We start from the raw sequence: 576,716 nt of genomic DNA, 5'->3' as shown, positions 1-576,716 counted from the left end.
AAATTCTTTGTGTAACTAAATCCAATAATAAAGAGATTCCTCGAATGATAGCAAGTTTATTGACCACCATTTAATCACGTTTATATTTGAAAAGCCAATTCCCGTCACTCCTTTCTCATATTACTTTCTTTCCTACTCATAATTTTGCCCACATGCTTATTAACATCATCCATCTCAGTATTATTACTTCATTGCGGCACATCCTTTTCACAAGGACACCAACAATGATTTCATAATTTATCAAAGCACTCATTTCGCTTGAGCTCGCCTTAAAGTTTCCGGCCAGTTAGACAAGTCAATATGTATGAACTGACGCAAGACGTTCGGTCGGATACCTGTGGTCGGTCAGTGAGCTAAACCTCACAGCTGCCACTTTTTGTTGCCTCACAAAGCAAAGAAAATGCATAAGAAAAAAGAAAGAAAACGTTCACCACTGGTCATCAGCAGCACGTTGGCTCCCAAAACCCTATCGATATGTATACTTACATATATATACATATGTAGGTATCTCTGGTAAAAGCTTTTGTAACCAGAGTTATGTTTCTTGATTTCAGTTCGTTGTTGTGGCGCACAAGTGAGGCGTAGAGTGTAAGACACTTTTGGACTTGGTTTTGGCAACATTCTTGTGAAAGTTTTCCGCAAATGCCAGCAACATGAAAATTTATTGTTTTTCTCCAACAGTGTTTATCGTTGAAAACTTCAACAGTGGCAATTTGAGTTTCGCTCTTTCATACAAACGCAATGCTGTGGCACACGTTCTATCTCTTGCTCTCATACTACAACTCTGTCTCACTAACAGCGCTGCAATATATTTGACTTTGCCGTTGTTTAGTGGAAAATTTACTCAAAAGTTAGTTGTAGATATATGTATATGTATGTATTTTTGGTATTTTTGTATGATTGTACGTATGTATGTATGTACATACAAACAAATAATAAGCGACGCATTCGTGCGGAAGAATGTTACTGCAACTGAGGAAGCCTGCTATCAGCAAGGATATAGCGTCGGCACACCGCAAAGGTGTAAAAGGATTTTTAAATGTGGGCATCACTTTTAAGCTTAGCGTTTTAGCTGCAAGAAACAGCATTTTCACTTCGGTGCTTTTGGTATTTTTAGGCGAAGACAACGCAAAATTGGCAAGCTTACAAAGTACGTTGGCGAAATATAAACACTCAATTCAATGAAATATTAATTAGCTACATATTTTAGCAGGTTAGTGTGGTCTCTGATACAGTTATTTATAAATTTATTAAATTCTTTTATTGAATTATAATTTATAACTTTTTTTCGCTATCCAATACAATTAATGTTATTGAAAGGTGGATTTTTCACGCAATAGTGCTACTTATGTTATACAAAGTGAATAAAAAAAATATCCCACAGAGGGAAATTTTTGTTAGCTACTGCAAAACTTTGTTATACATGTAGATGTGCAATTTAGGGCATTTTAAAATTTTCTTTGCATTAAATAAAATTTCCTTTTAAAGGAAATTTTTACGGTATGCGTTTTTATACAAATACTTCAGGTTTTATGTTATGGTTATTTCGTATGTAGATAAATAAACAAAAATAAAAATTTCCCTAGAAAGGAAATTTTTAAATTTATGCCAATTGTAATAGAAAACTGAGAAAACAATTTTTTTTTTACATATTTATTAAAACTTTGCTCTGTTTATAGCTATTTTATAGCAAAAAAGTACACTCTTTACTCGGAAAATAGCTTAAATCCTTTTATGTCTAACTCTAATACCAAAACGCAAATTTCACTATATCTGAGACCACATTAACACAGCTATTCTTCTTGCACACTTCATTTATTTCTTTATTCTACGTGAAGTAATAAAAATACTACGATTCTTCTTCAATTTAAACGTCATACTTATGAATGCTTTAACCGCGAACTACAATTTTAGACGGCTATTTCAACTGCTCTCATTACGACCGTTACATTGTTCACTTTCGGAAGTAATAATAATCATTCAAAAAGTTGACAGCAGCAATGTTGCAGTAAGCGGAAATAACAGTTCGTCTGTTTGTTGCTTTTGTTGTAATTTCAACATTTAAGGTGCGCGAAAAAGTAGAATGAAAGCATAAAAAGAAAATCAAAGAAGAAAAGCGCAAATATTAATATAAGTATACATGGGTACTAGTGTTTATGTTAGACAATAACAAAATCGCAAGTGAGTCTGTAAGTTGTCTGCTTATTATTATTGTTGTTGCAAAATATATTTTTATCTCCAGCACTGTTGTTGACATAATGTAAAGTGACATTTTGACATGAATTGAGTTGTTTGTCGTTATGATAAGCAGCATTAAGAATGAATGTAGGGTATACATATATACATATGTATGTATGTATGTACAAATGGCAAAATAAGATGTGAGAAAATGGAAATAAGGGCGATAAGCAACTACTGATGCGAAATTAAAGTGAAAGAAAATTAAGATAAATACCGTACTATAAGCGATTGTGTTAGAAGGGGAGATCTCTCTGTGAGTTGTCTCTCCTGACAGAGTTAAGAAAAATTAAACATGATTACTTAATAAAGTTTATGAACAGTGTCGAGAACGAGAAATTAAATATCTGATTTGGTAACTTCATGAGCTAGAAAGCAAAACTTGGACATAAGTAGTACAAAAATAAATTAATAATATTTAATTTAAATAAAAGCAAATAGTATTTTGGTTTAGATAAATGGAAATATACAAGTTTATGAAACTTATTTGTACGCTTAATTTAATAAAAAATTTTCGTTTATTGTTTTGCCGCTCAATCAATATAAAACATTTTTTTTTAAATAACCCTCCGAAAAAAATTTTATGAATTTATAATTTTTCAACATTTTTCGACTTCTTAACTATCAGCAATTTGTATTTTCCAATAATCAAAATTAAAAAAAAAAAATACCCCTTTGAGGGAAATTTTATTGATTCACATTTTTTTTACGTTTTTCGAAACTCTAACTATCAACTATTTGAAATTTCCAACAAACCAAATTTAAAGAAAATTACCCTTGAGGGAAATTTTTTGGATTTACATTTTTTAAGGTTCCTCGAAACTCTAACTATCAGTTATTTGTATTTTTATAAAAACCAAAATTGTAAGCAAATTACTCTTGAAGGTGATTTTATTTACACAACTGCTTAGTTGAAATTTTGTATTAAATTGATATTTTACATATGCCTGTTATTGCTGTCAAAAGCTGCACTTTTTGCAAAGGTTAAGTTCAATTTATCGCAAATAGAATCAAACTAACATATTTCTACCTTTGAAACGCTACCACATCTAGCATTTGCTATTCATAGAAGTAGATTATGTGTGCGCTGCACTTATTTACTCCGCTAACAAAAGCAGTACTCCTATCACAACACACTACAACTACCATGTGCACATATACATACAAAAGCAGAAAGCCATGCTGCATAGTCCCTTTTAATTAGCCCGCACAACTTTATTAATTAGAGTAAATTTCATTCCTGGTTAATATTTGAGAAACTAATGAACATAATTAAAAATCCACTTCAATCCGCGTAACTGCTGCCACTACAACTCCACCGGCTATGCCACACCGCCCCGCACTTAACAAAACCGTAACACTTTCCCTACAACAGCCTAGTGGTGCTGGCTACCAATAACTAATCGAACGTAGCTCGGCCATGCGGAAGTCCCAGCCAAGAGGACGTGGAGTTGTATATAACCGTAAAGTGCAGCAGGCACAAGGCGCAAGGCGAAGGCATCCAATTAATAACATTGATTAAGCTGATTGAAAGCGGACATAAATACAAGGCTGATGGTGCAAGGAAAAGCCGAAGGCTAAAAGGAAAAGGAATTAGTTGGTTGTCATAGATGGATAGAAATCTCGGCGCTTCGTGCGCTATGCCTATTAGACGGCGGCAATAACGACAAAAAACGTGCCACAGTGACGCGACAGCGGAGTGGCACATCGAGTGTATAGATTGGCAATCGAAAAAGTTGTAGTGAAGCGACACACAGACAGACGGACAGACAGGTAGATACCGACAACTAGCTGCTAAGCCGTACAGCCGCCACTTGTACCAGCCTCTCAGTTACTGGCGGTGTATTGAACTCATTTGAACTGCGTACAGAGCAGAGTTGTGGCAGTCTATGGGGAGAACTGTTTAACGATAATCGGTGGATTGGTGTGCTTTGACAGTCAGCGATTGGAAAGTCAAAGGCACATTGCTGTCTTACACCAAGCCGATGCCAGTGTGTATAAGTAGTCAGTCTTCCGTTAGACGCCGGTATTAGGAAGTTTTCCACAATACTATATAACATATGTATGGCACATTGGGATTATTAAAAAAGTTTGTGCTCTTCTGCTATTACTTTTTTATCTTTGATTGTTCGCAATGAAATGCGTAACGTTAATATTTGCTAGTAAGATTAATTTTTAAAGCCACAAACATGCAGGTTTGAGTGTGCTTAAATTTATTAGAGTTGAGTAAAAACATAGATATTAATTAATATTTCTTTAGGAAATTTAATAACAAAGCAGCTGCTAACAGAAGCGGTTTTATGCACTCAAATCGGACATACTTAATAAAATATCCCTAAAGGGAATTTTTTGAAAATTGAGTATATTAATTAAAATTGCTTGTAGAAATTTAAAAGTGAGTTAACTACGCACGAAAAGCACTTTGCCGCTAAAACTGCAGTTATCTAAAAAAATATCCCTAAAAGGAAATTTGTAGTAAAATTGCGTTTTTAAAAATTATAATCAGAAAAATTTCCTTGCCAGGGATATTTTTATTTTAGGCTAAATACCTGCATATTAACATTACTTTTGTAAAGCTATTCATATTAAAACCAAAATATAAATTTAAAAAATTTACCCAGGAAGGGAAATTTACAAAACATACGGTGTTTTAAACAATCAAATGTTTGAATTTAAAAAATGATTTATGCCTACTAATTTACAAAAATTCCCGAAGAATCTTTAAAGGGATATTTTGTTAATAATTTTTGGTCCAAATTAATTGGTTAACAAGCTAAAATCAAGATAGCATTATAATATTGGCAACCAGAAATTGTTTCTATTGCGAAAAAAATATAAATGAATTTCACAAGAACTTTTACAAATACAATTCTTTAGATTTTAAAGTAGAAATGCAACTAATATTCATATTAAAGTTCTATTTTGCTGTTACCTCTTTCAACGTTTACTCTCACCTTGCTTCCCTGACGCTATTTCTCTCCCACCTTCACTCTCTTTATAACTCGTTCTATATTTCGGAACTTTAACACGATTTTTATAAACTTTTCCACCAAAATGTCGCCTGTACATATGCAACTCTAATGTAACTGGTTCTTGCACCTAAAAGTATGCAACAAAAAACGTGCAACTTTTTGTAATTTAGTTGAACACACAGTATTGTATCAAGCTTTTTAGTATACGAATATTTATATTTGTTGTTCAGCGGTGTATTTGAATTTTTTCTTGGAACTTCATTTGCCCTCAACAACATAAATTCCCTTTAGCTGCATGCAGCATTTCAACTGCTTCAGCGCCATCGTTTGCGAGTTTTGCTCGTGCGCTTCGGTCGTCTTTTCTCTTATCTTTATTTTCAAACTGTGCATGTTGTTCTTGTGTTTTGTTGGTGCTGCAGAGAAATATTTGCTACTGATTTCACTAGCTGGCTGCTGCAAAATTTTGCTATCATTTCGCTTATTTCTTTACTCTAAGGTATGATTGTATCACGTGAAAAAGTGTTGAGGAGTCTTCTGAGGCAACTTGGTAGATTTGAATGCTTCTGTGCTTTTTTGGAAAACCCCAACTGGCATTGTGAGCGCTCATCCTTTGCTCTTTCGCATACCTTATGCAAATGAGCATTTAACGATGGCAAAGAGAAAGAGCAGTGCATACACAAACAAACATACATATAGTATGTATGTAGTATCCCCCTCTTCAAGACCCGTAAAATTAACAAAGCAGCTTATACTGACTGCTCGCAGCACAAAGAAAGCCTTTTGAAGTTGACAGCCAACAATGTGTAGTTGGAAAATACTTCAGCAATGCATCTGCATTTCTTACTACCTCCATTGCCGAAATCATCTTCGAAACTAGCAAAAGTTTGCTAGGGCGAATGTTAGTAGAGCAAGAGAAATACCTAAAGACTTGCACCGGAAAAACTTCAGAGAGAAAATGCAAATTGTTTAAATTAAGGGGCAAGTGAAGTTAGAGATTAAAAATAAAATAAATACAGTGACTGGGAAGATGTGAGATAAAAATATTTGTTTGTGCAGTGCCGGCGAATGACAGGTCTCTGCAGCATAAAAAATGAGAAAAAAAATTAGAAAAAAAAATGAGAAAATAGGTACACAGCTGTGTGCGGTATGAAGGACTTCAAACGGCGCGCTATAGTAAACAAATTATGTTAAATTTCCAAAATTACCCTTTAGAGGAAATTTTTCTATGAACATATTTTCGAAAAAGAGATTAATGCAAACAAGTTTTGGAGGAAATTGTATGATATAGCTCACACTTTCCCAGAGGGAAATTTTTCTATTAACTTATTTTCATTCATTTTTCTATTAACTTAGTTCAAATTTGGAAATTTGTTAAGCGAGTTTTTTGACGAATAATAAAATAATACATACATGAAAATACAATTATTATGAAGTAATTTATTAGAAGAATTATGGTGCATATAATTTTGTAAAACTTCAAAATTACCCTGCAGGGGAAATTTTTATTATGGACGTATTTTCGATAAGGATGTTAATACAAACAAGTTTTGACAGATTTTGGAAGTAATTGTATGAGATATTTCGTATTTCTAATGGAAATTTGTTAAGCGATTTTATTCGAGGTATAATTCAACTCTCGTAAGTTTTTACAAAAGTTTAATATACCTACATGAAAATACAATTATTACGAAGTAATTTGCTAGAAGAATTGTAGTGTATATAATTATGTAAATTTTCAAAATTACCTTTTAGGGGAAATTTTTTATGAACGTATTCTCAATAAAGAAGTTAATGCAAAAATTTTAGAAGAAATTTTTAAAGTAATTGTATGACATTGCTTCTACAAAAGAATATTTTTGAAGTGAGCTTTTCTACGAGTATTTATATTTTTAGAAATGTTTAATATAAGTAAAAACTTAAATACTGATTCAATAACTAAAAAAAATCATTCAAAGTGTAATAATATATTTTTAAAATTTTCTCTAACGAAATTAAAGTTAGTAGTACCAAGCAAGTAATACTTGAAATACTTTAATTTAAACTCAATGTGAAATTTAAATTTATTGTATCAATGAATTATCGCAAATTGAAGTTAACATTAGTCACAACCAATTTCAAAATTTCTTATTGGAGCGAAAATTATTGCCATCATTGGCAAACGCAAAAAATAATTGATTGAAAAAATACATACACAAATGTACATATGTACATATATACCACATATATATAGAACATATGTATTATTTTTAGTTAAAATTCAAATATAGTCAACAGATTGGAAACGTCCCAATTACAAAACAAATATGACAAGTGCACACACAGAGACAGATTAGAATAAAGATTAGTTTTCACAAACATTTGCTATTTTTTGCTGGAAATAATGATAAAATGTGCATATACAATAACTCAGCTTTTTGAATTTTAAACTGAATACTAACTCAATTAGCAAACAATCAGTAATTTAATAATTTTGAAAGCACATATGGAAATTAAATAAATGGCAATAACAAATATGTATGTATACCGCTTTGTTCACTAGCAAATTGACATCAAGTGCCGTCAACGCACTAACGCTTGTAATTTTGAAAAAATATATGCTTGACGGACATATTATAAAGTAAATTTTCAATTGAAACATTGTTTTTAAAATTTCCCCCAAAAAATCCCTGTAGGGGAAATTTTTCAAAAAAGTATCTTAAGCTTAAAAATAAAGTATTATCTAGCAAATCTATATTTTAAAGCAATTTCGAAAACATCTTATATAGATACATTAGCATATGAACTCCACATTATATACCCATTCATTGTAAACACTGCTCAGAACTTAAGTTCACTAAAACAGCATAATTACCTATGAATTACCATTGCAAGTAACTAGGCATTTACAAATATCTACATTTGTATACATAAGTACATACCATATAAATACATATGTACATATGTATGTGTTTGTATGCTGAATGTTCTGTAATTACTCTACAAATTCATGGTTTTCTAAAATCCGCTGCCTCATATACAACACCTGTGCGCTAATGTATTTTAATTATTGGTAATGACAACCACTTAATTAGCAGACTCGACACAACGGTGTTTATGGAAATAGCTATGCGCATATAAACGCAAATTTATACAATTATAAACACATACAAGCATCTGCATTATTTACCGGAAACTTTTAACTCTACAAGCTTGTATTAAATTTCTTTAAATGATATTTTAACGTGGGTATCTTAAGATTTACATAAATTATAGAAGTGCAATTTAGTACTATATTTAGAAACGATTATGTTCCATTTTCGAAAATTTTCTATGAGGGAAATTTTTTTATTTAAATGAAGAACCATCATTGGTGATGAAATTTGAAGCAAATTTATATGCTTTTCGAAAATTTCCCTATAAGGGAAATTTTTTTAATCAAAGGAAAAACGGCTATAAATGGAATTTTCAAGTCTCTAAAGCAAATTTAGTTGCCTTTTATCAATTTCCCTTCAAGGGAAATTTTTTACTTTTTATTTTATAAAGAGATTTGCACTTTATTGGCGTTATTTCAATAGAATAAATGCTTTTTAGCGAATATTTACGTTTTATTTCGTTAAAATTTATATTTTAAGATATATTGGACACAGTTAGATGTGTATTTACATAGAAACTTTATTTTAGTCAAGTAGTAGAATAAAATTTAGGTAGTAAGGCATAGAAACAGGTTAACAGTTATATAAGCAAGTTGGCGTGTGGGAGATTTACTTAGCCAGTCGTACGTGATTAAGTAAGTGGATAAACAAGCTTTTGGTATCCCAAAAGACTGCATACAGGCAGGATTACTAGAGCTTTTCGTTAGACGCTACTGCAAGAACTAACAAAGTATACGATTCACACATAAATTTGTGGATGCATGTATAGTATGTGCATAAGTATGAATGTATGTATATGTATTTACGAATTCATGTACGTATGTATGTTTAGTAAGCCTTCGCGCTTTTTCAGCTGCTTGTAACTGCGCTCCGGAGTAGGGTGTTAATATGAAATATGATTTTTACGATGCCACCAGTTGTTGTTGTTGCCACGGCTGTCATTACGCGGCTATATTCCTGAGTCTGTTAGTTTTGTTGTTGCCACTGCTACCGCTCCAATTTACGCTTTTACACTTCCGCAATGATGTGTCAGCAACACGGCAGCCACACACAGGCCCACATTCACCGGCACATAGCCAACGAATGAGCGGGATCGCATGCCGCATTCAGCGTTGCGCCAAAACTTGTTAAGCCACACACATACAGTCATAGAACGTTGACTACTGGCGGCTGCATGAGCTTGTTTACATAGCGCAAAAGGTTGCAGTGATGACAGAAAAGCTGGATTGGCACACAAAAAGGACACTGGCAACGCCATGAACAGCCGTGGCATGGCATGGCGAATGAAAGGATATTTTAATCTTTAGTTAACATGACAAGTGACTCAGCTTACGACAAGTAAACGGTTTTTTGTACGTGCCCCTATACCAATATGTTAACAAGGAAACAGGCACAAGAGACTAACCAGCGGTAGCAGTGGGAGTATGGCATTCATTGGTGTGTATGTGTGTGTGTGTTAGTGTGCTTTTAATACAAATTTGTATGCAAAACTGTAGGAGAAGGTAGTGATAAGCGACACATACACCCACTACTTATATATGTGTGTATGTAGTTCGTCACTTTTAATTGCAACAAAATAAAAACGCCATTAAGCTGTAGCCAAACTATGCTCGCACAGCGACTACGACACGCTCAAGCCGTCTATAGTTTAATGAAGTGTACCGAAATGAGGTGTTGATGGCCATATACATACATTCACAGGTACATAAAATATATATACATACATATATATAAACAAATCTGTGGGTGAGGGTAGGAATGCGCTCATCAACGCTGCCGTCAACTAAAAACTGCTTAAATGAATTTATATGTATGAAGGTATAAATCCAGGTGTGTATGGGTCTTTTTGCAGGGATATGCAATTAACATGCGCATATGTGTGTATGTGTATATGTGAAAAGTAAATATATAAATGCACTCACATGTGAATTTTTCTGCTAGCGTTGCTTTTTCACAGTTTGTCATTAGTCGTAAAATTCAGGAGTTTGAAGTGTTGAAGTCTGAAAGAAAAATAATGAAAAACTGATTAGATATACACATGTATATAGTATTTAGTTAAAGAAGCTGTCTATGGTATGTGAAAAAATTTATTAAAATAAATTTTGCTGAGAAATTAAAAAAAAAATAACCACATTAATCCAGAGATAAACCGTAAAATATTATTTTTAGCGTTAAAAAAAATATTTACAAAAAATATCCAACAAATTTACCAATTTAAAAAAAAAAAAATATCCCTAAAATTTCCCGTTGATATTTTTTATGGAAAATACAATATACCAACCTTATCAACATTAAAATAATTATAATTAAAAAATACCAACAAATTTCCCTTTTTTTTGCAAAATTATCTCTAAAATTCCCCAATTGGACCTTTTCGAGAATTATAAATATATGAAAAACATAACTACAGTTTGATTATAAATATCATTTCAGTAATCATTTCCATCGATAAATATACTATAATTGGCTTATTGTAGAAATATGGATTTTTCTAAAATTTCCCTTACGGCATTTTTTCAAATATAAAATTTAACAATTTTGGAGTTGGGATTTTTGATTACTTATATTGTCTTACATTTGTTTTTAAACAAACACTAATATTTCTAGTAAAAATTAAAATGCATATGGACAAATATTGCTTTTTCCAAAATTTCCCTGGGTGAATTTTATTTTGGTTTACTTTTAACTTTATACAGTTATTAATTATTATTATAGTTATAAATATTATTATTTAAAAGTTTTAAAATGTCTAATATTGTAATCGTAAGATTTGGGATATTTTATATTTAAGGGAAATTTTTTTATTTTATTTTGGTTTTAACGTTTTAACATTAGCTTTGAAATAAACAAACAAAACTGTTTTAATTTCAGACGTGCCACTTGAAATTTCCCTAGCGGGAAATTTCTGTAACACTTTTTCAAGAAAAGATTTGCCAGATTTAAGTTTAGCAAACAACTTTATTACTGTCTGGTATCGAGCAGCACACTTTTAACAAAAGATTTGTCAGATTTAAGTTTTGTTATCAATTTTACTGCTATTTTCTATAGATCCATTAAAGAAAGAAAAAGCACTTGTATACAAGTTTTGAGCGGAAAATATTAAAATTTCAAATAAATCCATCAGCTGCTATTACACTTACTTTGTATACTTTGGCAACTCCTTATCTGTTTTCTATTTATTCTCGGGAACCACTGCATGCCCTTTAGGATATGCAGTTGTTATAAAGTTTTACGCAAATATTGTCGTCTACTTGCACCCAACAAATACGCAGAGAGCACTTGCATATATTTTTATAAATATATACATACATACGTTCATATATAAGCACACAGGCAGCGAAAATATTTCCGTATATTTAATAAAGAAATGCATAGAACTTTACAAATACTCCACAGCTCTCATATGCTGCCCTGGGACACTCATATGTACAACACTTGCCTGCCTCAGCATCTGTGCCCACTTTCACATACATATGCTAGCCGCACATGCATTTGTTCGTATGTGTCCTTTGAGAAATTACTTATGAAAATAGTTTGTGCCACGTTGCTGTCAACTTGCCACAACCGCTAAGTTTTCTTTCAACTTTTCCCAGCTATACTACTTTCATGCGTTGATTTTCCAAAGATTTCCAGCGCAGCATTGCTTTGCCATAACGGTTGATGTTGTGGCGGCTGTTAGCCTGAGTATTTGCCAACTTAAGGGGTTGCCAATCTAAAAAGGAAGTGTATTGTATGAAAGTGCATTTGTTTGGGTGCATGTACGCCAGTTTCGAAGTCTAAATAACTCCGCTGTTAGTTGGATGATGATGTGGCAAATTTTCCAACTCGTCAAGTCGCATAAATATGGCAAATATTTAGCCTTTCGTATTTATCAAAAATCAAAATAAGCGAAAAATTTAACAAGCGTTACAAAGAGAGTGTTGAGTGCGGTGCATAAGAAAGGCGGGTTTTGAAAGAGACGTGACAAATTAAAGCTAAAAGCATTTAAAACTCTTTTGAGTACAAAGTACATACATATGTATATACATATATATGTATTATGACCAAACGATAGTGATTCGTAGAATGCGAACGATTAGAAAATTACATAAGATAATATAACCTTAGTTAGTGCCTAAAAGTATAACTCACTTTTCGTTTACGTCACTTTATTTGCGGCATGTAACCCAAGAGGGCAGAATCTCTATTTTGTTCTTGTATTGAGTGATTTGTAACAAGAAAATATGAATCAAAATCGAACTAACTGCAAGGACTTAAAGGAAAAACAGACTTAAGACCAATTCAACATCAAATCTATAAATACGTACTCTTGAAATCAACCAGGAGCTTATCCAAACAATGCAAGGTTTAAAACTAAAGAATTTGTGAAAAATCGTATAAAAGAACCTTCACAAGTGACCAACAACATAAATTGTACAATATAAAGTCAAATTTTGTTTTGAGCATTAAAGGTTTTGCGCCTAATACAGAGTGAACACTAGACATACCCAAAAACATTGTACAAGTGGGTAGATCAGACTTATAAAGAATCATATACTATTTTTTTATTAAATAAGTTAGCAAACTTACCGTTAATATTTGATTTGCTATCCGCTAATATCAGGCGATGCGTATTTTCCATTACACAACAATTAATTATTTTACGTTCATTTATTAATATTGTTTCTAGTTTTGTTTTTGAATATTTACGTTTTTTTATTGCCACACAAAACCACTTTTTTAATACTTTTTTTACACAACACACATAGAAAAATTAAATTTTTCCTTGTTTCTTATTTGCACACAACCGCTTATTTTTTATTTCTATTTTTCAAATTTTTTTTTCTTACCACATATTTTAACATACATTTCACATATTTTCACTTCACACACACGTTTATTTTACTTTTTTTACTTTATTTGCACTTCTTACACACACACATCTTTTTTAAATTAATATTTTATTATTTATTTATTTTTTTTTCTTATTTTATATTTTTATATTTTATATCTTTTTTATTATTTTATATTTTTTTTTTATTTTATATTTTTTTATTTAATTTTTTATATTTTTCTTTAATACACCTTTCACCTTTTTTCCATTATTTACACACACAACTACATTTTACATTTTTATCTTATTTCTTTTCTTTCATTTTTTCGAAGGCTAATTGGGAAATTTTAACTTTCCTCTTTTTGACATTTACTTACACACATTTTACTTTTTTCACTTTTTCTTATACACATTTTACTTTTTTCTTCGCTTCTTCCTTTATTTTTTTACTTTTTTCAAACACACTAATAATTGAAAACTTAAAAACTTAACTTTTTTGCACTGATTTACACATAAATATATGTATAAATACATACACATTACTTTTTTACTTTACTTTTCACTTATTTCTATTACTTCTACAACTTTTTTCTTAGGAAAATTTAAATTTTCACCATTTTTTTTTAATTTTCTCTTTTTTTATTTGCCATAGCACCCACTTTTTTACTTTCATATTTTATTTTTTCTTTTTTCTTCTTTTTACACATTTTTTTTAATTGCTTTTTATTTATTTTTAACATTTTCACAATTGCACACACATTATTTACATTTTCACTTATGTATATATTTTAATTATTGCGATTTACTATTTTGCATTATTTTTTGCATAAGCGCGCACAATATGACATTTTTCATTGTTATTACATTTTAGTTGGTTCAAACTTCTACAAATACTTCATGATCAAAAGTGCACAAACATGAAGTGCAGTTTTTCACGGAATCGAACAAACTTTGTTAAAGATGTTTATGCAGTTTTCTGTTAATTTGCTTCATAATTTTTACTTTTATCAGTAGTTTACACTTTATTTTACACAATTGTGATATTTTTAAGCATTTTTCGTCTTTTCCAATAATTTTTTGGTCTTTACATGTAAGCAAGAGTCACCGCTTTAAGCTCCAGTTTCTGCACACACACGAAGTCAGTCTCAAATTGAGCCTTGCCACAGGAACACACTGAAAAAAAATAATGACATAAATTTAAAATGTAAATCTATTACATTTTTCTCTGATTATGTTATGGCTTATTGTAGATACATACATACATACATACATACATATGTATACAAGTATAATGAAATGTTGTCTTATCATTGCATAATATCACTGGAAATAATGAGAAAAAAGAAAAAATAGCACAAAAATTTAAAACAAAAGTCTAGGGAATTTTCTTTTCGTTTTAATATAGCGTGTATGTATGTATGTATGTATTGAACCTTTAATAAAATATATTTTATTTATTATAGGTATAATTTCAGCCTTAATTTGTTTTATTACGTTATAAAACCTTAAATATTTAAAATTTCCCTGCAGGATATTTTTTGTAATCAGTTAAAATTTTAATATTTGTTTTATAGAGTGCTCAACTATGAAAGTGATGCAACATTTTAAAATTTCCCTGTCAGGGAAATTTCTTTAAAAAGAGGGAAATTAAAAAAAATCCAATATTAGTTGTATACAAACGTTAAAACGCATGAATTTACCTAATCATGAAAAATTAAAATTCCCCGTCAGGTAAATTTCTTTAAAAAGGAAATTAAAAAAAAATACAACATTAATTGCATACGAAAGTTAAATATTATGTATCATAGGCTTGAATATATATGTATATACATATGTATGTACATAATCATGAAATATGAAAATCATTTGCTGTAACGCCTCCCAAAATATTCGCCTAGTTGTCAAAAATATTGCTTAAAAAGAATTTGGTAAGCGCTAACGAAAACATGTTTAAGAAATAATTTTTATAAAAACAATATTTGGAATTTAGATTACACACAAAATTTCCCATAAAGGGATTTTTTGAGAAAAAAAAGCACTTTTATCGACCTTAGCACACAAATTTAAGTATTTAAATACGTTTTATTGCAGTATTAAAAAATTTCCCTCAGAGGGAAATTTTAAAATTGTATACAGTTTTTTCCTACACTTTTTATACAATTTTCTTAATAAATTTCTGCAACTTTTCCATTTCCTTTCAGACTGAATTAATCAAATTTGATCTCGAAATGAAAATGTCCCAACACAAGCTCGAACAACAAATCGAAAAAGTACAATATAATCAAACCGCCGTTATGTTGCTAATAGACACATGTCAATTGGTGCGCGAGAACACCTCCAGAGCCGTTACCAGTCTCGATAATATGGTTTTATACTTTATGAAAACGAAAGGCAGTGAAAATGATACATCTCTAATGGGATTATTATATGTAAGTATGGAAAATTGGCAGTTAATGAGTTAAAAAATTAAATTAAGCTCAAAAACGCTGCTGCATACAAAAACCAATTTCTAAGCATTTAAATTCTAAAAGCCAAACTTCTGCTCTGTCTTTACTTTCAGCTCGGCGAATTATACGAATCAATCCGTTGGCCCGTTACACTCGGTTTCCTCACGTTACTACTGTTGCTCTGCACCATACTGGTGATTGGTGTGGCGCGTCGTTCGCGCTGTGCGCTGATCTTCTTCAGCGTATCCGGTTTATTTTGTATTATCATCTGTTGGCTGTTGGCGGGCATTTACCTGGCATCCTCGGTGGCGGCGGGCGACTTCTGTATGCGTCCGCATGAATTTATGTGCCGTCAAGTGGGCATGGTAAGTTGATAACACCAAAAACACAAAACCAAAAAACCAGAACTAAATAAACAAAACAAAAGCGAAATAAAATAACAGCGCAGCAATGGGTATTTATTATACTCGCAGTCGCGCAGGCGAAAAGGTACAACAAGCTACGCTTTGAAAAATGATTTCCGTGAAAATATTTATAGCGCAAAGGTAGCATAATACCATTTTGTGCCAGAAAGTGTGCTAAAATTTTGATGAGCGCACAAACGGCGCCACTCATGACTGCCACGCTCCCAATGTGCATGTATGTACATACATACATATGTGTGTTTGTATTTTTGTGTCCACATGGTTAGCCAGTCATGGCGTTGCATGTTTTCAACATATACATACATACATACATACATATATTTGTGGGTGCCGGTGTTTTGAGTGTGTGTAGCTAGAGAGTTATGCATATCAAATGACCCTAATTGTAGATTTCACTCTGCAGTACACCATTGCCCGCACAGTGAGTGCGTGTTACTTGATGCTATTGAAATATGATTTTCGTAAGAATGCAAAATTTAGTACAAAAATTCAAAGCGCTCAACAGCACTGTTTCAGTAAAACAAACAAAAAACAATAAACAAAAACGAAAAAAGAAAGAAGAAAAAAGATAGAGGTCTATAACTGTGTGGGGAATTTTAATTTATAAAGAAATTCAAAATTTCCCTTTCAGGGAAATTTTATTATACACGTTTTTCAATACTAATTTTAGTACGTACATATGTAGGTTTCTCAGTGCTTTTAGCGCTAAATGAATAACAAGGCTAAAATTTCCCACAAGGGTATTTTTAAATTAGCGTTAGTTGAAAGGTAAAAATTCTCATTTGCATATTAAGTTCTGCACAATTATACATAATTAGTAAATTACCCTTTCAGGGAAATTTTACGAGTAACACTTTTTCAACAAAAAAGTTAATAACAATATATTTTTGCCGGTTTTTAGCGGTTATTTAGTAGTATGGCTGAAATTACCCACAAGGGTAATTTTAAATTAGCGTTAATTGAAAGATAAAAATTCTCATTTACGTATTAAGTTCTGCACAATTATACAAAATTTTTAATTATTCTTTGAGGGAAATTTTTCTAAAACATTTTTTCAACATGAAAGTTAATTGAAATATATTTTTGCCTGCTTTTAGCGGTTATTGAATAGTATGGCTGTAATTACCCACAATGATAATTTTTAATCTAGATATCATAATAGTGAACTAAAAAACAGTAGCAGATAAATCAGAATAGAAGTCTCTAAACACAAGTTTTTAAACTCGTCACCACAATATTTCATGTTATTTCAAGACTGAGCGATGCCCAAACTTAACCTTTCTCAACATAACATGACAAAAATATGTCTTTACAAATATCAGCTCAGTTAGTTAGCCCATCGCCCACCGTGCGTCAAGCACTAACTGGCTACTAGCGTGCTTTGTCGGTATCGAAGTCGGCGTCGGAGCCTTCGTGAAGCACACCCCGGTGAGCTATCAACAGCATGGACTTCAGCACCGACACAACGGCCACTTGTGTGTAACGAAAACGAACACATTTAACGGCTATTTGTTTGTTTCTTTTCTTTTTCGTCTCTTTTCGGACGCTTTGCTTTGCGATTGTTCATCGCTTCTATTTTTATTTAGATATTTTGTATTTATTCGGCTATTGTTCTTGTTGTAGTTGCTGCATTTTTACGACAGCGCTCAACAGTGTATTTCGTGGCGTATTTAATATGTGGACTGACAAGTAGATTGCCACTACTTGCACCACTTAGACGTGAGGTACTTTTATATACATATGTGTGTGTGAGGAAATGTGAGTATGTATATGTGAGGTTTGGTGCTTTGACAACCGCGCCGGCTAGCTAAGAGCTGAGAACACATACAGCCGTATATAAACATTTATTTTTGTATAATTCTGCGCTGTTTGCATTTATTTTGCCGGTTTTCGAACCAACCCTCTTGCCCAGCCCCAGCAATCAACAACTGCTGTTGCAGCGCCATTAAATAAATGTGGCTTTTATGAGGTCATTTGCTTGTGTTTGGCCTTTATTATAAAGAACTGCCTTGCCATTTGCGGTAGACCGCGACGATACGATAGTTTTCAATATAAAAGCAAAAACAAAAGCAAAACTAAGTATGGAGTGAGCAACAACTTTTCGCTGGGGTAATGATGGCCTATATTTGGGCGAAAATTTCTTGTGAATTTTTTTTTTTTGGTTGTTGTTACTGTTGCTTTTGTAGCACTTCAGTTCAGCAACCCTTCAGCGAAAAAGTAAACACATTAAAGCGCATAAAAATATGTCACAACGATTTAAAGCGTTGGTTAAATAACCTACCGTAATGCAATACGTGTTAGCGCCTATGAGTAGACTACATATTTTCTTAATGTTAGAAAACGGACATCACTAGTGGTCACTAAAACACTAAAAACTATGTTGGTACAGTTTAAAATGTGGTTAAAGAATAATGATAACTTAGGCGAAGTTAGCGCCTAAGACTATACCTTAATTTTCAAATTGTCAGTTGTAACTCCTCGCCACTAAATAAAAAGTAATAAAAAATTAGAGTTCAAACGATTTGAGAGTTATATATATGATAATAAAATCATTAGTTAGCACCTAAAAGCATACCTCATTTTTTTATAATGTCAGCCATTAGCAAATCCGCGTTATTGTTTAAAAGAAAAATAAATTTGAATAAAAAATTAAAGTTCACAAAATAAATAATTGAATAAAGTGGAGTTCATACAATAAGAAAGATATATATGACAATATAACCATAGTTAGCACCTAAAAGTATACCCCAATTTTTCTTTGTGTCAGTTTTTATTGCTTTATAATATACTCTAAACGAAAAATTAAAAAAAAAATAGAGTGAAAACAATTAGAAAATAACGTAAGATGATATAATCAAAGATACTGCCTAAAAGTATACCTCATTTCTTATTTTCGTCAGTTTATGTGCATCTCTAATGCTTCAAAATATTATAAAAGGTATGCTGTTCAAGTTTAAACCGCTAGAAAATAACATACAGTATTATACCTTGAACTAGCGCCTAAAGGTATACTTGTTTTTTTTAATATTATACTTAAAAATTTTACACAGCTGCACGAAAATAAATTTAAAACTAGCGCAAAGTGCAATTTGAATAAATTTACCGCATTTTTTTAAAGTTTGCGTCTAAAAGTATGCAACATTTTTTACCTAATCCTACACTATGGAAGTTTAGCCCGCAAATATTAAAGCTTTAACTAAGCACAGCAGTATTTTCTAGTCTTCTCGTTTCTTAACTCTCAACAACAAACTTTTTTGTTGCCATGCCTTCCACCCTCTTCAAAGTAATGCCCCACTTTCGTCATTGTAACCACTCATTTACGCAGTCATAAAATTTTACTACCAACAGATAAGTGTCCTTTATTGGCGCATGCACTAATCTACTCCTGCAAAAAACCTTAATAATGCCAATGAGAGCAACAAAAACAACGAAAACTAAAACAACAAAAATAATAATAGTTTGTGCAAATTTTTACTTTCATTTTGACGATGGAAACGCAAAACTAACATAAAAAATAAAAAAAATATAAAAATATAAAAAAATATAAGAAAAATAAACAAAAAAATAAAAAAAAATTAAAACAAATAAAATAAAGAAAATGTTTAGAAGTTAGTTGGCACTGCATTAGTTTTATGAACTCTACGAAAAGCGCTTGCAGTTGGCAGTTGACATACTTTGGAGCTTAAAAAACTTTGAAATGGCAACAGCGCTGAAAAAATATTTCATAAATTTAAATTTCGAAAAAAATAGTGATTTAAAATTGTAAAAAAAACGTCGTTTGTAGCTGAGTGAGTGGCTTGCGCCTGAATATATACTACTTTCCTGCACTTATAGCTTTAAAAGGAGTGTTGCCTACATTTTGGATACAAAACGAGACGTGAGACATGAACGTAGCCCTACAGATGCAATTAATAGCTCTTGGCAGCACAAGCCTTCAACCTACCACTTCAATAACCCCTTCAAAATCCCGTAATAATTCCTCAATAATAAATCGATTCGTTTTGTTCTCAGGCAAATGCAATCAGTTGACACAGATAAAGCTATATAAGCTTCTTTGAAGAAAAAAAATATATATGACACACGAAATGCAAATAAGGCGCGCAAAGCGTTAGTGTTAAGTCGGCCTATAGGACTCTGAGCGCTTGCGACTGCCACATGTAGCTGTGTGCGTGAAATATATACCGTTATGCACATAACATAGGGCATGCACTGCTCCAATTTTCAAAACTAACAAATCCAGCACAATGTCGACGCGCGACGTCCGGCAGCAACAGCTACAACAATAAAAAGACAAATGGCAAGAGCGAATGAGCATAGCGGAAGCTCAGGGTGCGGATGACGCTTAACAAAAAAATTACAACAAAATGCCTGCTGGCGTTAATTAGAACAATGGCAGCGCTGGCAGTCAGGGCAGTTTTCTGTTGTTTTACTTTCTCAGCCTTTTTTCCACAATGGCGTATTTTTTATGCGAAAGCGCTGCCGGTGTGTGTGTGTGTGTGGGTGTGAGCGCGGAATTTCTATTGATGAGCTCAAAGGATAACAGCACTGGGTGCACGCGATGTGAAAAACGTACAACCGCGCGGGTGCACAAATGAAATGCATACAAATGAGACTAAGTGCGTATGTGAGTGTGTGTAAGTCAATACACACACATGTTGACAAATCGCCCTACAAATCTGCCTATCTGTCGCGGAAAACGCTGCATTTAGGGCGCACAACGCCAGCACGCGCTGGAAAACGTTTGAAAAAAATCATATACATAGATAGTTTTGCATATACATATATGTACGTGTACATATATGTAAGTGGTATTTCATAATTTTTTTCGTGCAAGTTATGACTCTCAGCGTGAAAACGCGAGTTTCCCTTGACATCAATTCATGTGCACGCAACCTCTGTGCCAATGTATTGTGCGCCTAGATGTAGGCAATAGATTCAAGTGTGCTTGGTGCAAAAACAAGCACGGCAAACGGTACATAGCCTGTTAATCGACGTTGTCTATTGCTGTTTGCACTAGTATATGTGTATCTGTGTGCTCGTGTATGAAAAGTGAAAAGCAGCAAATTGAGCGCAGACAATTTAAAAAAAATATGTACATACATACATATACATACATACATATATGTATAAAATAACTTTTTCATAAAAAAATAAAAAAATTAAAAAAAAAATACAACAAAGTGAAATAAAAAATATAATTTTTGTTAATTGAATTAAAATTATATTTACTATTTTTAATTAATTTAAAAAAATATTTCGTACATAATAAAACGAAACAAAATACACACATTTTTTATAAGTAATAATTAAAAAAATTAAAATTAAAAAAAATTAATACCCAATTAATTAAAAAATTAACAGTACTAAAAAAATTATAAACTAAAAACAATTAGAATTAAAAAAAATATTTAAAAAGTATTTAAAATATTGAATAAATTAACAAATTTTAAAGTAATAATTAGAAAAATTAAGAATTATGAAAAAAGTGAATTAGTTAAAAAGTTTAAATGATGCAAGTAGAAAATATGGAGAACCCAATTAATTAAAAAACATAAAAATAACAAAAATAAACTTATTTGAAAAATAATTTAAACAAAAGTAATGAAACCATAATTAAACAAAAAACAAAATATAAAAAATTAAACAAAAAATTAATTAAAAAACTTAAAAAGTAAAATTAAATTATGGGGAACAAATTAATTGAAAAATATTAAAATTACAAAAATAATTATTTAAGATACAATTTAAACAAAAATATTTAAAAAATAAAAAACAATAATTATAAAAAATTAACCAAAAAACAATTCAAAAAAACTAAAAAGTACGTAAAATTATGCAAAAAAATATTAATGAAATAATAAAATTAGATCAAATTAGTTACTTTGTAAAGTCATATTTAAGTAATTTCATTTACATTAACAAAAAAAATTTATGATGAAAATTTTATTTAAAAATACCTTTAAAAATATTCAAAAAAATTAAAAGTAAATTATAAATTTAACAATAGAAAACAGAATTATGTGTTAAAAATTTATGTACATAATTAAAACTAAAATAAAATGAAAATTATACTTTGTATTTTAATAATATATTTTTAATTAAAATTAAAAAAATATTCAAAAATATTGAAAAAATAAAACACAGATGTAGGAAATAAATTAAAAACAAAAAATAAACAGTTAATAATAAAAAAACATGCTCTATAAATTCATTTAAAAAAAATTTAATTCAAACAAAGTTAATTTAACAACAAGTGCAGATATAAATATAATAAATAATTAATTAAATTTAAATTTAAAAGTTAGTTTTAAAATATTTACAATTGAAGTTAAAATTGACTAATTACAAAAATTTATTTAATTAAAAAGTTAAATAAAAAATAATATTTTTAAAATAAATTTAAAAAAATAAAAAATCTTAATAAATTACAATAAAAAGAAATATAATTAAAAGCAATTAAAATTACTTATTAAAAAAATTTCAATTAATCAAAAACAAAAGTATTTAAAAAAATTGTTTTTTAAATAATAAAAAATAGATTAATAAAAAAATTAAATAATGTAAATAAAACATAATAAAATAAAACATAATTAAAAGCAATTAAAATTACAATTAACTAATTACAAAAATTTAATTAATTAAAAAATTAAAATAAAAATATAAAAGAATGTGTTTTTTTAATAATAAAAAATAAATTAATAAAAAAAATTACATAATGTAAATAAAACATAATTAAAAGCAAATAAAATTTTAATTAACTAATTACAAAAATTTAATTAATTAAAAAATTAAAATAAAAATATTAAATATGTTTTTTTTTAATAAAAAATAAATTAATAAAATAATTAAATAATGTAAATAAAATATATTAAAATAATAAAATACAATAGAATTGCAATTAAAATTAAAATTAACAAATTAAAAAAATTTGAATAATAAAAAAACAAATAATGAAAAAAAAATAATAAAATAAAATAGAATTAAAAGCATTTAAAATTAAAATTAACTAAGTAAAATTATTGAATTAATTAAAAAATTATATAAAAAATACTAAAAACATAGTTTTTAAAATAATAAAAAAATTATTAAAAAAATTAAATTATGTACATATGTTTATAAAAGATTTATATAAGATTAAATATTAAAAAAAAAAAATCAAATTAAAAAAAATAAAATAAAAAATTAGAAAATGTATAAATTAAAAAAAATTAAAATAATTATATAAAAAATACTAAAAATATAGTTTTTTAAGTAATAAAAAAATTCTAAAAAAAATTAAATTATGTATATAAAAGATTTAAATAAGTTTAAATATTTTGAAAAACAAAAATTAAAAAATATAAAATAAGAAGTTACAAAATATATAAATATTAAAAAAATGAAATGAAAATACCGTAAATAAAACATAAATAAAATTAATTAATTTGAAAAAAAATCTAAATTAAAGAATGTAAAATAAAAAGTTGTAAGCCCAATAAATTTAAAGATTACATAGGCACACATACAATCGCAAACAATATACACATATACGCTGTTAAATAGCAATACTTAAACAACCTACACTTCATACGCAACACTCATACGCCGTGTAGTACAAAATATTTATTGGCGCTTTATCTACCTCTTACAGAAACAAACACAAACAAACAATAGATTTTTATGCGCCATTGCGGTTAAATTGGATTGAGCAAATCTAGTAAAATATACAAATGCACAATTGAATTAGAAAAAAGTGTAAGAAATAAAATGAAACATAAATAAAAATACCGCTGCATTTCGCTTTAGCACAAAATAATGGCAAAAAATTCAATGTTGGCAATGCTATTGTTTGACTATAAAGCGTTTTATTGCAACTATTACTGCATTGCATAAAGCTAACTGTGTTTGTCAACACACACACACACGTAGATGCATACATGCACACAAAAGTGTAAACATTTAAATAAATTGCAAAAAAAGACAAAAATAAATATTTATAAACGTATATCCGCCAGCAGAGCGTCCCACACCTTTGTCTTGCGCTAAGTGCTGCATTTGTGGCAAATGAACGTGTATTGGTGTGTGCACACGCTAAGCGCTTTTCAGCGTTGCATTTGCTTGAAAGTGTAAAAATAAACAAAAATGTATGTGTATGTGAGCAAATGCGTATCAATGTTTGTAGACAAGTGTGTTTATATTACAACACACATACATATATGCATAGCTGTATTTCCTACACATGCATCTAGTGGCGCTCTAAAAAGGCTTGCGTTCGCTATTCGCGTGCAAATGCCATTTAATATGCATAATAATTTTTTATTTATTTTCCCCCACATACATATCTGCATTCAATTGCACGCCTGCCTGTGGTGTGTGTGTCTGCCTTTCGCTGGCGTTGGCGTGGCAGCCAATTGTGCCAATTCGGATTTGCTAGTGTGCATTCATATTCGCATACAATTCAATTTCGTGTGCAATGCGCTCTGATAAACCCAATTGGGGCAGGCAAATATGCAGAAAGGCATACATACATACATATATAAATGAATATACAAATATACTGTACATGTTATACATGTATGTATTTTGCTTAGCCTCTGCCAATTCAAGTGCACTTTTAGGCGCTCATTTTCATGTGTGCATTTGTTTTTGTAATCTGTTTGCTTAACGAAATGTTAACAAATATGTGGATACATTTTTTCAGATTTTGAAAATAAATAGTGCACTTTTAGGCGCAAATATGTGAGGCAAGTAATTTTCTGGCCAAACCCAAACAAAAAATATATATTTTTTTATATAAATAAAATAAATTTGAGTTTAATGGAAATTTTTAAAATTTTTGCGCTGTGAAGCACGCTGTAGCTCTGATAATACTACTTCTCAGAATTTTAGAAATTTTTATAAATAATGTGTTGAAAACAAAGTTGCATTAATATAGTATTGAACGAATTTAATTACTTAATATATGTACATATGTATATGAATCATGAATTTATACTTGTTTTTCGGTATATGGCTTAGATGGCAATCGCCTATATGTAGGCAATGTTCTAAGTTTCTCTTTAATTTTGCGTATCAAAAAAAAAATATTGCATACATTTAGACAAGAAATTGAAATTACTTCAATAGAGCTATAGGTAAACAATAAAATTTCATATGATATATGAAATATATAAACTATAAATATATAAATGATATATAAAAAATTCCTTAAGGGTGTAAATATACTCCCAGAAGTTTTGAGCTTAATAATATTCACCATAATTTTTGTTTCTTGTATAAATTTACAAACCAATAAAGCTATCTGCATTATACTCAATGACAACTGCCTATATGTATGAGTCTCCTAAATGTAGGCAAGGTTTTTTTTTTAATTTTACAACTCAAAGATTCGAGTGAAATAGGTAAACAGAATCGTTTAAGAGCAAACTTATTAATTTCGCCGTGACAATGCTTTTTTTGATGAAAGCTTAAGTTCGAAGCCTGGAAAGCTCCTAAATACAGATTTATGACTTTTATACTTTTTGGAAGCCTGAAAAGCTTAAGTTCGAAGCTGGAAATAAATACAGATTTATGACTTTTATACTTTTTGGAATTGCGAAAACTTATTTTTCGTGGAAATTTTAATTCGAACGCTGTACAGCTCATAATAATATTATTTATGATTTTTATAATTTTTTTAAACTTTTAAAGCATATTTTTGATGAAAGCTTGAGTTCCAAAGCTGGAAGCTGATAAATGTATTTATTTACATATTTATTATTTTTTGAAATCACGCAAGCTTATTTTTGATGAAAGCTTTAATTCGAACGCTAGAAAGCTCATAATAGTAAATGAATGGTTTTTTATAAATTGTTGAGCCTTTGAAAGCTTGTTTCTAATGAAAGCTGGAGTTCGAAAACTGAAAGTTGATAAATATACATATTTATTTGATATTTTTAATGTTTTGAAATTTCGAAAGCTTATTTTTGATGAAAGCTTTAGTTCGAACGCTAGAAAGCTGATAAATATAAATTCATGATTTTTATACTTTTTTGAAATTGCAAAACCGTATTTTTAATACAAGCTTAAGCTCGAAAGCTCATAATTGTATATTTATGATTTTTGGTTTATTTTCTGGAAAATTGCGAAAACTTTTTCCGAGTGAATCTACATAGATGACTTACAAATATTTTTATAAAATCTTTCAACAATGATTTAAGTGAAAAAATATGTATATTAGGGTGTCCGTTATTTACCAAATTGATTATTTTTGACGAGACGCCCCTTAAAATTTTAGTTTTCCATCTAAAAAGGAGACTCTAAAGGAGTGAGTATATCGAAAAATTGTTTTTTTTGTAGAGGATTAAATTCTATACAAGAATATGACTTTTTTTATTCCTACAAACGAGAAAGTTCCAGAGAAAAAAAATATTCGTAAAATCCCCTGTTATTTAAATGGAAAATGTATCGTGTTTGGGGCAAGGTTTATTATGAACATTAAGGGCTTTTTATGGTCTGATATTTTTTTTAGATGGAAAACGAAAAGTTTTGGGGGCGTCTCAATCAATCAATTTGGTAAATAACGGACACCCTAATGTATATATTTACATATATGTAAATTGAAAAATATAAAGAATTTTGTTGGCATACATTTAGAACACCAAAATCTTTCAAATACGATTATAGAGCTTAAGAAAACTATATTTTTTGGCATTCAAATCAGCAAAGTCTTAAACGGAAAATGAAATTTATAAAATTAAATTGTTGCACACAGCAGGCTAGATAAGTAAATATCTTAGCAACATACAGTTTTAGCGCCTAAAAGCATGCAACCTATGCAAGCCTTTCAAGCCGCAGCGCCAGACTGAAGTTGTTGGCTGCTTGCCAACCTTGAACTGGAATTGCCACAGCAATTTTTCGTACATACATACTATGTGTGTATGAAAATATATATTTTTTTAGAAATTTCTGAAAAATTTTCAACATTCGTTTTAACATTTTTTTTTTATTTTTTGTGCGGCATAAATGTAACTCACAACTGCTCAACAAACAAAGTAGAGATATCCGGTTGGTAGTCTGCCTAAAAGTGCATATAGCCGCAGACTTTTATTTGTCTATATGTATACAGCAAGGCTGCAAGCGATTTTATGCAGACAACCGGCAAACTTTATAGTGTGAAGTTGGCGGCAATGATGCATTTTACAAACTTGTGAAAATTCGCACAACTTTGCAAAGACAATTGAAAGCGCGGGAAGTGTCTCGGTAATGGCGAGCAACCAAGAAGAGCGGAAAATAATAACTTTTTAAAATACCGAATTTCAGTTTTTCGCTTTCATTGTTGTTTTTGTGGCAGACAATAACAAATTTGCACATTAATTTGAAGTCTTTGTGGTTCTTGGTAGCTGCCGCGGCAAATACCGCTTAACCGGAGCACGGCAAACAGTGCAGCGGGAAAGGAAAATAAACGAAAACTTAGTACTGCGATGCCAAGGAGTGTCCGGCGCGCTGCCAAAAGCAGAATGTAAATTAAGCGACTTCAGTGGAAAATAGGCGTGCGCAATAACAATTATAATTCGCAGTTTCATTTAAGCAAAAATGTCTGCAAAGTTGATCCTTGCAAATTTTAGCTAGGAAAATAAGTAAACTTGAAATGTCTCGAAAGTGTCAGCAGCGTCAGAAATCTACGTGTTGAAACATTTTTTTGGAAAAAGAAGAGAGTTATCGACAAAATTAAGCGGGTCTCCACTGTTTCTAAGGTTCAAAGAGCACAGAACCACGGACAAAGTTCGAAGAGATGACAAAACCAGGCTATATTATGGACATTTGTTTAAGAACTTCGTTTTATTATTGTTGTTAGACCATGAAAAATTACCCTTAAGCGGATCTCCTCGTAATACAGATCATTCTACTTGCGGATCCGGAACTAAAAATTATTACGCAATAGCTCATAGAACGGTTTTTTGAAAGCGCAATCTTTGAACCCTGTTTTTAAGTCGTGGAATTTGACCCTATCCTACTCTGTCTCGTCATTTAGGGCCTGAGTTTCACACACAAGAAAAGAGGGATCGCTGAAGTGACCAAGTGATATTGGCGAATTATGTTGGAGCAAATCCGTGTCTACGATGACCGGTATCATTAAAAACACTTGTTGGGAGCTTTCGGATACTAGATTGAAAAGCCCATCACAGAAGAGGAATCTCTAGATACAATGATATAACTCGACGAGGTCATACTAATTAATCCAACATCATCCGACTAAACCGCATCTAATTTCCGGTTATTGCCTCTGTACTATGCTATGGAAAGCTTTAGAAGATCCAGATCACTTGAAATGAGAAAATATTCAATGAACTGGATGAAGTGATAGCGCCGGGTTGTTGTATGTTCGTCGAAGTCCATGTCTCCCATGGCCGGTATGACAAAATAATAATTTCGTGCGAGTTTTCGGTTACTAGATTAGAAATCTCCCAGAAGAGAGATCTCTAAATTGAATGATATAACTCTTCAAAGCAACTCATCTAACAACAGACGGCTAAACCCAACCTTATTTTCTTTATAATGATGGAACCTACCGAAAAATATCGATGATATTACACCTGGGCTGACGGATCCTTGGTGGCATGAAAAGCTTTCGAAGATCTACATCACTTATAAAGAGTAAATATTGTGAATCTAGAATATGGAAAATGAATAAGTTGACGAAAGCTGCCGAGCACAGTTCGTTCTTTCTTTGACGTACATATACTTTGAGGAAAGAATACGAGCTTTCAATAATTAACGATGGAATTAGTAAACCATAAAGCCTTCTTTGGCCCTGTCTACTCATCCGCAGGCTTCTAGGAAGCAATTCCCCTCCCTTACAGCACTCCCTACCAGCACAATATCTCATCTCACGCCACACGCATCCAATTTAGGGGCGGAATGCTGTCTTCACTTGACAGCGCCGCAAACGCAACCGTTTAATTTGCCACTTTTGATTAACTTCATCAGCGCGAAAACGTGCTGTTGTTGATTGCAGACGTCCACAGCCAAGCGAACTGCATGGCGAACGTACGCACATAAGGCATAGCGAGAATATTGAAAAGGAGATGGGGAAATGCAAGCAAACGCAGCAGCTGAAGTATGCGTTCAAGATGCCGCACACATCGTTGGAGGAGCGAGCGGTAAGCTGCAGTAAAATTTATAATTCGTTGCAACTACCTTCGCACATAATTGCGCGTCAGCGTACGTTAGAATGCTTATCGCTTGAGCTGCGCTGAGACACCCCACCCCGACAGCTTTCGCCCCTTTAACATTGTAACAGCTTCGTGCTGTCCTATTCCACCAACAACTTCAGCCATCAACAACCGATTGTCTTGCCGTCTTATTGCTCTGTGCTTTCGTCGTAATTCACTAAATTGTGCGACGTGCCGCATTTGCCTGCAGTTGACATTTTTACAGCAACAAATTTGCACAAAAGTATATTTTACGAGCAAATGCACCCCTGCGTAGGAAAAATAGAATCTTCGTGGCGTGAATTTCCAGCTGCGCCAGGCTTTCGACGGCTACCATGTTAGCATTGCTGCTAATAGTAAGGGTTGGCAATGCGCCATTATGTATGTGGCGTGTAACAATGCGATTTTGAAGCATATTTTTCAGCGCAATTCATGGAATTGGCAGGAAGTTGGGAGCATTAAATTCAAAGACGTCATTTGTTGTCATTTGATATTACAAAAAAGGAAAAGGCGAATATTTCTTTAAAATGTTAACAAAGGAAATTTTAAAGTTAAAATTTTGCGCGCAAAAGTAGGCAAAATTTTTGTAATAATGTAGTTATTGTGACTAGATTTGCATGCCACAAAACTAAAACTAATAAAAAGAGATGACAAAAAATGTCTGTAGGTCAAAATATCGAAATTGGATACATTTGCGCCCAAATGTAGGCAACGCTTGTGCAGTTTTTCATATTTATCTCCTAAAAAATATGTGAATGTTCTTTCGGAGTATGCTTTACAACAAAAATTTACAAAATGAATATGAAAAATTATGAAAAAAAATGATTTTAATAAACATTTCGAATAGCAAATATTAAATTTGGGAAAAAACTGTTATAGAAAAATTTAGTATTTTCCGTTTTTTTTTTTTGCAATAACAATATTTTCTGCATTAAAATAATAACTATACAAAATATTTAAATAAATTTAAAAAAGAAGATATAATAAGATAATAAAATATGGGTATTGGGAACATTTTGCGCGCAAATGTAGGCAACGTTTTTACAGGTTCACAGAAATTCGTTCGCTTAAAATATTTGAACGGGTTTTCGTGGTAATCTTTACAAAAACTGTGCAAAACAAATTTAAAAAATATTTAAAAAATTACTTTAAAAAATCTAAAAGCCCAAATATTTAATTTGAGACAAACTCTTATTGGAAAAAAATGGTGTTATTCATTTTTTTTGACAATATTTTCATACAAATATGTTTTATATATACATAAATATATTTTTTTGTATCTTTTCTATATGACTTTTGTTTTTATATCAATGCGCCAAAATGTAGGCAACATTTTTAAACTATTTTTGGTCTTTAGTAGTTAAAGGGAATAAGAGGTAAAAAAACTCTGAAAATGGACTTATAAAAAGTGGCAAAGATAATTTATGCAAATTTTAGCGGAAAATTATTGCGTAAAAAATTGTTTAGTTAGTATTTTACTTTTTTTTATTTTTGAAAATATCTTTTTTGAAATAAAGTTAGAATAATTATATTTTTACTTTTTTTATTTTAAAAAAATTTTTTTTTTGAAATTATAAATAATAATATTATTAATTTGAGTTAAATTTCGATTTGTGTCATTTTATATCGATAATTTTTATATAAAACTTGCTCTTGTACGTATATTTTTTCAATTTTTCCATTGACATTAAATTTAAATCTTTAAAAACCACTAACAACCTTTTTCATTTCACATTATCTCATTACAGCGTAGTCCATATGTGTATTTTCTCAATTGCGGCACATTGCGTAATCGTTTCATATTGCGTTTAAACGAGTCACGTGACTTGGTGGAACGTGCGCGTGACTCTATCTATCTAATACAGCGGTAAGTAAAATAATAGTTTGTTATTTTGCTTTAAATTCAACAAAAATCCCACACGTTGCTAACACACTCTCTATCTCCCTCTTTTATATTTTTCTTTCTCACCCCTCAATCACTTTAGCATGAGTCAGGAAACGTATCCCCGCATCGACGTGCACAAAACGCTCGAAGCCATGGAGAATGATCTCGAGGAGACAAAACGTAATCTAACTGTGCTCTCGGCGACGCTTGACCGTCGTGCCATCGATCGGCATTACGCCGATGCCTTGCATGGCCTCTGCAGTGGCGGTCTGCTCGGCTTGAGCCTTATGATGGTCGCCGGGCTATTGACTTCGTTTCTGCTCACCATTTTGGTGTATGCCGATTCGCATGCTTGGATCTATTTGAGCAAACGGTAAGTAGGCAAATGTACCGAGAGCGCTGGTAAAAAAATATATTTTTGGCACGCTTGTGTAAATAATTTTTGTTATCTACTTTCGTGTGCTACGTTTTTTAATACTTCAACACTTTTTACAACTATTTTCAATTTTAACTCGTTTGATCATTTTCGAAATATTTTTGCTCTCATTTTCGCTCTTTCTCTTCAAACACTGTTTGCAATAATTATATTGCTGTTTTTTTACAAAATCTTTCTATCTAACTTTCTAACTCTCTTCTCCCCCTTAAAATTGCTCTCTTTGTGTGTGTTTATTTTTTTCACGCTCTCTCTCGCTCGCTTTAGACCCAGCTCACTGGATATTGATAAGTCTGAAACCACGCCGCTTTTCCCATCGAACGCACCAAGCGCTAGCATTTCACCCACCGCACCACTGCATACGGGCACCATGAATCGCACACTACCGCACCATCAGCAATCGGCAACGCATGGCATCGGCGCTGGCAGTGGCATTGGCGGCATTGGCAGCAGCGGCACGCTGGGCTCGCATCGCAATGGCACCGCTGGAATGAGAACAGGGTTCGTCGCTACATCATCACCTACAACAACTACAACCACACTACAATACAACAATCATCCACATAGAACTAACGCTAGCGCTGGCATTGGTGGTGGTGTTGGCAACGCAGGCACCGCCATTGGCTTGGTCGGCTCGGCCGCCGGCATTTTGGGCGGCCGTCTGACAGCTGGCGGCAGTGCCGGTGGTAAGGCATCACCATCGCCACCGCCGGGTTATGATGTTGTGGTGCATGGCACAAGGCATGGTTTTTATTGATTTTTTTTTTCATTTCCATTTTCATTTTATTTGGCTTTTTGTCCACTTAACTAGCGCTTGATTCATTATTTCCATTACCACTCTAATGGCATTTATAATTATTTTAATCGGAGCATTTACTTATTTTTTAGATTTAAAGTTTTTACGTTTTTAATAACATATATTTTAGTAAAGTTGATTTGTATTTGCAAAGTATGTGAATAAATTTTGCATTTTTTTATTAATTTTTTCTATTTTTGGACCACACAATTAATGTTTATTTATTATAAATCCTCCCAAGAGTATTTGGGCTTAAACTGTCAAATATTTTATTTGAAAAAAAATTATTTTTTTTACATTGAGCTGACAGAAAAAAATTAATTGAGTATAATTTTTTTATTTATAATTTCATATGTATTTTTTTATTAAAAATGTCAAATTACTAATTCGAGTTTTATAAGCATTATTATATTTTAATTTCTTATTAACTAATAAAACTAAAAAAAAAATCGGCGAAAATTTAATTAACCCAACAAGAAAAAAAAATAAATATTATTATATTTATATTAAATTTTTTATTATAATTAGAAATATGCAACTTTTTTACTTAACTTTTTAACATTATCACTAGTAAGAGAAAATATTTTAATAAAGAACTTAATTAAATTTATATATAAAGTTTTTTGTTGTTGTGTGGGCAATCGTTTTAAATTAAAATTATTGAAAAAATTATATTTTTTACGATTACGTTTATTTTACATTAAAAGTAATTAAATTATAAATTAAAAAAGTTTTAAATTATAATAAGTTACTTATTTTTTTTAAGTTATAATTAAATATTAAATTTTTTATGGGTAATTTTTGTAGAACTTTATTTATTCGAATTTATACCAGAAATTTTTTTTAAATCGGCCTTTATTTTTTAAAAAAAAATTTGTTATTTTTTTTAAAAATTTGTTATTTTTAAAAAAAAATTTGTTATTTTTTTACAAAATATTTTATAAAAAAATTTCAAAAAATTAACTTTTATTAAAAAAAAAATTAAAATAGTATCAAGTTAAAAATTAATAGTTTAAATTATAAATTTTTTTATTAGCGTAGGCAATTTTCATCCGCCTGATTAGAACTTGAGATATTGCGGCAACTGTATCAAAATAGTAAATACGATAGTTGCGAGTTTCGTTCGTTAAATCGGTCCAGTTACCACGACACTTAAACGGCACAGTTCAAAATATTGTAATTTGAATTTTGAAAAATTCGTTTAGAAAGATATTGTTAAATATTTATATTATCAAATTAAGAAAAAAATTAGATTTTATTTAATTTCTGGACTAAAATATCTGCTTAATACTTTAATTTAATTACTATAATATTTTTTTGTAAATTATACATTATTTTTTAACTATAAAATCTTCTTTGTTTATATTTGATATTATTTTTTTATTTTAGAAATATTAAATTATTATATTAACGCTATTATTTATTCACTTCAAACTTTCAAAATTAAATTAAAAAATTTATTTCTTAAAAATTTGATTTTCAAAAATTTTTTATTTTTTTTAATTAGTAATATTCATGAAAATTTTGATCAATAGAAAGAAAATTTTTAATAATTTTTTTTTTATATGTTGAATTATTTTTTTTTTATTAATTTTTCTTTATAACTAAATTTTTTATAAAATTTTTATTCTGAAATTAAATAATTATTTTTTAATTAATATTCATGACAATTTTGATAGTTTCTATAGAAACAGTTTTTAATAATTTTTTTTAATTTCTGAATTAATTTTTTAATAAATTTTTATTTATTTAATAATGTTTATCCAAAAATTCCGCATTTTGAATTATTTTTCATTATTTATTATTTTTTTTAATAATTTTTATCTAAAAATTTCATTTTTTATAAATTTTTTCATTTCTGTCATCAAAATTTTAATGAATATTAATTTAAAAAACAAAAAACGAAATAAAATTTAAATTATTTTTTTAATTATTGAATTATTTTTTTAATAATTTTTATCTAAACTTTTTTTCTTAATTTTATGTTTTGAAAAATTTTAATTAGTGTTCATGTAATCCATTCCATAAAAATAAATTTTTAAGGACTTCAATATTTTCTTTTAATTAAGGAATTATTTTTTAATAAATTTTCTTAAAACTCTGATTTTTTATAAATTTTTTATTTTTAAAAAATTATTTTTTTAATAATATTATTGAAATTAAACTTTTAATAATATTTATCATTTCTTTTAATTCTAGATTTTTTATTAATTTTGATTTTATTAATTTTTAAAAAATATTTAATTTTTTCTAAGTTTAATATATTGAAAGTTTTTATTTTATTTTAATTAGTGTTCAATAACATTTTGATCGTTTCCATAGATATTAAATTCTTAGGAACTTCAATTTCTTTTTAACAATTGAATTATTTTTTAAATCAATTTTAATTTTTTTTTTTAATTTTTTGTTGTAAAAAAATATTAAGATTTAAATAACTATTTTGTTGTTTCAAATTTGTCATATTTCAATTTATCAATTAAAAGGAGAAAGTAATTTTTTTGATTAATAAATTATCTTTTAAGTTAATTTTTATTATTTTTTTAATTTTTTTTTTTTTGTAAAAAATATTAATATTTAAATAAATATTTTGTGATTTAAAATTTTTCAAATTTCAATTGATCAATTTTTATTTTAAAAAAATTTAGCATTATAAAAGGAGAAAGTAATTATATGATTTTTTATACTTTTTTAGAAAATTAGATTTTTATTGTTGGAAAATTTATTTTCATTACAATCAAATTACTCTTGGGTTATTGTAAGCAAATATGTATGTATATTTAAATGCTTGAAATTATGAACTAGAAATTTTTTGTAATTTTTTACTGTTAATATGTTGTATTTATCGCCACTAATTTCATTACATTAATTTTCATCGCAATATTGTTATAAAATGGAAAATTGAAGCACGTGATAAAAATGTATGCTTCATATTTCAAATTAGATTATTTTTGCTGATTTATTTAGTTTTTTATTGCACCAATTTATTATTAATAAGTATGTAAATAAGCAAATATAGCCAGCACGATTACACAAATATTTATTTTTACGCAACATTTCACAACATTTTCCGCATAATTAGCATAATTTTGCATAAAATATATTAATAATTTTCATATTAATGCAAATGCGCGCATTTTTGTTTTGCAACCACAAATAATATTTGAGTATATTTACAATTTGTGGTAAAAAAGTGCATTACGCGTACTTATGTATGTATATATCTATGTGCTATCAACAGCTGTCTATGAAAATTTCGATAAATTAAATTTGCAAAGCACTTTGTAAAGGCCGCCACTGCGTATTAGTGAAATCTAAGTAGAGAGAGTAGTAAGCTCATGCAAAGTTCATTACACAAGTATACATACATATGTATATACATATGTAAAATCACTTATATTAGTAACAAATATTTTGCATAAGCACACATAGCTTAAAGTATATTAAGAGCTGGTATTTTCATATGAATATAATCCCACCTTTATTTAAGTCAAATAAATTGTTTGTTTTAAATTAAATATATAAGCAAACAGCAAGCGTTTGCGCTTAACCACGCTTGAGCGTACAACGATTAATTTCCATCATTGCGCGTAAAAACACACTCTTGCACACCCTACTGGGCGTATACGTAACCTTTTCGCAGTCATACATATAGAGAAAATTGAAGTTACTAATACGCACCGGGGCACTTGTGTTGTGCTTTTGATTAAATTAATTTAATTGCAGAATCAAAACATTGGACAACAAAAAAAAAAATTTTTATACAATTTTTTTTAATGAAGATTGCTTTTAACTTTTTTTTCATAGCAAGGGAAATGCTAGATTTGGCAAAAAGTTAACAAATTATAGTGAGCCATATGCATACATATGCATGTATATGTAACTTAAGGTTTACACTTGTGAAAATATTGTCATTTCACAAGCAGATTAACAAAACAGCTGTGTGGGGCAAAGGTGCATGCAGCATATGCACAAAACGCATGCACATGCACATACATAAGTATGTGTGTAAGTAAGGCTTTAACCGTATGTATAATTGCATAATTTTATGCACACATACACATATGTACATACACATATTTGCTTTTATGCAGACAAACGCCCGTGCCCTATGACTTGAGCAAACCACAGCACGGCGCATAATCAGTTAGGTGCAAGATTTTGGCAGCTGGCATATTGCCTACTTTAAGCTTGTTGCTGCACAAAGCCAACTGAGGTGGCTTAACAAGCCAAGACTGCCAATTAAGTCTGATAATTATAGTATCGGTAGAAAATTAATAATTAATTAATATTCAATGAAAACGAGGGGAAATTGCGAGGAATCACAGTAAGATCATTAGAATAGTAAGAGAAGAATATTTGGAGGATTAAAATTACGTGGATAATTTGCAATTACGAGAATTAAAGAATTATTTTCAAAAACGCATGGTTATCCAGAGCATTCGTATACATAAGTAGATAAGATATTTTTAAACAATCAAAAAATTACTCATAGCATGATTTTTTCGAAATTTTGTGGTTATCTTAACTGTTAGGATACCGCGGATAAACGTTTTTGTATTCAAGCGTTAGTAAAATAACTCAATTATTAAACTTTTTTCAAACTTAAATTAAGTCGAACTGATAAGCGGATAAGCTGTTTTTAACAAAGCGTAAAATAAACTAGTCAATAACTAATCTTGTGCAAAATTTGTAGCTATTCGAACTGTTTGGATAACCCGGATAAGCTATATTAAAAAAAAAAACATTGTAAAATACACTCGATGTTCAATATTATCTAAAAATTTTAGTTATCCGAACAGTTAACAAAACATTTCAGTTAACCGATTGTTTGAATAAGGCGATTAATATTGCTTAAACTTAAATTAAATATGTATGTATTAAATTGTCGTAATTATTTCCCTCGTCGTAATTTATTTCTAAGTATTATCAGGATAAGTAATTTCCGATTCTATTCTATTATAGCTCAAATTTAAATATTTTTGAGGCTTATCCGAGTTGACCGACGGATAAGGAATTTTTTAATAGTTTTCGTTTTAATATTTATTTATACATACATTTACATACATATATACTTTGTATAGTAAATTACGATAAATAATTGCCTAGCTCGCATCAAAGTATTATCCGGATAAGTAATTTTAATATTTTATAAAACAATTTATTATAAAAAATGTTTAAAGGCTTATCGGAGTTATCCGAAATTAACTGATAAGGAATTTTTTAATATTTTATTAAATATTCAGTTATACATACATATGTATGTATGTATGTATATTTGACACACAGTTCTTTAGAGCACGTTTGGAGTTTATCCGAGTTATCCGACGAGCAGATAAGACTACATTTTTGTAGTATTTTTTTTAGAATATGTAATTTACCACATTTTGACATTTAAAAAATGCATTTCAGTTTATCCGAGTTATCCTATCAGCAAATGAGACAATATTTTAGTGGATTTCATATTATTATTATTTTTTTCACATTTTGCATTTTAAAAATATTCCGATATTGAAGCAGTTAGTTATGCTATTAGTTACATATGCACAATTACGTTATCCGGTTCGTGGAAACTAATTTAAGCACCATTATTATTTTTTAGACCATAAAACCACAAATACATTTACATACGTACATATACATATGTATACACACATACATGCCATATCTAAAACGTATATACTATATACTTTATACTTAAGTTCTCATAAATAACACACATATTATGTACATATATACGACCGATATGCTACTAACTACTCTCACATTAAAACCGTTTCACATAGCTAACACTATTACGCATCTCTTCATCTCCTCTATTGCTTTCACCTCTTCCTTTCTAACTATTGCTCTTCCTCCGCATTTCCCACAGATCGGGTCACCACACACTCGGCCGTCTACCCTCGCACCATCAGCAGAACTCATCGGGCTATCTGAGCGGTCCCAATAACGGCAAATATGCAACACTCAGCAAACAGTGTAAGACTCTCGAATCTAGCGATTTTTACTGAGAATCGCTTGCCTGCAACACAAATGCAGGCATTAGCAACACCAACAACGCCAACATTCTCGGCAGCAACAACATCAGCAATCACATCAAACATCAACAACAGCAGACCAACTCATTGAAAAATATCTTCGCTTCGGCTACGTTACCACGTTCGGCTGGCTCCTCCATACGCTCCGTACTCTCCGCACAAGCTGTACATCGTTCCACCGGTAATGGTTTGGATCGTGACGATGATCGTGATCCACGCGATGTCACTAATAACAGTTTCAATCGTTTCGATCCGAAGTATATTAGTATTGGACCGAAGGCGGTGCGCGGCAATAACAATTTGAATATTGTCGCCGCCGCCACAGCAAATAAATGTGCCACGCTGCGGCATGTAGGCCGCTACGGTGGCTCGTTGAAGGGCGCCAGCCCCTCGCCGAATCTGCGCAGCGCCAAGACACCCTCCATTGCGACCGTATCGAAGGACTACTGCCAACAACCGGACTGCATACCGCAAACCTATACAACCGAAGTGATTGTGCCACATCAGACGCAACAACAGCAGCCGCCACCACCACCCGCACCGCTGCCACCGCCAAAACCGCGTACCACCAACACTTTCACCGAGATACCGGGCACTACGGGCGTGGGCAGCTCCTATGCCAAAGAGCAGCAACAAATGCTGATGCAGCAGCAACAGTTACAACAATTCCAACAACAACAACAGCAGCAACAACAACATCAACTGCAGCTACAGCAGCAGCAGCAACAACAGCAATTGGCCGCACTACAAGCAGCGCAGCAGCAGCAACAACAACAAACACAACTACAGCTGCAGCAACAGCAGCCGACGCTGCACCAGCAACTGCACCAACACCACCCGCCCACGACACACATACTGCCACCCACGGCGGTCTACAGCATTGAGACGTCGGGCTATCAGCCGCAGACGCAGCAACAGTCACAACAGCAGGCTGCGGTGCAGCCACAACATTTACAGCAACACATGGTGGTTGCACAGCAGCAACAGCAACCACCACCAACGGCTGCGCCACGTGAGCCACCACGACCACCGCCACAGCGCTCACTGAATCCGGCTTCCATAGTCAACCAACCACTGCCGGAGATACCGCAGCAGGCGCAGCAGTCGAAGATCTCACCACAACCGCTGTGCGCAGCCAACCTCAATCAGTATCGCTCATTACAACGACCACAGGCACAGAAAATGCAGCTGCCCAGCGGCGCCATGCCGACGCAGCAGCAGCAGCCACCCTCGTTGCCGCCAAAGAAGAAGTCGTCGCGCGAGATTAGCACTTCTACGGCGGGCGGCACTTTAAACGCCAATCACTTGCAGACTTTGCCACCAAAATCGGCCAGTTTGCGACAGCAGCAAAACGCCACCAACGCTTACAGTTACGAGCGCGAACGTGAGCGTGAGCGCGCTGAGCGCCACGAACGTCCGAGACGCGCGGAAACGCTCGATAATGCGCGTACTGCCAGCAGCGGCAGCATGGCTTTCATTGAGCAACAATTCAGCAGCGGCGGCATGAAGAAGCAACACTCTTATGACTCGTATACGCTGCAGCAGCAGCAGGCACAGCGGCATGCGGCTGCAACCACGCCCAACAACAACTACCATGGTGCAATCAGCAGCAAACATCAACAACAACAGCAGCAGCAACAATACTTAATTGAGGCGCAACAACAGCAGCTGTACTATCGCTCGCTGAAGCGCGGCGGCTCGCATGCCAACAACGATCTCTACTCGGTGACAGAATTGTAGGAATGTGCCTGCTGCGGCGGCGGCGTGGATGTTGTGCGGCGCACGACAACGTGTGCCACAACAGTTGCGCCACCAGCCGCAGCAGCAGCTGCACAAACGGCCGCACCGCCACCCATACCATTGCCGCCGAAGAAGCATCGTTCCTCAGCGAGCGTAGGCACCGCAACGATGACGACGCGCGACAGTCAGACCACTGCCAAAGTCACAACGACCGCCGCGACGAGCATGACTTGTGACGAACACGAATACGACGAGTATTGTCCGGAGCAATACGATGCGCATCATCACCACCATCACGGCTCTACACAGACACAGACGCAAACGCAGTGTGAGCGTGACCGAGAACGTGAACGCGATCGGGAGCGCGAACGCGAACGCGAGCGCGAACGTGATGCGCATCATCGCCACAGCTCATCACGCGCTGGAGCTGCCGCGTCCGCACTGAAACACCAACGTGCCGCCACCTTCGATGTGGCCGATGCGCGCGACTACGAACTGCAACGACTGGGCAATCGACGCTCACAACAGCAACAACAGCTGCAGCAGCAGCTGCAGCAGGCAACCGGCGGTGGTGGCAGCAGCAGCAAATACCGTGGCGGTGAACATCGCGGTGAGCGTACGCACGACCGTGAACGCTCACGTAGCGATCACCGCATTGCCACCTACGCCTGCGACGATACAGCGCTTTGCGGCAGCAGCATTGGCGGTCATCAAAATCATCTGGCCAATGGTGGCGTCACACAGTCGAGCAGGCAGCAGCGGCGCGAAAAAACGTTCAAAGTATGATTTTTAGAGACGTCATAAAAATTTTCCCCTCCCTCTACGGAGACGTACGGTAAACATGCGACAGCAGCGGCGGCTTACAGTTGGTAAATTGTTGCGGCAATGAATCAGCGTGGCAGTCCGGCGGCCAATCGACGGCAGAGTTGAGCAACCGCAATGTGGGCGTGTACTTGTGCGTTAAGTGGAGGGCAGTGTGGCAGCAGCGCGGCGGATTTATAATAATAATTGTGTGCAACACAGCACAAATTTCCAACACCAAAACAAACAACCAAAAGAAAAAACAAGAAAATCATCACACCGCTTCAGGCGCGTGAGTTAGTTGTTGTGTTGCCTCTTTTAGTAAACGATTAGCGACAAATCGGCATCTACCAAATCCTTGAACCCTTGAAAATAAGTCTACGAGTATATGTATTATAATGCTGTAACTAGTTTCATCACTAGCGTTGTTGTTGTGTAGTTTAGCTTAGTTTGTTTTCATATTGTAATTGCAGTATGTTTGTATGTGTATGTGCTTATTCAAGAAGTTGTTAATGATCAGAAATGCGCACAAATTTTGTGCAAAATAGTTTTAGAAAGAAGAAAAAAAAAACAACAACAAACCAAAGCAGCCGTAGTGCGTCATTCAAAATTATTTGCTGGCGTAAGCGTGTGTTGCAAATTTAGGTACTTGACAAAATAAATATAAAAATAGATTCCTTACTTTTTTAATTATTAATAATTTATTAATTTACTAACAAAAAAATTATCTGCTTGTTTATAAAAATGTTATTTTAAGATTTTTTAGCAAATATTTTCGTGGTTCCTAACATCGAAATCGAAATAGTTTTATTATTTTTAGCATTTAAATATGCGGTTATATTAAATATTTTAAACAAATCCAGCAAGGCACAACAGAAAAAAAATATTTTTGACTCAAAGCGTTACCAGAAAGCGGTGAAGACAGGGCATTGTTTTTGAAAACATGTTACATGTTTTACGCAATTTTTTACATTTTCTATGCTATTTTTTAGTTCAAAAACGATATTATTTCTCATATTTGAAAAAATCTAATACTTTCTATATATTTAAAAAAATTATTATTTTTAATTAAACATTTTTAATTATTTATTTTTACGTACATTTTTGAATTTTTATATTTGGAAACAAAGCATAGAAAAAAAAATATATAAAAAATATATTTTTTTTTTCTATAATTGAAATTTATTTAAATTAAATATATTTATATATATATTTTCAATTAAAAATATATTATTTTTGATTTTATTAAAATATATAAAAAAAAACATTTGAGCTACTTTTAAGACTTTTTGCATTTTAAATGTTTTATTTTATTTATTTAATTAGTTTTATATTTTTTTTTGAAAAAACATTCGAGTATTTTCTAAAAAGTAATATTTTTTTTAAATTAATTTTTTAATTTTTTTCATAACAGAACATTTTTTTACGATTGAAATTTATTTAAATTAAAAACATATTTCTCCCAATAAAAAATATATTCATTTTTTATGTATAAAATATTAAAAAAAGCACTTCAGCTATTTTTAAGGCTTTTTGCATTTGAACTAATATTTTTTTTATCTCAAATACCTTTAATTGCAAATTAGTTCATATTTCTCTTTTTTATTATTTATCATTTAAAGTAAATGTTTCAAACTTTAATTATAAAAAAATAGTTTAATTGAAAAAATAATAAAAAAACTGTTTTAATTAATTTTATTTATTAATTTTTTAATAAATAAATATATAAGTACATACACATATAGTTTTTTTTAATTAAAAATTTTAGTTAAAACAAATTAATTTTTTTCAATTAAAAAAATTTTTTTTTTTCATGTTTTAAATATTTTAAAATACAAATGTTAAGCTATTGGTTTAGGGTTCCGTATATTTTTTTTTAAATTTATCTCAAATAAATTTAATTGCAAATATTTTTTTTAATTATAATAAAGGCTATTTTAACTTTTATTGTAGAAATAAATAAAATCTAAAAAAAAGTTTCAGGAAAGTTTGAGAAAAATATTTTTGTAATATTAAAAAATTTGTTTCTGGTAGAATTATAAAAAAAATAATTTTTCGGAAAAATTATGAAAAAAGTATATTTTGTAAAAATACCTACAATATATTGAAATGGAAAAAAATTATATATTTTTTTAATTTTTTTGGAAAAAGTTTCGCAAAAATATTTTGATAATTTTTTGTAGAATAAAAAATATTTTTTTTAAAATGAATATTGTAGTAAAAAATAAAGTCTTAAAAAAAGTTTCAGGTAAGTGTGAAAAAAATTTTTGGAACATTAAAAAATTTGTTTCTAGTGGAATTATAAAAAAAAATATTTTTTGGAAAAATTAAAAAAAAATATTCTTTAAAAATCATGAAAAAAGTATATTATGTAAAAATTCCTATAGTTTACTGAAGTGAGAAAAAATTAATTTTTTAATATTCGGAAAAAGTTTCGTAAAAATTTGTTAATGATTTGTTTAAAAAAAAAATTTAACCGAATAGTGAGTACAAATAAAGTTTAAAAAAAATTGCAGAAAAGTTTAAAAATATATTTTTGTAACATTAAAAAAAGTCTTTCTTTTTGGAAAAATAAAAAAAAAATGTTTTCTAGAATTATTATAAAAATATGTATTTTATAAAAATTATGCGTTTTTTATTTTAATTTATTACACTTATATTTTTTAATATTAGCTCACAAAATTTAGTTGCAAATTAGTCAGTACATTTTTTTAATTATTTCAAGTAAATATTTAATTTTCTTTTCCAATAGTCAGAAAAAAATCACAATTTTTTTATTTTAATTATATGATTTTTTTTATCTATTCTAGTCTATTATAATTTTATTATTTTTTTTTTATTTTTCTATTATAATATAACTTTATTAAACATTTTTTAAGTTTTTTCTATTATGATTTTATTAAAATTTTTTATAAGTTGTTCTCATAAATTTATTTGAAATAATTTTTATAAATATTTATGCATAATTTTAAACATATTTTTATAAAAAAAGTGAGTAAGAAGCGCAAGCACGCTTCCGCCAGCAAACTGAGACGCGCTAAAATCAGACACGTACAGTCATGCTAAAAACTATGCACAACATTTGACACAATTTCGTTTAAAACTTTCAATGTTAGTTTTTTAATTAAGTCACCGTTAAAACACCTAAGCTGATACATAATATGTTGTTGCATTGAAGGGTAATAAGTTGTCTAATATATAGTATTACCGTTATATTTGCCATAAGTTGTTGAGTGTTGCCCATTGTATGCATTTGTAATTTATTAGCTATAATTTGCATTTTTAGTTAAAATATACTTATAAAATAATTTTACTATAAATTTATGAAACGAATATTGTCAAATATTTATTTAAGTTATGCTGTAAGTAATTAAGCTGTGTAACGCATAATTATAAGAATTAGCAAACATTTTTAACCAAATATACGTTCGTACTGTGCTTATGAATTTAATACAAAAAAATATATATTTTTTACACTTAAAATTGAAATATGGCGCAGAAAATATGTATGATTTAAGATTTTATTATTATTATTATTTGCAATGAGAAGTTTAAAACAAAAATTTGAAAGTATTTATGATTTTAGATTTTATTATTATTTTATTGTTATCACAAGTTTAAAAAAAATGTGGCAACGCTACATTTTTTAATTCAAATTAACGACAGTGACAGTTAAAGCAAAAAAGTAAAAACATTTTATGAAATAATAAAAATTACCAATGGCAAATAAATTTCAAAATTGAAAATTATTTTTTGAAAATTAAAATTTTTTTCAAAATCAAATCTTTTTTAGAAACTAAAATTTTTTAAACACCTTTTGGCAAAGTTTTTATGTGCACAGAAATTTCCTCACACCCCACAACTCCATAAAATCTATTTTTTTATTTAACCACATTTTATTTAAATTATTATTATGAATTCCGAAGTCTGTAAGCGAAATAAAATTTTTGTGACGTCAATAAGTAAAAAAAAAAAACAAAACCAAACAAGAGAAAAACGAACTAAATATGTAAAAAGGAACGATAGCAAAGTTGTGCGAAATGAAATTAATAATTATAAAATAAATACAGTGTAAATTTATGAAATAAACACAAATAAAATAGAATTCCAAACAGAAAAACCAAATAATTTTTAAATAACTGTTAAACTATAACTTGTAAAGCAGTTGCGAGTAACGGGTTTCTTACATAATAAACAACAACTGTAAAGCGTGCCAGCGTGTAAGTGTACAAGTACATACATTAGTAAACACAGTAAGCTCGCATTGCAATAGCATTACATTAAATCGAAATTTAATGAGTAGTGAATTTTTTAAACTCAAAAATCCGTATTCAGGTCTATAATTGCATTTAAAAATATATATATATATATTACAAGGATATACTATAGTTAAAGCATAAAACATATGAAAGTAGTTATGACTATTTAGACTAACAAGAAAGCTAAATAAACACAAATTTTAACAAGACACACCGTTTAAAAGTCCCATTTTCACAGAGATAATGCAAAATTTGTTTCTAACCTTAAGCGCCTAAGTTTTAATGCCAATTGTATATGTACATAAATATTTATATATTTTTTAATAATTAATGTATGCTAAGCAAATTTGCACACAAATATGAATAAAAACAACAAACCAATAATTATTTACAGTTATTATTTTTTCACAACAAGGCATGTATGTATGTATAATATGTATGCACGTATTAGTATTATTATGGTTTTCAGATTTTTTGGGACGAAAAAATATTGAAACCAACTGTATAAAAAAAAATAATAATAAAATAAAGAAAAACTAAAAACTGGTTGACGTCTATATAGATCTGTTTCAAAAATCAAAATAGTTTTAAAAATAATACAACTCACACAATAAACAATGTACATACAGTAAAACGCACAGCAAACCGCAAGAAATATGATATATGAAATTTACCACATAGTCCCTTTAATAAAAATAAAATGTTAACGAAACCGTTTCAAAATAACTTTGCGCGCCAAAATTTCTCACTCTCCGCATAACTCACTACTAGCACATAGTTTACCTGACGCTTTCCACTTGTCAACTACAGTTGCAACGCCGTTAGCCTTCAACACACCCCACACTGAAACACTACCCCAAACTTGCTTACCTGTGTATTTGTTTGCAAAAAACGTAAAAAACGGCTCCAAACAATATATTATGCGTAAGCTTTGCGCACTTTCTCTTTCTTAATTAGCATAGTTATTTCTCTCTCACACTTTAACGCACCCGCTGTGTCTAAATGTATGCGCTGTCTTCAACTCTACATAAATAAATAAATAAATTACATGCAGTTAAGAAAATGTCACACGAAAAATGAGGCGAAATTATAATCAAAGCAAATAAAATGTTGAAAACTAAACTTGTGGACTTATTAACTTGTAGACTCTGAGCAAATACTTTAAATAGAAAAACATTAAACGAAAACAAAATTTAAATATACAAAGTAACATGAAACATATAGCCATAAGTAAGCGCAAATTTAGAGCCAAAAAATTTTTCGAAATTACCCAGTAAATTATTGAATTTAAAAAAATTCTCTGCTGTGCAGATGCAAATAAATTAAGTGTAGGACGAAAGCACATTTAAAAACACAAATATACAGAACAAATGCACACAGGTTGGCTAAAAAAACAGACAGTAACTTAGTCACAACAGAAAAATACAGGTAAAATTACAATTTTTAAATAGTATTAGCACACACATTCCAGTAAAAAAAAGCTTATTATGCTTAAACAATAAACTCCTAATTATTATTTTTTTTTTTTGGTTTTTAGTAACAAATTCACGCAACGCAAATGACAGCATACAATTTACTACTTTTCAAAATCAACAGACATTACACTAACTAAAAAGTAATTGTTTATTCCTTTTATATAATAAATAATAATACCTTGATTTCCAGTTATCCTAATTTTCCAGTTCATTTTTCTTAGTTATCACTGAACATACGTAAAAAAGCCAGCAAATATGCACATAGGCATCATAAACACTGGCATTGCCCTAACAGAAATTAATTTATTATTATCTATGTTATTTTTGATAATATAAATAATAATACCTTGAGTTACAGCATTCATACCATTTCCAAGTAATTTTGCTTCAACTTCAATAAACATGGATTAAAAGGGCGGCAAATATGCACATAGGATAGAGAAATGTTAGTCGATAAAAATATCGATAAGTTTACTTTGTTATCATCATGCTTTCATTTAAATTCGTTTGGAACTATTTCAATTATTGCAGAAAAAGCTATTGTAGCCATCCATACTTAGAACTTGTAGTGTTATTGATGATTTATTCAATATATAAAGCGAAAGCGTTGAAAAATGTAGGTAGTACTTGAAGCAGAGCTGTAAATAGGTAGTGTACGTATTAGAAAAGGTTAAATTAGAATTTACAAAAATAAGCAAAATCAAAGAAACCGATTAAAGTTAATATTTTATAGAGCAATGTATAATTAGGTTTGCTTGTTGAAAACTCGTTCATGACAAAATATTTCCATACTATTTATAGCAATGATGTGCTATTCACCTGCCCAATGAATTTAACAAATGACAATTAATTTCAACTTCATACATTTTCCACCGTAAAAATAGACATATTGCATTTGTTTGAAACCACCTTCAGCATTTCCAAGAATGCACAAGTAATGAGCACTTAAAAGTGTAACTTTTTCTATATATTCTTTATTAATGAAGTGCTCGTCTATATTATGATCATGGGCATGGCGCCAATTGAAACAAAAACAAACTTTTATAGCAATTAATGGTTCGCCGTTTTGTGAGTCTGTAATTCGTTAAAAACACAAAACAAAAAAAAAAGAAGCCAAGCTATATAAATATATACATTAACATACATACACTTACATATAGTGAAATTATTATTACATAGTATTATATATTATTACGCAAAATTATTAAATATATCCATATAGGACGGGTGTACTAATGAAAACAGACCTTATTGCATACTCGATAAATAAATTTAAAGCATACAAAATGCATTAGGCTAGTTATTTAAAAATGTATGTACGTTAATGCATACGACAAACGACAAACGTCATTCGTAGTAATAATTATATAGTTATCGAAAGTTGTCAACCAACATTTTGCAACATGAAATGAAACCAAAATCAAATAACGTTAAAACAAATTGAATTACTTTAAGTAGAAACTTGAAATACTTAAATATAAGTGAAAGTACTTTGAAGAACTAAAATAATTAAAAATAATAATTTGATAAACAACAAAAATCAATAGATTGTTTGAGAAATCATTAGGATCTAAGTTAGCAAAAAATTGCAATTCATAGATAACGTAGTAGCAAAATAAGTAAATTATTAAATTTCGAATGAATGAAAAATTACAAATTCGTAAACAGTTAAAACTCAAAACAAAAATATAAATTGTAAACAATTAATGTTGTAATCAAACAAAAAAACCAAAATAATAACAAACACTGACAATGTTGAAGGCTTTGCAGATTATTGACGAAGGAAGTGTAATAAATGAAAATCAATTAAAAAATAAATGAATGGACATTTTCCAAAAATACACAAATATAAATCTAAAATATAAAAAAAAATTATAATTATTAATTTCAAGGCAAGGTTAATTCAAGGTAAAGTAAATTTAAGGTAAAGTAAATTCAAGGTAAAGTAAATTCAAGGTAAAGTAAATTCAAGGCAAAGTCAATTTGACACGTTATACCAGCACAAATACAGCAAAAAGTTGACTTTTACACTGCGCTATTTCTGCCAAGTCAATTCATATTTGAATTTTAAAGTTCCTAGAAAACGTTTATTTAAGCGTAAATAATTTAATTAAAAAACATCTTTTAACGTAATATAGTATATAAAAAAAATTAAAGGTGCAACATTGGTGCGTCAAAGTTCAGTTATCATTCATAGTTATCATCTTTGGGTGCTTAACATTGTGTTTTTAAAATTTAATAATAATAAAAAGTGGTGTGTGGTAGTAGACCACACCTTATTTATTCTGATCACTTGCTTAGTTCATAAGCTTCGTGATTTTTGTGAAACACAGTTTTCATCAAATGTTGCCCCATTTCGCGTGTCGATCGTCGCAAGCTGTTGCGCAATGTGTGTTTTCGCTCACCTTCTGTATTCGTTGAAATCATTGCAGTAAGTTTCATTCTGCGTTCACTGGTATCCATTATGGAAATTTCCGCTTTTGCAGTCGGCGTTTCCCGAGCAGTATTTAAAGGTTTGATGGTTGTTTTGCGTCTTAAACCATTTCGTATAATTTTATATGCGCTGGCATGTTGCTTGTCCTTTCCACCCATTTCAATGTTTAATATTTCGTTCTCATCAGAATTAGTCTTAAATAAATCATCATGCTTGGATGGATGCATCAGTTTCCGTAAAGATTTACGTATTAAATTACGTACATTCAGAGGTTTCTTGTGATCGGTTGAGTCGTTTGAACCATTGGAGTGCAAAGACTCTTTGCTTTGTGTTGTTGCAGCGCGTTGGTATGCACGCACAAATGGTGCCGGCGCCTTGAAGTCAATTTCGTCCTCATCCGAGTCAGAGGCATATGCAACATCTTCGTTCTTTAATTCTTCAACCGTACATGATTCTCTTTCAACTTGTTCAGTTTGTATTTTACCAGTCAATTCAATATGAGATTGAATTGTACACTCATGCAAAGTATTAGTTTTTTCCACATCTTCTTTATTGAAATCATTTTCTTCATCTTCTTCGGCTATTTCGGCCAATCTTTGGTTGAATGTAATTTTTTGCTCGATGTTCACATTTAAAGTCGATTTCGTACAAGGACCTATAGCCTTGCGCATTTTCGCCTCATTGATACTATTCTCCAGCTCCAGCTGATAACGATCTAACTCTTTACCTATATCCATACTACTATCCTCACTTGCGGAATCCAATGAACGTTTCGGCAACATTAAGACTGGTGAAAATACTAATTTATCCGCCAGCAGCTTGCTAGGCGTTAGCTCTTCTATAGGTATATTGGTGAAATCTATGCGACAACCAACAGTAGGCTTAAAAGGCAATGATATTTTTAAATCAGTTGGAACTACTTGGCCAACTTCCATACCAGTGTTTTCAACGCCGTCAGAAGAAGTAGTTGTCGCAACGCTTTGGCAACGTTGGATCTCAAATGGGTTTCTTGTTGCAGTTACATCCTGTGTTCGTAGATTTAAGGCTGCATTTACAAAACAATTACCTTCAGCAACATTAGTTAGTTGTGCTGGCACATCACGTAAAACCTGAATGATGAAATTAAATTATTATTTAAAAATTTCTACGTAATATGTAATTTAAATGTCTTACTTCATATGGATTAAATTGTTTTTCAGGCAGCTCTAAATTCAATGCTGGATTTTCAAAGCATGCTTCAACTATTTCCGATTCACGTTTTTTCTTCTTGGGTGGTTTGCGTTGAACTTCGTATGGATTTTGCGAAAGCACATCACCACCAATTTTAGTCGAATTTGTCTTTTCAACTGGGCCTTTAATTATATCTGAAATTGATTTCACTTCCATGCAAGGATCTTGTAGAACAACATCCGTTAATGGGGTTTGTGCACGCCTGCGTAGCACAACTTTTTTCGGCGTAGAGCTGAAAGCCGAATTGGTAAAGCAAGTATTTCTGTCAGTAGTAACATCTGCAGTGTGTTCCAAACATCCTTCAGATTTTCGTTTGCGTTTTAGTGTACGAAATACATCCTCATCTCCGCTCTGAACTATTGACTGGGGCATTTTGACCAAATTTCTTTATTTATAATTATATATCAGCATTTATAAACAATTTTAAACATTCACTAAAAATATTTTGTAGCCAAAGGAAATCGTTTACTCCTTTTTACGACGGCCATTTTGAATTTCTTTCATTTGCCGCCAATTCATTTTTTCAGCCGTACATTCAGTGGTAATAAATTTTTATACGTACTGTCACTTTTGGGGAAAAATATACAACACACTTTGTGAACAGCTGATTTTTGTTGTTTCATAACCTTACCACATTTCAGCTGTTCATTGGATTTTCGCGAACATTTTTCTGTTTCAAATAGAAAATAATGGATTTACATAAATTTTTACAACCCGCTACTTTAACAGCACAAATAGTTCGAGCTTATGGCAAACACAATAAGAAGTTCTTATATAAAGATGGAAAAAAATATGGCAAAATCATTTATTATCCAATGTAAGTATGCAGTCATCAATATGTACGCAAATGCATTTAGCTATTTGTCTATTTTAAAAGAAACCCTGAACATGAAGACCCACCAATTGAACCAGCAAAGCTTTTCCGTGTTCAACGTGTGAAACCCGTCAAGGGTAACCCCTTTTGGGAGAAGCGTATTTTAAAGGATCTTGGGCTTGATGGGAAACAGAGTGATTTCACTGTAGTAAAAAATATACCAGATGTAAATGCTATGTTGTGGAAAGTAAAGCATTTGATAAAAGTCACCCCCATCACATTTCCATATGGTGAACCCACAGCGAACGATCTTAAACACACCGTTCTCAAGGAAAATGGAGAATGTATTGTTACGAAGGAAATAGGTCCTGTTGTTGAACGTTTAGAAGCAGCCGAAGCATTTGAATCAGACCCCAAACGTTTAGACACAGATTTATTAAAACGTGATGCTCGAATGAAATGGCTGAACCCATGGTAAATAGAAAGTAAAAAAAATTAGAATGATTTGCATTACTTTAATAAATAAAAAATAATAATCAGAATTAAGTCAAACGTTTTTCAATCCAAACTTCTGTTGCTACTTTTTTCTCGATGGTTTTACAGCCTGTTGTGGAAAAAAGTCCATGCACGCGATCATACGTAATCACTTCTTTAAGCATATCCCTAAAATGGAAAAAAATGTTAAATCCGATTTTTTATATTTTTCAATGTTAATAAAATCGTACTCTATCTTTTGCTTTTCTGGGCGTCGTTCCCATTTAAAAAATTCTGCTGATATGCACTGGTGGACATGCTGCTTTTCAAGTGGCAAAAATGGAATGAAATGATCGATTACATGTTGCTCTATTAAACCAGCTCTTTTTAAGCCACCTTCTAAATTATAGGCAGCTTTTTCTAGTATTTGTTCGAAAGAGCTTAACTTAATATTTTCGCGTAATACACCATTCTTTAACATTTTTGCCAGTTGATCAGATATTTGTACACCTGCTAAATTTGAAAGAAAAATGAATATAGCTTTGGAGCCATCTAATTTGTCAGGAAGTGCATTATAGTCCACCAAGGATGCTAGCGATTCAAAGACACCGGCAGGCATTTTGTCCACTTCATCAAAAATAAATAATGAACGGGGACAATCTCTAATGCCCGTCACCACATCATAATAAATACGTTCCTGTGTAAAAAATAAGGTTATAGTTCTCTGAATTATTTTTAACTGATGTCATTAACTTACATTATAACTTTCAACATTTTTTTGCAATGGGAAATCCAGTCTTCCCATATATTTATGTACAAACCGACTTTTTACCCCCTTCTCAAACAGCGTCTCCGCAATCATATCAGCCACAAAATTTTTACCAGTTCCCGGTGTACCATGAAAACTCATTACCAGTGGCTTTCGTGAAGAACTTCGAGGATTTAAATGCGCCTCTAACGCTGATATCAATTGCTGTTTAACAATGTGTTGACCAAATAATCGGTTTTGTATCATTTTTCTGAGTTCTTAAATATCAAAAATGTTATCCAAATAAATACACAAAAATGGATTTATTAACTTACTATAAACATCCCCCGGTATACTACGTTCATTGCAACACTCAGTTAATCGGCAATAGGTTTGATCTTTGAGAAAACCATATCCAGTTAGTGCGCCGAGACCAACACCGGCTCCAATGGTTAAAGATACCGGGTCAAAAAAACAGATAACATCTTTAAAACTTACAGCCAAAAGGTATAAGGATATATAAAATATTTGAGTAAAATGCATTATCTATCTATATATCATCTAGTCTGTCGTGTGTAATTTTAAAATAATTTAACTTTGCGGCTGTAACAAATACTCGCACTTCAATTAGACATTGGGAGATCTTTTTTTTACAAAAAAAAGACTAATTCACCACACTGTATGAAAACCTTACCCCACCGGAACAATTTATAATGCAACGTAACGGGGCATCTCGACAGGATAAAATCTATGTCTTGCTAACTGTCAAATCTATTGCTATTGCCATTGCCAAATCTGTATGTGGGCATTTGTTATCATAAGATAATCATTTGCGCAAAAGCGTAGGGTAGGTAGTTTCGAGCTGATGTAGCGCATGCTTTGAGCTCTTGAAAAATTTATTTTATCATTTGCGAAGGTAGCATTTGGGTAGGGAGCTGATGTAGCGCATGTTTTGAGCCCTTGAACTGTTTAAATCTTTTATGTGGAAAATAAAAAAAGGATAAAGATCCTTTTTTTTACAAATGTATATTTCTGGGAAAAATAAGATAATAAGAAAAAGATCCTTTTTTTACAAATGTATTTCTGGGAAAAATAAGAATTCATATTTTTGGACTACTATGTAATAATTGAGGCATACATTTTATATACCAATTAAAATAATAAATTTAAAATGAGCAATGATATTTTAATTTTTGCTAGTATAAGTTTATTAAATTTAAGATTTCGCTTATTCCCAACCCAATTTGCATAATTTTTCTGTAAATTAACAATATTAAACTAAATATTAATTTTTTGAAAAAATGTTATTTTGAAAATGTACTGTATTTTTATAATATATTTACACAACCGTCTTAATACTCGCTCTTCTAATTTTCATATTACCGAAATGAAAATGCCGTCGGCATACATATGTGCAAATGGGATATGTTGCCTCTTCGAAATTTTCATAGAAATGAAAACTGCGCTGTCAAACTGCTGAAGTGACAGCTTATAGCTTACGATATATGGCATACGAATTAGTTTGCGATATATTGTAAGATATAAGCAATGTGGAGTCTCCACAGGCAATAGGCACGGCAATACAGTTCGCAAGACATAGATTTTATCCTGTCGAGATGCCCCGTAATCGATGACGATAAACGATCAAAAATAATGTATTTGATGCATTTTGTAATTTAATGATTCCTGTTAGTATTTTGGGATTGTGTTACAACATTTAGTGAAATAAAATTGAAAAATAGGTTGAAATAGTAAAAATTATTATTATCATTTCATATGTGTATGCAGCACTGCTTTCACGTACTTGAAATATTCACCACTTTGTTTATGCTACAAATGTCAATCGCCACTCTTTTATGTCAATAAAACAAAAACCAGTTATTATTGTGCTTCAATTAAAAACGAAAGACAACAACAATGACGATGACTCCAAAGACACCAGGATCACGATAATTGAAATCATGTCGCAAATTACGGGTTTTCTTGAAAGCATACGCGAATATATTGGAGACAAATATGTATGTATGTAAAGTTCATGCCAAATCAAGCGAACGTCGGCAGGTTCCTCTATGAATGAAAGGGAAATGCCGCAGGAAAAATATAAAAAATATAATAATTCCAGACTGGCATTATTTTTAATGTAATCGGTGTGATGCTTAATTCATATTTGAGCAAATACACGGGAAATTGATGGAGAGCTTACCATGGGAAACAGTTTTGTTTTACAATAATTATCACATTGGATTAATACAAATTTGGACGTAGATTGTTAGTAAATAACATAATCTACAAATCAGCTATCAACATATTATTATAATGGATATTCTCAAAGAATTCTTTAGTTTCATATAAATTTAAATCTTTCCACCATTTCGCTTATAACAGATTCTACTTTTTTCTTCAGCTATGTTTAATACACAAATCAACGGATAGTCTGCCAGGGTGTGAAGATGAGAGCATATTTATCACTCATCATAAGGATGAAGAAATTAAATTTACATGCACCTTACCAAAAGAGAACCGTGTGCAAAGACCTCAACTAAAATAGTTAAAATTCCCCCCCTATACACAATACGGTAGAATATTTTTATTTTATTTTTACATTTCTTACAAACTACCTGAAGTAAACTACAAAAAGGTGACATAATTATGCACATAATTGCACAAAAGTAATATTAAATTACAAACTTTCAGCTAAGGCCTGGGCTAGCATAGGCTTTAATTGCTCACGCAGCAGGCTATGATCATGACCATGCGTTACTTGTAATATTTTTTGCGCCTCCTTCAAATTGTTTATTGCCTCTGCTAGCTGACATTTATACAATTGAATTTTTCCAATTTTCAAATGAAGCATACCCAATAGTGGATGCCAGTCGCCATAATATTTGCTATGAATTTAACAATATTTATGAAATGAAAAATTATTTTAAATAATGCCTCTTTTTACCTACCGAAAACCTGGTACGAGCTCCTTGCCAAACTCTAAAGCTTCTTCCCACTTAGAAACATCGATAGCGGCTTCAAAGGCCGCGTCTAATGTCTTTAAATGCCAAACATTTAGTGGATGCAAGTACCCTTTTTGCTTGGCAAGGCATAATTTGCACACATCCAGATCTGAATAAGTTAATTTTTATTTTTTATGAAACATTCAATAACAGCTACTCACAGGCGATATCCTTCATATGCTCCAAATGTGTTTTCGTGATTGTCATTGCCTCGTTGTAGGCATTACGGTGTTTCGGACTGACGCCAGCGTCACAGCGTGGGCAATTATTGAGATTTATATCCAAAAATTCGTTACAATTTTTATTGGCGCAAGCAGCTGCAAGCATTTCATGCGTCTCCGCTGTATTTGTGCATTTCGCACATATACAAAAGAAATAGTAATTTGCTTGCAGTTCAGCGCGTCGTTGTGCCGGCGTGTTCAATAAATCTATATAGCTGATAAAGATCTGCAAAGATTGTGCATAAATTGATAATTTAAAAAATAAATTCATTTTGAAAAAGCCATGCAATTTGATCAACCTTGGACCAATCCAAACATTCGATATCTTCGATTGCATGTATATGCAGCGTAGTACCTTCAAAAGTAGCAACCGCATTTGGTTTGCAACTATGATCTGTTACCGAGACGCCAAGATAAATTGCAGTGGCAATTGAATTCATTTCAGGATCGAGTATGCTGAAGCCATTCGTTATTAACTATAATAAAAAGTTATGAATTAAACGTTAAATTTTAATTTGTAATCTTATCATAACAGCATGTAATTGTGTTCCACAAATCACACTGAGATTCGTTTAAGCATTACTATCGACATAATAAAATATTTATTAACGAACAAGCATGTAAATTAATTAGCGCCACAGCTGTTGCCGAAACATTTCACCGCTACATTTTTTTTTTTCAATTTGTTTGACAAGTGCATGGCCCCGCATTTCTCGAATTCTTGGCTAGTTGCCAGCAAAATGAATCTTTCTTGAGGCATTCACTCAACGTAAATACATATACATATACATCTATGGATGTTAACAAATACGATGGAATGCAACAGTAATGACGTAGAAACGGGCAACAACAATTGCTTATAGTAATTTGAATGAATTATATAGACAAATACATATCTGACGTATTTAAACGCATTTAACGACTACTACATTTCATTCATACCCTGCCATAGATACTTGTCAATTCCGTTAGATTTGGCACGATAACACTGTCACCCATCATTTCCTGCAGTACTCCATATAAAGACTCTAAATGCTCTAGGCGTCGTGCATCATTCTTTATTTCAGCATAATCTGCATCGTGAAGAAAAAAAATATCTTTATTGATATATTTTGATTGCAACGAATCACACAAACTTACGTGACATCATATCACGAAAGCGTCGGGAGCAAGTTTCTGTGTAATAACCACGTACCAGATCACCTCCTTTATCTAATTTTATGATTAGTTTACAAAGCATGCGGGCAGCATCGGGCACATTACGTGGATAAATGCGCTTTAGGAATGGACATTCGATTTTATGCAGCACCCAACCTTGCATCTGGCAGTCACGACTACAGTAGTACACATATTGGCAGTTGGCACATTTCAGCACCTTGCAGCTGTAAACAAAATACTTTATGGGATCTTGTTACTCTCTCAATTGCACGTCATCTCACTTACGATTGCAAGCAGTTGTCGCAACGCTCTTTACGATATCTGGCTTGCAGCACGAATGCAAATGGTTTTTCGGTAAGTAGGCGATCGCCACGTTTAATGGCTTTGCCATTTGGTACATTTTGCTTCATACTGCTGTTCGCCTGTTTATTACACTTCCCAGTGCGTTGGATATCGGAAGTAGCTTTCAAAGCGTTTGGCGCCAGCAGCTCTGCGCTGCGAAAAGCGACTAAGAGCTTGTCAAACTCTTGGGTGCGTAGAAAAGTTGGCATTGATTTTCACGTTCTTAGCAGTCAACGAGTCCTCGAACGACTGAAGATGTAAAGATATTCACAATTTAAATTACCTTAATCATTCACCGAATTAGTATATTTGAGAGTAGTAGTTACTCACCTGATATGTTCGAGAGACTCGGCTTATGTCGATGCTAATTAATTACACTCCTTTACACTAAAATTTCACACAATATTGTGACAAAATTATCTTACTTCGAAAGTGAGCAAAAATTAAAATCTCTAATAAAACCCACTTAGCTTATGTTCTATTTTAAAGTTTTCTGATTAGCAATCATTCGTGCACTATCTTTTTGTGGGCACGTCTGCATGGACGACTTCTGACGCATTTGCATGAGCTATTTTTGAAACGTTTTCCTTTATGTTCAAAAGCGATATTCTAGATCAAAATTGAAAATAAAAACAAATGCAAAACACGTCTATTTTTAATAACCACACACCTGATTTACCGGGTCAGGTAGGCAGAGAGGGGAATGTTTTTGTTTATTTATGACAATCACAGGGTGCAACCGGTTTTTAATTTAACAATTACAAAATGACAAAAAAGAAAAATAAATTGGAGACATTTCCAAATTTTTCGTATAAATTAACAATAGATCAACGAAATTATTAAATAAAGTTACATGACCGAAATAAGCATTTTTTTTATAAAACAAACAGAGAAAACATCAACATTTCCATTTACATTTAAATAAATTATGTTAATGTAAGTAAGTATAACAATCTCGATTGAAATAATGATGTTATAAGTAATCAATATTTTTTAACTGTTTAGTTAGTTATATTAATTGCGAAAAAAGTTCTTGCGTGTGCACTCGGTATTGTACGAAAACACATCTGACTTTGTTCTTCATTGGAAGTTATTTGTGTTGAGAAATTACAGGTGCTGATTGTGTGGTGTAATATCGAACGGTATTTAGTTTTCTTGCGTTTATCTTAATTTAAATAATTATATTTTCGTATGTTGGCAAAGTGGTATTTAATTTTCGATTTGTTATAGTGTATCTCTAAAAATCCAATACCCATAAACTTCAGACAATTAATATATTTTACCCACATTGCGTACTACTTCCCTAGCATATGTGGGGCCAGCATTTTAGGTAAATCAACAGTTTCCTTTAAAGTTTGAGCAGTTCAGTGCATTTAAAATAACGTGTTCAAACATGAGTGATACTCAACAGTCGTCAGGCTCAAGAAAGCCCTCTTCCACTAATACAAGCGACAGTAAACTTGCCACCGATCCGCCAATGCTCAATCTTGAAGAGGCGGAGGAAGATCGCAAGCATATGCAAAAAATTATAGCGGCCTTGCGTTATTATCAGTAAGTATATACATATTTTCAATTCATCTATGCATGTAATAATCCCCTGTTATTATTTGGCTGGGGTTGTGTGCCAATTATCATAGGATGTAAATAATTGAATTTTTGAGGTTATAACAGTGAGTCTAAGCGGCTAATCGTGTATTCCATACTGACAACAATACTCAATGATTCTTTGAATCATTTCCTTTCTATATACACAAAATAATATTGCTACAAATAAAGAAATTAATATACAATGCGTCTGAATTTCATTGTATGAGCGCATGTGTCAAGCGATAAGCGTTAGTAAGCATACATAGATATATAGTTAGGAAAAGGCTGGCACTACATAAATGCTTACTAATAGTAATATAATCAGGCGGTGACCAGGATAAAGTATTATAGTAGTAGCTTATAATAGAGCTCTAGGCTAACGCATATCAGTACCGTCGATATAGATAAGATCCTTCTTACTATTTCGTTATACTTATTGATTAATAATAGCCCAATATAACTACAACATTTCACAAAATTTTGTTCAACATGTTAAAATGGATAACTAATATTATTTTTGTAGAAAATATTGCTATGCGCGCGTGAACAAGACTGAAAGCTACCTCAATAGTCTTCCCAAACGTCATCAGGACATGTTGGTTAAATATCGCAATCATTTGCGTGTGATAAGAGACTGCATTGATGAAAATCAAAAGGTTATTAAGAAAATGCTGCGTGACAATGTCGGATTTATGGATATGGGCGGATCCGAGTATTTAGCACAACAAGACAGTGATGGCCATACTACAAAAATAAGGCATCAAGATATGGAACATGTAAGAAAACGTTTATAGAATTTACATACACTATAGACACATAAGCAACTATTTTTTAAAGAAAAGAATTTCAGTTTTGTGTAGTTTAGCATTTCAAAATGGTCTAGTACCAATTGAAAAGCACTTGTTGCAATTTGTAAATTGCAATCCATAGCAAACTATGTATATATCAAATACTTACTTGCCACAGGCAACAGAGCAAGCTGATGTTGAACCTTTTAAAATTTTAAAGGCCCAATCGACATTAAAGTTAATTGCGCGCGATTGGAGTGCAGCCTGCGCAGAGGAACGTGAGCAGTCATACAAACCAATCATCGACGCCGTTGAGGAATTCTTTAAGCCTGGCGAATTGTAAATATAACTAAGATGAAGGTGAATTATCTCACAGTTAATGCGTTTTTCCTTTCAAATTTTTCAGCGCACTCAATGAGGTAAAAATTCTTGTGCCTGGCGCCGGACTTGGTCGTCTCACCTACGAGCTTGCTTGCCGCGGCTATGAATGCGAGGGCAATGAATTTTCATATTTCATGTTAATTGCCTCATACTTTGTCTTGAATCTGTAAGTATTTCAGGTAGACATGAAATTTTTATACTAACGCATTTCGGTTTTTTCAAGTTGCACTGAGGAAAATAAATATACACTTTACCCCTGGGTGCATCAGTATGTAAATAATTTGCGTATGGCCGACCAGGTGGCGCCAATACGGTTTCCTGATATTTGTCCGGCAAAGAATCCACCAAAGGGCAATATAATGATAGCGGCTGGCGATTTCTTGGAGGTATATAAATTAATACATGTTCTTTATTATATAAGCATTGCTACTTAAAGTTCAGAACCTTAATAGTACAGAATAGTGAAATTGAAAAAAACGTTAAATTAAAGAATATCATATTTTATAAGGAAATATGCGTGTGTAAAACCCGTATATGCGGTTTATAATTAGTTATACTGAAACACTTTAGAATTATACATATAATTATTTATGCCTATAATTACAACAGGAAGTTGATTTGTGCTTATGTATGTTTATAAATTATAAAAGTTTTTTTATCTTGCAGGTCTACAAAACGCCAAACTGCTATGATTGTGTCGCGACATGCTTCTTTATTGACTGTGGCAATAATATTGTGGACTTCATTGAAGCTATTTTTAGGTACGTATAGCTACGAATTCGCCCTGTCAAGCATTTTATTGCATATTTATATGTCTTGATAAAGACATTTATTAAGCAGATGTGCACTCAAAAATTACGTTTATTTTTGTTTTAACGGTAAAACTATAATTGAACTTTTTTACTTTTTAGAATATTAAAACCCGGCGGTATTTGGGTAAATTTAGGTCCACTACTCTACCACTTCAGCGATATACAAGGGGAAAATAGTATTGAACCAACTTTCGAGAACCTGGAGTTAATCATAAAAATGGTTGGTTTTGAGTTTCTGCGTTCCCAGACTGGTGTGCGTACCAAGTACGCACAGAATCCCCAGTCTATGCTAAAAAGTGAATACGAAAGCTTGTTTTGGGTTTGTCGAAAGCCCGAAAATGCGCGTGACAATACAGACGATTTGTCGCAACGCGACGATGATGTAGAGGAGTCCGGCGGTAGCAGCACTAGCAACCCAAATAATCACTATGTTGATATATACAGCAATGGCTATAAGAATGCTTACCAACATCAATAGTACTAACAGTCTGTTAAGTAACAAAGACAACAAATTGTGCAGGGTACTAGCTTGCCTAATATTTTTAGTTATTGGTTATTTTGCAATTATAGGATTTCTGTTTAAACAGACATACAGTTATATATAAATCAAAAACAAACAAAGTTTCCGGCAATATATTATGTTTAATTGATATGTTGGAATGTTGGCTATGAGTTCACACAGCTTCAAATATGATTATATAACTACAAGTTGTGCTCTTTTCTGGGCGAATTAGGCAAATGAAATTGAATTCTCGAACATGAAATGTGTTTTTATGTTGATTCAAGCTGTACACGGTACAAATGGGTAATTATCACACTAACGTAATAAACGTGTAGTTATTTAAGTAAAGTATTAACAATATACATATGTATGAAGTATAATTTTTCATTTCAATTGCTATTTTGCAGAATGACGCTGAGAAACTAATATTACTAGTTTTTGAAAAATTAAGAAAAAAAAACATTTTTAATGCGTACTATTGAAAATCACGCGTAATATCTCGATTCTTTCCGTATGCTATGCATATACATACATATATATATGATAAAGTTAAATGGAAAACGTTTTATTTTTTAATTAATTTTGCATCCATTAATGGTAGTAATAAATGAGATAATACGCCTGTATTAAGACACCTTTGTATAAAACAAAAAAAAAAAAAAAATGTATAACGTTAAAAATAAATGGAACACTTGTTGAAAATATTTCCGCGTAAAAAACGTATTTGTTTTTATTGTTAAAGTGGTTTTGTCAAAATGGGGATATAAAATCATAATGTAAACATAAATATACGTAACAGTGCTGTCAATTACTAAATGTCATACTTCCTATACACAATAAAAATTTTATGATTTATTTAAATCACATACGCTATTCATTACAATTAGAGTTGAGGAACTGCACGAATAATTGCGGCACTTTATCTAAAGTGCTTGTGGTGGCATGGTGCAATTTGGTATAATTGAGAAATTGTCTACGCAAACGATTAAGCTGTATAGCATTCACGCCTGCCGGCACTTCCACTTTCACCTGACTACCTTTGACCGGCACGGGACCTGTATTACCGATTTTACGCGCAGCCAACACGTCCGCTATAATTTGTTGCGTTAACTTGTCCAGCTCAAAGAGGTAATTCGTAGCACTTAGTGGCGGCTAATAGGTATTTAAATGCAAAATTAGATGTAATTATTATTTTTTAACTGTCGCACTTACATTCTGCGTGCTTTGATTCGGGGGTAATGGTTTTGATTCATAGAGCGCACCATGGATGGCTTCAAGTTCAAGTATATCGTCTGGAAACACTACAAATAGTGGACTATCCCAACGACAATTGCCGTGTGGCTCTTCAAAACGCATACACAGCGCATCGAAAATTTCGCGCGTATAAGGCATATTAGAGTTGTCTGTAATATTGTTTGTGCCGCTTGGCACCAAATCTTCACCTGTTCGTTGTTGATTGAACTCCCAGGCACGCGCCTCTTGTATGCCGCAGAAAAGTGTGCATTGCGTACTGCGTGCAGCTTTTGTTGCACAGAAAAGCTCATAGCGATAGCCTACAAATACGCTCAGAAATATAAAATGTTTTTATATGGACCATGTTTTTGTACCTTTTATGTAATTGCCAGCATCCACCACTACTACGTCGTCCTTATTAAGCAATCGTAGCGCTTCGGACTTGATATCGCTACGCACTTGCTTTTCCTTTTGAGAATCTGCGAAATATTCATTTTTTGCAAAACCTGCATTGGCTATCGAAATATTCTCTGAGATGAAGTGCACCTTCTTGCCTTTATCAGAGAAAAATTTTTGCAGCTCTTTAGCACGAGTTGTTTTACCGCTGGACGGTAAACCAGATATTACTATCATAGGCATAGTTAAGCGTATTTAAAAAAATTATCTAACTTTATATTTATAAAGCACTAAATATTAAATTTACTAAAAATATAAGAGGAAACCTGCACCGCGTTTTCTAGTCGTGGTGAATTTGCGATTGTTTACATGCGTGTGGGAACTGAACAGCTGATAATGAAAACAAAGGCGTAGTGTCTTAACATTTCGTATAGGAGCTCTATTTATTCAAATATTCAAAATATTAATTATATAAAATAGAATATTAGCAAATAAACAGCACACGTTTAAAAAGTAAGTTGATTTGTATCAAATAAAAATATTTTGTATATTATATTTAGAATATAGGCATAATATTTATGCATTGAACCCCAATTAGTATTTCCATGCTTACGCCACTGTAAATCAATTTGTTTATTTGACTTCACATCTGAGCTGAGGCTTTTTCGAAGGGATAATAAATATAATAAACAAGAATAAATAAAGTATCCGGTCATAATGTCGGACGGGAAGCGCAGACGGTATCGCAGAGTTAAGGTTTGTTTCCTGTATAATATTTTGCAAAATGTTATAAATGAACTCTGCTTTTGGCAGCAAACTGAGGATAAACGTCCTATAATATTAGCCAAACGAAATGTGGAAGAAGATTCAGCAGGACGTCGAAATGGTGAAGCGGAAATGCAACCAAAAATATTACTTAAATCTCGCGCTGAAATGAGAGATGATGCAGAAGTGGCAGAGACTTCTGCAAATGCAAGTACAGCGCCACTAAAAACAATGATTGTCACACGTAGTGAAGTAGCGCAAAGTCCGGGCTTAAGTGGTGTGAGTCCAGTTACAACTAAAGAGCAGTTGCACCAGCAAACACAACAAGCAAATGTGTCTGGGAATGATGTAAATTCGGCAACTAATGTGCATATAATTGAGCCGCTGCCACAAATGACACGTCCTGCAACTGTCATATCTTCAACTGGTGCAATAAATGCTAGTACGCGCAAATTACTTATGAAAGGAAATACGGACTTTTTAGTAGTTGGTGTGGTGGGTACGCAAGGTGTTGGCAAATCCACTATAATGAATATTTTAGCCAACGATGATACAAACTACGATTACTACCTCAAACTGTTTGTGGAAGAGGATAGCTTCTTTCCAACAAAATTAAAGCCACATAAGTGTTCGGCGCGTTCACGCACCGAATCCACACATATGTTTATAACCGGAGATCGTTTGATATTGCTTGATAGCCCGCCGGTGATGTGCAATTCTTACCGTAAGGATATGACCACAAATGAATTGGATGATTTACGTCAGATAATAAGTTTTCTATCAGTGTGTCATTTGTTGATTGTGGTGCAAGACGACTATTTTAATATGAATTTTATACGATTATTGCAATTTGCCGAAATTATGAAGCCAACACAAGATAATAAACCATTTGTAAGCAATTACTTTCCTAATGTGCTATTTGTAAAGAATCGTGCTAAACGTCAGGATTTCACAACAAGTCAGAAAGAACGTATGGATCGTATGTTGCGCGCTTTGTTTAAGGATTCGCAATTGCGTATATATAAGGGACAAACGGCCGAGCAGCAAAAGCAAAAGAAAACACGTCCAACGGAGGGAGAGCGGCAAATAAACACATTCTTATTGCCTGAAGTAGACGGTAAAAACATATGATTTATACTAATTAATACTTTGATTACAATTGTGGGTGTTTATGTTTAGAAAATCATGACAACTCAACGTTTCACAAACCGCTGCGCGAAATCATTGACGAATTTCGTTCACTAGTCTTCATGACGCCACGCACTGATATGTATACCGGCGCTAGCGAGCTAACTGAAGCTATTTGGTTTGAGCTGCTCACAAAATTGACACAGGACACACAACAATTCTTTAACACCTATGAAGAAATTCAACGCAAACATTTAGAGATAGGCAATGTTCATATTGGCAGTCAAGGTAATAGTGCTAAGGATACGCACGAAAACTGGAGAGAACAATAAAATACATACATATAAATAAATAAGTAAATGAAATGAACCGTATAACTAGTTTATTGATTAAGAATTCGTAAATAATTTGTTTTAAGGGTTCACTCACAAACAAACTCTAAACAAAAAGCCAAATGAGAAGAAAAAAACAAGAAATATTATTAACTTCTGCTTCACCGAAGCTATAATACCCTTCACAAATATAAAAGATTACATACAAGAACTTGATTGGTCTGTTTTTAAGCTTCAACACTTTCTAAGGAGATTAACCTTAGGCAATAAATCTCGTCAAGTTTCATGGCGATAACTCGTCAAATAAAAAAGTTTCCATACAAGCACATGATGAGAGAGGATGTGTACAAAATTTCATACCCATATCTCAAAAACTTGCATAAATATTTACAAGGTATACGGCGCTTTCTTCTTAATGTTACAAACTTCATGGCAAACTTAATATACCCCATTCAGTGTATATACATACATATATTTCATTATTTTTTTTACAATATATTTGAAATAAATATTTGGAATATCCTTTAATTATTGATTACTTGTAAACTGTTTGTAGTAGCGGCCTGCGTCGCTGCTCGAGAGGTTTATAAGCATGTTGATATACGCTGGCCAAACGCCAATGTTCTGGGTAGCCGCCCTCTCCGGCGCCACCGCCAAAACAACGAAACGGTGGCACCAACGTATCAATATCGTAATTCCGTTTTGCGTAGGGATCACGTTGACGCGGCACCACCAGCACACGACTGGCATTATGTGATTCCAAACTGCAGCCGCTGTCCGTGCTAATAAAATGTCCCGCTGCATTGTATTTGGGCACACCAACACGAAATGGTGCTTTACAGATGGCACGCGGCGGCGCTGCGTGGTAACAGCGCGGTGGTTCGGGTGCAACCTTGTGACATAGTCTTGAACGCGCTCGGCTTAGAAAACCTGGCGCACCGATATTTTGTTTTGAACGTCTACAGCCACGTTCGGGTACAAGAGCCTCACACGAAGCTGCTATACTACCACCACTGCCGCCGAGATATTTTTGGCGCAATGCGCGGTATCCCTCAGCCATGATGTTAGGTGAAGATTGATAATGCTTGCTCAACCGATTTGAAGGCATCGCACAATCACGAGTTACACTACGCGCACGTGGCGGTGGCGCGCGTACCATACAATCTTCGGTGCTGCAGGGACAGTCCGTGTCGCGTTCAATTGCGCGACCGCCAAAATCTGATTTGCGGCGCATTATATCCTTATCGAAAAAGCCCGTTTCGCCGAGCGTACTATTGAATACACCCGCCGAGCGTCCTAGATCTGTAGCGGGTTCATCGCGCGGTGTTTTTACGTAATTGAACACAGCAGGACCGGCGGTATCGTCCGAACCGTCAATATGTGGTGGCCGACGCGGTTCATCCGCTGGATTGCTGGGTCTATAATCCCAACCAATGGCCAAATCCATAGCTGTCATTGGTTTATCGGGCTGCGCTGAGGAAATTGCACGTGATAAGTCACCAGCATAAGCTTTGGGCACGACGCCACAGGTGCGTGGGCGAAATACCTTCATTTTCGTACAATGTGTGGGGCCAGCATTATGCGTTCTTATGCCAACACCCGTGGCAAAGGGAGCAATATCCAGCGCTAAGCCGGGATGCTCACCAGTAATTTGCCGCTTGCGGAACGCCATGTCCACCACACAATCCGGCAACGGTTGATGGTCCAAATTGTCATGATGCATGCGCTTAGCTAATTCGAAATTAGCGTAGGGCGGAATGATAGGTGACGGCGAACGCTCGTTGGGTTTCGCTGTAATTGATTTAAGTGGCATTGTTTGCTCAAGATTTTGTAGCGCAGGTGAATCGGGGTTTTGATAACCGAATTTTTGTTTAAAGTATTCCAAACTTGGTCCAACAGAATCCGTCAGAGCAGCTGTTTGCGGCAATAACGATGTCTCCGTCTGCACTTGTGGCATTGGGTCAATTTGAGGTTCCGTCGGTGCAGTGAGTTCCAGCTGGGAAGTATGAGCAGCGTTCGCGGTTGGCGAAGAGACACGCGTCAGCGGTAGTATCACGGGACGAGTAAGGGTAACGTCCGGCTTAACCGATTGACAAAGGTGGTCGCCAAGTAGCAGCTTATTCAGTGGCAGTTCCGGTTCTATGTTATTGTCGCGTTCGTACTTTTGTTGCAACAACTGGTCACGTGAGGGGTGTTGATGTTCGTATGGCGTAAAATCACCTGGCACGTATTCTAAATCGGAACGCTTGTAAAAAAAAGACAAGTCAAGGATGTTTCTTACTATTTTTCGGTAGATATTATTTTTCTTGTGGATGACAAAATAAAATATGCAAAAATATATGAGATAATAACGAATGTATTTTAGCAAGCTGGTGGTATTTGTATAGGTTCACAAGGCTCTTCAGGCTTCTTCTCATTACCTTTCTTCCTCTTTAGTTTCTTTGAATTAACCGAAAAAGTATGATAAACAAGATGTGTTAAACAAAAACTCGTTTAAAGTATGAACGAAAGTTTGAAAAACGAGGAACCTATACTCACTTTTTTATCTTGACCCTTAGCGCACTTTCCAATGCCTTTCTCACCTGGACTGAAAATACTTCTGACGGTTTCGCATTTATCTTCGCATTTCGGTGGCTCATCTTTTTTCCCGCAAACAGTCTTTTTGCGTGGGAAATTGCGCCATTTATATTTTCTGATCAGACACTCGTTGTATTCGTCGGCAAATTTACGAGTTATTTTACGTGGTAGCTCGTAAGTGCTGCGAAAGTAGCCCCAAGGATTCTTATCCGAACTAAAAGTAATTTGTGAAAGTTGTTACCAAAAAGTTTTCAAATTAAAGGCTTGCAAAGCAGATTCTAAGAGATTTTCTTACTCATGTGCTACAATGAAATGAAACATTATTGACAAAATTCAAAGCATCTCACGTGGAAAGACAAACAAAGGTCTCTGTAAGAAGTCAAATTGGAAAAGTTTGAAAGCTAAGCTCTTCAGTTCTTCTGTGGAACTCCGATTAAACTGTATCTAGTAAATTCCACTGGCTTACTCAGGTTTCAAATGTGAGCAATCTACCATAAGCTACAATAGGACCGGAAAAGTAGTAGCCGCATTATAAAGAGAAGAGCAGCATTATAAAAAAAGCCTCAAAATCATTCGATGTGTGTCACTAGGCTGGAATCAACCGTCATCATAAGTCAAGTCCTTAAAGCTGTAAACTAAACTAAGGTTACCGATCTGATTTTGTTAGATCTGTGCGGAAATTTTCGGGAGATCCCAGAGCTCTACCATAAATATTAACCGATCCATACCCATAAGGTCAACTTAAACCGGATCAGCGCTCAGTTTTAGTAAAATTTTCGTCGAAGTGATGGATAATGGTTTCAATACCATAAACATTAACCAAGCCATACCCATAAGGTCAACTTAATCCGGATCACCACTCAGTTTCAGTCAGATTTGCGTAGAAGTGATGGATAATGGTTTCAATATCCTTTTATTTGACTATGATTTAGCTTTACCTTTCCTTTTGAAAGTTTCTGAAACAACAAATCTGTTTAGAAAGGCCGTAAACGCACGCCCCTTAAACGGCACGACATCTGCAATGCCGGTGAGTGGTCTCAGTTCAAGAAAAAGAGAGTAGTCTCTAAAAGCTGAGCTCTAGAAATACGGAATGGATGAGTACGCAGCCAGTACGAAGAAGGACAGGTTAGAAAATTCTTCATAAGCGGATTTTCTCAAAGTCTACGCTACGATCTTATAAAGCAACTACAGTAATTCCAACTACGATAATATATCTTTCATAACTTCTTCACGAGCTAACGGTAAAATATAAAAAAATATCTGGGTAAAGCGGAAAGACGAAGAGGTTATATGTTAAGAGCAATGTAATCTGTTGAAACTATCCGAGGCTCCGCGGGTGTTTCGAATTTTCTTGAGTAGAACCTAACGGTGCACTTTGATCTGCTGTGCGTAAATACCTCCAAGTACTTACCGATCAGCGCTGCACAGCAAATGTCCGTTATTGCCAGCGATTATTTTCGTCGGTTGCTTATGGGCGCGCGGTTTTGGTGGATACCACTTCGGCAACTCCCAATTGCATAGACGTTTCGCGCTGTAAGCCTTCTCGAACTAGCAAATAAAGAAAACAACAAAAATGAGTGAAAAAAGCCCGACGGCGCTGGCACAACCACTAGTCATTCATTTTTCGCGACATATTGCTACAAATCCAACACAACCTGTTCTCCCGCCTGACGGACTATACATCATAGCCAACTTTGATGCGTTAATTTATATCATTTTAAGCCTTTAAATCTTTAAATACCAACGCATACAAATTATAGATACACATACATATGTAAACAAAAAAAAAAAAAAAATATGGGCGTTTTGTTGCAGTTGTCCAATCATCCCTGGGCTAAAAAGCTGTTTATTAATAAAAAAGTCACCGCACATATACACAAGCATGCCACTTCGGCAACACCCCATACTCCTGTCGCTCCATGACAGCACCACGACAGAAGCAGAGTGTTGTTCTGCCATCCCTCAGTCGGCATGAACTGCAATTACATGGTGTAATTTTTGAAATGACATATGTAGGCAGCGATTACGAAGAGTATTGCTCCTAATACCGTTATAATCCTTGTTTACTTTTTGAAAACCAGCAGCAAAAAACCCGAGCGATTTATTAACATTTGTAAACATTTTTTAGCAAGTGGAAGAGCCAACAGCTACCGTTAAGCGGCTGAGTAATTTATCATAACTAAATCCAATTGGAAAATGTCCAACCTTTGGCGGATGAATTTCAGGAACTTTGTCAGAAGGATTTGTTGCTCGAGGGATCAGCGTTATTTTTTGTGTGTTTTATGAAGAGGGAATGTTTTAAATTTGATCAGATATTTGCGTTGTAAGAAGTAGAAATACAAGTAGATAGAGCCAGTAAGAAATTGTAAAAACAGAGTCCAAATCGAGTCCAATTTGCTTTTTCCGTCTACTTGAACTTGAGAAACTCTTCACATTTAACCGAATTTCGTTAAAATTTTGTCTAGCCTCAATTTGTAGATGTTGCATTAGAAGCCATAAGCAGTAGAAATAGATACAACCAGTAAAAAATTGTAAAGAGAGGTGAACCGTTGCCATTCGGTCTTATCCAACGGGCAAAGAGTCTATTTGAACTTGTGAAACACTAACCAAATTACGTTAAAATTCTGTCTACTCTCATTTTTTGGATAGATGACAACACTATTCGAAAATACCAACTGATCAAATTTGACCCAGACTGATCCATTGAAATTCCGTGCGTAAACCGAATTGATACACATTCTTTTCTAGATTGATACAATCTTTTTTTTTAAGTTCATGTGAAGTTTGATCTCTATGGTATATAGTCCATTAGTATGTCTTTAACAGCTGCTTCTTTATGACACGTAAAGTTCGTCTAGTGATTTTTACCATGGAAAAAAGTTTTCTAGTTTATAAATATACTTGAAATTTTGTATTTCCAATGAAATCACAGCTACGGAATCGCTAAACATATTGCAGAAGATTTTCGGTGGGTCTACTTTATCACGAACACAAGTATTTGAGTGGCACAAAGCATTTAATGAAGGTCGTAAAGTTACCGAAAACTTGTCTCATCAAAGTCGTCCATTCATCGCTGTTAATGGCGATGAAATCAAAAGAGTTAAAGAAAGAGTGCTTGAGAGAGAAATAACAGAGGATCTCAACAGTTCTTATGTACCGATTTAACACATTTTGGTTAATGTTTTGGGTATGAAGGCTGCCAAGAGACCTGAATCTTTTGAGTTGAGGTCGCAAAAAGGTGCTTGACAACGTGGCTGTGGACCCTACATTCAAAGAACACATCATTAGAGAGGTGAAAAGACGTTGGTTTATGAATACCACGTCGAAACTGTCCAACAATCTACCGAATGGAAAAGAAGCTGTAAAAAAAATTCGCTAAAGGCATTGAAGATCATTCCAGAAAAGTATATTAGCTCAATAGCGATAATAACGATAATATTTTTGTCAGTCCGGGCAAATTAAGGATATTTGAGTCTTTCCCAGAAAGTTTTTAAGTTATTTGCTTTTAATACATACAAATTAAAGCTTACTCTCTTTCATAACGCCAGAACGTCTAGAATAAAGTTTTCGAAGAGAAGGCTATGATACAAAATCTACAGGGAATAAACAAAGATTGCCACAAAATCCTAGCTATATAGGAAATATAGCGATCAAAGTCAGTTTGGTGTGAGGTTAGTAGCCAGCTCTTATGAAGAAAATTTCGCTTTAACTCTTTCGAAATTTTAAGCAGACAAACGCCAGGGGCATTGAGTTGAAAATTTTAAGAACAACACGGATTGAGAGTTCTCATAAAAAAATGTTTACTTACATACATACATTCTTTAAAGAATCGAGCAGAAAAGTCTTAGATGCGATACGCCTTTGAAACGTCGCTGAAGATCGAGGGAAACTCGTCAAAACGATACCTTTGCCGCCCACTCTTCGCTGAACCGTGAGAAAACCAACGCCAGCATAACCTCAAAACGCAACAACAAAAAGTATTTTCAATTATCATATGCAAATGTGGGCGAGTTGACAAATTTTTGACGATTCACTACTGATTACATGCAAACATACGCACTGAGACTTGCCGTTATGCCAGCGGTGGCGACCAATGACACTTGTCAACACCAGCAATGATTGAAGACCAACACAGCACACGCACGCAAGCTGCGGAGGATGTGTTGAGCGGCAAATGGAGTAAATGGCATGAAACCACAAGCAACGGCACGTGCGGACGCAACAAATGCGAGCACCAAATGCGAGCGGGAGCGTTGCTACAAACACACTTCACACACATTGTGTTATTGTAATTAAATTTACACGGCAATTACATCGACTTATAGGAAGAGTATGTATCAAAGCAACAACAACAATCAAATGCAAACGGTTTAAGGATATTGTTGCAAAATTGTTGTAATGCTTTAAGCTGCGTAAAATTACCAAAAGCCTTGTTGTTGTTGTAAGTGTTTGCGCCTCTTACCGGAGTAAATCGATTGTATTTTGTTAGAAGTGTCATTGGTTCAAGTGTGAAATACAAATTGATTTTAAACTCAATTAGCAAATGCAACAATAGGAATTTATGCTCTAACGGTAGTGTAGTTTTATAGCAGACAAAAGATTGCTACAGCAACGAGCTGATTTTTTGCAATATTCACAAGTGAAACGAAATAACGGTGCAATGTGAGATTGAACAGTGGCACAAAATGAGCAAAGGAGGGTTAAAAAATTTACTAGAATTAATCTTGAAAAAATTGCAGCGTTATTTGTGAAGCAATTTCACCAACTAACTCGGAAAAATTGAAATAAAATCTTTTCAATAACATTAACTTTTCATAAATAGTAGTAAAATCTAAATACAGTGTTGAGTTTTGCGATAAAATTCTATTATTTGTTGTGAAATATGTTGACAGACAGAGACTTGACAGATCAGCTGTTTTGATTAAGTGTTTAAATAAGGTAACGGCTGTCAAAGATGATGGTAAACGTTTTCATAATGAAGATAATATGGCGTTTACACCGTTGCGTAACGACTAAATGAGCTTATACTACTAATTTCAATGTGCGACAAAATATTTTTGACAAGTGAAGGGTTCCACAAGTTTAAGAATCATCTCTGAATACTTTTTATACATTTTCTAAAGGCTCTTTAACAAAAAATATACAAAAAGAAAGATCACTGTCTAATTTTTTTTAATTAGTGTAATCGGCTCCTAAAACTTTAAAGAAATTTTTCCCGAAATGCTGTTTTCAGAGCTGATCTATCTTCGAAACGACTGGACTATTCCTAGTTAAAATTGTCAGGTAATGATCAAAGGAATAAAATTTTTGTTAAAACAACTTTTTTGAGAAAGCCGCCATTTTTTCAGAAACCAAAATATTGACTGAAATATTGAGTCCTTTGAACATTACCTATATTTATAACTAGTATAATAATATTTTTGTATGATTTTTGGATTTGCGAAAATGGGTTCTATCCAGAATATTTCTTCTTCTAAAAATTGTAAAAGCCACTTCCAGAGACTTGTATCTTGAATTTTTAAACTTTTGGTAAACAAGTAAGGAAGGGCTAAGTTCGGGTGTCACCGAACATTTTATACTCTCGCATGGTAAAGTGATAATCGAGATTTCATAATACGTCATTTACATATTTTTCAAATACCGTATTTTTGTAAAGTTTTATTCCGCTATCATCATTGGTTCCTAATGTTTATACTCGTATTATACAGAGAAGGCATCAGATGGAATTCAAAATAGCTTTATATTGGAAGAAGGCGTGTGGTTGTGAACCGATTTCACCCATATTTCGTACATGTCATCAGGGTGTTAAGAAAACATTATATACCGAATTTCATTGAAATCGGTCTAGTAGCTCCTGAGATATGGTTCTTGGTCCATAAGTGGGCGGCGCCACGCCCATTTTCAATTTTAAAAAAAAGCCTGGGTGCAGCTTCCTTCTGCCACTTCTTCCGTAAAATTTAGTGTTTCTGACGTTTTTTGTTAGTCGGTTAACGCACTTTTAGTGATTTTCAACATAACCTTTGTATGGGAGGTGGGCGTGGTTATTATCCGATTTCTTCCATTTTTGAACTGTATATAGAAATGTCTGAAGAAAACGACTGTGTAGAGTTTGGTTAACATAGCTATAGTAGTTTCCGAGATATGTACAAAAAACTTAGTAGGGGGCGGGGCCACGCCCACTAAAAAATTACGTCCACATATGCCCCTCCCCTATCTTTATTTATGGCTTAGTTATGACACTTTATAGGTTTTCGGTTTCCGCCATTTTGTAGGCTGGCAGTTGGCCGATTTTGCCCATCTTCGAACTTAACCTTCTTATGGAGCCAAAATACGTGTCCAAGTTTTTTTATTCTCAAAACGGACATCGGACGGACGGACGGACATTCCTAGTTAAAATTGTCAGACATCCGGATTTCAACTCTACTCGTCACCCTGATCACTTTGGTATATATAACCCCATATCTGACTCTTTTAGTTTTAGGACTTACAAACAACCGTTATGTGAACAAAACTATAATACTCTCGTTAGCAACTTGTTGCGAGAGTATAAAAATGTATCGTTCTTCACTTCAAACCACTGTGCAATACCAACAACCTAACCCACCAGCAGATGATTTTTATACGCATACCCGAGGGTGTCATTTATCACGTTTTATGCGTGGATTATGTAGTCAAGAAGCTACACGCTGTCTGCTTGTATTGCAGGCAAGTTGCAACAATGCCCACACAAGGCAGCAACGATGAAGGGTGTCACACCCCTTGACAGCATCATGACACCCCAAACAAGAATTAAAAAATTGCAGAAGAGCATAAAAGGCTAACAGGCGGCTGAAGGGTGCACGTGTGGCGGAAGAGTGGGGGATAAAGCAGCTAGCATACAAACACACATAATTATGTACATACATACATATATACAAACGCATACATAAACGTTTGAAGAAAGCAAATACTAAACTAGCATAGTTACAGGTTCACCGGCTACTTTAACTAATTTCACGGCAATCTGCACTGCTGCTTATTTTCGGTCAGCATTGGCTACTTTTTTAACAATTTCTTTTGCGTAAAACGCACACACACCTAAACTTTCGTAGCACTATCGGCGATCAAACATGAAAACAAAACAGATGTCCAATCAATTGTAAGTAAATTAGTATAATGTCCAATCAATTAATTGCCGCCACTATCGGCATCGACGCCAGCACTATCACTTTCGTATTATTGGCTCCCCAGTGGTATACCGTTAACTTATAAACGCCTCAATTCGCACTGAATTGTAGCACAAGCTGCAGTTAGTCCCGAAGTCTGCTTTGCGCTGTGCGAAGGTTGTGCAGTTTCTTGTGTGTCATTCAACTGAAAGAATTTGACATGATAGTACATGCACACAGGTAAGTATGCACATGTCTATGCATGTAAATACATACTATGTAAGGGAGCAGAAATACTATTTATAACTATTTATATTAAAACTTTGTCGTTGTTAAGCAAAATCGTTACTATGTACAAATATTAATTTATATTTTTTTGTGGAGCAACAAACCGCAATAAATGTAAACGCGAAACAGGGAGCATAAGCAATTTGTTTGGTAAAAAAAAATTTTGTCTACAACTTTTAAGCAAAAAAAAAAAATTATTACTAAAAAAAAATATTAAAAAAATAAATGTGTGTAAAAAGAAATAAAAAAATTAAAATACAATAAATAATATGCATATAATTAATTTAATGAGAAGAAAAATAGAAAAAATATTATGTACAAATAAAGTAACATTTAATAATAAAAATATAATAGTAAATGCTAAAAATTAAAATAATTCCCAACATTTTTTAATACTAAATGGGACATTTAAAAAAAATAATATAATGAAAACTACAAACAATTAATATAAAAATGTTAATAATATAAAAAATATAAGAAATCTAAATAAAATTATGAAATTTATAAAATATAATTATGAAAAATATATAATTGATTTGGAATAAAATATATAATAATATTTATGCATGTATGTTTTGTATATTCACTTAAAATTTAAAATTTTATAATAAAATAAAAATACATTTATGCAAATTAAAAAATAAATCATATTTAATTAATTAATTCGGTAAACGTTTCATGCAAAAAATCACTAGAAAAAAAATAAAAATTTTCTTAAAATTAAAAAAGAAAATAAATTAAATTAAATGAAAAAAAAATAAAAAAAAAACTTCATTTAATTTTATTTTAAATCCTTAACCCTGGTAAATGTTTTTAGTGCAACCGAAAGTAATAATTTTTATTATTTTTTAAATTTTAATTATTTTTTAATAAAAAAAATATGTAAAATGTAAATAGCATGGTGAGCAACCAAAATTTGCCTGCCAAGAATTCTGAATAAGTTGCGTAAAGCACTCCAGTGCTAGTTGGACACTTTACAAAATTAAAAAAAAAAAAAATATGTATTTTCTAAAAAAAATTCAAAAATCTTGTGCACCAACCCTGTTTTTATTTGCAGCTATTTATAGAGATGCTCTGTGGCCTACTTTTGTCAACAAATCAAGCAAATGCCGTGCATTATATTAACATTAGCAGTTCCTACTACTGTCAAATGTCGCAAATTGAAAGAAAATTTGACTGCAGCAAAATAGATAAACAAAGTATGAGTTAGACAACTCACAAGTTGATTATCTAAGCTTATAGCAGAGAAAATTACGCAAAAATATGCTTCAGCGCCAGCTCAACACGCGCTGACTTTCGTAATTTTGCATGGCACCGTTAGATTGTCACTGAAATACATACATATGTTTGCGCCACAGGCAAATTAGCATTTTTTGCTTATTTTCAATATTTTGCAAATAGTTTTACTGAATAAATTCAACAATTTCATTTTTTATGGTTAACCACCTACACTTTAACACTGCAACACAATGGCGGCTACGAAATGGCTTACTAACTTCACGCGCTGGCATTTTTTTAACAAAAATGTCTGCATCGAATGTTTTTAAACGCTCACAAAACGCTTTTGCAACTGTATTCAATTTAGTTTGCAGTATCTTTTCGAAAATACCTGATTAGCACTAAAATGATACGCCATTACACGTTAACAGTGTGCGCCACAAGGGTTGGTAACGAAAAATTAAAATAATTTCTTAACTAAAACTTTTATTTTCTGTGATGCGCTTCAGAATTTTTTATTGAATAATATTTTTTTCCTGTCAAAAAGTTGATATTTTTTATTTATTTTAGTTTTTTTTTACGTTTATGCCTTCGCTTTGCCTAGAGTTGACGAAAAATTTCTTCACATTTAGAGGATTGTGTTTGTACGCCGACAAATTTTCACTTTAAAATGTATAGAAATAAGAAAAACAACCTAAAAAATACCAGGACAACGTTAAATAATATGAATTTTTTCACAAAGTGTGAGCAAATATTTATGGTTGCCAGGAACCTTCTTGTTTACGCATGTTTGCTGGAATGTTTTCGAACTGCTTGCTTACATAAGCTGAGTAAGGCAATTTTCCTTGCAATGGCAGTTAAAGAGTTGGAAAAAAAATTAAATTTAATCAGAAAAAAAATCAATTTTAAATTTTAAAATTAAAAAAAAAAATACAATAAATAAATAAATAAAATAAATTTTAAAATAATAAAGAAAAATATTTCTACTTTTTTTAAATTTATTTTTCATTGAAATATTTAGTTGTAAAGGAAAATGATCAAATTTAAATAAAATAAATTTTAAAGTAATAAAGAAAAATATTTCTACTTTTTCCATATTTTTTTTTAAGAAAAATTTAGTTTTAAAGGAAAATATTCAAATTTTGCTTTACAATATACCTAAAGTTTAGTTATAATTCTATACGTCTGCAGACTTGCATACAAAAAAAATTACAATAAGTTGCTCCACAAGAAAGGCACGAAAGGATGATTATTGCTGCCATTCTATATCTACTAGTACCTATTTATGTATTTATTTTTGCTGTTCTCTCAACACCCTTTCACCTCTCCCCAACCTGCTCACCTTACTTCGCTATTGCTTTTACTGTTCAAATACATATGTATGTATGTATTTGTTCTTGCCCGCACTGCATGTTAAGCTTACAAGTCGCAGGTGGCCAATGGCGGCAAATGTATGAATTAAAAGCAGTTTGCTGCTAACGGCAGCTGCGGCTGCTTTGGAGATTGTATGTAATATTTCAATAGCACGATTTCTTGTTTCATAAAGATTTTTTGAGGAAGGTTTAAAGTCAAAATAAAGCAGGCTTTAAAGTTAATATCATTTTTTTCATGCCAATAGCGGAAAAAATTCGTAATTTACTTTAAAAAAGATTTTTTTCGACTGTGAATTGACATCTTTTAATAATTTACTTCAATCGAATTTTTTTATAGAAAAAAACACAAATACAAAACCTTTATAGCAAGATTTTTGATAAGCGACATATATCCCTGAAGGAATTTCTTGTATTATTTGCATATATTAAATTTGTTTTGCAAAAAAAATAGTATATTTTTTAGCTCGTATTTAAGATTTTTAGTATATTTTTAACTTATTTTTGGTTTAAATTGCCCACTAATTGTTAATACCAGCATAACGTAAGTTTGTTTAAGTTTCCCGTCGATTTTCAGTTATCGATTTTCTGATAGTGAATAAAATGTCAACATCACTGCCTACACGAAAGCAGACGTTAATTTTGTAAACAAAGGCATTTAAAGTAGTTAGTATTTATTATGCAAATACATTATGAAAATCTTAAAGTATGTATTAAATAAAAGTTATATACATTAATATTATAAGTGTAAAGTGAAATTTTTAAATTAAATGGTATCACAATGCAGCTTAAATTATTGGCAAAAAGAAAGTAGAGTTTGCAACTGATTTTCCCAAACATTTAATAGAAATAAAACAGCCGCGTAGTTTATGGCGTTTCCAGCACGTGATTTAAATAAGCTATATAGCATATAGCCAATTTGAGAATTTCAATTTTTGACAGCTTCTTATCCGGCGGCAGTGTTGGCAGTAGCTTGCGCAACTCCGCAAAGCTGACATTGAACGCTTCGACGCGTATGCGTTCGCGTGTTGCATGCGCGGTGCGATATTTTAGTGTGGCGCGTCGTCGACGGCGTCGTTCTTCACGTGACAGCCCCACCAATTCCGAGGGATCCAGGTGCGCTATGGGTGTTGTGCGGCGTCGCGGTGCTGGCGTTGGTGGCGGTGGTGGTGAGGCCTGTGGCATGGTCTCACAAGCCATGCGCGCCTGAAAGCGTCGATCTATATCCAAAACATAATCATGGTTTTCAGCGCTACCATTGAGATCGTGCAGATAATAGCGACCCAGTGAAATGCTTTGTGCGGGCATCATATGCGTCATGTCGTACACCATGTTGACTGCAAACGGGGTATAATTACTGCATTGAAGAGAGAGTGGCAAGCGTTTTGATTAGAAAAAATATGTTTTAAAAAATTGAACACTTTTTAATTTTCAGCATAAAATAAATTGGCACGCCCATTTAATTTGTGGTTAAACAGCAAGCATAAGTTCGCCCATCGGGCGTTTGTAATATATGCATGCCAAAGGCGTTATTTGCACCAGCTCCTTTGCTTAAGGGTTTACTTCTTACCCCATTACTATTTACCAACTCATATTTATTCATAGCTTTGTGTGTTTTTGTTGCAATTCGTGCGTGTGTCAACATTCCACCCCTTTCGTTTGTTTGGCGTGTGCTTAAATATTCTCTAACTAACCACATTATACTTGTTATTGTTATTATTTTTCCCGCATTCTTTTATTATCGGCACATATTTTCACACCTAGTCAAATAATAGCAAAAACCTATAGGGTGCGTGTTGTTGTTGATATAACGGTACATGAGAATTTCTTTTACCGCGCACGTTTCGCAATTTGCAATAAAAATTTAATATTTATTAAATTGCATGATGTGACTGAAATAAGATTCCAATAAGCGAATTGGACTCACAGATTGTGAGATATTTTATTGCCAAAAGCAAGAATCGAACTTGAAAGCGAGATTCCTTTTGCATTTCACGCTGGTGTGCTTCTCAACATACTGTGCAATGAAATTTACTTTAAAAATGCAACTTTTACGCTGCATCTCACAAGTGATTTACCTTCTTCAAACACCTTAAAACCAGACAGTAGAATCATGAAATTGTTAAATGTCGAAAAATATTTTGAGGAATTAATTACAATTATCTCGGGCTTTTTAAATGATCTTTGTATCGCAATTTATCTTAAAATTTGTGAAATTGGTTGGCAATTGAAAAAATTCGACTTTGTTTTAATTAAACCTCGAACTGTCATGAACTCAGAGCATAAACAAATAACAGTGCGGATGAGCAACATTTACATACATACTTGTATGTCATCGATTGATTGATTGATCAGTAAATAATAGAAAGCAAATTGTGTCACAAAATTTTTTTTTAAACAAATAACAAAAAAAACGAAAAAATATAAATATAAATGTTTTTTTTATATAAAATATATAGGTTAAGAGTTTTTTTTAAATTTTCTTTTCAACTGAAAATAAATATTAAAGCAAACTTCGAATTGTACGATTACTTTATATTATAACTATTGTTTTTTATCAAAAATATTCTAAAAAAATATATGTACATACATATGTACACTTTCAACTAAAATATGCACATAAATATAAAATAAAAAATTGAGAATTTGAAGGTTATTTTAGATGAAAGCTCTGTTGTTTAATTAATTAAAAATAAGTAGATTAGATTTTTTAAATTTTTTTTGGAATTTTCTTTTTAACTGTTGTATATAAAACACAAATTGATTTTTAAAAATTAAGATAATTTTAGATTATAAAACCAAAATCCAAACCAAAATTGTTTACCAAAAATATATGTATGTAAAAAATAGCGAATTTGAAAGCTATTTTAGACAAAAGCTCTGTTTAATAAATTCAAAATACATATGTGGATTCGACTTTTTTAATTTTTTTTTTTTTGGAATTTTCTATACAAAATAATGTATAAAGAATAATTTTTACTGTTATTTTATTTAATAAAAAAATAATAAATTTAGACTTTTTAGAATTTTCATTTCAACAGTTATGTGCACATACAAATGTAAATGAAAAAAAAATAATAATTTTTGCAAATTTTAAAATTTTTCTAGATTATTTGTTCCCGTAAATTCCACTGTCTGCATTTTATGTGAAGTTAATCGATTACAAATGTCGCCCGCCCAAAACATTATATTTTCTTTCTTAAAACCAATTTTCACTAAACCGTTATTATTATTATACACATTTTTTTCCCATTACCTTCGAATAATTTATAATTTTTTCACTTTATGCTGTCCGTTACATAAGATTTTTCACTTGTCATTTAATTATTCCAAATATTCCGGGGCTCCGTTATTTTATACGCTCCGCGCGTGTACGCGTTAAAATTGAAATGTTCTATATCCTTGATTGCACAGCATCCTTTTATATCCAACTTCTCTAAACACCACCAAAAGTTCACTTGTTGTTGTTGCTACAATACTTTTATATAAATGGGGTTGTTTTTATATAAGCAGAACCAATAGGCAACAGCTGTGGCGCGTACAATAACAACTATAAAGGGATGCTGTTTATAATTAGAGCGGGAGGCGTTGATGTAGAGAAGGAAAGAAAAATAAAATGGCGTTTTTGTTAACACCTCCAGGATTACAATAAATATGTTCACATATTTAAGTTTATTGATTTTTATTGCGTTGGTTTAATTTTTCCTCCGAACTTTTATTTTTAGAAATATCAACGCTCTATTCGACATTCCAGCCCTGAAGAGCGACTTAGTATTTATATGAGTTTAGAGACAGTTTTGCCCTGTCGTATGAGATGATCGATTTTGCTTTTATTATTATTCTGCATTTTTCTTTTGAACTCACATTTTTAAATTGTTATTTTAAACTGTTCATATATGTACAAACACATTCTTCCTTCGCCATTAAGTCGATAATCGGAAGTGTGTGTAATCGATAAACAATGTAATTGAATTTCACCACGATCCGTTACGATTTCACTCTGACATTCACAATTTATTTATATACAAATTCAAATTTGAAATAAATTGCGTACAAAAAAAATTCTTTTAAATAAAAAAAATTGAAAAAGTTTGTAAAATTTACTTGCAAAAATGGCAGATAAGAACACTGAAGCTTCCTTAATGGCTAATGCGCCATCAAGCAGCAATTTAGAGTACAAATTTTCAGATCGAGTTTTGGCAAAAATACGCGAATGTCGCAGCAACAATCAGTACATTGATGTGGTTTTTACTGTGGGCGAACGCCAGAAGCGGTTAGAAATCAAATATTTCATATACATTTTGTTTTAATTGTACATGGAATATTTTCTTAGCATTCCAGCACATCGTCTTGTATTAGCGGCGTCAAGTAGTTATTTTCAAGAGCTCTTCACCACGGAAGAGGATACAAGTGAAATTTCGTTAAAACATATCGATGCAAATAGTTTCGAGACCTTAATAAATTATTGCTACACAGGCTGCTTAACGCTCGATGAGCGTGCAGCGCGAAAATTGGTGATAGCGGCAAAAATTTTGCAATTCAAAGAGGTTGCGCGCTACTGCAACCGCTTTATAGTGAACAAATTGAGTTATGCCAACCTATTGGATATCATCTCCTTCGCTGATGATCACGGTTGCAAGGACTTGCGCGCTAAAGCTTTCGGCTTTGCGGTGGAGCATTTTAAGGAGGTGGGAAATGCGAGCACATGAACATTTTTATTTTTTATACTCTGATCGGGCTATTTCACGTTTGTCATGAAGTTTGTATATACGAGTACTATAAATGAACAACGCGACGAGCTGAATCGATTTAGCTATGTCCTTCTGTCTGTCTGTATATACGCGAACTAACCTCTAAGTTTTTGAGATATCGATCTGAAATTTTGCGCACGCCCTTCTCTGCCCAAGAAGCTATTTATTTGTCGGAATCGCCAATATTGGAATATTATAGTTTATTGTTCCCATACCAACTGACCGATCAAAATCGAGTTCTTCTATGGAAAACTTTTCTATTTGATAAATTATTGTCCAAGGCAAGGCTAAAATCTTTTAAAATATTGCTCAGATCTGGTCACTATAGCTTATAAATGCCATACAAAATGACAGATCAAAATTAAGATCCTTTTGAAATCCTTTTATGCTATAAGATATGCACACGTGAAGGGTATTATAGCTTCGGGGCAATCTAATTTTACATTTTTCGTGCTTTCTTTAAAATAATGATCGTTCCACAAACAGCTGCTCACGAACGGAGAACTACTGCGTTTTAGTCCCGCACTCATGGAAGAGTTGGTGGAGAGCGATGAATTGAATGTGTACAATGAAGCAGATGTTTTTGATGCCATCATGCGTTGGCACAAATATGATGAGGAAAATCGACGGCCCTACTTAATAAATTTGCTTTCGCTGCTGCGCATCACACAGTTGGAGCCAGCCTTCGTTTTCAAGCACATCAAACCCATACCGGGTAGTGATCGTTTAATTTTGGATGCTTTGGATTGGTTTCATGTGCCCGAAACGCGTTGGCAAACTAAATTGAAGTACACTAAGCCACGCAACTCGCGCAATTGCCTCATGGCTGTGGAAGTTAATATCATGGATGAGAGCGTAAGTTTGTAACGATTGCCGGGCTATCGTATTTTTGTAATTTATGGTCACCCCACAACAGAAACGCTTTCTACGTTATGATCCCATAGCGGACACTTGGGCACGCTGTGGTCAAGTATTAGGCGAGAAAACCGATTACGGCACAATATTCGTTAAGAATTCGCTCGTCTTCATTGGCAATAAATATTTGGTGCGTTTCGATTTGGAAAAGCAACAGTGGGAAACACCACAGCCGGTGCGCAAGCGTCGAGAGTTGATTTGTGTGGCCGTGTTGCAAGATAATATATATTTAATTGGCGGTTATTGCAAGACGACCAAAAACACAGTGGAAATGTAAGTTAAAAAATAAAATAAATAATAAGAAATAAAGTAAAAAAAATTATTAAAGAGAATCAAAAAAAATTAATAAACATTAAAAATAATTATAAATAAATTAAAAAAAAAAATTAATTAAAAATAAATTTAAAAAAAAAAAAAAAAAAATAAAAAAAAATAAATTAAAAAAAAAATAAATTAAAAAAAAAAATAAATTAAAAAAAAAAATAAATTAAAAAAAAAATAAATTTAAAAAAAATTAATTAAAAATAAATTTAATAAAAATACGTTTAAAAAAAGTTAATTTCTAAAAAATGAAATTAAAAAAAAATAATTAAAACAAATTTTTTTTAATAAAGAAAAATAATAATTAAAAAATAAAACAAAAAAATTAAATGAAAAAAGAATGAATATAAAAAAATTAATAAACAAAAAATATCAAGAAAACTAACATTTCACCTACTTTTAAAAGGTTCGATATGCGCACAGGCGATTGGCTGCGTGTAGCACCGATGTTAGAAGGCCGCTACTGTGCAAAGGCCGTGGTGTTCGATGAGCGCATTTATGTTATGGGCGGCTCAGAGAATGAATGCGCGCTCAACTCAGTCGAGTGCTATGATCCAATGCTGGATACATGGGAAGCACGCGCCTGTATGATAGAAGCGCGCGCTTCTCCTGGTGTAAGTCACCTATAGTAAATTGACTTAGCTATAATTTATATTTACAAAAACTTACAGGCCGCGGTCGCTCATGGCTACATTTATGTCTTGGGTGGTTACAATGATTCACCACTGGACACAGTCGAGCGCTTTAATCCCGTAAAAAATGAGTGGACTAAAGTTTGTATTTGCAAAATTATTTCAACTTCATAAGCTACACACTCTGCTTTTTAGGTTTGTTCGCTGGCAACGGCACGCAGTCGCATCAGTGCGATCGTATTCAATTATCAACTACTGGCTTTAGGAGGTACGAAAAATGGCGAAGGCGTAAACTGTGTAGAGGAATATAATGTGGACATAGATAAATGGGTGTTAAAGGCACCCATGCCCACAGGTGCGGCCTATAGTTCTTTTGTTGTGCCGACACATTTGGCTGATAATTTGCAAACCGTTTTGGCGGATGTAAGTCGACCCGTACATTAAACACACATACTCAATCATTACAATAATAAATATTTTCGTAAATCACACAAATATGAGGCACTGTACCATTTAGTTTTTACATATTTTTAGATTATTTATTTGATCTTTCGTTTATGCTTTTCCAATAGTTAACGCCTACTGTTAAAGCGCGCATGAAATTTTAAATACACTCGTTTATATATATGCCATATTTTTTATTTGTTATAAAATTATTTTAATGTTGCTGCTGCTACGCTCATGTTGCCCTTGCACTTTTCGACGGCGTCGATCAGTTGTTTTGCGGCTTCGACCATTCCACATTCAAAATCAAATGATCATAACCGTGTCCATTGAGAATTTCAATAGCAGCAGCGGCATCCTTACGTTGCTTGAAATGCACATACGCAAAACCTTTGCAGAGACCGGTATTCTTATCACGCGCCAAATACATTTTACTGTGTTGTCCAATTTTCTTCACCAGCTCATCCAAATCGGCTTCGGTCATCGATTCCGACAGATTGGAAATGCGGATAGCGGCGGTATCATCACGTCCACGCATGCCCATACCACCTTTTTGACTGTCCTTAAGGTATGGTGGCACATACTTGCCAGTTTTGGGTGCTTCGACCACAGCAGTTGCAGCAGCAGCCGCTTTCTTCTCCATTAAGTTTGTATCCATGGCGGTACCCTTATATGGGCAATTAACTGACCAATGCTCACCATTGCAAATACGACACTTGGCAATATTCTTAGTGGGATCGAGTAGTGGATCGTTGGCCTTCTCTTCTTCTTTGGAGTTGAGGAATTGCATGAAAATTTCTTCCGACACCATAGTAGTCTGTGAGTTTGGACCGGGTTTGTCGTTCTTTGAGTCACCAAATTTCGGCCAGGTGCGTCGTTTGGCTACGGTTTTCGGCACGACTTGCTTGGAAATTTTATAGGTGCGCACAACTTTTGTCTTTTTGTCATCTTTGTTGTACTTATATTCTGTGACGTATTTGTAGCCGTTTTCAACTGTCTCTGTGGTAGGTGGCAGGCCGCCGTAGTCGAGCTCCACCTCATCGGCCCAAGAGGATTTAATAGTGTCAACACCAGGCATCTAAATCGACAAAAGTTGAGATTAATGAATGATTATTGTGAAATTAAGCAATTCAATCAATAATTTCACCTTTTTTGCCAATATTTAAGCACAAAAGTCAGAGAATACACACGCCACGAGTTAAATAGCGAAAATTCTGTGAAAAAGAAACGTCAACACAAAATGACAAAACTTGCTGTCAAATGTTTTCTTGGGAAGCGTACGGAAAGTATTAAACACAGTGTTGAGTAATACGTTGAGAAATATTAGTTATAATATGTTTAATAATTGCTGATGAAATTACACTTTATTTTGCGATTTATACTTTTATTGAGTAAGATAAAGAAAAACTGGTGCATGTTTTCGGAAAAGACATTCTCCTGAATATTTACCAAAATAAAGTACAATGTTTTTTGCAAATTAAATTATAAAACACTTTGGTTATTATAAAGCACTAGTGGTGAATATAAAAATGAAAGAAGAAGAATTATCCAATAGAAGAAGCATACGGTAAATTGAATAGGCTGATTAATTTTTGGAGTGAATTTTAATCAAACTGTTACATTTTAAATATACATCCAACTAAATGTCTGCGAATACCACAACTCCTACATCCTCCACTAGTGCGTGCTCCATATCGCCGAACGGCTCTGCCAGCGGCACAGAGGATATACAATATCTACTCTATTTAGAAACTTTACGTCGCTTTCGGGACGATGAGCTTAACATCAAGCGCCAAGTGGACGAAAAAACACGACAGTACTTGGAAGTTAAGGAGGAATATTTACAATTATACGCTAAATATGTAAAACTCACAACATTGGCAGCAACACGTTGCGCGCTGTTAGCTGATAACCACTTGCCTTTTGATAAAATAGCTGCCGCGGATAAAGATATAATAGCCATTACACAAAAATTGGCTACTGGCGATGTTGTGGAGACGATTAGTGAAAATGCAGTCAAAGAGTGCAAGGATAAGTTGGAAGCTTGTAAAGCACACGAGAAACTGAAACAATTAAGCCACGAATTAGCCGAAAGTAAAGCAACTGTGCGTGCAGTACAATCCTCAACCGAAACTGTGGAGGCCACTATTGAGACGGCTACATTGCAAAGTCTTGACTACTTTGTTGAAGAAGTTGGCAATAGAAGTTGAAATAAAAACACACCGAAATTGCATTATTTAGCCACCGAATAGTAATTCGATGGCTGCACTTTATTAGTAGCGTGCTGATTAGCATGGTATGTTTGATTGGTGGAAGGATGACATATTGAACGTGCGCATTTCAATCATAGTTTCTATCATTTTTATCGGTGGAGCGGAAAAGAGAATAAATAAAGGCGGGGAAAATCATCATATAATTTGGTATTAGGGTAACTAAAGCGCATATGGTTGAATTCAGTATTTTTGTTTAAAATTATTTGTGTATATATGTATCGTAATGTTTGTACTAACTAAAGAAATTGCAACTTGAAATTTAATATGCTTAAGATTTACCACTTGGAGCGCTTAGACCAATCTTTAGGCGTCCAATGTAGGCATTTCGAGTCAATGCGTATTTTGCGTTTATCCATGGCTTTCTTATGTTGATCAATGATGTCGCGACTTATACAAACGATATACTGTCCCTTGTAATAGTTGATTAGATTTAAATTTTGTAATGTAGATATAACATCCTCTTTTTTGATGGAAGTGCATTCACAGATATCGCTGGGAGAGATAAATAAATATAATTTATGTAAAACACTAAGAAATTTAATTTATACTTGATGGTAATGGTGGGTTTTTCGCCATCACTGTTTGGCTTTTGGCTAATAAATATCTCCAAAATCGTTTGTGCCCAATATGAACGATACGACAGTAGACCTAAATCTGATAAAGGTTTTTCCGGCGAACCAGTTTTTCCCTCAAACTTCGACAGTTCGTAGCTAAATTCAATTAACAGCTTGCCATAGCCTTTGCGTTGATATGGAGGCATAGTCAGTATACAAGCTACGTTGTAGTCTTCAGTACTCTCTTTTTCTTTTGAGAAATAGCCAACTATATGAAAACCACGTGAATCGAATTCTGTCATAACATAGAAAAGGAATGGATCCGTGTCATAATAAAGTGTTTTATGATCTAGAAACAGTTTGGCCAGCAGACATAAATTCTGCGCATACACTTTGTTTTTACGACCATCAATTTCGAAAAAGGAAATTGTGTGTTTGCGATATATTTCATTACCGGGTGGATGTCGTAGATTACATTTGACTAAATGCCGCTCCAAACATTTACGACTTTTACGATATTTCAGGCAGAACTCACAGATGTAGATACAAGGCATTTGACATAATTCCTAATCGAAAAGTGTTATTTGTTTTGCTTTAAGCAAAAATTGAAGGAAATTTATTACCTGCGGGTACGGTGAGAAATACCAGGGTTTAATACGATGTTTACCCAATTCTATCATTTCAACATTTTTCATACGCGTCACTACATCATCCTGATGTATGACCATGCTACCAGACTGGCGTGGTGTTGCGGTTTTACCATCTTGTGAAGCTTCTTCAACCACAGTTACTGGTGCCGGAGTTGTGGGTACTACTACAGCTGGTATTACTGGTGCGGGTACTATAACGGGCGGGGGGGTCTCAGGTACTACTACTGCCGGTGGGGCAGGCACAGCATTGAACTATATTGAAAATACCTTAAACCGTTAATTTGAAGCTTTATAGCTTATTAATTTTTAGTTAGCACCTTTCTTTTACGGTTAATTTTTTTCTGTAGTGCAGCCGCCAGCACAGCATTACCATTAACCATTTCATTGCTTACTGCAGGTTGTGGCGAAGTAGGTCTTGAAACGCTACCTGGCACCGACGAATGATGTTTTTTTGGTGTAGTTACGCCAGTGCTGGCACCGGTCTGCGTACCGTCACGCCTTGGAAATTGCACTTTGCGTGTATCAACGTCCTCCTCTGTAACCCATTCATCAAGACGTTTATTAACTGAAACATATATGTATTATTTACTAAACTGCACTCTTTGTTATTAATTATTCCATAATTTCATTACAATCGACGTAGTGCACGTAGAACTGTCGTTTGCCATCATGGTCTTTAATGCTCACAACTTCCGCGAGTGGCCAATCTTCAGTCTTGTGCATACGCACGGGTAATCGGCATCCTTCGGTAAGTGCGGCCTAAAATTGAAAAATAAGCCATGTAGCACCTTCATTCTACATACAAATTCAGTTATATAGAAGTTCGTAGCCAATTGCATCCATCACTCGTTCGCTGTAGTGCTTATTATTTTGTTGCCACATTAACTCACCGTGGACTCACAAATCGATGATACATCTTCATCGAACTCAATTTTTTGTGTTATTTTCATTCTTAACAACGCAGAATCGAATTATTTGTACGAATTGAAAAACAATTTGTTTACAATTATATTTAAGTTTTCACAATGCTTCTTATTTTTTAGTTGACCATTCACAACAGTAAACCAACAGCTGTGCCTTGAAAACGATCAAGTAACTTTATTATATTTATTTTACACACACTTGCATATTTAAACACATTTCAACATTGTAGACAAAAACGGTGTAATTTATCACCTTTTTAATAATACTACACTTCTTTTAAAATTAAAAGCAATTTTTCACTTGTTTTTGATAATAGCTACTCCGGCATCACCCCAGTTAACAGCTGTGCGCAACGACAGAGATGCCTTCATTTAGTAGACACGTGTTTACGTTTTCTCCGCTCACGGTTCAATCTCTTGGCTTTGCAGCAAACCAATTTTAAAACAATTTTTTTAAATACTAAAATATTTTATTAACAAAATAGAAAGCATTTCCGATTTAAAGAAAAATGGGTCGTAACAGAAAATCAAACCCTTTTGCAGCGAAAAAACGTCAAAAGCGCGAGAACGTAAGTAAACTATTGATTTCGAGTTAGCCCTTACAGTAGAATTACATCTCATTAAATAGCAAGGAGTCGATCCGCGACCAGTACGCCAAGAGCCCTATGAGGATATCAAACGTGATAATGAAGCTTTCATTAAGTACTATCAGCTGCAAAATATATGTGCGGACGAAGCGGAATGGCAAGAATTTCTCGCTAAGATACGTGATAATTTACCTGTTACATTCCGTGTAACCGGCTTTCGTGGTGAGGCAAAAGCATTGCTTGACATAATCGAGAGCGACTTGTTTGCTGATTATGTGAGCAGTGTCGCTGAATTGCATGGCATAGCGAAAGAAGAAGTGGAACGCCCACAACGTCTACCTTGGTATCCAGATGGCTTGGCATATCAACTGCAATTGACGCGTAAAGATATACGTCGCTCGGAACCGCTGTTCCGTTTGCACAATTTTCTGATAACCGAAACGAATGCCGGTAGCATAAGTCGCCAGGAAGCTGTGTCTATGATACCGCCGCTTGTGTTAGATGTGCAACCCACCGACAAAGTTCTAGATATGTGTGCTGCGCCGGGCTCAAAGACGGCACAACTGATTGAGGCGCTACATAGTGCGCCGGAAAAGCATAAGATACCACCGGGTTTTGTCGTAGCCAACGATGTCGATAACAATCGGTGTTATATGTTGGTGCATCAAGCGAAAAGATTGAATTCGCCGTGCTTTCTGGTGACAAATCATGACAGCAGTTTCTATCCAAATTTATTGGTACGTAGAACGAAAAGTGCAAAAATAAACGATTAAAAAAAAAATGAATTTGTATATCAATATTTTATGTTTACAGCAAACGGGCGCAGATGGCAGTAAATCAATTTTGAAGTTTGATAAGATTCTATGTGATGTGCCATGCTCGGGCGATGGCACACTACGCAAGAACCCCGATATCTGGACGAAATGGAATTTGGCGCAGGCTTACAACTTGCATGGGTAAGCTTGGAAAATAATTTTCGATTTTAAACGAAAATTTAAAATACACATTTTTAGCATACAGTATCGCATAACAAGGCGTGGCGCTGAAATGCTCAATGTCGGCGGTCGTTTGGTGTACTCCACATGCTCGCTAAATCCCATTGAAAATGAAGCTGTGCTGCAGCGTATAATAGCTGACGCTGATGGTGCGCTAGAGATAGTAGACGCCGCACATTTGGTGCCCGGCTTAAAGTTTAAACCGGGCATGACGAGTTGGAAGCTCGCCACCAAGCAAGTCGATGAAATATTCACAAGTTTCGATGAGGTGCCTGAGAAGTACCACACGGTCATACGTCCGAATATGTTTCCATTGCCGACGGAGCAAATCTCGAAAATCGGTTTGGAGAAATGCTTACGTGTGCTGCCGCATTTGCAAAACTCTGGCGGTTTCTTCGTTGCGGTCATCGAAAAGCGTCGCCAATTGCCCTTCGAAAAGAATGACTTGCAGACACTGCTTGAAAAGCCCAAACCGGAAGTTAAATTGGATGAAAACGGCCAACCTATTGAAGAGAAGTCAGTGCCGTGGGGACCACAACGCAAACGCCGACGGCTGCATGGCTACAAGGAAGATCCATACATATTCTTCGAGGAAGAAGACGCTGATTGGGACGAGTTGAAATCCTTCTTTGCGCTTGACGACACGCTCAATAAGCGCTGCCTGCTTACACGCTGTGTCACCGATAAGAAGAAGAACATCTACTACTGCTCGGAGCCAATACGTGATATGGTATTGTTGAATGAAGACGCCATTAAGATTATAAATACCGGTGTGAAGACGTTTGTGCGCTGTGAGAATCGTCATACCATGCATCCCTTCCGCTTGGCGCAGGAGGGTTTACAGACGACAAATGCATTTATGGGCGCCATACGGCGCATACAGATCTCTAGAGAAGATTTAATACTGCTGCTCAATTGCACCGATCCAACAAAGCCGCCTTCAACGCTGGATTTAGCGCCGGAAACGCAAGAACGTTGCAAGGAATTAGGTATGTAACACATAAAACTTACAATGAGTGCTTGGTCCATCTTAAAAGATTCATATTTTTTTGTTGCAGGCGTTGGCAGTTGCATTTTGAAGTATGAAGACGCGCGTTTCACGCTTTTCCTGGTGGGCTGGCGCGGTTCCTCTAGCTTACGTGCTTACGTGGACAGTAATGAGACAGTGCATGTGCTGCGCTTATTGGGCGCTGACATCAGCAAGTTCGGTAAGTCACTTATTTGCCTGCTTAGTAACGGCTTATCAATAATATTTACGTTTCATATTGCAGAAGTCAACAAGTACGAGAAGGCTAAGGAGGCTGCGGCTGCTGCAGCTGCGGAGGCCGCAGCGAATGCAGTTGAAGCAATAGATGCGCCTGCAATAGAGCAGGACGACGTGGTTGTGTCTGCTAATGGCGTTGCAGACGTTGTGCCAGTCGCTGAATAATTTAGCTAGCTAGCGCAGAATTTTATTATTATTAAAGTTAAGCTTTAGTTATGGTATTTACATATATTTTTTAAATATAAAAATGCTCTATACATACAGATGTATGTAGAATATAAACCATTCCGCTTTAAATCATTGTAAAATCGGTCAAATAATAATCAGTAATGAAAGTTTGGCATTTAGAAACCCAAGCTTTTGAGTTATTTACTCTTTATATGGCTGAAATTCCGACAGAAGCTTCAAAGGAACTAACGGCGTAAAAAAGTGAGGTTAGATTTCCTACCAGAAGGGAATAGTCCAAAAATTTTAACTCAAAAGTGCTTTAAATTCCCGGTTCTTCGCTTAACCGATCCAAACCGGATTAGATCGCCAAAATAACAGCCCTCGACGGGATAAAATCCGGTAACGTAGAACAGGCTGTTGTGAAAATTGCTCTACCTCGAATCCGGAGTGACTTCGCGCAACTTCGTTCTGGTTGACTATTGGTTAAAATCCTACATATCCAGAATCAATCCCGACATACTAAATATACATACATATGTCCGGCGTTCCAGGAGTCCCCGCATGACTCTAATCACCTTTTTGTATGCCCAATGTATTCCACTCATCTAACACGCCGCTCTGTTAATGTCCGTCCCCGTCGAAACCGCACGTTTCCTCGCGATCTCGACAAACATGTTCTATGAAAGTGCTACAACAATAACAACAACAATGTCCAGTTCTTCCAAGTGAGAGTTTGGGCACCTTTTCTTAAGGTCCTCCACTTTTGGACTCCCAGTACTAAACTAGCCTGAGGAACTTCGATAACGGAGAAAACCTTTCCTATTTCAACAAGGATAGGTGTTGGTACCAACTTTATGTTAGCTTTACTTGTAATCCTAGATCCAATGGATTCCATAAACTTATCAACCTCGAGACACTGTAAGTTCAAATTGTAGATACCTTTCGAAAGCGCAGCCATATCTCAGGAATATAAAAATTCCCACAACAGTCGGGCCTACATAACCGGTTCCATTTCCATAGAACCGGCAGACGTGGAAAGAGATCTCCTCCTCGCTAACCCCAGCTTAAATGAGTTTGAATTGTTGTAACGCCTAAAATTAGGCTGTCTTTTTTGGATTAGGCAGCAAAAGTCTAAAATCATCACTCTTCTGATAAGCCATGACGTACAACCAACGTCCGTCTGAGACGCAAATCACTGTTAAGGTATTTGATAAACATGATAAGTTCTTAGAGAATTGACTGATAAGTCGTGGAGCATCATAAAACCTGTCGATATTATCAACACGACAATTAAAAAGTACAACAACAAACGTTAACAGCTGATAATATCAGCGTGACCGGGTTGGTCTCGGTGAATTTCCATTCCAAAGCACTGGTTGCAGACGTCTAGACGTCCGTCGGAACGCAACAGCAAAAATGTGGCTGTCTAAATTTCTGCTCTACTTGGTATGCAACAACATTTATTATGCGGCTGTAAGCGGCGAGGTAATACTGCTCAACTTCAATTAATATTATTTAAATCAGCTGCTAACTAACATCCACAGCCCACACCGCCAGATGCCGACTACTACATCGGTGCTGTGGTTGAGTTTCCGGCGCGCACGATCACTGCAGCCGCCAGCACAGAGGAGCGTCTGCGCCAATTCGGCGAACTACTCGAGTCGTCTGCCATACGCCCGGATATTGTGGTCTTTCCAGAGGATGTCCTAAATGACCGCGACACGCCCATAGTAGTGCCAGCGCCCAGTGATGATGTGATAACTTGCAATGCCGACGAGGCTCACTACAATTATATTATCAGTAGAATGTCCTGTTATGCGCGTTCGCTGGGCATATATGTGCTCATCAATGTGGTGGAGGTGCATAACTGCACACGAACGCAGAACGTAAGCGATCTGGTTGCTAACTGCGCCATTTACAATGCGAATGTGGTGTTCGATCGTCATGGCGTGGTGATCTCGCGTTATCGCAAGTACAATTTGATCGGCAGTGAGTGGTTGTATTTTAACTATACGTCGCAACCCGAGGAGGAGGCCATATTCCACACCGATTTCAATGTGACTTTCGGTCATTTTACACGCATGGATCTGCTGTATGCGCGGCCGGCGCAAGCGCTGGTGCAACGTGGCATTACAGACTTTTTGCATCCGAGCAAATGGCAATCGGAGCTGCCTTTCCTGACAGGTGAGTTGCGAGAGGTTGGCTTGTAGGTATCCTTTAATACTTAGTTCAAGATTCTGATAAGCGATTTATTCTGATAAGCGATTTAAAGATGATAGTCTGTCGTGGTTCATATTGAAATTGGGACTGTGTAAGCAAACCGACCGTAGGTGCCGACCGTTCTCACGACAGCCGGGTCTACGTGACCGGAACGCACACGGATTTTATGCCCAGTCAAGGACTGTCAATTCGGCAGACTTCTGCCGCTACAACAACAACTACAAAAACAACCGGTCAAGATCTAGAGTTCAGCAGCTTTCCCTGCATCAGCTCGATTTTATAATAGTGGTGTGACTGACTAATTTATGTCAAAACTTTGTGGAACTGGAGTTGAAATTGTTGTTTCTTCGCTAATATTTTCTGCTTGTTGAAGCTTGAAGCTCTTCGAGCTTCAGTTTGCAGTTTTTTCCGCCGAACTGGTGTTTGTGTCATCGTGAGATCCGGCGGGATGAACACACAACTGTTGCCAAGGCTTCACTAGAATTAAATATTCTCGTAGAGTTCCTAGGAATTTAATTTTCCACGGCTAAGGTGGTCGCTGTTAATTTGTGCTTACAAATTCTGGGTCATCTCCATGCTTGAACATTCTTAGCACTTCTTATATTCTTATCCACACCTCATGCTATATAATCTAACCACAACTATCTCCCTCTTCTGTTCCACGCAGCTGTCCAACTACATCAGTCCTGGTCATTTAGCAACAATGTGAATCTACTGGTTGCCGGTACAAACGATCCGAGCAATGGCCGCAGTGGCACAGGCATCTATGCGGGCAAATATGGTGTGCTCATCGCAACCATGACCAGCGTCGAGAAGCAAAGTAAACTGCATTTGAGCGTGATACCGAAACATAATGCCAGCAGCGAAAAGGTCTTAAAGATATTCAAGTTGAGTCAGAGCAACCTTAAAGCGCAGCCAAACAACAGCAGTCAGAGCGTGCTCGACCGTTTCACCGGCGTTGTTGTGACGCGTGACAATGATATTGATCTGTATGTGACGCAGCCGTTGGTCTATAGATCGAATATGAGTGGACCGTTGCAGCAAAAACTCTGCCATAATGATTTATGCTGCAATTTTTATATTGAAATGCATGTCAATCCGCTGTCCAATGCTACCACGGTCAGCTATTACTATCGCTTGGCGGCGTTTCGTGATATGGGCACTTTTCTGAATACCGAACCCGATGAGTTGGCGGTGTGTGCGATCTTCGCTTGCACTGGCGATCATCTCTACACTTGTGGACGCATCTATGAGGAGGGCGTGCCGGTGGTGCCGCGTTATATTTTCGATATGATTCGCATAACGGGCAATTTTACACGTCAACGTCCGTGTTTACTATCACCAACGAGCGTGAATAATCTGCTAATGCCGCTGCCTGTGAACGAGTTCGAGTGGCAGCTGCAGGCGCATAGGTGGGTTTGCGGTTCGCAGTTGTTTAAGGAAAAACTGAATTGAAATTTATTTTATATTCCCGCAGCAACTTTACGCTGGCTAACCTCACTTTGTTACAACCGCGTTCGGATCTCCTGACCTTTGGTATTTATGGCAACTACTTTTTGGATGACACCATATATGATCATCATCACAAGGACGGCGCAACCACATTGAGTTCGACTTTGTTGCTAATTTTACTTTTGTTGAACTTGCAATTTTATTTATAGAATATTTAGTTGAGCGTGTGAAATAAGTTGGCAATAAAAAAACATTTTAGTGAAGCTGGAGGTGTTTCCCTCTAGAAAAGCCTTCAGATCCGCAGTTGGTGAAATCACAAAGAGTACCCTTTAATTATCAAGCAAAACAAAGCTTTTTCTCCCTTCTTTCTCAAAAATATTTTAGATCTCAAAAGCGTCAAGGACTTGGCTAACATCAGTTCGTAATATAGTATAGTTATAAAAAGCAGTAGGATACCTAAAAGAGTTGGTTTATGTCAAAGATCACTACTATTCTTCTTTAAACCAGAGCGCGATTCGTTTGACACCAATTGAAGATTCCCAGACTTTCCAACGGAGTGGTGGTCTTTCTCTTCCTATGCTGCACCCGGCGGGTACTGCGTCGAATACTTTTAGAGTTGAGAGTTTTTATCCATTTCACTCTAAGTAAACTTTTTATTTGCAACGACTAACAGACAGTCACATCTTAAGCTCTACAACAATAGTAGATTTAGGTGGAGAGCAAGAAACTCGGACAGCTGCACTTTGCCTATAAGATATCGGGTTAAGCAGTTGTCTTAACTACTTTCTAAAATTGCTACAACCATTTTAGATACGTCTTGAGCCCGTATTCAGAGTATCACAAATGGACTTCGAAGTCATGTCCAACGGGTGAGTTGGAGAACAAAAATTGGAGAGAGTTAAGCAGTGAAAAAGAAGTGGCCACTGCTTAGAGCTGCTTTTGCTTGAATGGAACGGTTGGTGTATGAGTTACACCTGTTTAGTACTCATGGAACTGAGCACTGACTAAGTTTCCTCTGGAAGGCGAGCTAAAGTGAGAAGGCGAAACATTCCGTCAAGTAAAAATCACCCTCGAAAAACAGCCTCGGATCAGAGCGAACAAAGAGCAAACTATACAAGTCGCTACATAGTGCAAAGGCATGGATGATGGCAACATCGGATGAGTCGGCGTCACGAGTTTTCGAAAAAAATATACTGCGCTGTTTTATTTCAGAAACATTTTGGGGTTTCCTCGATCTTTCAGAGCTTTACAACTCCATATTGGCTTCCTGAAGTAAATAATGGAGATTTAGAAGTACATTTTGGTTTGTGTGACCCAAGAGTATTAAAAAAAAAGTTTAGTAATCAGACGACCTTGAGCCATTTTGGAGTGCGAAGGCAATCAAATTAACACAATTATCTTATGCTCAGTGCAAGTGCTCATATAAATTGATATTAACCTCGGCAACTTCCGAAAAAAATCCAATCGAAATCATTGAATAACTTTGTAAACTAAAATTCGGCAAATTGGAAATTTGAAAGTGACCAATTCGATTACATACCCAATTGCAAACGTTTTAAAAATTTCACTATTTTTGCATGGAAAATCATAGTTTTCACGGCTCCGCCAATATATACCCTTTTAATCTTGTTAGTTGGCCGAAATTTAACCTTGAAATGTTGAACAGCCTAACAGCTGGCAACTTTGTCGCACAAACTCATACAAAGCTGCTTCTAAATCACCTCTACGGTGAACAATTTCCGCTCAAGCATCGTAAAAAATCAAAATCGTCAACAACAACAAACATAGCAATAAAAAATAGGTAAAATTTTAGCAAAAGTTAGTCAACTAAAAAGCATAAACCGTTGGAACTAGAAAAAGGAAAAAAATAAGCTTGTTAAGTGAGCAGACGTCGCAAAGCTGCGAGAGCCGACATTTTTTCCAGCGAAATCATTTAATAAAAAATCCCATTCCATTTACTCACAAGTGTTTATGCGCTATATAGTTGTTTACGAGTGAGTAAACCCAGCGGTAGAGAAGTGAAGATTTAAGCAAGACCAAGACTGTATAAATATTCGAAAAATACGAGCCTTTTAAAGGTTCATTTTGGAAGTTGTTATTGCTGGCTTATTGATACGTAACCAAGTGTAGTAGACACACAGAACTCTCTACCTTCATTTTTGCCACGAGATCTTTTCCTTTATAGAGTAAAAATCCAAGAAACTTTGAAGATTTGCTTACACGAACCATCTTGAATGGAACCGGCTGTCTTGTATTTATTTGAAATTTAAAATACTATTTGTCCGGGACGAAACCACACGAAAGTACCCATTGAATACCCATCGAGTAGCTGTATCACATTTAAACCACTCAATCACTAGCCTGTAAAGTCGAGCCTGAGACTCGCTGAGGTCTAGTTGTGCATCGAATTCAGCTCTTTGAACCATACTGAGTCCCAACTGGAAACAGTTCTGTTCCAAAACTAATTTATAAAGTTGCGAGAGACAACCACTGCAACTCAGTCGAGCTGCAAGGAGTTCGTCTCAAGCAGTTCCGATCAAAAACGTTCCGAAATGAGTAGAGAAATCAGAAAGCAAACATTCAATGCTAATTTTAAAGAACTATCCAACATTACTGTCCAAGGACTGGATAACAAGAAAGAAATGACTGCAACAGCTAAGAAAGTCGGTCCAGTTCAAAGTTTAAGAGTTAATAATGAAGTAAAAACAGTTAATTCGAAAGTTTCAGCTCAAACGACTGTAATTCCAGTAGTGCCAGAGGTAAAGACAGAGAGACAAATAAAAACATAATATAAAGATAACCGTTACAACAACAAAAACAGAGAAACATACTATTTTTGGGTTTAGGAAGTTGACAAATTTTGGTTTAGAATGGGAACTCGTTGCCAATTAGTCTTCAGCCGACGAAATCTAGAAATTACCGCAGAGTTTGTGACGTTGGATTTTCCAAGTAAAAGAAAAAGAAGCAGTTATATAATGTGAGCCTAGTTTCTTGTGCAGGGAGCCTGAAACCCCAGAATACCTGCTAATTGACTGGAGACCCAGGATAAAGGCCCTTGGATCCATGTTTCTAAATAGGGATCACATCGCCTCACTAACACCTAGCAGTATATTGTAATTTATCTATATGCTGGGGATAGGTGGGTCCTTGGGACATAGGATAGGGCACTATAGACCTAAGATCGCGCAATCTTCATCTACTTATCTTATCTTATAAGTAACATTTTGGAATAAACCGAGTCAGAGAAAAAAGATGTTTAAACTGATGAAAATGAACACTGTTATACTATGGAGATGGAATCTAGATAATACTGATAATACGCTACTCACTTTTATACTAGTATTGCCTCGATTTTGATCTATATTTAACAAGAAGTTATCACAAGCCTTGAAACGTCGAGCAAAAGCTGATTTAGAAAAAATTTAATGGTTTGAATTGCGAATAGTGGATATGCCTAATTTTTATAAAATCTATAGCACAAGAAAGTCCTCTCTACTTCAGTTTCCATTAAGACCCAACTAAAATATGGATTACAATTGAAAAATAGGACGTAGTTTAGGTCCAAATATCATCAGTTTTTGGACCAGTGCAGTGCGCATCAGTTTGATCACATTTTAATACTGGCATCCATATGGATGCCCATACAACATACAGGAAACTGTTGCATGGTGCAATTTCCGCTTTGAGCTTGTATATGTGTGTGTGTACAGGTGAATATTAACTAAAAAAATTTAATTACCTAATAAATTTTTTCGCTAGTTTGTAGCAGTTTTTACGTTTACGAGGCGGGCGACGCGAGGAGTACATAACACTCCGAAACGAGCTGCGAAAATTGCTGAAACTACGAAAATGTGAAAATGCAATATGCGTACATGTATGTATGTATGTATATGTATATGTATGTAAGTTGGATGTAAGGAAACAGTTATTTTTAATTGCTTGGCTTATGCAATTGTGATGAGTTGTTGTTTTTGAGAGCAATATTGAGAGTAGTATGTGGTATAGATGTACTATTGGAGCTGGCCCAGAATATGTCTATATTGCTGCCATTAAATTTTAAAAATTTAAAATTTTTTTGTGTTAATTATATTATGAATATTTCTTTGTAAAAATTGTATAAGAGAATAAACTATAAATTAAATTATAAAAACTAAAAAAAAATGTTAAAGTTAACTTATGTAGATATTTTGGACAAATCTTCAAAAAAATAAAAATTAGGAAAATGAAAAAAAAATTTTGAAAAAAAATATTTTTTTTTTTGAAAAATGTATAAATTTTTTATGTAAGCTTATAAAAAATTGCAATCTCTTCTTAATAAGAAATATCCGAATTTCTAAGATAAGTTTTGAAAAAACAAGATTTGAAAAACAAAAATGTTTAATATAAACAATATTAAAATATTTATAAATTTGAAAAAAGGGGTTTTTAAGAAAAATATTAAAAAAAAAATTAAAAAAAATGGTGATAAAAATAATTATAAATTGTGAAATTTGTATAACATAAACAATATTAAAATATTTATAATTTTGAAAAAAAGGTTTGCAAGAAAATTAAAAATATTCAAAAAAAAAAATCAAAAAAATTAAAAAATTAAAAAAAGGGTTGAAATTTAAAAAAAAAATTGAAGTTTTGACTTTTTTCTATATAGAAATATCTTATTTTAAATTATAAAGTAGAATACATATATAAATATAATACTTTTCATTTTCATTTAATAAGAAAAATCTGGCATTCCTAGATAAATTTTGAAAAATAAAGTTTGAAATTTTAGATAAGACAAAAATATATTAAAAAATAATAAAAAAAGTATTTGAAGAAAATTAAAAAAAAATATAAAATATTCGAAACTGAAAAAAATTTAAAAAAGTAATAAAAAAATGTACAAATTTTTTTGAAATTTTGATTTTTTTTTGCTTTGTAGGAATATTTTAATTTAAGTTTTTTCTCAATAAGAAAAATATGACTTTCATGATAAATTGTGAAAGTAAATTTTGAAAAAAAGTTTTGAAATTTATATATGTACATATGTATATTTGTATAATGTATATAGTAAATATACAATATTTATAATTTTGAAAAAAAAAGTATTTCAAGAAAATAAAAAAATTATAAAATATGAAAAAAATTATATTATGAAATATGAAAAAATAAAAAATAGTAATAAAAAAATATAAAAAATTTTTGAAATTTTTAATTTTTTGCTATATAGGAAGGAATATCTTATTTGTAGTTTGCTCTCAATAAGAAAAAAAATGAATTTCAGAAATTTTGAAATTTTTTTTGAAAAAATGCTTTTGAAAAATGTGGACAAAAAATATTAAAAACATAATAAAAAAAATATAAAAAGTTTTCCCTTTCAAATTTCGTTTTCAAACTGATTTTGAAAGTATAGCTTGACTAAAGACAACAACGTTAACAGCTTCAGGCCACTCACAGCGGTTGCCGCTCCGCTGCTTTGCTGCGCCGACAGCAATATAGGATCCAAATTGTGTTGACTCACTTTGTCCAAAAAGTAATTGCTCCAAATGCCGAAAGTGAGCAGATCCAGCTTCGGCGTCAACAGACGAATGGTTACATCAGTGAGGTTATGTCTAAAAATAAAATCATTGCTCCTGACTACCACATTCCATATGAAAACATTTTGTGGCATACAACCTTTCCACCTCCTGCCATTTATACATATGCACCGGCAGCGGCAACATGCTGCCATCCACACTAGACGGCATAATGAGACGCCGCGCTGCCTGCGGAAATGAGGCGCGCACATTCAACGCGCTGAAATAATGTGCATTGCCAACAGTGACGCCAGCTGGAAAGATGCGACCGCAACTATGCAACTCCGCGCTGGTGCAAGCGAACACGGCGCACACCTTTAGCGCAGCCGTTTCCAAGCGCTGAACCGTCGCCTGTGAGCCGCTGTAGGCTGCAAGGCGATAACGGTACGCTGCATAAACACGAGAACTGCTGATAGGTATGCGCGTGGCCTCAAAATGACAGCAGAACTGATTGTCGTAACACAAGGTTGCATTCACTGCAGTGAATTCGGCGTCCAATAATTGCGTCTTAAAAATGTCGACATTGTAGTCGCGCTGCAAATCGAGTTTGGTGAGACGCGGTGTGGTCACTTGCGGTACGAAATCGGACTGTGGCAGCGGCGGCGCTTGATAGCTTTGGCGATAGGCGTGTTTGGGCACGCTCGCTGTGAGCAGTTGTGTGGTGGGTTCTTCATATATGACTGCCTTCAGACGTCCCAGCCGTCCTGCGTAAATACCAGAACCGCTGATTTGACCGCTGGGTTCGCTGGCGTCTGCCGCGAGTAAGTTGACGTCGTTAGCGTACGACCAACCTTCCTGCAGTTGCACGGCTGTGAGGAAGGGTAGTTCATTGAACCAATGTGTTGCATAGATGATATCTGTTATGCCAAGCTCTGCGACTAACCTTTGCGCCGGCTGCCAGAAAAGGAAATCTGAGCCTATAAAATGTCCAAAAGTCACACCGAAATCGGTAGTAAATGTTGCCAGCTGCGGTTGTGGCAGTACATTCACGCTATACCATTCATAACGAAATAGATTGGTCTTACGGTAACGCGATATGACGCGCCCCTGCCGGTCGAACACCACATTTGCGCTGTACGTATTTATGCCACTCACATTACAATGACCGACAGGTAGCGGATCATTAGCGCAATAGACCTTTTCCTTCACATGTATCACCAAATATAACTGACGCGAACGCGCTGCACAGGACAACTCTGTGAGTATGAAGTCGTAATTTGGCACATCACATGGAGTAATATTGAGCGCCGGATCGGGCACATACGTCAATAGGGAGTAGTCATTTAGCACATATTCGGGAAAGACGAGTATGTCCAAACCGCTTGTGAGATTCGATTCGATGATGTTTTTTACGCGTCTGAGCCCATCTTTGGCTTTCGGTTGTCCCTCGCCGGCTGGTGGTATAAATTCAACCACACCGGCATTATACGTGGGATCTGTAGGCAATGAGTGCTAAAAAATAGAGATGAGGGAAGCAGAAAGAAACAGGACTTGCTTGAATGGTTGACAAATAAAATGAGGCAGCTTAGAGAGATGTTGGCGAATTTTGACTTGGCATACAAAGTTTTTACTTTCTTATATGGAAAATTACCTGTAAGCCTGACTGAGGTCCTACGATTGCTAGTATGAGTAACACGCAACTTAAACGCAGCTCGTGAATGCCCATCATTAATTGTTATACTCTGAAAGGCGACTGATACTAATGTACATAGCAGCTCATGTGCTTATATTAAAGAAAATACGATTTGTTCATACTGTCCATTGACTTTGCAAAATTGCAAAAAAAAAATTGCAGTCAAGGGCCCATTTAGTAGACAAGCGAAAGTGAAAAAACTTAACTCAATAATTTAGCGACCTAAATATTGATTTTTAGTCTTTTTTTAGCGCCATGATGCTGAAAAGAAGTCTTCGCACACATGAACATAAGCTGTGTTGCTTTTGTTTTTTCACCCAGAACTCACTCCTGAACTCTTATCTTATGTAAATCTTAAAGCATGAGCTATTTGCTTTCTTTTATTGCCATATGTTTTATAATCGTGGTAAATATGACACTGACAATAAAAAATATTGCGAAATGCTAGCAATTGCCCTTTGCTGAACGTTTAAGATATTTGTTTTAACTGAAAGTGGGTTGGTTTGTTTGTGAATGGTTAAAAAAGTAAATAAAACGTGAATAAAAAATACATAAAATAATAAAAAATTGTTTAAGGTAAGGTAAAGGCAATAAAATGTTAAAATATGCAAATATAAAAGTAGAAAAAATAAAAAAAAAGATTATTATTAGTATTTTGATAAAAAAAGGGTTGTAGCGGTCCCTAGGGTAGTAATCTATGGTAAATTTAATAAAGATATCTTAAAAGAAAATTAGCCGTACAAGAACTTGATTTTGATCGGTTAGATTGTATGGCGGCTATACCTCATAATCGTTCGAACCGACATACAACTAATGTATAAGCAACTTCTTGGAGAGAAAAAGACGTGACGTGAAAAAGAAATTTCAGTTCGATATCTCACAAACTAAGTGACTAACTCGCGTATATACAGACAGAGATAAAGACAAATGGGCAGACGGCTATATCGACGCCGCTCGTAATGCTAATCATTTCTATAACTTATGCCTGTCCAAAGTTAGACATAAGGCAACCTTTTAAGTTGACCAATGTAGTATATTTCAGGCTGAGGTCTTTGCTCTTGCGAAAGCAGCGGAGCTGGCCTCTAAGGCACCTGCTGGCATTTCCAGAGTGAACATGTACGTAGACAGTCCAGCAGCAATCAAGACAGTAACCTCGTATCGCATATCCGCCAGAAGTGTCTGGATAAGCAGGGCAACAGTGGAAAGTGTTGCCAGAAGTAAGCAACTTCACTACTACCGGGTGCCAGGCTACAAAGGCATGGAAGGCAATGAGTTAGTGGACAAGATTGTTAAGAATGCTGTACGGCTGGCATTCGAAAACGTGATCAACATTGGGAAACCCATGCATTGTCTTTACGACGATTTTGACAGAAGCATGGTAAAGAAAATCAAATCCCGATGGAACAAGCTGCATGGGTGCCAGACTGCAAAAATCATGTGCAAAACGGCAGATCGGAGGTGCACAAAATTGCTATTGGCACTCGATAGAAGAGACTGTTGGAACATGAACGGAATACTAACTGGTTAGTGTCTGGTGGCGACACACGCCCGCAGAATGTGGCTGACAGATCGAGAAAACTGCAGGAAATGTTTAGAGCAGGGCAACAGGAGCATCTCTTGTGCGCTTCTCCCGCATTGGAAAGACTACACTGTAAGCATCTGGGGTCCCCACGGTATGATACGCTGGAGGAGGTATCGATAGTGAGGCCGCAGAGTCTGTTAAAATTCGCGTCAAGTGCAGGCATCCGAAAGGATTACTAATTCTCTTGGACCTAGGCACTGAACTTCATATGATATCGCAAAGGGCCAAAACTGGTCTATACGTGGCTTATTGGCCCAGCAGTTTAACCTAATCTATATACCATATAAACATATATATGTATACATATATTATGATGTCTCCAATGTTTCCTTCTGTTCAGATACAAACACAATATTAGAAACCTATAACTCAACCTGTATAAAGAGAATTCAAAAATTCTATTTTTTATTAACCCATCAGTGCGACATGAACTAGCGGTCTATCTTTTGCCGTCAGTTCCTTAAAACCAACTAAAGATTGGCCCAGACTTTAAGTGAACAATATGTAAAACGCTTAACCTAGAAAAACTTCATAAAAGCCAATAACAAAGAGACGGTTAAAAGCTTGACTCCAACAAGCTGTGAAGCGTCAGAATGAGAACCATGCACAGGCTGCCACACCGGATCGAAGTTATGCGTGCTCACCTCAGTCGAATAGTAATTACCCCAAATGCCGAAGGTCAGTATATCCAGTTTCGGATAAGTCAAACTTATGGAGATCGCCGTAGTATTGTTGCTACGCGTATTTGAAAAAAAATTAATAATTATTTTACTTGAACGCATATGCAAAAACTACCTCTCAAACTCCTGCCACTCATAGGTGTGCACCGGCAGCGGCATGATGCTGCCATCCACACTAGACGGCATAATGAGACGTCGCGGCGCATGCGGGAAAGCAGCGCTTACATTCAAAGCGCTAAAGTAGTATTTATTGCCAACTGTGACGCCGGCTGGGAAGATGCGACCACAGCTGTACAAATCCGCATTGGTGCAGGCGATTACTGCGCACACCTTCAACGCCGCCGGATCGACACGTTGATGTGTGGCGCGCGAGCCGCTGTATGCTGCGAGCCGATAGCGGTAAGCCGCGTAAGTATTCGCGTTACTCACAATGACGCGTGCGGCCTGAAAATGACAGCAGAACTGACCATCGTAGCATAAACTTTCATTCACTGTGGTGAAGTCGGCGGGCAGCAACTGAGTCTTAAAGATGTCCACATTGTAGTCGCGGAGCAGGTCGAGTTTGGTGAAACGCGGTGTGACGACTTCCGGCACAAAGTTGGGCTGTATAACAGGTGCCGCTTGATAGTTTTGACGATAGGCGCGTTTAGGCACGCTCGCAGTGAGCAGCTGTGTGGTGGGTTCTTCATAAATGGCTGCTACTAGGCGACCCAAGCGTCCAGCATAAATACCCGAACCGGTATTTTGTCCACTGGGCTTGCTGGCATCAGCTGCAAGTAAGTTGACATCGTTACCGAACGCCCAACCTTCTTGCAACTGCACGGCTGTGAGGAAGGGCAGCTCACTGAACCAATAAGTTGTATAGATAATATCTGTAATGCCTTGCTCCTTCACCAATACTGCGGCTGGGTCCCAATAGAGCATATCAAAGCATATAAAGTGGCCAAAAGTCACGCCGAAATCTGTGGTGAAAGTAGCATGTTCCAATTGTGGCAATACTTTCATATCGTACCATTCGTAGCGGTAGAGGTGTGACTTGCGATAGCGCGATATGACACGTCCTTGCCGATCGAACACCACATTGGTATTGTAACTGTTTAAGCCACTGGCATCACAACGTCCAACCGTTGTGGTATCGTTGGCACAAAAAACTTTCTCTACCAAATTGACCACCAAATATAGTTGACGCGAACGTGCGGCGCATGAAAGTTCCGTTAGAAAGTGATCATAATTGGGTATTTCACAGGGTGAAATCGCAAGCTGCGGATCAGGCACAAATGTGCGGAACGTGCCGTCATTCAGCACGAACTCGGGAAAGACTAGTATATCCAAATCGCGTGTGCCATCGGATTCGATGACCTCTTTCATGCGCTTGAGGCTTTCATGTACCTTAGATTTGCCTTTGCCCACACCGGGCATGTATTCGACCACGCCAGCTTGATAGGTGGGATCGGTGGGTAACGAGAGCTGCAAAATGTAGAAGTAGAATGGTGAACAGGAAAGATGACAAAAGCTGAAGCTAGCTCGTTTTGCTTCTTCTGTTTCCTAAACTATAAATACCTGCCAAGTTTGTTGCGGTCCTATGACGATTGCCAAGAAAAGCAATATCAAACTTTGCACTGTACGCATCCTGCTTAGTTTTCCGGTGTTGCCGCGCGACGGTTGTTTCGTTTATATACTAATTATCCAAGCGTTGCGCCTTTTAAATCAAATTTGATGTAAAACCGCCATAAAATCTTTCTTAATCTTATCAGTATTTTAATATTGAGATTATTATCAAAGACTTTAATTGCCATTTTTAATGGGCCAATGGGATTTGTTTTTGTCAAATAGAGTAAATTATGCCAACGAGGTATTTGAAGTGCATTTAGCAGCGTTATTTTATTGTAGGTATTGCGGCTTCTACGACCGGTGATATTTCCAAATGTAATTGAGCTCCTAAGTTTTTATTCCCAGCTCAAGAAGAGCAAAACTGGAAATAAAAATACATCAAGTTTTGGTTGGCTTGGCAATTCATGGTTCCAATCCACATTCGAAATCTTTACAGTTGATTTTTGAGTCGAACGAACTTGACTTGTGACTGATCCAACTTTAGATCAACGATACTGACACTATTTCAGATAGTTTATTCGGATTCTTTGCAGTTCAAAGTCTGAGTTTAAGGAACTTAACTTATGACTAATCTGGCTTGAAATCGATAAGACTGGCACTTTTTGAGATTGTGAAGTCGGATTCGCATAGAGATGGCTTCAAAATACCTAGTTTCATCGTTCCAATTGCACATGGAATCTTTAGAGATGAAGGTCTGAGTGAAACGAACTTTAGATCGAAAAGACTGACGCTTTTTAAGGCAGTTTACTCGGATTCGCATGGAGAAGGCCTCAAAATACCTAGTTGCTGTCCTCCAATGACACGTGGAATCTTTACAAATGAAGATCTGAGTGAAACGAACTTGACTTATGACTGATCCAACTTTAGATCAAAAAGACTGATGCTTTTTAATATATTTCACTCGGATTCGCATGGAGATAGCTTCGAAATAGCTGGTTTGATGATTCTTATTAAACGTGGTATCTTGTCAGTAGAAGGTATGATTGGAAGAAATTTGACTTGTGACTGATCTGGTTTGAAATCGAAAAGACTGACCCGTTGTAAGATTGTGAACTTGAAATGCTTCAAAATGCCTAGTTTCATCGTTCCAACTACACCTGGAACCTTTACCAATGAAGGTTTGAGTGGAACGAACTTTATTTATGACTGATCCAACTTTAGATCGACAATATGTGAGCTTTTTAAGAAAGTTCACTTAGATTCGCATGGAGATAGCTTCGAAATAACGGGTTTGATGGTTCCAATTACATGTTGAATCTTGACAGTTGAATGTTTGAAACAAAGAACTTGACTTATGACTGGTCGTGGCGTGAGCTCGATAATGCTCCTGGACCTGTTTAAGCTAGTTAACTCAGGCTCGTAGAGTGGCAACCTCGAAAAAGCTAGATACGGTTCCGAAATCGTCAAGCATCGTGCTTTAGATTACTTCAAACATCGTCCCGTTTTACGGAAAAATTTCTAATGAGTATTTAAATTGGACCTCGGACCACGATTGTGTACTATTTATTCTTATTTATATCCTCCGAAGGTGAATAAACCGATGCCTTCAAGGGTGCACTCAAGTACACAGCTGCTCTGATCTCTACCTGGTCGCTTTATTATCGCCCTAGTATGTACGGTTATCAAAGCATTTGACGGCGTGAGCTACTTTGTTCTTGTTTTTTTAATAATTAATGACCAACGGCGTATAAACAAACATTGAAGGTAGAACTTCGCCAACAACCAACATAAAAACATAAATAGAGATACACACACACGAACACATATGCATTGCTACACATACCCATATATACATATGTATATCATTGGCAAGCAACAGTGTCAACAACAACAAAAACATATCCAAAAAGTAAACGAGTAGAAATTTCCCGCAAGTTCATAAAAAATGCATGTGAAATCTTTACAGCGCGGGAGAGTGGGAGAGCACACAAATCAGCAGCGCTGCGACAGCAAGGATGCTCCAGGCAGTCAAGCAGAGTTACTAACAAATATACACTTAAATTTACGCAACTTTCTAATTCATTTGCCTTTCGAACGGTACTTTGCTCTTGCGCTCCGCGGCTTCAGGGTTATTTTCTCAGCGCTCTCAACAACAGTTTTGCGCTCTTCATACTGGAAGCTTTTTGTAGACTTTCCAGCATTGACACATGGGCGACAGCCGCCACTGCTGGCCGTGTGCCGTTAGCTGTCCGGTTGGTCACTTAGCCGCACTGTCGTACGCTGGCGCCAATTGTTGTTCGACGTTTGGGCTGGCTAGGTCTTGTGTTGGCCGACACATCGCCTTAGCGCACGCCGGACGTCAAACATATGTAATTTGGTTGCCTACATGTACTAGTTCTTATTTCCGTTACATTTTTTTTCGCTATTGAAATCCCAGTTTGTTGTGCTACTTTGGGGGGAAAATAGCGAATTTCCAACAGGTAGCCAGGCAAAGCACATTTATTCACACGCATATATCTTTTATGTACATGTATATGTATTACTCATATATACACCTTTAATACATATCTACTTGTCATATGTTTCCACATGCTCTCTTTTACGTGGCTCACGCGTCTATACATATGTACGTATGTGTGTGTGCTTGTTTGCTTAGCATATTTTCTGGCGTTAGCGTGGCTGTGTTTGCTTTGCTTGCTGTTTGAGTTCGCTCTTTTAAGTGGTATTTGTTGTTTTAGCAGTTCCTTTGTCGTCCGCTTGCCCTTTCGGGCGGTGTTGTTTTATTGTTTTTGTTTTATGTGTGCTGCTGCCAGGCTGTTGCTTTACTGGCTGGCTTTGCATTTTGCCGGCGCTGGCACAGTGGGCTTATTTGTAATAATGAAAAATATGCATTTTAAATAAAAAATATTTTTTTAATAATAAATCATTTTTTAATTTAAAAAAAATATTTAAAAAAAATAATTAAAATTAAAAAAAATATTAAAAAAAATAATAATAATAAAAAATATTTTTCTTTTTAATATTTTCAAAAGTAAAAAGTATTTTTTTAAATATATATATTTATTTTTTTTAAATATTTTTTTTTTCAAAAGTATTTTTTTAAACAATTTTTTTTTTGTTTTTATACTAAAACAATAATTTTTAATGGAATATACTATGTAAAAATGTTGTAGTAACAATTATTAAAAAAATGGTAATTTTACTTCAATAAAAAAATAATAAGGCACAGTGGGCTTATTTGTTGCAATGAACAAAAAAATTAAAAAAAAAATTATTTTTATTTTAATATACATACATATATTTTGAATAAATAAATATTTTTTTATTAATATTTTTTTCCCAAAAATAAAAAAAAAATATTTTTTAAATAACAGTTTTTTGTTTTAATTATACTAAAACAATAATAATAATTTTACTACTTAAATAATATACAGAAAAATGTTGTAGTACCACAATAATTAAAAAAATGGTATATTTTACTTCAATAAAAAATAATATGGCACAGTGGGCTTATTTATAATAATGAACAAAAATAATTTTAATTTTTTTATTTTTATTTTCATATACATACATATATGTATTTTGAATAAATAAATATTTTTTTATTAATATTTTTGTTTTTTCAAAAAAAAAAATATTTTTTTTAATAATATTTTTTTTGTTTTAAATAAACTAATGTAATAATAACTATTTTAGTATTTAAATATACATAAAAATGTTGTAGTATTAAAAGAATTTAAAAAAAATGGTAAAATTTACTTTAATAAAAAAAATAATATATAATAAACTAAATATTTTCAGTACTAAACTTAAAACAAAAATTGGTCAATTTTATTTGTTAATTTCAAGATTGTTATTTGAAAGTGAAATTTAGTACCACTTGTACCACTAGTACTATGGCTTGAGTGAGTACTAAAAATGTGTACTAAATTCAAAAAAATGAATATAAGTTTAAAACAAAATATACATATGTACATGTATAGTCTTATAGAAAAAACTTTTTGGCAAAATTTAGCTATTTTTTTTTAAATATTTTTGGTACTTATTTAATAACTAATTATTTTAATGATTTCTTTAATGTAACTTTTTTTCAATATTTACAATTTTTTTACAATAACAAATACATACATTGCCCACTGTGCCATATCAAGCCAACTCTTTATTTTTCGTAAACGATTGCAGCCTCACTGCAACTCCCCTCTCTTGCCACCATCTCTCTGGCGCCTGTGCCACTTTCTATGCCTCACCTTTACGCTCATAGCACGATTTTATACGTGTGAGTTGTCCACTGCTTGACACATTTGAAGCGCTGCTTTGACCCCCGGTTGTTGTTTGGCCTCTTTACCTGTGTCGAGTGTCGAATGTTGGCCCCTTCAATTGACCAACAACCAGTTAAGTGCCTGATGGCGATTTGTGTGTATAAAGTTTGAGAGGGGAAAGTCATTTTTTCATGTCAACGCATGAAATTACGTACAAATATAGGCCGCATATGTGTCTCTGCGTGTGTGTGTATCTTCTAATACATATAGCATGTGAGTGGGCTGAGAAAAAGTTTGTCGATTTGAATGCTCACAGCTGAGTAATAGAAAGCAAAGGTGCAGAACTTATGCTCCCGTGAGAATAATTATTAATATTATTATTTTTTTTGTATACCATTTTCAATTAATCATATTTCTTATATTTACATTTTTATTTATTTTTTTTGTGCTTATTTTCTTATGGCGTCCAGTGACTTTTACGCTCAGGTGCCTGCCATTTTCTCTTCCTTTCAAAGCGCCTTGCCTCAACTTCAGCTAATCAATGCACCTCAAAGAATAACTGTTTATTTTCTCACTTACTCACTAAGCCGCTTACATTTTGTTTCGTTTTTGTTCTTATCTCCGTTAGCACTATTATTATAACAGTAAAGCTGTTTGCCATTATTGTTGCTATCAAATTCCTGCCGCTCACTGTCAAACACTTTCCATGCGATTTAACTCAATTTAGCTCAACTGCGGTGTGAGAGGCTTAAAGTGTGTTGCGAATGGCGGCAATGGAAAAGTCACAAGTTATAAATAGCATAGAGAGACCAGTAGGAAAAAGTTTGTGTGTGAATGTCAGGGACAATATTATGGATCAAGTATTGAGTTTGCCTTTACTAAGGATTGATATGAATACAATAAATTTCGCTTTGACATTCTTTTCAGAATAATTTTTGTATTAAAAAAATATTCTTTAAAAATTCATACGATTTTAAGTCGGTATATATGTATATTCAATCTGAATATATATGCAAATACTCATCCGCCTTTTTTCGAATAAAAATATCATAAAATGATTAAATGACAGCAATAAAGCAGTGACACTTGTTTCTGGCTTATAAAACACTCGCCAAATGATATGAAATCTTCACAGCAAAACATATGTACATACATATAAGCAGACAGATATATTTACAGATTCTCAAATTGCACGCGCATTTATTTGTGCTATCGCTGTTAACTCATAAAAGTACTTTTTATGACCAACAACAAAGGTCCGTAAGGTGCTTAAACTCCAAAAAAATAATATAAGAGGAATAAAGAAAGTATTATATACGCTGTGTTATATATCCTAAGTAGGTACATATAAGGCAATGGCCTGTTCTCGTGTTTGTTTTAAGATTAGCGCTTGAGTCTTTTCGACAACTCACTGCCAAATAAAAAGTGTAGATTATTAGCAAATATTTGCATGAAATGTATAATTTTTGAAAAATAGAACTGAAAAAGTATTTTCATAAATATGGGCTGATATACGGGTTAGGTTTGCACCAAGACTGAGTGGCCCACTAAACATTTACATGATAATATGACAGCTTTATTGCCAAGCCAAGGAGGATGGAGCCATGTGTAGAAGTTCACTCAAATGAGGAAAATTCTCTGAGCGCCATTCACTTGGGAGTTGCCAGAAATGATTATTTTACATATGACTCAAGCAGCTCATGACTTACGGTCTTAGACCAAGTATTCTCTAGGTAGCCAAAAATATCTGTTTGAAGGCTAGTTAAAGTGATAAGGCGAATCCTCCGTCCTCAAAGCTGTGCGCTGTGTTTGAGAGCCGTCACGTAAAAAAAACACTCCCAATGAAAAGCTAAGTTGGCTATAACCAAGAAAGCGATGTCTACGCCAATAAAGAAGGAGAAAAAGATAGCCAAGTCACGCACTTCCATATTGTTTGCGTCTATATACTTGTATAATATAAGTGTATGATATCTCAAATACAGTGTGATAATGCTAAGAAGAATATAAAAAGATAAAAAAAAAAAATAAGCTGAGATCCATAAAATAACTTTCAGGTAGATAGCGGAAGGAAAGCATACACACGATTTTTTCTTACACATGACTGATTGTTATATATGACACATGATCTATGCAGTCTTTTAATGATTTTCCGATTTTATATATGTGTACGATGTTTTCATAGCAAAACATATATATGTATGTACACACACATTTATAAAATTTATTAACCAATGTAGAAGTCTATGTCAAACCGCCTTAAAAAATTGATTATTATGCCAAACTTACAAGGTCATTCATACCCTATATGTATGTATGTATGTATGTAGGTGTTCTCGTCGGTATATGTAATATATACAAATATATTAGCTCCCTAATATTACAGTAGTACAGGTTTAGCATTGAAATTCCAAAATTTTGTACTAAAAATAGTACTAATATTTTGTACTAAAAATGTATTAAAACAGTTAGGGTTGATTTGCGTTCAAGAATTTTGATTTCAACTTCTTGAAAAGAAAATGAAAAGTGCATAATTCAATTTAGTACTAAAAAAGTTCTAAAAATTGGTACTAAAATATACTAGAAATGTACCGTTTGGTACTAAAAATGTACTAAAACAGTTGGGGCTGGTTTGCGTTTAAGAATTTTGATTTCATCTTCTTACAAAGAAAATGAAAAGTGCGTAATTAAATTTAGTACTAAAAAAGTTCTAAAATTTGATATTGAAATAAAATTTACAGAAGTGTTCGAGAAATTTTATTTGATTTTTTTTTGTATAGGAAAATAAAACTGATACTAAAATTAGTTCTAAAATTTAGTAAATTTAGTACTAAAATTTAGCACTTAAATATCATAAAAATTTTCATGTCCAAGATCTTTAGTCATGAAAACAAGTGTAGCTCGATTATATTGGTACTAAATTTGTTTCTAAAATTTTGTACTAAAAGTGTACTAATATATGACTTTCATGTTTACAAATTTTGCCTTGATATTTTCGTAAAGAAAATGAAGAGTGCGTAATTAAATTTAGTACTAATATGAATTCAAAAAGTTAGTACTAAAAGTGTACTAAAACTCATAAAACAAATTAAAAATTTTGTACTACGCGTGTAGTTTAAATAATTTTATGTTGTATTTAAAAAAATTTATTTTTAGTACAGAAACTGACGTTATCGAAAAAATTGTCATCTAATATGGTGTTCAAGTCCATAAAACAGTAGAGTTATCATTGAGTATACCATAAATTCGTGCGAAATTAATCGAAAGCAACTATGTACAAGGGCATACAATTGTGTACTAAAATTCTTAAACGCTATGCAGGCTTATAATTACATATGTACATATGTATATGTATATTATAATATTTATATATTATGTATGTATGTTTAGAAAACTGTTAAAACGCAGGGATATACCGTTGAAGTACTGAATTTGGTTACGAAATAGCTAAACAAGTAAAAAATAAAACTAAAAACTTGTACTAAAATTTAGTCAGCCCTTAATATTCACAAAAAATGTTAGTACTTATAATTTCATAATTTTTAGTACTAAAATTTGTTTACTGAAAACATGTACTCAAAATGTACTAAAATTTAGCACGAAAATGCAAAGGATTGTAGCAAAACTATTTTTTAGTACTAATATTTTTTACTGAAAAAACTTGTACTAAAAATTTAGTCCACCAAATGTACTAAAATTTAGTACAAAAGTTTAGTACATAAATGTAATTAATTTTTTTACGTTTTCACTGCTAAGAATAGCAAAAGCATAAAAATTATAAAGCATTTGATGCTAAAAAGATGTAATATTGGCGCCTAGAAAATTAGTACTAAAAGTTATATAATTAATTTTGTGCCGAAAACTATTATTTTTCTCTGCAATTTTTATAGAATATGCTATTTTCTCTAGAAATCTCTAGTTCGCATTTACCAATATGTACTGGCAGTGGCCGGCAGCTTTTCATGAAAACAAAAGTCTAACGCAAGCTTAATACAGACATATGTACATATATGATATAGCCTTGACTTTTGGCTTTTTTTGATACCCACTTCAGGATTTCCTTTAACGATTTTTCTTTTGATTTGATTTTCCAGTCAACAATTTTTCTAATATCGCACATACACACACACACACACAGATGTCTGTGCATAAATGAATGAAATTTGTTGTTATATCCGGCTGCATGGGAAGAAGAACTCTTAACATTTACGCTCGGTTGCTTGGTTTGGTTTGCTTTTGATTTATTTCGGATTATTTGTATGCGAATACATAAAAAAAGAGGTGGAAAATGAGAAATACAAAGCAGCATTAAAGGGACCACGTATGTGTGTGTGTGTGTGTGGGAAAAATTGGACGCAAAATATGTGGCCGCACAAAAAACTTATGCTCAATACAGATTTATACAAATATGAGTACATATACATATATAGATATACCATATATACATATATGCACTTATAGACGGTTCTCTGCGCCATCTGCATGCTCGTGCGCGCATTTGTTTGCAGCATTTTGTGGCAAAGCAATCATACAACAAATTTAATCCCGCTAAGCGGCTTTCACGTATTTTGTTATATTTTTCCTTTTTAGTTTATTTTTCCACTATTTCAGCGCTTTTCTGCTTAAAGCCAAGCGAGTGTGAGTAATGCTGACAGGAAATCCAGCAGCGAGGCGGCTATATGAGTATGTACCGTTATTGATAGCTAAATGTTTGCTAATGTGTAGAATCATACAAATGTACATTTGTGCATATTTACAATTTACAGCTTATTTCCGTTACTCAGCCCAGCTGCCACGCTGCTACGTCTCACAATAATTTTTATTTCGTTTGGCGCACTTTTCACTAACTCCAACCGCATTTCACACTGTTTGTATATAATTTGGTTGAGTATACCCTCAACAGCGTATATTAAGTTTAGCTCAAAGCTTATAATATAAAACCAGCGTTGTAAACCCTATAAAGTACATATGTGTATAGAAATGATCAACGTGACGAGTTGCGTCGATTTAGCTATGCCTGCTTGTAAACGCAGACTAGTCTTTTAATTTTTGAGATATCGATATGAAATTTTGCACACGTGCTTTTCTCCCAAAAGAACTGTTCACTTTGAGGGAAATGCCGATATCGGACCACTATAGGATATAGCTGCCATACAAACTGAACGATTGAAATCAAGTGCTTGTATGGAAAACTTTTTTATTTGACGAGTTATCTTCACGAAATTTGACACCGGTTTTTCCCTAGGACAACGCTGCAACCTCCGACGAAATTGTTCAGATCGGACCACTATAGCGTATAGCTGTCATACAAATTGATCGATAGGAATCAAGTGCTTGTATGCAAAACTTTTTTATTTTACAAGATATTTGTACGAAATTTAGCATGCATTACTGCCCAAGACAGTGAAAATATCCGAACAAATTGCTCGATCAGAATCATATAGTGCTATAACCTGATGATTGAAAAATACTTTATGGAAAACTTTTTCATTTGAAGAGAAATCTTCTCAAAATTCGGCAGATATTATTGTCTAAGGCAATGTTATAATCTCCAAATAAATTGTTCAGATCGGACCACTATATCATATAGCTGCCATACAAACTGGCGGATCAAAATCAAGTTCTTCTGTAGAAAACTTTTTTATTTGTGTTGGGTATTATAGTTTTGGTGCAAACGAAGTTAAATTTTTATTTTGCTCTTTACCATTTTTGCTGTGAATCACTTTTTTGCGTTTAGTTATTTATGTTTATGCCAGCTTGCACATTGAATAAGACATCGTACTAATATGCACATGAAAGCGTACAAATTATTTGCTATCTAGCAGAAAAACATATAAATGCGCACTCTTTTAAGGCAGTGTGCCACTCACAGCGACTTATAAATCTAGCATGAGACTGTTGTGCTTAAAAAGTTGAAAAAAGTAAAAAAGAAATATAATAATAATTCCCGACGCAGTCAATAACTGACAGTCAAGGTCGCTTAAGCGCCATGTAAACGTATATACAAACACTTTTTGTTGTTGTTTGCTGCTTGCTACGTCGACCTTTTCCCGTTTGAGCTGAGATTAAAAATATTTTTTGCTCTCGTGAAAAATTTGTAATCGTTATGCGCTTGTATTGGCGATAAATATTTACAGCAGACACAGTACTTGGCATTGCAGTGATATGGCACAACGGGGCGTATACGTAACATTTAGTTGAGTATGCAATTTGATTGCCAGCGTTGATGAGTTGATGTAATGATTAGTTTTTCAAAGGAAATTTATAAATCAAGGCGGGCTATATAGTAGTGTCAAGGGAGTGCAAATATGCTAAGTTGCTAAGCATGTGCTGACAGGCAAGAGGAGGCGTGGAAGTTGAATGGCAAGGCGGTGCTGGTGTCAGAGAGCGAAGTAAAGTGCGTAAAATATAATTCTTCAAAGAGGTTTGGAGATAGAGTGCAGTTAAAGCGGATATTAGCTTATATGCAAATGTCAAATGAAAAATTTAGGGATTTATACAATGTTGGATTTGATAAAAATGTCTCTAGATTTGATTAAAAATGCCTTTAAATCGACTCCAAATGACCGCAATACAGAATAAGTCGATAAAAATGGAAAAAATAGCGATATTGATAAATACGAAAAATTATAAACTGATTTTGGTCAAATTAATGACAAAATAAATATGCTAAAATTTCAGAGAAAACGGCGAAAGAGCTTACCGAGACTTTAACAAGGATTAAGACACTTGCGATGCGTTTTAAGTATGCTTAGGGAAGTAACTAATCTAAAAGGAAAAAAAAACTTAAAAAATAAAAAAATGAAATTTTTGTGACTTTAGCTTCAATTGGCTGATGTTTATAAATTCTTTACATAAAATGTTTATTTAATATAGTAAAAAGTGTTTTTTTTTTAATATAGAAATTAATTAAAAAAGAGATCTGTAAGTATCTCGACCTCAGCGACATCTAGCGCGCCTTTTTTGCAAAGAGTTTTTATTAGAAAAAAATAGTGAAAAATCAGAAAAACGTGCCAAATTAAACATTAAATAAAAAACGCATACAATTATTAGTTGATGGATGTAAATTTAAATTAAAAAAAAATAGCATAAAATTGCTACCTATGGCCCCGATTCATAAGTAGCAATTTTATAAAAAATATTATTCACGGCGCTACCTAGCGCATCATTTGTTACAATAACATAACTGGAAATCTTCATATTTGGTATTAATGGGGGAAGTCAGAGAAGAGTGAGTGAGTTATTTTCAATAAATTTTGGTGGCGATTTATATTTTACTATAAAGTACAAACGCATCTAGTTTCATTCATACTAATATTTATAATTGGTCTAAAGGCCGATATATTCGGTGAAAAATTAACTGGAAAGACAGAAACTTGCTTAAGAAAAAGGCTCCGAAATTTTATTTACCAAGTATTCGTTATTTTTTTTATTAATTTTCTTGTAAAAGTGCGATTATCGGTTTATTTACAAATTTTGAGGTTATGATAAAACAAAATTTTCAGAAAAACAATGATGAATTGTCTTACTTGAAAGATGGATTGATTGAATATTTACAATGAGGTTTTTGGAAGAACCGATTAAGAAGGTGGATTGATTGATTATTTACAATGAATTTTGAGGAAGGAAAGATTATTTATAATTTCGCAAATTAAAAATTTTCCAATGATTATATTATTATAGAAATTGTAGACTGTTATGCCTTTTTCAGCATTAAATACATAAATTTTTACTTAGAAAGTATACCACCTGTACGTTGTATATACTTATAGTTATCGTATCACACATCACTGCAGCCTCCAAAGCTAAAACAATTGAAACTTCAGCCAATCACACCACATACCGGACCTGCCACGGCGTATACGCAACATCAGAAACATTAAGCAGGTATATAGTAAACGCTAAAAATAAATCGAACTACATTTAGAGCGCACAAACGATATCAAAGTCATATAAAATGTATGCGTGAGCCATAATTTATATAAAAAAAATAATGGATACTTTCAACAAGCCTGTTGAATATTTAAGGCTCACACATGTGGATGCTAACGAAATCGGTTATACATATATATGCATATAAGCGTATTTTTCGCGCTGTTGGGTGTTCATATGTTAGACTGCAACATATAATCAAGGCGTGGTGTGAACAAAAAGACAAGACACATGACAAATTAGCTTAAATCTGGCAAACAAGTAAGTGTAGTCAGCAAGGTACCACTTTAGGCATGTGAGTACATATTGGTGTGTGTGTGTTTTGCGAGCTTGTAAAAGCATTCAAAGCAAGCTTTTGTAAGGCAGTGCATATGAAATATGCAAAAGTTGCGTGTGTAGGTGTGCAATATAAATACTTATATACCATATTGTGAAAACTTCTTATGCTTTATTTTCTAACTGAAGTAAGCTAACCTGTTGAGAAGTGGAATAAGCAGCTAAATAAAAGGTGCGAATAAGACAGCGTAAATAAATAACGTAAATATTTAAACAAAATACACAGACATATATATGTATATTTATAAATTATAAATCTACATATGTATATACATGAAAAAAGCAATATAATATATATTTGGACTCAAAAGCCTACATATATAGACGCCAGAGTTGCACAGGCAGACATTGTGTGCAGTGTGACATATACAGCAAACTCACACAAGCGTGGCAGCTTGCTTTGTAATACATTTCGCATGCTTGTCTGCGCGGGAAGTCATTTAACCGACGCGCGTGAAGAGGCAAGTTGAGCACGAGCAGCAAAAAAGTAATATTAATAAAAAGGGTTTAAATTGAAAAGCCTGCCGTGAGCGTCTACAAGTCATATAGGTTGCTTGGTAGACACAATGGAAGCGCACAAACACTTATAACTTAGCGAGATGAGGATAATTTAGTGCCTTTAAAATGATAAACAGGCGCAACGTAAATCAGGTAAAAATAATAAGTTATACTTAAAGCTAAATAACAGTTAGAGTAGCAGGAGATGAGAGGCTAGTGTGTAGACAAGGACAATAATTGAAAGCTGAGAGCATTTAATGCTTACTATGCCGCTTGCTGAGGTCAACTAGTGAGAAAATAAGCTACTGGCAGAAACTTCTATCAAACAACTCTATATATTCTTTAAAGGAGAGTTAAGAAAAATTATTTTATAAAAGGCTGGTCCATACAATTAGTAAAAGCGATAAGTACATATTAATTACTATCATTTTTGGTAGCAAAATAAAACTTATTAAGCGCAATAGGCTAATATATGCCTTATATACTCCTTAAAAAGGGAAGGTTAGAAAATTGTATATTATTTTATATAGTAGTAGGAACGAGTTCTGCCCTATTTAGAAATATTTTTTATTTAAACATTATTATTCCATTATATTATGGTTATTTTTACTGCCTTAAAATATAAACAATGTCCTTTCATATGATTTTTTTTATGAACTACATGACGTATGAGTAACTTTACTTAGTCAGAAATTGTATCAACAACTGACTGCTGGAAGTCCAAAACTAAAAATAAATATTTCGAAATTTCTCTTAAATAAACTTGAGTACAGCTGGCATTACAACAAAAATATTCCAGTTAACCTTCGCTACTGCCATCTTTCATCATGTAAGCGCGGTCTCTAAAATCCCTATGCCATTCTTGCATCAAGGTTGCCGAATCGCCGCAAATATTACCCACAAATTGACAGCTCTGTTAGCTGACTGGCAGTTTGAAGAGCGTGTGGCGCTTTGCGTTTTCCGACTGCAGTTCACTGCCGCCGTCATTGGTCTCGACGGTGGCGCAACCTTCAATTGCTATCAAAATTATCGCCGCACGCTGACCTTGAGCTGTCGCGCTTACAAATTCGCAACTGCCACCTGCATTGAAGCATTGTTGCATTGAAGTACGGTTGCATTGATGCATTGCCAGCCTGTTAAAATTGTGAAATAGTACTGAGATTTTTTTGAAGCTTAAAATTGATGATTGTGGCAGGAAAATGGTGGTGAGGTGGGCCGTTTTTTTAGTTATTCATATGAAAGGTGTGTGTGAGATCTCACAACGATTGAAAGGAATATTTGTTTCAACAGAGTTGCCGAACAGGTAAACAATTTTTTTGTTCTAGAACGTGAAGAGGGTTTAAAATGCCTTCCCATCATACAGGGATCGTCAACCCAAGTGAGTGTTGTACCCACTAAAACACTCTCCCCTTCTACCAAGGAATTTTCGGGTATGAAAAATTGCAATAGTAGAATAATTTACTTAAAACATTAATATTTTGTATAATATTAGTGCAAAAATAAAAATAGCTACTTAAATTTCATGAAGAGAAATATAAATAAAAAAATATATAAATTAAAAAAATTGAAATTTTAAAAATTTTAGAAATCTAATAATTTCCAAATTTAAATATAAAAAAATTTAAATTTTTAACATTACTGAAATAACAAAAAATTTTGAAAATTTATTATATTTAAAAATTACACTTAAACATAAATTTGTCAAAAAAAAAAAAAATTACGAAAACTCAAAAATATTCAAATTTAAGAATAAAATACTTTTGTAAACAAACCAAAAAAATTGAAAATTTTTAAATTTTGCTTAAAAAATATTTTGTTCTAGTTGTGTAAAAAAATGCAAATTCAAAATATTAAGAATAATATATTTTTGTAAACAAACAAAAAAATTTAAAAAAAAATTGGCAACCCTTTTTTGATTTAGAAAAAAAATTTCGAAAAATAAAAATATTTTCGAATTTTTTTTTGAAAAACAAAAAAATTAAAAATATTTTCCTTTTAAAAAAAAAATAAAAATTATTTTTTTTTTTTAAAAAATAAAATTTTTAATTCTTAGGAAGATTTTAAATTTTTTTTGGAACAAATTTATATTTTATTAATTAATAAATATTATTTGGCATTCATTTTTAATAAACCCTAAAAATTTTAATTCTTAATTTTTCATATTTTTTACCTTTTCTTAAATTTTAATCACATAATTCAAATTTAAGAAATTTATGTTTTTTTCTTAATTTAAGTTGTTTGCTTTATCTTAAATACCTTACACTTAATTTAATTCAATTTTTTTCTACAAAAAAATCTCCACGCGCATAAATCACCGAAAAACAATTCAGCAGTCGTCATGCCACACTGATTTTCCGATTTTGCTAACACATTTCCCCCGCCCATTTCAATTTACTTAAGCACCTGCGTCTCAGCTAGTTAAAGCCAAAGCGCTTTCGGCCTGCCAATTTGCCACCAAGCAACAACAAACCTTGCAAATTCGTAATCCGCCGCCGTTTCTAACATATTTTCAGGCACTCACACCCTCACAGACTCCTTCTGCTTTACTTGTGTTCTTGCGTATTTGCTTTCCTACTTTACCCCGACCTTCAAATGGCTTATTAACTTCTCCCGCCATCTCTTTCCCTAAGCAGCGTACGAATTAAGCGCTCATTCTACTTGTAGTTCCTACCTTTGATCACCAAACCACCAGACCAGACCGTCTATTGCTGGCGGCGATTTATTTGTGTTGTAGCTGGTTTTTGTTATTTTTCTAATATTGTTATTGTTTTCTTTAACAAAGTTGCGCAGATTTGCCTAATTAATGACTATTTCGTAAAAATCTGTTGCAAATCAGTTGAAGTAGATATACTTTTGCGCGTGAAATTTGATTTAAAAGGCAGTAGGAAGGGCTTGCCGAAGAGTAATGCTTATTTTTGGCGGATTTTGGTGAAGTGGAAAGTGAGAAATTGATGGAATTAATTGTTTATTGTTTTGAAAATGCTTAAGTGTGTTGAGTTGAGAAAATGAAATACCGTGGTATTTGAGAGGAGAATCCAAGGTAGTGAAAATATTTCGTTAGTTCCAAATTAATACTTTAGTACGAATGGTAAGTGATTTCCTAGTAAAATCAACTGAAATATAGGCTTGTTATCTCAAAGAATATCGAATAACTTCTAAAGGCCACATAAATTCTAAAGGTGATTTCAAAGCAACCTTCTCTTAAAGTACTATTAGGCCTGAACTTAACGTTGTCGACAGTATTTTTAAGAGCTGGATGCCTTTGCCTTCATTCTTGTATTCCGTGAATAAATTTATCCTTTCAAAAACTGGCTAATCCTTCCCTCATATTTTGTTCCTGACATGATTGATTATAAATTAGAATAATTTTTTTCTTATGCAGTCGTGTCTAGGCTTAATAAGAAGGAAACTCTGGTCGTCCGATGCCAAGTGAGTTTGCTAATCAACTAACTAATCCTAACGAATCAAGCCTCGGTATCATAGAAATGATCTAACTTAAGTCTCCTGAAAAAACTGCTAAGTCAGCTCAAGGTCAGGGTTATGTTCGAAAACTGTAAGACCCCGAAAAGAAAAAAAGTTTATTGGAATCATCACAGCTCTCAGGCTTTCAGTTTTGAATCGAAAATCCATAAAAGGAGGCGCTCAAATCTGAGATGGGTTTTGGAATATGTAGATCCTTAGGCTTCTAGTTTTGTTGTCAAATCCCATATGATCGTTATCCATGTTCCGATTCAATAAAATGCTTATGAAAGATCACAAACCAACTCAATCTGACCATTTCTTCTTTAGGGTTCTAACTGCTATACAGAAGCAAAGTTGCAGCTCTGACTTTCGATAAATGTGGGATTCCTTAAACCTATGTATTTAAGGTCGTCTCAAGTCTTATTTGAACTTTGGGAAGGCTTTCCTGCTTTTTTAAACAACGAAGATATTATATAAGTAATAATATTAGCAGCGGAGGCAGCTTATTACAGTAGACTATGTGGTTAACTGAAACCAATTCGCATAGACGACTCATCCTTCGAAAGATCGTAACTGTAACAATTGTAATGAATTAATCGTACAACGTTTGGCGAACTCAGCCGACAAGCCAACGACCAACTGACAGGCTGAAATAACAAATCAAAACTAAAACGAGAGTGGGAAGACAATTAATGGAAGTGGAGACGATGTAAAGGACAAACAGTGCCATTGAAGGTAAGACAGTCAATGACGCATAAACTCGTAAGATAGCCAGGCAGAATTTTGTTACACTATCAAAGATGGTTGAAAGCAGGAGTTTGAGCGAAGGCCTGCATGAGAAGAAATAAATCAGAAATAAAGCAATATTATTGAATTGTTGCTGTTGTTACTACTGCTGCTTAGATACTTGTATCTGCGCTTGGCTTAGGCTGTTGCTGTCTTCGCGGTTGCGTAGCAAAACAATTGATTTATTTATGGGCTTATCTGTCGCCTTACAGCCGATTTGCTTGAACAACTTTGGTGGAGACTTGAGGTGGGGGCTGTAAATAACCTTCGTTATGCTTAAGTATACAAATCCAAGGTTAGGTGTGTGTATAAAATAAATCAGACACTAACTAATTTAGTTGTTTAATATATTAGACTTGGAGCTGCGATTGCACTTCGGAGGTGCGTCGGACGGATCTGCGTAAAGGGTACGAGCGCGCTAGGAATTCATGATATGTGTTCTTGAGTTCTTAAGTCAATTAAACGAAATTTAAAACTCGGCGCAAAAGTAAGTCTTTATTGCCTTCAGTTTATAATATGAGAGAAATAATAGTATTTTCGAAGGATTTCTTGAGAAAGACTTATTTAGAAGTTCTGAAAGCTATTCTGGAGTTAAAATATTCAGAAGTGTAAGCGAAATGGATGAATTTACGGAAATTCAATCGTCCCGGTGGAGATAAATGAAAGTCTAATAGAACACTGAGCTGAGACTGGACGAGACCTCAGTCAATATTCCCAAAGAAAAAAGGATATTTGGACAGATTTCGCGAGTAAGGCTTATTTAGAAATACTGGTAGATATTTTCGAGTTCAGACATTCAGAAGAGTGAGTGATGGTCGTTTGTGGAAGCCACTAGATCTTTTGGAAATAACTGAAAGTCAAATTCAACAATAAACTGAAACAAGTTGAATTGGGAAAGGCTTAACAAACAACTTTTCATCAGAAGTGGCCACTTCCTTCATATATGTATCTAGATATGGGAAACTGGGAAATAATATGCTATAAAATAAAGCTCCTGAATGGCGATAATTAAATGTATATCTTCAGAAATAAGCCTCTTCAGATGATAAACTCGATATCGGCAGATCTTCTCTTTCCAAAGTTTATTTATCTTGGAAGATAATTTAGTGAAAGTGTATAGTAAGAGTCCCACAGTTGCTTGTTTTGCGTTTTTCTGACCAAAAATCTACGATTCTTGGGAAAAGTCATAGTGAGATGATCCTGAACTACCAGTTTCAGTAGTTCGCGGATAAAATCATTCGAAAAAAGTAAGTCCGTGGAGCAAATCTGAAGACGAGGTCAAGCGGAATGCGTTAATTTAGAATAGCGGAATCCTAAATAGTGAAATTACCGATTTTTAAGAACTGACAATTGGTTCAAAGACAGAAATGCAACCCTGATTAAACTCCGAATGCGCCAACCTAGAACCATATTTCTTTGAATACAGGGTTTGTGGATTCTTAAGCACAGCGAATTGGTTCGGAAGAGAGAAATAACGCAACCCCGTTAAGTTTTTTTACACACAACATTGATTCCCAACACCATTGCAATCAACATTGTAATTTGAATCTTTTATGCTTTATACGACCAAACAAACAACAACAATAATAAAAACAAAGATTAAAGTGTCCTTGTAAAGCTTTTAAACGCACAAAAAATGCAGTCTGTGGAAGCGGCAAAGAAAAAGAAAGACTAAAAGTAAGCAGATTGCTGAAGTGCACTCACCAAAGCATAGCAAAAAGCAGAGAGCAGAGAACGAAGAGCCGTCTAGCGCTGAAATAAATCAGCGATGCAAAAATATTAATGGAAAATTTAGTTTAAATTAAAAGCGTGAATGCTTGCGCAAAATGCGATGAGCAAAAATAATAGTGAAGCACATAAACACTAACCGAAAGATGTCTGTATGGGTTAGTATAACAAAATGCATGCAAATCTATAGATATACAAACACACATATATATAGATATATATTTATATAGATATATAAACTTTTGCAACGCGTCGTGCAATTAAAAAACTTCAACTCAAGGGCGCCGCCAACAAATTGAAGGTTTACACTACTATGGACCAATGGCAGCGCGCGTAGCAAGCGGGAGCGCTTAGGGAGTATTCTGGGCAAGGTAGTGGCGGTTGTGGTGTTGTAAAGCAACGACGGCGCCACACAATGTCAGCGCCACGTCAATGCCAATGCTGCTTAAAGGCAGCCAGCATGAATGCCGAAATTGATGAAGCGTAGGTTCGGCAGCTGACGGGGGCGTAAACCTCACCAACGAGCTTTGATGATTGCAGATGACGTCGAAAAAAAATTGCAGAATGGCTTGGTATCGAGAGATAAAAAGTATAAAAAATTCAGTGCAATTAAGTGAGTACGATAAGATAATAAGAGAGTGAAGAGACTGGGTAGGAGCAATTAGAAAATATTTTAAAAATAATTTAAATGCAAAAGATGAGTTGAAAAATTAGTTAAAGTGCCACAAATTTGATGGTGTTCAGAAATTAGAAACTGCAATGCAGAGTAATTAGTTGTTATTCAGAAAATTAATGCAGTAATGCATATTAAGTAGATGTTACTCAGTAAAAAATAAATTAATGAAAAACTAAAAAAAAATTGTGCTTGTAATTAAAAAGTAATGTATTAAAAAGTAATCATGGTTATAATTTAAAAGTAATTAATTACCCAGTAATCATTACTACATCATTAGAAAATGGAAAGTGAAAATAATTTAGGTTGCTCTATTCTATGTCACATTGTATAGTTATATATCGTAAACATTTTTATTTGAAGTAATCAAATTGTAATTAAAAATTATATATTGAGCACCTTTTTGCCTAATAATTTTAAAAATCATGAAAAAATTTATTAAAAAAGTAAATTAATGAAAAACTAAAAAAAAATATGCGGTTGTAATTGAAAAGTAATGAATTACAATGTAATCATTACTACATGATTACAAAATGGTAAGAGGAAACAATTGATGTTGCTTTATCTATGCAATATTGTATAGTTATACAACGTAAATTTCATTTGAAGTAATCAATTTGTAATTGAGAATTATATAATGAATACCCGTTTCCCAATAATTAAAAAATAATAATTAATCTAATGAGCCTTAATCAACTAGCTGTGATGAACCAATTAATTACAATATAATTATTACCATACAGAAATTATAAATGATACTAATATGCTTTATAATTGTAGAGTAATTAACTGCATTCAGTGATAATTATATATGCATTGCTTAAAAACTAATTAAAATTAAGGAAAAACTAAAAAAATTTGTAGTTGTAATTAAAAAGTAATGAAAGAAAAGTAATCATTACATGATTACAAAATGATAATCTGTAATAATTCGTAAGCTCCTATATACCATTCATTATAATTGATAACGTAATAGTCAGAAATTTTATTTGAAGTAATCAGTTTGTAATCAAGTACCAGATATTGATCATAAGTTTACTTAATAATTTAAAAATTTCATTCAAAATGATGAACTATGTTAAAATATCTACAAAGAAGTATTTAAGTACACAATAATTGCTACCATAAAAAAATAATTTAAATTCATTGAAATATGTACTTTAAAGCTGTAGAGTAATTGATTGCTATTCAGTCGTAATAATGAGTGTATTGATTAAAAATAAAATAAAATTAATAAAATACAAACAAAATTGATGGTGTAATTAAAAAAGTAGTGAAATAAAGTTGTATCAAAAGTAACTTTTTTGAAATCAAAATGTATCATTACTATGTTATTTGAATACAAAATGTAAAGAGAAATAATCAAAAATCCGTGTGCGCCTATATTTACTATATAAAGTTGTAATCAGAAAATAATCTTTTATATGAAATACAAAATGTTAAGTTATATAAAGAAAATGTGCGCCATTTTCATATACTTGTAATCTCAAGTAAAATAACTTTTTGAAATAATCATGTATTTAATCAATGTGGTAACATATTTTGGTAATAATTTTGATTAATAGTTTACAAACTGAATTAAAGATTACGAACTATATTAAGAATGTGAGGAAATGATTAAGTGTAAAATATGCAACTTGTAATAGGAATGAAGTAAAATACTCTATAATTGTTTGAAATTTGGTATTGACTACATTGAAATGTACTTAAATTGTAATGAAGATGTAATTACTGCCAGCATATTGAAATAAAAATGGTAAAGCAATTAAATGCGGTGGATATTCGTTTTTTATTTAGATATTGGTAATGTAATCATGGTAATGTAAAAGTAATCATTACTATTATTAGAAGTAATGCAATGGTAAGTGAGAAAAAAAATGTAATTGATATTTAATTTTGAAGAAAATTGAAACTATAAAGTACGAAAAAGTATTAAGTAATAATAAAACGACTTAGTGGGTAGCAATTCATTCTATGTAATTAAAAGTAGTCAAATGAAATGAAAATTAGCTAGTGTCGGACAATAAAATATTATGCTTAATAGTAATGGAAAGTAATTAAACTTTATAAATTTAGTTATTGGTGAAATAGTAATGAAATTTGCAAAATAAAAAACAAGTAATGGAAATAATAAATCCGCCACAAAAGCGCAGCAAGAAGTAATAAATATTAAGTTAATGCAGTAAAATTGCAAACAATTATTTAAAAAGCCTGAAAGTGTGCTACACTTAATATAACTCCACATTACTTACAAACAGACTTAGATAAATGATGGTCACAGCAACTATGCACTTTGATAAAATACTTTTTAATGATAAGCGTTACACTTGAAGTTCAACCCACACACTTGAGTGTAAGTAACGGTGATTAGAATCAACCATAAACTGCACACACGCACACTGCACGCAATTAACCTGCTGCATAACGGAAAGTTAACTACAGTTGACTAGTCAACGAGCAAAGCTACTAAGTCTGGTACTACATTGGATACATACGTTTGCATTGTTGTTGCAATAATTGTTGTTGTGGCGCGCTTTTAATAAACAATTTATCTTAACAACTTGTTAAATCCAACAGTGTGACAAATGGCAGCTGTGCTTGGACTAAGATACAGTGGAATTTATTATGTGAAATATATAAGGATGTATGCGTGTGCGTGTATATGTACTTATGTATCTCTGCATATATTTTTATGTGTGTGATAAAGTATCGTTAATACATATGTTTTACCTTTGTCATTGCAAAGTGTAGTAATGCCCACTTGAGTTGATTACATTAACACATGTATACTTTAATACAGTTAGTATGGCATATTTCAGATTTATACCCACAAAAACTATTAATAAAATTTTTGTTATCGCTATTATTGCTGCAGGTTGTTGCTTTTGCTTTCGCAAATCTGTAATTGCCAATTTTTTATTGCCTTATTACTGTATTTTGTTGTAATTGCATATATTTGTTTGTTGTTGTTGTTGTTGCTGCTGCTGCTAACAAGTGTTTGCAATAATTCAAACCCAAAGGGTTACTCATACGACTTGTTGAACAAGAAATTTTTAATTTATTGATTGAATCAGTGGCAGAGAACAGAAACAAATTACAGTTATGGCTGAAAAAGTGCTCATAAAATGTCATTAAAATATAAAAAAAGTGGAAATAATTTTTTTATGCCTCATTTATCTTTAGCTGTTTATGGGTTAATCCTTTTTTATAATTTTTTTTACTTTTTACTTGATCTAGTTTCAGCAGTTTAAGGGTTAATACCAAAATCAGCCATAATACTTAACTAATTCAAATTTTTTGTTTATATATTTTTAAAATAGGCTTTCAGCAATTTTTTAAATAAATTTGAGTAGTTGAAGGGTTAAAATATATATTTTTCTAATATCTATTGTAATTTTAAAATAATTTTATACATATTTAAAGTAGATTTTCGGTTATTTTTTAAATATATTTAGGTAGTTGAAGGGTTAAAATATATATTTTTGTACTACCAAATGTAATTTTAAAGTGTAATTAGCAATTGTGCATTATTAGTGGCATTTCAGCACTGTTTTCATTTTTGTTTAGGCTAGTTTTTGGGATAATAGAAGTTTTTGAATTTTTAATTTTTTTTTTGGAGAAATAAAATTTTTTGTAAAAAATTTAAATTTTATTTTAATTTTTGTTTAGACTAGTTTTTGGGATAGCAGAAGTTTTTGAATTTGAATTTTTTTGGAGAAAAAAGTTTTTTTGTTAAAAATTTATTTTTTTTTTATTTTTCGTAAACCAATTTATATTAATTACCGTTTTCAAAGTTGTTTAGGTTATATAATTTTGATGATTTATATTTCTTTTTCTATTTTTGTTTTCATTTATATTTAGTTACAGTAGCTTTTGGGTTAAAATAAATTTTTTTGTAAAAATTTGAATTTTGATTTAATTTTTGTAAAAAAATAATTTTAGGCTCTTTTTCGAAGCATTTTGAGATTATGTAATTATAGCTTTTAGGTTCAAATATATTTTAGAATTCAAAATTTTTAGAAACCTTTCATTTTAATTTTCTTCTTTTTCACAAGTATTGAATTTTTTTATTTTAATTTATTTATAATTTATATTTAGGGTAGCTTTTGGGTTAAAATATTTATTTTTATATGAATTTAATTTTTTTTATTTTTATTTAAAATTTAATTTTTTTTTAATATTTTGTTGAAATGATGCTTTTCGATCTATTTAAGCTTAAACCTTTTACACATTTTTAATTTAAATTTATTTTTCATTTATTTTTTGGGTTAATAAAATTTTCCGAAGAATCTAAAATTATAGAAAAATAAAAAGTAAAGATGAGAATATCTGCCATAAAAAGTTTCTAAAATGCCCTCAAACCCCAGTGATTTTTTATCTTTATCATTATCTTTATCTTTATCTTTATCTTTATCTTTATCTTTATCTTTATCGGAAGAATGGTTTTTTGAAAGAAATATAAATTTGCTTAGATTTCATCACAGTGGGGATCCGAATTTTGTACCCTAGCTACATAAAGGGGTAGTTACATAAGTCCTGGTCAAAAGTACGACTTTTTGAAATTTCTTGCGGAGAAAAATAATTTAGCTTAGAGTGTACCAAAGCAGGTATTCGGACCCTGGTCATATTGAAGGTTAGTTACGCACTCAGCTACGGCTGCCCCAATCTATGAAATCAACTTAATTGTTCTTCAGCTCAGTTGACTCACCATCCTTATGATTCTTTAGTATTCGCGTGTGTTCAGAGTGCGGTAGACCTTTTCTTTCTATACTCTGCGCTCTCTCCCTCCTTTCTTGCATGCCATCTCCACCTGCCTCTAGCCTAACTAAAGGCCAACCCATTGTACTGCTTTTATTGCCTGTCAGTGTGCTATTAATTCAATTCCTTAGCCATAATAAATTTAATTTCGCCGCTGCACAAGCCAACTCACGTGGAGACTGCAAACTGTAGACGGACAGCGGATTGAAGACTGCAGCTGAGCACGTGCTACAAATTGAGGTATAAACTGTGGTGGTCATTCACATGCTGTAGCAAAAGACTACAGAGAGACTTAAGAATACTTTTGTGGGAACACTGTAAAATGCTTTGCTGCTTGGCGCCCAAAAGTATGCAATTTAAGGTAGAAAGCAGTATGCGACTATCAGCATTTGAAGATTAAATCGTTGCTAATTCAATTATCGATACTTTAATCAAGAAGTGAAATGGTTTGCCGCTAAGTAGATAAGATTAAATGTAACAGCTAAGAATTTGCGAATTTTTAGCGTTTATAAAGCCAAAACGCCAAGCGAGCAATGGTCATTTGCCTTGTGGTGTGTGCACGGCAGACTTCAATTAAAATTCTGGAAAAGTTCTTGTCCGCTCAAACTGCACAGTACGGCAAAAAAGTCGCAAAATGAACGCAAAAATGTGCCGAATGCCGTTGGGTAACTGCAAAACGCTGACTTTATGGCTGGCGTGCGCGCTGCTACTGTTACAGCCGACGCAACAGGTGAGTCAAAAAGCGAAACCCGTTAAGTAGCCACGTAAAGCTAATCAGTGCAATTAACGCGCGTCTTATCGCGTCCATACAGCGTTGTCAGCTTGTCCATACTATCTAACGCTATGCTTTATCAACTTGCAGAGTCCGCTGAAGCCGCTTGCAGTCGATGATACAAATAGTACGGAGTCATTATATTATACCGCCGGCGTTGTGGAGTTTCGACCATCTAGAAATGCGTCAGATGTTGCTTTGGCAGACAATCTCGCCGGTTATTTGGAAATAATAAGCTCGGAAGCTGCTGAACCCACAGATATTATTGTTTTCCCCGAGAGCACACTAAATGGTGGTGATACCGCCACATATGTACCCGAGCCTGAAAGCGCCACGACACCTTGCTTGCTGGGCAACACTAGCGACTATTCCGATTTTCTGGTGCAGATATCGTGTGCTGCGCGCGCGGCGCGTAAATACATTGTTATTAATTTGACCGAGCGCTCACAGTGTGTCGTTTCCGCAGCCGATCCGCGTCCATGTGCACCGAACGGTCTAAATATCTTCAATACTAACGTTGTGTTCGATCGTGAGGGCAAGGTAATTTCGCGTTATCGCAAATGGAATCTATATGGCGAGCCGAAGAATACCACCTATAGTGCGGACTTGAGCTCCTTCGACACCGATTTCGGTGTAGTATTTGGGCACTTCGTCTGTTTTGATATACTGTTTTATGAGCCCGCACAGCGGTTGGTTAGTATGGGTTTTACGGATGTGATCTTTACGTCGATGTGGTTCTCGCAGATACCATTTTTGACGGGTAAGTGTGAGTCTAATGAGTTAAAAAATGGTCGGGTTGAATTGGAGTAGGCAAAACTCGGTATTGCTGGCGTGATTGCTTTCGTTTGGCTCGTGTACCAGGTTATTCCAAAGTTCATAGCAGTCGCGAGCTGACGAGCCACGTCATTCCAGTAAAAAGTAGGCCACAAGTCTGCAAATGCGTGGGCGTCGTACATCGGCACTACTCTTCTTATCGCCTCATTAATAAAATAACATCCGATTTTAAATACTAAAAATTATAAGATAAGTGTAATGGCAAATTTAACTGTCTACATCTGTCACATTGATAAGATTAGATGATCATTTCATAAAACAGAAATGTAAACAATTTGGCATGCGTGGTGTTATCGAACTTTGAGCCGACGCGGAGCTTATCTAATCGAAATCGCTATGCGTCAGCAAAAAACACTGATTCAAGTCTGTTATTGGACTTTGGATTCGCGAAAAATTTAGATTTCGCAATAACCACTATTTCCTTTACCGTTATTTCCTGGAATTTACAGATTGCCAAGTTCATACAGTTTTGAATTTCTCAGCTCAGGCATTACAAATCCAGTTGGAAATTATTAATAAAGAGCTTTAACGAGCCAACAAATCGTTTTCCAAGTTTAACCACAACCGGTTTGAAGATTTCATGAGCTCGTTTTCGCGATAAATTAGAATCGCCCAGACTTCATTTTAACTACAAAAGAAAAATCTATAAACTCGGTGTTTCCTAAAATACTTGGTCCATATCGAAATGAGCTGGTAGTAATTCAGAACGGCTTTTCATGAGCTTACACACTGTTCTCTAGTTTTAATTGCGTCAACGACTGACTTTAGCAGCTTACGAGGTCTTTACCACAAGAACCTCAAACCGTTATATATACTTTACTGATACCATTCGAAATTTTCTTTAGTGGTTCAATTCCAAAGGTCAATTTATGAGATCTAATAAAACATATTCTTAAAAGTTGTGAATAGTTAAATAGGAGCTTTAACGCGTCAATAAATCGTTTTCTAAGTTTAACTACAGCTTTAACCGGTTTGTAGATCTTATGAGCTCGTTTTCTCGTTGAATTAGAAACCATCAGACTTGATTTTTACTTCATAATGCCAACACAAGGGAGAAATATATGAGCTGAAAGTATTCCAGTACGAGTTTTCATGAACTCACACGAGCTTTTTATCACAAAAACCTCAAACCGTTATACATGCTTTACTGATACCATGCGAAATATTTTTCAGGTGTTCAATTCCAAGAGTCATGGGCTTACTCAAACGATGTTAATGTGCTCGCTGCTGGCTCTAGTCTTCCCGCCGTTGGCTCAACTGGTTCAGGCATCTATGCTGGGCGCGCTGGTCCTATACTTTCCGTAATGAATACCGGTGAAGGCGAACGTCGCATATATGTCGCTAGAGTACCAAAGAAGACGCAAAACAAGCGCAGTGTACCGGTTGCGACAAAACTAACTGAGACTGTGGTGAAGCCGAAAGCAACACAGCGTCTAAACCAAGCTGATATTACATTGAAACGTGACTACTTGGAGAATTATGAGAGCATTTTGCTTGATTTAACAAATGCTAGTAGTCGTGCTGAGTACGATGTGTGCCATAAAACCTTCTGCTGTCACTTTGAGCTGCAATGGCACCAACTGACCACTGGTAGTGGAGGTCAATACTACACCTACCGTTTAGGTGCCTACGAAGGTATGCGTAATGAGGCGGGCGCTTACACTACGAATGCGATACGCAATTGTGCCGTATTTACATGTATCGGTGAAGATATATACGATTGTGGACGCATCTTCCCCGCCGATGTCGTACAACAGCCGCAAGTCGCTTTCGATCGCATTTCTATTGAGTCCAACTACCAGACGGGCTATCCATATTTGCTGATGCCGAACAGTTTGCGTGATGATCTCAAGCCTTTGGCGGTGAATGAATTTGTGTTCGAGCAGTACGATCTATTGGTGTGAGTATGATTGGTTTAACTTGCCTGTTGTGTCCGTTGAAATATATTTTTTCTTGTCTTAATTTTAGTGACTCGGAAGTAATGCGTCATGCGCGTTATACTTTGAACACCACAACCGACAATCTATTGGCTTTCTCCATCTATGGTAACTTTTTCGATGGGGAAGGTTTCATTAATGACACCACGAGCTCACCGCCAACGGAAAGTACGACGACTGTTGATCCAAGTGATGGCGGTGGCGCTGCGGTCTTACTACAGCCAATCATTTTGATTGGGGCATTGGCCGTTTTGCTAGGACTAGTTGCTTGAGTAGACAATATTAGAAGTAAAAAAAAATAAAAAATACTAGCGCAAGACTTGTGGATATAATTTGGATGGAATATTTATACTTTCAATTTACTCTTATTAAATCTTCAGCTAAAATTAACGAAACTCGTAAGTGGCTTGAAGAATAATTTGTTTGTCGAATATGAAGATATTCGTTCATACCATACACAGAATCTTCCTATACCTGTATTGGGTCATAGATATTAGAAAATATTTGAAGCTCTGAGAAATTTATTCGTAATTGCCTGCTAAAGACTTATGGGTCGTTTCGATACGTTCTACGCAAAGCAACACCTCAATGCTCTCCTGAGTAGCGAAGTCTACAGTGATGACGAGATAACAGAATCTATTCCTCGTTGAGCTCATAAAATAAATCACTAAAAGAAGAACTGTATGCAGAAGAAGCTCGGATAAGTTTCCAGTCCGTCGTCTTAGGCCATTTGTCTGGTACTGGTATATACTATAAACAAGTTGAGAGGTACAGTTTCTGTGAGACGCTTCCTAGCAGGTTTTTGTGTGCTGCTCATGAGAGCCGCGGTTATAATAAATGAAAACCAGTCTATTTTTACAGAGTTTGAGGTTTGAGAAGCTTTGGACGTTATTCTAAGAAATGTTGTCACCACTTGGACAAATATTTTTCGCTTAAAAGATATACTCGAGCTCGGGTCACACTCGGATTCCTGCTAGAGCCATACTAAAGTTTAGTTTTTGAAGCAAGGTTCGAGGTTTAAGGAGCTCTGCACCATTTGTAGGAGAGTTGAAGGTGATTTAGACGTTATTCTAAGAAATATTGTCCCCACTTGGATATATTCGAGCTCGAGTCACACTCGGATCTTTGCTAGAGCCATATTAAAGTTGATTTTTTGAAGCAATATCAGTTACTTAAGCTCGGTGACCACCTGACTTTACAGTTTTGAGATGTCAGCATGGCAAAAGGAAGTAATTGTATTAAAGCCATAAAAAACTCAGTTTCGATAGGTCCAAAAGACTATTTTTAGGAGAGTTCGAGGTTTAAGGAGCTTTGGACCATTTGTAGAAGTGTTTAAAATTTTTTTCGTTTAAAAGATGTTTTCGAGCTCGGGACACACTCGGATCCTTGCTAGAGCCATACTAAAGTTCATTTTTGAAGCAGTATGAGTTTTCTAGAGCTCAGTGACTACCTTACTTTACAGTTTTTAGATGCTAGCATGGCATAAGGAAGATATTGCTTTACTGACACGTGGTGCGGATAAAAGTTTTGGAAATGAAAATAGGAATAAAGGCCAAAATTTCTCCAAATGTGCATGGAAGATAGAAGTTATAATATTTTTTTGTTATATATGACTCTTCAGACTCTCCAAACGGGCGCAATTTTTTGCTCGAAGTCTCAGCAAAACTTTGTAAGAGCTAACAAACTAGTTACTTCGACAGAAGCTCCTGGTAATGTCATATATGTATGTACGTATGTATCGTTACTTCTACAGAAGCTCCTGGTAACGCCATATATACATACATATATGTATGTGTGGCGGTAGGTAATGATACCAAGCGGAAAATAAGCAAATGTTCATTCATCCAGCGGTTCCGGCACCACACTGATAAGCGCGTTTAGCTGTACATGAGTAAAAGAGGAACAAAGAAAGCGTGTAACTACAAGCCTCACACCACTAACCTGAACTACACTACAGAAATGAATGCAGTTCAATGAAATTTTTTCCGTGCTACAAATACCGAACTAAGAATACCTATGTATGTGTGTATGAATAGCGTTAGCAAGCTTGTTGTTGGCGCAAACTGTTGCTCCACTTGTTAGCATTCAACAGTCTCTACCTTTACAATACGCGTATATAGCTATGGATATTGTTGTGTTTGCAGTTCAAGGAGAAGTGACAGACGCTGGGTGAGAGCGGCGCGGAAACGTGTGAGTGCCTTAAATTCCAGTGGAAGTCTACAATGAAGAGAGTCGCTAACACGCAAGAGAAACGTAGAAAGCGAGCGCACGCTGGGAAATACTCCAATTGGTGATTTGTAGACCTTCACCGGGTGTTAGTTAGCAGTAGTGCCTCAAAGGGAAATGTAATAAATTATTTAAAAGCATGGAGAGTTTGTGCCTGCAATTTAAAGCAGTGTAGTCTTCGTATTAAAGTGGTTTAATAAAATATGAATGGAGGCATAAATAACTGAAGATTTTTGTTAGAGATCTCGTGAGCTTACTACTGAACACTATTTGCCTAAAGGATTGGTCCGAGCTTTAGCAAGTTGGGATATTTGGTGCTCAATCTAACGAACTGTACAGCATGATTTTACTGGATTAGTCAAGTGAAGAAATGAATATTTGGACACTCGTTATCGAGTAAAATATTCTACTTTAGCCGGACTTTTTAAGAGAAAGTTAATTGCAATAACTTGTACGCTCTAGAGACCCCGAAAGCTAATTTCTCAATCAATAGAATGTTCTTAGAAGAACTTGAGTTAGCTGAGAATTGCTTACGAAATACAGAGCTGATCCAAAGGAGAGCCGTCATCCAAAAATAAAGACATTCATGTAGCTTTAAATGCCACAGCGGATGAAGCTCGACTGTTCAAAACCCTTCAACAATTCGTCTATGCTTCCAAACAGAGTTCATGTATCGAAAAGTGCAATGAGAACTTCTTCTTCAATTTTTGACGAGTTTTTACCCAACGAGCGAATGTTGCTAGAGATTGAGTAGCGTCTGGCCCGGTTTCTTGTGAAGCTGATTAGCGTTTTATGAACAGCGCTCTTTTCACAGTATTTCCTATGTATCGGAAGCAATAAAATAATAAGGGATCCACGGCCAAAGCATAAGGTCACATCACAGAGATGGCTAAATGTTATTTGATATTTTGGTAACAAAGTTCTATGTTCAAAACCTGAATATTGAGAAAATATGTCTCCGCAATATCGAACTTAGCAAGATTTCTCTGGCCGCAATGATATTAGCACCAACTAGACACTCTCTATCTAACTGCCACTCTCGTTTTGAGAAGACTAAATATTTTAGAGGACTCTTTAGAGATTTGTCAAAGTTGTACCGAGGAAGGTGAGATGGAAACATGTGGACACTTTCTTCTCCACTATCCAGCAATCACTGAACTATGGCTGAAGCAACATCAGTCGAATGCTCCATACTTAGGCGATCTGGGCATCACAATGTACCATTGTCCTTTTAACTGTCCAAGTGGGATTGTTCATAGCTTCACAAGAATCAGACTGATTACCTTACCTAACCAACCTCCAAGCATTCAGAGAGAGAACAGGCATGATTTTGATCACAAAGTTTCATGAAATGTTTGATGACTTGATGGAAATCAAAACATTTCTTTAGTTTAGTCTCGAATATACAGGCCAGATCTCGAATACTTTAGCAGCAACTAGTTCTAATTGAATAAATGAAAAGGCTGTCTATTGTTTACAACTGAATTTTGAAAATTCGACCCAAAAAAGCTTAAAAAAAAAAACAGTTTATATACAAAATACCTCGAAATAACTTTGATACCTCAAAGCAGCAAAAAACGAATATTTCTGCTTAAACGTGCCAGCATTTCATATGCACCAACCCTCACGCATCAACTATATTAACTCACATGCTCAAAGATCCCGCCAACTGGCGCGGCAGATAAAAGTTCTTACAAAGGCCGCATGAATGAAAGTTTGTTTGGAGACTATGCTCGCTAGCGGCCACCTGCAATTGGAGACTTTCAGGTGCAAATTTCAAACCGAAAACACACAAACGAATTTCCCTTCAATGAATAGCTCAACAGCGCGCTAAACTACACACACACACACACACACACACACACAGCTGTAGGTATTTCCAGCGCGCTTCACTGGTTGCCGACCCACCGCAATGTACCGTTGTGCCCGCGCTGCGTGTGTGTGTTGAGTGCGTGCGCCGAATGGTTGGCTAGCCAGTTGGTCGACGGGCGAACAGGCGCCAAAGCATGCTTCGGCGCGGCCGAGTTGCCCCTGACGAGCAGGCGAACCGGGAGAGTGCGGCCGTTCGTTACACACTGACGCTAGCGAGCTGGCAGGCATGATACTGCTACAACGTGTGTGTGTGTGTGTGGACAGGGAAATTTTTGGAATTTTCCCTAACATTTCGGCATGCGACTGAGCAACAGCTCTCCAATGTGACTGGCCAAGACTAGTAGGCTTTCAGCCTCCGAGCGGACAGCAACACGAAATTCCTCCCTCCGAAGGGATGCGCGCGTACGGTGAAAATTAAGAGTTTTTTCAGTGTGGTGTTTAGACAGACCCATGTACATACAGTGTTACAGGTGCGCACAGACATATACACATACATAAATATATATATAATATAACATACGGTATGTATGTAAGCGTAAATGTGTTCGCGCGTGAAAAATTCAGTGTATAAATTCGTGCAGTAAATACTTTGTGTGAAAAATAGAAAAAAAAAAATAAAATTGAGAAAAAAGTTTACAAAATTTGCAAATTAAATACAGTAAATATTTAAAGTGCAGTGAATGGAAAATGCGCCAGTGGCAAAAGCAAATATGAAAATTTACAAAACAAAAAATAAATTTTTACGTACGAAAAGTGTGTGTGAGCAGCCTTACTGTAATTAGAGCGGAAATTCTGGTGAAACTTGTTGGGGTCGTGTAAAGAAAACTTTGAACTTTGTAGAAAAAAAATAAATAATTTAAAAAAAAAATTCAAAATTAAAGAAAAGCTGAAAATTTACAGGAAAAATATTAAAAATTGTATGAAAATTGTGAGAAATTAAAAAAGAATATTTAAAAAAAATTATAAAAAAAAATTAAAAAAAAAATATTAACAAAAAAATTACTAAAAATAAAAATATTGTTTCAAATTTAAAAATTGTATAAAAAATTCTGAGTTAAAGCTCAACAAAGTTAAGTGTATGTGCTGCAGTGTTAAAGTGTTTGCAAAAAAATCCTAAGTTTTGTTGGCGAAGCAGCAGTGATTTGGAGCGTTAAATACAAGAAAAAAGGTAGAATATATGAGAAATAAATATATTATTGAAATAAATTTAATATTGAAAATATAGTGTAATTTTTCAAAACGCCGAATTAAAGAAAATAGCTTTTCGAACTCCGATAGGCTCAAGTAAAACATTTCCAATTATTGGTTAAGTCTCAAAGTGAAATAAAAACGTTTTCTACAATGTATTTGAAATCAGTTTTCTAAGGAATTCTTAAAAATTAATAAAATTAAATTAAGATTGCTACAATATTTCCGAAACATTGCTAAGAATAAAAAAAATAATAAATATTTTATTTTTATCTAAATTTGTTCTTATGAAATTTCAAAAAAAAAAAAACAAAAATGCGATCGCCACAAAACTCCAAAACTAAGGCTAAACTAAGGCTCAAAATTTAGAAAGAAAATTTCCTTTCTAAGATATATTTCAAAACCGTTTACAATGGAAATAAAAAAAAATAAAAATTGCATTGCAACATTCACAAATTTTTGCTAAGGCTAAGTATTAAAAAAAGTAGCAATTAAAAAAAAATGAAAATTAAAAAAAAGAAATCTCCACAATATTTGCAAATCTTTGCTCAATATTAAAATGACCAACATTTTTAAAATATGTTTTAAATACTTTTTCTGTGGCATTTTTGGAAACAGAAGAAAAGTTGACATAGCCATATTCCAAGTTAAAAAAAATAGTTTTTGATGAATTCTTTTTTACATAAGTATTTTAGTTTAAAAAAGGAAAATTGAGAGCGCCACAACATTGTTAAGTTTCAAATTGAATAAATGTCTTTTTTAATATAATTTTAAAACTGGTTTCTATAGCATTTGTTCAAAAAAAAATAAATAAAATTCAGATAGCTCAACTAACTGAGGCTGAAAAGAAATTCATAAAATATATACTTACATAAAAATTTAACATAGTTTTGTTAAAGTTAGCTCCTTATAAAATTATACGAAAAAAACACTACTTTTAAAAATTTTTTTGGATTTTTTTGTGCTTTTCACATAGGAAATTTTCGCATTTTTATATACAATTTTTTATACATTTCAGCATAGTTTAACTTTTGAAAAAATTTACCTTCGTTCGAATAAAAAATAAATCTATTAAAAATTTAGAAAAAAAAAAATTAAAAAAACTGTATTTTAATTAACGAATATGTTATTTTGGCTACTGAATTTTCTTAATAACGAATTTTCTTTTTATGTTTAGGAATAATACTCGGAAATTTTAGCATTTTTGTGCCAGAGAGAAAAAGTGTTTATAAATTTTTGCAAAGAAAAAATTGTTGCTTTGCACAAAATAATTCTGGCATTAAATTACACATGCTGTAAAAAATTTTGAAGCGAAAATTTCGTTTGATTTTTTTTTTTTAATTTATTAAAAAAAATTTTCTTATAACCAATGGCCTTCCAGTTTAGCATTTATTATAAAAAGGGTAAATTTTAGAATAGCATTAACCTGAATATGGAATTAAAGTTATTACACTATTTAATACAAAATAATAAGAAATGAATAGTGAACTGTTAGTGAATATAAAAGTTAAAAATATAAGTGTTAAATTCATTAAAAATCTTAGAAACACGATTTTTAAAAAGTTGATTTTTAACTTCTAATGCAAATGTCTTAAAAACCATAAGTCAGCGGCAACTATATATATAAATATATATTTTCTTGATCTGGAGAATCTACTATATTCTTAGATATCCACACCCCGGGATGCTATTGTAAATCCCAGTCATACAAAATAATAATAATAATAATAAGATTTTAAAGAAAAAATTTCGCTATAAAATTTATATCAAAAATTAAAAAAAAAATGTTCCTTAAAAACTTTAAATTTTTTTTAAACAATTTGTTTTTTTTTTGCATTTATTTAAAAAAAATTTAGAGTGAAATCGGTGTGAAAAAAGTAGGAGACATTTTTAAGTGAAATTTTTATTGAAGACAATTTTTTTGGAACTATTTTTCACCTTACTTGAAACCATTCAACGCAGTAAAGAGAAAACCAAATGCTTTTGAAATTATGTGAGGAAAAGTTCTTCCTTTCCAAGAGATGAAAATAAATTAAATATTTTATATGAAATTAGAAAGAAAGATTATGGACATAAATTACGTACATTTTACAAATTTTTAAAAGAAAAACTTGGCAATTAAACTTGTTGTATATACTTTTCATTAGTTAATAAAAAAGTTGGGAAATTTATACTTACAAAAATTGCACTAAATTTTAACATCTATATCAAAATTCATAAAAAATAAAAACTGGAATTAATTTATCGCTACTAAAATTATTAGAAAATATTTCGAGGTGAAAAATTTATGCAAGGCACTTTTAGTGCCAAGGATGTCCCCAAGTTAACGCAAAAAGTGATTTGAAAGTTGGAATTAAATAGAAAACACAGTTTTTAGTCTTTCAAATGTAATACTTTTAAAGAATCATAAAGTACATAAGATAGGGTTATATCTTATATAGCACATCGAGCAAATGGTTTCCACGGCTTTCCACACCATACTCGTTTGTCGAAATTTTGCATGACTATTTTGCTGAATTTAATAGATGCAACGATGAATTTTCTCCTTTAAAGCACGCGTGGTTGTGGGCTTGTTGCAATATACCTGTGATTTTTAATAACCCCATAATAAAATATAAAAAAATGTAAAGTTGTTAAATCACACGATTTATAGGGCCAATTTTGATTCGAGAGCGCACACGACCCGGAAATGCCTCGTGCAGCAATTGAATTGTTTCCAGTAGTGTATGGTATGTGGCACCTACTTGTTGAAACCACATATTGTCCATTGATGGGGATCATGCAATTCCGGCAATTCGGCAAAAAGAACTGGGTTATTATGTCGCGATATGATGCAGTCACTGCTTGATAGCTTGATAGCCTCATTCTAATTATTTCGCCAGCACAAAATCCAAACCAACGAGTTATTTACATATGGTTTTCGCCAATCACAAGTGGTTCCTTAGAATCCGAAAACCCTTCAAGTTGAAAATATGCTCCATCGCTTAGAATGGTTTTGCTCGAAAAATCAGCATTCAAGCTTTCATTATTTTTTAGATATTGTGCAATAATGAAGACACATTGTTCTATAGTGTAACGGACTATTTTTACCAAGCCTAAACTGTCTGCTGGCGATTCTTTTTTTTTTTAGAGTTGTCAAAACTTTGCTGCCTAAATGGTAGCAAACTTAAATCTTGTGTTAAATTTGGGGCACCTTTATTTTGAATTCCATAAAAATATACAAATTAGTTGATCATATTTCAAAAACTCGAAACAATTTCAAACAAAAATACACTAAGGTTCTTGACCAAGTCGGCAGTAAATAATGACTAATTTTTGTAAATCTTGCTTCAAAAATATATTAAAAATATACAATGATAACTTAAAAAAAATATTTTTAAAATCTCTGTTATCAGTTACAGCTTTCATTTTGACCAAAATATTTGAAAAAGTGAATTGTTTTTGCATATATTTTAGGAAGAAGTTAAAAAAAAATATTTCCCAAATTCACGATGAAAAAATTTGCTACGTTTGTTTAGGAAAATGGTCTAGATATTCGATTCGCAAAATAAAAGTAGAAGAAGCATACAAATTTATTTTAAGAAAATTGGCCCAGCTGTTCGATTCGCAAGATTAAAAACTCAATAGTTCAGACTTTTATCTGTTTTTCATTTAGTTTTCGATATGCTACAAACATTTTTTCCATATAGAAAATGTGTGAAATATACTTCACTCTGCTTATGTGAGTTTCAAAGTCGCTTATCTTTACCCAATTTGTAGTAAAATGAGATATAAAAGAAACTATCTCAAAAGATTTTGAGAATCATAAAATTAAAAAAAAAAATTAAAAAATTCGCAAATTTAAATGGAGTTCATCAAATTTTGTAATTTTTTGAAAAATATTGAGAAAAAAAAGCACCCGGAAATTGTAATTTGCATTCCTCGAGGAAATGATATTTCAAAAAGATGTATTTTGCTAAGTTGGTAGAACTGTCCTTAATTACTTTAACAAATATAAATGCGTTCTGTCAGCCAGTTTGTTTACAGCAGCTGCTTAAGTCGGTACAGCTCAGCAGTGCGTTGCGTTTTTTACAATGGATAAAAATATTGAACAAAGAATTTGTCTCAAATTTTGTATTTATAATCAAATTTCGTGTGCAAAATAGTTGCGAATATTAGAAAAGGTGTTTCAGTTTCATCAAAAACACAAGTCAACAAGTGGTGCAAAGCTTTCAAAGATAGTCGAGATATCGTTGAAGACATACCAGGTTCTAGACGACCTTCGACCGCTTCAAGTAATGAAATTATTAGAGTGATATTAGTGAAGGATATGGTGTTTGAAAAACGTCACGCAATAGGTAGCGAGGTAGCAAGAGATCTCGATATCTTTCGAGAGTCCTTTTGAATAATTTTGGTGAATATTTTGGGTATGAAACGCGTGCTTGCTCGACTCGTCCCGATAAAAGTGAATTTTTTTTCAAAAGAGTGCCGTAAACATGTCTCTTTAGACACGCTTGATCGTGCGAATTCCGATCCTATTCATGGAGAGTATTATAACTGCCGATGGGCTTATTAGTTTGACAAAAAAAGTCAACAATCATCGGAATGGAGGAAAAAAAGAAACTGAAGCTAAGAAAATCACACTAAAGTCACTCAAAAATCAAAATTCGTGGTTTGGCTCATTATGTATTTGTTATTGAGGGACAAACGGTCAATAAGGAGTTCTATTTCGCCGTATTGAGGCATTTGCGTGGGAAAATCCGTCGAAAACGGCCGGAATTGTGGAAGAACTACGAAGATAATTTTAAGAATTTAAAGAAAAATCGCAATGAATACCATCGATCAACCGCTGTATTCACCAGATTGGGCACCGTGTGATTTTTTCTTGTTCTCCAAACTGAAATTGCCGCTCCGTGGAACCCGTTTTCAGTCGATCGAAAAGATAAAACCAAATTCGCTGAAGGAGCTGAAGGCATAAATTTAAAAATTTCATTACAAATTTTGAATAATTTGCTAATTTCTATTTTTTACACAAATTCTAAGTATAAATTAAAAAAAAAAATTTTACCTTTGATTACAAAACAAATTCTTCAATTTAAAGTTAATCTTCATTTCCATATATGTACATATATAGATATGTCTGAATTCCACAAAATTCATATGTATACTCGTATATACCAAAAACTATGTATAGAATTAAATACATACATACAATAACTGTATGTGTTTACTTTTGCAACAGCTTTTTGCATGAAACTCATTCTAGTTATGCTGGTAGTTGATATTAGAAACGTTCATTTCCTCTAGTTGCAGCTCAAGCACACACGCCCTCATTTACCGTTAGACACTCTAATTAAAGTGAGATTTGCACAGAGTGCGGAAAGCAGAAAAGTAAAGAAAAATAGACAAAGTTGAGTGAAGCCAAGAAGCAGTTGAGCGCTATGAAGATAGTGAATATAAAAAATATGAGAAAAGTCTAAATTAAAGCGGGTATATTTAAAAAGATAAGTACATACATACATATATATAAATTTATAAATAAAGGCACAAAATTGCAAAGCAAAGACTTAGTGTGTAGGAAAATAACTTAAAAAAATTAAATGCAAGTATGCAAAAAGTGTTTAACAAAATTAGTTTGACTTTCAGAGCTTGTCGTGATTTAGCCAAGGTTTTGTCTTTAAGTCAGATATATAATAGTCTACTATATTGGTTTAATCTTAAATTATGCTGAAATATATTAATTGTGTTGAGGTTTAGCTTTTAAATTGAAATAGAAATTTATACGAGTTTAAGGCAGCTTTATACCAGCTAACAGTTTTCGTCAATGTACTAACTTAGTTATTATATCTTAATCTACTACTTTTAGTACCAAAAATGTGTACAAGATATTTTATACCAGTTTATACCAGTTTTTATTTTAAGTATATTAAGGTAATAAATGATTAAATTCAATGTGTTGAAGTTCAACTTTAAAGTCGATCTTTTAGTTTATACCAGTATAATTTTGCTTTGTGCCAGCTAACAGTTTGCGTCAATTTACTAAATATTAGTTATTATACCTTATTTTACTATTTTTAATACCAAAAGAGTGTGCAAAATAATTTATACCAGTTTAGACCAGTTTTTATTTTAAGCATATTAGGGTAATAAATAAACTTTAGAGCATTTAACAAAATTTTTACCAATTTATACCAGTTTGAATACCTAACAAAACATTTTAGAAGTCTCTTAGACAAACGTTCAGTGCAAAAAAATTATACTGTATGCTAGCAGTTAATATATACAAATTCTGGCAATGTTGTATATAGACGAGCAATGGAATTTAGCTCGCTGCCGCCGTGAATAGTATAACCGAGTAGCGTAATGCATTGTTATGTACACAAATATACAATATCTGCATATATACATACATATGTATGTGTATGGATATAAAAGCGCGTATAAATAGGTAAAATGTTTTTCCACAAAGTCTACTATATACTAGCTAAACTTAGAGTATACACACGCATATTTGTTTAATTGTATATTGATTTCGTTTTGCATACCTACATATGTACATATGTAGCTATTGGCAATATTGGCGTTTTGTTGCTCTGCTGTCTTTGTATATACTGAAAGTAATACAGAACACAAGTCAGTTTAATTTATTGTGAATGCAAAAGTAAACAAAAATCGCCAAATGATATTGAAATCAATGCGAAATGAAATGAATTCGAGTTGTGTTGAAATCACCAGCGCACACGAGCGTGCGTACAGCCACACATACATATGTACATGCGTTTATGTGGATAACTAAGTACTAAATGGCGCTGTAGGTGCTGGTAGTGTGCGCTTAAATGTATACAAATTGATATATCCGTTGACCGGCCATAATTTTGTCTTGAAGTTGGAGAACAGAATGTATTATCAACGTCTTTCAGAATATGCGTGTATGTGCAACCGATTTCGGCGAATTAAATTCGAAGTCATAAATATTTTTAGTAGCAAGTTTGAGCTTTGAACATTTTTACAATTTTTAAAAAAGTGCATTTTCTGAAAATTAAAATTAAATTAAAAAAATTAAACTCAAATTTTTCGAAATTGGTGTAAAAACTCCAAGTTTTGAAACTAAAATTAATAAAAATTTAACATTAAAATTTAAAAAATATTCAAAATTTTTATTTAAAAAAAAACTCAAGAAATCAATTGAGATATTTATTAAAATTTTTGCCGTCAAAATCCAAAAATCAATCGGAATAGTTTTGAAAATTTTAACCCTCTGAAGTTAAATTAATTTAAACAATTCAAAATTGTAGTTTCAAAAGTTTGCAAAAATTGCATTCTTATTAAATTTCACTAATTTCGCTTAAATTAAAAATTGTATTAAATGTTCACTTGCTGTTAATTTTTTTAAATTTGAAAATTTCTAGATATTTTTGAAAATTATAACTGTTAAAAGATTAATTAGTTTAAAAAGATCAAAATTCTAGTTTTCCAATTTTTCAAAAATTTTATTCTTACCTTTTTTAATTAATTATAGTTTATTTAAAATATTTTTTAATAAAAAAAAAATTAATTAAAATTTTCAAAATGTAAATTTTCAATTTTTTCACTAAGTAAAAAGTTAAATTATCAGAAAAAATTGAAATTTAAGTATAAAAGCTTTCTGAAATGGTTATTCCTATTAATTTTAAATAATTTCAATTTATTCCAAATTTTAAAAAATTTTTCGAAAACCTTTCATTTTATTTATAATTTGAACAAAATGTTCACTTGTTTTAAGTTTTCATAACTCAAATTTTAAAAATGTCTTTTTCAAACCATAGTGTTTAAAATTTAAAAATAATATTTGAAATGTGAATATAAATAACATTTTATAAATTCATCTCTTAATTAATTAATTAATTAAATATTAGCTGACTTGAATACTAAAATTAATAAATATTTTGTACTTTTATTAGAAAAATTCTAAACGGTAAAAAGAGTTTACTTTTCATACTACGGAAAGTTAGGTTAACTAAACTTAAAAAAATAAATGTTTGGAAAACTTAAAAAATTTTTGGAAATTTAATTCTTGAAAATTTCAAAGTCTGCTGAAATTAGGTTAACTAAATATGAAAATTAAAAAAATTTGAAAAACAAAATTTTGTAAAATTTAAACAAGTGCTGAAAGTTAGGTTAACTGAACATGATAAATTAAATTTTTGGAAAATTTAAATTTTTTTAATTTAAAAACTTTTGGAAATTTAAATTTTTGATAATTTGAACAATTTTGGAAAATTAAGTTTTTAGAAATTTAAGAATTTTGGAAAAAACTAAATTGTTGAAATTTTAAAAAAGTTTCGAAAAATTTGGAAATTTTAAAAAATTTTGGAAAATTGAAATTTTATTGTGAAAGTCTAAATTTTATATAAAATTATTGATAAATTGCGAAATTTACAATTAAAAATTATATTATACAATTAAAATTCATCGTTTAAAAACAGCAATCTGAAAATAATTTTGCTAAATTTAAAATTAAATTATAAAATTATTAAAATTAAAAATTTTACATTTAATAATTATATGTATATTATATTAAATTGCATATTATAAAATTTGTTTTTTTAGAAAAAATTATTTTATAACATTTTTTTAATGGAACTTGTTTTAAAAAGTTTACAAACAACAAGCTGAAATTTAAAATTTTTTCTAAAACTCGAAGATAAAATTGTTTCTGAGTTATTCCAACTAATTCTTATATCTGTTTTTTCAATGTATTCGTTTAAAATTTCTTACAAAAAGATCTAGGATTTTTGGTAAACTTTTGAAAATATAAACTTTTTGAAAAAATATTTGGTTGGAAATAAAAACTTTGAGTAATTGATGTGAAATTTATTTGAAAATTTTAATAACTGCAATATTTGCGCAAAATATTAAAGAAATAAAAAGTCAAATAGTTTAAGTTTTTTAATAAAATTTTTGCACGAAAATAATGATTTCATGAATTTTCTGGTTTTACAAAATTTTAAGAAAATTCTTAAAAAAATGTATTTTTGCATAAATGTATATATTTTAAATTTTCAGGAGATATTTGGAAAAGCTAAGGATAGTTTAAGTAGAGACTAATACTCAAAAAATATTTTTCTTGCTCCATTTTCCATTATTTACCGTTGGATACTAAACTTTATTCCACCCTTAGAATAGAATAAATTTCTGTATGTAAAAATATTCTATACATGAAAATATTCTGTACAAATGTACCATACATATGAACAAAAGGTGAAAGAAATCGAATATCGCTTGGCAAGAAGAGCTAATTTTCAGCGGAAGTTCCTTTTTTTCTGTTGCGCGAGTCTTTTGTTTGTTGTTTATAAGTTTAAAAGCACGTGTGCTGGAGTGAATTTTTTGAAGGTGATGAAGCACTTGTTGTTAGTCATAATGCTTGGCAAAGATATTTCTATATTTTAGGAATGAATTTAGAATATTATTTTTGGCAACATATTTGAGTTTTTTGGCAACATTAATTGCGGGTTATATAAAAAAAAGAAAAAATAACAATAATAAAAGAATTTTTTAACCTCCTAACGATCTAGTAGATATATGCACACAAATTTTTGCTCGGTCAAAATGGTGCAGTTGATGGGAATAGAGAGCGATAAACGGCTATAGAAAGTAAAACAGACTTGACATTTTTTTATAATTTTTTTTTCACTTTTTAGAAATATTTAATTAAAAATTATTAAAAATATCAACCCTCTAATGACCAATTTTAGATAGAGTAAAATATTTATCAATTTGAAAGTGTGAAAATGAAATTTACACATACACCTCTACCAAGGAAAATAAAGAGCAAAATATCGCAAATATTTGTTAGCGGAAAATTCATTGCAGTTTTGACTTTTTCAATTTTACTTTTGTTTACAAAACCGTTGCAAATGTGTTTGTATATACATATATAATTGTATATGTGTAAATATATACACTGAAAATATATACGTGTGAGTTAACGAACTGTATTTGCGTTTACAAAGTAGCAACAAATATATTTAGATAACAGCAGACAGCAAACAGCAAACAGCTGCCTAGTAGCACAACTATGCGGACAAAACAAACGCCACTACAATAGAGCGAAATCGAAAAAATATAAATGAAAAATAAATAAATAAACAAGTGAAGTAAATCAAAGTAAACAACAAGAATACCTACATGCATAAGCTGGAAAATGTTGGGAAAATCTCCATATACCTGACAGGTGCCAAAGTAGTTTGCAGCAGCTGTTGGAGAATATACTACGATTTCTAAGAATTTATACTCTATATATAAATAATCGATTTAAACATTTTCTACGCAATAATTTAAAAATAAAAAATATATATAACGTGGAATATGTGGAAAATGTTGCGATTCATTAGTTTATACCAGTTGTTATATCAGACTTTATACTAGTCTATAAATAAAAAATATGAAAGGTGTAAAAATACAAGTAATCTTGCAATTCGGCAGCTTATACCAGTTGTTATACCAAATTATACCAGTTTCTATAGCAGATTTTATACAATTTTTTCTTAGTAGAAATATTTTATACCAACAAAATTGTTAGTGACAAACACTCACAAGTCTTCTCAGCTTGTTTTCAACAACGTTTTAAATATTAATAAATCAAAAAAAATTCCAATTGGTATAAAAAACTATAAGTAAAATTTCTCAGTGAAATCATGTTAACAGCAAATAGTTCTTCTTTGCAAATGTTGCACAGCGTGTTATTAAAATATTTAAAAAAATATCACCTCAATTTATATGATATTATTATTATACCAGATTTTATACCATTACTAATTACAAATTTTCACTTTGTGCTCGTTATATAACTGCATAATTGGATGTTCGCTGAATTTATTTTGTTTAAATCGAAAACTACTGGCCTTAGGAAATGACTACACAATTTTATAACGGTTATGCTTAAACATTCATCTAAATATCATCTAAATGTCTGAAATTACGACTTTTATAAATAATAAGTTCGGCATTGCGGAAATGTAATTTGCCTTAAGATAAGTAGCACAACTTTTTTCAGAGACCACGAAATTTTATACCAGTTATGCGTGATATGCATCCAATTGCTACTTTATTTAAATCTTTTCAGCGAGAACATTTATAATAAAAAAATTTGGTTTTTATATTAAGCTTGTTTTAATTTTTAAGAACTTATTAGTAAAAACTATTTTCTTAGCATCGACTTTGTTTCGAACATAAGTCTTGTCAATAAATATGTTTATACCAGTTTTTTCTTATTTTCTAAACTTTTTCTGCATACTCATGGGATGCGGTTAATTTTAAGTAAACTTTTAAAAATTAATCTGGCTGGCGTTCTTTGGTAGTTTATGCCTTTTTATACCAGTTTCATACGCATAGTTTTTGTTTATTTACCAAACTTTCTATTGGTATTATTTATATTTCTGTCAAAGTACCATGCTGCTGACAATTTTTATTTCCAAACGCAGTGCTTTATACCAGATTTTTCTCATTGTACATACATATGTATGTATGTACATATGTACATTCTATAGTTTTTAATGCCATTTCCCATAATAATGCTTTGGAAGCTGCTCAGAACTAAAATATATTCGGAATGCAATAATTCCACTTCAAATTAAGTTTTATACCAATTTATTTTCATGAATTTGAAAACATATTGAAAACTACTTTGGCAAAAACACATAATATTTTGAGTTTTGGTTATACAGGGATACAATTATGGTATAATATATTAGGCCAGTTGTTTGGTAAAATATTATACCAGTTCTTTGGAAACAAGAAGCTCTTGTCGTCATCTAAAAAGGAGTGCTTATACAAATATAGTTTTTGTTTTTACATAAACAAATTATTATGTTTATACCAGTTTTTTGACAAAATATTATACCAGTTGCTTTACACCAAAAAACGACGTACGTTTCGTAACGCCAAAAAAAATGAATTTGAAGCTGCTTAGTAAAAATTTATGAGACCTAATCTATCCTAAAGGAATTTTATACCACATTTATATTATTAACTACTCATTTTTAACTGTCAGCGCGGCCGCAAGTGACATGCTCATCTAATTACGTCGGTAATGTTCTACTATTTCAAGTTCGGCATCAATCTTGTAATCTCAAAAACGCGCAAAATGTGAGCGGCTTTGTACTCATTTGTAAGCGTAAAAATTTATTTATACCAGATTTTAAAGTTCGATACTTCTCTCTTTAACTGTCAATGCTCACAACAAAAATGAAGTCTGCGCATAAAAATTAAGCTGAATTAACTTTGTTTGTGAATATCCTTGTGCCATCCTTACACTATCCTACCAGCCGAAATTAGCCTCAGGCATCTGCACTGATTCATTTCACTGATACTGTTTGTCGAACTTTCAGACACACCAAAGAACGTAAAATAAAACGGCAGCAAAATAAGAAAACGAACATAAAATCAAGCGAATTGCTTGCAGGCAACTCCAGTCAGCAGCATTAACAACTTTTCTTCAGAGTTGCCTCTACGAGTTATGTTGTTGTTGTTTTTTTGCATTTCTTTCTTTTTTCCAATTCATTTCTTGTTTATAGCATTTATTTATTTTCCGCTCCGCTGCCACATTGTAGTCGTGCGCTTATCCGCTAAACAACCAACCAAAGGAACAAGTGGATAGAGCGCAAACAGTAAATATCGACAAGAAAATATCTACACTTTAATTTCATCAAATCGTTTGTGCGCGATTGAGTTGTTTCCATTTGGCTGCCGGCAAAATGGCGCAAACGACAATGCGAGCGCTGACAGCGAACGGCGCAAGCCATAATCTGAAGAACAAGCGGCTGCAGCAAGAACAAAAACAACAGCAAGTGGAACGAGTGAGTGAGTTGTCAGCGCTGTGGATTGACATGTGAAAACATGTGTGAGTGTGTGTGTGTGTGTGTGTGCCAATAGCAATTGCTATAAAAATCCATACACGCAGCTGTTGCAAGCAGCCGTCCATGTTTGCGGGTGTATGTGTTTGTGTGCTGAATTTGTACGCCAATATACGACAACAATTCGAAAAAATGCAACAAAAAATCCGAAAAAAATCCTTTATTGGTTTTGTAAATAAAAATAAAGTAAAAATTCATTGCATATTGAAATGTTGCCAAGATTTAGGCAATGCTTATGTGGCTGCGGCGACCTCCACTTTTCAATCAACTTTCAACAAAAATATTGAACGCAAATGGAAAGTAAGCAAAAGTAATTAAATGAAAGTGATAGCAAAAATATTAAGCGCAACAATATTCTTGGAATAAAAATGAAATAGTTTACAAAATTATAAAATTCATAAAAAAAAAATTAAAAAAAGAAAATAAAAATACCAGAAATATTCGAATAAAATAATAAAATAAAAATGCAAGAAAATTGTAATTTTGAAAAAAAAAGAAATTGAAAACAAATATGAAAAAAATGAAAGAAAATATATGAAAAAAATTTAGAAAATATTTCAATTTATAAACAATAGAACTTCTAAATATCCAATAATTCATGTCGAAAATATACAAAAAATTAAATTAAAACACGAGAGCGAATTTTAATTAAGAAATACATATTCGAAAAAAAATCGAACAAAAATTAAAGACAAGATTAATTTTGAAACAAACGCAAAAACTTCGGAAAAAAATATTAATTAAAAATTAAATTAATTAGTTAATAGAAAAATATCCGAAAATATGAATAAATAAAACAAAAAATAAAAAAAGCTAAATTTTGAAATAAACACAAAACCTTCGGAAAAAATTTATTAATTAAAAATTAAATTAAATTAATTAATTAATCCGAAAAAAACAAAAATTAAAGAAATGCTTAGTTTTGAAATAAACCCGAAATCTTCGAAAAAAAATTAATTAAAATAAAATAAAATTAATTAATTAATCCGAAAAAAACAAAAATTAAAGAAAAGCTTAATTTTGAAAATTTTAAAAACTTCGGAAAAAATTTATTTATTAAAAAATAAATAAATTTATCTTTTATATATTATTAGGAAATACAGAAATAAATTTTATTCTAGTTTCACATTCTCCGCTTGAATTTTATTCAAAAAATTTAATAAGAAATCGAAAAATTCGAATTAACTTTGAAATATTACTCTAAAAAAATACTTTAACAATAATAAGTTTAAAAATGGTTTTATAAAATTTAACATATTCAAAGCAAAAATATTTAAAAATTTTTTCATTGCTTTATTCTTAAAACCTTACTTTTATTTTTAAATTTATATTTTATGATAATTAAAGAAATTAATTTATGCATATTAATGTTCTTTAAATTTTTTATTATTTTTCAAAATAACAATTTTTTCAAACTTTAATATTTTTTCATTGTTGTATTTTTAAAAATATTTACTTTTTTTAAATTATATTTCACATTAAGTACATATAAAATTTTTCTTAACTTTTTAATTTTTTTCAAAATTTGGTACTATTTGATTTGATTACATTTTTTTAATTTTTTTAAATGTGATATTTTGTTTAAAATTTGGTACTAATTTCAAAAAAAAAAATGGTTTTGTTTTGACTTAAAAATTATATTTTTTGGAATTTGGATATTGTATTAAATTTTTTGTACTAAATTTCTTTAAATTTCGTTAGGTACAACTTAAAACAAAACAAAGAAAAAAGTTGTGAAAGAGAAAAATTTGAAATATATGTAGCTTGGTTTATAATAAAATGGTATAAGTATAGAAATAAATTTCGACCGAGATTATTTGACACTAAAAGTTATTAGATAGTAGAGAGTTCTCTGAGCAGTGGAATTACCTGTTGAGAATTTAAGAAATTTGAGTAGATTTCAAAACTGGTATAAAACTCTTAACTGGTATAAAATGAAAACATGATTAAAATTCCAAAAGTGAACAATATAAAACAATTTTATCACAAACTAGGCAATTTTTACGAAACTGGTATAAAATTGTATTATCGCCAAACATGGAAAAATTGCAATATATAACTGCAGATAGGTCATGAACACTAATTTTTATATGTAATAGGCTCTACAATTAGAATAGGCTCTATTATCACTATCACAACAACTGGTATAAATACTATTTCACATTTTGCTGACCTTACAATAATTTTTGAAGTTAATATTATAAATGCACAAATGCCGCACTCATTAATTTCACATACGGCCACGTATTCATTGAGTCATATTTATTTTAAATTTTAATAGCCATAAACGCAAGCACAAAAAACTACAGCAACAAAATAATGTAATCATAAAATCCTGTAGCAAAATTGTTAAACAATGACGAATGCAACAAATGCGCTCATAATTATGACTGCAAAACAATCGCACACGTATGCGCACACACACTGGCAAATGTGCCGTAAAATAAAGCAATAAATACAATGGAACTATCTACTATATATAAATTTATAAGCGTTGTGAGCAAAATGCCGAGGCGTGCAAGCAAAGAAAATTTCGCACAAAAATGCATAAAAACGCGCACTTTGCACACACATTGACAGACAGCTGGCGGCCTGCAGCGTAAATTGAAAATTAATTCATAAATACATAATAATTATGATGATGATGTTGACATACAATAAATATTTTTGCATTGTAATTGCAATATTGTTGTTGTTGCTGTTGCTGCTGTGGTTGTTGTTATGAATATTATTTAAACTTTTATGTGAGATAGTAATTAAAATTGTGTATATTAATTACGACTGGCTGGCGTGCTGAAAGGTGTAGCTATAAATGGCGGAAATCAGAGGTGGCCGCGCAATTAATGCTGGTTGCGTATACGCCGTGGCCAAACCATAAATTCACATAACCCACTTTTATTATGTGTTTATTGTTGATTAAAAATTTATTTAAGTGAAATGTAATCCTCATTGTGTACTTTGTGAGAAATATTTATGTTATGTGGAGTAAAATATTTGCCTGGTGTGTGGTTGGGTGTGCGGAATATTGATGATTTGATGGCTAAAAGCTGCACTTGTTGGTGGAATTTATATGCGGCTGTCAATTACAGAAGTAGCACGTACTGACAGGAGTAGGTCAGATGCTTATGGCCAACGCAAAGCCCTGTATGAACATACATATATATATACATATATATTTTTTCTAGTAAAATCATCATTGAAAAGTAATAAATTCGTTTGGCGTTGCCACGTAAGCTACATTTTGTATGTAATTAAGGCTTCAGCGGTTTCAAATCATGCTATATTCACATAAATATTTATCGTATAATTAATTAAATAATTAAATAAATTCTTCGAAAAACATTAACGTCAATAAATATGCCAACCAAATTCTTGATGTAAATAAAGCGAGGAAAAAACTTTTTCAATACAGCCCTACTAAAAGCAAAGAAGGAACTTAATTATTTGCCATAAATAAGCGACGATGTAATAAATACAGTGCTAGTACTAAATAAATAAGCCAAGGTGTAATAAATATAGTGCTTGTATAAACATCACACTTAAGCTAAACGAATTTTATAACAAAAAATATATTAATTTACCAAAAACACTAGTCAAATAATGGAAAATAACAAACTCAAGTAAACAATATTATTTAAAAAACGTGTATGGCAAACTACAGAATTTTTATGAAACTGGTATAAAATTTTAATATCGTTAAATATTCAAAACTACATACCCTAAAGTAAAAAATATTGAATTGAAAACTTTTATGGCAAACTAGATATTTTTTACGAAATTGGTATAAAATTTTAGTAATGTAAAACTATAGAAACAATACAAATATCCTTCAGAAAATAAAATAATTTTTTTTTAAGTTTCTATGGCGAACTATGAAATTTTCACTAAACTGGTATAAAATTTTCTTGACGAAAGACTTTAAAAATAGTGTGAATACCCCCCAAAGTAAACTATGCATATTTATTCAAGAAATTTTAAGGAAAACCTATAATTTTACCAAACTGGTATAAAATGCTATCTGCGTAAAGCTACAGAAACGGTACAAATATTTCTCATAAAATAACAAATGCTTATTTTAAAGCTTTCCCGGCTAACAAGGACACTTTTACGAAACTGGTATAAAGTTTTAATAATGTAAAACTAAAGAAACATTTAAAAAAACCTACCCTAAATAAAAATTACGGATTTAAAAGCTTTTATAGAAAATTAATAAACTTTTAATAAACTGGTATAAATTATTACTGGAAAACTAAAAAGTGCAAATACCTCTCATGATATAAAAAAATTTTGATTTGAAAGCTTTTATGAGAAACATGAAAATTTTTATGAAACTGGTACAAAAATTCGGTATCATTAAATTATTGAATAATTCAAGCGTTTCTCCTAAAATAAGTAATATAATACAAAATAATTATTTTAAAAGGTTTTCTGAGAAACATGAAATTTTTTACGAAACTGGTCTAAAATTTCGGTATCATAAAACTGCAGAATAAATAAAAAACTTCCGGTACAAAAATAATACCGGCGTTAAAGCTTTGATGGCTAAATAATAAATTTTTATGAAACTGGTATAAAACTTTGGTGTTGAAAAACTGAAATTACCGACTATATTTGAAAGAAGCGACGATTTTAATAATACAAGCATTAAAAATGTCGAGCAAATTATGCAAAATTGGTATAAAGACCGTTACTGTAAAATACAACTCTTAGCAACATAAAATGTAAGCTGCAATAAAGATAAACAATATTTTCTGTTGATATTTACTCTCAAGTAAGCAAGCGCAATATAATGACGCTGATACGTAATAAAGGGTTTATATGAAACTGGTATAAACTTTAAGGGCTCTGATACAAAATAAAAAGTTTGTAAGAAACTAGTATAAATTTAAATAAAAAGAAGAAGCTATGAATATTTTAAAGAAACGGACATTGTTTGTGATACGCTCTAAAAGATTTCTATAAAACTGGTATAATATTTCGGTATAAAAAAACAAGAACTTATGTGTATTTTAAAGCACTTTTGGATGACTTTATGTAAATATATCACTCTAAGATAAAAATTACTTGCAAAAATAACTGGTTTAATTTTAGAAAAATAATAATATGAAAAATTTTATTAAAAATAATTAAACTATTACAAGAAAAATTTATAAAATTTCCCAAAAAAAAAAAAAAAATAACAAAAATAAAATATAAACAGAAAATAAATATATTCGAGGCATAGCTCTTTTTGTAAACAAATATTTCACTCTTTTATTACTATTTCTGAAAAATACTATAATTTTACAATATTCTTTATTTTTATTTGGCACATTTAATATTTTTTAATTTTGTGTATCAACAGAATTTCTTAAGCAGCACTCGTCAACGTAATGCCTTTATATGTGCCTTTCACTCAACCCGAAATAAAATTATAATTTTCCGCTTGTTTTCCAATTTTTGCGGTCATTTATATTTCTTTTCCCATTTAACAGCAACAAAAACAATTTTATGGCATTCCCAAAAATATTCTACTTATCATCTGGCTTTTCCGCAACTTTTCCCGCTGAGTCATTTGTGGCGCGTGTGTGTGCTTGCTTCCCGCAACTGCCGTCACTAAATAATAGCAAGTGCGCGCTTTCAATACTTTTAAGACATTCATAAAGCGATAAATCTGTGTGTTTTGTGGTTGAAGAGGAAAAAATGATTACTTAAGTGAAGAAAGCTATAAATTGTTTGCTTGACTAAAAAGTATGCTGGTTTATTGAAAAACTCGTAAGTGGAAGTGGAGAGTTGCGTGGGAGCAGTTAATATAGCAATATTTTCTTAGTGGCTTTTATTGGAAATGTGTTTACCGTGGATTGCAGGGTAATAAATAAAGAAACATTGTAGTGAATAGCGCATGAGTAAAATTGTTGTTTGATTTTTGCTTACAATAAAAGTAAGAAATTTACTTCTTGATTTGCGGAAAATATTGGTATAAACTGGTAAAACACATAAAGCAAACTGGTATAAAATTTAATAAGGATTAGAAATTAATGGATATTTATTGAATAAAGTTTTAACAAAACTGGTATAAATTTGTTAAATTCAATTTTATTAATGCAAACAAATAGAAAGCTTACTTTAAACAGGCGTGTGAAAGCTTTTAAAGGCACCAAAACTCTCCTAAATTGCTAAATTTCCAGTTCATATGTACATTTGTACATATGTATGTACATGTATGTATGTATGTACATATGTATATGGTATAAACTGGTATAAAAAATTTCGTTCGAAATTGTGTCATATTTTTGGGTAACTATGTTTTTTGTTTAAACTAGCATAAATATATTTGAATTATTATTATTTTTCTATTTTTGTATGCGTTTTGTAAGCTTTTGGTGTATTTTTAGGTAATTATACTTATTTTTGAAACAGCTCTAAGTTGATCAGAATTATCTTGGTTGTCTTTGAAAGCTTTTGAAGTATTTTTAGGTCATTATACTTATTTTTGAAACTGGTATAAACTGGTCTGAATTATTTTGATGACTTTCTTAAGCTTTTGGAATATTTTTAACTTGATCTGGTTGCTTTTGAAACCTTATGAAGTATATTTAGGTAACTAAACTTATTTTTGAAACTTGTATAACTTGATCTACTATTTTGTTTAGTTTTTTCAAGCGTTTGGAGTAAAAAGTATTACAATAGTCTAATGAGCAATGATCAATTACAACAGAAAAATGGGTATAACATAAACTGGTATAAAAAAATTGACTTTAAAACTTTCATTCAATTTTTTTTATGTATGAATTAAGGTATTTTTAGGAAATTACACTTATTTTTGAAACTGGTATAAACTGGTCTAAATTATTTTGGTTGCTTTTGTAAGCTTTTGAGTTAAGGAAATATAATAACAGTCAAATAAGCATTTTCTAGCTTAACCAAATTCAATCAAGAATGGTATTATAAACTGGTATAAAACTTTTTACTTCAAAATTAAACTGCTTTAAACTTTTACAAGATATGTGTCAAAAATAAAAAGTTTGTTAAAAAGTTGGGTAAGCTAATTTTGGAACTCTAATTTTTACATATTCTAAACTTTGTGTGATTTAAACTGAAAATTGCTACTTTTAATTTGCCTTTTCACAAAAACAATTTGCCAAATATATGTACATACAATTTCCTCTGCAGTAAATAGATTTATAAACCGCTGAATGAGCATACACATATGTAGATATTCGTGTATATGAAAGTGTGTATGTATGTAGGTTTATATGTATGGATTGTTATAATATATGTATGTATGTACATATGTATATATACACAAATATATGGCCCGGGTTAAAGGCCAACCAGCGACGAGTAAAATTTCTAATCAAAATTTCCTTTTGCAAAACAGCGCACAATAAGCAGGAAAAGAAAAATTTAATTCAAAATTGTAAGCAAAAATGGAAACTGAAATTAAAATTCAGTCGAACAATTGAAAAGCAGCAATTGAGTTGAATTGATTTTTTGCACAGCATTATTGTGCATACCGCCCTTGCTGCCGCCCTGAACCTTTTGTGCACGCGCGAATTGTGGTTATTAAAGCAATAGCAACAACAAAGCAACTGTATTGAGTTAAGCAGAGCGCATTGAGAAAAATAATATTTAAACACAATAACCCAATGAAGTGGAATACAGGGGGAGAGAGAGAGGTGTTGGGTGAGCGCGTTCAGTCAGATCGGCAACTGTTGCCAAATTCAAATATTTGTGACGTTATTAGTTTGTAGATTTGTATGTATGTATGCTTGACAGGCAGTCACTTCCAATTGACTGCAGCAGTCAGCGCGGCTTGTGGCTGTAACGCGTGTAAGCGAGCGGCGGGAAGTAGCGGATGTATGTTGGGCAGTGATGCTTAGCTTCGTGTTGGCATGCCACTGAAATGCAAATGCGTTGCAAATTCAATTTCCAAATTATTTCAATTGAATAATTTCAAGCATTCCGTTACTTTGTGGCGCTTATAATGCCAATAAACAAAACAAAAAAAGAAAATATTTTGCTTTCCAATTTCTTTGGCATTTTATTAATCTATTTTAATACTTCATATCTTCGTGTGACTGTCGTCACAGTTTGTTTATCTTTCGACGATATCCTTCGATTTATTTTTATCGTATTTTCAAATTCAATTAAATAGTTTCTGTAGCAGATGCTAATCAAGATTGCCTTGGCGCTGTCGTAAGGCGAGGTTGTAGACTGAGTAGTGAAAATTGTTAATGGTTTCTAATGCTCTTAATAAAAAAGAACTTGGAAATCGGAGATCCCGAACCGTTTTTAATTAACTCAACATATTTTATTATATCCGAGTTGTCTTACACCGCTGGTATGCTTATTGACTTTAGAAAGCTTTGGAAGCTTTTTCAGGAATAGAAAGAGACATTTCACGTGTATCCTGGTCCAACCCGTTTTCAATTAATCCAACACTCTTTCTTAGATCCGAGTTGTCGTACACAGCTGGTGTGCTTATAGACTTTAGAAAGCTCTGAAAGCTTTTTCAGGAATAGAATGAGACATTTCCTGTGTTTTCTGGTTAAATAGTTTCTTCAAACACTGCCCTATGGTTCCAATTACAAAATACATCATCGACATGCGCCACCAAGAAACTTGTCCGATAAAAAAATTTTCAGTTCCTTCAAGTTCACTATTTTTGGAAACAATATTACTGCAAGAGCCTCTGCATTCTCTTCAAAGTCGCTATGTCCTTAAATTTTAGCTTTAGTACTTCGAATTCGCTTTAGTTTAAGTAGCTCCAATTCTTGAGATTGTCCCAGCCGTCATCTGTAAGAGTAGTTTTCATTAACTTTGAGTGCAGCTATCTTTAAATGGTTCCGAGTTTCAATCCAGAATCACTGATAGATATCCAAATTTTGGAAGAAATATATGCTGAGCTTGTCGTTATGTCAGTCACCAATTGTTTAGATTCTTCTTCATGAATTTTTAATGTGGTTTCCTTCAAATTGTTCCGAGTTGTTTCATTTCCGGCTTTCTAAAGAGTTTTCCAAATTTTTCTAGCTCGTCAGATCTTCTATTTTTCTGTGGGATGTGTTCTAGGTGGGAGAAATATATGTTTTCTTTTCTCAATGTACTCATATTTTGATAGCACTTCCGGTATGGATTTAAGCCTAAATGTGGATATTATCTATAGTCAGCCAGAGATCCGAAGACTTCGGTGAAATTGTCAGCGCGAGCGCGTGGACCAATATTGGTGACAGTTATGATAGAGTTGTCGTCTTTGAGTTCACTTTCGAAAGCCATCCCATATAAGCCTAGAATAAGCTACAATTCTGCTGGTTATCTCAGTCACCATCTGTTTCGACTCGTTTCCACAAATTTCAAGTGTAGTTTGCTTCAAATTATTCTGAGTTCCAGTCTTGGATTCATTGAAAGATCAATTTCTGTGACCTAAATTCTAAGTGGGAGAAATATATGCTTTTTTTCTTGCTACACCCATATTTTCTCAGTTATTTCGCAAGGAATTGAATACTAGATCTGCAGTCGGTCGGATATTTCATATGAACTCAGAAAGAGTTTGTGATCATTTTGACCTCTTCACTCAATTTTTATATTCATTATAAGTACGAAGAGCCTGAACTGTTTTCGGCCTAGCGAAGAACTTGAATATCTACACTTTTGCAATGCATTTTATGGGCCATAACCGGTTGTTTAAAGAAGGATCGAATGTTGCATCGGAAAAGCAGCTCAAACAGACGTTGTATGTTTATTGCGGATCATAATTTGCCGCTGGTATTGTCAGTTATAATATAAAGAGACCAGTTAGTGCGTCCTGGTAGGTTGAACTTTACTCTAAGTTCCGTAACTATCCTCTTCAAGGCCAAACTACATTAGCATGTGACTGAATGAGCTTTTATTGACCGATATCTCTGTCTACATCCCTGATTTATTGTTCACAGCCTAGATATAATGAAAGGAGGCTAAATAGTGAATATATAACATCAATTGTGCTATACATAAGCTCCATAACTTTCCTCTTCAAGGCCAAATTACATTAACTTGTGTCGGTATGACCTTTTTATTGATCGATATCCCTCTACCCATCATTGCTTTATGAATCCCAGACTATATTTTTAACATCTTTGAAGCTGGCTCATATTTCTCTCTCTCTTCTGTTTTCGGTACACGTTATGGACTGACCTGCAAAAGAGTTCTTTGGGGTCTTAAGTCTATCATAGACCTTTATTTGAAACTTGACACATTTGTTTGGAAGCTCGTTGAGCTGCCAGGTACAAGTTCAAAAAACATACCACATTTAACTTAATTAAAGATTGGTTAATAATAGCTTATACATATGTATATATGTATATGAGAGCACCACTAAAAGATCTCTCAACTCTCTGAGTTCGTTGTGTAATTAGCTAAATGCATGACTGCTTTGAAGCCTTGAAGTTTCGTTATTCCCAAGGATTCTCAGAGTTGCCAACTCAACTACACAAATAAATAATAAAATACTGTTATAATGTACATATGTACGCATATTCCAAACATATTGGTAAAAAATCCATCAGCTGTTGTATAATAATTTCCCCAACCACCAAAAAAAATGATTGCCACGGCAAGGAAACTTTTCAAAAATGTAGCAAGCAACTTTTAACCGCCAACAAAGTTTACAGGAGTTAATAAATAATTCAAATGCTTGCGATTTGCCAAAAATAAACAGATGACATGACAAGCGCAAGGATAACGTGGCTGGCAGCAGGCAGCAAGGATAAGGATAAGCAAGTGGCAAGGTCGGCAGTAAGGACACAAGTGACAGGAGAAAAAAAAAGTGGAAAATGAAATATTGAAGAAAACAGGTGAGCGGCAGGAGAGGACGGCGTAGGCGTATGAGAGAGATGGCAGCGAAGTGTAAGTAAGCAAGGACATGCGGTGGGTGTAAAATGTCCTTGAAATAGAAATGCACGCTAACAGCAGGTTAAACTAATTTAAGATGAGACATATAACTATTTTAGCGAGCCGCGAGGGTGGGAAGTATTAATGATAAACAAAACCGAAAATAATAATAAACTAAAGTCATAAAAAGTTGCGCATTGAGTTGACCAGTCAGCGGCACGCAACAGTAAGGAGCAACCTACTTTGGACCGTCATTAAAATTCATGTGCCCTAAGATGAAAGTAGTAAATAATGAATTTATGAGCATAAACCTTTGCGCAGACAGCACCCACTCGCTTGCATGGACCAAGGTGGACCAATAAAATTCAGCTAATAACTTGAAATATCGAAAAGGCGCATAAATACCGACGCATTGTCGCCAATTAACAATATTTAATGCCGTTATAGCAACCAAAACCGATAAAGCACTCATTACGCGGACGCTGGAGAGTTGTGAAATGTCATAAATTTTTCGACGACGCAGCAAATCGTCGTGTATTTGGGTGCCGCAGCAAAAGTAACACATTCTCACATACTTTATTATATAAATATATATATAATGCTTGTTCTTCTTGTTACTGCTATTGATAGCTGAGTCATTAGGTTTATTGTTTGCTCTGCGGCTGTCTTTTTACTGCTTTCTCTGACACCCTCCCTTGCCTACCCAGTTTTTGGTCACTTCTTCCCTTCGCGCCTTGAAGTGGTTTATCTACCTTACTTCCTTCCTTCCTTCTTTTTGTTGACTTGCTTTACTCCTGTTTAGCTACTTGGCGCCATTACATTTTGACTTTTATTGCTTTGTTGCTTTTACTGCGCTTTTGTTGAGTTTTAATTATTATCATTGTCTCCATACGCCAAAATAAATAATTAAATAAGGTTAATGAAATTGAAACAAAAAGTTTGAGCTAAAGAGTATGGGTTGCAAGGAGCAGGGGAGGCGAATTAGGTGCGAAATGTGCCTTCACTGGTCTTCTATTTTTCACACTAAGCACGTTATATTGCAATTTGGATTCATTAAGTTACTAAGGGACAGCCGAGCTAAGCCCAATAAGTAGCTTCAGGCCGAGGAAACGTTGGAAGGAAAAAAGGCTGATAAAGACCTCTCTATACGGTCGAGAAAAATCTCTGAGAACGGTCGAGAAAAATTCTTGAGAGCTAGGTCCAATAAGTAGCTTCAGTCCGGGGAAATGTTGAATTAGAAAAAGGCTGGTAAAATCGCTCTATACGCTCGAGAAAAATCTCTGAGAACGTCTTTCGCTTTATTCTGAACCACACTCGAGACCAGTCAAGTTGATTCCAGCACCACAATGTCAATCATTGTGTGTCTAGGCTTGCATAAAGACAGGTTCGCGTTATTCTCTAACCTTCACGGAGAGTTGGTCAAAAAAAATATTCGAAGTACCGACAAAAAACATGGACATAATGATCACTTAAAGCCGCAACATAGAAAAAATGACGAGATAAACACGTGGGGAGATAGATAGAGATAGAGAGAGAATTTAGAAAAAAAATAATTTGAAGTGAGACTGAGTACCGGCGGACACTCTTACTAGTGTTGGAACTCTCGACCAAGGGACTAAGTTTCCTAAAGGTAAACTAAAGGCTTGACAGATACTTAACTAAGCACAGTTCTGGAACACCAAATCTGTGTTCTATTCTCTCTCTACCAGGTGCTTAAATTTCCGAATGGCATAGTAAATGAGCTCGCACGGCTTGCTATAACTGTTCTGATATGCCAAATATGTGTTCTAAACACCCTCTACTCAGACTCAGAAGGTTTTGTAGCTAATAAAGTTCTGGAATACCAAATATGTGTTCTAAGCTCTCTCTCCTCAGACTCAGGAGACTTTTGTAGAATGCTAAGAACATTTCTGGAATGCCAAATATGTGTTCCAAGCTGTCTCTAACAAGTGCCTAAGTTTTCAAATGGTATAATAAATGGGCTCCGAAGGCTAGTTATGGAACATCCAAGAATAATTCTTGCTCTCTCTACCGGTTGACTAAGTTTCCTAATATTATAATATTCAGAAGGCTTGTTAGATATCCAAGAACAGTTCTGGAATACCAAATGTTCTAAACTATGAAGTTAACTAATGATGGACCAAGATTTTTAAAAGGAATTGTTTCTGTTTGCTTTTTAAAGTCTGTAATACGAAGTTTGGAGTCATTGATTTTTAGGTTAGAGTCTCTCACTCAATCATCGATGTTTCGGTCTCCTTATGGTTTTTGTGATATTCTTAATTGAAAACGGACTAATAAGGGATCTATTCTTAGTTAAAAGCGGACTAATAAATTTTAGTAAAAGTTAAGAATATTCAAGGAATCTATTATAAAGATACGCAAGTGTGGAGTGGGATCTGAGACTCATTCAGAATGAGTCTTCAAAGCGCTCCATTGTAGAACTCTCTGACTTCCTCCATCTATTTGAGTGTAAAAACCTGCATTTGCATTGGAAAAAGGCCATACTTTTGTAATGAAAAACTGATTCAGAATTTTCGAATCACTCGCTTCTTAAAAAAGAAGAGCACTACCCAAAACCTTCCAAGTTTAGAACCACCTTTAAGTGAAAAGCGAAAGAGTTACACACAGTTACAACTATATAACGTCTGTATATCGTCGAAATTTCATTACGTTTTAATCACTTTAGCATTCTGCACAACGTAATTAAAATGCAACTCTGTGACATTTTGACTTGCCGCATTTCCACTTGATTTGCATATTTCTCAACTAGCTGCTCTACTTAAGTTCACTTAACCGCACAAACACACACACACGCTAAGCTGATGACAAGTGTCAACAGGCAGCTTGTTGAAGAGAGAAAGCGGCGGAGAGCAGATTTAAGAAGGGCAGTAACTAGGCATATGTGTGTCTCTGGTTGACAATGAAATATTTAAGGTAAAAAAAATGTGCTCTTGAGGGAAAGCCAGCTACAAAGTAAATTTAGAATTAATTTATGGAAAAGTGAGGTTAGACTCGAGTGTGGCGAAGCACGAGTTTGTGGGTCACAGTCAAGTCCAAGTGCAAGTGTCCTGTTTGTGTGTTGAAATATGAGTTATTTTAGGCGCATCCGTTAGTTAGTGTCAAGGTTGTTGGCTTTGAAGAGTTAAAGTTAATTAAATTAAATATTGATAAACGAAAATCTTGAAATATAATATATAGAAGATGGAATGCCACATTTTTGTTTCTGATTATTTATGGTACATTTTATGATTCCAAAAACTGAAATAATTACTGTTATGACAACAAGTAACCAAGTTAGGCTTCATAAGAAACAGAGAGCCATTAAAGGAAAGGGGTCTCTGGCTTGCAGATTAGCAACTTTTAGCAAGAAACACAAACGTGAACGAGTTTCCTCGTACTTAGTTTGTCTTTCTTCCAAAAATATATGTTAAGTATATAGTAAGTTTTGTTCTCCTTGAGGAAAGAACACGGGCGCTTGCTTTTGGGCTCAGTCTAAACTGCCAAACGGGTGTAGTGTTATTTTAGAAGTAAACAAGCTTCAGAAGATGCATTGGCAATAGTCTATGAATTATATTAATCTTGAAAATTACAATTTCTTCCTCTTGGAACAGTTCTAGCTCTTAAAGATGTGAGTAATATACCGAAAAAATAGAAAAAAAATCGATTAATATTTGAAACGGCGGAGCTAAGTAAATTGTTTGAATAAAATATAGATGTGGTTACTTAATTTACATATTCATTTACTCCTCCTATTTAATCCTGATTTTCGATATGTTAAAATTATATCGAATAGTCGATGAATATATCGAATTATTTTTATAACGGTGGAACTCAGCACATTTGCTGTATAAATATATCGTGAAAAAAATGTATTATACACCAAATTAGAAATTATTAACTCTAGATTTTGGATATGTGAGAAATTTATCGAAAATTGGATCAATAAATCGATTAATATTTGAAATGGTGAATCTATGTATTCTTTTTAGATAAAACATATCCTTGCTTAAATGTATTATAGTTCAACTTCAAACTTATTTAGTCCAATTCTTAGAAATATGCGAAAAAAATTAATATATCGATTAATATTTGAAAGTGTCGAGCATGGAACTCTTTTCGAATAAATAAATCCTTAACTTAAACGTATTATGCCATAACTTAAAAATTATTAACTCTAGACTTTTGATATGTAAGTTATAATATATCGAAATATACATGCATAATCGATTAACAGTTGAAATGGTGAATCTATATATATTCGAGATAAAACATATCCTTTAATAAATTTATTATATTTCATAAAAATTATTTACACCCAGTTTTGATATGTGTATTATATATCGAAAAATATATGCATATATCGATTATTATTTGAAAGTCATTCTAGCCACTCTTGTGGATAAATATATCTCATAACTTAAATTTTTTGTACTTTAGCTTAAAACGTATTTAGTTTTGCTCTTAGATGTGTGTATTATATATCGAAAATATCCGGTTTTTAGATATGTGTGATATACATATATGTATCGATAATTAGTTGAACACATCTATGAGGATTTGAAGAGGTGAAACTCAGTACTCTTTTGTAATATTTACTATACTATATTATTTTGCAACCTAAAATTTATTTAGTTTTGCTCTTGGATATGTGTATTATATATCGAAAAATTGATAAATATATCGACTAATATTTGGAAAGGTTGAGCTTAGTACACTTTTCGGTTAAAAATATATTCTCAACTTAAATGTATTATATTCTTACACAACTAAGATTCGTAGATATGTGAGAAATTTATCGAAAAATGTTTAAATATTTAGCTTAATACTTGAAACGTCGGAGCGTTGCAAGCTTTTCTGTGAAAATATATAACTACTCATATTACGACAGACTCTTGGATATACATACATATGTATAAAATACTACGCTCAACACTTTCAAATCGAAAAATAGAGCAATATATCGATTAACATATACTACATAAAAAAATAGTTGAATATATCGATTAAGACTTGAGGCTATGAAACTAGGGACTCCTTTTGTATAAAATATATCCTTGCAATGCTGTAACTTAATATTAAGACTTTAGGCTATGAAACTAGGGACTCATTTTGCATAAAATATATCTTTGACATGCTGAAAAATATTATATTTCAGCATATTTTTCATGACGACAACTTCCTTGAAACTTAAAAAGTTTATATATAAATTTAATAATATATTTTTCCTTTCTTTTATCGCACCTCAAATAATTTATGATCAGATTGTGCTGTAGTGTTATGCCTCAAAGTCTAATAAACACTAATTATTTCCATTATTCTGCGAGTGATATTTATTTTTAGGGCTCACGCGATTTCAGCTACATATTTCCACACTCACCACACACACTCCCCACACTTGCCACCAGTCAAACACACCAATTAAAATATCACTTCCATTTTGAATGCCTGCAAATGTGCGCTAGACATGCAAATATTCACTCAAAATGTAATTGGCGGGGAGGGCGCAGTAACACTAAAAAAATATTATTGCCACATGCAAGTAAAAAAAGTAACAAAACCAAAAAAAAAAGTCAAAAAAAAGCCAGAAATGTAGCATAAAACAGCAAACAAATGTGTACAAACATAAATATGCCCATAGTCGTTTATAGGCAGCGCGCGGCTGGTTAAATGGCTTTTGAGCGGCAAGCGACAAGCGCCGGCCGCCAGCTGGTTAAACGAGCATGCGAATGAATATTGTCAATTTCCTTGTTATTTTTATTTCATTTTACACGTTTTCTTGTCATTTGTTGCCAGTTGACAAATGGGTGAGTGTGTTGACAATTTTGTCAACACTTCAAACGGCGCACAAGCCGCTTTAATAGCGCAATTGTCACGACACTTAATTTGATGAGCGCGCAATGGTTTGAGTTTTAATTAAAATACTTTTGGCGGACTGACGGACTGGCGGCGTTGCAGGCGTTTTTCACTTTGATGTGCGGCAAATATGTAGGCAGTAATAAAATATTTGCATTGTTTTTAAATGCAAGCACATTTCCGCCATCGCTTAAAAATGTATAAATACTGCGTATTTACTTTTTTATATGCAAAAGAAAAACAATTAATTATACAAATTGTCAACAATTTTCTTGGAGATATTTATTTTATGCCCAATTTTGTTACCAAAACTGCGCTATTGCCCTAGTTTATTTTATAAACTTCGCTTAGTCGCTACGGCCTGTCTCCTGTCGCTGCTGTTGCGCTATGAAAATTAATGCTGCTGCTAAATCTATGCCACAAAGCTAGTAAATGACATTGATTGATCACGTCAAATATTTGTAGAAAATAAATAAAATCAATTATGTGCAAAAATTTATTAAATAATGAAAATATTAATAAAATAACAAGTGCTGACAGCTGACTTATGTATCGATAATCGATAACTTAAAGTTGAGTTGTGTTTTGTTTGTGCGGTACTTAACAGGTGTTTACACGATTGCTGAGTTTTATTAGTGAGCGCACATTTATTTCATTTGAATATTAATTGTAATGAATACGCACCGCCTCTTCGTCGATTTCAAAGCTACCTTTTACAGCACGAAAAGGAGCTGCCTATATTTGGAATTGGTGAATTTGGTATTCTCGAAAAACTATTAAAACTGTATAAACTGACGTTTAACAATACTCAAGAGTTCTATCAGGATTGTGATGGACCTCTCTGAGCCGTTCGATACGAAACAAGGTTTCAGACAAGGCGACTGCCTATCATGCGACTTCTTCATTCTACTGCTGGAGAGAATAATTCAAGCTGCAGAGCTGAATCGAGAAGGCACAATCTTTTATAAGAGTGTACAGTTGCTAACATACGCCGATGATATTGATATCGTTGGCCTCAACACCAGCGTCGTTCGTTCTGCTTTCTTCAGACTGGATAAGGAAGCGAAGCAAATGGGTCTGGTAATGAACGAGGACAAGACAAACATTTCCTGTCATCAAACAAACCGTCCTCGCATTGGCGATTTGGGTCCCACGTCAGCGTTGACAGTCATAACTTCGAAGTCGTAGATAATTTCGTCTATCTTGGAACCAGCATTAACACCAACAGCAACATCAGATTCGAAATACAACGTAGAATATCTCTTGCCAACAGATCCTACTTCAGAAGTAAAGTCCTCTCTCGACGAACCAATACTAAATTCTACAAGTCACTCATCTTCCCCGTCCTGCTATATAGAGCAGAGGCATGGATGATAACAACAGCTGATGAGTCGGCGTTACGAGATTTCGAGAGAAATGTAACCGCGTAAGCGGTGTCTACGCCAGTAAAGGAGGAAGAAGATGAGGCAAATTCCTGCCTCAGACGGTATATTAGCAAGCAAATTTGTCACATTTGGGACCTAGAGCAACATGAAAAGATTCAACAGCTGCCATTTTATCCAGACGTTTTGGTGTGGTTTGTGGGCCGGTAGAATCATCGGTCCATATTTCTTCAAAAATGATGGCGGTGAGAACGTAACCGTCAATGGCCACCGTTACTGCGTCATGGTAACCGAATATTTGATGCCTGAAATTGAAGCTCGTGATCTCGGCAACTTTTGGTTTCAATAGGACGGCGTCACTTCCCACACATCGCATCAACCAATGGATTTATTGAAAGAACACTTCGGTGAATAGAAAATTTCAAGTTTTAGACCGGTCATTGGCTATTAAGATAACACACCGTTAGACTTTTTCCTGTGGGAATATGTAAAGTCTAAAGTCTTTGCGGACAATCCCGCTGCGATTGAGGCCTCAGCCAAACTCCATGCGTGTTATTCACCAGTTGCAGTCGAAATGCTCGAACGAATCATCGAAAATTGGACTCGATGAATGGACTATCTAAGACGTAGCCACGGCCAACATTTAAAAGAGATAATCTTCAAAATATAAATGCCAGAAAATGTTTTTTCGAATGATAATAAACATTCCTCATTAAGTTTGAAGTTTCTGTGTTTTTTTTTTAAAAAATTAGGGAAGTCCGAAATCGATCACCCATTATGTGTGAAACTTTGTAAACAATTTAAATTAAAATTAAAGAAATTACATAGGAAATTTATAAATGCCGTTTCTTTAAAAGAATTCTTGCGAATTTATACGAATGTATGTATTTAACTTTTATGTCCAACAATAAATTCAGACCAGCAAAATATATACATACAATGTTATTTTTTTGGTTATTGCTTATATATACATATATATATATATAACCTTTGGCGTCATACTCCTTATGTTCTTTTGCATACAAGATACATATGTAAGTATGTGCAATACATATCTACATACATATGCCACGCAATATTTTTTCTTTCTAGCCAGCTTTGTTTATTAAGTGCGATTAAATGGATTTATATACCCATTATGCCCTGCAATTAGTCGCATTTGGCCAAAATTATTGTATACAATATATACTATATGTGCTTGTATGTATATTCAACAAGTACATAAGCGCACTGCTGTTATGTGTTTTTCAAAATAGCGGATTGTTTACAATACCGTTGTCGAAAATTCCATTGTTTGGCTCACACTTTGCTGTGTTGGAGCGAGTAGTTTAGCTGATCAATCGAACAGCCAACTGGCCGCAATCGATTCGTGGCTAATGCTCGAGTGCTTAGGTGGATATGTATTCACTATATACATATGTTTTGTATGTAGTGTGGTGTGTTGAGTGAGTAGGTGGTGAGTGGGTCAATAAGGCTGCTAAATAAAGGTGAGACAATATTTATTTTGTATATTTAATTAAAAAAAAAGTAGTTTACTTTTTATGTTCTAACAAATATTCTAATTTTGAACTGTATATTTTGTTTAACTAATTTTTTTAGTATAATATTTTATTATGAGAAAATTTTATTATTTAAAAATTTTACAATTTTAAATTTTACTAATTTTTTAAATTTAAAATTTTTTTGTAGGAAAAGTTTAAAATTTTTTTAAATTAACAAATTTAATTTTTTTTAATTAGAAAATTTTAGCAATTTTAATGAACAAATAATATTTAAAATTTTTTTTGTAATTTTATAAACAAAATTTTAAAATTTTTCTCGTCATCTTTATATAAATTTCTCTTCATCTTTTACTCTTGCTGAAAAAAATAAAAAAAAAATTATTTTCTTCTTCTCATATTTTCACTTAGCCAATGTTTTCTCAAAGCACAACGCTAACTTTAATCTCCTTTGGTCGTAAAACTAGGAGTACATTTCTTGTTAGTTGCGTGTGAAGTGGAAAATCCTGGTATTACCAGCATTTATCTGACAGAAGAGCGAACGCTCAAAATGATTTTTTACTGCACAGCGTCAAGCGAGAGATAAGAAAGTGTGGAGAAAGTAAAAAAAGTATATAAAACAGTCAAACCAATAGCTGAGAATATAGGAAACTAGCATGAAATTTTGAAAAAAAACATACATTTTAGCTAAAAAGGCTTTATAAAAGACGGTTTGAAATTGAGGTACCCTAGTAACAAGTTGCAGACCCTAATTATTTTTTTATATAATAACTTGTAAATAAGTAAATAATAATAAATAATATTTGCTTCATATTACTCGATACTTTTGACAATTATAAATTAATCGATTGGACAAAATTATCGATTATAATTAAGTTAATTCAAATGAATATATTAATAACAATTAGCTGATTGATTTCATATTAAGTGATATTTTAGTATTATAAATTAATTCTTTGGGAAAAGTTATCGAAAAATATCGATTAAAATTATTAAAGTTAGCATAAAAAAAAGACATTTTTCAAATTAATAATAATAAAGTAATGAGTACCATATTAATACTTTAGTCGATTAAAAATTCATCTTTTAGGAAAAATGATCGAAATTTATCGATTATCAATAATAAAGTTAGCATAAAAAAAGAAGTTGTTGAAATCCATGTTTTAATAATAATTAGATGTTTGCTATTAATTGATACTTTAGTCATTAAAAATTCATCTTTTAGGAAAAATTATCGAAATTTATCGATTATCAATAATAAAGTTAGCATAAAAAAAGAAGTTTTTGAAATTAATATTTTAATAATAATTAGACGTTTGGTATTATATTAATTGATACTTTATTCAATTATAAATTAATAGTTTGAAGAAAATGTACAAATTTATCGATTATCAATAATAAAGTTAGCAAATAAAAGGAAATTTTTGAAATCCATATTTTAATAATAATTAGATATTTGTTATCGAAATAATTGATATTTTAGTCGATTACAAATTAATCTTTTGGAAAAAATTATCGAAATTTATCGATTATGAATAAAAAAATTAGCATAAAAAAGAAAAAAATTTAAATAAATATGTTAATAATAACTGATACTTTAGACGATTATAAATTAATCTTTTAGGAAAAATTATCGATATTTATCGATTAACTATTTGAAATTAATATTTTTATAACAATTTGGTACTTCGTATTAATTCATATTTTAGTCGATTATAAATTAATCGTTTGCCAATAAATGTCGAAATTTATCGATCATAATAAATAAAGTTAGCGTAAAAATTTTGTTCGACATATTTTTCTATAAATAGTTAGCGATCAGTAACAATTTGAGGAAAACATCATTTAATAGATCATTTCAATGAAGAAAATAAAACTTGTTTTGATTAATGAAAAAATATCGATATTTGTAGTGGAATGAATTCAAACAATTCATTTATAACGAAATAACTGTTGTGATATGCTCCAATAGTTGATATATAAAAATATTTTTCATTTTGTTGATAAAAAAATACCCTGGTCTGATGATAAATGAATGCAAATTCGTATAGAAAACTAAAATTGAGAATTAAGAAAAATTTTATTTGAATTCTGATTGCAGAAAGGCAGCTCGCCGCGCATAAACATTTTTCATTTATTGGTCTATAAAAATTATCGATATTTAGATATCGATTGTTAATGATATATAAAAAATATTATAATCATAAACGAAGTGAAAAAATAGCTGTCGACATTTATCGATTGTTGGTCTATTCAACATTATCGATATTTATCGATGTTTGATTATATATAAAAAACATTAGAATCATAAATGAAGGAAAAAAATAGCTGTCGACATTTATCGATTGTTGGTCTATTCAACATTATCGATATTTATCGATTGTTGATTGTATATAAAAACATTAGAATCATAAATGATGGAAAAAATAACTTTAGACATTTATCGATTGTTGGTTTATAAAATATTATCGATATTTTACGATTGTTGATAAATAAAAATATTAGAATCATAAATGAAGAAAAAGGGAGGTTATACGAGAAATTATCAATATACTGTCGATAGTAAACAACTTTAATAGAATCGAATTTGGATTTGAGTATTCATCACAACTGCTTTCTATCAGTTTATTCGCTCTTACCTCTTCGCTATACAGTTTAAATCAGTACTGATTGTCAGAATTTTAAATATTATATTATTATCTAACAGCTCTAAACCTTTCAATTACAGTATATCACATAAACTTTGTGATACAATATCTTTCAAAAATTATGCTCTACTCTCTCTACCCTTCTCTTTCCTTCTTGTATAGTATACTTATATACACGCCATAAAAAGTACTGAGAACACTGGCTGCTACGAGTATCATATCGCACATAATCTGAAGTGCGTCTTCAGCTCAGACTGTCAAGTAGACAAGCTATCATCAGCGCGGCCATTCTTGCAGCCCACGAGTGTGTGCTTATGCCACTGCAGCGCTTGTTGTTGTCGGTTGCATAGCCAACTTTGCGCGCTCACGAGCTCTCGACTAAAACTTGTCTACGAGATAAATCGCCTGATTACTTCCACCGGAAATCAACTCACAAATAGAAAGGACATAGACAGCGGCGCTCCACAGGCACGTAGCCCACCGAACTGTGCGGCTGGCATAGACAAGCGGTCGGTCGCATTTTGTTAGCGCATTTATTTATTTATAAACTCGCGCTACACATCCGTCCAACAGGTTTGTGCGCGTTTTTTTGTTGTTTCTGGCCGAGGCGCAGCAACAGCTCGGCGCTCAGCAACGTCTTAACTCGATTTGTGCGCGTCTCAACGAGCTAAGAGATAACTCGCCTAGTCGTGCCATTGCCATTTAATGTGACAATAATGTGCAGCGAAAGGGAAACAAAAAGGCATTCCAAATGGCTGTGACAGTTGAAAATGAGCAATAACGGCGTTTTTGCGGGCACTGGAGTCCATTACATAAGTCTAGTGAGTGGCGGCATACCCAAAAAGCGAACGTCACGAAAATGAGGTAATGCGCTAATGAAAATAAATTCGTTATGCGCGTGAAGTACGTGGCACGAACGTGAAGCTGACATTTAGACGGGGAAAGAAACTTAAAATAATATCTTTAAACCGAACGGAAATGAAGACAAACTTTGTAATGACAGCTTGTCGGGGATTAAAGAAAGTAGTGGTCAGTGTCATGCGAGCTTTTTATATAACTATTAGTGCAGCTGTCAAAGTATGGCAGTAAAGAAGGGTGAACATTTCTCAGAACTTAATCCATTAGACACGTGGAGACAGTAAAAACAACGAACAGCTCCTTCAGGATATTCTTGGATATCACAATAGACTTCAACCAAAAACAATTCTGAAGTAAGCAAACAATGTAAAAATTTTCGATCCTGAACTTCAACAGAACTTTAAGATCTTTCATTAAAAAATCGCATAAAGTTACACCGAAGTCACCAAAATCTCAATTGAGTTTCAAATAAAATTTGTACCGGAAACATAGACTTCACTCCAAAAAGAACGTTGTAGGCTGACACAATTTTGAATATCTTCTTTCTTCTTAGAAGTAGCCTTCATACAAGAGAAAGCAACTGGAAAAACGGCAACAACCGGGTTAGGATCTTCAGGTCGATTGAAGAAAAGAAGTCTGAGATAGTTGGGGTCAAATTAACGGTATCTAAGCAATCCGATTGGTGACTAAAAAGCAGACGGGAAGACACGATTTATGGATTTGAATTTTGCATATTTAGAATATCGAGATCCAGGTCCGGATGTTACTGTGGAAATAGCTCTATCTAACTGTCTTCCACGAACAATGAAATAATAAACAACAATTGAAGAAATCTAACAACAAATGTGTGTTTTTACTTAGTGAGAAGATTCCAGCGGCGGCGCTTTTACGAGAGCGATCGGCATGTTGCTTCCCTCAGAGGTATCTAACTTGCTGTAAGCGCTTACTTGAAGTAAAGTTTCATCACATCGTCTCCACCACCATGTGTCTGTGTGCTTCCATCCGTAGGGCCGGCGCCTTCTTGAAACCGACACTCTCTAACAGGTTGGGCATACACGGTTGTCGATAGATCCGTTCCGTCTGTGGGATGATGTTTTCTTGAAATCGAGACTCTCGAATAGGTCAGACATATACGGTTATCGACAGACCCGCTTAAGTGGGATTCGGTTAGGGAGTACTAACAGTAGACAGAAACAAAATCTTATTATTCAAGTGAGGTTCTGGTACACATATATACAACACATATTTTTTATAAAAGATGTGTTACTTTTAGAACCCTTTAGTCCGAGGTCCAAATGGCGGCCTGATCTAAGCTTATGACATATATGTCTTATAAAAGGGTCCCCAGATTGCACTAAACATCGAGATTCACAAATCTTTTAAGACTAACTTTCTCCTTACTCTTTTTTCTTCTTTCCGATCTGGTCAAAAGAGAACATTTCCTGACAGTACCGTTATATACCTTGTTTAAACTGACTTCGTTTTTAAAGCTGTAAGGTTTTAACCACATAAGATTTCTAAAAATCTCTCAATAAAAGACTATCAATAATATAAAAATATTATAAAGGTCCATACAATAAAATATTTACAAGTCTTTTCTTTGTTTTTATTTACAGAATCATCTCAAACTGTCAGTTCAGAACACTAGAACGGCAACTCGCAGCAACTTCCAGCGACAGGTAAGCGGAGTATTTTATAATTTTGATATTCGTAAACACAAGATATGAAAATTAAGTAACTTAGGACACGTTAAGGTCAAAAGCGTCCATAATATTAGACTGATGATCCGAACTCGGTACTAAATCCCTTTCAAACCCGTTTCAATTAACCTTTAACTCACTTTTCTGCGTACAAATGACTTCCCTATTTGCTCACGAATGATGCAAATCTGTTTGCAATTTACTACGCTGCGGCAGGACTCTGGGCTAAGGTTGTTGTAGGGGAAAAATTTATGCGCAACATGCGGCTTAAAAGTAGCAACAGGCCAGCAAACAAATATGCAATCAGGGCACCTGCCAAAGCTGCGACAAACAGACGCAACCACTACAAAAAGGAAGAAGAAAAGAAAAAGAAACCGAAATTTGCATGTTGGAAAAATTCGTATAAGGCTTAGAGCAAGAAATGAAGGTGAAATTGAGAATTAGTGGTTGCGCTGGGATGACGACGTGCCACTAAACAAACAGCTGACGAAAAAATCGAGATGAAAGGCCAATGAGTTTCCGTGCATTCTTCTAGAGAGCTCACCTTTTGCTCCCTCGCCGCTATTTGTAAGCACGTAGCGCGGGTGCAGTTTTGTAGAATGCTAAATTACAGCACATTTTTCAACGAGAAAACAAAAAAAAGGAGTAGAAAAATAGTAGCAAGCGGTAAGGTGGAGTGAGAATGAGACGAAGGAGCTGGAGTAGCTGAAAATAAGGTACGCATGGCTGGCGAATGAAGGGAAGCTGTGAATGCAGCAAAACGGCGCAACGAAATGATGAATAACGGGTCACAGGAGAAATATAGCCGACTAAATGGGCTATAAGGAAGGGTAGAAAAATGCGGTGCTGTCATTAAACTGCGCGCAAACAGAAGGTTGCTGTGGTCCAGTAATGCAGAAGAACGTGTAGTACAAAGGGAGCAGAAAGGAATGAAGCATAAAAATATGAAAAGTGCTTGGAAATATGTGGGTCGATTAAAAATGAATGAAGTGTAGAATAATAAAAATATTTCGGAGATGGAAAACTTTAAAAATAATGAGTTAAGAGAAAGGTAAAATAATATTTTGAAGAAAGTAAGAAAAATATAAATGAAATAAGCGCAGACGACCTACTTGGATCCAAGAATTTGGCAAATTAATAACTTTCCTATTTATAAGACGCACAGACTCAGAAACCCATTCGAAAAGCTCCATTCAAATATTCAAATGTTCAAAGACTTGCTCCGATCATTCGATATTTTCGAATTTTACGCGCATTCTGTCCTATATGGCATTTTTAAAATCCAACTGCAGCTAGATTGTTGGGTCGTACGGTTAGTTCCCCAGTTATTCTCTGTTTTTTATCATATTTTTTTCCAAAGATAGCTTCTTTATTCGATTTAAAGTGAGATAATGGTAGTCAAGACTAAAATAACAGTATGTTCATAAATATAACTCTATCTATTCACAATTTCCAGACTTGCAATGGTAAGACTTTGCCTTTAAGTTCCATATTCGCTAAATATTTTTTTTTTTTCAAAAAATCTGGTTTCTGAATATTTCTAACTTCAAGTAATATGTGCTTTCGTCCATTTGGTTAAAAATTATTATAATGGACGTGAATATTTCATGCGCTTGGCTTTGTCATAACCTTAAAATACTAGGTTGATAGTCGAAAGATGCTTAGTGGACTCGAGTATTATGTCTTACTCTCTTATTTTTGTGATTTAGTTGATATTTTCAAGCTGATTTTCTTAAAAGGCTGCGGGATTTGGACCAAAGTGGCATGGGGAAATCTTTTGGAAAACTATTTCGTAAACAGATCAACTCTACTTAACGAACGATATCAAAATTCTTGTATGATAAGCCAACAATTAATTGATAAAATTTCGTATATACAAGTGATTTTTTTTTCAATTTCTTGCTTCTTGTTTTCAGTGCCATAATTTAAGTGCAGCCACTTAAGTCTATTGAAAATTTTTCATAAACTTTGTTGTTGTACTTTTCGAATTCTCTGTCGTCAGCATATTTCTGCAAAGCGCTTCAATGCGTTTGCTGCAGTTTTCAATAGCTCAACTGCATTTGCAATCACATCAAGCGGCAAAGAGCTCAAATATCAATAGAAAAAATTTCGAAAATTAAAATTCTTTGGAAATGCACAAATTCCAAGCAAAATTTTTTCGGAAATCACTATTGTCGTGCCATAAAATGGCATTGGCGCACGTTCGTGTGCATGGCACTGCTATGCCCAATCGGCCAGCTGCCCGACAAGTTAATTGACTTGCACACAAAGGCTGATAGACAGATGAATGCGAGACGCAAGCAAGCGGCTTGTTTAGAAAAAAGATAAAAAAAGACAAATTCAAATCAACAAATGCCTTATATTCAGCGACTAATATGCACATTCGTGTTTGTGAGTCGTGCGTACACTCGTGTGTGCTGCATATTTATGCAAAAAGCTTTTAAATTGGCCTGCATACGGCCTGGCATTCGAGGCGATCGACAAGTGGCCGTGCAGGTCTTTAGTGTGTGTAAAAGGATGGAGAAAAATCAAATAAGAGTGTTTACAATTACGAGGATGGTTTGATGTGAGAATAATATTTTTTACTTGTGGAAAAGTTGTAGATATTTTTGGTATTTCAAAGATGAAGTCTTCCTAAGATCGCTCAAGAACTAGAAATGACAGCGTTTCTATTGATCTTCTCTTTATGTACTATTTGGAGATGCATCGCCTTTATTAACCCAAAATATGCAGATGCTTATCAGCTCTACGACATCGCTGAATTGCTCATAAATTTCATGCGAGGTTTATCAAATCCAGAATACTCGAGAAAGTGTTGCACGGCTGGCAAGGGAGAGTCATAGTTAGAAAAATATTGTTTCTATTATTTTGAACCAACGCCTATTCAAGATATCTAGTGCTGATCCCCTACTCTGTTATGTTAGCTGATAGCTTTAGAAGCAATAAATGACACCGCTGGGTCGATTGAGGTCAAATATATTTATTACTATGAACCAGATCATATACGAGTACGCTTCAGTATTTTACGGTTTATATTTATCTCAGAAAATATATTGATTTTGGTATGCATATGCCTTCAAGGCTTTGTGGTAGAACCAACCATGCTTGCTATGGAGATCTTATATAGACTTCTCTTTAGAAGTACGTTTTGGCCGATTCTGAGAGATCGCGTTATTTCGGATCGCTAAGTTAGTTTTATCATACTCATACATACATACATAGTGTTACGTACCCAGCAATAGATACCGACAGTATTTTCTACCTAAAATACGATCAATTTTCGATTTTATTAATCTGTTTTTGAAAACACCATCGATGATTTTTTTTTATTTTGAACTCCCAGTGATCCCCATTCGCAGTATATCCGGTCTTAAGGTAGATTTTCCATACTTGCATCAATGTAAAGTGTTATGTGGGTAAAACACGGTCACTTTTCCATTTTAGTGATCTGTTTTTGAAAATTTCATCAATTACTATTTTTATTTGGAAATCCCAGCCACCTACAGTCGCAGCATACTCCATCCTTCAAGCCATATGGGAGGTTGGAATGCCTCATTTTCTTTCTTTGGCTCTGATTTAATTAGAAACAACGATAATGGCCAATAAATGGTGGTTAAATGGCGAAGCACATCCGAATAGGCACACAAATCTACTGTAACTAGGTAGATACTTGGCCCTAGACACTTCGAGAACCAAGATAGTGCTCGAATAATCGTACCATGAAAGCCTTTGAGTTCAAGCTGGTGCTTGTTTCAACATCATATTATTCTGTCTGTTTTTTGATAATAAAATATTAAAGTTTTTTTGAGACTAACGAAAATGTAGATAATTTTTATTAATCTGGTTAAAACTGACAATGGTAGTTTCGGGAAGCATTCGTGAGAGCCTTGATTACTTTTAAGATCTTACTCCATTAGTATTGCTTTTCAATATCCTACTTCATAGGTATTGTTTTGAGAATTGTGAGCTAGAATTATTTGCTTTTCTGTTCGGGTATCCAGTTTAAAAAAAAAAGATATTTTGAATCGTCGAAGAAACAGAGATATATTCTGTGCAAAAATCACTGTAACTTAAACCCTACCACTAATTGCGGTTATGTCATTATTAACATAACCCAACGTTCGGTCGTATAAACAACTACTATACAGGTATTATCATGCATACGAGTATATAATAAAATAATAGTGTATAATACATAAAATAAATACATATTTCCCCCTTTTCTCCACAAGCCAAGCGCTCTTTTGAGTGGTTTCATAAACCACTAGCGCATTTTTGATTTGTTTATTTATGCAAAAACTCGGTTATGCTTTTTTTTCAGCACGAGCTATAAAATTTGATGTGTTTCCAAAAACATTTTCATATGTATTAATAGGTATTTAAATATTGATTTTGAAGATTACTTTCAATGCACGAACCAACAAGAAAAACTAATAAACCGACAGCGCTTTTTGGCATATTGACTTATTTATGTACAAAATTATTTGGTAAACTCGCACTGAATGAATGAGTGATGCGTTGTTGAAGGTCAATGTGCTCATAAATGAAGCACTAGTATTGGTAAAGTGCGTGAAGAGATTTATTTGTGGCTGTCTAAAGTGGCGCTATTTGGTATCGAATGGAGGAAATGCATTATTTAAGATTAAAGAATCTTAACTTCGGAAGTATAAGTTCTCTTTTGGTGGCCACAAGCTCAAATGTCCGTCAAACGTCATCTTGTAGAAAAAATAAAGGGAATATATATTTAGTAAAATCTCGCCGTAAGATAACTAAGTCGCAATTTTCAGAAGATATACTCGAAATAAAAGTCATCATAGTTAGTAAAATTCAGAATTTTTCGTATCCATATATCGATTAATAACCATAATAACCAGGTGTTCCACAAGTTCAAAAGCTTAATTATTGAAGATGCAGACATAAAGTTGCTTATATTTTGAGCAAAAACAGATTTTAGCAGCCTAAATATCAATGTATTTAGAACATTTCTTATTTATATATCGATTATTAGCCACAATAACCAGGTGTTCCACAAGTTCAAAATCATAATTTTTGAAGATAAAGTTAAAAATGTGCTTAAATGTTAAGCAAAAACATACTTCAGGATCAGTAGTCTAAATATCAATATATAGATTATTTGCCCTGTCTATATATTAATTATTGCCCACAATAACAAGGTGTTCCACAAGTTCAAAAGCTTAATTTTTGAAGATACAGTCAGAAAGTTGCTTCAATTTTGAGGAAAAACAGATTTTAGGACTAGTAGTCTAAATATCAATGTATGGAGTAACTAGATATTGATTATTGCCCACATTAACTAGGTGTTCCACAAGTTCAGTAGCTCAATTTTTGAAGATAAAGTCGGAAAGTTGCTTAAATTTTGAGCAAAAACCAATGTTAGGGTCAGTGGTCTAAATATGAAGAATTTGTCTTATTTATATAACGGTTATTGTCCACAATAACCTGGTGTTCCACAAGTTCAGTAGCTCAATTTTTAAGGATACAGTGACGAAGTTGCTTAAATTTTCAACAAAAACAGATTTTGGGGTTAGTATCTCGAGAAAGAAACACTTGGAAAAGTACTTAGGGAAATAAGTCTTACAGCTGACTCTTTTGAAATATTTTCCTTTGAAAGTCGTGCCGCTCAACTAATATTTTGACATTTTCATATTTCTGAGAGCTTTGTGATCGATTTGCATACCATAAATATACGCTTTATGGATGCATAAATAATGAAAATAAAAGTTGAATGAAACTGAGCAGGAAACAGCAAAGTTTTCACATGCGACACTGGCGCCTAGAAGTTGTCAAACGCGTATAAACAACAAACAGCAAAATGTAATGAATATTTTTATGAGTAAATGCCTGAAGTACAACAACTATTTATATCGGCGTGTTTTTTGTTTTTGTTTTTTGGAATGTCTGTGGGTGTATGCACATGCTTCATTTGAATATTTCATAGCAGTTTGCAGTGGACCACCTTTAGTCTCTTGAGGGCGGAGGAGCATAGCATAAAGCAGCATGTTTGCGACAAAGTCACGAATTTCGGAAAGCTGTCGCCGTTACTGCAAGCAGCCAAAGAGGAAACACAGCGCGACTTGTGTACACTTTTATTATTCATAAGACAAGCGAACACGCCAAACGCGACTCGGCAGACGTACAGCAGCAGCGCCTGAAGTGAAAGTGAATAAAGTGGAGAGAGTGCTTGAAGGACAAAGCACGCACTTCCGCCTGAACATGCAGGTAGGCGAGAGGTCGAAACTGTAAGGGGTGCAGGCCAGCATGGAAGACTTAAAAGGCAGGTATGCAGTGGCGTACTTTTTGGCTGGTCAAGTAGTCGAAGATATCGCGGAAACACTGGAAACAGGTGTATTTTATGTTCTTGTTGGTGGTAGAGTATAGCGCATGAAATCAAATAGCGAAATTTCATACCAAACTTGTAACGGAAGATTGCAAACGGCCGTCTGACGATGATGCTTTAAAACAGAGAGTAAAGAGTGAAGCGCAAGAGTTGTGGAAAGTTTCGCTTGACGACACAAATTCAATGAGAGTTTACGCACGCACATTGTATGACGACGGCTAACGGTATGCTGTCGAGCAAACAAAAGTTAAGAGCTCTACGCTTGAGTGATTTACATAGTGAGTGACTGCAGTGAGCGAATGTGCGGAATGTGCGGGGCGTGTGGTGAGTATGAATGAGATGAGCTCGACGCAACGGTGTGTGAATTTTGAAGTTTTCACAGGATGAAAGCCTCGCCAGACACAGAGAAATTTAGACAATTATTTGCGAAATGATAGGCGAAATGACACTGACGACTTCTGACAAGTTAGCTTCACGATGTATTCTACAAATATTTGCGCGTGCAATTGTTTGTGCATTACGTATTCGTATTCCTTCGGCCATTCATAATGATAAGTGATCTTTGTTGATAGCACTAATGAAGATGCGCACAATGTGGAAGTGGCTATAAGTTATACTGAATGGCAAGTGAAGTGGAAATTTGGCTTGACATGGCGAGGGGCTGACGGACAAATTGGTAGAGTTAAGGAAATAATACATAAAATTGATATTTATAATTCAATAGAAAACCCAGAAACTGAATAATAGATTAGACATGTTTGCAAAGTTTATGAAAAGGACACAAACAAGCGGTAAAAGGTAGACAAAGCCAATAAGAAGGGTCAAGTTATTGATAAAAGATGATAGAGTTAAGGTTTTACTGAAGAAAATGAGTGAAAAAATGAAATGCAAGAAGCAGAGAAATTTCTGCTGCTGCTTTAGTATGCTGGTTTTATCAATAAATATTTTTTATATTGATTCAAAGGAGCTGCTGTTCTTAGCTGGGTGTCAATGGACTCTTTACAGGTAAACGTGTAGCTGCTGGTCTACCTGTAAAGATTGAGATTTATAAGAAAATTGTGGTTAAGCTTCATTCTATATGAGCCGGACCTCTTAAGACCGTGTCTGTGGAATGCAACCGAAGTTATAATAAGGTTTTACAACATCCTGAGCTGCAGGTCTTAGCTAGTGGGTCGGAGGCCTCATTCTAGGTAAAAGATTATAGATTATGGATGGATTACTAACCTTCAACGAGCTGCTGATATACCCCTAACGATTAAGGTTTATAAGAAAATTCCCGTTAAGCTTCATTTTATATAAGCCGGACCTCCTAAGACCGTGTCTGTGGAATGTAAGAAGAAGGCCAGTATTTTTAAGAGATTCAAACGCCATTTGATAGGTTAGATTCCTTCCTGCGACAGTCGGCCTTACGCAACCGAAACGAATGCGGATTTTTATCCAGCAAGGACTGTTTACTCGGCAGCATTCCTCTAAATTACTTCAGGCATGTTTTCTGACGCCTTAATATTAACCACAACACTCAACCTTAGATAACTGAAGATCTTTATTGATGTTTAAAACACTAAGAGTTTGTCGAATTCGATTACTTTTCAATAATATTGAACTCAAAAACTCTAGATTAGCATATGAAGACTGCGCAATTATAAAATGTATGAGGTAAAGCAACAGAAAACCTAGTTTCAAGTTTGACTTTGTTACAAACCGCAGAAGAACACTATTGGCAGCAGGCAGCAGGAATGCGCAACCCAAGCTGCTTTTGGGAGGGCACAACCTAGCAAGGTTTAAGGAAATGATCAATCTGACCCGAGACAAATTACGCCTGCTTGTTGGCACTTGTCCAACATGGGCTTAGTCACTTGAGTAAACTGCCGGTACTGCTACATGGAACAGGAAACCCTTGATCACCTGATTCTGGATTGCCCAGCAATTTGAGGGCCTAGGTTCCATCTACATGGACAGGGATCACATCACTTCAGTCGCACCCAGCAAGCTACTAGAATTGTTCAGGATGCTGAACCGTGGTGACAATTGTGATGTGGGCGATGGTACAATAGATCGTAGGTCGCAGTGCAAAACCTCAATTTTACTATCTATCTATACCGCCGAATACCATAGTTCGTCAGCATAAATAGTATAATATTTCTAGGTGCCTTAAGCTCAATTCAGAGTCCTGGATTTCGTACTGTAATATAGAGATACTTCAGGTACTAGTATATCTATCAATCCGTCTGGCTACATTAGAAGATTCTAGGTGTAAGATCTTGGAAAAGATAATGTGGTAAAGTTCCATTTTATTTTAAAGATTGGTACAATTTTTCAAGATGCCATACTATTTTACTTCAAGTATTTCCTAAGCTTCAACTTTAAAGCGGAGATTGAAGAATTAGGTAAAGAAAATATTAAAAACAGTTTTAGGTTTGTGTTCAAGGCAACTGTTATAGAGAGGAGTTTATTTACTTGAAAGGAAAATTTGGTCTTACCAATTAGTAATAGAGTTAATCTTTAGAGTGAAGAAAGTGATGCTCAACTATAGGGAGTGCTGAATTTTAAAGATCTTGCAAGAAAGCGTTGTGTTTTTAGAGCTTGTAAAGATTGACTTTGAAAATATTTCAGATGTAAGTATTATCTTCTTCTTCCCTTTTATAGATAGTAAGTGAGTAGAGTGAGTTGTTTTTAGGTTAAAGGTCTTGGTCATAGGTCTTGTTTATACATATAATAATCTTTAAGTAGGTGGAGAATTACAAAAGTATGTCTCAAACGAATAAAATATCACATTGAAGTAACATTTTTAAACAATAAATGCAATAAATTCGACGGAAAAAGGAAAAGTTGTATTATTTTGTTTTGAACTATGCCTAGCGTGCTAGTTTGAGACTTTGGAACGTTGGTATGGCTTTGAAAATTATTGAGATCAAGCCTACAAAGCGTTCTTCCGACTTTAACAAATATTTTTCAGGACAATTAGAGCGTTGAATGCGTCATATTTGGGATCTCTAAGGCTTTAAGATGCTTAATTCCTACATTAACAACTTCTTAAGTCGGTCGAGAATTATAAAAGTATATCTCAAACGAATAAAACATCAAATGGAAGTAATTTTCTTAAATATAAAATGCTACAAATTTGGCGGACAAACAAAATAATTGGCTTTTCCGGACAGTTAGAGCAATATTCTACATTCTTTAAGCCTTCAATTTGACATTTTAGAGGAACAAATATGATTTAAGCGGTTTCTTCGGAAGCTCTCATCCACTTAAATAACCTATTTATCTATTTGTAAGAATTTCGTGTGTTTTCCTTCTACTCCAAACAAATATAAGGAGCTCATCAGCCAAATCCGAGCATTAGCAGCCACTACATATGAGTACATTTCGGGAGCACTCACACATATTTATGATAAAATAAATCTATGCATGTATCTACTTAGAAAACCATAAGCTTATCTCTTTCTGTGTGCGCCAGCGATTTGTAACGGCATGTGTTTCAAAGAGAAGTACCGTTGGCTAGCAAAAGCAGCGTGTGTAGCTTATAAGACGCTGGACAAAAATAAAAGAAAGCAAGGTGGGTAGGAGATTAGTAGACACGATACGAATAAAGAACACTTGTGTGTGAGTGTGTGTGTGTGCGCAGGCTTTGTATATATCAGCATGCTTTTGAGATAAGATTTGTGCCACATAAATTTACCGAGACGAGTGACGAGTGTGTGCTTAGCCGTGAGCGGACGATTAAGGATACAAAAGGGTGTGTTGGTGTGCGAATGTACGTGTTTAGTTATGTATATTTATACTAATATAGAAATTTATTAGCGTGCATTTAGGCGCATTTGAGCAATTTGTCGCTTATGGCAGTTGAGCAATAAAACACTTTTCTTTTATAACGGAGTATGAAAATTTATGGCCATTTATTTACATATGAGGTATTATTTAATGTAAATGTGCAAATAACAACAAAATTAAAAAAAAATATATTTAAAAATTAAAAAAAAACTATATTTAAAAATATAAAAAATTAATATTTTGTTAGTGTATATGAAGGTCGAAAATTAATAAAAAAATAATTTTGAGAAAACTATAAAAAAATTTAAAAACAATATCTGTTTCATATTTTCTTAGATTTTTAACTGTTTTTACAGTTTTCTTAAAAAATCCAATTGTTAAAAAAATGAAGCAATTTCAAAAAATTTTTCATGAATATTATTTCTGAATTTTTTTTTTTTAATTTTATGTGTGTTCATAGATAAAATCTTTACTTTCAAAAAAACTTTTTACGCTTCACTAAATTTCGTTTGAAATAAAACTGTCTTAAATATTTAGGTGTATTTACAAAAACAGTGTGGAAAAAATTTCAAAATTTTTCAAAACTATTCAATACAAATAATATAAAAAACAACTGAAAAAATATTGAAAAAAAAAATTTCCTCTAAAAAATTGTTTTGAAAAATTTTTATTTTAAGAAAATTATTATTTTCGCCTCATTTTAAGTCGTCTTAAACAAATTGGGAAGAATTATGCTTTAGAAATCTAGTGTAGAAAGAAACTATGAACTTTTTTTAATTTTTCAAAAAATATGAAAAAATGAATAACAAAAAAACTTTAAATAAAAGATAGTTTCTTTCAATTAAAAAAAAAATTAATAAATTTGGAAAATCGCTATGGTAATTTTTTTTTAATTTTTCACAAAATATGAAAAAAATTAATAACAGAAAAATTTTAAATAAAAAATGGTATCTTTCAATTAAAAAAAATTTTATAAATTCCGAAAATTTTTATGGTAAATTTTTTGAAAATATTTACTATATTTTTTTCTCCACACTGTACTTCCTTAAAAATAGTTTTGAAAAATATTAAGAAGAAATTAGCGTTAGAAAATCACAATAAAACCAATTATTACTAATACGCTTTTTTAATACTAAGAGAAAAACAAAAAATTTAATAAAATTCTAAATAAATTATTATTTTTTCAAAACTAATAAAATTTACCATTCCACACCTTTTTAAAATGTTAATTCAATTAGTTAACAATTTCCACTTCTAAGATATCATAATTAAAAGCAAAAAACTCGAATAAAAAACCGAGCGCCTAATTGCAGGCTTTAGTGCTAGCAGCTGCTCATTAATTTACTTACGAATGTTGAAAAAAGACATGGACCGGTATATATTAGTGCCAGTTTTCAAACTAATTAAGTGCTTTTGCCTTTCCACACGCACATTTTTGAGCCAATAAATCCGCATGCCTTCCCCTGAGCACTAACTCTCTACCAACTGCGCTTACCTTTCGACGAAAACTTGACCAAATCGTTCATAAATTACACATTTTCCTTGTCGACGATAGCAACCCAACTCAATTTTCATGTTTCGCATGGCTAAACAGCGCCTGAAGCAACCTACGCCTAAAAGTATGTGCGAATTAGCATGCAATTAAGCTGCTTAGCGGCATGGTAACGTCTAGTTGGGCAGCGGCTTTTGTTATATAATGCGCGCTTGTGGTGAACACTCATTTTTATGCTTGCCTTGTGCCTACTTTTAAGTGCCTTCACGCACTAACGCCTAAATGTATGCTACACATGCTTCGGCTTGCATGTTTTACACTTGCGTGCATGTAATTAATAATGTTATGCCATACATAACAAATAGGCGCTGATATTTCATCGGGGTATTCGTGCTGACGCACAGTGTTGGCAAACTATCGCCGGTGCCGCTGACCAATCGCACCAATCAAGCGCCTAATGACAAGGGGGCTGTGCTCACTCTACGGTGTTCGGTACACTGTTCGTATGCCGTTATGCGTTGACAGCGCAGTGATTTGCGGTAAAATTATAGTCACCATTCGTTGATTAATTTCTTATTTCAGCCGACTGCTCACTTGCTGCGTTCGTGTTGCTATGCGCCAAGCATTGATTTTTGATTTTTTTGGAGGTTAGTTTCCTTAACTCCAGCCAGTTGTGCGCATACTTTCGGGCGCGCCCATTAATTGCTTGCCAGCTATGTTCGTGTCATTTGCAATTTACTACCGTCGCTGCTGATTTATTTGTCAGCAAGATTAATTTGCCGTTGCTGATTGTTAGGCGGCTTTTTTCAAGGCGCTGCTTTTGCATACCGACGCACACAAAGCGCATTGTCTGCGTCGCCGTGGGTACTACCTTTGAGCTTTGTTTTTTGTGTTGTCCAAGCGGCGTAAGATCTCGTAATGATTTGTTGGCCCAGCGCTCAGGGCTGTAAGCCAACAAAATGCGCGGCACTTTTCAAAAGATTCTGCGGCTTTAAATTATTTATGGGCGTACATTTGTTTTGCGGTTTAATTTTTAATTCTTTTTTGTTTCGGGGTCAACCGCGCGTTTCTAAGTCCTTTATGCAAACGTTCAAAGCTAATTAAATTAATTGTCACTGCGGCTACTTGCCAAAAATTGAGAAGGGATTTCTTTATTTATTTCTTGTCTTAAGAGCGCAAGAGAGCACGCTAATTGAAATAAACAGCCTGCTTGGTAGACATAAGAGATAAGTTTGGAAGGAGCTAGTAGATTCGCGTTGAATTTCAAAATTTATTTGCGGCTCTTTAGTTCTTCTTACAACAGGGCTTTGTGAAGCCATCTCGAGAATCCTGCTGTTATTTTGCCATCCGCGCATAACGCCCGAACCACAGCATGGAAAGGCGTGAAAATTTGTATGGGTAAGTTCTGGAGTCCTTTTTGCAAAATCACCGTCGAATTTGCCAAGCAGCGAGCGGAGTCGCGAGTTTAGACTAGTACCTCATAAAAGTTCCCTGTATGTACATATATAATATATACTAGTTTTGTGAAGAAGTCTTCTCATCAACCCGATCTAATTAGAATACTAGAAAGATCGTTATGGCCACATTTAAGACTAAATCACAATTAGGTCCCAACTGATAGAATTTTTATTAAAGGTATACTTCTCCACAACTTCGTGGTAACCTAAACATTTCTACCGAGACTGAGACTCAGCTAATACACAATCTAGCCCAAAACCTCTCGTAGAAGCGAAAAAAGTTTTTGGAATATATTTTCCCAATTGCAAAACCTGGAACGCTGTCGCTAACTTGGCTATAACCGCGCAACCGGTTCCCACACTTTTCCTCAAACCTTCCCATCGAAGTTGAAAGTCTTTTGATATAAAGTGATCTCTCACGACATCGAAAACTTGACGTAAACTACTCATACTAGTTTCAAAAATCTCAAGAATGGTAGATACGATTTTGAATCTCAGGGACTTGAGAATCGAAATCATTTCATCATAAGATTGTGTTCCTAAAAGTTTCACAAAACTCTTTTACCCCTAAAGTTTTCGAAAGACTCCGACGACAGAGCGCTACTAACTACTTGTAAACTCACCAACCGTGCTTATAGGGCTGGTTAAAAAATGTCTTAATCAATGGGCATCGAATCTTATTATAATAAACTAGTATGGGAACCCGACTCTACTGGAATCGAAGGTAACTGTAGAACGCTGGCGAGAAAGGATACCCCAGCTCAGCTATCAGTAGAATGGGAATGAACAGGTGTTCCCACTTCTCGTGTTTTTTACTACTGGATAGTGGCGCTTCGGGTAAGCCTGGTCAGCGCTGGATCACAGTCGACGACAGTGGGGCAGCCTTAAGCTCACCGACCGTGCGTTCCGGGCTGGTTAAAAAATGCCTAACCTTGTTATCAATGGTATCGAATCCTATTGTAATAAGACTAGTATGGATAACAGACTCCAGCGGAATCAAAGGTAATTGTAGAGCTGACGAGCTGGCAAGTCAGGATACCCTAGCCCTGCTATCAGTAGAATGGGAATGGGTCGGTGTTTATCTCTCCTCCTGTGTTTTACTACTCGTTAACGGGTTTTTTGGGGAGCTTGGTCAGCGCTGGGCCACTATCGGTTCGATTCATGCGCTGTCGCAAGATCTTTTGGGTACAAGATCGGTCGTAAGAGATCCAGTGAGCTCTTTGATCCAAGTAAGGCCAGCCTGTCGCTAGTTGTGGGAGTTCCAATAGTCTAATTGTCCTATCGGCGTTCATGCTGTAGAGAAGAAAATCTTATCGGACGTAAGCTGTATGGAGCAAAATGAGTTGGAAATATCTCAAAACTAACTCCACTATTATCCCTCGTTTGGGAGGTCAAAGCTTAAACTTTTGAGAGCTTGCACCTTTAGATAGCCCATCGAAATAGGAATAGATATTAAACAATTTGTTTTGGTCACAAGGCGCTTTGCTGACTTGCAAGATCCTACAGGAGTCTGGTTTTATGCCAACACGACAAAATGCATTTATCCTAGTGTGATCTCACGTAGTATTTACGAAAAAGCGGAAATTTCAAGGAGAACTATACACTAAAGGTTATACTTTTTTCTTTTTCTCTAAGTTCAAGCATTGGAAATCGAAAGAGCTTTGAAATTTATACTTTGTGGGACTTAGAAACTGTAGCACAACTGGAAAACTTAGATGCTTAATATAGTTGTATGAAAACATAAGACTATATTTCTGCCGCATAAGACAGACTTGACGCATTGAAACGTACCAACGTTTTATGAGAAACTCATTGTCTCAAATAGGTCGGGTAGATAGTTGAGTCCGAGGGAGATTGTATTGGGAGAAAAAAAACGAGTATCTAAAGGAATCCTGCTTATATTGTTTAAATTTGGTGGATGGGTAAAAAATGAGTGAAAAATTTGTTGCGCAAAAAATATTTTGTTTGAAGACAAAATATGGAAGAACCTCGAAAAAGGTTTTGAGGAGATAAATTCTGCTATAAATAATACACCTATATTAAGAGCACACATACTCTCAATCCTTTTAATTTATTGTCCGAAAATTTCCCAAAGTAAAAATTCTACAATATTTTCCAAGTCACCGCAAAGTAGCACGTCCTAAATAAATATGTAACTAACGCATATCTAAGCGACCGTCGTCTAGTTCACACAACCCCTTTCCTCCCAAGCAAATATCTTCGGGTGGCAAATAAAATACGATTTACGAAATACTTTGCATACTTTCAGGCGATATAACATAAATACAAGCATACATTCAGGCGAATATACGTACATATACTGGCATATAAATGTCGCCGAAGCATTCAATAGAAGCTGCGTAACTCAATTGAGTGTATAAAATGATGCAAATGGGATTAGAATGAGATAGCCGAAAAAAGAGCACACACACAAGCAGCGTGGGAAATAAGTAGAATGTTACAGAAGAAGATACCAAAAAAATTATCTAGGCAAACTGTTGCTTCAGCGCATATTTTATTAGTAAGTAAACTGGTGAAAATTGTCTTGAATGACCTTCTTCACACCAAATGCCATGCAGCAGAGCTTGTTATTGCTGTTGTTGGGCTATTAAATTTTCGTTAAGCACTTGCGTTCGTTGCTATTTTTCGACTTTAAGCGCTTGCTTCGCGTATTATAAGTATTATTTTTATATGAAGTAGGAAAAATAGTCGATAGAGTGCGTTATTCACTGCTTTTCAGCGTTTAGTGGGTGAACAAGGTGTGCGTAAATTCATAAATTATGCATTATTAAGTAATTGCCTAATGATTGCAGCTATTAGCAGCAATGAATAAATACATGTTTTAAATTTGAGTGAAAAAACTGTAAAAAATTCATGAATTAGACGAAAGTGTGGCAGTAACCTCAAGATTGAAAGTGAATGTGGGTTAATTTGATGTTGTTGGAGTGATTGTTTCTGTTTGCTGTAGCACCAAAATTTCCTTAAATAGCTTATTTGTGAACTAAACTGAGCTTGTGTAAGCTTTTTTTTCTAAAAAGCATGCTTTACTTCTCTAAAACTAGTGTGTTCCAAAAGTTCATATTTTCTGCTTGAGATTGAGAGGATTTTAGAATGACTAAACTACTTTTACGTATTTTTTGCTTATTATACAAGCTCTTTAGAGACAAATGATATTGCCTGATTAGTGCTATATTTGTATCCGTATGGAAAAATTGCTTTACTTAGACTGTTTAGCGTCTCAGCTGGCCGTAAGTGAACTTTTCTTCTGGAGAAAATGCGCAACTTTTCTAATAAATGTGTGTTTCGCAAGTTCGTATATTCTCGCTGAACTACAGAAAATTCTACTTTATATTTTTTCTATCATTATAGTACAAGCTCTTTGAAAGGTCTTTTATCTTCTCTAATGCTTATTATGGTTCAAAAGGGCTCAAATCTTTCATCGGAGATATGTGTTTCACAAGTTCATATATTCTCGTTGAACTTCAGAAAGTTTTACTTCCACCAAACTAGTCTCCTTTATATTTTTTCTATCATTATATAATCTCTCTGAAAGGACTTTTATCGTCTCTAACGCTTATTATGATTCAAAACCGCTCATATCTAACATCGGAAATGTGTGTTTCACAAGTTCATATATACTCGTTGAACTTCAGAAGCTTCTACCATCACTTAACTACTGTCATTAATATTTTTTCTATCATTATACAAGCTTTTTAAAATAACTTTTATCTTTTCTAATGCATATTTCGGTTCAAAAGCGCATAAATCTCACATCGGAGATGAAAGGAACCAAATCGAACATCTGATGTTGAAGAAGTTATTCTCTTTCCGTTTCTGTAGCGAAATTTTTTTTTTTTAGTTTTCGCTTTAAGGTCCTAGCTCAACTTCAAAGACGATAATATTTTCAGCTTAGTTCCATTTTCGTCTCCGTAAAGAAAATATGTCTTCAAATTATTTTTTAAGGTCATTGCTTAATTTCTTTGAACAGTTTTAACGAAGAGAATGCCTAACTCCTGTAAAAACGATTGTGTTCCACAAGTTCATATATTCGAATTTTCCCGAAATAAATGCGAAAATTCTGGAAAAACGATTGTGTTCTATAAGTTCATATATTCTGCTTTTGAACGACGAGAATGAGGTACTATAGGTGGTAAGGAATGTTAGAAAACTAAGCAAGAATTAAGTAAAGGTTCATTTGTATAATATTTAATGCTACATAGACTACTTTCATGTCGATTACGGAATAGACTCGATAAGATTTCACTATAGTGAGGTGGTAAGCGAATGAAGTGGGAAGCAAAAGTCAACTAAAGGTTTTTGTGCGCAATATATAATGCTACATAGACTGTCTCCATGTCGAATATGGAACAGTCTATGCTCAAAGTATTAAAAACTCTTTGGTTAATGCCTAAACTTTGTTAGATTTAAGTTCGAAATAAGGTCTAACATTTATGTTTTTTATAACGCAGCCGTTAAACCAGCTAAGGTTCACATTTAGTAGAACAAAAGTCTAGAAAAGAAGATCTCGGTATTTAATACCAGGATTCCACAAAAGAGCTCGCAGAGAAAGTAGCAGCAAACCATCCCTCTTCTTCTTTGTTGACGTAGAATCCATTTATAGTCGAGTTTATAGAAGGAATCGTCTCTCCGGAGAAAGTGACGCTAAACTGAGCATATTCAGCCACTTAAAATTTGCTTACGGAGCTAATTTGCTTCCTTTATTTACTCGCCTCTTTCGTTTAACACCGGAAGTATATGTCTCAAATTAAAACCAGTGCACTTACAAATGCTTAAGTTGCCGAATCACTATTCGATTTTCCATTTACTTGTATTTCGCATTGTTAAACAACCTTCATTCCGCTCTTAAATAACCAAATTTGAGTAGGCAAGCAAAAAATAAATAATTTTCTTTAACATTTCTATTTAAAATTCAAACCAAATTTCGGCTTTGCCAGCACAAAGCCAGAAATCGGAAATTAAACAGCTCAAATGCCAGCCAATATGCAATGGCAAAACACAATAAATCAACCCTGCACACACATCACACACATACACATGCGAAAGGCTGCTGCCAACACCTGTTAAACAAGCAACAGCAAAACCTGCCACTCGTTATAGAGGTCACTACAAAAGCCAATCGTGCATTAATAAAGCTAAAAATTCAGTATTTAGTTTTAGATGATATCCCTTTCATGGCAAGTCGACACTTCCGCTTCCGTTTTGGGGCATTGTTGATGGACAGCGGTCGATTGCGTGCCAAAATATTCGTACCAAAAACGTGAACTAAAGGATTTCAATGAAACAAAGCGCAGAAAAAAGTATGTAAAACAAACAGTATAAGTGAGGTCTATATGCAGACCTCGGTATATATGCAGACCATCCACCTCCGCCTGCGCGTTGCGCTCAGCATGCAAGCCATCACTCTTTCACTCAATGATTTTATAACGCGAACGTGCGTCACATTTAAAAAAATTTTGCCCAACAGCATGCGAAATTAGACACTCAAATCTAAATCGTGTGCGAATGTGTGGCGCACAAACGGCAAAAAAGAAGTTGGAACGAAAGCAGAAGAGCTTGAAAATGTCAGCAAAATAAATGTCAGCATAGAAATTGATGCTTTACACAAGCATTTTTAGTGACAGTTGACATTCGGTTTTGGCAGCAGAGCATTAGTCTGACTGCTGGCGGTGATTAGTTACAACGGCAAGCGTTTTTTGTTCTTCGCTTGTGTGGTGCATTGATTGAGTTCGTGTGGTGTAAATGTGATTGATGCTGGTTTGACGCACATGTCGGAAAGTGTAGTGTTATTCAAATTGTGTAGTGCATAATAATTTGCGAAAGCTTTCCAATCAATTCTTTGTATGATTTAGTTTTAGAATATCATGTTTAGTCTAAAGTTAAATATTTGTGACTTACACAGACTCAAAGTTAAGTCAATAGTCGAAATCTCATTCATAGTCGGAGGTGAGTTGTATGCAATGTCAAGCGAAATTCGTGGTCAGATTCGAAGCCAATTATTTCTTAATTAATTGTATTCAAAATCGAATTTGAAGTCTCATCCATTGTAGGAGGAAAAATTAAATACTCAGATACAGACTCAAAGACATATTAAAAGTCACATTGATAGTTGAAAGCAAATTTGATCATAAAGTCAATGCACAATTCTCAATTTCGCAAACTTAATTAAAGTCAGATTTTTTAGTTGAAATTGACTTACAATGATAATTGAAGTCAGATCTAAAGTTGAGGCTTGAGAATAAAAGATTTAAATTTGTCTGAATTATACAGACTCAAAGTCATATTCAAAACCGCCTTCATAGTTTAAAGCAAAGTTGAAAAAAGTCAATGCACAGTGCACAAGTCATATTAGAAGTCAATTTCGCAGACTTAATCAAAGTCAGAACTTTTAGTTGAAATTGACTTACAATGATAATTTGAAGTCAGATCTTAAGTTGATTATAAAATCAGACGCAAAATTGAGAATCAAATTGGAAACTAAGGATAATTCTTATTCTGACTTATATGTCACTATAATAATAATCATTAAAGATTAATCGTTATTATTAATTCTAATCAAAATTACACTTAAACTCAAAATGAAGGCCGACAAGCAATGACAATTAAAAAGTCAAGCTCTAACTCGGTATTAGAGTCATTCTGACTTATATATCACTATAATAATAATCATTAACGATTAATCGCAGTCGAAGTCAGTCAGTTTCAATTGTATTAATTATAGTATGTGGAATAAAATTATAACTTAATTGCAGTCATTAGTCATATTCTTAGTCATTATCCATATATTTGTAGCCATAATTTTATACACAGCAATAACAATATGAAACTAATTGCAGTCTTTAGTCATAAATATTAGTCAGAATCCATAGTCATCTTAGTCATAATAATAATCTAATTTTTCAATGTTATAAGTCCTTTCTCAGACACAGTCATTATGATTTATAATCTGTCATATAATTGCAGTCATTTTACTGATCACAGTCACAGTTATAGTCAACTGAATCATAATAACAGTGATTTTACTGACTGTAGTGACAGCCATAATCTTTGTTATAATCATTTTCAGAGTAATAGTCGCAGTTGTTATGAGTCGTGGTTTAGAACATGAATTTATTAAAATGATCATAATTAGTTTGGTTTTAGTGAAATTCATTGACATAATCTTATCTTGGTAGTTTTTATAAAAATAGTCTTATTAATTCTTACTGAAATCAAAATTATATTCATTTGCTTAGTGGCAATCTTAAGATATGAGTCACGTAAGATCTAAGTCACAGTTAAAATTCAGCTCTTGCCATAGCCTAACAGAAATGAAAGATTCTAATTATATTTCAACAAAAAATCAGTTCTCAAGTCTTTATTAAGACAATATCATTGACATAGTCGAATTCTTAGTAATTTTCATAACAACAGTCATTGTATTTCATAGTTTAATCGTAACTATAGTCAATGGCAATTATATCTTAAGTCATAGTTACAATAATAGTCATTGCCATAGTCAAACTGCAAATGAAGATTATAATTATTTTAAACAAAAATTCATTCCTAAAGTCTCTCCTAAGTCAATTTTAAATTCATAATTGAATTTTAAGTCATTTTCAAAACAATAGTCATAGTCATTCATAGTTTAATCGTAACTGTAGTCATATTCAAAATAACAGTCATGCTTTTCAACGAAGCCACTGTAGGCATTGTCAATGCTATGGTCAATGCAGTCAATGTCATAGTCAATTAGAAAAAATAAAGTTGAATATTATTTGAAGCAATATGAATTTCTAAAGTGACTATAAGAAAAAATAGATTTAGGAGCACGTTTTAATTAGAAATTATGCTCGGAATTAAGTTAATGATTATGAAAAAGACAAACAACTGACTACACTTCCATTCCTCAACTTTAATTTTTGAATTTTTATCAGAAATATAGTCTTCAAAATTCCTGTCTATATACTTCCGCATACATCAACCTTTCATCCCTCGTAACGCTCGCAATTAATCAAAATTTATTTACTTCAATTTTATTTTAAGCTTTACGAAATGTTATTACTTGTTACAGACTTTATGAAAAGCTGCTCAAAATAATTTCAACAAATAATGCGATTTTCCAATATTGATATTTGGTATACGAAAATCCTTCAATAGCTACTTCGTCTACAGACATGTTGCTTTTCCATTGAATTGCTGCGCTTTGTTTATTTAACAATCATACGAAATACCGACGCACATGGCATATGAGCTGCTGCGAAGCCTTTTATTTATTTATCCACCATAAATGAATGGATTTGATGAGCAAAGTGCTATTTATTAGAGAACAGTGCGTGCTGAACACTGTGTGAGAAAATCACTCCGGCAAATGAACGGGAGATAAAGGAAAATATTTTTTTTTCTATTTTCACTGAAAAATTTTAAAGTGGTGGAAAAAAGTAACATGAAGACATGACTCATGAATGTGGAATTGATTTCTTTTATTTTTTGAAAATTTTGATTTTTTCAGCGCAAAAATTGAATAAAAACAAAAAAAAATTTGGTTGAACTGAATTTCATGACTCCCAACCATGATATGAATATATATTATATGCCTCACCTCACTTTAATAATTTTAAAGATAATCACAATATTTCAATCCTGCTTTTATTGACGCAATCAACAATGTATCGCACATTTAAATTGTTTACTGATAATTAAGAAATTCAAATTTTCTCTCATCTGCTTTATTAATTATTTATTTGTTTGCTAATAAATTCATGTGGACTGATTAAAATTTTTTACGAGAGTATATGTATATGCGCATTAACGGTATATATTTTCATACATAAAAAGTAGTAGCCACTCCAAATTGGCCTGCTTGTTTAACTTTTTTATGAGTTTATTTTCTATGGCTACGCCAATTGAATTTATGGCAGACCACCAACAGCGTTTATTGAGTTAGTGAAAATTTTGTGCATTTATAGATATGTAAATCACGTGTTTACTTACATTTATGAGTATGTAGACATACCAGCTCTTTTTTACAAGTTCAATATTTGACTTTCACGCTGTGTGCTTTGTTGAAAAGCAAATAATTTAAATTATTGCTTTAATCGCAGATATGCAGACAGGGCGTATGAGTGATGTGAGTATTTTACACACACGGCATTGTTGTAGAGAATGAAGTGAAGTTCAATGCACCTCTGGTATTGTAATTTAATAACTCATGGAAATCACGTTTAAAAGGTTTTGAAAATTATTACAGTTTTAATTTTTCATCAAAAACAGTTTGCAAATGCTTGAATTTTTAAATCAAAAAAAAAATTTCAGTTTTGTGAACTAAAAATTTTTATTTGTTATGTTCAAATTTAAAAAAAGTTTTAATTTAATTCAAAAAAATATGATTCTAAAAAATTAAAAATTTTGGAAAAAAATTTTGAAATTTAAAGTTTGAGTTATTAAAAAAAGTTTTTTAAAATTTTCAAAATTTTCAAATTTGAAAAACATTGTTTCATTTTTTTTAATTGAAAAAAAATGTTAATTTTAAAAATTGGGAAACTGAAAAGATTTGGAAAAGAATGAATTTTTTGGAATTTGTTCATTTTTTTTTACTTTAAATTATCAAAAAAATTAAAAATTTTCGGAATTAATTGACGATGGAATTTTTAAAGAAGAAATGGAAAAGTTAAAAATATTTTTTCAAAAAAAACTTAAAAGCATGCAATTCTTTGTATTTATGGTCGGACGAAAGCATGCCCAACGATTTTGTGCTCTGCCCAAATAAATGAAAAATCTGCGCCAACTATCGTGGGATTAGCCTTCAACAATAAAATTTGAGATTAAAGCCCACCGTCAACAAACTGATTTTTTTCATTCAACAATTAAGATATTTTTGAAAAGACCCAAAAGAATCGACACACACCAATTTTCGATTTCAAATTTTCAAAGAATGCAAAAATTTAATGTCTGAATTTGGTATCCCCGAAAACTAAAAAAACTTTGAGTAACACCAAAAGCTCCGTCAGGATCGGGAAGGACCTCTCCGAGCCGTTCGATACCAAACGAGGTTTCAGACAAGGCGATTTTTGACTTTTTCAAAATTTAGAAAATTCGAAAAATAGAGAAAATTTCTATAAGAAAATATTTGCGTATTTGATGATTTGATATCATTTCAACACCCGCGCCGTTAGTTCTTTTCTTTCCAGGCTGGAAAAAGCACAGAAAATGGGTTTCTGAACGTTCAAACGAAATATCTCCTGTCATCAAACAAAAAGTTCGCATAAACTTTTTAAATTTTTGACAGTCATAACTTTGAAGTCGTAAATTTTAAAAATAAATTTTTAAAAATTCCAAATATCGAACAGGTGCTAAAATATTTCAAATTCCTCTCTCGACAATTTTTAAAAAAAATAAGTCACTCATAATTCTTGAAAAATGGTAAAAATTTGGAACTTCAACAAATGAGTCGAGAGCTTTTAACTTCTGCGAAAGATTTTTATTATGCGCGTTAAAAACGAGCGAATTTTCGATGGAAAATTTTATACGACGACATCGACATTTTAAAAGACATTTGGCTAGGGTCATGTTGTCCGGATGGAAAAACACTATCTGAAAATATTCGACGCAAAAGAGGAATTCCGCTTTTTTAGGACCAAGTGGAGAAGGACCTGGCTTTTGGAATATCCAAATTTTTAAAAAGAAGATTTTTAAATTTTTAAAAATCGGTGGTTCTACGCCAATTAAATTTTCAAAACTTTTCTTGTTTTCAAGAAAAAACAAAGTTGTAATTTTTACTTTCAAATATAATATTTCACGAAAAATTTTTCAATTTCGAATTTTTAAGATTAAAATAAAATAATAAAACTTGTGAGCCAAAGTTTCATTTTCAAAAATTTTTAAAATTTTTCAAAAATGTTTGATATTAAAAAGTATCAGAAATAAAAATTTTGAAATTTGAATTTTTCAAGTTTAAATTTTAAAAATTTTTAACAAAAGTTTAAACAAAGTTTTCAAGAAATGGAAAAATTAAAAAAAGGTTACGAAAAAGTTTTCGAACTTTAATTTTTATTTTGAAAAAAAAATTGGAACAATAAAAAATTTGAATTTTTTATTTCAAAAATTTCAAAAGAGTTAAAATTTGAATTTTGCAAAAAATGTGACCAATAAAAGGTTTGATTTTACATTTTCAAAAGTTGAAAATATTACAAAATTTTGGAAAATGACGTAGGATTTTGGAATATATATTTCTCAAAAATTTCAATAAGAGTTTAAGTTTAAAATTTCTAAAAATAGAAAAGTTAAAAAAAATATCAAAATTATGGAAAAAAATTTTGTAATTTTAATTTCTCAAGCTTCGTTTTTAAAAATTTTCAATAAAAGTGTTATTTAAATTTTCAAGAAATGGAAAAATTAAAAATGATGTGAATTTTGAATTTTATTTTTAAAAATTTTAAAATAGTTTTCAAAAAATGGAACAAATGAACTAAAGTTTTTATTTCAAAATTTCTTTTAGACTATGTTTTAATTAAAAAAGCTTTTTGTCCACTTCTCTTAAAATTTAGTAAATAATATAGTCACTTTATGGTTCAATTAATGAAAAAATCCAAATTTCTAGTTTTAAAATATCATCAGTTTTCAAATATCAATTGTTTTGTAATTTTTTCGTTTCAAAAATTTTGAGTTTTTTTTCCATATGATTTAATTATCAACTGAAATGTATTTGCCAAAATGTTTTATTCCCCACACATTCAACCACTTTTTCCTTCGGCGCCGTTGCCTTGAACGGCACAAAAAATATTATTTTTTAATAGAATTATAAAGCTGCCAAAAGAATCAATTTTTTCATGTTTTCTTTGCGCAATACTTTTTTAATAACCAACCGCAAACACCAATAAAAACTAAAGTGTAGCTATAAATTTTTCACTCACAACCCAGCAAACGGAAAATCGAACAGAAAGAGTATACAAGCATATTTTTGTGTAAGTGTGTGAATCTGCCAAAAAATATGGAAAAGAAAGCAGGAATGGTAAATCTACAAAAAAGGACGAAAAAGCACGAAATACCGCAAAAAATGTGAAATGCGCAAACGATTCAATAAAAAGCATTGAAACAAATTAATACTGGCATGCACATGTGTGAATGGGTGTGAGACTGTGCAAGCGCATATGTGTTTGTGTATAGAAAAAATATCCTGTAAGTTATAGTTTTTCACGTTGTACACCTTCGACTACACAGCCGCATAACAAAGCGCACATAGCTTAGCTCAACATAGCACAGCGCCAAACTAAAGCGTTCGAAGCAAATAAATCAAAGTGGCATTTTTGGCGCTCACTCACGTCGCACCATTTCCCGTTAGTTTGTCTCGTAAGCAAGTAAGCGACCAGCATGGAAATATTTGAGTGAAACTTAAGCGCGTGGGTGTGCCAGCGACGAATTTCTGTGGCAGCAGCAAGAATGTAGTGAAATAAAAAAGACCGAGAACTACAGGACTTGGGCGCTGTAAGGCAGCTACATATGTATGTCGAGAAAGGCCAAGCAGCAAATGGGTTTTCAATGAGCTAAATGGGTTTAGATGAGAAAAATATGTTTGCGAAGGGCAATAACTGCTTTTAGTTGAAGGGCTGATATGATGAAAAAATATTACTTTATGAAATGTATGCATTTGTTTTAAATTTCGAATTTTATGGCAGTGTAGAAAATGTGAATAAAATTAAATTTTGATAAGTTCTGTTGTTATAAACGAAAAAAAAATTGTTTTTAAAGCATAACGAATAAGAAGAAATATTTTTATAAATTCAGTACTGATAGTACCAAAAAAAAACAGAGAATATAGAAATTAATTTAATTTTTAAATTTCAAAATTTTTAAAAGCATACTGAAGGTGAAAAAATATATCTTAATATAAAAAATAGTTTTTTGTATTTAATTTGTATTTTTTTATTTTATTTTTCTCATTTTTTATTTAATTAGAAATTTTTTTTCATTTTTTATTTAATTAGAAAATTTTTTTATAGCAATGCAAATGCGAAAAAAAATATTTTAATTAATTAATTATTTTTTAATTTGTACAATTTTTAAAAACATATTGAATGTGATAAAAATATATCTTAATATATAAAAAATAGTTTTATTTAATTTTTTTTCATTTTTTATTTAATTAGAAAATTTTTTTAAGCAGTGCAAATGTGAAGAAAAATATTTTAATTTATAATTCAGTACTGATTTTACAAAAATAAGAGAATTTCAGAAAATATTTTAATTAATTATTTTTTTTTTAATTTGTTAAACTTTTAAAAGCATAGCGAATATGAAGAAAAATATTTTAATATAAAAAATTTGTTTTATTTAATTTTAATATTTTTTACTTAATTTAAAGAATTCTTTTTTTTTTAATTTTTGGGTGCCTTGCAAATATGCAAAATAAAATATTTTGATGAATTCAGTACTGATATGACAAAAAAAAAATGATTACAGAAAATATTCAATTAGTTAATTATTTCTTTTTAATTTTCAAAAATTTTAAAGCATACTGAATGTGAAAAAATATATTTTAATATAAAAATATTTTTTTATTATTTTCAAATTTTGAGAAAAATGCAAATTAAACAAGAAAATATTCACTGATTTACAAAAAAAAATATAATTTCAGATTTTTTTAAAATAAATTAATTTTTTTTTAATTTTCAAAATTTTTAAAAGCATAATGAATATGAAGAAAAACTAAATAAATAAAGTACTAAATTTAAAAAAAAAAGATAATTTCAGATTTTTTTTAATAAATTAATATTTTTTTACTTTTCAAATATTTTAAAAGCATAATAAATATAAAGTAAAAAATTTTTAATATAAAAAATGTGAAGAAAACATATTTTAATGAAAAAAAAATATTTAATTTAATTTTTTTTATTATAAAGTTTTTATGTTTTTATTTTTTGTTAATTTTTAATTTTTTTGGAAGCAATGCAAATTAAAAAAAAAAAATCTTGATAAATTTGTTGTAAAAAAACCACAACGTGAACGTAGCAGTCGTTAAATATAAAGTACTAAAATCATTTTGATTTTTTTCAGGAAATTCAGAGAACTTAGATTATATAAGTACGTTTGCAGGTATACACAGAAAAACTGTTACTAAACAGGTCAAAGAATTAATGTCTTTGCAAAAATGCACAACAGAAAGTGATGGTCACAAAAATAAAAATTCCTTTAAAAAATTGTTTAAAAATAATTTTTCATAAAATCGAAAAAAATTCCTTTAAAAAAATTACCAAAAAAAACAGTTATTTAAAAAAAAATATTTTAAAAACTATTTTTCATACAATCCAAAAAAACCTTTGAAAAATTTGTTTGAGAAAATTTTTGCACAAAATTCAAAAAACAAATATTATTATTGTATTAACCTTTATTTATTGTAAAACCTTTAGAAAAATTTGTTTCAACAATTTTTTACACAAACTTTAAACACAAAAACACAAAAATAATATTTTTTTTCCAATTTTATGAAAAATATTTCTTAAACTATTTTTTTATTGGAATTTTTATTTAAGAAAAAAACAACAATACTAGTTTTTTGAATTTTGTGAAAAAAATTTTTGAAAAAAAAAAAATTTTGAAAAAAAAAAGTTTTTAAAAAAAAATTTAAAAAAATAATGAAAAAATTATTAAAAATTTTTTTTTTTTAATTTGTTTTTGATTTTATGAAAAACAGTTAATAAAAAAGGTTTTTTAAAGGAATTTTTATTTTTGGTAATGAAGAGTATTTTCAGAAAAAACAGGCATTTTTAAAATAAAAATTATTTGCATTAGTGACTTACCCAGAGGTTCTGAGTTTATGCTGAACAGAACCTGAAAATAAAGAAAGAAATATAATTATTAAGAATTTTGAAATGTGCTAAGAAAAACGCACTAAAAATTATAATATTTTAATAGAAGAAGTTATTAAAGAAAAAATTTAAAACTATAAAAAATAAAAAAGATCTGATCTGAAAAAACCAAAGAAATTTTATTATGAAAATTAAAAAATAAGCATTTTAACAAACAAATTAATAAAAAATTTATTGCTAAAAAAATGTATAAAATAAATTAAAATTTTTTTTATTTATCCTTCCAAACAATTACCTTTTATTTACAAAATTTCTGCTGCGCCTAAAAGCAAACTATTATTACCAATTTTTTATATTGCAGTTTCAAAAGCCAAATCTACTTTTTTCCTAAAGTCAGTTACCACTAAGTTTATATCGAATTTAATCTGAAATGTGTCAGAAACAGTTTAATTGGCTGCAAGTCACCCGCTAACTGTTAACAGTTATTATGGCACCACAGGCGAATTCGAGTACTTGCCAATTTTAGTAGGGAGAAATACGATTTGAAAGTTTGATTGCCGCTCATTACAACGAAAGCCAAAATATTTGTGTGGAATTATAATTGTTGGTGTAAAAAATGGAATTTTCATATAACTGGTAAATAAAAGTTTTAGCATTAAATCAGGGTGCAGTTAAGTGGGGCATAAAAGTAAACCTTTTTTCTCGATTTATGGCAACTAAAAAATTATTTTCATCATTTTAATGAAGATTAAACTTAAAGTAATTGTTCGTGAAAGCAGTACTAAAAAATTGGTGCTAAAAAGTTTCCGGAAAATAATTGGCGTTAGAAATTTGTGAGAAATAATTGATGCTACAAATTTCGTACCAAAGAATTAAAAAAATATATGAAATCTCAAACAAAATTTATTGCTCAATATTGTAATGAAAAATCTATAAGAAATTTAGCACTATACATAGGAATTTTATTAAAATTACACTTTGGTACTAAAAATGTTTTTTTTTTGTAAGAAAATTAATGTTTGCCAAAATAACGAAATACGTTAAATTTAGAGCGTTGAAACTAACAAAAATTTAGTACTAATTTAGAATTTAATTTTAGAATAAAATTTTTTTGAAATTAAAGTAGGGAAGGTATAAGTTCATATATATATTTTTCGTAAATCAATTAGCAAGTGGCGACAATATTAAAAATGTACTCAAAAAAGTGTACTAAAAATATTAGTACTTAAATAGAAATTTTTATAAACTTCTAAAGGTCAATGTATTATAATTTTTCATTTGTCTTTCTTCTGTTTTTGCTTTTTTCATGCTTTCACTCTCTAAAATGTAGTAAAATTTAGTAATATTTTAGTACTAAAATTTATTTAAAGAATTTGCAAGTAAAGTTTAAGTAATGAGTTGATAACTAGTAAAAACCCTAGCAAAAATTTTAGTTAAACCAAAAATTCCAAACTTTATTAAACTTTAAACTATAAAAAGTAGTGTACTAAAAAATTATAATACTGAATTACTACCTTACTAAATAGGAAATCTAATAAAAATTAAATCAGAACTAAAATTTCTGATTTAATTAAATTATAAACAATAAAAATAATGTACTAAAAATTTTAGTACTGAATTATTACGTTACTAAATAGTAAATCTAATAAAAAATAATATCAGAACAAAAAAATAAAATTTAATTAAACTATTTACTATAAAAAGTAATGTACTAAAATTTGTTAGTACTAAATTACTACTCTACTAACGACCAAATTTTATAAAAATAATGCGAAAACAAAAATTTCCAATTTAATTAAACCCTAAACTATAAAAAAGTAGTGTACTAAAAAATTTTAGTACTAAATTACTACATTACTAAATACTAAATCTAATGAAAATAATAACGAAACCAAAAATCTGAAATTTTATTAAAGCATTAACTATAAAAAGTTATGTACTAAAATTTTTAGTACTAAATTACAACTTTTCTAAATAGTATACCTAATAAAAGTAATATCAAAACAAAAATCTCAATTTTAGTTAAACTATAAACAACAAAAAGTAATGCACTAAAAATTTTTAGTACTATTTTAGTACTTAATTTTTTTTGAAATTTGTTTCTATTAACTAATGAAAATAACACCACAATAAAAATTTAAATTTTAACTAAATTGTACTCAATTAGCATTAAGCAAGTTGTACTAAAAAAATCCAGCACATCGGTCATTTTGCACTAAAATGTACAAATATAAATTATCTCTAATCCTAAATATGCCAGCTTGTAAGTACTATCCATTTATTTTCCTCTTCTTCTTCTTTTTATTCTTATGCCCCCACATTATCCAATTGACCCATGCATAGACGCTATTGTTGTCTCGTCATGTTTGCAACCTTGGCAATTAGACAATATTACAATGTCAACAATGGCAAATATTGTGTATATCATTTTTCAACACCATACCACACCCGCCAGCAGACGCCTACACACTCGGTCACACTGTGTTTGCAGCGGCGCTGAGTGCAAACGTGCTCACCTATCCACAGACAGTATTATTTCATGCTTGTAGCCACAAATTGTCGTAAGTCTTACACAACCTACATGTCTATATACATACATACATAGCAGACATGTTTCCGTGACGTATACGCCCTGTACGCCACTGGCAAACACTTTGAAATTTCAGCAACATTTTTGTGCACACACACACACTCAAAGATTTGCTTCTTCACTCAATCTTCATACTCGTTGTGTCCTTGTAGCTTTATGTGAAGACAGCGCCGTCTTTGCATTTCCATTTTGTTGTTGCTGCTACAACACACAATTTTTTTATGCTTGTTATTTTTGTTGCGACTGTCATGCCGTCGCTCTTTGAGGATTTGAAATATTAAAATTTTAAAATGCTTTTACGTGTCTCAAATTTCAAAGTTTCAAAGTGTGGCGTTGTGTACACACAGCAGAAACAAAAATAAAGCAATGTGCGCCCAAAAGCATATTACATTTTACACGGCATTGTGACCGTGACCAGTGGGCATTTGGTGTTTTGGAAAATGATACGAGAGTAAACTTGTCGATTTTGGTGTTGGCTGCGGAAAGGAAAAGTATTATTTGTATGTATGCGGTAGGCAGTGTTTACCTAAACATATGATACTTTTTGGTTTGGAAATGGCGAAAGCATTCAGAGCTTAAATGTGTCATTGGAAAATTTAGTACTTACATACATATGTACATTTCTTTTGTCCTAATATTATTTCTTAGTAAGATGCTTCGATATTGTGTTTTAAACATAATATGAGAAGTAAAGTTTAAATATAAAGATAAAATATTGTATAAAAAATTTAGTACACAATTTTTAGTACAAAAATATGTAGTCTATAATTAGCCAACAATTATTAGTAGCACAATATTCCCATTTAAAACTTATAACGAGTGTAAAAGTAGAGAAAAAATTTTAGTACAATTTTGGTACTAAAAATTTTTGGTACTAAAAATCTAAACTAGCACAACTTTCCCATTTAAACTTCTAACGAGTGTAAAAATATTGAAAAAAGTTTAGTACAATTTTTAGTACAAAATTTTTAGTACTAAAAATCTATTCTCACATGCTTACGTATTTATCGCACACTTTTCCCATACAGCGGTTATACCGAGAGTGGAAGTATAACATAATAAATTTAAACAAACTTTTAGTAAAAAATAATTAAATCTCTTAAGTTATTCTTCTTCGGAATTACTGGTGTAGACACCGCTAAGTTAGTAAAAAATTTATTTATATACGTAGCACAAATTCCCATATTAAAGCTGCTAAAGCGTGTAAAAATATAGTAAAAGAAAAAATTTGCAATTTTTAGTACTAAATATCTATAGTAAAAATTTTTTTAGTACAAAAAATTTTAACTCATTAATTAGCAAACAGTTATTTGTAGCACAAATTTCCCATATAAAATTTCTAGTGAGTGTAATAATAACTTTAGTACAAAATTTGATACAAAATATTTTGTACTAAAAATTTTATCTAACATGCTTACCAATTCATAGTGCAAAATTTTTTGTAATAAAAATCTAATCTCACAGGCTTACTAACAATTTTGTCCTGTAAGGAGAGTAAAGTATAGCATGGAAAATTGTATAAAAAAACTTTTAGTACAAAAATTTTTATATCTTTAATTAATAAAAAATATTTAAAGTCTAATTTTCTCTTCTTCTTTACACTTCTAGCAAGTGTAAAAATATATTAAAAAAAAAATTAGTACAATTTTTAGTACAAAATTTTTAGTACTAAAAATCTAATTTATCACGCTAAACAACATCTAAAATTTTTAGTACAAAAAATCTCATGTATTTTTATGGAGAATTCTTTAGTACTAAATTTTTCTCACAGCAAATCTTGAGTTATAGAGCCCATATAGGAAAAATTTGTATTGGTTAATGTTATATAAGCAAATTAAGGTACTTAAATATGGTTTATGTTTAATTTTTAGTACTAATTTATGTTCTAAAAAATCGTAACACTTAGTATTTTGTAATAACTGTACTGAAAATCGGTAGATATTTGAACATTTTGGTACTAAATTTTATAGGCAAACTTACATATGTACAAATTCTTAAAACCTCAGTTTTTATAACTAAAAACTTAGTACTAAAATCGAATGTAATTTGGCACACTTTTATACGAATTATGGTTCCAAATTTTGGTACAAATTCACAGAAATAAAACTTCCAATGCTTTAATTCCTGAAATTTCAAATTCACTGCCGCTGCTTGCAGCCACCAACTTCACCTGCGTCACTTTCCCATTCCGCTCCTCATTTTTGTGTACTTTCAAAAGCACCAACGGCAACATCATTACCATTAGGCAGCACCAACCAACCAAACCAAAGCAAAGCAGTCCTTTGACCATACAAAGCGCCGATTGACGCGCAGCGCGTGTCAGCTTCATAAGCTGCCTGCCATTATGAGAGTGAAAGTCACTCAAAAATCAGCGTCATAATGACAATTTCAGCCGCGGGCCATGTGTGCGTGTGCGTCAGCGCTGTTGGCGAGCACAAACGAACGCTGAAGCGCGCAAATGAACCGTGAATATGCGCCACAAACAGACAAATAAATGACATGCAAAATAACGGAGACACAACGTGACAACAACGACAATAGCACCCACGCCCATGCACGAACATACATAGATACATATGTAACGGAAAGAAGTGAATTCGTGAAATACCGTTTGTTTGCCTTTGAATGCCTGGAATTCTCAAGAGAAATCAAAGCTGAAAGCACAATTGAAGCGGAATATAAAAATCGTCAAAACTTTTTTTGTATCTTTTTCCACAGATTTTTTTTTGGTTTCACTAAATATTTTGCTTATTATTGTGGGTGTGTGAAGCAAAAATGAAATGCAAAGGAAACTGTTTGTATGTAAAATCCAAATGAAGTACGTGCTTTAGAAATCAACTAATGCCTGTTCAAGCGCTTGCTAACAGGAAAGGGAAGCATTCTCATTCATTTTATATTTTCTTATATATTTTTTATATTTTCGGTTGTCAAAAATATGCGCATTAATAAAATAAATGACGTTATGAAAAAGATATTTTCGTCAAAAATGTTGCCAACAGAGATTTGCGTGCTTCATAAAGCGGCATTAAAAAGGTCGCAGGTGGGCTCTACAGCTTAAGCTGGCTTGAAGAGGAGAAAAGGTTGAGTTGCTGTAAATTTTTTGTCCTTTTTGCTCTGGTTTTACTATTTTGGAATAAATTTGCTACTTTAGAATAGATAAACAAAGCTCTTCTCTTTTTCCAATTTGTAATTTAGGATATTGAACAGTAAATATTTGCTGTACACAAAGTCGTTCTGATTATATGGCGGGGGGTACTTGAGGAAATTATTATTGAAGTTAGAAATTATTATACAATATTCGTCGTTTTTATGGCACAAAAAATATATGCATTTTTCGTCAATTTATTTTTACTATGTTTTAGTACATTTTTAGAACTATTTTTAGTACATTTTTAGTACTAAATTTTAATGCTAATTTTTAGCGCAGTTTATTTCGAATTTTTACTAAGAGTATTGATTTTTGAGAAGGAATACGTACAAACTAAATTTTAGTACACTTTTTAGAAATAGATTTTAGTACATTTTGAATAAAAAACGGCTTATGCTAAGTTACTAAAAGGGCATATTTCGAGTTTGTACTAAGAGTTTTGATTTTGGAAAAGGAATACGTTTGTACTAAAGTTCAGTACACTTTTTAGAACTATTTTTAGTACATTTTTAGTACTCAATTTTAATGTTAATTTTTAGCACGGCTTATTTAGATTTTTTACTAACAGTTCTGATTTTGAAAAAAGGATAGGTTTGTACTAAATTTCAGTACACTTTTTAGAACTAATGTTAAAAATTTAGTTTTAATAACACGTTCTTAGTACTGTTGATTCTTATTATAGTTACTGATAAAAAAAAGGAAAATGTTTGTATTAAATTTTGGTACACTTTCTGGAACTAGTTTTTAGTACACTTTCAGTACTAAATTATTAGTCCGTATGCGTTTAAAACACTTTTAGTACTAATTTTTAATTTTAATGCATTAATACTAATGATTTCAAGTGCTTATTGCTTATACATACATATATATACATAAGTATATGTACTAAATTTTAGTACACTTTTTAGCACTTATTTTTATATATTATTTTTAGTACAAATTTTTTGCAATAATATGTTAATGCTACATGAAATGCTTCAAGAAACAGAAAAATTCAAAAAAATTCAAAATTTATAAAATAAAGCGACAGAAGATTTTTGATCACCTAACAACAAGAGTTCGGATTTAGGATAAGTTTTCAACGATTTTCACGTCTGAAAGTAAGCAAAAACAAACAAAATATTCAAAATATTTCTTTGCCGACGAAATCCTTCATATTTTATTAGAACGATTTTTTAGAAAATACTCTTCACTAAAGGTGAAAAAATAACCGCCTGAAAGTATGCATCTGATTGATCAAAATTTGTTTAAACATTTTAATGGAAAGCAATGAATGAGTAGTGCAATGAGTTTGAAAACACAGGTAAATTTATTGCCTTCTATAACTCCGAAACTATTGATAAACCGCCTGAAAGTATGCAATATTATTTACTGTATGCTCAATCGAGAGCTCCAACAGAATCTCATCAAAAGGATACTAATGTATTTATAGCCAGTTCTATTTGCGACAGAAAAAAGGCAAAAAATGAATGATTGGGCTCAAAATTCGCCTAAGAATATGCAATACTCTTTTTCATAACGTAGCTTCCGCGCCTATTTATACACTTATACCATTAACGTTGAATTGAATTGAATTTCCGTTATGGCGGGCATGTACGCATGCTTCCTGCTGCCGGTTGTGAAAGAATGCGTGACTGGAGGGCACGATTTTTATATGCAGACACCTTTTTTATGCATGCGAAAAACCAAATGCGGCTGATAAGGTAAGAGAAATCGCTTGTAGAAAAAATGTGTACGCTGAAAAAGCGTAAAATTGTGAAGCTTCGTAGATAAGCGAGTTAACGTTAAAGCGTGTGGAAACGGAATTTGCCAGTGGCATAAAAAATGCACCACAAAGCTGCAGCCAAAAGAGAAAAAAGTGCAAAAATTTGCAATAAGACTGCATACGTGTTGTGAAACTTGTTTAGCCACCAGTGTGACGACACTGCATCAACGCGAACACACTTCAGTTAAACTTGCGCCTTGACGCATAGAAAATACGCGCGCACTTAGGCAGAAAAACAAGCTTAGGCTGGTACACACACATTTGTATATGGAGAACAAAGTTTTTTTTTCTTTTCACAAGGTTTGCTGTGAGTTACAGCAAACGCTTGTTTTCCGCGCTCGCTGGGCAGAAAAAATTGCACCTTTTTCCATGGAAATGTGTGCATATGCGTGCGTCCAACCGTGCGTACCGCTCAAGGATAACAATAAAAGCGGCTTAAAAAAGTTTTAAAAGCAAGTTGGGGAGCGCCATAGAATGCAATAGTAAAACTGCCCAACGCAGGGTTAACTGTTAACGCGCGAGAGCGGTAGCGCAGGGGTCGCGCAAATTGCAGGCGGCGACAGAAAAAATTGTGACAGCTGCCAAGCATGTCACGGCTGTCTAGAAATAGTAGAAAACGCATATGCAGCAGACAAAGTAGTTAATAATACGCGCAAAAAGCAATGCGCCCCTCATTGTAGCGACTGTTAACATTCATCATACGCCGTGTAGCACCGTAATTCAAGTGCCGCCTTTTTGCGCACGGAGTTGCCTTAGTTTGCTAGCAGGCTGCGGAAAAATGTCGCAACATGACGCTGTGCATATGCAAGTTGTGCTTTAGTGGACAAGCAATAAAAATAAAATTAATTTTTTCTGAAAAAGTTGGCTTTTGTGAAAATAATTTTATTTAAGTACAATAGATTTTTTGTGAATTTTTTTAAGGAATTTTCACTTATAAATTCAATTATTTGTATTTTTAAATGCTGCAGATTTCACTCATAATTGAAAGCAATAGTAAGGAACAAAAAAAATTGTGTTCTAAAAATTTTTGTATTAAAAATCGTAAGTGCTAAAGCTTTAGTACTAACAATACGGGAAAACTTAAAAACTTATTGCCATTTTAGTACTAAAGACAAGCGCAAACTTAAGAACTTATGTCTAAATCTACATACATACATATGTAAAAACTTGCAAAAATGTTGTACTAAAAACTTTAGTACTAAAATTTTTTTTGCAACATTCAACATGCTAAAATTGAAAGAAAATACTAATATCTGAAAGTATGTATATTTATTTGCAAATGTTGAGCACTAAAAGTAGTAGTACGGAAAGCTGTAAGCGCTAAAATTTTAGTACTAAAATTAAGGAATTTTTTTTAACTAATATTAGGTAGTCGAAAAAGTCTTTTCGTATTTCTAATGAAATTTTAACTTATTTTTTTTATATTTATTTTATTTTATTTATTTATATTTATTTTTATAAATAAATAAACAAATATGTACCATTTTCATCGACCACTTTTTGCCATTTTTCCGTTAGAGACATTAGTGTAAATCGAAATTTCGAAATTTCTGAACGGAAGCGAGCGAACCATTGTTGTGCTACACGAACTGCTACAGCATCGTCTCCGTAAACTTCACAAATTTCATTGGTGGCTTGCGTGGCATTCTTCCCTTTTTTATACAAAAATTTCAAAATATAGCAATTTTTTCATACACTGTAACTTTTTTCAACTTCTCCGAATTTAATTTTTTTTATTGAATGAAGCTTTAAGTCTCACCAACACTATATGGTAGGACACAATGTGTTTGGAGATATACGACTGCAACGATTAAGGACATCTATTTACAAAATACGAAAAGACTTTTTCGACTACCCAAAAAATGTAAAAAGTTCTGTACTAAAAATTTTTGAATATAAATACAACTAAAAAATATAAAATTTTAGTGCTAAAAGCGGTGAAAATATTAATGGTTTAAATTAAAAAAAAAAAAAATTTAAAAAAAAAATGCTAAAATTTTTTATTATTAAATCAGTACTAAATGGAATAACAAATATTTTTATAAATTTTTTTCATGTAAAGACAACCCAAAAGTCTTTACATTAAAAAAATGTATAAAAATATTTGATTAAAATAAAAAGGATACACAATACGCCTTAGATCGCGGTGCAATCCTCTTTTATTTATTTCAGGTGACTAGTGTAGTTAACTTTCTAATTCAAAAATCAGTACTAAAAATTTTTATAAAACTTCTTTCCGCAAAAATCACGTTTAAAGTACAAAAAAATATTTTCGTAACGCTTTATTGCTACATTTGCGTCAAAGAATGTAATAACAAAGCATAAAAAGACAGCTTTAGTACTGCAACCAGCACCGAAAAGTCCTTTAAACCTTGAAATACATGCGAGTATTCACACAGCATCCATTTCACAGGCAATGATTTTAAAATTCAGTTGCGCTAACACAGTAATACCGTTCTACACACATATATACATACATAAATAGTATTTGTATATAATATACAAGTACATATGTATGCATGTATGTATATAGTGATTTAAGCACTTGACCCCGTTGCACATTGACACAGTCGGACAAGCGCTCAAAGTGCTAGAAAACTAGCGAGCGCACAAAAAACCGATGCGTTTGTATGCGAAAACACAAACAACAACAAAACAAGAAATAGTAACACAAAAAACAACGTGCAACGACACGGCATATACATACATATGCAGACAACTCGTTTCCCCAGCCTAAACACACGCTTTTTGACCTTTTCATTGCCAGCTGAAACTGAAATGACTGACAATGAGTGCCAGCGACGGCGGAGACATACAGTCACACACAGTCACACATACATATATACTTATATGTACACATATACTCATATATACTCATCTATAGTAATAGCAAAACTCAGCAAACTGTCGAAATGTGGCCGCTTGTTTGCTGCCAGCACAACCACAGCGCAGTTGGAAAGTGAAAACAATAACAACAACAACAAACAACGTAATGGAAACTAAAAACTAGCAAGCTTATGTTAACCCATGTTGCCGTTTGTTGTCACAATAATCTCTTACAAAGGCCATCTAATGCAGCGCACCTAAACATACACACGCAAACACACATGCATATGTGTTTAGAAAAGTGTTGCATGTGTGTGTGTGTAACTTTGTGTTGTTTTGCATTTGTCTAGTTGTCAGCTCGCATTAATGCCAACTTCCATGAATGGGTCAGTTGGTGGTAAGCAGTCTAACAGTTATATACTCGTACTAGGCTAGATAGCTTGCCTTTGCTTATGCATAGAGTGACCTACTGAGGTTAAAATTTCAGTTATATGTATGTGTATATATATATATATATATATATATATGTGTTTATAGTGCTAAGCTTGCATATATTTGCCACTTTAATTAAGTGGTTAAGCCTAATGAGTTGCTTACAATGCTTTTTGCACTTATGAGGCTATATATATGGATATATATATATATATATACATACATGAAATAATTAAAGGGGTACACATGTAAATAAAAATTGTAATACAAAATTGTACGAAAAATACTAAAAGCTCTGTTACAAGCCTTAAACTTTGTATTGCAGTCAGAAAAGCATCCAGGTTTTGTACTAAAATATTAATTTAATAAATAAAAAATATTTTTAATGGCAAATATTGCAATATTTTTTAGTTATTACCATATCTATACAAATATATTTTCAATATTTTAATATTTTTTAGTTTTTCTAAATTTTAGTTCTGAACTTGTAGTGCAATTTCGCTTGTCCTACGAATTTTTCATAATTATATAGTAGATCCAATATACATATAATACATATGTATATAAAAAAATTGTGTTACGTCTTTCAACTCTTTCAATTATTAGTACTATATAATTTACAAAAATATTTTATTACCCAATGTGAGAAACAAAATTTAGTACTAAATTGAAAAGAAATATTACTAAATATTTCCAGATGAAAACCCTTAGGACTCCATTATTTTAGTTGTTACGAATACTTCAATTCCAAATGTGTGGATTTAACTTACATAAATCCCTCAAATTTACTCCAAAAATATTTTTAGTATAAAATTTAGTACTACTGTACTAATTAAAGTCGGCAATAACGAAGCCTTTGTTTAAGATGTTAGTTAAACTAAGGCCTAAATACAATAATCGTCGAATAAAATCTGTTGAAAGAAATAAAAAAAAAATTTAGTACCAACATTTTAGTACTAAATTTATTTGATATCTACTTTTCACAGCTACTAACGTGTATAGATATATGTAATTAAATTTATTTTATGGAAAGAAATCTGCTAAGATTTTTAAATTTTTAGTACATTTTTTTACTTATTTAGTACTAATAAGTACTAAAATTTGGTGCAAATAAGTGAGCTTTTCAAGAATATGTAATGACAGTATCTTTATATTTTATGAAACGAATCTGCTAAGATTTTTGAATTTTTTACTTTTTTAGTACTAAAAAATACTAAATTTTGGTGCAAATAAAAGAGATTTTCAATAATATGTAATGAACGTTATTTCATATTTAATGAAAACAAAACTGCTATGCATTTTAAATTTTTAGTACATTTTTAGTACTAAATTTTCTTAATTCTTATAATATACAAATCATTTATTGTGGCATATGAAGTGTTAACTACTTAAACATAGTTTGTTTAGTACTATTGTACTAATGATAATACCGAAAAGTGAAGTATTTGTCAAACTAAGGACTAAATACAATGATCGTCTACTAAAATCTGCTGGAAGAATTACAAAAGTTTTTAGTACTAAATTATTTGATAGTTATTCTTCAAATGTGCTAAGCGCTTTTAAATTTCAGTACATTTTTAGTACTAAATGTGCTTAATTTATTTTATTACATTAATTAAAAAAAAAAAACAGTTTTCAGTACCAAAATTTTAGTACTAAATTTTGTTGACATTTACTTTTCATTGCTACTATCGTGTACATATCTAATGAAATTCATTTTATAAGTTAGGAAAACAAATCTACTAAGCGTTTTAAATTTTTAGTACATTTTTTGCAATAAATTTTCTCAGTACTTATAATTTGCAAATCAGTTATTGTGTACAGAAGAATGAAGTGAAAGCTATTGATCAATATTTATACACATTTCATTTCTTAGCACTATTTTGGTACTTTTTAGGCAATAAATTTACTTTTTAGTACTAAAAATTACGAAAATTTGTGCAAATAGTTGATATTTTTAACAAATTCTTAAAAGGAAAAACTTAAAATAATATCGAGCTGAAAATAAATGCTATTGGATTTTAGTACTAAACCAAAGTGTACTAAAATCTAAAAGTTAATGAATTTAATTAATTAATTTCACTTTATTTCGTCTCAAATCCATTAAGCTCACACAACTTTTCCGCGTAAACTTTATCCACCGAAAGCGTGAGTCAGACTTTATTTGTGTTGCAGAAATCTATTTAAATTTATTTGCATTTATTCGTTTTGCAGTGTTTTAACGGCGAGTAGCGGTACTGCATCCACGCCGCTATAATCGCACAGAATCTTCCAGCCCAGTTCACGTTCCACTCGTCAGTCCTTATCTGAGATTTTTATGTGCGTCGTCGTTTAATTGAATTTTTTGTGTGCGCTGCGCTCCTTTCCATCCACTTTTCAACCCCTTTTCACCACTTTATCGGCATCTTGCTTTTAACCATTGTTTTGCTTAATTCGCTTTTTTATTTGCGCTTTTAATTTCGCCTTGCATTTTTAATTTATTTTTTATTCGGCGCACTGCAAACACGGCCGCGCTGATGCATTTTGCTTTTTAATCTGCGTGACACAGTTTATTTGCTTTTGTACGGCTCCGTTGTATTTTAATTTCATATATTTTTTTATTCTTCTCTGCAGTTGCAAGATTTCTCGGCGCTGCATTTTGTGTTCTCCTTTGTCGCGCATTTTTATTAAATTTTTAATTTTCACAAGTTTTTGAGCGCGAGTGAAATCGAGTTGGGGATTATTGACATGCGACGAGTTGGTATTGGTTGCGTAATATCACTGCCATTGAACGAGAAGTGGAGTGGGAGGATGGTCAGGCAGCATTTCAGAGGATTTTGAAAACTTCTCAGAAGAAAAAGAAACATTCTAAACAGTTGTATTATAATTTTTTTGAACTTATATTTTTAGTTCCAATTTTAGTACTAAAATTATAGCTAGAAAAGGTGTACTAAAATTATAGTACTAAATTATTTTTAAGAAGAAGTAATTTTTCTGATTAAAAAAAACGAGTACACATTCAAAAATATGTAGTAAAATTTTAGTACTAACTAAAGATTTTTTTAGTACTAACAATTCATTATTTCTGGCAAATATACCTAGTACTAAATTATTTTTGGATTATTATTTGCACCATTTAACACATAAAAATTAAACCTTTTGATCGCATTAGCTTTCGAAAAAAATTTACTAAAATTTTAGGACTTACTGATAACGAATATTTTTGAGAAAAATAAATCAAATTTTGCTGAAGTTACTTATCTGAATATAAAATGAAAATTGAAAGTGATATTTAATAAAAAAAAATGTGTACTACATTTTTAGTACTAATATTTTATTATATTTTAAACAACTGTACTGAAAACTTTCTTGAAATTAGTACTAAATTGTTTTCTGATTACTGATAGCATATATTAAACATAAAAAAATTGTGGATATTGCTTCGAAATAAGATGAGTGCTAAAATTTTAGTACTAATTTATTATCAGCATTTTGTGCAAATATTGTTAAAATTTCTCTGACGTTAAGGTTATGATATAAAATATAAATTGTGTGCATTATTCTATTGAAAAAAAATATGTACTAAATTTTGAGTACTAAATTCTTTGAGTATTTTTAGCAAATTAAAAGAAAATCTTGAATAAAATAAAATATAAACAAATTGTGGACACTTTTTTAGTTTAAAATATCATGTAAGTACTAAATACTAATATTTTCTTGAAAAAAATTTTTCAGTACTATTTTTTTTTAGAACTTTTATAGAAAAAACTTTGCAAAGTATATGTAAAATCATGTAAAATGCATAATTGAGCGCGAGATTTCAACGAAAATATATGTACTAAAAATTTAGTACTAATTTTTTTTTGTTATTTTGAGCAAATCAATGAGAAAATGTTTAGTCAAAATATAATATAATACAAATTGTGGACTTATTTTAGTGAAAATAATGTGTACTAAACTTTTAGTACTAAACATTTTTTGATCAGCACAGTTTTTTAAAATTTTTATAGGGGAAAATAAACATCTGACGGTATAAAGACTTACACTTTATATTGCTTTTCTTAACATTTTTGAGTTATAAATTATTTAGGAATAATTACAAAAATTTAGAACAAAATTTAAACTTCGCGTGCGTGTTGAAATCAACTCATATCTGTTTTATATTTAAACTAAAACCAAAATTTCATGTGTTCAATTTCAACCACAGTTATGTTCGACGCCATTTTGCGCTATTACTCAAGCGAATACCGCAATGCTTGTTTAGTACTACTTTAGTACTTTATTTATTTATTTTGGCAATTACAAATTGACACTCCCGCAATTTATTATGTAAATATTAAGTTGCATTTAAGCAATTAACTAACAAATTTGACTTGGAAGTATTTATACACGACGGTGGCGTGCAAAATGTACGCACAAATACCTGTGCGGCAGACACTACACACACACATATATATATATGCAGACTTATGGTGTATGCTTAGGATAACCAGCGCCTGCTTACGGACACATGTGTGGGCACTAAATAAACATGTGTGGAAAATAGCAACTTTTCGACAAGTCTTTGTTGCATGCAACACATGCAGTACCTATAATGGTAGATGGGTGCGTGTGTGTAGGGCCTGTTTCTCAGTAAAACATATTAGTTTGTCTGCGAGTCACTCTGTTTAGTTTCAATTAAAACTTGCGTCATGCAGGCGAACAATTTGTTGCTTGTTTGGTGGTTAGGCATATGCTTACTTTGTATGTATGTGCGTGTGAGTGGAGCGTGCGTGCATTTATAAATCATGTAAAGCGCTGCAATGTGCGAGTAATGCAACATTTCTCTGTCGTAAGAAAGCAAATCTGGAAGAGTGCTGAGTTGCCACGCGCAGCCCGCGTGAGCTGAGAAGTGCAAAAATTTGCGAAATTATTTATTTTCTATGCAGATTGTTGAAATTTCCATATTTTTGTTAAATGTGGCCATTAAGATTTCAGCTAATATCTGCTAATTGTTAATAAAATATATCGGAATTTTTGCTTTGAAGCTGGTTCCTGGTAATAATTTACAAATTTGCAATATTTGCAATTAATTATTTTAACGCCCATTACCACTATTACTTTCAGCACTTGAAATCGTTTTACTGACACAATGCAAATGAATCTCAATTATTATGAGTTTTGTTAAGAAATTTATAGATATTGCTGTGAAATTAATTTTAATTTCCGATAGAGTGCCCTAATACAAAGGAACTTGGAAGAAAAAGGGATTTATATAATAATAATATAATTAGATATAGTATTCATTTGCATTCCTTTCCTTTTTCGATAAAAATATCATGAATATTTCGTTTATAAGTTTTTAGTACTAAAATTTTTCGTTGATTTTAAAGGTGATCTAAGTGATCTGATGCAGATATGTTGTTGATTATAAGTTTCAAATTAAGTTAAAACAAGCAGAAAGGAACAGGAGGAAAGTGTACTAAAAATTTAGTACCAAATTAAATTGTTCTAAAACAATATGTGCTTAGTTGTAAATAACCATATGTTTTTAGTACCAAATTACAGTAAAAAATAGCAGAAAAGAGAGAAATGAAGTTAAAAAAGGTGTACTAAAATTTAGTACTAAATTAAAAATCACCGAAAAAATTATTTCAATATGTTTGTCATTTACAGCCAATTGTGGAAGCAAATTGTAGCAAAAAGACAACAAAAAGAACACAGATTAATGAGTAAAAAATAGTACTAAAAATGTAGTACTCAATTAAAAAGTCACAAAAAAATTTGTAGTTCAGAGATGGGCGGTAAACAAAAAACAAGCAAATTCAACCCTGCCCGTTCCGCAAAATGGTTCGGTTCAAAAATGTGGCAGATAATGAAGTGTACTAAAAATTTAGTACTAAATTAAAAAATTTTAAAAGTAAGTATTATAGTACACTGAAAGTTTGGAAAACTAAACTGAAACAAGAAAAGCAACAAGGAAGTAACACATGAGTAATTAAAAAAGTGTGCGGAGCATTTAGTACTAAATTAAAACCTTTTATAGTTTACTTGTGGGTGGAAATTTGCAAATATTCGAAAAGGCAAATTAACGCTAAGTTAAAAAGGAACAGGAAAGAAAAAACTTCAAAAATAAAGTGTACTAAAAATTTAGTAATCAATTAAAAGTTTCCAAAATAAGTATTGTAATGGATTACAAATTAACGAATATCTAAAAAAAGAAAAATTATCAGAGAAACCAGCAAAAAAATAATATATAAGCTATTAAAAAATGTACTAAAAATGTAGTACTAACTGAAAATATGTTTAGGAAATATATTTTAAAAGTTTGAAAATTTGAAGATATTTAGAAATGCAAATTCAACCAAAGAGGAAACGAGATATGTACATATGTATGTATGAGAAAAATTAAAGAGAAGTGTTCTAAAAATTTAGTACCAAAGTAAAAAGTTAAAGAAACAATCTTTATAAAGAAGAAATTTACTAGATTAGGAGCTAACTTAACTAAGAAAAAGACAAAACAGAACAAAAATTAAAAAGTGTACTAAAAATTTAGTACTAAATTAACAAGTTACAAAGATTTTAATAGGGTGGAAACTTACGATCACTTAGGAAAGCAAACTAAAGTAAAAAAGCAATAAGAAAGGAGCAAAAAATTAAAAAGAAAGTAAACTAAAAACTTAGTACTCAATTAAAAAGTTCTAAAAAATATAATTTTATCAGCTTAAAAATTTACGAATATTTAAGTTGTATATTTTGAAGCAAATTATATTAAATTTTTAATTGGAGCTTTGCGTACCACAATTTTTTTTTTAATTTAGTACTGAAACATTTTTGCTAAAAAATATTTTTTAGAACATATTTAGACACACTTTCTTTCGAATACTTTGATCAAAGCAAAGTATACCAAATTTTTTTTTTATTTAGTACTAAAATTTAGTACTGAATTTTTTTTGGCAAACATTAGATTTAGGTAAAGTGTACTAAAATTGAGTGTCAAAATATTTTTTTTAATTTAGTACCAGAAGATTTTTACTAAAATTTAGTACTAAAACAATTTTGCTAAAAAATATGTTTATAATTTTGTTTTAGAACATTTTTAAACGCATTTTCTTTCAGAAACTTGATCAACGCAATGAAAACCAAAAATTAGGTACTAAAAAACTTTTGTAAAACCATTTAGGTGAATTAGTTTTAGAAAATTTTTGAAACTTCTTGAACTCTCTTTAATTCGACTATTGAAAAAATTGCTTCTCAACCTAGTAGTGATGCATCATTTGGAGGCCACTAAATGCTTCATTGAGATCTCAGTGGCATAATTCCCTACCTGTTTTATAAAAATATTCAATCTGCGTCACATAAATATTTAAATTTACCAGAAATTAATTGCTACATTAAAGAAACTCTGTTGTAGTTCTGAAAACAGGACTTCGCCTTCAACGCTTTCACAAAAATAGTTCAGTATATAATAGACTTGCTGCAGGCAACAAATGTGCAGCAGCTGCATTGAATGCCACTAAAATTTAACTACTCCGCAACCACAGCAACAAACCATATTTAAGTGCGTTGCATGCCACACGTTTTGGTTGCCACGCTAATAGCTACTTCCGCATGCTGTTCCGCCCGCCTATCCTTCCTGTTAGCGCTTCCTTCCTAGCTTCCTTAACGCCTATTTAAGTGCCGCATTTCCTATGTTTTTCCTTGCTTTTGATTTGGCTGTGCCGAGCGTGTTGTGGCGCTGCTGTTACTTGCGCTAACTTAGTTAAGCCACTTCCTGTTTCGACGCAGACTTTCGCGTACATTTTAGAGTTGCCTGGTCTCTTGCTTGTCTTTCTACTTATTCAGTATGAAAATATTCACTCGCTTTTGTTGTTTTTGTTTGCTCGGGGTATTACTTAACGATGTAGTTAGTGTAAGCACTACTTAGGTGTGTGGCATGTCAGCGTTATTTATTAAGTTATCACGTTGATGGAATCCCAAACACTTTGCTGACCACATTTTTTAATGATTTTTAAGAAGCTTATAAATATATATATATTTATATTCAGATATTCTGTAATCTCGGTACAGTCGTGTGAGTTTGTTGAACTAGTCGCTAACTACGCTCGTTTCGCATTCCGAACTACAAGTTGAAGCTCAGCTTCAAACATTTTGAATAATTCCGAACCATACTACCATTCTTCTAAATAGTAAGGCATGTAACCCAGTTTCTAGGTACTTTTAATGCTTTTTACCAAAACTAAGTCTTCGATCTTCTGAACGTAGTTTCCGATTTCACGATGTAGTCGAAGCTTTTACAAATTGAAGGCTCTGATGACCATCACGACGGAGGACTTTTCCAAGTGCTATGATGACTGGAAAATTCATTTTTCTATTGGCATAAGTTTATTGCAGCCGGAGGGGATTACTTTGAAGGAGATGAAATGGACAAAATTCACATTTCAATTTGATATTCTCTTCGAATAACGAATGTATTTTTACACAAAAGAAATAATCGCCTGAAGTTCATGCTTGCCACAAATTTATACATAACTCTCTCCAACCCCTGGTTCATAAAATTCAATTATTATGATCTCGAAAATAAATCCTCGATTCGTCAACTATTATTTCCTTTAACCAGCCGTAAACTCTGCCTTTAGTTCCTACGGTTTTTGTAGTACTTGGAATCAAGTTCCCGGTTCGACCAAAAAAAAGGAGTATTACGAATCGAAGCCCAATAGCATTTTGGGTTGATTCTGGCAAATCGAGACTCATGGATAGACATCATAGGGTCCACTGCAGAATCGGCAAAAAATATATTCTTAAAACGACCAGTCTTCGAAAGACGAATGGATTTATCTCGAATGGATTTTGGACTGATTGCGGTTAATTGCGTCCTTTGAGCAGACATCTTAGACTCCGTTTTAGAAGCGGATAATATATTGACTTCGAACGACAAACATTTTTTCCGGAAAGCAAGAATTTAGAAACAATTTTCTCTAAACCAAAATAGTTATATAAATTTCTTTAAACTCTGGTCCGAAAAATTACTTTTCTAGCCAACATTTATTAGTATTGTTCATAGTATATAAACCATTTGTTTAACTTTCTTTTCGAATGTCCAGAAACTTAGATTTTTTTAGGTTATTATGAAGTTTTTCTTAATGAGAGAGTTGTACTGGGAAGTCGATTATCAACAATCGAAGAAGGTCCCATTTTATACACTTTGCAGTCGAAAACCTGAAATTTTCCACGCTACCACCCTGTATTTGCACACTCCAATCGTTCACAGTACACTTCAACCGAAAAATGCTTTTAACTCGCTCATAAATAATTTCCGCTCACTACTTTGTAGCCTGCAAGCTGCTTTGTTAATTTGCTGCTTACATTCTGTTGCTGTACTTAAATGGAACAAGCCGGATGGAGGAGGAGGCGGTGGTAAAGCACAGATTGCTGTGGCAATGAAGTCTATTTTCAGCATTGTTTTTTGGTTATTTGCTACCTGCTAGGCGCTTAAGCTGGCCCGCTTACTTTCACGTGCACTCTTCCGGTCTGCTATTATGCTTCGATTCGCCTGTGGGTCACGCAGGGTCCAGTTGCATTTTCTACGAATCAAGGAGGGAGGTCACATGTGTAATAGGAGAGCACAGGTTAAATGATTATACAAGTAGACTGAGTACAGTTTTAATTGAACTTTGTATTTTTTGGAAAGAAAATTTATGAGTAATGAAGAGGTCTCAAGGAAAGTCTATTTAGCGATAGCTAAAATATTGTCAAATTCCTATCCTTTCAAGTATGTTTGGTGATATAATCTTTTTTTTTTAACTCTGCAGTAGACATATCTTTTAAAATATTAAAAAGTTTAAATGGGGTTCGTCGAAAATTGAATACACTTAATATCGCTTTACTACAAGTCGTTTGAGAAGTGAATTACTTATCTGCTGATCGAACGAAATATACAGAAAAGTATGTAAAATAGCACTGAGAGTGTATTTTTACATTTTCGCATTTCACGTTTCATATTTCAAACCACAAATACATCATTTCTGAAATTTTCTTTAAGAAACGAACTGTGACCTTGAGCAGAAGGATCAAAGATAGCTTCAAAATATAATTTTTCAACGTCTTCGCCAAGAACCGCTTCAAACAGCCTATCAACTTAATACGAAATTTACCTTGCGCCTTGAAAGCCTTTCTTGGCTAAGTGAGTTTAACCACAGCAGCTGGCATTAATAATAAAATATGTACACAGGTGCGCCGTAAGATATGCAACGGCTGAGAGCATATTTGAGATTATCACAGCAAACTGGGAAAGAAAGTGATTTTTACGCGCATATTTGATATGGAAAATTATTAAGAAAATATGGCTGCGAAAAAATTTGGTGAAAAATACATAAATATATATCTTAACAAGTATATATATACATAGATATGATTTCATAGGTTTGTGTGCTTGTATTGCTACCTGCAATGAAATCTGTATACAGTAAGTTTATATACAAAAAGCAAATAAGCACTCATTATATGCTTTTCTGTGCTTGAATGCGAATGAGCACACCGCTGGGAATATATATATGTACACTGATATATTTTCATTTGGAAAAGAAATGAATATGCTGCAAATATGCCGCAAAACTTCATCTTCGAGTTATATTTGTATTAAAAAAAAATCGCATATCTATGGGGAATACATAAATGAATGGTACAGAGAGAAGAACAGAAAAGTGAAGCGCAAAAATGCAGAAAATTAAAACAAAAAAATGAGATGGAAGTGTATAAGAAAGCGCAGATATAGTAAAATAAAAGAGGAAATATTTTTAAATATTATTTTTATTTGCATTTCATAAAACAAATATGAAATGTACGCCTTTTTCTTTTTCAGCTACGCTTGCGCATATTTTTTGAGGTTATGTTTAATTTCGCCTGCCGAAATGAGCGCATGAAATTTTTTTTCTCATTTTCGGCCAAAGAAAACATGCATTTTTGTAGCGCAGCATGCGCTGAAGGCCTTCAACTCTTTACTTTTTATTTTGGTGGTTTTTAGCGCTCGCCACTTTTATTTTGTTGCAATTTATATGCTTGGTGTGCGAAGGCACTCATGATTTTATATTTTTCATGAAGCATGAAGCTAAAAGTAAAAGCTTTCTTTTTCATGCGATATTTGTAGAGTAATTGTAATAATTATAGGCCTGAGTGCGATCTGAGTTAAGAATTACACGCTTGAACTCATTAAAATTATTTCAATAAAGCAGAAATTTTGAGTAGAAAAAGAATTCATCTCAACTACTTATCGTCACCTAAAATGCAAAATAACGTAACATCTTTTTTCATGGGTTTACAGATGAAGAAAAAACGATATAATAGAAACCACTCATATTGAAACAAAATTTTAGTTTTGGTTATATAACGGTTACAAATGGGTGATATATTGGTTATATAGTGGTTATATATTGATTATATATTGGTTTTATATTGGTTATATATGGGTCATATATTGGTTATATATTGGTTATATATTGGTTATAAGTTGGTTATATATTGGTTACATATAGGTTATATCGGAGAGCGGAAGCTGAAAATTTTATGCTTTATACATGTAATATGAAGTAGTGAATCGTAAGCAATAAAAAACTCAATTTCATTTTTTTTTTTTTTTTTGATGATACGTTGTTTTGCATTTTAGGTGACGATATGATGTGTGTGTGCATATGTGTGTGCTTATTGAAGCAATTAAATCAATTTATTGAATCATCAACTCAATGCCATCAAACCTAGCCACATATACATAAACACAAATACACATACGCTAACCCACACTCATACACACACAAATCCAACTGATTTCCACTGATATGCTCCGATTAGTTTATAATGTGTATTGCATATTTAATGCGCACATAAATTTACTCACAATATTTGCTTGGGTTTAGCTGCAAATAGGATTAAATGGGCGCGCATACAAACATATATACATACTATAGACACATCCCCACACACACTGTAGACACACTACGATGGGAGTGTGTACATCGTTGCCAAACCGTGTGTGGCGCATTTATCTGATTATACATATATTTGTTGTTTCTATATACATATGTATGTGTGCGTAACTATGCTAATTCAACCGCGATTACTACTGGTAATGTCGTGTTTGCTGCAAAAACTAATCCTTATTAACAAGCAAACAATGCCGGGCCCTCGCAAATCTCCATAAATTGTGCAACAACAAAAACATAACCCGTAATATTGCGGGTATATGCTGGAGCAAATGGTTGAAGAGCAACCGGCATATCAATATTGCGAAGGATATGTGAATGTATTTATGATTTTATTCTTAAGCGAAAATGTTGGAAGTAAATGAATGCTCTGGGGTTGCCAGTATGTAATATACTATTTATACTGGCATTTGATGCCTAGTGTGCATATATGTATGTATATAAATTTAAATATACAGTAAACAATGCAGAAGGCTGGTCAAACACAATGATGGAAATTTTAATAATTTCACGAAAAAAAATAAATAAATATTTAAAAATAATTTAAAAAAAATTGTAAAATTTTTAAAGATATATAAAGCGAAAGCATATTCATAAGCAATTATTTTATTGAAGATTATCTCTTCTTTCGCAAAAACTTTAAACTTTACATATCCCCACAGGAAAAAGTTTAACGGTGTAATATCACATGATCTTGGTGGCCAATCGGCTGGCTCAAAACGTGAACTTATCTTCTCACCGAAGTGTTCTCTCAATAAATCCATTGATTGATGCGATGCGTAGGAAGTGACGCTGTCTTGTTAATCAAATAGTCAGTTATCATGGCGAGTCAACGGTTGCCATTGACGGTTACGTTTTCACCGGCATCATTTTTGAAGAAATATAGACCGATGATTCCACCGGCCAACAAACCACATCAAACCGTTATTTTTTCTGGTTAAAATGACTGCTCTTCAAACTCTTCAGTTTGCTCTTCCTCTCTTCTACACCCATTGAGGCAGAAATAGGCCGTAGAAGTAGCTATGTATGTTAAGATGAACCACCAAGACGACTCAAACGCCTCAAATACACTCAACAAAGAAATTCATCAAAAAGTATCCAAGACTCAGTTTGGAAAATTTTGAAAAGTGTCATTTATTTAAAAAAAATCATAGGAAATTATGCACACTCTCTCAATTATTTACTTCATTTTCAACGATATATAATTTTACATTCACTGTTTCTTTGTAGATATCAAAAATTCCTCACAAAAACTTTAGCAAAACCAATTTTCGAAAAATATGCTCAATTACATTGTTTTTCAGCAACTTTGTGATCAAACTTCTTAACACAACTTTGTATGGCATGTTTCCGCTTTGGCTGTAAATACCCATACGTACAAAAATAGCTGCGATAACACGTGACAAACTTTGGCTTAGCTTATCCTTGAGAGCGATATGAAAGCACACACTCGCTTCACACACCCACACCAAAGAATTGAGACAATGAAGCCGAAGAAAAGCAAAAATTGTTTGCCATTTATAATAGTGTGCGATTGTGTGTGTGAATGTGTATGCGTCTGTGTGTTATTTAAGTGTTTGTGTCTATAATAAACGTGTTTACCCACGAAATTGTCGAAATTATGCAAATCATAGCGAATATCCTTGAAATGACAGCAAAGAGGGGTGCAGCTGCAGGCGGTGATTGGCCGCCAGCATTTCGTAGACGCAGCGGCGTCCACTTTTTTATGGCAAAATACCAATGATTGTCGCCATTAGTGTGAGCGATTGTAAAAAAGTCCAAATTTGCTTTTATCACAATCAAAAATTACAATAAATAGATTTTGCGCTCCGTATTTTTATTTCGAATGACCTCAATAAAATTTGATATTTTTTATATGCCCTACACACACATTTCGTTTATTAGATTTTCGTGCGTTTGATAAACGTATTTGTATTCAAATTTCATGCGCCTGCAGGCAGACTACAATGAAATGCCAAGCAGTTTGCAGGCACACATACACACATGCATAGAAAAATATATGAAAATCTTCGAGTCACACACACTTACATGGAATCGCTCAGAGTCACATTTGAAAAATGAATATAAGAGTATTTGCTATTTTGCCGACAGCCGTTTGCCCTGCAATATCAAATAGCCATAATAGCAACAACAATCAGCACAAAACACAATAATATTTTGTGTAGTAAAGTATTGTGCGTGACCATGATTTTTAATATTGTTTATTGATAAGCTCTTGAAGCGATGCAATGGCAACGGCAATAGGCAGCACAAATTGAATAGAGCATTGATTGGAAAAGAGAATAGTATGGAAAAAGGTTCGAGAAGATTATGGTTATTGTTAGATTTTCTATGAATTGATTAGATCCGGCAACCATACAAAACCATCCTCGCAAAATATCAATGCAATAATGCTAAAATTGAAGACTATAATCATATGTAGGAAAAAACGTGAAATAAATATAATTAAAATTCAAATTTTCTTGGTAAATCAGATTTAGAAAAAATTATATTTAGTTAAAAAATTTATATTTTAAGAAAAAAAATTTAATTTTTTAAAAACCAAAAATTTTTAATTCATAAATTATTAAAAACTAAAACTATTTAAATTTAATAAATTCTTTCGAAATAGTTCAGCTAATAAGTTATAAAAACTAAATAATTTTCTTGAAAAATTTAGTATAAGATTTGTTCATATATTTTGAAAAATTTTTTTTTTTTTTAACTAAAGAATATTTTAACACTTTGTCAACAGTTTCGACTACAAAAACAAAATTTATAATTTAAAAAAATTGGAATTTTAAATATTAAAAATTCAATAAAAAATTGTTTTAATAGAAATATAAATAAAAAAAAATTATAAAAAATTTGAAATATTAAAAAAATAAAAAACTTGAATTTTAGAAATAAAAAAAAAAATTATTAAAAATTGTTTAAAAGAAAGTTTAATAAAAAAAAATTGTTTATAAAAAATTTAAAAACGATCATATTAAAAGAAGAATTAAATATGCGTAAAAAAATTTCACTTTTAATAAAAAAAATATAAAAAATCGTTTATATAAAAAAAAAATCAAAAAAAATCAAAAATCAAATGCGTTAAAAATCAAATATGCGTTCGTAAAAAAGTAAAATATTTATGCATATCGTGTTCAGTGGTTCAGATTTTCTTAAAAGTGAAGTATTGCCTTCAAAGTTTTACAATGTATTCGATCGTTTTTTTTAAGATAAATGCACAAATACTTTTTGCTGATAACGCTCTCAATGAGGTCTTTTTAATTTAAAAAAAAATTTATAAAAAAATTAATAAAAAAAATTTATAAAAAAAAAATTTAAAAAAAAAATTATAAAAAAAATTATAAAAAAAATTATTAAAATAAATTAATAAAAAAAGGTTATTAAAAAAAATTAATAAAAAATTTAATACGAAAGTTTATAAAAAATCGTATAAAAAAATTTCATTAAAAATATGTTTACAAAAAAATAATGTAAAAAATTAATGAAAAAAAAAATAATGAAAAAATCAAATATTGGTATGTAAATAAAACATAAACATGTATACGGTCGTGTTCAAAAGTTCAGGTTTTCTTAAAGCGAAATAGTGATTCCAAAGTTTTTCAATATTTGATAAATTTTTTTAAGAAAAAGAAGCAAAAATATTTTTGTACAGAAATCTTCTTGAACAAATTTCAAATAATAATGCTTTCTCATTAGTTTAGAGTTTTTTGTGTACAGATTTTTAATATAAATTTGTTTGGAAAAATTTAAAAAATAATATATAAATAAAATAATTAAAAAAATATCTAAAAAAATAAAAAAATAAAATTACATAAACATGAAAAAATGTAATGACTATCTAATAAATTTCATTTTATAAATTTTATTAGTAAATTTTTATAAAAATCTTCAACTAAAAACCGATAAATTAATATAATTTTTTTATATTAATTACACAAACTTTTTATTATTGTTTTTATACAGAAATATTAGCAATAAAAAAATGGCAATAAATTTTATAATTTAATAAGCTAATATTTAATTATAATATAATTTTTCACTGCATTTTGCAAACTATTATTTTTTTTGGCGCTTGACTTGCGCCCCAGCTTTTATGACGGAAGTGCAATACTTAAATTTCCCACTCAAAAATTTACAGGCAATCGCTTGCAAATGGTCTGACAAATCATCAATTAAGAACTTGGCAAGGAATGCCAAAGCAGTTTTTGTTATTATTGGCAAGGGCGCCGTTGTAAAAAATCTCAATTTAACTTGCTGGTGGCAAACAGTATTTAAGAGTATGCAATAGAAGCAAACAATGTAAGTTGGCAGCGAATTGGCAAGAAGTAGCAGTCACGGTGATAGCACAATTAAAATTATATGCGCCGTTATAAGTGGTGTGTCAAAAAGGGTTTCCCGTATTTGTGAATGTTTTTTGGGGGAGATTACTGGGGGGAAAAGTAAGAAATCAGGAGAAGTAAGTGGAAATAATGAAATTTAAATTTCTCTAAGGAGTTAGTTTTCGCATTTTGTTAGAAAGGATATTCAGTAAAATATAAAAAATGTTTAAAGAAATAAAAACAAGAAAAAAATAATTTAGAACTTTGTAAATTTCTGGAAAATTTTTAGTACTTATTTTTTGTTTTTAAATTTTTAAAAATTTTAATTTTTGTTTTAATTTTTGAAAATATGTTTACACAATTTATAAGAAAGAAGTAAAATAAAAAATTATTTACAAAAAAATTAACAAAAAATTCGTAAATAAAATAGAAGCAAATTATCGTTTTTTTTACTAGAATTAGTAGGTAATTATAAAAGAATTTAAAAGGTTTAAAAGAAAATTTAAAATTTAAAAAATTTTAAATTTAAAAAATTTTGCAAATTTGGAAAATTTTCGTATTTTAAAAATGTTGCAAATTTAACAAGAAATTAAAATAGAAAAATTTAAGTTTAAATAAAAAATTTTAAAATTAAAAAAAATGAAATTTAAAAAATTTTGAGATTTAAAAATGTTGCAAATTTAACAAGACATTAAAATGGATAAATTTAAGTTTAAATAACAAATTTTAAAATTTAAAAAAAATTTAAATTTAAAAAATTTTAAGATTTAAAAATTTTGAGATATAAAAAATTTTGAAATTGCAAAATTTTCAAATTTAAAAAATGTCGCAAATCTAACAAAAAATTGAAATAGAAAAATTTAAGTTCAAATAAAAAATTTTTATTAAATAAACAAAACACTTGAGTTTAAATATAAATAAAAAAAATTAGATTAGATAAAATTAGATTTTTTTTACGAAAAAGGAAATTTAGTTTAAATAAAAAAATTTTAATAAATAAGCACAGTTTTAACATCAAAAATTAAAACACAAATTTCTATTTCCATTTCAATGTAAAATTAATTTATTTGTTGTAAGCCTTTCAAATGATATTCTGAAAAGCAAACAAAAAAATTAAAGTGCTTAATTAAAAGTGCTTCGAAAAATAAAAATATACCAAAATATGCAAGCTTACGCAATACCATGCAGCGTTTCGCATACCTTTTCACTTTGCTATCAAACCCACACGACCTTTGCTGGTATAATATTTCAGTACTTTTCCTCTAACTAATGAAGCTAATGAATTAGGTTATGTAACACTCAAATTCGTGTTCATTTAGCCATTCAATATTCAATGTAATTATTGAAAATGTGGGTGTAAACAACGATAAGTGCATAAAAGTTAAATGAAAACATATCCATCAAAGCATTCAGGCAATCACGCCACACGCAAATGCACAAATACACAAATACAAATATAGAAGCATACTTTTGGGGTGTGAAAGACAGCAGAAATAATTATTAATACAAACGCACATATTTATTTAATGCCAACCCATCAGCGCCACATCTTTATAAACACATCAAACCAAATCGAAACTCATCGACGTACATAACTCCAGTGAGAGACCGCACCAATGCCCTTGCCTGGCACATCAGCCAAACAGCCATAAGCCGAACGCAAATATTTTATTAATTAAAATAAAACCAACTGAGCAGCCAAGCTAACGCTTCAGCGGCTATTAGCTATTATCATTTGTTGTTGTTGTTGCTTTGTTACATTTGTTGTTGTTTTAATCAGCCTATGGCAATTTATCAATTTTCGCAACGTCATTGAGAGCATGGGTAAAAAGAAAACACAAACACACATGTATATAGATATAAATATGTTTGTATATGTGTGTACGTGTGTGTGATATGTGAATGGAAGCATTTGTATAAGCAGACCTAGTGAGAAATTGAGGCAGATATACTTGGGACTCTTTAATTTGAAACTTTGTCATGGCGTATGAGTAACATTTTTCGTTAAGAAATGTAACTATGCGTTAAAAGTGTTTGGTTGGAGGTCTAAATTACGTCTTGAAAGTACTAAAATAATAGTTGTGTTAAATATACCTGAGAACTTAAAGTGTACCATGGCGTATGAGTAACTTGAACTTCTAAACTTTAATTATGAGTAAAGGGTTAAAACGACTTTTTGAAAGTATTGAAAAAGAGGGTATACTAAATATACATGAGTACTAAAAATATAGAATTGTTTCTTAAGTCTATACTCGATGTTTTCTGTCTAGTGTATGAAAAAGAAGGGTATATATACTTACTAAAAATAGGTAAAAGCTAGTACTTAAAATGTACTAAATTTTGTACTAAAATTTTTTTGAAGAAATGTAAAAAAAAATAATCGTTTTACACACTTAAAATATAAAATAGAAACACTTAAATTCTCTTTAATGATTTTTGTTTTTATGTGCACAGCTGTTTTAACACAAAGTTATATTTTTTGTACTAAATTTTTTACTAAAAGTTAAAAGCAAGAAATCTTTAAAAATTTTACCTCTCATTACGCTAGATAAACGAAGGCAACATGAAGATAATTTTTGTACTAAAAAATTTACTAAATTTTATGCTAAATCGTGTACTAAAAATTAAAAAAATAAAAGTTGTTAAAAAATATGCCGCACTGTGCCAAAAGAGCTTAGTAAATATAAGAAAAGATTTGTACTAAGAAGTCTACTAAATCTTGTACTAAAAAATGTACTAAAAGCTTAAAAATCAAAGACGAAAAAATTATCAGACATACTTTGGAAAACACTGGTATGAAAAAAATGTACTAAAATTTGTACTAAATGTGTTCCACTAAATTGTGTGCTAAATTCTGTACTTAAAGCGCTACAAAATTAACATTGCAAAAAAATATGTCATACTGTGCCATGAAAGATTGGTTAACATAAAAAATGTGTACTAAAAAGTGTACTAAATTTTGTACTAAAAATTTACTAATAAATTTAAAGAAATTGTCATACTTTGGAAAAATTTTGTGAGTAAAAAATGTTGTACTAAAATTTGTACTAAATGTGTTCTACTAAAAAGTGTACTAAACCAAATAAAAAATATGTATAAAATTTACGTTTTACATAAATTCGGTAATATTTAGTCCAAACAAAAAAATTTTACCAAAAAGTGTACTAAAATTGTATAGCTGTGTACTAAAACTTTATATTTTTGTACTAAAATTGAAAAAAATAACAACTGCGAAAAATTATGTCAGTTATTTATTAGTTAAGAAAAATTTCACTTTTTGTAAATAAAAAAATGTGCGCCAAAATGTGTACTAAATTTTGTACTAAAAAATTTGTCAAACAAAAATAATAAAAATAATGTTTAGTTAATATAAAAACAGAGTATTGTGCCCAAATTATGTTCAACACTACTTCAGAAAAATTTATTTAAATTAAAAAATTTTTGTACTAAAATTAATTTTTGTACTAAAATTAATTTTTGAGCTAAATTGTCCATTAAAAGCTAAAAAATAAAAGGAGAAAAAAAAAATGTCTAACATTACTTTAATAAATTTTAGGTAAGATAAAAAATAATAATTAATAATCTAAAAAGATAGATAGACCTAATCTCAACCTATTTGGAAATCTGACTATGCGACAAAAAGTTATTTTGTGCTAAAATTTTGTATTAAATTTTGTACTAAACATTTTTCTACTCAAAATTTTTTTTTATAAAGTATAGTAATAGTAAATACATTACGCCTTACCAGCTTTCATCAAAACCTGATAAAACCTTCACTGCACCATACGTTAACATCGCTTTCTTGCTGACCTCGCTGCTCATTTCCAACGCACCTAGCGTGTACAGTTAACTCGAGCAAGCAGCAAACACACAAACTCAAACCTCGCATGCTAGTAAAATTACTGCATCAATGGGTTCTAATCAAAACATGCACAACAGCGCTGCCGGAAGCATGTGCCGGAGATAGGATGAACACGAATGATATTTATGAAAACAGGCACATACACGGCTGAGTTGACACACATAAATGCACAGGCAACTAGGTGGGTAGCAATATAATATAAGGCGGTAGTAATAAGCGAAAAGATGGCAAGCGGCGTTAATATACTACAGGAAGTAGCAGCAGAAAAGGTAGTCGAGCGACTGCTAAACATAAAATGAAGCTGGAAAATCGCTAAGCCACAGTGTGTTGCATGCAACATGCATGTTGCAAGTTAAACTAATTAAATAATATGACATCTGATTATTAAGATAAATTCACTCAGCTGCGCATAGGAGTAAATACTTGATTATTAATGTGTGTGTGTGGGGGTGTATACATGTTTGTATGCCTGTGTATGCATCATGTGTATGTATGCGCGCGATTATGCATTTAAATATGTGCATCTATGTATTTGCTTGACTGCACTTGAGTGGTTTGCAATTGGATTGTGCATGTCTTGCCAGCAGCTAGTCAAAACACACACACCTACATATATGTATGTACATATACATGTGTGCGTGCGCTGCAACAGCCAAACTAGTCACTTCGACATGCCAAACACATTTCGTTATAACGCGACAAAGCTGTACATGCACACATACAGCGTGTACGTGATCGCAAAAGTGAGGCAAGGCAATAGACGTGCATTTTTTAAGCGCTTCAAAGTAGCTGAAGTAATGTAAATATATTTGTGTTTGCAAGGGTTACCGCAAAAGTTTAATTTTTAACGAATCATGAAACAATTTTTGTACAGAAAATACGACTTTATTCATAATTTTAGGCTTAGATATGGAAAAATAAGCAAAACTGAGAAAGAGATTTCAAAAGGTTATACTGAAAATAGCAAACAAATCTCTTAAAACTACTCTCTTGTTGCTGTTTTGTAATAAAAAGACATTTCGTTGGCGTTTTTGAAAGATCTTAGCGTAAAAATCACGTCTGAAATAAAGGAAAATTAACATAAATTTAAATCCATTTACAGTGAGAGCACCCCATTTTACTAAAACTACCTAAAAGCTGAGAATTTTTACAACCGAGACCATGTAATCACTCCTTAAGAAGCTCTGGTCCAAAAAAAAATCAAAAAATATATTACAAATAGCTTCTTTTGTCTGGTACATGCCAGTATTTTTTTTCTGTATACAAATCTTGCCTTCTTTACTTTATAAAATAATATATTTTGCTTAATAGAACGACTAAAACAAACTTAACCCAACATAACCTCACTTATCTCTACTGATTACTTCCTCAGCTTTATTCATTTAACAGCATATATTTTAAGCTGGTGGTGTAGTTCATTTTTTACTATAAAAATCCAACTCTCTCATACTTTCCACAAGCGAACCTAACCTAACTCAGACAATGTAAACAATGGACCCATTTCTCATTATAATAATCATAGTTAAATCACGACTCGCTTCAGAAAGTTTGAATAGTTAGCATGTTTCATAGATTGGCGAGACCTAACCTAACATAACCTCGAATATCTTTACTTACTTCTTCCTCAGCTTCATTAATTTCTATTGCCATTCATAGATTAACAAACCCTAACCCAACATAACCTCACTTTCATATTTACTACGGTTTAATCGTGCTTTATACTTGTATAAAGCAATTTAGAGTAGTCTCATACCTTACTAATCTACTTTCAGAGCATAAATAAGCGAATATAAATAGACTTGAAAAAACCTAACCTTATCAGAAATGAATTCAATAAAACATAACCTAAAAGCATCTAAGCAATATACATATGTATATGAAACCACAATTGACCTTCAGTAATATATATCGGGTGATTTTTTAAGAGCTTGATAACTTTTTTAAAAAAAAAACGCATAAAATTTGCAAAATCTCATCGGTTCTTTATTTGAAACGTTAGATTGGTTCATGACATTTACTTTTTGAAGATAATTTCATTTAAATGTTGACCGCGGCTGCGTCTTAGGTGGTCCATTCGGAAAGTCCAATTTTGGGCAACTTTTTCATTTCCGGCAATTTCGGCCGGAATAGCCCGAATTTCTTCGGAAATGTTGTCTTCCAAAGCTGGAATAGTTGCTGGCTTATTTCTGTAGACTTTAGACTTGACGTAGCCCCACAAAAAATAGTCTAAAGGCGTTAAATCGCATGATCTTGGTGGCCAACTTACGGGTCCATTTCTTGAGATGAATTGTTCTCCGAAGTTTTCCCTCAAAATGGCCATAGAATCGCGAGCTGTGTGGCATGTAGCGCCATCTTGTTGAAACGACATGTCAACCAAGTTCAGTTCTTCCATTTTTGGCAACAAAAAGTTTGTTAGCATCGAACGATAGCGATCGCCATTCACCGTAACGTTGCGTCCAACAGCATCTTTGAAAAAATACGGTCCAATGATTCCACCAGCGTACAAACCACACCAAACAGTGCATTTTTCGGCATGCATGGGCAGTTCTTGAACGGCTTCTGGTTGCTCTTCACCCCAAATGCGGCAATTTTGCTTATTTACGTACCATTCAACCAGAAATGAGCCATCGCTGAACAAAATTTGTCGATATTTTCAAACTTTTCTAATTCACTGAAAATTTCTTGATTGGACTTTCCGAATGGACCACCTAAGACGCAGCCGCGGTCAACATTTAAATGAAATTATCTTCAAAAAGTAAATGTCATGAACCAATCTAACGTTTCAAATAAAGAACCAATGAGATTTTGCAAATTTTATGCGTTTTTTTTAAAAAAAAAGTTATCAAGCTCTTAAAAAATCATATACAAATAATCAGCGCCTAACCTAATTGAACTGAGCCAAACATAATAATGGGTTGTCAAAAAAGTCTTGCGCTATTTTTATTGAATTTTTTTTTTTATTGAAATTGAAATGAATTTTTGATGGCCATGCCCAGCTCTTGACCGACGCTACGATTTTATCGCAATTTTCGACGACAGGCCTTCCGGAGCGTGGCGCATCTTCGACCACCTCCACACCAGAACGAAAACGTTGAAACCATCGTTGTGCGGTGGAAATGGAAACTGTATCGGGTCCATAAACTGCACAAATTTTATTGGCGGCTTGAGATGCATTTTTGCCTTTATCGTAGTAGTACTGTAAAATATGCCGTATTTTCTCTTTATTTTGCTTCATGACAATCAATCAATCAAACACGTGTTAGCGCGTGAAATGAGCTTTCCAAAAAGGTATAGCATGACCCGATGCGACGAATAAAACTAGAACTACGCGCTTTCAGCGCCAACTAGCGAAAATACCGCAAGACTTTTTTGACAACCAATATAACCTAAAAGAACATAACCTAAAAAATGTTTCACAATCCAAATTAATTTGATAATACCTACAAAGACCACAGAAAATTAGAGTTATCTCAGCTTACATAACCTAAAAGAGTTATAAGTTAATAATATAGTCTACTCAAAGAAAGTCTAACCTAAAATAGGCGATTAGAAAATCCAACATAACCTGAACAAATTTTATTTAAAAGTCTTTGAAACATCTAAGACTTACATAATACCGTAAAATATTTTTCTATCCTAACCTTAGTTATGAGAGCTCTGTTTATTAGACTTAATCTATCAACCAAATTATGACCGAATTTGCCTTAAATAAAACTAATTTGGCTTCAAATAATTTATCATCTAATATAATCTAACTTAAATCGATATAATTTTATCAAAACTTGCATAAGGCCATATTTCGGTTTATTTTACCTGACAGAATCTGATTTAAATTAATCTAATTTAACTTCAGCTAACCTAACCTCACTTAATTTAACATATATTATCTATCCTAACCTTACTTTATTCGACATAGTTTCATTAAAATATTCTAAAATCCATAGTTCAGCTCATCTTTTCCATCAATAATGAATATAACCTCAATTTCACCGATATAACGTCAAACTAATTTCAGTAAATGTAACTACTTAAAAGGAAAATATGCCAATTTACACTATGTAAGCTAACCTGAAATTCGAATATAGCCTAATTTAAGCCATATGACCTCGCTAATTTTATATTTTTTAAGGGAAGCTAACCTCAAATTCTTATAAAAATCTAGGTTAAAGTCAAAACACCTAAGCTAACTAAATTTTAGCAATATAACCTCATTGAACTCAATATTTTTCGAAGCACCAGCTCAAACTTTTCAAAATATAATAAAAAGCCAGAAAGTAACCTAGCTTAAGCTATATAACCTCACTGCACTTAATCTTTTTTGGGATACCTAATCCCAACCTCTTTGAAAATTTAGTCAAAATTCAGCAAAACCTAATACAATTTCATTTCACGAAACTAGTGCCAAGTTAACCTGCCTGAATCAAGATATATCACATTTTTCAACTTTAGAAATCACCAAATTCAAGTACGCTCGTACCAACCCTCGCATGTTTGCTAGTAGTACAATGTCACGTCGCATCGCTCAGTTTGGCTGTCATGCCATTTATGTTCGGTTTATATGTATGTGTTTTGCACTTTAATGTGCCTGTCTGCCAGTTTTTCAAATTTTCTAAATTTTTTTTTTATTCGTTTTTCAAATAAAGTATTCATATGGCTTTTTATATGCAAGATTGCAGTTGCATGTAGGCATGCTGAAGCATGCTTCTATGAGTGACAATTTTTATTGCCGCGTTTCACTTTTTTATTTTCGGTTATGTCTTTTTTTTAATTTTTTTTAGGTTAAATTCTTTATGGAAAAATATTTTTTTTTCGTTTGGAGTGGCATCTTGGCAATATTTTTTGCATTAGAAATATTTTTTTTGCAAGATTATAAGTGTGTATTCAGGCTTGTTGATGGGCTTATTCATGGAAGAGAGTGCTCAGTTTAGGAGAATTTGTGGCGAACTTAAGCTAATTTTAGCTTGAGGACATGAGTTGTCAAGATTCAGTATTTTTTGTTGATGTTGAGTAATAAAGAAAAAATTAGTTGCAATTTTTTTAGCACATCTCTTATGACCAACGTTTGCTTATATGAAATGAAAAATAAATAAAGTTATAGTAATTTTTGTGGAAAAAATAAATTACGTAATTGAATATAAAAAAATTAAGTATTTCTTCATGCCAAATTATGTTTTCGCCATCATTTTTCCTAAATCTCTGCACAACATAAATCAGCGACACACCATAAACTGCCATATTTGAAATCTCTCACTCACTTACTTTTCCATTCCAATTTTTTATGCGTTCTTATTGCATTCTGTGCTCGTCTTCAGCTAAAACTCCCTGGCTCTTCCCGTTACCAACAAACGTATGTCATTAGAGCGCAATATTGAAAATTTCATTGCAAAACTTTTTAATTACTTCTGCTGCTGTGAGTACTCAGTTAAGTGGTAGAGAGAGGGAGCTGACAAAAGACAAGGTTATAAGAGTAGAAAATGTATGGCGGTGATAATGAAATTAAATTATTAAAAAATATTATATTGTTGAGTTTCATTTCGAAATTTTATAATAAAAAATTTAGTATATAAATTAAACTAACATTACATAGTTTTGATACCAAAAAAAAAAAAATAATAAAAAATGTAAGAAAAAGCAATAACGAAAAATCCTAATATATTTTTTAGAAAACTAATTTTTGTTTAAAATATTATTTCAAAATTTTTTTCCAAAACTCAAATTATAATAACGAAACTGTTTTAAATACTAACCTAAAATTCATTTAAATTTATTTTTAAAAGAATTTTAAAATTTTTCCAAATACAAATCTGAAATTTATGTAAAATTTTTTAAATTTTTTTCCAAATTTCAAAATTTTAAAAATATTTCAAAATTTATTTTTAATTATCCGATTAACATACATTTAATATATCCTTTTATAATAATTTTTCTAAAACTCCAAAAATTATACAATCATTTCTCAACTTTTTAAATATCCTCATTTAGATTTAAATATTTTTTTATAATTCAAATTGTATTTAAAATATTTTTGTAAATTTTTTTTCAAAAACTAAAAAATTATTAAAAAATTTGTTAAAAAACTAATTTTATTTAAAATATGTTTTTTTAATAATTTTCTAAGACTCCAAAAGTTATAAACAAATTTTCTCAAACTTTACAAACTAATTTTATTAATTTTATTTTTCACCACTTTATTTTCTAAAACTCAAAAAATTATAAAAAAATATCTAAGACTTTTTCTAAATAGCTTTGCATAATTTGTATATATTTTTATGGTTTCTTATCTAAAGCAAAAAAAGGTGTAAAAATAGCTTTGAAAAAATTTTAAATATTTCATTTTTTCTAAAATTTTTTTATAAAATATAAATATTGTACATTTAAAAAAAAAATTATAAAAATCTTATTTAATAAAATTTAATCTAATTTTATTATAACTTTTTTTTTACTCCAAAAATTATACTCACACTTTACAAAGTAATTTTAATAATCTTACTTTTATTTAAAATATGTTTGTAAAATTTTTTTTCGAAAACTCAAAAAATACCTTTAAAAATATCTAAAAAATATTTAAATTACTTTATTTAATTTTTATATTTTTTATATTTTTTTTAAAGCTCAAAAAACTGTAAGAACCATTCTAAAAAAATTAAATAATGTAATTTTTATTAAAAATATTTTTAAGTTTTTTTTGTGAAACTCAAAAGTCTATAAAAAAATCGAATGTTTGCTAAATTAATTGTTGTACATATAATACTTTTTCCAAAAGCTATTAAAATTATATAAAAAATTCAGAAACTGTATTAAAATATTTTTAATAATTTTATTTTTATTTAAAATATCTGAAATTGTTTTAAAAAACTGTGTATAATTTGTGTATTTTTATATTTTTTTTCCAAAACTTAAAAAGCAGTAAAAATGATTTTCAGCGATTTTTAAAAATTTCATTTTTATTTAAAACATTTTTTCATTTTTTTTTAAACTAGAAAAACTATAAAAATAAAATTTTTTCTTAAATATTAAAAAAATTCAAGAACTCAAAAATTAAAGAAAAAAAATTTACAATATTATTTTTATTTAGAATATTGCTTTTATATATTATATTTTTTTTCAAAACTCAAAAAAAATTAAAAAAAAGTTGCTTAAATAATCTCATATAAAAATTACATATTATTTATTGTGAATGTGTATGTATGCGTAATTTTTTTATCATTACTTAGGTTGGTAGAAAAAGAAACAACGCCATCTTTGAACGCCTGCAACATTCTCTCTGACACTTTACATACATACATTTGGGTTTTGTTTTCTTGTTTTTTTTGATTTTCTGACCCAATGCGAGTTGAGTTGGCTGCAACAACAGCTAAAAAGTTCACAAATGCACTTGATAGTACGCACAGAGTGTGTAGGCGTGGCAGTGCGAGTGACATTGAGTTGACAGTTGTCATGTTAGTTGCAAGTTTTTTCTACAGTTATACAACAGTTATTTTTTACCATTTTCTGCAATGGCAGCCTGCAACAGCCTATGCGCTGGCAGGTTTTGGGTCGAGTGGGCTTTCAAGGTAGAGGTAAATTGTCGCAACAAAACAAAATAAAAAAATGAAAACAAAAAAGCAAAAACAAAAAATATAAAAAATAAAAAAAAAAAAATAACACACAAAAACAAAAGCAAAAATATAAAACACAACAAGCTTATAAAAAAAACTTGCTATGAAAAAGCTAGAAAATAACCGCTCACAATGACAATAAGCTGCGTAAGAAACTGCAAACTTTTGTTTATAAGCTGTTAACCAACTGCTAGACAGCAGCGTCGGCTTGCAAAAGTGGCCTAAAACGGCAGCTGCGGCGTTTGATTTCACGATACAACGGAGCAAAGACGATGAAGGTCAGCTGTCGTGTCTACTGAATGAGTGCAAGGCCAGTACGCAAGTGCAATTGACATTATATACAATAGAAAATATATTGTGCTGTGTGTGTGATACACAAACTGTATACAGATTAACTAGGCCAGGTGAAATTGTGCAGTCAAAAATCGTAAGCTTTAAATGCCTACTTTTAGGCTTGTAAGCCGATTTAAATTGCACGAAATGCGTGCAGCAAATTGATAGGTTAGTTTTGGTGGGTGAGACAAGGCGTATGGTTAGTAGTATGGCAAGGCGTATGCATTATATGCTGTGGTGGTAGTATAACATGGCGTATGCGTAACATTCTGCGGTTCATATTATGACATTGCGTATGAGTAACCAAAATTTGAGAGAAGTGTACTTGGAACGAAAATAAACTAATATCTCAAAAGTAAATGTAGGAAATAAAATCGATTTATCTCATAAACGAATTTCGAGTTCAAAAAAAATTGTTAAGTAAAATATGAGCCCAAATTGAAAAATTATTTTTTTTTTGAAAATGTTTCTCAATTAAAATTATTTTTTTTTTTTCAAAATTCTAAATTAAAAAGTTTTGATTTTTAAGGTTCCAGTTGATGCTAATTATAAAATTTGCCAATTTTTATAAATAAACATTTTTTCGTTATAATATTAAAATTTTTTTACTTTTATAAGTTCAAGAAGCGTTAAGAAACAATATATTTACCTTATTATGAGCCACCATTTTAAATTACTATTGTTCTGGCTTAGTAAGATTTATGAGTAAATAAACTATTGCGTGACTCAAATTTATTAAAAATTGGACAAATATATATATCGTATTTTTCTATTTTTGATATAAAAAAATACAGTTTTCTAATTTATAATGAATATAATTTTTCCAAAGTGCAATAAAATCAACACACTTTTTATTCAACAAAAATAAATTAAATTAATAAATTGCATATTTTTCAGTTCCAATAAAAAGTTAATTTTTTTCTGCAATTTTTAATAAATTGCTTTTGCTTCCAATTCCAATTAAAAATTTTTTGTTTGACATTTTTTCAATTTTTTTAATTTTGCCTTTTAGATTTTAATTTTTTTTCTCTGAAAATACTTTGAAGCTGTTAAAAATTTATTCATAAAGTTTATATTATTTATGTTTGGCGATAAAAAATTGTATTAATGAAAATTTGTATATAAAAATACATAACTTTTTTTCCAAAACCTTTTTTTTATATTTAAGCTATCATTTGCTATTGCGAAAACTTATACGACATTTCAAGTAAAAATGTGAAAACATCAAAAAAAAATTTATATTGAATTTTTCAAAATGAATCGAATAAAAATCAACTTAAAGCGCGGTTAAACTATGGACGAGTAGTGTGCACATTTCAAACATGGGCTACAACATAAATTTTTATCAACAAAAATAAAAGTTTGATAGTGCTTTCTTTTCGCTCTGCATAAGGTGTATAGGGTGACATGGCGTATACGCAACATTTTCGTACGTATACTTTATTACATACAAAATTCGTTAATTAAAAATTAAAATATACTCATTAAAAGCTCATTAACAACTGATACATGCCTACAATTAGGTACTTCCAGGCCTTGAAGGTTGTGCTGACCAACAAACTCCATATAATATAGTATAGTATGTATTAAGTGAGAGAGGGTAAATAAGAACAACAGCATTACCTGAAAATAAAAGAAGAAAAAATATATGAATACATTTCACACTTAATGATCATAAAAAATTTAAACACGTTTTCTGGTAAATTTTTTTTTTTAATTTTCGCTGAATTTTAAACTTAAATCTTTTTCTGATATTTTTTTTTACAAATATACTACAAAAATGCTGAAATATGACACGCTTGCTGTAATTTTTTTGTACTCTGTATGTACTGTATGTGAATTGATTTCTAATGTCTTAGACATGCGCTCGACGCTGCACACACATCGGCACACACTTGAAAAAAACGGAAACTGTCGCACGTAAGCCAAATAATAAGGCGGAAAGCGCAAATATCTAGCAAAGGTGGCATAGCTTCTTCCACAGTTATCTCATGTGTAGATATATACATATATGAAACATATGTGCCGCTGCGGCTCACGCGTGCAAACGTGAGTGGCAGACACAAACGCCTCCGCGTGGCAAGCGAACGTAGCATGCCACGTAATGTCACGCCAGGAATAATTCACCAAAGCACGTATGCGCGCTACAACAATAACAACAAGTGCAATAATTACAGCAGCCAAGGTGGCAACTATATACGAATTTGCTGAATGCGTTGCGAAAAATCTGCCAATAAAAAACAGACACGCCAAAAACTGCGCAGAAATACACTGAAACGTGCCGAAGCAGTTGATTTGGCATTTATTTGTACGCTTCACGCTGTTGGCGTTATTTTTTATCGTAATTTTTATTTGCTATCCTGCGGGTGTTACAATTAGTGACACATCAATATTGAGAGGTTTATTGGAGGCACATATACATACAAATATCTGTATATCGGCAGAATTGCATGAAGGCAGCTCTGGTTATGGCAATCCCGGGGAATTTAAGATGGTATGAATAAGATATAAAAGAATTGTTATGAAAGCAGAGAAAATTTAGTTTATTTGATAAAAAATACTTTATAAAAAATAAATTATATAAACAAAAAGTTGGCTTTTCTAATATAAAAAATAAAAAATAGAAACAAACAAAAACAAAATAAATAAAAATAATTTTTGTTTTAAAATATTTTTTCTATGTAAAAAATTTAAAGTGAAAACTTTTCAATAATTTTTTTTTTTGTAAATAAATACGTAAAAAAGTAAATCATAACAAATTCTATACATTTTCTATGTAAAAAATTTAATGTGAAAAACTTTTCAAATCATAAAAAATTTTATAAATAAATATTTTTCAATATATGGTATAGTTAAAATAAATTATTAATAAAAATTTAATTAAAAATTAATTAAAAGATATTCTGAAAGAAATAAATTTTTTTTTGGATGAAAAATACTGTTTAACAACTAAATGGAATATAAACTAAAAATCGATTCTTACATAGATTTTTTTGTAATAATTTGTCTACCTCTTTATTGAAAAAAGTTGGTTTTTAAAATTTTTTAATAGTTTTCAATTATAAAAAAGTATTTTTTTTTTACTTTATAACAAGTAAATGGTATAATCAAAAAATTATTTTATTTTTTTTTAGGTTCTTTAATAAATAGCCAAAAATTTAAAATAAAAAATAATTAGTTTTATTCTAATTTCTTACAAATATTTTTTTGTAATAATTTTTTACCTCTTTATTGAAAAAAAGTTGGTTTTGAATTTTTTTTAATAGTTTTCAATTATAACAAAAATATTTTTTTTTTACTTTATAACAAATAAATGGAATATTAAAAAAATTAATTTAATTTTTTTTTTAAGTTTTTTAATAAATAACCAAAAATTTAAAGTAAAAAATAATGCCCATAAAGTATAGTTAAAAAAATAAATTATTAAATAGTCATAAAAATTAATCAAAATATATTCTGAAAGAAAAAAAATATTTTTATGGAAAAAATTTTTTTATGGAAAATTTTTTTTTTTTTTTTTATGAAAAAAATATTTTTTTTACTTTATAACAAATAAATGGAATAAGCAAAAAATTATTTAATTTTTTAAAGTTTTTTAATAAATAGCAAAAAATTAAAGTAAAAAATAATTATTTTATTTCTAATTTCAAAAAATTACTAAAAATCATAAAAAATTTATAAAAACAATTTTTCAATAAATAAGTAAAATAAATTATCACAAAAAACTATTTCGAATAATCTGAATTTCCTTCAAAAAAAAAATATATATTAAAAAATATAAAAAAATATTTAAAAAAAAATTTGGAAAAATGTTAAATACAAAAATATTTAAAGCTATAAAATCTTTTTGTCAATTTATGGATTCTATACCAAAAGATCTGCGCTGGCTGGGCGGCCAAAAATTAATCAGACAATTTGTGATATTCTGATATGAACGCTGTTCCAGTGAGGGCGTTCCACATCGACTGAAATGTCAGTCGAATCGAAAGGCAGTCAATAGTGGCAAGGGCTGAGCTATTAGGCAGGTATGGTAAAAACTTACCAGTCGCTATTTTCAAAATAATTTTAAAAATTATTAAAATTTTTTTTTTTTATTATATTGTTCGACTAGTCTTGCAATATGTGAGGGAGTGTTGCCATAATGGAAAATATTGCCTCGTATTTAGACGCAAATTTCAGGCGTTTTTCGGCTCCGTTCTCTTCAATGTGAAAACTTGTTGTCGGCAGCGTTTCTCATTGATGCTTTCAACCGATTTTAGAAGCTCATACATAATACAACATGCTCTTCTAACCTCACCAAATGTAGAGCATCATTTTGGCGTCATGATTTTCAGCTTTGCTGTCAATTTGACTGTTTGGAAAGGTTTCAGATATGATTTTATGCGTTAAGGATTTTTGTAATGTATCCATTTTTCTTCGCCAGTCACAATTCGATACAAAAGACGACTTATTTTTGTATCACTCAAACTACATTTCGGACTTCAAGCCATGGAGCAGCCAATTTAATTTTTTTGAATGCATCCGACTGCGTTTAAACATTTTAAATTGGTTGCTTGAGTGACTTCCATTGATCCTCCGAACTCTTATTGTGCTTCGCAACAACCTTCGTCCAGTACTACTTGCAGTTCCGCATTTTAAAACTATTTTGGGTACCCGGGGCGTTCTTTGTCTTATCCATATGATGTTTAGCTAGTCTTAACTTTCAATAGGCACTTGTATAAATTTGCTGTCCGGTCATTAGTTTGTGAATTATATCATTTTAAGTGAAGCAACTTTTGTTCTTATAAATAAAAAGAAATATCGCTATTTTATAAACTATTTCCTTTTGAAAGGAAAAGATTCAGTTGAAGCGAAAACTTGGCTTGATGACGAGTTTTCCAGGAAAATCAACCTTCAAAGATTGTTACGCTAAGTTCAGACGTGGTGAAATGAGCACCGAAGACGATGAACGCAGTGAGCGACCGAAAGAGGTTGTAACCGACGAAAAAAGCAAAAAAGTTCACAAAATAATTTTGGATGACCGTTCAGACGTATTAAACCCGAGTTTTTGCATTGATATGTGACAATGGATGAAACATGGTTCCATTCTTTCTCTCTGAAGTCCAATCGACAGCTAACCGAGTGAACTGCACACGATAAATGTTATGAAAAAGTTGGAGAGTCGCTAAAATCAGTTTACTACCCTCGAAGGGAACCATATTTAATAAAAAGAAACGAATTTATCACAAACATTGTGTGATACGATGTTAGGCCGGCGCCTTTACAATGGATCTGTTATTACTTTCATTTACTAGACTTGCTCTGAAATTCTCGAACGGTTTATGAATTTATATTTATAAACAGCGAAGGTGTTTTAAGTTTAATCAAGATTCTACTATTTTAAAGAAACTTTCAGCTCTATTTTGTATGCAAAATTGTAAAAAATTGATAATGCAAATAATTTATGTAAACTTTGATCTTAGCAATTACCAAAATAACTATAATAACTTTGAATCTCCAAAGTAACGATTATTGAATACGTTTTTTCTTTACCTCAACACAGTTTTGGGCATATTTTTCTTAACTTTGTCTCTTTTTCATATTCTCTTTGCAGATCTTTACTACTGAAACCATAAAAAGAACAAACAAATATCGTCATACACCAACAAATCCAATTTATACGAATGCTTTTGAAAGCCACTGTGAAATCTACCAAAAAAAAAGTATCTAGCCATACGCACGAGTATTGAAAACTGAAGCTTATTTAATATCGTACCACAAAGATTCGATTTCCGCAGAAGTTCACACGCAAACGCCCTGCAGCGAGTTTTCCAGAACACACTCTGCCCCCAACAACTCTCGCCTCACTGGATAGCTGCTCGCAGTGAACACATCAAGTGCATACAATGTTTCACATCTCCGCAAAGGAGTCGAGACTAAGCAATGCGAATAATAGTAAAACAACAACAACACCAAAAGCAGCAGCAACCACAACAACAATTACAGCAACACCACGAACGCATGGCAGCAACTCTAGCGGCGACCGCAACGCATGCCAAACCATCGACATACGCAAGTTGGCAGCGACAGCCGCGCAATTAGAGGCCGCCAGTAATGGGCAGCGCAGCAGTGTCGTGGGCACAACCGAAGCAACAACAGCAGCAGCAGCAGCGACGACGTCGGTGGGAGCGACGCACACAGCTACAGCACAAAATTGCAACAACAACGGCAACAGCATACACAGAAGTGGCAGCAAAGGCAGCAACAGCAGTGGCGGCTATGCAGCAGCAACACGATCAAGGTTAAGAGCAGCAGAGGACAACAAAGCAACAAAAACACCAAATAATTTAGCAGCACCAACAACAGCAACAGCCAGCGACAACAAGAAAGCCACAGCAACACTACTTAAAATGCATTCCAACGCGACGCCGAACACGGAGCACGTCAACGCCGGCAGCAGCAGCAGCAATGCCAATACCGGCGGCGCAGTGGTGCTCAATATTGGCAATGCTGCGGAGTCGTTGCAGCGCCACGGCAGCGCGCGCAGCAAATGCAGCACGGGCAGTGGCGGTGGCCAAGCGCGCGTCGCACGTGGCAGTGGGAGCGCACGCAGCCGCAGCAGCAAGCAGCGAAAAACTAGTTCCTCAAGTGCCAAGGGTGCTGGCGGTGACAGCACAACAAAAACTACAACAACAACCAGCAACAATCCTACTAGCAATAAGTTAAGCGCCGGCAATGCCGAGCGCGATACGCCGCCGCCACCATATACGAGTCAGGCGCACGCTAACGCGCGCAACTCGGTGCAACGCACGAGTAGCAAGCGCAGCACAAGCAAAGCGGCTAATCAACAGCAGCCGCAGCAGCAGTCAGAAAATGGTGGCGCGTCCACACGCGCGACGCAGCAAAATCGTGACGCGCGCCAATCGCAATCGTCATCGTCGCGTGAGCGTTCACGTTCGCGTTCGCGCTCGCGCTCGCGTTCGCAACAGCGCAGTGATGAGGAGCGCGACGCGGCAGCAGTGAGCGCCGCGGCCAGGCAACGTCGGCGCCATGGCAGTCGAAATTCGTTGGCGAGCGTGGAGCGCAGCAAGAAGCGCGTTGAGGAGGAGGCCGATGATGATTCCTACACGTCATCGTCCGGCGTGAGCTGCAATGGTTCGTGCAGTTCGGATGATGGCGACTCGAATAGCACGACGTCGAGCGGCGAACCAAATTTGCCATATCCGGGCTTTCCTGAGATCTCTTTCCTCATATTGTCGCAGGACTCGCGGCTACGTAACTGGTGCTTGCGACTCATCACCAATCCATATCCTTTTCAATAAATAATTTAAAAAAAAATAACTTTTTTTTTCAGCAAATAATTTTCAGTGCGGCTTTGAACAGTAAGTAATTATGTGTGCGTCTAAAAGTATGCAATAAATTTTTTATGGAACAGTAATTTATTATTCTTCTAAAAGTGTGCAATGAAATTTTGTATGGAATTAAAATTAGTTATTATATTTTTGCTCCCAAAAGTATGCACTGAACTGCTTTATGGTTGAAATATAATCTGGGAAGCATAACAAAAATATCCACTATCCGCTTTTAATCTGTTTTCTCAACCGAAACTAATTCATAAAAATGTAAAATTGTTCGAAACGCTACGCGCCAGAAAGTATGCAAAAGAACAACAAAAAAAATCGCTGCTCTACACAGTTTTCAGGCACACAAATTCCTGTTTGAAAATCATTTATTTTCCTCAATTATTCGCTAAGTGAAACTAAGAAAGCGCAAACAGTATGCAAAGAAAGCAAAACCAGATATTTTACCAGATTAGTTGATATGCCAAAGCAGAATTTAGAATTTTTCCATACCAGTTTTTTGGTGTTGTGCGAATTCAGCGATAAAGAAAGAACGAAGAGCGCACACAAATCAAATAAATTAAAAGTTAATCAAATGCGATTTTAGACAAGTGGCTGAGGTAGAGCAAAAAGTTGTTGAAGAAGGAAGAGGAGTGAAAAAAAACGATAGATAAGTGGGGAAAAAGAGAGTGCTGGCTCGAGAACGTAGATGGTTTCTGATAATATTATAGCGCAGCGAGCACTAAAAATCAGTAAGAATGTGCTTTTTATCTGCCACCAGTGTTATTTTCTTCAACACGCGTCATCTATTTCTTTTCGAACAATCAGGTATAGCCTACCTTTAGATGCTAAAAATATTGACTTAAATAAGTTAGTTTCAGACCTGTTAAAATCGAACTGACAATTAATCAAAAATTTTTTAGTCTCATCTCTCTTCTGAGTCTGACAAACTCATCAAGTTCAAGACTGTAAGGTCTATCAGAATTGCAGTGAGCTTCAAAGTATTATAAATGTGAGCAATTTCTCAGAGAAAGTATTACCATAGTTAGTGAATTAAAGTAAAGCTTAAGCTTTCAGTTTAACTCTTTCATTATTTTTTTTATTCTTACAGCAATATTTTCTTTGCTATCGCGATACAATTTAAACAGAAATCATGTCCAATATTTTTGAGGTCTTTTCCTTTGATTTAATTTTGAAAGTATGATCTTTAACGGTTCGCATCAATAACCCGTGTACTCTATCATAAACATACAAGCTCGAGATTGGTTGGTGGTTAGACAGAAGAGAAACGATGCCTGCAAGTGCAGGAGAGTTCAAATCCCATACCGAAAAGATCCGATAAACCCGTCTATAAGGCTGCAGATCTGCAGCACATACTTTTAATAACACTTCATTCTGGTTCTAAAATCTTTCATAAGCAGTGCAACTTAAAATTTTGCTTTTACTTCAGCAACGTATAACTTCTACAGCGCACTCTAAAGCCTGCCATAAAAAGCACTGTACCTATTCTGGAAATCTTAACCTTACTGCTTCATATCCCAACTCCGAATGTTTTTAGAAACGTACTGAATATCATCAGGCAAGCAATGAACTATATGATATATGTAGTTGCAACAGCTTGTCTTTTACTTTGTCTTCCTGCACGCTAAAGACTTCAGTGTAGTCTTGAACCATTAGTCAAGAGCTTTATTTCTCGTAAGTTTTTTTTTATAGTTTTTTAGTTGAAACAAAATGCTACAAACAAGTTGATAATCGCTGTCAAAGAAGTTAGTGTAGGCTCTACTTAAGGAACTAATCTTCAGTACAACTCACAACAGTTCATGAAGTTTGGTTGGTTTTAAGTTCTAGACCTGATCTCTACTTGTATATAAAAATCATTTTTAGACTTCGACAATCTTTTGTGATGCCAGAAAAACACCTATTATAGGATATCTTTGAAGATCATTCTTATATGCGGTTGAGAATGATCAAGTGAGAATAAAGATCATTCTGTTCAACGATCATTGATATAAGTAAGTTTTTTCGTCGGCAATGTAATAAAAATGTTAGTCTACGCTAAATATAAACATAATTAAGTCCTTCTTTATTGATGTAGACCACGCTTACGCGGTTACTGCCGATGCACTGATGGGTCTTTATTCATTGGAAAAACTATCCCTGAAATCTGAGGGAGATCAAGTTTTTGCAAAAATTGTTGATTCTCAACAAGTAGGTCTAAGTTTGCAAGCCACTTTCACAATTTTATCAGAATATACTCTTCAAGGCTCCAACAGTCCGATCGAATATCCCTCGCACACTTTATTATGACTTATGCATGTTATATTGAGTGGACAAGAGGAACAGCACAAAAAGTCTAAGAAATAAACAAGAATTCAAAATTTTATAGAAACAAGAATATCAAGAGTAAAAATTAAAAAAACAAACTAAGGAATTAGTACGATACATACATATGTACATCGAAACAAGGAGTAGAGCCTCTGCAATATAAAAAACCTTACGTTTATATGAGAATGCAAGAAATTTGTCAACCAGTGCAAAAAATGCCATAGCAACGGTTAATACTTGTAGTATTTCAATAGAGTAAACAAATTCTTACAATGTGCCATATACAAATGAAAATAAGAATATTTATACCCTTAACAGGGTATATTAAGTTTGCCACGAAGTTTGTTACAGAACTGGCAGCAACTTCGGAGAGCATATAAATTATATACATATGTGTATGTATGAACTATATACAAAAGATCAGTGTAAGGAGCTGAGTCGATTTATTTATATCTGGCGGTCCAGGACGCCAATGAAATCCTCAGTTTTTGAAATATCGACCGGAAATTTTGTATACGTTCTTTTCTCTTCACGAAGCCGAAAATTTTTCGGACAACCATAGCATATAGCTGCCATAGGACCTGGGACGGTTAAGGTTAAGGTTAAGGTTAAGGTTAAGTTAAGTTAAGTTAAGTTAAGTTAAGCTAGGTTAAGGTTAAAGATAAATTTAAGTTAAGTTAAGTTAAGTCAAGTCAAGTGAAGTAAAGTTAAGTTAATTTAAGTTACATTAAGTTAAGATAAGTTAAGCTAAGTTAAGTTAAATTTAGTTTAGTTTTGTTAAGTTAAATTAAGTTATGTTAAGTCAAGTCAAGTCAAGTCAAGCCAAATCAAGTCAAGTTAAGTTACGTTAAGTTAAGATAAGTTAAGTTAAAGTTAAGGTTAAGTTAAGGTTAAGGTTAAGGTTAAGTTACGTTAAGTTACGTTAAGTTAAGCTAAGTTTAGTTAAGTGGGGTTAAGTTAAGTTAAGTTAAGTTAAGTTAAGTTAAGTTAAGTTAAGTTAAGTTAAGTTAAGTTAAGTTAAGATAAAGTTAAGTTAAGATAAAGTTAAGTTAAGATAAAGTTAAGTTAAGGATAAGTTAAGGTTAAGTTAAGTTAAGCTAAGGTTAAGTATATCTAAAAAGTTAATTTAGGTCGGATTATATAAAAATTGTTCAATTCGGACAACTATAGCATATACATATGAACATATGTATGTAGCTGCCATACAAACCGACTTATCAAAATCAAAATAAATTCGTTATATACCCTTCTATGCTTTAAGAACTGCTGCTGTGAATGGTATTGTAGCTTCTGTGCAGACGAAAGTTTACTTTTTACATGTTGATTTTTTTACTGTTACTTACGAATAACCTGCAGTCACATACAATTTGTGTGGACCAACGGGCCGTTGACAACGATAAGCGTACGAGTACATAAGCACACGTTTCTTTGCATGAATGTATAAATCTATATTTATGTATGTACGCTAGTTATACATATGTATGTACATATGTATGTTTACGAGCATATGTTTTTTTTCAATAAATGCCATTGCCGGTAACTATTTCTCCACTGCATTGTTGCTGGTTTCATTGCTTGCAACGCTGACTGCTTTTCAAGCCTCACTGCCAACGACATACCTGGGTATAAGTAACAACAACAACAACAAAAAAGCATGTGTCGCAGCTACAAACTCCAGTCAGTTGCAGCGCATGAACTGTTGCTGGCTGCTTCGTTGCGCTTTGTTGCAGGTAACTGAGCGAGTTTTTTATGTAGCGGAAGCGGAAATAAAAATCAACCATGGTGAAATATGTTTATTTATTTTTATTTTATATATGTATATATATATTTCTTTATTTTGCGTCGGGAGCACTTATTTGGCGCACATATTACAACGGTACGCTAGCACATCCCCAGCTCCGCACAGGCAACGCTACACATAAACGTGTGCACTTGCCGTAGCATACTTTTAGGGTACGAAATAGTTTAACGTATTTTATTCCGCTTTTTTAACGCTTGCATTTTATTTGCCTTATTTATTGCATTTTCCAGTATTTTTAGTTTGCGCTTTTCAATTTTATTTTTATTTGTTGTAAATTTTTTATTTTCTTCTTTTACATTTTTCCGCTTTCTGTTCACATTTTCAGGTTTATTTAATTTCAACCGTTTCATGCCAAGGCCACTGCGTTAATTGGAGAATCTGTGGGGCATATTTGTTTGCTCTTTTCCATCTTTTCATTTTATTTATGACTTGGCTCGTATATTTAATTCAGTTTTATCTTTGACGGTGCAGTGATTTTAAATTGAAAATAATTTAATGTAAGAACTTTCTCACTTTCGTTGGCAACGTAAGCTGAACTTAAGTGACTGGGGTTATTTTTTATGAATAAATAATATTAAAGGAAACACAAACAAGTAAAAGCGGCTGCACCGAAGTTATTATACCCTTCACAGGCAAAATATCGTTATTTTGAGTTTGATCGGTCAGTTTGTGTGGCAGCTATATAATATAGTGATCTGATCTGAACAATTTTTTCAGAGATTGTAGCTTTGACTTCGGCAATAGTCTGTGTTAAGTTCCGTGAAGATAACTCGAAAAATAAAACAATTTTTCCTACAAAGACTTAATCATGATCGTTCAATTTGTATGGTAGCTATATGTTATAATGGTTCGATCTGAACAATTTTCTTGGAGATTGTAGCCTTGACTTTGGCGATAGTCTGTGCAAAGTTCTATGAAGATATCTTGTCAAATAAAAAAGTTTTCCATACAAGAACTTAACTTCGATCGGTCAGTTTATATGGTAGCTATATGTTATATTGGCTCGATCTGAATAATTTGTTCAGATATCATAGCATTTCCTTAGACCATAACTTATGTCAGATTACGTGAAGATATCTTGATAAATAAAAAACTTTTCCATACGAAGACTTGATTTTGACCTCTCAGTTTGACGAGCACGCGCTAAAACACATGAGACTCATTACTGTAGTTGGCAAGTCTGCGAAGAACTAAAATTTTTCTATCTGAAGCGCTGCTTTGCTGATTTTATGCCTTATGAGTATCAAATTTTCACTTAAACTTACACAACATGCAGAAATTTCCTACATGTGGCAACGCCATGCTGCTACTTTGGCATCATTATAACAACCTCGTAATATACCGTTATTTCTGCGAAATGTTGCAAATCGTCTGCAGCGCATGTAAATATTTTCCAGCTTAATGCACTTCAAGGCACTCTAAGTAAGCGCGCACACATACACCAACAAGCAGCTTAGTGCGCATGTGTGAGTGCGCTGCCTTACAAATTGCAAATTGTTGAGCTTAACACACGCGTAATGCGCAAAATTTCAATTTGCCTCCACCAGCTGTGCCACATGTCGCCACACGCAGCATATTTAACAACCACAATAACATAAATAACAACAACAACAGCTTAAGCAAGTGGTAAGCGCGTGAGCGAGCGAAGCTTGCTGAAGATTTCTACGTGGACAATGGCAAGCGACTGTGTGGCATGCAACCGGTGTAATATGTGTAACTAAGCATGTGCTTATATGCAACATGAGCGCAGTAATAACACAAAAATAACAATAAAAACACAACATGTAGCCTGCTAAGCGAAACAAATCAAGTGAAACGGTGCAGCCTTGTCACGCACACTCGAAACTCAGCAATAACAATAACAAGCTGGATGACTAGCAATTTCTAAGTAGTGCTACAACAATAATAGCAAAAACAATAACAATGGCGAGCCAAAATATCTCGCATGCCACTTGTGGCACAAAGAAAACCGCACAAATGTGCTAAACGAAGTGCAACAATTTGTTGCAATGTTGTTGTTGATTTTTGTTTTTGTTGTAAATTTATTCACATCAAGCATGTATAGCATTTACGGTATTGTCACTTTCTTTGGCTTTGTTATCTTCTACTAACAATTCACGCAATTTTCTATTATTACGAACGCTTTCTTTGTTGTTGTTGATTGAATTAAAGTTTACGTCGGTGTTTGTTGTTGGTGCATTGTGCAAATATTAGTTTCATAGTGGCCGTTATTGTATCAAGTCTCGTGGAAATAAATGAGGTTAAGTTCGAATAGGTTTGGTAAAGGTAAAATAGAAAAGGTTAGTTTAAGTTTGAGTTAACTTAAGATTAAGAGTAAGTTAAGTTAAGATTAAGTTAAGTTAAGGTTCAGTTGAAGTAAAATTAAGGTTAAGTTAATGGTAAGTTAATATTGAGTTAAGTTTAGTTAAGATTAAGTTAGGTTAATGAAGTTAAGTTAAAATTCAGATAATGCAAAATAAGTTAAATTCAGTTAAGGTTAAGTTAAGTTTATCTAAAGTTATACTAGGGTTTAGTAAAGTCAAGTTAAATTAAGTTATGTTAAGTAAAGCTAAGTTAAGTTACGTTATTTTAAGCTAAGTTAAGTTAAATTAAGTTAAGTTAAGTTGAATTAAGTTAAATAAGTTAAGTTAAGTTAAGTTAAGTTAAGTTAAATTAAGTTAAGTTAAGTTAAGTTAAGTTAAGTTAAGTTAAATTAAGTTAAGTTAAGTTAAGTTAAGCTAAGCTAAGTTAAGTTAAATTAAGTTAAACTTGACTTAAGTTAAGTTAGGTTACGTTAAGTTAAGTTAAGTTAAGATTAAATTAAGTTAAGTTAAATTAAGTTAAGTTAAGTTAAGTTAAGCTAAGTTAAGTCAAGTTAAGTTATGTTATGGTAAATTAAGTTAAGTTAAGTTAAGTTAAGTTAAGTTAAATTAAGTTAAGATAAATAAAGTTAAGTTAAGCTCAATTACGTTAAGTTAAGTTATGTTAAGTCGAGTTAAATTAAGTTAAGTTAAATAAAGTTAAGTTAAATAAAGTTAAGTTAAGGTTAAGCTAAGTTAAGTCAAGTTAAATTAAATTAAGTTAAGGTTAAGTTAGTTCATAATATTAGGGGTATTTATAAATTCTGACAGCCAAATAACTCCAACGGAAAAACATTAGAAGCTTGAAAGTCGCATAATTTAGAAGCAACTTGGATCATAGAGTCTACTAACTAAAACCCTTACTGTTTCTCAAACCATACACTTCTCAAATTTAAAGTGACATGAAACCACAAAAAGCCAATATTTATTGAATACTTCGAATGTGAAACAATTTTCAATGAATATTTATAAGTTTTTTAGTACAAAGTATTTTTTAAATAAACTAAAAAAAATAGAAAACTTTTTGTTTTTGTCTAGAACCCAATATGGAAAAATTTAAATGCCAATTTCTCTAAGCTGAAAATAGTAAATAAAAAGTTATGTTTAAGCTGCTACAAGTGATTCGAATATTTTTGTATATATTTTTTTTTTGTCAAAAGAAAATTCGAATATTTTAATATATATTTTTTGCGTTAAAAACTTTTTCCCGCTAATAGTGCCAACACCTTTTTGCTGCCATCCAGCTAATATACGCATCAATAAACAATAGTTGACCACAAAATGCTTACCGAATTGACCTAAAATTGGCTTAAGTGCTTAATTGCTCGGACGCGTTAAGCCACATGAGTGCCAGGAAAAGGAGAGAGAGAGAGGAAGCAACTATACTCGCCTGCTCTCGCACTCGCAAATCGCTAAAGGTGAAAAGCGGTGTGCAATAATTGGGATGCACAAACATTGAACGCAATGAAAGCAAGGGATTTATCGTTTAATTATAATTGAAGACCCGCAGAGCGGAATGGCGATTGGTAGTAACGGCAAAGCATAAAAAATAGCGAGGCTATAAAGTGGGGTTATGTGGCAGGCAACAAATTGACATTGTCAGTCTAACCCTTGCGCTGAGCCGGGCAGCAAAAGTAATAAAATATCGATTTGCAAGTGCAAGTAGATGACGTTGTTGTTGTATGCGTGAGCAAGGGTACATACAAGTATAGACGCAGCTATTTAGAAACAAGCTCCCTGCTGTGTGTACTCATATATGCTTACTCGAATATATCGACTGTATTGGTAATATGGAAAACAACAACTGCTGCATATTAAATGAACTCTGTAACGTTTGTGTGATGTAGATATGTATGTATATTAGTATATACGTGTAAGTATATGTGTGCCTCTCAACTCCAAATGATGCTATATTTACTGGCGCCGTTGCGGCGATGAAAATTTTATCGATACGCACAGAGATAATAAGGTGTTAGGGGTGAGCATGCAATCAAGCAAGTCGCCGATGTGAAATTTTACCATAAAGGGTATGTAATGCAAATGTAAATAAAATTTTTTAAAGATAAAAATTAAAAAAAAAGCTTATAAGTTTAAAAGGAGAGACAAATTTTAATATTCAAATAGGAAAATTTATTATAATCAACTTTCTCTAAAAAGTAGAGTAATTCATTGCCTGAATTGGCCTTAGGCTGTTTGAATTCGAATTTCGAAAAATATTTCGAATGCTGAGTTCCACTTTCGTGTTCGAATTCGAATTTCGAAGAGTTTTTCCAATACTGATATACGATATATTTCCACTCTATATTTCGAATTCGAATTTCAAACAATTTTTCGAATGCTGATTTATGAACTTTATATGAACTCTCTCCACATTATTGTTCGAACTCGAATTTCAAAAATTTTTCTATATATGTATGTATGGCCACTATCTACTCTATTATTCGAATTCGAATTTCGAACTCTGATATGTGCCCTCTGCTCTATTTTCAAATGCAGATATGTGATTGTTCTTCACTCTGTTGTTCGAATTTGAGTTTCAAAAAATTTTTAATAACAGATATATGACCTTTCTCCATTTCAGTGTTCGAATTCGAATTTCAGAAATGTTCCATTGTTCGATTTCGAACTTCGAAGAATTTGCGAAGACTAATATATGCTCTCTCCCTGCTCTATTTTCAAATTTCGAAGAATTTTTCAAATACTGATACGTGATCCTTCTTCACTTTATTGTTCGAAATCGAATTCAAAGAATTTTCGAACTCTGATATATATAACCTTTCTCTTTTATTGATTGAATTCGAAATCAAAGAATTTTCGAACACTATATATGGCCCCTTCTCTCTATTGCTCTAATTTAAGTTTCGAATAATTTTCGAACACTGATATATGTATGCCTTCTCTCTACTCTATTATTCGAATTTTGAAGAATTTCCGAACACTGGTATATGTTTTACTTCGACTCTATTTTCGATTTTCGAATACTGATACAATACCTTTCTTTGATCTGTTGTTCGAATTCGAATTTCGAAAAATTTTCGAACATTGATAACTGACCTCTTTCAACCGTGAGACTTATGTAAGAATCTGCATATAACCCAAATGGCTCCGCTATTACGAAGATTTCGTCAACCCAATTCCAATATCTTGTCCCGATTCTCTAAATTTACCCAAACTTATCGAGTATATTTTTACTGACAACTTTGTAATTCTCAGTACAAGAAGAGCAGCTGAAGCGGTAGACTATAGTTCACAATGTTACTGCTTGTGTTGTTATGAACTCCGTTACCATAAAACCAAACAACAACCGGCATATTTATGTGCCATAAACCACAACATAGCGACCAAACAAGTAGAAGCTTAGCTAAAATAGTACTTTTTAATGCATATGTGAGTATATATGTATGTATGTATGTGAGCTTCATGAGTGAATATATATGTTGCCTGAATGTGTTTGTTTTCAATATTTTCCTATCACAAATAGCAACAGCAACAACATTGCAATTTTATGACTTTGTAAAATGGTGAGGGCAAGTAATCAATGTGTGTAATTATTGGCAGGGCAAAAGTCGACGCTATATATGGATGTATGTATGCGTATATATTAAAGCACACAAATTTGAATATACACCAGTAAGAGGGTATGACGTGCATAATATAGCCGTTGGGAAAACGCGCAAGCAATGGCATATATAATGATAAGTAATAAGGCTGATGTGGAACGCAGGAGGGGCAAGCGAAGTGGCTGATATTTGCAGGCAGACAAGGGCGTAAATTTGTATAGGGAATGTCAACGGTGACTTGTGGGCGAAAAACATGAAAATGCATAAACGCACATACAAAAAAATCCAACAATGCATGCAGTTTTTGCCAAAAGCATACGCAGCTTAACATTGAAATGAAATGACGGTACAAATCAATGGTCTGCCGTATGGAAGAAGGCAATCGAGTGGTCACATGGGAGCTGCTAATGGATGGCATTCGGTTTTTTGAATACTGAAATAACGTTCTGTTGGTGAGTGGCGCTGTGAGCGCTTGAAATTGCCTTCAACAATTAATTGGACGCCTAGGCGTATACGTAACCTCAACTTAATTTGTATGCAGGCATGTTAATTATGGAAAATATGGAGTGAGCAGCATGTGCTACATATTTACAAGCATACGAAGGAACGATATGGATAGAAACAGTTATGCCATGTCATATAATTTGCCCAGGAAATATGCCAATTTTACGCGTTGCTTGACCGCTAAGCATTTCATATGGTGTGCTAACAAGAAATAAGAGTATATGTATGTATACATATATATAAATGTATATATGTGTGCGTGTTATTGTTCAACGTGCAACGCGCTGACATGCCACGCACTCGTTAAATAAACACACAATTCCCACACAAATTGCTTCAGACCGCACTCGATCCGTGCCCCCAAACGCCTTGGCGCACACAACTTTACCGCATTTAATGCGATGCACAAGTGTGTGGTTTAATCACCGCCTCGTTGCAAGCCTGGTACAACCATATGTGTGGCTGAGTGACGAAGGCAGCTATAAAACTGCAATAAATTCATATCGAATTGATGAATTCGTACGCATTAATGCGCACAAGTTGCTTTTGGCTGCAATTGAAAGTAGATTAATATTTTTTATGCAGGAAAAAATTTTCTGCGGAAATGTTTCAACAAGAAGACGCATGTATAGCCAATTAAAGCTTTTGTGTGGAATTAATTCAAAAAGCTCTTGTAGAGTTTGTATAAATTAAGAGGAGCATGACAGAGAGAATTTAGTTCAAAAATACGCTTAATAGTATAAGAAACTTTAGTGGTTTGGATTTTAGTACAAAGCAAGTAGTATAACTTATGAAAAAAAATACATAAATATTTGTATTATGATTCTGAACAAGTATTTTAAAGCGGTTGAATTATTAATTTTTTAGCATTTGGGAACAAATTTTGAGCGCTTTAATTAACTAAAAATTGTGAATGTAAAAATTTAAATATATAAATTAAATTAATTAAAAATAAAAAAATTTAGTACTAAAATTTAATACATAAATTTGTGAATGTAAGATGTACAAAAATTTTAGTACAACAAAATTAGTACTAAACTAAATTAAAATAAAAATTTAGTACAAATAATTTAGTACAAATAATTCAGTAAAAATAATTTAGTAAAAATAATTTAGTACAAAAAAATTAGTACTAAAATTTAGTACAAAAAAATTTTGTAACTAAAGTTTAGTAAATCTTTTTCAACTAAATTTGAAAAAAAAAAATTTAGACTTTATAGTTTATAATGACCTTTCACTAAGAACATGATTCTCTCACTACCTTTTGTGACTTACGATTTTAGTACTAATTTAGTTTTCAACATATATTACAAACTTTATAGTTTATAATGACCCTTCATTAAAAACTAGATGCTCTAACCACCCTTTTGCACGGACATATGATTTTAGTACTAATTTAGTACACATTTTTTCAACAAATATTTTAAATTTTATAGTTCATAATGACCGTACACTAACAATTGTATGCTCTCACCATCTGCTTTCATTGACTTATGATTTTAGTACTAATTTAGTACACACATGATTTTAGTACTAATTTAGTACACATTTTTTTCAAGTAAATATCAGCATGAAAGACTTCCTAGTTTTTGTAAACTGATATTACATGTGCCACCACCGCTTAAAATGAACTGTGCGTTTAGTACTAGTTTAGTACTTAATTTTATCAAAGAGACGAATAGTATAGTCTAGAACCCGATTGACATAATATCTGTCATAAGTCATATATCTTCATATCTGGCATTTTTGCAAGCATACAAGTTAGATAAAAAAGACTCTAACAAAATTTAGTACGAAAAATTAAATTAATAAATATTTTTATTATAATCATACATATTTTTTAGAGAGCTTTCTAACAAAAATTAGTACACCTTACAATATAATTCTACAAAATTAAAAAAATGAGCTTATATTATTGAATTATATCATAAATTTCAATATTTATTACTGGTATATAATAATACTAGTTGAAAAAATATTTAGTACATTTTGATTTCTTTGAGTGTATTTAAATTTAGTACAACACAAAGCAACGCAAACCTGTATCCTTATTTTAAAACCATTGATAGCACTAAATTTGTGACAAAATTATTTGCTTAATTCAGAATTATGAAATTTTAGAACATGTTTAAGTTTAAACTTTAGTACAAATTTTAGTATGCAAATTTTGGTTGCCCAAATTGACGTTAGTTACGAAAAGTTTACAATCCTTTTTAGTACAAATACTTCTACCAGTACTAAATTTTGGTACTAAGTTGAAGTTCCAAATACTTTGTTCTGAACCTGTTTATCTATTAAAACGTAGTTTTAGTACTAAATAGTAATATTGAAAGAGGTCTGTGCAAAAATTATATTCAAGTTACAAATTAACAACCATGTACACCTTTTTAAAAATTTAGTACTAAAAAGTTACATAGTTTAGTACATTTGGCACAAAATTTTAAAACAAATAACTGAATATATTTTCATTTAGTACACAATTTTTAGGATTTTTCAGTACTAACTTTTTAGGGCAAAATTTTGAGTTAAAAAAAAATTATACACAATTTTTGGCACAAAAAAAAATTAAAAATTTTTCATTCCAAATTTTCATTTTCATTATTTTTTAGAACTATTTTTTAGTACAGTTTTATTAGAACAATTTTTTTAGTAAAAACTTCTTGGAACTCATTTTTAGTACAACATTTTGGTAAAAAGATTTTAGTACGCAATTTTGGGCACAAAGTTTTTAGTACAAAATTTTTAGCACTAATTTCTTAGCACTAATTTCTCAGCACATTTAATGCCAGCAATTTTATAGGGACTACATACATTTTTAGAATAATTTTTTTGACATAAATTTACAAAAATTTTCTTAATGACTGTTTAGTCCATTTAAAAAAAAATTATTGCTATATAAAATCTCGAAGCAATTAATACAACATTATGTTATATCTGCTTTGAAATCTTAATGTATTTAGTACATATTTTATTGTGTGTTTTTTGAACAATTTTTAGTACAAGAAAATTCAAAAAAAATTTTTGTACGTTTTTCGTAAAATTTTTAATTTAAAAAAATATATTAAAATCTTTTGTATTAAAAAAATCACAACAAACTTTAAATTATTTTTAAGTCAAAAACTAAGTTCAGTGCAATTTAATTTAAAACATAATTCTTAAAATGCCAATGCATTAGAAAACATAGTAACAAATTTCAGAAGTTTTAGTACAAATTTATAAAAAAAAAAAATCTGGCAAGAAACCCTCTTAACTCTCTACATTATATAAGCAAATCTATAAACACTTTTTAGAGTAAAAAATATTTAACAAAATTTTACAATTTCAGCTATCAACTTTAGTGCTCAATATTTACTAAAACATTTTAATTAGCATTGCTGACGTAAACTATAAATTACGCACCAAAATTAAACATTAATAACTCCGCCTGCATTAAAATCAAAGCGTATTACCGCAATCCACCAAAAACCATAAAGTCAGTGTCTCAAAAATTATTACCACACCTTACCCAAAGCGAGTGCTTTTATCTCTTACGCTGTACCGTTGCGTCATAAAAATTTGCATTTACGTAGCAATTGAAATGTTAATAACTGACAATGTGACTCTTTGCAAACGACCATTAATGTCACTCATACGCCCTGTCCGAACAACTACCATATTGCACTTTGTACTCTATATAAGCATGCGTGTGTGTGTGTAGTGCTGCAGCAATGAAATACGAGTGTGTAAACATAAAATCGCCGCTTTTAAGTTGTATTGTTGAGTTACGAGCGCCGCTATTTGCATGCGCTGAGTGCCGGTAGTGGGTGGTAGGCGACGAGCAAACTATTAAAGTGAAGAAATTTGGTTTGCGCAACAGCTGTGGCGAATTACAACTTCATTGCGAGCCATGAAAGTAAATATGTATGAGTGTGTGTGTATGCTTGCGTTTGTGTTTCACATATGTACATATACATATGTATATGGAGTTCAAGCGTTAAAATGATTTGTGGCAATATGAATGTAAGGGGTCTCCCAAATGGAAATAACATGAGCGTGGGGTACCAGCAATATATGATTGTAGATAAAACCATAAAGCATATATGTTCATATGTAGGTATACATATGTATGTGTATATTTTACATGTGAACCAGCAAGCGGTCGCTAGCCGCATATAAAATCAATATAAGCAAATAAATGTTATAGATGATTGATAGCGTTGAACACACACACACTTAGCGCCCACCACAAATACATAAGTGTGTGTACTCGGCTGTTCTATACTATACACCCTTCTGTACATGCTGTTGTTGTTGAATTGTCGTTCGGTTTTTGTTTGTCAGCCACTTGTTTGTTGCTATGTCATGTTATGACATGTTCCGTCTGCAGCTGCTGCCACGATTGGTGGCGGTAATTTGTGTTGCATTTGCATATTAGTTATTGTTGCTAACAAAAGTGACGGGTGCATGCACACATACATGTGTACACACAAACGAACACACAAACGAAAATTTAATGCATTTAAAATGAGTATTATGTATTTGGTGGAGCGAAAAACCGTCGCAGCCATCAAATGCAGCTGTTGAAGCAATTAAATACCACATAAATGAAAAATTTATTTACTAATAAATTTATAAAAAATTAATTTTTAATACATTTTGGAAATTAGGTAACATAGGAATCAAAAAAGTTTAATTAAAAAGTTTCAAACAAAAAATTTTTAGCAGAAAAATCAAAAAAAAAATAAAAAAATGGAAAAAAATTAAATAAAGCAATATCATTTAAATTCATTAAAAAAATGTCAACAAAAAAATATTTAAAAAATGTTTAAATAAATGGAAAAAAAATTACAATAAGTTACAATTTAAATTTTTTACAAACCTATTAAAATAAAAAAAATTTGAATTAAAAATTTCAAACAAAAAATTTTTAGCAGAAAAATCAAAAAAAAATTGAAAAAAATGGAAAAAAATTAAATAAAGCAATATCATTTAAATTCATTAAAAAAATGTCAACAAAAAAATATTTAAAAAATGTTTAAATAAATTGAAAAAAAATTACAATAAATTACAATTTAAATTTTTTACAAACCTATTCAAATAAAAAAAATTTTAATTTAAAAATTTCAAACAAAAAAATTTTAGCCGAAAAATCCAAAAAAAAAATTTAAAAAATATAAAAAAATAAAATAAAGCAATATCATTTAAATTTTTATTAAATCCACTAAAAAACTGTTAACAAAAAAATATTTAAAACATTTTTAAATAAATTGAAAAAAAAAAATTAAAATAAAATAATAATTTAAATTTTTTACAAACCTATTCAAATAAAAAAATTTTTGTAAGAAAAAATATTTTAAACATTTTAAATAAATTTAAAAAAAAGAAATATTGCGATAATAATTTAGAAGTTTTTAAAAATATATTTAAATTAAAAAATTTTAATTTTTAATGAATTCAAAAAAAATAAATAAATAAAGCAATAACAATTTCAAAATTTTTTAAAAATCTATTCAAATAAAAAAATTTAAGCGGAAAAATCTAAATAAATTAGAAAAAGTTATAAATTACACCATTTAAATAAAAAAAATTTAAGCGAAAAAAATACATTAAAAATTTAATATAAATTGGAAAACAATTTGAATAAAGCTACAATAATTTTATTTAATAAATAATATGTTATTTATAAAATAAATTTAACGATTACTTATTCTAGGACCCTAACTAGGAAACAATTTTTGAAATTTTTGAAAATTAATAAAAATATGAAAAGGGTTCTAAGTAAGAAAAACTGGAAAAATAAGTATAAAAAAATACTTTTAAATTTTAAATAAAATTAAATTAAAAAAAATTTCAATCAAATCAAAACTTTGAAATAATTGTCTCTACTGGTCTACATCTTACTGTCAAGAATTTAATTTTTAGCACACTTTTAGTACAAATATTTTTAGTACTTATTTCAGGTTGTATGCGCATTATCACCACATGCGCCAATTGATCATATCTTAGGTGGGAAATACTATGTTTTGGTACATTTTTAGTACACATATTTTTAGTACTAAAATTTTTAGTGTTTAACTGATGTTGTGTAAATATGGTCTCTACACGAACAAACTGCTCAACATTTTTCTGTCAATAATTTAGTTTTTAGTACACTTTTAGTACACATATTTTAGTACTAATAATTTCGCAACTGCCCAACTGCTCTACATTTTTCTGTCAATTATTTAGTGTACTAAACACTTTTAGTACACATATTTTTGGTAAACGATTTTTTAGTACTCAATTGAGGTTGTGTGAATATCGTCTTTACATGCAACAATTGTACGCATTTTTACTGGCAAAAACTTAGTTTTTAGTACTTTTAGCAAAAACATTCGTAGAAGTTAATTATATTTTAACTGTTGAAGTAAAGAAATGTATAAGCCAGAGAAATACAGGAAATTCATTTATGCTAAGGTCGAATATTCAACTTTTTAGTACATTTTTAGTACTAAATTTTTCATGTCTATCTGTACATATTTACATAATTGCAAGATGTGTTTAGGCAGAAACAGGTTGCGCGTATTATATCTTGAAACCACAAACTTCATATATTATAACCCAATAGTTATTATATACATATGTTTATACATGAGGTACATATATGTATGTGCAATGTATGTACATTGTACATATTTTTTCTTAATTACATTAACTTTATAAAAAATACAAAAATAAATTTCGCTTATGCAAATGGTCGAGTCCTTCATTAAAAGACTTTGTAATGGCACGCCACAACCGCACTAAATGTGTCTCCGGCAGACAGAATAGCTACTTGCCTGCGGTAAGCCATGTCGTATACGCAACCTCAAGTTATTGTTATTATGTGTGAGGGAAATTTCTTATCGCAGCAGCTGCTGCTACTGCTCAAAGCAACGACCCTTACAACCTAGCAACCAAAGCGGCTGATGGCACTGACGACAAACACATTGACGTGCACACTCACACACACACATGCATGCATGAAACTGTCAGTCAATTAAATAAGCTTAACTGTTGCTAACAGCGTCGTTGGTGCGCCCACCCAAAATGACTATCTACCGATTACATCGTCTGAGTCATTTTAAGCGCAATTTATTAGCTGCAAGTGGGTTGGCCAAATATATGCAAAAAGGGAGTTATATGCAGGGTGCTAGTTAACTCATATTTCAGGCTAAAATGTGCCAGCTGTTTAAGCGGTTTATTAGTGTATGAAATATAAGCGACTACACTGTGCAGCAAAAGTACACTAAGCGCCTGCTTTGAGGTCAATAATTTGAGGCCTTACAATAGCTACTTGCAAACAGCCACACTACGCCTATATGTAGGCTATAAGAAGCGCACATAAAATTTAAGCAAATTTACCCAAAATCTTGGGTGTTGAACTATGCGATTTACTAAGCTTGTAGTAGCAGCGCATAAAAATTTGTGGCAGCATGCAAAAAGGGCGCATAGAAAGTGTAGCAAGTGCTAAGCGGCAGGTTAGAGGTTACGGGGGTGCTGTTGAAGCAGCACAATAACCGTAAGTGCACAAACTTTGTGACAAAGGAATGCATATAGACCACAACAACAACGTGTACCCTGTGACCCTAAATGGTTTTAATGGTTTAATGCTTGCCACAGCGTGTTAAGCGGCAGACAGCGGAGCGAAAAAGAAACATTTTCATACAGAAAAAGTAAGCAGGGGTACGAAAAACTGCGTATTTTAAAGAAACTGTTAGGAGAGGAAATACGTAAAATATTGACGTGCACACTTGTTTAGGTGAAAAACACATTTGTGGCATGTAAAATGGGCAACTAAGCGTCGGCAAACATATTTACAAGGACCTTAACGAGGAAAGTGCACATTAATGGACCAATTAAGAAGCTGATATATTTTACAAGATGACTGCGCTAACGAGGCACAACAGCAATAAAGCAAGAATAACAATAATAACAGCAAAAATGGCAATAATAAAAACAAAAATTACAATAATAACAACAAAAATGGCAATAATAAAAACAAAAATTACAATAATAACAACACAAGTTGCAGTAATAACAGAAAATATTACAATAATAACAGCAATAAAAGCAAAAGGAGCAAGAAATGTAACAAAAATGAAAACAACAACAAGAAAAAACGTTAACTTGGTCTGCAACATAGTTACATACCCTTCATAAAGGCATTTCTTATAGCATGAAAGCATATAAAAAATGTATATTCATTTTTATCGTTAAGTTTGTATGGCAGCTATAAGCTCTAGTGGTCCGATCTGTACCATATGTTCGGATATTATACAATTGTCTTGGACAATAAGTTATACAAAAAACTGTCACGATATCTGGTCAAATAGAAAAGTCGTCCATATAAAGGATTGATGTTGATCCGTCAATTTATATGACAGCTATACCCAATAATGTTCTGATATCGGTCATTACGGCAAATTTACAGCTTATTAGAGAGAAAAGAACGTGTGCAAAATTTCAGAACGATATATCAAGTACTCAGGTACTAATTCGCGTATATACAGACAACAGTCATAGCTAAATTGATTGAGCTCGTCATGGTGAGCATTTATATTATATGTATAGTATATCTAACTAAGCATATACATTGTAGGATTTCTGAAGTTTACTTTTTTATTACAAACTTCGTGTCAAACTTTATATACACTGTTCAGGGTATAAAACGAACAACTTTAGGCAGAAATTGAAATTCTGGGCGACACCAACACTAATTTGTAGGCCTGACTGACATGAAAGCCGAAATATGTAAACACTCTAATTTGTATAAATTCTTGAAATGACGAAATGACTAGCTGACATTTGAATTCTTTGATGTTTGCGCTGCTTGCCACAAAGTCAAAGTAATTGAAGAGACACCAAAAAAAAAAAACAAATTCTCAGTACACACGAATAAAGCAATCAAATAAGCATTACACAATCGTTAACATTACCGATAACGGTAGTTAAAAGATCTGAGAGACCAGCAATAAAAAACAAGCATGCTTGGTTTAACTGAATTTTGCGTTTGGCTACCTTTTTTCGCAGCGATTTTTACGACCGCTTACTTATTACCATTAATTTGACTAATAACAGCGTTGTTATTGTTGTTGTTTTATCGCTACCATTGTGCTTACGCGCTGCTTACTGTTAATGCGTTAATTAAGCGTGCGCGGCAGACCTACTTTCTTTATTACATAGTATTATTGGGGGTGTTTCTTAAGCAGTTAACATGGCGTATACGCAACTAATAGAGTGTTGACTAGTACAAGTAAAGTATTTACAAAATTTTTGTGTGCGTAAGCAGCTTAGTGGGTTGATTAAGCAATTTCTTATTTTCCGTCGTCGTTTTGGTGTGTGCAGTGTGCTGTAAATAAGTATTTGCGCGGTGACAAATTGTGTGTGGGCAGAATGTAGGCGGGAATTTAGAGAAATGATTATAAGGCGGTCGTAATGGTGGTACGGATATTGAGTATATGTGTAAGTTTCATGCAATTTTTTTAACTGCAAGCAAATTTTGTTAGAAGAAAGTTTTGAAAAATATTTCAAAAACACAACAAAAATATCAGTTAGCAAAAAAATGCTGAAATATTAAATTCGGGAAAAAGTAACAAAAAACTCAATAAATTATTTTTTGACAAAAATTTAGTACGAATATTAAATATTCTAGAATTAAATACATAGGAAATTTTTTGAAAAAATTTTGAAAAAAAAGTTTCCAAATTTGAAATTTCGTAATGGTCTTAATAAATTTAGTACTATGTATTAATTAAAAAAAAATTTTAAATTTATGATTATATCCTAAAAAATTACAAAAATTTTGTACTAAAAACGGTACTAAAAATTATGTACTAAAAAGTACATACATACATACATACATATGTTCTAAAACACTTAAAGCAGTCAGCCCACTTTTAGACCAGTGAGATTACACTTAGCGCAAACAAACATTTTGTTAGCCTCCAGTAAAAAAATGTTCGTAGGTTATGTTCTAAAAATGTACTAATTTTTGAATAATTTAAAATGATTTTTCGGTTGCAACATTTAGTTTTTCATATTAATACTAATATCAAAACGGAGTAGTTTGCATGCGGTGTCAGTAAAATTAATTTAAAAAGTGTACTAAAAAAATACTAAATTTTTGAAATTTTTTTAAAATCGATTTTGATGAAATTATTTCGCATTTTACATTTTATAAAACAAAAAGTGGTAAGTCGGGTCTTCACACTACTTAAAACTGGGTACTCAAAGTGTACTAAATTCTTTAAAGTCGCTTTTAGTACAAAATTGTATCCAAATATTGATTTTGAATAAGCATATAATGCACAGACAAATACATTTCCTTTTTTTCAATCCTATTAAAAATTTTGCAGAGAAATATTAAATATTTTTTATGTGGAAAAATACTTTTTAGTGTTCTTTAAAATTTTTCCAAAAGTGTACTAAATATTTGAAAATAGCATAAAATAACTTTTTTGACAGTACTGTGTACCAAAAATTTAATATATTGATTCAAACGAAGTATTTTACAGAGAATTTGTATTTTCTATATAAAAGATTTAGTACTAAAAGATACTAAAGTGTACTAAAAATAATTTCCATACCAAATTTCGTACTTAAAAGTACTAGAGATTATTATTCTTACAAAAAATTTTGTGTCATAAAAATACCATTAATGTACTAAATTTCTTGATTACTTTTAGTACTCAATTTTTTTCAACTATTTGATCCAAATCTAAATAAAATTTTCTTTCGGTGTTCTTTAAAATTTTTTAAAAGGTGTACTAGATACTTTACGCTCTAAAAATAGTTTTAAACATTTTTCGATAGTCATATGTATTAAAACTGGAAAAGTAATTATATTTTCTATAAAGAAAATTAAGTACTAAAAAGTGCTTAAAATATAAAAAATTGCTTTTGTATAAAATTGTGCACTAAAAAATACTAAATGTGTGCTAAAAATTATAATTTCTATAAGAAAAGGTAGTACTAAAAAAGTACTAAAATTGTGTCAAAATATATAAATTTCTATAAACGGAGTTGGTATTAAAAAAGTACTGAAACTGTGCTAAAATTGTCATTTTATAAACAATTTAGTACCAAAAGTACTAAAAAATATAAAAATTAAAAGCTTTTTATAAAACTGTGCACTAAAAAGTACTAAATGTGTGCTAAAAATTATAATTTCGACAAAAAAAGTTAGTACTAAATAAGTACTAAAATTGTGTTAATATACTGAATTTCTATAAACTGTACTAAAATTGCCATTCTATAAAAAAATTTATTACTAAGAAGTACTAAAAGTGTACTAAAATTTATTAGAACTATTTTCTTTTGACAAAACTAAATAAATAAGTAAAAAAAAATTTAGTACCATAAAGTACCAAGAGTGTACTAAAATTTATTAAAACTTTTTTTGTCTTGACAAAAATAAATAACTCCGAATTATTGAATTCTATAAATAATTTTACAGATATAAAGCTGAGCTTTGAACACAACCCTTCTACAAAGCAAGGCTACATAGATCTACTCTCATTTGAAAGAGAGCGCCCAATATGCGCACCCAAAGCCTTTATTGAATTAGCTTGTAGTAGCTACACTAATATCTTTGAGAATATTACCTTACCTTCAAGTTGGCTTTCGCTTTACATACCAACTTCGTCATTCCCTTAGTGGCAATAACGGCACTTTAAATCTACTTTTCGAACTTGAAATAATTTTCGTGCAGCTTTTCTATTATCCACTTCATTCCATTACAATTTGTTGCTAAACTTTGGCGATTTTTTTTTACCTTTCATTGTTGCTTTCGACTTGCGCGAGCTTTGTTCCAAACTAGCAAGCACGGCAGCGAGTACAAAACAACTTAAAAGTGTGTAAGAGAAACAAAAGAAATTTTAGAAAACTTTTATATTCAACAAACAGATTTTAATGCTGCCACTTGTTGTTGCTAAAAGAACACAGTCTAGCCTCAACTATTTCTGTTACAACTAACTTCTTTGAAAATAGCGTAAAACTTTCTTAGTACAGGTGTTAAAGGGGCAGGGCTGCGCTGGGCTGGGCGGTGGTGTGTGTAATTGAAAACCTGTTGCGAGTTGCCAGACTTTGAAGCAGTTTGTAATTTAACGAAATGGAAACAAAGCAAGTTTAGTGGGGAAAAGTGGCGGTAATATGATAGCAAATGAGATTGGCACTCAAGTAAAGTAGAATTGAAGAAAGAAATCGAAAAGAAAGCACGCGAAATGAAATTTGATATAAATGAGCGAGGTTGCATGCGGTGCAGAAAGCTAAAATGAAACCCAAGTGACACTTTTATTTGGCTTATGCAATAATAATAACAATTATATTAGCAATAACATGTCAGCAGGCAATTAGGGGCGATAAAAGACGCCCCTGACATATGGCTGACAAAGTGGCGCACATGGCGTATGAGTGACGCCTGAGTCAAAGCAAAATTAACTAGTATACAATCAACTTTTTGTATGTAACAATAAAAAAACAAGCTGCAATGAATGTATATTACTGCTAACAGCAAAAAAAAAAGTCACCTTTTCCATCACTCTCCACCCACGGCTCCTCAACTGGACATTGTATATTGCGCCGCCGTCCTTGCTCGATTCAAATAATTTGTTTAAGCTTTTGATGAAAGCACAAAGAAATCAAAGGCGATAAAATCAAGTTTATGCCACAAAGGCTATGTAGGCGTTTAAAAATAACGCTACGCTAGCATATGTGTGAAGTTATATATTTACAAGCATATGTAAATACACATACAAGTAAATGTATTTCACTTACTTTTGTATCGATTGTTTGTCAATAATTTCTGTTGAGGTCAACCAATATGTGGAAAGCATTGTTGTAGCTGTCATTGTGGACATGAAGAGAATTGCTTGTATAGCAGGTAATAAAGATAAAGTGGTGAAGCGCCTAAAAGCAGACAATGCAAAGGGAATTAAGCTACGCAAAAAGTACAACATAAAGCCTTACGTTTTAATGTTTGCAGCTTTTCGCAATAAAAGTAATAAAACTAAAATAACGTTACCAGAATTTTGTTATTAAAGCTTTAAGCCAGGCTAAATACCTAAAATTTGGGAGTTTTTTGACACTTTAGTTAAAATAATACAAAATAAAATTTTGATTGTAATAAAAATTTAATCGAAATGTACATTTCGAACTCTTTTTATACATTTTTCCCATCAATACCCTATCAGCAGAAAAATATGTTATCAGAATTGCATTCACACAACTCATACTTTGATTGGTATTTAAGCATATACTGGGGTGGTAGTAATAAGATGACTTCCTGAAAGCAGCTTGAAAATTCTATTCTGTTGGTATTCTGAATTGGTATTCTGTTTATTATTCAGCGCTATCAACATCCTTCCATGGCCCATCTCATTTTTTACTTTTAGCAGAGTCAACCACCCACCCTAAGGTGAGCTCAATGACCATTTAGATTACTTTTAGCAATGTCAACAGACTACCAGAGGTCAATGACCTTTTTTGAGGTGAATTACATGAAGACAACTCATATATTGATTGATAAAAATTTAGTTGTGGATGTAATACGATGACTTCCTGCAAGAAGTTCGAAAATTTTTGTAATAGGTATGTAAATAGGGAGGCCTATGACACCTAACAAGATCAATGACCCTTCTGTTTATTGCCTTTAGCAGTATCAACATCTTTCCCTGAGGCCTGTCACCATTTTTTTTTTTTGTTTTAGTAGAGTCAATAACACATCTCAAGCTGAGTTTAATAACGATTTAGCTTCCTTTTAGCGAACTGAATACTTTTGTTTATATGTAGTAAGGACAGCAACCTGAGGTTAATGACCGATGGTGGCTTTAATTACACCTTTGTTTACATTTAATGAGGACCTAAATCTTAGGTCAATGACATTGACTGTTTACATTTAGCCAAGTCAACAACCTGAGGTGTATGATCTATTTCTATTTTATAACCTGAGCTCTATGATCTTTGAGGAGGTCTAAGATCTTTCTATTTTACTTTTACAATAGTCAACAACCCTTAGCGGTATATTAAGCCTCACGGTTGTAAATTTTCCAAGAAGTCAATGACAGATAGCGGTAAAGTTTTTGACTTTTTGATATGCTCGCTAATTAGGTTCAGATGTTTTTGAAGCTAGTTCCAAAAATAACTCTTCTTTAAATATATAAATTAGCAACTAAATTTTCTAATGGCAAATTTTAAATAGAAATCAGTAATAATTTTTTTATATTGAACACAACCGATTTAGCCATGTCCATCTGTACATCCGTCTGTATACATATGAACTAATCCCACAATTCTTGATAAGAATTGTCGAACTGTCGAGGATAAAGCTGCCATATAAATCTGCTCTGCCAGCAAAATTCAGTTCTTCGCTGTTCCTTTATGGAAAACTTTTTTATTTCGCAAGATATCTTAACGAAATTTGAAATGTCTTATTTTTTAAGGCAAGGCTATAATCTTCGAAGGAATTTCTCAGATCGGACTACTACAACATATAGCTGCCATACAAACTGAACAATCCAAAATAAAACAATCTTTTAGTTGTATGTGATATTCTAGATTCGGTGCAGCCGAAGATAACGTTTTTTTCTAAACAAAATATATATATTTATTTATTATATGTAAATAATTACTTCCTCCCAGAAAAGATGCTTTTATGACATTCATTTTACTTTGACGAATTTTTTCCATAGTTTTCCTTGTTACTACTTTTGCATTGAACTTAAAAAGTTTCTAGAAATATTCATGCAGTTTTCATGTTTCCGGCTGTCATATGCGCATAACGACATACACTTCAATCTGGCATTTAATTTCGCTAAAAGCTTTCATAACCCAGCGTTCAATGAACTGCTAGGAGCCACACACACTACAAGGATATCGCCGGCATATCAGCATACATTGGCGCCATTTAAATTGACACGCATGAATTTTAACACACACACACACGCATATTTGCATATGGAAACCCAATATATTTTTTATAAATTGTCAGCATATCACACACACATGCATACATACATACATATGTACACAAATCTGATATGCGTATTTATTCCGTATCATATTTATTTGCTGTGCGACAACTTTATGAGGCATAAATTTCCAAAATCGAGCAAAAAATAACGGAATATGAAATGCTCGTAAATAAATAAATCGCGTTGCTGATATGTTGGGCAGGAAAGCCGTAAAAGATATGAACAAGGAAAGTGAGCAATAAATTACCTATACAAACACATATACTGAAAGGTATGCAAATGTGATTGTGTGCATGCCTAACAGTAGACCACCCTGGCAGCCTAAAAAGTGGCAAGCGAAACACACATTGACAAGATAAAAGCATCAAAAACACAAAGAGGGAGGTTAGATAGCTTTGTGAATAGGTGGGGGCACAATGAGGGGGTGTGGCGAGCGTTAGATAGCTTTGAGGGTGCTTTGGTGCTAATAAGCAGTCTTTGGTATAGCTAATGTGGTTTTAGCATTTGTTGCGCGTTCTGTGCGCCTGCTGCCGCCGTTATGCTTGCGGTTTTGTTGCGTGCTGATGCTTGACTTTATGTGGCTTGATTGTGTTCTCGCCCACGGGAATGGCGGCTTTTAATGGTTTACCATTTTACATTCTCAACCCCGGTTATTGTCGCCGTTTGTCATTTTGTTGTGATAACGGTGCTTGATATGTGACAGACAGCGACTTAATTAAGTGGTTGTGCCAATGTTATTGATACTTTTATTAAAAGGAGCACAGTGGGCTGAGTTAAGATATTTGGGTGAAAAATTTTCCAAAAATTACTGAGAGTGGTGAGTTTTAAATAAATATTAATAACATTAAAAAAATCATATTGTGAAAAAATTTTAGTGCTAATAGAATTTATATGATTAGGCACAAAAAAAAATTGTACTAAAATTTTTTAGTAGTTTTTAGTACTAACATTATTTTTATAAAATTTCACAAAAATATTTTGTACTAAAATTTTTAAGTACTAACTGGTTTTGTACATTACAAAAAATTGTTGGTACTAAATATTTTTAGTACTTTTAGTACCAATTTTTTATAGGTTATAGTAGTAGATCAGACATTTTTTACTAAAAATTGGCACTACATTTTTTAGAATTGTAAAATTGTACTTTTTAGTACTTCATTTTTAGTACTCACTGTATTTTTATGAAACTGAAAATTTTTAGTACTGAAATTTTTTGGTACTTTTTAGTACTGACGAAATTTGTATATTACAACACGTTTTTGGTACAAAATTTTTGTATTACTTTTAATACTAATTTTTCATAGTCAAACAGATCTTATTAACTGTTTTTATACACACATTTTATTACTAAAAATTGGCACTAAATATTTAGGATTTGTAAATTTTGTACTTTTTAGTACTTATATTTTGGTACTAACAGTAATTTTGTAAATACACATAAAAATATTTTGTACTACAATTTTTTAGTACTTTTTAGTACTAACCGGATTTGTTTGTTACAAGAAATTTTTAGTACTAAATATTTTTTAGTACTTTTAGTGCTAAATTTTTTGTACGTACTTAAAATTGTTGATATATAGCGGTAGAAATTAATAAAATTTAGTACTAAAAAGTCCTACAAAAAATTTAGTACAAAATAAGTTTTACAGTTGTTGAAAAATCCTGTAAGTACTAAATTTTTGTACTAGAAATATCTGTAAGAGTTTTTAAAATTGTAAAATATTGATTGCTTGTTTTTAGTACTAAAATGTGTGTACTAAAAATATTTGTACTAAACCAAACAAATGTGTACTAAATTTTTTTAACGACAATTTTTTTTTTACTAAAAAGTGAATAAGAAAAATTTTGTGCTAAAAATTTTATATTAACAATTTTGTACTAAAAAACGTGTACTAAACTTATAAAAGACCTTCTTTCTGCCAAAAAGTGAAAAAGTGCTCTCAAAGAATGGGAAAAATATTACAGTAAAAATTTTACACTAAAAAATTTGTACTAATAATAAGTAATAAAAATTTAGAACTAAAAATTTAGTACTAAAAATATTTGGACTAAACCAAAAAATATGTACCAAGTGCATAATTAACAGGAAACAAAACTGTTAGCTCAATACTGCTCTCCAACAACCTTTTGAAGGTGTTAATGAATATTTAGAAGTGAAAAACTATTGGAAACAAAAAATCTCCATCTTCTTAGTTTTTCTTTCAAATTAAAGTTTTCCTCAAAAGAATTTCAACTCGGTTTAGTAAATCAGGAAAGGAAACTAAGAAAAGTAGTAAAATAACCACGGCATTGTGTGAAGAGCGCCTTGAGCCCTACGCAGCCGACCAGCGAAACAACCTTAGGCGGCAAGCGCATATTAATGGGAAGCTGTAAAGAGGAATTTGCGGTAACAAAGTGAAAAATTTGTTGGAAAAAATCTGCTACACGCAACAAAGCCGAGCATGCAACACATTGCGAGCTGCCGCAGGTGATGCATGTGCAACAAACTTCTAGCAGATAGATGAGGTGCCATGAAAGGCGAGAGGAGAAGCTTGAAAGGTGGGTGTGAGCAGCGTAAAAGGAGGGCGGGAGAAAGCTGACGTGCGAACAAAAACATATGCGACGTAAGGAAACAAATGCAGGAGGGGGAGCTTAGCAAAGGATGGGTGGCTGTTGTGAAAATATGGCAACATTTGTAGCAAGAGTAGAAAATCGAAACCAACAAAAGCAAAAAAACAAAAAACAACAAGAACAATAAGAGCAAAAAAAAATCAATGGAAAATCAGGAAAATCACTGGCATTGTGCTCAAGTTGTTGTTGTCGTACTTGTTGTTGCTACTTTCCACTTTTGCGTTATCGCCTTGGTTTTTTTCCAGTTGTTGTACCTTCATTGTGCACCTGCTTGATGTACACACAGTGTTTTCGAAAATGCATTAACCACAACGGAAGGAAACATGTTGAAGGTTGTATTGCACAGGCACTCTTGAAGTACCAGCGACTCATCCCCTCGGCTTGCACTCTCCCACCCTTGAATTGATGTGCACAATGCTTGCAGTTTACAGTTTCGCTTTTGTTTGTTGTTTTTGTAGTTTTCGCTATTTTGCGGTTATGTTGCTGGCATCCGTTGTTGCCATTAGCGGTCGAGCGCACAACAACGTAACAACATCGGGGGAAAAAATACGAGCCATAAAGCTTGATTATTTGCCCAGCGTAGCCTATAAGTAGGCGCATGCAGTAGGTCTGGTCGTAGCACAGCTGTTCGCATGGGTAATGCAAGAGGGCGGGCCTGCGAGCGCACTTTTAGGCGCACAACGCATTAGTAACGGCTCAAGACGATAATTACAGCCAACGCTGGCGCTGACGTCAAGCACTTGATGGAGTGGGCGCGCACTTAGGTACTAAGCCACAGTTATATGTATGTGCATGTGTGTGAGATTTCAGTTTGAAGTGAAAAAATCGATACAAGGAGAGGGAATCAGAAAATTGCATATCATACTTTCAGGCGCGCGAACCTAAACGACTTTCAGAAATGTCGAGGAATGAGGGAAGAAATGAAGCAACGTTTTAATGTGGATTTTGTTGAGAAAAATTGCCAATAAAGCATTTTGTAAAAACTGCTTTCGCCCAGCATAGAAAAATAAGCCTGATTTTCTTGATTAAAAATTTTGAAAAATTACCGAGATAAATCAGATTTAGTAGCTTGCAACCTCTTTTCATATTTTAAGGCGCAAAAGTAAATGCCCTCAATTTCTTGCATACTTTTAGGATAGTTATAAACAACTTTCGATTACATTATCATAAACATAAGGTCAGTTGTAATTTTTTTAAAGAGGAAAACCATATATTCACTCCTAAAAGTATGCAAAAAAATGTTCGTTCATCTTAGAACAAGAAAAAAATCAAAAATTTTGGTATTATATTAAAAAATTTATTGGCTATTACAAACTTGTGAAATAATTGCATACTTTTAGGCGTTAAGACTTAAAAAACTGTTCAAAGCCACCAAAAGTATTTTTTCTTCAATATTAATAATTTTATCAGCCAAACTTTTCCTAGCCAACATGTTTTTCTTAACCAAGCCGTTATCGCTGCAATATTTTTGCAATTTCTTTGCAACTTTTTGTTATTTTTCATATTTCGGCAAACTTTGTTGCAAATTCTTCCATTTGCGGATTCCTGGCGCCACTAACACATGGTTCGAGCGCGTCTCCATACTGGTGATACTCTTCAACTGCGTCACACTGGGCATGTATCAGCCGTGCGAGGATGAGAAGTGTGTCAAGCTGCGCTGTCGTGTACTGCAGGTAAGCAACAACAACAACTCAATTTACAAAAAAATGCCAAATTACAACAACAAAAACTGGATTTACCTAATTAGTAGTAGACTTAGTCTTGTAATTTTACAACAACTTTTTTTTACAACAACAACTTAATTTACAACAACAATTCAATTTCAAACAGTAACTCATTTTAAAGCAACAACATAGCTTAGAATAACAAATTATTTGACAACAACTTTTTAATGTACAACAACAACTCGAATGTCAAAGGCAACTAAATGGCAACAACAATTACTTTTATAAAAACAAATAATTTGAACACAAAATTTTATTTTACAATAATAATAATAATTTTAAAAAATTAACGTTTTACAACAACAAATCATTTTACAACAACAACTGATTTTACAACAATCTATTTGTAACAAAAAGTTAATTTTTAATAACAACTAATTTTGCAAACACTATTCGCTTTCAATAACATCTCACTTTTACAAAAACATATCATTTTACAACAACAACTAATTTTACAACTATTAATTTGACAACTTAATTTAGATTTTACTCAATTTGCAAAAAATAACCATTTTATAACAACAAATGATTTTACAACAACAACGAATAATTTTACAACAACAACTAATATTACAACTATTAATTTGACAAATAAATTTCATTTTACTCAATTTGCATAAAATAACCGTTTTATGATAAAAATGATTTTACAACAACAACAATTAATTTTACAACAACAAACAGTTTGACACAAAATTTGTTTATCAATAACACCTCAACTTGCAAAAAATTACCTTTACAAATAAATTTACAACAACAATTAAATTTACAAGAACTCTCCTAACAACAAAAATGTTAATTTATAATAACAATTCAGTTTACAACAACAATTCGTTTTCAAGCACATCTCACTTCTACAACAACAATATTGTTTGCAATAAAAATTATTTTAAATACAAGAAGTTAATTTTACAACAACTGAATTTACAACAACAATCCATTTAACAGTAACAATACATTCGACAACAACAATACATTAACCCAGAAGGCTATAATAAAATTTAAATTACACAACATTGTGGCGTCAAATCAAAACGTTGTTGTGCGCCATTCGTATGGCTTTGATTACGACTAATTGAAAAATGCCATAAATAATACGACACATTTGCGAAATTAATTGCAGAAAATTCTATTTGTTATCGCACACATCAAGTGTTGTTTGCATATTGCCATAATCAATGGCTAATTTAATTGAAATATTTACAAAGGTTCATTATGCAAGCATTTCCATTGAATTATTGCCAAAGCAACAATAGCAAATGTTTTCACCGAATTGCCGACTTTGTTGCTTTGCATTGAATTTTATGCAAATGCAAATGCAGCTGACACACATTGTTGAAGTGCGCTCCGAAATGCTTTGGAAATTATAGCAATACCCACACACACACACACATACATGTTTATATCGATATATGACAATGCATTTGTGTGTGTTTAGCTGCCATTGATGAGCATTTGGCTCGCATTGCAAATTAAATAATACTCATACGCCATGTGGTCAGTTATTATTTATCGAACTTGTTGCTCTCGAATTGAATGCTTGTGCAATGGCATGATCGCAGGGCGGAGATGGCGCAATGTCATATTTAAATTTGCATTGTGCGAAGGTCATAATGAGTCAAAATAATATTTGAGCTAATAAATCCGGACTTTTGAGCGATTTTTTTGGAATTAAAAATGATTTTTAATTTAGCACAATATTTCAAGGTTTTACATATTTCCAATTTTCATGTTATTGAAAATATTAAAAATTAAAGAGATGAACGAATAAATAGAAAAATATTTTTTAATAAAATATTCTGAGTATAAACGAAAAAAGAAATTCCAACATATTCGGAACAAGGTTTGTTTCTCATTATATGTGAATGTGGGAGCTGGGGTAGTGTCGAGCCGATTTTATTTATTAACTGCAATATTATCATGCCACATACTAAAAACATGTTTCCTGTGTTTCATTAAGGTACCTCACATACAATCACCAATCTTACTCCAATGTCCTGATGGACCTAAAAGGGTTTTGAATTCCTTATGAAGTGTAAGAAGGATTGAATTTCAAAAAATATGCCATCGTGATGGTATTAATCAGTAGGCAGAAGGAATTAGAAGAAGTGCTAAAAATGTTCTTATTAAATTTAATGACATGTAATCCACTGGATGCTCGAAAATCCTGATATTAGTTAAATGGAGGCGTAGTAAAATTTTTGCCTAATTTTATCTATTTTTAGCGAAAAGATATACTTATAAAAAAATTAATAAATGAATACAAAAAATAATAAAAAATTAAAAGAATATAAATTTAAAAAATTTAAATAAAATAATATTGTCTCAAAAAATTAAAATTGTTAGCTTAAAGTTTAATAGTTTAGTTTGTAAGTGTGTTATTTTTATGCTTAAAAAAGTTATGAAAAAACATTTTTTTAATCGTGGAAAAGAAAAAGCATTAATATCAAACATTTATGATTTTTTTCGCATAATTTCATAAAATAAACTATCAAGATCGGTAAATCAGCAATATTTTATTTAAATTTGCACAGAGAAACCTTTAAGAGACAAGCAACGCCTTCATCATTAATTTAAGCAAAATACATGTCTTTTGTTTTGCAAAAAAGAGTCTAGAACATGCCATGTAAACACACACAAAATGCTGTCAGAGAAAGGAAGACCCTGAAAAACAGTAAAATTAATGATACATAAAGCAATAGTTTGTAAAAAGCATGAACACCAATCATCAAAGATTCTGTATGTGTGCGCTCACTCACATACACATCTATCTATATACATGCATGCACACCTACATATACATACATATTTACATGCGAATGACACTTCCGCCTGTGTGGCGCTAATGCCACATAAAAGCATTTCAGCTCATTAGACACAATAAACGCAAACAAGCAGAGCAGTTAAGATGGATATGATAAATGTGTAGCGAGAAGAAGAGAGTGTAGAAGGACACGCCTAGTACATATATGTATGTATGTGTTTATGAAAATCAACTTAAAGCAGATATCTAAGAATGTGCCCAACCCAAGGGCTACCTCTTAGCAGAACTGGTCTTAGACTTTGTAACGATTTCAAGATTTTTATCTGATGAAGCCCTGGACTGAAAAAGTAGTATAATGGTTGACTCCTTACAATTTTTTTAATGAACAAGATTTAATCAAAAATGAGCTCATTGTAGCTGATGTTCTTCAGCAACTACCTCAATGGAGAAAACTCGATAATTTTACTATACAAAGAATGTTTTACCATTTTTAATTGAAAAACAGCCAGTTTTCAATCGCTTCAAAGATGGCGTTTTCGATATCAACGACTGTCCGACTGAAGGAAGGTAAAAAACCTTCGAAGACGGTGAATTGGAGACGTTGCTCGATGAGTATCCATGTCAAACGCAAGAAGAGCTCGCTTCATCATTGAGACTGACACGCCAAGCCATCTCCAAGGGAGTGGATGCGCTGGGAATGCTTCAGAAAAAAGGAAATTGGGTCCTTATGAGTACAATACCATTGAGGCACGAAAACCTGATTCTAATATATGACAACTCACGGCTTCACGTTGTCAAACACTGGAAACGCTTAAGTGGGAGGTTCTACCCCACCCGCCATATTTCTCAGATATTGCACATGGTCTTGCACAATAGTAGTTGCACTCACAAGACGACATCGAAAAATGGCTTCATTCTTGGATACTATCACAATATACCGTAATGATATTCAAGCTTTGCCAGAAATATGGGAAATAGTTTGGACTAGCGACTTGGCATTTAAAACTACCTAGACAGTCCTAAATGAAGTTTCAACTATTCAGTCGCTAACCGAACTCCTTACAAGAGAAGAAAAGAAGAGTTTAGGGCTTATTTTCTCTAAGTCAGTATAGTCTAGATAGGTCTGAGACGGTTTGGTCTCAGCGGCTATCTAATAATTTATCGTTTTGGAGAATTTAAGATAGCACTTAGTCAAGTTTCGACGGTTTGATTTTGGAATCATATAAGATGAGAAAAGCCTCGAATAAACGCAATATTCAAGTTCAACTTTAGATCAAACTGCTAAGATTTTCCATAGTAGAGGTAAGAAGAAACCATTATTGTTAAAAGCTGTTACAATAGACTTCTGTCACATCTACAATATCTCATAGACAAGTGGGGAACTTAGGATTTGAATACCTAAATGAATGGTGTATTCAATCCGGTTTTATAGTCGCTAGCAAAGAGTTTTTTCATTTCGTTCGGTTCTATTTGAGAAAAATGCAAATTGAATTGCTGCAAACAGTTACTCAGCCAAATTCAGAACCAAACCGAGTTAAAATAAGACGTAAAATGTTAAAGGCATTGACGACAAGAAGCATTAAATAAGTTCTAGAATATATGCTATAAGACTCAGTATAGTCTAAATTATTTTGCAGCAATTGGTCATTTCGAGAAGTTAAGTTCTAAGCTTTGACAAAAAAAAATTGTTAAAAAGTCTGGTAAAGCTTACTAATTTCAGGTTAACAACAATAAAGGGCTACGCGTTGGAAAACTCTGGCAAAAATTTGGCAAAGGTGTTGCATTACACCAAACTACACACATGTAGATATCTAGCTCTCACTGGCAGCGCCACGAAATGTATATAAAATAACGCTTTTCAGCGCCTAATTGCAATTTAAATTAGAGAAAAACAAGAAAAACGCCAGAACGAGTCATATTTTAGACATTTCACCAAGTACCCTACTCAAGTTCAGCAACAGACTTGCCCCTACAACATAATGGAGACTCACACAAAATAAACAAGATGTACAATTTATGTAGTTAAATATATAATACCGTTATAGCTGCTTAAGTAAGTCGAGATGTGGAAAGTAATTAGTGCAGAAGTAGTAGTAGTAGCTTAGTAGGCTGTCAAGAAGTGGGAGGAGCGGAAGCAATGGAGAGTTTTATTGTGAGAAGGCAGGGTTTGATTTACAACATATAGCTTGTTTGCGTAAAAAAAATATATTTTAATATGTGTATCCGCTGTCACTTATTGCATAGACTTGTGCTGGTGTGTCTGACAGCTGTTGCCTATGTTAAGGCGCAAGGATACTTTTATCGTCACGAAAACAACTTAGGTGGGCGTGAGTGGTCAAATCAACTAAATAATGTTAAAAAAGTAGAATATTTTTGCGAAAGCATGTTAAAAAGGAATTTTTTTGTGAAACTGTTTGCCAAAAACACTTTCAGTAACGTTATAAATTTATATGTAGCGATAGACAGCAGGTAAAATTGGTATTTTTGATTTATTCTGTAATCATATATGTTTGAATAAAATGCTTTAGAGAACGCTAGTGTCACAATAACTACAAAAAGTGCAATAAAAGCCCAAATCAGTTCATATTTCGAACGGATTTGGTACTTATAATTTTCACGATAGATGGCGCTATTGTTTTATTTCTTCTAAAAATCGAATTTTCTGTCAAAACTGTGCCATTGATACATTCTAACTACTAGACTATATATAAATCGTCTACTAGAGTGGACACTTTTACTCTAACCGCATGAGGAATGTCAGAATTTGCCGAATTCGAAAAAAAGTTAACTCGCTAGGTGGCGCTGCTGTGTAGTTTTTTATGAAAACCGTACTTAATATCGCATAAACTTAAAATTTTGAAGATTTAACCATATGCCAGCTATATGAATGCAAATTTTTGCTATTAAGGTGAAGCTGATGTGAAGACATCTACAAAAAAGCAAGGAGAGAAGAAAGACTGAGCCAAGTAAATGTTTCACAATGGTATACCAGATGAAGCTGATGGCATATATTTTCAAATTTCGTTCAGTTTAGAGAGAATATATTTCAATATTTTTATTTTTTCTCTACAATATCTCAAAGGCAAGTTTGTACTATTTGAGAGCAATACCTTTCCAAACTACAATTACATAAATATATTTCTAGCATTTTTTGCATCCCTTTTTCATGGCACTTCCTCCACACCCTCAATGCCATATCTTTGTTTTGCTCACTTGATAATTACTCAAACAACGACACTTTATTTTTGCTGTCAGACGCTTGTCTGTTTCTGGCATTTTTGCTACCAACTTATCACTTGAGGCAACTGCTCATTTATCTAATCACAAACATATAGTCGTCAAAAAACACTAACTGGTACGAGCTCAATGTGTTGGCAGTTGCAATGCTCTCAGCGCTAATTGTGCGAGTGACAGTGTAGTTGACAGGCATCAAAGCGAAAGCTTGTTATCCTGCTGATCCTTGCTGAGTGTATGTGTGTTGGAGAAAAAATCATATTAAACACTCGAACGCTTCTATGATACATTATTCCGAAGTTTTCCAACATCTGCTCAGCATAAATTAGACTATTTTTTGTTGTATGCTGTAATAAGCCGATAAGGATTAGTGAGGCAAGTTGGCAACTTGTTTTGCTGGTCATTTCCACTGTTAGTATTAATAAGGAGGTAGCAAGAGTGCTTGAATAATTACTTAATGTGATGAGTCTTAGAGGTCCCAGAAACTTATATTAGCATTTCTGCTGCTTTAGAAAATCGCCTAGCAGTCAAACTAGAAAATATGTGTTTTATATACATACTTCCTATATACTGAGCGCACAAATGTAGGCAACAATTTGACGAGTATACTTTCCTGAAGGTCGTAACTGTTAAAGCTATTAAGCAACACTTGACTTCTGAGTGCCATAAGCTTTTAATAGCCTTCTTTTTAGGCTTAGCTCCCGAAAGTAGGCAAAAAATCTATTGCATTAAAATATCCCAGAAACTTCTCCTAACATTTTTTATGCTTTAGAGAATCTTCCAGTAACGGCAGTAGCAATTTTGTTCCCTATACACTTCTAATAATCTTGGTATATACTACCGCGCCCAAAGGTAGGCAACAAATCTATGAAATAAACTAATTTTATAGACCATAGTATACTATCTGACACATTTCTGCTCTTTTAAGGTATCGCCAAGTAGTGAAATCAACAATTGTGTGTCCTACATGCTTCTAATGATTTTCTTCTTTTTGACAACATAGCAAATTTGCGGACTATTGTAAAAAGACATACAATACTTTTCTGATGTATTTTTCCATATTTGAAGTGTCGCCAAGTGGTAAAATTAATAATTTTTAAACCAATATATTTAAGATGTTTTTTCTGATGAACGGCGATCCGAAATGTAGGCAAAAACTTTTTGAAGTAAACTAACCTGAAAACTCCCAGTAGGCCAACTGACTAATTTCTTCACAAACACATCTTTTTTGGGTCATGTATGCTTTGAAATATCTTCTTTTTGAGTTGAGCTCCTAAAGGTAGGCAACAAATCGAAGAAGCATTCTTATCTGAAAGATCCTAAAGGATTATCCATTTCAACGTGTTTAGCTTAGAGCCAAGAAGTCAAACACGCCACTTATTTTTCGTATATGCTTCTAACAAACTTTCCAATAAACTGCACACCCAAATGTAGGCAATATATTTTTTAAATAAAGTAACCAGAAAGCTCTCAGAAGGCTAACGAACAAATTTTTCCACAAAAACATCTCTTCTGGGTTTTATATGCTTTAAATTATCTTCTTTTTAGACGAGCGCCTAAAGGTAAACAACGAAATGAACAAGTATACTAATTTGAAAGATCCTTAAGGACTATCTGTTACAAGTTGCTTAGGTCATAGCCAAGAAGTCAAACACGCCTTTAATTTTTCCTATATGCTTCTAATAAAGTACCACCTAAGCTGGATTCCCATATGTAGGCAACATATTTTTGAAGTAAAATAAGGCTTCTTGCCCCCAGAAGGCTCTCTGACTAATTTCTCTACAAATACGTCACTCTTTGATTCTATATGGCCTAAAGAAGAACATATTTTAGTTCTTCTTACATTGAGCTCCTAAAGGTAGGCAACAAATCAGACAAGTATACTAATCTAAAAATACTAAAAGACTATCCATTTCAACTTGTTTAGATTATAGCCATGAAGTAAAAGACGCCACTTGTTTTTCCTATATGCTTCTAATAAACTTCCACTCCCAAATGTAGGCAACAAATTTGGTAACCACACCAGTTTTAATATAAAATTTTGTCTTCTCCCTACATACTAAAGTTATTTTAAACCATTCATATTATATAATGTTAAATTAAAGGTGGTTCATTTCTAGTAGTTGTAGGGTACTATGCAAAACTGGTCAAACAAAGAAGAGTGTCCCGTCAATCAAAAAAAATATGTATAAAAAACTGAATTTAAAAACGAAGTATTCAGAAGAAACAGCAACAAAATGTTCCGAATACATAAACGTGCATATCAAAAAACTTTTGTCTACTTTACTTCCTGCAACCCCAAAAGTATGCAAAGTTTTGCTAAACGTTTATCTTCGCATATTTTTACATACCTTTAAGTATGAAAGCCGCCACAACGCTTCCCATACAAAGCGTCCACTAAACAATGAAGCAGTCAAAATTGTTGACAAGCAAGAAACAACAACAAAAGCAACAGTGGCGCATATTCAAATGCATTGACAACAATTGCAATCAAAAAGCGAAAGCAAACGAAATACACTTAAAAATATAAAACAACAATACCGAGGGGTAAGCAACACAAAACACTGACAAGGATGTAGCAACATAACTGCAACAACACCAGCAACAATAACTTGAGCGCCCTCCACACACACAGCGACAGCACAAAGTCAACTAGAGAAAGCAGCACTTGAAAAACCACAAATGACTATTAGCAGAAGCACTTAAAATGCAAACAGACACACACACACACACACCATCTCAAAAAAACAAGAAAAAGCAGTTACTATTTACAAAGAAACAACGAAGAGGGAACAGCAGTACAAAGAACGAACTGGCGAGTGTGTGTCGAAGACAAGGCAAAAGCTCAGTCGTGTGTGGCGGTGAGCAGCTGAAGCAAAAACCGAGGGCGAGTGCAAGTAGAACTCAAGCTATATTTGAGTACAATAACAACAATTCAAAGAAAAACGACGTACGCCAAACAATGGCAATGACAAGGACAATTCAATTGCAATTTCAATGACTGTATCAGCAGACGCAAGCAGAAAGTAGCGACCAAACGAGAAGAGATCGTGCGAAAATAACTTTGTAGGTAGCGCAAAGTGAGGCGTTGGGAGAAATCGAAACGGCAGTAACTCTACAGATATGGCAATGACAGGTGATGTCAGGAATCGAAGAGAGCTTTTTCTATATTTTTTGCCCCAGACAATAGAATGCTTAGCGTAAGACTCGCTTTTTATACACTCATACGAAGAAGATATAAACCTTTGCGAAGATTTTCTAAGAGCAGCAAATATGCAGAGCAGGAGCCGAGGTGCATGCTACTTGGATCCCCTCTGTCGTCTCAAAATGCTTGTCTTTCATCGGCCTTTTCAGGCAAGGAAACAAAAAAGTCCGGGGGCCACATCTGGGCTGTAGGGCGGCTGCGGAAGCGTTGAGATGCCGGCCTTGGTTAGGTAGCTGTTCACAAGAAAGGCGGTGTGAGCCGGGGCGTTGTGGTGGTGCAACTTCCAATCGGCTGCGATGTCTTGTCGGACCCGATTGCCTCTTCGTTTGAGTCTCTTGAGGACTTCCACTTCAAACTGGGCGTTGAAGGTTTGTCCAGGAGAAACAAATTCATGATGAACGATGTCTTCGATGTCAAAAAAGACAATGAACGTCGTTTTCACTTTGGATTTGCGACCTCTTCCCGCGTCCAAAAAGACCTGGTGCCACCGAAAAACACCACTTCTTGCTAAAGCAACATTTGGGTAAGCTTGCTTAACGGTCAAATGTCTCTGTCGCAGATTTACTGGGTTGACCAGCCGCTCTTTCGTAAGCTAGGAACGCTCCGAAGGACAGTCGCGGCGAAAGAAAATCAGTCTTATTACTTTCCGGACAAACCCTGTAAATATGACAAAACTGACCCATTCATATAGAAAATGGATGGGATTGGAATATCTCGGGTTCATCATATCGACTTCTCAAGTGTCTTAAAAAAACTTATTTCTTATGATTCCTTTATCAAAAATGGTAAAATCCCATGCTTGGAATCTTTCAATCTTTTAAGATGCCTTTTTAGAAAATAGATTGAATTGAAATCCCTTCGGATCACCTCAGAAATTAGTTTTAATACATATAGGAACTCTGTGGATATAACTGAAGAAAGGATTTGTTTCAAAATTCGAAGAAAATTGAAATTTATATTCCTGTGACCTGACAGTTCTTAACCGGATACCAATTCGAGTCCATGTCATTAAAAAAGACCCTGTCCTAAGGAACCCCTATATATAGTTGACAGAACTCGATCAATCACACTTTTTTAAACTTCCAGGAATCAAAGATGTCTTCAAAACCGGACTTATGTACATTTAGCGCTTTTGAAGATCCGATCAAAATATTTCCGCAGCCCAACTGAAATACTTTCTATCTTTCTGTGTTCGAGATATGTTGTGATACATTTTTTTTATCAAATATTTTGATTCTGAGTTCGATATATCTTCTGATATATTTTTTTTATATGAAATATTTTGATGCAGAATCCGAAAATTTTTCAAAAATTATCAACTAACAAGCACCAGTTTACAACTTCTAAAGACTCGTTTAAAAATGGGAATGGTTCGGTTTGAATAACTGAAATAGAGGTTAGCTCGAATCAGACGGCCTTAGTTTTACAGTAGACACGACTTAGAGGGTGCTTGTGGTCTAAAGGAACTCAAATCTGAAAAAAACGGAGTTTCTACTTGTACTTCTTAGAGCTAGAAGGATCGATTATCTCAGAGCATTCTCCCAAAGATTTCCAGAGATATTAACGGCACATAGCGCTACACTTTCAAAATAGCGGATTCTGGATCATAGAATTCTCAAACAAGCTTTTATATTTATGAAGCCTTCTTACTTAAAGGCTTACACAAAAGAAAGGAAAGGAGATATTTTCTCTGCTGAAGAGAGAGTTTAACTCTAAAGACTTGTCGCAAACTGATCACATAACAAAAAAATATATATCTCAACGGCTTCAGCATCTTATTCCAAAAGTTTCAGTGTACCAAATAGAATGCAGGCATCCGATCTTTGCAAAACAACCGTCGACATTTCTCAAACTTCAATGGTAAGAATCCAAGAGAATTTCAGAAAAACTGTCCTACCTACTCTGCGGGAAATTTGAACTTGGGAATGAATCAGAAGTTGGTTCTTTGGACTTAAAGCATAAATATAAGAAAAATCTGTAATTTCAGACCACTAGAGATGAGTCAACATATTGCATTTTACAACATTTTCCTACAGGCATGCTATGGTTGCCAGTAAAAACGCACAACTTTTACAATTTATCTTATTCGCTCGCATAACTCGGCACTGGCTTTTGCACTCACAGTCGGTCACGTACAAATGCATTTAGCCAAACATACGCACACACACACTTGCACTTATATAAACATTTCAAGTATTTGTATATTAGAAAGTTAATGGTATATGAAATACATTTGGTCTATAAGTGGTAAGGCATGAGCAACGTGGCGTTTGCGGTTAAGCTAAACAACCAAAAGTGCAGTTTTAAAACAACACAGCAACAACAACAACAAAGACAAGAGCGACAGAGTACAATGCACTTAAGTGCATATTCTTCCGTGTTATTATAAAACGCATTTCATTTCAATGTGGGAGTATTTGTGTGTGTGTATGTGTGTGTGCCTTGTGGCACAATTGAGTTTTTGAATTATTTACAAAATGTTGGATTCATCTCTTGTGTTTATTGTAGAAAATGCACAATTGAATTGGCAAAGAATGTATATATAATATATGGAAAGCAATTGACATTGTGGCGTGTTCTTCGAGAGACTTTGAAGTATGATTTTCTTAGTGAAATGGAAAAGTGCATGATGACCTTTTGCAAATATTTTTGTACATTTAGCTGCACTTTTATTGACATGCCCATAAAGTATACTTGAATTGGGAAATTTGTACATGAAAATAATGAAGATGCTCAGTTGAAGATTGCTGAAATGTAATTTCAAAACTAAATTACTTATTTCTTAAATGCAGTACAATTAATTCGAAAATATCAGATTTACGAAATGAGTGCTTTGACAATTAAAAACAATCTAAAAAAATAAACATTACTTTTTTAATTAAAAAAAGCAACAAAATCAAAAACCATTTTAATGATGCAAAAAATATTTACAATTATTTTTATTATTCCAAAATATTTTTTTTCTTTTCTCCAATTTTATATTCGATTTTTTTTATTGTGAAATAAACGCGTTTTATTTTTATACTTTAATGTTGAAATTAATTTTGTAATAAATACTTTTTTAAAAAATTGTTAAATAATTTCTTTTTAATATTTTTTGTTTGAAAATTAATTGTTATCATTAATAATATTTAATTTAATATTTTAATTCAAAATTAAATTTAATTTTAAAATTTAAGAAATTTATTTTAAAATTTAAAAATAATGTCATTAAAAAAATTTAAATTAAATCGCTATAATAAATTAATAAAAAGTATTTCAAATTTTATTTCAAATCAATTTTTTTGATTAAATTAAAAATTTTAAATTTTTTTAATTAAATTCATAAATTTACTTTTATTTAAAATTTTAATTTTCAAATTTAAGAAATTTATTTTAAAACTTGAAAAATGACATTAAAAAAATTTAAATTAAATCGCTATAATAAATTAATAAAAAGTATTTCAAAATTCATTTCAAATTAATTTTTTTGATTAAATTAAAAATTTTAAATTTTTTTAATCAAATTCATAAATTTATTTTTTTTTTATTTTAATTTTAAAATTTAAGAAATTTATTTTAAAACTTAAAAAAATGTCATTAAAAAATTTTAAATAAATCGTTATAATAAATTAATAAAAAGTATTTCAGAATTTATTTCAATATATTTTTTTTATTTAAATTAAAAATTTTAAATTTTTTTAATTAAATTAAATTTTTTTTTTTAATTTAAAATATTAATATTAAAATTTAAGAAATTTATTTTAAAACTTAAAAAAATATCATAAAAAAAATTTAAATAAAATCTTTATAATAAATAAAAAAAAAGTATTTCAAAGTTTGTTATTTAAAATTAATTTTTTTAATTAAATTAAAAATTGTAAGTTTTTTTAAATAAGTTTAAAAATTTATTTTAATTTAAAATTAAATCTGACTTTAAAATTTTTAAAATTTATTTTAAATTAAAAAAAAAGTTATATAAAAATATTTAAAATAAATTTTTTTTTATTTTAAAATGCATAAAAAAATTAAATTAAATTGTAATAATTAATTTTTAGAATAAAAAAAAATTTTTTTAAATATTTATTTAAAATTTATTATTACAAAATTTATTTCGAACATTGAAAAAGTCAGTACGGCTTAAATTTGCTTATTTTAATTATTTAAAAATATGTTTTTGTTTTCACAAACGAAAATTTTAACAACAAAAACTTAAATAGTAATTCGAAAAAATTGTAACTAAAAATGAAATATTTAAAGTTTGCTTATATCCAAAAAAAGTATAATCATATTTTGCAGTATAAGCTAATTTCTGAAAATTTAATGTAAAATTTTTGTGAATTTAATTTTAGTTTTCGCATTTTATAAACAAATTATAATTTGTTTGAAAATATAGTTAAAATACATATATTACTTAATGCATTCGGAGTTGTTTTTTTAATTAAAAAAATTATTTATTAATTTTAATTAAAATAATTAATTAGTTTTTTTAGTTTTGATTAATTAATTTAAAATTTTAATGTGCTAATATTTAATTAATTTTTAATAAAAATTTAATTAATTAATTAAAATTAAGAAAATAAAAAAAAACTTTTGGTCTAATCTATTTCTAAAAAAATAAATATATAATATTTCGTATTTTTATAATAAGAAAAAAATGATGACAATTAAGAGAAATAAAAAAATTGTTAATATTTTTAACCCGCCTTGTTTAACAATGTATTTTTTCCTAGAAAAAAAAAACTACAAGCCTGCCGATAAATTACTAAATAAAATATATTTTTTCTATTTCTAGATCTTTGACGACATCATTTTCGTTTTCTTCGCGATCGAAATGCTAATCAAGACGATAGCGATGGGCTTGCATGGCAAAAACACCTATATGGCTGATTCTTGGAATCGACTGGATTTCTTTATAGTTGTTGCTGGTCTCTTGGAATACGTAACGAATGTGGAAAATCTCAACTTGACGGCGATACGAACGATACGAGTGTTGCGTCCATTGCGGGCAATTAATCGCATACCAAGTAAGACAAGGCGTATACGCAACTTTTTTTTAATACACTAAATGAATGTTAATATTAGTTTGGAATTAAGAATTTAATATTTGTTTTCAATATTTTAATGACATTTTTTCCACTTTCACACAAGGTATGCGCATTTTGGTCATGTTGCTGCTGGACACGCTGCCTATGCTCGGCAATGTGCTGCTGCTCTGTTTCTTCGTCTTCTTCATTTTCGGCATCATTGGCGTGCAACTGTGGCGGGGCATATTGCGTCAGCGTTGTTGGGTTCCGGAAATGCCAGTCATACCATTTCCGTAAGTACACACTTCTTAAAGGTCATTTATGAAAAAAATAAAATTGAAAATTTTCTAATTTTACTAAACGAAATATTTTAAACAATAATAACTTTTCTCTTTCCGCATTGCTACTACTTATTCTGCAACGTTTGTCTTTCTCTTTGGTTTTTAATGAGTTATCGTTTCACTTTTTCTGTGCTAAAGAAGCTGCTATAGTATTTGTTAAGCTTTTTTACATAGCGTTATTTCTATTTTTGTTTCTAGAAAAAGCTTCTGAATGTATAGCTTATAAATGGACAGCTTTTTTTAGGGTCTTTAGTGACTACTTCGAATATAAAAAGTTACAATTTCCATCAAATTAATGTTAAGATAGCAAATTAGTGGCAATAAATAATTTTTATTCTTATTTTTGTACTAACTTTTTAATAAATTCTTATTTAAAAATTGTCGTCTAAATTATTTTTAAATTTTAATTTTGAATTTTTTATTATTATTTTTTTTAGCTTAATTTCCTTGAACTAATTATAAATAAATATATATTGTTAAGTAATTTATTTTATCAAGTTGATATTATTAATGCTTTTTGGAAAAACTTGAAACTTGAAAAAGAAATGAAAAAATATTTATTTTTAATTTATACAAAAAATACAAGAAAAAAATAAAATATGTGAATTTTTTTTTAAATTTTTTTATAACGAAAAATATGTTTTTTGATATTTAAATTATCTTTAATTAATTGATTTTAATTTTAATTAATTTCTTAAGAAATACGTTTTTTTAATTTCAAAATTTTTTAAATTATCAAATTAAATTTGTTAATATTTAATTTTACTTTTTAACTAAGAAAAATGTTTTTGAATTATTTTTAATTATAACTAATTTTTTAAATAATTAATTTTAATTTCCAAATTTTTAAATTATCAAATTAAATTAGTTAATATTTAATTTTACTTTTTAATTAAGAAAAATGTTTTTGAATTATTTTTAATTATAACTAATTTTTTAAATAATTAATTTTTAATTTCCAAATTTTTTAAATTATCAAATTAAATTAGTTAATAGTTAATTTTACTTTTTAATTAGGAAAAATGTTTTTGAACTATTTTTAATTTATGCTTTAATTTTCTTGATTTTTTAAATGAACTATAATAATTAAAATTTTTAATTTTTAATTTAATTTTTTTATCTGGAAAAATATTTTCGTTAAATTTTATTTTTTTGTTTTTATCAGAAAAAGATATTATTTTATAATTTATGTTACAATATTTAAAAAAAAAACTTTCGTAAAGCTTGCCTACAAATACCCCTGGATGCTAAGCAGGCTGCAGATCTTGCGTATACCGTTTTCTGGTGACAATTGTACAGATTCATATGTATATAGACATACATACATCAACATTTGTATATACCAAGCAAAGCAGAAAATAAAAATATAATAACGAGCTTTTTTGTTAGAGCTTTTAAATCTAATTTTTAAGCATGCATAAATATTTTCACTTTATAAATTAGGAAATTTATGTGTTTTAATATTAATATTTATATAATATTAATATTTTGAACAAAGCTTTGTAAAAGCTTTTTTGTAAGCTTTTAGATAACTAAGAAGCTTTAGCAGATTCTAACTAAACATTTTTCCGTAGATTTGTATATTAATTAACAAAGTAAAGCAATGCTGTAGGCATAATGAGCTAGAGCTTAATGCTTAGAGCTTCTCGTGTAGATAATAAATTTTTACTTGTTGTGTATAATTGACACGAACAAAACTTGGAGGTTTTGCCAAATTTTTTTAACACGTAGTAGAATTAGAATTATTTTTTATAAAAACATTAAATAAAGCGCCATTGAAGCTTTTGGAGCAAGCCTTTTTATATTCTGTTCATAGGGTAGCTTCTAATATTTTTTAGGCTTATTAAATGCATCATGTAACCTATACCTAATACATAAAAGTTCTAATGAAAGCTTTGAAGTAGCTTTTAGCGAGCTTTAATATTTTTACTGACCGCTTTTAATATTTTTTAATTAAAATCTTTCGATGATGACAATATGTTATACAAGTTCTAAATGCGATAACGTGCTTGTAAAAGCTTTTAACGAGCTTTATCATAAAATATTATTCCACCACTGAGGTTTCTAATTATGTTGTTATAACTCGAAATAGCAAACAAATAGTGGCCCGAGCTTTCATGAGCTTTCGTGAGCTTTTTATACAATGGCTTCTACCACTGAAAAACAAATAGGTTGAGGTTTATAATTCTGTTGTTATAAATTGAAATAAGGAAGAAATAGTGGTCGGAGCTTTCGTGCGCTTTCGTAAGCTTAAGTCGTTTAAATTAAAATAAGGACAAGTAGTAGTGGGAGCTTTCGTGAACTTTTGACAAAAAGTTAATAATTATTAGAAATATTTTTCGCTTATATTCCACCGACCATCTCTAGAGCTGAATTATAAATCAATGTAAGTTTCCTGGTAAATTGAACGATTTCGACACTCAGCATCATAAAAATTATAAATGCTTTTTGAAGCTTAGGACGCTGTAAGACACCAAATCCATTCAAGTTCATACAATTGTTAGACAAATTCTCCGAGGGGTTGGAAAGGAAAACATTTAAAACGGATTAATTTCTGACGATTGACATATTTCTTTCATTCAAAAAAAACTTAATTCGAGATAACCGCTTTTGAAAATCAAATAATGCTATATTCTAAATATTTTTCAAATATGAAAATTATCCTGTGCATTATTGACTACTGTGTTTTATGCAAATGTCTTCACTGCAACTCTCAATTGAAATGTCAGCTATCTGCCGTACTGTCATTGACTCTAAGCTGCCGCAATCACTGTTAGCAGACAGCTGACTGCTGACTATCGCTCTGGTAAAAAGTAAGCGTTCAACACATTGGCAGTCGTTTAGTTGACTCCCTACGGGCGCTCCCAGGCGCCATGTGTCTCAAGTGCTGCGCTGCGCTTTGTGCGGCAACAATCACGTCTCTGTCACTTAGCAGACGTGTTCGCAATCGATGAAATTCCATATACATATGTATATACGACAATAAATTTTCGATTTTTCATTTTCATGTGAGAAAGTAGTCATAATAAAAATGACAAATGCGCCACTGAGCTAATCGCTATTGAAAGCTATATTTGCACCCACTTTGTAGTGCTCCAGCTGTCTGTCGGTGTCTTCAAAATGCAAATTAATTGCTGACTGACTTCTTTGCCTTTTCCAACAGTCACCGTAGTCAAGTCTCCTTGCCAACGCCCTAGCGGACTAGCTGCCTGTGCGCTTTCTGCTGCACACACGCGCCACACATACCCTCGTACTCATATATAGATACATATGTGGTAGTAAATTATGCCAACTCACTCATATACCGTACGGTAAACATTGACTGTCTGAGCATTTGCAGATTTCAGGCGCCCAAGTAGCGCTGTATCGGCGTCTTGTCGTCATACATGGCGTATGAGTATTTAGCATTTTCTATTTAATATAATGTCCATACGTATATGAAAACACGTAGGTATGTACAGTATATAAGACTCTGTTTACTTAAGCGCTGCTTTTGGTAAACAAAGCGATATGCAGGTGTCTGCTCAGTATATATTTTTGACAGTTTAGAAAACAGTAGTTGTCGGCGTGGCACTCGCGCGTAGCTTTTACATATTGCCATGTTGAGTAAATAAATTAAGTTTTGAGAAAAGAAAACAACTTAAAAGTGTAGAAATATAAAACTAGAAGAATGTGAATATGAAACTGGCAAGATGGTTAAACAAAAACTGAAAAAATATTTCAGAAAGCTGTCATTTAAAAGCTCACTAGAGCTTAAGTTAAAATGAGGCATTTCGCAATTTTTAATTCTGCTCAAAAACCTTTCACTGGTACCTAAAAATATTGCTCAATACTCAATATTTTAAAATAATATTACGACAATTTTGATATTTTAGAAATATATCACATTTACCAAAGAAGGTGCTTGTCTCAGCTAAGATGTGGTTGAGTTAATAGCATTTTGGTTCGTGTCTCGACTAAATTCAAGTCGCAAATTTTAAAAAATAGTTAAAAGTTTAATAAAATTATAAGTAAAAAGCTCTTAGAATCGGCTGTGCTTCCCTCCTAACAACATGAGGTTCAAATAGGTGTATATATAGTACCTTTTCTAGTAGAGATATTTATACACAATACTTATTTCTACGATATATTATGGTAACATTTAGACAAAACTACATTAACTATCAGATAGTTAATAAAAAATTTTATATTCATCAAGCTTTAATAATTTTAATGGTCTAGAATTGTGAAAATTATACAGAAATGCTTACATTTTGGCTTTCGAGTTACAGTTTTAGCTTGCTGTTGCTAGAGCTCCCCTTAAATTGTATGAACATTTCTTAGAATATTTTTATAAAACATAAAATCAAACGTTTAGACAATAATATGTGGAGCCTTTTTTATAATCTAGTCAACATTTTTCTGTTTCGTAGCTCTATGATTCAAATTAGTTAAAGTATTTACATGCGATGAAAGCCTGTGTGGACAAATACTTATATACATTAAACTATAGAAAAGGGAGGCTTTGAGTATTTGCTGAGCATTAAAAAAGAACATATTGTGAATATTGTGTGATATGAATCAAGGAAAATAAATTTCATATTTTGAAAGTATTTTATTTTTTCGTCAGTTTGCAAAATGTTCATGCTTTTGTATATTATATGTATTTAGTACCATAGAGACCAAAAAAGTGACGGAAATAAGCTTCTAATTTGCAGTCTGTCAATTAATTGTTAGCAAGATTAAAAATTTACGTTTTATACTAAAGCTTTTGAAGCAGTGTATTGTCTTCAAGCAGCTACAGAAAAATTAATTAATTTTTCCTTTCTAAAGCACATATTTGTCAAAATATAATATGGTTGTAGAATATTAAAATAATGAATTAAGCATTTTTTTTATTTTGACTTTAAATTATACATTATAATATTTAGGTAGTTATTTCTGTAAATATTTTTTTTTTAATTAGAGCTTTTAATATTTTTAAATAAATTTTTTAAACATTAATTTTACGGTTTTTTAATTTAAATTACGTTTTACAAAACACAAAAAATTACTTTTTCAATAGTTTTATTTTCTAATTTTTTATGAATTTTATATTTTTAATATTTTTTTATTTTATTTAACAATTCTTTATTGTTTTTTTGTTTCTTTATTTATCTCATCTTTTTTTCATGTTTAAATTTTTTATTTCTAAAAATATTGTTTTTACTCTATTTATTTTTTATAGTTTTTCTTATTTATTTTTCATATTTTTCATATTTTTTATATTATAATTTTTTATATTTTTATTTTCAGTTTTTTCTTAATATTATGATTTTTTTATAATTTAATTTTGTATATTTATCTTTGTTATTTTTTTTATATTTTAATTTTTTATTTTATTTGTAAATTTTTTAGTTTTATATATTTTATAAATATTTTTTTTTTAGTTTTTATTTTTAATTTTTGACATGTAAATTAACGTTGCAAAAACAAAGAAAAATAATTATTAAAAAATAGCGTTTTTCAACTTTTTAAGTTAGTAGATTAGGCCCTTTTTTACTTTGCTTTTGGTATACTATATATTTTTTTATATATTTTTAAATTTTATTTTCATTGCAAAATTTTAACTTCTTTAAAAGAAAGAAATCAATTATTAAAAAAGAAAAATTACAATTTTTAGCTTTTTAATTTACTAGATTAGGCTCTGTTTTCGAAAATTTAAGCTTTATTTCATTCTTCACAGTTTCAAATTAAAAATATTTACACGTGTTTTCGAGAAATGTTAAAGGGTTGTATTCCAAATTTAGTGAGTAGGCATTTAAGTCAGTTAGTTGTAAATACATTTTAAAGTACTTATTATCATAAAATTATAAAAAATTAGTGTAGCTTAAAAATATTGCTTAATTTTTTTAATTTTTTCTATATGAAATATGCAAAGATTTATTACTTTTCTTTAAATATTTTTTTTTATATTTTTTTATTTTTTATAACTTTTTTTCTGCAATTGTTCATTTAAAAAATATTTCTAGCTTTTACTAAATTTCCTTATTCATATGTAAATACAAGTCCTCACATAAAACTTGTAAATACACGCGATTAAATAAGATTTTAGCAAAAACACAGCAAAAAAAGTAGCAAAAACAGTGAAAGCTTAGGTAAAATGCTAAACTCACGCTTTAGTATGAGCAAAACGCACGATCAATATAAATTTAAAAAAATTATTAAAAACTAAAAGAAAAAATTTTCAAGAATTCAAACAAGATTTAAAAATAATTTTAAAATATTTTTGTTACGAAAATCATAATTTTATTTTTAAGTACTGAAAACTTTTTCCAAAAAAAAATTGTTTTAATAGTTACTGAATATTATTTTTCTTTTTTGAACTTCTAAGCGGAGAATATTTTAAACCTTGTTTTTGTAATTTAAAAATAATATATTTTGATAGTTATTTTAAAAATATTATGAATTGAAAGTCTAAGTAACAGATAAGTAATTGAAAAGCCACGTCCTGACACATACTAGGCAATAAAAACAACGAATCTTCTAAAAAATGAGTTTTGCTATGGCAAGCCGGGGATTTTACTAGAATTTTAATATGTAAAAAAAAATTGTGTTGACAGTTTGAGGGCAGTTTTTCACCAAAATTTCTCGGTTGTTAGCAATTATTTTTTTATTTTTACTCAAAACAAAAATAGTTTTTTTTTTTTTTTTATTCAAAAAAATTTATTCGAAATTTTTTTTTTATTTTTAATCAAAAAAATTATATTTTATTTTTATTAAAAAAATCTTACCCTGAAAGTAAAAAAAAATATATATTTTTTTAATTTTTGCAATTCTACATTGATTAGTCTTCTTGTTCAAAAATACAATTTTACCATAAAAGTAAAAAATATTCTCCAAAAATATACATATATGCCACAATCTACATTCAAAATGTGGAATCAGCTCTGTATATAATCATAAGTAACATATAAAATTGTATATACATTTTTAGTTATATAAAAAAAGTTATCGGAAAAGATTTCAAACCAAACCTTAGCTGCAGATACGCTTTTTATAGCAATTTGTATAATATTTTAAAAAATTGTCTATTCAGCCCTTTTATTAACCAATTACAACCCTTTTTAAGCCTTTCTCAATCTTCGCTGTTTCCACCTGTATCCAATTCCATAAGTCATTGCCACCATATGCTGCTGTGAACTGCATATTTATACCCCTTACACACACGCTAATTCCTCTCAATAGTGCTAGCTATCCAACGAGATCTTCCCGCTGTCTAAAGATTGCAGAATGAATCCATTTGTTTTCCAATCATATTTTTTGTGTCTCTCATTAAATTCCATTAGCGTTAATACTTACACGATCTAACGCCATAACACTCCTTCACTCCCTTGCTATCTCTCTCTCTCTCTCACATACATTTTCCTATAAGTACTTCTTCATTACACACTACCTCTGTTTGCTGCTGCCAGCTATTGAATTCTCACACACTCTACCACTCACTAGCGTACTCTCTTTCCCTCTTTTTCTCTTGCTCTCGCTCTCAGCTATCTTGTAGTAATTTTGTACCCAGCTCAATATAAACATTTATACTTAATCGCCCAATTTCGGAAAAACAAAGAACCCAAACAAAATCTTAGCTAAAATCCCTCAATATTTCCACCCCCAAAAACAAAAACTACCAAAATACAACTACAATTACAAAAAACATTGAACTACAAGAAATTCAAAAATCATACGGGTTTTTTTGTTTACAGGGACCTACCTAAAGAGTACAGAGTTCGAGTCCGTGTTAACTCGTAAGATAAAATCCATTTCTTTCTTTACTTGTATTTATGTTAAACAACTGATAAACATAAACGTAAATAAATATTTAAAAAAAAATACAAAAACAAATTTACAAAATATATATATATATATATCTAGTATACTAAAATACGAATAGTATGAAATATATTGCAGATGCCTTTTAGAATCAGCGTGTTTTCTCTAAATAGTACCTCTTTTTACTACTACTAATACTCTCAATATACTCCTAAAACACCAGTACTTAACATACTCAAAATTTAGCTGCTACTACATGAGCACCACTGTAATCTACTACTATTAGTAACTTATGCGTGCCACACTTAGTACACATTTTCACTTACTAAACTAGCTAGTTTCAAGGACTCTTAAAAAAATTGAATAAAACTTAATATTTCTCACACACTGTAGCGCAGAATAAATACTACTATTTTACTCACCACTAAAAACATTACTTCAAACACGCTCTAGTACCTTAGGTACAACTATTCTAGACTACTCTTACTTACAACTCACAGCACAGACAGTATTCGGTGTCATTTTAGTATGTAATTGTAAAATTCTGCGCTTAAATGAAAGAGAGTTTTACAGTTACATACAATTTTTTTAGTTCTTAATGTGTGTATGTACTTGAAATTGAATTCTTTACTTGCGTATATAATCACTACTATTTTCTGCAACCCTTAGCTAATTTGTAGGAACACTTGCTACTCCCTAGACATACCTTCTGTATAAATATTATGTGCCAAAAATAGTTGCTACTACTTTTTTAAAACTACTCACTACCTTTCATTGTGATTTGAAAAAATTCTTCTCAAGAAACACTTGCACTTAACTAAGTTTGAAGCTTTCTCTTGATTTTTCTTATTTATTTTCTTCACTTATTCTCGCTTTTTCTTGTAAGGTTTTTCTATTTTCCTTTCATTCGTAATATTTCAGGCATAGTTATTCAGTTTCCTGTCCTCTTTTTTATTTCTATTTCTCTTTACGATTCTAATACTTTATTAAAATGAAGCGTTTCAGAAGTTCGGAAAGGACAATTCTCTTTAGCTTCATAATCAAAGCAATAACAATTCATATCCATATTAAGAATATTTTCTTTACCGTGTCTCATTTCGTTTTTCATCTATACTATGCCCTAACTATGAAGGAATGTGTTCCACAAGTTCACATAATATACTTCCAATCAACTATTTTTTTCATATTAGCAGGTGTTCCACAAGTTCATATAACTGTTTATACCTTCATGTCTACTGTTTTTGCTTTCTATTCCTGAAATATCGCGAAATTATGTTTTTCTAAGCGATATTTTCTATTTGAAGCAGGTGTTCCACAAATTCACATAACTTTTTGACTATCATTTCTACTTTTTTGCTTTCTATTCTTGTTTTTTTCAATATTTTCTATTTGAAGCAGGAGTTCCACAAGTTCATACTACTATTGCACCCAATTATTCTTGCTTTTCTTGATATATTTTCAAAGTTTATTATGAAATTCGATAAAAAGTACTTTTGTCGTGCAAAATTAGTAAAAGTTTTAAAAGACATATTTGCAAAATATATTTCTAATTCACTACAAAATTAAATAGTATAATGTAAGTTTACATATTTTTTAGAAAAGACTTTAAAAAAGATTTGTCAAATATTAGAAATATAATCAAACAAATGTCATGTTTAGACATATTATACAATTTGTATTCCATATTTATATAAAGACTGTTAGTATTGACGTCATTCCTTTTGTAAATTCAGCTAGTAACCCTTATAGATAAAAAAAATTTTATACCATCCACCATAACTAGAACCTCGTGTACCCCATATGCTCTGTTAACCCCAACGCGTCCTTAATGTTGTTGTCCCCGTAGCGTTGTGCTCAAAATATTTTTCAATTTTGCTTAATGCCAAGAAGCACTCAAATGAATGCGATTGTTCTTTTTACAGGAAAAATCATCATTTTCTCTTGGGAAGGTATTTAAAGCTACCTTTGAATATATAAATATAGTAGTGTGTTATTGCACATAATATATTTATAGCCAATTAAACAAATAAACACACTATAATTGTTGCGATTTAAGCACAAAACTGACTAAAAGAATTATATACCCGTAAAAATTCCACAGAAAATTTTCGTATTTATTAAATATCTTTCATAACTAGTGCAAGAACAAATAAATACTTTATTTAATAAAATATATTTTAAACTCCCAAGGGAATCAAAGCCACTAATAAACCCCGTAAATTTTCAATAAATTATATAAACTTTTCACAAAAATTTCAAACATTATCACTTAGCTAAGAAATTTCATTTAAAACATCTTTTATTCATGCCCAGAAACTTGTGTTCCATAAGTTCACAATATATGAAATCATGGCAATATTTATATGAAGCATAAATAGCTGTGTTCCACAAGTTCAAAGTACGATAAATTAAAATGACTTATTTCTCAGAGTGTAGAATTCTGTTCTACAAGTTCACAGCTCGAAAACTTTGTACAACTCATTTTTAGGAGCATAGAGGATTGTGTTTCTCAAGTTCACAAAATGAAAGTAGCATGGTGCGGTAGGTAGTTGTAAAGAGTTTCAGGTATTGAATAAAGCTTTAGTTTTAATGTTGCTAAAACAAGCTCAAAGTCGAGTATAGCAGTACAGTAAGCTTGCTGTTTTTTCAAGGTTTTTGTTTTTTAATTTCCAAGTTACCATTATAATTGTAGCTGGCTTCATAATATTATTTGCTTTTACTTCCGAAATTTGACATCTAAGTTAGCTTTATATCTTGTGTTCCAGAAGTTCAATACCGCTTATTTTCAACTAATTTCTCTGCCAAATCTCCAGCAGTAGTTAGTAATACGCTCTCCCGCTAATTTTAATGCTTTCTCCTTGCCTTCAATGCTAATTCTCATTCTTTCTCTATGCTAACCTAACTTCCAACACATTTTCCTTATTTTCTCGGTGTTTTTAATACTCTGGGTGTTGTACATCTTTAAGGAAGCTCTTGATGTATATGGTTTCGAAATATCAGGACTATTAGTTAGTGCAAATTTCTGTTGCTGTTTCAAATAGGCTGCTCTAGATCGGTTTTTTTTTATTTGCTCCGTACTAACAATAACTTTCACTTTAATTTTGACATCTGCTCACAAAAATAGTTAGAATTTTTTTTTTTTTCTTGAGTTATCTTACTAAATATTCTGCCTTTGGGTCATCTAATTTTATACACTATTTACCTTTGGCTCATGTAACTTTAAGCTTTATACACAGTAGTTGCATAAAGTTACACAAATTAGAATTGGTTGCAAACTTTTAATAATAACACACTGATAACTTAAACTCAGACACTCACCAAACTACAAACACTCAACACATAACACTCAAAAATAATTTCTCATTTAAGCGAATACTTTTATATACATACTTTACTACTTTTCACTTAATTTCTGTAATTTACTCAAAGATGATTCAATTTTAGAACATAATTTTAACAACAATAATTTACTCAATTCTTTCGTACTTTTTACACTCATATCTATTACTTTCTTAAATACATATTACTGACTCACTATTGAACAGTCTATTTTACTAATTATATACTTTCTTGATTATCATACTATTAAAGTCACTATAAGACAGCTACTGCTCACTATTTCGCGTAAATTTAACTCAATTATTTTTACTCAAGTTTAGCATTTAATTTTGAACAAATAATTTTTAATTTTTTCAATTTTTAATGATATTTAATAAATATTAAATGGCATTCAGCAAACGTTTTTCTTCAACACATAACTTTGAGTATGAGCCAAAAAACTTTTCACTCAATTTCCACTCAATTGTTTATGTTATTTCTTCTTAGTTATGTAAAATTAATAATAATTTTTCTTAATTTTTTAAACACAGTTTTTAAAAGCATTGAGTAAATCGTTCACTTTAAACAAAATCTTTAAGTATGATCAAACAATTAACAACTATTTTTTTCATACGTTTTTCCTTTTTATACAACAGTTATGAAAAATGTTATTTACTTTTTTCAATCTTTTATAGGAACTTTCCAATTAAGTTTATTTTCTAAAAAGGATTCCTAAAAAAATTTTTCTTTCAATTTCAATACTGTTTTCTCAATTAAAAAAAGACTATTTGAAAAAACATATTTTCTAAAATCATTTATAAATAAAAATATTTTTCAAAAAATTTATTTTTCCTTTAATTTTTTTTTTAGTTAATTTTTTTCTAATTTTCATAAATTCTTTTTTGTTTGAAAATGCAGTTTCAATAAAAGACAGACTTATTTCTTAAAAATAAACAAATTCTCATTCAAATTCAAATTAAATTTTGATATAAAAAATTATGTATTATTATTCATTATTTTAATTCTTTCTCACACAACATATCAAAAAATTACATAAAAAATGTTTATTCTTCCCAAATCCAAAAAAAAATTAAATTATTTTGCATTTTTCTTATTACTTCATATGTTATTTAGTCATTTTAATTAAAAAAAAAAAACTTAACTTAACTTAACTTTATTTCAAACATTTTTGGATGATTTCTTTTTTTTGTGGAAAATTCAAGCTCAAAAAAAATTTACTTTAAAAATAAAATACTAAATTTTTTATAAAGCTTAGAAATAATAAATTTTTTTTTTGATATTTATTATATAAAAAACAAATAAATATTCTTCCAAAAAAAAATTTACTTTGCATTTTTTTTTGGTAATTTTAATTAAAAAATCCTTTTTTCACAAAAAAAATATCCAAATATCAAAAAAAGTAAAAATATTTTTTGTTTTCATTTAAAAAAAAAAACTAATTTTTTTCAAAAAATAAATGAAAATTTTTTGTACATTTATTTAAAAAAATTTAAAAAAATTTACTTATAAAAAATTAAAAACAAAAAGTTTTACTAAACTTTGCAATATTAAAAAAAAAAAATTATTAAAAATTCTATCTTAATTTTCTGCTCACATAAAATATCACAAAATATTAAAAAATATTTATTCTTCTTAAAAATACAAATATTATTTCGTATTTTTTTTTGGTCCTCTTAATTAAAAAATTATTTCTTTCAAAAAAATAAAAAAAATTATTTCGAACAGCTAAAAAAATTTAACTAAAAAAATTAAATTTTTATAAAACCTTGAAATATTCAAAAAACTAAATATCAAAAAGTATATACATACATACATACATATTTACTCTTCCAAAAAAATAAAAATATTATTTTGCATTTTCTTTGGTAATTTTAATCAAAAAATCAAAAATCAAATTTTTAAATATTTTTTGTACAATTCTTTCTTTAAAAATTTCAATTTAAAAAAATTTACTTCAAAAAAAATTAAAAACAAAAATTTTTACAAAACTTTGAAATATTAAAAAAAAATTTCTTAATTTTCTTCTCACCTAAAATATCACAAAATATTAAACAATATTATTTCGTATTTTTATTTATTATTAAGTTTTTTTTTGGCCCTTTTAATTAAAAAATTATTTCTTGCAAAAAAAATAAATAATTTATTTCGAACAGTTAAAAAAATTTACCTAAAAAAATTAAATTTTAAATTAAAAACTTTGCAATATTATTTTTTTTAATTAAATTTTTTTTTTTTTTTTTTTTTTGCTCACACAACAAAAATATATAAAAAATATTTATTTTTATAAAAATATAAAAAAATTTATTTCTAACAGTTTTTGTTAATTAGTTTTTTTGGAAATTGCATTTTAAAAAAATTTTCTTGAAAAATCAAATTTTAATAAAATTTTGAAATATTAAATTTTTTTTATAAAAATTATTTTCTAATAAAATTTTTCAATAAAAATTGTATTTTTATACCTTCAAATTTTCTTTTTAAATTTTCAATTAAATTTTTTTTATTTTATTTTTTTTTCTCTAATTTTATATTATATTCATGATTTTGCATACTGTTTACGATTTCAGCTCGCTACTCAAGTCTTTAAGCTGTCATTTTTCGAACTAACTTCATAAATTTTTAGCTACCCAATTTCCCTTACACTCAATACTCAGTAATCAACTCTTCATTTTCCACTCATTCATTCAAATTTCTACGTGTCTGAATAAATGTTATGAAATGTCTTGAATATAAAAGAAAAACTTATAAATATTGTGATTTACTAAATGTCTCTTTTTTGTATGTATTTTTCTCTTCTCTTATTCTGTTCTCGATAACACACACTGCATATACTGTATGAAAAAAAAAAATTAATGCAATTGAATTGCCGTACACTGAAAAAAATTTCGCATTTTATTTTTTTAACGAATATATTTTTAAAAAACGATATATGTTTTCAATTAACAAAATTGTTTCAACAAAAATATTTTTAAATTCATACTAATTTTCCACACAAACAACTTTAAATTTAAACACAACTTTAAAATTATCATAAAAACAAACATTTTGTTCAATACTGCGCAAAATTCTACAACAACAACTCTACTCTTTACAACAACTACAAAACTTCAACAATAACTATGGAAAAACCATAAACAAACCACCACAACAACAAAAAATACTCTAGTGTCTCCAACTACTACGAATTCTCCAAGGAGCAGGACTACATTTGCTCGAAGCCCGAGGACTCTGGCATGCATTTATGCGCCAACTTGCCACCCTATCGTGTCGGCGACATGATTTGCACGGGTAAGTAAGCAATATACACCAATATATACAACTATAACAACAACAAGCAGCGGCTTATTGTTATAGCTGTTTGATTATGCAATTAAGTGTAGGAAAAAATTAATTAAAAATCGTTGTTAGAAACGTGTGCGCGCGGAAGTGAATGAAGTAAACCAATTTGCCAGCAACTCAATTTAAAGTGCGCCAAAGCAAGCGACTGCGGCGTGCCTTTGGTAGTGGGGAGGTACAACGATAAAACGGTAAAAAGTGCGAAAGAAACTTGGCAGCTTGTAAGCGCTAGTCAACTGACCGTAGCGCGCATACACACATAATTACTTGTTGTTGCTGCGGCTCATTAAAAAGTCAAGTTGCCGGGCGCGCGCGCAACAGCATTAGCGCCGGTCGGGCGGAAATGGACAATGCAACAAACTTTAATTGCTACTTGAGTGATTTTTCATGCTGCCAATTGATGTTGTTGTCATGGCATATTGTTGTTGTAATTGTTGCTTATGTTAATGAGCATGATTGGTGGGACGTGCGCGCGCGTTGGCATGCTCTTATTGTTGTTGGTGGCTGTGTGCGCGCAAATTTTTCATAATGATTATGAAGATGAAGCGCTGCGGGGGGCTTACCGGTAGATTTTTTAATTAAAAATACAACAACCACAAGCGCAGAAGTATGCAGGAAATGAAAATTGTAAAATGGTGTCGAGGAAAATAAATAATTAAAAGCGAAATTGACAGAAATTAAAAGCTGGCAGGTAAAAAAATATTAATAAACAAAAAAATATTAAAAAAAAAAAAAAAAAAAAAAAAAAAAAAAAAAAAAAAAAAAAAAATCAAAAAAAAAAAAAAGAAAAAAAAAAAAAAAAGACAAAAAAAAAAAAACACGCAGCATAAAATCGAATTTCTACTATGCCAAAAAAGTAAAATCGCAAGCTTGGCAGCACGCCACGCGTTCGCGCGCTTTTCATTATTAACGCTTGACTTGAGCATTTCCGCAACCTTCGGCGTGGCATAATTTTAGGCGCCACAACAAAAATAAATTTTTTTCTATTTTTCTGAATATGTGTATGAATTTCGGAATTACTAACGGTAATTTTACACACCAGTGCGCAAGTTTGCGGCAAATTGCACTAGGAAATTGTCAAGTAGTCGTCAATTAGCGCTAATTAGCGATACATTTTTGAAAGTAATTTTTGTAGAAAAAATTTCTCACTTTTTAAGAGACATTTTTAAGTAAAATTTCTATAACTGGAATTATAATTTAACAAATCAGAGCTTTTTTTAAGTTTCTCAATGTAAAAATTTTTTGTAAGCTTGTGAGATTAAAAAAATGGTACTTGAAGGCTACACAGGGTTGCTTAGGCATACGTACAAAGCAGAAAATGTAACGGTTGTCAAGCTGCATCAGTGTTTTAAAAACATAAACTGCACCCACTACACACAAAATCTTCATAGAAGACCCTAGAGGAAAAAAATGAGTCCCTAGTGATCCCGAAACTGGATTAACACATGATCAAACAAGCACTGTAAACTCGGCGAAGTTATGCAAACCTATGTGGATGATATTTTCGCCAACTATAACAATAAAAAAGCTATTTTTCAGACAATAGTGAAATAAAGTCTTCTGCTCAGAGTCAAATGAAAAGTTTCACGCATAATAAATCCCAAAGTATCTGACAGAATCGATATGGCAATAACTTTTTTTATTTCTGGCACTACAGGTGCAGTTCAATCATGGGTTGAATACCCTGCGTGCCTCTAAGACAATATGTAAAAATAAGTCTACAAATCTTTAAAGCTTTCAAAAGCTCCATCAATAATTTCTACTGCGTTTTAGACATTTCCGATTACTGAAGTATAGAATAAAAGTATCAAAGCTCTCGGTCATATATATAATTTACTACAGTGGGCAAAAAATAGTAAGACTTTTTAATTTAAATTTCATGCGAAAACACATTCGCCGAAATATGTTTTTTTCTAGGTTGTATGACTGTCAGTGACATCTTTGCTAAATAACGCATTAAAATAATCATTATTGTTTAGTATACTCTTGTCGTCCTTAAGTACATAAAGTGTATTCGGCGGTTTTTACGATGATTGCTAGGGTTGAGAAGACATTGACGGCGAACCACGTCCAGGACAGCCACCAACATCAACAAAATAAAGAAATTGGTTCTTGAGAATCGATGACTAACAGTCAGAGATCTTACTGACACCTTTGGAATATCGGAAGGACCAATGAAAATCATTTTGAAAGATCATTTGAGTCTAAGAAAATTGAAACCCCGATTGGTTTCAAAATCACTACATTTTTTCGTACACTCGCGTGAACGTCTGTGAAACAGGATGAAACAGGACTACCAGGATGTCATAAAAAGCACTATTACTGGCGTTGAGTCTTGGAACTATGCTTACGACCCGGAAACACATTATCAATCGGTCGAATATTATGTTCACAGTTTTCTGCGATTATCGAGGTCTGGTGCACTCCGAATTTTTTTCGACCGGCCAAATCGTCAACAATGAATACTATTTGAGTGTTAGGAGTCATTTGCGCGAAGCTATTCGTAAAAAGAGGCCGAAATTATAGACCGACAATTCTTGGTTTTTGCCACGATAATGCACCGTCGCATACTGCATTGGTTCTTCGTGACTTCTGATTATTCAGCAAACTCAAACGATCGCTCCGGGGCCGTTTTGAAGGCTATTCCGTAAATTGACTTTAACAGCTCTTTCGAGGGTTGGAAAAAGCGTTGGCACAAATGTATTGTGACCAAAGAGGGATTAGTTTTAGGGAACGACATAGTTTTTAAAGAATAAATTAAGTATTTTAAAATTATGAAGAAAGTCAGTAAGACTTTTGGCATAGTACTAACATATTTTACTCCTGATTTCTGCGTATAATTTTTTTTATAAAAAAAAAATTAAATTCATATTAATTTTTCAGAACCCGCATCCAAATTTAGTGACAATCTACCGACAAATACCTCTTGCGTCAATTGGAATCAATATTATACGGATTGTCGTCGGGTTGGTCAAAATCCATTTCAAGGGACAATATCGTTCGATAATATTGGCATGGCATGGGTGGCGATATTTTTGGTAAGTAAAGTAATATTTGTGAGCTGATAAATGAGAGAATGACAGCGAATTGAATAACATAAGAAATTAATTTATAAAAATTTACAACTAAGAAATAAATAAATCTTTAAAGTATACATTTAGGGATAGCAATACAGAGCGCAAAAAAGCTTAGCAAATAGGACTAATTTTTATAAAATTTCCACAAAAGTATGGATTAATTGAGGAAGTATGGAGGTGTATAAACAGAGGTTTTATATAGCTACATCTATATATTCTTTAAACCAAACAACACAGGATTGACCTATAGCGCCTAAAAGGCAGTAATAGTCCTGACAAATGTTTTATCTTTCAATGACAAATTAAAAAAAGAAGTACTGCTAGCTAATAAAATGAATTTCTGGCATTAAAGGATTTAAAAAATATAACTAAGTAATCAAAAGTAATTAAAATTAATATCAGCAGTGAAGAAGCATGCCTGAAAATATGCTACTAACTAGGAAAACGTCTTTATTCAAGTGTTCCAAGTTAAGAATTCCCAATTTATTATTTGTAGTCAATACATTACTTTCAAATACAGAATGACTACCCCAAGTAATTTAAAAAAAGTGTCAAAAATAGGCAAGTAGACCTCACATATTTAAGGCGAACAAACATAAATTGTAATTTAAAGTAATGTATAACCCATACAATCAATATGACATATATACCGCAAAAGCTTTCGAAGATGGAAAGCATGAAGTCAATATTAGTTATTGAAATATGAGAACATTTGGTTTTCATGCCTAAAAGTATGCTTATTCTTACAAATACTTTAAAATTACTGCCAAGTAATTAGAAGTAATGCTTAAACTGTATAAATGGCGTCTGAAAAGAGTGGTTTAAACTAAGAAAATTAATGTAATTGACTAATTCAAGACTAAAGGTATATTATTTTGATATGAAATTCATAAATAATTAATTTAATTAAAAGTAATATCATAAAATTTTTGGTTATGAAAGCAGTTGTCAGGTCATTAAGCATATATTTTACTTTTTCTAAACTATTTCAAGAAAGATTTTACTCAATATTTGCCGCGAAGCCAGATATTCGTGCGCACAAAAGTATGCAGCATTTTTCAAAATTCTTAAAAAGTGAGATTGTGCTTATGTAGAAACTTTATAAGAGTATTAACCCCTAAAAATATGCAAATAAAGCTTAGTAACAATCCATTTTATACTTTCTGAATATAACTAACGGCCCTAAAAGTATGCAATTATAAAAAAATATATATTTGTATAAGCAAAAATTTGTACTAACCCCTAAAAATATGCAAACAAGGCTAAGTAACTACGCAATTTGTATTTTTTGAACATAACTAACGACCCTAAAAGTATGAAATTATAAAAATTATACATATAAGCAAAAAACTGTTAGATTTTGTTATTAAATATTATTAAATCGTTTATAAATTTGACATAAGCATGCAAAACATACTTTCGGAATCTCATAGGCAGCCTAAAAGTATGCGAAGTTAGGAATTTTAAATAAACACTACAAACACTGACTACATACTTTCATTAGACATATCTTTTTCAAACCAATCTCCTGCCACATCTGCTCCACAACATTTCCATAACCCAAAGTGCAGCTCAATTAATTTTCTACACCTAAAAGGCTGCTACATGCAAAGCATACAAAACACACAGTATCGCTTACGTTCATATACAAATTATAGGCGTTCCAATTTCCGCGTGTACGCTACGTGACACTTTCAGTCGTTGGTGTTTTTCGGGACTTCGACAAAATTGACACACCCACACGCACACACAGCCCTATTGAATGTACATATTTATCCTGACACACTTATTTGCATAATTTGCGCCAGTCATCTGGTGTGCCGAAAACCTTTTATGTAGCGCGGTGGCGTTTCGGCGGCGCGTGCATTGATGCGCGCACTCGAATTTCGTGTTGGTCGCACTTTAATTTCGCATTTCCCACTCGCATTTGCATTTACGCCGAAAAGCACACAACACTAAATACAAACGACAACCACGCAGCCAGACACACAGCGAAAGGTTCGCCGTCGAAATTGCGAAAAGGATTTGAGCACGACGGAGACGAGAGCAAACAACAAACAGTGGCATGAAAAGTATACCCAACAACAACAACGACTACAGCAGAGTAACAATAATTAGAAATTCGTTATTTGTGTAACCACAACAAAAGCAGCTGTTGGAAGTAAAGAAAACAGGCCGCCGCTTAAGAGCTGTGGGGGTGGGGCTGTTTATATATGTTTTGTAAGCGCATATGGCCGATTTTTGGTGTTTATTTGCAGTTGAATTTGTTGTTTTATGTTTTTATGGCTTGAATTTCGGCAGCAATGTATTAAATGTTAATTTTAGACGCATTACATATGCGAAAAGGGTGCGACCTAAATAAATAAAAACGCCTCATATGGCCATTAGGACCGCACAAGAGTGCAGACCGTTCTTAAAAATGTCAAATATATAACACAGAGAGATAACTAAGCTGCTCACGTGTAAAATTTTTGAGGAAATTTACGCACCTACCTTTAAGAACTGAAGAAGCGCTGAAACGGCAGACCTGAAATTATATAAGACAGAATATATTAGAAAATATTAGAGGCAAAACTTAGAAGTCCTATGTAATAATAACAATAAAATGCTACTAATAATCGTACTAATAATAATAATACCAATATAAACGCCTAAGAGTATGCAACATTTTTAAAATGAAAACATATTTAAAAAATCTATAAAAATTTTAGGTTTCTTTCTCTTGTAGATAAAGGTTTAACCAGAAAATTATTCCAATTTTTTTGAAAGGCAAAACAGCAGCTCCTAAATGTATGCCATAAAAATTTAAATAATTTAAAAATAATAGAACATAACTCCAATTAAAAACTTTAATACTATTTTACTCTTAAGAGCAATAACTATACTAGAAAATTTCAAAGACAAAACTTATAAATAACAAAAATTTATATGCGCCTACCTCTATGCAATAATTTTATATAGCAAAAAATATTTTATAAAGTTTCTAGAGAATTTATAGTCTATATCTGTTCTAAAAAATTACTAGAAAATTTCAAAGACAAAACTTATAAATAACAAAAATTTATATGCGCCTACCACTATGCAATAATTTTTTATAGCAAAAAATATTTTATAAAGTTTCTAGAGAATTTATAGTCTATATCTGTTCTAAAAAATTACTAGAAAATTTCAAAGACAAAACTTATAAATAACAAAAATTTATATGCGCCTACCACTATGCAATACTTTTTTATAGCAAAAAATATTTTATAAAGTTTTTACTAAATTTATAATCCATAGCTGTTGCAAATAGACATTTAGATGCAGCATTGTTCTTACTTCAAGTCAGTAGTCGAAAGTCCAATCACCTACCCCTAAATGTATGCAATAAAATTTATGTAATTTAAAAAAAGTTCTAAAAAAATATTAAGAACTAACTTAGTTAGAATTTTAAAATTCAATTATTAAAAAAGTTGAATATTAAACAAAATATTTATTAAACATTTTGAGAAATTGGCATTTTTATACAATAGCAAAATTTATGTACACCTAAAAGTATACGCAGCACTTTTAACGTGCTTATAGCTATACAAATAATTAAAAAATATTAAATTTTTTTTATTCATGGGCTTCAGAGAGTGTTGTAATTTTGTATACTTTAGTAATGTACCAATGCAATCATAAGCTCCTAAAAGTGTGCTATACTTGCTAAAAATATCCCCAGAAGACGCATATAAGTAGTTATCCCAATAAAATCGATAAACGAAAGCAAACGAATTAAAAAGGAATGCATTATTTTGTAAACAAACTCGAAATTATAGCTGAGCCTAAATGTATGCCTTTAAATATACACTCTGGCCGCTAAAATGGCCATAAATTCCTTAAAGATAAAAAATTGAGAAAGGAAAATGCACAATAGTACCTTTTAGAAAGAAAAATTTGGTCAAGACACGATACCTAAGCCTAAATATATGCCTTAAAGTATGCAATCTGGTTGCTAAAATATCCACAAATTCTTAAAATATTCAATCTAGAGGCTAAAATATACTTAAATTATTTAAAGAGAAAAAAGTAAAACAGGAAAATCTGTGAAAGAATATTTAAAAAAAACCTTTAGTTAAGACGTAAAGTATGCAAAGAAGTGTTCAGTATAGTTTCAGTATGCTGTCATAAAACATTAAAATAAAAAAATCATACAGAAAAAACGGCTCATTTTTATTTCTCGCAGTAAAAAACTGAGCTTTTCGTATGTTTTTGTTTTTATTTTTAATTTTTCAAGCATTAACAAGAATACCAAATTTCAAATATTTCTATGTTAAATACTCTTCATAGAGGTAGTAGTCTCAGCCGTTAAAGAAAGGTCTCATAACACTTTTCACAACCTTAAGGCAATATTTTAACTACCCAAACCACCACAAACCCACATTAAGTACCGACGACCCCTCAGACATGCACAAAATTACAATTAATTTAAATTGCACAAAAACAGATTTTCGCACATTTACACCACCTCAAAGTCGACAAATTTATTTAACGGGCTTCACGGAGACCTACAACTGCATGCCGTTTTATGGCGGCTCTGTTTCATTTAATTGCGGCGCGTCGACGCCTAAAACTATGCAACTACATTACATTAAGTATACAATTTACCACATTGCCGCAAGTACGCTGTTTACGTGCACACAATTGCCGACAACGACAACGACACCAACAACAGAAATAGCGACTATGATGACGGCGACCTTATCGATGTGCTATTATCTGCTCGAAAATTCAATTAACATTGGGTGGTTGGCAGGCGGAGATGGCAGCTGAGAGCGAGCAGCGCGATAGCCCGACAAACAGCAGCAATAATTGACAGTGCTACAGTTACACAGCAATTTTATGTGCTGCTGAAGAGCGGGTGCTGCATTGAATGACAGCTAGGTGAGCAAGGGCTGCGTGGTAAGCGGGTTAAGCAAGGACAAGCGTTCGATTAGCGGCTATTTAAAATTTACCTTGACGCTGTTGCGCTGGAGGCGCCCTCCATAGATCACATACCATACAAACTACCAACCAGCTTGGATGAATATTGGCAGTGTAAACACCTATGAGCACAGTAAGGTTGAGAGCGTTGGAAGGTCCTTTCACCCCTTGAATTTAAACCCGCTTTTTATGTGCGCACTCGCTCGCTCATTCGCTAATATATGCAAATTGACAGTTACAAGCAGACTAGCAAACATATACGCGCATACGTGCATGTGTGGAATAGGTGCGGAGATATTATTGAACAAGTTTACACTTTTGCGCCTTACGTTATACTGCAAGTTTTTCTTTGCCTACCTTTTGGCGGCGGAAATATAGCTAAAACAGCTATTGAAATTTGATACTCTGCAGATATAAGCCCTGTTTGATAATAAATTCTATACAATTTATATTCATATCAAATAAAAGTTGTTAGCAAAAACGCCGCGAAATATGCTACAGCTTTGCTAGAAACGATTAATTGACATTGTGGCAATGTGATAGGTCACTGTTTGTATGACTTGGAATATCTGTCCTGTAACACTGACAATGTTTTACTAGTGGCGTCTTATATTCCCGATCTATACTTGTAACCAGACATAAATATATGTATCTATATACATACCTTCCCCTAACTCCTTAAGCCTCCAAGCATCTGCCTCTTACACTTCACTCTATACTCACACACCCTCATCATAACCACATTTGCGCACTCTCATTTTAACTTTCGCAAGTATGCTAAGTTACAAGTGTAATAAAAATTTTATTGCATACCTTTTGGCGTTGACGTTGACTGAAATTAAATTTCGCTCACGTTTGTTAGTTCGTTTGCGCTTTATTACATTGTTATATTTAATAGACATCTTTGATGCGTGTTAGCGACTTTGCTAGACGCAAGAAAAGTGTGTGCGCCTAAAAGTATGCAAATAAAACGTTGCTATTTTATTTGCAAAAGCTATTATATTGTATCATCACGCGACACAATTTGTGAAGGCAGTCATACGTGTATCTAGAAGAAAATCGTCCCACGCGCACATGCTTAAAAAAGTTTTCTTGCCTTCTTAAAAATAAATAGCGCCTGAAAATATGTTTCATGCCTTAAGAACATTAGCTTTAATTTGCTTCAATTTTGTGTTGTATACTTTTATGTCAAGTTGACTTACATTTTAGTAGCAGAATAAGTTATTTGGAAGCTAAATTAGTTATTGTTGTTGTTAGATCTATTCTAAAATTATCTCTAGCGTAAGTTTGTTACAACTACAACCAGCTTGGTTTCTGTTTTTATTATTTCAACACAAAGTAATGTGTCATGAAATCAAAAGTTTTCGTTTTTCGTAAATATCACATTTCGCCTCAACTTACTCTTTTCGCCTATATTTATGCTTGCATAATTCGAACTTAAGCTAATTAATGTCATAAAATTTAAATTTTCATATAGAAATGGTAGAATTAGAGAACTAGAAGGAGAAATAGCAAAAGAGAAATTATTTACTTTGCGGCAATAACAACATTGCCTAAAAGTATACAAAATAATTTTTAAAATAATTTTTTTTGACATTTTAAGCACAATTAATGCCATATGTTTTGAATTTTCTTATAAAGATGGCGAAATTTGATAAAAAATAAACAAATACATATTTTGTAGAACCTTTTAGTGAAGCCTAAAAGTATATTAAACAATTTTTTAAGCTATTTTTTACACAAAAGTTTATTTTGATGTTTATACATTTGTATAGGAACGTTATTTGTTATCAGTGGAAATTTAGAAATTGCGAGAATATGAGTTGTTCGTATATTTACGCCTAAAAACATACTATTTTTATATACAATATGTTTTAATTTGCAAATTCTACATATGCAACCTGCGAAATGTTTAGTTATACATTGCACATGATATAACCTATTTCTAATACACAAATTTTGCCAAGCGCCTACAACTATGCCAAACAAATTCAAATTAAATATGTACAGTAAGTAAGATATTAAAGCAGATTTTGACTTAGCGATAAATAAGACTATTTTCGATTTTATTTTTACCAAACAAGCAAACCCTAACCCCTAACCCTAACGTATAGTACTTATCTTGTCGAATGAGCGCCAAAAAGTATGCCACGCAAAGAAGTATACCATACACATAAGAAATAATTCATGAAAGTATCTTTTTCACTTGGCATAACTCAATTAAAACTTTTAGTTTGCTTCCGCCGTTATACAAGTTTCAATATGTGCGCCCAAATGTATGCTATTAAGAGCTTAGTAATTTATGAGGCAAATAATTATAAGTAAATACATTATTTAATTTTCCTGAAGACAATTTTTTTATAAATATGTTTTCATATTTTTTTTATTTTTTATATAACACTGCCCAAAAGTATGCTACATTAATGATACACTGCTATTAATATGCTTTCATTATATGGCAAGTAACTTTTCCTAGTGCCACATATACTCTCACAAGTTACTTAAAAAAATTGCAAATTTGCCAACGTAAATACTTTTGTATTTTGGCAGCGATTTTTTTAAAGTTACCGTTATCTACCGCCAAAAACCGAACAAACTTTCGTTAAAACATGCGCATGAATGCAGTGAGTTTGTCTAGATTTGTTTTAAAAACTTTATCCTAATATTTATCACTGCATTCTAGGCTGCTCTAAGCTGCAGCGCCTAAAACTGTGCCACTTATAATTTGAATTTCGAAAAAAATAAAAATTTTGCTAAGCTCTCAATGTAGTATTTAGCATCAGTAGACATTTGCACGAACGGCTTTTGCACTATTTTCAGTTTCTCAAATAATTACGCCAAAAAGTATGCAGCGGAAATTGTAATAAGTGCGTACAAACAGCACAAAACTAAATTACAAATTTTCCGTTTCGAATAATTGCAAATATTCTAGTAAACCGCTAACTGTGCCACGCAGCGAAACGCGCAAAAGTATGCAGCACGATTTATTTAACGCTAAATACCCAAAATATTGGCGGTGGTTACCGACAATGTAAGCTTTGTGGCGATGCTGGAGCGCAAAATCCCGTTTAGACTGGGCGAAACTTTTGATTATGCTTATGTGCTTGTGTGTGTGTAGAAAACCAACAAGCCCGAAAGTATGCTACGCGCAAATAACTTTTTCCATCATGCCATTAGAAACTGGGTAAAATTTAATTTTCCACGTGCTTTTGTGAGAGAGAGTGTGAGTGAGACGAAGGGAGGCGCGGCAGGGCGTGCACGGCAAACCGTTAGAAGTGAATGTTTGTTTGTTTGTTTGTTTTGGTGAGAAAAGTCGTCGCAAAATATGCTGCTTATTGAAAAGTTTGCGCTAAACACTGAGCGGGGTACGAAGAGGGAAGTAGGTGCGAACGAAACGGTGAGCTGAGTCAAAGCAGCAATGAAAGGATGGAGGGTGGAAGGTGGAAAAAAGTTTGTCGTCGTTTATAGCAAACTGAGAGTCACATTGCAGCGGCCAAAAAGGGGTGCAAACGAAAAGGTGTAGCGCAGAGTTGAAAATTAGTAAGTCGAGCACTGCGGGAAGGGAGAGGAGAACTATAGAAGAGCAGGCATGCTGAAATTAAATTGGCGACAGGGTGGTGCTTAAACAAAGTGCTGTTGCAGAAAAAGCAAAGGGCTGACAAAGTTTATTCAACAAGTGGGGTGGCAAATGCGATTGTGTAAGCGAAGACGCAACAAAAAAGTTTTCGAAATTTATTTATATCTTTTTTTTTTATATTTTATTCCGGAATTTTCGCGGCCACACTAAAGTAGCGGTATCTTTGTGGCAAACGCCACACATATTTTCCAACGTTTGCTGGCAGTGACAGCATTGTGCTAATGTTGCCACTACAGGTGAACGGCAACAGCGAGGGCAATAAAGTTGTAAGCTAAAACAAAATAAGTTGCGCATTACAATTGCAGCTGAGTTGTGGCAACTTTTGCTATGAGACATTACAGCAATAACATGCTCAACCCTGCAACACGCAGCGCACTTGCAACATGACAGCCAACAAACCGCCTTGAACTGGCGGCAAACAATTGTAGCAGCAAACATTTTCACAATGAGCACAACAACAACAAGAGCGCAGGTAATCAATTACAATTTGCAGCCAACGAAAACCCATTACCCGCACCGCGTATGTGTGCTGGGCCAGCCAGCAGCCATTACAGAGCCAGTCATAGTGGCCGCCGCACGCATAAACAATGCAAATAACTTAATTATATAGTGATTGAAATTTGCCGGCTGCCGCCGCACAGGGATGCTATGCTGGCAGGCTGCTGAAACCACTAATTTTCGTGCGCCAGACCTTGTGCGCCACCAAATTGCCATAGATCTTTTCGTGGCGCTGCTGACGTCATTAAATTTATGAATCCACAATCGAGTCGTGTCAGCACCAGCATGCTGTGGCAGTCTCTAATTCAGTTACCCCTTTGCATATACATATTTAATGTATGTAGATGCAGATTATTTACCTGCCGTACGCCTATTTATATGCCTCAGCTCTTTGTGTGTGCCAACATAGTCGATTGCGCCCGCAGCTAATTTAATTAAAGGTCACCTCTATGCTAAAACCTTTACCGTTGCATACTTTTAGGCGCATATGAGTGTTTATTGTAGTCGATTGTATGTGTTGATACCGATTTAATGCCGTCGCGTTTCAATAACATACGCAAAAGTACTGCAATTTTAATAATAAATTGTGGGTATTATTCTAATACAATAAGTAAAAGTGTGATTACAGGCGCTAGCACGCACGCAGGCAGCACATGCGCTTAAATGCTGTTATATTATGCAATTAACGCGCGATAACTGACCTTGATGCAGGCAATTCGAAACGATTTGTGAGTAGATAGTCGATTAAGGTAATTATTAAAAGCAAAATGCTGCATAATTTTAGGTGTGCGTGCATATATTCTTGTGCTCAGTACATGGCAGCTATAAAACTAGATTAACCTTCAATAATAGTTAAAAAAATCAATATGCAAAATATTGTAAAATATTTGAAAATAAAGTTGACAATTTTAAGATTCTTTTAGGCGCAAATGAATATGGAATGAAAAACACCTCTAAAATGTTGCGAATGCAATGGCCTAAATTTAAAGAATTTAATATTGACATTATCATGTATGGACAAAAATCAATTCAAAAATGTTTAATACACATTTAGGCGCAAATTATTAAAAATATTATATAATTTAATTATTTTCCGTAAGAAGTAAGTAGGCAAAATTAATATTCTAAACACTACGAGAACAATAGAAGTTAAAAAAATCAACATCAATACATATTATAAGATATTAAAGAATAAATTAGAAAATTGTAAAATAATTTTAGGCGCAAATGTTTAAAAACGAGTAATAGAAATGAAAAATACCTCTGCAATGTTGTGACTGCAATGACCCAAATTGGGAAAATTTGATATTGAAATTTAAAGATATTAGGACAACTCAGTTCAAAAGTTTGTAATATGTATTTAGGCGCAAATTATAAAACGTGTTATACAAAACAATTATTTTGTATTATTTTCTTCCAGAGTTAAGAAAAATTAATATTCCAAAAGTTATCAATATTAAGAAAGCGCATTTCGAATACTTAAAATATATCTTTAGGCGCAAATGATTAAAAATAAGTAATTGATTATATTTATACCCAATATTTATAAAAAAAAGACATATTTATAAAATATTGTGCACGCAGTGGTGAAACATTAGAAATATTGTTGTAAATTTTAATGACTACTATGAAGTAAAGAATCAGTAACATACCTTTTAGCGCAAACTTAATTAGCAATCTACCGCAAAATGCATTTATAAAACTTTGTTTTTATAAGTGAAATAAATGTAACCTACAAAAGCACTGCAATAACATAATACTAACAATTTTAATCAATGAATTTGAATAATCCAATTAGTATTGTGTATCTTTAGGCGCCTGAAGATTTCATAGAGAACAATATGTGATAAATTCAAGCAAACTGCTTGTAGTTATAATGAGTTCATGTCATACATTTGTATATAACACAATCGTTTATAAATCCATTTACAAAGTCATCTGAATATTTACTACATATTTTTAGGCACATGCTCAATTTCTACTTCTTATTAATATAATTAACCAGCTATTAAAATAGTTAAGGTAATAAAGCCAATTTTCATTGCTTAATATCATTGTTAAATATCAGTGTTAATATACCTAAGCATGAAATACATTAAACTGAATGCTTTATAATTTTATAAAATAAAAATTTTAATATAAATAAATAAATTTTTTATGAAATTTGCCAATTAAAAAACAAGATTTTTGCATCGTTCATAGCAATTTTTGGGGCTAGCAAAGAAAATTTTAACGAACGTAAAATTAATTAAGTATTATAAGTTTTATACGAAATTCAAAAATAGATAAAAAAATTTTATTAAAAAGAAAAATTTTAATTTTTTTATTGACTTAATAAGCGTGTTTTCCACAGAATTTGCTTAAACAATCTATTTTATATGCCAAATTGTAAGTTTCTAGTGTGTAGACAAAAAGGTATAGCATAATTTTAGGATTTGTAATTTTTAAGAATTTTTCTTTTAAAAAAAATGGTTACTAGTTTAGCCAGTAAGCGTATTTTCCACAAAATTTGCTAAAGCAATATATTTTATATGTTAAACTTCAAGTTTCTAGTGCGTGACGAAAAATGTTTTGCATAATTTTAGGATGTGGAATTTATAAATAAATTTTTTTATCGAGTAATTTTCTGTGCATAATATATCATTTCTAAGTTTCGTCTACATTTTCGATAGTATATTTTTTATGAAATTTGCCAGTGTTTAGTAGAGTTTTAGGCGCACAAAGTTTATTTTTCATTCTAAGTATGCAATTTGTAAACCAAATTCTTTTTAATGTTAATGTGTTAATGTTTAAGGTTAATGAATACAGAAAAGCTGTACAGAGATAATAGCGTCTTAACATACATAAAAAGCGCATAAAAGTATGCTACAAAAATTAGCTAATCAGTTCAAATAAACACCATTAACTGTAAAATATGTCACGAACGTTTAGAGTCATATATTTTAAGTTATAAAAATAATATCTGTTAATAATATAAAAAAGTTATTATATTTGTGACCGAGCGCCCAGAGATAGGCAACTGAAAAAATGTCTCATTCGAAAAGATGTATAGAAATTACTTCAAATTTCAAAAATATTCATAAAAATCGAGATAGAAAATATTAATTATTTACTAAAATATATCCATAAGCATATTTAATTTAAACAAATTCTCAAAAACTCTCCTCACTGATTCTACTTTTTTTTCACCTACTTTTTTTCACCTAAACAGGTCATTTCGCTCGAAGGCTGGACGGATATAATGTATTACGTACAAGACGCTGACAGCTTTTGGGATTGGATCTATTTCGTGCTGTTGATTGTGGTAAGTAAGCCAAACGAAGGTATAAACTCTTAAGGAAAACTGAAGTTTAAGCATGAAATTTCGATTTATTTAGCATACATTTAGGCGAAAATGGTTTAGAGACATGAAAAAGTACTCGCAAGAGATATTTTCTAGAAATATGCCCATGAAATATTAAGCTTCTTACATCACTCTTTTATAGGGCAGAAAATCTTCTTTTAAATTATGTTGTATACATTTAGGCGACAATGGTTGACATACATGAAAAGGCATTTGGAAGACTTTTTCTAGAAGTTTTATGGACATATTGAGCTTATCACAGAGGTCGTATAAAGAGTAGAAAATATTAAACAAGATTTAGTTAGAATTTTTAGAAATTTCGAATTTTATGGTATACATTTAGGCGATAATGCTATTTATGAATATAAGTATATGTTTTGGAAATTTGTAAGACACTTCTGAATTAATTTATAGAAATTTTGTGGATAAATTAATCGCCTTTTATCGGTTTTAGATAGAGTATATACATATATAATCTAGTCCATAGGGATTGTGGAGATTTTAAGTACCAAATCGTTTGCTGTTATTTTTAAAGTAATATGTCGTGAATTGTCACAAGTACACTGTATCTGCCATAAAAAGGTCATGAAAGTACTTCTTTAAAGCTTAATACTTGTAGTACTCTCAAAGTACATATATCCATGAATACTTTCACGCCTCTCAACAAACAGTTATAACAAACTCCAGCTCCGGGGAAAGCTCTAAGTCAGCGCATACATTCAGAGAATTAAAATAAAGCACTCAGGTTCACATAACGTAATTCAGTGCTTCATTATATTACCATTTAGTTGATTGCTTCCTGGAAAACTTTAATTCAACACTTTTGTTAAATTTATACCACCACTATTTCAGTTGAATTAAAAGCTTTGCTCAGCCTCTTCAAACCACTTAATTTCAATTTCACTAAATGCTTCTAAATGAGACCACAAAATCGTGAATTTATTTTATTTATTTCCAAGCATTTTTCTACTTCTTTATGTGACCCTTTTTACGCTGAGGTGGAGGGTGTGTGCGTGAATGTATACCCAAGAGCATATAAAATTGCCATAAAAAGTAGTGAGAAAAAGGTAATCAGAGAGAAAAAAAATCAATTTACGCATAGCTCAGCTGAGGGACTACAAGTGCTCCCACAGTGCTTTCGACGCGCACCGGCGCAAGGTCAGTTGGGCTGGCACATGCGTTTGCGGGATTTATACCCGATTTACTCGTTTTTTTCCTCTGCTATTTGTAGGTATTTATGTGTGTATGAGTGCATGTAAATGTGCGTGAGCGCATACAGTTTAGTGGTATTCACTTTGCTTTGAGTTTCAGGGCTTTGTTTTAGCTAACCAAAACCCAAAGGTATGAGTAGGGTAAATGTATGGGCACAAAAAGGTTCAAAGCGAAAGTTTTAGTGTAGTAGTAGACTTGGACCTCTAGTTTTTGTGACAAGAAGTAAGGTAGCATATAACAAAAACACAAAATTTTAAAAATATTTTTCCAAAAATACCTACATTTACCTTGTTTTGTTTTTTCTGCCTCAAGAATCACTAAAACTAGAGAAGCTTAACTTTAAAGTGCCTAAAAGTATGCACCTACGTAACTTTAACGACCAAAGCAGCAGCCGCTAATATACAAAACTTTGAAAAGACAAGTTTTTAAACGCCCCCGCAGTCGTACAGCCAAGTCACCCAGTGTCTCTGCGTACACAAACAAACAACGCCTAAATGTATGCCCAACTTATGTATTATGGGATGTAAGGCACTTTTATAAAGGAAAAAAGGACCAGAGACCAACAAATGAAGCGTAAAAATTTAATATTTCATATGAATGAAAATTCACCGCTTCCAAAATAAGGGCGGGTAGTGTGCTCATTGTTGGCAGGTGTAGCTAAGGCTGCTGCCGCCAACAACTGATTAAATAACCGCTTTGTTGTAGCGCTGACTTGTCTGGTTGAATGATTTTTCATGTCGAAAATTTTGTAGCATGCTTTTGGGCACACAAACTCATTTTCCTAGCTGCCAACGGCTGGGTTGGTATCGTTGCCGCACACAGATTTATTTATACCTATTCAATATTTCCGTTTAGCTTTCAATTGATTTTTAACATTTAGCTTGCCTACACTTCAGCGCACCGCAAATAGCATTTAATTTAGCTTATGCCTTGCATACTTTTCGATGCTTTTTGCTTAGTCGGCAACAACATTTTGTTACACATAAGTATATGTTTACAGGAAATGAGCAGGAAAAGAGAAATTGTCTACGTCAGCGCCAAACGGCGAAATTTATCAGCCAATTAGTGTGCGCAATCATTTGTGTGTTACGCCTGAAAGTATGTTAGAATAATATTTTTTTTTACTGGCACGTGTAGCAAGTGCTGAGCATTATTGAGGAGGAGAAAAGACACGAAATTTAAAACATATCGATGGTATATATACGTTCACTTTTATGGTAAGGTATGCCTAAAAGTGTGCTAAATTAAATATAAAATATTTGTGATGTGTAAAAACCGTATTACAACTTTAATTTGTTTACTTAAAAATAATTTTAGGCAATAGAAACTTCTTGTCAAAAAAGTAAACTTATGAAGGCGCCTAAAAATATGCTAAATTAAATAAAATATAATTGCAATGTATAAAAAACGTACTAGGACCTTATTTTATTACTTTGAAAAGAAATTAGGGCAGTTAAAACAATTCGCCAAGAAAGAAAAGATATCAAGGCGCCTAAAATTGTACTAAGTACCTAAAACCAGCTTTAGTGAATTCTTGCTCCAATCCATTTCTGTCCAACTTTCCCTCTTTAATAACAAGATCACGTCCCAAAAGCATAAACTACAACTTTGTGTAGAGTTTCAACCAAACAGGCATACTTTGAGGCTTAAACATGTTTTTTTCTTACATCTGAATAACAACAGCTGGGTATTACCAACAAACAAGCGCCCATGCATGTGTTATGTGAGGCATTCATGTGTTAAAATAGCAGCCTGTAAGTATGCAAATATATGTCACAACTATTTACGCACTTACGGTAAATTAACTGGTGATTTATGTGCTGCACACTCTAGTTTCAAAGTTGTTCGAAATATATTTAGAAACTGAAGGGAAGGTACGCTTTTGTAGTACTACCTTAACAGCTAATTAAATTGCAGCTTGTTTACAATGTGTGACATATGTAGCATATATTCTGGGGTAAAGTAAATAAAGTAATATGTAAAACAAACTTTATTATTTTGACTTGAGCTTCATAATACTAGGTGAAGGAATTAAAAAGTAAATTTTGTGTAGGTATAAATGGATAGAAAATTATATAAAATTTTTAATAGCGCCTGCAAATATGCAAAAGAAACTAAAAAAAATGTTTGTAAGTAGTTTTCAACTCATAATTTTGTTCCATTACTGTAAACTCATATAATGCTAATGAACGGCTTCAACAGAAATTCTCTTAAACCATAAGTGCCTACAATTATGCAGTAAAAATGGTCTGGTATGTCTTCTAACACTTTTAAAGTTACTATATTCTCATTAAATTGCTCCACAAATCTCATTAAGCGTAATATTTTTATGCAAAAAGATTTAGAAATTCAATATTTGCCTATTTATAAATAGTTGCGCCTAAAGATATGCTACCTAAATGTGCAAAACTATCAAATTCGTGTAAATTCTTACATTTAACTCAAATTTCTGGAACTTCCTGAACTTAGATTGTGATATAACATCCTAAGAAATAACTGTCCTTTTAAATATATTTATATTAAATATGTACAAGCCATATTTTCCAACATTTGATTCAAAAATACTCTGAACCTCATTCTAAATATTTTTCAAGCATTTTATTTGCGGTATATTCGTCAGAAGTTTGTACATCAGCACGCCACAAGCCAAAATCTTTTTGTAAGTTCACAACTATATACAAATAAATGTGTATACTTTGTACACTAGCTCACGTGTAACCAGGTAACCTTAACCATTTTCCAAATACACAAAAACAAATAGATGTTTAGGGATAACAAATTCAATTTGGTTGTTGCCACAGGACACGAGTGTCGAAACCCCCAAAAAAAGAGCAACAACAAATGTGGCAAAAGGACATGTAAAGGAAAGTGTCAATATAGATATATAAACATAGAGGACATAGGAGGCAAGGTATTGGAGATAGTTCAGCCTATTGATTGGGTTTCAGAAAATAAGTAAGGTGATCAGACTGAGTTTGGAGTTTAATGGCAAATACTTATTAAAGTGCGAAACTTATAAAGTAGAAATGTAAACGAGATATGCCTTTTCACTATTGAGTTGGCATATCTAAGGGAAATTTCACTCATTTCACTCATCTATCACTTTCTTGTAATTCTCATCATATTTATGAAAAAATGCATGATCTTTTCAAAGCAGCCTGAGGGAACTTTTTGAGCCTTAGGGTTTTAGCAAACGATAAAATCGCAAGTAAAAATATATTTTAAAAATTTTTTGAAGTTACATACTGAAAAATATACGAATATCCATATTTAAGCGATAACTGAAGTTTAAGACACATGCCTAAACTACTCGTTCGCCGAGAAACCATATTTATAAAAGTGCCGCGAATTTACTACATCGGAAAAAGGTTCGCTGAACTCGCTGATCTGCTCTTTGCTTTTAAATTAATTTAAACTTCAAAATTTTCAGTTTTACAGCGGATTTTATGCATAAATATCACTGTGTCGGTAGACAGACCCTTAAATATATGACTATTCGCTTCAAACTCGCAGTTGAAAAATATTGTAGGAGCTAAACAACTCTTTCAATTGAAGATTCTCTAACTTTTCTGGTTCTATCTCTCTCTTAATCTGATAATTTTACACTCTGCTTCTCTTTGTTTTTGCTATTCCTTCTCTGGCTCTCTATTTTCTGTCGGCTTTAGCTTTTAATACACCGGCATAAGAGCTTCCCCAACCAAATTTGGAATTCTTCTTCTATCTCTCTATATTTTTACACTCTCTCTGTATTTTTCTTGTCTACCTCTCTCTCCAAACGAACAAGTTTGGAATCCTTTTCCTACCTCTGTTTATTTTTTGTACTGTCTCTGTATCTTTCTTTACCACCTTTCCTACTCTATCTAGTTCGCTCTATCTCTCTGGCTATCCTTCTCTATCAATTTCACTCTCTCTATAAATATATATCTTTTTTCTCTATCTCTACCTGCCGTTCTCTACCTAGTCCTCTCTATCTTTTTAGCTAGCCTTCGCTATCTATTTCACTCTCTCCATACATACATATATATATATCTCTTTTCTCTCCCTTCATCTTCCTTCACTCTCTTTTCTCTCAGTATCGCCTGTAGTTCTAGTTCTCTCTATGTCTCCGTCCTTCTACTCTATATATTTCTCTCTCTCTCGATATATTTATGTACATTTATCTCTCAATATCTATTTTTCTTGCCCTCTCCCTTTTTAGAATCTTTCACTCTCTTTCATATATTTTTGCAACTCTGCTTTTTTTATTTCTATTCCACCTCCACTTGCACTTTCCCTTTCTATTTTTTCTTCTTTGCTCTCTACCCTCACACCTTTTATCTTTTCCACAATTATAAACTTCTAAACTTTCTTTTGAAACAGAACAAGAGTAAAGAGAAAACTAAACAATTTTGCACATCAATTAGCCATTTTGAATACACTGTGCAATCATGCACGATAAGAATATCAACGTACCCGTAACCACACGTATGCCAACAAGCCGAGCTTGTGGTTGGGATTTGTAGGGATTTTTGCGCCCAGTAATACAATCGCTATACACATGTGTAAAGGGAAAAAATATACATTGTATATGTGACTGCGTTTGACAAGTCAAGTTTTACGCATTCCGACTTTTTTCCCCAACACACTCGAGCTGCTGTCTTGTTGCAGCTGTCTGGCACGGCCTCAAACTGTCATAACCTGGCCAAGTTGCCACTCATTCATTGCAGGAGCGAGTGTGTCAAGAGAAAAAAGTCCAACGCAGCATTTTACCGTTATTCGTATTCTAACCAGGGCAATGGCTGTACATGCGCCTTAAAATATGCCAACTGCTTTGTTTGCACCTTCTGCGTGCTCGGCGTCCCGACAGCAGCGCCTGCGACTGACAATGCGCCAGCAACAGGCAGAGTTTTCAACTTTTTCTGCAGTTCTTTTCGCTTTCAACTTCCTTTTTACTTTTTATGCCATTGTGAGTTGATTCTCCCACAATTTTTTGTGGTGCTGGTGTTTCTTTTTTTGTGGCAACAGCTGCTAACGCTGAATTTTCATTTCAAACTTTTACGCTTTTCACACAATGCGCCATAATAACTCAAGCGCGCTCAGTGCGCGTGTGTTTTTAGGTGTTCCCATGCTATTGTGTTGTTGGTTTTTAATTTTATGTGATTTCCTTCATTGTGTTGCTCGACGCCACATCCTGTTGCGCGTTCAAAAAACCGTATCTTCCTACTTTTCTGCACGAGTAGCGCGGCAGCTGAGTTTGGTCTCGAGCTAGGTTGAAGTTGATTGCCTATGCTGCGGTTTCAGCTGCAAAATCCACACTTATTTAGAACTAAATAGGAATGTAGCGCAGTGTGTACAAAGCCCAGTGGTAGAAGCATTCTCTTTTTTGGGTTCTAAAGGGGTTCAGAGGCAAGAAGCATGATCTTCCAAAGTTCAACCAGTGAATAGTGAATAAAAAATGGTCTGAGTTAGCAAAGTTCCAGAGTAAGTTCTTTCATTGCTTTGTCAAAAGGCCTTTCTCTCAAGCCATGGCCTGATTGAGCCCATAATCCCCCCAAGGAGTTCCCGGTTTCAACTGACTCATGTAATATTCTATATTGCTTCGAGCCATATCTTAGCAAAAGTAAGAAATCACGAGCAGAACTTTTGTGTTTGTCAGAAAATCGCATATACACAAGGAAAATGTTCCAACATCCTAAAGATTTTCAAAATAAAAGAAAAACAAAAACAAAATTCAATGGCATCCTAAAGCTAGGGCTACTGGTACTTTCACGTTGTAGATTGGGAAATGTTGAAAAACCCTTTGATTGAGTACCTATTTATATGGGCCTTTGGTAAATTCTGAAGGCTCTGATCTGATACTGGTTCCGAGCAGTTCTTCGTTCTAATCTTTACAGAGTGAACTGAACGTATCCTCCGTCCAGAACAAGAAACAGCTGACCAGAGTGGGTTTTAGGCTCAAGTCGATACTATTGTTTCATTAGAGGAACTAAAAACATTCAAGATCGGAAGGAAGCTTCGATAAAAATACAGTTCCTTGAAGCAATCTCAACAAATAATGTTTAGATAACTTCATACTGGCTCTGATCGATCCAAATAGCACAAATGAAAGAGGTTTTATGGGATAAGGAAAAATGGGTTTCATCTTTATGCACACTTATTCGTTGGAAACCAAGGTAATGAGACTAAATATCATGTTAGAGTTATCAAAAAACTAGTACGGCAAAGTTAGATAAGTACAGAACCCCAATAACTACCTTTCCAGTTAAACCATTTCTACTACATCCCCTTCTCACTCTCCTCGCATGCTCATTACACTCTCACATTACCAAAACCATTCGATTTCTTCATCCATACTTTTGCATAAAAAGTTCTTGAATACTTTTTTTGCTGCCAACACTGTATTTAACGTATTTTCGTTCTTGCTCTTGTTGAGATTAAGCTACTTTTCGTTAATATTTTCTTTTTATCGTTTTTCATTAAATTTATGTTTGTTGTTTATACACTTAACTTTGCTTTTATTGTTGTTTTGGTTTTTGTCGTAGTGAAGCAGTGAAAAGTTTCTGCGGTTGTCACTGTTTCAAACAGTTTTTTCGTGTGGCGTTGGTTTAATATGGTTTTTAGGGGTGCGCGCCTTAAAGTAGGCTACGAAAAACAAAGCTATTGTTTTAAGCAGCCTCCAAGTTAAGTCTTTGATGAAATTTGCGTGAGATTTCGACATTTGGCACAACTTTGCGCAACTTTTTCGTGTAGGGGAGTTAAATCTGTGGTGTTATGGATATATTTATATGTTTTTGTTTTTTTAACTTAATACGCTTTGAGGTAAAATTAAGGTTCAGTAGGAACTGCATTGTTTTAAAAACAAAATATTTTTTTTAGTAACTGAAAAGCTCACGCCATCTTAATATTACCCGTTATTCAAAAAAAATATATATTTTAAAAGGTTGCCACCAGAATTTTATTTTATTACTATTTATTTTTTGCAACTGACAACTTTTTTCAGAATAGCTTTCAATTATACAATATATAGAGTATAATTAATAAATATTGCACAGGGTTGCCACAAATTTTAAGACGTGTAAATTTTATTTTAAAGCTTGAAAATTTTATTAAGCATCAGAAGAGTGGCTATAAAACTTTTAATTGCAATTAAATTTAATTATAGAAGACAGGTTTTTATAAAAATTTTGTATGTTAAAGCGCTACAACGTTGCCACAATATTATTGAAATTATGACTATTTTTTTTATTGTCTAAATTATTTGGTAAAAATTTAATTATAAAAGACGTGTTTTTATACAAATTTTGAATGTTAAAGTGGTACAGCGTTGCCACATTATTATTGAAATTATTATTATTTTTTCAATTGTCTAAATTATTTAGTAAAAATTTAATTATAAAAGACAGGTTTTTATACAAATTTTGTTTGTTAAAGCACTGCGTTGCCACTTTATTATTGAAACTATTATTATTTTTTTAATTGTCTAAATTATTTAGTAAAAATTTAATTATAAAAGACTGGTTTTTATACAAATTTTGTATGTTAAAGCGGTACAGCGTTGCCACTTTATTATTGAAACTATTATTATTTTTTTAATTGTCTAAATTATTTAGTAAAAATTTAATTATAAAAGACGTGTTTTCATAAAGGTTTTGCAAGTTACATAAAGTGGTACAGCGTTGCCACATTATTATTGAAATTATTATTATTTCTTTAATTGTCTAAATTATTTAGTAAAAATTTAATTATAAAAGACAAGTTTTTATATAAATTTTGTATGTCAAAGCGGTACAGCGTTGCCACATTATTAGCAATATAATTTTTTTTTTTTGAAAAAGTGTCATTTCGTTGCTTTGAAAGAAATTTTAATTTAAAAAAACTGCTGGTTAAAGTGGCACAACGTTGCCACATTATTATTATGATTATTTTTATTTTATTTTTTTTTTGTCTGTTCGTTGCTCTTAAAGAGATTTTCATTTAATTTAATTTTTCCTGCTAGAAGCTATTTCTGTCTGTTTTTTTTTTTAACTTTCCACCTTACACACGTTTTGGCAACATTCCAAAGCATTATTACTGTTACACAGCAATAAAAAACAGAAAATTTGTAAAACACACTACAATTTCTGCTTTCGACTACGAAATGTTTTCAAGAAACTTGTAAAATTTTTTATGAAATTATGAAATTAGTATTTATTTAATATTTTCCTACAAACTCTGCAACTGCTACATAATACATTTTCCTGTATACAAGCGCTCGCATACAAACTTTCGACCGTCAAGCAGACTTGTCGACACAAAGTTAAATAAAAATAAATTAAAATTATCCAAGCAATCTGCAATTGTCAGCAACAGACTTTGCATTCGCAAGTGCTCGACAGAAAAAATAAAAGCTGCAAACAATGAAAAGTACAAGTAAAATGTTGCGTATACGACGTGTGGCACACCAGCAAGCCACACAGCCACACAGCTGGCAAACTATGTAACAAAAATACAGTTACGGCATACACACACATGCATGGAACACTGTTAAATGACAGCAAAAACTTCGAGCGAGTGTGCGACTGACTGACTGACGGACTGAGTGTCTGAATGTTTGACTGTTTGTATGGTAAATTGTAAATTAAAAAGTTTTTGGAGCACGAAAATTTCATTGCCAACATGGGTCACAAATTGCAATTGCCCATAATTCCTCAGCATGTCAACAAGCTGCGCACACATGTCCACACATCCATGCATGTCTGCGTTGCATATGTAAATCTAAGATAAAATGTAAATTTAATAACGACATGAGAATAGAATTTGAAAATCTGTTGCAACTTCTCGGTCAGCAGCCGACTGCAGGACAAAGTTTTCGCATTATAAATGCGTTATGCAATATACATATGTGTATGTATGTGAATGTAAAAGTGCGATGCACTTCAAACACGCAAAGCTTCGATAGTCTCCAAATACCACACAGAGAATGGCCAAAATTTTGCCACGCCCCCGCACCGGCAGTAAAGCACTACTAAGCTGCTTGCAAGAGTTGTGGCTTGCACTGACCACTGCAAGTTGAAGCGAAATTTTAGTGTAGCAAACTTTGACAACAGCAATGTATTCATATACAACAACAAAAACAGTTACAGCAACAGTAGTACTTTCAACAACAACAACAGTGACAAAAACAACAGCAGTTACAAAAACAATAGTCTTTACAACAACAACAACTATTTCAGAAACAATACACTTACAACAACAATACCAACAACAGTGACAAAAGCAGTAGCACTTACAACAACAACAGGAGTTACAAAAACAATAGTATTTACAACAACATCAGTTACAAAAAGAACAGCACTTACAACAACAACAGCAGCTAGAAAAACACTAGCATTCGCAACCACATCATCACTTACAACAACAACTACAACAACTGTGCTCGACAACTACCGCCCAGCTCAACAGTTGTCGAAAGCACACACACACACACACACACCAATTGCAGATTGCAGCTATTAAAAGTTTGTGGATTGCAATAAGCATTACAAAAGCAATAATAAAATATTTCACATATGCATGTATTAAAATGTGGCCAAAAGTACAACATAACATAGTATATGCTTACCCATATTCAGTATCATATCTAAAACAGCTGAATACAGTTGCAAAGCATAACAAAATGCCTGTGCGCCTAAAAGTATGCATGTTTATATAAATACGAAGCGCCTGGAGTGAACAGGGTAGGCATGTATTATTTAAAAGCTGTCGAAATATAAAATTTTAATACAAGAATGCAGTGATTTGAGCAATAAACCCCAAAACGCCTAGAAGTATGCAGCTACTAATATATATTTTAAATTAATCTTCAATTGAACTTAAGCGCTGACAAGATAGATGCTGTCAGAAATATTGCATTGGTAAATTAATTTTCTCATAACGCCTAAAGGTATGCAATGTATTTATTTAAAAAAAATATTTCCGTTTTAGTTTCAGTAGTTATTTTTGTTGAAATGCTACAAAACGTAATGGAACATGCAACTATAATACAAATAATAGCTTATGCTATTATCTCCTAAAAGTATGCAATATTTTTGTTCTAAATTAAATTTCCTAACAATTTTAGCATTTAAATAGAAATATAATAAACTATAAATGTTGAATATTGAATAATTGAACAAACTCTAAATTTTCTCATACTAAAAGTATGCAACAGTTATTTTCTTTTGCGAAATAAAATTTCTTAGATAAAAATTTTAAAGATTTGCTGCAAACATCTAAAAGGAAACTTAAAAAAACTTTAATTTTACTATACAAAAGCCTAAATGTATGCAGCATATTTAAAAAAAAAATATTTTTTATCTATTTTCTGTAGTTAGTTTTGTCGGAATGCTACTGAACATATTGGAAGAACCATTTATAATGATATTAATGGCACCTAAAATTATGCAGTATTTTTGACATAAATTGAGTTTTTTAATAATCTTAGCTATGTAAATTAAATAGAAACCAAAAATGTTTAAAATATTCTAATAATATTTTTAAGACCCGCAATTGAACAAATTCTAAATTTACTCATACTAAAAGTTAAACAGTTATTTTCCTTGGCGAAATGAAATTCCAATTCTAGCATTTCACAGCCTAAAAGTAAGCAGCATAATCTTTTTTTACTCGTTTTGTAAGAATACTGAATTTAAATGTTATATAATTATAATTAAAGCAGCTACGAAAAGCGTCTATTGGAGAAAAAAGTAAACACAAGTCATACCAGGCTACCTAACTGATTTTAAATAATAAAAATTATATAAAAAATAAAAAAAAATACAGTTTATAGAAAATTTTATCATAACGAACAAAAATGTACGCCTAAATGTATGCTACACAAGCATGTAGAAAATAACTGGTAATTCTCATACACCTCGTAACTAATTTTCTCATCTCTTGCTCTCTCTTCACAGATTGGCTCCTTCTTCATGATCAACCTCTGCCTCGTCGTCATTGCTACACAATTTTCGGAGACGAAAAAACGCGAAATGGAACGCATGCGACAGGAGCGCGCACGCTACACATCCACCTCAACACTGGCGTCCAGCACCAATAACTCAGAGCCGGCCACCTGCTATGCGGAGATTGTCAAATATATAGCGCATCTTTGGCGGCGTTTCAAGCGACGCATGTTAAAGAAGTACAGATTATATAAGTATGATAATTAATGTTTTGATTTGATTATATTTGTTTCGTGATACTTTCAGTTACAGTAAACCTCCCTCAACAAGAAAAAAATTGTTCAAGAAACTATCCGAAAAATAGAAATTTGTATTTGCGTTCGATTCGTTTCGTTAATGCGTGAGCATAAAAGTAGATAGCTTACTAACCCAACCCAAATTCATTTGTTAGAGCGTTACTAATACACATGTATATTAAAGACATTATTACGTAATCCCTTAATTTATGCAAGGGGTAGTCGAATTTATCAATATTTATCATTAAATAGAAGGATTTAGGGAATTGAGGAAACAAGACTGATTAAAAATAGAGCACACTATGAAATGCGCATAACAGTTTTCTTCGGTCAATTAAAAAGTTACGATACTTAGGATGCAAATATAGAAAGATAGCTGCAAATAAGCTGGAAATGCTAACTTTCTGTAAAACTAATTCAAAATGTTGTCTTCCTTGATTTCAAACTAATCGCCAAATCGCCACAAACAAGCTAGATATGCTAACATTCGAAAGGTTTAATGTTTCCAGGTTTGGGACATGCATAACTGTAAGCCTTAAGCCAAATTAATAAGAATTATTTTAAAAAATATAATATACGCCTAGTAGTATGCAAATGAATATAAAAACTAGCACAGGGGCCTAAAAATATGCAAATTTCGTGCATAAAAAGCAAATTAATTCTTTTACACCTCACATTTCACAAAAATATTCGTTCGTACTCACTTTTAATTTTAATGCAAGTCAAATCATTTAATTCGCCTAAAAGTATGTAAAACGAAATCACGAATTTATGGACAAAAAATGGCACATCGTTGCTTGCACAAGTCTATTCACTTTTTGGTACAAAAACATTTTATTTTAAATATAACAATATCATCAAATGGCCTAAAAGTATAAAAATAAATCGCGCCGAAATCAAACGATAATATAACAAAAAAAATAAGGAAAAATTTATGCTAAAAATAAAACAAAAAATTTTGGAAACCACAATAGTGCGCCTTATTTGGTAGAGTAAGGTTAAAACAGAGTAAACAAAACCAGTATTTGAGTGGTTAAACTAGTTTCAATTTAAAGCCTAAAAGTAGGCAACACATTTATTAATAGTAATAACAGTTAGAGGTTCTGCCACGTTACAAATCAATTATGAAATATTTTTTCGAACACAATTAAAATTTTTCAACAGAACGAATTTAAAAAAGCTAAAATTTTACGAAAATTTAAAAGATTCGTAAATAAACAAAAATTCATAAAACTTCTCAAGTTGTCTAGCTTCAGAAATGCAAATTATAGCATTATAGCACACTCGCAAACAATAAAATCTTACAGTTATTGTTCTAAGCCCCTTAAATGGCCACAAAGGCATAATTCAACTAAACGCCCCTCAAGTTAGGCAACGAAATATTTGTATGCCAACAGGGCCAGTTGATATATCTTTATCAAATCAAAATTATACTGTCAAAAAAGTGTATAAACTTATTAAAATCAATTATTTACTTTCAAGTTTTTTAAAGCGCCTAAATGTATGCAGTACAAACTCCAAATTTAAAACTAAATTCAACGCGAAATGCACAGTTAGTCCCAAAAAATTGATTTTTCTATCAAATTTTTTTATCAAAACAACAAATATAGCTATATGCATAGTACTAAATTGTATACAGCTCCTAAATGTAGGCAGTACTTGTCGTAAAGCAAGCAGTTATAAAAAAAACTTAACAAATTTTAAATATTTCAATATTTACTGCGTAAATATCATGATTTAAAAACTTCAATGACAGAAAAATCAAAATTTTTTATTATAACTCCCAAAAGTATGCCACAAAAATTCTGAATAACCACTCTATAGGCACTACACAAAATGTGGCACAACGTAAAGAGAAACTACTGACTGTACGCTATTTTAATTACTTATTTCTACAGTTATTATTTTTATTAATATTTTTATATGATTTTTAATATAAAAAATTTTATTTAGCTTATGTGGCAAATATTACTTGCTTTGTGTTGCGTTCGCTTGTTTAGTTCCAGTTAATTAAAGTTATTTGCTTTTTGCTTATGAAAGCATTTTATTTTCATATTTTACAAATAATTTATATACAAACTGATATGTGTACATATGTATGTATGTACTTTGTATAAAAAAGTGAACTTTGCATGCAGTTGGCATTTATCTACTTATTTATGGTCCTTAGTTAGTGAGTTAGTTAATAGTAAAATATTGATTTAGTGAAATATTGAGTGCAAACTTTTTGAATAACAAGTATTTTGCATAGGATTTTTGAAAACACGCACACACGCACATACATATAAAGACAAACAACCAAACATATTCTTGCAATTTTTTCACCATTCAGCATTTGATGTTGTTGTTGTGTGAATAGTCGTGTATGCTAAATAGAAGCATTTGCAAGTGAAATTCAGCAGAGTCAACTGGATTTTAATTACTTTCTATTAATTAGAAAAAGTCGTTGATGCAAAAATAAGCAATTTTCAAACAAACAAAGACAACATTGGAAATGTTAAAAAAATATATTTAAATTTTTTGACTGGAAATAACATAGAATTTATTTCAAACGGCAAATATTTAAATAAAAATAAAATTATTTCAAAAATTTAAATATAATATAAATTTTTTAATAAAAAAAATTAATGATTTTTTTAATTTTTTTTTATTTGCAATTACAAAAAATATATGAATATACAATAAATTAGAAATAATTCCAATAAAAATAAAAATAATTCAATGTTTTTTTAAATTCTTTTATTAGCGAAAAGTTGGAATTTATTTCAAATGACAAAACAAAAATTTTAAATGAAAAAGACATAAAATTTTTTTTAATATTTAAATTTTTAATTAGAAAAAAATATGTATTAAATTTAATTTTTTTTCAAACTGAAATTTATTTGTAATTACGAAAAAACAAATTCAATAAAAATAAAAAAAAATATCTCCAATCTTTTCTTTTTCGAAAAATATTTTCAATTTTTCTTTAATATTTGAATTTTTTAATTCAAAAAAATATTAAATTTATTTCAAATGACAAATATTTAAACAAAAATAAAAATATTTTTATATTTTTTAAAAATACTTCAATATTTTTTGAAAATTTATTTTCAACCTTTTCAATTATTTTTTGAAAATATATTTCCAATCTTTTTTTTCAATATTTTCGATTATTTTTTGAAAAATAATTTAAATTTTTCTATTATAAAAAATATGAAATTTTTTTAATTTTATTTCCAAATTACAATTTATTTGAAATTACAAGCAGAAAATATATTCAATAACAATAAAAAAATGTCCTATCTTTTTTTGGAAAAATATTTTAAATATTTATATATTTTAATTCAGAAAAAATATGGAAATTATTTATTAAAAAAGAAATATTTCCAAAAAATATAAACTATTTCAATATTCTTTGAAAAATATTTCCAACCGTTGTTTTTAAATATTTTCAATTTTTTTTAAGTATTTCCAACTTATTTTGAAAAAGAATTTTATTGTTTTTATTAGAAAAAATATGTTATGATAAAACAAAAATATTAAATGAAAGAAATATTTTCAATTTTTTTTTTTTTACTTTATATTTTTAATTCAAAAAAATTGGATATTTATTTCATTGAAAATCAAATTCCAAATTATTTAAAATTACAAAAAAAATATACATATATTCTATAAAAATAGAAATTTTCCAAGATTTTTTTGGCAATTATTTCATTTTTTTTTTGATATATAAATTTTTTAATTCGGAAAAAATATGGAATTAATTTTATTAAAAAAATATATTTCCAATTAAATTGAAAATATGTCAATATTCTTTGAAAAACGATTTCCAATCATATTTTTAATATTTTCAATTTTTTTTTTTAAATATTTCCAACTCTTATTTGAAAAACTATTTTATTTTTTTTAGCAGAAATATGTAATTAATTACAAATTTAAAATGACATTGAAAGATTACTCTAAATCTAAAAGCTTCCAACATTTATAGTACTTACAACTGCTTTTATTCATACACGAACTTAGAACAGAGAGAAAACCATTTCAAATCACCAAAACAAATTTTTGAAAAACCTTAGCTTAAAATTCATCATTTCAAATTTCCATAAGAATATTTCTGCTTCACATATTCATACACAGTACAAAAGCGTCAAACCTTAGAACACGTAATCGAATTTCTCACTATTTAAATTCAGTGAAATACGGTGACAGGGTTGTATTTTTGAAGTTATTTTCAACCACTTAAAAACCAAACTGTTCACGGTGAAAAACTCGTGTCAAACTTCGTTTACCATAATGAATGAATTTTGCCAATCATAGTATAAGTCCTATGTACGTAAAGTAATCATCTCAAGTTTTGGTTCAAACCAAATCTCTGTCGAGCGATTAACTCAAGGTTGACGTTCCCAAAAATGCTTTAGAATCTCCTTTATTGTGACAGCTGACGTCCGTTAAACAGTAATGAAATAAAAACACGCCTTTCTTCAGCGGAGAACTACAAACAGCTTTATCTAGCAATTCGCACTGAGTGAAGAAGCCTCTATTATGTACTATATGCGATCTAATTTACTCAGTGCTGATACGACTCGTTGGAAGTATTCCACAAGTTCACAAAAACGCTAACGAAGAAATGTCTACAGACATTCGTCAAGCAATTCATAATATATATAAAACTCCTCACAACTTGAATTTGATTGAATAAACATGGGAATATATTATATTATGGTGTGCAGGAACCGAGTGATTATCATAGCGAGATTACAAGATTTACTGCAGATCTTTGGCATTTTAATTTTTGAAGCATGATTTTGCGAAGATACTGTTTCTGTGAAAGGTAGACCAATCTTTGTGGAGTTGCTGACTAATGAGTTTTTAGAACTCAAGTATTTGAAAAAGTTCTGTATATACGTTCGAACTCTGAAGAGAAGTCTATTGTTAACTAATGAGCATAGGTTTATTGCTCTGCAAAGATTTCTGAATGTCTGAGCCATATATAAGAATATATATATTTATATTCTGGCTATATACTTGTAAGTATATGAGTAGTATCTTATACGCTTCAATCAGATCGTTTTGGTATCGAGCTGTAGAAAAAAATATAAAAATGCGATTGACAGCATCAACTTGCGTGTCAGAAAAAGTTAGTGTTGCCGGAGTTCACCTCTTATAATTAATTCTACTACCTCGAAGAAGCATACACGTCTTTATTAGTTTTCTGCCATTTTTGCTGGGCTTTTCTTCGATATTTTTTACCTGTAGTACCATGAATATCTAAGACTTGGTTCCCATGCTAAAGGTTTTTTTTCAGTCAAGTTTTTCTAGCTTCAACTCGGCATTAGTGACCGAATATCTTTCATTTGGAAAGTGGCAAGTAGTTCCATATTATGATAAAAGTTCCTTTTCTACAACAAATTGAGCTGAGGCTTCAACTTTTTTACCGTCTTCGGGCTCGTAGCTGCCTTGATAACATGATTTGTGCTACTTTCACTAGCCTAACGGATTTTTCATGCACGAAAAATACATTTTTTTATATAAACTCATACATATTACAATATCAAACCAAATATACACACTTTTATAAGCTTGTATGTTTTTATCACCAAAAGAAATCCCACTAACAATTCACACAACCAAGCCGACACTTGCTACAGACACAGCGATCCAAAAACAAACTAAAGCAGACAATCAGTCAGTCAGTCAGTCAGTCAATCAGTCAGGCATGAGAGTGCTCTACACTCAAGCAAAAAACAAGAGCAAAATTTTTGAAATGAAATTTCAGCTGAAATGTGACACTAATATTTACACTCTGCTCTCTATTTATGCTTCTTTCATTCGAACAAACGACAAAAAAACCAACAAAAAACTTGGCAAACGTCAACAACAATGCAACCGAAATGACATGCATGCCATCCATGCACAATGAAATGGCGATAAACTGACGCAAATTTGCACAACTGACAAATAACTGTGCACACATGTCAAATGTCAACAAATTGCCGCTCGTGTGCGCGCCGACGCTGCGAAAATCCAAACACACACGCGCGAACTCTTCAAATGTCAAACAACTTCCGTCAACTGTCATAAATCAACGACAAAATAATTAACAATGTGCGCTCAAATGAACAACAACAACAACAAAAATGCATGCAACAGATACCAAAAACAACAGCGCAACGAAGGTTTGCTGCCGAACGCCGACAATTTGACATTCTCACCGTCGCGCATCAAATGCCACCACCCGAAGTGCCCCAAGTATGGCAATCGCAAGCCGTCGAGTATACAGGATCAAATGATCACCGTCATGGTGCCGCTGAATTCCAACAATAATAATGTAAGCAACAGCAGCAACAACAACAATAATGGTGGTGGAGGCAGCGCTGCTGCTGTGGCTAATGGCACGCGCAGTCATGCAACAACAACAGCAACCAACACCATATTAACGCCAACACCGCCAACAGCAGCGGCAGCAGCAACCACAGCGGCGACGGCGGCGTCTTCTACACTGGCGCTGCCAATGAGTGGCACAACGACACCGCTAATAAATGGCACTGCCAACACTGGTTTACCGCATAGCATCAATAATAACAATATAAGTGTGGTCGGCCAGCAACAACAACAAGCACAGTCGTCGCAGCAACAGCAACAACATTCCTCTTCGGAGAATTCTGTGCAATCATTGGAGCATACAACACGCAATTCCAACCTGAAGAAGTCTTCAAATCACTTGACACCGGATGTGGCCAAGCAACAAGCGCAGACGCTGGGGCAGGGTCAACAGCCGGCGGGACAGCAGAAAACGATTTTACTGAAATTTCCCTCCAATGGTGATTCGGAGCAATTAATTGTGAGTTTTGTTTAGTAGAAATTATATAATTTTGCTTTTTTGTTAAAAAAAAGGCACGATGATTCAACTATTTATCGATTTTTAATTATCGATAAGTATAAATGTCTATGTTTAGACGAGTAAAAATGCATTCGGCAAAATTTTCATGAATTCAAAAATTTGAAATTCTGAATATTTATCGGTCTATTATCAGCTATCGATAATTGTAAATATCTTGTAGTATATTAGGGCAGAGTAGAAATAAAAATACTATCCTGTTGCATTTTTAAAAATTGAAAAATTATAAACCCTGAGTACTTATCGCTGTAGAAATTAGTCGATAAACTAAATTAATCGATTTTTTTGTTATCGATAACTGTAGATATGTAGGTTTAAGAAGAGCAGAAATGCAAATATAGCACTGTAAATCTTACACAAATTCAAAATAAATTTTTTATTAGTATTAATCGATATATCGAAAATCAATTAGTGTAAATTTCTATGCTGCGATTTTACGCGGTTTCTATAAGAACATAATACCGTAAAGCTTTGAGCAGCTCAAAGATTATAAGTTCTGAGAACTTATCGCTATAACAAAAAAACGATAAGCTAAATTAATCGATTTTTTTATCGATAACTGTAGATGTATAGGTTTAGGAAGAGAAAAAATGCTAATATAGTTTTAAAAACCTTTGACAAACTCAAAATTAATTATTTCTGACTATTTATCGATATATCAAAAGAGTTTTAGTTATCAATATATGTAAGCTTCTATGCTTAGATTTTACTCGATTCTTATAAGAATACAATACGATACAAAACGATTTTAGCAGTTCAAAACTTATACATTCTGAGTATTTATCGATATATTAAATAAATACTTTTTTTCGATATATTGAATAAATATTCGGAATGTATAATTTTTGAACTGCTAAAAGTTATCAATAACTGTTGTTTTTTATGTTTAAGCCGGGTTCTGCAAGTTTTTATAAATTCAACGATTGTAAATTCTGAGTATTTATCGATACATCTAAGTTTTCGATAACTGTGAATTTCTATCTTTACAACAAATAAAAATGCCAACAACATGAGGTTAAAGGTTCGAAAATTTTGAATTTTTCGTATTTATGGCGATATATCAATATCGATTTTCTGTTATACCGATAAAAAAATTGGGTTTTAGTTATCGATAACTATAGATTTTACTATTTAGACAGAGTAAAATTGATAAAATATTTTAAGTGGCAGGTTTACTTCTAGAATTTCTAAGTTTTACTGTACCAACATTTGAGAAAATCGTTTAACTTTTGCTTTTACTAATTACATTAAGGTTATAAATATTTTTAAATTTGTTGTTCCAAAAAACATTTTCTATGAAAATAAACATATAAATCTTAAGAGTTATCGATGGCTTATACGATAACTTTTATCGATATTTTTTCGTCTATTTATTGTATCAACATTTAAGAAAATCGATTAACTTTTGCTTTTAGTAATTCATTTAAGGTTACAAAATATTTTTAAATTTATTGATTCAATAAAAAATATTCCAATGAAAAAAATTTATGAATCTTAAAAGTTATCGATAAAAAAATTAATCGGTTAGAATTTTTATCCATATTTTTCGTGAAATATATAAATTTTAAGGGTTCTATCGGTGCAAAATTCAATTTTATACATTTTAAAGGTATAATTATCGATAACATTTCTATAGATATTTTGATTTTTAAGATTGCTGATACATTCAAAAGCAAAAAATGTCAGTGTTTACGCAATGTTTGAGGGAATGCGTTCAGCGGTTAGAAGTACGCGTACTCTTTTCCCTCTCACTCGCTTATGTTATTAAGTTATTAGCTCATAATTTGAATCAACGTGCCTTTAAAATATTATATTACTTCAAATTTTATAAACAAACATCAAAAAACACCAAAAATAAACAGCAGAAATCGAATTTGTAAATTCTACAAAGCCACACCAAACCTTCAAATTTTGAAAAGCCAATTCAAGAATCTATTGTCAAGAAAACACATTACTTTACCAAACAAAATATAACGGAAAAGCGCCTGAAAACACTCTTGCCAGTTGCCTTCTTACCAAAAAATTCCTATAAACAACACACAACCGAAAAAACTATACACAACTACCCGATTTTATGCCATTTCTTATATATTTTGGCGACTTCTAAATATTTTTCATAAACTACTTGTATCGATTACATAACAATTTAGCTGCAGTTGGGAAACTTGGGCAAGGTATAGATATATTAAGTAGATTTTGGTATTTATAATTTTTACCGTTAAAATTTTTACGCAATATTTTAGACATTTGTACCACTGTAAATATACAACCTACTGCTTTCATATTTTTTAATTGCTTTTTTTATATTTGCAATAATTTTAAAAACACGTCTTGACATGTTCTACACTTACACCAAGTCAGTCATACCAAGTCCCAACAGTTTTGAGAGCAAAATTTGTAAATAGTAAAAATTTCACGAAGAATAGTAAAAAGTTTGACCCCGCTCTTTATCTGCCGTCAACTACATGTACATTATAACCTTAAAATATAACTAATTACCGTTGAAATTATACATAAATATTTAGTAGAAGCTCAAAGTTCAAAAGCTTACATTTTTTTATTCCAATGCTATGGTACCTTGAGAATTATGCAAAGTTTTTTCTTAAAGATTTAAAATTATAAAATGTAATTAATCCACATTTTCTTCTTACATATGTAACCAACCAACCTCTTCAACATTTTTCCTCAACATTTTTTAATTTTTCACATTTTTCTTTACTTGTGTTTTACTTTTTTTCTTCCGCTCCCACCTTCCCTCCGCAGAGCAATCCGTGCACCTCGGGCTTCCTCAGTCCACCCACATCGGCTAGCCGTCGTCCATCGGTGATGTTCAACGAATATGTGCTGCTGCATACACCGCCTGCAATCAGCGAACCGTTAACTATACCAAGCACAACAACAACAAATGTGGCAGAGAAGAGCGGTACCGTGTGCTCGTCGGAGAAAATGACGCAGGCTGGTGATGGCAGCATATGGCAGGTGAGTCGTAAGCAATTGGAAGGTGGGAAATTCGCATTTCCAACTCTTCGCCATAACTCTATAACTGATTTTGTTTATTTTACGAGCATCTTCGCAAGCTTTCACCGTTAGAGCTTTTTTCAACTTTATTTGCAATTCTTTACTCCTCTCATTAATATCTCAATCCTTTGGCGAATTTGCTGTATATATTGCATATTGTTAAATATTTTGCTTGAAATTTTATTTATTTGTCGATCTATACGAAACGTTCATCTTTTCTCTTCTATTTGCCTTCAGTGTAGTAAAAATAATATTAATGTTTCATTTTTACAACAAAAATAAAAACAAAAAAATTAATATTTATAAAATTTTTTAATGCATTTTGTATGAATTTATGTCAATTTCGCGTTATTTCAAATCATATGATTTTACATCACTTCATATTGTATCATATGATACCACATCACATGACATCACTTCAATATATACAATTATTTTTCGTTTTCACGACTAATAAAATATGTTTTCAATTCGATTGGCTAAATTTTTTTCATATGATATCACATCACTATCACATCGCACCACTTATATTTAAATCATATAATGATATAATTATCATTTTAAAAACTAATTTAATAGCTTTTCATTTGAATCGACAAATATTTTCGCCATCACATCCAGTTCTCATCACATCACTTATCATTATATGACATCGCATGATAGAAAAATTTAATTAATTCCGTCTCCTTAAACAGTGTATATGTATGTATTTTTAAAGCCTTTTTAATGTCATTCCATATACATACAAACATATGTACTTATACATGCAAGACTGTAGCATCAATTAGTAGTGTAGCAAAATATCACACCACGTTCATATCATATCGAACTTTCCAAGTATAAAGTTTAAACTTCGCTTCTATTGTATTTTATTTCAATAGAAAAATATTTTGCCACTTCACCTCATAGCATATCACGTGACATCACATCATATTATAGGACGTCATACCACGGCATATCGTGGCATTTGTTTTACGGCATTTTCTTTCATTATCCATTTTTACTTAAAACAAAATTGTGTTCACATCACATCAAATCGTATCGCGTGACATCACATGGTACCTTTAAACATAATATCACGTTTGCTCCATTACTTTTCACCCACAACCGGTACTAATCAAAGCACACCTCTTCATATGATATCAAATCACATCATGTCTTATCATATAATGTCCTTTAAAATCATTTCATATCCTCAGTTCGTATTATACGGCTAATATCAGAAATTTTTGGTCCTTACTTCTCATGACATCACATCTCCATCTATTCTAACACCTCTAAACTTATTTCAAAGTTTCATATGTTATAATGACATCACAATAATAACTTAATTTCATTCCATTTCGTTGTAAATAGTTTGTATTCTAACTTTTTGCTATCCGTTTACATATTTTTGTGCTTAACACTCTCCGCTTTAATTATATTTCGCTCTCAAAATTAATTGCGCTCTCTTCATTGACTTCCCACTACATTATTACCTGACTCTCTTTCACTCTTTAATCGCTCGCATAGGTTAATCTCCCTCAAACGATCAATAGCGGCGGCAGCACCATCGCCAATCCGTACGCCGATTGCTCCGAACTCGGTATACACGACGCGATGACATGTCAAGAGCTTTTAGCATTTTCTGTGGCCTTTTCAGCGGCCCTACCCACCGGCCAGAGTACGTTGGAATCGTTTTACACCTCATTGGCGCGCTGTGATCCACATACCGCTGAGGCGCTGAAGAACCAACACAATCGCCAGCAGTCACAATTAATTAAACAGCAACAACAACAGTCAAATACAAAGGTGATAAGCGAACGCAAGCGTTTGGACAACAACACCAGCGCGGGCAATAACACCGCCAACACAACAACCGGCAACTACATCGAAGACTACTCGTGTTGCTATGATTTATACCAGAATGCGCTGTCACCGCTGGGCGAGAAGAAGCAGCACTCGAAGCCGATCAAGATTGTGATCAGCATTTATCGTTGCCTGATGCGCGTTTGCGGTGTGATGCGTCGCTACATAAAGCTGCTGGTGGAGCATAAGTACTTTCAGCAAGGCATACTGTTGGCCATTCTCATTAACACACTCTCTATGGGTATTGAGTACCATAAGCAGCCCGACTATTTGACCGCCATTGTGGAGAAGAGTAACATCGTTTTCTCGGCGATATTCGCTGTGGAGATGTTGCTTAAGGTGGTGGCAGAAGGTTCATTTCGTTATATTGCGAATGGTTTCAATGTGTTCGACGGCATTATTGTGATACTCAGGTGGGTACTAGATATGCATTTTAAAATCTAAGTTGAATATCTATGGAAGTGAATTGAGGTTTGGTGAGCTTCGATTCACTAACTTTGTCCGAATCACCAGTTGAAATCAAGTTTTCTATCTACGAATCTCGATCTATTAGACGTGTGGTCAAAACGGGTAAAAATCACTCAATCAAGGAAAATCGAATAAACTCTGCAATCAAATCTGCATTTTTTTCGAAAGCTTGATTAAACTTAAAAAAGCTTTATCTTTTCATATATCGATCTTGAGTTTACCCTGTCTGTCTCCTACGCCTTTTCTGTATGAAAGAAAGTCATTCCGCTTTCAAAGACTTATATTGGAGAAACTCAAGCACTGTGTTCTAAACTAAACACAAATGTATAAAAGACCTTTCTAATGCGGAGGATAACCTTTTTTCTAACACACGCCTGTCGATTACTTTCACAAAAGAAATTACAAGGCAAAGTTAGACGACTGATCATTTTTTTATCTACCCTTGAAGACCAAAAAGGTTACAAGCTTCTTTGGAACCTTTGTAAGATATTTTCACGAAGAAGTATAAGTCTAACGAGATTTCAACAGATACTACTAAGAGCAAAAAATTGTTTCACAATTTTAAAAATCTGAATTTATTTAAAGTCTTACTATTTTTTGCCCAAAGCAGTATAAAGAATATCTAAGCTTATTTGAAAACGCTTCGATTATACTGTCTCAGCAAATCGAAGTAGTCACATCAGCTTAATCGACATATAAGACCTGTTTGGAAGATATCTCTATCGGACATGGATAATCTCCTTCGCTTCCTACGCTTCTGAAGCTACCTCATCTACCTACGTAGCTTCAATTTATCTCGCAGTGGCCAACTAAGTAAACAAAAATGATTCTAAATCCTTAAAGATCGTTAGAGAACCCTTAAAGACTAATACAAATGCGGACACTTTTCCTTCGATGTTACTCTGGCGACGAGCATCTTCTTACTACCAGACCAAATTTATTAGATTAGAGCTCAAAGACATTTGTGGCTCTTCTTAGTTCAAAAAAAGCATATTGTAGAGACCAATTTCAAAATTTTTTGTGCAATTTATAAGTCTCAATTGCTTCGATGGTTACTCGACATTCATCATCTTCTTATTTCTGGACCAAAACCGTTTTAGAACAAAAGTACCTATGGAAGAAGACTACTAGCTCGAAAAAAAAGAGTTCTGAAAATATTTCTCAAATTTTTTGATGATATTGACTTGATATAAGTTCAGAGAGCTCAAATTGATCTCTATGGATACTTTCCTCTTTAAACCTCGGAACCCTCATCTATCACTTGTAGACTTTTAATTACAAATAAACGTTAAAGGAAGCTAAGAATATATTGATACCCAACAAGTAAATGTAGAAAAGGTCTAGAAAAGGCTTGAAATCAAAAAATATGCAGTACAAAACGAGGTTTGAACCAAAGTGGTGACCCAAATGTATTTGAAGCCATAATACGCTGTAAAAATTACTATTTTGAGAACGAATGAAAGGGGAGAACTTAAAGAAAATTACACAAATATTTTAAAATTGAGAATACGTCACCGTTCTATGTTCTTATTGCACCAAAATGAATCCACGCTGAGGCCACAAAACTCCAAATTGTTCAAAATAATAACTGTCACTCAAAAAGTCACCGACTTGTCAAACTGCGCTCATATGGTTAGCAGCCAAAGTTATTAGCATATCACTCATACGCCACGGCTGACCAACAAAATACGTCTACAAACGTCTAAATAATGTGAATACTCAGTACAAACAAACACTTGCGCGCGCTAGTGAATACTCAGTGCAAAGATATACAAACATGAGCGCTCGCCACTTAAAATGTTACTCATACGCCATGTGCGGCCAACCGCATAACTTGCATGGCACAACTTTATGCAAACAATTTGTGCAAAGTTAATTTGAAATGTGAAAAATTCGTGCTATTTAAGAGCCGAACACACACACACACGCTGACAACTCGACATTGTAGACGAAAGCAATTTGCACATATATATTTTTAGGACGCCACAAAACCACTGCTTGCTAACCATTAAATGTGGCTTGCAAAAAAGGAAAAGAAAAAGGCACAGAAAAAATAACAACAAAAAGGCAACGCTTGGCCACTTGATTGTCGTCGCCTGCGCCTCGAGCGGCCAGCTGCCGCAAGCTCCGCCTCGGACAGCTGCGAATGCTGGCAGCGCGGCAATTTATTGCTGGCGACGTTAACATATTCTCAACTTGTTGACTGCAGCGACATAGCGCGCACTCACATATAGTTATAAAATGTGCATATGTATGTGTGTGTGCGGTGTAGCAGCATAGACCGCCTCCACGTGCCGCGCCGCAGCAGCAATTTTCACATTCGGCAACGCTTCAATGCCTTCGTTTGCCATTTTCACATTCGCTTTTTTTTGGTATTCTTCTAGTTTTTGGTTGCTATTCAGCGCCTGTTGCACACACACACACACTGGCAGTTGTATGCATCCGCACAGCCAACAACACAAAGTAGAGCATCTAGCCAACATTTGACAGCGACGCGCAAATTACTGTGTGGTTATGCCTTACCACCCACTCTAACCTTGCGAACCGCCGCCGCCTGCTTGTGTCGCTTCACGCCGTTGCAATCTAAATCTTCGGCAATCGTATGTCAACAGTGAAATTATCACTGCTCTAACACGCCAAAGTAGCAAGGATTTGCATGAGCGGCATGCATTGTGGTGTTTGGGGAAAAATCGTGCGCTTTTCCGCCAGTCAGCGCAGACACACACATACATACACATATAATATATAAGAGAGTGTGTGCTGGTTGGCGCTAAGGCGTGAATTGCAAGCAAATACTCGTGTTACTTGAGCGAGCGCGCATGCGTGTGTGTGTGTCAATGGCAATTTTACAAAATTTGCATAGTCATGAAATTTATTGCTTAGCATAGAAAGCGAAATGTATATATTTTTCGACGAAAAACTCATTCACCAGCTTTGTCGTTGATTCATGCACAAGCTTTTTGAGGCAAAAGTTGATTTCAATTCATGTGCCAAATGGTAGTCGGTAGGAAAAAAAAATATTCTCACTACCTTTGCGATTAATAGACGCTCAAACCTCAAAGGTGACTTCGAAAATGAAAAAATTTCGACAACCATACCCTGATATATTTTATATCTGCTCATATAGCGTTTAGAACCTGGAAAAATAATCTACAGAGCGGAATAGTGTTAGAATTGTATTGAAGAACTCTCAAAAATGTTTTCCAAGTCTAAAAAAAAAACTCTGAAAAATGTCCCGAAGAGTCAAATCTAGTTTTAGGCCTAGTGATCCTCCAGAAATACGGTTCTCACCAAAGTGAAAAGGAAAAAATTTTGTAGAATGAAAAATTTCACAACCCCTTAGAGATGAACTTTCAAGCCTCAACACTATTTCCCGCGCCGAAAGGGCGGAGTTTACATACTTGTATATGAAATCTGACCAAAAAAACAGGGAATGTTTTTTCAATCTTTTTCTATAAACAGAAAATATTTGCTTAAAAGACCTTAAAAAAAAGAAATCCAGAGTTCAAAGCTTGGAGTTCAGAAAAGAGAAATCCCTAGTTTAAAGCTTGGAGTTCGCAAACATATACATAATCTGACTAAAGAAAAGTTAATGTTTTACCGAAAATTCTCTATTACTCGAACCTATGTAAGTTGCTTACAAGATCTCGGAAAAATTAAAGTTTCTAAAGCGACCTTAGAAGTGCGGCTTTTTTTAGGAAGGTACGCATACACTCCGATAGCACAGCAGCTGACAGTGAGCCCAAAGCTAAAGGCTTTACGCGAGTTCATTTTTCATCATTCCTTGATTTGGGTGCTGTGTCGATATAAACAGTTAGGCGAAAAACTTTTCTAATATTATAGTTATTATGCGTATACTAAAATTTACAACGTTGCCAATTTTCATGACTTGATATTTCAATAAACAGCGAAAAATATATAGCTCAATTTTGAAATTCAACCATTCTAGCACAAAAAAATAATATTCTTATGGCAAAACGCTTATTTTAATCGTTTTGATACTAAAATTTTGGTTTCAAGATCGTGGCTATCTCGTAAATTACTTGGAATAATTGAAAAGAGCGACTTGTATTTAGAAAATTAATTTGAAATATTTTTTTGATAGGAAGTGGGGTTCGAAGCATTACATCTATAAAACTAATCAATTCAAGCTTAGGGCCATATTACAGAAATCAAACAGCTGTAGCTTTGAGAATTTATCTGCATTTATGGCTAGGTTTAACCTTGTGGAACCTTCAGATTTTAAGCTGACCCGGAAGCTCAGCCAATTACTTGGGTTTTCAGTGTCTGATAATTGGAATTATCAAAAATAAAAAATTTAATATGTTTTACAAATATTCTCTTCCCTTTCAGCGTCATTGAGATTTTTCAACAATTCCACAGTGGCAATGGCAGTAGTGGTGGTGGCTCTGGCCTATCCGTGCTGCGCACATTCCGCCTACTGCGCATACTCAAGCTGGTGCGTTTCATGCCCAATTTGCGGCGTCAATTATTCGTTATGCTGCGCACAATGGACAATGTGGCGGTATTCTTCTCACTGCTCGTACTTTTCATTTTCATATTCAGGTGAGTGTTTGTTAAAAGTTTGAATAACCACCCTCCTTAAATAAATTATGTTAGTGTTAGTAATAAAAGTATTGAAAAAATATTTAGTTACTAAAATATATAACAAATATAGACGCAAAAAATAATTGAAATAAAAAAAAAATATTATACACCTAAACAATTATGTTAGGCGGATTTAGTGCTACGCAGATGAATAAAATTGATTTACAAAATAAATATATACAAATATGAGGTAAAACAAATAACACAAACGAAAACCAAATACGCACACAAACTTAGTCTATTAAAAAAATATATACAAAAAAATTACAAAAAAATTCATACAAACAAAATTACAAAAATTTCATCGAAAAATTATTTTTAAAAATTAGTTAAAACAATTTTTATTTATTTTTACGTTTATTATGAGTAAAAAACATTAATAGCACTCGTAACAATTTACGTTTTCGGCTAACAAATAACTTGAGTCATACAACTCTTAAAAAAAATATTATTTTTCTAAAATTTTAATTTTTTTATATTTCTACATATTACTAAGAAAACGCGCTTTATTCCGGCGTCTCACTTATATCTTCTTTATTTTATTGTAACAAAAATTTATAGTAAGCTTTTAAGCTTCTCTTTTCTGCCTACTAACGTAGCCCTTTTTATAAAATTTTAAGTTTACTCCACGCTTTTAAAATAACCCCTTGCAACTTTTCACCCTCTTTTCTATTTTCTGAAGAAAATTTCTGCTCAAAAGTTCCTTGGTATGTAGCCCCAAAGCACTTTTCTCTTTAAAGTACTACCGCCACCACATTTGTCCCCCTTTGTAAGCTTTTATTCTCTTCTATTTTGCCTAACTTTAACCTAAATGCAAATTCTTGTTTTTCATATCTTACATTTTTATCACGAATCAACCATTTACAGAAATTAAATTCAAATTTGAATTTATAATCGTAATTAAAACTTTTTTTATCGTAAAGTTAAAATTATTATTCAAGAATTATGTTTAAGAAATAGTCTATTTGAAAAAGTAGCTTAAAGTTATTACTTTCTATATAGAATTCTTTCATTATAGACAGTATACGTACAGTCCCATAGTAGTCAATCTTTAACTTGAATCATATATTAATAAAAATAAAATAAATAAAAATAAAAATAGAATTGGAAATAATTCGGTAGCATTATATTCTAAGCGTCATGCAATCCTTTGTACCCATATAATTTTTTAAAAATCTCGCTAATATAAAATTTAAAAGAACAATGACTTAACTAGTATACCGTATAATCGCAAAATAGTTATAATTTTTTTTAATTTTGACATTTGCATATATTTTTCATCATTTTTTACTTTTGGTGCAGTGTTGATATAAACAGTTAGACGAAAAACTTTTCAAATATTACTGATATTATAAGCATATTGATATTTACAACGTTGCCAATTTTCATTTGTTCGTTTTCCAATAAACAGCGAAAAATATATAGCTCACTTTTAAAATTCAAACATTGTTCCATAATATAGAGCGCAAATGTATCCAGTACGCGAACAATAATATTCTAATTTTGCCGACTTTCACCGAACAACACAAGAAAATTATAACAAAAGACTACCATTTTTCATACTGCAAATTTATACCGCATATATGAAAGAAATTTTAATATATTCAGTGGACTCCAAAATATTCCATGTTTGCCACTTTTCACTACAAAGTAGCCATATCAATGGCTAACTTAATTTATTTAAGTGAATTCCAACAAATTCAAACATTTGGTTTTTAATTTCCAACGGTAACAGTAAATGATATTTCAAACGTGCCGCCACTTTTCAATAACAATTTATTTTTCACTCCTTGGTTGTCTGGTTCCCAAAATACACAACCAACCTTTCAATACCCTATAACAACGTTCGCATCAGCTCATCTCTCGCTTTTTTAATTTAAAGTAACCCGCTTACCAAAATTCTGCAATGTTTCCAATTTTCTGTGACTGCCCATAATTACTTTTGAATCAAAAAGCGGTATGTCTCAGCTCTACTCTAGCCTCTCTAACTTATAAAAATGCCTTACAAAATTCTACAATGTTGCCAATTTTCTGTGACTGGTCATTATTGCTTTTAGATGAAATTTTATAGCAAAGCGATTTATCTCAGCTCACCTCTCGCCTAACTAATTTAGAAAAATGCCCTTTCAAAAAAATTTACAACTACCAATTCTTCTTTTAGACCATAACATAGCTCTTTATCTGAGCTGTCCTTTAGACCAATTCTCTATGACTGCCAATAATTACCTTTGGACGAAATTTTATAGCAAAGCGATTTAGCTCAGCTCACCTCTCGACTAACTACTTTAGAAAGTCGCCTTTACCAAAATCATACAATGTTCTGAGAATATTCATAAATTTATAGCAAAGCTAATTATCTTTTTTTACGAAGAATAACTAATTTATTTCCAATAAAAATATTCTCTACAGTTTTCTCTAAACAAAGTTATCAACTTTCCACATTTTCGCTTTTAAGACATAAAACTCTCTTGCTGTTCTCTTTTCAAGCACTATAATACACATGTAATTTGTGGAAATTTTCAAAACAACACATTTTGAGAAAAAAATGTTTTATTGATAATTTTCATTTCTTGCTTTTAAAGTACGAGTAGTGTTAAATATGGAAAATAAATGACTTATTTCTAAGAAATTCAGCCACTATTTTAACTTATTTTATATTTTTCAGATTGAAAATTCTGAGTAATCGCTTAGCTTGACACACAAAAAATTGTATTTATTTTCGTTTAACATAAAGCATATGCTTAAAAACACACATTTCGCTCACTTGCCGTTCCACAAGTGTTCGCTACAGCTCACAGCTTAAAGCAAAAACAACAAACGTCCACTTCGGCTATCTCTTAAACTCACTCTAGCTCTTTCACTCACTAAACACTCAATTCTAAGAAAATTTCTCACAATAACACAAAGTCGATTTAGTGCTTCAGTATTTAGTACGACATTTTATCATGGTAAAATCGTTAGTTAGTCTAGTAATCGATGTGTGTATTTAGACGATTTAGAATTTAGTGTAACTCTGGATATGTTTTGGTCATAGAGTTAGTCAACATATTAAAAAAAAATCTACTAAATAAAATTAAAATTTTCAAAACTCAAAATTTCAAAACCACTTACTTCGACTTCATAAATCCAACGCTCATTTATTTTTATGAAACCGTTTATTTTTTAATACAACTGTGCTAGAGTTTTACTCATTACTATTTTTACACATACATTCTATCTACACAAATATATTAATGTACGTACATATATATTACAAATATTTGCAGTAAAATTTTACGCCTAATTGTGTAGTTAGTGGAAAGTATTCTTCAATTTCGCCAGTTAGTTAGTTTCATTGTTGCCTAAAGTAGTTAGTAAAACACCAAAAACAACAAGTCGTATTTTTTGAAAAAAAGCTACAACTATTTGATATAAATGTTTTAATTTTTCACCAAACTACTTATAAATTTATCGATAATACTCATTAAGAAAAAATAATATTTTTAAAAATTATGAAATAAACTCTGAAATTTAAATAATTGTATTAAAATACCACACAAAACCAAAACCACATACGCATAGCACCACATATTTAAAAACAAATACATAGTATTAAATTGCAAATTGCTCTCACATATTCGCATACATACGTATTTACTCAGCCAATTGACAAAACAATTCACTTACTTACATACCTATAATATACATATACTCGCCACATATTTTTGATATAAAAGAACTTTTTGGTATAAATATTTAAACCAGAAATGTCTAAATCTTTTTACATAATTATAATAAATTATTTATAAAAAAAAATCTTGAGCAAGATTTACTAGTTTTAAGCTTTCCATACTATTTTTTCGTTTTCGAAAAAAATTTCAAGCTATTTTTTAAACTCTCTGTCGGCAGTTCGTATCCGTATACTTTCGTATTTACGCCCTTATGCTTTCACAATGATTTCCAAACACTGTTGCCGATCATTCAAAAAACGCATTATCTGTACGCTGTTGCCAATTTTCCATGAAAGTATATATGTATGGACAGTTTATACTAACTATTAAAAATACAAACTATTCAAAAAATTCCGCAGCATTTCATATCATAAATAATTCAACTATCAACTCAACAATTTGCTGAAAATAAAATTTTACTTAAAAGTTATAGCTCAACTTTTCAAATAGTTCACAGTAGTCCAAAGTAGACAAGAAAGCAATATAATATTTAGTAAAAAATTATAGTTAACCATTTCAAAATATTCCGCAAGACCCAAAAGTTTGCATTGGAATCTGTTTTTTTTTTGTAAAAAATTATACAATGTTGCCAAATTTCATTAGCAATGCTTTGAGCCAGCTATTTTTGGAGTATTGCACTTTAGATGAATGTTCTCTGAGATACTTATTTATCATGTATTGTAATGATATATCTTTCCACTAATTTTGTGATATTTGCATAAGGATCTTCCACGAGTTTAAAAAAGACGCTACTTGCAAACATATTTTCATCAGAAGTGAAAATTGGCAACTGTGTTGGTTTGAAAAACTTTATTTTGTCTGTATTTTATTAAATTCGAATCTGACGATATTTCAAGTCTTTTTTCAACTACGTTAGTAGTGTTACAAGAGAATCTTTTAGTATCCCACGATGCTATAACTTTTGTATTAGTGAAGTCTTCGCTTCTCCTGTTTCATTCAGAGGATGATTTTATACGACTGAAGACGTTTGATTGATTTTTCTAACGTTTGGAAAAGTTATTTTTGTAACAATGACAGGCAATTTAATACATAATAAATAACTCGGGTACTTTCACTGTAAAAGTTCAAATATCGGAACGTTCGTTTCGAAAAATTGGAGCTCCTCACTTATTACACAAAAATTCACATTTTTATATTAAAAATCTCTTTTTAAAGGATTACTCTTTTCATGTTAAAGTTGAGGTTCATCATATTAGAAAAATATAATTTGGTTATGTTCGGTCAACATAGTCGAATGCTTGTAAAGCAATTCTCAACAGTAACAACAGTCTAATCTAGCCTCAGCAAACAATTTCAAAGTTCCTACAATATTTCTGTGACCCAACAAGCTGCTCACAAAATTTCAGTAGTTCTTTCAAAGCAGGCTAAAGCATTTAAGATGCTTTAAATATCGGTGAACCTCAAATAACATATTTGGGACAACATCGCCCGTACGACAAACTCAAGTTTGTCCTACTCTCATTTATAATTATTTATACCTATTCCCACCACCACTGGCGCCGTTTAAATACTGGCATTAATTTGACCCCATATTATTTTGCCCGAACCATAATTCCTCTTTATACGCTCCTTGTTTTTCTTAAAATTCTGTTCTTTCGTTCTTATTTCCTCTCGTTTGCCGCTATGCTACGTCCTATGCTCTGCTCTTCACTCTGCGCGCAATATAAAATTTCTCTCTTTCTCTTTTGCTCTTACTCTCTCTCTCTCTCTTTTCCACGCTCTCTCTATTTATATATCTTTTGCTCTCTTTTCTAACACTGACTTATGCGCTATTTCACTCTCTCCAATGCGTTTCTTTAAATTTTAACGTATTTGCGTATAAACAAAAATACTTAAATATTGAAATAAAATATTGCTAAAAATAAATATTAAATTACCAATAAATATTTCAATTATGCTATCAATTATTTATAAATATATATCATAACTAATAACTCTATACTTTATATATGAAAAAATATATATATATACTTATTTAAAAATATATCTCAACTCGTCACAAAATTCAATTTATCAATTTAAATAAATATATATACATACATATATGATATATATAATATATAAAATCAATCAAACCAATCGAACATCAATCAATTTAGTATACTCGGCATGAATCTATTCGGATGTAAATTCTGCGAAACAGTTAACGATGAAAGAGTATGCGATCGTAAGAATTTCGACAGCCTGCTGTGGGCGCTCGTCACTGTGTTTCAGGTAGAATTTGCTAGAAAAATACCATAATAACTATACAATACTTAACAACTTTAACTACTACTACTATAACTATTACTATGACTATTGCTATATTTTGTTCGACTAACTAATAACTAATCTAATGCATTTTTTACGAATATGTATAAAAAATTTAGTAAGGAAAAGTCGTATTTTATATAAAATGTTTATTACAAAAAAATACAAAATATTTAAAATGTGAATTGCTGTGTTATTTTCTGTTGTGCCCAAATAGCGAAAAAATTAAAAAATAACAGTATATTGTTGTAATTATATTTAGTGCATACTAATATTTAATTTATATTTTCATTACATTTTTTTTGCGTAAATTAATTTTTGGTTTATTTCTCGCTATTTTGCTATTTTATTTTTTACTTTTAAAAATTATCGTTTTTTTATAGATATTACAAAGTAGCTACAAAAATTAAAAAAAAACTGTATATACCTTTTTTACATTAGGGTGGCAAAATATTAGTTTGTTCCTTCTTTATTTATAAAACAAATTTATTATGTATTATAAATAATTTTTAAGAAGAATACAATTTTTAATTTGTAAAATTTAATTGGCTGTAAAATATGCAAAAAAATATTTTGATAAAAAAATTCATAAAAAAAATAATTAAAAAAAATTTAATTGCAATTAATAAAAATTATAATTTTGAAAAAAAAATAATTTTTTTAATTAAAATTATAATTAAAATTAAAAAAAAGTCATTCAATTAAATTAAATTTAATTAAAAATTAATTTTTATTAATTAATTAATTTTTTTATGGATTTTTTATAACTAACTAAAAAACAATTTTTGCTTATGCTGCGCTATTTTCTGTATTTTTTTTTAGAAAAAATTTTATTTTGTGGTGTGTTGCGTATAAAAAGATATTTTAAAAATTTTCGAAAATTACAAATAGACACTAATTTAATTTAATTTTTTTTACATAAAATTTTTGTATGTGAGTATATACATATAAATATTTTAGTAGTGAAACTAATGCTAGCAAATTGGTAATTAGTGGAAATTTAAGAATACTTAGTAACTAGTGAAACATTTTTTATTAGAAATTTTATGTACAAAAAACTAGCAGTATTGTAACGTTAGGTATATCGAGTACAAGAAAAACTTATGACTTTTAAAAGTGTTTTATGTATTCCGCGCATGTTTTAGTTAGTGCATATGTTTTTTTTCTGAGACAGCAGTTAGTTGTTAAGAAAGCAAGTGCAGCAGAAAGACTAAATCTACCACAAAATCAACAGGTAAGCCTTTTTAACAATTTCCTTGTGCCCTTTTCAATTCACTCGATTTGTTTTGCATGACAGCATGAACCCGTGTAAATAGCTCAAGCATGCGCACATAATCACTCATGCAATATAACTCATTTGAGCGCATACTCATAATGCACTCAACTCAAAACTCACAGAGAAGCGCTTAAAATCGATTTGAGTGAAAACGTCTTCACTAAAGTCAAAATTTGTAAACTTAAACAAAAATATTACTTTAGTATTCCGCAAAAGGCTCAAAAACTTTTTTAAATTCCATTAAAAACCACTCGAAAGAGTATTCTCTGCAGTATTTTGTGCTCTAATAATCTGAATAATTTATTTGATTTTACTCAAAACCGCTACAATTAGCCAAAAGCGAAAAATTAGACTTGCTCTACCAAAAGCACTCAGCCGAAAAATTACCCAATATTTTTCTTTAGACAAACTACAAGCCCATACTATTTATATTGTTACTCGAAAATATTATTATTTACTTTTGAAACGGTCAATTTGTACACTTTTATGGAAAACAACTAAAAAAAGCACTCAAAATGAGTTTCACTCAAAAAATCAAAATTATAGTAAGAAAATGGCAAACTTTTAAGTCACAAATATTAAAATAAAAACAAAAAAAATTGATTTCACTCAATTTTTACTCTTTTAGGCTCCGTTATAAATTTTTCTTATGATGTAACGTATTTCTTATGCAAAAATATAGAAAACTTCACGTTTTCACTCAATCTTTAACTCAATGTAAGCGCTCTATCTCTCTTCGCAAACATACGTTCTTTAAACGTCAGCCAGTGCATTGCCCACTCATTTTGTAAACCAATCAGCGCACAGCTACTCATCGTCACTCACTTAATCGCTAAAACACTCACACGAACTGCTTGCCAAATATTTTTTGCACGACTTTATTGACGTCTCTCAAGCTGCACGTTTTAAAATTAAAACAAGCATATAACAACAACAGCATTTTGTATATCACTCGCTTAATCATGACACTCAAATTGCTGACAATTTATGCTCAACTTGTATCTAACGAACTCACACTCACACGCTTAAACATGCTTTAAAATCTTTGAAACTAAACCCAAAAACAACTAAATGCGTTCTTTAAAACATCAGTGTGTTTACTTTTAAACTCTTTTTTTACTTTGAACTATCTATCTGTTATGTCTGTCTCTTTGTAATTACTCTCTAATGCTCTCAGATAATTTTGAAATTATTCAATTATCAAAACACTTTTCTAATACCCACTTTACCCTTATGTCTAAGTATTAATTTTTAAGATCACTGATACGCTCTTGCTTACAAATACCCCACAGAGAACAATGCCACTCTCTCAAACAAATTAAAATGCTCTCTTACTTTTAACCCAACTCACTTCCTTACAAAAGCTTTTCTCTCACCCAAACCCAACGTCCCCGTACTACTTTTCTAACCACAGAACTACTCACTGTTACACGCTCTTACTCGCTCTCTTTTACCTACCAACGCGCTCTTCACCTACTCTAACCAGTTTCCACTCAAGAACATAATTTTAAAATTTAGTAAAAATTAAAAAAAAAAGTGCTTAACTGCTAAATTTTTGCGCTCTTTCAAGTTTTATTTCTAAGTTTATTGAAATTTTTATTTTTCTCAAGAAAATAAAAAGTATTAAGACACACAAAATTAGATCATACATACATTTGTAAATTCGACGCCAAACAAAGAATAGCTTTTTGTAAATAACTCGCAAACCAGTTTTAGGAAAATTTTTAACTCAATTCATTGAATTTGGATTTTTGGCTTAAGTTTTTTTTATTAATGTTTCGAAAAGCGTTTAATCATGTACAAAGCGTATATATATCTGCAACATAGCTGTAAATTAATATATATAAACGTATGAAAAAATTACGAAAATACAAAAACAATACAAACAAGCATACACAAATAAATTTATCGAATCGAAAACAACAAGAACATAGCAAATTTTTTTTGAAAAAGGAAATATTTTTGGAAACATAAAACAGAAAATAGGAACAAATATACATAATTTCCCGCAGTATCCTAAACAAATATCCCCAAAAAATATTAACTTCTTTCATAAACACAAATATTTGAAACAAAATAAATATTCAAAAACCTTCGAAAATATCTACTTTAAAAAAACTTTTTCAAAATTAAAAAAGTGAATTTAAAAAATATAATTTCGAATGTAAACATAAAAAAATAATATTTGTCTATAACTTAAACAAGAGGGAAAACAACAACAGTTCGCTTACTTTCAGTTATCAAATTTGGAAAAAAATATAAAAAAATTTCGAACTTCGAAAAATTTTTAAACATATTCAATAATATTAAAAAAATCGAAAATAATTAAAAGGCAACAACAAAAGTATTCGAAAATGTTATAAAAAAATTTCGAACTTCGAAAAAAAAATTAATGTATGTATATGTATTCGAAAATATTAAAAGCATAATAATATCCATATATCTATAAATAAACAATGAAAATAACAACAACTTCCTTCCTACACTACCACATTTTAAATTTTGGAACTTCGAAAAAAATTAAAATAAAATCCATAATGAAATTATTCGATAATATGATAAAAAAAAATTAAAAAATCTATAAAGCAGTTTCAATTTGCTGGAATTTATAAAATGGCAAAGAATATATTAAAAACTAATAGCAGAGGAAATTTTCAAAATTTCCATCCCATGCTTAAAACTATCACATTAAAAAAAATTCTTTGAAAACTTCCAAAAACTGTGATTTTTGAAAAATAATATACATTAACAATAAATGGCGAACGGGAAATATTAAATGGGAATAATTTCATTAATTAATTAAAATAACTGAAAAAAATTTAAATCAATTAAAATAAAAAACAAACCAGTGCTGTTAGTTAACCACCAAAACCTGAACCGTTATGGCTCCTTCAAAAAAGATATTAATATATTTCAAAAATATACGTTAAAAAAAATACAAAAACTGAAACAGAGTCACAAAAAGTCGAAAAAAATTTGAAAAATTAAACTTAAAAAATTACATGAAAAAATAATAAAAAAATACTAATAGAAACTTATACAAAATTTTAAATATTAAACATATAAAATAAATACAATAAATATAATTTAAAAAATGAAAAACTCAGAAAAAATAAAAAAAAATATTTTTTTAGTACAAATATTTAGAAAATACATAAAAAAAAATTTTTGAACCATAACACAAAACCCCACTTTCCCCTACAAAACCAAAAGAGAAATGTTTTTAAATGAAATTTAAAAAAAAATTAGTAAATAGAAAAAATATAATAATAAAAACAAAAACATATAAAAAAAATTGGAAAATGGAATTTAAAAACAAATATGTCAATAAATATAATAAATAATATTTTATAAATAAAATTTTAAAAAATTAAAAACATTATTTTTTTTACAATAAAAATACAATTATTTAAAAAATACAAAAAACTAATTGAACCATAACACAAACGCCATTATTCACTACAAAAAATATTCAAATTTTATTGAACGAAATTTCGTAAGTAAAAGACAGTGATAGACAAAAACTTTGAAAAATTAATTAAAAAAGAAAATATTAAAAAAAAATAAAATTTAACAAAATAAAAAATTTAGTAAATCAAAAATATAAAACAACACTGAAAAAAATAAATAAATAAATAAAACAATAAAAAAATACTAATAGAAACATACAGCTCCCACAAAAGTTCTTCGATTTTTAAGAAAAACAAATTTAATATTTTGACATTCAATACACTTGCCTCCTTTTTTAATAAAAAAATTCTCAAAAATGTCGCTTTCCCAACTCCCTTTGCTTTATTTATTTACCACCCAATTTTATTTAATTTTGCTGTGTAAGCAGCATAAACAAACCAAGCCAATACAACAAAATACAAAGCATATACCTTTTATATACTACATAGATATAAATAAATATGTATACAGTGAACATTACTTTATATAAATACATATATATATATAATATATATATATATATAAATTACTAGCTATGATTAATTCATAAACTACTTACTCTTACAACTACTTTTATACTCTTACTCGTATAAATATATACAAATATACATATATATATATATAAACCTAACACAATTAAAAAAAAAAAATCCCCTTATATTTATATATATATATAAATATATACATATATATGCATATACTCGTGTGTGAACCTACAGCATATTGGGCATGTATCTATTTGGCGGTAAGTTTTGTAAATTTGTGGACGATACTGGACTCGAACGTGAATGTCTGTGTACCGAAATAATCAACAAACATCCACAATGTGAATGTGATCGCAAACACTTCAACAACATTTTATGGGCCACTGTTACAGTCTTTCAAGTAAGAACAACACACCAAAACGTTTACTACTTAAATACTAAAAAACCAAAAAAAACTTGAAAAATTCACGAAACTTCACGCACCCACCTACCTATACACTCAAATACTACTTGTACATTGCCGCAAACAAAGCGAAACTTTACTACTCACTAAACAGCGTAAACACAGAGAAATACATATATTCATACTTATACAAGAAATATATGTATATTACTAAGCATATAACCATATCACTAAGTAGTGGAACTTTCAGTTTTCTTTCCATTTTTAAATCATTTTCGTAGTAACTAGTTAAATTTAGACACAGCTCTGATTTGTAGTTTTCTAAATTGTACTATATATCAATACATAATATACATAAATATATATGGCAATTAAATAATAATTTTTTTAATTGATTCTTTTTTTATGCGACTTTTGCTATCGATCTCACTAAGATATTTTTGTTGAAAAAATTAATAAAAAACTAATCTTATTATTTTGACTTTAAAATTTGTTGCACTATATGCAGGCGCAAAGTCAATTAATTGCGCAGTAAACAGAGGAAATGTTGGATAAAAGCAAAAGTGGCATACAAATTATGTTTTAGGTCATTCAAACAGCATTTAGTATGATTTTCGATTTTTAATTTAATATAATTTTATGTTATATTATCAAAATCATTTTAAATATTTTTTATATATTCAAAATATGGTATAATTTGAATTATTTAATTCAAAATGATTTATTTTTCTTTACATTCAAGTTTTTTTGATTTATTATTTATTTTTTTTTATTTAATTTAAGTATGACCTGTAAATAAATTTACAGATTGATTAGGAAACTAAAGGAACTGGCTAATTAGGGCTTCGTCCCACAAAATATTTAAATACTTTAAATATTTATTTTAAAATTTTTTAAATATTTTGTTCTTTACCAATATTAAAATAAATTTTTTTTATGTAAAGTAAATAAATTTAAAAACCCATTGAAAAATAATATTACACACAATATTTAAATATTTTATTAAATATATTTAATTTTTTTTTTTTTGTAAATTAAATTAATTTTATTTCATTTCACTTCACTTCATTTGGTTTAAATTAATTTGAGTTTTAATTTTAATTAACTTTTATTTTATACTACTTCATTTAGTTTTTTTTTCATTTATTTTAATTATAAAATATATTTTATTTTTAATTAGTTTACTAAAAAAAAGTTACAATATTGTATTTAATCTGTTTTTTTTTAATTTAATTTAATTAGCTTAATTCGTTTAGTTTCTTTCGGATTTTAATTTAATTTAATTTTAATTAAAAATATATTTTATTTTTAACTTAGTTTACTAAAAAATATTTTACAATATTGTATTTAATGCTTCTTTTTATTTAATTTAACTTAATTAGCTTAATTTATAATTAATTTTAAAATCAACCTTCATTATTTAATTTCTTTGCTTCATTTGGCTTAATTTTGATTTTAATTTAAGTTTTAGTTTCAATTTTAATTTAATTTAATTTACATATCTCAATTTAATTTGATTTATTTTCGCATTTTTTATATTTCAAATTTTTACTTTCTTGTTATTTTAGTTTAATTCATTTTATTTTTATTTTTTTTTTATTTTTTAATTTCATTTAATTAAGTTCAATTTAATTAACTTAAATTTTATTTAATTAAAAATTAATTTAGTTTAATTATTAATTTATTTTTTATTTTATTTTTTATTTTTATTATTTATTAATTTAAATTTATTTAACTAAAAATTAAATTTTTTTATTTTATTTGATCTTTTATATATATTTTTTTTCTTTATTTTTTTAAATTTATTTTTATTTTCTCCTTGTTTTTTCCAAATACTTTTACTTAAATAATATAATATGATTTTGTTTTAAAGTATTTTTGATTTTGCCCATTCGTTTCAAAAACAAACTTTATTCTATTTTTAATTTTAATTTCTTTAATTTTCATAACTTTTTTTAACCATATTTAACAAAATTCAAAAGCAATTTAGTTACATTTTCTTCTAGACTCTCAATATGATTTAGTTATCAAACAAAATTATATTATAAAATAATTAGTAATATATTGACTTAAAGCTTTCTAGCACAATTTGATTATTTTGCAAAACAAAATTAGTTTCGAATGACATTTTTTTGCATTACATACAGATTATATAGTCGTGTGATTACTTGTAACGCAAAATTTTGAAAGTAGCACCAGTTTTTTTCATAAAGACGTCACATGAAAGCGTTCACAATAAGCGAAAGATATACATAACTACAAACAGACATACACAATTATAAAAACAGTAAATCGAAAATAATTAGAACTGTGTATATAATAAAAACCAACAGGAAAATATATACCTATAAGAAAAAAAATATAAATGGAAGTACTTGACTTTGTAATTCCGTTACATAATCACTACGTGTAATATATCATTATTTCAAATACTTAAACGTTTACCCCATTACTTAAAATAATCATCGTGTTAACTGTAAGAGAGGCAGGCATTACCTATGCAATTGCAATTACTGTTCTAATTACTTATACCACCCATAAACCGCAATAAACTTCATGATAATTACTTTTATAACTACATAAATCATTATATTACCATTATGTAATTAAAAAAGTAATGATGTAATTAACAAATGTAAAAGTAAAGTAAGTTAATGATTATTATATTTATTGAAATTCATTACCACAATCATCACTTTTTTAATTACATAAGACATTATAAATTCCGCCAACAATTTCTTAACAACAAACATGAAATCAGCATTACCATAAGAATAAAAGTCTAAGTTTTGAAATTAAAAGGATCGTTCGATCACTTGTAAAAGCAGGCATCCAATTCGCTCTTATTTCAAGATCAAGTAGCGTCAGTACAGATCCGTAGTTCATTATTACTTTTATTTTTCATTACGTCGTACCATTACTTTTAGCATTACTATAATCATTACCTTGATTACTATCATTTGTAAAACTACGTTTACCTAAATCACGACCATTGCCATTACTGATCTTACGTATTGCGATTACTGAAATTACACAGTACCGTTACTTTTAGCATTACTATAATCATTATTTTGCATTAGTATCATTCATGAAACTACGTTTACCTAAATCACGGCCATTGCCATTACCGATCTTACGTATTGCGATTACTGCAATTACACAGTACCATTACTTTTAGCAATACCATAATCATTACCTTGCATTATCAATATTTATGCAACCAATGTTACATAAATCACTAACATTGTGAATACTGATCTTCAACTTAGTAGTTATAAGATTTTCAATTACCGTTATCATTACAATTATATTACCGTTATAGTTACAGTTAACAGTATAAGCACCAATTTGTGCCTTAGCCAATTTAAATACAAATAAAAATATAATATTTAACGAGTTTACATATCACTGCGTTCTCTTATCGTTATGCGGTTTTATACTTTTTTACATTTACCGTTAACTAATACAAATTTTAAAATTGGAGGTTGAAATATTTACTATCGAACTTTAACTGTCTGTACCTGTTATGCTCACAGTTGATCACAGTTTCACAAACTAAAAATTATGAAAACGAAATCCAACTGTTTTTAAGCTTTTAAGGAAACTCTCTCTCTCTCTCTCACTCTAAGTTATGGAGGCCCTAAGGTAATGTTAGCTCGTTTAATTGTATTAAATGTATATTACTATATATGACGCCAAAGAGTTAATGAAAAGCTCCCGACATACCAAATAGTTAAAGCTGAGCTTAAAAGCTACGAAAAAACGAAAACCTCAAAAAAATCTTTTTTTTTTAAATGTCATTATCGATAATTGTAGCGCTTCGCTATTACGTAAAAAATTAAAAGAAAAAACATAACATAACAATTTTCAAGTATTATGTAAACATATAATATACTACATATGTATATGGTATATATATATAGGTCTAAACACCAACACAATGACATTTCCACTAAAAGTGGCACAAACCCATAGAAGTTGCTTTTTGCTGATTATTTCATTCTACACGCTCATTTATAACGCTTTATTTCGTAGACATAGGTATAAAATTAATTTATTTCATTTTTAAGATTTCTTGCATGCACTTTTTTATAAAATTGAAAAAGTTAAAAAGTATTTATTTAAAAAATAAGTAGGTTTTGAAAATTTTCTTAAGGTGTTAGGTTGCTCAGTACAATTTATTACGCGCTTAAACAGCATATATAGCACATTTTAGTACACTGAGAGAAATTTATACTCACTGAAGAAAAAATATAAGTAAAACAATTTCTTAGAAAAAGACAGCAAAATTTACTAATTAATAATTACTTGATACTTAGAACTCAAAACAAAAGAATTTTCATATTTAAAAAATTCTCTCACTAGCTTATAATTTTATAGTTATACTCCAGCATACATATATCGGCACGTTTTTAAAATTCTCTAAATTTTTACGCATAAAAGCAATGTAAAAAAAAGAAAAAAATATTTTAGAAAAAATTTTGATTTTTAAAATTTTACATATTTAGAAACAACACCACAAATGCTAGATTTTTATTCGCAGTAAGAAATCATAAGATAAGTTGGTTTTGCTTTTTGGCTAATTTCTGATTTATTTTTCGCAGTGTATTTTACAATTATTTAGCTTTATTTTGAGTTCTTAGGCTTCTTAGTATTTTGTTTTTATTTAGCTAGAAATATTTAACCAAAAAAACAAAATTATAGTATTTTAAGCTTTTTAAGTCAAATTTTCATTAAAAATTTATTATCATTTTTGCTTTGTTGCGCTTTAGGACTTCAAAAATGCTTTATATATTCATATTTTGCTATGATTATTATTTTGGCACTTTATTGTGACGTCTTTTCAGTTTTAGTGGAGTTAAAAAAAACTACACGTCCAAAAAGTATTTTGTAAAATATATTTTAACTTAAAATTTTTATTATGAAATTTTTATAAAAAAAAAATTAAAAATGTTTATTTTAAAAATTTTATTTTATTTTTGTTGTTTATGTTCTTTAATTTCGATTTTTGCAAATATTTTCTAAAATAAATTTTTATTTTTAATTTAAAATAAGTTTTAATTAAACATTTATTTATGTATTTTAATTTTATTTTTATCTCGAAAGATTTTTGCAAACAGCTGAAGCCAGTAATATGGTTTAATTGAATAAATGCAAATAATATTTCTTTTTATACAAAAATGTCGGTACCAGATTTCGGGATTTAAAAAATATTGAAAAAAATATTTTCAATTGAGCAAATATGACTTAAAAAAGTTTTAAATTCTTTTTATGCGTAATTAAAAAAAAATATATGAAAAAAATGTACAGCTCTAAAGTTTCGGAACTATGTCGGCATTTAGTTCTAAAGTTTCGGTATTATTTCGGGATTTCGAAAAATCATTTTTTTAACTATATCTCTATATCTGATGTAGATAATTTCACTGTTGCTTAATAAAGTTGTATAAGTAAATAAATAATATACAAAATTTTACAAAATTGAAGTTTTAAATTTTCGGATTTTTTTCTAAGAAATTACAAAACTTAAAGTTCCGAAAAATATGACTTTACTTAAGATACATACATATATATTATTTTTGTCACGACATACATATATTTACTTTTACTTAACGCATTTTCGTAACAGAAATATTCGGTATTTTTTCGGGATTTCGCAAATGGTACTCTAAGAATAAAAAAAAATTAGTATAAAATAATTTAAAAAAATAATAATAATATATGAGCTTTTTTAGGTATGAAAGTACCGAAAACTACATAATATTTTCGAGATTTCACATATAATACTCTAAGAATTGAAAATATTTCGCATAAAATTAATAAAAAAATAAATAATAATAATTTATGAGCTTGTTTATGTTTGAAAACCCCGAAAACTGTATATACACACATTAACGAATTTTTGTATTGAAAGTGCAAAACTCTGTTTTAACTAACAATATTTTTTGCGATTTTTCTGAATTTTTGAACTCAGTTTTAAGTGAATTGACATAAAAAAGCTCGGAAATATTGCTGTTACGAGCCGGAACACATCAGTAAACGATGTTTTTCAGCCGGCAAAGTATTTTTATAACCTATTTCAAAGCAACTTTGTTTTCGGGATTTTTCTAGAACTGGACTTTAAGCCCAATTTACCTTGACAATTTTCGAATTGTATGAAATAACAGAAAAACTTTAAATTTGATATTTACAGAACTAAATAGAATATTGTGACTTGGCATTAATCCCGAAAAAATAGTTAGAAGAAAACTACAATGTTTTTTTTTTTAAATCACCGGACTAATTATCGGGATTTCGTAATTTTATAAATAAGCTTGCTAATTTTAGCAGAAAACTTTGAATCGTTAAAATTTTTACAGTTCAAGAGTTTTACAAAATCCCGAAAAATAATGTACTGATCTCGAAATTTTGGCACTATTTAGCGGGATTTAGATTTGTAAATACGTTTGCTCATTTTAACAGAAAATGTTTAAATCGTAAACCGTTTCGATAATGCATAAATTTTCCTTAATCCCGAAAAATAATTTTAGCTATAAACTAAATCTGCAACCAAATGCTGATACCGAAATAACGGAACTGATTATCGGAATTTCGAGAATTTAAAAATAAGTTTGCTACTTTTTAACAGACAAATTTTAAATCATAAAAATATACATAATTCAGGAATTTCCTTAATCCCGAAAAATAATATACTGATCCCGAAATTTTGGGACTCACTATCGGGATTTTGTAGATTTCTAAATAAGTTTGCTAATTTTTACAGAAAAATTTTAAATTAATTGAAGGATTTTTATTAATCCCGAAAAATAATTCTGGCGCTTTCTCAAATATTTTTGATTTCATATAAAATAAATATAAAATATAATTTTTAGCATTAAATACTTTGCAGAAATCTTTAGCATATAAATACTCTTATTTTTTTCAACAATTTGTTTACATTTATTCTATATTTGTAAGTGTCCGTATTCTATGTATCACTGTTTGTTTTAATTAATTTTTAGTTTTTGTATATATTTACTTAATTAATTATATTTTATTTAAATAATTATTGTAAATACTTATAAATTAATAATTTTAATTATTGCTCATATAAAAAATATTAAATTTTTTGTGCTTTTCTTTGTATTTTTTACGTTGTACAACACTTTCCTTTACTTTTCATTTCCTAGTCGTGTCTGTTAGTCTTGTTCCATTAATATACTACACTTTTGTGCTAAGTACATTCGCTAATACAATTTTCTCTATTTGCTTTTGTTTTTTCTACGACTGCCTTACGCGCTTGTAGATTCTGACGCAGGAGGATTGGAATGTCGTACTATTCAATGGCATGGAAAAGACAAGTCATTGGGCCGCATTATATTTTGTGGCGCTGATGACATTCGGCAATTATGTGCTATTTAATTTGTTGGTCGCCATTTTAGTTGAGGGATTCAGTTCAGAGGTAGAGTTTTGCAAAAAAAAATATTTACAAAAAAAATTTAAATAAAAATAAAAAAATTAAAAATCTGTAAAAAAATTTGAAAAAATTGGAGGCATGAAAAAATTGATAAAAAAAATATTTCAAAACTAGAAATTTTACTTTCTTTGTAAGAAAATACATTTTTTCAAATCGCCGGTGCTATAAATAATTTTCCACATAATTTTTTTTCCCACAACAATGCATGGCTTTGGCAATTTCTTGCTGCAGCAATTTATTTAATGAAAATATTTATGCAAATTATTTACGCACTTAAAATATTAATAATAATATACACATATGTATAGTATATAACTGTAAAAATTATGTATTTATAATTAGCAACCCGCTTGTTCCACCGTACGTACGCCTTTTTCCCTAGCGCACCCAATTAATAGCGAGTGAAAAATTGTTTTGTGGAAAATTATTTATGCCAGCCAAGGTTTTGAACGCATTTCACGTATTCCATACGTAACGTCAACAACCCAACCGCCGCCGCGTCTTCGCGCGCCTGTTTTCAAGCCATGCCCACATAAAACGCACACACGCTCAAGCTAAAGCTTGAAGCTTACCGCCCTTACAGCTAGCATACAATAAATATATAATATATAAGCTTTATGTAAATGTGTAACCATAATATGCGTAACCCCTACCACACTACCGTACCTTTCGAACCCCCCCCAGAGCCGCGTTCATGCGTGTGTGCGTCTCAACTGTTCTTGGCGGCGCGTCGCGTTTGCGTGCGGCTGGCGAAAATTCTAATTCTTTGAATTCTCTGATTCCCTCAGCGAAATGAACGTCGCGAACGTGAACAACGTGAGTTGGTGAAAAAATTACGCGAAGAGACGTTGGCGGAGAATTTCAGCGATGCTATGTACGATGAATCGCGTAGCAGTGAAGCCGACTCGACATCAACTAATGAAAGTTACTATGAGGTACGAAATCGGTGGCATAGCGCCGAGGATGTACGAAAGGTAAGTAGAGCAATTTTGCTAAAACAACGAGTATGTGAAAGTAAGAATGAGAAAGAGAGTGAAAGTGGAAATATGTAATAGAAGAAGAGAGTATGAAAGTTTAAATAAATACTAAAGATATTTCGAAATCATTTAACAAAAAGTAATCATTATTTTACTCATATTATTATTTTTTAATAAATAAGAGAGAAATTGAGAGAGCATGACATATTAAATATGAGAGCTAAAAGAGTGTTGAGAGAAACTTCGTACTCATTTCACAAGAAGTAATCAATACTTTCGTCATACTAAACATTTTTTACATATACAGTGAGTCTATGAAGGCATAAATGAGAGTGAGCGAGTTTGAAATATTAAAAAATGAGAGCGAGAAAGAGTGAATAGAGATACTTCATACGCATTTGACAAGAAGTAATCATTACATCACTCACGTGATTTTTTTTTTTTTGTAATAAATGAGAGAGAGAGAAAGAGTGAGAGAGTACAAAATATTAAATATGAGAGCGAGAAAGAGTGAACGGTGAGCTCAAACTCATTTAACAAGAAGTAATCATTATTTCAATCATATTATTATTTTTTTAAAGAAAATGTGAAGTTTTAAATATGTATGAGAGCGAGAAAGTGTGAGTAAAGCTACTTCTAACTCAATTAACAAAAAGTAATCATTACTTTACTAATATTAAAAATCGTGTATACGTACTATGAGTCTATGAGAGCATAAATGAGAGTGAGTGAGTTTGACATATCACAAATGAGAGCGAGAAAGTGTGGGTAGAGCTACTTCAACTCATTTAGCAAGAAGTAATCATTACTTTACTCACACTAATCAAATAATAATTCTCTTACTTTCTGTACACTCAATTCAGCTCATAATTTTTTACCATGCAATTTTTTATTTTTATTCATTTTATTCTATTTTTATCAATTAGATTAAGCGAAGCACTCTTTTCACTTTCCTTAAGCCTCAAATACTAATCTCAAACATTGAGATTACAACTTTTTTTTTGCATTATTACAAAATCACTCATATTTTCACTCAATAAAATTTTCATTATTTTGATACGGATTCAATTAATTAAAAAAAATGTAATGGCGTTATGTGATAAAATTAATGGTAACAAATAAAAAAAAAGTATTTAAGTTTACAAACTGATGAAAATGTTCACTAAATCAAGCCGACAATGAATATAAAAACACTTGACAATAAGAAAACAAGCCAATTACAATATAATTTTTTTACTAGCACTCATATTAGAAGTGAATATCATATTTTCACTCAAAAATTTCGCCAAAAATACAATTTTACGTTTTTACTCTTAATTTTTACTCCAACAACCAAACTCTTTCCAACATTTACTCTCGCTCAAGTCAGCGCTGAAAACGAAAAACTTATCTAAAACAGAAAGTCCCACTCATTCTCTCAATGCACCAAATTCCACTCAGTCACCGCAACCAATAGCATAACGAGTTTGCTCTTCAGAAACTTTTACTCATACTAATTTCTCTATTCCCACACGTTTCGTAGCTACAAGATGCAACCGAGTTGACACTGGACACAAAAAGTAATATGCAAAAGCAACAACATCAACGCATGCTACTACAGCCCACACAAGATTATCAAATTAATGAGAGTTATATGAGTGGTGTTGGTGGTGGAAGCAGTGGTTCGGGTAGCGGCAGTGGGCGTAAATCCAGCGATAAGGATGGCAGTAGCAAATTGTCGATGGAGGATGACAAGAATAAGAATTTAAAAAAGGTAAGAAAGCGCTCTCAATAAGGTTATGCTCAAAAGTACTACTTCCTCACTCAATACAGACACTCATACTGAGTGATTGTACTACCAGTAGATTAGTGAGTTGAACAGTTGCGGATAATCATTTTCTGCTTTCATAAACATGTTCTGTACTCTTCTTTTCCCCCAGACATATTCTATAAGAGAGCGTCGCGGCGATGCACCACGCCTTTCACGTATACGCCCATTGCGTGAACCGCCCATAATTACTACGACCGCCGCAACGCCACAAGACTCGCCCAACACCACACTGGACGGCGGCATGAGCTTTCGCAGTTGGAATCCGCAAGAAATGGAGACCACGGACGGTGGCGCTGGCAATCAGGTAAGCTTTAAGCGTGGGCGACGCTTGATATGCAAACAGTTTGATTTTCTGTTTAAATTTCCTAATTACTAAACGAAACGACGAAAAAGATGTGTAGCAATAAAAAGGTAAAGTAAAACAGAATTTCTTTCAAATTGCTTTTGCCGCACAAACGCTTTTGAGTTGAGTCTTGGTGCAAGCCTTTGATATTTGTAATAAAGTGAACACGCCATTTTGCTGGTTTGCGTCTTTGCTAGTACATTTTCTATAGAATAATGAGTATGCTGAATGTTGTTTACTTGTTATCAAACTTTTTCACTTGTAACGGCATTTGTGCTTTCTTTCTCTATCTTACGTACAGTGCCCGGCTTCGCCGTCATTACTCAGACCACCGACCATCTTCAGCGGCGGTCAGCGCTCACTCGACGAGGGCATACCGTCAATTGATCTTATACCACCATCACCCGTTTTAACGCACAAACCGTTGAATATACTAAACGCCAGCCAACTACAAGGAAGCAATACTAATCTAAGCAACTGTAATTTAGTGTCTAACAGTAGTAGTTTACTCCCTAGTGCCCTAAGTAGCAATAATAGTATGCATAGTGTTGTCATAGATGATATTTCGAAAAATTCCGATGCTAGCGCTTCGGGTCCGATCTTCGTGCCAACAACAATCTCGACCGTGTCCACACCCAGCATGTCGCTACCGGCTGCTACAGGCACCGGCACTGGCGCAGGTTCCACAAATGGCACTGTTGGCGGTTGTGGTGGAGGTAACGCAGTGAGCAGCATCGAAATATCGCCAATGAATGTCGCCGTTATCGCTACCACAGGTGCTATGTCTTTAACGTCGACAGCTACTACCACAACAGCATTGGTAACGCCGTCGAATGCCTCACAAGCCAGCAGCATTGAAACGCCGCCCACACTGCCGTCTACCAACGCTTCAGCGACAATCAGCACATCGCTGTCCGGCATGCAGCGTATACCGAGCCTAAAGCGTTTCAGACGCAGCAGTTCGAAGCGCAAAAAGAAGCCCGCTGATGCCGGCAGTGGCGCCGAAGATGACGAACAACAGCAGCTAAACAATGGCAGTGACAACTCATGTCTACTGGCTCCACATAGCAATGGCGGCGGCGGCGGCTCTATGCGTTCGGATGCGTTTCTCAGTCCGTCGCGTACACAGCCTGCCAGCGGCGCAACGCTCACAGCCAACAATCAGACGAATCAGCAAAAGACTAAAGATACAAATCGTTTAAGTCCACAAAACTCAATACGTCGTCTCTCCACAACACTTAGTATTGGCAGCATACCGCCGTTGGGTAGCCGTCGTGCCTCTGCGTGCATCTTTAACTCGCAGCTCTATCAAAACCTGAACCAACCGCCCAAATTGTATGCGCCCTCAGCTGCTCACCGACGTATGTCTTCATTTGAGTTGGCCTTCAGCAAGAGTTCACAATTGAATTTACATAATTTGGAGGCGAATCGCAAGTCAATGTCGTACACGAACTCCAAACTCGATTTGGATAAGTGGCAGAATTCGTATATGAATCTGCCAGAGCCAGATATGTTGCAACAATACATACAGGAACGTGAGAAGCGTAAGGGTTCTATTAGTCACTATTCGCGACAGCAGCAGCCGCAGCAAAAGCAGCAAAAAGAAAACGAGCTTGAAGATCCACAATATTTGAGCGCTGAACAGCATTCGCGTATGCAGAGCTCTGGTCATATGAGTAAGCTAAAAATACTGATCGAACGCTTAAAACCGACAAACCTCACCGAACAAAGAGAGTCATACTCGCTGTACATTTTCGCGGAAGACAATAGGTAAGTGGCTTTGAAGAAAGAAGTTTATTTCAACGGAAATTCTGGGTTTGCTAACAAGTATATAAAGAATACAAGATCCTTTGTACTATTCCACTTTCTGCAAGTTAACAGTTGGAATTGTTCATAGTCATACCACGCCGCCATACGAAGCAAGTTACCTGTAATGCGAGGATCGGTTTTAAAGCAGATAAAGCTTAAAATGTCCACCTATTTCTATTTTTCCTTTACTTAAACAACATACATATGTATCTCTATTATAAGTAGGGCCTCAACCTAGAAAAGTTCTCTGAATTGTCAAAAATTCAAAAAATTTGCGATCATTTAACATGCTAGAAGAGCAATGTTGAGCTTGTAGAGCGTCAAGAGCTCCATAATTCGGTCAATGGTAAGGTCTTAGCTTTAGAAAACAAAAGTAATACATTTGGGAAGAAATTGTCTGTAAGTTCCATGAACTCAATACTTCATTGCTGTTTTAAAGGACTTTTTGAAGGTTATGTGTATGAATGTAAGTGCATCGTTAACTAAGAATAGATATACGAGTAGCGCCTAAGTCTGTCGTGAGAGCTTAAGTGCGACAACTTCGTAATGACTAATTGGCTGTCAGATCAATGTCAAAAGGCTTTTCGGGAGAAGTAAAGGCTCCAAGACTCTATAAGGTACGCTGTAAAATATATTTTCGCCTTCGGAGCCAATCAAGTGTGTAATTTTTTTAGCTTAGCTCCGTAGTATAACCCATAATCCCTTTTCGGCAAGCGGAGACACTTCAAAGCCTCTTATAGCTGCAAATTTAGTTTCAAAAATATATTTGATACATATTTCGCCTAAAAATTTCATTTGGACCCCGCATTTCAATTTCACCAGAATAAAATAAAAAGCTACACCACCAATTTGCCACAAATTTTGTACTCCGACAATAAAATTCGTGGTAAAACCATTTATGGCAACATTGTTGTCTGTTCTTTTCAGCGGTCGCTTGTGCATTGTGAAGCTGGATTTTCGTACGTCCAACTAGACTACAATTACGAAAAGCTACCTCAATACTTGTAGCTTGTAATCCGCTAGAAAAAATGGCGTGCTTTTTTGCACTGCTTTTCTACGTATTCACCTGTTACTTTTTATGCCGCTTCGTTGCTCTCTCGCATTGAGAGCGCAAGGCCATGGGGTTTTTGCACAATGAATGCAGTGAAGCATTTAATTCAGCTGCTATTTTGTAACGGCTCATTGCTAGTAATACTATTACTATGACTACAATAACAGCAACAACAAGAACTTAAATAAAGTCGTAAGCCTCCCTCAGCAATGAGATAGTTTTTGCACGGTAGTTTTGCATCCTGTTTGTGAAAAGTTCGTTTGCCAAACGAGCATGTAGTGGGCAAATAACATAAATACATAGACATATGTAGATACACAAATGCTGATTATTCGCTTCCGTAATCCCAACAGTATCCAGCTGTGCATGCAACCGGTCAGGAGTCAACTCAATGAGTTGGCTATACACGTGACCAGTCATACATACATATGTAGGTATATTCAAATAAAAGATGTAGGAAACACCAGCAGCAAGCTTCCCTAGTCTGCAATTCATACATTTATACAGTCATAAGCTCAATACTAGCGACAGAAAATCCATTTACGGCTCGGCACTTACTATTTGACAATGTAATTGGCTTCAAGAATTCGAACAGGCAGGTGGTCACAGACATTTGTAATGCTTGATTAACCCTGTAGGGAATAAGATTGTAGGGTGTGGGACAATTCGGAACTTTAAAAAGTAGACAAAGCTTGCTGCACTACAAAACATGGAACAAACCAAGTTCCACTAAAAATCTCAGAGACATCCACAGAATTGGCAATCTTAAATATTTTCAATCGATCAAATTATGTAGAGGAGCAACCCCTAACGGATCCATGCTACACCCATATTACATTCAGAGATCCCTTGAATGCTTAATATTGTACTCGAAACCCTGATCTTCCTCTTCCATGGCTCTAAAACCTTTAATACACATGAAATGAAACCGAAAACCTAGTGAGATTTCGTTTGCCTTAACATCTTCTCCAAAGTATTCCTTGCTGTCATTTTCTACACTTAAAAACCGACACCTAAAAAATCTTTATCAACACTGTTCCAGAAAGGAACTCGAGGTACATATCCGATCTTAGCTCTCAGAGCTCTGGTAATGGCGTGTGTGTTAGACCTGGAAGTGGTGCATACCAACAGGCAGTAAGACTATAGACTTTCTTCCTTGACTTCATTCAAGGTTTTCTAGAGATTTTCTAATCAATCCCTAATACTTTCGACAAACCGTAAAATCCAGGTTTATTGCATGTTTCAAGTAGGGCTGACCTTTTTATGTTCTCATTTAGGCACTGCCTTTTCATAGAGTTTGTGAAATTGGATACGATATCATTGCTTAGTGTCCGAGCTCACATTTCTCGCAAGAAATGCGCTCCAACGTCTGCCAATGCTCACATTTTCTCCGCATACTCATTCACATTTTCTTTTCTTTTATTTACTTTGTTGCATTTACACTTATTTTGTTACTTTTTTTCTTTCCATGCTCAACAGGTTCCGTGAGCTGTGTACGTGGTTTGTTGAACAGAAATGGTTCGACAATGTTGTCCTGCTGTTTATCGCACTCAATTGTATTACATTGGCTATGGAACGACCAAATATACCGCCAACGAGTCACGAACGTTTATTCCTTGCCACAGCCAACAACGTGTTCACAGCCATTTTTACAGTGGAAATGCTCATTAAGGTAAGTCCAGCTTTAATAACAACAACAATGATAATGCGAAAAGCGCTCACTAAGCAGCAACGCAATCGGTTGACTGCCACCTGCATTTACATATGTATATATGTAAGTAAGAGTATAACTGTCTTCCTTTGTGACTTCTGTATCCAACCATATCGTATAACCTCAAATTGCACATTTACCGCAGCAGCAGTCTCCTTTGATTAAGCCCTACTGTCGAATCCAGTGCTCGGCTTTAATAATAATAGCGTTAAAATTTCGGCAACTAACGGTTGCAGTTACGGTACTTTCCTTGCACAGCGTGTGCGAAATCCAAAGAGCTGAGTATTTGCTGTTGCTTGCACCGCTTTCCAGCTGTGCTTTGCTCATTGTACCACTCGTCTTTGGTATTTGCCACGAGTGCTTTTGATCTTTGCGACTTTGCTTTTGGGAAAATGTGTCGACTTTCGCATAGAAACCCTTTGAATGTTGGTATTCTTGGGTAAATGTTTGGCAGGTGGCAACCATTGAATGAGTCTGACTCCGATAGAAGTGCTGGTTAATTAGTCTAATTGTAGTGATGTTGCTTCAAACTGGATGAATTGAAAGGGATTCGTATTTAGGTGCTAATTTTGAAACGAAAGCGAACGCTGGAATCCGTGTTATGAAGAGTTGAATGGGGCATTTTAAGAGAGTTTCGTAGGGAAGAGAGGGATGAACTTTATTATCTTTTATTTGCATCCAGTTGCTATTTTACCGATGTAGAGTTGTAAAAATTTAGTCAGCATTCTTCTCGTATTTGTCATTTAAAGTCACTACTTAAAAGTTGTAAGATGTTTTCTTCTACATTCGACTTATGACTCTGGGTCTCGAGTCCACCAATCTCTTTTTGATAGTAACGCATTCAATTGGCTTGACAGGAAAGCTACCCTCAATAAAATTTCCAGAATCTGATATAACACCATCTTAGCCATATACTCAAATTCCGTGCTTAACACTTGGTGGGTCGTGAGAACCGAGACGAGATTGAAACGATTCGAAATAGAAATGAAACACGAAACCAATACGGTTCCCAGCACAACAAGAATCAGACCCGAATTTAAATCTCGATCGTTGTATAGGAATTTTAAGTAAAACAACGGACGGGCGCTCTTGGCTTACCAATTGAAATTGGCGATTGTAAAAAGATCGACCTTTTTAACCTAACATAACCTCAACGTAATACTAGAAAATCTCACATTTAAAAGAGATAAGATTTAGAATCAAACCTTCGGGGGTGAATTTTTTAGATGAAAAAGTTGTTTATGAAAGCTGTGAGCAATTCAAGGACTGTTGGTAACTTACAAGACCCTCTAAACATACCGAACGCCACAACAAGCGTCTGGAACCTGTCTAGGACTCTGAAAATCGACTAAACTCGTTTACTATTTTCAGTCACTAATAGCCCTGCAGTCCCTATATTAGTTCTGAAAGCCATACTGACTTCAATAATTTTACCTTCTTCTTCCCTAGGTGGTATCGACTGGCATGTTTTATGGACCCGATGCATATTTCACATCCGGCTGGAATATTATGGATGGCTCATTGGTTACAATATCAATCATTGATTTACTAATGTCATTGTTTAGCCAATCGAGCTCTAAGATATTTGGGATTTTAAGGGTAAGTAGCGGACAATAAATATTGATTAACGGCATATAAATACACACGCATACATATAAATGCATAGATATGATTACTGAAGGGGTTAAGTTAATGTTTATATACAGAGGTGATGTACTTATGGCTTAGCGAGCTGAGCGCTTAGCTGATATTGTAGAAAAGTTAACAAGGGGGTACTAATTTTTAAAGACAGACAAAATAATTTTGTAAAAAAAATTAATATCGTCGCCTAAAATGCAAAATAAAGAAACACCACTTTTCAAAAGTTTTCAGGTGAAGGAAAAGCGATATAATAGAAATCACTCACATTGAAAGAAAATTTTAGGTTTGGTTATAAAATAGTTATCTATTGGTTATCATACACTCATATTGAAAAAAATTTGAGTTTTGGTTATAAAATGGTTATATAGTGGTTATTATATCTGACAGTGATTTTCGATGTTTTTCTTATGTATACAGCTTATTGTTTTGCATTTTAGGTAACGATATACAGTAAGAAAAAAGGGCTTGATATTTTATTGTGAGGGCGATGATTATGTACAGCAAAATGTGTTTGGTTTTAAGAATGTTAAGAACTAGTTACAAATTGACCTTTAGCAAAAAAAACACGGTTCACAAACTTGAAGTAGCCAACAAAACTGATATTATTAACCCAGGCGTGTTTTAAGAACCAAAGACCTCTACAACTTCACAGCAATAACGGATAAAGTAACGAAGATTTCCAAACAAAACAACTGTTAAGATTTCAAGATATAACCTAAAAATCCAGAACAATTTCAATGCTATGGTAGAAAAGTTTTTCATTTGGCCAGATAATAAATGTTTCATAGTTGAGTTAGCCATGTTAACATCAAGGGAACAATAAGAAAAATAGTGATTTGAGGTTATGGCTGAAAATACATATGTATATGCCAAAATCATTGAAAGCAACAAAAACTAAATTTAATATATTTTTACAGCTACATATGCGTGTAATTTCTTAAAATTGTTGAAATTTTGTCTATTTGTATATGCAAATTTGGTGTAAAATAATTTTATTTCAAAAAGTAGTTTTTTGACTTAAATTTTTGTTTACGTTTTCTGCACGTTTCGATAATTTATTTTCAAAATTGACTCAAACCTCTAAAACCTTTCACCTTTAACCTTAACTTCCAACCACACTGAGCTTCAATTTTTAATAAAAAATAATAATAATTTTAACGCATCGTAGTAAATTCACCTTTCCAAAAAAGTGTTAATATATTTTTTATTGTAAATGAGTAAGGTATTTACGTTTTACATATTGTAGGTGCGTTTATTGTTGTTTTTGTACATTTAAATTATATTTGTATATGTGATGCTTTGGGGGTTAATAGAAATTTGTAAAATTATTGCGTTCTATTCTTTAAGAAAATCTAAATGTTCCCAAAAAAATGCAATTTTGTAAAAAAAATTGCAAAAAAAAAGCAAACTTGACCTTTTCTCGCATTTTTCTTAAACCCTGCGCTTGTTAGTTTGTAGATAATAATTTATTTTATAAAAATTTACTGAATTATTACTAATTTTTAAAAACTTTTTTCTTCATACATATATCACATGGACTTGCAACGATTGGTTATGAATTTTCCTTATTGCTTCCAATAATATTAAATACCCCTCAAATTCCCCACACCTCGATCTTATGTTTTATACCAATTAATCCACAACACTATCCTTAATCTATTTACGTATTAATTATAAATGGCTTAACTAAATTTCTTAAAATTCCACACACAATTCCACCACACTCATTTACACTTACTAAAATAACCTTAAAAAAATTATAAACCAAAAAATGGTTTACCATAATTTGTCAATATTCACCATACCATTCTCCACGATGACGGAAAAATTGCATATATACAAAATTATCAAACTAAACAACTCTTCCAATTACAAATACGATAAACTTCATCTAAATTACCTAAAAAAACTTTTTTTATATTCACCACACCCATATTTACTCGTTTAAAACAATAAAAACCCACATTCCTTGTGATGTTTTTAAATCCTATAAACCAAAAAATGGTTTACCATAATTTGTCAATATTCACCACACTTTTCCAAATTTTGACGGAAAAATTAAATTAAACAAAAATTCTCATACAAACTCACTCTTCCAAACACAAATACAATAAAATTCAACAAAAATACCTAATCAACTTTCTTATATTCGCCACAAAAATTTTCATTGCTATCTCAAAAAACGATGAAATCCGAAACTGTCAATAAATATACTTAAAATTCGGCTTTCTTTAATTATTAATACAAAATCCTTAATAATTGATCCTTAATGGGCCTAACATCGTCCTCATATTCACCACACTAATATTGACACCATCTAACTCGCAATTCTTACTTAAACCCTTTTAAACTTTTTTATATTTATTATGTGCCCCCTCCTGCTCCCGACCACCGCACCAATCGCTCGTCCAACACTCTGCCCATTAACTCATTGCAGGTGTTTCGACTACTTCGTTCCCTACGGCCGCTGCGTGTGATCAACCGCGCCCCGGGTCTGAAATTAGTCGTGCAAACGCTCTTATCGTCCCTACGACCCATCGGCAACATCGTGCTGATCTGCTGTACATTTTTCATCATATTCGGCATTTTGGGCGTGCAACTCTTCAAGGGCACCTTCTACTACTGTGAGGGCGAGAATATTAAAACAGTACGCACAAAAATGGACTGCTATGAACAAGGGTACGAGTGGAAGAATCGCAAATATAACTTCGATGATCTTGGCAATGCATTGATGTCATTATTCGTATTGAGCTCACGTGACGGTTGGGTGAATATTATGTATACCGGTTTGGATGCGGTGGGCGAGGACATGCAACCAATTGTCAATTACAATGAATGGCGTCTACTCTATTTCATTGCATTTATATTGCTCGTCGGTTTCTTTGTGCTCAACATGTTTGTTGGCGTGGTGGTTGAGAATTTCCATCGTTGTCGCGAGGAGCAGGAAAAAGAGGAGAAAATTCGACGCGCCGCTAAACGCGCTTTGCAAATGGAGAAGAAACGCAAACGTATGCACGAGCCACCTTACTATATAAACTATTCACCGACACGTATGTTCGTGCATAATGTTGTGACATCGAAATACTTCGATTTGGCTATAGCCGCTGTGATCGGTCTCAATGTGGTCACCATGGCGTTGGAGTATTATGGCATGAAGGAGCCACTAATCTATGCGCTGAAGGTCTTCAACTATTTCTTCACGGCCGTCTTCATATTGGAGGCGAGCATGAAAGTGTTGGCGCTTGGTTGGCCGGTTTACCTGAAGGATCGTTGGAATCAACTCGACGTGGGAATTGTATTGTTATCGGTATCCGGCATTATTTTGGAGGAATGGCATACGCAGAAAATTCCAATTAATCCGACGATAATACGTGTAATGCGTGTACTGCGTATTGCGCGTGTGCTGAAACTACTCAAAATGGCTAAGGGTATGCGTGCGCTGCTCGACACCGTGATGCAGGCTTTGCCGCAAGTCGGTAACTTGGGCCTGCTCTTCTTTTTGCTCTTCTTTATTTTCGCCGCCCTTGGCGTGGAATTGTTCGGTCGCCTAGAATGCTCCGAACGTAATCCATGTCAGGGCTTAGGCGAACATGCACATTTCGCCAATTTCGGGATGGCTTTCCTCACATTGTTTCGCGTAGCGACTGGCGACAACTGGAACGGGATCATGAAGGATACACTGCGAGAGGACTGTGATGATGCGGATGATTGCGTGCGCGATTGTTGCGTTAGCCGGGTCATAGCTCCAATATTCTTTGTGATATTCGTTCTAATGGCGCAGTTCGTATTGGTGAATGTCGTCGTGGCTGTACTGATGAAACACCTCGAGGAGAGCCACAAACAGATGGAAGACGAAATGGACATGGAAGTAGAGCTAGAGCGTGAACTTGTGCGCGAGCAGGAGTTTGAGAGCGAACAGAAGCTGTGCCAGCAGTTAGAACAGCAGACGCAACCGCCGCCACCAGCACGCCAGCTGAACAAGATCAAATCGTTGCCGAAGAACTTTACCTACAGCACGCCATCGCTGGATAAGAAATTCCCAAGCGTGTTGAGCGGCATAGGCATCGGTGGTGGTGTTAGAGCCGCCGGCCTTGCTGGCCGCCGTCAAACCGTGCAATACATCAATCAACCGAATAGCATTGGTTTGGCCGAACTGGGACGCGGCACACAAATTGGCGCCGGTGTAGGTGCTGCTGTTGGCAGCAATGTTGCGGCTGGTGGTAGCGGTGGTGTTGGCGCAAGTGGTGCACTACTCGCACCGCAAGCGCTCAATGCGCGTCTTAACGCATCAGCTGCGGAGAACAGCTTCGATACAAAACTCCAACTTCAACCGACCGCCGGTGCACTGGGACGTCGTGGCCGTCGCAGTTCGACCGCGTTCCGTAGTAAACGCGGCCTGCTCGCCAAAGAGCGCTCTCTCGATGAGCAGGCCATACGCCGACGCACGCTCGAATCGAAGCGTATGAGTTGTGACTCGCTGCCGTGGGGCGGCGATAGCAACGATTATCGGCGTGGCACTATTTTCGAAAGTCTCGAATCGGATGGCGGCGGTAGCCCCTCTTCAACGTATGATGTGCGTAGCATACGCAGCGAAGACGTAGCTGCGACAGCTAAAGCTACAGCACACGGTAGTGGCGCCTCCGATGCGCTGAGCATTGTGAGCGCCAGCGTAATCAGTGAAAAGATCACAACACCTATAATAACACCCTTATCAACGAATGTGGCAGCGGCAGCTTTGCCGAGCGTTGGCACAACAGCCAACGCAACGGCGCCACGTCGCACCTATGGACGTTCACTCTCCACCGACCAAGCATATGCGTCTAGTGTTGGCGGTTCGAGTAGCGGACGCGGCGGCTTACTGTCCGTACCGCGTAGCATGCCACCACGCAGCCGTAGTGGCAGCACAAAACAATTATTTAAGCAACAAGCACTCGACGAAGATCCCGATATGGATGAGAACACTCTACTATTACCCATTGTGGTCGAGAGCAGCTGTGATGGCAATGCGACCAACAGCAGCAGTGGCATCACAACTGCCAACGGCAATGGTAATGGCAACATGCACAACACTAACGACAAACTTAACAATAATAGCTGTAGCGGCGCTAATAATCGCATTGCCACCGCCAATGGCAACGGCGCTACAGCTGCGGTCGTGGAACAGCTTGCTTTAAGCAAATCTGACTCGGCCGATATAATGCGCATCATTTCGGAGCGCAGGCGCATGGATCAGCGTGATAATAGCGGCAATGAGGATTCAGACTACAAAGAATTGCTGCTGGTGAAGTCACCGCACTCCTCCACGGATGGCTAAATGGAATTAAATACTATAAGCTAGAAGGTAGTATGCTAGATTAAGTTAATATTTACGTGCTAAGTAAATGGAATTTTAGTAGTTAGCTATATAGTCCTTCTAACGAGTATGCGCAAGAATTGAAATATTTTAGTTGCAAATTGTATATAGAAACGTGTCCTCTAAGTGCTAAATTTGGTGCATACAACAGTCGTTAGTTTCAAGAAAACTTCATTTTTCGTGGAATACTTAAACCTACGAACTCAAAAGCAGTAGCAAAAACTTTGAAATATCTTAGTGGACTTTTTAAAACTTTTTCTGCCACAAATAAAGACAATTCGACCTAACCTTTAACACACAAAACTCATGCTTTCTCAGCATCACTAACTCGAACAACTCAGAAGGAATGCGTGGCCAGCCAAATTTTTTTCACTGCAATTTCAAATGTAACTGAAAGTCTTGCAACTTTCGCCGCTAAAACTTCTGTAAATGTGCCACTACTGAAATATCAGAAAGCCATTAGCTCTTTTGAGAAAAACAATGAATTTAGCAAAGTTCTGCACCAATTATAGCTTGTTTACACCATGTTATCCCCAGTATTTCGGCATAAACAACATAAAATCAGTAGTTTAAAGCTAAAATTCGAAAATATAGAAATTTCTTCATTTCAGCCCTAGAAACGTATGGAAATTTATATGAAAGGCAAAACACAACAAATTTGTTGAATTTAACAAAATTCACCACCAATCAGCACTTGTTATCATTTAGCCGAGCACTAAACCGGCGCTTTAATAGCTTTTGACACACTTGAAAAAAAATACTTCCGCTATTAAATAATAATATTTTTCTCGGTGTAAGCAAATTTCGTGCGCTGAGCATAGCATCATAACAATTATTACTTTTTCAGTTAACCTTGCTGCATACAACTCTGTAGTTATGATAGTGGGGCGCTTGTGTCAACTTTTAGGGAATTTTCTTAGCTATACCACTAACTGTATAAATGTTTAGCACTAAATTCGAAAAATCGACTTTCTGTTTTCAATTTTTCAACGAAAAACAGTAAATAGAAACTAATAGTATTAAATGAAAAATGTAAAAAAACATACTTTTAAGAAAAACTTGCAAAAAAATATGTATTTATGTACAGATGACATCAACTTTAGACTAGTGCAGTTGTTGACAAGTAATTTTTGAAAAATTAAAACAACAAAAACGATTGTTTCATATTACAGTTATGTAAATGCAACACTGTAAAAGTTGCAAATTTGTCTCTAAAAATCATCAACTCTGTGATTAGCTGTAAAAAAAATGTTGATTAAAAATCATAGCTCAAAGATGTTGAGAAGATATAATATATGTACGTATGTAGCTACAAATTACTTTTAATTAATTACAATTGTTTGTATATAAACGAAACTATTACAATGCAGCCATAATTGCAAATATATTGCAAATTATATTATTATATAATTTTAATTGATAACAAAGAGGTAAAACGCTGTTTGGCGCAAAAGTTGGCAACACTTGAGCGCATAACCTTCCTAAACACAACAAGTGGTGCAGATTGTGCAAAAATTGCATCTATCGATACAAAAAATGTGTAAAAATATAGAAAATATGTGTTTAGCAATTAAGTTTAGTTAGCGTTTAAAGGAAAAGTAGCGTTAAAAACTGAACAAAAGTCTTATAAAAACTTTTAGCACACAGAGCTGACGGTTCACAAAAGCCTTGTGAAAACTTTTAGCACACAGAGCTGGCGCGTAACTACAAAATTTATGAAACGTGTTTAAAATGAAGCATTATTTAGCATTAATTATTGTGTGTACTAAAAAAAGTGCGGTTGTTGTCAACGAAACGCATTGAAATATTGTTTTTTAAATAAATGCAATATTAGCGATAAGCGATAAACGATTAACGATTAAAGTAAAACGATATGTACCACACAACAGTTATGAAAAAGTAAATAATAGGCAGAAAAATTATGTATGTACACTATGAAAACTTTCCTAAAACAAAAAATTCAAATTAAAGAATTTAAATAATAGAATTAGTAATTAAATAATAAGAATTAAAAACAAAAAAAGAATATATTTCAATAACAAACAAATACAAATTTAATAAGAAAAAAATTAAAAACAACAAAATATATTATAAAAGGAAATGAAAACAGTTGTAGCGCATTTCTTCTCCCTGAAAAGTCTTCCTCATCTTTAAGCAAATATGAAAAATAAAAAAATGTATCTACAAATGTATTACTGCAAGGTAGAGAAAATACTATTAAAAATTTAGGAGCTGTAAAAATGAAATTGTTTAAAAATTAGTGAATTTGTGCAGCATTTAGATGTAAATTGTACTAATATTTGTAAAATAGAACTTGTTATGCGCCAATAAATGAAGATTTAGTAATATTTCGTTGAAAAAAAAAACAAAAAAAATATGTAAATAAAGATTTAGTAATATTTCGTTAAAACATAAACGAAAAAAAATATATGTAAACTGCAATAGTAACAAATATATTCTATAAGAAAAGTCATGTAAAAAATCATAGAAAAAGTTACACACAACACTCTACTGTTAAACGAAAAAGATTTTAATAAACACAGATTTTCAACAAATGACAATCCGAGCACACTGCTTTTTATTTTTGTTGCTATTGTTTTGCGGTTTGTTTAGTCCAGATTATTTTTTTCAGCACATGCCTTTCTCAAACATGCATTTTTTAAATTACATAAAATTTTATTTCAAATATTTTAAATTGAAAGTAACAGTTTTTTATTGTGATTTTTGCAATTCAAATATTATCGTCAGACACTGCACTCAAATGATCTACATAGTAATGATTTAATGTTCGCAGCAGTTTTGCAACAACAAAAAGTTGAATTTATGGTGATGTGATCCAAAGTAGGCCACCAAGGAAGAATGTATGTTATAGGATATAACTTTTCTACAAACTTTTGTTCTTATATTGAGTGAATTGTAAGAAGAAAATATGAATCAAAATCGAACTCACTGCAAGGACTCAAAAGGTTATAAGGAGAAACAGACTTAAGACCAATTCAACTTCAAATCTACAAGTTCGTACTCTTGAATTCAAACATTACTCAACATATTTAAGCTATGCTTGTTTAAAATGGAAGAATTTGTGCAAAATCGTATAAAAGAACTTTCACAAGTGTCCAACAACAAAGCGTCAAATTTTGTTTTGAGCATTAAAGGTTTTACACCTAATACAAGGTGAATACTCGGAAAGTTGAAAAATAATGTAAAATGTCAACAAAAAATTTGTTCAAAAGCGTAGATCAGACCTATCAAGGATCATATTATATTTTTTATTAATTAAGTTAACAAACTTACCGTTCATATTTCATTTGACAGCTGCTATATCAGGCGATGCGTATTTTTCATTACACAAAATTTATTTATTTTACGTTCATTTATTAATATTGTCTCTAGTTTTGTTTTTAAAATTTTACGTTTTTTTATTGACACACAAAACACCACTTTTTTGATATTTTTTTACAGAACACACTAAGGAAATTTTAATTTTTCCTATTTTCTTATTTGCACACAACCACTTATTTTATTTTTATTTTTTCAAAACGCCACTTTATATTTTGCCTTATTATTTACTTTTTTCTTTTTTATTACTTTAGTGAAAATTTTAATTTTCACATATTTATACTTATTTACACACAACCAAATTTTTTTCAAAACGCCACTTTACATTCAGCTTTATTTTTTATTACTTTTTTTCTTAACACCTAACCAGTTTAAATTTAAATTTTCACTTATTTACACACACATCTACTTTTTACTTTTTTTGCTTTATTTGCACTTATTACACACACACATCTACTTTATATTAACTTTTTTTATTTATTTATTTTTTCTTATTTTATATTTTTTATTTCATTTTTTATATTTTTATTTAATAAACCTTTTACCTTTTTCCATTATTCACACACACATCTACATTTCACTTTTTTAACTTATTTCTTCTTTTTTTTCAAAGACTAACTTGGGAAATTTCAACTTTCCTCTTTTTGCTATTTTTTTAGACACATTTTACTTTTTCTGCACTTTTTCATTTATTTTTTACTTTTTTCGTAACACACTATTAATGGAAAACTTAAATTTTCACCTTTTTTGCATTGATTTACACATACAGACATATTACTCTTTTACTTTACATTCACTTACTTCTATTACTTCTACTACTTTTTTCTTGGGAAAATTTAAATTTTCTCCAAATTTTTTACTAACTTTGGCATTTTTTTCATTTTCTCTTTTTTCTTATTTGCCTATGCACCCATTTTTTTACTTTTATATTTTATTTTTTGCTTTTTTCTTTTTTTACACATTTATTTATTTTATTTTTCAACATTTTCACAATTGCACACACATTATTTACATTTTCACTTACATATTTTAATTAACACACTACACACTTCCGATTTACTATTTTGCATAATTTTTTTCATAACCGCGCACACAATATGCAATTTTTCATTGTTATTAGTCTGTTCTTCTACAAACTTTATGTTCAAACCTGCACAAACATGATGTGCTCTTTACCCGTTATTTTCACTGCAGTTTCTTGACGTGTATTAAAAAGTTTTATTGTTATTGTTTATACAAAATTCTGTTTATTTCCTTCACTATTATCACTTTTATCAATAGCTTACTTTTTATTTTCCACAATTGTGATATTTTTAAGTATTTTCCGTATTTTCCAATTAATTATTTAGCCTTTATATAAAACACAAGAGTTCGTCACTTTAAACTTCGTTTTTTGCTTTACTCCACGTCAAACTGCAAACATCATACGTTCAAACTTGCACAAACATGAAATGCATTTTCCCGTTGTTTTCACTGCAGTCTATCACCGAATCTGTTATAGCTATTTATGCAGAATTCTGTTATTTTCCTTCACAATTTTTACTTTTATCATTAGTTTACGCTTTATTTTACACAATTGTGATATTTTCAAGTATTTTCCGTCTTTTCCAATTAATTATTTCGTCTTTACATGTAAGCAAGTGTTCACCGCTTTAAGCTCCGCTTTCTGCACACACACAAGGTCACTCTCAAACTGAGCCTTGCCACATCAACACACTGAAAGAAATAGTGAGAAAAATGTAAAATGTAAATCTATTACAATTTTTTCGAATTATGTTATGTTTTATTGTAGATATATAATGAAATGTTGTATTATCATTGCATAATTTCACTGGAAGTAATGAGAAAAAAGAAAACGGTAGAAGTCCATGTCAGTACAGGTGGACTTGTACCGTTCTTTCTTCTCACTGCTGCCGGCGCATAAACTAAAATATTTAATTAAGCTAATTTAAGTAGTTAAGATATGCTATAAGTTTTATAATAGCGAATTTGTGCATAACACACTAACAAACAAACAAACTTACAAAGAGTTTCGTGTTACTGTAGATATTCATACATTGTAGACAGACTTAAACTGTATATTTAATAAGAAAAAATAGCAGGAAATTTTAAAACAAAAAACTAGCGAATTTTCTGCATATATTAAAGCGTGTATGTATGTATGTATTGAAACTTTATATACAACTTACTATTGCCTTTTTCTGAAAACTTTTTAAAAAATGTAGCATAGCATGTGTTTAACACACTAAAAAATCTAATGTATAGAAATATTACTAACAAAACACTTTTTACAGCAAGTTTGTAAAATTAAAAAAATAAAATAACTTTATAAAAATACTAAATTGTAGCGAAATTGTAAAAACAAAATATATATACAACTGTACAACTTACACAAATATATTGACTATATAGTTATAGTGTGCTATTCAACGAATTAGAACTTGTAAATTTTTTAAAACTATGAAAGAAAAAATTTCAAAATTAGAAAAGTTGCAGCAAAGAAAATTTTGCGAAGAAAAATTGCAAATTTATGCCTAAAAAATAACTGTCAATTTCATGTTTTTATGTTTTTCTCTCATAAAAAAAAACAAAATTTAAAAACAAAAAATTTAGAAAAAAACAAAAATTTTCAAACCTACAAATTTTTTTTTAACTTCAAAATTTCTATATTTTTTTATATAAACAAACTTTAAATTTACTATTCACTATAATAAAGCATATTTTTTGTTTTCTACACAAAAGCACTCAATTTTTGTGTCACTCATACGCACCTCACCTGACTTTCTCACATATAAACATACAAACACAAATTTCAAGCTGTGACTGCGCACGTTGATCGTGTAGCTAAACCTTTTAGTATGAAAAGTTTATAGTAAAACTTAATAAAAATTTACTAAAAATAATTACAAATGAGAGAAACATAATTTCTTCTGTGCCTTTCTACTCAAAACAAAAATTAAAAAAAATCTCTATACCTATTACTATATACACTGTGAAAAAACACACATTTACACTTTCGAACTCAACAAAAAAAATTACCTTAAGTGACTTTCTCTCGCGCCACACGTTCACATTCACTTCGTATTCAATTTTGGTAAACTAAAAAGAGAAGAGTAAAAAAACATGGAAATTAGCGAAAGTAGTTGATATATATTGCAAACAGTTATACTAACAAATATGTATAAATAAAATTTAGTTAAAAAGATTAAGAACACCATCTAAGCTGATTTAAGTAACATAATAATTAAGCAGAATATAAAAATATAAATAAATAAATAATGAAAAAATTAGAATTATATGTATAATGTTTATATAAACAATAAAAATATGTATGGCATATAGAAAAGAAATTATAAAAAACTAATAATTTTAAAATTTTGAATCGGTAAAATTTGCTGAATAAATTGGTTACATCTAAATTATTTTGGTTATTTTTGAGGTTATAAATTAAAAAAATTATGTTTTTCAAAGTTTTATACGATAAAATTTACTGAAAACTACTTTCAGTTGGTACTAAATTATTTTGCTTTCTTTTGAGGTTATAATTTTTTTTATTACTTGTTTTACTGATGCTGAACCATGCTATTTTTTTCATTTTTTAATCATTTTTTACTATTTGTTTTTTTTTTTTAATTTTTTATTATTATTTTTAAAATTTTTGAATTGTTTAATTTAATTTTTTTTTATTTAAAATTTTTTTTTTAGTTTAAAATTTTTTTTTTAGTTTAAAATTTTTTTTTTATTTATTTATAAAAAACGATTTTTCACAGAAATAAATTTGTAAAAATTAAAAAAAATTTAAGAACAGTTGAAAAAAATTAATTAAAATTAGCATGAGTTAGAATTGGAAATTAAAAGCTTATTAGAAAGCCAAAAATATCAGTAACAACGCTAACAAATACCGAAACAATAGCTTAGAAAATTTGAAAATTTAATTGTTTGAGAAACATTAATTTTATAAGTATTTCGAGAATGCATATAAATTGATGAATTTTAAAAAATAGCAAACAGCATATTACAGTAAAAATGTGTTAAATTGAACTTACAAATAATTAGCGAAATTATATGGAAAACAACAATAAAATAGCAGTAAATAGAAAGCAAAGCAAACAAACTGAAATATTTTGAAAATTACGTTGCAAATGTTACATAAATATTTAAGATAAAAATATTTTAATATAAAACAATAAAAAACTAAGCAAATGCAAGCGAAATTAAACAATAAATTGACAACAACAATACAATGAATTGAACACACTTTCACTGACAAGTATTTCGAATGCATTTAAGTAAAAAAAACTAAAAAAAATACAAATAAAAAATAAAACTTTTACGAGTTGCCAATTTACGTAAATAAAATTATTTAACAAAAATATAATAAAAAAAATTGCAGCATTAAAAGTTACTAACAAAAAGGCAGTTTAAAGATAAATAAAAAAAAACCGCTGTGTGGCAAGTGCAGAGCCAAAATTTCTGCGCTTCGGTTGTAAAAGTTCAAAAGTGAATCAATTTATTTACGAAAATTTACATTTAACGAATTTTCACTGTATTCCATAATTAAGTGAAAAAGTAAGCTGCAAACCAATTGGCAACGTCAATGTAACTGCTCATAAATCATTACAAAAAAAAAACAGAACAATGTAAACAAACACAAATGTTAAATATGTTTGACAATTATGAAAAATACTGAAAAAAAATTATAAATTCAGCAAACAAAATTGTAAAATGCGGCATATAAAAATATATTTGTTAAAAATAGCAATGCGCATTGATAAAATGAAATCTGAGAAAACAAAAATATTAAAAGCAAACTAAAAACATATGCTAAGGCGTAAACTATATAAATATAAAGTACATTTACAAACATATATACAATTAGTAACAATTTAATACAGCAGTGTGCAAGTGTAACCTTAATTATAATTAAAATTAACAAAATGTCAACAAAAAAATATTTATTTAGTTTTCAGTGCGAAAAATAGTGGTGAAAAAATTATAATGAGTGAATTATTAATAAAAATTATAAAAGAAAAATATACAATGTTTTTTTATTTTAGGCACAAAGAAACGAGTTTTGGTTTTTTTTTTTGAAAATATATTTTATTTAATTTAACGCAAAAAACAAAGCTTCAACTTTGAGCAATCATTATGCTGTCAGTTTTTATTAATAAATATAAGCTATTTACACTATTCTCAACTAATTGCAAAACAAAACGTCAACAAAATCTTCTTAGTCCTCAACTATTATCCACTAAAAGTAATTTCAAAAGTGATATTTTTCCCCTTTTACGGATCATCATGCGGCAAATAATCGATATGCGACGATCCTTTTTCACGTGTTGTCCCTGAAAATGTGACACATCGTTGCCAGTATTTCATGCGTAAAGTTATAGCGTGAAGAGTGACTGTAATTAAAAAAAAAAAAAATTAAAGTATACGACAGTCGCTTCAATACACGCACACACCTCATTATGTACAAGGAGCGACGACGCAGCAACACATCAACATAAAAATTGTTTTCCAAAGTGGTTTCTGGACGATTGCGATATGCATCATCTGCATCCGCAGTATTTTCTGCTGATGTGCTGGCAACCTCCGACGCTTCCACTGCCTTGCCTTGTAGGTATTTACGCTCATCAACGCGCACCAAACGCATAACACTATCACTTAGTAAGCTAATGCCGGCTATTGTGTTGCCGCAATACTAAAATGTTAGAAAACTTTATTGTTAACTGAAGAAAATTCATATTCTATAACGTAGTCTAACAGTCATACCCTGGTGCTATCCACATGCGGCTTAATGACGCCCTCTGCAGCCAAATCCAGTATGTGTACATAAGGCATTATTGCACCATCGAAGGCAGTTTGACGCACTCGCTCGAGTACTGCGCGGTTGTGTGGATACCATTGTTTACGCTCCGTTTCGCGGAAGCCGTGTATAGCCTGTGTAAATAAATTTATTTTGTTAAAGCTTATTTTTCCTATTTGCTACACATTACATCGTCCCAGTGATCATATTCGTAATGCAGTCGCTTCATGTAAGGTTCAATTTCTTCCAGCAATTTGGTTTCTTCCTCGTTGGTTATGAAATCTGTATGCAAACGCAAATCTTTTATTAAAAGCTGTTGCTCCTCGGCCGGCCATTGTCCATGGAATTCAAAGTGCGTCAAGATATCTGAGTAGATAAGCGAATTATGGTTTTAATTATTGTTTTTAACAGCATGATTATACTCATGTAGGCATTACTTACCTTTGGATGAGGTTTTGTTTTGCTCTACCACCGGCTCTAGCGAACGACGTAAGCATTTTGTGTTGCTTATTTCCCTAATTTGTATAGCTCTGCTGTTTTTTAAACAAAGCAAAATATTTTTTGAACACTGTTGCAGTTGGCGCAAATTCATTTTATATTTTTAAGCCACAAATTGCTTTAAAATAAACTATTTACACTATTTTAGATTTTGCACAGTTTTGAATGCACTGTTGTTAACAGCTGTTAATTGTTTGATAAGACTTTAAAGGGTTGTCGAACCACAGACAATATTAAAATTTTAAGATTTTGTTTTCTGCCCAATACTCGATTCGCTCAAAATAATAATTTTTTCACTAATTTCTCTTTTATAAAAAATAGTGCAACCTATTTCGTTGTTAAATATTGACATTTTCACAAACTCTATTATTAATTTAATAATATTTCATTAAACCTGGCATGTCTACTAGCTATCGGCAACAAAAACAGTTCTCTCTGTTTATGTTATTCCTCTCTGTTTATGTTTTGGCTGTCAGAACTGTCTATTTAGATATCAGCTGTTGCAAGTTGGCGACTATTTTTAGTAACCATAACGAAAAAATACACAATTTTTTCGCTAAGCAATTAAAAATATATTTGCACTTTTCTACTTTTCTAAAGCAAGAAAAAAACGAAATAAGTTGTTTCGAATCAAAAAAAAATAATAATAAAGTGACGAAAAATTTACATAAAACATAAGCCACAAATGTAAACTGTTTTTTGTGTCGTGTCAATTGAGAGCCTACCCACCGAAAACCAAGCCAAAGCATAACACAAGATGCTACATTTACGCACAGGCAGCAGCCTAGCAATCAAAATACCCGAATGTTGGCGTTTCCAGCAGCTGCTGGCTACACGATCACCACTCTCCACCACCGTATGCACGCTCCAACAGCAAGCCGACTCAGGCGAACCGGCGCAAGCAAATGTGCTGCGAAAGCGTAAATTCAAGCCACACGAGCCGGATAGTGTTGCAGCCATGATCAAGCTGCCTGAACAGGCGCGTGTCGTTATATGTGGCGGCGGCACTGTGGGTGCATCGCTTGCCTACCACCTGGCCCTGCAGGGCTGGGGCAAAGACACCATACTCATTGAACAAGATAAAGTGGGTGGCGGCAATCCATGGGCCGCTAGCGGTTTGGCTGGTCGCTTCGAGCCTAGCTACACGGAATTGAAGCTGGCTGAATACTCCATTGACTTGATTAAATCGCTAACGGAACAGGGACTGTCCACGGGTTGGCAGCCAGTCGGTAGCTTGAATTTGGCACGCACTTTCGATCGTATGACCGCTTTCCATCGCATGCGCTCGCAAGGCCGTGCCTGGGGCATCAATTGTGAGATATTAACACCGGAACAATGTCAGGAACGCTGTCCCTTGATTAAGACAAGCGATCTAGCTGGTGGTCTGTGGATACCAGAAGATGGTGTATGTGATCCACATCAAGTTTGTCTCTCCTTCGCTGAGGAGGCACAACGTTTGGGCGTGCAAGTAGTGGAGCAATGTGCGGTACTGAAGATTAACAGTGCGCACGGTAAAGTCAGTCGCATTGAAACTACGGCAGGTGATGTATTGTGTGACTTCTTTGTCAATTGTACCGGTTTCTGGGCGCGCGGTGTGGGCACGCTATCGACGCCGCAAGTGAAAGTGCCGCTGAAAGCGGTGGAACATCACTACTTGCATACGAAACCGATAGAGGGACTCGATCCCATGACGCCGTTCGTGCGCGACTACGACGGTGGTGTATACTTCCGCGAGCGCAATGGGCGCATATTGGCAGGTGATGTTAAATAATAATAAAAATTTACTGAAGTATAATTTAACTTTGTTTTAGGCGGTTTTGAGCGCGAAGCGAAAATGCTCTACGAAGACGGCATTATACCGCTGTCGCAGGAAGAACGCGAGCTGCCGCCCGACTGGGATCACTTTCACAGCATGCTCGACGAGCTACTGCATCGCGTGCCAATGCTGAAGTCATCGCTACTCGATCGCCTAACAAACTCACTGGAAGCCTTTTCGCCCGATTGCAAATGGATTTTGGGTGAAGCGCCCGAAATACAAAATTACTATGTGTCGGCGGGCATGAAAACGATAGGCGTGTCGGCGGCAGGTGGCATTGGACGTGCGCTCGCCGATTTAATAACGAAGGGCACTACGTACTTGGATCTACATATATTGGATATCAGTCGCTTTTTGGGACTGCATAATAATCGTAAATTTCTGCGTGATCGCTGCAAAGAGGTGCCGGGCAAACACTTCGAAATCAATTATCCATTTCACGAATTCAAAACGGGACGCAATCTGCGCATGTCACCCATCTACCCGGCGCTTAAGGAAGCAGGTGCCGTTTTTGGCCAAACTATGGGTTATGAACGCCCCAACTATTTCGATCCGAATGACAAGAAAGGTGAGCGCGTAAGCGTGAAAATTAAAAAAATAACTAATTTTTTTATTTACTGCGCAGACGAGTTTGGCATAACACGCTTTCGTACCGCCGAAACGCATACTTTCGGCAAACCGCCATGGTTCGATCATGTCGCCAACGAGTACAATGCCTGCCGCGAGCGTATCGGCATCGCCGACTATAGTTCGTTTACCAAATATGATCTATGGTCGAAGGGACACGAAGTTGTCGAATTGCTGCAATATCTCTGTTCCAACGATGTCGATGTGCCGGTGGGTGCAATTATACACACGGGCATGCAGAACCATTTGGGTGGCTATGAGAATGACTGTTCAATAGCGCGGCTCTCAGAACGACAGTGAGTAACATTAGTAGTAGTAAGGTCGTGCATACCTTACTTAGAAACTAATTTTTCTATTTCTTTTAGCTATATGATGATAGCGCCGACGGTGCAGCAAACACGCTCCATCACCTGGATACGCAAACACATGCCAAATCATTTGCGATCTGGCGTTAATGTGGCCGATGTGACATCGATGTACACGGCAATTTGCATACTGGGCCCATATACACGCATTTTGCTCTCCGAATTGACTGATACAGACTTGACGCCAAAGAACTTCCCATTTTTCACTTACAAAGTGAGTACAGGGTGTTACTGAAATTTTATTTTTGCTAATTTTTTACGTTGCATTTAACGCAGGAACTTGATGTTGGCTTAGCTAACGGTATACGTGTGCTGAATATAACGCACACCGGCGAATTAGGTTATGTTTTGTATATACCCAATGAATTTGCGTTACACGTATACACGCGCCTGTATCAGGCTGGTCAGAAATTCGGCATACATCATGCGGGTAAGCAAAATTGTATTTAAATTTGTTATCACCAAACTAACGCATTGCCGCTAGGCTACTACGCCACGCGCACATTGCGCATTGAGAAATTCTACGCGTTCTGGGGTCAAGATTTGGACACGTTTACCACACCGCTGGAGTGCGGACGCAGCTGGCGCGTCAAATTGAATGTTTGTATTGCCTTTTTAAGTTTGAACGCGTTATATAAACTAACATTCTTTGCACACACAGAAACCGATAAATTTCATCGGACGCGATGCGCTGCTCAAACAACGCGAAGAGGGCGTCAAACGCATGTACGTGCAGCTGCTGCTTAACGATCACGATCACGAGATCGATTTATGGTGCTGGGGTGGCGAACCGATCTATCGTGATGGCAAATATGTTGGCATGACCACCACCACCGGTTACGGCTTCACATTCAAGAAGCAAGTTTGTCTCGGTTTTGTGCGCAATTTCGCCGAAGATGGCAGCGAGCTGCCAGTTACCAATGAATATATACTTTCTGGCCACTATGAAGTAGAAGTGGCGGGCATGCGTTTCGAGGCGAAGGTCAATTTACACTCACCCAATTTGCCAACGAAATTCCCCGACAAAGAGCGCGAGGCATATCACGCGACACGCGACAAGCAAGGTCAGGCCGATTTGCTATCCTACGAGACGAAGTATTGAGAAGTGCTTTTATGCACTTGCGGAGTCACTGCGTCTATAGACTTGAAGTTTGGATATTAATTTTTAGCATTGAAATTTTTTTAAGATTTCATTGGTTTTATTATAATAATTTTTTTTATTACCACATATATTGATTTAACTGTAAATGTTAAATTTTTTTGTTATTAGCTGACTTAGGCGCCATTAATGATATTATACGCGTAATTTAGTGTGTTCGACTTGTTATTATGCTTATTTTATTGATGTGCTTAATATGTTATTTGCATATACACATATAATTTTGTTTTTTTTTTTTTAATTTTAAAATATTTGTTGCATAATGACACTGATATTTGGAAATTACAAAAAAAAAACTCTAAAAATTAATGCAACGAACCAGCTACATACATACATACAAACATATAAACATACATATGTATATATTTGTTTTTTTTTAAATAAATTTTTGTGCAACTTAAGCATCATTGGTATCAAAAAAGTCTGAAAAGAACATTGCATTTATCAAAATTTATCAAAACAAAAAAATTGTATATGAAAAACTTAATTTAAAAAAATTTGTAAAAAATATTAATTTGTAAAAAACATTGTAACAAAAAATCAATTTTGTATAAAAAATTAATTTGAAAAAATTTTTATAAGAAATGAATTTGAAAAAATTTGCCTAAAAAATAATTTGTAAACATTTTACAACAAACAAGTATCTAACAGTGCATATTTGCTATAAACAAAAACATTGAAATCAATTATTATAAAGCAGTTAATTAATTTCAAAAATGTTGCCGCATTTTGCCAAATATGTATGTATATAACAGATGCTGTATATTTGTACATATGTATGTATGTATACCAAAAAAATCTTTTTTGTTGTAGAAACATACAACAAAGTGCGAAAAAGTTGTTACAGTAATCAAAATATAATCAAAATAAAAATATATATACATACATACATATACAATACCTCTATTAAATGTAAAAAAAATACTTAAAAATGTCGAATAACTTAGCTGAGCCAAGCTATAAGCATTGTACAAATTTGGTTTAGCAAAAAATTAAACTAAAAATGTTATTATAACTTAACTATTTGAAAATCCTTCCCTAGTTTATACATATTAATGCATTATTATTATAAAAATGTAAAACTTTACTTTATTTGTTCCTAACCTCACATATTTGCTCATATACAATTGTCAAAATAAATAAAAAAAATGTTTGTAGAAAAGTAAGAGCAGATTGTTGGATTTATAAAGGATATAAAACTAAATTTTTGTGGCTTAAAAAAACTACATACAAAGAAACGGAACCGTACGGTGTCGAACTAAAATTTTTAATTACATAGAAACATTTGTAATTACTTATAAGAGATCAGACGAGCACGAAAATGTTGTATACCTCTTGTATATGCTAAAATATATTTGTTGTTGCATAAATATGTAAATATTTAAGGTCACAAAAAGCCTGGGAAAAAGTTAGGTTAATCAATTCTTGATTAGTCAGGCATATATGTACATATATACATATGCATGCAGAAATGCAATAGCAGTTAACATTTTATGTATAACAGCACTACTACATGTTTGATCGTGTAGCTTGTTTATGTATAAATGCAGCATAGAGCTTTTACACAAATATCCTTGTGCCACAAGTGCCCCTGTCCTATTTCGATGTGTCACTGCAGCTGAGTTACACGCAGCAACAGCGGTGCATGCACCAAATATTGGTATACTAACAAGATATAGTAAAAACAACAACAATTTTGATATATGTATGCAGGAATAAATGAACTACGACATAGTGCTCGTCAGACCCGGAAAAATTCTCTATACCCAAAAGCAGCTGTGTATGTGCACAAAAACTGGCGCTCCCCCACCCAATTGGCAATGAGGCAGACAGGCAGGTCAACTAGCTACTTATATACACATACTATGTATATATATATGTAGTACATGTCATGTTCAGCGTGAGCACAGCGACCTGAAACCACATGCGTGCTACATGTACTACATGACTCAATTGTAAATAAACATTTACCTATTTGTTTATATTATGTAAAAGGCAAAGCAATGAAAACGCGCCAAAAATCCTGGGTGTAAGGCAAGTATGTAGCCATAAAAATATACACCTATTCATTTGTACTTACATGCATACTATATAAGGCACAAACGTTCCGTTGGGTGGTATACATGCTTGTGTTGTGCGTGCTGGAGCGCAGTTGCGCGCAGCAGAAGTAGTGGAGTACTGTCGGTTGAGGGCTTGGAAAGCCAACAATACGGCGCGGAAACGTTTGCCTATAAATAGAGTTGACTTTAAGGGAAGGCACGTAGGCAGCATCAAAGTTACATATATACGTACATTTGTAGCGCATACACACCCTCCAAGACTAATTTTAAATTCTTCTGCGCATAAAAAACACATTTGTATACAAATAAGTATGTATGTAACTATAAAAATCACTGTTTTGCAAAGAAAAAGCACTTTTTAAACAATTTTTTTAGAAATTTGCTAAAATGCACAGCATTTGAAATTTTGCGATCACCAAAAATTTATGTATACTATCGCTGCAGTGTTGTTGCAAAAGTTAGCGGTTTTGCATATTCGTACGGCGGAAGTGTTGCCAAACAGTTCCGGTGTTATTTGCTTTCAAAAACTGCATTAGCAACTTATAACTATTAAATAAGCTTAAATTACTACAGCGCAGCTTAGTTTAACTATAAATAATTGTTATTGTTGTAAATTTGTTGTATGTAGTGGAAATAATTTTGTATCTGCCACTACAGTTTGAAGTTTTAGCGGAAATGGAACCGGGTAGTTCCGGTACGCAAAGCAAGTAACCACTTATTTACCTGCATCAATGTGGCAACATCTGATCTTATTGAAAGTTGTTGACAAAAGCGATATGGTAACTAACTGAAATGTCAAATATAAAAGAGGAAGGAATTAACAAAATTAAATTGGTTTGCAAAATTCGAAATTTGAAATTTAAGAATTGAAATTAACAAATTCTAATTGGAAATGTAAAATGTCGAATTTAGGAATTGCATAAAAGCTATATTAATGAATTAGTGCACCATGAAAGTGGAATTGTAGATAATGAAAAATTTCATGTCTCAGATATGAAGCAGCTTGCTACCAAAGAAAGTACATATGTATGTATGTCAAGTGGAACTTCAAGAATTGGCTTTTTGAGAATGAACACTACCAATTAGCATTATGCAGCAACTGCAGCTTAATCTTTGTAGAATGCGTAATTATTTATATACACACTAGAATGGTAAGGAAAATTTTGGTTAGCAACTGAAATGTCGAAAATATGATCATGCGTTTGGGCCGCAACTACTAAGAGGACTAAGTGGAAAATATGCTTTATAAGGCAGGCAGGCAAGTAAAACTGACTTCGTGGTACAGCTAAGTCGTTAAATAAATATTAGAAAATATTTAGCTTATATGTAAGTATGTATGTATGTAGTTTAAAGAATATATTTTTTTTAGATTTTAGTTTTGGTGCCAATAATCTACAAAGAGGGTCTGTATACGAGCTTTTATGTACATTTGTATGTATGTATACGGCTTGCAAACAAGATCAACTGTTTCTAGGTTAGTTAAATTAACTCGATTTGAAATTTTGCATATGCTTTCAAATTCTTGTATGGAAACGTTTTATTTATGGTGGTTTTATAGTCTCGGTGCCACGGTAGATAATACTTTTCTTGTTTTAAAATAGGCACAATTGTGGATTTGTATAAACCTGTTATAATTTTTAATTATAAATTAAATATACATACATAATTTGTTTTGTGACAGATAATTTCTGATTTTCTAGTAGTGCAAATAAATACTAGCACATATGTACATATTTACAAGCTAAACTTTTAAGCTATATAAATACGTATTCGCATATAAATGTATTATTTATATACCTACATATATGTACATATATACATATATGTATGTGTGTGCATTTATGTACATAAATCCTAGAAAGTATCAGTGCACTTGTGTGCGTTTGAGCTCATAAACTGTCCCAGACCATGGCCAACTTTTTACGCGAACAAGTGGTGAAAATATGTCCATATACATACATATATGTACATATGTATGTATAAAGGACATGCGATCGATATTCCCAGCGCAGTCGAACGCAACGTATGCTGCAGAACAACAATAGCAACATAATAACAAGAACTGGCATGCAAAGATTTCTCTACTTGGCGTGTAAACCCGCCACCTTCGCCAAGCAACCCCCTCTCTCTCTTCAAGCAGCGCATGCGCCTCTTGCATAGGGCACTTCCGGTGCACGAATGGGGTTGCTAGCAGTGGGTGGCTTGGGTGAGTGCTTTTCATCGTATACATATATTTGTATGTTTTGGAGAATTTTCACGTACACAGCAACAACGAAATATCAGAATGGGAGCCGTAGACAATAGGTGTAGTAAAAAATAGTAAAATGCGAATGGAAGTATTGGCAGAAGGTGGAAGTTAACTTCCAATTCGTATACTAATTCATTATTTACTGGTTTTAAGGAAGTAGCTAATGCGAAAGAGGAGAGAAAAAGGTAAAGCCAGTTTTGTACAGTGGATAACAAAGCGTAGGGCCGCACAAATCTGTGTTAGAGTATGAGATTTTTTAAAATATATGCCTCTTAAAATATCTATGTAGGTCAATTTTGTGAAAAGAGGCCGAAAGGAATATATACTATATACCGCCAGCACAGCAGCGGTTTAGTCCAAAAGTCAAAATTCAGGTTCGTTCAATTGAATATTTGTACATAACCTAAACTGAGCATATAGTTTACGTTACTTAGGGACGTTTTCTAAATCTATGGTTAACAGACATCTGTCAGTTAAGTTCTGGTTAACTTAAACAAGAGTCCTTCTTTCGGTAGAGAACATTATTTTTATTTTCATCTGTCAGTTTGTATGGCAGCTACATATGTATATCCTATAGTGGTCCGATCTGTACAATTCGTTCGCAGATTGTAACGTTGCTTTGAACAGTAATAGCTGACAAATTTCGTGAAGATATCTTGGAAAATAGAAAAGTTTTCCATATAAGTTAAATTTATAAGTTTAATTTTGTTCGTTCAGTTTGTATGACAGCTATATGTTATAGTGGTTCAATTTGAACTATTTTTTCGAAAAATGTAGCTTTGTTTTCAATAATAATCTATGCCAAATTTTGTGAAGATATCGCGTCAAATAAAAAAGTTTTCCATACAAAAACTTAATTTTTATCAATCAGTTTATATGGCAGCTATACGCCATAGTGATCCGATATCGGCGGTCCGACAAATAAGGAGCTGCTTGGATAGGAAAGGAGGTGTGGAAATCTCAGAGACTAGTTCGCGTATATACTGAACTAATATAACCTATTCAGCGTATAAAAATATGTTTGTATGTATGTATTATTCTTTACTGTTATTTTATAATGTTTTCTAATTAACTACTCTCTTTCCAGATTGCTCAATGAACAGCAAATCGTTGCAAATGAAATTAATAATTAAAATTTTACAACAACAACGAACTGTTAAGTATGTATACAAATTAATATACAGAAAATATACAACAACTGCGCTGCGCCGTCAAATTGACTGCAGTCCAAGCTTTATTAGTTACTGTTGTTGCTTCACTAGTTGCAGCTACTTTCCCAAGCACGAAGTACTTTGCAGCAAATTGCATTGAAAAATATGTATAATTTACTCTTCACACGCCTCTCTCACCGCTCAGTGCTGCTGACATTCTAGGGTAGATGAACTTGTACTTGCCATTTGTGGGCTGGCAAGCTGGAATGGCAGCAGCAACAACTATTGCAACTACAATGCTGGCAAATGTTTGCGGTTATACGCAATTTTAACAACAACAAAAACATCAACTAGTATGAAATGCTTGCAATTCATTGCTGATTGTTTTTGCTCGTTCATGCGTGCTGCAACGCTCGCTCGCGCTCACTGCGTCAATTTTCTTTGCATTTCGCACGTTGTTGCTGACATGCTGCGCTGTGCAATGCATGCACATATGTATATACACATACAGACATGCATGGATAAGGGCTCATTTTGCAAGCAGCAACACTCTCACGCTCGTCATTTATGGCATAACACAACCACCGTTGACTCGATTTGCTTTTGCTTTTGTTTTTGTACATGCTCATTAAGGTTGGATGCATTGGACATGCCTTTTCTTTTGTGATTTTGTTATTTTTATTGCAAATGCAACGGTTAACTCGGCTTTCATGGCTTCACTTAATGCTTTGGCTTCGCTTAACAGTTATTTTTATAAGCTTGGCATGGAAAATTTCCATGGATTTGACATTTCAAATCGATGCTGTTGACAGCAAATGAGGAAATAACAGACAAATTTATTTTAAAATCTCAAAATGAAATTATTAAAGTACTTACGGAGGCTTTGAAACTTAACAAAGCAGAAGTAGATTACGCTTGGTAGTCGCAAGAGCCAAAGTGACTCAAAAACGGAGGGACTAGTTCGTTCGCACAGACTATAGTGGTATGATATTGGCGGTTCCGAGAAATAAGCAGCTAGAACCATGTCTTCGAAACCTATAAACATTTCTAATTGAATTGTGGAGAGAGACGTTAACAACAGAAAGAAATCTCAGGAGGTCTTTGTTAGAAAAAAACACAAGCTTTGAACATATTTTCGACAGAACGCAACAGCTGTTCGTTGACAACGTGAGATTGATAGAAGCTGTCAAAATTCATTTAGATTTCCAAAAGAATACGGTACAAAAGTCAGTCCAATTAAATCCAGATGCCTCAGTCCGCATTTTTTCATCCTCGGAATCTTGTGAGTTTTCTTAGATTCTTCGTTTACCAGTATATGGAGCTCTGCTTTGAGAACTGACGTTCATTCAAACGACATGGTCAACCCAATCGCTTTTGTTTCGAGAGCTTTATGACTTCCAGGTCCTTAATGAGTTCATAGAGCTTACGTTTTACCCTCATTGGTTCAAAAAACGGCAATGCTGTCACGTACAATGTTTCCAATCCACTAAAAATGTCGAATGACCTTGATGTGCTATTTGTTACTGGCAACTCACTTAAATTCCACCGGTTTTTAGGTTACATCATAGGGTTAGAATGGTTATGAGCCCCGTTTTGAAGTTATGTTTCCTTGTACAAAACGACAATATGGTCTCCAAGTACTTTTCAATCCATTAAAATATCGAATGACCTGGACTGAAAGAAATCCCACAAATTTTTAGGTGAGGTTCATTGGTAAGAAATGACATAATGTCCCCAATCGCTTTCGGTCCACGAAAACATTCAAGAACCTTGACGTGGGTTTTATGTTAAGTTCCATGGGAAAAAAACGTCAATGTGTCCCGGAACAGGTTTTAATCGGCTAAAATGTTGGATGACCTTGGCTCACTAGTTACTATCACAAACAACACCTGCTTTTATTTCTAGAAATTCCCCAAATTGCGCACGATTGACCAAATTAACGCTAATAACACCTCAGAGCCCCACACATATACATAAGTATGTATGTTTCTCATCTCATGCGCTGTTCGAAATTACAAATTCGTGCGTCCGCATCATTCACTCATGTATCATGTACATATGTACATACATATGTATATGAGTATTGGACTCTACCCGTTTGCACCTGTGCAAACACACAAAAATAAACACGATTAGGTACATGCATGATTGTAGACCTTGAATACGTAACGGCTTAATACTTAGCGCGCTATATTAAGCTAGCCTAAGAGTCAGTTAGTGAGTAAATGGAGCGATTTTTCATTGACAGCGCTGAATGCATGTACATACAGGCACACGAAAGACGAAAGAGTGACACGATCCGTAAACAGCTTTGTGACGTCAGAGGATGAGAGTCGTGTCAATTGAAATAAATATTTATATAATGATGTGGTGGGTGAGTGTTTGGCCTGGTTTAATAAAATAACAGAGTGTGGAGCTCAGTAATTAATAATAAGTTTTAATTGAGGTCTGGAGTACAAAATATTGCAACTACAGGGTTCCATAATATTTGTATACCCGTAACAGTCAGTCTGTATGGGAACTACATCCTCAGACTTTGAAAAATTGATATGGAATTTCGCAAACATTCTTTTTTCCCGTAGGAACTGCTAATTTTTCGAAAGCGGCGCCATCGGACGGCAATAACATAGAGCTGTCATACAAATTGATCTGTCAAAATCAATTGCTCTTATGGAAAACTTCTTTGTATGACAAGACATCTTCGCCAAATTTGACATGGATTATTATCCAAGGCAGCGCTACAATCCTCGAAGAAATTGTTTGTTTCGGACCACTATAGCATATAGCTGCCTTACAAATTAATCTGTCAAAATCAATTCCTCGTATGAAAATTTATTTTTATGTCAAGATATCTTCGCCAAATTTCACATGGATTATTATTCAAGGTAGCGCTACAATCTGTAAAGAAATTGTTCAGATCGGACCACTATAGCATATGGCTACCATACAAACTGAACAATGAAGTTTAAATTCTTGTATGGATAACTTTTTTATTTGATGAAATATCTTCATGAAATTTGGCATAGATTATTATCCAAAGCAGCACTACAATCCTCGAACAAATTGTTCAGATCGGACCACTATAGCTTACAGCTCCCATACAAACTGACCGATAAAAATAAAGATGAAGATAAAAATGAAGTGTTTTATAAGCTTTTATACTCTAAGAACTGCAACTGTGAAGGATATTATTGTTTTTTTTTTTAAACAATTTAGCGTTTATTGCTAAAAAGCACATAAACGTGCTATTTTCTAATTATAGCTTTTTTCATTTGAGCTCATTGGCTTTGCATTTCCGAAATTGCGGTTGTAAATTATCATCAAACCCCATTATTAGCGCTTGGATACAAAAAATTTATGTATAGACATTATGATATACATATGTATGTATATGTACATACATATATATTTATGTACTTAATCTATTAGGTGAGTTGATTATATGCATATTTACATAGTCACATTTCAACAAAGGCCAAACGGCACCATCCGGAGTCCGGACTCATATTGTATACATATGTATGTAATATGTAAGTGTATATGTACATATGTATCAACATATTTAAGTATTTTTTTAATGCTTATCCGACTTCTATGCCATAACGCTGGCGGTCATTGTAACCTGCGTGTGGCAAATAGTAAAGAAAATCTCGCCAAAGATGCTTCCAATTCCAATCAGAATACATATTTTTACGCTTAGCCACTTGCCGCTAGCATTTCCTTGCCGCAACACGCCTCCTTTTCCGCTTGACATCACGTTTATCGCTGCTTTATTTAACGACTGCTCGTAAGCGCCTCCAACAACGCGCTCTTTGCTCTTTCCATGGCGCACAGTTGCTCTTTCCACTTCCATCTTGTGCTTAGAATTATTTTTTAATGTTTTGTTTATTGTTTTCTTTTCAGTTCCACACACTTTTATCGATTTCTGTACCCATACGCATTCGTGTCCAGTCAAACGTTCATTGCCTTGCTACATATACAGGCGCAAGCGCACATAGATGCAAACATGCATACAAAAATACTACATACATACATACATACATATACATTAACATACAGATGGAAATAGCTCGAAAAGTGATTGTGAGGCGACGCGCCTATATATATACTATACATATAAATATGTATGTATGTATATTTATCTACATACATATATGTATGTATAACTAAACGCCAGCTAGCACTGATACATGTACATATGTATGTATGTTCACACATACGTACACATACAATTTACAAACATACAATGCTCCCCAATCGCTAAACTAATCCAAAAGTGCGCGCGCATACGAAAACCAGTTCGCTTCCCAGCATCATTTTGAATCAACTATTTGCCATCGTCATCGCCTAAAACATTTTTACACAGTTTAGTTGTTGTTTTTGTAAATTTTTAGTGTTTTTTTTTGTGACCAAACACGCATACCTGCGCGCCCACCCAACCATTTTTACAATAGCTGCTTGCGCCCGCCGTCCTCGCCGCCCTGCATCCAGTGACGTCACAAAACTGGCTGCCGAAACTGGTTTTCACACCACAGAAATGCGCATTTGCAATTGCTGTTGTCGTTTGTGCTCGTAAATGCGCTCTCATCAACACTCCCAATCGATAAAACAATAATCAAGCTGAACTTGACTGTTATTCTGCTTGGTGGTGTTGCTGAAGCCGGTTTTGCCTTAACTGGTTTTCCTCAAGCGCCAAATACACATATTTTGTGACGTCACCATGTGGTGACTGCGCATGCCCTAATCGTTTGAGCAGCACAATTGAGCGCAGTGCCGGCACAGTGGGGCGAGGCGAGGTATTACTTACGACACAAAACCTTTACGTTATGACTTGATGATGGTTCAGTGGTTTGGGCAGCATGGTGGACCTCAAAAAATTTTAGAAAATATTGTTTTCGAAAGCAAAGATTTCTGGTTTCGTACTTATTTCTGGTATGGAACTAAATTTTATAAAATATCATCTTTAGTTCTAGAGGGCTTGAAACACGCTCAACAGCGCTTGAACTTCGAAACCTTCATTAAATTGAGGTAATATTGCTAAATCACCTATTTTCGAAAGGTAGACAAGACTAGTTTTATCGTGTCTATGATACAATATCCGGCCATATTTATAGAGTTACGACAACGAAACTGCTAAAACTATGGATAAGGGTATTGATGCTGATGCAGGATACCAGGTTGGCGATAAGTGTCTTTCTGAAAAGTTTCAATAAAAGCTCTGGGATCGTCGAAAAACTCATAATTAGAACTAGCAATTTGTGTTTCTAAATGCCAATAGACAAACCGAGGTTCAATTTTACGAAGCTATGCAAATTTAGCTGTGGAATGTGAATTCTTATGCCTTATGAAAAACTTCTTCAATAGCTCTTAGATCTACAAAAAAAATTAAAGTAGAATTTCAAGTACAGATGTATATGCCATAATACCGAAAATGTGGGGTAAGCCAAGCCTAGTAGCTAAGTAATGTTTTTTATGAGCTTTCGATCGACAAAAAGTGGAGTCTCTAATACGAATTTGCGTCCATAAATGTTGAAAATACGGGAAAATGCGAGCTCTAAATTCCGTTTTATAAAACTTTGTAAAGGTAGCTGTGGGATGTCCTTACGGAGAGCTTCCTAAAAAGCTCTTTAATCGAAAAAGTCGCTAGTGGAATGTCAACGTCGAGTTCGTTCCCAAAAATGTTGGAGATACTGAATAAGCCAAGTTCTAAATTTAATTTTGCAAGGCTATGGAATATCCGTAAATAAAATGTTCTCCAAAAACAATCTCCTGGACTTGCGAAAAGTTTATAAGGGAAATTCACCTTCATGTATAATTTAAAAGCTCTTGGGTTGACGAAAAAGTCGAAAATGTTATTTTAAGATACCTGTGACTCTCCCAATTCAAGGATTAAATATTGAATCTTTGTAGACGTACTGATTTCATTGTGAGGCACTAGTCTGTCTGCAAGTTACCGCTGCAAAAATCTTAAGGCGATTCTAGGACAATAAAGGTTATACTGGTTTTTAAGTATTCCTTTATTACGAATTGTGGAAAGTCTTAAAGGGATTCTAGGACAAAAATAGTTTTTAAGTATTCCTTTATTACGAATTTTCAACATGACTGAGGTGACATTAGAGGGAATATATTATATATGTAACTATATTTTGCAGATGAGGCCTTCCTGACCTGCAAAGAAGACGTTTGAGGTAGAAAAAAGGTATATTTCCTTAACGGTGGACCTACATAACTGAAACGGAGTGGAGAACTGTCACCAAAGCAGACTTTCAAAAAGTTTTGAGAAATAAATGCTACAACAGCAGCAAAAATAAATTTCCGGCACTAAGAAATGTCAGGTTATATGGGCGAAGCCATAAGAACCTCAGAAATGACAGAGATCGTCAATAAAGCTAAGACTTCGCCAACTCGAACACTCTAATATTGCGCAAAACTGTCAATTGTTTGTTGTAAGGGACCAACGCACTTCTAATATATACAGTTAATCGTTCATATTGTAATTGTGCGCAAGAAAACTCCACCACAATACCACAGTGCGGTGAGAACTGTACTTGGAAAAGTATCTGAAGTTGAAACGCGACCATGCGCAAGCTGCCACACAACAATACAAACAACAAGAGAGCGTTACAGCTGCCGAACAGCTTTTACGATTGGAATTCACAGCGAGCGATATTTAGATATTTGCCACGAAAGTCATGCAGCTACAAGAGGCACTGTATCAGCATTTTATGAGGTCGTCGAAGAAGAGTGGTGGGCTGGCTGGTTAGGGGCTTGGTGTAAACACACATAGCCGTACATACGCACATATAGCATGCATACGAGTGATTCACAAAAATGCTCAACGAATCAGTTTATGTGTCTCCGCCCTCTCTTAGCTCCGCTACCTTGCAGCTTTGGCTCAATCGATTGCTGCTAGAATACAGTGCTAGTGGACTGCTAAGCTGATATACAAAGCAACAAAAAAATAACAATAAAAACAAGAGCGCTAAACATAAGTAAACAAAATGTGTACTCTTGAGTTGAACGAGAGAATGCAACGAGATAAGACGAAATGCGATGCGATAAAGCGGCAGCGGAAGAGTGCATGTGTGTGTGGAGCGCTTTGGTGGCGAAAGAGGCCAAGAGTAGGCCGTTGGCAACTTGTGATACACATACATACATATGTAGATATTCTATACTATATATGTATGTATGTATGTATGAAATAGTTGCCGAACAACTGTAGGTGTTGTTGTTATCGTTTCGTCTTTACGCTACACATTGAGGCCGTGCTATCTGCTGTGTATATACATATGTACATATGTACAGACGTGTGTATGTACTGACTGTTCGGTTTCTTTGACTCTGCCGTTTCACATTTTTGTTTTATCACAGTTCCAACGTGAACGTTCTAATTGTTTTTTGCTTTCCTTTGGGGCTGTTTGTTGTGTTTTTGCCTTCTTGCTGCTGTTTGCTGTTGTTGCTATTTAGTGTGTATACTTTGAATTTCGTTGAGCAGGCACAAACACACACACACACATACATGAAACGTCTAATATACACATACAATGCACATCTTGAGCACTACGTCGTCGAAACACGTCGTGCAACGTGAACAATGCCGACGAAATCGTTCACATGTAAAATCTAGCGGAGTCAACGATGAACGGGGAGCAGCCAGTAGCTCGATAGCACACCACGTATACGAGTGCGCTGTGAACGAGTAAGGCACAGTGGTGGAGGATCATGTAACGGTTGAGGCAAGAACTTTTAAAAATTTTATCCATAACGCCAAGCTAATGCTAAGTATTTGATGGGATCAGAAAGGCGTGCCATATTATGAGCTTGTAAACTTGGGTGAAATCATTAATGAAAAACACAACCCTACCGACATCAACTCATCGAATGAAAGTGAACGATTACCGAAAATGCACGAGGCAATAAATTGCAAGACCGGCTAAAAAGTATTTGAAAAACAGCGGCTGGGAATTCATGCCTCAGCCGCCTGATAGTCTAGGCCTTGCTTCTGCTGACTACCATTTGTACCTGTCGATGCAGAACGTCTTCAATGGAATACGGTTCACATCAGAATATACTTAATATCAGTACTGGCTTGATTCCTTCTTGGCTGACAAGCCGGTGCTGTTCTTTTAGGCTGGAATACATAAATTCGCAGATGGGCAGTTCTTTGAACAATACGACTGTAGTTTTTTTTTAATAAATGTTAAAATTTTGAAACTAAAAACCGTATGTAACCACCGTACCAACCGTACGTAACCTCAAACAGAAATTTATACCTTGGAAGAGAGGAATATTCGATTGATAATTGAATTTTTCCAATATCTCTTCAAAAAAAGACTGCTTGGATAAGAGAGCAATTAGAAAATATGGTATTGAAGTATATAGAGCGCCAAAAGGGAGAAGAAAATCGATCAAAATAATGCCATCAGAAGTCTTGCAGTATATAGAGCGCCAAAAGGAAACGGAAAATCGATCAAAGTAATCAAAGATCTTTTTACACTAAAAAGTTTTTGAAGGAACTATTGATAGAGAGATCTGTATTCGATTCCCGTGCCAGTAAACTTATAGAAATTGATTTTTTCGAGACATAAATAGCTGAAATCCTCAAATATACATACAGACAACCAGATACTGTAGTCACGGGGTCGGTATAGCCGGCTCGCATGCTTGACTACCACTAGGTACTACGTGGACTCAAATACCTAGCAAAATCTAGCACTGAATTTCAACCACACGCGCCCACTGTACCGCATACCTACTGACTCAAAGTTCGTGAGTATACAAATCAGTCAGCCAGAGCGAGTCAGCCATGCACATTACCGAATACATACACGGCCAGCTCAGTAGCTAACCAGCCAACGGATACATTTTTCCGACATTCAATTGGAATAATTTGTTATTTCGCAGACGGCATTCGAGGAAGACGCATGCAAGCGAGCATATAAACCGGACGAACGCAGACGAGCAGAACCGTTTTAGTGAGCGCGTGTGAATACCAGAGTTAAATGTGTGTACATATACACCAAATATAAAGTGAAGTGTACATACATACATATGTACAATTGTATAAAAAAAGGTGTGCAATTTACAGATAATTTATTAGCGTCAAGCAATTGCAACGCGTTTTCATAAATACTAATAAATTAGCAGCGATCGCTTTGGAAATAGTGCAAAAATAGCGAGTGTGAGAACAAATGAATAAAAATTAATTGCGCGTGTAGTTGTGCGAGCGCATGTACATATATAGTATAAGTACTGCTAATTTGTTGTATTTGCGTACTTATGTACTAAGAGTGACCTGCAGTTTGCGACGTGCGCGCATTTGAATTATTCGAAACGGTCGCGCGCGTCGCCATATACCGCAGCAGGCGTATATAATTATGTATATGCGCCTACAAATGACATGTACTTGTATATATGTAAACGCATATAAACACATGTAAAGTGCGAAAAATTTCGTGTCTATACGCTGCGCCATTTAGGAAATAAATTTTGCTAGCGTTGCTACCGCGCGAACGTGCTGCGCCGAAGCGTTTCTACGCTACTGGACGCGGCGGTCGCTCACTTCTACGCTTATATATACATACATACATATTTAACATTTTACATATGTATACTATTATGTATGTATGTATAAGTGTAAATAAATATGTGTGAACGTGCGCGCATGTTTTCTCGACGTGTTTTTGTTGTAGAGTGTTACGTCTAATTGGCGTAAAGTGTGAGTTGATAAAGCTGGCCAAGTAGTAGTAGCAATGTAAGCGCGCGGTAAGCGGCGGTAGCAACGCGGCGACGGCATTGAATCAATAATTGTAAACGCGCGCGTGCAAATCAATAGATTTTTTCCATTTCACGAGTATACATAAAAATATAATACAGAACAACAGAACAAGTGAAATTAGCGGATTTTTTTTTTTCAAGGGACGTTTTCATAAATAAAATTGTATACATAAAGCTTAGAACAGAGCGCCAACTAAGCGCGCGTAAGCAAAATACCAATTAAAAACAAAAAAATAAATAAATAAAACGGTAAATGCTTAACGCGCCGTAACTGTTATTGTAGTGTTTGTCGGCTATGAAGTTAAGCGCAAAAAAACAGGTTTTTGCGCGCCGTTAAAACTTAATGTGCACACAATACTCATATTTTTTGCAATTTGCTGTGCGCTCCGCCAATTCTTTACATGCACAGTCATTTATTAATTATTTACTTATTTTTTATAGGAAAAAAACAGAAAAAGTGTTGTGTAAACAAGTATTAAAAACAAGCACCGGCCAAAAATAGCGCAGCGCTATTAAATAATCGGCAAGAAAACGAAAAAAACGCGCCGAAGTCGGCGAAAAATAAACAAAACGACGCGTGAATAGGCATAAACAGCAAGTGAAAAATAAAAATGGAAAATCCACAATTGCCGCGTGAGCTGCGGCTAACGAATTCGGCAAACAGCGGTTGTCAACAACAGTTTTAGTGAGTTTATGTCGCGAGCGCCAAGCGTGCAAAAGCCCACCCGATTTGCGACGACAAGTGTAAAGTGTATTAAACTGTTTCTAAATTTTATTAATTATTAAAAACTGCTTTCAAAGGCGCTTCGAAAAATAAAAAACAACAAGCAAAACGCAGTTCCTCTAACAGTTGTAACGCACAGTATTGCAAGCGCTTAAACGATTTTCATATTTTAATATATATTTTCGCATACATATAAACAACAAAAACAAGTAAAAATAGCAAAAAACCAGTTGTAACGCCGAAAAATCGCAAGCTTATACGTCGACTACAGTGTTTTCTCACGTTGCAGCTGCGCGCATACTAACCGGGTGAGCTTATTGTTGCAAACAGGTCGTGCAGCAGGTTTACGCCACCGCTACATACATACATACATACAAAAGCGAAATTTGTGCAAGAAAAACAAAGCAATAAACAAACGTGACATAAAAAACCAGTTGCCATTTCGTACGCCCCAGTTAAAAAGCGTGCTGCAAGTGCGCGCGCAACAACGACAACGCATAGTGCAACAACTCACAATATAACAGGGCCAATCAACCACCAACAAGCGCAGCACCAGCAGCATCAGCTTTACACCTACGTTGCGAGCTACCCCAGCAACATGTCGCTACAAACAAAACGCCAGCATTGCTACCTATGCGATCTGCCACGCATGCCCTGGGCCATGATCAATGACTTCTCCGAGGCGGTATGTCGCGGCTGTGTCAACTATGAGGGCGCCGATCGCATCGAACTGGTGCTAGATGCCGCGCGTCAAATGAAGCGTCTGCATCAGGCAGCCAAACGTAGTCATGAGAATGGCGAAGTCGTCGCACAGCAGCAACAGCAAGCACAACAGCAGCAGCAGGCCGCTGTAGCGGCTGCACAAGCGCAGCACCGCAGCGCTGGCGGTGCGCCTATCAATGTGGGCGTCGGCGTTGGCGTTGTGGGGCCACAGCAACAGCAGCAACATCATCACGGCTATGCGACACAGCGCATTGGACCGCCACCACCACAGGCCGCCGGTCTGATGGATTTCCCAGTGAAAATGGAGGCACACGACGCAAGCGTGCGACCAGTGCGCATCTCACATATGGCACCGCATCACATGTCAATGACAAATCGCGCTGTGGCTGCAGCCGCCGCCGCTGCAGTGGCATCAAATGTTGGTGTGGTGGGCCCAGTACCGCCAGCGTTATCGGTGAATTTAAAACGACCACCATCCGAGGATGATGATCATTCACATGTCGGTGATGGCGGTGGTGGCGGCGGCGGTGTCGCCGGTAACGGCCCAAATCCGATGAAGCGTAGCGCTATTGAAGATCCCAATGTACCACGTCCACCGCTGACACGCGGCGATTCATTGCCGGCCGCTGTTTCTTTTGTACCCGATAGACAAGCCGGCTTACGTGACAAACATCAACCAGTGCGCGCGCCATCTTTTGACGCGTCCTCCTTCAAGCCAGGTGGTAAGTTGACAAGAGAACGTACTTATCATGGAATTTAGTCTATCTTTAAGCTCATTTGTAACATACTCATCAAAACATACATTGGCGTCTACACTCAGTTGTTGTTGTTGGTGGCTTATTTTTACCGAAAACGCGCATAAATGGCAATAAGTGTCGTCAGCTATCAAGTCATTCTTCTCAGATGTCAAGTAGTGTTGTACATCTGTCATTGTAACATAAATTCATCAGCTGTTTTTCAATCATGCGTGTCAGTGTGTTTTATTGTTAGTAGGGGCAGGGGTTTTTGTTTTAATTATTTTGTAAAGAAAGCTAAATTTGCTGCGAAAGAACGCGTTAACTCTTAGTGGCCCACATAAATATTAAGGGACTTTTTGAATATACCTTCAATGAACAGAAATTTCGTTAACGGTTCTGTCATTTGTATTACCTTATCAGCTGGTTTTTTGATATTCTTTCATAATCAAACAGATAATTCCCACTTTTCTTTAATTATTGACTTTAAGTTCGCTGTAAGAGATTGTCTACTTTTACAACGTCAAACATTTCTCGGTTCTCTGCACTTTTCTCAAATATTTACCCATCACATAAACAAATTTCCGTTTCAACGCATTTAATATTTGAATAATTGATAACAAGCGGATGGTGGGTTAGCTGATAAGATTACTCTGCGCTTGATAAGAGAAAGTGCTGATAAAATAAAGCATTGATAAGACCTTGCGCTGAGATAACGCGCATGACTGATAAAAAGTGAGCACTGGAAAACAACTTAGAGTTTCAATAAAAGTTCTTTGCTGTATTAAAATAATTTTTTTTATAATGTTTACTGAACATTTTTACTATAATTTGCTGGTAAATAAACCTTAATCTACTGAAGTCACACTCAGTAAGTGCCTATGGTATTTAAAATTCTTCATTGAGGTATTTGCCTTACTCAGTCATTTGACAGAACTGCATGGGCTTTGAACTCCATCAACAGATTACTAAATTCAACTTAAAGTAAACATGATAGAGGCACTACTGATTAGCTTAGGAATATATCTCGTGACATTTGTATACCCTTAATATGTGGTTGAAATCTGAAGAATATTTCTTATTCACATGTTTTCAAGGGTTAAAGAAAAAAAGTTTTATTTCACTTCTTCAGTTCATATTTGCGATTAAATATTTTTATTGGTTTAAATATTATTTCATTTTTATTTTTAATGCATAATTATTATTTCTATTGAAATAAAACCAATGCTCTAACTTTCCCTCATTTCAACGTTGCAAATCGCTACCTCTATACCACTGGTTAGCAATTCATCGAAAATCGATATCAGTAAACAAAGAGTTCGATTTTAACTACAATGTCAGCTGAATTTAATTAAGCATTTCATAAGTTTTGTGAATTCTGTTAAATATTGTATATTTTGCGCATTTATACAAAATAGAAAATATGCGCTTTCCGAAAATTGTTGCAATTAACAGTTTAAAGCACTTTGTAGTTGCAACAAAAACTAAAATCATTTAATATACATACATATATACACACTAAGAACACTAATAATACAAATACATGTATGCGTGTATGTACGTATGTATATGTAATTATGTATGTATACCTGCCACCCTCGCCCACCACCCACTGCTGGGCTGGGTTCGGTGCTACTACGCAATCGGCCCGTCGCGTCAGTTTCGTGTGTATCTACAATGGAAAATTCTTCTAGTTTGCTGTTTATTTTTGTTTTTGTATGTTTTCATGCCAATTTCGACTTTTTACTTTCTTTCTGTATCTATACTATACATACATAGAAGATACATATATACGCGCGGCGTGTATGTCTGCCAGGTCGTGTATTTATGTAGTGCCGAGTGGTGGACGGCCTCTGCCTCTAAAGTGCAAGAATTCAGTTGTGTATAACAGTGTTGTGTTTTTTTAACTTCTTTTTTTGCCTTTTCTTGGACGTGGTGGGTCAGTTGTGATGCGTCTCTTACACACAACAACGCAGTGACTTGTTTTCTATAATATACTTTGGGGTTGCTTGCGCGTGTCGCAAGAGGGTGGTGGTGGTGGTGACCGCAGTACGAGCTTTGCCTTTGTCACTACACAATTATAACGAGGTTACCCCAAACAGCATGTTGTGTATCTACACTCACGAGATATCGACATTGCGTCTGCGTTGTCAGCAGTGCATGCCAGAGAAATGGTTGCCAAGCGAGCGCGAGCAATTGGCAAAACGTGCAATTGGCAAATGGCCCAGGGCAGTTAGGTGTAGAGAAAAAATAATACATACATATACATATGTTTATGCATGTACATATGTATGTACATACATATATGAAAAGCTTATATACTTGTGTCGGTATATAGGCGCGCATGCAACCATGCATGCAGGCATGACTTTAAACTTGCAACAATATGTTTGTATGATTTACATGTCCAGCTTGCTTATATGTACATATAAAAATGCTAATGTATTTGTATATATAAATGCATGTAGCTATGTGCTGTTACGATGCGTTCCCTTTTGCTGACTTTTGCGTTGAAAGTGTCATGCGCAGCAACGTGTTCCAATGCAATTGCCTCCAAACATGCAACAAAGCGCCATAGCTGCAGCAACAAACCGCATATAATTCATAAAACGGCAGAGCGCCGCATATACTATACGCGACATGCGCAGCGTTACATACAAAGCATATGCTGTGCACGCCAGCTTCCTCATCGACCTCGTCATTTCCTCATGCTCATCATATGCGCCTCTCAACGTCATCATCATCATTATTAGTGTGCTACGCAACGTCAACATCGCCTGATACTCGGCAACTAGCGACACACATACATACAAATAAATAAATATGTATATATTTTTGTTCTAGCGCCTCACTTTCGTGCTTGATTTTCTTTCACGAAATCGCATGCATTTCGTTTCGTTGGCATATCGCCAACGTATCGTGCAAAATTTCGTCCTCAGCGTCGTTAAAAATATTTGTATATACATATGTATATGTATTTATATCCATTATATATCGTCTACAACTGCATATAGTTAAATTTGTATATCCGCTTGTCGCGCTTGCCGCTCCGCCTGCTAAATGTGCGCCCCTGCTGCGCTCAAACGAATTACACATTCGTTTTTGTTTTCATTCGCTGTTCTTCAACGCGTATTTTTATACTTTTTCTACGCTATTTAGCATACACTTAGCTTCAGCTCAAGTGGTGTCGCTGCTTTTTGCACGACTTTACGATATATCTACTATATATGTACATAAGTACGCAAAATGTATACTAAGAACATTTTCGTCGTCTTCGTCGTTGTCGTCGTCATTAAACTTGTTTTCATTCGAGAACGAGAATGACAACAGCATACGCGACGAACGACTTCGGTGGCAACAACAATGCGACCTGCGACAGCGTTTATAATGACAACAGCAAATGAGTACAAGCGCGCCGCCGTAGCACGCAATGTCGACGACACACATAGACGTAACACGCCTGGTTTGTCCCAATCTCAACTATACTATACGTCTAATCTATACTAGAAGTCATGCTGCGCGTATAACCGTGTATAAATAATGTATTATGTAGAGTGTGTACCTACATTACGTTCTGGTATTTCGTAAGATGTCAGCGCGCTCAAAGCAGCTAGTAGCCGGCCCATACAGCCATAATATGTGCTAATAAATCATTAGTTGCTGCTTAGCGCGCCAGCATAGGTCTTCAAATACACCGCAATACTGGCAAGTCTGCTGCTGTGACGTGTTTTGTGTCGGCAGCGGCATGGTGCAGCGCGCAAAACCGGCTAACTAACTGGTTGCTGTTTGCCTTGCTGACTACAACTAAGTGGCACGCTGTCTAACTGGTTATAAAGCTGACTAAGTACCCAGTTAAGTCGCTACACAGCCTTCACATACACTTTGCTTATGCACTTAGTTGACTTTACAAGTACACGCCGTGCTCAACTGACCTGTCTAACCGCTTTGGCTTGACTTGGCTCAGAATCATTGGCAGGGTAGAACATCTGCGCACAAGTTTTGCATGCAAGCACGAAGATGTGGCTCGGCGTTGCAGTTGTTTAGCAATGAAGTGGTTGCATGGCTTTGCGAGATATTGATTAAATTAATGGCATAAGTTTCATTGATTTGGTTCTAAGTGTCACGTCAAGTAAATTTTCATTCAAATTACTCTGTAATTCTCAAACGTGTTATAGGCATTTTCTACGAGAAATAATGGTTCAAAAAGTGGCAGAAAATGTTGTTGTTGTAGCGGCAGAATTATACTGAGTGGACGGTCATTGGCCGGTTAAAAATCCGCGTCCGTTCCGATTACGTAGACCCGACTGTTGTGAGAACGGTAGTAGGAATTTTTCTTGTTTTGACAGAAAATGTAATAATTTGGCTTAAATGTACGTCGAACAATTTTTCAGTCAAATTCCCAAACGGTTTATATGTGCCTACAGAAAATAAAATAATGTATGCTTAAAAGTTAATTAAAATAATTGTTTGAGATATCGATATGAAATTTTGCACACGTCTTTTTCTCCTCAAGAAATTACTCTCTTATCGAAACTGCCAATATCAGGCGACGAAAAAATAAAGCTACCATAATCTAACCGATCAAAATCAAGTTTTTGTATGGAGAACTTGTAAACTTTTGTCATTTTACATGCCTCTCATCTTTTTTCTGAATTTAATGCTTACTTGCTTAAAAATGTTACTAAATTTTTGTGCTAATCAACACAAACAATTGTTCCCCCACTTGTCATTGCAATTTCACAACCGCCATTTATTTAGCATCACAACACAAAACCCCGCTTATTATCACTCGCGCTCTAAAGTCACACACGCACACCGACAAAAATTGATTTACTCATTTCAATGAGCTAATCAATCGTTTTATTGATCATTATTTTGCTAAGTATACAAATAATTTCCTTTGAATTGTTGACTCGTGGCCCGCGATTTCCCTTGAAGTGCATATTTTTAAATATACATTTGTATATGCAGTTAGTAGTATTTGTATAATTTACACAAATAAATCACAGTGCAAATTACTGATAAAGTTTAAACGCTCATAGAAGCATTAATTGTTGTAGCATTTATAAATAATTTGAATGATAGCGTTTATATAATAAAAGAGGAGGGCGTACTGTAAATTTATCGATTTCGATAAATGTTTGGTTCATAAGGTTTTAGTTGAGTAGTGTAGGCGTAATATTATAGGTAGTAGTGGGAACACCTTGTAAGGTTAGTTTAAAAATGAATGAACTAGCAGAATGCATTAAGGTGCGTTCACATTGGATACTTTCGCATATAACTCACTATGTTGAAATATTATTTTGAATTCAGTCACCATTTTCTAGGCTTAAAAAAGAAAAAAGTATGGCAATATTCTATAAATATTTAATTTTAGAAATATATTAAATAAGAAAAAAAATAAATATATCAAATTTGACTTTAAAGAAATTATATAATAACTATGAGAATAACTTTTCCTGTCACAATCGCTCAGCAACAGTCATTTCCAGTTTTTTCTAAGTAAATTTTAATTTTTATATAAATTATGTACGTCAAAACGCGCTCTAAGGTTTATGCATAGAACTCTTAGCATTTTGTTAAACTTTTCGCCTTACACTCCAAAAAATATATTTCTTATTGAACTATAAACTTTCCTGTTAAACCTCGTACCACAACTAGCTGCAAAATTCTAATATTCGCTGTGTATTGCTAAGCAGCTTCATTTCCAGTTTCTTTAGTAAATAAATTTGGCCTTCCAAGCACACAGCTCGTGGACCTTGACACCATAGATTTTAGCTGAACAAAATGCTGTGCGCGTAGACTAAGAACTATGCTGTACATATACATATGTATATAAACAATACTTTGCACTTAAAATAAACTACATATATTTACACGATAATCAAATGAAAATGAAGTGGAAAAGAAAACAAAACATCGCATACGTTACGATAAAAACAAATCAATACAAATCAACCTGTGTGAACTGTCAAATTTGACAGTAAATAATTATGCAAAACAAACTTTCCGCTAACTTATTGGGTGTGTAGACAAACGATATTACAATGTAATGAAAAATTATTAAAAAAAAATAATGAGTGTGTAAACAAATTCTTGAATTCGAAAAAATGTCTACACTCAAAGACATCCTTCCATAAATTGTGAAATTTCTCAGTTCAATTGTCAACGTCAGCACACAATTGTCAAGCGCGTTGACAGACATGACAGCGCGCTATTTTTAACTCGCATTTAAATGCGCCTATAATGAAGCTACAAAATGCAATGACGAATTGTGGAAAAAAGTGAGCAACAACAGCGCGCTTATCTGCTGCTGATTAGACTATCTGTGACATATGAGCGCAAGTAGGCGAGTATGAAGGCTGCAAACGCGTCAGTTACACATCACACATACATATATGCGTGTATGTATGTGTGTGCAATATATGCCTACAAGCGCTATCAATTGTCAACAGCTGTATGTGTTTGTTTTGACATGGCGTAAGCGTTATGGGGCCGCTCGTTATCAGCGCATGAAGGCAAAAGCAGAGAACAAAGTATGTGTGGAAACTGTAGTGCATGCGTGGCCGGCAGCGTTGCTACAGTTAACGCAACTGTGGCGTATAGCATTATTATAGGTTCTGCTATGCAATTGATTCATATATTTTGACGCAGCGCACAATCGACGCGCTTTGTGTGGCATTAACTGTCATGCTACGAAATGCAACCAAATGCGCCGCGTCAATTGAGTCAGCTGCCTGATCAATGCACTGCTTTTAATTCCACGCCTGCTAATCGCCTCGCGTTACGCCTCATCGCATGCATCAGCGTTTCAAATGCGGCGTACAACGGTCAAATTATAACAACAAAGCAACTGCACTGTGCGCGCGTGCGTGTGCGTAGTGGGCGCATACATACGCGCAACGCTGATAAGCGAGCGCGTTCATTTTAACGTAAACAGCTGCGATAAGCGCGGCATAGTACAGTATTATAATTAAAGAAAGCCTACTTTTCGTTGAAATTTTAAACCAGCAAGGTTGCTATTGCCTGCAGCTGCTGCTTCCGCCTCAATTATATTTATTGCTTGGGTATTTTTGTGCTTTTTTTGAGTTCAAATAAAATACATATGTATGCGTAAACATGCGAAGAAGTTGTTATCTTATCGTTGGCAATGCAGAGACAAAGGCGCTGCTCGCATTTCGCCTGATAAGCCGCCAGCAGCAGCGTGTTATCAGCTAGGCAATTAACCAAGAAATAAGTAAACGGCATATTTCGCGGCGCGTTTGCGGGCGAACATACTCGAAATGTGTAATATTTGTTTATTTTCGGATTTTCTTACGACACGACACGCTGATAAGCGCGAAGTGGGCAAATACACACACACACACTTACTTACATTATGTATGTGTAAGTTTATCTTATCGCGCGCGTTTTATAGCCGACAGCTAGCTTTTCCCATTATTTTAAACAAATAAATTTTGTATGCAGGAGATAATTAAATTTTTCACAAAGAAAAATTAAAATCCAAAAAAAAAGACACAGAAATAGAAATAGACTTTTAAAATAATAAATTAAAAAAATTAAACATTATTTTTAAAAAATAGAAATAGACTTTTTAAAGAATAAATTAACAAAATTAAATATTATATTTAAAAAAATTAAAATTAATTAAAAAAATTAAAATTAAAAAATTAAAATTAGTTTAAAAAATTAAAATTAGTTAAAAAAACTAAAATTAAAATAATTAGTAAAAAATTAAATTTTTATTAAAAAAATTGCAATTAAAAATAAAAAAAGTGTTTTTTAAATAAAAAATTTAGAACCAAAATTTCATCAAAACTTGTCTATAAATAAATTTTAAATATAGTGTAAACAGAAATCAAAAAAATAAATTACTGAAAAAAATTACCAAAAATTGTTTGGTCATTAATGTTTTTTATCGCAAATTAAATTACAAAATTTAAAAAGTAAACAAACAAGATTAAATAAATAAAATTTAATAAAATAAAAAATATTAAATCTGATTAAAATTAAAAAAAAAATAAGAAAATGCAAGAAAAATTAAATAAATTTTAATAAAATAAAAAAATATTAAAATTAAAGTAAAAAAGTTAAAGATAGAAAACTAGATTAAAAAAATTATGAAAAATTAAAAAAAAATCTATAATTTAAAAAAAAATTAAGAAAAATAAAAAAAATCTATAATTTAAAAAAATTAAGAAATATATACAATTTCAATAAAAAAAATTAATTAAATTCATATTTTTGATTTATATTCATTTTATATTTCAATAAAAAATTTAAAAATTGGGAAAATTAAAAAAAAAATTAAATAAACAAGATAAAACAAATAAATTTTAACAAAACTTGTCTATAAATAAATTCTATATACAGAAGTTAATTCACTTTCATTAAAAAAAATTAAATTAAAATTAAAAAAAAAAATAAATTAATAATTAAAATTAAAGAAATTAAAAAAAAAAAGTTAAAAGAATTAGAAAAGAATTCTTGAAAAAAATTAAATTAAGAGAATTAAAAAAAGTGAAATGTTAAGAAAATTAAAAAATAATGAAAACAAAAGCAAATAAAATAAAACTTTTATCAAAAAATAAATGAAATGAAATTTCTATCCAAACCCGTACATATTTTTATTACAGCACACTTTTATTCGACACTGTTGTTATTACTTTGACTGTTATCGCCAATTTTAGCAGCAAGTTTTTAGCTCAAGTTGCGATTTTTTGCAATTTTTATCAGTTATTTATTTTACGGAGATGATTAAACATATTTCACATTTTTATCAGCTGCTTATCAGCGTTATTTTTGCTGGAATTTCTTATCAGGCAAGCGCTTATCGGAATTTGGCGAAAACCATGAGCAAATATTTACAGAAAAATATGGCAAATAAGAAAAAAACGCACGCATTTTATAGCAGCTTTTATAATTAAAGATTTTTTAATCGTTATGGAAAATATTTTAGCAACTAGTGGCCTTGATATACCTTTTTTTTTATTAATTAAATGAAGGAGAGAACGTGAGTTTATACAGCAAAAAATATTGATTACTACTAGTTACTTGATACATTATATAGTTGGCTCATAGGATTAAAATTTATCGATTTATCGGTTAAATGGCATTTGGTGGGATTTGTGGTGGTTTGTAATAAGAAATATGATGCAGAGCAGCAGAAAAAGTGATTTAATTCAATTTAACGTTATTATTCGGCTGGTTTATAGCTTTTTTAAAACTTATCGATATATCGATAAACGAAGTTTTGGTTCTTTAGAGGTGCAAATGCAAGCGAAATAAGATGAAACCGTTGTGTAACACTTAACGAGTTTGCTTAAACGAAGGTATTTCAAAAATATATTTTGTTCTAGAAAAATTGAAATTTTTTACTATCGATAGGCAGCGTGATTTTTTTTTTTTAGAGAATTATAGAAATAACAATGAAATTATACACAATAAGCTTAATCTCTTTACAAGTGATGTTTCTTAAATATGTAGAGAATTATAAAAGATAAAAATTGATATTTTTAGAAATAACGGTATTTTTTTTACAACAGCTGAAATTAAGCGATAAGTATGCTTCGATTGAAAATTATAGAAAAAGCAATGAAATTATTTGCAATAACAGTAGATTAATATTACAACCGATGCTTCGTAAATATTTAGAGAATTCTAAAGGAACGAAATTAATATTTAAAAAAATAACGGTATTTTTCAACAGCTGATATTAAGCGATAAATATGTCTAAAATGTTTCAATCCAAACAAATTGGTTTTCAAAACTGCTTCTGAATAGTTTTCTGCTCAACAGCTCAGCTGATACTAATCGATAAAGATTAAAAAAAGTCTTTAAAAAAAAAATAAAATAAAATTGGTTAACAAAAGTAGTTATTCTTAATATTTCGCTTTTCAACTCCTCAAAATACGTTGCTAATTTGACGTATCCGCAAATTTTATAGTCTAAATCAATCAGTGATTCCCTTGTATAGCTTTACATAAATTTTTATTACTTGGAAAATCTTAGCAACACTTACTTTTAGTTAACAACCAACAAATGTATCGGTTAGAATTCGGTTAATTTTCGTCAAACAACATCAAACATGCCAACTTTAAGTACGCTGATAAGCTTGTTTCCGCTCTTGGCATTGCGGTCCCACCCCCATCTGTTTGGAACTGTTTTAATTAAATGGCGTTTAATCACAAACGACCTTAGCACATTTGAAAATTTTTTATGAAGGTCATTAAAAACCATTAAATGTGTCTGAAAATATCAAGGTTGCGTTTCTATCAGATGATGTGAGACAGTTAAGTGAGAATCTATAAGACTGTGAGACCTCAGTTAATGTGAGTATATATAAAATTACGGAAAAAAACAACATTTTGGAAGAAAAAAATATAGTTAACCGACTAATAGCGATACTAAAAGCTACAAAAGGAAAAATTCTCCACTTATATAAAACTTCTAGAAATTTGTAGCCGTTCTAGGAAATTCAGTTATACCATGCCACACCTTAACGTGAAAATATTTGTAAAAAACTTTATCGGCTTTTTTACGTTCATCAATATGTTATCTAATCTTGAAACATGCACACAAATTCCCTTAATCTTATCGCAAGTTATCGGTGAAATTTCAGTTAAGTTATGATAGCTGCTAACTAGCAAGTCAAAGAATTTGTTGACGTAGGTACATATTTATGAATTGTTGATTTTTCAAATAATAAAAAATGTATGCAATTGAAATAAAGCGCAGAGTTGCTTATCAGAGCAGCCAGATAAGAGTGACTTGAGATTATCGATATTTTTGGGAGTGACTTGCATCTTATTAAATAATTGTATGGCATAAAAAGGCATAAGGAAATGCAAGTCACTTCGAAATTTGTAAAAAAGTTTAAATAATGTAGCTATGGAATAATAACAAAATAAATGAATAATCCGAATTAATCGATTGCCGTAACTGAAAACGCCCACGAGCATAACGTTATACCATGTTCAGACCGACACTTAATCACACGATTCCGGCTGTTGAATGGATTATCCCACTAATCTTAAAAATTTATCAAGATTTCGCCATACAAAAATGACAGTTCCAAATCACTTCATTGAAATGATTTCAAACTGATCCACTTCAATCGGAATGATATGAAACTGAGATCGCTAAATCTCTCTGTGCGAGCACTCTAACGGCAGTGAGAACACTGTTGGGTTATGAAATGCTTAAATGTAATCTAATCTTTTAAATTTTCGGTCTGAACATGGTATTAACAAAACAATACAAGCTTATAGAGAAGACAAGACAATTCAAAAATCGAAATTAATCGATTTCAGTACTTTTAAACGACCACACAGCTTTTATAGATAGCAAAACAAATAAATAATCGAAATTAATCGATTGTTGACACTGAAAACGTTCACAAGAATAACCTCAACAAAACAGTACAAGCAACAAACATTTGAAAAAGCGAACTTAATCGATTCCAGTAATTGAAAACGCCCAAAACAAGGCAATAGAATAACAATACAAGCTTATAGCACTGTTTAAATCGATTAATAATCGATATTTACGTATCACAGTAACGTAAAACGTTCACAGCATAGCAATAACCAAGCACACAAGCTTAAAGCGATATCGAAATAAACTGAGTAATCGAAATTAATCGATTGCAGTAATTTTAAACACCCGCAGCAAAGCGATAAACCTTATGCGTTGCCGAAACCGTTAAATAATCGAAGTTAAGCGCCCCATACAAGCTTATAGCGCTGTCAAAACAAATTTAATAATCGATAATTATCGCTTGCAGTAACATCACTTGCTTACGGCGTAAATTAAGCACAAATATTGACTGTTTATGCGCTTAACTACGCAAATTTTCGCAAAAATTTATGAAATGTCAATATAAAATAAATCTGTTTTAACATAACTTAATATTATCTATGCGAAAATAATTAATTGCTTTTATCATAAGGCTTAAATGCGCTTAGCAGTGATAATATATCATTTTTATTTAGATAAAAAATGCCGTATTGCTTATCTACTAGCCGCTATTTGGCATACTGTGCATAATAGTGACCATGACCTGATTCGATTTTGCGTTCCACTGCCAGAAGAATTTTTTATGATTTTTCACGCGCACGAGTGTGTGACGAATGCGACTTTATGGATTATTTAAGAAGATTTTAGTGTGTGTTTTTGATTTTTATTTATTTTTTGATTTGTTGGCAACAGAAGACAAAATCAAAATTTATAATTATAATATTATTTTAGTAAAAATTTTTTTCAATTTTGATAAGCAAACAGATTATAAATAATCTCTATCTGTACTTATTGTCAACTTGACAGCTATCTACTAAATTAAATGAGCAGCTGATTAGCACGTAGAAACTGTCTGCTGCCGCGCGTTTAAAAATAAATTTTAAAAACAACGTTACAAAAATTGCGTTATCAAAATCAGGGTTGTAATTCAGCGCTGTTGCAATGCCTATGCCCAACAAGCATATAAATTTGGTTGCAAACAACCGTTTATTACTTATTTTACTATTTATATACGCGGCAGGCGTCGGAGCTGAGCGCGCTGATTTACTTCGTTGCTGTTGAAAATTTGCAACGTTTTTTCTCTAGTTGCGCTCGCGCATTTTTAATGAAATTTTATTGATTTTGTGCATGCCAGTCGCGTTGCCAACGTCGACAACAACGCCGTTGGCAAGCGCGCTGTGAGCGTGTCAATTTGTATGTTGGCGTGCGGCATGCTAGCATTTGTGTGACTTGAATTTTCCACTATGCGCGCACATGCGTCGCGTTTTTCTTCAACAAAACTAGCAGCAAGCACGCGAGGCGGCCACAAAGCGGCACATAAGGTACACCATGTATCTAAAAACTATATATAAAAATATATATAATTATGTATGTATGTTCGCATGTGGCCAGTGCGCGTATGTATTTATAAATTTGTGCGTGCTTGCGCTCGTCAATTAAAAACAGCGAACGAAAAAAAGTCATGCAACATTTGCACAATTAGCATTATAAACAAAATAGCTGCTATAAATACGAAACACGAATGCGCGTCGTTGTTGAATTTTAAACATGCCAACACAACACACACATATGGCAACCATACGCACGCATTGCCAAGCAGCCTCACGTTTCATATACTCCGCAACGCCGCGTACGCTAACGCAAGCGTCGAAATCGTCGCAATTGCCAATTGCTAAGCTAAACATTTACATTTCGATATTTTCGATTTTATTTTTATTTACGTATTTTTATTTTTTTATTTTCGTATTTTTATTTTTTTAATTTTCTCTCTCTTACAACTCATACGAAATTCATTATTATGCAGTGTGCGCGCGGAATGCCATTCAAAAACATCGAGGAAAATGCTTTACACATCCAGGTCTAATAAATGCAATTACGCTTGTGTGCACGTTTCTGTGCAGGCAGTGCAAATTTTTCTCAATAATTTGGAAAAACTAGTCGCATGGCAACTAGTCCGATGCTCAGTCTGCGCACTGCCTAATTATGGCTCGAAAATATGTTTTTGAGCATTTTACAACGACTTTTAGTCATAACTTTTCGAACCTTTAAAATGGTAAACAAAACATAAGGCCTAAATAGACTTTGAAAAAAAAGCTTATGGTGCGTTTACACAAAGCCAAATGCTTAAGAAAGATTTCACAATGTGAAAGTTTGGAAAATGTACTTCCTTCCATGTTGATTGCTAAACCTGGCCAAAAAATAAGGCCTAAATAGACTATGGAAATATGCTTAAGGTGTGTTCACATAGAATAAAGTGCTTAAAATGTCGAAAACTTTGTGGCAGAAATGCCACGAATACATGGGAACAGACGCAAAAATCAGTCAAAGCTCAATATGCTTTGGACTAGTGCTGGTTACCAACAAGTACTACAACGCCTACTTGCTTCGCACTCCTCACTATATCTTACTTAAGGCAACATTTTAGCGTACTCATCACGTACGCGTCCTCAAGTGCCCGTTTGTACCTTAGCTATTGTCCGCAGAGCAAATCACCACCCGCTCCAACAACACTGTCAATAATACATTTGATTAAGCGATGACAGTTTGGCTACATAACGGCCGGTATAACGTTATTGCCTTTGTACGCGACATGCGCGCAGTCGTGACTCTCGGTTTTATTACGCATACGTGACGAAGTGAACTTTGCAATATTACCTTTCAATGCTGCGTTGTTTGTGGTGCGGTAGAGCTTTTTTTATGAGCGCTGTAAAGTAGACGATTGTTGCTTTAGTAGTTTAGAATATACGCGCCTGCAGAATCTTGATGAAGTCTCTAATATTGTTAGAAGCTTTACGATCGTTATGGAATACTCTGCGTTCATAACTGTAGTTCGCATTTGCAGTGCTCGAAATGTGTGGAAAGTAAAATTTTAGAGCTTATATGACTATAACGGTGCTTATTGCGTTTTCAGTATTCAAGTTGTCAGGAACTGAGTGGCGATAACAGTACTTATTGCTTTTGTAGCGAGCCTTGAAAATTCCAAAACCTTTCTTTTTGCTATAACCACTAGGTCCGAAGGATGGGGGGTAATGGCAGTCGTCCCTTGTCCGGCGATTTTAGCACCATCGATTGAACTTATGTATCACAAAAGCTTCGTATAACCTTCAAAAAAGTTTGCGTATGAGTCTTAAAGCTCTTGAGACCACATTTATTTGTCAGCTGAGTTCAATGACTTCTGTTGTACTCTGGTAAGACCTACTCGCTTGGTTACAAAATCCATTAGAGCCACTACCGCGCTGCGCCACACACATTAACTACCTTACTTGGCGCGCTGCACACCCTTATTGGCATTGAATTTGAGGATTACATTTGAATAATGTCTTCGGTTTGGCCGAAGGCACCGCGTACATATATTTGAATCTAATTATAATTTCAAATCCCAAATTGCGCCTTCTGCGTCCATTGTTATTGCTGCCATGGTAAGCCATTCAACCTTCAAGGTTTTCTTAGTGGAAAATTATGAATTCCGCAAGCAACTTTTGTGCAGCACGTTTACAAATTTACGAGCATATGCTACATCGTTGCTACTTCGTCAATCCTTCAATTTTGTAAACCATACGCGTCTTTGGTGTTGTATGTGTCTTTTACATATGCTGGTCATGACTGCGTAGCCATCAGCAATAAGTTCAAGAAGTTTTTTCCTTCTTTCTTTTTTTCCTATTATTTGGCTTCACATTATACTAAGCACTTCCACAGCATTTGAGTTCAGTTCCGGTGCTCAGTGGCGGTAGGCAGGAATACTTATGTATGCGCATAAGTATGTATGTGGCAAGTCGCCATACAGCTTGGCGTTGGTCCCAATGTAGCGCTTCTTAAACACGTTGTCCGCATATTAAACGTGCATGGATTTGCGTTCTTTTTCGATTGATGGTCGAGTTGAGTTCAACTGGAATGCTTTTCTGGTATTTTGTGCCGAGTCTGCATAGGTCGCTTCCGCAAAAGAAGCTTTGGAATCATTAAGATCCCTTTTTTTGATAACTTAATAATTTTTTACTAATTGCACGCTGGAACTTAGGACATCAATAAGGTTTTTCCAGCATTTCAGGCCTTTTGTATTTGCGCCGTTTTCAGTTCTGTTGTCATTGGCTAGTTCGCACAATACCGACCTAATCGCGGTTGTTTTTGGTTCGCCTCGACTGCTTTTCCTAATTATATGGTTCGCTTTATCGACTGAACCGGAGCTGTGTGCAGTAGAAACTCAATGAAAACGTCTCGTCATATCCTTGGCCTTATTTCCTTTAAGTTCCAGAAACCTTTGTTCATATCTCTGATATCCGCGCCTCCATGAAATTCACGGCCTTCATATAATCCCAATTCGTCCAACACCAAAAGCTGACTGATTTGATATTTTAAGCGCTTGCTTTCTTCATAAAATGAAAATTTCCGTCAAAAGAAGTTTCTTAAAACTCCCCGCAGCAGCCTTGGGATATTTAAATCTCCCACTGTATCGTGTATAAGGTTTCTTCAAGTTCCAGAAACCTTGGTTCATATCTAACCAATATCGCAAATAGCTTATGCTGGTCTTAACGGTTGATCCGGATCTGTGTGAAGCAGAAAATCCATGAAATTCACGCCTTTCATATAATTTTAGTTCGAACCACAGCGAAAGTGGACTTGGTGATATTTTAGGAGTTCACCGTCACCCTCACCATCAAAACGAGGTTCCTGAAACTTCCTTTATAGCCTTCTTCATCTTCTTTACTGGCTTTACTTCAAACGAATGTTCTTTGGCTACCCAGAGGATACTTGGTCTAGGACGGGAAGTCGTGAGTTGTTTGTGTCATATGTAAAAGAATCGTTTCTAGCCACTTCGAAGTGAACGTCAATCAGAGAACTTTCCTCACTTGCGTGAACTTCTACAAATGACTCCATCTTCCCCTTAGTGATATTTAATTGGCACTGTTCAGTCTCACATTGTAGCTTTTGGGGTATTAAAGCCGGACTACTTAGTTTGAAGCAACCATGCTATTTGACATGATCTGAGTTTGGCTTCCTTAGCTTTATAAAATATTGTATAGTTCTTCGAAACCAATAAGTTCCACAAATTTCTGTCGATAACGAGCAATATCGTGGATTATTTGCACTGATTTTAATCACTGACCCAGGCATGAGACTGCGGGAACTTCATAGTGTTCCGTATCTCTGGAATCTCAGTTCAATTCTCGCCGAATCCCTGCTTGTCACGTATTATTTCCGTCGATTTAATCCAATAACACAGAAATAAACCATTGGGAATTTCATTATCTTCCATATCTTCTGAAATATCATGTTAATTCTCACCGTTAAGCTATTGAGTTGATCTTTTATGAACTCACTTTCTTCAAGTAACAACAGTTTCCTGGAATATATCTTCTTTGGCACTCTTGTCATACATAGGTCTGGATGACAGTGTCCTGGAACAATCCTTCTGTGGGACTCTGGTCATATGTTTAAGATGGCCTGTTTATCTGGAGAGTTAAAAGAGAGTACGGTCGAGTTGCGTTGCTCTAAGAACTCATCATTCTGTAGGGTTTTCTTCTAATGATATCCAGAAACCGTCGAGCAAACTCAGTACCCAGTTGAACAACGAAGTTTAAAGCTTTGTAAGAGCTTCCTTTAACGAGCTTTTTCTTTAAAGATTGCGACACGCGTCAAATCTTGAACTTTTCTGTGTTCTAAGTCTCCTTTCCTCTCTAGCTAGTTGCCACGCACTCACTCCACCATATTCGTAACTAGTTTTCTTCAACTTCCCCATTGGGACCCCTTGCCGCAATTGGTTTGCACATGTCGTAGCGATTTTCCTCGTATGCGCGGCAGCAACTACTCGTACAATACCCACTTGAGCGACGTGATACGTTGCCGCTACTGCCTTTTAATGCCTATTGCTCATTTGTTGTCATCCGTTGTTTCTTTGCCTCATTGTCTGCTGCGCCATAGCTTGGCGTTTTCTTTTTTTTTTCCTTTTTGTACACGTTTGTGATAACTAAGCATAAAAAGTTGATTAACTTTTGCACGAAGTAAAAATTAACATACTGTTTGGTATGCAAGACAATACGCCGGTCGTTTGAGCGTGTTTTGCTGACTCGCATGCTGTTGTTGGCAGCCAAGCTTAGCCGGTTACACGCCACGACGTTTATTAAGCAGTCAGTGCGCGTACAAATGCCTGTGACTCTTCGTGAGTGTGTTGCGGTTGCTGGCTTATCGGTGGCGGCGCGAAGCGTGGGGCGGCAAATGCGACCTAGGCGTTTGCTATTACGTTTACGCGCACATTTGTGGCGTGTCGAACCGGTTGTCGCGTACGCGCTGCTTTTGTATGTGGTGTGCTATGTCGTACGTGTACTTGTCCGTAGAACAGCTGAGCGGTGCGGCGGTGCGGACGCTATCTTGCCGCACGTCTTGCACGACCGGTTTCGGTTTGCTTTTTTATTTACTTTGCGCTTATTTGAATAACATACATATATTTTCTATGTATACCGCCTAACTCCACGGACTGCGTGTAAACTGGTTTTTCTCACTCATTTCTCGCTCACTTTATTGCGCCTTTTTTCGCTGGCCGCAACTGGTCGCATTTTTTTGCATTTGCTTTTACATTATTCTCTTTTGTTTTTTTCTGCTTTTCTGCGTTTGTCAATGCAATGTTGTCGGTGTCGCAGGTCGCATACAAACAGCAAGCGTGCACTTGCATTACTCGTTTTCAATGGCAACAGCGTTGCATCGGCGCTAACGCCATTTTTTGCACTTAACGGGTTTTGCAGGCGCAAATAAACGCGCGCTCTCAATCGTGTATCAAAAAATGCAAGCGCGTTTCATTTTGCAATGTCGCTTGTTTACGCCAAATGCAAAAACTTGCGTGTCAATGCAAATTTCCGTGCAAAAAATTTAGAGCAGCAAGTCCAAAATTTATACGTCGTAATTTCAGCTTCGACTTTTCAAGGTTTTTTTGTTTCTAAAGCTGAGTGCAAAGTTTGCACTTGCTTTCAATGCCTCTCAACAACTTCTTACGATACTCACAACTGCACGCTCTCCTTTTCTAAACCCTGAAAGGGAGTATCAAGTTTGCCACGAAGTTTTTAACACTATTGGCGCCAATTGGAGATTCCAAGGCTAGCCGCCAGGTCCTTCTCCACCTGGTGTTTCCAACAGAGTGAAGGTTTCCCTCTGCCTTCCCTGGCGGGTACTACGTCGAATACTCTCAGAGCTGGAGTATTTTTTATCCATCCGGACGACATGTCCTAGCCAGCGTAGTCACTGTCTCTTAATTCGCTGATCTATGTATGTATATCAATGACGCCGTATAAGCTCGTACAGCTGATCGTTCCATCGACTGCGGTATTCGGCGTTGCCAATGCGCAAAGGACCACACATCTTCCGTAGATTCTTTCTAACGAAAACTCGTAACGCCGATTTATCAGATGCTGTCATCGTCCATGTCTCGATGTCAGGGCGGTAGCAGGATGATGATTGACTTTTAGAATTTGGTCTTTTTTCGTCGAGGGAGGACTTAACTTCTCAATCTTCCGTGTTGGAGTTCGAGTTATACTGCGTTGGATTCCGAGACCGACGTTGTTGTTGGTCTTAATGCTGGTTCCAAGATAGACAAAATTATCTACGACTTCGAAGTTATGACTGTCAACAGGTACGTGGGAGCCAAGACGCGAGTGCGACAACTGTTTCTTTGATGACAGGAGATATTCGTCTTGCCCTCGTTCACTAACTAATCCATTTGCTTCGCTTCTGTGTCCAACCTGAAGAAAGCAGAGCAATGTTATCGATGTCATCGGCGTACGCCAGCAGTTGTCACTCTTGGATAGCGTGACGATCAGAATCGATTTAGTGGTATCCGTCACTCTGTATATGCGCGAACTAGTCCTTCAGTTTTTGAGATATCAAGCTAAAATTTTGCACATGTCCTTTGCTCCCTAAGCAGCTGCTCATTTGTCGGAACCGACGATATCGGACCACTTAATCATGTAGCTGTCATACAAACTGATCGATCAAGATCAAGTTGTCGTCTGGAAAACTTCTTTATTCGACCAGTTATCTTCATGAAATTCGGCATATATTATAATCCATGTCAACGCAACAATCTCCGTACATCTCGTTCAGATCGGATCGCAGTAACATATAGCTGCCATACAAACTGAACGATCAAGACCAAGTCCTCGTATGAAAAACCTGTTTATTTGACAAGATCTGTCCCCGAAATTTGGTACAGAAGATTATGTAAGACAGCACTACAATCTCTCAAATAAATTGTTCAAATCGGACCACTATAGCATATAGCTGCCATACAAACTGAACGATAGAAATCAAACAATGATATTTTGATACCCTTTATGGTCTAAGATATACACCTGTGTAGGGTATTACAGCTTCGTTGCAGCCGTAAGTTAATGTGTTTTCTTGTTTTACGCCTTTCCTGAATAAAAAAATTCGCCTTGAGGCTTACTCCAGTATTTTCTTATGAATGCGCACAAACCCGTTTTTCAACATACAGCATTCTGTACTATCCCACGTTGCGCTACAAACACACAGAGACACACAAATATACTAGTATGTCAGCCCCATTCACTAGCTCAACTAGCAGCACTTGAACAGCAGGCGCTCCGCAACGTAGCAGTGAATTTTGGGGTCGTTGCGTCGTCACAACGTCACGAAAATACGCGCGCTCATACATAAATGCACAGCTGCACACATATACGCTTATAAAAATACGCTAGTTCACACACATAAGGGCACAAAATACTTATATAAATATAGTATAGTAAATACAAAGGCGACAAAAGCTTGTTTGAAAGGCAGTCAGCCCGTTTGGGCAGGGTATGTCAGTGGATTTAGGAGGCTTGCAGCGGCGTAAATGGAATTCATTACCACTACAGCAACAGTAACAGCAACAACATAAGTGACGTATGCATATATTATAAATACATATGTTTTTGTTGTTATTGTTGTCGCTTTGTGCAAATGAATGAGTGCGACTTGCATATTCAGCAAATACTTTTGCAAGCATGTGTGTGTGTGGGTGTAGTGTACAGCATAAGCAATCTATTCTAAACTTATACTATTTATATTACATACACACATATGTATGTATGTACATATGTATATAAATGACTACATAGTATATTTAGTATGTACGTACATACATAAATTATTTTGCTAATTTCAAAGCAACACGAATTTTCAAAACATATGTAGATGAGCACAAAAATTCCCTTATTTTCATTTTCTTTTTTGTGAGCGGCTGGCTATCGTCATTCGCAGCTGAAATTTACATAAACAAGCAGATGTTGACATGCTCCCATTAGCTGCATACTTTGTAAATAGATACATACATACATACATATGTATGTGATGAGAGTGGTGATAAAGAGGAACTTCTAGTATATTTGTAATGAGCGGCTAGACCCTTTCCGAGCAGTTTACTTGCTGATAATTTGTTGAAAGTATCCGAAAACATTTATATAGTGAGAATAGTCTTCAATTATACGGATTAACCGAAAATCGCAATATCCGCTAGCCCAAACGAAAAATTGGCTATGTTCAGTCGTTCGGATAAAAGAAAAATTACGATATAGAATCGTATCAACTGAAAATCACAATATCTGATAGTCCAAACAAAAAACTGTCGATTTTTAGTTGTTCGGATAAAAGATAAAATGCGATATAGAGTCGTATAAACGGAAGATTGCATTATCCACTACCCTAAATGAAAAATTACCGATTTTCTATTATTCGGATAAAAGAAAAAATGCGATATAGAATCATATAAACCAAAAACTATGCTATCCGCTATCCTAAATGAAAAATTAACGATTTTCGCTTATTCGGATAAGAGAAAAAAGCGATATAGAATCGTATAACCGAACATTACATTATTCGCTAACCTTAATTTAAAATTACCGCTTTTCGATTATTCGGATACAAGATAAAATGCGATATAGAATCGTATAAACTGAAAATTACATTATCCGCTAACCTAAAGGACAAATTAGCGATTTTCGATTATTCGGATAAGAGAAAAAATGCGATATAGAATCGTATAAACCGAATATTACATTATCCGCTAACCGAAATGAAAAATTACCGATTTTCTATTACTCGGATATAAAAGAAAACATGCGACATAGAATCGTATAAACCAAAAATTATGTTATCCGCTATCATAAATGAAAACTTAACGATTTTCACTTATTCGGATAGTAACCGAAATCAAAAAAAGGCCGCATAAAATAAATTTATAAATAGGAAACGCAGAAAATTTGTTGAAATTATCTGGATAAACCGAAAATTACATTCTCCGTTGGCTCTAAACAAAAATATCCTGGATATCCTGGTTGTCGGGTTTTTGGATATCAGCAAAATACTGCATAAAAGAAATATTTAAATGGCAAATACTGACAACTTATTGAATCTAAGCGGAGAAATCGATTTTCAGTTGTTCGAATAGTAATTTGACATTCGGATATCAGAAAAAATGCAAATTTGGATAAATATATTAATGGTAAACGCTGATAATTTGTTGAAACTATCCGGTTTAGGTTAAAATTACATTATCCGCTATTAAGAAGAAAAAATTTCCGAATTTCAATTATTTTGATAATAGTTAAATATGCGAATATTAGAAAGCATGAGGTGAAGGGCAGCCATACAGTTTGATAATAAGGAAAGTTTACCCGTTTCGGTGTTAGCTTTAAAAATCTAAAAAAAGGGTGTCAAAAACCCTTTAAAAAAATAATAACTTCATGTTAACGAAATAATAACCGGGTATCAGATTTCTATCCGTGTATATGGGAAACGATTTGTTAACCGTATATTTTATTAAACTAGTTTTATTCATGTCAAGGGAAGAACGGATATCGGGATATTTGCACAAATAAATTTTAATTGAATTCCAACAAGGTCTATACTATTACGTTTTTATCCTTGTCAACAAAAAACGTATTTTAGGGACTTTTGTAAAACCGGATAATCGGTTAATCGCACAAATTAATTATTGTGTAATGGTATAATAAGAATTATATTATCCGGGTTTTATCCGTGTCAATAAAAAATTAAAATTAACCGGATTTGCGTGAATTTGCATAACCGGATAATTGCATAAATGAAATGTAATGGAATAATAAAAATATTCATACTATCCGGGTTTATCCATGCGAACGGATAAGGCGTTTGCAGTTTCTTAGAATGAAAAATCTGCTTTTTTAAATAGTTTTCCCTATAAATTGTTCTGAAACAGTTAAAATCAATTCAATTAACGGTAAAAGGGCTTCTGAAGTTTTCTAGCAACAATTTGCGTATTCCAGAGAAATCCATGTACATACATATGTATGTATGTACATATGTAGACTTAAACTTCTTTGGATAGGAACGATAATAATGGACTTCAATGTAAGCATATCCCTAGTTTTTATTAGGCGTGATTAGTTTTCGAGCCGGAGATCACTGGATTCCCAAATATTTGTCAAAAGATCGGCCCTTTGAGATTCCAAAAACTCTTAGCTATGGACCAAGAGATCGTCAAGTAACGACGTAGCGCTTTCCGCCTCACAAATTAAGCGCTGTACGTTTTATATCATGATCTCACGCTAATGTTGCAACATTGCTATAATTATAATTATATTTTTTTGTTGTACGACTAGTTTTCAAGAATATTTTCCAACTTGAAAGTTTGTTTATTTATACAAAACATTTTCTATTTTTTTGTTTAGTTTAGCAACGTTCGCATAGTGTGAAGAATTCTTATTGAAATTAACATTATAGGTTTTGTAAACAGAAATTCTTTCCACACGGTGCTTGCGTTCCCCCATTGCTCTGCGTTATTGCTCGTGCTCATGTTTATTAAAGTGTGTTTCTGCTATAAAAGAAGAATGCGTCTGTTATAAAAAGCTATTTTTGGACCTCATTCAGCACGAAAATGAAGCTGAAGTCCATTATTCTTCCCTTGGGCCGATGTTTATGCTTACGCGTATACATATACGAACATAAATAAATAAATATGTTCAAACATGCATATGTATGTATGTATGTAGAGGCTGATGTTATTACCAGGCGCATTATGTTTACAATGTTCTACGTGTAGAACGCACGCAACCCCAATATGTATGTATGTAATTATGTGGGTATAATTGAGTGAGTAGCGAGCAATTTTGCGCTCATTCATGCGTCTATATGTATTTAAGTGTGTATTTTTATACTTCCTATCGGATTGAAGTCATTAAACTCCGCTCTATTAGGGAATAGTATATTAGTTTATAGAAGTTTCGGCGTATATACTATATTGAGGGAGTCAATTGACTCGAAATAACTATTTACTCGAAGGGACCATGTTTATTTTTATATGTACATATACAAAAATGTTTAGGCAGGATCCCCTTTCGATATAAAAAGTAATATTGAATGTTTTTGTCGATAAATAGTCGATAGTTTATCGCGGCTTAAATAAGCATAAAGTAGAGTTTAGAGTACCTATGTATATATTATAGAAAAGTAGTTAAACGAGTTGAAAATAATTATTTTTATATCTAAATTTTTATGGGAGCCTCTGTTGCTATAAAAAGCAATGTCGAAATCGATTTTGTCGATAAGTAAGCGGAGATAGAGTTTCAACCTCGAATCAACTTATCGGATTATAGAAATTTCTGCATTAAAGTTTACAAAAGGGAGCCAATCGTTTGGAAACTCGTAAAACCAAAGTATGCTAACATGGAGAGCTTAGTCCACACGAAAATTTACGAAAATTTTTCACAAAATGTATAAATTTTTATTTAGAAAAGATTTTAGAAACTCTCGTTTCTTTTAAAATGAAATATGCCAGTGTTTTTATCATAAAATTCTGATAAAAAATATCTAAAAACTCGTACTAACTGCACTGAATATCTTGCATGTGTCAAACTACAGCTGTACTACAAAAAAAAATTTGAGTAAAAAATCTGTGCGGCACCTACCAAATCACTCAACAAACGAAATTTCGAAAATATAAATTTTTTTTTTAACTAAATCGGTGTTAAGTTGTTGTTGTGATTATCTCAAAGCTTGTGACTACATGTGGCTGGGATTTTTTCGTCATAATTATGCAATTTTATTGCAACTTGACACACTGTACAAATGCATATGTATGTATGTAGCTAATAAATTAAATAAATTTAAAAAATAAATTATAATTGCTGTATTGTTGTTGTACGAATGTTGTATAATTTTTTTTATATTAAATGGAGTTGCCAGCCTGTGTTAATTATTTATACTATATTTTTCATATTTAAATAAGTATAATTTCATTTTAGCTATTTTTATTAATGTGAATTTGAGAATAATTTTTTTAATTAAAATGATTTTACTTCACTTAACATAACTTTTGTATGTATTTTTTATTTCTTTACATAAATACATATATATTTTTTTTATTTTTTCAATTTATATAAATTTTTTAATTTATTTTTTTTTTTAATTTAAATAATTTTTTTTACTTATGTACATATATTTTTGCTTACAATTTTATCAATTCCGTTGAAAACTATATTTTTTAATTATTATTATTTTTTAATTAAACTAACTTTTTTAATTTATTTAATTTTTCTAGTTCATATAATTTTGTTTTTAGTTTAAATATGTACATACTATATCTCTGCATTTTTTTATTTATATTTTATTTTATGTGTTTTTCAATTAATAAAACTGTTTTAATTTATTAAATTTTTCTAATTTACATATATAGTTTTTTTAATAATAATTTTTTATTGTTATAATTTTGTTTTTTTAATTCATTTATTTTTTTGAAATAAATATTTTTTTTTAATTTTTTTATTTATAACTTTTGTTTATTATTTCGGCATACTTTTTAACTAACGCTTCACACATACACACGCCGCAGCAGTGTCATTAATTCTATTGTGAAAGAGAAAATGCATTTCTACATTGTTTATGTGTGTTAGCTGGTTAATTGTGTGTGCGCGGAATATGAAAATATTTCAAAAATTCAAAACAAACATATGTACATACATAAATAGCAGCCAGAACGTCAAGCATATTTGTCTGATTCGATTCGAATTTTATAGTTTATGTGCCGCCCATGCCACATCCGGTTGTGCCGTTAGGCAATTCGACGTCACCAGCTTTGTCATCACAACAACAACAACATCCACAACAAATATCACTACAACAACAGCAACAACAACAACAACTACCACCTCAATCTATAGCACCACACCAGTCAATAGCACCACCACCTCTGCCACAATTACCAACAACCGCCTGTTCAGTCACTCAATTAGCACAAAGTCCGATGGCTAATCTCATGTCTATTACAGAGACATTACCACCGGGTAGTCCAAGGAATGGACCGAGCCCACCGGGACCGCCGCCGCCGCGCACAGCATCACGCGGCAGCCAACATTCACCGAATAGTTCGGGTGAGTAATGTCCCAGTGCTAAGCGAAACTTAAACAAACAGTAAAGAAAATAACTGTATTTATATATTGGTCTTAGTAATTTTGTTGTAAAATTGGTAGAACTTCTTTGGCGACCATTTTGGTTTAGGTGAAACAGTGAATTCGTAGAAAACTTTGAGATAACGGTGCAGCGTGCGTCCTGTTTGATTTCTTTCGTGGGATTTCGGCAGTTTTTGTGCAGCGTCCAAGTAGAATAACTAACTTCATACCTCATACTACCTGTGCACTCATATTTACACCTAAGCACACAATCACTAGCACACACATACTCATTACTACTAACTGTTTGTAACTGTACTCACTACCAATATTTATCCATGGTTGATGAACTCATTAAAAGTAATTTTTTCTTTTTAATTCTTTTATTGCAGCCGGCTCATCGTCCGGGCGTCGTTCGTCGGGTTCGCGTCACGTCTCGAGCACCACAGTCACCAGCTCGGAGGTACAATCCAGTCCAGCGAACACACCACAAGTTGGACCGGGCAGCGGCAACAATGTGGGTGGTGGCAACGCCAACAATAACGGCGCAGTCAACGTGAGTAGCGGCAGTGGCGGTAATGCTGGTGGCAATAACGGACCACTACCGCCGGGCGCAAGTGGCGCCGACGCAAATGTCGGTGGCAACAGCAATGGCGGCGGTCCAGGCGGCAATAACAGCAATGGTCCAGCCAGTGGCGGCATGAATGCAGCCAATGCCGCAGCAACTGGTGGCGCGTCCGCGTCAAATGCGGCTGCTGCCGCGCAGAATGCCACACTCAAGTGCACATTGTGTCAGGAGCGGCTAGAGGATACACACTTCGTGCAGTGCCCGTCTGTTAATCATCATAAGTTCTGCTTCCCCTGCAGTCGAGAGAGCATCAAGCGACAAAATGTGAGTTTTGTGTACATCTTTTCAAAAAAATATTTAAACTAATGTTTGTGCAATTTTTTGCAGGGTCTGGGCAATGAAGTTTACTGTCCCAGCGGTGATCGCTGTCCATTGGCTAATTCGACGATTCCGTGGGCTTTTATGCAAGGCGAAATCACCACTATACTGGGTGAGGAGGTTAAGGTGAAGAAGGAGCGTGAATCTTAATGTCCATTTTATTGTAAAAAGCTACGACGGGCTTTGGAGAATTTTTAAACAAAAACACACTTAACTGGGCGGCAGAGCATAGTAATGTTTTTTTGCGTCAAAACTAATGTATTGAAATTGTATGAGCAGTTGAAAACTCACAAGTTGAATGAATATTGAAACAAAAAGTACAGAAATAAGCATAGAAGTAGAAGTTTAATAGTTGTGCAGCAGTTTGCGATATGTTTACAAAATAAATGACAGTCGAAAACACTTGGAAACCAGTTGGGGACAGCGTTAATGGTGGTCAGTCAAAAAACAAAAAGCTTTTCAAAAGCCAAACGTTTGTATTTAAAGTTAAGAAATGTGCGGCTAATAACCGTTTACGTGTGTGTGGTGATTTAAAAGAAAAACTAGCGTGCGTGTGTGCGCGCGCATAACTGTTTTGTGCAGCAAATGTGCGCGCATTGGCTTTGAATTGGCAACTTGTAACTGGCTGCTAAGCATTTTGTATACAAACCACATTTGTATAGTGGCGAAAAGTTGTATTGAGAACTGTTTACAACGATAACACACGTTGTTATCGATGTTGTTTACACCGCGTACACACAGTTCAGACCACTTTGAGCACCTGGCTTTTGTGCTGGTCCTCCATGCAGGAGTGCAGACTTTGAACTTTCTTGGTAGTTGCTGTGTTTAAACGCACACAGCAACAATAACAAATAGATTTACTTATATAAAACATATAAAATAACTAAAAAAAAATTAATTGCATACTTTTGCGTAAAGCAAATGTCAGTTTGGAGTACAAGAAATTGGGCAAAATAAAAAGCATATAGGAAGAGAGAAAGCCTGTTTAACATTTTTGTGTGGCTAAACAGCCGAAACGGAGTGCAAAAACAAAAAAAAAAAACTTTTCAAGCAAAACATGTAAAACAGACGATTTAATAAAAGCTTATGCGTTGACTAGAGTGCAAATTTGTTTTTTAATAGAGCATTATTGATTTTGATTTAAGTGAAACATATTTTAAGTACATATGCACACAAAAACCTATTTATTTTCACTTCTTTGCGTAGCGTAAACTGCTCATTTTTTCAACAACAACAATGATATCATATTATGTGAAAAGTACGTTTTGCCGTTTTCTTTACAATGAAAGCTTTTAAAATTAACATTAAACAAAAATTGGAAAAAAAATCAAAATAAATTTAAAAAAATTAATTGGTTTAATATTAACTGTACATAATGCCTAATTTGTAAGATATGAAAAATAACTTTTCGTTGAAATTTATATTTGTAGTAACTACAAAAACGAATGCAACTATGTTTTTGATTTTTTCATGTGTTTTAGCTGTAAAACTATTTTTTATAACGGAAACATATTAATGGTTTAACTCTTTAAAAATATGATAATTTAATATTAAATGTAAATTAATGCTAAGTTCAATTATATATTTAGTTTTAAATTACATAACATTTAATGCTAAACAAAAATATTTCTTTAAGTGTATTTGCCAACTATTATGGCGCTTTATTTTACGCATTGTTGTATTTATTATTTATAGTGATCTTACGCAGTTTGGCAAAAAATACACAGAATAAAAATAAAAAAAAATTATAAAAATGAAAAAATATGTAAAAATTTACAGCAAAAAAGTCACCACAAAAAAATATTAACATTTGACGCGCAGAGTAAAAAATATTAGCATTAATTGTCGTGCGTTTATAACGCCAAAACAGTTTTGTCGTGCATACACACCATTACATTGCGGTGTATGCGCTAAAATTGTGCAAATTTGTATTGCAACAGTCAGTGATTTCTTTGCGTTTAATTAAATAGTCAATGGAAGTTTAAAATTTGCTGCAAACCAACAGTAAACTAAAAGTTATCACAATAAATTCGTTAGCGATTAACAATTTTAACGCAAATTCCAATTCTAAAACGTAAACGTAAATTAATTTTTAACACTTGTTTATAACAGTAAATAAATAAAATATATATACATACATACATATATTAATTTGTAAATTTTCAACGCCAACCAAGTTGCGGCATACAACAATTATCGTAGTTTTTAGCGGAAAACAAGTAAGCAGTAAATAATTATTTAAATGCAAATTGCAAAACACTAAACAATCCTAACTAATATTATATAATACACATTAGATTTACAAATGCGCATTAAAATAACATTAAAATACATAAATGTATAACATAAAATCAACAACAACAGTGAAATAATTGCAAGCAAACAATTTGTAAACTTACCATGTAAGCATATAAATATTTCAACGTGAATAATAAAATATTGGAAAACATTTCAAATAATTTAGTGGATATGTGAAAAACGAAATTGGCGAATTTTGTATTTATTTAAATAGACAGCCGTAAAACTGGTGCGAATTAAATGTGAGGGAAAAGCAGGGGCAGTAGTTCCAAAATTATTATAAGTAGCACGCTAAGAGTTAAAATTTTTTAAAAAACCGTTTTAAAAGGTTCGCATTTTCATAGTAAGAAATCATTTATATAATTTACTTTTAAAGGATTGCGCTTGCTTATTAAAATTGCTACTCCCATCAAATATACAAAGCTTAAACTGCTCAACGCCTCAAATCACAATTGGAAAACTTGGACGCCCATGCTTCCGGCCTAAGTGGAACGGTATTAAGCTATTGAATGTTGTGAAGCAGACTTAAGGGAATGGCAAGCGAAAACCATGCATTTTAGAAATGCTTAATTGAAAGTGGTTAGAGGTTCTTCCAATAAGTAAGGTTATGTTTTATAAGCAGTGCAAGCAAGCAAGGTAAAAGAAATATTGACTCACCTTTGTTATTGATTGTAGAATAAGAGTGGTTATTAATAGATTACATGGTCCATGTTACAGCGTTTCTCCAGCAACTTATTGGGAAATCTCAATTGGTCAAAGAAACACTTGTATTACACTCTTGCAAATTTGCTTGTCAGCGGCAGCAGTGAAACTGCACTTCTGTACACAACAGCTTGTGTTATAATTACTTAATTTTGCACACGCGTTTTGTGTTTGGAAATTACCAGAAACACTAGTTCTATTAAAAGTTTAAATAGAAAACTTGTTCAGCTACTTAATTTCACATATTTAAGTTTTTAAACCAGCGGATATTACTGCTATTTCCTTAGATACGCTCGAAGCTTCCGATGAAAAAGAGCGGCGTTTGATGATGACAGTTACAGTGATGCCATAGATATGTTATTTATAATTTTAATGAATTGTCTGAAATTATGGAAAAAACTGACTTTAATTGTAAATGAAGCTGTAAGTTTTAAAAATAAATATATGTATATAAAATAATAGTTTAAACAGTTCTTTTTAACAAAGGTAAGATTGATTCATAGAAATATTTAAAAAATGTTATCAATAACCGTTTCCGCCATAAAGCTGCCACTTATACACAATAAATTCCAGTCACAGAGATGCCACCGTGTTTTATTTTGACAATTCAGCACGTCATTTTGACAGTCGCTAATAAAAAAATTGCTTTTCGGAAGTGTTCCAAAAGCATATCTTTGGAATTCTATTTCTTCATTATTTGCGACGGATAGAGCTGCAAAACAGACGAACGAGAATAATGTAGCTTCTTAGTGGAAAATGGCGAAAAATTTAAGTTTTGGTAAAGAAAACTAAGTAAATTCATACAACCAAATAGTGCTGAAGTGTTTTGAGTACAAAATAAATAAATTTTATAAAGCTGCAGCTCGAAAATTAGTGTATAACTGCAGGCACGACGTTTGCGTGGGCGCTGCAACTTGTAATGGCTGCTGGGAATATGTTTTCAACTATAACATTTTCAAAAATTGTGCAATCACAATACAAATCGTATGAAATATCACAAACTTGGTCACAGTTTAATTACTTGTAGCAATACAATTGATTTTTGTTAGCTTTTAATGCCAGTGGGACATCAGCGTCTGCCGTACATCTCGCTCAGTGTTTACTTATACTTGTTAGTGTGTTTGTATTGGGTTTGTTGAAATTTGGAGTACGGGTGAATCACCATTGCTGGGGTAAAGAGCGTGTGTTTGTTTTTTGTTGTTGCTAGCATGTAGCATTGTTGTAGGAGCAGCAGAAGTTGGCGCAATGACTGGCGCCATTTAACCGCTTCAGGGTCAGGGTCAAAACGTTAAGTGTATGCAGTTAAAAAAAAATAAAAAAAAATAATAGCAATTTGTGCTAGTGCATATGCACTGAGCTCACGGCACACAGTGTTTTTGTTGTTTTGGCAGGTGTCCCATTACAGATTTTTAATACGACTAACATTATGAAACTTTTTGCTTTGGCCCACTTACAGATACCGAAAACATTCCTAGGGCAACCGGTTCACCGCCTACAACATCAAATTCAACCCAACAGCTGAATGTGCAGCAGCAACAAAAGACGCCAACAACCGGCACGCGCATCACCAACTACAGCACATCATGTGCCGGCTGCTTGAATGTATTGAATTTGAGTCGTGAGGAGTTCGTCATTGCGCTGGGTCAAGAGTGGCACAGCGATTGCTTTCGTTGTTCCGTGTGTGATGCACATTTGCACAATTGGTATTTCGAAAAGGACGGTCTACTCTTCTGCCGTGACGACTATTATCAACGCTTTGGTGAATCCTGTCAACAATGCAGTGCTATCATAACGGGGCCGGTTATGGTAGCCGGCGATCATAAATTTCATCCAGAATGCTTTTGCTGCAGCGCGTGTGCTGTGTTCATTGGTGAGGGTGAAGCCTACGCATTGGTGGAGCGTTCCAAACTCTACTGTGGCAATTGCTATAAGCAACAAGAAACACATGCAGTTGCGACCGATTTAGGTGCGCTTAGCGCTAGTGTAACAATTGATGGTGACAGCAGTAACAATAAACACACACATGCAATTAGTGGCAGCGCAAAACCCATACATTCCATACGCCTCGTAGAGATACCGAAAGATGCAACACCGGGCCTGCGTCTGTCCGTGGACAATGTGAGCGTGCAACGGCATTACTTGGATGGTGGCAGTGGTGGCGGCAGCGGCGGAGCATTTCGTGCCACATCGCCAACACATGCAAAGCGCTTAGACGGTCCACTCGAAGTTTGTCCGGCCGTGCGCATTTCTGAGTGAGTAACATTGATCATTTCGGTAAATTCGCTTTAAACACTACTAATACCGCTGCGCTTACTATTTACAGAAACTAATTTTTAACAAAATGTGTTTAATTACCTGTTTGCGTTGTGTACGGTAAATTTTCTTATGCGTGAACTAATTACCGTTTGAAATCAGCGGAATATACGAAACTAATTTTGTTTGTGTAAAGCGCTAGTAATTGTGTCACTTTACAGTTCGATTTATCGATTGCAGCTGTTTCAGGCGATCACGTCATGACTTTACAATTAAACAAAAATAACTTTGGCCAAGCAAATTTTCCGTTGGCGCGGACATTGATGCACTCACCTTTTTCACGTTTAAATGACTTGTTGAAATAAATATATGGTTACATATTTACATGTATACATATAATTCAACATTACTGCTGTCCGTCTGTGTCAATGCTTTTAAAGCAAGTGATAAATGTCTCGGTTATTTATTCACTTATTTACATTGAAAATAATTCGCATACCTGCACGCTTATCAGCCACTTGCTGCAGTGCCTTTTCGTCTCTCAGACGCGCCGCTAGTGTTGCCATAACCACAATTCGGTTTACTTTTTGCTTGCAGCGCTTTGTTTTATTATTGTACAAGCGCGTTTATTAAAGCTTCTGCTGTTTATATTTACAAAAACATTTATGTGCTACACACATGCTTGTGTGTGTTGTGTACTTGGCTGTAGCCGACTTATCAGCTTACCGCACTTTCGGTAAGGGACGCCAGCAAGTAGCTTACGTTGAATTTTATTTCGATATTCATGTCGCAATAGCAAAAAATAATGCATTAGTCATACATCGCAGCACAACTGTGCATGGGTGTATGTGTATTGATAAGCGTCGATGGTTAAGCCCCCAATCAGGCGTTCGTCCGTTTAACCGGTCCGCGCTTGCCCCAACAGTGGTCAGCTGTGCACAAATGATTAGTCGATTTTTCAAGTCAATGCGGGTAGTAAGCAGTTGGTTGTGTACCAAATGCTAAATAATTAAAATTACGGAAGCTGTTTGCGCACACAAAAAAATATTTATACAAAACACTGTTGATAGTTAAAATTTGTGTATAATTTTACAATAGTAAACAATTTCGATAGCAGCGTGTTTTTTTTTTTCAGTGACACAGTGTGAGTCAAACGAAATGAAAACAAACAAACTATGTGCAAATTATTTGAAAAAAATAATTTTGTGTATTAAATGAAATATGATACAAATGTGCAAAGCAAAATGCATTTGCTGTGCTAAAAAAATTAATTATGCGAACTTTGGAGCAATACGTAAATAGGTTAAAATATAGCCGCATTTATAATATTTGTTCATAATTTATTCACATTTTTTATTTATTTATGTTTGTTTATACATAGCTATTTTTCTTAATCAAATAAATATATATTTAAGCAAAATGCCAGCAGTATGTGCCAACATCATTTTCCATATAAATCAGAACAAAAAAAAAATAAATTTATTTAATAGATTATTTACATACAAATTTTTAACTACCTGCCACTCCTTAAAAACACACGGCTAATGAATAAAAAAAATCCAGTACTAATACCAACTTTTAACAACATTAAATTCATTTTTACTAATGCATCACTTTTATATTTTTGTCTCTTCCTCTCTCCCATTTAAATACGCTCTCTACTTCTCGCTGTCGCTTGTTACTACGTGCTTTCTAATGAATTTTTATGAACCTGTTATGGTGTGCGTGATTTTTATTAACGAAAATAACGCCTGCTGCACTCATCATTCCATCACAATTTAACCACCATCCAATAAAAAAAAAAAAACAAAAACAAACATAATAATAATCATACCAAATAACTGTAAACGTAACGTCTATTTTTATAACCTACATCAATGTACATCGCCCAAAGCAGATACATTTGTAGAATATATGGTCGGCTGGGGAAATATGTTTTCTCCTTTATAACATCGGTTATCGATCAGTGTTGTGGTAGCGATTATAGGTAATCGAAAATGTTTTATTTCACTAATTCAAAGTTATTTAATAATTATTTTACTGATTTACTTATTTTTCAGGTAAAAATGCGTTGTTATATGGTTTTCGGTCTGGTTAGAAAAGAAAGCTTAATAAAAGCATTTCCGAAAAGAATATAGAAATATTTGTGACTGACGTTCCCAAAGTAAGCTGAAACATCAATCCCTGCTTATATCGCCTACGTAGAACCAACTGAACCCATTCAACGCAAATCGGGTCTACATAAGCGCAACGTACCCGAATTTTTACCCATCCAAAGACTGTCCACTCGACAGCATTCCTCCAAATTACTTTAAAAACAACAACATTTCGTTTCACCTGTCGTAGGCACGAACTTTGCAAACAGTTTTCAATTGCTTCGGAACTCTAACGGAATCTCTCATATTTTGTTACAACATTTACCCGACCTCAAAATACGCTTCCATTTACTGTGATTTACGATCTACATTTGTTATTATTGCAACGTTCGACTGACCTTATAAAAATCTGCAATCTGTGCGTCAGCTCGGCTTTCCCTTGAAGTTGCGGTGGGCTTCTTATCTCTTGTTAAAGTACCATAAATATTTATATGTTACTTTGTTTTGCATTTTCTTAGAGTCTCAAGACTTACACTGTGAATAAATTAGAGATTTTTCTTTACAAAGTTATGTCTCCTCAAGTAACAGTTATTTTTTTTTGGCAAAAGTGCGTTCCTTGAGGTCCTAATTGAGAATTTCAAATGTATTATCTATAGGCTCCATCGCACAACTGGGTTTAAATCAAATCTAACTGAAGCTTAACTATGCTTCATGTTCAACATGCAACGAGTCCCCGCATGACTCTAACCACTTCTTTAGATGCCCAGCTAACCCTAAACATCTGACACCCCTCTCAATATGGTCTGAGGTCCGACCCCATGGAAACAGCACGTTTCCTGGGTCTACCGTTGGATGACTTCGATAACAACTAACGGGGGGTAAATTTGGTTCCCCACCACATAGATTCTTTAATTTTTTGAAGAGATTTCTTATCCAAAATTATATGAACCAGAACGAATTCCATTTATCACGAAACATATTTGATCGGAATTAAATCTTTCTCCTCTCAATTGTTAAATTATTTCGCTAATTTTCTGCTCTCACTTCCACTTTCCCTTCCTCATGTAGAATCGATGTAAATTTAGCCAATCTGCACATCGGCGATCGTATATTGGAGGTGAACGGCACACCCGTTAACGACACATCCATCGAACACATTGACAAATTGATACGCAGCACCGAGAAAATACTACAGCTCACCGTCGAACACGACCCCGTACAGGTCTGTCGCAGCTGCAGCCAAGCGGATATACTGCAACGGCCCACATCATATAGTGACCTACCGCCATTGGCCACATCCGCGTCGAGCATCGAAGTCTACGGACGCCGCAGCGTCACTGACTCGCTCACTGGCAGTACGAGTACCAGTACGATCGCGCCACACAGCAACAGCAGCGATTGCGGTAGTGGTGGCAGCTCGCCCACACGTCTGACTAAGCTAGACAAGGAGCGCATATATAAGCGCAAGGATGAGGGTTATATAAGCGGAACAAAGACACGACAGCTGCGTAAATGCAAGAATCTGAATATGATTGCGAGTGAACAGCCAACGCTGCCGCATGCCGGTTCCACACATTCCATAGGACCCACAATGAGCGGCGCAGTTACTGCGTCGGCCAAAGTTGACGCAACTGCGACGGACTCTACACAACTGGGCATGCGTTTGCGCGAGAAGGAGCGCTGCTCCAGCATGTCCAAGCTGCTGGATGAACAACATGCGCCGACCGAGCAAATTTACGATTTATCGCGCACGAAATCTTTTCGTGTGGAGCCCAAGCCGCAACGCATCTTTCGCGCCTCCGATCTGGTGTTGGGAGAACTGCTCGGCAAGGGTTTCTTCGGGCAGGTGTACAAAGTGACACATCGTCTGACAAAGGAGGTGATGGTGCTGAAGGAGTTGTATCGCGTGGACGAGGAGGCGCAGCGTAATTTCCTCAAAGAGGTCGCGGTACTGCGTTCGCTGCATCACAAGAATGTGTTGCGCTTCATTGGCGTGCTGTACAAGGACAAGAAGCTGCATTTGGTCACCGAGTATATAGCGGGCGGTTCGTTGAAGGAGCTCATACACGATTCGGGTTTGCCGCTCACATGGCCGCAGCGCGTCTCCTTCGCCAAAGATATTGCTTGTGGCATGAGTTATTTGCACCGCATGAACATCATACATCGTGACCTGAATTCGTTGAACTGCCTCGTGCGCGAGGACAAGTCGGTGATTGTGGCGGACTTCGGACTAGCGCGCATCATTACGGCGCCATTCTTCAGCGCAGGCAGCAGCAGTGGCGCGGCAGGCGGCGTTACGCTTGGCAGCAGCAGCAGCAATGAGCGTTGGTCCGGCGGTGCGTGTCTGAGTCCGAATGGCACTTTGGGGCGCAGCAAGAGCCGACAGCGCAGGCAGCGTTACACGGTGGTGGGTAATCCCTACTGGATGGCGCCGGAAATGATGAAGGGACTGAAGTATGATGAAAAGGTGGATGTGTTCTCGTTCGGCATCATGCTGTGTGAGGTGAGTTAGCGGCGACGCAAGTAATACATTAGAAAAAATTCTGATTTTAAACTTCCAGATTATCGGACGCGTACAAGCCGATCCGGATTTCCTGCCGCGCACATCCGATTTCGGCTTGAATCAAAAAGTATTCCGCGAGAAGTTTTGCCAACAGTGCCCAGAGGCGTTTTTCAAAATCGCCTTCCTTTGCTGTGATCTCAATCCCGATAAAAGGTTTGCTACATTTGTCTCATAAGAATCATCCAAATCTTATTTTTTCTTCCCTATCCACGCCTTAGACCGTCCTTTGAAATACTCGAGATTTGGTTGGAAAGTTTGCTGGCCTCTATTGCCATGAACCAGTTGCTGCCCGCCGATCTGCTCTACGACATAGAAAACTATAAGGGCACCATCAGCATTAGCAGCACGCCGGACGGCATGCTCACGCCGAAGTCGAATCGCAGTCGCGATGATCTGGACGACCTAGGCGCGCAGCGCAAACCAACGCCACCGAAGCAAGAAAAGCCCGCGCTTGCTGTGACACAACCTAGCATAAACGCCGAAAGCTTTAAAGACGATAGTGAGTTCCATGATGTGACGAAAATGGAAGGCAAAGAGAATGCGGTTATACTGCGTAAAGATATGCCGAAATCCCCGCATTTGGGTAAGGACTTCTCACCCACTGGCGAGCGTATACGCGATAGCATGCGCGCACGCCGCCGTCAACGCCTCATGCAGGCCGCGCAGCAACGCGGCGTGACGCCGGAGAATAAATGCACCGAACGCGTGTTGGAGGCGGTGAAGCAGACGCTCCAGAATGGTGGGCGTTGCGGCGCGCCACTGAGCAGCTGCAATGGCAGTGGCGCGAAGAAGAGTCGTCCGTACGGCGAGAAGGGTTTTCTGCTGGACATCAATCGCGATGGCGATTTGCGCTTAAATAATGTAAAAGATTTGAATTATTGTTCAGATTTCGACTCCAGCTGCGACACGAGTCTCAACTATCACGAAGTGAACGCGGTGGATGACATGAAATCAGCCGAGTGTGAAATGCCTGCTGCGCACTTGATAAACCGGCCGGCGGTGTTGCAAGAAGAAGAGCACGCAGAAGATGAAGTACAAAGCGACGAGTCGAAATCGTTGCCGCTTGCGCAGACGGCGTTAGATGCTGAAATGCAGTTGAGCGCGACAGCGTGCGCTAGCGCGGAATCGCCGACAGTGAGCGCAGCCACAGAAGAGGTTGATGCGGCGACGCTCAGCACCATGCAACAGATACAGAAAAAGATTGCCGCGAAATCCTACAAAAACGCGCTCGATGACATACGCACGAAGCTGAATTTGTGTCGCAACAAATTCGAAACAATAGACGCGGCGAATCGGCGCAATTTCAGCAATTCACAAAACTCAATGAAAACCTTCTTCCGCTCGCGCAACTCGCGCTCCATAGTAACAAGCCCCACTGAGCCTGCGAACGCCAGCGAAAGTGTTTACAAAACGCCACCCGAGGCGCTAAAAATGTTCCAGCGCCTTGAAGCAGCCAACGCAGCCGCATTACCAGCCGGTACGCCGTCCAGCGAGCTTGCGCGCCTGCCTGGACAAAGTGTCGCGTCGAGTAGCAGTAGCAGCACCTATCGCATCAATCAAACGCCGATATTTGGGCGCAAGCAGCTACCAAAACAAGTCGAGCTGTACACACCTCACTCTGAGTCATTGGAGAATCTACATACCGGTCTGCCGCCCATGACGGCGTTGACGCAGGTAGCAGCGCGCAAAGATAAAAACAGTCCGGGTGGCAGCGGCAAGCGCGCGAAGTCACCTAAACGACCTGTGAGCACATTCCGTAGTTACCTCAATGAGGCGGCAGCGGTGGAGACTGAAGAAAGCACAGCCGCGCGCTTGCCTGTGTCAGCGGCGGCCTCAACGGCTGCAATAACGACGGTAGAGACGACGCCGAAAAAGAATCGTCGCCTCAACAGCGGCAAAGAGAGTACAAATGAACAGTCTTGGCAGGCCGAGAAGCCCGAAAAGGTGGCAGCGACAACTAAAAGTCGTATCTTTGGCTTGCGTAGTTCAGCGAAGCCATCAGCGATGACGACGCGTGAGGCGACACAGACGCCGCAACGGCGTACACTTTCGCCCACAAAAGCCAGCGACGCGCGTCGACTGGCGAACAGACAAGATGTGCAAAACACAGGTGAGTTTGAGGAGAGAAATGTTTACTTCGAAAGAAAAAATTGGAAAAAATATTTACTTCGAAAAAATTTTCACACGTGAGTTTGAGTAGAGAAAAATTAGTATTTATTTCGAAAAACATATAAAAAGCTAAGTTCGAAAAAAATTATTTTTTCGAAAATGTTTTGTTTCTTGAATTAGAATGATGGTGTTATATATCTACATATGCTTTGGCAACGAGTTCTGGTATTTTTTTATATCAATTGCTGCACTTTTCGTATCGAATACATAAAAAAATCTAAGTTCGAAAAAACTTTTATTCGAAAATTTTTGGGTTTTCCCATTTTTGGTGCCAAAATTTAAAGCACATTTTTTTCGATATGAAACAGAAAAAATTGTGCATATTTTTAGCTCAAAAAATATTGTTGCCATATCTATAAAAAACAATTTCGAAATTTCTTTCAGAAAATAATAAGTTTTTTGCATTACCGTGTTTCAAAACTAAGCTTGCGCATGTACTACATGTAAATACATAGTATTTTCAAATAGAAAATCTTTAGTTCTCATATTAGAATTTTTCTTCGAAAATACTTTTTTTTTTTTAAATATTTTTATCTTAAAACACTTCTGGGATTCTATAAACCTCAAATATCATCTTATTATAGCATTTCTGTAAATATTTAAATAATTTTTGTTCAGAAAAAATACATAACTGTCATATAAAATGTGAAGTTCGAAAACCTTTTTGTTCGAAAATACTTTTAATTGAAAAGTTATCGTGCTGAATTTTAATACCAATACGAATGTTGCTTTTACTAACCTTTTCGTAAATTTTTAAATCGATTTTGTTAACAAAAATACATAGCTGTCATATAAAAGTGAAATTCGAAAACACTTTTATACGAGAATTTTCTTTACTTTAAGAGTTACGGTGATAAAAGTTTATATCTTCATAAATTTAGTTTATACTAGCCTTATCGTAAAAATTTAAATCGTTTTTCATGGAAAAATAACTAGCTATCATATTAAAAGTGATGTTCGAAAATCTTTTTGTTCTAAGAAATCTTTTAATTGAAGAGTTATCGTGCTGAATTTGTATACCAATATGCATGTGGCTTTTACTAACTTTTTGTAAGTATTTAAATAATTTTGAATCAGAAAATCACTTAGCTGTCATATAAAAACCGAAATTCGAAAACACTTTTGTACAAGAAATTTTTTTATATTGAAAGTTAGGATCATAAAACTTTAGATACATGCTTCCGTAGCTAATGCGAATCTCTGTGTATATTTATAATGTATTTTATATTATTTTTGGAAAAATATTAATCCGTCTTTCCATTCCACTCACAGCACCCACAACCCAACAGCAGCGCCTGCGTCAAAGTCTTGCCAACAACAGCAGTCATCATAGCAATTTTACAACAACAACTCCTGCCAGTTTGAAAAATACAACCCGTCTCACCATACTCAGTCCCGAGAAAGTGCACCGCCTCAATGCGAAGCTGACCGATCAGAAGGTGAAAGTCAAAAGTAGTGATACGAAAGCCACAGTCGTGAGCAACACAGTGGCAGCCACGCCCACAGCGAACAGCAGCGCCGAACAAGCGTTACAGTTAGAACGACGCAAGCGTAAGCAACTCTCTACGCGTTATTGATTTGATATTTTCGAAAGCAATAGACTAAACCGAGCGGGTGTCGAGCGAGCGCGAGCGCCATGATTAAGCGAATAAAAAATGTAGATTTAAAACGAAACTAAACGATAATAATACAGTAAGCAGTTGTGTGTGGATGGAGGAGTTTCGGAGTTAAATATTTTCGATTCGAACTTAACCGTATATTCGAATAAGGCATTGAGAATTGTAAACAGTTTATATTAGCCGAGTATTAGTTGTAAAAGACAAGCTTAAAAGACGAGTAGTGTATAAATAACGGTTTAGCTTGTCTGTATGTATGTAAATTTGTATTCAATATACAACATAGTTGAGAAATGTAAGCGTTACGCTCGCCATACGAATATAAAATAGGTGAAAAATTGCAATTTTATTTGAATAACAATTAATTGTAAGCGTTTATTAAGCTAAAGTTGTAAACAAATGAAAAGTTGAATATAATATTTAGTTGTTAGTGGGAAAAAAGTGCCTAAACTACGTAGAAATATATAATGCAATCTGCTTTTTACACAACTAATGGACGAAAAGTGCGAAAAATTACTAAACGCAACACGATTTTGGCCAGCAATTACTAAAAAGGCGAGCGCATAACTGTATTTTGGAAAAAAAAAATTAATAACGATGTGAAAAACAGTTAGAAAACTCTTAATCACTACCTCACATATTACTAAAAAAACTTGACTAACTACAAAATGTACTAAAATCTAACTAAAACCGCCACTAATGTTTCGCGCTTTTTATTTGCTTCCAACTGAGCGTTATTTGTTGCCAGCTTTTAACTAGTAATAAAGATATAAATATATACATACATAAATAAAGTAAACAGCTGAATTTCCTTAATGTATCGCTAACCACCTACACTAGTGCCATTCGAAAAAAGAAAACTGAAAACGAAAAATATTTCTACAAAAAAGTATATTTGTAGTGCGCAAAAGAATATTCTAAATGTAATTTGGAAGCGCACACACTAAAGTCTATTATAAAAATAAGTAAATAAGCTAAACTTATAGGACGAAAACTAAACGAAAAAGGTTATAAAATACAAAGTATTTTTTTGGAACAAAATCTTGTAAAATTTTACTAAAATCAGCCACTAAACATTTAAAAATAAGAAAACTTAGCTAATTTATGCAAATTTCCACTTCTAAACGTTAAATTTGTCAAATTATGTGATGTTCGAAAATTCGAACTTCATATAGAAAGTTGTTCAATGCGCTTAACTTTCGTAAACAGTATTTAAACTATCAATGCATAGCAAATAAATGCAAAATGTCTTTTCTAAACGTTAAATTTTTATGTTCGAAAATTCAAATTTCGAATAAAAAGCATTAAACAGGCGCTTATCTTGCATTGACATGCTGAAACTACAGAAATATAGCAAACATGTGCACAATTTCACTAATAAATCGCAATTTGGAAACAAAATTTAATATTCAAAATTCGAAGTCATGTAAAAGGTTGTTTAATAATCTTTTCGTTCGAAACAGTGCTGCTTAAACTTTTGAACTGTTGAAATATAGCAATAATATATACAGTTTCACTATTAAACCTCAATTTTGTTTAAAACTTTTATGTTCGAAATTTCGAAGTTCTTTTAAAAGTTTGTCTAATGCGCTTATCATTCGAAATCATGCTCGAACATAAAAATTAATGTTCGAAATTTCGAAGTTCTTGTAAAAGTTTGTCTAATGCGCTTATCATTCGAAATCATGCTACTAAAGGTTTTAAGCTATCTAAATATAACAAATTTATTGACAATTTCACTTATTAACCGAAATTTTGGCAAAACAATTTGATTTTCGAAAATTTCATGAAAGTTTTTAAAACTATTAGCAAATATACTTATGTACAATTCACTAATTAACCGCAATCTTAGAACAAAATTTTATATTCAACATCCGAAGTCTTTCGAAACCTTGCTTTAAAGTATTGAAACGATTGAATTAGTAAATATAAGCCGGATTTTACTGTTACGCATTAATTTTGAGCAAAAATTTGTATGTTCGAAAATTCGAAGTTCATATGAAAATTTCACGCATATTAAGCTTTACAAAAGTTTGGTTATAATTAAAAAACTACCAAAATGCTTGCGCAAATGTAATATATTATGATTTGAAAACTTTTTGAAAAATTATTAATTAAATAGTTTTTAAAAAACTATGACTAATTATCTTCAAGTATATATCGCTACAGTTTTAAAACTATTAAAATGCGGCAAATTTAAGGAAAATGATTCCTTTAAAAGCTAACAAATTAATGTTCGAAAATTCGAAGTTTTTATAAAAAGCCCAAATTTTACACCAGGCAATTAATTGAAATTCAAACAAGAAGTAACAATAAAAAAACATTCCTACATGACAATATTTAACGTTTTCGAATTTCGAAATTCCAACTACTTTTTACTAATCTGTTATATCGAAGTTTTCTATTCACTTTTATTATGAAAGTTAATTTTTCTTCTACTAATAACTGTAATTTAGCGATTAAAATATTTGTTAAAAACACGTTTTATGTATTTTTAAGCATATTAACAGTATTTAATTAGTTGAAAACCATTTTTTAAGCGAATATTTTTACACACTTTTTATGTATTAACATTTTTGTGAAAGTTAAAATTTTTAAGACTTACTAGCTGCTATTTCTAGGCAAAACGAAACATTCCCGATTCGAACTTTTCAAATTTATATTTTACTAAAAGTATTTTGCGATTTTATTAAATCCTTTAAACTAACAAAAAATTATTAAAAGCGAATATAGTATATAAGAACTAAAAACACATTCCGAAATTTCTTTCTAGTATTAAAAAATTAATTTTTGCCATTTTCGCACAATTTTTTTATATTAATTTCTAAAGCAATATTTTTAATTAAGCATGAATCAAAAACGAATATTGTTTAAGTTTTTACAATAAAAAATTAAGTTTTTAAAGCAACTACTTTAAATAAAAAAATAAAAATATTTAATTTTTTAAATAAAAAAATTGTTTGACATTTTTTTTACTTATTTCAGGTTGGTTATTTATTTTATTATTTGAAAATACTATTCTTTGCGTTTTCAAAAAATTTAAAATCCTAATTAAGAGTCAAAGAATTTATTAGCATTTTTTTAATTCTTTTCGAAAAATATGTTTTTTTAAAGAAATATTTTTTAATAATATTTTTTCGAAACTACATATTTTGCTTTTCTTTGTTTAAGGAAGATATTTTGTTTTTAATTTGTTTTTTAGGAAAAATGTTTTTTTTAATTTTTGTTTTTTAGGAAAAATGTTTTTTTTTTATTTTTTTTGTTTTTTAGGAAAAATGTTTTTTTTTTATTTTTTGTTTTAGAAAAAAATAATTTTTTCTCTTTTATTAAAAAAATATTTATATTAAATTTTAATAATACAAAATGAAATAAATATATATTTTTCTACAAAAAGGTAAAAAACAATAATAATTTCAAAGAAATACTTCTTAAAAAAATAAAAAATATATTTATTTTGGGTTTCGAACAAATATTTTTTTTTCTATTCTTCTTTTAACAGATATTATATTATTTTTTAATTTTCCATGTTTTTAATTTTTTAATTATCCAATTTTTTTATTTGCTTTAATTTATTTTTTTTTTTAATTCTTAAAAAATGTTTGTTTGAATATTTTTTGTAAAATATTTAGGTTTTATTTTTTTTACTAATTACTTTTCCTATTTTGCTAAAGACAAGTATTTTTTTTTAATTATACAAAAATTAAAAAAATATATTTTTATAACAAAAAGAAAAAAAATTTCAAAAAAACATTTCTTAAAGAAAATTAAAGCAAAATATTATTCGAAAAACAATTATTATTTTCTATTTTCTTAAAAAACGTTAATTTTTCAATATTTTTATTTTTTTAATTATTCCATTTTGATTTTTTTTTTTTAATTTTAGTTTTTTTTATTTTATATTTTTTTTAAATTATTTTGAAATAATTATTGTTTTCTTTAATTTTTCACATATTTTGTCAAGCGCTCAATAAATTTGCTCAAAAAGTTTTAACACAAAAATTTTGGGTTGTTGTTGAAAAGTTTAGCAGGGAAAAAAATTTTAATACCGATACTAAAATAGTTAATTATTATAATTAAAATATATAAAATAAAAATTAAAAAATTTAATAAAATCATTAACAAATATTATATAATGAAAATAAATTTTTGATGAAAATGAAGAAGATTAATTAATAATTACGAAAAGGAAAATAAATAAACATTGTTTCACAAAAAATATATTTTAAATATTTAAAAATTTGAATTACAAAAAATATTTTTGTTCACTGCTTTAAAGAAATTTTTTAACAAATATATTTTGTTCGAAATTATTAAATTTTTTTTTATACTTTTGTGATTTAAGTTTTATTAATACTATTATTTTTGTTTTATGTTTTAATTAAATTTTTTATTATTTTATTTTTATTGCTTTATTTTTATTGTTTTATTTTTATTTTTTAAATTTTTTTCTTATATATTTTATTTTTAATTTTTTTGTAATATTTTTTTCATTAGGTTTTTTACTTTTATTTTTTTCTTTACAAATTTTATTGATTTTTTATATATATTTTTGTTTTTCTTTTATTTTTTTATTATTTTTCGAATTTTGTAAGTATTTCAGAGTTGCTCAAATACCGCAAGGGCAAATGTAGCGCAATAATGTTGCCACCTATTCGGCAGTTTTCTAGTTTTGACAACTAAACTGTGATTCACATATGAACAAAAAATAAGAATAAAAAATTGGGGAAAGCAAATAATTATCGAATAATAAAACTTAATAAAAAGTATTATGCCAACATACGGAAAGTACTGATGAAATGCAATATAAAAAAATATCTAAAAATTGAAAATAAAATATAAAATTTTTAACTACAGAAAAAGCCTAAACTATAATATTAAAAAAACTGAATATAAAATTCAATGATTAAAAAAAATTAAAATAAAAATAAAAGAGAATATGCAAAATAACAAAAAAATATTAAAATTATTAACGCTGCAATCTACGTCTATATTAAATGTCCTAACAAATTTTTTGTTATTATTTTTAAGTAAATCAATAAATTAACTAATTTATAAGCCTAAAACTTAAGTAAAACTATACAATATACATTACACACACACACAATACTGTGGGCAAAAAATAGTAAGACTTTTTAATTTAAATTTCGCGCGAACCCCATCAAAGTAATCATTAGTGGTTATTTTTACGATCAACTGATATCGTGCCGCACCACCGCATTCGTCTTATTTATTTATAGCTCCGTTTGACTTCTGGGAGATTACTTTGCGGGTCACGACATAGATTTTGAAGAATAAATTGAGAATTTTAAAATTATGAACAAAGTCTTACTATTTTCTGCCCATATTATGAACAAGTGTGGTAATACAAGCTCAGTTGCAATAAATAAAGATTGAAGGCACGACGTGTCTTACGAAAAGCGAGACTGCAATAAATTGCTCAAAAAAAAAACAAATATTGAAAACTAGAATTAAGAATTTGTTGTATATATGATGGTATACTTATGCATAAATATGTATGTATGTAAGTGCTTGTTGCTAGACCTTTGCATTATTGTAATTTACTCTAGGTTAAACTAGTTAATTTTTAGACCCACTTTCTAGTATCACTAATTGTAAAATTGATTGCATTTTAATATTTTTTTTGGTTTTTGCATAATAACGACTTATGCTTTTTTCATGTTTAAAATATTTTTTTTTATTAATTTATTTTAAACTCATTTATTATTTTATTATTATTAAAAATTAAAAATTAAATTAAATTTTTATATTTATAATTATTAAAAAATTTCTACTTAAGTATTAAAAAAAAAAATTAAGTTTAATTAAAATTTTAACAAAAAAAAAAAAAAAAAAAAATAATTATAATTAAACTTAAAATTAATTGTAATTTTAGTTAAAAATTAAATTATTAAAAAAAACTTTTTAAAAAAGAATTATTTTAACAATAAAAAAAAAACTTAATTATAATTAAACTTAAACTTAATTGTAATTTTTGTTAAACTTTAAAATTAAATTAAAATTTAAATTATTAAAAAATTGATTAAAAAAAAAATTAAATTTAATTAAAATTAAAAAAATTAAAAATTTTTAATTAAATTAAACTAAATTATTAAAAAAATTAAAAATTTAATTAAAAAAAAAATTATTTTAATTTGAATAAAATTGATAATTAAAAAAAATTATTTAAACTTAAAAATTTAATTAAAATTATTAAAAAAAAAATAAAAAGAAGTATTAAATGTAAAAAATGTTTTTAGGTTTAAGTTTAATTATAATTAAAATTTATTTTTTGTTTATTTAAATTAAACTTAATTTTTTTGTTTTAATTTAATGTTTAAGTTTAATTAAAATTATTTATTTTATTTTTTTTTATTTAATTAAACTTAATTTTTTTTAATTTTAATTAAACTTAAACTTAATTGTAATTTTAGTTAAACTTAAAAATTAAATTAATATTTAAATTATTAAAATGGTTTTAACAAAAAATTAAAAAAAAATTAAGTTTAATTAAAATAAAAAAAATAAAAATAAATAATTTTAATTAAACTTAAAAATTAAATTAAAATAAAAAAAATTAAGTTTAATTAAAATAAACAAAAAATACGAAAAAATAAATTTTAATTATAATTAAACTTAAACCTAAAAACATTTTTTACATTTAATACTTCTTTTTATTTTTTTTTTTCTTAAATAATTTTAACTAAATTTTTAAGTTTAAATAATTTAATTTATTAGTTTAATTTAAATTAAAATAATTCTTTTTGTTAATTTTAATTAATTTGTACATTTTAATTAAACTTATTTTTTATTTGTTTTTAAAATGATTTCTTTTTTATTTTTAATTAAAATTTAATTTTTCTAATTTAATTTACATTAATATTTATTATTAATTATTTTTAATTATTAATTTTAATATTTCCTTTAATCTTGCATTATTTGTGAAAATTTTCTGCTTAATTGCAATAAAGAAACCATTCCTCTATAACACCACTCTCATTTATCCAAAAAAAAAAATTAAATAAAATTCTTTGAATATGAAAAAATTAGCAAAAGTGTTATTATTTCAAATAATAATCGAAAAATTTTGAAATAACGATCTGAAGACTAAGTTTTAAATTTCAAATAACGTTCCACATTTTTAGAAGATCTGCAGATTCAGTCTTTCTCGAAATAACTTAGATTTGGTTTACACATTTTCAAAAGTATGTGCTCTTATTAGAAAATCTAGTTTGTTACGGATAAAAACACTCAGAAGAAATAACCTATCGATGAGCAGAACTTCGACAACTTTTTTCGTATTACCATCCGAGCCTTCTAAGAACGAAGTAAGTACCTAAAATTCTTTCTTCTTTCCAAATTCAATTCCTAATGCATTTTTTTGTTGCCTTCCCGTTCCGAAGCCGCAGTTGACTGCAGTTAAAACGCTCTTTATTATCTAAGCAAACAAGCAAAGCCCTTAGATAGAAGCTCAACAATCCATCAAACTAGCCCACAGCTTAACTGACTTCTTTTTAAACCACATAAACAAGCAGAAACGAAACCGAACTACCGAGCAGCCACGTAACTTAAGAAAAACAATTAAACACCAAAAAACTTTGACCGTAGAAAATTCTTAACAGCTGCTGCTGTGGAACCCAGTAAGCCATGAGGTTTGGGTTAGAACAAGAAATGTAATAAAGATGTGAAAGGATGCTAAATGGTCAGAGATTGTCATCACTTTTTAAGGATAAATGACAGAACCGGACCGTGAGGACTTCCAGGAATACGAACTGAGTTGATTCAGCAGAGCAATTCAAGCTCGGAGACGACTTCAGAGTTCGGGAAAAAAAGTAATAGGTGTTTTCTAAGTATTGTATGATATTCTAGGACAAGTTGTAGGTCAAGAGCTGAACATATCTCGCGAGTTCCAAGCATCGTAGCGTTCTGAAATCTAAAATTTTACCTATCCAGAGATGATATATGGTAAATAACTCGTACGGCTCTCATGATAGTTCATATAATTGTCGTCTGTTCTTTCAACCTCGATAAAATAATTCGTTTCCTAGAACAGCCGATAAGTTTAGTTTTTGTTACGACTGACTTGGAGCTGAGGTTAATTTCAGAGCCAGACTTGACACAACTGAAACATATGAGAGCATCCATTGCTTTGAGAGCATTTATAGCTTTGGGGAGCTTAGTATGTGGGGAGCTTAGTATGTGGGGAGCTTAGTATGTGTGAACCGAGTCTTTCTAGAACTGCCTGTAAAGCTTGATTGCGTTCAGTGAGTCAACAAGCGAATATAAACCATTTGACTATAATAGATTATATTTCGAAAACCCGCCGAGAATTGTAGCCCTAAGCAGTTCTAATGAAATAGCAGTGACACTGGTTCTAAGGAATTGTGAACTGGGTAGCCATGCAGCATCTCGGACTGCCAAACGCTACATATGCCATCACACAAGTATATATATATCTCTAAAGCTCTCCATCAATTGAAATACATATGTAAAATATGTTTTTGTTTTGTTGTGAATTTCGGAAAATTTTAGGACCTTCCAAGCACACACATATTGTTTGTTGCACAACATGTGGCTATGGCAAAATACGCTTGCAAGAAATTTACATAACATAACAGAGAGCAAAATTTAAGCTTTTCTCGAAACAAAAACAATAAAGTGGCTAAGAATAACTGTATTATAAAAACAGTATGCAACTTACCACTGAACTTAATAAACTCATTAGCAGCTGTTTTGGACGAGCGGTTTTTCTCTGCTGCCGGCGGTTAGCGCGGTTTCTTGGCTCGCTGAGTTTTTGAGTCAGCGCATTGAGCTAACGGGTGTTCGCTTCTGAAATGAAAAATACAACATTTTTGTATAATTTTTGATTATCTTTCTACAGTTCGGGCAAAAAGCAGCCAAATGTGAGGCTGATTCAAGAAAGGTTAGTCATTAAAACCTAAGTGGCTGCTGCGACTTAAAAGCGCTCAAAGTGCAGTTATTTACAGATTTTTTGTTCAATATTAGTTCGGATATACGGTAATTATATTATATTTCTTTTAAATGAGTTAAAATACGCTATAAAATAAATTCAGTGTGTGGTCAAAGTAGCTTCACGTATTTTACCATATTTTGCACAATGGAAAATAATTTATGAAAACTACAATTTTGAGGGCTTTGAAATTCAGTTAATGAGTCGAGAATAATGAAAGTTTAAAGTATTTTTGATTTTTAATATATTTTCTGTACTATTAAAAATTTGGCGACAATTTGGCATAAAATATACATAAAATGTTAAATTTTTCAAAATTTTTGTAGCTTTATATATGGGGTCTTGACAGAAAATGACAAGCATTCAGATAAGCGAAACTATTTTTGAATTTTTGCGGCTACTTTTTGCTTCAAAACTGCATGCAAGCTATAAATTTTCCTCCAAAATTGTAATTTTGAGAATTTTTTGGAAATTTATACTAAAAACAACTACCTTTAATATGCACATATAGGTATGATAACACTTATGCATGGTGTGCAATAATTTCTGAAAACTACAATTTAAACAGTTTTGAAAAGCTGTTAATGGTAAAGAACAGCGAAACCTTACATTATTTTTGGAATTCAATGAATTGTTTATAGTATAAAAAGTTTTGGAAAAAATTTGCATAGAATATTAAACCAAGTTCAGATTTTTTAAAATTTTTGTAACGTCATATTTGGGCACTTGACAGAAAATTTAAAAAATCAAGATAACTTAGATTATTTTTGTATTTTAGGAAACATATTCAACTTCAAGACTGCATACCAGCTTTAACTTTTCTTTCAAAAATTTAATTTTCAGAATTTTTCAAAGTTATATAGCAAAGCCAAACACGCACAACTTCATTACTTGACTACTCCACCTCTAGAATCTCAATTTAATCCACCATAATCTTTAGGCAATCAGTATTTCGGTAAATATTGTAATGAATACCATCACTGGACATATGTTCGTTGTGATTTTTGAGTCGTGCCACACGCATACAAGAACTTTTCATTGAAATTAGGTGTGTAAATATGTACTTGGGTAAAGATTAAGTTGCAAACTCATCAGTGCAGCCTTCGGTAGAGTGTTGAGGCAAAAGCATTTTCGATATGCATATCACGTACGAAATAATCTACTTTGTGGTACTACTTAAATGCGGCCATTTGTGGAGAGCTGGCAGGGTGGGCAGCAGGCTACTGTTTGTTGTTAGCACAACGGCCGGGGGTGATTTTGATAGGCTACAAGTTGGACTATTTTAAAAAGCATAAGGCAGGATTGTAGTCAATACACTGTAGGTTGTTTGCTTGCTGGATAAATATTGGTCACAACAACACCAATAACAGCAGCAACGTGGAGAAATCAAACAATCAAAGCAAGCCACGAAAAAACATTCGTTGCAAATTAACGCAAACAATCCGAGTTTGATAGGAAAACACACACTCTTACACACATTGGGATTAGTTGCACTGTCGGTTTGTGCCCACCGCCCACCAAATCAAATCACTTCACTTCAAATGTGTGACGAATCGCTCGCAGCCCAGTCGGTTGCTGGACATGCCGTGGAGCCTGTCGCCTGGCGGCGGTATGCGGAGAGTTGGTCATCAATGCGGATGCTTGAATTAGTTTCGAGTCGTTAATATGCATGGCGCACGGCAGTCGGAAGTTGTTGTTATTTGTTTTTTGGTGTTACACCGCAATTGGCAGGAAAATACGCGCTGATAAATTCTAGCTAATCTCGAAAGGTTGGAGAGTAAATATGGTTGTAGGGATGTGCAAATTGAAAGGGGTTGAAAAGAGGGATGAGGTTGTAAAAGGCATCAGAGAACTTTTGGTAGTATTGGAAATTTGCTGGAAATTAAAAGACAGACACTTTGAATACAGCTCAGAGAAATGCTGAGCGCATCTCAGCAGTCGAGTCCCCGCTTGACATTATAGGAACTGAGACGATTTCGAAAGCAAAGGAAACTGGCTCAAGCTTCATTTTCAGAACCACCACTGGATACTGAGGTTCGGAATCGATTTCTGTTATCACGCTAGAAAAATCGGTTATGATCTAGCGTTCCATACCACGGGGCAAGTTATATTCCTTCGATCCCATCGCTCATAATTATCTTAAGAGATAACGAGCACTCATCATTGGTCGTTAGAGAGACTGACAGATCTTGAATGAAACGAAATATAATATTAGAGAAAAAGCGGTAAAGAAGACCTTCCATTTGTTGCAGGCTCCGATATGCACCTCTAAGTTGTCTATACGCTAAGGATCCAAGTCTACTATGAATCAAGGACTCCCCAGAGGCATGTCAAAGTTGTATTGAGAAAGATCTGTTGGAAACATCTAGAAAATTTTCACTCCAGTGTCCAGCTTTCGTCAAACTAAAGTCGAAACATCTCCCTTGCCATAACTTCTACGAACCGGACGAACTGGCTGGAACTGATATTAGCCACCTCAAGACGCTTTGTCAATGTTTGACGGACTTTTTGATCCCGAGTTCTGGGCATCACAACGGACAGGCATCTCTAGCAGTCCAAAATTGCTACCTTTGGATCTCTACGTTGTGTATACGCTGGGGATCCAAATCTATTATGAATCAAAGACTTTCCAGTAGCTTGTCAAGGTTGTATGAAGGAAGATTTTGATCCACTGTCCAGCTTTCGCCAGTTGAAGCATCTTGCCTGCCATAGCTTCTAAGAACCAGGCGAATTGGCAGTAACTGATACTAATCGCCTCAAGACGCTTTGTCAATGTTTGACGGACCTTTTGATCCACAGTTCGGAATATAATAACGGATAGGCATCTCTAGCAGTCCAAGTATCACGGGCAGTCCAAGTGGGATTATTCGTGAGCTCATAAAAATCATCCACATTACCTGACCTAACTTTAAGTAGCTTGGTTATGTATGTATGTATGTATGGTTTAAGATACTACTTTCTATGAATTATTGGCTCGATTTTTGGACGCGATACTTTTATCTCGAGTTATAGAGGTAAAAGAGTTTTGCGTTGCCAAAGAAAGCTGGGCTCTTAATTATTAAAAATGTTATAAAAATGAGCTCAACTCGATGTGACCTAAGCGCTCTCTGAGTTACTGTCTCTTTATAATCTCTCTATCCTTTCCTCACCGAGTCTCTCTCTCTCTGGCTCTCTCAAACACTCATTCTCTATTGCTCACTCCCTAGAGCATGTTCTATCGCTCTCAGTATCTACCTCTCTCTCTATAAGAGTTGATCTTTCCACACTTAAATGTTAATGATTTCAACGGGCTTTCCCACTTAGTTCATGCTAATTTCGGCATCATCTGAAGCTCTCTAATTACAAGCGGATACGATTAAACATGGAAAACATGAACAACTCAATTCGGTGTAATCTTTACGCAGCTGATCATGAAGACATTACTATTAATGTCTAATCTATTTTAGAGTTATCGAGCCGTACAACCAAGCTACACCTTCACCGTACGCAATACTGCTGCTACAACAACAAGTGGTACATGGCTTTCGACAAAAACAACTCTTTCCAACAACACTTTCTCAACGCAAGTATGTACCTTGATCGTATTACGGAATTCGCTGCCGAGGCAGGAACATCGATCAACAAGAAAAACAAGAGAGCAAGCAACAACAAAGACAGTGGAATTATTGCCAATCTTGTTGTTGTTGCGCTGGTGTTGTTATTATGACTCTTTTTAAGGCTTTTGTTGTAATTGTTGGTTAGCTGCGTGGCTTCTTGGCTGCTTGGTTGGTCGGTCAGTTAGCTGGGCTTGAATGTAACTTGTTGCTGTTGCTGTTGTTGTATCTTGTTAGCCAGTTTGGTTTGTGTGTTGTTTGGCTTGTTGCTAAATAGCTGGGCGGGAACTCGATGATGAGTTGATGGGGCAATTATCTGCGGGAGGTCTGAATATTGAACGCCTGTGGCCGCAGCAGCACGTCGTCAGCCAACGCACCGCGCTGGGCGCCCGCGCCGCAACGAAAAAGGTACATTTGCGGCGAGCGTAAGCTCTACCGCGACGAAATGCCACCACTGTTGTTTAAAATCAAGCAGAAAACAAGTAGAAAAACAACAGCAACAAGCGCGCTGGCGCAACAAGTAGTTAATAAGAAAACAAAAAAAGTACAAAAACAAAAAAAGTGTGTGTGTGTACAAGCGCGCAAAGATTTTCGCGAGTCCAGGCTGATGCGAGCACTTGGCGGTCGCGGTGGTGGCGGCGCGCGGCTGCTGGCTGACTATTTTAGTGCCGCTCATGGTGCCGTTGATGGCGTTGACGATGGCGCTGTGGCAACATGTTGTTGTTGCTGGGCGCAAGCTTGTTATAGGTGGCGCCGCCGCTGCAACAGGCGGCGACTAAAGATGATGAGGTGGTCTGTGGTGAATGTGGTGCCGTTGTATGTGACTGTTGGCTGGTGCCAGAGTTGGCGTCACGAACGGCGTCGCTGGTGGCGCGTAAGCTCTCACCCAACATGACTGCAGCTGCTGTTGTTGCACTTACTTTTTATGTTGTTGCAGCGCATCACGCTCAAGGTGCAAACCGTTGGACAGACGCAACGCGCAGACACCAACAGCGTGTGCGCGCGTTGTGTGATGTGTTGCCCTTCTGTGGATGTGGCGCGGCGCGCCATATGCGCTTGCGTGCATGTATGTGTGTGGTAGCGTCGTTTGGCTCAAGGGCACGTAAGTTTGCGGTGGAATAAAAAAATTACCAAACCATGCGCATTGGTCAGAAACGCGGCGCCTGAGTTGCTACACGCGTTTGCGGCGGCGGCGCTGATTGTTGCCAACGCGTTTGCGCGCATGTAATGACTTTTTTGTTATATATTTTTTTCTTAATTAATGTGCATTGTTGCTGACTTTTATCAGCGCATGTCGTACATACTATTGACGCGCATGCGCATGGGTTTTGACGACCACCATCGCTGTTGTACGCCTGATTACAAGCGCTTGTTGCCAAATTTTTGTTAAATTTTTATTTACAGCTGTATTTATGCGAAAATTTGATGCTTGAAGGCATCTACGCGCTGGCATCCGCGTTGCTGCAGCAATTATAATATCGTGCAGGAAAGCGCGCGCCTCAAATATAGTTTTTCGTATGATCTGCATATGCGTTTAGAGTGCCAGCAGCTGTTAAACTTTCACGGCGCTTAAAAAATAACGCATTTATAGCGCTTGCGTGGCAAGACGCGCCTGCCGCTATGCTTCAATTATTTTCGCTGACGCTATAAATCACTTTTAAATGCTGGCGAAGCAAATATCTACCAAATTAAGTTATCACCTTTTGCTTGTACTTTTTTTACGCGTTTTTTATTGGCTTAGATTTTATAGCCGCGTTCCACGCAACTTTCCTTAAAATTTAAATTTGCCGCGCCATCACCACACACAAGCGCCTTAAATAAGTCAACACGCCAGTCTTGCTTACTGCTCTTCCCACAAACTTCTGCCCAAAAAAATAGAATTAAAATAAATTTTAAGTGTGTCTTCTTTGCATACCGCGCCACGCAACGTATGCGCCCGAACCCTCGTCAACGCGTAGCGCCACCCTCGCTAGCCGCTACAACATCACGTCAGCGGTGCGCCACAAATTAACGCAAAGCGCATTTAAATTTGTCAACGACTTTAACAATAACAACAACTACAGCAATAAATTGTAGCTACGCGCCGCAGCAGCGCGCGGCGGGTTAAGCAAATAAATAAAAGATTTGTTTCTAAATTCAATTTTATTGCGCATAAAAACAAACAAACAAGCATGTGAACAAGAATAAAATCTGCCACCAGCCGCTCGCTCATTTGCTGGTTGCAGCTTTTAGGTCGCGTGTATGCGCGAACGCTTGCTGCTGCCACAAAATGCGGCAAGCGCTTGCATATTCAAATGATAGGCAAATGTGACAACCCTCGCGCATACACACATAAATCACCGCGCACAACAATGTTATGATAATAAAAGTGACAACAGCAGCAACAACAACAACAAATACAATTTCCTACCACAAATTGCTACAACCACTTTGCAGCGCTATTTTGCATGCGTCGCACGGCTGTGCGGTGTGGTGTGACTGAGCTAGAGTTGCCTGGTGTGCTGCGCCAGGAGTACACCAACAATAACAACATGGTTAGATAAATTTAAATATTCATGGCTTGCGCATCAAATTGAAAATTACGCCACTTGCCACAGAGTGCAGTTAGCGGTGACAGCTATACTCGTAAAATCGCTTGGGTTGGGCCGCAGTCGAATTTATGTTGCAACCTTGTAACGCCCTCTCAATGGGGTAGCGGAGATGCCAGTGCGCGCAGTTGTTCAATTTAAATAACATATTTTTTGTAGCATTTCAAGAAAATTTTTTGTAATTTAATTTAATTAAATGTAATTTATATTTAATAATCTATTTATTATTATTAATTTGTTAATTTTAGTTAATTAATTATTTTATTTACTTATATTTTTTCTATATTGAAAATATTGTTCATTAAATTTTTATGTAATTTAATTTAATTAAATGTAATTTATAATTAATTACATACAAATTGCTTTCAATTAATTTAGTTAATTTTAATTATTTACTTATTTAATAATTTTTTATATTAAATTTATTTTTCTTTAGATATTTATGTAATTTATTTTTAATTAATTGTAATTTATATTTAATAATCTATTTAATATAATTAATTTTTTAATTTTTGTTAATTAAATATTGTATTTATTTATATATTTTCTGTATTGAAAATTACATCTTTATGTAATGTAATTTATATTTTAATTAATTGTAATTTATATTTAATAATCTAATTAATATAATTAATTTTAATTAATTAATTATTAATTTTAATTTTAATTAATTAATTTACTTTTTTATACTGAAAATATTGTTCATTAAGTTTCTATGTAATTTTATTTTAATTAAATGTAATTTATAATTTATTACAAACCATTTTCTTTTAATTAATTTAGTTCATTTTAATTATTTACATGTTTAATAAATTTTTTAAATTAAATTTACTTTTTATTAGATATTTAAGCGATTTATTTTTAATTAATTGCAATTTATATTTAATAATCTATTTAATATAATTAATTTTGTTAATTTTAATTAATTAAATTATTTATTTATTTATTTTTTATATTGAAAATATTGTTTTAAGTTTTTAAATTTTTAATTAAATGTAATTTATAACAAATTAATTTTTCTTTTAATTAATTGTTCGTTTATATTTAATAATATATTTAATTCAATTAATTGTGTTAATTTTAATAATCTATTTAATATAACTAATTTGGTTAATTTTGATTAATTAATTATTTTATTTATTTATTTTTTTATTTCGAAAATATTGTTCATTAAATTTTTATTTAATTTAATTTTAGTTAATTGTAACTTCTGGTAATTAAATCACTTTAATTTTATTAATTATAATTATTTTATATATTTTTATATTGAAATTATATTTCCTTTTTAAGCAATTTGATTTTAAATTTAATTTGAATTAATTGTTTTAATTTAATAATACTAAATTTAGATAATTAAATAAATGTTGTATGAAGTAAATTAATGAATAATTTGAATAAATTTTAAAGCATTTTTTGTGAAATTAAATTAAGTTAAACTTTTAATTAAAATTTATTTGATTTTATTAACTATAAATTAAGTAATGAGTTAATTAATTAAATACTTAATTAAATTAATTAATTATAATTAATTGTCTAAATAAACTTAATTAATTAAATATTTAATTGAATTAATTAAGTATTTTTGTTTTATTTGCAGTTGGTTTCGTTAACTTTAACTAAATTAAGCCCTTTTTAAATTAAATAATCAATTTATTAATTTATTTTGTTTTGAATTATTTTAATTTCTGTAAAATTTCAAGCAGTTGATTAATTTTAATTAACTTATTTTTTTAATTCATTCACTCTAATGAAGTTATTTTTATATACAAAAAGTGGCTCAGACAGCTGCTTAATTTAATGCTATAATCTTAATTAAGTCGATTTAATTTTTTAAATAAAAACTATTTTACACTTAATTTAGTAAATTAGCAATATTTCAAGTCAATTATTAATTGACTCAATTAAGTAAGTTAGTCAATTTACTAATTGACTCAATTAAATAACTTTCTGCAAAAATAAATTGATTTATTTGGCTTCTCTTTGCATTAACTTAAAGGAATTTAGCTAATTTAAATGATATGGTAGAGAAAGAGATAGGGTACGAGAAAGAAAGATATGAGTATATGGCGAGAGAGAAAGATGGTTGGGAAGACAGAAACTTAAAGAGAAGGAAGGAGGCAGAACTTAGAGATCTGAGTATATAAAAAGAGACACGGCGAAAGTTAGAGAGAAAGGGAGTGAGAAAGTGCAAAATAAAATGTTATGAACCGCGTTTTCAAGGTACAATTATTGGAACCTTAGTCTTCCTGAAAACAATGAACTTTATAGAGCGAAAATCGATGCAAATATTATCCAAAAAAGAGCAAAGGATGAGTTGGTAGTTACCAAAAAAAGTATTGGTATAAATCTCAAAATAAGGATCTCGAGACGGAAAAATACTCTACTTATACCAAAAATATATGGATGGACAAAGCTGAGTGGACCAATTTTACTAAACTTTGAGAGTAAACGCTAAAAAGTATAATGAGATGAACCATAGATAGACGGTAAGTCTTGTTTTTACTTTGTGGTCATGGTCCAAATGGTTTTCTAAGAAACTTGTGGTGTTGTAAATGTGTTAAAGGTCCTTGCAGATATGTGAAGACCGCATATCTACCAATTAGAGAATGGACTTGAAAGCTGACTCAAGAATGAAGGCTTACAAAAGCGAAATTGTGCCGCTAGCTAGCGTCCATTTTTTAATGTAGAAGAACTTCATTTAATCCTGTTTTAAAATGTTCGAATTTTAACCTTTCTGGCAGGATTCAATGTTGCTGCCTCTCACAATTTGTTCCCAACATAATTTGCAATTTTTATCGCTTCTATGCAACACCCCCGAATTCAAATTGCACTTCACCGCAGCACTCACACTTGTGCGTAGCGCCACCATGTAGCCGTTAGCCTTCCGTTTCCAGTTCGCACACTGACTGGTTGTTACTCTTTTATTTATTGCCACTTCACACAAAGTCGTTCTCGATTTTATGCGCTCATAAATGTTTAGCTATCGCGGCAATGATGCTTTTGTCGGCAAAAATCGCGCGCTTTGATGCCACATCAATTGGTTGAGGCGCGCAGCAGGTCTCCGGGCGGCAGGATGAGCTGAAGGTGGCACGGCAGTGTGTTGGTTCGTCCATAAAGCGCTCTGGTTTTTTTTAATCCCCAATGTTGCCACCAACGTAGCAATCGATTGCCGATTGCAACTTCAATCGTTTTATGGCTGCTGACGCAGCTGCCGCGGCTGCTGTGGCGCAATCGGCTATTGAACGCAATAATGTTGCTACTTTTGTTGCTAGTTACATTGCTTTTGTTGTTGTCGGTAATATGTAGTACGTTTGCATGGAGTTCATTAAAATTCATGTAAATTGTGTGGCAGATAATTTCCGTTATCGTCAAGGAGGCCAATTAACTCAAGCGGCGCGAACACTTTGTTGTTGCCAAACCCATTGTGTGAGGATTAGTTTGGAGGCGTGGTCGTGGTGTATGCAAATAGCTTGGCGTTGATTTGTGACAATGCTGTAGATGAGGGGGAATAACTAAAGAGTTTGTGTGAGGAGAGTCTAATAAGAAGGTGGACAGCAGGCAAGTTGTGAATGACTGGATTAATGGGGAACACTATATGAAAGCTTTTGGTGATTATCAGGTATGCCGAAAGTGTAGCTTCGCAACTGGAACTCGTCTTTAAGTTCGAACAGCGCTAATGCTCCGTTACGAACTTTGACGGAAAGATCTCTTAATTTTCAGCAAGCTTTTTGCTGCTGAACTATGGAAACACGAGCGACTTCATCTTACTGAATCAGTTCGTATAAATTGGCTTCATCTGTAGATGATCTATGGATGGTCTAAGCACATCTAACAGCATTGACTGTGCAATGGAACCTAGCCAACTAGTTGTTAGTCAGTTTTTATCTCTTTCCAAGGAGACTTTCAATGCAAGATCATAAACATATGTGTTCCAGTCATCCTAGCCGTCCTCATCACAGAAAAATATACTTCTTTATAGAACTCTTCCAACTTGGTTCGTTCATATTTTCATATCGTGATCAAAGGTTTGATATTACAGCTGTGAAATACGACGTCCTCTCGTTAAAAAACCGAACCTTTGATGATGAATCTGTTAAGTTTAAATTCGACTGACTCTAATATAGAAGGTCGCACGATTATTTCTGACAAAACCATGAGTGTATTTCGCCTATTTGAAAATCTTTTCTGAGACTGCGAGCTCAAAGTCAGTAAAACTCTTTTCGCTACAGACATTTTGAATGGATCTGTGGGCTTAGTCCGGTATATGTACTTCTGAACGGTGATTGGGGGATTCAGCTATTATTGTAAACTTTCAGCAAGCGAGACAAAAAGGAAAGTAACTTAATGCGAATCAAAAGATATATGGCTCCTTAAAGCGCCAGAGCTGCTAAAGACAAACTTTTCTAAAACTATAATCAGACGGTCGAAGGTGTAACCGGGACGGCAGTCGCACTGCAGCAACCGGAAATTCACCTCTAAGTCATAGGCTCATTGGTAGACTTTGAAAAATCGGATTACATATCGCTGATTTATACAGAAGTACATTCTAGCTAAGCCCCAACACCAAGCAATTCAGTTCGGATTTAGATCTTGACCTTCGTACATAACCACAATTAGTGTATTTATAGAAAGAATCAGTCAATTTAAGAATAAACTGACAGACTTTTATAGTTTTTTTCTGAGATCAGCGGCTATTTAAAGATTCCCAAACCGTCCAGCCTCAATCAGTGCAAGTATTTTTGGATTGCTGGCTATTCTCTTCAGAAAACTCAGTATTTTTGTAACCTTCCACTTCACTTAAACCACGGAAACTACATAAAACTTACAACAACAAATGCAAAAGTTCCAAAAATGGCCGCTAATCACTATTCCCGAGCTTCTTCCTTGGCACAACCGGACTCAGCCAATTGCCAGCCAGTTCGGAATGATTTCGAGGCGCCGTGCATGAATGGGCGTTACACCAATCGTTACTACGTCTGAGCAATTTTCGCATATCAGATAGCATGCGAGTGTTTTGTTGTTGCCACATTGCGCCAACCATCTCAGCCCGCTCAGCGCTGGCCGCTATAAGCGTCACCATGCAGCCGTTTTGATTTTGTATGGCTTTGTGCGGTGAAAAACCAGGTCGGGTCAGTTTGGGCTGGTCCGTCGCCATCGTGTTGCATGCAACACATGCCACACACGCACATCCACCGCGCTGCACATATGCCTACATTCACAGCACGATTTATTGTTGATTATTAGTTGCATTTTTGCGGATTTACGTGACTTCTTACGCGCCACAACGCAAGCCACAGACGGCCTGGGTGCGCCCGCTGCAGCCCTTTACCCCTACTCGACGTGTCAAAGCCACTTTTTGTGACTGCTTCAGCGAATGGCTTTATCTCGACCGTTTCTTGCGTCCTCCAACGCCATTAATGTCTTGCCGGTGGGTGCGCGGTGTGCGGTGTGGCAGCAACGGTGTCTGAGACTGACCAATTGGCTTTCTGCTGGCCCTACAAATGGTTGCCACGGCTTTGTTGTGTTGCAGTTTTTGTTGTGTTTTGTGCAAATGTGCATGTGGCTGAACTTATTGGTGTCGTATGGTAATGCAACAATTTGTGGCATGTCTGCAAATATGCAACTTGCAGCAGCGTTAAGTGAAACAAGTTTGTAGGCGAAGCTTGTTAGCTTAAAGAATGGCTGCTTAAAGAAATTAATGGTTAGTTTGCTCCGATTGGCCGGTTCAGTGTCCTTAAATGTTGCAAGGCAGCTAAAAGAAAGTTTACTCAGCTAAGTTTGAGATTTGTTAAGCAACTGTTGTTTTCCATCTGATGTGGCCAGCTACAGAATAGGCTGGTAGTGCAAGAAACAGGATCTTCTACAAGCTTTGAACTTCTAACTGGCAAGTTTTTTGAAAACTAATTGATCCGAACTTTCCAGCTAAGCTCCCTAGATACGTAAATTCGCGACTCCAACTATAAATATATCACGTAGCATCCATTATTATCTTCAAAATCATATTTTTCTGTAATTTAAGGTGTCAGCTGAGGTCCAAAATGAAAAAGTCCGAAGATCTAGATGACTCCACAGCCATATGGACAGAAATACCTAATGAGCGCCATTGATGTGAACCGACTCGTTCGAATTGAATCCAATGCACTCTCTAAAAGAAATCAGTTGGCTTGAAGGACCCACAAATCCTTCCGATGCTTAAAAAAGTACATAAGTTCGACAATTTTCAGATTCATCCTTTTGTTTTAGTGTGTTTCATCTATAGATTCCAAGAAGGTAAGATCAAAGAAGTTCAATGTGCTGCCTACGATATTTAAATCGGCTTGACCTGGTATAGCTTTTCCCAAAACTAATCTCAACAAAGATTAAGTACATTTTTAGTGAGATGACTCTTCTCTAAGGAACGTAGGCGACCGCACTTAGTCCATCATTAGGGCAATTGTGATCCCGGGTGGTAACCAAATTAGTTCTTATACAGTAACTCAGCGGTGTTGGTAAAAAACCTGATTACTTTCCACCCCATCTGTCTAATATCTATTAAGTATGGATGGGATATTGGGCACCGTGGAATATGTGCCGTCTCATCCGACTGAAGACTGAATGTCCCCATTACCCACTGAATATGCTCTGCATTCCGTCGACTCTACTTTTCCCATTTTCTGAAGGAGATATCTTAAAAGTAAGTGCTCTGACTCCAATAATGGTACTAAGCTCTCTTTTAGGGGCTTTTTGGTATGTCCACCAATGCCCTGTGTTGCTTGTGTCCCAAGGTCTGAAGTGTTCCTCTAGGGTCCATTACTTCCAAAGAACTTTGAGGGAGCTGAATGGCCTGGGGTAGCTTAGGGAAATTGTGTCTTCAGTTGCTTCCGAGCGGGCTAGGTCGTCTGCCTTTACAGATGTAGTTAACCGAGTTACCTACTAAGAGTCTACCTGCAACTATTGCTTGCTTGCAAAATTCAAGGCAGTAGTTTTATGGATTTGCAGGTTAGATCAGGAGCCCACTTTGCGCCATTTGTTCCGCCCACAATTTGGGCCAAAGATTGAATTGTCATTTGGTAGTTTGAAGCTACATTCTGTGTATGAAAACAGAAGAAACCCCTTCCCATTCCTATTTCAGCTCCTTCATCCGTTGGTGAATAAGTAGATTTCGTCGTTGAAACTATCTATCACAGAACCATGGTTCATTCTTCTATATTGGGGAATGAAAATGTTGTGTCTACTTCTTCATGCACTCCCTTTATCGGTTGCATTACCAATTTAGCCCGAGTTCATCATTAACAGGGTCATATATGATACCATGACCGTGATGCTGCCGATCTTTGAACTCCCTGCTCTCAATGTGTTCGTGTTCTCTTACTTAGTTCTTTATCTATGATAGCTTCAAGATATTTGACAGAGCTCGAGCGAATAATGTTCTCCCCTTAAACCAGAGAGATTGAATTTCGAAATGTTTTCCCGTTTTGTGAAGATAGCTTTCCGTTTTCTGCGGACTGGCCCAACTGGCAGGGACCTCTAGGGTCTTTTCTATGAGCCGGGATAGGCGATTAAGATTCATTCTTGAACATAATTGATCTTCTGATCACCTTTCTTCGCCGTAAATGGTTTGTTTATTGCTTAGAAAGTGACTTAGTCAAGCCAGCAGCAGTCAACCTTTATTGTACTCAATTGATTCAAAACGGTTTCTCCGGAGCGGTCGTTTGAGTTTGCTGAGTAGCCAGAAGTCACAAAAAGCTAAATCAAACGAAGAAGGTGGTTGTGGCACGATATTGGTTGAAAATTTGGTGAAAAACCCAAGAGGATTCAATGCAATATGCGACGGTGCGTTATCGTGGTGAAAAAACCAGAGTTGTCGGCCCATAATTCCGTCTTCTTTTAACGAATAGCTTCGCGCAAACGAAGCATAACAACAAATGGTAGTCCCTGTTGACTGTTTGGCTGGTCGGAAAGAATACGGATTGCACCACACCTCGATAATCGAAGAAAACTGTCAACATAACCTTGATTCTTGACATGTTTTGACGTGTTTTTTTCAGCTTCGGTTCACCTTTACTACGATATTATGCCAATTGATCGTCTGTTTCTGGAACGTATGCACAGATCCAAGACTCAGCGCTAGTAATAATATGTTTCATGACATCATGGTCATGACAAATTTCGTTCGAAATTTAAATTAAAAAGTCTTACTACTTTTTGCCCACTGTTTTTTCCACATATGTATAAATATTTCTCTATACATATGTACATACATACATACGAGTATATCTCAAATAACTGCCTGACCATAACAAATTTGCAACAATTTAATTTGTCCACTTTGTGTGGCTCGAAATAAGTGTTGCAGGCCGACATGAGGAAAAGTAAGGAAATCAAAAGCGCCAACCAAGACGACGCGTGCATTACAAATCCGTTTAGCTACGCTCGGCGGCTAAATTAAATATTTACATGCCACCCACAAAGTGCCACAAAATGGTGCACAAACACCAGCCACACCAGGCAGCTGCATGCCACACTCGCCACTTGCCACACATCCTTCGCTCCTTGCGTCTTGTGACAATTGCGCTCGCGTTTGCTACGCTTTACAACGCTGCGGAACGAAAAGAGCTACAATTTTATTTGTAATAGCAATTTTATTGTATTTCATTTTGATTTGATTTGTTTTTCATGCCGGATAACGGTGCAATTTTTTCCAAAAACAAAAATCTCTGCGCACTTAGATTTCGCTATTATCCTGGCAGGTCCTCAGCCACAAGCAGATTATTAGTTACATGTGTAAGTTCGTTATTGTATATGTATGCATGTATATGTAGGAGTCTATATGTATGATTGTATGTGTTTGTGTTATTTGTTTTTGTTGTTGTGCTCGTGCGCGCGATTATCTTTGGACACGGTTTATGGTTGACATGCATTTTTATGAATCCTTGCCGGCGCCCAACTCTCACTGGCGCTAACTGTCACCCTCCAAGCAAGCACATACACCCACAAATAAACACACACATAGAAACATATCCCACACTAACACTTGCTTACTATGTATGCTATGTCTTCCTCCAGCTTTATTGCTGCCAAATTTATTATTCTCTCATTTTTATTATCATAATTTTTCTCATTGCTTGTTATTGTTGTTTTGGTGGCAGTGTTATAGATAGAACAACAATAAATTTGTCCAAATTCGCTTTATCTGTTCATATTTCATTGAAAGCGCTTCGTGCGTGTCCGAAGTCACACCACCGAAGCAAAGTGTTGTCTTGGAAAAAAAGTTGAGGTTATGGGTCATTAGTTGTTGTTGCTATTTGGTTGTTGTCGGGGACGATAAGCTGAAACTTTGCGAGGTAGTGCAGGTGTTCTCACACTCAGAAATGTTCCAGACGGGCCATTTTCCACTGAGGCAATTAGCATACATAGACCGCTGTGGTCAAGTGGTTAGAGCCTCTAGTAATACCTGGATTCGAGGCTGTTTTCTTATTTTCACGTGACAGGTCCCAAACACAGTGCAGAACCGTGGAAAGCGATGTTTCTCCTCTTCACTTTAGGTCGCCCCCGAACGGGTGTTTTTTGGCTACCCAGAGAATTCTTGGTCTAAGTCCGGAAGTCGTGAGCTGCTTGAACCATATGTAATGTAGTCCGAATGGATGAAACCCTCCAGCTCTGAGAATATTCGACCCACCGGGACAGAGGAAGAGGACGACTTCCACTCTGTTGGAAAGACCAAGTGGAGATGGACCTGGCTACACTTGTAATCTCTAATTGGTGCCAAACAGCGAAAAGGAAGAACGACTGGCGTGCTGCTGAATATGATTTTTTTCTAAAAGGGGTCACACTTTTTCAGATATCTGGAAAGACCATTTAAAGCAGCCCTTAAACTTTTAGAACCTTCTATTTCTCAAAATATGAAAAGAATAGTGACAGTTCCTCGTGATTTCGCGGTTAGAGTCCTCACATTAACTGGTTTCGATTCGACCGACATCTAAAACAATTTTATCTCGGTATTACATCTATTCGAGGAGGATTCGGAGGCAGATTTAGCTTGCAGAACCCTCCTTTTCTTAGATAACATCACGAAATCAATACAATCGTGCAATTTCTGATTGATGTAAGCACTTAGATGTCTTTTAATTGAAAGACTTCACTTCCGGCGGTTGAAGCAGAAGTTTCAGACCAAGTTAATAGCTCTTCTTATACTTCTTCTTATTGACGATATACTTGGCGGCGATTCCAGCTGAGTTCGTGAAAGTTTGACGTTTAGTGCCTCGCTTCATGAGCTGTAGTTAAATAGTTTCGGAATACCAAGCAATATCGAGCTTCTTCTCTTCCGAATCAAGCTAAATCAGAGAAAGCTTCTGCCCCAAATTCTTATTATCGATTCGTGAGAAAACACTGTATATATTTCCAGTTCTAGTTCCGGTGGTATAAATTCGTCCACCGTTAGATCCCCAGCGATATTCGTGCGAAGTCTAAAAACCGTCTCAATGGAAGATCTTATCGCCCAAACTTCTGGATCCAAGTCCTTATTCTGTTAATCAATTTAGTTGAAAGTAACGAGAAAATTTGTTTACCAGTTTACTAGATTGCTTTGTTGCCGTGGTGGTAAATAATCATCCTCACTGCTGAAGTCCAAATCTATGGAAGATATTATCGTCTAACCTTCCGTTTCTAAAGTGGTACTTATTCCGTTAACCAATTTAGTTGAAAGAACTACAAAGACTCTTCACCAGATTTCTGGATTGCTTGGTTGCCGTGGTGGTTTCGCTCGAGCCAAGACTCGAGAGCGCTCACTTATTTATTAAAAACGCACACAGTTCGGCTAAACTATTATCTCACATATTAAATGAAGGAATCCGCCCTTACGTAACTCCTGACCTTTAACTTCGTTTCGTATTTAACCGCTCTATAGTCTTTACAAAATCCCACAGGACTGGATGTGTTACTAAGAAACCGTCTGTTTCGATCTCGACAATGAATTTATGAAAGAGATTGAGAAAGTTGTTCGCTCTTCGTCTGCAATGGGAGGTCGATTAACACCAAGTACGCCATTCACTGAGAGTGAGTCGGTGAAGGTGTTAATGGCTCCAGTGTGAATGGCGGTCAGTGCATGTCTGAAGTTTGTTTGGTCCAAAGTCTGGTCGGCCTATTGTTTTATGTCGTCGACGTGGTTGAGGAAGGACCTCTTGATATTGATATTCCTAGGAGGCGGTTCCGCTCCAAGCAGTTTCTGTTGGGGTATTGTCACTGAAATCATTATGCTCTTTAACTGGGAGCATAAGGGCCTCACTGTGCAGGTATTTGATGAGAGACATCAAGCGGCATCCTGTTGTGGACTGCAGTGTACAGGTTTGTCTTTGCCTACGGAAGGATGACATTTTTCATAGATATTTCTTTCGTCGGAATTTGAATGCAAGACTTTGTAGTGAAGACACTCAATTAAACTCTACAACTTTAGGAGGTCCGGTATGTTTCTCATAGATATTTCTACGCTTTCGTATCAGAACTTTAGGGAAACGTTACCACCATTCAACATATACGAAATTTTTGTATAAGTTCTCAGCAAACTTATTGAGGTATTGAACAATTTCTTTAATTCTTCATCGCCGAGCGAACTCTTTTTTAATTTTCAGCTATTCGCTGCCTCAGCTTCCAACTTATCTTTTGTTGCAACATTTTGTATATCTTCCAACAACAAGCCATTGCTTTGCGGCTATTTGAGCTCATGAGCTCGTGTGCCCTGCAGCGCCTTCACATTCGCATATGCACCGTTAATTGTGTGCAAACAGTTCGTCAAGTGTCCTGCGAGTGCGGAGTGTGAGAGCGTTGCCAAATGGGCTAAAGACAATTCAAGCATGAACATTTCTTTCGAACACTACGCTTTTGAGCAATCATTCTAAGCACTTTCTACTAGACTAACTTGCAACATCCTTTTATTTGTACGGCATGTGCTCGCTGCGCGCTGAGTCTTTGGTGCGCTGCGCTCGTTTGTTGAACGCGATTGTTTGCTGTTGTCCTCTATTTCCCATAGTTTGGTGCAGAACTATTTTGTTTACCAAAAACCTGCATTTTTTCCACTTTTTTCATGCTTCTTTTATATTTTTATTCTTATCTAGTTTTGCCATTTTTTGTTGTTGTTTTTTGTTTGAGTTCCTCACAATTATTCGTTTCTTTCTGCTGTTTACATTGTTTTTCGCCCATCCGGCAACGTTGTGTCGCTTGACCTGCATACTATTTGTATAGCGCCCTCACTTTGCTTTGGCCTAATGATGATGATGATGATATCCTTAATTTGTATCCTTTGGCTGTCGGAATTGTTCAAGCATTTTGTCCGTTTGCCTTCGTTGCCTGTTTCTTATACATATTTGCAGTTACAAAGACACACATGTTTGTTGCAAATTGTTATTGTATACGGTTCGCCATTCATTTGCTTTGTTGTGAATATTTACTTTTTTCTCGCATGCGACTTTTTTGGCTCAATTTCATCATCGGTTCGAATTCGGAGCGAATTAGTGGCTTGCGCTACATTTCTTTGCCTAATTTTCTGCGCTCACATGCTCACCGCTATTGTCTCTGCTCGATTTGTTGTTGCCAGGAATGGCACAACGGCAAATTTGTGAAAAGAAATTGTCGTTTTTGTCTCCGTGGAAAATAGCATGCAGCGGTTTTTTAGTAGATTTCAATCAACAACCGATTTTTTTGCTTGGCGAAGATTTCAGAAAATCTAACTTAATTCGAATAGTTTTCATTGAGTTCTCAGTCTTAAGACCTTCAATGATTCGCAATTCCGTTAATTCTTTATTTTGCTGGCACTAGAAGTTAGGACAAAGACTCGCATTCGCATTCTTTGCTTGAGAAAACGAGATAAATATGTATGCCCTCTGCTTCCAGTGAAGGAAACGTGGAACTGTGTTTAGATTAGAGACTTACTGTTAGTAATATATGGTATTCCAACAATTTAAGGCTATAAGTCATTTAAGCTATTTCGATCGAGTCTTCAACGTCAAGACATTGCACCAGTTCTTCATTTTGTAAGTAACTTCCGGTTCAAAACTCTAGCGGAAGCCAATTCTTTCTATGTTTGGTCTCCAGTTCTGGTTCGTAACTCATTTAAGCTGTTTCGATCGAGTCCACAACGTCAAGGCATATCACCAGTACTACATTTCGTAAGTAAGTTCCGGTTCGAAACTCTAGCTGAAGCCAATTCTTTTCCTGTTTGGTTTCCAGTTCTTCATTTTGTAAGTAACTTCCGGTTCGAAATTCTTCCGGAAGCCAATTCTTTCCCTGTTTGGTCTCCAGTTCTGGTTCGAAACTCATTTAAGCTGTTTCGATCGAGTCCACAACGTCAAGGCATATCACCAGTACTACATTTCGTAAGTAAGTTCCGGTTCGAAACTCTAGCTGAAGCCAATTCTTTTCCTGTTTGGTTTCCAGTTCTTCATTTTGTAAGTAACTTCCGGTTCGAAACTCTTGCGGAAGCCAATTCTTTCCCTGTTTGGTCTCTAGTTTTGGTTCGAAACTCATTTAAGCTGTTTCGATTGAGTCCACAACGTCGTTTCGTAAGTAAGTTCCGGTTCGAAACTCTTGCGGAAGCCAATTCTTTCCCTAACTGGACTCCAGTTTCGTTCCGACAACACAGCTGAAGCCAATTCTTTCTCTGTCTGGACTCTTCAACCAATTCTCTTCGACTCCCCTACAAGTTATGACAGACTATATACTTATTTTTTTTCCCTGAAGGAACGCAATAAGTACATATATCGTCTAGCTTCTAGCTCCAATCTGGGAAACCAAGAACCGAATGAGCTTCTGTTTTCCTTGAACGAAAGAAATATGTATGTGTTTCGCATAGCTCTAGTCTGGAGTCAGTATATTCCAATAGCTTAATGCTGACCTTGTCTGAAATGTTACGGTCCAGTTCACAGAGTAAAGTCCCGCCGTTAGTTTCTCATTTTGCGAGTAAGCTCTGATTCAAAAACCAAGTTGTCGACAATGTCATTGAGACGCAGAATGTTTAACGTCTTTTCTTTCTGGTTACACGAAAACTTAAGACCATCTGCAGAATCGTGGAAACTAAATCTCGAATAAATCTCTCTTACGAGACGAGACTTGTACGCATTCCGTCTAGTTCCACTTCATTTATTCTGTAAAGAATGTGTTTCGCATGCTTCGCTCATCCTATGGTCAACATAAACGGCCTGCTGAGCGTACTACTCGCAACACCATTAAGCATCTTGTGACCTATCATTCATTATTGGATAATCATTGACCGAGTAGTAGACCACGTCTAGCACGCAGTGAAGAAAATAAAGCAGCCGTAGCTGAGAGTGAGAACCGAAGACCGTGGAGGGTCGATTCGGCGAGTGACGTATGGAGCGACTTGACGCATTTTATGTCGAGATCTCAAATTGAAAGTGCACAAAATACAGCTTGCGCAAGTACTGAAACCGCTCGACCTTCCCAAGTGAAATCGCTTCACTCTATGGGCTCTTGAAAAGTTCCGAGAAGATTCGACTTTTTCAAGCCAAATTTTCTCATACAACGCATTTATCAATGGACTTGTTGAGAGAACAGTTCGGTGAGCAGATAATTTTACATTTTGGGCCGGTCGATTGGCCACCAAGATCGTGAGATATCACACCGTTAGACTTTTTCCTGTGAGGATATGTAAAGTCTAAAGTCTATGCGGGCACTCCCGCTTCGATTCAGGCCTTGGAGCTAAACATCACGCGTGTCATTCACCAGTTACTAGTCGAATGGCTCGAACGAGTCATCGAAAATTGGATTCAACGGCTGGACCATCTGAGACGTAGCCGCGGCCAACATTGGAAAGAGATAATCTTCAAAAAATAAATGCCACAGCATGTTCTTTCGAATGATAATAAGCATTTCCCATTAAATTTGAAGTTTCTGTGTTTTTTTCTTAAAAAAGTAGAGATCACCTTTTATACATTTGTAGATTTGAGGCCCTTTATTTCACCTAGGCACTATATATATGTATCTTAACTACATTTGCATGGCAATTTGCAAGCACCTAACTAAGTATGTACACATCCTATGGGACACTTAAGTACTTCCACGCCAGCAATTGGGATTTATCCGCTTCAACGTCGCGCTTTGTCATGCGCTCTCATCTCAGTCTAAATACTTGTGAGTCTATGCGCATTTTTGGCTTTTGTAACCAAACCAATTAAGTTGTTTAGTGTTGCAAGAAATAGTGTATTTGTAAGAAAGACATGGAAACAGGATGAAAATAAGCATAATGAAAAGAAACTATTATAATCATAAATCGCAGCGTGTTTTTGTGAACCTTTGCTTGCGTACCCGGTAGCGCTTTCAAAATTATTGGTCTATAAACTAATCCTATAATTGTGGCAAAAGTGATTATCCTACTTTTTTTACTTGTCTATTTTTATCCCCTCATTGTTATTGTTGTTGCTTGTAAGAGCGGCTGGAGAAACAAACGCTTGTCGGCATGCCTAAACATATATAGACAGTTATTTACCTGCGCCGAAAGGACAATGCACCGCTAAGGCAAGAGGATGCGCCGAACAATGGCAACAACAATGCACAACAACTAAGTAGCTACAATAAAAACTAAGCAAGGATAATACTCAAAGAAGTAATAGAGCCATATAAACATTTGAAATTAAAACGAAATAAGCTGTAGCGCGCAAGAAAACGAAATCCGCTCTCGATTTCAAGCAAATAAGCTGAACTCTTCGGTACTTGAGTTAGCCGTCGGCATAAAGAGCAAGAATACCGACTTGAAAATGCCGTCGCCACAGCCGCTGATTGGCATCTGCAGTAAGTGGGTTGAAGGATTTGCAAATTCAATTTGCTGCCCACTTGAGTTGAGTTGAGCACTGAGCCGGGTTTCCGGTTGGCGTTGAGGATCACTTAGTCACTAGATGAAGGTAGAGAGCTCACCAGAGTAAGAGCGACTGATTACACGAATCCTTGTATAAAAGAAGTGAGATTTTGAAGGAGGAGGAAAAAAATTTAATTAACACTCATTATTAAACACTCAAGATTATGCTTGACAGAACCAGTTCGAGCAACCCCAATCTTAACTATTCCTATTGTCTTCTCCAGTGATATAAACTAAAGGAATGTGTCTTTTCTCAGACTTTTTACGACGAAAATGTACATGAAAGCTAACTTACTTGCCTGCTGTTAGAGCTCCAGCTTTGAATCCTAGAAAAAAAGCTCTGTTGATAGCTGTTTGGCCCTTGCCTTTAGATATCTTAAAGTGAAACTCAAAAAAAAAGATTTATGGCACATTCCTATATTAGCTATTTGCACTTAGTGTGGTAAATAGAGAATTCGACAATGTTGTCAAAAAAGCTTTTTGTGAAAGCTTTCTGGGTCTTACCTTTACAATATATTTCTTAGGGAAAAACGTATATAGTAAAGGCTTTTCGCACATTCTTCTACTTGCCACTGGCACTTAATCTGCTAAATGGTCTATTCGGTTCTGTGGTCGAAAAAGCTCTATTAAAATCTCTCTGGGTCTTGCCCTCATATAATATTTCTTAGAGAAAGACGTACATAGGAAAACGTACATAGAAAAGGCCTTTTGCTCTTTTGCTTTTATTCTTATTCTTAATTTGCTAATTTGCTTCGGTCCGGTAGTCGAAAAAGCTCTATCGAAAGCTTTCTAGCCCTTATCATCAGATGTTTAGATTTAAAACGCAGATGAAGACTTTTTGAAGTTTGCTTGCTCTGCTTGGAGTAAGATTGCTTAACCTATGGCTGGATTCAAAGTCTAAAAGTTGGATCTAAAAGTGTTGAAAAACCCAAAAGCTTTATGGAAAGCACTTTAACTGATCTATTTGGACGAAATTGCATAAAAAAACATTTCTTGCTCATAAAAACCTCTCTGGGTTTTTATTCTTAATCAATATAATAAGCAGAACAGCGGTTTTGAAGTCAAAAAGAAAGCTTCCATATCTTCAAAATCCTGACTCAATATCATATAGTTTGAAAAGGACACTGGTTTATGTTCAATTTATAGCCAAGGGTCTTGGCAGAATTCGCCAAAGCTTATGCTCCGATGCGCCATCTCAGAATACGACCTCACTCATGTCACGGACCTTTCAAGACTAGGAAAATTATAATAAAGATTATAATTTATAAGATAAACTCGAAATTATTAAGTACTCAAGTTTCTAAGATTTCTGTTAATCTCTATCCAAGAACAACTGTACTGAAGAATATTCCCTTATCTTTCGATATGTACTCCAGTTCTAAAAGCATATCATGTAACATTCAATTGTAGCCTGCGACTGGACCTTCGGACGTCATTACTTTACAGGAAATCTTTAGGAAAACGCATGATTGGCTTGAGAGATCTGTATAAGCCTGTGGCCTCAGACAATCTCGTAACATAGATATTCAGTTTCAGACCAGCTCTTCCTAATTTCTAGAAACCTAACTTAAACACCAATAGCTAATACTTGGAGATCCTCGAGATCGGTACTTAACCTACTATAAAGGAAAACCCCACATTCCTTGCTACCAGAAGACGTGTGTCTGCATATGAAAAAAAGGAAACACGATCCAAAAATTCATCTTCATCGGAGCGCCATTGTGAAATATTTCGATGCCACCGCAGTTTTGGCAGTCGTTGCACAAGAAATCGCGCCATGGCGCCATTGGTGTATGCCGGCTACACAAACAACAATAGCAGCAACAACGTCGGCCGGAAGAATGTGTATGGCGTAAGAACGCCAAGCGCCATAAACAATGCGGCAAAAGTGCCACCGGCGCGCCAGGTTGCTCCACTTCCATCTTGTTAACACAATTTCGTCGTTCTTCGTTCTTCGTTTGTCGCAATCGCGCCATCGTCTACACAGCTCACTGCATGCGTCCTGCTTGCAACAATATCCCCCAACGCCAACTAGCCGATTGCATTGTACCAAAAGGATGAGTCTCAGGCAAGTGGACCTAATCGATTTGTGCATTGAATCTGCGCGCAATTCACCACTACCGCGTAAGGGGGTCAGCGGCAGCTGTAGGGGACTGTCCGAAATGTGGCGCTAGCATACAAGCTGCAGTGTCGGTGGCGCCTGTTGGCGCGGCTTTGTTGGCGCGCATGCGCACAGGCGCCGCTTGGCGCAGGGCGGCATTGTTTGATGACCCACCGAAAAAGCGGACACAATAATAGCGCGGCAAAAAGAGGGTTTCGAGTAGAAGAGTGCAAAAAAATCAATCACGAAAAAGAGCAGACAAACAAAAGCGTTTTGGCGTATGTAGATTGTGGCAAGGTAAGGCGGTGCGCGGTGAGTAATGCCGTGCATTTAAGCGTCAGCAATCCTGACAACGCGTCCGGCGCCACAGCTCCTTGTTTGCCCAGCATGTGTGTGTGTGTGTGTTTGTGTGAATAGCTTATGGCGATCTTTTGAGGTACTCAACGGCGATTGTAAAGATGTCAGTGCGAATCAGAAGTTTGGCATTGTTTTTGTGGTGATTCTTGTCAATGCTGACAATAACCAACGACTCTGTTCCATTGACAATGACAAGCTTAATAAAGGGCAGAATGAGTTTCTTTTGACCTCAGCTGTTAATTCTAACAACCTTTGAATACGCTTTCATTTTACAAATCATATTCTTTTCATATTTTTGGTAAATATTTGAACTTGCGACATCGAAACTCTGATAAATTGTATTTTGAAGGAAGTTTTTCAGTACGACTCTTCTGGTCGTACGCTTGGAATGTGTGAAAGGATCGGACTAATTTCGGGTCAAAAATATTGGTCTTTGGCTCAGGTTTGTTCCACAATTTCACTAAGTTCTTCCTCAAATACCTCGAGCCAATGTGGAATGCTCGTTATTAGTTCTGGCAAGTCATTGGTATTGAACCGTGGCTCAAATTTTTGTTTAGCCAATATATAGAGCTCTTTCCCAAACCGTTATCTTTAGGACGGAGATATTAGGATCTAAGCATGAGCCCAAAGTTGAGGACTGTTGACCTGACACACCAAAAACTAAGGTCTTGAGCAGGAGCTTATTGTAAAGACTAAATCCAAGACCATCTATTCTGCCCTAGAGTTAGAGAGTTTTAAAAAGAGTTATATGAATCGTTTAGACAAAGACAGGACTCTAGAGCAGAATAGATGGTCTTGGTGTGTCAGGTCAACAGTCCTCAACTTTGGGCGCATGCTTAGAAGATGCACAAAAGTCCTCAACGAATTCGCAAACTCTAAGGAAGAATGTTAGTTATATGGTTCTGGTAAGTTTCGAACTTTGATTCAAGCTTCTATTCAGCAGACCACGTGGCTTTCTCAAGTACTGTAACCTACGGAACTTCCAGGGTGCTGACAAGTGAAAGGTTGTTGTTACTGTTGTAGAGGCAGAATACTGCCGAGCTGACAGTGTTTGACCGGATAAAAAATCCGACCCGTTCCCGTTACGTAGACCCGACTGTCGTAGGAACAGGACAGGGTCTTACGAGTTAGGTGAAGGGTCTTGGACTTTGGCTGTGTTTATCTTATCTGTCTTATCTTATTGTCTGTCTGTCTTTATCTTATTTCTTTGTTCAACAAGTTGAATTGTTCTTCAAACAGCCGTATCCCGATATAGAATGCTTCTGTGAGGTTTTGAACTTTTATTCCAGCTTTTATTCGGCAGATCCACTGTAACTAAGCAGTTTCAGCGATCTGTCTGATCAATAGTCTTGGACTTTGTTTAGCAAATTCACAGTCCTCTTCCCCAAATCCCCTAACTTCTGTCAGGCAATAGTCTCGGAGTCTTTGTCTCATTCCTTTGTGCGGCAAGTCTATAGAACTGTTATACAAACAGCCGAATTTCGGTATTTAATGGCAATTCTAGGCTTCTGTTTAGTTTTATACTTTGGTACAAGTATCTTACGGAAAGGATGTCAGTTTCAGGGTGGCTTCAGATCAACAAACTTGGACTTTGGTTCAATTTAGCAGATCCGCAGAGCTATTCCTTAATACTTCACAATAATTTCGGAGTCTTTGTGTCAGGTTTCAGTCCACAAAATTCTTCTGTCAGACCAGAAGTTGTGTTTAAAGACTCTGTTCTGAAAATAGTTTCCGAAAATATCCGCTAGCGGATGGAATGCCTCAATCATCACTACACCTGATTTCTGTCCAAAATTTCGGCTCTTTCTGCTAAGTTTGATTACAGACTTATCGATGCTTTTGAATTTGACTTTTCAACCAAGTACTTGAGTTTCGGGTGATCAGACGAGTTGTACTCCGAACCTAGAAGCTATACCACTTCACTCCTCAGCTGCGTTATCAATAAATGTTGGAACTCATACATCAACCTGGTGTGCAATAGCATAGTCCAAAAAACAGAGCCCACTTCAATTAGTAAACAAGCTTGCGAGCTCCTGCAAATCGGCAATTGAAGAGGAGGCCCGACCAACCAATCTACTGGCGCCACAAAACCAAGGATGTAAAAAAACCTCAACGCTGATCATCTTTTTGAGACTTTCATGCACCAAACTCAACATACACAACACCAACAACGACTGCGCCGTCGTTCGCCCCTGCGCGCCTCAGCCAACTATTGCCGTGCTTGAAAAGTTTTTGATCGATGGCGCGGCAATTGGCGCATCGTGACGGCTGGTTGGCGCGCATGCGCACCACACAATCAACAGTGGCAGTCGCAATGGATCATTCGTTGTGGCAAAAACCAAATCGAAGCAAAGTAAAGCAAACCAAAGCTGCGACTAAGTTAACCCCAGCGCAGTAACAAACGTCAACACAAGCAAACGCTACCAACAAAAACCAACACACGGCACTTCCTTCAAGCGCCGTCTCATTGCAGTGGTATTGGCCGTTCCGAACGTTTATGTTGTTGGTCTTGTTGTTGGCGGCGGCGCCTTTAATTGGCATTTTGTGGCTGCGCGCAGACAAAACACGACAAGACAGGCGGCTGACTGAATTTTTCGGACGTTGCGACTGATATTTTTGGCTGTGCGATTGGTTTGTTGGCTGGCTGGCTGGCTGCTGAAAAATGCTGTGAGACCGTGTGGCTTGCTTGACTGGGCTGGTGGCTGACTAGCTGGCTGAATTGTTGCTACGTTTGCTTGCGCGTTGAACCCTTTCTACACCGCGTCCTTTTATTTATGGTTTTGTGTGACTTGGTTTTTTTCCTCCTCGTATGCTGTCGCGTCGCACATTCGGTTGATCGGTTGCTGATCGTTGGCGCGACGCAATGTTGCATGCTCAGCGTTGAGCGCGTTGACAGCCACGGCTGCCAAACATTGCGTTTGCGTTTGCGGCGTTTCAGGCGCTTTTGATCACTTGAGCAACGGATCATGTGCTTGGCCGCATCGCCGCTGCTGTTGTTGGTTGTTGTTGCAGTTATTGTTAGCGCTATTTTGTTGCGCAGTGGTGCTCGCCGTTTATCAGTCTTGTCGATCGCATCGTTGGGCGCGCTTATCTGATGTTAATTTCTCGGATAATCGCATCATTATTGCGCACAGGCGCGCGCACAGGAGGCATTTGCCTCCGCGGTTGCCGTATGCCGGCTGCTATACTCGCCAAGCAACCAGCGCGCTAAGCCGACTTGCCGTCACTACAAGCCTCTGTTCTCCACAATCTACCCGTCCGTCCGTCCGTCCATCCGTTCCTCCGCCGGTTTGCTTGTGTCTTTCCTGCTTTTTTGGCCTCCGGCCGCAAGGGTTCTTTCAAGTCATGCTGTGTGACATTTGTTCAATGCGCCACATTTATTTATAGTCGGCATTTATTTGCTTCAACGATTTGTTTATTGGCTTGTTCGGCATTTTCGGGCACTGCTTTCGGCAAGCGCTTACTTGGCTTTTGCCACAACAACATCTGTCCTCGCCACACCGGTTGGCCGCAGTTAAACTGCCTGGTTAACTGGCTCTTTGCCTGGTTATTTGCTTTATTAGTTGGCTGTTTGGCTGTTTGGCCTGCTTAACTGGTTGATTACGTATCTGGCATTCACAATCGCTGTTAATTAATTCCTCTGTTGTACGAGGGCAAGTGGTACTGGCACAGCAAGCCATTGCATTGTCACCTCTGTAGCGCCACCTTGACTGGGCAAAAGGTGCAACACGAATTCCCAACGACAAGTGGTGTATAAATGACAAAAAAGTGTGGCTTCTTGCGGTGGCTACTTAGTACGAGTTTTAGGTTTAATGAGACAGCTTTCTAATTGGTAACGTAAAGGAACTCATTGGGAGCGCTTTCATCTATTTATATTTGCAATTTTTTCAAGAAACTTTTGCTTTTACGAACAGGCATAACGACGGTAGCGAGAGTATCTCCGAATCTTCTTCAATATTCCTACATATTAGACTATTTAAATACGCGGAGCTCTGGTCTTACTTTTGGTTACACGTCAATCTGTCTGTACAGCTCATATTTAGCATCGAATCTACATTTAATGCCAAATTAATGCAGTAGCTGCTCTGCGGTCAAACTTAACTGGCAGCTGATTGCTGCCCTCCAGTTCTTTATACCATTCCTTCATAAAATCCACTAGGTAATGTATGGTTGTGCCAATTTTGAGAGAAAGGATTTCCAATATCTGGGATCTTTGAGTTTGGAGTGCACTATAATATTTCGGCTGATTCGCCTGATTATAGCATAGCTTAGCTCGAGCTTTCAAGTTTTTGAAGTAATGTTGATGCTTCCGGTTCGCCGATTCCTAAGGTCTCGACTTGTCTTTTAAGAAGTGCGGGTTTCTTGGCCTCTTGTAAGGCTTAATTCCTTTTGTCAGTTGGGCTTGTCGAGCTTGATCTTTATATTAATGTAACTCACCGCTCTTTTGTAGATTTTTGATGAGTTTCTGAAGTTCGTGTCGTTATTCTTTTTCCTGGTATCTTTTGAAATGGATATACTTCAATTATTCCATTTAGATTTTACAGTTTCACAGGAGTTTGGTAGTTCTTGAAAGGCTACCTTGGACTACTTTTTGGTGACTTTAAATCTCAGCAAGATGATGTTTCCGGTTAGCCAACTCCTTAGGTCTCCAATTGATTTTCAAAAAATGTTTGTTCCTTAGAGTCTTGCAAGGTTTAATTGCTTCTATCAATTGGCCTTGTCGAGTGTCCAGTTTCACAGGAGGTTGGTAGTTTCCTGAAAGGCTACCTTGGACTACTTTTTGGTGTCTTTAAATCTCAGCAAGATGATGTTTCCGGTTGGCCAATTCCTTAGGTCTCAACTTGACTTTCAAAAAGTGTGGGTTTCTTAGAGTCTTGCAAGTCTTAATTTCTTTTGTCAGTTGGACTTGTCGAGCGCGATCTCTATATTAATGTATCTCACCGATCTTTTGTAGAGTTTCGATGAGTTTCTAAAGATCTTGTCGTTATGCTTTTTCCTGATATCATTTGGAATGGAAATGCAACAATTATTTCATTTAGAGTTTCGGCTTTAGAGTTTCACAGGAGGATGATACTTTCTTGAAAGGCGCAATGAGTTCTGTTAGCGAGTTCAAATCGAATTTATAATTTCAAAGCGGTTAGCAGCTTTCTGTAGAGCTCCTTGAATTCTGGTAGCGACTTTGGACCGAATTTGCAGTTTCAGAAGCGGTTGACAGCCGGCTGAAAGAGTTCTTAAAATCTTGTAAGGAAATCAGACCGAATTTATCCACAACTATTTACTCCGCAAGCTCTTATTTGAACCCTCCAATTCGAGTAGGGCGAATTCTCATCAAGCCGATAAACTCTAAGATATCACAACGAATTATTAACATTGTCGAGTTGTAAGCAGCCTTTCTGTGTCGCTAATATGGCTAAGTATTATGACCTGTCAATGGATAGACTAACTCTAGACATTCCTACCAGTTTAGGAGCTATGTAAATGCATACCTAACTGCTGAATATTGTTCAGAACATGCTATCGACTCCGCCAACTACTCTCAAACCCTGCCAATCGAGTTCAGTAGTACTGAAATCATCTTCTTTAGTATCTTCTTCTATACTGCTTTCAACCCCACATCCTTTTGAGCGGACGTTGCTCGCAATAATCATTTATTTAGAGCGCACTCAATGCGACAGTTAATATTTTAAAAAGTTGTCAAAATATTTTCATTCAAATTGAAGCACTTAATGTGAAATTTAATTTCACCTTTTTCCACGACGTCGCGCACTTTACACACAACCCAAGCATGCGTTCACACCCCCACTACATGAACCCAGCTGGTTGAACAATTTATTTATTGCAAACGCATAGAAAAGTAAACCTCGCTATCGGCCAAGCCTTGGCAGCAGCAGACGCGGAGCACTCGCAGCAAATAGCAATTTTCGACAATTTTCGGTGATTGTCTAATTTCACTAGTGATTTATGGCCGCAAACGAACGCATACGACGAGTGGATGTGTGGTGGACGAGCGTGCCACAGTGTAACCCTTAAGCTCAACGCTTACCCCGTGGGCGAGACGGGCGGGTAGCGGCAATATGTCGCGGCTGAATGGAGTAACAAATATTGGTAGCTCTATAAATTCGCATGCTTCTGTTGTAGTTGTTATTATTGGTGTTGTTGTTGGTGTGCAATTGAACGCTTTTGTTTGGACACACTTTGATGCGTGGCGTCGCAGCGTCTCACTTTAATTGTTGGCAATAAAATTTATGACCTACAAATAATAGGGACGCGGCAGCGCGGTAAGCGTTTGCTGGCTGGCTAGGGTGAGCAGCGAGCGAAGAAGTGGACCATTTGGTGGTAAGACTGAAAAAATAAAAAATTGGTTGCCAGTACTGCAGGCTCAATGAATGATTGGGATGAGCGCTTAAAATCGAGCTCGAGTTCGAGTTCGGACAACTAGTAGGAAGCAGCTGGGCAGTGCGAGTCTCAAGTGGACAGCAGGCCCAGCAAATCTATGTAGCATGGTCAGTTAGACGTTCAAAGTTAGATGCTACGCAATTTTTAAGCTAACAAGCTCTTAATATGTGCGCAGCTTGAAACATTTAAAAACGGTCGACGTAAAGAGCACACTGTCGGAAGGTTCGAAAAGTAAAAGTCAAAATTTTTGCTCACCACCAACGTCACTTTAAAAACGCATCAGCCGTAAAGTACCTCCGTTCCGTTTTGTCGTTAACAAAAAGTCATTCACACATTTTGGCGTAGCTTCCCACAGCTTTCGTACCATCCACAGTAAGGTCTCGCCAACGGAAGTCCCAAATTCGCAAGTTGTATTTCCGCTGACGACGGCGCGTGCAATTGTCTATCTAATAGAATGAGTTGCGTAGCGCGGCACAAAGTGGACGAATGATAGTCACTGGCTTCCGCACGCGTGTCTCAATTTCCGGTGAATCACTGCCTCGGAAGCGCATTTTGAGTTTGTTTCGATATGTTTTGTAGAGCTGAGTTTTACTTTGGCGGCAATTAGCACCCGTTTCGTGTGTGACTCGGGCCACTTGCACCCATTGTGTTGACGTATCCAGCATAATTGTATGATAATTTAGGGTTTACTTTGTGGTGTCAGTGGTGACTACACAAGATGATGAGCTCTTGAAAGAATGTGGCAGATAAACTAACGGGATATGTGAGAGGTGTGAATAGGAAAATCCAGTTTTTGGTGTTGTCGTGTTGAGAAGAAGTGCGAACTTCGAAGGCTTTCCAAGCTTAGGGACGAGTCCCTAGATTCTTCTGTCCAATTACTTCCTAGTGGGTTGAAGAATGAATAAATAAAGCCAGCAACCATCAATCTCTATCCTCTACCCTAAATCCATCATTTTGGATAATTAGAGAGACCGTTTCCATCAACAAACCTTTCTCTTTTCTCAATCCATAATTTTTGATTATTAGAGAGACCGTTGCCATCAACAAACCATCTTCTAAAGTCAATGAGTTTTCATGGTCTTTTTTTAACAATTTTCGGTGTCTTACGGTCAGCACCTTTCTAAGACTTTATGAGCTTCGTTTCTTCTAATTGCTTTAAAAAAATTAGTTGTTAAACATTCTACTATAGAATATCTGCCTAGGTTGTTCTCATGTGGGTACGGTACAATTGCTAAAAGGTCCCGATTTCGGCCGACAAACCCGAGCTTATGTAGATAATGTAGTACTAACTAAGCTAAAATACCAAGTTTCTACTGGAGTACTTCCCTATAAATCATCCATGCAGTCAGCTGCTTGAAGCGGAGCATCAAGAGGTCTTTTCTCAACCACGTCGATGACATAAGACAATACGTCGACCAGACTGTGGATGCAACTACTCTAAACCTGCCATTCACAGTGGAGCCATAAACACCTTCACCGACTCCCTCTCAGTGAATGGCGTACTTGGAATCAAACTACCACCCATTGCAGACGACGAGCTCGAGTTGTCGCAAGAGTCGAGAGCAGCTTCCGCAGCTTCGTTCTGATTACTCCAGCAGGTTAAGCTCCTACTTATCCAGAATAGACTGTGACGTATCAAATAAATGTCCAGCGTTCAACGAGTCCCCGCATGACACTAACCATCTTTTTGCATTCTCAGCTAACCCCACACATTTGGCACCCCTTTCCCTATGGTCCGACCCCGTCGATACAGCACGTTTCCTGGGCCTACCGTTGGATGTCCTCGAAGACAACTTATCTGAACCTTATAATCTTAACGGGGACTAGATAACCGCTACAACAATAACTACCAAGTTTAGGCAGAAATACTATCATGATTTACATGTCAGGAGATTGAGTGTGTAGAAGGACATAGAGTTTGATGTTTTTTTCGACTGGTATAAGGTTTTGGTTATAAAATCATGACGTTTCAAGTGATTAATTCTGCAAGTAATACCACTTAATTGATGAACAGACACCAAAAAATCCTAGAGGATTGTTAGTCTATACTACAAAATCAAGTCAAAGGCAGAATGAATCCGATCTAATAACAACGAAACTGTGTCAAAGTAGGCTCAGTGTTTGTTGGATGTATTAACGTCAGGTTCCTATAGACTGAATATATTAGTAGTCGCTTATTAGTCAATCCTGTTTCAGGAATTTCTATTTATCGAACAAAACGTGAACGAAAAACTCAATGGGAAGATCAAAAGAAGAGAAGAGTTATGAAAATTATGAAATAGAATCCTTAAACATACTGTAAGTGGACATGAAAATTGTAGTTCTAACCAATCTAGGCTTTAGGGTCCGGAACTAACACTGTGACAACTGCTCTAGTGATAAAGTATTATATTTTTAAGAAAATATTTCAGAGCTTTTCAGCTGGGTTAGTGGACTCACTTCGAGTCTGGAAGCACCTTCTGAGTCTAGAAGTGGAGCTTTTTGTCAGCTGGAAGCTAAGGTTGTGCCTACTGAAGCTATAAATGAGGTTTTCGTGAGGCCAGCTTCAGTTTTCACATATTTTTCGAAAATTTACGTGTTATTTTCGACCAAAGTTGTCAAATTCCTATAAAACCTCGATGCTTTCGCTACCAAGAGCAACTCAGTCGACACTTTTTGTACTTTTCTCAAGAACTTTTTGCTTTCAGAACTATTCAGTTTGTTCAACGTATTCAGCTGGAAGCTGAGATTGCACCTACTGAGTTTAGAAGTGGGGTTTTGGTCAGCTGGAGGCTAAGGTAGCATCTGATGAGTATAGAACTGAAGTGTTTGGCAGGGAAAACGACGTTTTAGGGCTCCGTTATTGGAACCGACTCGGATTTGTAACCGATCAGGAACTGTTATAACAACGATGCTAGAGTTTTTGAATTACAACAACAATAAAAATCTATGAGGGCATACTTAGATTCGTCAACGAGTAGGCTCGTTTGCGTTAACACGAACGGCTTTTAAACTATTTAAGTGATTTATTCGACAGTTTCAGTGAATGGTGACAGAAGCGGTGCTCAATTTCAAGCACGTCCACCTTTTCGGTCATTAAAGCTATTAGAACTATGCATATAAAATGCTCTTCACACACACACACATACGAACAACTGCACGCCTACAAACAAGTACATTTATCTTCCGCTCAACTAAATTGAGCGCAATGCAGCGCATTCAATGTTATTCAATCACGTCATTAAGATGTCAATTGTCAATGGGCGGTGCAGATGTGCCCTTGAAAACCCGAAAATGCAAAAAAAAAAAACAATAGCATTACAACAAACGGATGCTGAGAGCCGATTGCACCCACACACAAAGTGAGGCATGCAACGGTGGGCAAACAAATGCAGGCGTTTACATACATACATACATATGTACATATGTCTAGGGAGAAATGTAAACAATATATACATATATACATACATATATGTATATGCTCATATGTACATACATATACAATGCAACAAATCTATTTAAGTAATCGATCCAAACAAAGCCAGATTATGGCCATACAAACTGCATATAGGGTTGCACAACACACACACACTCACACTTGTGCATAAACACTCATGCACGTAGCTGCCACAAACCGGCAGCATTGGCATAAATCAGCGGTGATCATCGGTAATAGAACGACAATAAAGCGACAAAGGTAAAATCACTTTAACAAACTACAACAACATGTAATAGAAAAACAACAACAACAAGAAAAACAATAATCGAAGAAAATACAACAACAAAATTGAAGAAAAACAAAAAAGCGAAAAATTGAAATAAAAACAACAACAACAAAAATTACAACAACTATGTAAAATATCGATTTCTTGCAATTAATGTCTGGTGGCGCATTTCAAATGTCGCTTTAGAGCGCAAATTCTTTTGTGCGCACTTTTCGTTTTTCCTCTGCTTGTTGTTGTGATACTGGCTTTACATTCATACATACACACATACGTATGCATGATCGTCATTTGGTGTTTTTGTTGTAAGGACTTGTTATTGATACGTAGCCTCACCATTAAGGTAGGCGGTGCAGTAGCTGTGCCAACAGTTTGTTATTATTGTTTTTGGTTTCGCTTTCTTCACATTAGAAATTGCAGCTGCAATGCCGCTGGTAGTGGATTTACAGCGTAGTTCTTGTAATGAAAACGGATTTTGAAAATTTTTTGTTAGACAAAGCGAGTTTTATCGTGATTTTACTGGCTATTAATGCCAGTCTTGGGTACTTATTCCAAAAAAAAATTAAAAAATTTTAATTTGAAATCGATATTTTTGCATTTACTGAGGTTTTGAGCAACTCTCTGAGTATTTAGCTGGAAATTTAAGAAATTAGTGCTAATGTGCGCAGCGCTTTTCAGATCATTGCGTATTAAGAAAAATTCAGTTATGAAATTTAAGAATTTTGTCGATGATGGAAATAGTTTTTTTCAATAAAAAAAGTTTTTGCAGAAAAACTTAAAAAAGAAATATTAAAAAGTTTTTGAAGAAAATTTTTTTAGAGTTTCTATTTTTTGTAAAAAAAAATTTGTGTAATAAAAATACTTAGTAAACAATTTTGTAAGAAAAATTATGAATAAACAATTTTTTTTTAATTTTATAAAAAATATACAAAAATAAGTTTAAAGGAAAAAACGATTTTCACTAAAATTAAAAATTTTTTTATACAAAATTCAGAGAGAAAAATTATTTTTGTTTTTTTTTTTTGAAAAGGAACTAAACAATTAACAAAAAATAATATAAAAAATTAAATAATAAAAAAATGAAAAAGCAACGCTTTGAAAATTTTTGATTTTTTGTGAGAAAAAGTGTAATAAGTTTATGAACAACAAAATTTCAAACAATTTTAAAGTTTTTGAAAAAAAATGTTATATACAAATTTATACAAAAAAAATATTTTGTAAAAAACTAATATTTTAAAATATTTTAAATTTTGTCTAAGAAAATAATACTATAATAATAATTTTCAACAAACAGAAGTATAAAGAAACCATTTTTATATGATTATTAAAAGAAACAATTTTAAATAGTTTGTAAAAAAAATAATAGCGGAACTATGTACATACATATATTTTAAAAGGATTATAAATTTTTTAAAAAAAGTAATACAAAATTGGTACAAAACGAAGTGTATATAAAAACACATTTTTTACTAAAATAAAAAAAATTTAATTAAAATATTCCTGATTTTTTGAAAATTTTTTAAATAAACACTTTAAAATAAAAAAAAACACAAACGTTACACAAAAAGAAGTGTAAGAAACATGTTTAATAAAATTTTTAAGAACAAAATTTTGTATTAAAAATTAAAGTTTTGTACTTATTTACTTTTTATATATAAAATTAAAATTTCTATTGAATTAATTTTTGGTAAATTTGTAGAGGAAAAATATTTCATATGAAATTACAAATTTTTGTTTAAAAAATTAAACAAGGACTGAGGAACCTTAAATTAAATTAATTATTTTTTTTTTGGAAGAAAATTAAAAAATAAAAATTTCTTTTTTAATTTCTTAAAAAATTACCAAACAATTTAATTTTTATTTTATTTAAGAAAACTTTATTTTTTGTCTTGAGAAAAAAAAATATAAAAAAAATTATTTTAAATTTAAAACGGTGTAAAAAAACTTTAATTTTACATAAAAACTTTTTTGGAATAAAATTAAAAAATCAAAAAGAATTTTTAAAAGTTCTTAAAAAATTACTAAAACAATTTAATTTTTATTTTAAGTAAGAAAAAAATAAAAAAAATTATGTATAAAAAAGATTTAAAAAAAAATTTTGAATAAGAAAGATTTAAATTAAATTTTTTTTATATTAAACAAAATTTCTAAAAAAAATTAAAAAGAAATTTAATTTTAAATTAAAAAAGATTTAAATTTTACATTTTTTCATATGAAAGAATGCGAAATTGATACAAAAATATTTATTATGAATAAATTTAGAGACGAAGAAGCATTTCTTTTTATTTTATATAATTTTTTTAAATTCTATTAAGTTTTTATTACATTTTGTTTAAAAAATAATAGAGAAAAAACTTTTTTATTTTTGTGCAAAAAATAAAAAATAAAAAAAATGATTTTTTGAAGAATTTTTTTATAATTCCAAAGAGTTTACATTTTTTTAATAAGAAACTTTTTTTAAATAAAAATGTTTATTGAAAAAATATGAGGAAAACAAAATCTTGAAAATGTCTTAAATTGTTTATAAAAAAAATATAAAAAAAATTATACAGAAATGTTATTTTTTACATTTTTTTTAAGAAAAAAATTTTGGGCAACATTTTTTTGTGTTTGTTTTTTTATTTATTTAATTTTTCATCAGAAATTTCTTGAGGCAAAATTTTATATATATTTTTTTTTCATTTATAAGCAACATTATAACTTTCTATGTTCTACATTTTAAATTTAAATCTCCATAAACATATTTCCAGTATCCTTTTCATCACTTCGTTAACCCTGTACAAACACTTTCTCTATTCCAATCACAATGCTCTACAAGCGGGCAACAGTAAGGCACATAAAATCTTGCTTTTCATATAATACCCACTCATTCCATTCAGCAAACTCACTGCTGATATCGAATTACACCCCCGTTACCCCCATCACCGCTGCTCAGCAGCTCCAGCGGCGAGCGGTCACTTGCCCTACAGCCGAACGACGCGCCGTCGCTACTTCAATATCATCGCAATGCTTCAATGCGCATTGCTGCTCAAGCTCTTCATTTACTTGAATCAAAATCATTTGAGTATTTAGCAAATGGTTTTTTCTTTCGTTTTGCGCGAGCATTCATTCGAGCGATCGGCGCGATCAAAGGGCTCAGCCGGCTTTTGAAGACGATAGCGCTAGTACGGAGGATGTACGGTAGGCAGGCAGGCATATCCTGCGCGTCGACTGGCTGCTTGACGCTGGCAGCGCTAAGCGCTCAATGCTGTGAGCATTTAAGGAAGTTTAAAGCAATATTTTTTTGAACTTTTTTGTGCTAAACATTTGTTGTATTTATACGAAAATTTAATTTGATTTATTTTTCAGCGCTTTTGACGAGTTTTTGCAGCGCTCCAACCTTGCTCCACGCCAATTTGCCGCCATCGCTGCCTTCGCTTTTTATTGTCATCACTTCTAAATGCTCGACTGCTTGAAAGCCGCGCACCGCTGGCTGGTTAACCGCCTATTAGCGGCCGGCTCGGCGCTGTTTTATCCTGCGCACTCAGGCTGAAGCACTCGTGTCACCGGCGACAAGTCGACATCCTCATCACACAGCTCACAATTGAATTGTAGTGAAATGAAATGAAATCTATAATTTGCTGCTGCTCGCGCTTTTTTCTTCAAGCTTGCGAGGTGCGCTTTGCAAGTGGAGTATGCAAGTGGCCGTAGTTTTTTCTCCAAGTTCCCTTCATGAGGCACTTAATTAGGCAACTATTGTGTTGCGGCGGCTGTCTTTGTCAGCTTAGTGTTAGCGCTCGCATTCGCAGCATTTGCTTTTGTAAAGATCTAATTATGTAAATGAGTAGTTTGACAGCTAAATGTCAGGCTAATCCCGTATTGTGTCTGGAGCTCGAGGCGTAACTATGGCTTGTATATAGAGACCGGAATACATTTTTTTCGAGGAAGTAGATGTCTCAAAAGCCTTGTTGACTATCTTTGAGTAGGGTATGGAGAAGAGAAGTTTAGATTAGCTTTATTCCCGGCTGAAGGCTTTTTCGTCTTACAACCAACTGAAAAAAATACCGAATTTAAAAAAATATAAGCCCCAACTGGGTAAGCCGCAGGCACTCAACTCACCTACTATCACTTACAATGGTCTTTTTTACCATTGCAGACTTTTCTGAGCTTGACAGGAAAGTCCAAGATAGCACTTTCAGCAAGAAACTGATGATTCAAGTTTCCGCTTGCACAGGAGAGGAGATAACTACAAAAAACTGCAAATTCTTGAGACCAGAAAACGGTATCAACAGACTACTGGTCTGCTACATTTCTCGGAGCTCGACGATAAGCCCCGAAATAGAGCCCAACCAAACAAAGTGCAAGAATTGAAAAATTTTAGCCTAGCCTCATACAGATCCAACTTAGAAGAATGCAGATTTCATATATGAGTAGAGAAAATTTAACAGTTTTCACTTTCAGACTCTCAAATGTTTACAGTCGTCTCCTATCTCGACAAGCTCTAGCTTAAATATGAGATAATCTTTATTTTACTGCAAATACTTTGATATTTACACTTCCTCGACTTTGGAATTCCATATTTACATAGAAGAAATTACGAAAATTCCAAGGTACAAACATTAGAAGACTGTCTGAAGACTATTATCAGGTTTAGAGTCTCCGAGCTTGACTAGAAGGGCTGAGGGGGCCCTATCTTTCGCAGTTGATACAAACTTAGAAATTATTCACAAATACAAAGGTTGCAAGCACCAAAAGAAGTCTCCCAGCTTGACTAGAAGGGCTGAGAGTGAGACTTCCACATACGGTTTGGGAGTTTAAATACAAAAACAAAAAAAAAAACTCAGAAGATAACCATTTTAAACCGAAACACAATCACATTCATCTCTTTACAGACAGGTTTGTTAGACACGTCTCCGAGCTCGGCGGTAAAAATCTTGATAATTTCTAGAGATTTAAGAATCCGGAACCCTCTCTCTCAACTCTGCAGAATGTTACTGAAGTTACAGCCTTCGGCTTATCATAGATAGGGTCCGGAGTGATACTTCTTTTTAAATGGTATTCCGAACCAGATGACTTTAAAAACTTTTGCAAGACCTTTAAACCCTTTTCAATTTCTTAGATATGACAAATCCAAATCCTAGAATTCAGGATAGTTGTTGAGCGTACAAGAGATTTGGCTTATTGGTCAACTTTCAGTTAAGCCACTGTTCGTTTGGACTGAAATTTCAGTAACGACCGAAAGGAAAGTAAACCGAGCCCGGGTCGTTGCGATCCGAGGTGATCCGAGGCGATCTGACCAATGTAATGGAGCGTAATTCTGGTTTCTGTCTTCGGAAATGCAGTAAATTTTTCCTCACCGTTTTGTCACAATTTAATTATTTGTTTTGGTATTAAGCTTTGTCCAGTGGGTAAGACGAGTATGAGTCGTAAATTCTTTCCTAGTCGTGCCAGCGATAACTCCTAATTAATCAGAGTTCTCGACACTCGGAAGCTCGTTGAAGTGTATCGCGACACAGCTTCGGCTCTGAGCTCCAGTTTTACCTCGCGCATTAAAAATCGTAAATCTTTTCCTAGAGGTGCCAGCGATGACTCCTTATTAGTCAGAGTTTTCGACACTTGGAGGCTGGTTGAAGTGTAGAGCGGCATAGCTTCGACACTGAGCTTCGGTTTCGGCTCGAACATTACGAACCGTAAATCTTTTCGTAGTGGAGCTAGCGTTAACTTCTTATGAGGCAGTGATATCGACACTCGACAACTGAAGTAGAAGAGTAGAGCGGTATATACCCGGCTGTGAGCTCCGGTTTTTTTTCTTTTTGATCTCGTGCTACTTTAGACAGAGCAAGTTAGTAATCGGAGTTCGAAATCCTTCGACAACGCTTAAGACTTCATAAATCTGCTGAACCGACAGTTGTGCGGGTGAAGACATGGACGGACAGTTACATAATAGAAGTAAAAAGTTTTGAACCCTTAAGGTTGTTAAAATTCCCAAATACTATTTCTGTGTTATGGAGTTTTGGCGCTCTGAGTTAGCGCACGGACCGGGTTTTCACAAACCAGCGGGAAAATAGGCACTATAAACATGAATCAGTGCTTCCTCTTAGCTATTAGCCTACCCACAAAGCAAAATTGGACTGCCAGCGTAATTTTTGTAACTCTTGGCGCCCTCGCTCCCATATGAGCTCAGCATCTAACAGCCTTCTAACTCAAAAGTCATTAATATATGCGTAAGTAAATGAGTTGCAGCTTCTACACTGCCATCAAATTGTTAACTCAAAGTTATTCATACACATTTCACATGTATTTGACGCTTAACGAGGTACCATTTGTGAACCGTTGAATGGACCACCGGCGGCAACAGTAGCGACTACGAAACCATACATCAGCTAAATCATCATCAATGACCAGAAGAGTGGGTAGTACATGAGTTTGTGTATCTATATGCATACCAGATATTGTACAGCTAAGTATGAGAATATGTGTGTGTATCGTATGTGACTGTGTCTGTGTGTTTGTGTCGCTGTATCCGTTGTACTTCACCAAAAAAGGCCGCACATACCATATTATTTTGGCTCATTTATTTGGCTGCAACAACGCCAGCAATATTGATGGCACAAATATGTATATAGCAAAATAAAAACAACAACTATATTGACAACAACCACAAGCAACAGGAACAAGAAAAAACGTTAACATCGGCTGCACCGAAGCTTTAATGCCCTTCACAAATAAAATAGTTTCCTCATAAGAACTTGATTTTGATCGTTCAGTTTGTATGGCAGCTATATGTTATAATGATCCGATCTGAATAATTTTGTGGGAGATTATACCGTTATATTGAACAATAATCCATGCCGAATTTCGTGAAGATATTTCATCAAATAGAAAAGTTTTCCATACAAGATCTTGATTTTGAACGTTCAGTTTGTATGGCAGCTATATGCTATAGAGGTCCGATCTGAATAATTTGTTCGGAGATTTTATCTTTGTCTTAGGCAATAATTGATGCAAAATTTCGTGAAGTTATCTCGTCAAATAAAAAAGTTTTCCATACAAGAACTTGATTTTGAACGTTCAGTTTGTATGGCAGCTATATGCTATAGTGGTCCGATCTGAATAATTTGTTCGGAGATTTTACCTTTGTCTTATGCAATAATTGATACAAAATTTCGTGAAGATATCTCATCAAACAAAAAAGTTTTCCATACAAGAACTTGATTTTGAACGTTCAGTTTGTATGACAGCTATATGCTATAGTGGTCCGATATCGATGCTACCGACAACTAAGCAGTATATTGGGGAGAAAATGATGTATGCAAAATTTCATAACGATATCCCAAAAACTAAGGACTAGTTCGCGTATATTTCCATTTTAAAGGGTCTACGCGGCTTTCTGGGTATTACTAACTTCGTGGCCAATAAATGGTGTATTAATATTTATATTTTATAGGGCTTGCAAGGTTTTCTGGTTATTACAGGCTTCGTGGCCAACTTAATACACCTGGTTTAGGGCATAAAAACGGCTGCAAAGCGTTAACGAGCCCCCAATAACCAACAACGGCGCGGCGCCCAACTGAAATTGTGTTGTTAATTTTGTGTGCATTGCTGTTGTTGTTGTTTTAGTTTTGGTTATTAGCCTTATTTGCTGTTGCTGCATGTTGTTAGCAACATATTTTTTTGTTTTGGGTCAACATTTTTGTTTTCATTATGCCTTTTCAACACTACAACAATATTTATTAGTGTCTTTGTCGTTGTTGTTGCAGTTGTTGTTGGCGTTGCAAGTGTGGCGCCAAGGCCCCACACGTTATTATTAATTTGTAAATTACCTGTTGCGAGTGAAATTGCTCGAACGCTGCGCTACTCACAACCTTCCACGCTCCTTCCCCCGCGAGACGGCCAGCCACTTAGAGATATTTCGGTATGTAGTCCCAACTAAAGTGGTAGATGTAGATAGAGATATGCATAGAGTTGACGTTAAGCCAATTTGCCGTATGCTGCCAAGCACCTGATCGCGGCGAAGATCCGTCGAAGGATAAACGGAAGATAAGCCGTGGCTAGCTACAGCGAACGAGACGAATGTGAAGAAAGAATGGACAATTTCCCTATGTAGACACAAATTTATTTATTGTTAATTGGTCTAAATTAATTTTAATGTGTAGTGGTGGTGCTTAATTGCGAGATATTCTATTATTAGACATTTGCCATATTAATTATTTATATTTGAGGGTTCGTTAATTGAGCCGCGATGGAATGGACAATAATTTCAATTACTTAGCCGACTCTTTAACTGCCTCATTCGACTTAAATGTTCAAACGGCGAGTGACTTTTTCCAGTTTAGAAATAGAAAGAAGACGCACAGAGCCAAAACTGGTGAAAACGGTGAATGGAACAAGACTTCGAAGAAGAAATCGATCAATTTGAACGGTGGGACGGCAGAGATGTGAGCCTGTGCGCTGTGTGGACGGAATATCACTCCAGCTTGAAAAGCGAGTATAGTCTTGTTTGCAAATCGATATCGAATAGACAGGCACTGTCACTTTTTTGCCTTCGCCAGGAAGTCACTGCAGACCGCACCGGCTAAAACGCAGAAAACTAACCCCTTTTCTTACCAATAGGATAGCTTTCGACAGCTATGTAGTAGGTTCACCGCATGAAGTTCACTTTTTCGACTGTATCTTAGTCTCTGCTGTACACCACTGAATCCATATTTCCTGTAGACACTCCTTTCAATAGCGCTTGAAAAGCATCAAACCCTGTTGTAAAGTGTTCTCACGGTCGCACCTGTTGTTCGAAGTGAGCAAACACGAGGCTCATGGCTTCCAACGGCTTTCTAAGGGCCAATGGTTCTCGGAGCGTAAGTCCACGCGGGCTGTCTGAGCTATCACCTTCAATTAGCTGTCTGTCAATACGTAGAGTGGTCACGTTATCCTCCGTGGTAGCCGTTTCCTTTGATTCAGTGTACAAACTCGCTTCCAAAAACAAAACCGATTCGACTGCTACCCTTGCGATAGTGTCACAAACAGGCCTAACGACTCAGAGATCTTAAACTTTCTACAGGAAGTTTCGGCAAAATCTCTCTCTGCTACCTAGATGAACGCCAAATAATGCGAAAAGAGACGGAGAACAACAACTTTTTCTTAAGTATTGTTATTGCGGGCAAGTCTTGAGTTGAGACCATGGAAAGTTAAGGAAATTAAGGATTGGTTACGATATCTATCCCGAAAAAACTGTGAAGAGAGTATACCTAGAAGTTGGATGGCCGTTCAAGAGTTCTTGCAATGAAATCAGAGAGCTTTCAATAACTGAACTGGCTACCTTTTCTAATGGATCGAGAATATCGGACTGAATTCAATTTGAACTGCGGCATAACTGATGTATGATCAGCAGATCAGATCTTTACTTAAGTGAGATCGTCTATTTCTGGCTCTAACCACGGTTCAGTTTATTGGTATGCTTAGAACAATAGCTGATGACATTATCAAAATAGAATACTTAAAATTTACTTAGTAAATTCCTTTGCTGACGTTAGAGTGGTTGGGTCTTTGATTGGATCAGACGATTCTTAAGATTTACATTCTACACATATGAAGAGTTTAAGACTGGGTACTCTACTCTAGTCTAAACGATTGTATTTCTTGGAATATTCGGAAGCCTCTAAGTTCCATTGATGGCGAACAAAACGAGTCTCGACTTTGTTTGATTGGATAATCCATTTAGAGTAACACTGATTATTTTAGTATAGAAGATTACTCTAAGTTCTGCTTTCTCAAAGATGGACAAAGAAGCGAAGCAAATAAGTCTGGTAGTGAACGAACAAGGACCAAATTCTACAAGTCACTCATCATACCCGTCCTGCTATATGAAGCAGAAACATGGACGATGACAACATCTCATGAGTCGGCGTAATGAGTTTTCGAGAGAAGGGTTCTGTGGAAGATGTATGGTCCTTTGTGAATTGGCAACGGTGAATACCGCAGTCGATGAAACGTTGAGCTATACGATGCCATTGGCATAGTCCAGCGAATTATGAGACAGCGGCTACGCTGGCTAGGTCATGTCGTCCGAATGGATGAAAACACTCCAGCTCTGAGAGTATTCAACGCAGTACCCGCCGGGACAAGCAGAGGAAGACCAGGTGGAGAAGGATCTGGCTTCTCTTGGAATCTTCAATTAGCGCCAAATATTGAAAAGGGAGAACGGCTGACGCGCTGTTGTAAGCCCGGCTAGTAGAAGTAGAGGAAGTTTACTGGAACACAAACATTTTTCTCAGAACCTCAAATGAACCTTCTAAAATCCAGCAGCAAGCCTCATGTGCGCCTAAATTAAGAGCTTGCTATGAAATTAATTGAAGATGTCAGCGCACTTTTCTTAAATCACAACATACCGTTATTTACTGGCACAGCGTTGATAAGACCACACCCCCGTTAGCATGAAGAGCACATAATTGAAAGCAGCTCGTGTGGTCATTCGCCTTACGGAGCGCTGCTAACAAGCTGCACATAATCGCCCGAAAATGAGGAGCGAAAATGAAACTAAATAATTAAATAATACAAAAGAAGCAGGAGGCGAAGAGAAAACCAAATTAAAATCTTATAAAAAACATTCTAAAGAAGATCTCTCTATTAAAATTGTGCGCAGCGTAAGCCAAAGCAAGTGGTGGTGGCGTGGTAGTGGCCTAGCGGCGCGTCCAAACCACGAGACCACACCAAATTTAATTGCTGCGCATGCGCCGCTGCCGTAAACGGACCACTTGTTAATTTCGTGATTACATTTTCGAACATCTTCTCTACTACTTGTCTTCGTTGTTGTTTGCTGCTTCGTTTGTCGTGCGGCGCATTAACGAGCTGGTCAATTGCCCGGCCACACATCAAAAACTTAATAACTTCTTCAACTTCAGCCAGCAGAAAGTCCGAAAATTGTAATAAGAATAAGCGGCAGAAGAAGCAGCGTGTGCGCATGCGCAGTAGAACCTGCTGCCAGCCAGTGGGCGCCAAAGCACGCAAGCCAATCAATCGGTTTTGCCAGTTTTGGGCCGCAACCGTATTTGTGGTAACGGTGTTGAAGTAGGTGGTCGTCTCTGGTGGCGGCGTAGCAATGCCGAGCAACACAGCCCAGCTGGCGCGAGTTGTCAGCGCGTACGCTGATGAATTGCGCCCGAAACGGCACTAAAATTAAATAATGAAAATATATACAAAGACAAATTATATTAATAATGAGTTCATTATGGACGAATGGCAAACGGCAGTTGATTAAATGAAAGGAAGCGCAAAGAAATGAAGTCGAGATGTGATTTACAAACTGCGTGAGACCACACACGCCCGGTGTGGAGACACTGAAAAAGCTTTCGGCTAAGACCATGCTTTTATTGGACTTAAATTTCCGGAAGCACGTTGGTGGAGGAAAGAGGAAATGGCAATAATGCGTTAATAATAAAATGAGAACCGAAAGAAAAGCGAGCCACACACGAAACTTGAACCATTTTCGGCATTAAACAGCTACCGGAAGTTTACTACAAGATCGGTAACCATTTTTAACGCTAAATATCTTCCGGATGAAGAAAAAAATTGATCGAAACGCTAATCCATATAAGCTCTGAAGCTCAGAATACCTCGAAAAAAGGAAAGACCAAGAATGATAAAGTAATAATCTCAAGTTCCATAATGCCACTTAAACTTGAGGTCTCTAATATCAAATTTTATCTCCGATTTAGCTTTAGCAGACTTTCATAAGAGCTTCAGTACTTTTCAGGATATACAGTAAGACTTAAGTTTTTAGGAATAGAAGAAGTTCTTAAGAACTGCCAGAACGAGGGAACTTATGAGTATCACAGTTTTCCGAAAAAAGCTTATCCGATTAAGCTGTAGAAGACTTTTGCAACATCTAAAATATCCATCAGAAGATTTAGTCAATCTGTCAGACGTAAATTTTCAAGATTACGGGATGTTCTTAGGAATTTCCAAAGCAAGGGAACTTCAGAGTATCACAGTTTTCAATAAAATGCCTCTGATTAAGCTGTCGAAGACATTTCGGAGATCTAAAGTAGCTTCCAAAAGCTCAATATGAATTTAGAAGAGCAACAGCCTTTCACAATATTTATAGTAATTAACAGTTGTTGCTTTCGTACCGACTGAAGTTATTCCCAATATCATTTACAGAAATGTTGTCGATTTTAAAGTTCTTGGCTGGATAAAAATCCGATTTACTTGCGGTTACAGAGACCTGACGGACGTGAGAACGGAAAAGCTTTGATAATACTTATAATACCAAAGTCTGACAATACCGAAAACCCTATGGAAGTTTTCTGGAAATCTACAACATTGTTCTCTTGATTTCCTCGAAGGATTGTCAAGTTACATAGATAAAGATCTCTATCAGAATTCCGTCAGATATTGAGGTTTGGAATTATAGATATTTGAAGTATGACATGGATCTGCTTCTCTTTTCAATTGAAATCCAACCATTGGACCTTATAACGAAACCTTTCGGTACAGACCACCTTGCATCTCATGGTTTAGTAAATGCAGATGAACTAATTTTCCAAGAACAGACTTTGCTTACAAGTTTTGAGAATCCCGCGGCGTTACGCATGTTTCGAGTCGGCCCAAAAAATAGAGAACGGGAAGGAGAATGGTTGGAGATTATTTTTACTAGCTTATTGTAAGATGGGTGAGTATTTTGAAGCAGTACTTCAGAAATAGTGAGGGCTGCTTAGTTTGCTATACCAAAAGATATTGAAGAAGATTCTTTTTTCTCCTATAAGCATGCCGCAGAGTCGCTCCTTTGACAAACGATTAGCATAACGGTACCTAAATTTGATTTGTAAATTCTATTCTGAACGTACCGAACACTTTGTATTCACTTGCCTCAACAAAGAAGGCATGTTGCAAGAAAGTCATGTTGCAAGAACCTCGTCTTTTTCATGTTTCCCTAATTTTCAAACTCGAAATGAAGACATCTCTTAAACAACAACAGCAATAACAGCGACCAGCAAGCCACAAGCTGCTACGCGGGCGCACTTACAGACCGCATGGCCAAGCTGTAACGTGTGTGGCAACAATGTTGCAATTAGAAAAATTGCTAGTTATTACAAAGTGAGCGCTAAGCGTCTAGTTTCTTTTTTTTGTTTTTGCTGCCACTGCTGTTGTAATTTATGTCACGAATTTGTCTAAGCTGTTGCACCGCCTGCCATGCCACCAATAGCAGCGGCGATCTCCGGAGATCGCCTGATCGCGCATTTCACAATTTCTGCTCCACTTTCTGCTGATGTTTTGTCATGGATGAATGGTCGGTAGTTGTTGTTTTTGTTGGTGAAGTGTTGTTGTTGTTTTTATTTTTTGTTGTTATTGCTGTTTTGCAGCTGCTGGTCTTCTAACAGCGACTTTTCGTTAGATTGCTTGCTCTTTTTTTATCCACGCGCTACACGCCGCCGTTTATGTTGCATGCAACAAACCAGGAAACTCAACGCCACTGGTGGAGCAGGCAGCGGCAAAGCGGAAGAAGCACTCCAAGAGACAAAAAAATTATACCGAGCTGCTTGTACCAGCAGCAGGAAGTTCGACAGGCAACAGTTGTTAGTAACAACAACAACAACAGCATAACCACGATTACTTTTAAGCAAATTGCGCCACAACAAATATCGCCTGACTGCACGCTTGACTAGCGGCAGACAAGCAGCCGACTCGCAAGCCAGCCAAATGTCGCAACAACACCAGTAACAACAACAAATTGAGACAGCTTAGAAATAAGCGCAAAACAACAATAACAACAACAGTGTAAGTACATCGGTAGCCAGCGCCGCCATTGGCTGAGTGACAAGTGGCACGCACGCACGCACGCACGCACGCAATACGCAGTTGCTGCGTGTGGCAACAACAACAACAATAGTAATAATGAAAAGCGTCCCATTAGTTGCTGTTTTTAGAAAATATTAATAAGTCTCCACTAAAAAAAATTGAAAAATATTAAAAAGTATAACATGAACAACAACAACAGCAAGCACAACAATTTCATGCACCAATTACGCGCCACAAATGAAATTCTTTCTAATTTGCAGTTGTGGCATAGCGACGGCGCGGCTCCACACACTACATACATACATATATACTTATGTACATATGTTCAAAAAAAAACTATTTTTTTAGTAAAAGCAATTTCCTGGTCAGCATGATTTACAAAAAAAAAGTTAATCGATAAAAAAATTTAAATAAAAAAGTCAATTTAAAAAAATTAAATTTTTTAAATAATTCAAAAAATTATTGCGTAATTTTATATTTCCAATTTTATTAATAATAATTATTAATTTTATTTTTTTTTCAAATTAAAAATTTTTGAGAATTGAAATTCTAGAAGAATTTTCATTTAAAAAAATTAAATGTATGATTTTTAGAAAATGTTTTTTTTTATTCAAGAATAATTGTACAAAAATATTTCAGAATTTACATAAATTGTGCTATAATTTTCATTGGGAAATGATAGTCGCTGCCCGGTTAACTGATGCCTTCGTAAGAGTAAAGGCTGCTATCACCGCCGTCCGAGAAGTGTGAAGGATGGGACAAGGACTGAGGTGAATGCGGGATTCGTGGTAGAAGAGAGACTCCGTCGGTGAGTCCTGATATTGAACCCGGTGGCTGAACGTCTAGCCACAATCCACATCAAAGCGAAGTTCTTCAACATATCGCTGATTGTGCTTGGCGACTTTAGCGCCAGGGTGTACAAAGAAGATTTCTTTGGCACGACGGTTGGTAAATTCAGCTTCCACGAGAAAAAATCCCCAAATGGGTTGAGGCTGATCGACTTTGCTGGGACTCGAAATATATCTTTAGTACTATGTATATTCCAGCATAGGAAAATTCATTCAGCTTCCTGGCCACCAACCAGATCGATCGTGATGTGATCGTGCAGCCCGCCTCTGTGCAGCAAAAACGAACGTCCACAACCACAAGGAAGGTTCGACGTAGAGAAGCTTCAGTCACAACAGATAGCCGAACGATTTTCTACCCGACTTGCACTCTTGCTCTGTGACAGCACTCATCAGCCACTCGGTATAAAGGAACTGTGGGATGGCATTTAAAACTCCTTACGTACAGCTGCAAACGAAACCATTGTTTTTCGGGCAAAGAACAGCTGGTACGATGAGCAGTATCGATAGATATCGAGATTTGAGGAGGAAAGCCACTCGAATTTGCAGACAAAAATAGAGATAGGCCGAAATACGTGAGTACGAAAAGCATGACAAACTGGCCGGGGTAATTCTCGAAAATTCTACGAAAAGATGCGGTACTCTTGTAGAACCCCCAGAGGAGATCTCTTGACTGATGCCCAGAACAAAATGAAATTGTGGAGGGAACACTTCTCCAACTTGTGAATGACAGTGAAAACATAACACCAGGAGATGGTGAACCCGATTCCCCTAATCGATAACGATGAAGCCGACGTTCCATTGTCCGCCCATGAAGAAGCTCGAACAAGAACAACAAAGTGGCGGTGGTCGGTGGATTGCCAGCCAAGCTATTCAAATACGGCGGCAAAGAACTGATAAGCAATACCTAAAGCTCCGTCAAAATCGATATACCAAACGAGGTTTCAAACAAAGCCACTCCCTATCGTGCGACTGGAGAAATTAATTCAAACTGCAGAGCTGAATAGAGAATGTACGACCTTTTAAAAGAGTGTGCAACTTCTGGCGTACGCCAATGACATCGATATCATTGGTCTCAACAATCGCTCCGTTAGTTCTGCTTTCTTCCGTATGGATAGGGAAGCGAAGCAAATGGGTCTGGTAGTGAACGAGGGCAAGACAAAATATCTCCTGTCATCAAACAAACAGTCATCGCACTCGCGACTTGGCTCCCACGTCACTGTTTACAGTCATAACTTCGAAATCGTAGATAATTTCGTCTATCTTGGAATCAACATTAACATGAACAACAACGTCAGCCTCGGAATTCAACACAGAATAACTCCTGTCAACAGGTGCTACTTCGGACTGAGCAGCAATTGAGAAGTGAAGTCCTCTCTCGACGAACAAAAACCAAATTCTATATGTCACTCATTATTCCCGTCCTGTAATACGGTGCAGAGGCATGGAGGATGACAACATCTGATGAATCGGCGTTACGAATTTTCGAGAGAAAGATTCTGCAAAAATTTATGGTGCTCTGCGCATTGGCAAAGGTGAATACCGTCGTCGATTGAAGGATGAGCTGTACGAGAATATGACGACGTTGGTATAGTTCAGCGAAATAAGAGACAGCGGCTACGCTGGCTAGGTCATGTCGTCCGAATGGATGAAAACACTACGGCTCTGAGAGTGTTCGACGCAGTACCTGCCGGGGAGGAAGAGGAAGACCTACAGTCTTTTTAAAGACCAGGTGGAGAAGGACCAAACTACACTTGGAATCTACAATTGACGGAAAGGAAGAATGACTGGCGCGCTGTTGTATACTCGGCTATAATCGTGTAAGCCAATAAAGAGGAGGAATACTCTTACAAAATGACTGATAGTGTCATGAATTGTGCGCACAAATAGATAGACAATAAAATCATTGTAGACTGTCTAATACATATATTCAATATTTTTTTTTTAAGTTTTTCCTTATCTTTTTACTTTTTGTTTACCGTTATTATACCCTACATATTTCAATAAAGAAATTCGGTAACCTTTAGCTCATACTACAGGCACTGGCGCCTCCAGACAGCGTTGAGCACAGATTCATTTCTCACAATATAAAAAGTAAAAACTTTAATAAAAAATTTCATTCTTCTACCACTTGCGGCAGCTACAAATAGCCGCCGCGCTGAACTGTAGCTGCCAACCAAGCCATCAACATTGTGATTTTCTGACATTTATGAGTGACGTTTGTGTGCCAAGATGCGATATGAGAGTAGCGCCGCCGACGCCGCCGCCGTCAAACAGTAGTGACAACAATCAACACAACTGAAACAACAATCGTACATCTCGCATATTATGGTGGCATGATAAAATCAACGCCAAAAATCACAAAACGCAGCGCACCGTATGCTTTGCCACTGTGCGGCAAGCCCTGGTGGATGCGCCATTCACTATTAAAAAGTAGCCAAGCGGGCGACAAGAGCCGGCAAGCACCAGCGGCAAACGAAAGCCTGCGCGCCTGCCTGCCGCAACTACGCTGATGGCTGATTTCTGCGAATTTTTGATGAGCTGACGTTGCGCGCCGCTTTGATGTTTCGCCGCCGCGTCACTGGCGCTACTGTTTTTACGCTTTCAATCGAGCGTTTAAAGGCGCGCAATGTGGCGCATGCCCGCGCTGTTGCGGAGTTGCACAGCAACACCAACACCAGCGTTGCCGCAACCCCAAACGCCGTTGGCCTTTCGCCACCTCGCGGCCACCGTGGCGTGAAATCAAATTTTTCATCTCTTCTCCAAACCGGCAGCTGAGATTTGTGGGGCGGCATGCAGCAAGTGGCTGCAGCAGGAAGGGGCAACATGTTGCAAAGCGCGTGAGATGCGCCAAAATTCCAGGAAATTAGCGGCAACATAAATTTCATAGATTACCGGCACATGCGCCGCGCGTCGCTGGCGCTCCAATGGCGGTGTGCTTTTGTTGCATTTGATTTTTGTTATTTTTTGCCTGCTTCCTCTTAATCGCTACTGTTTTCCGCATCAAAGACGCACTTTGTTGACTGCCAAAGCGCTGGCTTTGCGCGAAATTCCCACCACTTGTTGTATGCTGCTTGCTGCCTGCTGGTTGGCTGTTTGTTGTTGCGCCACCGCTGGAGTGCTGTGTAAATTTATTTGCATTGCTTGTCGCTGACATCATTCAAACGACAATCCACCAGCCATCTGCCATCCGTCAGTTCGTCAGGCCGGCAGCCAACCAGCCAAAGGCGCAACCATCTAGCCATTCATCAGCGCATCTCTTCATGGCATCTTGCAAGTGTTGCATCGCTGCCGCTTTTGATCTTCTAGGTCTCCATTTGCCTACACTTCCTTTTTATTTAACTCGTTGTTGGGTTAAGTGCTTCTTTGCTGTTGGCAGCACCGGTGAATGGGCTCTAACATTCCTCAAGTGTTGCCCAAAGCAACACTTCAAGTGTCACTTAACTGTTGGAGCTTTCCTTTAGCTTACGTTTAGCTTTCATTCAGCTTTCGTCTAAACGGGTGCTGTTATAAAGCACTTAAAGATGGCGCTAGCGGAAGTCCAGCGTGTAAATCTAAGCTTCTAACACCCTTTGACCTGATTGAAGGTGAAGATAGGAGAAAAGTTGACCACCGTCTGCGATGCTGATAGGGATGAAATACCATCCTTCCTAATCTTTTCCGGACTCCGGACTCACATTTTAAAGGAACTTTTTGTCCTTATGAGTTTTGATAATTTATATTAGGTCATTAATGGGGACCCACTCAGCAGCTCTTGGACAGGAGACTAAAAAATTTAATTTCAGATAATACGTCTTGTCTTAATTTCAGCTTATACTCTATAAGGTTTTACCTGAACTGAGAAGAGAAATATTCTCCCGATGAAATTAAAGTTCCAAGTAATGTCGAAAGTTTGGTCAATACTCATAAGTTTTAGCAATTTTAATCTGGATTACTGAAGATTAAAATATCGAATTGTGGTATTTCGAAGAAAACAACCTAAGGAGTAGAGCAAGGAAGCGCACACTCTTCAATTTCTGTTCTCTCAAGGCCTATTTCACCTTAGAAACTATTGGGAACTTAAATCCATAAAAACGTGCAGAGTTCGTTGAAACTCTAAATAACCCGAATTCGGTCCAATAGATCAATGGAGAATATATCGAGCGCTGCTTCAACAAATCTGGAATAAATCACCCAAAGTATAAAAAGGGTCTATATTGGAGGTAAAAATGTTAATTTAAACAAAAGTCGTTTAAGTTCCAACAAAAGTCATCCAGGTAAATTCAAACTCCACGACGCTGGCAGCAATGGAAGAGTGAAGCATACTTGCGTCGAAAAGATATGTATATTGGTGCTCCGAAATGCACTTCGACGTTACAAAAGAGTCCCTTAACTGCAAAACCTTCTCGAATAAAATGTGTTTGTCTTTTTGTTACCTATTTTAAAGATGTAAAAAGAGTTTGCCCTAATTAAGTCCCAGGGAAGGTAAGTTGGCTATCAAAAATGTAGAAGAATAACTCTGCTGTGATTCGGAGTGGATGCTGAAGACCCCAGAACTCTTTCGAGGAATATCCGAGAACTTCTCCGGTTATAAAGAATCCGTCTGAGCTTATATGGAGCTCTACTGAAGTTGAAGTTTCCTTTAGAGTGACAACCAATCGTCGGTATAGATCAATAGGAAGACGACAGTCACGTGATCTCAGCAGCTCATCATCATACAATACAACTATATTACACAGAAAAGATTTTCTCAAACATTTTTAACCTTTATGATGAGCTGTTAGGATCTCTTCGGATTGCGGATACGCATCGAGCTCTGAAATATACAAGCTTTTGACCAGAAGGGACTGAAAAAACTGCTAAGGTCTACCGGTTGTAAGGGTCCTTTAAAAAATGAACATCTCATAGCGAAGATTGTGCTGTATTTGGCTTCTTCATATGAATCATGGAAGTAGGGATGTTAGTAAAAGGAAGGATGAAGATGATAGGGCTCTACTTGCTCTGGTGATAAGTATCGAAGAAAGTAAAGCGATGGAATATACGAGCTCTTAACCGACATGGAGGTCAAACTACTAAAGTGAATGGAAGTTGTATGGGTCTTTCAAATAATTGGGACCTTGTAGCAGAGGTTTTTCCTGCAATGGAGAATGAAAGCAGAGGTGTTTCAAAAAGGAAAGATGAAAGCGAAAGAGTGCTACTTCTTCTGTCTGTAAGTATTGAGGAGGGTAGAGCGATGGAATTTATGAGTTCTTGACCGATATGGAGACCAAAAACGTATTTTTATCGCGAAGATTGTGTTGAATATGGCACCCTCAAATGGAGAATAAAATCAGCGATGTTTCCAAAAGGAAAGATGAAGGCGAGAGAGCTCTACTTGCTCTGGCGACAAGTATCGAGGAGGGTAGACCTATGGAATATACGAGTTCTTAACCGTTGTGGAGCTCAAAACTACCAAAGTCAATTGCGGTTGTAAGGGTTCTTCAAACAATTGGGATCTAATAGCAAAGATTGTGTCGGATTTGTCATCCTCAAATGAAAAATGAAAGCAGATAGGTTAGGAAAAGATAGAAAGAAGAGGATAGGGATTTACTTTATTTGGCGATTAGTACCGAGAAAGGTAAAGCAATGGAATGCACCAGTTTATGGCTGACAAAGAGTGCAAAAAATGCTAAAGTCTACTGGGAAGAACTCTGTCTTTCAAACAATGATGAAACTAATTTCTTCTAGAATAGAAAGGATATTTCGAAGAATAATGGTCTTCTGTCGAAAATTGCACAGCATTTGGCATTCTAAAGTTATAAATGAAAACAGGAATGTTCCAAAAAGGAGTGATGATGATGTTAAGGCTCTATGGGTTTGAGCTTATTAATCCGAAGAGAGGCAACTGCAAAAGTAGCTGCTCGCAGGAAAAACTGGTAAGAGCGGTAATAACTATTTCAAACATTAATAAGAATCTACTAGGTGGGAGATTCGTTAAATGATCGGGGTACCAAACCCCTATGAACTTTAATGAACTCTATAAACCAAGGGATATATACATATATATATATGCAATATATATCTAAGCCGTTATTGCTTATGGGACACTGCGATAAGCAAGAAATGTATATTTGCGCGTTCAGCGTTGCTTGCAACACACAGAACATTATGCAACAAGGTAGCTAATGTTGCAACAAAGTAACTGCCAAGCAAATGTACGCAAATGAGCATTGAGGGCAATGAAGTATGATGACGACGATAATTAGCGAAATGATGATGAAACTGAAAAAGCTAAAACAAAGCTTGCAACAACAACAACAACAATAGCAATAACAGCAAATGCGCAAGGGACGGTCGGTCGCTGACCGCTGGCGACCCCACGTTAGCTGTCATTGTAACTGCAGTTCTTTGCCAGCCACAAATGTGCAACAAATCACAGCAATTAGAGGTTCACATAGCACACACACACCCTCACCCACACAAATACATATGCGAACGAGGCATAAATACATATTATGTGTTTCAACGACAGCTACTGTTGCACGCAACTTGCAACGCTTCCGTCTAATTTGACTATTTTTCACTGCATACGCGGCCGCCTGGCATTGTGCAACAACGACAACAACAATGGCGGGTAGCGACAACAAATGCAATTGCACAAATTGCCGCAACTAATGGACACTTTCAGCTTAACTGCGCACAGCGACACGCAAGCGGCTGTGGCGGCGGCGCTGTTGCAATTGCCACATACGCGGACCGGACAGCAGCCAAGCAATGCAGAGCCACCCCCAAAAAGCAACAAAAACAAAAGCAGTAAGAAAAAAATCAGAAAAAAACGACAACAAAACAATAGCAACAACCACAAAGGAAACAAAATCAACAACAACAACAGTAAAATTGACAACAACAACAACAACAATAAAACCAAAGACGATGACGACAAAATAGACAGCAACAACAATAAAAACAACAGCGCATTTTGTTAAGCAACAATTTTGTTGTGTTCATGTTGTTGTTGTTGTTCGTCCCTTCGTGCGTTCAACCGCAAAGTGACCGCATTGCCGAGCCGAGTGTGGGCGGTCGCTTGCCACAAGCAGTGTGGCAATCAGTGACAGCACACACACACACACGTAAACAAAGCGAGCGCAACAATTGCTGCAACAACAGCAACAGCACGCACGATCAGGCAACAGCGCTGCTTAAATTGGCAATACAAATGTGGCAACACGACAATAACACAAAAATGCAAAAACAACAGCTAAGTTAGTTTGTGAAATTTCCGAAAATGTGCACTGTTGCATGAAGGGTGGGCGGTGGTGGCAGGCGGCGACAGTGGTCACTTTTCCATTGTTTTGACAAAAACAATAATGTTGTTGTCGTTGTTATGCCGCTGTCTTGTCAAATAAAAAGTTGTTGGTTACAGTTGTTGTTGTAGTCGTAGTAGCAGTAGTTGCTGTTACTATTGCCACTAAGTTGGGGGTTTGATTTCGTTTTTGACCATTCCTCTCTTTTTGTTGTTGGGTTGGGAAAGTTTTTGATGTTGTAAATTATTTTTATTGTTGTTGTAAAATCGCATTTGTTGTTGTAATTTTTTTGTTGTTGTAAAATTGTATTTGTTGTTGTAAACCGTATTTGCTGTTGTTGCAGTTCTATAATTACCGCTTGTTCATTTACTGACAACAATTTAAACTGTAGTTACAGTTGGAGTTTCTCTGCTGTCGAATTTGTTGTTGGTTTTGTTATTGCTGCGCATTGAGCTTCCTTTTTTACACCAACAACTGTTGGAAGCCTTCTCAATAGTACTTAGTAAGACAGCATACTAGATAACATCTTTCCTGTTTAATCTGCAGAGATTCATAGTTCATAAGAAGAATCACAAGCATCTTCCAAAGGTTAAGAACTTTCAGATCTCCAAGTCGAGATCTGTTGAGATCTAGCAGTATGAGATCCAGGTGAACCGCTGTTTCCAAGGAATTCGTCTAATCGAGTTTTTAAGGTCCCATTAGTAGAGACAGACCTATCTCTTAAATATACTTCTTCTTTATAGGCGTAGAGAACGCTCATGCGTTTATAGCCGAGTCGTTCTTCCTTTTTGTTGTTTGGCGCCAATTAGAGAATCCAAGTGCAGCCAGATATTTTTCCACCTGGTCTTTCCAATGGAGTGGAGGTCTTCCCCTTCCTTCTTAAGTCTTATTTACTAATGGTAATAAGGTTTTTATCGGTATTCAAAGAGCCACAGGAAACCGCAGGGACAGCACTCCATGTCATAAACCTTCTTCTAAATAATCGATTTTCTCGACTATATCTTTTCCCGACAGTGCACTTGCCCTTGTCGCATCTGTCTTTTAGCAGTCATCCAAACAGTCTTAGTCATACTTTGGACAGTTGAGTCGAAAGATGTAATGAGAAAACTTCATATTGAAGAATATTTTACATTTAGGACAACAGAGTTGACTATTTTCGTCTCCATCCTCTGTTACCTTTCCGATTTTTTCTAGGGACAATGTAAAGTCAAGGCTTCGATATCGAGCCAAAGTTCAAAAGCTACCAACTGCTTAGCTTTGTTGCTCTTTCATGTAAGATCAAGGCTCACAAACCGAACTTTCTTTAACCGGAGAACAAAATCTGTCAGCTGCTTAACTCTGGTGCTTCTTCGTGTAGCAGATCCGTTGTCCTATATGCATCTCGAGCTTTTGGAACTTTACTGTTATTATTGGGTTATGTATATGATTTGTAAGTGTCAGCTTTTAGGTATCAGGAGAGGTAATTTCGAATCCGCTATTAATAGCTTTAAAAGCTACTCTTATTTCATATGGTCATTTGTCTTTTATGTAATATTAAGACTCCACCGCAACTTAATCTTTTTTGAACTACCGTACCCCTTATAGCGACTCAGTTTTTTTGTAGCCCAGAAGATCAACTGAGTACGTAGATGTGTTCTATTCATGTTCAACATGTCTAAATTAGATTTCTTCATGCCACAGATGACAATCTTCAAACCAGGAGTCTGACAACTTTTAATACTGAATTGAGATTGACTTTTCAGACTTGGACTTTTCAGACTTGGAACCGGTCAAGCTTACTGGAAGCACACCACACTCTTTGGGCTTTGACTTTGACTTAAAGTCTTGGACCAAGCTAGAAACATCAGAAGCTGAGTTTATGGCATGAACTTAATCCGGACAGCAACGATGCCCAGCTAGAATTTTGGTTTGATGTTCAAGAGGCGCAGTTGATGTCCTGAAGCGCTAATTCAGACTATTTATATTTTACTATTTATTATGGACCAAAGCAATATTTTTCTGCAAAATTTGGTAGGTTATTGCTTTTGTTCTTGTAAGAGCTCGTTATATGGTGATTCCAATGTCTACGTTCTGGTTTACAAGAACACGCTGTAATTTGTGGAACGGTCCAACGTAGAATTACTTAAACCGATTCGGTCTCTCGGAGCTCTCCAGCCATCCGGGCGCTATTGCAGAGTTCTAGAGGAAAAAAAACAGTTGCACACTGATCCAGTAGCGTTGCAGTGGCTTCACCGATATGTGGGAAATAATATTCCGCATATTTTCAAGATCGAGTGTTCTTGCTACATGCAACCCTGCACGGCAGAGACAGCTTATAATTTGCTATTTCAGTGCCTGAGTTAATAGATACACACGTATACCGTTATTAAGCTCCACTAGACTTAACTATCAGGGGCAATGCTGATAGGTAGATGGAGGCGTGTTGTGGCATGGTTGCTTCTATTGTTGCAACAACAGCGACGATCAGCATAAGATGGGTACAGCTTTTCATAACTGTAATTGCAATTACCGTGATTGTTCTTTGCATATATTTAGTTGTTGTTGTAAATTAGATTTTGTTATTGTTGTTGTAGTTTTTGTTGTTGTATTTTTTGTTGTTGTTGTGCGAAAAATGTTGTCACCACTTTGTGCTGGACGTTCTCACGCTATAAATTAAGGTGGTCACAGCGCCTGCAAGTGCAGCTTCTTTTGTCGCGTTTTTGTTGTATTCTTTGGGGCACGTTGTTGATGACATTCTTCGCAATGTGTCGTTGTTGCTGCATGAATACTGAAATTATTTGCTGTTTTAATGTGAGTAATTTGCCCAATTGTTGTTGTAACCATAGTTGTTGTTGCGACAATTGTTGTTGTTGTAAGCATAGCAGTTGTTGTAACTATAGTTGTTGCAATCTTTGCTATTGTTGTTGTGCAATTTTAGTGAAATCGCTTATTGCGTTGATTTGCCCGGCGGAGACGGCTACACAATCGCCAGGCAGCCGCTCTGCCACCCACCCGCTGCTGCCGCTGCCGCCACTTACTCGTGGCAAGCCACTTAGGCCGCCCCCACTTATTGCCGGTTTCCGTTCGCTTGCCTGCTTCTCATTCGCAGACGCTTTTTTCCGCGCTTTGTTGTTGTTCGTGAGCTTGTTGGTGGCATCCCACGCCTTCTTCGGCGAATTTCTCACACTCGCGGCGCGCATGTGTGTTTGTGTGTGTGTGAGTGTGTCGATCGGACCACCGGCATCAATTCGCCAAGCAACAACAATAATCACTGTCAGCCACCTACAATTCAACCGCCGCCTCAGCCGCCACCAGAGTTGCGCACTTGAGGCCGCCAACCCAACGCAATCAGCGCCGCCGCCGACAAGCCACCACCGCGGCGACGTCTTCTAGTTGTTGCGCTCGCACTGATCTGCGTTACGTTCAAATCGCTCGCTTATTATTGTTGTACCCGCTGCGGCCTCTCTCATCATAATAAAAATAATTGAGTTTAATTGAGTGATTGACGTGGCTGACTTTTCCCTTGGCGTTCGCAACTAGTAGGCTTTCGCCGAAAGTTTATTACGACCGCCAACAACAACAGCTACGTGCATTGTTGTTGCTCACCCACAATTTCGAAAGTCGCGCTGAGCAAACGCAAAGAAACAACAATAAAGTCGCAAAAGACAAGCGTACCGACCGCATTTACGCCGAAATTCGGCAGCTGAAATTATGAGATCAGTTCGTAGTTAATAGACGGCTGTCGTTTCGCAAAACTACAATAAAAAACGGCAACGCTGTTGGTGGTGAAACAGCGGAATGAACTATGGCTGCTAAGCCTGTCAAAAATTGAACGCAATAAATCTCAAATTTCCACATTAAAGTCCATGCTACGCGAAGTTGAGCTCAGGAAAACAAATAGATATGAGACAGCTAAGCGAAAGTTTGTAGAAATGAGTACAATAGATCAGTTTATACTTCATTTGTACTCATTAAACTACGGATGAAAAAAATTACAGTCCATTCCTGTTTTCGATTCGATCTTCGGTACTCTCTTCAACGTCTGAAAGCCATTAGAGCTGAGATAACCAACTCTTATGGAGCCTGGTATCACGTTCGAAAGGACTGAAGCTATCTTTTGGTATCATAAAACCGAAATCATTGCTTTCGGACTTCGGTCTTCTGTTTCTGAAAGCTATGAGAGCTAAAGTAGCAAACTCTTGTGGTGCCTGTCATCACGTTCGAAAGGACGGAAGCTATCTTTCGTGACCTTAGAGTCGAAATCATGCAACAACTTTTAAACAATGGACGCGGCTCCAATACTTCGAAGGTCTCAATTAACTACGTACCAACGAAAAATCATTCCATTACTATTTCCAATACGCACTATGGTTTTCTGTTTCTGAAAGCCATAAGAGCTGAGGTAACTAACTCTTGTGGTGACTGGCATCACGTTCGAAAGATCCGAAGTAACATTATAGCCTCTTATAGCTGGAATCGCGCTACTCCGTTTAAAGAAAGCTTGCACATCCATGAGTTTGATGGTCTTGAAGCAAACGTTTGGCTACGCAAGTGTTCAGAAATTATCTTAATATCTGGGAGCGATATTCTAAGTTCAAAAACCAGCACTGCATTCTATAATATATTTGCAATCCTCGAGTAGAAATAAATAGGCCGCCCTATCTCCGTCTTAAGAGACATAATACTATCATATCGTGTGGTAGATGGAATTAGTTTGCAGGAGTGACCATATCAAGAGGTTAAAAAACTTGAAGAACACCGTCTAAGCTTTCAAGAGCAAGTTTATCAAGTGTATCCAAAATCTTCATATTTTTAAATTGTGTTACTTTTTAGGATTCGACAAACAAAGTGGAGAATAACTTGTCTTCGAAATGCAGTAAAATTCAGACGTACGGACAAGCTTCGGTACTTAAATATGTCTGGCAACAAAATTACCGAAGACTAGTCCAGACAACTTTTTCGTAACGTTGGACGTCGTATTTGGGAGCCTTGTTTTAGAGTTACGCTACGTGTGTTTCTTTTATAAAGAATTCAAAAACAGAATAGAGCTTTGTCGACGTGTCGGAGATAAGACTTTATGGAACTCATGAACTGAAGTCAGTACTTCCATCGATCGGTTCGGGAAAAAATTTGGGTTATTGTATGAAAATACTTAGTGCATACCCAGATTAAGCTTCGGTTCTGTCGGGATTATTATTGAAATCTCATACATACCGGGTATGTGAGATATACCGCTTTCAAATCAAGACTCTCTACTTCATTCACCGTTAGGTCTTTACAATGGAATGTGGGATCCTCTCAGAAATTTTGAGATACTATTAAGATTTAAATAACGGAAAACTCCAAGGAATTTCCTAGTTCTGTATCGATACAATCTCTCACTCTCTCTCTTAAAACTATAAGAAATTGAAAGCCGATTTTAGAACAGACTTTTACGGTAACTCCATTTAAAGAGGAGGATATCGGATGAAGCACTGTGAAGTCCTTGGTCTGTAGCCTTTGGGCTACTATAAATCCGAATTCAATCTGGTTACCGAAGTGATAACGGATTTGGATTGTAATCTTCAAAACGTTTTCCGACCTCATGCTGCGTCTTCGTGCTGCACGATCGTCGAAAACTGCGGACCTCCGACGAAGTACAAAAGAGGAAAACAAACTCAGTGCGTCATCATTCCTCGCGCCGCTGGTTACTTACGTCGGCAAAAAGCTGTTGTTCGTGTTTTGTTGGCGTTAGTGCGTTTGTTGTTGCCACCGTTGCTGGCACCGGCGCTGCCGCCACTCATCAATGCAATAATAATTCATTTCAGTGATCGTTGAACGACGTTCAAAGAAATGAAAATAAAATCAGCAATTGTTTTGCTCAACTTGTTTGTTGTTTTTGTTGTTGTTTTCGCCTGACTTGAAATTTGAGGCAAAAATTTATGAGATGCTGCCGGCTCAATAGAGCTTTTGATGCTGTTTGCGAGCCTATGTTGTTGTTGTTGTCTCATAATAAAACAATATTGCCTACTTTAGAAGGTTGTTGTTGCTGTTTCTTGTTGTTGTTGTTGCATTTGGCAAGCATCTTCATAACGATCACTTCATTGGAAAGCCATAGGGGCTGCATTGTCTTGTCACCGGAGGCGGTGGTGTGCTGGTGGGCCACAGTGCCACCAATTGCGGCATATGCCATCGTGTATGCGTCTGTGTGTGTGTGTGTGTGCCAGCGCTAAAAGCTTGGTGTGCAACGAGGCGACATCGTCAGCATCATAGTCAGTCAATCGCCATTGTGGTTCATATAAATATATTTGTTGTTGTAAAATGTTGTTGTTTTTGTATTTTTTTTTATTAGTTGCTGTCGTTGTAGACGTTGTTGTTGTATAGTATATTGTTTTCGTTGTTGTTGTTGTTGTTGTTGCCATAGTCGTCATGGTGGTCCGCAGTCAATTAAAAGGGTCGCCTTTGATTCGTCGTTTGATTTATTCAATTAAGTCAATGTGTGGCAACTGTGTGCGGCGACAGCGTTGGCGGTGGCGGCCGCGGCGGCAAATCCACTCACTGTCTATTTAGCGAACGGCCTAACAGCGCTCATAGTTCGCATAACTGGCTATTGCGGGCTCCTCAAGTGGCGGCCGTCAAGCGGTGTGGCATGTATTACGCCTGTTAGCCGCTCGGCCACCAATTTGTTGTTGTTTTTCATTTTTTGCCTCAGCAGTCGAAAAGCGCTTTATTGGAATTTAAATTTCAAATTGCGCAACGACATTTTTTTCATTGAAGAATTCTGGCGAGCGCTTCAAATCTACAAGAGTTGTCTGAGTTTTTGCCTTCTGTGTTGTGGGTGGTGTCACGCGGTCGCTGGAGATTTGGTGTGGGGGTGTGTAATATTGTTGCTCTGGTCGCGTATTGTTCTTAATTTTTAGTTTACTGCGCTGCAGTCGCCGTGCTTTTGAAGCGCGGAAATGTGAGCCTCGGTAATAGAACGCTTCAGAAGCATTTATTGACCCAGATTGACACGAGTATAGGAGATTTGCATTAATATACAGATTTTGATGGGTAAAGGTAAGCAAGTTATAAAAAAGTAATAATTAAAAAAAATATACTTCCCAAGAGACATCACTATCTATGGGCTCTTGAGAAGTTCCAAGAAGATCCGACGTTTTTGAACCAAATTTTGTTCAGCGATGAGGCTCATTTCTGGCTCAATGGGTATGTAAACAAGTAAAATTTCCGCATTTGGGACGAAGAGCAACTTGAAGAGATTCAAGAGCTGCGATTTCATCCAGAAAATTGACGGTTTGGTGTGGACCGATGGAAACATCGATCCATATTTCTTCAAAAATGATGCGGCTGAGAACGTAACCGTCAATGGCGACCGTTATTGCAGTTGATATCCGACAATTTGACGCCTAGAAATTAAAGCTCGTGATCTCGGCGACATTTGGTTTCAATATGACGGCGTCACTTCCAACAAATCGCATCAATCAATGGATTTATCGAAAGAACACTTCGGTTAACAGATAATTTCACGTTTTGGGTCGGGCGATAAGCCACCAAGAACATGTGATATCACACCGTTAGACTTTTTCTTGTAGCGATATGTAAAATTAAAAGTCTATGCGGACAATCCCGTTTCGATTCAGGTCTTGGAGCTGAACTTCACGTATGTCATTCGCCAGTTACCAGTTGAAATGCTCGAACGAGTCATCGAAAATTAGACTCAATGGATCCAGTTTCCATGCTCGAACGAGTCATCGAAAATTGGACTCAACGGATGGACCTTCTGAGACATACTCGAGGTCAGCATTTGAAAAAGATAATCTTCCCAAAATAAATGCCAAAGCATGTTCTTTCGAATGATAATAAACATTTCCCATTAAACTAGAATTTTCTATGTTTTTTCTTTAAAAAAGTTGAGGTTCCCTACGTCCCTACTGGATCACCCTCTATTATCTAGGCTAAAAGTTAAGAGAAACCAGAAACGACTTCCTCTCTTCATACAACGAATGATGTTTTAGCCTTCAATACTTTCATACCACTCAATCCAAGACTTCAACATTGCTTAAAACATAACCTCAATTCCGGGAAAGCTTAACGTCTCGTAAGTATTGAAGTTTGGTATGTAAACTTGCAGCAATTTAAATATCTCAGCGATAAGTAAAAATTTTCTTAATTATGTTTGCCTTTTTCTTTACCAAAAGCATTGAAGAAAAATATACTTCATTCGGCGCTAATTTGCATTTACGCCATTTTGCGGCACGAACGAGTTGAATTTTTCAAACGCTTCAACCGTTTCCCCCCTCTTCACGACAGATTTTCCGACCTCCACAAGTGTTCGGCAGACGTCAATCCCTTCTGCATGCCAACGCTGCAGCCATGTGGAAAATGTAACCAGTTCGCAACGTTGCCACTTAAGTGCAATAAATATGTATGTATGTTTGTGTTGATGGAATGCAAATTTGTATATATTTAGGAATATATATGTATATGAGTAGATATATACATATATGAAATGAAATATGGCTATTTTTATTTTTTCTCCTTTGCTTGCTTTCTGTTTCTCTGAAAATATGGCGACGAAGGCGTTGCTTAAAAACAATTGACGCCTTTTGAGGTTATGCTTATAAAAAAAGCAACTAAAAATTTACCAAAAAAATTGCAACTCTTAATTTTGGCTCAATGAAGTTGTTTTTGTATCACTAAATTTCATTAAACCTTAAGCTGTGACTGAAAATTAAGAAAACTAAAAAATTTATTTAAAAAAAATTTGTTTTTAAAAAATTTAAATAAAAAAACTGATTTAATTACTAAATTTAAATAAAATTTTATTTGGAACTAAAAATTAAGAGAATTATAAAAATGTTAAGTAAACAAAATTGTTAAAAAAAAATAGTAATTAGTAAAAATAAAATAATAATTTGACTACTAATTTGTTTAAATTTTAATTTAAGACTGAAAATTTAGAAAAGCAATTAAATTCAAAAATTAAGCAAAAATTCAGAAAAAATAAATAAAAACAATTAAATATGTTTATAACAAAAAAATGCAAATTTTCCCAAATGCTCCAAATTTTAACAAAATTCTAACAAAAAATGCTTTTACAGAGTTTTTTTGTTTGAATAAAAGACGAAAAAATATCCAAAAGAGGAATTTTCCCAATAAAAAAAAATTAAATATTATTTATAAAAATTTTTTTTTTAACAAATTTTTCAACACAAAAAAATTTATCTTTACGAAAAAATCTAAATGTTTATAACAAAAAAAATGCAAATTTTCCCAAATGCTCCAAATTTTAACAAAATTCTAACAAAAAATGCTTTTAAAGAGTTTTTTTATTTGAATAAAAGAAAAAAAAATATCTAAAAAAGAAATTTCCCCAAAAAAAAAATTTTAAATATTATTTATAAAAATTATTTTTTTAACAAATTTTTCAACACAAAAAAATTTTTCTTTACGAAAAAATCGAAATGTTGTGCATAAACTTAATTTTAAACTAAAATATTTTGTTCACAATTTAAAATATTGAAATTTTAACAACCATTGGAGCAAATTCTACCAAATGTTGCAAATTTTGTCAAAAATTAAAATGTTTTGAAATAAATTTTATTTAATAAAAAAAAAATCCAAAAAATTTATTTATTTATTTATGTCACAACATAACTATTAAAAAAAAATTATAAAAATATTATATACAAAAATATTTTTTTTCAAACAATTTTTATAAAAAAATCAAAAAAAAATCTCCCTTTAAAAAATCAAAATTTATGCAATTCAATTTAATTTTAACTGAAAATATTTGCTTCACAATATAAAATTTTGAAATGTTAACGACCTTACATTGGAAGGCAAATTTTCTTCAATTGTTTCAAATTTAGTCAAAAAATAAAAATGTTTTAATTTAGGTGTTTTTCCTGAATAAAAGAAGAGGAAGTTTCCAAAAAAAATGTGGGACCAAAAAAATTTAAAAATATTTTCTTAAAAAGAAAAAAGTTCAAAACATTATTTATGAAAAAAATGTAAAAAAAAAAAATATTATTTACAAAAATAAAATTTTTTGTTAAGAAATTTTTTCTATAATAACTTTCAAAAAATTTGTTAATTTCAAATTAAAAAAAAATTAGCTATGCCAAAAAAAATTTTTGGCCTAAGTGTTACATTTTCTGCAGAAGTTAAAAGTTTAAACATTCATAACAAATTTAAAGAAAATTTGTGAAAATGTTTGAGCACTTTTTTTCTATTTAAAATTTTGCTAAAAAAAGTTTTTTAACCAAACGTTACATTTTCTTAACAATATAAAAATACAAAATGTCATTAAACTAGAGTTTTATAAAATATTATAAAAAGGGGAAAAATAATGGCAAAAAAATATTCGTAAAAACATTATATAGGAAAAATATTTATTTATTTCTGAAAACAATATGCATGTTTATGAACGAAATTCGGAAAATTTGTTATTCTCAAATTAATAGTACACAATTTTTTTCCAAAAAATAATGTTTTGATTAAATGTTTTTAAAAAGTCATTAAAGTAAATTCGCCAAAATATTTCAAGATTAGTCTAAAATTGAATTTCCCTCAGCTAGAATTTTATAAAAAAAAATAAATATATAAAAAAACCTAAAAATTTCTGATAAAATAAATTAACAAAAATACTCCTTTTAAACATTTTTCTAAAATAAATTTTTATTTTTTTTTAAACGTCATTGAAGTAAATTCGCCAAAATGTTTAAAATTTAGTAGATATTTTATAAAAATAAACAAATACATATTATTTATTTAAAACAAAAATTTATGATAAAATTTTTTTTTTTAATTTCTTTTTTTTCTTTTTTAATTTTTTTCTAAAATATTGTGTTTTTATTTATAGCAAAAAAATAATAATTTTGTATAAAAAAAAATTTATTTTTTATGACAAAAAAATTAGTTTTTTTTAAATAAATTTTCCTTCTACAAGAGTTTAAAAAAAAAAGAAAAAAATATTTTTTATTTAAAATAAAAAATGACAAAAAATTGTCTAAATTGTTTTTAAAAATTAAGAAAAAAATATATTTTTTTTTAAATAAAAATGATAAAAAATTTTCTCAATTTTTTTTCAAAAATAATTTTTTTTATTTTTTTTAAATAATTTTTTTATTATTTTTTTAAATATTTTTTTTGGTCATAAATTAATTTAGAAAAATAAAATAAATATTTTCTAAAGTAATGTTCTTTATTTATGACAAAAAATGTAATTTTTCCTATAAACAATCTTTTTTATTTATTAATTTCAGCAGTTTTAAGATAGGTTTATATTAATATTTCAGAAAAAAATTAAAATTTATTCTCCAATAAAAAAGAAATACAGTTTTACTGATTTTCCAAACAAATTATTTTCTCGGTTCTTACAATAATTTCCATGCTTTTCCTGTCACCTTTTAAAGTAAGCAAACATTCAAAACACGAATTGCGCTGTCAACTCGTCGCCACGGTTGCATGCCACATGCGTGCAACATAATTAATTCATGCGCTTTCGCAGTCATTATACGACGTACACACAAACACAAACGCACACACGGAGGCGAGTAAAGCACAGCAAACGCATTTTATAAAAGTAATAAAAAATCAACAACAACAAAAACACAAAAAAAAATCACATCTAGCAGAAAAGAAGTTGAAAAATAATTACCTTTGCTAAGAAAGTCACGCAGAAGGATGTGGCAAGGTGTTCCAAAGGGGTGAATGTGTGTTGGCAAGCGGCTACATATGTATGAGCACATGGCGAATTTCTAATGATGCACAGTGGTGCGAAAGCCATTTTCATATAGAGCTAGCAAGTGTTGTAGTTGTTGTAAGTTCAAAAATATGTTTAGCTTCAGAAGAGACAGTTTAAGATAGATGGCAATTTTCGCAAGGATCTCAAGAGTCAGACTAAGGCTCCAGAGAGCTACGAGATTAAGGTTTGGGCTCGTAAGACTTCGTTAAAATGTTTATAAGAAAACCCGAAATACTTCTGTAAAATTGTTTTCGGCATCCATATAGCTCCGTTTTGGGTAACCACGGAGGACAGAGTTCTTGGTTAGTTATATAAGTATGAAAGTCAAAATTAGGTCGTCGGTTGCGTTGTCTTGAAAATGCTCCATCGAACCGTTTCGAACATCTTTTTCGTATTGTTGTTGTGTAAAAATAAAAACTTTTCATAAATAATTAGGAGATTCTGTTGTGAGAACATTTTTTGAACAGTTCTTCTAGGTTAGGTAGAACCAAGTGTCTTCGGAATGGTCTAACGAATATCTCTATCGAACAATTCTTAAACAGTTCTTCTAGGTTAGGTAGAAACGAGTGCCTATGGAATATTCTAACGCAGCTAAGGTAAAATTTTTCCCTAACTATTTAGAAAATACTTTTGTGAGAACAGTTCTTGAACACTTTACTGAAGGTTAGGTAGGACCAAGTGTCTCTGGTATGCTCTCACGGATCCGAAAGTTATTTTCTTGTAGCAGAGAGATCTATAGCCTTAAGATATGATAGAGCACATATTTGAGATTTTTACAAATGTTGAAAGGGGTGCCAATGTTCCACTGAAACTATAGGGAGGTTTCTTTAGATAATCTGAACTGTTGAGGAATTTTATAATAGTTTTATTTATATATAAAAAAGAGACCTCGAGATTCGACCGAAGCGAACGAGAGATACTCCTCTCTGAACTTTTGAGATAATCAGAATAGCTGATGAGTTAGTTTGAGGGTTTCCGATGTTTGACGTCGGCTACTGAGGAAAAGAAAAGCTGATGGGCTTTTATAAGAGTTTTATACATGCATATCCGAAATAAGCTTCTAGGACAAAACTCTCTTAAGACGAAGAAAAAGCTTCTTTTTGCTATAATTTTGAATTTTCCAGCAGTTCTGCTCGGTTTATATGGGCGACCGAACTTAAGTGACGTTGCCACGCTCAGACTGATAGCGTACGGAAGCATGCAATTTTTCTCTGAATATTTGGTCTTCCCAAATTTGTGGTTTCTTATCACAGCTATATATCTTTCCCGGCTCTATCTGCAGAGATTTCGCAAAATAATTGCTGCAAAAGCTTCTAGAGCTGCGAGCTTTGTAAGACAAAGCCTCTTTTTCCATTAATTTCGAATTTTCCCGAGGTTTTGTTCAGCTTATATGCTGAACCGAACTCAGTTGTTGTAGCCACGCAGGGTTTAGTGGCGTACAGCAACAAAACTGTCTCTGAATTTATGATTTTTCTGGTTTTTTGGTTTACAATGTAAGATAATTTCATACTCTTGGGTTTCCAGTATTCAGTATTAGGATCTCGATTTCGCTAGACGATCAAGCAAGTAATCTGTATTCTATTCTTCAACTTCAATATGATCTCCTGACCTTGGGATACTTGATTTCACAGACTGTATTTAAGATAATATCAACCTCTTGGCTCGAACTGCAGAACTCAAGCAAAAAAGTTGAGCACTGTGAGAAAAGGCTTCGTTTTGTTTGCGCAATTTCCAGAGGTTTTGCTCGCTATAGGATAATGACATTCTCAGTGCTGGATCTGGACATACTTTGTAATAAAATTTCTTCTAAAACTTCCGAAGTGAAAAAATCGAAACTGCTTGTTCCACTATGCCTTTTTCCGTTACTCTCCTCTTACCCTCCAATATTTGTCTGCACTTTCCTAGCACTCTACAAAAGGTCTTTGTTCTAGCCTCAGCCAGTGCAAAAAGCCACACCTCCAGCCGTGCTAAGCATTTGCTACACTTTCCTTCACAATCATTTCATTTAACCGTTTCTTTTCGCTTTTTTCTAACATATTAGCTTATTATTTATGCATGCGCCATTTTTTACATGATACCTTTCGGCGTCCGGGTTGCCGTTCGTCGAATCCTTTCATGTTTTGCACTTCTTGGAAGTCATGCTGACGCGTTAAATATGTCGCTGACACATTACCACCGGCGAGTGAATGACGAAGAAGTGGCAGAGAAGTGCAAAAAATGTGTGCAAATAAACTGCGGAGTTAAAATGAAAGAAAAAATAGCAAAAACAACAAGAATCATAGGCAACAACAGGCTTTTAAGCGCTTAGAAAAGCCAAAGCGTCCTTTGACATCAAACCCGTTGCCACTGCTGCCTCTGTTGCCCTCGGCTTTGCACGCTTTACATACTCACATTATAACTGCCACCTATTATAAAGCTCAGGGCGTATATATGTATGTATGTTTGTGTGTATAGTTATAGCAAAAAAATTGCATCAAATTGCTTGCGATTAATTTTCGCAAGCTAACACATCATCAGCGTTGTCACGGCAAAGGCGTCGCGCTTGGCTAATGATAGGTTATTTCAAGTGCCGATAATAGCGGTGAATTAAATTGAAAATTATTGCTGGCAACTCTTTTCAGCGACTAAACCGTTAATCACGAATCGAAAACGACTAAGCGAAATCGACGGATTTTTATTTTTGTTGGTAAGATACGCGGGAACTGTTGGAAATCGAAGCTCGATTGATGGATCGCTACAGAGACAAACACCAGAAGGTTCAAATATGAAGCAGACTCACAGAACTCATCAAAATTGGAACTTCCTTCAAACCGTGAGATCGGCTCCTTCAGATAATTAACACTTAGGCTTAAAAACGGCTCTCGGAAGCGCCAAAAACGTAAATCTGACAAAAAGCCTACGAAATCGACGAACCCCGCACTACGGGCCTGGAAGTTTAAGCTTTTCTTGAAATAATTACTTCCTTTCGCACCAAAAATATCTGGAGCCCATGATTGGACTCAATTGCGGTCTACAATAATTCCACCCATGCTCTCTTCTATGCCCTAATGAAGAACCAAATCAATTGAAAAATCGTATTTTGCAACAAAAAGAGGTAGGATCCAAGGATAAACTAACTTTCGGTCCATAAGAAGAGTCTCTTGGAATCTACTATATCCTAATGAGGACCAAACAACTTGATATACGAATCTTTGAAATAATAAGCCGTGCTCGATTATGCCTTGAACATGAATAAATGTGGAACGTAAAATGACTCCGAGACCAGTTGGCTTTGAGTTAAAGTTCATACAAAACCTTAGAAAGCAAAAGAGGACCAAAAGTTCCGCGTAATAAAGAAATAGTCATCGAACTTTGAACGACTCTGAGAGATGGAATTGAGGCTTGGGTTCCTACCCACAAAAATATTGATGAAAATAGCGTGATGTTTTTACGGTTTTACAGTTTTAGAAAGAACCTTCCGTAATATGGGAACGTAAAATATATCTAAACTGGGCTGGCCTCCTGAACTTTCAAAACTACTAAGGACAATAATAACCCTTAAAAAGATCTCGTATTACATTGAAAGAGTCCGCCTTACTGTTAAAAGTAACCTCGGTTTAGGAGTGTCGATCCGAGTCGTAACTTAAAAGCTTTTCTTCTTGATTCCCGCTCTAATATACTTTGTAACCTGAGGATGTTATTTCCTTTACATTCTCGATTTCGCCGACTTGCTATTCAGACTATGTTCTCCAGTATCCAAAGATCTCTGTAAGGATCTCGATTTCCACTTCAATAAGATTTTCGGACTTCAGGATTTTTAATTTTCCCGACTCGATAGGCAATCAGACTACTTTATGTTTTCCAGTATCCAAGAGATCTCTGTAAGAATCTCGATTTCGATAGATAAGATCTTTGGACTTTGGGATTCTTGATTTTCCCGACTCGATAAGCAATCAGACTGCGTCAGGACTTACATAATCCACAAAATCTCTGTTAAGGTCTTGATTTCGTTAGACGATCAACCAACTAGTCGGTCACATGTCCTCCCACTTCAATAAGATCGACGGACTTTGGTAAACTTTCGGACTTTAGATTCTTGATTTTCCCGACTCGGTAGGCAATCAGACTACTTTATGTTTTCCAGTATCCAAGAGATCTCTGTAAGAATCTCGATTTCGCTAGATAAGATCTTTGGACTTTGGGATTCTTGATTTCACCGACTCCATAGGAAATCAGACTGCGTCATGACTTACATAATCAAAATCTCTGTTAGGATATTGATTTCGCTAGCCGACCAACTAGTACGTATCATGTTTTCAAATAGATCTTTTGTAAGACTTACGATGTTTTGGTTCCGCTCAATAGCAGAGGTTTTACTAGAAAGTTATCATCAAAACAAGGACAGTTGACAGATGGTTGTCATGTAACTGGAATTTCAATGAGGCTATAAAGTCTATCAAGCCAAACATTTTTTTTCGGTTTTGTTCATGTACGGCTTGGATATTCATAGCAAATTAACAAACCAGGGTCCAGTTACACCTCAGATCTTTTCGCACTGCAATATTTTATATTATCAGCGGATAATATACGTTTGATACACTTTTTAACGGTCTTGGCACATCATTACCGCCCGAAGATCAACTAACTTCAGTTACTTTCTCTCTTCTTGCTGATCTTCATTGCTCTGTGACTCTGACTTACGGTGTTACAAGCGATTTCTTGAAGTCTAGTTGATGATTAACTTTCACAAATATGTTGCAAAATAATTCAGAGCAACGCTTAGAACTGCCTACAACGCCAAAGTCCACATAACCTAGTTTCACAACAATTATTTAACTCAACTTCTTGCCACTCACAGCAAATCTCCAACCACCGCTGCCAAGTAACCGCCAAAAAATTAGCATATTCCATATTTTTCCACCGATGTCAATGGCATAATGGCCGCTCCAATGCAGTCAGTTCACGCGAAAAAAACACGAGCGGGGTGAGTTCGCAATTAACCCTTGTTGCGAAAGGAAACACTTTGCGTACTCAGCACACGGCACGGCGGTGAGCAGACGTCTCCTGCAGCGGCAGTGGCAGCTACTTGCGACGCACTTCATATGCTGCCTCTTATTAGCTACTCAGCTACTCGAGTTGTTGTTGTTTTTTTAATGTTTTTGTAATTTTTTTTTGGTTTTTTTGAGGTACTGCGGCACATAACCTCACATAAGTGCTGCCAAAACATACATATCAGGCATTTACATATGTCCATATGTGTATGTACGAGTATGTGTACGTATATATATCATATGTATGTATATAATTATGCCATACTCACCGCCCTCGTTGCATATGTGGTCCATTGAACGCGTTGCAAGTGTGTAAGTGCTTCCTTTTTATGGCGGTGTTAAGCGTCCGCTGTTAGGTTGTTGTTGTTTTTTATACTCTCCAGTTGGTTGAAAGGATTTTTCAGTACGCCTGCCTTTCACATGTGAAATTATGCCGTTGTATATATGTATATGTGTTCATAATGGTGGCGTATATTAGCTATTTTGCCACTCGCATTTCAATTGTGTTTCACTTCCTTCCTGTTGCTGCTGCTGCTGTTGCTGTTGTTGTGCTTTTATAATAGCTTACACTTCTTAGCGGTGTTTTTGTTGTTGTTTTCTGCTGTTTATTATGTACTTATAATGCGGTTGTTTGTGTTTAGCTCAACCATTTCGGTGTTTTTAACACCAATTTCATTGCGAGCCAAAGAAAAATTGTATTCTCAGATTTTTTTGATGAGAGATATATGAAAAATAGAAAACAGCCTCGTATGAGAGACCCCTCTTTTGATGACGATCACGGCAAACGCATTAAGGAATACGATTTAAGGACAAGCAACTGGAATATCCGCCGTCCAAGAAATGCGTTGGACGGGACAAGGACTGAGGCGAGTAGGTCCTCGCGAGATTTACTGCAGTGGCTATATAAAGGAGCGCAAATTCGATGTGGAATTCATGGTGGGAAAGAGACTTCGTCACCGAGTCTTGAAATTCAACCTGGTGGATGAAGTCTAGTTACAATCCGCATCAAAGCGAAGTTCTTCAACATATCGCTGATTTGCGTCCACGCCCCGACGGAAGAAAAGGACGATGTGACCGAAGATGTCTTCTCTGAGCGCTTGGAACGCACCTATGAGAGCTGCTCCCGCCACGGTGTCGAAATCGTACTTGGCGACTTTAATGGCAGGGTGGGCAAAGAAGCTTTCTTTGGCACAACGGTCGGTTAATTCAGCCGACATGATGAAACATCCCCAAATGGGTTGAGGCTGATCGACTTCGCCGGGACCCGAAATATCGTAAGCTATAGTACTAGATTCCGGCATAGGACAATTCATCAAGCTACCTGGCTATTTCCGAATCGAAAAGCCACTAACCAGATTGATTATGATATGATAGACGGAAGACACCTCTCCAGTGTTTAAGACGTGCTTACGTTTTGAGGTCCTAGCACTGACTCCGACCACTATCTTGTTGCAGAAGATACTCACCCACCTCTGTTCAGCAAAAAACGCACTTCAACAAACACAAGAAAGGGTCGAAGTCGAGAAGCTGCCATCACAACAGACAGCCGAACGATTTGCACTCCTGCTCTCTGAGAGCACACATCAGCAACTCGCTATAAGGGAACTGTGGGACGACATTTCAAGCTCCTTACGTATAGCTACAAACGAAACCATTGGATTCAGGCAAAGAACAGCTAACACGATGAGGAATGCCGTGCCGTGGCGACTAACTAAAGGTTTCAAGACCTATTGTAGAATTCCCAGGGGTGATCTAATGACTGATGCCCAGAGCATACTGAAACTATGGAGGGAACACCTGTCCAGCCTGCTGAATGGCAGTGAAAGCATAGCACCAGAAGATGGTGAACCCGATACCCTAATCGATGACGATGGAGCAGACGTTCCATTGCCCGATCATGAAGAAGTTCAAATAGCATTACCCGCCTGACAAAGCGTCGGGGCCGTTGGATTGCAGCCGAGCTATTCAAACACGGCGGCGAAGATCTGATAAGGAGCATGCATCAGCTTGTTTGTAGAATATGGTCGGAGGAAAGCATGTCCGGTGATTGGAATTTAAGTGTGCTCTGCCCAATTCACAAAAGGGGGGACCCCACAATCTGTGCCAACTAGCTTGGAATAAGCCTGCTTAACATTGCATATAAGGTTCTATCGAGCTTACTGTGTGAAAGACTGAAGCCCGCCCTCAACAAACTGATTGGACCTTATCAGTGTGGTTTCACGCCTGGAAAATCTACAACTGACCATGGTGTCTACGCCAATAAAGAAGAAGAAGAAGTATGTAAATATTTACTTATTTATTTTCATTTGCCCCTTCCACCTCACTTTACGAGTGTTTCGATCGCCACACCAACACTAATTAGGCCACTTGAAATATGAATTTACACTGTACCCGGATAGTGCTGCTACATGCCACCGGCCGCATGCAAGCATGTGAAAATGCGAGTAAATGTAAATACAAAAATAAATATCAGAAAAAAGAAAAAATCGAAAGAGAAACAAAAGTAAAAATTACTATATTACAAATATACGAAAAAACAACAACAAGAACAAACAATAGGTACATAAGTATATCAGCCACCTTTGCGCTATAAGAAAATACATTGAGAGTCTACCATTGCTGTAGTAGGTTTATGTGTGTTTTTGTTGTAATTTCCACTTATGAACGCCATACTTAATTCATACGCGGCAAGTAGTGTAGAGAAGAAAAATGTGGCATATCTTACATGCTAAGCCTTAAGAGGCATTAGCCACCAATTGAAGATCTCGAAAGGTTAAAAATAAGTTTCTCAAGGACTCTTATTTGGATTGATGTTGATGGTCATGAAGGATAGACTCTTACTTAGATAGCTGATGATTATGAATGAGGCTATTAGCAGATATAGCTCAATACGACTCACAATTGGCCGCCTAAAAGCTTTGAAGCGTCGTCAGGCATTCACCCTATCAACCTACCCAAATCGAAACCGCCTATGACTTTGCTACTTAAATCGCGTGGTTTGTTCAGACCCTTCATACAGTAGAACTCTCTCTGTTATGTTATGCTGATTGGGAAACGCTGTCACTTCCAATAAAATCCATTGAAAACAAGAATGTGAAGTCATAGGGTACTTTCATTTTCAGTTCTAGAAAGATAACCTTGAAATGAACCACAAATCGGAAGCTAAAACGATGACCAATAATTTTTCGAAACCTTCAGATATTACCTACACTAACCACCTCTAAAAGAAAAAGTTAAAACGTCCACTGGGAAAAGGATATTTGGGTTAGAGAATATTTTTTGCAAGCCATAACTTTTCTTCGGCGGATGAGCCGCAATTTTCAACAAATCCTTCAATATAACAAGCAGTAGGCTGAGAAAGATACACCTGAAAAAGATCTGAGTTCGAATGATTGATCTTAAAAAATCTATTTTGGTCATTTTAATTATCCAAGGGATTATATAAGGTTTTTTTAGGAAGCCAAACATATCTACAGACTCTGTTCTCATGACAATAGTGTCTAAGTAACCGGAACCGACCCAGGTTATTATCCGGCCAAGGGCTGTCAATAGTAGCAGACTTTATAATTACAATATTTTAAGGAAAGAAACGCTCAGCTTAAAGATCGAGATGAAGTGGATTGCTAAATCGTTTTAAATGGATTTTGGACTTTCATGGAACCTCGTAAGCGTTGTTGGAACCAACTTGTTTGGGAATTAAATATCTACCGGTGGTCAAAATACTGCTTCGATTAGATTATGAGCGATAAAAGAAGCTTAGTTTTTTCACAAAACAGAAGAACAATCAGACACAAAAGAACCATCCTCTAGTTTGGCGGATGCAAAGAAATCTATGATCGCCGGCAGAATTTGCAGCTAAAAGCACAATTGTCCGACTTAGTTTCTTCAGTACATAAGAGAACCATATTTTAGTTTAATAGATGCAACGAAGCCGATGGTAGCCGGAATAATCAGTAGCTAAAAGCACAGTTACAGTTAGCCGTCTCAGTGTCTTAAGGCAAGGTTACCATTTTCAAGTTTGGTGAACACAAAGAAATATACAGTCGCTGGCTCAATCTGTAGCTATTAAGATGGTTAACTCATACTCAATGGATTTTCGGGCTGATGAGTGTCCAAAACTTAGCTCAGCAGAAATCATCAAGCTCAGTGTTTCAGCGCTGGTTCTATTGTCTTCTATTCGCCAGCTCGTTAAGATCAACAAAAACCACAGTCGCCACGCATGGATTATATTGATTTCAAGAGTATGCAATAAAACTGAGTTCTGTGAGACTATCACCAATAGCCCGATTAGGGCACACAGAACACACAGAATGATGTCAAGGCGTTGTGATATACTATATAACTATATACAGATCGATGGGTGAAAGGCGTATGACTGACATTATGAGGGTTGATATGATGATTTTGGAGTCATGTTTGGTGTTATAGTTACAGAAACCTGTCTAAACGTTTCCACATGGAGTTTCTCAGGTAATTTTCTAGAGGTTTACTTATAAGAAAAATATTCTGTTTCGATTTTGCTCAGATCCAGAAAGCTCTAGTGTCAACTTGTACTATGGCTTTCGTCTTGGAGGTATTTTACAGAGTTGGGATTTTTCAAAAACTCTTTCGTTTCTGATTGTAATAATCAGTTTCAGAGAGTTCTAGTGTCAACTTGTACTATGGCTTTCGTCTTGGAGTTATTTTACAAAGTTGGGATTTTTCAAAAACTCTTTCGTTTCGTTGTAATACAGTTTCAGAGAGTTCTAGTGTCAACTTGTACTATGGTTTGCAGCATTCAAAAATTTTTCTGGTTGGGAATTTCAAAAACTTCTTTGAAAAGTTTGATTTTTTCGAATTCTTTGGAAATTTGGATTTCAATGTGGTTTCCATGGGAGGTCGCTCACACTTGGCTATAGAAATTTTCGAGAGTTTGAGCTGTCATTTGTCAATTTTACGACTTCGAGCCCATTCTTTGGTCAGTTTTAGTATGTCATCGTCTTCTAAATAAGAGCTTCGCTTACACAAATATTTTTATTGACTCAAAAGTGAGACTATATTTCACCGTTAATTTCATTTTAAGTTTTCCGCATACATTTTAATGATTCTTAGCGCTACCAACCACAACCCTTCTTTTAAAATTAGCAAAAATATGTAAACTCGCTAAATCTAACCAAGCCGTCGCGACCCAAATAACCTTCAGCACTTGTCGTCGTACTCAAATGCGTTAATGAGGGTGCGAAATGGCACTTCAAACGAAATTTGTCGAACAAAAAGCTAAAAAATCATACAAAATCTGCGGAGAGCAGGCAAATGTGCAAAAAAGTATTGCAAAAGATGAAGGTGGCGACGGCCCAACACCAGAAGATCGCATGCAAAAAAATAATTGCAACGGTAAACCACCACCCAGTGGGTGTGTATGCGCTGCTATTGTTGGCATTTTCTGCTACCGAGTGGGTTAATATGCGACAGCCACTTGGCGGAGAGGTTGACCCTTGTACAAGCATCGCGCCGGGGCCGGGCTTTGACTGGAGTGGCTTGTTGGCTTGGCAAAAGTGATTTGCGCTAAAATGCGATTTGTATAAATGCGCTAATCAGTGGAGCAGCAACAAACGCGGCAACAACAACAAACGCGACAACAATAATAAACGTGGCAACGACAACAAAAACAATCGCATTTACTGCAAAAACACAACAAAAGCTGACATTACCACAACAACAAAGCTAAAGCTATGAGATTTGAAGGTCTGAAGTCTTTTCGCGCCGCCGAGCATTAGACGAGCGTGTTGCTGTTGGTAACAAGGCTTTGTGGCTGCATATATGTATATACATATACATATGTATATAATATATACATATATATATACTCTAGCACATGGCTTCAAGTACATAATTGTGCTTTTGAGTGTGCAACATGTCACATTAGCACCGTTGGTGGCGATGTCAACGTCGTACACGCTTTTGTATTAGCTCAGCGTAATTGTTGTTGTTGCATTTGTGGTTTCTAGCATTGTATTTGCGACAGCAGCTAATGATTAGCTCATTTTAGCGCGCTGAACAACACTTACATGCACACTTCAGCGTGTCGAAATGGCACTCAACACACATTTGCATATAATGTACGGGCACATAGACGTGTATATATATACTAGTGTATACATAAGGTGCTTGAAATGCTTGAAAATCGATAGCAATGCATATTTGCGCACAAAATTGATTTTGTTCAGCTAATTGTAGGCAATATGTAGAAAAATAACAAAAATCAAAGCATATCTGTAGGCGCTGTTTTATTTTAAAATTGCATAGCTTCCAGACAAATTCGATTATAGAGCTCAAACCTTTTTGAAAACTAAGCTTGAAGTGTTTGCCACTTAAAATTTGAACTAAAGACACTATTATTTTAAAGACCTTTTTGTAGTTTTTATCGCAAAGCAGCGAGAAACGACACGAAAAACGATTTTTTGCTAAATTTTCAAAAACATTATTTAAAATATTGATTTTGCTTGTCCAGCGATCAAAACATAACACTGAATGCATATAAAATTAAATCACTGAATATAGAAATTTAAAAAATTTGGGTGTTTCAATACTTTTCACAAAACGTTCCAATGTTTCTAAGTGTTCTAACTGTTTTTTGTATAGAACTAACATAATATTCTTCTCCTAAAGTTCAATTGATATATTTTGTTGTTGTTGTCGTAGCGACATAAATCACTCATTAAATATTATGCCGGATGCTATCGAGCTGAAAGATATTGATCAGATAATCATACAAATTCGGATTCGGATCCGTTCTGGATGGCAGGAACTGACTGTTGTGGGAACGGAGAATTTATTAGTCGAAGAGTTCTGCTTTAAGGATTTTTTATATTGCTACCGAGCTGATAGATATAGATCAGATTCAAATTCGGATTCGGATTCGGAACCATTCTGGATACGTTAAACTGACTGTTGTGCGAACGGAAGATCTGTTAGTCAAAAAATTCTGCTTTAAGGTATTACAAGTTTTCTACCGAGCTGATAGATATTGCTCAGATTCAAATTCGAATTCGTTCCGGATACGTAGAACTGACAGTTGTGTGAAAAAAGTATCTATTAGTCGAAGAGTTCTACTTCAAATATTTTCTAGCTTGCTACCGAGCTGATAGATATTGATCAGATTCAGTTTCAAATTCGGATCAGTACTGGTTACGTAGAACTGACTGTTGTGTGAAAGAAGTATCTATTAGGCGAAAAATTCTGCTTCAAGGATTTTCTAGCTTGGTACCGAGCTGATAGATATTGCTCGGATATATATCGGTATACCTTTCGACTAGATAGAAGCGACTGTTTTACGGACGGAGTTGCGCAGAGATCTGCTTTAAAGATGTTAATCCAAGTATGTATTGGCAATACTTTTCCCATTAATAAGTAAAAATTCGAAATTTTCATTTCCAGTACGAGTCAAATTCGGTCGGCTTGTATAGTCTCAACTCACCAGTTCTTTTTTATGGCTTCACAAAAGCTTGTATATAGTAGTTCAAGTGCAATATCTGGATCAGCCATCAAACCTAACTTGAACTAAACTATAGTCTGAGCTTAAAACCCTCCTACTTTATAGTCTTTGTAGACTTTATAGTCTTTGTCCAAATCTGTAGGATCCAGTGATTTACTAATTCAAACACTAGTCCAGTCATTTTAGTAAGTTCACCTCGGAATTCGATATACCCACCATATGTAGGTTTTGACACAAATTTAGGCGAATTCCGAGATTCTTACCTAATTTAAGCTTAAATGACCCCGTAGTTTCTAACAAAAATTCGACACCTTGTAGCGATCTCAAGTGTCATAAGATTTCTGGCACTTATTTGGATAATACTTTGCTCCCAGTTTTATGGAAAGCTTAAAAGGTATTTGTGGAAATTATTTTCGGTATTGGGTTACTCAGAAATATTTTCTCTTAGCTGCTGGCGGCTGGAGAGAGTTCAGCAATTTTTCCAGTTGGGCCATTGAGTGATATTATACATTTTCTAACCTTTTGACCGATGGAGACGTCAGAAATCAAAACTCTAAACGTTGAGAAAGCTTTTCAAAGATTCCCATAAAAACAGGCAGGTTAGAGTTGCTTTGATCTTCCTCAGGCCTTAATAACGCTCAGCTTTCATTCTTAGTTTGAGTTCTCTATGCCAATGGCGCTTTGAATTTATTCTTAGCAGATTTAAGAACACTTGAAGGCCTGCAAGATGTGACTATATGGGGATCTTGATATATACTGGATTTAAGCTACCTCTTTTATTTCACAGCCAGACTCACAACGAGAATTACAGATATAGTATTTCTCAAGCTATTGGATTTCTTCAGATTTCTATTTCATCTACATTCCTTTCTCTCACCAAACTTCAATTATTTCCTACCTCCGACCTCCTTTAGCATCCCGCTGGAATTGTTACTTTCGACTCTACCAATGCAAAGTTTAAGTTTTGAGTCGAATTTTTCCATTATTTGTTCGTCTTATGCTTCCTTTTCTCATATGTACATATTTCCACAGAACCTCCCGTTTCTTTCATGGCCTACCAATGAATCTGTCCTAATTGGGGGCGCATACAGTGACATGGTTCATTTATTAGTTTTGGTTATGTGCATATTTGCAGCTCCATAATACGAGCATGTGGGTCCCACTGCATTTATACAACAACAACATTTTGCATTTTTTACTTGCAACAGCTTCTTACAGCTTCATTGCAGCATTTACGCTGACATGCGGCACTCGGCGCTCGGCGCTGCATGCCTGCAACTGCATGTTGCACGTTCAGCTTAAATGCGCGTAATTAATTGTGACGTACAATCGCCTCAATGGCAGTGACAACAACAATAACAACAAAACTAATGGCAATAACAACAAGAACAACAAAAATAATGACAGAAACCACAACAACAACAACAAAAATAATGGCAACAACTTCAACAAAAATAGCAGCAACAGCAATTCCAACAACAATAATAATGACAACAGCTATCTCAACAACAACAACAACAACAAATAACTGAGAAAATCAACAGGCGGCAAGAGAGCAATCTGACAGTCATCAATCAGTCAGTTAAGCAGTCATTCAGTCACCCATTTAGTCAGCCAATGGGGAAAATATGCAACAACAACAACAACTTCCAAGGGGAACAGCAGCAGCAGTCAGCAATCATTAACAGCCATGTTGCAAATACACATTGCACCAAAACTACTGCGCATGCATGAATCTGTGTGGGTGCATGCAACATATGGTCATGTGGCAAGTTGGCGTTTTGTGTTTTAATGAAGTGATGAACGTTTTTTTTACATCACGACGCATACATATACTTATGTAAGCTAAGCGCGGCACAAAAATAAAAACAACAAAGATTGCTTGCTGCGATGTGGCAACTAAAACGCTTTGGTTGCAAGTTTCCACACAGGCTCAATAAAAGCTTGCTAATTGCAGCGATCACTTGGAGGCGACTCGCCGTGAGTGATTGGCTATGCTGAAATGTGCAACATGTTTGTTATTGTTGCACGTTGCGCATTTTTGTGCGTGTTGCCCAAAAATGGCGCTGTGGCAGGCGGCGCGTTGGCGCCGCAAACCGCGTCTACATACATGCGAAGCAGCTCTTGTTGTTTTTCGGCAACAGTTTGCAGTTTACAACGTTGTTGTTTTTGTAATTTCTGTTGTTGCAACATAATGCATACACTAAGTAAAGTTCGCAAGTTGACGCAGCGTTTACGCGTAATTTAGCGCATAATATTAATTACGTTGCCGCGGCAGTCACACTGTTGCAACATATTGCATGCGTTGCACGTACGCACTTTTTTCCGTTAGGTGTTGCACTTGCTGCTGCTTGTGGCACTTTTTAGTGCGTTGCAACTGTGCGAGTATGCAATAAAAACAACATTGCCACAAATGAAGGGAGTTTCAAATCGAAAACAACAAATAGTAATTGCTTGCCACATAATTTTGTAGCTGTCAATCAGCAAGTATTTGCTATGCAATTTCTTATTATTCCACCAACTACTCTTATTTGCTGCACGTTGCATAAATATAGCGCACACATATGTACTCCTAGTTATGTTGCATGTGTTGCATGCAACAATTATTATTGTTATGAGCGTAAAATTCGAATTGACACGCCAGTGACACTTGGCTAACACCAATAATCAACAAAAGCAACACAAATAAATATAACAACAACAAGTCTGACATTTGTGCTACAACAAACATTTGCGGTTGCAACAAACACACGCGTGCATTTGTTTATATAGGCGTAATGTGTGGCATAGAAATACAGCAGCGTATACAAATTGCTGTACATGCAACACGCTACAATGCTTTTATATTTTGGCAGTGTTGCATGACCGGCGGTGCAGCGCTAAGAGCGTTGCAAGTTGGCTGGAGGCTTGTTATGGAAATTATTGTATGTTTGCATATGCGCAGAAGTGCCTTTTCTAGGTTCAACAAGCTGTGGCATGCCACCTCAGCTCGTACGTACATATGTGCAACAGGAGTTAGCAGGACACGCATACATACACAAATATTGCTTTCCAGGAAATTAGCTAAACCGCAAGTGCAACAAATAATAACAGCTGTGGCAAGTTCGCAGAAATTACTAGTTAAATTTTGAGGTTAGAAAGGAAAAAATTATATATATAACGGTTTTGTACTCGACAGCTTCTTGAAAGGAAAACAAGGGAGAATGATTTTTTCTTATAATATTTTTGGAAAAAATTAAATTTTTCAAAATATCCGAACGTCAAAAATATTCCTCGAAGAATTCTAAAAGTCACCTCGCCCGGTTCTGATTTACCCCTCTCTGTCCCTTCGAGTTCGTTGCCGATTCCTCGACATGAGCCGAGAAACGCCAGAAATATTCTTCAAAAATTCTAAAACTCGCCTCGCCAGCTTCTGATTTACGACTCTCTGATCCTTCTGATTCAAGAAGCTCTTGAAATATTCCTCAAAGAACGTGTGACAACCTTCGATCTTATCCGAGAAGTGCCAAAAGTTCCTCAAATAATTCTAAAAGTTACATCGCCAGCTTTTGAATTAAAACTCTCTGACTCTTCATAAAAAAAACGTGTTTGCTGCAGATTCCTCGACCTGAACTGAGAAACGTCAAAAATATTCCTCGAAGAATTCTAAAAGTCACCTGTCCCGATTCGATTTACGACTCGCTGACCATTTGAGCTCGCTGCAGATTCCTCGGCATGAACCGCGAAACGTCAAAAATATTCCTCGAAGAATTCTAATAGTCACTTCGCTTAGTTCTTATTTACGGCTGCCTGACCCTTCGAGTTTGTTGCATATTCTTCGAACTGAAACAAGTAACGTTAGAAATATCCCTCGAAGAGTTCTAAAAGTCAACTTGTCAGATTCTGATTTGCACATTCCTTGAGCTGATGCGACTAAAAATCTTTAGGAATGTATCATAATACAACCTATAAGAAGTTTGCTTTAAGTCTAGTTTCTAAAATGTAGTGCAATTAATTGAATTATTTGTAAGACCGATTCAAGATCTTAATATAAATTGCAAATCCATTTGACATCACAAACTCATTCTGAAAGGTGCGTTTTATCTAGTCACAACCTAATCTTGAAACGTTTTGAAGTAGGTTGTCTCGAAGTTCGCTTAAACAAGCGAGTATAAAAACCTATACATTCAAGACTTGGATCCAGAGTATACTTTAAGTGTAAGTTGAGAGCTTAGGAGCCCAAGAAATCAACATTTGCAGAAGCTGACAGTCAGCGAAAGTCAGAAAGAAAAACAAAATTTAACAGAACAACTCATCTACTGATACTAAGAGCATGTAATGTTAGAAAGAGACGTCAACCTTTTTGTTACATTTTTAACGAACTCGACAATTAGGGAACAAAACTGTGGATAGAAGTTACACGAAGGCTCAAGAAAATCAACTGTTTCTAACAGAAAACGGTTTCTAGCAGAGATCTTTCGATTAACGACTGTAACGTAACCTATGTTAGGTTAGGAAGATACGAATTAGTTTGAACAAAAAAAATATATAGACCATACTAGACCATCTCAGTTTGGCAGTAAAGTGTTAAGGAAACCGCTCCCTACTACGATGCTTACGAAAATATAGAATACGAGTTATAAGACCGCGAATTGTAGTAATTATTTCTGAATAGGTGACTAGGTGACAACTAAGATAAAATGCTTGGAATATCAGAGATCCTGTCACAGCTCTCTACAAGAGTTTCATCTTATTTTTTGAAATTTTTGTCGATGGACTCGTCATCTTTGACTCAGAAGCTCCATATATAGTAAATATACTTGTATATTAAGGGATGTTCTGTCGATAAGCTCTTATAGAACAGTGGAAAATCTCTCTCGTTGTCATATTTTTATATAAGAGACAGTAGTAGAGACCTGTCTAATTGTTATCTTTTTATACAAAAGTCAAAATAGTGTGGTGGAATCGCTGGATACACTAGTTTTTGAATTTTTCTGCAAATTTCGAGCAATACGGAATGTTAATCATGAAGAAGAGATATGTTAAAAACTCTTTGGTATGCTTACAGAAGCTCTACTTTGTCGAATAGGGCGACTGTTCAATCAGGCGCTAAGCGAAATTTGTATTGCATCATCATATCACTTATCGAAATATCATTTCTTGCATTAATGCTTAAGCGTTTGCTTGCCTTAGACTCTGTACTTAGTACTTAAAGAATGCAAAGTTACAAGAATAGCAGCCTTGAGCCGCCGAATTTAAGAACCAGTGTTTACAGCTTCTTGCTATAGAAAAAGGACTCTCCTATGCAGTTATTTGGTGCCTAAATAGCTTGAATAAGACTCGTTCCGATCAAAATGTCTCTTTTCGGCTCTGTCCACATAATTTAAGAAGAAGTCGTGAGATCTATAAATCTTGATAAAAAGTCCGGTCTGTATTTCTCTTTACAGATCTACTCCACATAAGAAGTATTTTCGGAGTGGATAATTGGTCCCTAATCAGTGCAAATTTGACAAGAACTGGTCACCTCTATAAATCTTGGATCAAGATCCGGTCAATAAAGTCTCCTTACAACTCTAGCCCACATGAAAAGTCTTTTTGAAGTGGATCCTTGGTCCCTTATTAGTGCAAATTTGACACGAACTCGTAACCTCTATAAATCTTGGACCAAGATCCGGTCAGTAAAGTCTCCTTACAACTCTAGCCCACATGAAAAGTCTTTTTGAAGTGGATAATTGGTCCCTTATTAGTGCAAATTTGACAAGAACTCGTAACCTCTATAAATCTTGGATCAAGATCCGGTCAGTAAAGTCTCCTTACAACTCTAGTCCACATAAAAAGTATTTTCGAAGTGGATAATCGGTTCCTTATTAGTGCAAATTAGACAAGAACTGGTAACGTCTATAAATCTTGGACCAAGATCCGGCCAGTAAAGTCTCCTTACAACTCTAGCCCACATTAAAAGTATTTTCTAAGTGAGTAATTGGTGCCTAAGCAGTGCAAAGTTGAGAAGAGCTCGTGTGCGCTATAAATTTCGGTCAAAGGTCCGATGGGTAACGTCTCTTTACAGATCTAGTTCTCATAAAAAGTCTAATCTAAGTGGTTCTGTTAGTGCAAATTTCAAAAGATCCCTTAAGCTGTATAAATATCGATCAAACATCTGGCCAATATAGTCTCTTTGCAGTTAAATTTCACTTAAGAAGTGTCTTCTAAGCGAATAAATGGTTTTACAATAACGAAAATATGCCAAAGATACGAAGCCTCGAGAATCTTGGGTCACTATTTGCAGATTTCTATATCAAAACTAAGTGCTTGCTAAGAAAATTCTCCCGTTCCATCGAGTAAGAGTGTACCTAAGACGACAGTTTCTCATAATTTTTTGACTACAAGCTCTCTTTTTCATAGACATACAGTCATACAGGTATATACATATGTATAAATATGTACATAGAACAGTATATAAGCGTATATTCACATAGGTCCATCTATACCGGCTAATTTTTTGGGGTTGTTGGGCGTAACGAACGTGTGAGAAACTATTTGTCGCATGCAACATGACATGCTCGGCTGACCGCTACCTAACAATTTCAGCAACGCTGACATGTCCCCCATCCCTTTGCCTTTCGAAATATGTATTTCTTATTCGTTTATTTTCATGCGACAATTTCTTTAATTTTTGTGTAGATTTCTTGGCTTTGCTTTGCCTTCGCTCGCCGGCATTTGTTGCGTGGCTGGCGCGGCCAGCGCGCTAGTTATGTTGCGGAACTAACTATATTATGTAGAAATGTAAATATACATACATACATATATGCATGTCTTTGATGGACAGTGCGCCTGCGCAGCTAAGCGTCGTAGAAATGTAAGAAATTAGTAGTTAATGTGGACTCACCTTCGTTTTAATTTTTCTGCAGCATTCAGGCGTGACTGGCGAAATTATTAACTGCAAATAGAAATGTTAATTTCTTTTTAATATAACTTCAGTAATTGCTAGTGCTATTGTTGTTGTAAGAGAGGCGTATTACATAAAGAGAAAGTATTGAATGAGAAAGTTTTTAAATATATCTACGATTTTTGCTCGTAACTTTTACAACAAAAAATGTTCACCAGGAAATTCATATAATTGAAAGTTTAAAATAAAAAAAATTATAAATAAAAAAATAAACAATAAATTTAATATAATTATTTTAATTCCTTGTTTTGAAATACATGTCTTTAACTTGATTTAACAACAACAAAAAAGGAAGTGCCTCTATGCCGTGATATCTGAACTTGGTATCCCCGCAAAGCTTATACGGCTGCCGTTGAGCAACACCAAAAGCTCCGTCAGTATCGGGAGGCACCACTCCAGGCCGTTCGATACCAGACAAGCAGACTCCCTAAAATAATAGGAGCTGCAGTGCTAAATAGAGAAGGTACAATCTTTCATAAGAGTATACAGCTGCAACAATCAACAATCGCGACGTGAGTTCTGCTTTCTTCAGACTCTCCCATACCACTCAGATCCCTAATGTCAGAGTACATTGGGCATTCTGCAATTACATGCAACCAGTCCTCTACCCCCATCGCTGTTGACAGTCATAACATTGAAGTTGTAGATAATTTTGTCAAGCTTGGAACGAGCATTAAAACCAACAACATTAATACCAACAACAACGTCAGGCTCGAAATTCAACGCAGAATAACTCTTGCCAACAGGTGCTACTTCGGACTGAGTAGGCTATTGAGAAGTAAAGTCCTCTCCCGACGAGCAAAGACTAAACTCTATAAATCACTCATTATTCCCGTCGACTCAGATAATCTGGGATCTTTGATGAATGCGAGCCTGGGCTCTCTGAAATGCTGGCATACTTTGCTTTCATTTCAAAACAGCCTTGCTCTGGCTGTCGTTTCTCTGCTCTTTTACCTCTGAGTGAGGCATGAAAGGGAAGGGATTGCTGGAATCCAGCTAAGGAGCAAAGCTTGCGGGGAGGGTTGGCTTCAGGTGGTTTACTGCTGCACTGAATTTAGAATATTTATAAAAAAATTATTAAAAAATTTAATAAAAAAAATTATTAAAAAAGTTATTCTAAAAACTTTTTGTAAACAATTTTTAGTAAATTTTTATTGTTTATATCCTAATTTCATTATTTATTACTAAAATACAAGTATAACTAAAAATTTTTCTTTTGCCATTTGCCTGAAAGTGATATTCTAATTAAATCCTAAAAAATAGTTTTAAACAATTAAAACAAAAAGTTGCAAAAAATGTATGCTATTAAAATACTAAAAAATTAACATAAAAAAATAAAAAATTAAAATAATTACTAATTGGTAAAATTTGGTTAAATTTTTTTAAAGCCATTTGCCCAGAATAAAATTACTTTTCCGATTTAAATGCTAAAAAAATTAAAAAGTAATAAATAATAAAAAAATAATTTTTTTTATTCTCAAAAAAGAATTTTATTTTTTTTTTAAACCATTTGCTCAGAGTAAAATTACTTTTCCGAATTAAATGCTAAAAAAAAAAAAAAAAAATAATAAATAATAAAAATTTAATTTTTTTTATTTTCAAAAAAGAATTTTATTTTTTTTAAAGCCATTTGCCCAAAATAAAATTACTTTTCCGAATTAAATGCTAAAAAAAATTAAAAAAATAATAAATAATAAAAATTTAATTTTTTTTTATTTTCAAGAAATAATTTTATTTTTTTTAAAGCCATTTGCCCAAAGTAAAATTACTTTTGCGAATTAAATGCTTAAAAAAAATTAAAAAATAATAAATAATAAAAATTTAATTTTTTTTATTTTCAAAAAAGAATTTTATTTTTTTTTAAGCCATTTGCCCAGAGTAAAATTAATTTTCCGAATTAAATGCTAAAAAAAAGTAATAATAAATAATAAAAATTTAATTTTTTTATTTTCAAAAAACAATTTTATTTTTTTTAAGCCATTTGCCCAGAGTAAATTTACTTTTCTTTTACTTTTTTACTGTTGACAGTCATAACTTTGAAGTCGTAGAAAATTTCGTCTATCTTGGAACCAGCGTAAACACCACCAACAACGTCAGCCTAGAAATCCAACGCAGGATAACTCTTGCCAACAGGTGCTACTTGAGAAGCAAAGTCCTCTCTCGACAAACAAAAACCAAACTCTATAAGTCACTCATAATTCCCGTTCTGCTGTATGGTGCAGAGTCTTGGACGATGTCAACAACTGATGAGTCGAGTTTGCGAGTTTTCGAGAGAAAAGTTCTGCGACTTTTTAGCCACGGCGAATTAACGATGAGCTGTACGAATAAAACATTGACATAAAATTAAAAGACAGCGGCTACGCTGGCTAAATGTTGTCCGGAAAAAAATTAAAAATATTCGAATAAATAATAAAAGGATTTGGAGAAGGACCTTTCGCTTTATCCAATTTCACGTAAAAAGAAGAAACGACTGGCGCGCTGTTGTTAACTTATAATCGCTTAAGCGGTTTCTACGCCAATTAAGAAGAAGAAGAAATTTACTTTTCCGAATTATATGCCAAAAAAAAAATTAAAAAATAATAAATAATAAAAATTTTATTTTTTTTTTAATTTCAAAATAGAAATTTATCATATTAAAATCCCAACAAATTAACAAAACTTTTTTATAAAATATTTTATATGCTAAAAATAGCAAAACATTTATTTTCTCTGCTCGTTTTGTGTAACCAGAGCTGGCAAGTGGTATGCAACAAGGCGAGCATGTAAGCCGATACCTTCTAATCTGCCGCCCGGCCTTCGAACAAATGCGATTTTGCACATACACACACACGTACACATGCAAATGTTAGAATAACATATATGAATGCGGTTGGCAGTTGTTGCCTTTGTTGTTGTTACATGTAAGCGCATGTTGCGCCACACCAGTAAACTACTTTCATACGATACCCCAACGCTTTGTTTGCTATTGCTGTTGCTTTTTACCGCTACCGCCTCTTATTATTAAGTATATTTTTTTATTATTGTTTTTTATACATTTTTTTGCTGTCTTTTTTTCTATTTCTACCATTTTCTGCTATTGCACACTGTTTGTAATTATTAAACTGTCTTTAGAGCATCAAAACGGCAGCGAAGCGCAACACTAATAATAGAGCGCGCAGCAAAATGAAAAAAAAGTGTAGTGCAACTGCTGGACGGCAGTGATGGAATTGGTCACCGCAACGCCGGAGGCAGCGAGGCGGCGAGGCATTGCAGTGTAGGAAGCGCGACAGTAGTGATTCAAAGCGTTGCAGTTATATACATGTATATTGTGTGTATATATGTATATGTGTGTATGTGTGTTGTTTGTATGAATATATAGTATGTAAATATGTGCATGGTGATACAGTTTATTTGCGCAAAAGCGGTAATTTTTGCGTTTCCAATTAAAAATCACTTATTCTACTCGCTCATTGTCTTCAATTACGCAAAGCCGCCGGCCGCACTGTGCCACCCTCTCGTTGGTTACACTTTCAAAATGGTTTAATTAGCGACAGATCGCGCTGTGGTTTCACTTACTTTAAGTTAGATCACGTGGAAGCTAATATTTTGGCAGTTGAGCTGAGAATTAAAGCCTAGCCACAGGCGCTGATGTGAAAAAATTAGAATAACCTTATTCATTTTTATTATTTTTGAAAAATATTTCAAATTTATAATGTTCGTTGCAAAAGTATTCACATTTTTGTAAAATTTGTAAACGTTATGTAACGGTATTTCAAGCTTTGTTGTGCTCAAATCGCGCTTGAGCTTCTAGTCAAATAATGACACAGCAAATCCATTATATTGAATTAGAAACCGAATTTCATCAATTTTTTCGCAGGCTTCTCTACCTTCTCTTCTCTCCACATTGTTCAAGTCGTTAGCTGACCAGTCTCGTTTAGGATTTTGGTTTCATATCTAAGCCTTCAAAGGTTTCAGATACCTTTTGTTAGTGTCTCCAAATCCATTACTTGTTCTACTTTTGTGGGAAATCGGTGCTAAAATATCTTGCATATGACACCTTCAGACTTCCTGGTGAGCTAGGTTACCTAACTTAATAGTGTTGATACTTGCAGAAAAGCTAGCGAGGATCCCACTTGGACAGCTGTGAACGCTGGTCCTATGTGATACCCCAACACTTCTAAATCTAGTTCGATGAAGCGCCTTGAGTTTACTACAAATTTCACCACATCCTCATACTCATAGTTCAACAAAGCGTTTAAAGCTCAAGAAAAATTGGTTACGGCTTTAATATAAATTACTTCGTTGGGTTCTCAAAAATTTCGAAGAAATAAAACGCCTCAGTACATCTGAATGATACTCAATAGATGCGTTCGAGGCGCCTTGTTGAGACAGAATCTTCAAGTGTGGCAGTTTTTCTGGCTTCACAAAGAACTATCGTCAATAGTTCAAGTGTTATACCTCTGCTTAGGGGAACCAGCTAAGGACCTAACCTAACCTAAAGTGTCAATCAGTAGAAGATGCGTTCCAAAGTAAACAGGACTTAAAAAAAAAGCAGAACAAATGGTTTTTTCGGTAAAATCAATTTATTTTATTCTAAATAGTCTCCTTCTGCTTCAATACAGCTTTTTGCAATCCAGACAAAAGCATGTCGAACCAGTGTTTTAGCTCGTTGGCCGGTATGGCCGCCAGTATGCCGGTGCAAGGCTCTTGAGTGGCCTCTATGTCTGCATAACGCTTTCCTTTCATGGGCAAATGCATTTTTCCGAAAAGGAAGAAGTCACACGTTGCCATTATTGTATTATAAGCGTAATATAGTATATAAAATATATAAGCAAAATGGTTAAAAGTTGCGATCAGAAATCATGCCATTAATCGTCAAGCAGTCAAGGTTTTCTCAGAGAATGCTTTGATAAGATCACCGAAAATCTGATATATTCATCATTCGTAGTGTACGGTGTTAAGTCCACACTTCTATAAGGCCGCGGGATATAAAATCTCGTAGCCTCGAACATCCAAGGCAAGGCAAGGTTTCATAAACCGATGCTTGCGTAATAATTGGCACATTTTCGTCATTGTCTCCAAATGAGACGGGTGTGAATCGAATATGTCCTGGCACGAGATCCAGACAAAACCACCCGGAACGCTATCGACTGGAATCCACCAGGCAGCCCACAGAATTACCGAGCCACTCAAACCTGTATAAGAGCCTGGAGAAGAAATTTTGACATCAAATATCTAAGGTCCAAGAAAGTTAGAGTCGAAACAAGAGACTAGCACAGGATGGAAATAAATGGAAGGGTGTAATTGAGATTCTTTGCTCCCACGCGGAACTATAGGATATATGTACATATGTATATATCGGAAAGATATTACCAATACTACAATTTTTTGACAACTCAACAAGCTTAATGTGAGTATTCAGAAAATCATTCGTTACTTAGACTAAAAAAACGACGCTGAGGTCCTTGAAAATAGAGTTAACAGAATATACTACATAGCGGGGATATTGAAAAACAAGTAAGATACAAATGCGAATGAGGCTGTGTTCCATATATTCAAACTAAATCATTAAAAATGATGTTTCTGAAATTAGTGTTTTGAAAATTCTTGTATTATACATTTTAGAAATTTTTTTTAAATTTTTTGAAACTTTTGGAAATTTTAGTTTAAATTTGTGGAGTTTGTTTTAGAAAATTTAGACATTTTTTTGAAAATATTTGAATTGTTTTTGAAAATATTTGGATTTTTGGACAATTTTTAAAGCTTTTAAATTTTTATTATTTTGAAGTTGTCTTCCATACATACATATATTCAACTTCTAAAGTAATATGAGGGAAAAATGTTATTGAAATTAGTTTTTTGAAAATTTTGGAAATTATTTTTAAAAATTTTTGTTTGTTTATTTTTGTGATTTTTTTCAAACCTTTTGAAATTATTTTTTAAATTTGAGGTATTGTTTTGGAAACTTTTTAGAATCTTTTATTTTAGTTTTGAAGATGTGCTCCGTATACATACACATACATACATACATACATATGTATTCAACTTCTAAATCATTAATATAAGACAAACAGTTTTTTAAATTAGTTTTTTGAAAACTTAAAATTTTTTTTTTATTTTTATAATTTGTTTTGAAACATTTAGAAATTATTCTTTAAATTTGTGGAACTTTTTTGGAAAATTTTGCAACCTTTTTGAAAATGTTTGAATTTTTTTCTGCAAATTTTTGAATTTTGTTGGACAAATTTATAAATTTAAAAAATTTGTTCTTTTATTTTGAGGCTGTGTTTCATATATGAATGTATGTATTCAACTTCTAAATGAGTAATATAAGGAAAACAAAGTTTTTGAAATTATTTTTTAGCAAATATTTAAATTATTTTTTTTTTGATTTGTGGAACTTTTTGCTTCAAAATGTTTGACATTTTTTTTGAAAATCTTTGAATTTTCATTTTGAAAGTTTTTGAATTTTTTTGTACAATTTTTAGATTATTTTTCATTTTGAAATTATTCTGATTTTTTTTTATTTGTTAATTTTTGTAAATTCCAACAGGAAATCACTCTACCCAACATTTAATGTATGTGTATGTGACTGTATATTTGCGTTCTTTGTACCTTTGTATCCTCCAAAACCCTAATTGGCATTAACAGCTCATCTAAGAAGTTTCAAGATTGAGTTATCTTTAACCTAAAAAATAATTGACTTGTATAATATTTTTTGTTCAACAGTAAGCTACAAAAAAAAAATTGCGAAGGAAAGCAATATTTTGGAAGACACCTTCAATAAACTGAAACATTTGCAAAAAAGAAGAAAATGCGCAGTTGTTAAGCGCCGCCTCCCGCAAGCTGAGTGATCAAGCCTAGCATCGAAGGAAAGGCGAAGCAGCGATAGCAGTCAGTAAAAGGCAAGCCAAACCGGTAAAAAGTGTAATTCAAGTACTGCATAAATATGTGACAATGAAAATATATTGAAGGTTCTGGATTAAAATCATATTTTTTGTATTAAAGAAATATTAAAAAACAAAAAGATCGCTTCATAGTTAGTTTCATACACACTAAAATTCACCACACCGAGCAACAAGCTAATATACACTCAATGTAAAAACGCTCAATTCCCCACTCAACATGCCACAGCACATAAATACAACTCCCCTGAAGCGCTACTTTCCATAATGTTGTTGTTGGCTGCTGTTAAATTAAAATTTGCTCAACGCCTTCTCTCCATATAAACTGCCGCAAAGCATATATTTTCAAATCTACCTTAACAGTTATATATGCTACCCACTCACACCACAAATGCGCTTAGCAGCGATTCTCCTTGCGCTAGCGCAGCCTGAACTCCGCAGGAGTAAATGAGTGCGCTGAATAGGCAACCGCATTGCCACAGTTGTTGTTGCTGTTTTATATTTGCCTCACATAAATTTACAAGCATTGAAAAAATATAGCGTGCCTGCCCTCACACTCAACCGCGCAAGTAGTGGCATACTCACTGTAGTTCTCAGCCATACGCTCTCACTCTCACACCACCGTTTTATGACAGCTACAACTGCATTTAGGCGCTCAGCTGTTGTTTTGCCGCGCTAGCAGAGATTTTCCTTGCTTTGCAGACAATAATTTCGCTTGTCTTTTGCACAATCTTAATCTTCATATTGTTTTTGTTTTATTTGTATAGTGCTCGAGTCTGCTCTCTTCTGCTTTGACCGCTGTAACTTTTTGCTTTTAGTTTTCTTGCTTTTGCTTGCCTTCCCCTGCGTTGGTTGGGCAAAATGGTCGCATGTAGCCAACCCATCGCTGCTATCGCATTTCACAGTTATGCCGATGAGGCGTGACAATCGTCGCACAAGTCGACAGCGTTTGTATGTGCGTTGCAGGCTTGGCGGTGTTGGATCGCGGAGCATGTATTTGCTTGTGTGTGTTGTTGTTGATTTGAAAAAACTGAAATCGTGGATTGAGTTCATGCGTTCGATTTTTAGAGGTTCCACGAGTTGTTTTTGTAAATAATTTTGCTGAATTTTCTAAGTTGGAGTCATTTAAATTTGTTTTCTTCTGATAAAATATTGCATTTTTGCAACTCAAACTCAAAGATTTGAGAATGGGCTCAGCTTGATCCCTAAATAATATGAAATACTACTGAGCTGGCATTGAACAACTTCTTATATAACTTTTAAGAACTTTTAAGTGTTGAAGTCGAACACTGAACTCTCCGACTATGACGGTCCGTAAGCCCTTCTTGCAAGGCCCAAGTCTAAGTCCAAGTCCAATACAGATCTACAGTACGATCCCTAAGCCGTTCTAACAAGATCCAAGTAGCAATAACAAATATGCAAGCATTATGCCAGATAGCTCAGACAACTTTAAAGTATGTCAAAATGCAATAGAGCGACTTTATTCAATTAGGAAATGGCAATGGCTAGTTCCATCAATCTAAGAACTCAAGAAGCCGAGAGTAATGCCTGAAACTGAATAAATATTTTCAATGATAGCAAAATCTGCCAGTTCACAAGAGATGAACCAGCACTGGACCAGCACTCATATTGAGCTTAGCGACCATATATCGGCTGGTACTCCCGTTCGGACATCGAGTTGATTTTAATTAACGTTCTCTCTACACAAAATGTCGACTGGTATTCCGGATTGGACATTGTGAGTGATTTTAGTGGACATTCTCTTGACGACATATCGACTGGTATTCCCGACCGCATATCGAGGTCATTTTAGTGGACGTTCGTTCCTTCAACGAAACGTCGACTGGTATCCCGATCTGACATTAGAGGTGAGTTTGTTGGACGTTTGCTTGACGAAAGGTGAACGGGTAATCCGGATCGGGCATCGAGTTGGTTTTAATTAATGTTCTCTCAAGACAAAATGTCGACTGGTATTCGCGATTAGACATCGAGTTGATTATAGTTTACGTTTTCTCGACGATATGTTGACTGGTAATCCCGATCGGGCATTGGCACGATTTCGGTGGACGATCGACTGGTATTCTCGATTAAACATCGAAATGATTTTAGTGAATGTTCCTTTGACGAAACGACGACTGCACAACGAACGGTAAACTGGTATTGCCGAACAAACAACGGCGTGGTTTTAGCGGACGTTGTCTCGTCGAAATATCGACTGATCTTCCTGATCGAATATCGAGGTGATTTTAATGGACGTTCTCTCGACATAATATTGACCAGTACTGTATTGTGTTGAAGTCATAATTTAGTGACATTGAAACCTTATATTGACTCGAGCTTTCATTGGTGGATGTCGTGAAAAATAATCATCGACACTTCTTTTTTTCGACGCTAACACTTTGGATACTAACGTTGAATAACTTCTCCTTTCACTAATTTAGCCATCCAAGGTTCCGATCAGGTATTAAGACTAATCGCTTTATAGATTTATCAGGGAATCGAGTTTTTTCATCGATATAATGGGGCTTTATACCGTTCTCAGCTATTTTTGGCAACAGAAAGGGGCGTGGCTGGCATAAAATTGTTCGAAACCCAAACACCATCAAACTACTCTATCTTTCAATTACTAACTACAATATTTTTTACATATGGCAAATATGAGGAGCAGACCCGAAGACATGACTTTGTCTAACTTTTGTCTGCTTGAGACATGTTTCTTAAAGGCGGAAGTTCTGGTAGGTCTACTAGAAAGAGAAACGAGTAGATAAGTCTGAATATGCTCCAACTGCCGAAAATCTTTAACAAGATGATTGAAAGAGATTACGTATCTTTTAGATCGAAGAAAGAGTTCGAGTTCACCTGAAAGGTATTTAAAGGATATTTGGGAACCGAAGCGTGAAATGGCGTTTTGTTGGAACAAATCTCAAGGATTTCGCAGATTTTCACAGAAAATACATTGGAAAGGCGAACCTAAGCTTGTTTGTGCATAAAAGTCTCAATCTCTAGCTGTGATTATAAATTTTAAGCAATATTTTGATTTTTAAAAAGCTTTTTTACTTAGATTAACGGATAGCTCATGCTACACTTGATCGCCTTTTCTGTAGAATCATAGCGTACGCATACATACATATGTACATATATTCTAGTTTCTATTTTCCAAATAATTTTTTAATTTTCGCTGAAATTTTCCTTACCCTCTCAACCATCTAGAAAAATCCTCCCAAACTACTACAAAACTTTTGGCGCGTTAATTTTACATTTTCACTCATTTTCCGTTGACGCGCCGCGGGTTGTCAGTCAGCCGACGCGACGCTGCTAATTAGTCGCTGTCATGCCATTGGCGAAAGTGCCACATACAAATTGCAGCAAGCGTGCTTAGATGTGGGCGTGGGTGTGCCTGCGCATTAATGTTGCAGAAATTATGTTCTACGTTTAATAAACTTTGCAAATTTTATGCGAATTTTCATTGCGCTAAAATTGTTTCGCCGCTGCCAAGCGGGAATGTCAAAAATTTTAATTGTTTTTAATTAAAAGTGAAATGAGAACAAAAGAGTTGCTGTGACGCAAATGGAAAATGCTGCTATGGGGAATTTTTTTGAGTCACGTATAAATAATTATGGATTTAAGAAGAAAGAATGATTAAAAATAAAATTCAAAACACAGAAAAATAAAGTAAAATAAAATAAGAAAACCACAAAAATTATGACAAGTGCTGGAAGTAGAGGTACTTTTTTCAATAGCCTTTTTTTGACAGATCAGGTGTGAGTCGTTTCAAGCTGTCAAGTTAATTTTCTTCCGTATTGTTTAGCATTTCTTACGCCTGAACAACGTTTACAACTCTTCCAACTTTGTTGCGAAAATTTACGTTCCGTAAATAATGTGTTTCGCACGTTTCGCTCAACTTATGGTCAACATAATCAGCCTACTGAGCGTATTATTCGCAACACCATCACCCATCTTGAGACCCAGCATTCATTATACGATAATATTCGACCGAATAGATCACGTCGAGCATGCAGTGAAGGAAATATAGCAGTCGTAGCTGAGTGTACACTACACGAAGACCAACTCGGACCGACGTATGGAACGACTGTGCGCATTTTACGTCGAGATCTTAAATTGAAAGCGTATAAAATACAGCTCGTGATGTCGCTCGACCATCTCAAGCGAACTCGCTTAGCTCTATGGGCTCTTGAAAAGTTCTAAGAAGATCCGACGTTTTCGAGCCAAATTTTGTTCAGCGATGAGGCCCATTTCTGGCTCAATAGGTATGTAAACAAGCAAAGTTGTTGTATTGTTGTATTTGGGACGAAGAGCAACCTGAAGAGATTCAAGAGCTGCCATTTCATACAAAAAAAAAAAACCATTTCAATGATGATGCCGGTAGGAACGTAACCGTCAATGACCCCCGTTATGGCCGTTTTATAGTACATACTAACCAAAAACTTCATGATATTAGAATACTTCATAAGGCACTTTTAAATACCATTTCGAAAAGACACCGATTTTTCTTACAGTTCGTCCTCCAAACTCACTTTCGAGCATAGCCACCTTATGTGAAGAAACAATAAATTTCGCTTGACAAAGAAACGAGTTTGGCACTCACAAATTTGAAAAAAAGAAACTCGCAAAAACGGTAGTAGAGGCTTCTGAGAGAAGAGAATAGCTTATCGATGAAAAAGTTTCGATATTCTTGGAAAATTTTTTAGTTTTTAAGAGACCGTATAATTTTTTTCCAAAATTAAATATGACTCCATATACAAGATGCCTTAGTTTTAGACAGCTCAAGTTGAAGACAATAATCTTACTTCATCAAAAGTGAAGCTCAAGTGAGTGTGACTAAAAAATATGGTGACTCGAACAAAGTTTGGGCCCAAAAATATGTATAAAATGGTGCCACCAGTTTGAATAATAAAAAATATGTTATTAATTAATTAATTATGAAAAAAATTAAGGACCTTACACAGAACAGTACTTCTACACAGATAAATACATACATGCATAATTTTAAATTTTTGTACAACAATAATACAAAGAAAAATGCAACAACAATGCATTAAAAGAAATCGGAGCCAACAGCTGTCGACTCAATTGCGCTGATGCGATTTGCCAACTATAAAAACGCTGCTTAACCTTCAGCGCAAGGATACTTAAGCAAAAAAAAGACACGGAAATATGTATGTATGTACATATGTATGTATATGAACTTGAAAAAGTAGGAAAATCAAGTAAAGCCGAGAATTCATTCATTAAACGGCGAACACAATGCGCTGAACGGCAAAAGGAGTGTGCGGAGATGCTTTAGAGGGTAGGCGAAGACGCTGAATAGGAGCAAGGAGGATAAGTTGGAAAACGAAAAAAGGAGAGGGCGGAAAATAAAAAAGAAAAGGGAGTAAAAGAAAAAGGCAGAGAAAGGAAAAAATGAGAAGATCAATTGTAAAAAGAATAGGCAAGAAGAAAAAAGTAGAAAGTAGAGAAAAGAGTAAGAAATAAAAAGGAATGAGGCAATATGAAGACAAAGGAAAAATAAGAAAAAAAAGAAAATACGCTTACTTCGGTTGCGCCGCAGCTATAATACTCCACAAAAATATTAAATATTTCCATACAAAAACTTGATTTTGTTCGCTCAGTTTCAATGACAGCTAAATGATATAGTCTTCTGATCTGAATAATTTGTTCGGACATTACAGTGCTGTCTTGGAAAATAATCCATGCCAAATTTTGTGATGACATCTCACCAATGAAATTTTTTTTCTAGAAGAGAAGTCGGTTTTGATCGCTCACTTTAGTGCAGCGTATCCAACGAGAAACTATTATACCAGTTAAACTGGCATAAATGATTAATATAAATATTTTTATTTAGTTTTAGTAAATATTTTATATTTTATTTTTGTGTAATAATTTAACAAGAATCGAACACGCGAACTGGTATAAATCGTTTAAACTGGCATAAATGTTTATTATAATTTTTTTATTTAGTTTTAGTAAATATTTTATATTTTATTTTTGTGTAATAATTTAACAAAAATCGAACACGCGAACTGGTATAAATCGTTTAAACTGGCATAAATGTTTATTATAATTTTTTATTTAGTTTTAGTAAATATTCTATATTTTATTTATTTTGTAATAATTTTACAAGAATCGAACACGAACTGGTATAAATCGTTTAAACTGGCATAAATGTTTATTATAATTTTTTTATTTAGTATTAGTAAATTTACTACATTTAACTTATTTTGCAATAGTCTTACAAGAATCGAACACTCGAACTGGTATAAATCGTTTAAACTGGCATAATTGTTTTTAAACATTTTCTAAAAAAAATTTTTTCATAATTATTCACTTAATGTTAGCAACGTCAACTTCTTAATTTCCTTACTTTACATACTTCATATATGTATATATGCTACCGATGAATGCTGATTTATTCTGTTACCCTCCTTACAGCTGTTAAGCTTTACAGCACACTGTTAAGTAACAAAATCCACTGCAAAGCCGCTTTAGCTGCTGCCTTCCGCGTATGCATTGCAGATTGAGTATTTTCTATATAAGCATACACACATGCACCGCCTTATGTACCACAACATGTGGCACAATGGCTGCCATGCGGCTTGCATGTTGCACAAAACTGGTTTCATTGCAGGAAGAACAAAAAATGCAAAGAAAAAAAGAAGAGTGAAGGGTGTAGGCAAAATTGTGTTTAAAAACTACATTAAATGGATACGTACCTTCGCACACATACACACTCTGCACTCTTAAGTATATTAAGCATATTTCTACACGCACGCACGCTCATTAACATACAAATGTTGCGGCGCCGCTGTTGCAAGGATGTGCAGCGCAATTAACGGCAGCTGTTTTGAGGCAGTTAAAAGTGCTACATGCAAATTTATTTTATTCATTTTCGTTATTTACATATTTTACTGTTATAACTACGCACAATTTTGCGGCAACAAAATAATTACATACGTACATAAACAGTTAGGCGACTGTAAGTAAAATTTTGGACGCTCTTGCTGTTTTCAATTATTCAGCAGCTCCTGCAGCGGCTTTTAAGTGTACTGTTATGTGTTAGTTTGCTCCTGTTTTCCCCTGCGTGCACGCTGACAGCTGTTTTAGCGCACAAATGGCTGCCATCTAAGGGTGCAATGGCACAATGAAATATGGTATATGTATATACAACATTATATACATATGTACATACATATAATAAGTAGCTAATGCTTATATGCATGCATACATACATACATGTACTTGTAAGATAGTTTTTCGTGTTTTTAAGTTTCTTTTGCTTCATAAAAAATTTGTATATAACTTAAATCGTTGAGTTTGTATGGCAACATATAGCTACAGTGATCCGATCTCTACAATTTCTGCGAGAATTTCACCATTGCTTTAGGCAATAATTCGTGTTAAATTTCATGAAGATATCTTGTCAAATGAAAAAGTTTTTTATACAAGCACTTTATTCGCAACGTTCAGTTTGTATGGCAGCTATATGCTATAGTGCTCCGATCTTAACAATTTCTTCAAAGATTACATTATTGTTTTTGGCAATAAGCCATGCCAAATTTCATGCAGATATCTCCTCAAATGAAAATGTTTTCCATACAAGCACTTTATGCCGATCGTTCAGCTTGTATGGCAGCTATATGCTATAGTAGTCCGATATCGGTAATTTTGACAAATGAGTAGTCTTTTGGTGAGAAAAGACCAGCTGCAAAAATTCAGGTCGATAACTCAAAAACTGAGAGATTAGTTCGCATATATACAGACAAACGGAAAAGGCTAAATCGACTCAACCCGTCACGCTGATCATTTCTATATATACTTTATAAGATATCTGATCATTTATATCATATATACTTTATAAAGTCTCTGACGTTTCCTTTTGCATGTTACAGAGATCGTCGTAAACTTAATATGCCTTGTTCAGTGAAGGTTTTAAGATGTCGGACTGAAAGTTCGGAAAACCAAAAAGGCTTACCATACATCTCACTATTAGGTGGGGTTCTTGGAATTATACCTCAAAGCAGATACCAAAAGGTAGTAAACTTTTCATACAATAAAGCTTAGGAATATAAATTTTTGCTCAGAAACAACCGAAAAGGATGAATGGATGAAGATTACGTACGATTTTGACTATAAGGTGGATCTCCGAATCACATCTCAAATCAGAAATCTTTCTCAGGAATCCACGCAAGAGATGGTTGGATAGAGATTACTTATTTTTTTTTTTTTTACCGAACAATAGAAACAACGCCACTAAAAATAGCAACTAAACTACAGGAACGTCATGAAAAGATAAGACTGAGTTGGGATTAGTAAAAATATCCACAGTATAGTAGTAAAAGTATGCGATTTCGGGTATTTTCAAACAGAAATTAGTCTCAGTTGCTGCTCTTGTAACATCCAGCTGGTATTTTGAATAGACAACACGCTTTTATTTGCAGTGAAGTCCACCTCGGATACAATTTTGCCGGAATACTTCATGCAAAACTTACTTTAAAAGTCCCAAAAAGGTTGTAGCTTCAACGGTATACCATCCATTCCTATATTTCCCTTCGAGTCTAAACAGTTATTATCTGATTTCGAGCTCTTTACAATAAAAAACACGACAAACGCTCGTTAAAATGTCTTATCAACATTTCTACAACGAATATGTTGCGCTACATGTTGCTAGAGTTGACAGTCGCCATCACTCTCATTAACATGTTGCCAGCCACGGCAGAATACAACAAACTCATTATGAAGTTAGACAAAAACTCCAATGGCTCACTGTTAACACTCACATACAAACACACTCTCCGTCTCTCTTTCGCGCTCTCCACAAATCGAGAGTTTCCTGCACACCGGCTTTGTTGGTTTCATCTAAATCTGCTTGCATACAAGCAAACATATTTATGTTTTTCATATCTACAACGTGTATCTGCAACATGCCACACATTTGCGCATGTATTATTGTTATTGTTGTTGCACAGCCATAGCGCGTTGCCTGCCACAATGGTACACGAGATTTCTGCCACTGATAGCGCAACAACAGCGCACAAACTAGCAGCCACTAACTTTAACGCCGCGCGTCACATTTTGCTGCACGAAGTGATGAGGCTACTTGCAACAATTGTTTCTGGTGTTGCATTTATGTGCATGCACATTACATTGTTTGTATGTAGTATGGTTGTACATGCCACTTGGTGCATGTTTTGCGCTGAATTTGCATTTCAAATAAGTTTAGAAATTGTGCAGATTTAGAAGCGTAGAATGGCGGAGATTTGCTTACACCTTTGCTTTGGTTGGCGCAAACAGAAATGGAAGACAAAAATGGGTACAAAGTTAATAAAAAAAACTTTCAAATAATCGTAAATTTAAGTTTTCTACTAAAAAACTTATTTTAAGAATTGGTATAAACTGGTATAAAGTTGTTTATACTTTATTAATATATTTTTGTTCGGAAAATTTTATATTTTTCGCTTAATTTGCAAGAAAAGATAAAATTTTGAATTGGTATAAAAACTGGTATAATATTGTTTTTAACAAATACACGTAGTTTTCAATTTCCTGTAAAATTTTTAATTCAATTATCAATGTTTATAGCAAAAAAAACATTTACCAATTGGTATAAAAATTGGTATAAACTTGCTATGCGCGAAATAAGATACGTAGTCAACAAAAATACTCTACATCACTTAAAGCTGATTTTTACTTAACGTAAGCAACTGGCATAATTTCAAATAGGGGTAAGATTTGTGAATATTTGTCAAGCACCCATAGCATCAAGTAAGTACTATTTTATTTAATTTTATTCTATAAATTTCCGTTTGGGTCTACTTTCATTTCCTTTCAATACTCCGTACGGACATGCGGTAACATTAGAAAAAGCACACTACAAAACAAATGACAGAGTGCCAAGCAACGGCGGCTATCTAAATGCCGCTACGCTCACAACGGTGGCTCTGGTGACGGCGTTTGGCGGCGACAAACGTTGCGGCTGGCTGACAGCCAACAGACGGTGTCAAAGTGCTTGTCCGCGGAAGCGGCGTCGGTGAACTATGTTCAACCGCTGAGAGTTTTCTGCATGCTATTCGTGTTGTTGTCGTTGAGTAGTTTTTTCTTATCGCATCGCTGAAGCTGAGCTTTTTCTGCAGCTTCGGCGGTGGCGTGATACGTAAGCGTATGACAACAACAACACGTTTAATGTGTTTTGGAGCAAATTTTTGATTTGCTTTGTTGGCGCGTGCGAAGAAACTTTGAAGTAGTTTCGGATTAGAAATTTTTTGTTGCTGTTGTAGTTGTTGTAGTATGGTTTACATGTCCAAATCGCAGAAGTGTAACAATTTTCGAAGTTTTTTTGGAGTTTTTAGGAGAGCTTAGTATGAAATTTTGATAATAATCATTTTTTCTGGTAAAGTTTCAAGAAAAAAAGGTATTAAAGTTTAAAAAAAATGTACAAATTTTTAATTTCCGAAATTTCAAAAAACTTTTCCAGTTAAATTAAAGTTAAATTAAAAAATAATTTCCAAAACAATTTTAGGGTAAGGGTCACTTGAAACGAATATTAAAAATTGAATTCCGATTTGGAAAATTTTATATTTTTAAAATTCCAAACAAGTTATAAAAACGTTAAATCGACAAATGTTATATTTTAAAAATTTCAAACAAACTCAAAAAACGTTAAATCGAAAAACTTTACATTTTCGAAAATTTCAAAAAATAAAATATTCATATAAAAAATTAATTGGATTTCGAATTTTCGAAAAATTTCAAAATAAATCAAATCAATTTTTTTCCAAAAGAAAAAATAACATTAAGTTAGTTAGTTAGTTTTGAAAAATTTAAAATTTTCAAAACTTTCGAAATAATTAAAATCAATATATTTAAAAAAAAGCAGAACTAAATTATATTTTCAAAATATTCAGACCAAAATTTGTAGCTTTTAAAATATTTCATATTTTCAAAAATTTCGAAATAAATGAAATAAGTATTTTTCAAAAGAAAAAACAACACTAAAATATATTTTCAAAATGTTCAAACCAAAATCTTGGTTTTCAGAAATTTCGAATTTTCAAAAATTTCAAAATAAAAAAATCAATGTTTCTCAAAAACTAACATTAAATTCTATGTACATACATATTCTCAAAATATTCAAATCAAAATTCCTAGTTTTAAAAAATTTCGAAATATCAAATATTTCAAAATAAAAAAATCAGTATTTTTCAAATAACATTAAATTATATTTTCAAAATATTCAAATCAAAATTCTTAGTTTAAAAAAATTTCGAATTTTCAAAATTTTCGAATTTGCTAAAATCAATACTTTTCAAAAGAAAAACAATATTAAATTATATTTTCAAAATATTCAAATCAAAATTCTTAGTTTAAAAAATTTTCGAATTTTCAAAATTTCAAATGAAAACCAACATTAAATTATATGTATCCTCTAAATACTCAAATCAAAATTCTTAGTTTTAAAAAATTTCGAGTTTTCAAAAAAAAAAAAATCAAAAAAAACCAACTTAAATTTTCAAAATATTCAAATCCTTAGTTTTGAAATTCGAATTTTCAAAAATAGTTTTTTCAAATGGAAAATTATATATTCAACAAAAAAAATTCGAAAAAAAAATTATTTTTTCGAATTTACTATAATAAAATCAATATTTTTCAATTAAAAAAAAAAAACAAAATTAAATTTTCAAAATATTCAAACCAAATTCCTAGTTTTAAGAAATATTTCGAAAAAAATTATTTCCGATTTTTTCTTATGTTCTTAAATTTAAAATAAATCTCGACACTTTCACTCATCAAAAAAGCCACTCAAACCTTTTACTCTGTTGAGCAACACTGGCAGTGGGGTCACCACTATTGACCCCAACAAAGCCAAAGACAAGTAAAAAAAAAACAAGAAACACATACATTCACACTTATTTGTTGTTGTTGTATACATATACATACATATATATTCACACTTATTTGTTACTGCTGTTGTTGGTGGACTTAGTTGCCCGCTTGCTGCAGCAGAGATTCACCTTAAGGCGCTGACCAAATACCAACAGCTTCAACAACAACAACAACACGAGCACAAGAAATATTACTCAAAAAAAGTTGACAAACACAACAACAATACGAGTAGAATGGCGTTGGCAGCGTTGAGAGGCACGGCGATGGAGCAACAGCGCCAACGACACTTTGGAGCGCGCGCCTCATCACTTGGCGCGGCAACCAAAACAACAAAAAACACAACTAAAACGAATTTAGCGAAGGTGGCGTCACACGCAACAACAAAAACAAGCAACCAACAGCGGCAGTAGACGCCACCGCCGCCGCGTGCAACAAGCTGTCTGTCACACGGTCAGCGAAGACGCATAGAAATCTGCCAGAACGCGAAGGCGGCAGCGAAGTCCAACTCAGCGCGCTGGGCTCTACTGCGGCGCGTCCACAGGTCGCAACGTCCGTCCACATGCAGGCCAGCAGTCGCACAAGCAGTGTCGTCTGTCTACCACCGTCGCAGTTGTGTTCTTGCATCACTCTATGCCACAGCGCGGCAACGTGTTGTAGCATCCGCGCTCCGTACGCGCAGCTCACTCGCCGACTCGTCAATGCGCGCGTCAATCGCTACATTCATTCAACTCGCTAATTCACGCTGACGCCGCTGCGCCTAAATACTCGGCGTCGACGTTGACGCGACGCTG

At 33.5% G+C, this 576,716-nt stretch overlaps 25 protein-coding genes and 2 long non-coding RNA genes across 44 annotated transcripts in view; 15 read left to right on the top strand and 12 right to left on the bottom strand.

Moving 5' to 3' along the window:
- LOC126758223 (uncharacterized) overlaps nt 1-13,272 on the bottom strand; it is a 196,122-nt gene extending 182,850 nt beyond the window's left edge. The window contains exons 1-2 of the long non-coding RNA XR_007666832.1: nt 12,911-13,272; nt 10,264-10,341 (exon numbers count right to left, since the gene is read on the bottom strand). This is a non-coding gene — a long non-coding RNA (uncharacterized LOC126758223). The remainder of the gene's footprint in view (nt 1-10,263; nt 10,342-12,910) is intronic.
- Nucleotides 1-40,087, top strand: part of LOC126758198 (uncharacterized) — a 165,368-nt gene extending 125,281 nt beyond the window's left edge. Inside the window, 6 exon segments of the mRNA XM_050472316.1 lie at nt 15,356-15,583; nt 15,715-15,966; nt 30,947-31,065; nt 31,184-31,456; nt 31,784-32,017; nt 38,182-40,087. Of these exon segments, the coding sequence (XP_050328273.1) occupies nt 15,356-15,583; nt 15,715-15,966; nt 30,947-31,065; nt 31,184-31,456; nt 31,784-32,017; nt 38,182-40,087 (3,012 nt within the window).
- On the bottom strand, nt 13,901-50,739 carry LOC126758205 (uncharacterized). Of its 3 annotated transcripts, none has more exons than XR_007666831.1 (5): nt 50,230-50,739; nt 49,028-50,165; nt 46,969-47,260; nt 46,801-46,910; nt 13,901-14,327 (listed from the first exon to the last, which is right to left on the bottom strand). XR_007666831.1 is itself a non-coding variant. In XM_050472324.1 (2 exons), exons 1-2 carry the CDS (start codon nt 50,656-50,658, stop codon nt 48,912-48,914), a joined length of 1,683 nt encoding a protein of 560 aa, XP_050328281.1. In that variant the 5' UTR covers nt 50,659-50,738; the 3' UTR covers nt 48,688-48,911. The 3 variants fall into 3 exon arrangements, 1 of the variants encoding a protein (XP_050328281.1); XR_007666830.1 differs by lacking the exon at nt 13,901-14,327 and adding an exon at nt 46,093-46,170; XM_050472324.1 differs by lacking the exons at nt 13,901-14,327; nt 46,801-46,910; nt 46,969-47,260 and having other exon boundaries at nt 48,688-50,165; nt 50,230-50,738.
- LOC126758218 (serine/threonine-protein kinase fray2-like) lies at nt 40,245-41,902 on the top strand. Its single transcript, XM_050472342.1, has one exon. It carries the CDS (start codon nt 40,256-40,258, stop codon nt 40,871-40,873), a length of 618 nt encoding a protein of 205 aa, XP_050328299.1. The 5' UTR covers nt 40,245-40,255; the 3' UTR covers nt 40,874-41,902.
- A 162-nt stretch (nt 50,740-50,901) lies between the features above and the next one.
- LOC126758220 (39S ribosomal protein L30, mitochondrial) lies at nt 50,902-51,646 on the top strand. The gene is made up of 2 exons (XM_050472344.1): nt 50,902-51,103; nt 51,164-51,646. Exons 1-2 carry the CDS (start codon nt 50,976-50,978, stop codon nt 51,576-51,578), a joined length of 543 nt encoding a protein of 180 aa, XP_050328301.1. The 5' UTR covers nt 50,902-50,975; the 3' UTR covers nt 51,579-51,646.
- LOC126758213 (torsin-like protein) lies at nt 51,596-52,999 on the bottom strand. The gene is made up of 4 exons (XM_050472336.1): nt 52,658-52,999; nt 52,332-52,600; nt 51,826-52,271; nt 51,596-51,763 (listed from the first exon to the last, which is right to left on the bottom strand). Exons 1-4 carry the CDS (start codon nt 52,863-52,865, stop codon nt 51,643-51,645), a joined length of 1,044 nt encoding a protein of 347 aa, XP_050328293.1. The 5' UTR covers nt 52,866-52,999; the 3' UTR covers nt 51,596-51,642.
- A 702-nt stretch (nt 53,000-53,701) lies between these two features.
- LOC126758225 (uncharacterized) lies at nt 53,702-54,534 on the top strand. Its single transcript, XR_007666833.1, has 2 exons — nt 53,702-54,344; nt 54,445-54,534. It is a non-coding gene; the product is annotated as an uncharacterized LOC126758225 (long non-coding RNA).
- A 353-nt stretch (nt 54,535-54,887) lies between these two features.
- LOC126758210 (histone-lysine N-methyltransferase SMYD3) lies at nt 54,888-57,760 on the bottom strand. 3 transcript variants are annotated; one of them, XM_050472331.1, is made up of 9 exons: nt 57,719-57,760; nt 57,379-57,657; nt 56,992-57,297; nt 56,689-56,930; nt 56,491-56,621; nt 55,848-56,024; nt 55,489-55,774; nt 55,274-55,436; nt 54,888-55,210 (listed from the first exon to the last, which is right to left on the bottom strand). In XM_050472331.1, the coding sequence occupies exons 3-9, from the start codon at nt 57,255-57,257 to the stop codon at nt 55,003-55,005; spliced, it is 1,473 nt and encodes a 490-aa protein (XP_050328288.1). In that variant the 5' UTR covers nt 57,258-57,297; nt 57,379-57,657; nt 57,719-57,760; the 3' UTR covers nt 54,888-55,002. The 3 variants fall into 3 exon arrangements, with proteins under 3 accessions (XP_050328288.1, XP_050328289.1, XP_050328287.1); XM_050472332.1 differs by having other exon boundaries at nt 57,379-57,435; nt 57,515-57,755; XM_050472330.1 differs by having other exon boundaries at nt 57,379-57,755.
- A 356-nt stretch (nt 57,761-58,116) lies between these two features.
- Nucleotides 58,117-61,237, top strand: LOC126758212 (carnosine N-methyltransferase). 2 transcript variants are annotated; one of them, XM_050472334.1, is made up of 8 exons: nt 58,117-58,190; nt 58,356-58,599; nt 59,159-59,411; nt 59,602-59,762; nt 59,830-59,970; nt 60,028-60,190; nt 60,471-60,565; nt 60,716-61,237. In XM_050472334.1, exons 2-8 carry the CDS (start codon nt 58,442-58,444, stop codon nt 61,092-61,094), a joined length of 1,350 nt encoding a protein of 449 aa, XP_050328291.1. In that variant the 5' UTR covers nt 58,117-58,190; nt 58,356-58,441; the 3' UTR covers nt 61,095-61,237. The 2 variants fall into 2 exon arrangements, with proteins under 2 accessions (XP_050328291.1, XP_050328292.1); XM_050472335.1 differs by lacking the exon at nt 58,117-58,190 and having other exon boundaries at nt 58,197-58,599; nt 59,644-59,762.
- Nucleotides 61,238-61,822: 585 nt separating this feature from the next.
- On the bottom strand, nt 61,823-63,121 carry LOC126758215 (protein KTI12 homolog). The gene is made up of 3 exons (XM_050472337.1): nt 62,726-63,121; nt 62,331-62,671; nt 61,823-62,270 (listed from the first exon to the last, which is right to left on the bottom strand). The coding sequence occupies exons 1-3, from the start codon at nt 62,988-62,990 to the stop codon at nt 61,989-61,991; spliced, it is 888 nt and encodes a 295-aa protein (XP_050328294.1). The 5' UTR covers nt 62,991-63,121; the 3' UTR covers nt 61,823-61,988.
- A 246-nt stretch (nt 63,122-63,367) lies between these two features.
- Nucleotides 63,368-65,017, top strand: LOC126758211 (protein SMG9). Its single transcript, XM_050472333.1, has 3 exons — nt 63,368-63,503; nt 63,561-64,629; nt 64,692-65,017. Exons 1-3 carry the CDS (start codon nt 63,465-63,467, stop codon nt 64,970-64,972), a joined length of 1,389 nt encoding a protein of 462 aa, XP_050328290.1. The 5' UTR covers nt 63,368-63,464; the 3' UTR covers nt 64,973-65,017.
- Nucleotides 65,018-65,501: 484 nt separating this feature from the next.
- LOC126758200 (uncharacterized) lies at nt 65,502-76,701 on the bottom strand. Its single transcript, XM_050472319.1, has 4 exons — nt 76,592-76,701; nt 68,961-69,097; nt 67,511-67,763; nt 65,502-67,217 (listed from the first exon to the last, which is right to left on the bottom strand). The coding sequence occupies exons 1-4, from the start codon at nt 76,616-76,618 to the stop codon at nt 65,508-65,510; spliced, it is 2,127 nt and encodes a 708-aa protein (XP_050328276.1). The 5' UTR covers nt 76,619-76,701; the 3' UTR covers nt 65,502-65,507.
- A 1,573-nt stretch (nt 76,702-78,274) lies between these two features.
- On the bottom strand, nt 78,275-81,258 carry LOC126758221 (helix-loop-helix protein 1). The gene is made up of 2 exons (XM_050472345.1): nt 80,827-81,258; nt 78,275-78,927 (listed from the first exon to the last, which is right to left on the bottom strand). Exon 2 carries the CDS (start codon nt 78,900-78,902, stop codon nt 78,438-78,440), a length of 465 nt encoding a protein of 154 aa, XP_050328302.1. The 5' UTR covers nt 78,903-78,927; nt 80,827-81,258; the 3' UTR covers nt 78,275-78,437.
- Nucleotides 81,259-81,632: 374 nt separating this feature from the next.
- On the top strand, nt 81,633-84,944 carry LOC126758204 (kelch-like protein diablo). Its single transcript, XM_050472323.1, has 7 exons — nt 81,633-81,843; nt 81,904-82,258; nt 82,808-83,176; nt 83,238-83,509; nt 83,964-84,171; nt 84,229-84,330; nt 84,385-84,944. Exons 1-7 carry the CDS (start codon nt 81,683-81,685, stop codon nt 84,631-84,633), a joined length of 1,716 nt encoding a protein of 571 aa, XP_050328280.1. The 5' UTR covers nt 81,633-81,682; the 3' UTR covers nt 84,634-84,944.
- LOC126758217 (eukaryotic translation initiation factor 3 subunit G-1) lies at nt 84,702-85,894 on the bottom strand. Its single transcript, XM_050472341.1, has 2 exons — nt 85,781-85,894; nt 84,702-85,711 (listed from the first exon to the last, which is right to left on the bottom strand). Exon 2 carries the CDS (start codon nt 85,709-85,711, stop codon nt 84,902-84,904), a length of 810 nt encoding a protein of 269 aa, XP_050328298.1. The 5' UTR covers nt 85,781-85,894; the 3' UTR covers nt 84,702-84,901.
- Nucleotides 85,895-86,179: 285 nt separating this feature from the next.
- On the top strand, nt 86,180-87,151 carry LOC126758219 (augmin complex subunit dgt4). The gene has a single exon (XM_050472343.1). It carries the CDS (start codon nt 86,277-86,279, stop codon nt 86,841-86,843), a length of 567 nt encoding a protein of 188 aa, XP_050328300.1. The 5' UTR covers nt 86,180-86,276; the 3' UTR covers nt 86,844-87,151.
- LOC126758209 (histone acetyltransferase Tip60) lies at nt 86,862-89,154 on the bottom strand. Of its 2 annotated transcripts, XM_050472329.1 has the most exons (7): nt 89,001-89,154; nt 88,743-88,869; nt 88,428-88,675; nt 88,084-88,362; nt 87,455-88,026; nt 87,186-87,398; nt 86,862-86,986 (listed from the first exon to the last, which is right to left on the bottom strand). In XM_050472329.1, coding segments are annotated over exons 1-7 (1,500 nt in total). In that variant the 5' UTR covers nt 89,061-89,154; the 3' UTR covers nt 86,862-86,985. The 2 variants fall into 2 exon arrangements, with proteins under 2 accessions (XP_050328286.1, XP_050328285.1); XM_050472328.1 differs by having other exon boundaries at nt 86,862-87,398; nt 89,001-89,153.
- A 238-nt stretch (nt 89,155-89,392) lies between these two features.
- On the top strand, nt 89,393-92,161 carry LOC126758199 (tRNA (cytosine(34)-C(5))-methyltransferase). Its single transcript, XM_050472318.1, has 6 exons — nt 89,393-89,602; nt 89,662-90,357; nt 90,434-90,576; nt 90,634-91,604; nt 91,674-91,823; nt 91,887-92,161. The coding sequence occupies exons 1-6, from the start codon at nt 89,543-89,545 to the stop codon at nt 92,042-92,044; spliced, it is 2,178 nt and encodes a 725-aa protein (XP_050328275.1). The 5' UTR covers nt 89,393-89,542; the 3' UTR covers nt 92,045-92,161.
- Nucleotides 92,162-93,445: 1,284 nt separating this feature from the next.
- LOC126758208 (vanin-like protein 1) lies at nt 93,446-95,982 on the top strand. Its single transcript, XM_050472326.1, has 4 exons — nt 93,446-93,532; nt 93,592-94,231; nt 94,935-95,679; nt 95,745-95,982. The coding sequence occupies exons 1-4, from the start codon at nt 93,464-93,466 to the stop codon at nt 95,926-95,928; spliced, it is 1,638 nt and encodes a 545-aa protein (XP_050328283.1). The 5' UTR covers nt 93,446-93,463; the 3' UTR covers nt 95,929-95,982.
- Nucleotides 95,983-96,965: 983 nt separating this feature from the next.
- Nucleotides 96,966-102,940, bottom strand: LOC126759362 (vanin-like protein 1). Its single transcript, XM_050474098.1, has 4 exons — nt 102,866-102,940; nt 101,375-102,726; nt 101,154-101,310; nt 96,966-96,986 (listed from the first exon to the last, which is right to left on the bottom strand). Exons 1-4 carry the CDS (start codon nt 102,938-102,940, stop codon nt 96,966-96,968), a joined length of 1,605 nt encoding a protein of 534 aa, XP_050330055.1.
- Nucleotides 102,941-104,868: 1,928 nt separating this feature from the next.
- LOC126758207 (vanin-like protein 1) lies at nt 104,869-106,833 on the bottom strand. Its single transcript, XM_050472325.1, has 3 exons — nt 106,730-106,833; nt 105,285-106,636; nt 104,869-105,224 (listed from the first exon to the last, which is right to left on the bottom strand). Exons 1-3 carry the CDS (start codon nt 106,796-106,798, stop codon nt 105,008-105,010), a joined length of 1,638 nt encoding a protein of 545 aa, XP_050328282.1. The 5' UTR covers nt 106,799-106,833; the 3' UTR covers nt 104,869-105,007.
- A 24,897-nt stretch (nt 106,834-131,730) lies between these two features.
- On the top strand, nt 131,731-134,992 carry LOC126758203 (vanin-like protein 1). Its single transcript, XM_050472322.1, has 4 exons — nt 131,731-131,879; nt 132,012-132,681; nt 133,929-134,655; nt 134,724-134,992. The coding sequence occupies exons 1-4, from the start codon at nt 131,784-131,786 to the stop codon at nt 134,962-134,964; spliced, it is 1,734 nt and encodes a 577-aa protein (XP_050328279.1). The 5' UTR covers nt 131,731-131,783; the 3' UTR covers nt 134,965-134,992.
- A 4,124-nt stretch (nt 134,993-139,116) lies between these two features.
- On the top strand, nt 139,117-396,716 carry LOC126758195 (voltage-dependent T-type calcium channel subunit alpha-1H). 7 transcript variants are annotated; one of them, XM_050472312.1, is made up of 25 exons: nt 139,117-139,958; nt 177,555-177,617; nt 249,935-251,626; nt 281,351-281,462; nt 295,491-295,722; nt 295,847-296,015; nt 303,782-303,823; nt 310,351-310,472; nt 313,404-313,558; nt 325,888-325,980; nt 338,142-338,383; nt 344,558-345,248; nt 347,456-347,479; nt 348,069-348,284; nt 349,836-350,584; nt 354,993-355,205; nt 366,674-366,839; nt 374,125-374,280; nt 375,084-375,269; nt 376,795-377,025; nt 377,192-377,386; nt 377,727-379,195; nt 381,765-381,957; nt 383,446-383,595; nt 386,075-396,716. In XM_050472312.1, exons 3-25 carry the CDS (start codon nt 250,227-250,229, stop codon nt 388,949-388,951), a joined length of 10,083 nt encoding a protein of 3,360 aa, XP_050328269.1. In that variant the 5' UTR covers nt 139,117-139,958; nt 177,555-177,617; nt 249,935-250,226; the 3' UTR covers nt 388,952-396,716. The 7 variants fall into 7 exon arrangements, with proteins under 7 accessions (XP_050328269.1, XP_050328264.1, XP_050328263.1 ...); XM_050472307.1 differs by lacking the exons at nt 139,117-139,958; nt 177,555-177,617; nt 249,935-251,626 and adding an exon at nt 305,771-305,797 and having other exon boundaries at nt 281,348-281,462; nt 338,142-338,368; XM_050472306.1 differs by lacking the exons at nt 139,117-139,958; nt 177,555-177,617; nt 249,935-251,626 and adding an exon at nt 305,771-305,797 and having other exon boundaries at nt 281,348-281,462.
- Nucleotides 396,717-397,463: 747 nt separating this feature from the next.
- LOC126758288 (alpha-ketoglutarate-dependent dioxygenase alkB homolog 7, mitochondrial) lies at nt 397,464-398,801 on the bottom strand. The gene is made up of 5 exons (XM_050472504.1): nt 398,580-398,801; nt 398,329-398,504; nt 398,105-398,272; nt 397,795-398,033; nt 397,464-397,734 (listed from the first exon to the last, which is right to left on the bottom strand). Exons 1-5 carry the CDS (start codon nt 398,728-398,730, stop codon nt 397,662-397,664), a joined length of 807 nt encoding a protein of 268 aa, XP_050328461.1. The 5' UTR covers nt 398,731-398,801; the 3' UTR covers nt 397,464-397,661.
- Nucleotides 398,802-399,139: 338 nt separating this feature from the next.
- On the top strand, nt 399,140-403,973 carry LOC126758287 (pyruvate dehydrogenase phosphatase regulatory subunit, mitochondrial). The gene is made up of 7 exons (XM_050472503.1): nt 399,140-400,393; nt 400,448-401,020; nt 401,078-401,375; nt 401,445-401,658; nt 401,721-401,874; nt 401,929-402,044; nt 402,106-403,973. The coding sequence occupies exons 1-7, from the start codon at nt 399,394-399,396 to the stop codon at nt 402,544-402,546; spliced, it is 2,796 nt and encodes a 931-aa protein (XP_050328460.1). The 5' UTR covers nt 399,140-399,393; the 3' UTR covers nt 402,547-403,973.
- Nucleotides 403,974-416,889: 12,916 nt separating this feature from the next.
- Nucleotides 416,890-449,372, top strand: LOC126757895 (interferon regulatory factor 2-binding protein-like A). Of its 4 annotated transcripts, none has more exons than XM_050471792.1 (5): nt 416,890-417,135; nt 418,281-420,008; nt 445,571-445,924; nt 446,335-446,834; nt 446,898-449,372. In XM_050471792.1, exons 2-5 carry the CDS (start codon nt 419,162-419,164, stop codon nt 447,036-447,038), a joined length of 1,842 nt encoding a protein of 613 aa, XP_050327749.1. In that variant the 5' UTR covers nt 416,890-417,135; nt 418,281-419,161; the 3' UTR covers nt 447,039-449,372. The 4 variants fall into 4 exon arrangements, with proteins under 4 accessions (XP_050327749.1, XP_050327751.1, XP_050327752.1 ...); XM_050471794.1 differs by having other exon boundaries at nt 416,892-417,135; nt 445,823-445,924; XM_050471793.1 differs by lacking the exon at nt 416,890-417,135 and adding an exon at nt 417,151-417,243.
- A 1,207-nt stretch (nt 449,373-450,579) lies between these two features.
- LOC126757999 (LIM domain kinase 1) lies at nt 450,580-461,626 on the top strand. 3 transcript variants are annotated; one of them, XM_050471960.1, is made up of 7 exons: nt 450,580-450,666; nt 451,345-452,140; nt 454,039-454,128; nt 455,306-456,740; nt 456,799-456,953; nt 457,019-458,910; nt 460,242-461,626. In XM_050471960.1, the coding sequence occupies exons 1-7, from the start codon at nt 450,645-450,647 to the stop codon at nt 460,544-460,546; spliced, it is 4,695 nt and encodes a 1,564-aa protein (XP_050327917.1). In that variant the 5' UTR covers nt 450,580-450,644; the 3' UTR covers nt 460,547-461,626. The 3 variants fall into 3 exon arrangements, with proteins under 3 accessions (XP_050327917.1, XP_050327918.1, XP_050327919.1); XM_050471961.1 differs by lacking the exon at nt 454,039-454,128; XM_050471962.1 differs by lacking the exons at nt 450,580-450,666; nt 451,345-452,140 and adding an exon at nt 452,224-452,877.
- The last annotated feature ends 115,090 nt before the right edge of the window (nt 461,627-576,716 follow it).

The sequence above is a fragment of the Bactrocera neohumeralis genome, chromosome 5 (genome assembly GCF_024586455.1).
Source record: "Bactrocera neohumeralis isolate Rockhampton chromosome 5, APGP_CSIRO_Bneo_wtdbg2-racon-allhic-juicebox.fasta_v2, whole genome shotgun sequence".
In the NCBI taxonomy this organism is placed as follows: Eukaryota; Metazoa; Arthropoda; class Insecta; order Diptera; family Tephritidae; genus Bactrocera; species Bactrocera neohumeralis.
The sequence above is the reverse complement of the archived record's forward strand: the minus strand, read 5'-3'. Positions and strand labels throughout refer to the sequence as shown.

Excerpts from the sequence above, each read along its gene's own strand:
- LOC126758218 (XM_050472342.1), top strand. The coding sequence starts at position 40,256 with ATGACGACGCGCGACAGTCAGACCACTGCCAAAGTCACAACGACCGCC.
- LOC126758205 (XM_050472324.1), bottom strand. The coding sequence starts at position 50,658 with ATGCCCCAGTCAATAGTTCAGAGCGGAGATGAGGATGTATTTCGTACA. Across the intron at positions 50,166-50,229 it reads AACAATTTAATCCATATGAA|GTTTTACGTGATGTGCCAGC; the intron begins GTAAGACATTTA and ends TTCATCATTCAG.
- LOC126758220 (XM_050472344.1), top strand. The coding sequence starts at position 50,976 with ATGGATTTACATAAATTTTTACAACCCGCTACTTTAACAGCACAAATA. Across the intron at positions 51,104-51,163 it reads AAAATCATTTATTATCCAAT|AAACCCTGAACATGAAGACC; the intron begins GTAAGTATGCAG and ends CTATTTTAAAAG.
- LOC126758213 (XM_050472336.1), bottom strand. The coding sequence starts at position 52,865 with ATGCATTTTACTCAAATATTTTATATATCCTTATACCTTTTGGCTGTA. Across the intron at positions 52,272-52,331 it reads AAAATGTTGAAAGTTATAAT|GAACGTATTTATTATGATGT; the intron begins GTAAGTTAATGA and ends TTTTTTACACAG. Across the intron at positions 51,764-51,825 it reads CCAGAAAAGCAAAAGATAGA|GGATATGCTTAAAGAAGTGA; the intron begins GTACGATTTTAT and ends TTTCCATTTTAG.
- LOC126758210 (XM_050472331.1), bottom strand. The coding sequence starts at position 57,257 with ATGCCAACTTTTCTACGCACCCAAGAGTTTGACAAGCTCTTAGTCGCT. Across the intron at positions 56,931-56,991 it reads TGCGACAACTGCTTGCAATC|CTGCAAGGTGCTGAAATGTG; the intron begins GTAAGTGAGATG and ends TTTTGTTTACAG. Across the intron at positions 55,775-55,847 it reads AATGTTTGGATTGGTCCAAG|ATCTTTATCAGCTATATAGA; the intron begins GTTGATCAAATT and ends CAATCTTTGCAG.
- LOC126758212 (XM_050472334.1), top strand. The coding sequence starts at position 58,442 with ATGAGTGATACTCAACAGTCGTCAGGCTCAAGAAAGCCCTCTTCCACT. Across the intron at positions 59,412-59,601 it reads GGCATCAAGATATGGAACAT|GCAACAGAGCAAGCTGATGT; the intron begins GTAAGAAAACGT and ends TACTTGCCACAG. Across the intron at positions 59,971-60,027 it reads TCATACTTTGTCTTGAATCT|TTGCACTGAGGAAAATAAAT; the intron begins GTAAGTATTTCA and ends GGTTTTTTCAAG.
- LOC126758215 (XM_050472337.1), bottom strand. The coding sequence starts at position 62,990 with ATGCCTATGATAGTAATATCTGGTTTACCGTCCAGCGGTAAAACAACT. Across the intron at positions 62,672-62,725 it reads TGCTGGCAATTACATAAAAG|GCTATCGCTATGAGCTTTTC; the intron begins GTACAAAAACAT and ends GCGTATTTGTAG. Across the intron at positions 62,271-62,330 it reads CGAATCAAAGCACGCAGAAT|CCGCCACTAAGTGCTACGAA; the intron begins GTAAGTGCGACA and ends AATACCTATTAG.
- LOC126758211 (XM_050472333.1), top strand. The coding sequence starts at position 63,465 with ATGTCGGACGGGAAGCGCAGACGGTATCGCAGAGTTAAG. Across the intron at positions 63,504-63,560 it reads GACGGTATCGCAGAGTTAAG|CAAACTGAGGATAAACGTCC; the intron begins GTTTGTTTCCTG and ends TGCTTTTGGCAG. Across the intron at positions 64,630-64,691 it reads CTTATTGCCTGAAGTAGACG|AAAATCATGACAACTCAACG; the intron begins GTAAAAACATAT and ends GTTTATGTTTAG.
- LOC126758200 (XM_050472319.1), bottom strand. The coding sequence starts at position 76,618 with ATGGCGTATCATTTTAGTGCTAATCAG. Across the intron at positions 67,764-68,960 it reads TTGCTGTGCAGCGCTGATCG|TTCGGATAAGAATCCTTGGG; the intron begins GTAAGTACTTGG and ends AATTACTTTTAG. Across the intron at positions 67,218-67,510 it reads CTAAGGGTCAAGATAAAAAA|CGTTCCGATTTAGAATACGT; the intron begins GTGAGTATAGGT and ends TTTTTTTACAAG.
- LOC126758221 (XM_050472345.1), bottom strand. The coding sequence starts at position 78,902 with ATGGTGTACGACATGACGCATATGATGCCCGCACAAAGCATTTCACTG.
- LOC126758204 (XM_050472323.1), top strand. The coding sequence starts at position 81,683 with ATGGCAGATAAGAACACTGAAGCTTCCTTAATGGCTAATGCGCCATCA. Across the intron at positions 81,844-81,903 it reads GTGGGCGAACGCCAGAAGCG|CATTCCAGCACATCGTCTTG; the intron begins GTTAGAAATCAA and ends ATATTTTCTTAG. Across the intron at positions 83,510-83,963 it reads ACCAAAAACACAGTGGAAAT|GTTCGATATGCGCACAGGCG; the intron begins GTAAGTTAAAAA and ends TACTTTTAAAAG.
- LOC126758217 (XM_050472341.1), bottom strand. The coding sequence starts at position 85,711 with ATGCCTGGTGTTGACACTATTAAATCCTCTTGGGCCGATGAGGTGGAG.
- LOC126758219 (XM_050472343.1), top strand. The coding sequence starts at position 86,277 with ATGTCTGCGAATACCACAACTCCTACATCCTCCACTAGTGCGTGCTCC.
- LOC126758209 (XM_050472328.1), bottom strand. The coding sequence starts at position 89,060 with ATGAAAATAACACAAAAAATTGAGTTCGATGAAGATGTATCATCGATT. Across the intron at positions 88,870-89,000 it reads CATCGATTTGTGAGTCCACG|GCCGCACTTACCGAAGGATG; the intron begins GTGAGTTAATGT and ends TTTCAATTTTAG. Across the intron at positions 88,676-88,742 it reads CTACGTGCACTACGTCGATT|TTAATAAACGTCTTGATGAA; the intron begins GTAATGAAATTA and ends TATATGTTTCAG.
- LOC126758199 (XM_050472318.1), top strand. The coding sequence starts at position 89,543 with ATGGGTCGTAACAGAAAATCAAACCCTTTTGCAGCGAAAAAACGTCAA. Across the intron at positions 89,603-89,661 it reads AACGTCAAAAGCGCGAGAAC|CAAGGAGTCGATCCGCGACC; the intron begins GTAAGTAAACTA and ends CTCATTAAATAG. Across the intron at positions 90,577-90,633 it reads CAGGCTTACAACTTGCATGG|CATACAGTATCGCATAACAA; the intron begins GTAAGCTTGGAA and ends ACACATTTTTAG.
- LOC126758208 (XM_050472326.1), top strand. The coding sequence starts at position 93,464 with ATGTGGCTGTCTAAATTTCTGCTCTACTTGGTATGCAACAACATTTAT. Across the intron at positions 94,232-94,934 it reads GGAGCTGCCTTTCCTGACAG|CTGTCCAACTACATCAGTCC; the intron begins GTGAGTTGCGAG and ends TGTTCCACGCAG. Across the intron at positions 95,680-95,744 it reads TGGCAGCTGCAGGCGCATAG|CAACTTTACGCTGGCTAACC; the intron begins GTGGGTTTGCGG and ends ATATTCCCGCAG.
- LOC126759362 (XM_050474098.1), bottom strand. The coding sequence starts at position 102,940 with ATGGGCATTCACGAGCTGCGTTTAAGTTGCGTGTTACTCATACTAGCA. Across the intron at positions 102,727-102,865 it reads GACCTCAGTCAGGCTTACAG|CACTCATTGCCTACAGATCC; the intron begins GTAATTTTCCAT and ends TCTATTTTTTAG. Across the intron at positions 96,987-101,153 it reads GCAGCGGAGCGGCAACCGCT|GAAGCCAATATGGAGTTGTA; the intron begins GTGAGTGGCCTG and ends TATTTACTTCAG.
- LOC126758207 (XM_050472325.1), bottom strand. The coding sequence starts at position 106,798 with ATGCGTACAGTGCAAAGTTTGATATTGCTTTTCTTGGCAATCGTCATA. Across the intron at positions 106,637-106,729 it reads GACCGCAACAAACTTGGCAG|CTCTCGTTACCCACCGATCC; the intron begins GTATTTATAGTT and ends TACATTTTGCAG. Across the intron at positions 105,225-105,284 it reads GAGTGGCAGGAGTTTGAGAG|CAACAATACTACGGCGATCT; the intron begins GTAGTTTTTGCA and ends AAATACGCGTAG.
- LOC126758203 (XM_050472322.1), top strand. The coding sequence starts at position 131,784 with ATGAACGCAAAAATGTGCCGAATGCCGTTGGGTAACTGCAAAACGCTG. Across the intron at positions 132,682-133,928 it reads GCAGATACCATTTTTGACGG|GTGTTCAATTCCAAGAGTCA; the intron begins GTAAGTGTGAGT and ends AATATTTTTCAG. Across the intron at positions 134,656-134,723 it reads GAGCAGTACGATCTATTGGT|TGACTCGGAAGTAATGCGTC; the intron begins GTGAGTATGATT and ends TCTTAATTTTAG.
- LOC126758195 (XM_050472312.1), top strand. The coding sequence starts at position 250,227 with ATGTTTCACATCTCCGCAAAGGAGTCGAGACTAAGCAATGCGAATAAT. Across the intron at positions 377,026-377,191 it reads AGAATAAGAATTTAAAAAAG|ACATATTCTATAAGAGAGCG; the intron begins GTAAGAAAGCGC and ends CTTTTCCCCCAG. Across the intron at positions 377,387-377,726 it reads ACGGTGGCGCTGGCAATCAG|TGCCCGGCTTCGCCGTCATT; the intron begins GTAAGCTTTAAG and ends TCTTACGTACAG.
- LOC126758288 (XM_050472504.1), bottom strand. The coding sequence starts at position 398,730 with ATGAATTTGCGCCAACTGCAACAGTGTTCAAAAAATATTTTGCTTTGT. Across the intron at positions 398,505-398,579 it reads AAACAAAACCTCATCCAAAG|ATATCTTGACGCACTTTGAA; the intron begins GTAAGTAATGCC and ends TTATCTACTCAG. Across the intron at positions 398,034-398,104 it reads CGCATGTGGATAGCACCAGG|TATTGCGGCAACACAATAGC; the intron begins GTATGACTGTTA and ends CTAACATTTTAG.
- LOC126758287 (XM_050472503.1), top strand. The coding sequence starts at position 399,394 with ATGCTACATTTACGCACAGGCAGCAGCCTAGCAATCAAAATACCCGAA. Across the intron at positions 401,021-401,077 it reads CGATCCGAATGACAAGAAAG|ACGAGTTTGGCATAACACGC; the intron begins GTGAGCGCGTAA and ends TTTACTGCGCAG. Across the intron at positions 401,875-401,928 it reads ATTCGGCATACATCATGCGG|GCTACTACGCCACGCGCACA; the intron begins GTAAGCAAAATT and ends CATTGCCGCTAG.
- LOC126757895 (XM_050471792.1), top strand. The coding sequence starts at position 419,162 with ATGTCGCTACAAACAAAACGCCAGCATTGCTACCTATGCGATCTGCCA. Across the intron at positions 445,925-446,334 it reads ACATTCACCGAATAGTTCGG|CCGGCTCATCGTCCGGGCGT; the intron begins GTGAGTAATGTC and ends CTTTTATTGCAG. Across the intron at positions 446,835-446,897 it reads AGAGCATCAAGCGACAAAAT|GGTCTGGGCAATGAAGTTTA; the intron begins GTGAGTTTTGTG and ends AATTTTTTGCAG.
- LOC126757999 (XM_050471960.1), top strand. The coding sequence starts at position 450,645 with ATGGCGAAAAATTTAAGTTTTG. Across the intron at positions 456,741-456,798 it reads TCGGCATCATGCTGTGTGAG|ATTATCGGACGCGTACAAGC; the intron begins GTGAGTTAGCGG and ends TTAAACTTCCAG. Across the intron at positions 458,911-460,241 it reads ACAAGATGTGCAAAACACAG|CACCCACAACCCAACAGCAG; the intron begins GTGAGTTTGAGG and ends TTCCACTCACAG.